A 489377-nucleotide genomic window follows, 5' to 3' on the forward strand; every position below is an offset into this window, starting at 1 on the left:
GCCTGCAGTTGACTCCAGACTCTCAGCAATGTGGTTGACACTTAATTGCCATCTGGGTAATCAAGGATGGATAATAAATGTCAGCCTGGTCAGTGATGCCCACATCCTATGAATGAAAGAGAAAGAGAGAGAAAGAGAAAGAGAAAGAAAGAAAGAAAGAGTGAGTGAACTGCAGGATTCTGACCCAATGAGTGAAGAAATGGTGACATATTTCCAAGTCAGGATGGTGAGTGGTTTGCAAGGGAACTTGCAGGTGGTGGTGTTCCCATGTATCTATGCCTTTGTCCTTCTATGTCGTAGAAATTGTGAGTTTGCAAAACGCTACCTGAGGCGTGGGTGATTTGTTGCAGTGTATCTTGTAGATGGTACACACTGTTGCCATACTGATAGACCTTTGGGACAGTTAGCACTGAAGTTTTGGAAAGTTTAGATTCTTGGAGATTTGAACCTCAACAGACATTTATTGATTATGAAATTTACAAGTTGATAGCAAGTGAAAAATTGCTATTTAGAGGACTGGTTAGTTAATTCAACCATTTAATCACGTATTATATTGCCTTTTATATGAAGAATTACCTCAATTTGCATAACTCCTTTCATGATATCCAAAGACCATCACAGTGAAAGTCAGTGAGCATCTTGAATTTATAATCATTTAACTTAGATGCAACGAGTGATAACTTTAAGAAAGGGCTGACTCGTTCTGCCAAACCAGGCATTTATAGCCGTTCAGGTTTCATGACTAATATTTAGAGAACCATTCAAGTTGTGGAGACAGATTTATTTATTCATTCACAGGATGAGGGCATGCTGCCTAGGCCAGTATTTAATGCCCATTCCTAATTACTCAAAGGACAGTTAAGAGTTAACTATATTGCTATGAGTTTGAAGTCACATATAAAACAGACCATGTAAGAATAGCGGTTTCCTTCCCTAAAAGGAATTTGTGAATCAGATGGGTTTTCCAACAACCAACAATGGATTCATGGTCATTATTAGACTCTTTATTCCAGATATTTTATTGAATTCAAATTCCACCATCTGCCATGGCAGAATTCAAACCCAGGCCCCCAGAACATTATCGGGGTCTCTGGAATATTTCCTGATGACGAGCTAACGTTCGAAATGTTGAGTCTTTTATTCCTCGGATGCTGCCTGACTGGCTGTGCTTTTCCAGCACCACACGTTTCGACTCTGGATTAAGAGTCCACTGATAATGCCACTAGGCCATTGCCTTCTCCATAATGCAGTCAGTTCTGCTAAAGCACTGTAGTTCCATTCACATGCAATCCATTGTTATAAGAAAATTGTGTAATAATAGCACCATTTAAACTAATGGGGCAAGAATCACATTATATACAATGCACGCTTTAAAAGTTCCTACTTCAGAAAGTGTCTCCAATTCGTCAATTGTATTGTAGTGAATTCGAGTTAACAAAAAGTGCATTATAGCAGAACGACCTATAGTACATGTGATGTAGCAAATGGAAATGGGAAGTAGAAATATTCTCTGTAATCTGATGTTAATGGATTACAAGTCAATGGAAAGATTTAAATCAAGACACATATAATTTTCATTTTGGAGAGAAGTTATTGACTCCCTCAATGTCACCACTCCCATTCCAAATCCAGCGCACACTATTTATACATGAGTCCTTAGGCAATTAATAGTCATCACTATTTCTTCTTAATCTTAAGTAAAGAATTTTAAAAAGAACTTAGAAATGTAATCAATCTGCCATGAATGTGAATTGTCAGAATACTTGCTGCTGTTTTACTGCAAGCAGACCCTGAAAGTGACCATTTTATGAATATCATACCTGCAGTGTTTTTTTTATTATTTGCAGTCTCATTGCTCATGCTCATCAATTTACTTTCACCAATTTGCAAATAATCTGATAATTAGAACCTAATGGATTATTTGGCCTAACTCCTTACAAAAGCCTTTCTTTTGTGTTGTAAGTTCAAAGGCTCCTTCTTTATCTTTGAAAGGATTTTGATTAAAGGGTGTACTCCACAGTTAAATGCACTATTTAATTTTATTACCATACAGCAAGTGAACTCGTTATTTTGTTAAACAGGATAACAAAGGCTTGCAGCAGCAATTTATTAGCATTTTGGTGCACAGGGAACAAGTTTATAGAGAGAAAAACAATTGCCCAACTTAATACTGCAGAGCTAAATCAATTTAATTGCATGAAGTTACAGCAAAGAAAGGATATTATGGGTGTGATAACAGAAGAAAATATCTACCACCTCCTCTGAGTGCCCTTCAGTTTCATTCATCTTAGAGTCATGTAAGCCATACTATCTGGGTGATTTATTTTTATATAGATTGATTTTTGTCATTGTGAAGTAGATGAGACCACTCCTGCTGAACATTATTTTTGAACCCACTTTCAGTGCCTGGCAGACAAATATGCAAGTAAAACAAAGAGCTGAAGTCCTTTAGATAATCTTAAAGGTTCTTTTGCAATATTCTGAGATTCCAAATTTTGTTTGAAGAACAAAAAAAAGGCCTACTGTCCTGTCACCAAATGTGGAGAACAATAGATTTTTGCTTATTGTTGCTTGACTGTCCAAGCAACCAACTGTGAATCAGAGGCTAGGGTTCTTGCCTCTGGGTAAGTAAGCTCTCTACTTATTTTTCCATTGCAGAACTCAGTTCTAAGGAAGGATCACCAGGCCTCAAATGTTAACTCTGATTTCTCGTCACAGATGCTGCCAGACTTGCTGAGCTTTTCTAACTTCTCCTGTTTTTGTTTCTGATTCACAGCATCCGCAGTTCTTTCATTTTTTAAGTATGAGCCTGACGTGGGTATCCTTGTTTTACCAGATATCCCAGGAATGAGTGTAGTGCCAGGGAGATAGTGTCTGCCGTGGACCTGTTTCACTGGAAGGTGAACTGTAAAAGATCAAGGCATTTTGGTAGGCTGGAGTTGATGCAGGCCGTGACTAACCTCTCGAAACACTGTATGATTATGGAATTGAGAGCCACTGGGCAGTAGTCATTGAGGCACACTGCATGATTTTTCTTTAGCGCTGGGATGATGGTGATTTTCTTGAAGCAGGTGGGGACTTCAGATCGTAGTAAGGAGAGGCTAAAGATGTCTGTGAATATTCCCACCAGCTGGTCTGCACAGGATCTGAGTGCACTCCATCCTGGCCAGTCCTTCCAATATATATTGTATCCTTCAGTATGCAGACCCCAATCCATGTTGTCTTGCAAACACGTCTCTAATGGCTGCCAGAATGTTCTCTTTCATTTTGGTTTATGCTCTTGGTTCATTTATTTCAAATACAATTGGCATCCTTATATTCTAATGTAACCTTGAGCCTTATCTGTTGATTTATTTTTAAATTTGTGCTCTCCATCACTTCCTGTCTCAATTTGTTTATCAGTTCTCATATTAGTAGCTTTCTCTTTTACCTTAAGTTTACGCTTTGATTTGCTACATCTTTCCCAAATTTTGACCCTTGCTTCATTATTTAGTTTAAAGTCTTCATTACATTCCTCATTACACAGCTCCCAAGAACAGCCGCCTGAGTGCAGTTCAGCCGAAGCCTGTCCCAACGTTATAGATCCCAGTTTCCCCAGTACAGATGCCAGTGTCCCATGGGCCAGAACTTATTTCTCCTTCACCGGTATTTGCACCATGCATTCATCACTTTAATCTGATTTGCCTTATGCCAATTTGTACATGGCTCAGGTAACAATCTACAGAATCTGACCTTTGAGGTTCTGCTTCTTGATTTGATGCCCAGTTCCTTATGGTGACCATGCAGAATCTTCATCTTTGTCTGCCTTTCTCATTAACTCCCCACATGGATGACAACAAGTGGATCCTCCCCCTCCCATTACAAGTTCCTCTCCAACCCTGAGCAATGCCCTGAATCCTGCCACCAGGCAGGCAACGCAAACCCATCTGGACTCATTGTCTGTGCTGCAGAGAATGAGGTCAATCCTTCTGACTATATTCTTTTTTGCTCAGGTAAAAACAATGACTGCAGATGCTGGAGACCAGATTCTGGATTAGTGGTGCTGAAGTATCCAAGTAGCTTCGAAATCGACGTTTCGGGATTCCTGATGAAGGGCTTTTGCCCGAAACGTTGATTTCGAAGCTACTTGGATGCTGCCTGAACTGCTGTGCTCTTCCAGCACCACTAATCCAGAATCTTTTTTGCTCATCCGACTTGAATGGCTTGCTGTTCCACAGTTAAGTTCAGTTAGCTCATCCATCCTTGAAAGCCCAGTTTCATTTAAATAAACTGAAATAAAAATCTAAAATTGGATAATTGTTACAACTGAGGCTCTTGCCTCTGGGTCACTTTACCTCCCTCACTCACACTCATGCTCTTCTGCCCCTGAACGCTGACCAATTCAGAATGCCCTACTCTAAGAGGGGTGATGGCCTCCTGACCCAAAAAATCCCGATATATTTTCCCTCCCTGGTGCATTGCACTCTCTGTGGTTCAGCTCAATTTCTGGATGGGACATGCGACCTTCTGGACTCCATAACGAGTTCAACAACGTTAGGGTTTGAGTTCTCTCATGTCCTTACCCCAACTCCCACTTCCCAGGCCTTGTTATCATAGTCTGCTATGATACACATTGTTTGCCACTAACAGTCCCCATTAATAGCTACTCACCTCCTTGCTGGATCATTATCCACTCCTTTATGTGTCCAACTGTTCTCTCTCTTTGGGCTCTATCCCCACCTATCTTTTACTTCTTACTCCCTCCCCCCAGCCTATCTTCTGCATATAAACCAACATCTTCCTAGCTACCATCAGTTCTGAGGAAGGGACACTTAACCTGAAAGGTTAACTGTGATTTCTCTCCACAGGTGCTGCCAGACTTGCTGAGCTTTTCCAGCAAATCTCTGCGCTCTAGCATCCAGGAGCTGTCACATGCTGCAGCTGTGATACCCCACCTATCCAGCCAATGTGTTCTACTTAATGACATAATTATTTTATTCAATTGTCTATTACTTATGTTTTATGTTATATTAACTTTATCTCCAGCCTCTGCAATATTTTGAACATTAGTAAATTAATACTGTAAACATTTGTCACTTCTCAAATATTCATCAAATAACTAGCTACTTCTAGAGCATCTCTTTGCCACTTTTCTCTAACCCTTAATCATCAACTCCCTACACTCTATTGTAAAAGTCACACTCAGTGGCTGGCAGTATTTATGTTCCTAACACAAAAGTCCTATCTGACCCAGTTACAGACGAACTGCTTCTCTAGTTAACTAAACTTGACTGCTCTTGGAGTGGAACGCATGATTAAAGCTGTGAACTTGGGAAATTAACTGTAGATTTCAGTTAAATGCTAACTACAAACAAAATTAAACATGTGCAAAAGAATTAAGTTTTCTTTCCTGCCATCTGCTAGCATTCATCTCTAGCTTGAATTGAGTTGGTTGACTGTATTTATGTGCTTCTAACACAAAGCCTGTCTGACCCAGTCACAGAGGAAACAGTTTCAGTGACTTTTTAATTAACTCGAAAGACGGAGGCAGAGGGGAGAACTGGGAGAGGTCTACAAAATTATGAGAGGCATAGACAGTGTGGATAGTCAGAGGATTTTTCCCAGGAGGGAAAGGTCAACTACAAGAGGTTCAAGACGAGAGGGGGAAACATTTAGGGGAGAAACGTGGGGAAAAGTTTTCACCCAGAGGGTGGTGGGTGCCCAGAACACACTGCCAGTGGAGATGGCGGAAACAGACACGTTAGCAATTTTTAAGGCATATTTGATAGACACATGAACAGAGGGGCAGGAACTGCGCATGGGCAATAAGTAGCAAGTCTAAATAAGGACTAGGTGGGCCAAAGGGCCTGCTCCTGTGCTCTATCATATTGTATAACTAAGCAGAGATCAAAATGGCTCCTTCAGCATGTGACTGCCACAAGTTCAAAGCCTTCTTTTCCAAACAAAGGCTGGTGTGTTGACGTCATATCCTGTTTGGTGTTTACCACCTTGAGAGTTGGGGACTCCAGCATGTTGGACTGAATGGCCTCCTTCTGCACCATAATGCTTCTGTGATTGCTATTTATGGGCAAATAAAGAGCCACATTAATATAATGAAAAGTTAATAGAGTTCATTCATATTGGTCTTATGCAGGATGGGGTGTCACAGTGGCTCAATGGTTAGTACGGCTGCCTCACGGTGCCAGGGACCCGGGTTTGATTCCAGCCTCGAGCAACTGTCTGTGTGAAGCTTGTACATTTTCCCCTTGGGTTTCCTCCAGATGCTCTAGTTTTCTCCCATGGTCTAAGGATGTGCAAGTTAGGTGAATTGGCCATGCTGAATTGCCAATGGTGTACAGGGTTGTGTAGGTTAGGTGCATTTGTCATGGGAAATGTAGAGTAATAGGGTAGGGGAATGAATCAGGGTGGGATACTCTTCAGAGGGTCAATGTGGACTTGTTGGGCCAAATGGCCTGTTTCCACACTGTAGGGATTCTAGGCCAAGTTGTGTTTCAATGTTCTTTATTGTCCAAGGTGAAAACAGAGAGACATACCAATAGGAGCCTATAGTTCTTTTGTGTTGATTCACCCTTGAATAAAGGAGTGTGAAAATACTCTGGTTGATTGTGTATATCCATATTTAATAAAGTACTCACTTGAAACTGAGAGCTGTTTGAAGCTCAAAGTGTCAAATGTCCCCTGATTTGTAGCAGCTACTTTAATAGCCTGCTCACATCTGATGTTGATAATATTGACTGAAAGTTTATAATATGCTGGGACATGACACTGCTGTTGGCAAAGAAGGGAAAAATCAATTTGAATGTTAAATTGCTCCCGTCAGGTAGGAGTTTTTCTAATAATGTGTAGAACTCTTGCAGATGGTGGGAGTACTTTGTATTCTCTTACAAAACAATTGAATTCAATGTTTCTCCCATATGAGTGATTCCTATTCAAGCTTTTTTAATAACAAAGTTTACATCAATCTTGTTATCCGTGTGGCCAACATCTCATGCTATCAACATGGTATTTCAATTCACAGGGAGTCTATTTTTATCTCAGGAGTAAATTGTTGGAAAATTGCAGTAGTTGCTTGCATGACTGTTCAGACTGGGCTCATTGCAAATGAACCTTCCCATTAGGAAACAACAATTGTACTTCTTCTACATTTGCATTTTCTTAACTGTAGCCATATTGCCCATGTATCTATTACTCGTCTATTATCAGTTGCCCATCTAACCAATTATCATCTCTGGAGAGAAATCAGAGTTAATGCTTCTTATCCAGTGACCCTTCCTCAGAACTGATGGTAACTAGGAAAAAGTTTTTTTTTCATATATGCGGAACATAGGGTGAGGAGCACAGTCCTTATGGAGGGGAGGGAGGTGGCAGAAATGGTGGTGAATGGCCCTGTTATCAAATGATCTGCTATTATACACAACCTATTATTAGTCACTAATAGCCTCCATTAACAGCTATTCACCCTCCTAACAGATCATTATCCACTTCTTGATCTGTCCAGTTGTTCTTTTCTGTCTTTGGACTCTATCGCACCTATCATTTACTCCTTACCCTTCCCCCTAACCTATGTTCTGTATATAAAAAAACTTGTTTGTAGCTACCATCAGTTCTGAGGAAGGGTCAGTGGACCCAAAACATTAACTCTGATTTCTCTGCACAGATGACGTCAAACCTGTTGAGATTTTCCAGCAACTTCTGTTTTGTTTCTGATTCCCAGCATGCACAGTTCTCACATTATCATATTACTCAACTGTATTTTCCAAATTTTTAGAAACCTATTGCAGTGTTGCTGCCTTTCTGACCTGTCACAGTCTTCCTTCTCTCCTTTGTGAATGAATCTCGTGTTTTAGGTGGAATTTTCCCAGCTCCTGAACAATGTGGGCAATGATGAGTCAGTTGGTAAAACTTAATGAGAATGGAGAAATGTGATTCTCAAGAGTGATTTCGCACTCAAGGTTTGATTGGCAAGGCATGGGTCTCACTGATGAATAGTAGCATGTTCACCTCGTGTTATTACCTATTCTCGCCTCATTGACAAACCGTTTGTTATTCTCCCATGTGGTGGAAAGAAATCAGATGCTGACAATTCCTAATAACAAAGTACCTGGTGCCCCCAGCTCGGTCCTCGAGGCCTCTGTCATGGACAGCTGTCCCCAGCATCTCAGGGTACAGTCCAAGGGCAGCAACCCCATACAGACAAAGGTTGGCATCAGACACCTTACCAGTCTCCTCACAGCATCATAGCACATCTCCAATTCACTGAGAATAAATTTCTCCAGTTCAATATTGCCTTTGGAGCACACTGGTACATGTCATCATAATGGTGCGGCTACCTCACTGGCACACAAGGTCAAGTAGCCACCGTACGGATTGGAACAGGATGCATCTAGGATCCTCGCTTGCTCTCTTAGTGCTCATTCACTTTATGCCTACTTGATGCTCAAAGCATCTCTGCCTTGCTCTGTCCTGCCCAGCCCTGCTCTACCCCATCTTTCCTTTTTATAAATTGTAGTCTCATTCAGAACTTGTAGCCTCAGCGTACTTCTGTCTTACCTTGCCTTTTATCACCAGGCAGCTTGCCTTGATTGTCAGCAGTGATCAATCAGTCAACAGGGTGGACAGGTTGCCGTGAAGGTACCATGCTGCATGTGCCAGCAGCACTCTGCACGTACATGACCTAAATGGTCAGATCTCAAAGTCAAAAGGGAGTAGGCATCAGGCAAGTCAAGGGGAATTATTGTCGGTCAGGGGTCCCAGTGCAGCAAGGCTTGGGCATCATCCAATACCCACCCAGGGGCTTGGCCATACTTGTGGGAGTCGGGAGGTGGGGTTGGGATTTAATCCAGGCAATGGATCACTGTCAATCCTGCACATCCAGTGCAAATAATCTGGGATTTGATGGTAAATCAGTCAGGAGCTGCATAGAGATCAGTCGGGGTATCTGGTCCCTCATTAGTCCTTCCATGTCAGTCAGGGTGTGGGTTATAGTCAGTCCTGAATGATGCCAAGATGCTATGCTACACTGGGCAGTAGGAACAGAGCAACAATTCCTTAGGCTGAATTCTAACATGGAGTGGCACTGAGGAGGAATAGCCAGTGTAAGCATCATTCTTGGCTCTGCAGTTACAATGATTTTCAACCAGAGAGGTGATGATGTAATGTAGCAATAACATCTCAGCAGGTCCCAGCCATGATGAGTACAAGATTGTGCAAGCACGACACCATAAAGGTATGATGCCTACACAATGAGGTGAGCTGCACCAAATGTGTGAGAGAACTCATTGGAGCTCACAGTGAGAAACCCTCTGTGGAATTCCTCCAAGTTAACATTTTACTGAATTCAGCCACATGAGTCAGTAAAAATTGACAAGACTCTTATTGCTTTTCAGTATTTTCTCCTTGACCCCATCAGAACATGTATCCAATTGGAGGATAGACTGAACTATTATTACTTTGGCATTGTTAAATGTGATGGAATATTAGATGGATTACAAGACAAAGAATAGTTGATGACAATGAAAGGCATTCAGCCAACCTAAGATCATCTATCCCAAGTGAGCCTAGTAGTTCCCTCTTCCCCACCCCAACTCTCCACTTTATAGTACAGAGGATAGGGAGAAAGTCTCGGCAGAACAAAATGAATTACTTCATTCATTATTTGTGATTCTACTTCTTGACCGTCACATTGAATTACATTTAACGTACAGATTAAGTACTGAAACAGATTATGTGGCCAAACTGGTCCACATTAATGTTTATACTCCAAATGACATTCCTCCCACTCCTCTAACTTTAACACAACAGAAGATCCTTCTATTCCTTTCTCTCTCGTGTTTATTCAGCTTCCTCTAAAAGTGCATTGATGCTATTTGCCTCAACTTCTGCATGTGGTAAAGAATTCCATATTCTCTGTGGATGAAGAAGTTTCTCCTGAATCTCTCTTGGATGTTTTAGTGACTACTTATCATTTATAGCTTCTAGCTTAGGTTCACCCAACTGTAGAAATATCTACTTGATTACCCATAGTTTGAGAAACCCCTAGGAGAAACTGAGCTCTGCAGATACTGGAGATCAGAGTCAAGAGTGTGGTGCTGGAAAAGCACAGCAGGTCAGGCAGCATCCGAGGATGCTTGACTGGCTGTGCTTTTCCAGCATCACACTCTCGACTCTTAAAAACCCCTGTTAAGTTACTTCCAAAATACGTGAGGGGGAAGTAATGTTCTAAATATAAAGGTGGCTACAAGGACAAAGAAATGCAGAAAGATTACTAGAATAATAAGAAATGATGGTATTAAATACACCTTATAAAATTAACTATTTTGAGCCTTTTGTATACAATTTGTCCCTTTATCTCACAAGATGGCATGTTATAAGTTGTGTTGCCCAAATAATAATTGAAACAGAACATACCGATTTTATGTTCATGTTCATTGTACCTTCTAAATCATGAAATGCCATTGCCTGAATCTCAGTCCATGCATCATGGTATGGAACTGGGATTGAGTTGAGTGAGTCCATCTAACTCAACTACCATAGAAGATTAACCATCCCATCTACTGATATAAGAATGGAGTATTCACATTGCAGCCTGAAGCTTATCTACATTAGAATAATTTACAGAAATCAAAGCTGTTTGGTAACTGTTACAAAACATAGCAGAATTGGTAAAATGCCTTAAAACAGTGCACAAGGAATTTATTTGCTGTTTCAAATTATTTACTTTTTCCAGGTAACAATTAGCAGCCTGGGAATATTTCCCGAAGCATTTTTTTTAAAGTTACTTGAAATAGAATAGTTGTTTAGGCTAAAGCAGATCTATCTTCTCTTGACTCTTGGGAAACAGGATGCAGTATTAGAGAATGTATTTTAAAGTAAAGGTTCAACATACAAAAGACATGAACCCCTAGTACTCAGGTACAACACACCAAAACCGCTAAACATAGGAAGGCACAACATTTCTCAATTCTTAACTCTACACTTCTCATGAAGACCATGTAGTATGTCAATGTTAAAAAGGAACCTGAGGTACAAATTCTAATAACTTGTGGAGGACTGCTGCAAAGGGGGATGACATTTCTAACATTGCCATCCTGTACAGAACCTAGCCCACCTATTGTGGAATAGCCCCATCCCCATCAGATTCTTGCTGATCTGAAACAATGTGTATCCTGAACCTCACACAGCCTGATGATATTCTCAATTTTCTTCCTCTCCCTAATGAGGAGGTTTCATCAAGATAATTCCCACCTCACATAAGATATTTCTCAACCCCTTGCATCAGAAATGTTTTACCTTTGATTCCCCCACTCCCTTCCCTGGATTGCGGGGGGCCTTTCATTCCTCAGCTCCTTTCCCTCATCTTTACTTGTATTCTGCCCCAATGTCCCAATCAATATGATACCTCTCTTCCCTCTCAGATACCTAACTCTGCCTTTTCTCTCTTCATCTCCTCCATCTCCACTTTGAGTCACTTTTCTCCTCTTAATGGTTTCTCCTGCTCTGTCTTTTCCCTCCTTTTGATGGCGGCTTGGTGATTAGTACTGCTGCCTCATTGCACAAGGGTTCAGGGTTCAATTCCATCCTCAGGCAAGTGTCTGTTTGCAAATTCTCCCTGTATCTGTGTGGGTTTCTTCTGGGTGTTCTGGTTTCCTTGCACAAACCATAGGTGTACAGGCTAGGTGGATTAGCCATGGGAAAATGCAGTGTTACAAGAATGGGGTGGGTCTGGATGGGATGTTCTTTGGAGTGTAGGGGGGGGATTTGATGGACCAAATGGCCTGCTTTCACACCGTAGGGATTCTATGACCCTGATTGTAACCTCTTCATTGATCCTCTCTGCTTCTGCCCATTGTCTAGTTGTTGTATTAGGTTGACTTAAATACTGCCAAGAGGAACAAGGGCAGATGGTCCATGGAAATAACACCACCAAAAGGTTTCCCTCCAAGTCACAATTATCTTGATTTAGAAATATATCACCACTCCTTTATTGTCACTGGGTCAAAAACCTAAAGCTTTTCAACAATCCGCTGGCTAGACTTCAGTGGTTCTGGAAGGAACCATCTTTTCAAAGATAATTAGAGATGGGCAATAATTCTGCTGATCGCCACATCCCCATGAACGAAGAAATGCAAAATACATGAAGGCTTGGTCCTGTGAGCAAACCTCTAGGAGATACTCTGGTCAGTATTACATTTTATTGTCACTTTGGAATTCTTCGTTGTTTCCTCTGTTTATATTGGTCAATTTCACTGTCATCAGAAAATCTGACAAGTTTTCATTTGGTCTCAATAACCATGTTATTAATGTACATTTGGATCAATGGGACACCAAGCACCAACCCCTAAGGGAATTTACTCAATAGCTTTGGTAATCTGACATTACATCATTACCAATAATATTCAACCTCAAAAAAAGGGGAAAAAAAATCATGGAAAGTGACAAGTAACAATAGATTACTTAATTAGTTAATGTACACTTATCTGCAATGTTAGAGAATTTCACAAACTGAAACCACATACATTTCAATTCATTCTTTTTAGTTGTTGCTGTGCTTTGAAGTATATAGAATTTCGTTTTTTACGCGTTGTGTGCTGTTATATGCTTTGAACCCTGAATCCCTGCCAAGTGAGTACCTTTGACAAGATGATACACTTCACCTCAATGGGCTGTGGGCTCTGATTACAAGTGCAGTCCTGTTCAGTATCATGTTTTAATGATTCAATGGTGAATCAGACATTCCTCAGGCAGGACTACAGTGCAGCATTTCTGTTCACTCGCGTCAGCAGCTCCTTCACAAGATGTCACATGCTCAACTCTGTCATGATGTGAACGTCTGGCGATCTAACAATGCTGACAGCTTTTGACTTTCCCTTCAGTTAGGTCTTCAGTGCGAGGTAGGTTGCAGACATGTTGGCGGCAATTTCAACCACAAAAGAATGAGCAGATTTGGTTCCAGCGGTGGGGAGGGAGGGCTTGAAATATTAAAAACCAGAACTGCAGCAAAACAGAGTTGAGAAGAAACTACCTCTCCCAAAGGGCTGTGAATCTCTGGAATTCACCATCCCAAAGTGTGGTGGATGCTGGGACAGTGAGTAAATTTAAGCAGGAGTTAGACAGATTTTTAATTTGTAATGGGTTGAAGGGATATGGGGAGAAGGCAGGAAAATGGGAGTGAGGACCATATCAGCCATGATCGAATGGTGGAGCTGCTTCCATATCTTATGAGCTTATGAACTTATTAACCCATGTTCAACCCATCCACTTCCAGCTTTGAGAGTTGAAAATGGGTACAGGCTTCTACTCTGCTTGAAGAAGGTTATAACTTTAAATATAATAATGTAATGAGTCACTGCCATTATTAAATATCATAACTTGGTGTGTCACAGCCGGTCAAACACTTACTGTTGACAACTAGCCTCCTTGAGCCTTAGGATATCCAACAGTTACACCCAATCGAGAGCTGAAGGTTTCAGGAGTTAAGTTGCTTTCACATTTGCGTGTTGGATCCAGAGTGGCTGTTTCTGCAAACCTGACCACCAACCCTTCCCTCAAGCACTCTGCTTCCCCTCATCTGTCCCAAAGCTTTTTGTTCCTACCCCAGTCTGTGATGTGACCGTTCAGGTTCTGATTCCTCCTCCACCCCAACACACTGAGTCCTCCAGCATCCATCTCCTTGAGACCCTAGGGTTGCCATTCACATCCTGTTCAAGATTCAAGGCCTAGAACCCTTCTCTTGTCCCCTGGAGAACCATCTTTCAGGAGTGACTCCCACCCAAGCCCATCCTCTGGTTTAATATCCCCTCCCCTCAAGATAGACTTCCGCCTCCTGCATTAATGTCTCCGTGCGACCAACCGAGCCATGCTCCCCAAATTGACTGAGCCCACACACCATCTTCCCCCTTTCCCTGCAGGTCCAGGAGCTCCTCCAGACAACTCCACATTTCATTCCCCACACCCTGCCAACCCCTCTGCCTATTCCTCACAAATTAGATTAGATTCCCTACAGTGAGGAAATAGGCCCTTCAGCCCAACTAGTTCACACTGACCCTCCAAAGAGTAATCCACCCAGACCCATTCCCCCTAACTAATGCACCTAACTCTACGGGCAATTTAGCATGACCAATTCACCTAACCTGCACACCTTTGGACTGTGGGAGGAAACCGGAGCACCCGGGGGAAATCACGGGGAGAATGTGTAAACTCCACACAGGCAATCGCCTGAGGTTAGAATCGAACCCATGTCCCTGGCACTGTGAGTGTTAACCACTGAGCCACCATACCACCAAATCAGGTATGTGAAAATCCAGCTCACTGTGAATGTTACCCATACCTTTCAATGTCCTGTTTTAATTGGAATTTCGCAACCTTCAGTATCAGAGACAATGGACACGACTCACATTCCCATTGTATTCAGCCACTTTGACAGATTGACACCGTCACAGTTGCAGGGCTGGATTTCACCCTTTCATCACACTGAAATATGGAATTATCTTTTTTGTTCCCTTATTTAACAATTCATCACAGATACTAAGTACATGGTCCTTTTTGTTAGCTTGACTCAGGTGTATTCTAGCCTGTGTGTTGGCAAGGTCATAGGCCTATGCCCTGCTTCAGGACTTGAACAGACACTCAAGGCTGACATTTTAACACTGTACCTCTCGAGAGCTGCATTGTTCAAGATGACAGTCTTATACCAAATTAGGGGAAATTAAGACAGAAACATTCAATATTCTTAAAAATCACACAACACCAGGTTAAGTCCAACAGTTTTAATTGGAAGCACTACCTTTCGGAGCGCCGCTCCTTTGTCAGGTGGAGCGTTGCTCCGAAAGCTAGTGTGCTTCCAATTAAACCCGTTGGACTATAGCCTGGTTGTGTGTGATTTTTTAACTTTGTACACCTCAGTCCAACACCGGCATCTCCAAATCATTCGATACTCTAGTCTCAAACATTCTAAATTATTACATGCTTTTTATTGTTGCCTATAATATTCCGAATCACCCAAATAACATACATTAAAAAGAAGTCCCAAATTTTACTCAAATTGTGATGGAGTACATTGGAATGGAAACTGTCAGTAACATTAGTTGAGATTGCAGGAATGAAGATCCTTTAAGCCCAAACATTGTTGGATGTATATTGAAGAGTGATATTGCAACTCAGAATAACATTGAGAGCAATTTAGTTTACATTGCCTGATGCTCCTTAGATTGTCATCCTCAGAGGACGTTATCTCCATGACCTTTCTCTGAAGGAAATAACCTATTTATCATGGCCATGAGGTTGGTTTAGCTCAGTTGGCTGAATGCTGGTTTGTGATGCTAAGCGTAGGCTCGATCCCTGCACCAGCTGAGGTTACCATGAAGGATTCTGTTTCTCAACCTCTCCCCTTGCCTGAGACTAAGGTTAAGCCATCACCAGTCGAATTCCTCTCTGTCACTAATGAGAAAGCTGCACTATGGTCTAGTGAGACAATGGTAACTTTACATTGATCATGGTCATAAATTTGCACATCATTAGTAAAAGATGGAGGAAAGAAGAGTGAAGAAGACCCCTCAGTAGAAGTGTTTCTTTCTTAGTGACAAGATACATACTGGAAAAGTGTGTTTCACTGTAGAGGGGAAAATTGGGGAATTATTTTAGTTACTGCATGGTAACCTCCATTAAGGTCAGCAGACTGTCTGTCTCTAGTCACACTGGAGACAGTAAAATAATGGTAATATTACTGGAATAGTAATCTAGATGCCAAGACAAGTAATTTGGAAACAACAGTTTAAATTCCACCATAGTACCTTTGGGAAAACTTAAACCCTAATAATGGATAAATCTTGAAAAACTTGCTCGTCTCGTTGAGAGCATAAAATCTCATTAGGGACCCTTTAGGGGAATGAAGCTTGTTATCCTGACCTGGTCTACACTACACATGACTCCAGATCCACAGCAATGTTGCTGACTTTTAACTGCCCTCTAATGTAGTCCTGTAAGTCATTGGGAATCAATGCCAGCCAGTCCTTGTGAATGATGCTCACATCCCAAGAATTAAAAATGAAATAAGGGAACATTCTGACACTGGATTATGTTAGGGCATGCCTGCGGGGATCTCTGCAACATCTGTGAGACTGATGGAAGTTGGTGCATCCAGCAGATGGTTCTTGTGGCAAAGCGTTTTCCCAAAGGCCAGGTGTAAAAGACAGAGATTGAGCTTTTCGCAAGCTTCTGCAACCAGGGTGTTTCTCAATATCCTGAAGCAAAATGCTTTTCACAGCCAAAACATTGAGATGGTTTTTGACAACATCAAAAGGACAACACACCAACATGGGATTTTCTGGAAGATATCTCAATGCCCTCAGCATTGCAAATTGAGTCCTCCCTGAACTCTTCAGGGAAGAAAACTATGAACATAGATGTCTTATGTGTAACAAGGTGAGCCACACATTACAGTATTGCCTGGAGAACAAGCCATCTTGCCTGTGCCATCTTGCCTTGGAAGATATGGAAGCCTGGAGTATATTCCAGCTGCTGTGCCCTATATTGTTCACACCTGCTGCACTGGCTTTGTTATCAACAAAGTTTTGCAATGGGACAATTCGGGTGGGCTTAACTTCTTCAGAGTAAGGTGTGCATTGAGTAAAACATCAGATCAACTAGCATTCTGAGGAGTCTTCTGTAATTATTACAAGGTTCATTAGAACATAACTTATCAGTGAGGTCTCGTCTATTTAATGCAAACTACCGGTACTTATCCCCTTTAGCTCTTCTTCCATCTTCAAATAAAGGATTAATCCTTTAATCAAGCATCCATCATCGAACATTCCACCACATCAAACCTCTTTGTCTCTACATGACTGTGCTGATAATAATTAAATGATTGAATAAGTCAGCAGAGAAAAATACACATCCTTTTCTATATGACTCAGATTTCCATAAATAACTGAGCATGGCCTAACAGCGCATTCTCTTTTAGCGTAAGTGAACATAAGCCAATCTAATCTTTCTTGACACTGTATTCTCTGGCTGTCTAGACATGCTTTTCCTTCTTTTTTACTGCTTCTCCTGTGTGCATGTTAAAGGACATGATCATGAGAATTTGTTGCCATGCTACAAAAAGGGGATACCTGCTCCAGCTCAGACTGCCATTAAATTCCAGACTGTGCCTGTGACCAGTCAGTGACACTTACCTGCTCCTTGATCATTATGATGGAATCAGCTGCAGATCACAAGGGAGTTTCTGGGGAGTGTGACTGTAACAGAGATTCATGAGACATGATATCAGTTCCAGAGTAGACTCAACTCTCTGGTTCACTTTTTGGTACTTTTACCTCCCATTGAATCATAGTATCACACAGGATAGAGGGGGGTCTTTTGGCCCATCAAGTCTGAATGTCAAGCTTTAGGTTCAAGTCTCTCTCCAGGATTTGGGCAAGAATGATGCTTTCATCAGCAGTACCGAGGGAGCACTGCGGTTGCTGAAGGTGATGTGAGAAAAATCTTTTTCACACAGCAAGTAGTTAGGTCCGGAATGCACTATTTGGAAATGTGGGGGCATTCAAGGGGGAATTGGATGATTATTTAGATGGAAGTGATGTGCAGGGATATGAAGAGAGGGTGGTAGATTGAGACCAAGTAAACAAACTGGTGCAGGCATGATGGATGAACGGTCTCCCTCTGTCCCATCACAATTCTGTGATTCTGTCTCACCCAAGTTGTTAAACTGCCTGCCTGGTTCTGTAAAAGACCCAAAAACATTATTTCACTGAAGAGTAGGGCAGTTATCCTGGTGTCTTAGGAAACCTTTAACCTAACATCACAAAAAAAATAGATATCTGGTCATTATAATGTTGCTGTTTGCGAGACTTTATTAAGCACATACTGGCTACAGTGCCAATATTTCATAAAGTATTTAATTGGCTGTAAAAACCTCAACAATGGTTGGGAGAAAAACAATATGAATGCAAGTTTCTTATTGATTTTTTTTCACTTTTGCTCATTTTAGAACATTAACCAAAGGAGCAGAAGTATCTTGTCACAACTACCGTAACTCATATCTAGTTCTTCAATGATCAGTTCATCAAATTATGTGACACGGATAGAGATTTGGGAGGGGTGATCTCAGTTGACGATGAACTGGTGGCAGATATCATGTTAACAGAGTTGCCTGTTTGTTTATATGTCATTAATCACATACAGACTGGTTGCTAAACTAATTGTCAGATCTGTTAGTGGAAGCTAGAGAATTTCTGGCTTTGTGCATTCTCCAGATGTTGAGAAATTCCAGAAGATCTCTATTTACTGCAATGTTTTTCAATGACTTAATTGAAGCAGTGAATGCTGATGTTGTAATCAAGGAACTGGTAGAAGGACAATTGAGCCTCACAATGCAAAACAATGGGTTTTTTTTTGTAAAATGTATGTAAAGTAATGTTCATACATATTGAATTTGAAGAAAAATGCTATATTAGAGTATAAGGATATTTTAAACACTTAGACCTGCCATTTCAATCCATTGCTCCAAAATAAATGCTGAGTGTAAATTGCCATGTGCAGAAGACCTGGACAATATCCAGGCTTGGGTTGATAAGTAACAAGAAACATTCACACATCACAAATGCCAGACAAAGACCATCTCCAGTGAGTCAGAATCTGACTGTTGTCCCTTCATGCTCAATAGTATAATTACCATTGAATTTCCCATTATCAATATCCTGGGAATCATCATTTATCAGAAACTGAACTGGATCAGCCTTGCAAACAGCATGACTCCAAGAGCACAGCAGAAGTCAGGAATTTGGCAGTGAGTAACTCTTCTTCTGTCAGTCCATCATCTACAAGGTACAAGTCAGGACAGTGTGATAGAAAACTCCCCACTTGCCCGGTTAGTGCAGTTTCAACAAAACTCAAGAAGCTTGATACCATCGAGGACAAAGCACCCTACTTGACTGGTACTCATGCAATATTCACTCTTCTCGTCACTGGTGCACCGTGGCAGCAGTTTGTGCTATCTCCAAGATGCAATGCAGTAATCCTTTAACCTTCCAAATCCAGATTCACCATCACCTGGAAGGACAGATGATTGGAAACACCACCACCTAGAAGTTCCCTCCTCAAACCACATGTCATCCTGACTTGGAGTTATACTGTTGTTCTTTTATTATCACTTGATCAAAATCAAAGAGCTCCCTCCCTAATAGTATTGTGGGTGCTCCAAGGACTGCAGCAGTTCAAGAAGACACCTTACCCCAAACTTCTTCAGGGCAATAGGGATGAGCAATAAATGCTGGGCCAACTAGCAATGCCACATCCAATCAACACTTTTTCCAAAAAGTCTAAAAAGAAAGCATTAGAGAAACCCAGCAGCTCTGGCAGCAGAAGAAAATATTGCTTCTCTCTCCACAGTTGCTGCCAGACTTATAGTATGTCTACCGCATCTTCTAGTTTTATTTCAGATTTACAGCATCCTCAACCTCCTGCTTTTGTGCCAGTACAAATTGCTTATGTCAATCAATTTGATTAACCCAACTCTTTATTCATTGTACTTACAATGACTAAATTGGCAATGAAAGCATTCCGCAGTAATGTGAGTTAATTTCCAGATACATTTCAAACTTTGTGTCATCTTATCATTGAGACAGTAACTAAATACTAATACAGTCCTAGACTTACAACAGGATCAAACAAGAATCCAGAAATTACTGGCTATGATGTGAGTGTGTGAACTTGTTAGATTCAAAGACATGTGAATATTACACTATGGAATTTTTATCACTCTAAAATAAATTGTTTGATTTTTAGTTTATTATAGCAGGAAGTAGAATGTCACATAAACATTTTAAATGTTTAGGCATCAATATTGAAAATATCAGGTTTTAGCCACAATAGAACATATAGAGTCATGCAGTACAGAATCAGAACCTTTGGTCCAACCGGTCCATGCCGAACATAATCCCAGAGTAAACTAGCCCCATCTGCCTGTTCCTGGCCCACATCCCTCCAAACCTTTCCTATTCGTGTATTTGTACAAATATCTTTTAAATATTGTAATTGTACACACTTTCCTCATTCCACATGCAAACCACATTCTGAGTAAAGCATTTGCCCCACATGTCATGAACATTTAAAAAGATGGGTAAGGCATTTGGACCTCAAGCCTGCTCCGCTATTCGATAAGATTATAGTTGACCTAATGGTGGCCTTAACTCCACTTTTCTGCCGACCTCCAACAACCCTGTACTCTTTTTTTAGTCAGCAATCTATTTACTTCTGCCTTAAAAGTGTTCAATGTATTTGCCTCCACTACTCACTGGGGGAGACTCACATCGTCATAGAGATGTACAGTATGGAAACAGACCCTTCGGTCCAACCCATCCATGCCAAACAGATATCCCAATCCAATCTAGTCCCACCTGCCAGCACCCGGCCCATATCCCTCCAAACCCTTCCTATTCATATACCCATCCAGATGTCTTTTAAATGTTGCAATTGTACCAGCCTCCACCACTTCCTCTGACAGTTCATTCCATACACGTACCACCTTCTGAGTGAAAAAGTTGCCTCAGGTCTCTTTTATATCTTTCCTCTCTCACCCTTAACCTATGCCCTCTAGTTCTGGACTCCCCCACTCCAGGGAAAAGACTTTGTCTATTTATTCTATCCCTCATAATTTTGTAAACCTCTATAAGGTCACCCCTCAGCCTCCGACGCTCCAGGGAAAACAGCCCCAGCCTGTTCAGCCTCTCCCTATAGCTCAAATCCTCCAACCCTGGCAACATCCTTTTAAATCTTTTCTGAATCCTTTCAAGTTTCGCAACATCCTTCCCTCTGAGAGAAAAAAAAAATTCTCCTCAAATTAGAAGCATTTATTAATGCAGACCCTGTGACTTCCTACTTCTGCATATCCAGGCAAATACAGAATAAAGCCTCAACGGTGGGACCCAAATGATCAGCCTTAAATTGTATTCTTAGAACAGCACATCCCAACTGTGCCAGAGTGAATTTTTCCACCACCTGCATTAGTTTTGCTTGCAGCCTCCCTCAGTGGAAATTTCGATTTGTTGCCAATTTGTGTGGAAGCACCAGCATTTTGTCCTCACTCATTAGGGAATGAGGAAGCCTGTCTCAAATGTAAAACTCTTATGGCTCCTACACACTGGAATGAGTGAGAGAAAACAAAGACCTGGGAAGAAGTGTGGTTCCCCAAAGTACAAAGAACTTCCTTTGAAACAATCAATGTAGTTTATGCCCTGTCAAAGTGCTGAGTAAAAAAATTGCAAAGGTTGGATAGGAACAAATCCTGTTGGGGTAAACTTCGTCTTCAGAAATAATGCAACATGGATAATAGCCAATCGACAGTGTATTTATAACCGTCTTGGACAGAACATAAAACAAGCTGCTGATATGCTCATGTCTGTTTTGAATTATCCCCAAGATCAATTTCACCTCCTTTGAGTCAGTCAAGATGTTTATTTTTAACTCTATTCCTTTGTCAACAGTCAGAGTTTGACTGGAACATAGAGCGCTTTCCAAGGTTCTCACCCTTTTATATATCCATTCACTGGATGTGGACATTACTTAGGACAGTATTTGCTGCTCATCCCCAATTTCCCTTGAGAAGGTGCTGAAGGGCTGCCTTCTTGAACCACTGCACTCCAAGTGGTGTAGATACACCCAGAGGGCTGATAGGAAGAGAGTTCCAGGATTTTGTCTTGGTGACAGTGAAGGTATGGTGACAAAGTTCCAAGTACAGATGGTGTATAACTTAAAGAGAAATTTGCAAATTTCACATGCAGCTGTTGCTTTGATCCTCAACTTTTTAAAGGAAGAATGTGCATTTATAAAGCTCCTTTTACATCTTCCCAATGAATGTCCCAATTCAGCTAATGATTTACTTTAGAGCTGCAATCATTGCTAATATAGACGGCAAAGTCAATTTGCACGCGTCAAACTCCAATAAAGTACATGGAAGAATGACTAGTTATCCCTGTTTCTATTTGGGTTGGTTGAGGAATAAATATTGGCCAGGCCTTCTGAGGAATTCCCTGATCAGCTATGCTTTGGAGGTGCTGGTGTTGAACTGGGGTGTACAAAGTTAAAAATCACACATTATATTCCACAACCATGAAGGAGCAGTGCTCCGAAAGCTAGTGTTTCCAAATAAACCTGTTGGACTATAAAGTGATGTTGTGTGATTTTTAACCATGATCAGCTACAAATAGTTCCATTGCATGTTCTATACCAACCCAAACAGTCAGGACCTCTGTAAGCAAAGCCTTGGTATTGTGCTCAAGTGTAGCTTGGTTTGCACGTTCAAGCCAACAAGTTTCTGATTCCGAGGCAAGACTGAAACCACTGTGTCTACTTCATGAGTAAGAGCTGAAAATGTGTTGCTGGAAAAGCGCAGCAGGTCAGGCAGCATCCAAGGAGCAGGAGAGTCAACATTTTGGGCATAAGTCCTTCTTCAGGAAGAAGGGCTTATGCCCGAAACGTCGATTCTCCTGTTCCTTGGATACTGCCTGACCTGCTGCACTTTTCCAGCAACACATTTTCAGCTCTGACCTCCAGCATCTGCAGTCCTCACTTTCTCCTACTTCATGAGTAAAACAGGACCAGAACCTACTACATTCATGCCTTATACCAAAGCTTTAGATGCATTTGTACATTGAATCCTATTTCTGAGCAGCCCACATAAATTTCCTAGAAGCACATGTTTTCACATCAATTACTCCCAATAATTGTGTTCTCCTCTGTTTTTAATTTTTCAGATATTAGCAATATAAGACCATAAGACATAGAAACAGAGGCAGACCATGAAACAGCAAGTGGGGATAAGACATTCTTTTACAGGAACAATACTCGGCACGGTGGCTCAGTGGTTAGCACTACTGCCTCACAGCACCAGGGTCCCAGGTTCGATTCCAGCCTCGGTTGACTGTCTGTGTGGAGATTGCACATTCTCTGCGTGGGTTTCCTCCCACAGTCCAAAGATGTGCAAGTTAGGTGAATTGGCCATGCTAAATTGCCCATTGTGTTAGGGACATTAGTAAGAGGGAAGTGGGTCTGGGTGGGTTACTCTTCGGAAGGTCGGTGTGGACTGGTTGGGCCGAAGGGCCTGTTTCCACATTGTAGGGAATCTAATCTAAATAGATTCTACTGACAGGAAAACAACTACAAACTGCAGACATATAACTCTACTAGTTAAATTCTAACTCCTTATAAAATCCCCTAATACACATGTAGAGACAAATTAGAATTGGTGTTAGGGTGAAAGGAAAGCTTGGCTGGCAATTCAATGGCTTTCTTCAGGTTCTGGGTGTTCTTAGTGCAGAGACAAAGGCAGCACCTTTCTTTCCAAATGTCCAAAGGCTTTGTGGGCAGCACAGTGGTTAGCACTGCTGCCTCACAGCGCCAGCAGACCTGCGTTCAATTCCAGCCTCAGGTGACTGACTGTGTGGAGTTTGCACTTTCTCCCTGTGTCTGTATGGGTTTCCTCCGTGTGCTCCGGTTTCCTCCCACAGTCCAAAGATGTGCAGGTTAGGTGAATTGGCCATGCTAAATTGTCCATAGTGTTAGGTAAGGGATAAATGTAGGGGTATGGGTAGGTTGCGCTTCGGCGGGTCGGTGTGGACTTGTTGGGCCGAAGGGCCTGTTTCCACACTGTAATGTAATGTAATCTAATCTAAAAAGGTTGGCAACATGTAACCAGTGGCATTCCGCAGGGATCAGTTCTGGGACTGCAACTGTTTACTATATATCAATGACTTGGAGGAAGGAAGCAAATGCTCTATAGCCAAATTTGCAGGTGACTCAAAAATAATGTGCAAACAGTTTACAGAGATATCTTGATAGGTTAAGTAAATGGGCAAAATGTTGGCAAGTGTAATATAATGTTGGAAAATGTGAAGTTATTCACTTTGGAAGGGAGAACGAAAGAGGAGAATATTATATAAACAAAGAAAAACTGCAGAAAGCTGCAACTCCAGGGGACTTGGGGGGACTTGTGCATGAAACACAGAAAGCTAGCACACAGGGCAGCAGGTAATCAGGAAGGCAAATGGAATGCTGGGTCCTACTTCAAAAGGGTTAGAGTATAAGAATAGGGAAGTCTTACTGCAAATGTACAAGATGCTGATGACGCCATGTCTGGAATATTGAGAGCTGCTTTGGTCCCCTTATTTAAGGAAAGATATCATTTCAGAGTAGGGTCACAAAGCTGTTCCCTGGTATGGAGGGATTGCCTAATAAGCAAAGGCTAAACAGGTTGGGGGGGGACTCTACTCACTAAGTTTCTTTGAATGAGAGGTGATCGCATTGGAACATATCGGATTCTTAAGAGGCCTGACAGGATAAATGCTGAGAAGATGTTTCCCCTCATAGGGAGCGTCTAGGACCAGAGGGCGTAGTCTCAGAATTAAGGGGCACCAATTTAAGAATGAGATGAGGAGGAATTTCTTCTCTCAGTTGGTTGTGCATTTTTGGAGCTTCTTGCCACAGCGTCCTTGTGTAATTTTAAGGTTGAGATAGACAGATTCTCGATCTTGAATCAGTCAGGGAATCAAGCCCATAGGGAAAGGGCAGGAAAATGGACTTGAGAAGTATTAGACCTGATCCAATTGAATAGCAGAGCAGGCTCAAAGGGCCAGACGACTGACACTGGTTCTTATTTCATATCATTTTATTGTCATATTCCGCTGCACATTGAGTCTACTCCACCATTCAATGAGATCACATCTTGTCTGATAATCCTCAATTCCACTTTACTGCTATTTCCCCATAACCCTTGAGTTCCTTACTGATTAAAAATCTGACTGTCTCAGCATTGAGTATACTTAACAAGACAACCTTAACAGCTCTCTGTGGTAAAGAATTCCATTGATTCACTATCCTTTCAGAGAAAACTCCCTCCTTGTCTCTGCCTTAAATGGGCAACCAATTATGCCCTTTGGTCCTGGGTTCTCCCACAAGTGGATCCAAGCTCTCCATATTCTACCTGGTCAAGCTCTCTAAGAATCTTATATGTTTCAATAAGGTCTCCCCCCCTCACTCTTCTAAGTTCCAGTGCACGCAGGTTCAACCTAATCAACCTTCCCTCATAAGGAAATCCTTCCTTCCATCCAGGAAGCAGACAAGTGAACCATCTCTGGACTGCCTTCAATGTCAATGTATCTTTCATAGGCTAAGAGAAAATACTGTTCAGCTGTGGTATGACTAGGAGAAAGTGAGGACTGCAGATGCTGGAGATCAGAGCTGAAAACGTGTTGCTGGAAAAGTGCAGCAGGTCAGGCAGCATCCAAGGAGCAGGAGAATCGACGTTTCAGGCATGAGCCTGAAGAAGGGCTCATGCCCAAAACATCGATTCTCCTGTTCCTTGGATGCTGCCTGACCTGCTGCGCTTTTCCAGCAACACATTTTCAGCTGTGGCATGACTAGGCCTTGTTTAGTTTTAGCAGTTCCTCCTTATTTTTATACTCTATTTCCTTTGAAATAGAAGTCAAAAGTCCATTTGCCTTTCCTATTATCCACTGAACATGGATAGTAACTTTTTGTGACGTATACACAAGGACTCCCACCTCATCTGTCTTTCTCCATTTACATAATATTCTACTCTTCCGTTCTTCCTGCCAAAGGTGAATAACTTCACATTTTCCCACATTATGTTGCATCTGCCAGGGTTGTGCTCAGTCATTTAACCTAGCTACATCACTCTGAACATCCTCAATAGTTCATAACTATTTTGTATCATCTACAAACTTGCCAATAGCACATTAATTTCCATCATCCAAGTCATTAATATATAGACATATCGTTAATAATTGCATTGATGTATCTTGTCTGAGCTGAAAAATGTGTTGCTGGAAAAGCGCAGCAGGTCAGGCAGCATCAAAGGAGCAGGAGAATCGATGTTTCAGGCATAAGCCCTTCATCAGGAATGAGGAGGGTGTATTGATGTATTTTGTCTCTTTTCAGACTAATTGAAGCAGAAGTTTAAATAATAGTTAAAAATAAACTACAAATTTGCTTTACCTAATCTTTGAACTTGCCTAGTTGTACTTCTTCTAATGTATCACAACAATTAAACAGTATCTGTTTTACCAAGCAAAAGGATTAATGTACTTGGCCTGGCATATTTCAAGTGGCGTTTTTACTGCTCAGGCACTAAGTCTTGGTTCCATCATACTCCTGGCCAGCATATAAAACACAACTGGGCTTCTTAATGTCAGCAAACCAAACACATTACAGAATTTTTAGGTTTTCATAGTGAAAATTGAGGTCCCAAAGGTCTCACTACTAAAATAAACTTGGTTGTCTACCGATAAATCTGCAATTGAGACTGATAATTACCTCGCTGTCTCACAAACCTGAGTGTCTGACTGGTTGTGACAAAAAAGTAGCTTTGCATTAAATTTGACCCCGCTCCACAATGTAAGTCATAGAAATGTACAGTATGGAAACAGACTCTTCGGTCCAACGCATCCATGGTGACCAGATATCCCAACCCAATCTAGTCCCACCTGCCAGCACCAGGCCCATATCCCTCCAAAGCCTTCCTATTCATGTACCCATCCAGATGCCTTTTAAATGTTGCAATTGTACCAGCCTCTATCACTTCTTCTGGCAGCCCATTCCACACACATATCATCCTCTGCATGAAAACGTTGCCCCTTAGGTCTCTTTCATATTTTTCCCCTCTCACCTTAAACCTATGCCCTCTAGTTCTGGACTCCCCCACCCCAGAGAAAAGACCTTGCCAATTTACCCTATCCATGTCTTTCATGATTTTATAAACCTCTATAAGGTCACCCCTCAGCCTTCGATGCTCCAGGGAAAAAAGCCCTAGCCTATGCAACCTTAAATACCCCAATCCTGGCAACATCCTTTCTGAACCAGTTTCACAACATCCTCCTGATAGGAAGGAGACCAGAATTGCATGCAATATTCCAAAAGTGGCCACTTTTGACCTAACCAATGTCCTGTACAGCTGCAACAAGACATCCTAACCCCTGTACTCAATACTCTGACCAATAATGAAAAGCATACCAAACGCTTCCTTCACAATCCTATCTACCTGCAACTCTACTTTCAAGGAGCTATGAACCTACACTCCAAGGTCTCTTTGTTCAGAAACACTCCCTAGGACCTTACCATTAAGTGTATAAGTCCTGCTAAAATTTGCTTTCCCAAAATGCAGCACCCCACATGTATCTAAATTAAACTCCATCTGTCACTTCTCAGCCTACTGCCCATTTGATAAAGATCCCGTTATAATCCAAGGTAACCTTCTTCGCAGTCCACTACACCTCCAATTTTCGTGTCACCTTCAAACTTAGAAACTCTACCTCTTATGCTCACATCCAAATCATTTATATAAATGATGAAAAGTAGTGGACCCAGCACCGATCCTTGTGGCACTTCACTGGTCACAGGCCTCCAGTCTGAAAAACAACCCTCCACCACCACCCTCTATCTTCTACCTTTGAGCTAGTTCTGTATCCAAATGGCTAGTTCTCCCTGTATTCCGCGAGATCTAACCTTGCTCACCAGTCTCCCATAGGGAACCTTGTCAATATAGATACTGAAGTCCATACAGATCACATGAACCGCTCTGCCCTCATCAATCCTCTTTGTTATGTCTTCAAAAACTCAATCAAGTTTGTGATTTCTCATGCACAAAGCTACGTTGACTATCCCTAATCAGTCCTTGCCTTTCCAAGTACATGTACATCCTGTCCCTCAGGATTCCCTCCAACAACTTGCCCGCTACCAACGTCAGGCTCACTGGTCTATAGTTCCCTGGCTTGTCTTTACCACCCTTCTTAAACAGTGGCACCACTTTAGCCAACCTCCAGTTTTCCAGCACCTCACCTGTGACTATCAATGATACAAATATCTCAGCAAGGGGCTGAGCAATCACTTCCCTAGATTCCCACAGAGTTCTCAGGTACAATAAAATCAAATTGGGACACAATTGAAATTTGCTGATCCACTGAGGCCAAAGCTCAGCAGTTATTGATTTCAACTTTTTTCTCTGGTGTCCTAATATTTTCAAGTAAAGTGCATTTTCTTTCATGAATGGCTTTAGTAACCATTTTGTTTTGCAGGTCACCAGGTGAGCCAGCCTAAAAAACGTGCAAGCGCTAATCGACATCTTCAAAACAATTGGCATATTGGTGTAAAACAAAGAAATGAGCATTGCTTCTGAAAATGTGGCTACTAGATGTGAAAATATATGGTTACCTTAGCTTTAGAATATAAGTTGTAGGCATACAGAATCATACAGTCATACAGCATAGAAACAGACCCTTCAATCCAATCAGTCCACCCCAAATATAATCCCAAACCAAGCTCGTCTCACCTGTCTGCTTATGTCTCTCAAACCTTTCCTATTCATGTATCTATCGAAATATATTTTAAACATTGTAATTGTACCCACATCCACCACTTTCCCAGGAAGTTCTTGACACGTGAACCACCCTCTGTGTAAACAATCGGCCTTTTATGTTTTTTATAATCTCTTCCCCTCACCTTAAAAATGTGCCTCTTTGTCTTGAAATCCCCCATCCTAGGGAAAAGACAACTGTGAGCAATTTTAAAAAAAGATAAATACATAAAAACCTGAAGAGAAAATCCAATGTTGAAGCACCAAATTGGTGAGTCACTTGTAGGAAGTGAAGATCCAGGGATGTTGTCCCAGAAAGTTTTCATTAGGTATCTTAAAAATTATTCTTTCTGGATCATTGCAATCACCTTTATCATTCATAACTGATGATTTTTTTTCATTTTATTTTTGATTAGAAACATGAGTGGCATTTGCACCTTCGTTAAGCCATTGCTTTTTTATTTATGAAAAGACCTTGTATACTATTTAAGTCCCCACTCTTATATACACATGGATTCTTTCCCCATCCCTTCTAGTTGTACAACTCATCCATGTTGACCCCCTTCTCTATTGCCATCCTTTTGATTAAACTGACACTTTATCCCTCATCTAACCAAAGTCACACTGGCATGTTTTTCCATTGCCATTGAAGCTGATACACTCTTTCATCTGTCCCTTTCGAGCTGGTGTTCTTCCCTTCCCTTCTCCAACATTGAACATTTCTTTAAAGAATTTTACCACATCCGTAATACAAACAGAAAATACTAAGTTCAGATGACGAGTAAAGTTGCATCTATTAATGAAGACCTTGAAGCTATTGTTTATTTGACATTCCCTCCATTTATTAAATTCTAATTAAATAAGTTGAGATTCTCAAACCTATGGCCTATTAAAAGTCCTGTAGTGATTGGAATGATGTCAGTTAGGGGGATATCATAGAATATGAGTTCCCCAATTGGGGATGTTAATCTGGTCCAATCAGGGAGTCATGGCTGGCAGATATAAACAGGAGTGCATCCTTTGTTTTTTGTATGTGTTCTGACTTGTTTTGGTGTTTGGACTGAGTCCTTGCAGAAGACATACATTTTACCAGAGGAGCTGTTCCTGTGGGGAGGCCTAGCCCTGGGACTGGGCCTCTGAAGATCAAACATCTGTGTGTGTGCTGGGAGGTGAGCACTTGCTGTATCCTGGAGTCTGGGAGAAGACCTTGCCTTCAGGAGTGGATCAAACCCCTGTGAGTTAACTGCACCTGTATAATGTACTATGTTTCTGTGAGTGGGCTTGGTTTTCCAAGGCTGGGCCAGGACTTCATGGAGACTGAACATTTGTGTGCTGTAGGGTGTGCATTTGCTGCCTTCAGGAGTGGACTCTGCAGTTTGGAGTGGACTCCGCAGTTTGGAGTGGACTCCATTTTGGATAATGCACCTGAAAAACTGGAGTGGACTCCATTCCTGGAAATGGACTCTATATTTTGAAGACTCTATATATTTGGACTGTGTGCCAGAAAGGACTCTGTTTTTCGGTAATTAACTGTATCGTATTGTTTGTTGGGCCTATCACCTGCACTATCTTGCGTGTCCCTGGGTCTGGCAGGCCTTACTGTGAGCTGGGAGGCTCATGGGTCATCTTGAAAGCTGTCACCCCGAGAGCCGGAAGGTGGGTAGGCCATCCTGTGAACCTGAAGATTGGTAGGCTGTCCCAAAAACCAGAGGGTGGGCAGGCCACTCTGATGCCAGTCACCCCGAGAGTCAGATGGTGGGTAGGCCGTTCTGAGCGCTGTTGTCCTGAGAAGGGGTGATCGGGATGGGCTGTCCTAGAGGTGGTCGGAAGGTGTGTCAGAGCAGCTGAGAGCCAGAAGGCATGTAGGGGAAGGCTTGTGGGTTACCCAGCACGCTGTCGTCCCAGGGAAGGTGACGAGCTGTCCTACGGGTGGCCGGAAGGTGTGTCAGGGTAGCCCACTGGCCAGACGGCACATCGGGGTGGGTGAGAGCCCAATGGTATGTAGGGGCAGACCGAGAGCCAGAAGGCGGACAGCCGTCCTCAGTGCTGTCAACCCGGGCAGGTACCGAGGCGGGCTGCCCCAGAGGTGGTCGAAAGGTGCGTCAGGGTGGACCGAGAACTGGAAGGGGCATGGAGTGGACCGAGAACTGGAAGGTGTGTAGGGGCGGGCTGCCTTAGAGTGGTCGGAAGGTGGGAGGGATGGGGGCTTGCTGGGTCTATATTGTATGCACTTTTTTTAATGCAACTTGATTGGCTTTTTATGTACAAATGTCATTGTCGCTGTCTTGTCATATGTGAAACTGGGATTTGAGGTTTGTCCTCATCTCCCTGTAAACTGGTTGAACGGTAAGGTTTGGAGCCTGGCTTTGCTGCTCCTCTCCCTTGTAAAATTACTGTTGTATACAGCTGTAAATGTTAACTGTTTTTTGTAAACGGTTTTGTAATTGTTTAATAAAATAAAATAAACAGGGAAAAAAAATAAACAGGAGTGCCAGGGTTCTGCTCACTCCAAGAGATGGCCTCTGCTAGCTGGGTCAGTGTCATGCACTGTGCACATATAAATTAAGGATGACATAGTGATGGGATACCAGTCTTTGTGGAGTTATTTCAGGTCCCATGTTCAAATTTGAGGAGTCTGATATCAGATTGAAAGTGGCACAGTGTTGTGACATGAATGGTGTTTTTCTTACCTAGTATCCTTCCTTTGTATTATTTTTCATGATCTAATATCATATTTACAAGCTATGGAAGTTGCTGTAGAATTGCACAATGTCGACTTAGCTCCAATCTTTTCCATTCAACTCTTGAAGGAACTTAACTTTTTCTCTATTACACTGATGCCAACATCTTCCTGCATCTCATCCAAGTGACTGTTTTCCATGCCTAAACAGTTGGCATGTAATGTAGGTGGATAACATCAAAGCCAAGCTCAACCCAATGAGTTCAACAATACTTCTGTTACAGCTGAGGTCAACTCACCCAGTGCAACTGGGATAAAAACTTAGAACTTTTGCGTTAGTTAAATACCACACAGTACAGTTTTTGCAGGAGATGTTTTAAACCTTAAACCCTTAAACCTCTTGGTGATCTTTGAATAGAATGTCAGACATCCTTTGAATACCTGAAGCTAACTAAATCTTAATACACAGCGGTCATCAATTGGAGCCCAGTCACTTTTCTTTTCCAGAGGATTCAACAACTAAACTTAAGATGATTAAATCTGTAGACTACTCCAAGTTCTCATGGGCTCCATGCCATCTTCTCATTGTGGCTAACAGTACAAGATGGACAACATCCACCTGAGATAGGCTGTCCTCGAGATCGCACCATATTGAGCCTGAGGCGCAGCCATTTTAAAGCATATGACCTTCATCAAAAACACCTTTCCTTCCCAACTTTTTAACATAACATTACATAATTGCTTATGCATCCTTGATTTCCCCGAAGACAATCCTGGGTGATTGCAAGAAGGAAATTGAAAGATGAATTTAGAATAACACAGAATATAAACAGGAAGGGAAGGCTTACAAAAAGTGAAAGAAGTGTAAAACAATATTAAACTATGCAGGAAGCTTTCTCCTATACGCATTTTGGGAAAGATGAATAAATTATTTGAATATGAGCATAAGAGGTATAGTTAGTAAGTTTGCAGATGACATGAAAATTGGAAGTATAGTGAACAGTGAAGAAGGTTACCTCAAATTACAATAGGATCTTAATCATATGGGCCCATGGGTTGAGAATTGGCAGATGGAGTTTAATTTAGATAAATGTGAGGTGCTGCATTTTGGGAAAGCAAATCTTAGCAGGACTTATACACTTTATGGTAAGGTCCTAGGGAGTGTTGCTGAACAAAGAGACCTTGGAGTGCAGGTTCTAGCTCCTTGAAAGTGGAGTGGTAGGTAGACAGGATAGTGAAGAAGGCATTTGGTATACTTTCCTTTATGGGTCAGAGCATTGAGTATGGGAGTTGGGAGGTCATGTTGCGGCTGTACAGGACATTGGTGAGGCCACTTTTTGAATATTGTGTGTAACTCTGGTCTCCATTGTATTGGATGGATGTTGTGAAACTTGAAAGGGTTCAGAAAAGATTTACAGGGATGTTGCCACATTGGAGGATCTGAGCCATAGGGAGGGGTTGAATAGGCTGGGGCTGTTTTCCCTGGAGCATCAGAGGATGAGTGGGTGACCTCAGAGGTTTATAAAATCATGAGGGACCTGGATAGGATAAATAGACAAAGTCTTTTCCCCGGGGTGGGGTAGTCCAGAACTAGAGGGCATAGGTTTAAGGTGAGAAGGGAAAGATATAAAAGAGACCTAAGGGGCAACCTTTTCGTGCAGAGGGTGGTACTTGTATGGAATGGGCTGCCAGAGGAAGTGGTGGAGGCTGGTACAATTACAATATTTAAAAGGCATCTGGATGGGTATTTAAATAAGAAGGATTTGGAGGACATGGGCCGGGTGCTGGCAGGTGGGAATAGATTGGGTTGGGATATCTGGTTGGCATAGACACGTTGGACTGAAGAGTCTGTTTCTGTGCTGTACATTCTCTGACTGTATGATTGAGTAAAAGCATTAGGGCATTTGAATGGCCAAGTTAAAATCATCTTCTCAAGATATCTCAAAACCAGTGATGCACCAGTGATTCAATTCTTCAAAAGTTGGATGTGAAGGTGGAATTGATGATCGAATCGCTGAGCAAAAATGTTCTGTTTCAAACCTATTCAGTGTGGCAGAAGAAGAGCTCAAAAGCACCATTGCAAAAGGTTAACTCAATAGACAGGGAAGGTGGTGGCAATGGAGGACCTGGATGGTCAGCAGCAATGCTTAACTAACATGTTTTAGTTGGAACACTAGGCCACCAATACCAAAGGTGGTGGAGACTTGGAGATGATGGGTAAGGTGATGGCCTAATAGCGTTATCATTAGACTATTCATCCAGAAACTCAGTTAATGTTCTGAGGACCTGTGTTCAAATCCTGCCATGGCAGTTTGTAGAATTTGAATTCAATAGGAATCCATTGGTGACCATGAAACCATTGTTGAAAAATCCCACCTGGTTCATTAATGACCTTCAGAAAAGGAAATTGACCATCCAAACCTGGTCTGGCCTACATGTGAATCCAGAGCCACAACAATGTGGTTGACTCTTAACTGCCCTCTTGGCAATTAGTGATGGGCAATAATTGCTGCCCTGACTGGAGGCACCCTTGTCTCTACATGAATAAAGAGAGAAACACTTTATTTGCACCTGCGATACCAATCCTTACTCACACAGAGAGAGAGTGGAATGACATGCATTCATGTACCCAAGCAGAAAAACAAGGCTATCCATTGTCTCCAATTTAAGGAAATTAACAATCAAGAAAATTGCTGTATCGTGTCTACTCCTTCCAACAGACCATTCACAATATACTAATACTGATCTATTCTATTCCCATTGGGATAAAACCGTGGAATGTTGTTTGATTGACTGGATAATCAAAGAATAATTGTAAATAAACCATAAAAGTAAAAGCCTTGTGTGGTAGTATTTCCATGTTCCCAATAGGACGAGGATCAGAGGAGCCCACTGACTAGAGAAAGGCAGCTGTTTTTGCTCATGTTCATTGAGGAAATACATTTAAGTTGTTGTGGTTTTGTTCGCTGAGCTGGGAAATCGTGTTGCAGACGTTTCGTCCCCTGTCTGGGTGACATCCTCAGTGCTTGGGAGCCTCCTGTGAAGCGCTTCTGTGTTGTTTCCTCTGGCATTTAGAGTGGTTTGTCTCTGCCGCTTCCGGTTGTCAGTTCCAGCTGTCTGCTGCAGTGGCCGGTATATTGGGTCCAGGTCGATATGTTTGTTGATAGAATCTGTGGATGAGTGCCATACCTCTAGGAATTCCCTGGCTGTTCTCTGTTTGGCTTGTCCTATAATAGTAGTGTTGTCCCAGTCGAACTCATGTTGCTTGTCACCTGAGTGTGTGGCTATTAAGGATAGCTGGTCGTGTCGTTTCGTGGCTAATTGGGGTTCATGAATACGGATCGTTAGCTGTCTTCCTGTTTGTCCTATGTAGTGGTTTGTGCAGTCGTTGCATGGGATTTTGTACACTACATTGGTTTTGCTTATGCTGGGTATCGGGTCCTTTGTCCTGGTGAGTTGTTGTCTGAGAGTGGCTGTTGGTTTGTGTGCTTTTATGAGTCCTAGTGGCTGTAGTAGTCTGGCTGTCAGTTCAGAAATATTCTTGATGTATGGTAACGTGGCTAGTCCTTTGGGTTGTGGCATGTCCTCATTCCATTGTCTTTCCCTTAGGCATCTGTTGATGAAATTGCGCGGGCATCCGTTTTTGGTGAATACATTGTAGAGGTGTACTTCGTCCTCTTTTTGCAGTCCTGGTGTGCTGCAGTGTGCTGTGACCCTTTTGAACAGTGTCTTGATGCAACTTCTTTTGTGTGTGTTGGGGTGGTTGCTTTCATAGTTCAGGACTTGGTCTGTGTGTGGGGCTTTCCTGTGTACCTTTGTGGTGAATTCTCCATTCGGTGTTCTCTGTACCATCACGTCTAGGAATGGGAGTTGGTTGTCCTTTTCTTCCTCTCTAGTGAATCGGATTCCTGAGTGTGGCGTTGATGATTCAGTGTGTGTTCTCTATATCTGTGTTTTTAATGATTACAAAGGTGTCATCCACATATCTGACCCAGAGTTTGGGTTGAATTTGCGGTAAGACTGTTTGTTCTAATCTTTGCATTACCGTTTCTGCTATAAATCCAGAGATGGGTGAGCCCATGGGTGTGCCGTTGATTTGTTCATATATTTGGTTGTTGAATGTGAAGTGTGTTGTGAGGCACAGGTCGAGTAGTTTGAGTATGCCGTCTTTGTTGATAGGTTCCCCGTCTTGTTGTCTGTTCTGTATGTCCAGCAGGTTGGCTATTGTTTCTCTGGCTAGGGTTTTGTCGATAGAGGTGAACAGAGGATTCATAGCAGAAGCGGTAATGCAAAGATTAGAACAAACAGTCTTACTGCAAATTCAACCCAAATTCTGGGTCAGATATGTGGATGACACCTTTGTAATCATTAAAAACACAGAAATAGAGAACACACACCGGATCATCAACGCCACACTCACAGGAATCCGATTCACTAGAGAGGAAGAAAAGGACAACCAACTCCCATTCCTAGACGTGATGGTACAGAGAACACCGAACGGAGAATTCACCACAAAGGTTTACAGGAAAGCCACACACACAGACCAAGTCCTGAACTATGAAAGCAACCACCCCAACACAAACAAAAGAAGTTGCTTCAAGACACTGTTCAAAAGGGTCACAACACACTGCAGTACGCCAGAACTGCAAAAAGAGGAAGAACACCACCTTTACAATGTATTCACCAAAAACGGATACCCACGCAATTTCATCAAAAGGTGCCTAAGGGAAAGACAACGAGGACATGCCGCAACCCAAAGGACTAGCCACACTACCATACATCAAGAGCATTTCTGAACTGACAGCCAGACTACTGCGACCACTAGGACTCATAACAGCACACAAACCAACAACCACTCTCAGACAACAACTCACCAGGACAAAGGACCCGATACCCAGCATGAGCTAAACCAATGTAGTGTACAAAATCCCGCGCAAGGACTGCACAAAACACTACATAGGACAAACAGGAAGACAGCTAATGATGCGTATCCATGAACACCAACTAGCCACGAAATGACACGACCAGCTATAGCCACACACGCAGATGACAAGCAACATGAGTTCAACTGGGACAACACTGCCATTATAGGTCAAGCCAAACAGAGAACAGCCAGGGAATTCCTAGAGGCATGGCACTCATCCACAGATTCTATCAACAAACACATCGACCTGGACCAATATACCGGCTACTGCAGCGGACAGCTGGAACTGACAACCGGAAGCGGCAGAGACAAACCACTCTAAATGCCAGAGGAAACAACACAGAAGCGCTTCACAGGAGGCTCCCAAGCACTGAGGATGTCACCCAGACAGGGGATGAAACATCTGCAACACAAATTCCCAGCTGGGCGAACAGAACCACAACAACGAGCACCCAAGCTACAAATCTTCGCACAAACTTTATACACTTAAGTTGCCAAAGAGAAGCTCCGAGTTGGTAGTTTCCATTTAGTCAAGCCCTGGATTGAACATTGGCATTGAAATTGATTATAAATGTACTTTGGTATTTAACTCACATAAGAATCATTTAGGCAGGGTTCTTCCTGTCTCAAGTGACTCATTAAGAGAACGAATGATTCAATAAACTTAGGATTTAGGACTAGCATGTTTTGCAATAATAATTTTCCTGAAGTAATATTATCCAAGGTTATATTCAAGCTCAAAATCATAATGGTGATTGAAAAATAAATGGAATGAGTAATTAAATCAAGATCTGGTTTAGCTGTTTTCACATCAGAAACAAATGAATGAATTCAGATTACTGGCAGCCTGGAGAGGAAGATACTTGCTGCAGAATACCTCCCCAGTTTGACACTTTCAACAGATATCAAAGGTTGACCTGGTCAACATGTTAATCACTGAGATTCTGAAGTAGGTTTTCTGTAAATTAGAAATCAACATCTTCCAAACAACAACCAAGATGGCCCAGTGACTCAGTAGTTGGCACTGCTGCCCCACAGCACCAGGGTCCCAGGTTTGATTCCACCTTTGGGTATCTGTCTGTGTGGAGTTTACACAATCTCCCGGTGTCTGTGTGCAGATTCCCTCTGGGTGCTCTGGCTTCCTCCCACAGTCCAAAGTTGTGCAGGTTCGGTATTTTGGCCATTGTAAATTACCCATAGTGTCCAGAGATGTGTGGGTTAGGTAGGTTAGCCATGGAAAATGTGGGGCTACAGGGATAGGGTCAGGTGGGTGGTTTTGGGTGGGATGTTCTTCAGCAGCTCAGAGTGGACTCAATGGGCTGAATTGCCTGCTTCCACGCTGCAGGGACTCTGATCCTATGAACAACTCACATTTATATAGTGCCATTAAAGTTATAAATAGCAAGCAGCTTCACAGGAGCATACCTAGACAAATTACCCATATGGATCATTAGGTTTTCTAGGTTCCTAAATAATAAATTAATTATAGAATAGATTACATTAACCAGAAAATAAGTAAAGATAATGTTAAAATAAATCTGACACAGAAGAGAGAGAAAGGAGGTAAATAGATAATGGGGAAGAAACTGCTTATTTGTGTTCACATCTGTTTAAATGCTATATGTTAATATTGCAACAATAAGACTACTCAATAAGACAGAGAAACTGTATTATCACCATGGTAAAGTTTCTCCAAGTTATGAGCTTTAAAAACTAAGCATTGCAAAGAAATTGGAATTTCCTTGGGTATACTGGCACTCACCAGATTAATTCCAAACATACTGGCTCTCCATCAAAGTTTTCTGAGACTTTTTATTTCTATTTTTGGTAAATAACAATGTGAGGAAAATGAGGAAGGCAGAGAGGGAGGGCTAATCACTGAATCGATGCACACCATGCAGGGAGCTCCAGTTTGTCCCATTCTCTTACCCAACAGAGCTTTTTCCTTTAAGTATTCAAAACAGAAATGAAGTAACAGCTGGCATCTATTTAGTGCATATCATTTCCTCTAAATCCAATGAACGGCAGTCTCTGTTAAACCATAAGATGTAGGAATTGATGTAGGCCATTTGGCCCATCAAGTCTGCTCCGCATTCAGTGAGATCTTGGCTGATCTGGTAATTCTCAGTTCCATATTCCTGCCTTTTCCCTGATACTCTTGATTTCCTTAGGATTAAAAATCTATCTCAGCAGTGACCAACTTCTCTGGTGAAGACTTCCACAGTTCATTACTCTTCCAAAGGAGAAAATCGTCCTCACTGCCGTCTTAGATGGGCAACCCCTTTCTTTGAGATTAGATTAGATTAGATTAGATTACTTACAGTGTGGAAACAGGCCCTTCGGCCCAACAAGTCCACACTGCCCCGCCGAAGCGTAACCCACCCATACCCCTACATCTACATCTACCCCTTACCTAACACTACGGGCAATTTAGCATGGCCAATTCACCTGACCTGCACATCTTTGGACTGTGGGAGGAAACCCACACAGACACGGGGAGAACGTGCAAACTCCACACAGTCAGTCGCCTGAGGCGGGAATTGAACCCAGGACTCCGGCGCTGCGAGGCAGCAGTGCTAACCACTGTGCCACCGTGCCGCCCACTAATTACGCCCTATGGTCCTAAACCCTCCCATTAGAGAGAACAACCTATACAAAACTACCCTGTCAAGTTCCCTAAGAATTTTATATTTTTGAATAATATGTTTGAACATGTCTTCTTTCATTCTTCTAAACTCCAATGAAGGAAGACTCAAACTCTTCAACTTCTCCTGATCAGAAAATTCCTCCATAAATGGGACCAACTTAGTAAACCTTCCTTGGAGTGCCTCCAGTGCCAGTATGCCTTTCCATATATAAGGGAACCAAAACTATTCACAGTATTCTAGATGTGGTCTGATTTCTATCTTGTTTAGTTTCAGGGACATTTCCCGATTTTTATATTTAATCCTCATTGGAGTAAAGGCCAATATTCTATTTGTCTTCCCTATTACCTGCTGAACCTGGATATTAGTTTTTTTCATGATTCATGAGGATCCCAAAATTCATCTGTGTTTCAGCTTTCTGCAGTCTTTCTCCTTTTAAATAAATGTGGTTCCTCTATTCTTCCTACCAAAGTGTAAAACCTCACATTTTCCTATATTATATTCCACCTGCCAAGATTTTGCATATTTGCTTACAGCTGGGTGGACACTGCTTCTGATTGATTGGGATGAATAATGGAAATGCTGGTATGAATGAATTGAATTGAATTTATTGCCACGTGTACCAAGGCATAGTGAAAAGTTTTGTCTTGTGAACAATACAAGCAGATCACAGAATTAAGTTGCATAGATAGTAAATAATAGGTAAACAGTGGCAAAAGCAAAAACACAGGGACAGGCAAATGCTAAGAGTTGAGAGTCCATTCAGTAATTCTAACAACAGTAGGGTAGAAACTGGCTGGTTCAGGCTTCTGTACCTTCTCCCCAATGTAGAGGCTGTAGAAAACCATTGCCAGGGTGGGATGGATCTTTAAGAATGCTGGTGGCCTTTCCTTGACAGCGGGCCTGGTAGATGGATTTTATTGATGGGAGGTTGGCCTTTGTGAGTGTCCAGGCTGAGTTCACCACTCTCTGTAATCGTCTCAGATCTTGAATGGTACAGTTGCCATACCAGATAGTGATACATCCAGACAGAATGCTCTCAATGGCACACCTATAAAAATTGGCAAGGGTATTCACCATCATGCCAAATTTCCTCAGCTGCCTGAGGAAGAAGAGATGTTGTTGGGCCTTTGTAACCAGAAACTTCCAGCGTTTTAGTTTACTATCTTTGAAGACTGACAAATATTTTGCAGCATTTCCCACAAAAAAGCAATGGCAATCAATGGTAGGCATAGTTATGCATGTTGTACTTAAGAAGTGAGTGTGTTCACATTCTTTGCTCCATGCTTTCTACATTGTTAAATTCTGCAATATTATTATAGGTCCTATCCTTTATGTTATTCATTTCTATCCAATGACCATCATTAGTATAAAAAAAGAAATAACTTAATACTGTCACCTTGGTGTTTAGGTTTAATTTAGTTTATCTCTGAATATGACATTGCAATCAAAATGCTGGAGATGTACAGCAGATCCCCAAGGTCAGGTTATATAGTGACAGAGCTGCCAAATGACCAACTGATCTTTGGGTCAATGGTATTGAACTGTCGATGTTTTCAGAATCTCCAATGTAATTTTTCACAATTGCAGAACTGCAATTGCAAAATTCCAAAACAGATTACGAGAGAGAGAGGTCTTACAAATTGACACAGAGGAACAGAGATACAGAAAGCATTAATTGTAATACCTGATGGACTTCTGATTGAAGATTCAATATGAATCTGAGAATACCAACAATATATAGAACCCATAACAAGAAGTTAAGAAATTTGTAACGGTAAATTAGGACAGTATTGTAATTACAGGCCTAGTCAGACAGTTGACATCCAAATGACATGTTTTGGAGTAACATCTTGTGGAACCAGGCTTAATTCCAGACTGCAAAAGAACATATTTCATTTTGTTGGTGCTCCCTGCTGACATTGGACACTGTCATCTAGAAACTAGCTAAAGGTGCATAAATGACAAATGGAAGGTGAAGGAAAAGATAAAACAGTAGCACAAAATCTGAAAGCAAAATAGCTGCACAAAAAAGTTTACTGAAAGAGATGGATTGAGAGTAAGGCCAGCTCACCCTTGCATTTGGAATCGCAATGAGATGCTGACTCCAGGAACCACTTAGAAGAAGTCAGAGGTCAGCAGTGCTTATAGTCTTTGCTGCCATAACAATTACTTTGTGCTGATCCAGCTGTCAAACTCAAATGAGGATTGGGTAGGTGGCCATGAATATTTGGGTTAGAAATTGCATCACACTGTATCAATTTTACATCCATTAAGAGGTGCCTCAAGGCCTCTGAAGATGGGTCACATGCACATACTCATTCTATGCCAACCACCACCTTCATGAATGCCCTTCCAGAACCACCTAGGGAACCATCGTGAAGCAGGCATTAAACCTCAAATGCAAATAAAAACTCTAATGCCACATTGATGTCCCTTTTGAAGGATTTGAATCCGATCAACCACAAATCCGAAAGTCAGTTTCTTCAGACAGTCTGCAGCCAGAAAAACATCTTTAGAGGCGAAAGTAACTCACGTTATGACTATTGCCTGCATCTCACTAGTAATAAGTAAATAAGGCCAGCAGACCAATATAGCTTTGTCCTGACTCCAACCTTATTAGACATGTGCAGCCTGTCCTGCTTTGGAATTGTGCTCAATTTAAGCATGATCCAATTTTTCATCCTTTGAGCAGGGACACCTGATTTCACAATATAACACAGAACTAAATCATTGCTGGATTCACTCCAATATAACTTTGTCAGTGCACAGTTTCCTGAAAAAGAAAGACCTGTTTCCCAGAAAAAGATATTTAGATGCCAGAAGAGACATATTAGGGAAAAGGTCCTGTTGAACAATTACTTACAAAAATTATATGACTAAAGATTTCCAAAATAGCAGTCATTTCACAGTGATATCACTTACAATGTGATCTGCAAAAACATAGATTTATTTTTAGGTTTACTGAAACAAAATAGCCGCAACGAAGTTTCCTGTTTCTCAACTTTTCCAGAAATTTATTCCTTGCCTCTCCTTCCCTGGATTCCAATTTTGTCACCCTCCTCTTTTGCAACACTAACTTTGACACTCCTCCCATTAGCCCTCACCTCTCTCTCACCTCCAACCAAGCTCCCCACTTTTCTCTGTGAGCAGAGCAAGCAGGCTGCTTATAAAGGCCTTCCCTCACTGTGTTTGATACCAGCCCATGGACATCTGTTGCTATTCACCAACTGGCCCACCTTATGTCTTTATGGATAGGAAACATTGCGACAAAGGCTGTCCAGTCATGGAGTTACCTGTTTACCTGTTTTTCAGCAACAGTCTCTGAATCTCAATAGACAACAATCCTGGCTGAATCTTTACAACCTTCTGGATTAATATTGAGTTCAACATGTTCAAATTGTGAACCAATTCCGATTTCTTTCCTTTCTTTTAGCTTGTTATCATGTCCTCCCCTCCCCCTATTCCACTTACTGTCCTTTCAAGTCTGGCAGGAGGCACCATTGTTCTACTATTCTCAGATTCCAATCACTTAGTCTGAACTATCAACATCTTTTCACCCAACACCTACTGCCCTCACCCCCACCCCTCTCAAACCATAGCATAAATGCGGTCCCCTCCACACTTCACTTAAGCTCTGATGAAGAGTTATCTAGATTTGAAATGTTAGCTTGCTCTCTCTCCATGGATGTTGTCTGGCCCACTGTGATCTCTACCATTTGTTGTTTTTCCAGCTCTCTTCACATTATATTCCATTTGCTGTCCAATATGTCCAAGATACTTGCTCTTTCTAACTCTGGATAGTTTTATTGCTGGGATACAGTGTCAGAATGATTTAGTACTTCCTTATTTCCTGTTCCTCTGTGCTACACTTCATGTTATAATTCCTTCCAACATGTGGAAAGTCTTTCTGGGATGAACCAAGTGTTTCAAAGGCACAAAAAGCAGATAAATCTGTCGGGGATTCAGGAGCTGTGTTGAGGGCCTCAGCAACTAAGCTGGGACCAAGCATTATTCTGTTCAATGCATGAGTGAGCAAGAAAATTGATATTGAAATGAAAAATCATTAAAATGGGAGAGCCTTGAAAAGTCTACCTTAATTGTAAGTTAAGTACAGGGTAACAATGATTCTCCCCCCGTGTCCCAGTCAGCATTCATCTCCCAACCAGCATCACTGGAAAAACCAACAGGTAATTCAGTCATTTGTTACTTTTCTGCTTATGGGACAATTTGCTTTGTCCAAATTGTCTACTGTCTTCCCTACACTGCAACAGTGAAAGTGTCTGTAAAACACTCTGGATGCTCTCAGTTGTGAAGGTACTATGGCAATGCATTTTAAAAAAATTAAAATTATTTCTTTCTCAGGTACAATCCAAATCCTATCACAGTCCATGGCAAAGCAGATGACTATATTGTAGGACATCAGAACGTGGTAGCATTTTGGAGCATCATTGTCTGAGTCAGTCTTAAGGAACGCTGATCAACAAGTGAGTCAAGGGTTGGGGGAGGGTGCAGACTTTAAAATAGAGTTAAGGCCACAATCAGATCAGCCACATGGCCTAGTGCATCTCCTATTTCTTATGTTTGACTTACTATTTATATTATATTCTTAAAATCTGAAAAGCTGCCATGGAAGAGGTTAAATTATTCTTATCTGTTAATATATGGGTAATGGGTTTCATGCAACGTGTGCTGTAGAAAAGGATTGTACATAATCTGGGATATATAGACTATGTAACTGGGCAAGCATTTCCTAACTTTCTTTTGATTCACTTGTGGGACATGGGGTCATTGGCTGGGCCAGCATTTATTGCCCGTCCCTAGTTGCCCTTGAGAAGGTGATGGTGAGCTGCCTTCTTGAACCACTGCAGTCCATATGCTGTAGATTGTCCCACAATGCCCTTAGGGAGGGAATTCCAGATTTTGACCCAGCGGCACTGAAGTAACAGTGATACATTTCCAAGTCAGGATGGTAAATGGCTTGGAGGGGAACCAGTTGAAGGTGTTCCCGTGTATCTGCTACCCATGATCTTCTAGACGGAAGTGGTCGTGGGTTTGGAAGGTGCTATGTAAGGATCTTTGGTGAATTTCTGCAGTGCATCTTGCAGATAGTACATACTGCTGCTACTGTGGCGGAGGGAGTGGACGCTTGTAGATGATTTGCCAATCAAGTGGGCTGCTTTGTCTTGGATGGTGTCAGGCTTCTTGAGTGTTGTTAGGGCTACACCAGTCCATGCAAATGGGGAGTATTCCATCAGAGTCCTGACTTGTGCCTTGTAGGTGGTGGTCAGGTTTTGGAGAATCAGGAGGTGCCGCATTCCTAGTCTTTGATCTGCTCATGTAGCCACTGTGTTTATGTGGCAAGTCCAGTGGAGATTCTGGTCAATGGTAACCGCCAGGATGTTGATAGTGGGAGTTTCAATGATGTTGTGTCATTGAATGTAAAGGGGTAGTGGTTAGATTGTCTCTTATTGGAGATGGTCATTGCTTAACATTTGCGTGGTGCAAATGTTACTTGGAGGAAGTGAGGACTACAGATACTGGAGAGTCAGAGTTGAAAAGGGTGGTGCTGGAAAAGCACAGTGGGTCAGGCAGAATCCGAGGAGCAGGAGAGTCGACATTTCGGGCATTGGTACATTTAAACATGACTGCTTTAATATCTGAGGAGGCGCCAAGTGTTGAACATTGTGCAATCATTGATGAATGTCCCCATTCCAGACATTATGGAGGAGGGAAGGTCATTGATGAAGCAGTTGAAGATGGTTGGGCCAAGGACACTCCCCTGAGGAACTCCTGCAGAGATGTCCTGGAGTTGATGTGTGGTGATAATGACAACTATTGACATCAAGATCTCTTTTGACAAAGTGTAGCATCAAGGAGCCCTAGCAAAATGGGTATCGGTGGGGGGGCGGGGGCAAATTCTATACTGGTTGGAATCTTATGGCACTTACCAGCAAGATGCAGTTGGAAAAGATTTCCTTTGATAACGTGGCCTTGGATAGAAAAGCATCCAATGAGTGATTAGTCAATAAAAATGTTGAGATGTTGGTTTGATTCACAGATGGTACCAAGATAGTGACCTCAGCCAGGGGAAATTGAAAAGGGTTTCACTGTGACTTGGAAGAAAAACATTGGTTCTTCATTGGCTCTGCACTGACCCCCACTGGAATGGAGTGAATTTTGCATAAACTGAAAAGCCTCGGATGGCTGGGAGCAATTCCTCACCCCCACTTCATTTTTTCACTATGGCTGGATGACTTACTAATACTAGGAGAAAGTGAGGACTGCTGATACTGGAGATCAGATTCAAAAAGTGTGATGCTGGAAAAGCACAGCAGGTCAGGCAGCATCTGAGGAGCAGGAGAGTCGACATTTCGGGCATAAGCCCTTCATCGGGAATCTGGGGGAATGGGGCGGAAGGGGGTTGAAAGATAAGTGGGGGGGCGGGTTGAGCTGGAGGGAAGGTAACTGGAAAGGCGATAGGTAGATGCAGGTGGGGATGATGATGATAGGTCAGAGTGTAGGGCTGAGCAGATAGGTAGGCAGGAAAATGGACAGGTAGAGGGGGTGGTACCAAGTTGGGGGGTTGGGTCTGGGATGAGCTAGGGGGAGGGGAGATTATGAAACTACTTACTAATACTCACTGCTGGAGCTCATCCAGGAAGTTAAGACACATGGTCAAATCACTTTGGGGTAACTAGCTAGCATGGAGCCACATTCAATTATTGAGCACCTTGCAGTATTTGAGAGATAATAGGGATTTTTAGCAGAATGAGCATTCAGGTTTACGTATTGGGACACCAAATTACTCAAGGATTCTTTTAATATGTAAACTCAGCACCAAATTATCAAGCTTTCCCAATTAACCAAATAACAACACTGCCTACCGGAGTAACGATAATAAGAAAAGGAAGGAAACTAGGTGGGGAGCCCAATCAGTTTAATGGTGGAAGGGGAGATAATGTACTCCAGCCCCCATAGTGCCCAGCTCTCTCAGAAAGCCTAGAGACTGTTAGTGGACACCACATTACTTCAGGATTTCCAAATTCTGATTTTAAATGATACAGTGATGATACACTAGTGCCAGGCATCTGGGTTCGATTCCAGCCTCAGGCAACTGTCTGCGTGTAGTTTGCACATTCTCCCTGTGTCTGTATGGGATTCCTTTGGGTCCTCCAGTTTCCTGCCATAGTCCAAAGATGTGCAGGTAAGGTGAATCAGCCATGCAAAATTTCCCATGGTGTTCAGAGATGTGTAGATTAGGTGCATTAGTCATGGGAAATGTAGGGGAATGGGGCTGGCTGGGATACTGTTCAGAGAGTCAGTGTGGACTTGATGGGCAAATTGGCCTGTTTCCACACTGTACAGATTCTTTGATTCTAATTGCTAAATAATGAAGGAAGAAGGTGTTTGCAAACAAGATTTTTCCCTGGTTATGTGGGCCACAAAGAAACCTGATACAGAAAGTCAGAAGCCATTGTCTGCTTAAAATCCATCTTTACATTAATTCCATTTGAATTTATTGTGGAGTTCCAGCTTGCAAATCATCCACTGATGAGGGCATGTTTTGAAACACAGATTTTCCAAAATGTTTAAAATGTTACCAAAAATCAGTGCTGTTCTTAGGGGAGACCCAGGTCTCGGATAAATCACACCATGCACACCCCTTTTCCTGGGGTATATCACACTGTTCATGACTCTCTCCCTGGGGTAAAACATCACTGTGTGGGACCCCACGCCCTGGTGTAAATTTCACTGTGTGTCCCCTCTCCCTGGGGTAAATCTCACTGTGTGAGTCCCCGCTCCCTGGGGTTAATCTCATTGTGTGGCTCCCCTCTCCCTGGGGTAAATCACAATGTGCAGGTCCAATCTCCCTGGGATAAATCACACTGTGTCCCCCTCCCCCCCGGGGTAAATCTCACTGTATGGGCCACCCTCTCCCTAGAGCAAATCACACTGTGTGTCCCCTCTCCCTGGGGTAAATCTCACTGTGTGGGTCCCCTCTCCCTGGAGTAAATCTCACTGTGCAGACCCCCTCTCCCTGGGGTAAATCTCACTGTGCAGTCCCCCTCTCCCTGGGGTAAATCCCACTGTGTGGGTCCCCTGTCCCTGGGGCAAATCCCACTGTGTGGGTCCCCTGTCCCTGGGGTAAATCCCACTGCGTGGGTCCCCTGTCCCTGGGGTAAATCCCACTGCGTGGGTCCCCTGTCCCTGGGGTAAATCCCACTGTGTGGGACCCTTCTTCCTGGGGTAAATCACACTGTGCAGACCCCCTCTTCCTGGCGTAAATCTCACTGTGCATTTCCCCTCTCCATGGGGTAAATCTCATTATGCACCTATGGCTGTTCCAGCTTTTCTATACCATCAATGAGCAAAGGTCTCTGCGTTGGCAGTTTTAATTTTGTTGTGATTACCATTCAGTCTGTCTTTTATATATTCCCTTTTTACTTCTATTGTATAATTATAATGAAGTTCAATTTGTTTTAAAATTGGCCAATTGTAATCAATGTCAAGATTAGACTGACGCTGGAAAAGCATAGCAGGTCAGGCAGCATCTGAGAAGCAGGAAAATCGACGCTTCAGGCAAAAGCCCTTCATCAGAATGAGGCCTTCCGTCCTGATGAAGGGCTTTTGCGCGGAATGTCGATTTTCCTGCTCTTCGGATGCTGCCTGACCTACTGTACTTTTCCAGCGCCACTCTAAACTCCAACATCTGCAGTACCCACTTCTGCCCAATTGTAATCAATACTGTGCACTCTGTGCCCTGAAATCCAACCTCCAGACTACCTTTCAATCTGCTGTTAGACTGTGGCAATCCAACGGTCTTCCTCAACTCAGCTTCCAGTTCCTCCTGGTGGTCTATAATCCCAAACCCTTGTGCTTATGACTGTCCCCCTTGGGTGTATCTGCAGCTGATAAGAAATATTGAAAAAGGAGTGTGACCCTTTGGCTTAGGTAACAGAGAATAGATTCACAAAAGAATATTTTCAGATCCTTTTGAGAATCCCAGGCTGGTATTGTCGTTCCTCAAGTGTTTTGATCTAAACTGCAACAAAGACTGGGCATTTAAAAAGAACCTTCAACATAATTTAACTCTTCAATCCTGATGTGGGCCAGCCAGCATGAGTGAGAGAGAATGGGACTCCGTGTCAGTGGCTGTGCAATTTAGGATGATCTCAAATTTAAGAAGGGGAGAAGGTGGGAATGTGTTGGGGTAGTCGTACTTAGATTCTGAGGGGTTCCACAGTAGATGAGCCAAGATGCAGCAGAATCAAGCAATGTCGCAGAGGTGGAAATGATCGGTCTTACTGATGCTACAAAGATGTGGCTGGGTGTTATCTAGGAGTTAAGTAAGACTCACAGGATAGAACACAGAAAAATACAGCGCAGTACAGGCCCTTTGGCTCTCAATGTTGCGCCAATCCAAGCCCACCTAACCTACACTAGCCCACTATCCTCCATATGCCTATCCAATGCCCGCTTGAATGACCATAAAGAGGGAGAGTCCACCACTGATACTGGCAGGGCATTCCATGAACTCACGACTCACTGAGTAAAGAATCTACCCCTAACATCTGTCCTATACCTACCACCCCTTTATTTAAAGCTATGCCTCCTCGTAATAGCTGACTCCATATGTGGAAAAAGGTTCTCATGGTTAACCCTATCTAAACCCCTAATCATCTTGTACACCTCTATCAAGTCACCCCTAAACCTTCTTTTCTCCAATGAAAACAGCCCCAAGTGCCTCAGCCTTTCCTCATACGATCTTCCTACCATACCAGGCAACATCCTGGTAAACCTCCTCTGCACCCGTTCCAGTGCCTCCACATCCTTCCTATAGTATGGTGACCAAAACTGCACACATTACTCCAGATGCGGCCGCACCAGAGTCTTATACAACTGCAACATGACCTCAGGAGTCCGGAACTCAATTCCTCTACCAATAAAAGCCAGTACGCCATATGCCTTCTTCACTGCACTATTTACCTGGGTGGCAACTTTCAGAGATCTGTATACATGGACACCAAGATCCCTCTGCTCATCCACACTACCAAGTATCCGACCATTAGCCCAGTACCCCAACTTCTTGTTACTCTTACCAAAGTGAATCACCTCACACTTACCCACATTGAACTCCATTTGCCACCTTTCTGCCCAGCTCTGCAGCTTATCTATATCCCGCTGTAACCTGCCACATCCTTCCTCACTGTCAACAACTCCACCGACTTTCGTATCATCCACAAACTTGCTTACCCAACTTCTAGCCCCTCCTCCAGGTCATTTATAAAAATGACAAACAGCAATGGTCCCAAAACAAATCCTTGCGGAACACCACTAGTAACTGCACTCCAAGATGAACCTTTATCATCAACCTTTACCATCTGTCTTCTTCCAGCCAGCCAATTCCTAATCCAAACCTCCAACTCACCCTCAATGCCATACCTCCGTATTTTTTGCAGTAGCCTACCATGGGGAACCTTATCAAACACCTTACTAGAATCCATATACACCACATCTACCGCTTTACCCTCGTCCACCTCCTTAGTCACCTTCTCAAGAATTCAATAAAGTTTGTGAGGCACGACCTGCCCTTCACAAAACCATGCTGACTATCCTTGATCACATTATTCCTATCCAGATGTTCATAAATCCTATCCCTTACAATTCTCTCTAAGACTTTGCCCACAACAGAAGTGAGACTCACTGGCCTATAGTTACTAGGGTTATCCCTACTCCCCTTCTTGAACAAGGGAACCACATTTGCTGTTCTCCAGTCTTCTGGCACTATCCCTGTAGACAACGAGGACATAAAAATCAAGGCCAATGGCTCTGCAATCTCCTCCCTTGCTTCCCAGAGAATCCTAGGATAAATGTCATCAGGCCCAGGGGACTTATCTATTTTCATCCTTTCCAGAATTTCCAACACCTCTTCCCTACATACCTCAAAGCCATCCATTCTAATTAATTGTGACTCAATATTCACATCGGCAACAACGTCCTGTTCCTGAGTGAATACTGACGAAAAGTATTCATTCAGTGTCTCCCTAATCTCTTCAGCCTCCACACGCAACTTCCCACTACTATCCTTGACTGGACCTATTCCTACCCTCGTCATTCTTTTATTCCTAACATACCTATAGAAAGCCTTTGGGTTTTCCCTAATCCTACCAACTAAGGACTTTTCATGTCCCCACCTTGCTGCTCTTAGCTCTCTCTTCAGGTCCTTCCTGGCTACCTTATAACTCTCAATCGCCCTAATTGAACCTTCACGCCTCATCTTTACATAGGCCGCCCTCTTCCCTTTTACAAGGGATTCCAATTGTTTATTAAACTACGGCTCCCTCACACGACCCTTTCCTCCCTGCCTGACAGGTACATATTTATCAAGGACACTCAATAATTGCTCCTTGAACAAGCTCCACATATCGATTACGCCCTTCCCTTGAAGCCTACTTTTCCAAGCCACGCATCCTAAGTCGTGCCTCACCGCATCATAATTTCCCTGCCCCCAGCTATAACTCCTGCCCTGCAGTGCACACTTATCCCTCTCCATCACTAGAGTAAAAGTCACCGAGTTGTGGTCACTGTCCCCAAAGTGCTCACCTACCTCCAATTCTAACACCTGGCCTGGTTCGTTACCCAGAACCAAATCCAGTATGGCCTCACCTCTTGTTGGCCTGTCTACATATTGTGTCAGGAAACCCTCCTGCACACATTGGACAAACACCGACCCATCTAACGAATTCGAGCTATAGCTTTCCCAGTCAATATCTGGGAAGTTAAAGTCCCCCACATAACAACCACCCTATTACTTTCACTCTTCTCCTGAATCATCCTCGCAATCCTTTCTTCTACGTCTCTAGGACTATTAGGAGGCCTGTAGAAAACTCCTAACAGGGTGACCTCACCTTTCCTATTGCTAACCTCAGCCCAAACTACCTCAGATGGTGAGTCTTCATCCATCGTCCTTTCCACCGCTGTAATACTATCTTTGACAAGCAATGCCACACCTCCCCCTCTTTTACCTCCACCTCTGACCCTACTAAAACATTTAAACCCTGGAACCTGCAACAGCCAATCCTGTCCCTGTTCTACCCATGTCTCCGTAATAGCCACAACATCGAAATCCCAGGTACCAACCCACGCTGCAAGTTCATCTACCTTATTTCGTATACTTCTTGCATTGAAGTATACACACTTCAAGCCACTTTCCCGTTTACAGGCACCCTCCTTTGAGATTGATGCCATGTTCCTAACCTCCCTACACTCCAGGTCCTGCACCCTAAAGCTACAGTCTAGGTTCCCATGCCCCTGATGGGAACTGTCAGGCTCAGTCTCCCACAGTTCCCCGAGGAGAGTAAGTGGAGAACTGCATTTGTAGCAGGCACTGAAAGCAATGGTGTTGGTACTCTCAATATTTAATGAGAGGGAGTAGCACTTCATCGCCTGTGGGACTCAATACTGCATCTCAGTAACTTAGAACCTGACTGCACAATGTCTCTCTTCCATTTTCCATATACTTTTCTCCCCAAACAGGCTTGTCTTATTGTCTTGCTTACTTTGCCACCAGCCCAAAAAGACCCATCTTTACCCTCCCAGACCTTAATGTACCCCCATTTAACATTCCAATTTCTCTTTTACACCCATTAGTGACCTCCTTTTATTTCCAATGTATAATTTCCACGGGGCCTCCATATTATCTGTTCCTCTCCCTCCTCCTCTGCCTCTGTCAAAAATATCAAAACCAGTTTTCAACTGGTTTCAGTACTGAAGAAGGATCCTCAAAATGATAAGTGCATGTAGTGATTAGAACAAGATGGATCTCACTGACTATGACATCCTTGATTGTGGTTATTAACCTAGGCCAATCAAGGATCCCTGGTCAACCAATGTAAACAGGAGATGATTACCTGCCCCTCTTCCGGGGTTACGTTAGAGCCCGGGTGTCCTTGGAGAAGGAGCATGTGGTGTCCACCGACACCCTGGAGTTGTGACTGGCCACTTGAGTGTTTCCTAAAAAAAAAGAAAAAAAAAAGAACAGGAGTGTCAGTCATCATGCTCACTCTGAAAGCTGGCACTGAGGGAGTTGGATCATTCTCAAGGGCTCTCTATGTCTAAATAAGGGGCGAGTTAGTCATGGGATACTGGCCCATGTGGAATTATTCCATGCTGTGAACTGGCTGAAGAGCTGATCAAGGGCTACTTTGAACCATAGAGTCACAGACAAAAACAGAAGTTTCTAGAAAAGCTCAGCAGGTCTGGCAGCACCTGTGAAGAGAAATCAGTGTTAACATTTTGGGTCCAGTGACCCTTCTGAGTTTTTTCAGCAATTTCTGTTTTTGTTTCTTATTTATAGTATCCACAGTTCCTTTGGTTTTCGTAGAGTCACAGTACTGATGTGGTATTCCAATGTAGCAGTGCTGCTGTTTCTATCAGGGATTTAATCTTTTTCTGTCCCATCTGTTATAAGTGGAGACAAATGACATTTTATTAGATATCCTTGAATAATTCATACCCAACCAATTTACGTGTTTTGAAAATGCTAATGGATGGGCTGGATCAGAAGATATGTTTCATTAATCATGTGGATGAAGTCGGTTGTTGTTCATCCAAGTTTGCAGATGACACTCAGTCGCCATATCAGGTTGAGTGGACTGAAGAAGGAAATTGCAAAGGGACATAAAGACTACAGAGTAAGAGGAAAGAAATTATGAGAGATAGGAATTAATATGGGGAAATCCAAGTTTGAATTTGGAAAAGATAGTTTTTTTTTAATAAAGGTGATGAGGTGATGTAGAGGGAATTATCCCTGGCAGAACACCATTTCCGAAAAGTAACAAGGCCTTAAGACAAAGGAGCAGAAATTAGGCCATGCAGCCCATCGAATCTGCTCCACCATTCAATCATGGCTGATAAGTTTCTCAACCCCACTCTCCTGCTTTCTCCCTGTAACCCTTGAACCCCCTTGATACTCAAGAACCTATCTATCTTGGTCTTAAATAAACTCAATGACGTGACCTCCACAGCCTTCTGTGGCAATGAGTTCCATCGATTCACCACTGTCTGGCTAAAAAAGTTTCTCCTTATCTCCATTCTAAAAGGTCTTCCTTTTACTCTAAGGCTGTACCCTCAGGTCCTAGTCTCTCCTACCAATGGAAACAATTCCCCTCTCTGACTTTCATCAAAGAACAGTGGTTGAGACATCTATGCTTCAGTCTAAAGTATTTTCACTGAACCGCTGTGGTGTATGAAGGGGAAAACAATTTACTGCTAATCCAGCTTGTACGTTAGATGAAAGTGAGAGTAGAGGAGATGGGATGTGAGGAGAGTTAGCTATCTTCTTCATTGTTTTCAACTCCACTGTTTGACAGGGTCCTAACAATAACCTTTGATAAATGCCAGCATTATTTCAGCTGCCTGTGGCACATGAAAGCATGCCTATCTCCCATTAGTCAGCTTCTCCTGCATCTTTGTGCCATCTCGTCTGGCAAGAGAAAGGAAAGTGTCAGTGCACTTGGGTGGTATGGCTGTAGTGGTATCTCTGAATTGTTGGGTGTGTAAATTACAACAATGCGAAGTAAATACATGCGAGGAGCCATTATGAATGTTAGGTAGGTATTCTAGTAGATCAAAATTGCCAGAAAGTGAACGATGGGATGTTTTGCGTGGTGTGTGTGTCAGTGCACTTGATGGCATTTGAAAATGGCTTCACTGATTTTGACAAGTGTTTCGGGGTCAATGAGCTTTTGTAATATTGGAAAAAAAAAAGTAAACAGGAGATGATTACCTGCCCCTCTTCCGGGGTTACGTTAGAGCCCGGGTGTCCTTGGAGAAGGAGCATGTGGTGTCCACCGACACCCTGGAGTTGTGACTGGCCACTTGTGTGTTTCCTTCCCTTCTGGAGAGATTGGACCATTTCTGTGACTGTGACCGTGCGAGGACTGTTCCTGTTGCTGCTTGGGGCCTGCCTCCCTGCTGCTGCCTGGGGCTTGCCTTGGGGGCCCTCCCCAGGACTTCCACCACCACCACCACTGCTGCTGTGGCCTGAGGAGAGGCCTGCCTCTACTGCTGCTGCTGCCCGAGGCCTGCCTCCGCCTTTGCTGCCTGGGACTCGCCTTGGGGCCCCTCCCCAGGACCTCCACCACCACCACCACCGCTGCTGCTGCTGTTGCCTGGGGCCTACCTCCACCACTGCTGCCTTGGGCTTGGTTTTGGGGCTGCCTGGGACTTTCCTTGGGGACCCTCCCCAACAGGCCTGCCCCCCCCCCACTGCTGTGACTGGAGGAACTGCCTGGGACTTGCCGGGGACCTGCCTTCCACCACTGCTGTTGCCTGAGGCCTGCCTCTACATCTGCTGCCTGGGACTCAATTTTGGGGCTGCCTGGGACTTGCCTTGGGGACCCTCCCCAACAGGTCTGCCCCACACCGCTGCGACCGAGGGCCTACCTGGGACTCGCCTGAGGCCTGCCTCCACCGCTGTTGTCACCTGAGGCAGGTCTCCACCGTCGCTGCCTGGGACTCTCCCCGTGACCTCCACCACTGCCGCTGCCAGAGGCCCGACTCCACCACCAGCAGCAGAGGATGGCGAGCCCGAAGGTCGCGGGGCCCAGCCGCACCTACGCCGGGGTAGCCGCTGCCTTAGGCTCGGCTGGCCCAGCCCCGGCTGCAAACCACACCCCCTTCAGGCACCTCACGAAACGCCTGGGGGTCAAGGCCTATCCCCACCCCAATATGACCATCGAGGCCTGCAGCAAGGCCATGGCTAGTGTGGTCGGCCCACTGGCCATAGTCGCTGCGGCCCGGATGTACGGGAAGGCCGTATTTTTCCGAAAGACCGAGCAGGCGGTCCACCTGGCCGTGGAGAGGGGGCTCACTGTGGGCGGGACACATTTGCCCGTCGACCCTCTGGAGGTCACGGCCCAGAGGGTCATGATCTCCAACGTCCCGCCCTTTATTGCCAGCGAGCTCCTTCTCCCCCACCTCACCACCTTGGGGGAGATCCGGTCAGGGATCCAACCGCTCCTGCTCGGTCTAAAGGACCCCGCCCTCCGGCACATCTACTCCTTCCGTCGCCAGGTGTTTATTTGCCTGGCCCGGGAGGAGGTCATGGAGGGCTCGTTTACCCTCCTCCACGAGGGCGCGGCCTACCGCGCCTTCTGGACGGCGGACGGCGTGCGGTGCCACCTGTGCCGCGAGGTGGGGCACATCAGAAAAAACTGCCCCACCCAGAAGGCCGCCCAGCCCTCGCCAACGGCTGCCGGTGGTGCCGCCGCGCCCACTCCCCCTCCCCCACAGTCGACACCGCAGGCCCCGACACCGGAGCCTGAGCCGGAGGCTTCCGATCCTCCAGCCTCCGGCAGGGAGGGGGGTGAGCGTCCAGCCGGCCGGAAGGCGCTCAGGAAGGCGTGATGCGTCAGGCCCGCCCACGGGGAGACCACCCTATCCCCATCCCCGACACCCAGCCCACGACCTGCCCCGCCCCGGCACGACGATGCCCCTGCGGCCGTGCCAGCGTCGCCCCGGCGCGGGAACCCTGACACCCAAACCCCCGAACCCGTACCCGACCCTGACCCCACATCTACCCCCCCCCGATGGAGAAACCCCTGGGGCTGCGACGCCTGCCCCGGGCACTGCAACACCTGGCCCCGGGGACCCCGGGCCCGAGCCCCGCCCCGCCCCGCCCCGCCCAGCCACACCCTGGCACTAACCTGGGGGGGACCACTGCTGCCCAATCTCCCGCAGCGACCGTGTCTCCGGGCCCCGGAGAGGGAACTGGGCCCCTGCCCCTCCCGCCGTCACCTGATAAACCAGGGGCGGGGCAGGAAGTGACACGGTTGACCCTCCCCACCCTGGCCACACCCCCTGCCTTACCCCAGCCAATCGTATTCCGGGAAAGGCTGGGGGGAGGGGCCTCAGGCCCCATGACCACCAAGGCGGGCGGGGAGGGAAAGGCCCATAAATCCCCCCCTGTCTCTCTGGGGAAGAGGGGCTGGCCCTTGGAGAGGAGAGACAGTCCTGCAGCGCGCCGGCGGCGCTGCCCCTCCCCAGGGGACGGGCCCACGGGACCCTCCAACGATCCCGCACCGCGGCCTGACCTGCCCAACAACAACAACAACAACGACGACGAGGGCCGCGGTGCGGGCGTCGACAAAGGACCCTTTACTGGGTCGCCGAGCGGCGGAGGGGAGGTAGGTGTTATCCCCGCTCCTCCCTCCCAGACTGTTTTTCCGGGAGCCTTGGCCCTGGGGGACGACCTTTTCCCCGAGGAGCCAGGCGTCCCGGTGTCGGGAGGAGAGCGGGGCCCCGAGCCTCCGCCGCCCGACGACCCGAACTCGGGGCGTTCCGGGACGGGGTGCGCCGAGGAAGGTACCGCCGGTGACCCTGGGGGTGGGGTCGCCGGGGGTTCGAGGCCTGTTGGCGGCGCCGGACCAGCCCCCATCCTCTCGGTGGGGGAGGGGTCGGCGACCGAGGGCGACCTCCCGGAGGAGGGTTCGGGATCGGTGGCGGACACCGGGGACGACGCGGACTCCGTCTGTAGTGACGTTTTTGAGTCCCAGGTGCCCCCCGCCGATCTCCCCCTCATCCCCCTCGAGGAACTCCGGGAATTTGTCGAGGAAACTCGAGGTCGCCGGGATAGAGCCCAACTGGCGCTCGACCGCTGGAGCTCATTTGAACAAGTTTATTGGTCGGCCCACACTGCTCGCCAGGCGCCTGGGCTCGACGTCAACGAGCGAAAGCGAGTCAGGAACTTCCTGGGGGCACTCCTGGTGAGGGCGAGGGACACCTGTGCCCCTCCCTCGTCCTCCCAGTAATTGTACTTGTTTTTTAACTGTACTGGTGGTGGCAGCACAATGCTTCCGACATGGAGACTACTATAGCCAGCCTCAACATCAACGGCAGCAGGGAGTCACAGCGCAGATTCCAGACCCTCTCGGTCCTTCGGGACGGGAGGTATGCGGTGTGCTTCCTGCAAGAAACCCACACTGCCCCGGGAGACGAAGCCACCTGGCTCCTGGAGTGGCGAGGGGGGGTCTACATGAGTCACCTCACCCGCAGATCTGGCGGGGTGGCTATCCTGTTGGCCCCGCATTTTCAGCCCGAGATCTTGGGGGTCAGGGAGCAGGTGCCAGGCCGTTTGCTTCACCTGACGGTTCGGCTGGGGGGCGCGGTGCTTCACTTGGTGAACGTATACGCTCCCCTGGCCGGGCCGAGGCAAGCGAGCTTCTTCGAAGAACTGTCCACTCATCTGGCTTCCATCGACGAGAACCAGTGCGTCGTCCTCGGGGGAGATTTTAACTGCGTCCTCGAGGGCAGGGACCACGGCGGTGCCCGCACTGGCTGCGCGTCGGGGAAGAGGTTGGGGGACTTGGTCAAGTCCTTCGACCTGGTGGACGTCTGGCGGAATCTCCATCCCGACTCCGTCGCCTTCACCTTCGTGAGGCCTGGGGTCGGAGCGTCCAGAATCGACCGCCTGTACGTTTCGCGGGCGTACGCCTCCTGTTTTCCGAAGGCCTCCACGCGGCAGGTGTCGTGCACGGACCATCACCTGGTGTGGGCGGAACTCCTTCCGTTCGGCGCCAGGCTCGGCTCCGCGTACTGGCACTTTAACAACCTGCTGCTGGAGGACGAGCGGTTCCGGGACTCGTTTCGTCGTTTCTGGGCCGGCTGGAGAAGGAAGCGGGGAAGCTTCCCCTCCCTGAGGCTATGGTGGGACGTGGGCAAGGCTCACGTCCGCGTCTTCTGTCAGGAGTACGCGAGGGGGTCGACCAAGAGGCGGAAATCCAGGATCGTGGAGTTGGAGAGGGAGATGCTCGACCTGGAGTCACGCCTCGGTCAGCCCGACGCGGACCCGGCCCTGCGCGGGGTGTACGAAGAGAAGAAGGCCGCGCTCCGGGACCTGCAGCTCGTCGGGGCTCGGGGCGCGTACGTGAGGTCGCGGATCCAGCTCCTGCAGGACCTGGACCGCGGCTCCCCCTTCTTCTACTCGCTGGAAAAAAGGCGCGGCACCCGTCAGCAGCTCCTTGTGCTGCTGGCCGACGACGGGTCCCTCGTCTCGGATCCGGAGGGCGTCAGGGCCCACGTCCAAAACTATTACACGGCTCTGTTCTCTCCGGATCCGTCCAGCGAGGACGCTCGCAGAGTTCTGTGGGAGGACCTGCCGCAGCTCGGCCCGGAGGACGCCGGAAGGCTCGACGCTCCCGTCACTTTAGAGGAGCTGACCGGCGCCCTCGACCGGCTCTCGAGGGGCAAAACCCCGGGGCTGGACGGGCTGACTGTGGAGTTCTTCAGGGCGTTCTGGGACGTCCTGGGGAACGACTACGCACAGGTCCTGGGGGAGTGTCTAAATGCCGGACAGCTGCCCCTTTCTTGGCGCAGGGCGGTCATCGTCCTGCTGCCGAAGAAGGGGGACCTTCGTTCTTTGAAGAACTGGCGTCCGGTCTCCCTCCTCAGCACGGACTACAAAATCTTCGCCAGGGTGTTGTCTTCTCGCCTGGCTTCCGTGCTGGCCCACATGATTCACCCGGACCAGTCCTACACGGTCCCGGGCCGGAGGATACACGACAACGTCCACCTGGTCCGGGACCTGATCCATTTCTGTCGACGGGCTGGTCTGCCGAGCGCCTTCCTGTCTCTCGACCAGGAGAAGGCGTTCGACAGGGTCGATCACGAGTACCTGCTCGGGACTCTGCGGGCGTTCGGGTTCGGGACGCGGTTCGTCGCCCGGATCCGACTTTTGTAAGCCGCCGCAGAGTGTCTGGTTAAAGTTAACGGGTCCCTGACGGCACCCCTTCGCTTCGGGAGAGGAGTGCGTCAAGGCTGCCCCCTGTCCGGCCAGCTGTATTCCCTGTGCGTGGAGCCTTTCCTGCGCCTCTTGCGGAGGAGGTTGTCGGGGCTGGTTCTGCGCGGCGCGGGCACGGGGGTGGTCCTCTCGGCCTACGCCGACGACGTGCTCCTCACTTTCACCGACCCGGCTGACCTGGGGAGGATGCGCGAGTGCCAGGCCGTGTACTCGGCGGCGTCTTCCGCCAGGATCAACTGGGCCAAGTGTTCCGGACTACTGGTCGGTCCGTGGCGGGTGGACTCTCTGCCGGAGGAGTTACGGGGGTTCAGCTGGAGTACCACCCATCTCCTCTACCTGGGGGTCTACCTCAGCCCGGCTGAGGAATCCTGGCCGGCCAACTGGCAGGAGCTGGAGGCCAGAGTCTTGGCTCGCCTAGGCCGCTGGACAGGACTGCTCCGAGTGCTATCTTACAGGAGCCGAGTGCTGGTCATAAACCAGCTGGTGGCCGCCATGCTGTGGTACCGGCTGGTCACTTTGGTCCCTCCTCCTGGCTTTGTCGCTGACATCCAGAGAACGTTGGTCGACTTCTTCTTGGACAAAAAGATGCACTGGGTCGCCGCGCAGGTTCTGAGTCTCCCTATTGAGGAGGGCGGTCAGTCGTTGGTGTGCGTCCGCACCCAGGTCGCGACGTTACGCCTTCAGACCTTGCGGCGATACCTTTACGTCGAGCCTCCTCCTAGGTGGTGCGTCCTGGCGACGTATTTTTTCCGCCAGGTGCGTAACCTCAACTACGACACGCAGCTCTTGTTCGTCGACCGCGACGGTTTGGAGGTCTCCCTCAAGGTGCTGCCTGTCTTTTACCAGGACCTGATCACTGTCTAGAACATGGTCGAATCGCGTCGCGCCTACCTTCCGGCTGGAGTAGCGGCTGTCGTCAGGGAGCCGTTGCTCAGGAATCCGCACCTCCGTACTCGCGGGTTCGAGTGGCTGTCGGAGGGGAGGGCCGTGGCGCCGAGGGCGACCAGGGTCGGGGACGTGCTGGGTGCCGGGGGCCTGGGCTGGATGCTGCCGCAGGACATAGCTAGCAGGGCAGCGGTAGACGTCTGGTACCATCCGACGCCTTAAAACGGCGGTGCTCGGACCCGACGTAGTGCACCGGTTGGAGGACGCTCAGGTGTGCGGTGGGATCCCGTCCGCGCTCACCCCGGCCCGGACGGAATTTCACATTGGCCCCAAGGTCCCGTACTTCCCGCGGGAGCCTGTGCCCCACAACCTGAGCCGCCTCCGGAATTTTAATTTTGTGTCTTTTAAGGATATAAAAAGGAAGGCCCTGTATCGACTGCTGCTGCACACCGTCCACCTCTTCTCCCTCATCCACCGTCCGGACACGCCTTGGCGTGCCCATTTGCCACCGGGCGGTGGGGATCCCCAGTGGAGGGCTCTCTACGCGGGAGTCCTCCCTCTTTCTCTCGGGGATCTGGGGTGGAGGGTGCTGCACGCAGCAGTCCCCTGCAACCGCAGGTTGCGGTGGTTCACGGACTCCCAGCCCAACTGCTTGTTCTGTGGCGCTGTGGAGTCCGTGGACCATGTATATATTGGGTGTGGGCGTTTGCACTCCCTTTTTGATTTTCTCAGAAACCTTCTCCTCTGCTTTTGGCTGCACTTCAGTCCCACGCTCCTGATCTTCGGGCACCCGGTACGGAGGAGGGAGGGCAGGTCCGAGGACCTCCTCGTGGGTCTGCTCCTGGGCCTGGCCAAACTGGCCATCAACAGGTCCAGGTAGCGGGCTGTGGAGGGGGTCGTTAGGGCCGACTGCCTGCCCCTCTTCCGGGGTTACGTTAGAGCCCGGGTGTCCTTGGAGAAGGAGCACGCGGTGTCCACCAACACCCTGGAGTCATTCAGGGAGAGGTGGGCACCACAGGGAGTGGAGTGCATCATTTCTCCCTCCAACTCTATTTTGATTTAGTCCCTACCCTCCCCTTCACTGTTTTGATCCCACAGCATTGCCCTGTGGTTTGAAGGGCAGTGCTTGTCACTGGCCACTCGGGTGTTTTTCCTATCTTCCTGGTGGTGGAAATTGAATAAAGATTTGTGCACTTTGTGTCTTTTCACTGTGTCTCACATCTATACACACACACACACACACCATGCGTGCTGGGGAAAAAAACATAAGTACTACCGCAGTTAGGCGGTAGTGTGGGGGTTAAAGAAAAAAAAAACAAACTGGGGCATCACGCAGCATTGCCCTTTGATGTGAAATAAAAGAAAAAAAAATAAAAATAAGCACTACCGCACTTAGGCGGTAGTGTGGGGGTGTAAAAAAAAAATAAACAGGGGATTCAAGCCCGGGTGTCTTTGGAGAAGGAGTATGCGGTGTCCACCAACACCCTGGAGTCGTTCAGGGAGAGGTGGGCGCCGCAGGGAGTGGAGTGCATCATTTCTCCCTCCAACTCTATTTTGATTTAGTCCCTATCCTCCCCTCCACTGTTTTGCTCACACAGCATTGCCCTTTGATGTGAAGGGCAGTGCTTGTCACTGGCCACTCGGGTGTTTTCCTATCTTCCTGGTGGTGGAAAATTGAATAAAGATTCGTGCACTTTGTGTCTTTTCACTGTGTCTCACACCTGCACACACACACACTATGGGTGCTGGGGAATAAAAATAAGCACTACCGCACTTAGGTGGTAGTGTGGGGGTTTAAAAAAAAAAAAAAAAAAAAAAAAACAGAAGAAGGCCCGGGTGTCCTTGGAGAAGGAGCACGCGGGTGTCCACTGACACCCTGGAGTTGTGACTGGCCACTTGAGTGTTTCCTTCCCTGCTGGAGAGATTGGACTGGTTTTGTGACTGTGACCGTGCAAAAAAAAAAAAAAATGAAATAAAAGAAAAAGAAATAAAAATAAGCACTACCGCACTTAGGCGGTAGTGTGGGGGTGTAAAAAAAAAATAAACAGGGGATTCAAGCCCGGGTGTCTTTGGAGAAGGAGTATGCGGTGTCCACCAACACCCTGGAGTCGTTCAGGGAGAGGTGGGCGCCGCAGGGAGTGGAGTGCATCATTTCTCCCTCCAACTCTATTTTGATTTAGTCCCTATCCTCCCCTCCACTGTTTTGCTCACACAGCATTGCCCTTTGATGTGAAGGGCAGTGCTTGTCACTGGCCACTCGGGTGTTTTCCTATCTTCCTGGTGGTGGAAATTGAATAAAGATTTGTGCACTTTGTGTCTTTCACTGTGTCTCACATCTACACACACACACACACCATGGGTGCTGGGGAAAAAATAGACTGCTGCTGCACACCATCCCCCTCTTCTCCCTCATCCACCGTCCGGACACGCCTTGGCGTGCCCATTTGCCACCGGGTGGTGGAGATCCCCAGTGGAGGGCTCTCTACATGGGAGTCCTCCCCCTTTCTCTCGGGGATCTGGGGTGGAGGGTGCTGCACGCAGCAGTCCCCTGCAACCGCAGGTTGCGGTGGTTCACGGACTCCCAGCCCAACTGCTTGTTCTGTGGCGCTGTGGAGTCCGTGGACCATGTATATATTGGGTGTGGGCGTTTGCACTCCCTTTTTGATTTTCTCAGAAACCTTCTCCTCTGTTTCTGGCTGCACTTCAGTCCCACGCTCCTGATCTTCGGGCACCCGGTACGGAGGAGGGAGGGCAGGTCCGAGGACCTCCTCGTGGGTCTGCTCCTGGGCCTGGCCAAACTGGCCATCAACAGGTCCAGGTAGCGGGCCGTGGAGGGGGTCGTTAGGGCCGACTGCCTGCCCCTCTTCCGGGGTTACGTTAGAGCCCGGATGTCCTTGGAGAAGGAGCACATGGTGTCCACCAACACCCTGGAGTTGTTCAGGGAGAGGTGGGCGCCGCAGGGAGTGGAGTGTATTATTTCCCCATCCAATTCTATTTTGATTTAGTCCTTACCCTCCCCTTCACTGTTTTGATCACACAGCATTGCCCTTTGATGTGAAGGGCAGTGCTTGTCACTGGCCACTCGGGTGTTTTTCCTATCTTCCTGGTGGTGGAAATTGAATAAAGATTCATGCACTTTGTGTCCTTCACTGTGTTATACACCTGCACACATACACCATGGGTGCTGGGGAATAAAAATAAAAAAAAAGAAAAAAAACATAGACTGCTGCTGCACACCATCCACCTCTTCTCCCTCATCCACCATCCGGACACACCTTGGCGTGCCCATTTGCCACCGGGCGGTGGAGATCCCCAGTGGAGGGCTCTCTACGCTGGAGTCCTCCCCCTTTCTCTCGGGGATCTGGGGTGGAGGGTGCTGCACGCAGCAGTCCCCTGCAACCGCAGATTGCGGTGGTTCACGGACTCCCAGCCGAACTGCTTGTTCTGTGGCGCTGTGGAGTCTGTGGACCATGTATATATTGGGTGTGGGCGTTTGCACTCCCTTTTTTTTGATTTTCTTAAAAACCTCCTCCTCTGCTTTTGGCTGCACTTCAGTCCCACGCTCCTGATCTTCGGGCACCTGGTACGGAGGAGGGAGGGCAGGTCCGAGGACCTCCTCATGGGTCTGCTCCTGGGCCTGGCCAAACTGGCCATCAACAGGTCCAGGTAGCGGGCCGTGGAGGGGGTCGTTAGGGCCGACTGCCTGCCCCTCTTCCGGGGTTACGTTAGAGCCCGGGTGTCCTTGGAGAAGGAGCACGCGGTGTCCACCAACACCCTGGAGTTGTTCAGGGAGAGGTGGGTGCCGCAAGGAGTGGAGTGCATTATTTCCCCCTCCAACTCTATTTTAATTTAATCCCTGCCCCCCCCCCCACCCCCCACTTCACTGTTTGATCACACAGCATTGCCCTTTGATGTGAAGGGCACTGTTTGTCACTGGCCACTTGGGTGTTTCCTTTCTTCCTGGTTGTGGAAACTGAATAAAGATTTGTGCACCTTGTGTCTCTCACTGTGTCTCACACCTACACACACACAACATTGGTGCTGGGGGAAAAAAAGATAAACACGAGGTGATAAGCTGCCCCTCTTCCGTGGTTACGTTAGAGCCCGGGTGTCCCTGAGGAAGGAGCTCGCAGTATCTACCAACACCTTCCAGGTTTCCAGGGAGAGGTGGGGACCACAGAAAGTGAAGTGTTTTAGTTTCCCCCCCAACTCTATTTTGATATAATCCCTTGCCCTCCCCTTTGAGAAGGGTGCTGCTTGTCGCAGGCCACTGGGGTGTTTCCTTTCTTCCTGATGGTGGAAAATGAATAAAGATTTACACACTTGTTCTTCACTGTGTCAGACACCTGCACGCACACCACATGGCTACTGGGGAAAATGAAAGCACTACCGCTGTAGTGTGTGTGTATGTGTGTGTGTGGTGGTGGGGAGAAATAAAAAAAAATACATGAATGGGAGATTTGAAATCCCCTCAGTCTAGGGGACTGACTCTGTGTAAAAAAAATATAAACAGGAGATTCCGAAGTTCTCCTCAGTTGACGGTCTGACTCTGAGCTGGCTGGCCACAGCTGGTGTACTGGGCATATGTAAATAAAGTTAAAAATCACACAACACCAGGTTATAGTCCAACAGCTTTAATTGGAAGCACACTAGCTCTACCACCTAATGAAGGAGCATTGCTAGTGTGCTTCCAACTAAACCTATTGGACTATAACCTGGTGTTGTGTGATTTTTAACTTTGTACACCCCAGTCCAACACCGGCACCTCCAAATCATATGTAAATAAAGGGTAACATGTTGGTGACAGGATACCGGCCTCTGTGCAGTCATTTCAGTGAGTATCTCTCCCCACAGATGCTGTCAGACCTGTGAGTTTCTCTAGCATTTTCCGCGTTTATTTAACGAGAGGGGATTAGTTTGCCCGGCACTGTTTACACACACAGATATAAACTAATACATGTGACGCAGATAGTACTGGCCCTTTAAGCAAAACAACCCGCCCAGTTCATGAATATGTATCTGAGTTCTGTATGACTCTGGCTGTTTGCTATTTAACAAGCACTGATACATACATGAGACACATGGAAAAAAAAATCTTCCCTTCCCGGGAATTTTTTTCTTGTCTGCAAGAAGTTTCAAAACTTCAACATTCAAACGGCCACAACTGTTTGGAAATGTTCTAACTAAACGGATCCAGCAAATCGAAACACCTACCTGTCTGTGTGTGTCTGTGTGTCTGTGTGTGTGGGTGAGTTAAAAAGATCAGCACGAGTGACCAGGAAAACACGTGTTTGGATTTCAAAAAGAGAGGAATATTCTGCGAAGGATGAAGCTCGGAGGGAAATTACTAATTATTAAGGAGCCGTGGCGAAATCTTTGAAAGGGAGTCGGCTTGGGAGGGCATTTATTTCAATGACCACGTTAAATTTCTCAAAGTTTCAATCCAGTAAGAGACGGTTCGGCTCGCAGTTAATTTCTGGTGAATGTCATAAATTCATCGCCCCTGACAGCTCAGTGTCCGCCAGGAGCGGGCTGGTGAGACCTCCTGCAAGTTTTGGGAATTGTCAATGTTACGTGAGGTGATCGGTTCTGAAGATTTGACTGCAAATGACACGGCGAGATGACAGCCCAAGATAAGTGTTCACGCTGAGATCATAGGAGTGAGATTAAGGATGTTCCGTCTGCCCAGCTGGTATGTTCACTCTTGCCTTTAAGCTTGCTCCCCTGTCCCCGTAAAACCGTATTCTATCACTGACCGTGACACTTTCAGACTGCGTCTTCTCCAGCATCATTTTTAAACTAAATCTTTGTGCGGAGGTCGCTGAAAATGTAAGGTTATGAGTTGATTTCATGACTGACACTGTAGTCATTTGAATGGGAAATTTTGGGCAGAGAGAGCGTTAAGCGCACAGCTCGGTTGCTCGGAGGGAAATTCTGAGCTCTTTCTCTGTATTTGCGTTTCTAATGGGTCCATTTCCCCCCAACTTTTTTTCAGGAGATGGTATTGCTGGAAATCTTGGCTGCTAGCTGCGTTGGTCCTGGGATTTGGAGCCCTCTACAGTGCTCAGGTGAGTAACAGTTCAAACTGAATCAGTCAGGTAATTCCAATATGCCTATATATGGCACATACACCCACACGTGCATACACACAGTCAACACAAAACCAGCAAAATATCTTTCATTAGTAATTAATATATGGAGGTTGATTTACATTTGTCTTTTTTTTATTTTCAATTTCCTCTCTCTTATTTTCTGGCTGACTTTAGTGGAACTATCAAACTCTTACTGAGATTACAGGCATCAGCTGATTGTTTAGCTTGGCTACTGTTTTCTCTTCATCTGAACTTTCTTGTCCATACAATAACTTCAGTTCCTTGGTTCTGATTTCTATGGATTTGGAGGTAGACAGTTCCTCAAATGGTGCATCTGTACAGAGAATATGCAGCAAGTGATGTGAAAGATTTTGTTGGCACGAATAATTTGCATTTACGTAGCTGTCTATCCCCTGCAGCATATCAGATATATTTCTCGCAGTATTGCCTGATTGCAGACAGATAACCAATGACAAGTTGATACTATGTTAGATTCAGACCCACCCTCTCCAGTTCCCCATTGAGCATTTGTGTTTGAATTTGTTTCTGTACTAGATAGATGCTATTACATGTTACTGCAGTTCTCATCACAGTGGCCTTTTAAACATCAGAAAGCTCTATCCTATTTTTCAAAAACTTTTACACAATGAGTTATTTGTGGAGTGCAGCAAAGGTTGTGCTGCAGGAAAACACTCAACGATCGTGATAGTACAGGAGCACTCAGGAGCCTGTACACAATGTTCAATTGCTCCAAGCTTCAAGTACATGAACCCCAAGGCATATCAATTGGATTAATGCCATTTGGGATTGAGTGTCAATTTCATGTTTCCCCTTTTCTTGCTAGTTTCTCTGCCTCACTGAAGTGGCTGTTGTCCAGGATCAGGAGGCACCTTGGGAGTACTTCTTAGGTAAATTGAACCTTGTTCTTAGCTTGGCATCTGCATTTAACAGAGAGGAAGGTGGGAGGAGCAGTGGTGGGAGTCACTGGTCAACGTGACCAAGCACTGAGGAAAAAGTGAGCATTGCAGATGCTGGAAACCAGAGTTTAGATCAGAGCGATGCTGGAAAAGCACAGCAGGTCAGGCAGCATCCGAGGAGCAGGACAGTCCACGTTTCAAGCATAAGCTCTTAATCAGGAACAAAACATTAACTCTCCTGATCATCAGATGCTGCCTGACTGGCTGTGCTTTTCCAGCACCTCACCTTTTGACATTAATTACATTGCAACTTGCTTCACCAAAGCCTAAAATCTTAACTTCCCATAGTGTGTTCAAATCATTTCCCTCTTTCTATGTAGCCTCCTCCTGCTCTACAATTATCTGAGACCTCTGTTCTCCATCAATTCTAGCTGCTTGTGCAACCCCAGCTTCATTTGACCTGACATTGCGGTCATGTTTTCAATCGTCCAGAGCCCAAGATTTGCATTTCCCTCTTTAAACCTCACTGCCTCTCTCTCTTCTTTCAAGACACTTGCTTAAACCTCTTCAACCATACATTTTGATTACATGTTCCAATGTCTCCTTTTTTGACTCATTGTGAATATTTTTTGATTGAGCTCCTGCTAATCACTTTGGGACATTATTGCTATCTTAGATTTGCTACATGAATGCAAACAGCTATTTTATTTTTGTTATTTGGCAGCCTGCCAGGGAGAAGCAGTCCTGGTTGAGGGCCAAGTGTCAACCATGGGCTTAGCTCTGGCTTGTGTCAAGTGTGGGATCAGACTTACAGATGGATTCTCATTATTAAATATCCCCTTGTATGTTCAATTCTTAGTGAAGTTCTAGCTTTCATTAAGAAGAGCTATAGAGCCTGGGAAGTTGGGAGCGAGGGTGATGTGCAGCTTTAAAATTGCTTTTACATTATGCTGAAGTCTATGTGAGAATCATCAGCTCCTCACCTCAGAGTGTTATGCAGCTGGCTGAAGGTAAGTGTATCTCAATTCTCAAAAGACAACTGTGCAGCACTTGTACTTAGGATTACAGGTTCAACTGTGACACGCAGGCAATTTAACTTTTGAGTAGTTTTCATAGGGGTGATATTTCTTTAAAGTGACCCTTGTTTTCTTTTGTTCTGACATGTCACATTAATCACCTGTTAACAATCACAGGCACATAATAAATGGCTCCGAACATGTCAATAACTTCTGCCTCTGCTGTGGAAAAGGGATCAGGTTAAAGCTAGAAATAGGCCGGGGCTTTAAATTTGCCACATTTCAGCTTGGCAATGTATTGTTGGTGGCACCCGTTGCAGTTTTCCTGTTTCTGTGGTATACCACATGCTTAAAGACACTTCCTTTATAACCAGTGAGGCCTATCTTATTTATGTGGAAGAGGTTGGGTTATGAGTGAGTTAAAATTGTGCCTGTCAAGTAACATTTTCAAAAGAAAAACCCTAGGTTTGATTTCCAATATGCTGAGCTAGTTAATCAAGTCTCTAAAGCACTAAAGGGTGTATTCATAATTGGACTGTGCCCTGAATTAGCAAGGAGAATATTGTTCTGTGATCCAGCCTTTCTCTGTTTGGCAACCTTTGTTGGACGTGTACATATGTGGCTGTCAAATTAAGGATCAGACTCAGCTCTGTCACCACCCAGAGCCAAATTGCCTTCTGGCGCTTATGGTCAATGCTCAAACATGAATAATGCCCTTTGTTTGAAGCTCTGTGACCCAAAGGTAACATTTTTTTGGAGTCTCCTCACATAGCTCACAGCCCTGACACAAGGGACAAGCCTCATGGCTCTTCCGTGAACCCTCATTGTTCAATTTTTTTTTAACCTTGGAGAAAGATCAAGCGGAAGGTGTGAATGACATGTTCCCACAGGTAGATTCCTCTAGCTTCCACTTACACGTGTGAGGAGCAACACTTTAAAAGCAAATAGCCAAGGGGTAATTTCCCGCAATGCACCAAACTGTATGGATCAGACAGCATGCATGAAAGCCTCAAAATGAGCTTCCTTTTAAATGCTGACCGAGTCCTGGGAGTTTTTTTTTTAAACATTGCATTCCCTTAGGTAGGGGAAAACCAGCCAGTTCACAGTATGATGACTGTCAAAAGAACTTGCTTTAGTCACAACACAGTAAATAGCTGCAGTCCATTGAAGAATGAATTAGTCAGTAGCTGGGGGCGTGCTATTTCACAACAAATCTTGCGAATTTCTGTTGCCCCGCATGCATGCTGCTATGTGTGCCGTAATGTTGCTGCTTGAAAGACTGCACAAAATTCAGCTGTTACTAAAAAATAACAATCATTGCCTTCTTCACAGTCCTATCATTTATTCAGTTCAGGACAGCTATATAACCTCATATTCAGTTTGTTTTTATTATCTCACATGGTTGACTGTTCCAGAATGTGTCTTTTTGAAGTTTTTTACAGAAGGCAGCATGTCTTTTCTGTTTGATGCTGCTCTGAGCTGGGAGATTGTGCTCAAAAAATGGCAGGTTGATGTGTGCAATGCTTTCCTTTTTGGGCAAGTTAGCTTCTGGTTGCAGAGTGGTCAGTTCTTACTATCAATTTCACGCGGGTGGTAAATCTCCATGGTGCAATCACTGTTAGAGGTTTACCATTAGCTTGGTATCTCAGGAATGAGGACAATGCTTGCTCATGGCAAGAAGTAATGGTGTTTTTAAAGTGTGGAAGCAATTGCGCTACAGATATCACATAGTTTTTATTGACCAGGAGACTCCCCCATTCTTACTACATGCCAAAGGTGCATTGAAATGATTAATAGATTGATTTACAGTTTGGCCACATTGTAACACATGTAAGACTGGAGATGGGACTTGGACTCAAAGCATCTGACCTAAATGTAAGAATGCTAGTCCACTGCATTCACTGCACACAATGTGGTCCTCTCTCCTTTGGGGAAACTAAGCGTAGACTGGGTGACCGCTTTGCAGAACATCTATGTTTTGCCCACAGAAAGGACCCTGAGCTTCCAATTGCTTGCCACTTTAATATACCACCCTGTGCCCTGGCTAATATCTCTGACTCAGTGTTACTCAAGTGCTCCAGCAAAGCTCAGTGCAAGCTGGAAGAACAGTGCCTCATTTTCCACTTGGAGACCCTGCAGTCCTCGAGACTCAATATCGATTTCAATCATTTTAGGGCCTGAAACCACCCCCCCACCGTCCCCACCCCACCCGCCCCCTCTCCCTACCCCCCCCATGTCCTAGCCCCCTACCACACACACCAGGCCTTGTTAACACATAGTCTGCTATTACACACTATCCATTGTTAGCCACTAACAGTCTCTATTAACAACTATTCTCCTTCCCACCAGACTGTTATCAACTCATTTGCCTAGATTAGAGTGTTGCTGGAAAAGTACAGCAGGTCAGGCAGCATCCGAGAAGCAGGAATATCGACATTTCGGGCAAAAGCCCTTCATCAGGAAGGAAAGGAAACACTTACCACACTTTTAGAAGAGACCATCACACACACCCAACCACCATCAATCACATTACCAACGAAAACATCATGAAGCTGGTGGACCTGTGCCTCACCACCCACTTCACTTTCAACAACATAGTCTACAAACAAACCAATGGCACACCCATGGGATCTCCACTATCAGGATTCATAGCAGAAGCAGTAATGCAAAGACTAGAACAAACAGCCCTACCAACCATCAAACCAAAAATCTGGGACTGCTACGTCACAAAACGAAACAAGATAGAAGAGACATTTAACATCATCAACAACAGCCTCACCGGCATAAAGTTCACCAAGGAGGAAGAAACCGACAACAAACTCGTATTCCTGGACGTCACAGTTGAAAGAAAGGACAACGGAGAACTACAAACCTGCATATGCAGAAAACTGACAAACACTGACCAAATACTTAACTACACTAGCAACCATCCCAACACACACAATCAAGAACTCTATTCCAACGAGCCACCACACACTGCAGCACAGACGAACTTCAGAAAACAGAGGAGAACCACCTATACGACGTATTCAAGAAGAACGGATACTCAAAACATACAGTGCGCAGATTCCTCAAGAACAAACCACAACAAGCAGACCAAACACAGCCAGAAACCCTAACCACCTTACTATACATCAAAGAAGTTTCCGAAATGACAGCCAGACTACTAAGACCCCTCGGAATCCTAGTAACACACAAACCCACCAACACTCTCAAACAAAAACTAACAAACGTAAAAGACCCAGTACAACCCATGGACAAAACTAATGTCATCTACAAAATTCCATGCAAGGACTGCCACAAACAGTACGTAGGACAAACAGGAAGAAAGTTAGCCACCAGGATACATGAACACCCGCTAGCCACAAAAAGACACAACCTTCTCTCCCTCGTAGCCCTACACATGGATGAAAAAAACCACCATTTCGACTGGGACAACACATCTATCCTGGGACAGGCTAAGCAAAGACATGCCAGAGAATTCCTAGAGGCCTGGCACTCCAACCACAACGCCATAAGCAAGCACATAGATCTAGATACCATCTATCAACCTCTCAGAAAACGAACAGGAAATGACATCACCACAAATCCCAGGAACCCCATCCAGGAGAAAGCTATAAATAGAAAGCAGGAGACAACAGCTTCACTTCACTTGGAGGTCGCCACTGATGATGTTACCTAGCCAGGTAATGAAACGTCTGGATATCAAACCTACAGCTCAGCGAGCAAACCTATACCCTAAACCTCAACCTGAGCTACAAACCTTCACAAACCTTGCAAAGACCTATGGGCATAACATGCTCCAACTTACCCAAAGATGGGAAAGGAATGCCATCTGAGAGAGTTCCCCCGCGAACAACTGTACTTCCTGCATGAATGTTTAAGAAAACAGGTACTGCCAAAATGTCTCCAATATAAACCGCCGATTAAAAACACCTCAAGCCAGAAGTTTAACAGAACAAAACGGCCGCAGAATGCCCCGAGAACTAATCAATGATGCCCACCACAGACTCCGAAAATACAACCGGGAAATTGGTGCCAAAAACCGTTATTCAAGCAAGCAACAAATCAAGAATGGACAGACGTGGTAGAATGAGCCATAAACACCAAACAACAACAAACACAGATAAAGTAAAATCGGGACCTGAAGAAAAAACTTGACAAACTCACACAAAAAGACAAAACCGATAACACAGGGGCATGGATAAAGAACTTATCAGACCGGACCCTATCAGACACAGAAAAAGTGGTACTAGTAAAAGGATTAAATTTCAATTACCGAGACGCTGACAAGAAGGATTTCCTAGCGGCATTAGAAACCACATTGAAGGACAACAAACCACATTGACGGAAGAAACACAACAAACGATCGGACAGACAGTTGCACCTACTCTGAGCCAAAAGAGGGAAGGAAACAAACTGAACACACAAGAAAAGAAAGCCCGAGCAAACCTCAAAATATTACCTGCAGACAAAGGTCGGCTCACAGTCATCCTGAATCCCCCCAGTCCAGGAACTCCCCACATACGTTCGAGACATCACCCACGCCCTCCACCTCCTCCAAGACTTCCGTTTCACCGGCCCCCAACGCCTCATCTTCACCATGGATATCCAATCCCTCTACACCTCCATCCACCGTGACCAGGGCCTCCAAGCCCTCCGTTTCTTCCTCTCCCAATGTCCCCAACAGTACCCTTCCACCAACACTCTCATTCGTTTGGCCGAACTGGTCCTCACTCTTAACAATTTCTCCTTCGAATCCTCCCACTTCCTCCAGACCAAAGGGGTAGCCATGGACACACGTATAGGCCCCAGCTATGCCTGTCTCTTTGTTGGCTACATAGAGCAGTTGATCTTCCGTAATTACACCGGCACCACTCCCCACCTCTTCCTCCGCTACATTGATGACTGCATTGGCACCACCTCGTGCTCCCGCGAGGAGGTTGAGCAATTCATCAACTTCACCAACACATTCCACCCTGACCTTAAATTTACCTGGACCATCTCTGACACCTCCATCCCCTTCCTAGACCTCTCCAACTCCATTAATGACGACCGACTTGACACTGACATTTTTTACAAACCCACCAACTTGCACAGCTACCTGGATTACACCTCTTCCCACCCTACCTCTTGCAAAAATGCCATCCTGTATTCCCAATTCCTCTGCCTCTGCCGTATCTGCTCCCAGGCGGACCAGTTCCACTACAGAACACACCAGATAGCCTCCTTTTTTACAGACCGCAATTTCCCTTCCCACGTGGTTAAAGATGCCCTCCAACGCATCTCGTCCACATCCCGCACCTCCGCCCTTAGCCCCACCCCTGCAACTGTAACAAGGACAGAACGCCCCTGGTGCTCACCTTCCACCCTACCAACCTTCACATAAACCATATCTTCCGCCAACATTTCCGCCACCTCCAAAAAGACCTCACCACCAGGGATATATTTCCCTCCCCACCCCTTTCCGCCTTCCGCAAAGACCGTTCCCTCCGTGAGTACCTGGTCAGATCACGCCCCCCCACAACCCACCCTCCCATCCTGGCACCTTCCCCTGCCACCGCAGGAACTGTAAAACCTGCGCCCACACCTCCTTCCTCACCTCTATCTAAGGCACTAAAGGAGCCATCAAAGTTTTACCTGCACATCCACTAATATCATTTATTGTATCCGTTGCTCCCAATGCGGTCTCCTCTACATTGGGGAGACTGGGCGCCTCCTAGCAGAGTGCTTTAGGGATCATCTCCAGGACACCTGCACCAATCAACCACACTGCCCCGTGGCCCAACATTTCAACTCCCCCTCCCACTCTGCCGAGGACATGGAGGTCCTGGGCCTCCTTCACCGCCGCTCCCTCACCACCAGACGCCTGGATTAAGAACGCCTCATCTTCCGCCTCGGAACACTTCAACCCCCAGGGCATCAATGTGGACTTCAACAGTTTCCTCATTTCCCCTTCCCCCACCTCACCCTAGTTCCAAACTTCCAGTTCAGCACTGTCCCCATGACTTGTCCGGTCTTGTCCTACCTGCCTATCTCCTTTTCCACCTATCCACTCCACTCTCTCCTCCCTGACCTATCACCTTCATCCCCTCCCCCACACACCTATTGTACTCTATGCTACTTTCTCCCTACCCCCACCCTCCTCTAGCTTATCTCTCCACACTTCAGGCTCTCTGCCTTTATTCCTGATGAAGGGCTTTTGCCCGAATCGTCGATTTCACTGCTCCTTGAATGCTGCCTGAACTGCTTTGCTCTTCCAGCACCACTAATCCAGAAACTACATAGAGAAAGCCAATGCACTACTCGCAGAAACCAACACCTACCAACAGGTGGCGATAGACCCAACCCCACAACTAGGAAACAAAATTACATATCTCCTAAGAAAATTACACAATTCCGGACAATTAAACAAGACGGAATTCCAGAAAATGAAACCCGACGGGACCAACACCCCACGATTCTATGGACTACCAAAAATCCATAAACCAGGAGCCCCCCTCAGACCTATAGTCTCACTACCCGGAACACCAACTTACAGACTGGCCAAAGAACTACACGCAAGACTGAAATACCGAGTAGAAGAGTCACAGCACTCCATCCACTCCACCTAGGAATTCCTAAAAATCATCAAAAACACTCAAATAGAGGAAGACAAAGCAATGATCTCATTCATCGTAACAGGACAGTTCACCTCCATCAACATCGACCTGGCAAAGGAAACACTTACCACACTTTTAGAAGAGACCATCACACACACCCCAACCACCATCAATCACATTACCAACGAAAACATCATGAAGCTAGTGGACCTGTGCCTCACCACCCACTTCACCTTCAACAACATAATCTACAAACACACCAACGGCACACCCATGGGATCTCCGCTATCAGGATTCATAGCAGAAGCGGTAATGCAAAGACTAGAACAAACAGCCCTACCAACCATCAAAGCAAAAATCTGGGACTGCTACGTCACAAAACGAAACAAGATAGAAGAGACATTTAACATCATCAACAACAGCCTCACCGGCATAAAGTTCACCAAGGAGGAAGAAACCGACAACAAACTCGTATTCCTGGACGTCACAGTTGAAAGAAAGGACAATGGGGAACTACAAACCTGCATATGCAGAAAACTGACAAACACTGACCAAATACTTAACTACACTAGCAACCATCCCAACACACACAATCAAGAACTCTATTCCAACGAGCCACCACACACTGCAGCACAGACAAACTTCAGAAAACAGAGGAGAACCACCTATACAATGTATTCAAAAAGAACGGATACTCAAAACATACAGTGCGCAGATTCCTCAAGAACAAACCACAACAAGCAGACCAAACACAGCCAGAAACCCTAACCACCTTACTATACATCAAAGAAGTTTCAGAAATGACAGCCAGATGACCAAGAGCCCTCAGAATCCTAGTAGCACACAAACCCACCAACACTCTCAAACAAAAACTAACAAACTTAAAAGACCCAGTACAACCCATGGACAAAACCAACGTCATCTACAAAATTCCATGCAAGGACTGCCACAAACAGTACGTAGGACAAACAGGAAGAAAGTTAGCCACCAGGATACATGAACACCCGCTAGCCACAAAAAGACACAACCTTCTCTCCCTCGTAGCCCTACACATGGATGAAAAAAAACACCATTTTGACTGGGACAACACATCTATCCTGGGACAGGCTAAGCAAAGACATGCCAGAGAATTCCTAGAGGCCTGGCACTCCAACCACAACACCATAAACAAGCACATAGATCTAGATGCCATCTGTCAACCCTTCAGGAAATGAACAGGAAATGACATAACCACAAATCCCAGGAACCCCATCCAGGAGAAAGATATAAATAGAAAGCAGGAGACAACAGCTTCGCTTCACTTGGAGGTTGCCACTGATGATGTTACCTAGCCAGGTAATGAGACATCTGGATATCAAACCTACAGCTCAGTGAGCAAACCTGTACCCTAAACCTCAACCTGAGCTACAAACCTTCACAAACCTTGCAAAAACCACTCTGATCTCCAGCATCTGCAGTCCTCACTTTTTCCTAACTCCTTTGCCAACTGTTTTTCTCTCTCTTTGGGCTCTATCCCTACCTGTCATCTCTTCCTTACCTCCTCCACTCACCTATCTTCTGAATATAAACTGACATTTTCCCAGTTGCCATCAGTTCTAAGGAAGGGTCACTGGACCCAAAATGTTAGCTTTGATTTCTCTTCACAGATGCTTCCAGACTTGCTGAGCTTTTCCAGAAACTTATGTTTTTGTTTCTGATTTACGGTATCTGCAGTTCTTTCAGTTTTTTATTAAGAATACTCTGGCTGGGCCACAAAGATACTCAGCCAGCCAGAGCAGGAGAAGTCTTGGTTTTGTGCCCAGTCTTTGCTGAGATGGTTTTGACTTTAGCCAGGCATTGCTTGGGCTGCTGGTATTGGGTTCAGTCTTCTGAAGCTGTGAAGAGTGGTGGAGGATCTGGCGTTTGGGGGGACAATTGATCGCTACCCCATAAGAAAGTTCAGAGTGGACATTATAGAAGCAGTATTGATACTGGTGCTCTCCAGGATCTCACAGCCTGCCAGCATTTACTATCAAAACTTGCACAGGAAAGATTATGGTAAAAATATTAAAGAGAAGACAGGCTGTTTGGCAACCAATGCACTTTCATAGATTCCCTGCAGTGTGGAAGCAGGCCCTTCGGCTCAACAAGTCCACACCGATCCTCTGAAGAGTAACCCACCCAGACCCATTCCCCTACCTTATTACTTCACATTTCCCCTGACTAATGCACCTAACCTACACATCCCTGAACACTATGGGCAATCTGCACATCTTCAGATTGTGGGAGGAAATTGGAATACCTGGAGTAAATCAGCTCAGACATGGGGAGAATGTGCAAACTCCACACAGTCGCCCAAGGCTGGAATTGAACCCAGGACCCTGGTGCCGTGAGACAGCAGTGCTAACCACTGAGCCACCATACTACCCACTTTGACTGTGGATAGGTTGCTCAAGTAGGCTCATGCCAATCATTTACTCAAATACCTTGATTCCTGTCTTTCAACAACACAATCTCTATTCTTAAATACTGACATGATCTCTACTTCAACTCTATTGCATTCACATTTCACAGCTCACAACCTACCATATTGAAATAATTGTCATGCTGTTTCAAAGCTTTTATATTTAATCTTCCATCTTTACCTCCTTGGTCAAGAATATCAGTGCCACTGCAACCGTAGTGTTAATAATTATTTACCTCTCCCTCTTCATCATTTCTTTTCAGATGCTTCGTCCTTTTTTACCTCAAAGATTGACTGCCCATTTGAGCTGCCAAGTACTTTTGTTTAAAAAATGATCATTTCTGAGGGGCTCAGGGGAGTGTTCAAATCCAGTAATTTCCTGGAAAAAGCTGAAGATAAATCATTCTCCTCCCAAGATTAAAGCAAAAAAATGTGTGTATTATATTTAGATTGGTGTATCAGTCAGATCAAGGCTCCCGCAGTTGAGAAACATTTTTCCTTTGGTGAATTTTCTGTTTTCAGTGTGACTGTGAGAACACTGGGGAATAGAAAGCTGTCATTGGGCTTCAGAAATGGTTAGCATCAAGCACATTCAAGGGAGCTATAGAACACAATCAAATGCAAAGTGAAGCTCCCTCTAACTTTCAAATAAAAGCAAATGATGGGATAAAATAGAAACAGAAAGTACTGAAGAAACTTTGTAGGTCTGGCAGCATATACGGAGATGAAGAACAGAGTTAGTTTTGAGGCTAAATTGACTCCAAAGTTGAGTTCTGCAGAATACTCATATTAAATGTGAAACATTTACATGGTTTCTCTCTCCTCAGATGCTTCCAGCATTTTCTGTTGTTATTCCTCCCTCGAGCCTGGTTCCAGCACAATCATGAACTCATGCCTTTGGAAATACCTGAAGATGCGAGGTTGCCTCCTTAAATTTTGTAATTTCCAAAAAAAGCTCGAATCATTTTTTAAATATTTAGAATCAACCAGAAGAACTGCAGATGGTGGAAATCAGAAACAAAACAGAAACTGCTAGAAAAGCTCAGCAGGTCTGGCAGCGTCTGTGGAGAGAAATCAGAGTTAATGTTTTGGGTCCAGTGACCCTTACTCAGAATTGCCAGAGACACTATTGGTGCAGCACATGAATCAGTGTTTATAATACTACCGTAGTTAGTGAAAAATAGTATGAGTGCAGTCATGGGTCATAAATTAAGACATGAAGAGAGTCTGTGTAGTTAGATAAACACAAAGGTGCATATTAGCTCACAAGGGAATTATTCCAAGTAAACTTCTCAGTTAACTGTTCTTGTTAAACTTTTGATGCCAGAAATCTGCCAATTGCCTATTACAATAAACTTATACCTTTATTTACACATTGTAATAATTTAAAAAGCTCATTGTGTTTGTCACAGCTTATTTGTCAGAATCACTCAGTTTCCATACTGGAAATGGAACAGATTCAAAAGTGATCCACAGTAACAGTATTTGCATGAGTAAGTGGTTGATATAGGGAACAGATTCCCTAGGAAGATGTGAGAACAGTTAGTATTGATAACTTCAGCCGCCAGTTAGGGAGATGTTGTTCCATCAATAATATTTGGGGCATAGTGTGAGCAAGCTGAGCTATGAGCTGGTGATTGTAACCTATTGAAGGATCAGGTGACTTTGCACCTAAGGTTCCCAAGGATTTCATTGCCTCATATTTACACTAAGTTAACAATTCCATTATTATGTCTTGCAAACAGCAGCATCATAAACGGTGAACTAGATGGAATCTGCTTCTGCAACCTCCTCCAGCCTCTCTCCGCTATCACTCCGACCCCCTCCTGGTCACACACCACTATCACTCTGACCCCCCTCCCGGTTACACTCCACTCCATCTTTCCAATGTCTTCCAGTCCTGGTTCCTATCTCTGTCTGAATCCTCCTCCAATCCTTCCATTCTAATATGCTAACTATTTTGCATTCCACTAGTGCAATGAGGGGTATGGGCCAAGTGCTGGAAAAATAGGACTAGATTAAGTTAGGATATCGGGTCAGCATGGACAAGTTGGATTAAAGGGTCGATTTCCATGCTGTACATCTCTATGGGGATGTTGCCAGGGCTGGAGGATTTGAGCTACAGGTAGAGGCTGAACAGGCTGGGGCTGTTTTCCCTGGAGCATTGAAGATTGAGGGGTGACCTTATAGAGATTTACAAAATTATGAGTGGCATGGATAGGGTAAATATGCATGGGGTTGGGGAGTCCAGAACTAGAGGGCATAGATTTAGGGTGAGAGGGGAAAGATATAAAAGAGACCTACGGAGCAACATTTTCACACAGAGGGTGGTACGTGTATGGAATGAGCTGCCAGAGGAAGTGGTGGAGGCTGGTACAATTGCAACATTTAAGAGGCATTTGGATGTGTATGTGAATAGGAAGGGTTGGAGGGATATGGGCCGGGTGCTGGCAAGTGGGACTATTGGATTGGGATATCTGGTCACCATTGATGGGTTGGACTGAAGGGTCTGTTTCCATGCTGTACATCTCTATGACTCTAGTGAAAAATCCTTTGGTCACCCTGTGTGTACTGTCTAGAACTCTAACCCCTAAATCTTTGCCAAAAGTATCCCTGCCCATTTTCTAAGACCTATCCCTTCAACTGATCATATTCCCACATTTCATAAATTTCAATTTTTTTATAATCTGACATCAACAAGTTAGGGCTTTTTAATGTGTTAAAGGTTATATAAAATATGACAGTAAATTCTATGACAAGTAATTATGTTTATATAACTGGTGCTGTCCATTAAAACTGATGGATACTGGAACATCTTCATGGAACAAGGTATTCGCCTGTGATTCAGAGAACAACAGAAATCAGGATTCAGAATCCTAATTTCTACGCAATCATGTCTAGAGTTCTCTTTTCCACTTTGAGATGTAAGATTAGTGTTGGTTTCGATAATGGATGGTAACGTTATTTGGTATCTTGAATTTGTAGTGCTAATCATCCATGGTTTTTGTGAAAGTTTTTGCAAGTTTAATATATATTGCATTACTTAATCAATTCTGTATTGCCTTATCTGGCTGCCCATAGTCTAAAATAATAATAATAAACACAATTGTGCACATTTAAGAACCATAAGGCAGAGGTTCCTGGTCAATGACAGTGTGTGCCAGTCCAAGCAGGAATGTGATTATGATTACTGATGATGTTACCTGGCCATGGAAATGAAACATCTGAAAACAAACATCCCAACTCAGCGAGCTAACTTACAGGCTTATTCAGTACCATTTCAGTCTCTCTATTCAATGGGACGCGAATGATACTTAGTGGCTTTATACAGGAATTTGAATCTACCTTCCCATAGCCCACCATCCCTTTGCCATCAAAATACTTTCTATGAGGGAAGACACAGAATGTGTTTCACTCAGCAAGTTGAGTCTGGCGGTACACTGCCCAAATGGATGTTGGAAGCAATTGCTTTCAAAGGGGAGTTGGATAAATAGTTGATAGGGAAAGATTTGCAGAGTTATCAAGATAGAGAAGGTGAGTGAAAGTAATTGTACAGTTCTCTCAAAGAACTGATGCAATGGGCTGAATGGCTTCTGCTTAGCTGTCTAATTTCACACTTCTCTGTAGTGGTGATCTCATTCAAAGTCTTTGTTCTTGATGAGCTCAAAAGGAGAATTAGGAGTAATTTTCCAGGGAGGATGCTGAGCTCCTTGCCATCTAAACCTTAAGTATCCTGTGAGGTCCTGTATCAGAGCCAGAAATCTTGTGTGGTCCCAAGTCACCGAACACTAACCGACATTATCAAAAGAATCACACTTGATCAAAGCAAGGATGAGCTCCATGTGATCTAAATAATATCAGATGCCATGTCACTGCGCAATAGTCCAACTAAGGTTCAAATGATGAATAAAATGCTCTGGTTCCCATGATTTACAGCCCTGCATGAATTATTTTGCTTAGATTTCTGCTTTGTGTTCCACACCCAAAAAGGGCCAATATTTTCAAGCCAAATTGGCTGCTCGTTGCTGGTGTCCTCAATAAAATTCTGGCCACCAGAAATAATGGCATGTAACATCGACCAAATGTCATCACTGACCTCATGAACTTGCTCAAGCATCACTAGTGTTGAATAAAAACCAAAGAACTGAGGATATTGGAGCTCTGAAATGAACACAGAAATTACTGGAGAAACCCAGCATGTCTGATAACATCAGTAGAAAGCAAGTAGAGTTAACATTTCGGGTCCAGTGACCCTTCTTCAGAACTGGGTGTCCGGAAGAAAGGTCACTGGCCCAAAAAGATTGACTACTTTATCTTCACTGGACCTGCTGAGTTTATCCAGAAACTTCTGTTTGTGTTTCAATGTTGAATAAGATTTATTGGGACTAATATTAACCTTCAGCGGATGTTTGGTGGGTAACAGGCAGGAAAATCGTACTCTGTGACAAGCCCCAGGCACTTTAAGCAGCAGTGAACACAGCAATACTTCTTTCTTTCATTCATTGGATGTAGGCATCACTGGCCCAAGCAGCATTTATTACCCAATGCTAGTCACCCTTGAGAAGGTGGTGGGTGAGGTGAACTGCTTCCTGAGTGACTTTGTACTGTTAACTGGATTCTAACAGATTTTAACTAATCCAAGTTCCCAGACAGTCAGCTCCAGAGCAACGTTGTGAATGTTATCATGGTTTTTGTTCTGCTAATCCTCCTCATGTTTAGTATAAACTACTAATGCTGTCTGAAACCAAGTTATGATTTGGAGATGCTGGTGTTGGACTGGGGTGTACAAAATTAAAAACCATACAGTACAAGGTTATGATCCAACAGGTTTAATTGGAAGTACACTAGCTTTCAGAGTGCCGCTCCTTTATCAGGTAGTTGTGGAGGACACAATTGGAAGACACAGAATTTATAGCAAAAGTTTACAATGTGATGTAACTGAAATTATACATTGAAAAATACCTTGATTGTTTGTTGAGTCTTTCATCTGTTCGAATACCATGATAGTTTCATTTCTTTCATGTGTAAATCCCAAAACTTTTTTTAAAAAGTTGCATTCTCAGGTTAGCTGTAATAATTGGTGTTAGCTAGACAATGTGTTGAAGGTGTTATCTCCCACACAGGATTAATAGTCTAGCAATAATACCACTAGGCAATTGTTTCCCCGTTATGGCTGACCAGGAAGGTTTCCAACCCTTTCTGCCTGTCACCAGATGTTCTGGTTGGATTTACAGGCTGACAAACAACCTGTTGAGCCACATTGCAAATGCACCTTCCATCATCAACAAGTCCTAATATGAGACTCGAACCCAGAGTCTCTGACCCAGAAATTGAATTGTAATCTATTGGTCAATGAAACTTCCTATTTAAGCACTTACTTTACCTTCTGTCCATTTTATATTCTGCTGTTGGTCTGTTTCCTAGTAATAAAAGTATATAGAGTATAACCATGTCTGCTTTGTGGCATGCCACTTCATTCATTGGACATGGTTCTTGTTGAGGTTCATCTATCCCTTAGTACATCGGTCATAGAAGCCCTTCAATAAAGATCATCTTCACTGCAGGATTTTATTAAGCTACCCCCTTCTTCAACCATGGTTTTCTTTATTGTTTAAACTCAGTGACACTTGGGTCGTTTAGGATTTTAGATGACATTTCTTCTGACAGCCACTTACACTTTCCAACAGGAGACTGAACTCTGCAACTGTGCTTTCTGTCCATCAGTGCCCCTGGGCTCCTGCCAATCAACTCCCCATGTATCAGAAGATGAGAAGAAGGGATCAGCAAGCAACTGATGGACTTCAAGTTACACTGCAGGGTCCCTGTGAGAAACTGCAAAAACTAGCACACTGAGTGTGAAATCTGTTACTACTAAGACAGACTCCCACCCCTGACTATATTTTTTAAACAAACAAAAAGGGCGATAATGAATGGTAAAGCTGTGTTTGTTTTTCTGCACAACTTGAGTAATTGGGAGGGGTTGTTGAGTCCAGTCATGTGAAGGAACCTAATTAGCATGCACAGTTAAAATGGCATTATCTCTGAAATACTCACACGTAGTGAGTGCATCCCTATTAACTTAATACTCCCACATGCTGTCAGTTTGAGTGACCTCTCCAACACAGCTGCTGCAATGATATCAAGAACCCATTGTTCCTTTTTAAATCAAAAAAAAGAGAACTGTTATATTAATCCTGATTCTTCTTTAATCAATTAATGAGGATTTTTCTTACTTGTAAGAGTGAGGCTCCCTGTTTAAGTTTTAACAGTATTGAAGAGTTTGCAGTTTTAATAGGTTCTAGGAGTGTCTCTTGGAAGGTGAGTATAAACTTCTATTTACAGTTCCAATGGTCATTGTTCCTCTGGTCCTCCCTATTGTATGGTTTCAAATTCTAAATACATTTTTGTATACATCATTCCTCCAACTTGCGTTTTTGTGTGTTGAAATCAAGGCTCAACTCGGGCTCCTCCCTTCACTCACTCCATTCGGAGGCTTCCAAGTTTGAAACTCTTTAGCTCCCTCAATTAACCCTCCCTAACCCATTGCTACAATGCAACGGCATTGCAAATCCAAGACTAATATCTTCCAGTATTTCTGTAGTTACATAGTTTTCTCCAACATAACCATCAGCAAGGTCCCAGTTGGGTTCTTTTTCAATTTTAGTAGTTTTAACACTTTAATAGTCAGTCAGGAAATACTGCAGTCTCATTGTGTGTGTTACAGTTCATTCAAGGAGTCTGAGTTGCCATGGTAACATGTACTTTTTCATGCATGTTGTAGTCTGGAATTATGAATAGAGATGGTAGAGGCTTAATTTTCTTTCCAGCACATGGCTGACCATGAATGTCTCCTGGTCTTATTCCCTGCCTTTACTGTGTAGTGGAAAAATGTACAGATTGATACTCTGTGTATTTGGCCATGTTAAAATAGTTCCTTAACTTGGCCTTACGTCCTGAGTGTCACCTGAACCCTCAGTTTCTGACTCAGAGGCAGGAACACTATCCACTGCATTACCACACCTCCAGTCATATTCTATATGGCAACAAGTTTCAGACAATGTGTAGGCATATATATTTTGGTGATTGTTGCAATCCTCATTCATTGTAGTTGGCATAACGAGTAATTAGTTGGAATTGTGCAGTTCATCATTCTTTAAAGAAAAACAAAACTAATTTCTGTTACAAACACAGAGTATATGTTGCCAATGACAGTAGGTGACGTTTTAAGGAGTTCCTTGATAAGCGGAGACACTGTTGGGGTAGGTTAGGTGCCAAAATCAAACTGAAAAAATATGTTTGGCTTAGAGACAGGCAGCAGATTGCAATCGGGCGTATTCATTTTCCCATATTTATTTTAATAAGAATAATAACAGCTCACAGCAAAAACGGACATGGAGTGAGCTAGCTTCATCAGAGAGGATTTTGTGTTTTTCAGTGTGAAGAGACAAGTTAAAGAAAGGTTTAGTTAAAAGTAACCAAATCAACTGGAGTAAATCAGTTGATAGTAACAATCCAGATTTAATTTAAAAAAAGGAAAAAAATGTGGAATTAAGAGTTTAATTATTGTTGGAAAAACCCATCTGGTTCACTAATGTCTTTTAGGCAAGGAAACTTCCATTCTTACCTGGTCTGGCCTATATGTGACTCTGAACCACAGTAATGTGCTTGACTCTTAACTGCCCTCTGGGCAACAAATGCCTAGCCAGCAATGCCGTGATCCTTTAAATAAATATAAACTTAAGTTTTCTATCACAATTCATTAAGAATAGATTTAGATTAATTTACTTTAATGTTAGGTAAGGTAAACAGCAGCTAAATGGGAAACAAAATTATGTTTTTGAATTGCCAGTGAGTATGAAGAAAAGATTACTCTGAAAGATGCACAAATGTATTTGTGCATGAACTTTGTCAGGTAAATCATTGCCATATCATGCTCCCAAAATGTATACTGTACAGAAGCAGTACAATGCCTTGCAGTTCTGTTACAGTTTTTATTCATTCATGGAACAAGGGCATCACCGGCAAGCCTAGTGTTTATTCTGATGCTTTGTTCAAACACAGTGACATTATATTTTTGATATTAGTTGTTTAATTAAGTGTAAATTATTTTAGCCTGCTACATGCAGATATGGAGAATGGTTGCAGTATCTATGTTTCATAGTTCCAAATGAATACTGCAAATCCTGACTTTGGAATTTATACGTGACCCTTCTTGTGACTCCATTGGGTTTTGTCACACTCCTTAGACATACATACATCTATGACAACCATATAAAAAGAATCAGTCTGTGGACATGGAAATAAATCATTTTATTGAGATAAAGTCCCAGGATCTATTGCCCACCTTTTGTTCCTTGACTTATCCACACAACACTATGCATTTTCCACATCTCCCCTGTCAAGCCCTCTGAACATCTTCCATATTCTAATGAGTACAAGCCTAACCTATTAAACTTCTCCCGATAAGACAGCCCATCCATACCTGGTATCAATATAATGAACCTTCTCTGGACGGCCTTATCTTTTCTTAGATAAGATGTCCAAAACTATTCACAGTACTCTAGGCTCCTCAGCCCACAAGCTTCATTCCTGAAGAAGGGTTTATGCCCGAAATGTCGATTCTCCTGCTCCTTGGATGCTGCCTGACCTGCTGTGCTTTTCCAGCAGCATACTCTCGACACAGTCCTCTAGGGGTCTTGTGACTAGCATCTTGTAAAGCTTTAGCGAAAACGTCCTCCTTTCATATTCCATTCCATTTGAAATAACGATCCATCCTTGTGACACACTGCCTCCCTACATCATTCAGGAAAAAAAAGACTCATTACTCAATGGGATAATGCTTGACCAGGAGCCAACCAGCTTTTCCTTCAGCATTTCCAATATTTTTAAATATCCAGTAAAGAGAAATGGAGCCTTAACTTGCTCAAGGTTTTATTAAGACTTTATATAAGTCCATCATTCTCTTGACCTTTAAATACTATCAGTCCCACCATAAGCCTAGCATTCTCCTTTTTACTATGTTTTATCAAAGTGGTTGCTTTAACATCCCATGAACTTGTATTGCCAAATTCCTCTGCTTTCTCCCAACACTAATGGGTGACACATTGTCTCAATGGTTATCACTGCTGCCTCACAGCACTAGGCACCTGTGTTTGATTCCAGCCTTGGGTGACTCTGTCTGTGTGGAGTTTGGAAGTTCTCCCAGTGCCTGTGCAGGTGCTTCTGGTTTCATCACACAGTCCAAAGATGTGCAGCTTAGGTGGATTGGCCATGGGAAATTCCCCATAGTATCCAGCAATGTGTACACTAGGTGGGTTAGCCATGGGGAAATACAGGACGGGGGAGTGGGTCTGAGTGGGATGCTATTCAGAGGGTTGATGTTGGCTGAATGGCCTGCTTTTGCAATATAGGGATTCTGTTCTATAATTCAGCTATTCATTTGGTAGAGAGAGTATAGTGAGTTGAGTTATATAAAGATGAAGCACTTTTGATTGCAGCTATCTTCTTTCGTTGGTTGTAAGAACAATGTGAAGCATTGAATTAAGAATATAACAAAAAAAAATCAAATGTTTTTCTATCATGTATTGACACAAGAACACAAATTAAGCATTCCAGAAAGATTATTAGCGCAATTGCAGACAATGAATGAATTGATGAGTGAATATGACTAAGTCACTGGCATACAGCACAAGATAAAACCACATTAATATGGTTTCTTGGACAAAAAACACACGAGGTCCCAGGCATGTTTTGCTCTGCACCCACCCGACTTAGCAGCATTGCCATATCACAGGGGCATGCAATAGATTTATTGTGTGAAAGCAAATCTTATACTAAAGAAGCAATAGCCATATCAAACATAAGATCAGTTCTAAATTACAGTGTTTCACGCGTTCCAAAATCTTGTCCCTGAATCTTCCAGGAATAAACATATTTGTTTTCATAACACAATGCTTCATTGTTCATTTGTACAAGAGATGATTATTGGACCAAATTGAGATTTGCTCAACAGGATAGATAGCATAAATCTATTCAAATTGCTTTAATTAACCTTAATTCTTATTGTCAACTTGCTTTTCATGGAGATTAGTAAGGTCACACAGCCCTACTCTCTCATTACAGACAGATGACTGGTAGTTATTTGATCTGAGGGTCACCACACCTTTGATAAGGGGAGAGATTGAAATGGAGGGACCTTCGTGATAACGTCAGCCTGTGTGAGAATTGAACCCACACTGTTGGTATTATTCTACGTTGTAAACCACCCAGCCAGCCCACAGTGCTAACCAACCAGCAAATTATCTTCCACTAACCTCAAATTGTCCAGCTTGGAGTGGACTGCATGAGGCACATTGTATGTAATAGTTTTGGTGCCAGCCCATAACTTGATCAAGACTAGAAATTAAATCCATCACCTTAAACTGCTCAGCCGCGCTACCATGAAAGTAAAGTAACTATAGTGCTGCTAGACCATAGGATGTTCACTCATTAAAGAGAGAGAGAGAAGCTGGTGGTGGTTTAACCTGAGGGTCATCACACCTCAGGAGAGGGGAGAGCTTGAGAAGGAGGGACTTTCACAGTAATGTCAGCCAGTGTGGGAACTGAACCCATCCTGTTGGCATTATTCTGCATCACGAGCCAACGATCCAAGTTAGCCAACTAGCAACCTTTTTCATGGAGAATAGGCTTAATCAAAGTACTGATTAATGTGTGTAGCACTGATTACATGCCATTGTAATATCATTCTTGGGAACTGTCTTTCATCTCCTGATAGATGAGAGGGCTTTTCCTTCAGCTATTTTTTTTATCCAATGATTCAAACCATGCAAGAAAGCAGCACAATTCAAATTTAAATTTGCAATCAAATGTAAGATTTGACTTTTATTGGCTGAAATTGATGTTAATTGGATAAAAAATGGCCTCAGACAGAACTCTGTGTAGCTTTACCAGCGATAGTTGTCTCACATAAAAGAGCCTAACTCTGCAAGGTTGAAGAGCCTTCATCTTTCAGACTGCAGGTAGGCCGTTTTAAAATACAAATGGAATTCTAAAACATACATAGGAACCAAATACTGAAGGTAACTGATTGGAACTCTCATCATTGAAGGTAATGGAAATGCAGGGAAGGTGATGGCCTAATGGTATTATCACTCGACTATTAATCCAGAACATTGGATTCTGGGTACCTGTATTCAAACTTGACTGTGGCAGATAGTGAATTCAATAATAGCCTGGGAAATAAGAATCTAATGATGACCATTGTTGGATTCATTGTTGATTTTAAGGGGAAAAACCCATCTGGCTCACTAATGTCCTTTAGGGAAGGAAATCTGTCGTCGTTACCTTGTAAAACCTGTTGGTACACTACCCCCTTCACCTCCATCCAGGGCCCCAAACAGTCCTTCCAGGTGAGACAGAGGTTCACCTGCCTCTCTTCCAACCTAGTTTACTGTATTGCTCCTGATGCGGCTTTCTCTACATTGAGGAGACTGAATGTAAACTTAAGGAACGGTTCACCGAGTATCACAGCCGGGCCCGCAGGGGCTGACCAGACCTCCCAGTCGCTGCCCATTTCAATTCCCCAACCACTCCCTTTCTGACATGACCATCCTTGGCCTCCTCCATTGGCAAAACAAACCACAGCGCAAATTGGAGGAACAACACCTCATCTTCCACATGGGCAGCCTACAGCCCGGAGGACTCAACATTGAGTTCTCCAATTTCAAATAAACCCCCTCCCCATCCCCCGACTGCCTTGCCAGCCCCTCCCACTCCCTGCCACCAACCGGATTCATTCCTCCCACTGACCAACCAGATTGTACCCTCTACCTGTCTTCCTCTATCCCCATTTCACCACCCTGTCCCCGCCATGCCCTGCTGCTACACCCACCCCAGGACCTGAAGAAGGGTTACACCCAAAACATCGACTTCTCCACCTCCTGATGCAGCCTGGCTTGCTGTGTTCTTCCAGCCTCCTGCCTGTCTACTTTTGGATTCCAGCATCTGCAGTTTTTTTTTGTCTCTAACCATTACCTGGTTTGGCCTACATGTGACTCCAGAATCACAGCAATGTGCTTGATTCTCAACTGCCTGATGGGCAATTAGAGATGGTCAATAAATGCTGGCCTAGCCAGGACAGCCATATCTGTGGATAAATAATTTTTTTTAAAAAAGGGAATTAAAAGAGTTTTACAACAAGCAGGAGGCCCTTTATTAAGATTGTCTGCCTTAGCTTAATTATGGCAAAGAAAAACGCCATTCTACCTATCTCAATAAGTCACCTTGCCACAGAGTAATATAATCTGTTCCATTCTATCCCCAAGGGTTACACAGTCATTCATTGATTCCACTTCCATCACCCTCACAGACAATGATGTTTAGGCCATCACCACTCGTTGTGAAAAAATTCTTTTTATGCTTTGAATCTGTGTCCCCTTATCCACTAGTTAAGGAGAACAGTTTGCTTTATTGCTTATTTTTGTTGGATTTATAGTTGCTCCTTGTTCCACTGAGATGGCCCAGATATGATCAGAAGAATAGAGTTATGAAACTTTAGGTGCATGGGTAGGTTGGGGAAGCTGGGGATGTTCTCCTTGGACAGAAGATTGAGAGGAAATTTCTGACAACATTCAACTTCATGAGTGGTCACAACAGTGTTGATATAGAGAGGATGTTCGCACTGGTAAAAGAATGGAAAACCAGAAGTCCAAGATTTGAAGTAATTGGCAAAAGAGGCAATGGATTCAAAAGGAAAAAAATGTTTGAACTCAGCAAGTAATGTGCTGCTTGGGAGTGTGGTGGTAGCAGGTTCAACTGAAGAGCATCAGAGCAGTTTCTGCAAAAAGAAATTGTGTAGAGCTAAAGAGAAAGGGCAGGAGAGAATAATAGAATCCATACATCATGAAAGCAGGCCATTCAGCCCATCAAGTCCACACCTCCAAATAGCATCCCACCCAATCCCTGTAACCCTGCATTTCCCCTGGCTAGTCCACCTAGCCTGCACATCCCTGGACACCATGAGGCAAGTTAGTATGGCCAATCCATTTAACCTACACATTTTTGGGCTGTGGAAGGAAACCAGAGCACCGGGAGGAAGCCCACGCAGACACAGGGAGAATGTGCAAACTCCACACAGACAGCTGCCTGAGGCTGAACTTGAACCCATGTCCCTGGCACAGTGAGTCAGCAGTACTAACCACTCAGCCACCATACATTAGGCATTAGGCAAATAGTTTCTGCAAAGGACCAGCACAGATACAATGGACTGAATGGCTGTCTTTCCATGCTGTAACCTCTCATTATATGATTATATGTCTTAATTAAAATAACAAGCTTTTGGACGTACCTGCACATGTTCTGCAAAGATTCAAGAAGTTGGCTCACAGTCACCTCTGTTCAAGAGAATCTCGGGACAGGCAATAAATATTGACTTTGCTAATGATGTCCACAGCCCGTGAGTGTGTATAAAAAGAAAGTCTTCACTTTCTGCAAGGTACCTAGTGAATGAGATGAAGGATAGAAATATGTTTTCTTGCTCCTGTTCTCCAACCACAGAAGTATTTGGAACCTGAACTAACTGAGGGCACCAGAGGTTTCGTTTGGGGATTTGACCTGTAACTCTGTTGATTGCACTGAGACTGAGAGCAAAGCTGAATTCTGATTGTCTGTCCCTGCTGAGCACACACTTCATTGCTTGTCCTGGTTATCACAGTGTTGTCAGCAATTGTCTGCACGCAAGATCTGAATGACTAAGTGCCATACCACATCCATAGCACCTGGCTCAGTGATAAGAGTCTCTGTTTATTGTTTAATCTTCTGTTGATTCACATGTTATGCTAGATTAGATTCGATTAGTCTGCATAGCTTGCTACAGAAGAGACAAGTTTGCACAATGGAAAAACATCAGCCTGTACCGGATAGCTATAAAGTTTGTACAAATTCCAACTACAAAATTGTCAGGATGAGGGAGTGGCGTGCTACCGTAAGAATGTTAGAAATAGTAGCTGGAGGAGGCCATTCAGCCTCTTGAGCCTGTCATACTAGTCAGTAGGATCATCATTAATCTGATGTTCCCTCACCTTCAATTTCCTATCTGCCCCCACCATAACTGTTAACCTCCCAGAAAGGGGTGGCTTAGTGGTTAGCACTACAACCTCATAGTGCTAGAGACCTGGGTTCAATTCCTGCCTCGGGTGACTGTCTGTGTGGAGTTTGCGCATTTTCCCTATGTCTGCATGAGTTTCCTCCCACGACCCAAAGATGTACAGGTCAGGTGGATTGGCTACGCTAAATTGCCCATAGTGTAAGGTACATTAGTCAGAGGTGGAGGTGGGTTGCTCTTCGGGGGGTCGGTGTGGACTTGTTGGGCTGACTGGCCTATTACCACACTGTAGGGAATCCAGTGTACATTGAACTTGAAAAGCCATTCTTTGAGACTGATTAGAGTTAGATTTTATGCATATGACAAAACAGAAGGGACAATCATGCTACAAAGATTTTGAGCATGGAGTGTGACCAAACAAAATAACATATCAACTCACACAAGCAATAGTAGGACTATTGTCCATTAGGTTGACAAAGAAGTAAGTTTTAAGGAGCATCTTAAAGAAAGAGTAATTATAGAGGTTAGAAAAGGGTATTCCAAAACATAGGGCTGAAGTGATGGAAAGCACAACAACCAATGGTAATGAGATGAAAATCAGGAGTCATAGAGTCATAGAGATGTACTGCATGGAAACAGACCCTTCGGTCCAACCCGTCCATGCTGACCAGATATCCCAACCCAATCTAGTCCCACCTGTCAGCACCCGGCTCATATCCTCCAAACCCTTCCTATTCAAATGCCTCTTAAATGTTGCAATTGTACCAGCCTCCACCACATTGTCTGGCAGCTCATTCCATACACGTACCACCCTCTGAGTGAAAAAAAATGCCCCTTAGGTCTCTTTTGTATCTTTCCCCTCTCACCCTAAACCTATGCCTTCTAGTTCTGGACTTTTTGCCTATTTATCCTATCCGTGCCCCTCATAATTTTGTAAAATTCTAAAAGGCCACCCCTCAGCCTCTGATGCTCCAGGGAAAACAGTCCCAGCCTGTTCCGCCTCCCCCTGTAGCTTAGATCCTCTAACCCTGGCAACATCCTTGTTAATCTTTTCTGAACCCTTTCAAGTTTCATAACATCTTTCCAATAGGAAGGAGACCAGAATTGCATGCAATATTCCAACAGTGGCCTAACCAATGTCCTGTACAGCCACAACATGACCTCCCAACTCCTGTACTCAATACTCTGACCAATAAAGGAAAGCATACCAAACGCCTTCTTCACTATCCTATCTACCTGTGACTCCACTTTCAAGGAACTATGAACCTGCACTCCAAGGTCTCTTTGTTCAGTAACACTTCCTAGGACCTTTCCATTAAATGTATAAGTCCTGCTAAGATTTGCTTTCCCAAAATGCAGCACCTCGCATTTATCTGAATTGAACGCCATCTGCCACTTCTCAGCCCATTGACTCATCTGCTTCAGATCTTGTTGTACTCTGAGGTAACCCTCTTCACTGTCCACTACACCTCCAATTTTGGTGTCATCTGCAAACTTACTAACTGTGCCTCTTATGCTCGCATCCAAATCATTTATGTAAATGACAAAAAGTAGAGGGCCCAGCACCGATCCTTGTGGCACTCCACTGGTAACAGGTTTTCAGTCTGAAAAACAACCCTCCACCACCACCCTCTGTCTTCTATCTTTGTACAAAATGCCAGGATTTTGCAGGTAACTTAAGGACTAATTGAGTTTACATAAAGAAAGAAAGATAGAGAGAAAGAAAGAGAGAGAGGTTAGTCCATGATGGGATTTGTGAACAAAGAATGTGAATTTTAAAATCAAGGCATTGCTGAACTAGAGATCAATGTAGGTCACAGGCTCTAGGATGATGGGTAAATGGTGCTCTCATATCCCTGCCTAATTCCTACTGCCCAATAATTTTTGCTTAAATCATCTCAACTTTGGTCTGGAAGACATTTAGAAAAGCATGTTTCTGCATTTCACAATTCGTATCATAAGCCAAGAGCTTCTGTGTGTGTTCTCCATGTTCACTGAGTAGTTCAATGGGTTGTAGATCAGAAAAGGACTTTGGATTCAAAGAGCAAGTGGAAAGTTGCTGTCCATTGCCCAAACCCTTGCCTGTGGTGCCTTTCCACCACGCTCCTGAGCATTTATATGTTAACAGGCAAACAGGACATTTGTAGCAATTCAACATAGTGAAACCTCCAACTCTGTGTTTCCCAAATATTTTCCTCATGGGACCCCAGATTTCAGGCTTTATGTGACCACTTGGTTGGAAATTAGAGGTAAATGGGGTTTGTAACTGGGATTGTTTTTGTTGTTGGGAGACAGGGAGTTAAGACTGCAGGACTTACACTAAAAATCCTAAGGACCCACCTTCTCACATATTGTGACAATTGGACTCAGAGAACAGGCAATTAAGCAGACCCACCAACAAAATGCAAATGAGCATTTAAAGGGGCTTCAGTTGTCAAATTTCAACCAAGTCCCACAGCTTCAGAATTGATGACCCCAATTTTCATCCTGTCACTGTACTCGGGGTTCCAACCCACAGTTTGGGAATCTCTGCCTCACCTGTTTGTTTTTACTAATGACCTATCTAAGTTTTGACAGAGAACACTGATTGAGTCCTTTCTTCCTTATTGAGTTAGCTGGTCTCAGTTGAGGTTGCAGTTTGCCCTTGGTGCCATCTGAACTTTAGGCCACAGCGACAAGGGGCTGAGTGGTGCACATTCCAGGAGCTTGCCATTACCCAAAGCTCTCTCACCACTGCCCCACCCACCACCACCAAATCCCCCCGGCCCAAGGTTGGTCCGTTTCTGCAAAATAGCAGAGAGAGCTCCAGGCTCCAGTGATCTGCTGGAAAAGGAGAAAGAGGAAGGAAAGGAAATGAGAGGTTTGTAAGCAGTGTTGTATCAGGGCATAAGGCTCTGAAGGAGTTAATACAGAGAAGTGCCTTAAGCTCTACCCAGATGATGTCAAACACCTCTGGTGATAAAAGTGACCTTATAGCAGTTTATGAAATTGTGAGGGGCATAGAAAGGATAAATAGACAATGTCTTTTCCCTGGGGTGGAAGAGTCTAGAACTAGAAGGCATAGGTTTAGGTGAGAGGGAAAAATTTAAAAGGGACCTAAGGGGTAACTTTTTCATGCAGAGTACAGATACGGAATGAGCTGCCAGGGGAGGTGGTGGAGGCGGGTGGAATTGCAACATTTAAATAGCATTTGAATGGTACATGAATAGGAAGTGTTTAGAGGAATATGAGTCAAGTGGTGGCAAATGGGACTAGAAGATCTTGTCTAGGACTAGTTCAGGATATCTGGTTGGCATGCACAAGTTGGACTGAAGGTTCTGTTTCTATGCCATATATCTCTGTGACTAAGACCCCCAATGACAAAACAACTTAGAAGTAAGACCTAACTTCCAGATCCTCCTCATAGACATTTTAGAAAGTAACATATCAATGTAACCAGTAACTACAATCAACTACGCCTTGCCCAATACATGAACATCTTCTAGTTAGACCACTAAGTGGTTTCCTTCCATCACACTAGATCAAGCAGACCTTATTGATTCTTAAGGTTAAAGGGGATGGTGCAGGCAGGAGATGCAGACTTGGTTTAACTGCACATACACAGGCAGGAGATGGAATTACATCATTGACCCTCAGCGTTGGCGTTAGTTGTTGTGGACAAATCTTTGCACTGCCATACAACTTTAGTTTTAATGTCATCTTGCATTTTTTTCATTGTATTTGATAGATATTTTAAAGAAGCAGTGATTCCTGCAAAACATCCAAACTTTTGTGCATGTGATATTTATGCATGTGCTATTAAACACAGAAATCAAATAGCTGCTATCAGTGATTCACCACTGTTGCACACAATTCACTGTTGAATTCTCACAATTGAAAATCAGTTAGAAATCAATGAGTTGATGTGAACTTCAACTTTTTAATTCTGTCTTCTCAGCGTAAAAACCTTTGAAAAGGTTATACGTCATACATAGAATAATAAACATGTGTTAATTCAAAATTACTGATGAACAACCATGCTGTGAAAAATTAGTCCTATTTTTCTGAATTGTAAAATTGAAACATTCCTTGATGATAAATTTCATTGTATTTTTAGAAGTATAATAATTAATTCCAAAAAGCTATTTATAATTCAGTTTCTGTTTGATTCCAAGTGTACATCTCAATCTTTATGTCACTTACTTGTAAAATTATAAAAATTAAGTTATAATATTTTCTGGCTTGCTGCCTGTGAGAATTATTGCATGTGATTGGTTGCTTAGCTTGCTCGATGATATCACAGTTGCCAGATACGTGCGGCTGATGTCAAAATAAAATAAAGCAAAAGGTTAAAACTAATGGTAAACCTTTGTGGAAAGCTTTCTTTGAGGTTGCAGGTGAGCTAACCACAAAATAGGCCTCTCTATTGTTCCAAAAACGGAGATTTAAGAAAAGCTCAGTAGATTTGGCATCACCGGTGGAAAGATATCAGAATTAATGTTTTGGTCGAGCAACCTTTCCTCAGAACTCTCTATTGCTCCTATCACTTTCCAGGAGATTGAGAAATGGTTACCTGTAATCCAGAAAAATTGTTTCAGACTGCTCAGGCTTTTAAATAATGCAAGCTACTCTAATATCTTTGCTTTCCAGCCCAATAAAGATCGGTTACATGAAAGCAAAACATCAGAACTGTGTTTCCAGTTTTAAAGCACCTTTTGCGAAGCTTCCTTTTAAGAAAAATAATTCAATGTGACTTCAAAGCTGCTTATCACAGTGTTTAACAATCAATACCTCCTACACATGCAGTAAATCCACAGCAAAAAACAACAAACAAGCAAATGTATTCATGTTTGCAATCAAACCAAAGGATTTGCTGGATCTGATTTTTCAACGTCCCACAAAATGAATAAATAAAAAAGCACAATTTTTTACCTAACTAAAGGACTGTTAATTCTTTTAAATGTTTCAACAGTTGTATAAATACTGACTCTTCACTCCTTCTATTAGGATTTTTAGGCTCAAGATAATGGTGCAAATAATAATTATATGTCAACGGCAATATCTAGGATCTCTGTACAAGTCATGTTGATAGTCATACTGAATACCTCCTCCCTTATTCCCTTTGGATTGCAATGCTTTTGCTCTCCTTATACAGGTGATGATAAACTTCAAAGACCTCATTATTTATTAAAGAGCTGGTTTGGCTGGGAGTCAGTTAGCTGTGGCCTCTCTGAGTACTTGCACATAATTATTGGACAGAGTAGCTTTTCTCAAAGGAAACAGTTTCTTACTCTGGATGTGAGGTATTGTGTTTTATAAACTGTTCATTGCAGTGGTAAAAGCAGATTTACAAATTGGTACTTTGATGGAAAGTTAAGCTGGGATCTAGTCTACCCCTTTGTGCATGTGTGAATATGCAGTTCGTATTGTCCTTTGCAATTAAATTGAATATTGTAATCTGTGGGGTAATTCTAATCAACCCATTGTCAGGAAACTGATAGAGTCAGGAGGGATATTGGTTTTGTACTCGTCTTGATTTTAGTGTCCCGTAGGGGGAGAATATTGGATGGGCATAAATCCAATGGTTTGCTTGACCCCAGTGGAAGCAGTGAGTCACAAGTCAATGCCTGGCTCACACATCATGGGGAACTGCATCTCAGCAAGATATCATTCCCTTCCGGAGAGAGGGAGGAGAAAAGAAGAGAGATAAAAAGGAAAAGAGAGGCTTATGACAAAGGTTAGCCCCAGGTTGAAAGATTCTTATTAAATGACTTAATTTGGCAGAACCTACATTCAGAATCCACAGTGTCTGAATCCTCTAAACTGCAGCCACGTTCAGTAATGTGAAGTGCTCAGTACATGTCTGTTTAATTGTAACTGCACAGATGTGAGGTAAGTTCTGCTGCCAGGCATGTGATTTAAGATGGCAATCTCTCTTATGACATAACCGTTTCCATTCTGGAAAGGCTTAGCAGCAGGTCTTTAAATACTGTTTCTTTTTTTTTGCTTTAACAATCAATTAGAAGGAATTGCGATGTGGTTTGCTGGCTTTAATCACTGTGGCTTCACTCATGAATTAGTCAGCTTGGCCAATGCCAGACCAGACTGAGGCCAGGAATTGCAGGGAGCGAAGTAAGTCCGTCACTGTCATTTTCTCAGTCTGTGCCTTGGTTTCACTGTCTGATGAAGCAGACTAGTAGTATAAGTGTGTTCTAGTCGAGAGACTGACCTATTACTCACTATTAGGTACATCATACTTCATTAACTATAATTCAGATTGAATTAAAGTGATCTTCTATTAACTGTTTTTACCATGGGAGAAGGTTGAATCATTAAATTGTCTTTACCTGCTACTAGCTAGTTGATAGGGGAAATAGGAGATTGATCAAAAGTCCTTGGGATCCAAGGAAAATTAGATCTAAAATTGTCTTTAGTGGCAGATTGTGTTGATTGAAGATTGTTTTGTCAATTGGAAGCCTGACTCCAGTGGAATTTTGCAACTGACACAAAATTGCTTATGTGATAGGGAGTGAGGAGTAAAGCTTTGGACTATAGGATGATATAGATGGGCTGGTCAGATGGACAGAACAATGGCAGATAGAATTTAATCGTGAAACTATGAAGTAATGCATTTTGGAAGGACTAAGGCACAGGAGTACTTGGATGAATTTAGGACCCTGAGTAACACTGACCATCAATGGCATCTTGGTGTGTGTACACATAGCTCCTTGAAACAGGTGGATTGAAGGCATATGCCTTTATATTTGTGCCATTGAAGACAGAGGTAGGAGGTTATGATGGAGTCATGTATGATGTTAGTTTAGTCACTTTTAGAGTACTGTGCAGTGTTCTGATCACCACACTACGGGAAAGATGTGATTGCACAAGAGTGGGTTCAGAAGAGATTTATCAGAATGTGGCCTGGGCTGCAACCTTTCAGCTGTGAACATAGATAGTCTGGGATTATCTTCAGAGAAGAGAAGGCTGAAGGAGGAGCTGATTTGAAGTGTACAAAATTATGGGGAGTATAGATAGGGTAGATAGGAATAAACCTTTCCCCATCATAGAGGAGTCAATTATTTGGAGGACCAGAGTTTTAAGGTAAGGAGCAAGTGTTTTAAACGGGTTTTGAGGTGAAATGTTTTCACCCTGACAGTGGTGGGTATCTGGAATTCACTTTCTGATAGAGTGATAGAGTTGGGACATTGAACATTGAAGAATTACTGACATGACCTTGGCATACAAGGTTCAGGTGCTGAGAAATGGAATTAGACCAGATAGGGAAATTTAGCAGGTCTGGCAGTATCTGTGGAGAGAAAGCAGAGGTAACGTTTCAAGTCCAGTGACCCTTCTCCAGAACATTCTTCTCTCCTCAAATGGTCTGAGTCATGCTGTGTTTCTCCAACATTTTCTGTTTTGTTTCGAATTTCCAGCATCTGTAGTTTTTTTTAAAAGAGTGGATGGGTATTTGATGACCAGCGTGGACATGATGAAACAAGGGGCCTTTTTCCATGCTGTATTAATCTATGACTTGATGAAATGGGCCTCTTTTGACAGTACCCTCCCTTCTTTTCCTGAGGCTAGGTTAGCATATGATTCCCTAGCAGGCTTCAAGTAACCCAATGACCATTCTTTAACTGTGGACAAATGACTGGAATTTCCTTGGAGCAGTTCTGGTACCATTGCTGTAGGTACTGAGATGGGAGTAACTCCAGCGTCAACAGGGCTACACAACCAAAGGCATCATGGTCAAGTTTTATCCTGCACTGTCCTCCGTTAATATTCACATGCAAGGGCAACGCTGGACTGTGATCAAGAGAAGGAGACTTGTTGTTTCTACATCATTCCACACTTTCTTAAGGCAGGAACACAACAGCTAAATACCACGTCAGTTCAGAGTGTGAACTAATGGCACAAACTTGGTGTTAGTCTTCAGGACCTTTGTGGGCTATTTGCTTACTTATAAATGGAAGTGTTGTTGGTTGGGCTGGGATTCACCTGTAATTATAAAATGCATTTAGTGAGGTGGGAAAAGACTTTCTGGCTTAGAAAGTCCAGTTAGAAACTGGAATGCACTGCGTGGAAACACAGCAGAGGCGGGTTCAAATGAGGCAGTCAAGAGGTATTAGATGATTCTTTAAACAGAAACAATGGACAGGGTTGTGGGGAAAAGGCAGGAGATTGGTACCTAGTTATAACGCTCAGACAACCAGTGTAGACTCAATGGGCTGATTGGCCTCTTAATGCACCATGATAGTTCTGTGATTTTGCTCCATCAGTCATTTCCAAATGCTCCATTTAGATTTAGAAGAAGGTTTTCTTGTCATGTGTGCTCAAGTACAAGGATATGGGAGTACAGTGAAAAGTTTACAATGTCGCCATTCGCAGCGCCATCTTAGCTACAATGTATTTAGATACAAAATTTAAGGTAAACAGTACAAAAATAAAGAAATCATTTAGAAGTTCAATATTACAATTCTTGTCAGTATAAATTACTGAATAAGAACGAAAGTTAAAAATTCCAAATTACAGCCCTTCTTTAGGGAAGTAGACAAAAGATGGGGAATTATAGACCAGTGAGCTTAATCTCTGTAGTGGGGAAGATGCTTGAGTCTATTGCTGTACATCTCTATGACTCTATGACTCTATTATCAAGGAAGAAATAGCAGCACATCTCGAAAGAAATTGTCCCATTGTACAGACACCGCATGGGTTCATGAAGGGCAGGTCATGCTTCACAAATTTTTTGGAATTCTTATGAAGACATTTCAAGCAAGATGGACAATGGGGACCCAGTGGATGTGGTGAACCGAGATTTCCAAAAGGCCTTTGACAAGGTGCCACGCATGAGGCTGCTGCATAAAATAAGGATATGTGTTGTTAAGGGTAGAGTATTAGCATGGCTAGAGGATTGGTTGACCGACAGAAAGCAATGAGTGAGGATAAATGAGTGCTATTCTGGCTGGCAATCAGTGACTAGTGGTGTGCCTCAAGGATTGATTTGGGACCACAATTATTTACAATTTATATAGATGAATTGGAGTTGGGGACCACGTGTACGGTGTCATAATTTGCCGATGACATTAAGATGAGTGGTAGAGCAAAGGGTGCAGAGGACTGCAAAACTTTGCAGAGGAACATAGATACATTGAGTAAGTGGGCAAACGTCTGGCAGATGGAATACAATGTTAATAAATGTGAAGCCATACATTTTGGGAGGAGTAACAGCAAAATAGATTATTACTTGAATGGTTAAAGGTTGCAGCATGCTGATGTGCAGAGGGAGCATGTGCAGAGGTTGATGTGCAGAGGTTATCCTTGTGCATGAATCGCAGAAGGTTGGTCTGCAGGTAAAACAAGGAATTTTGTCCTTCCTTGTTAAAGGGGTTGAGTTTAAAAGCAGAGAGGTAATGTTGCAGCTGTACAAGGTGCTGGTGAAGCCACACCTGGAGTACTGTGTGCAGATTTGGTCTCCTTACTGGCACTGGAGGGGGTGCAGACGAGGTTCACGAGATTGATTCGAGAGTTGAGGGGGTTGGCTTATGAGGAGAGGCTGTGCAGACTGGGATTATATTTGTGGGATTCAGAATAATGAGGGGGATCTTACAGAAACATATAAAATTATGAAGGGAATGGATAAAATAGAAATAGATAGGATGTTTCCACAGGTAGGTGAGACCAGGACAAGAGGGCATGGCCTCAAGATTAGAGGAAGCAGGTTCAGAACTAAACTGAGAAGGAACTTCTTCACCCAGAGGGTTGTGAATCTATGGAATTCCTTACCCAAGGAAGTAGTTGACGCTACTTCAGTAATCGCTTTTAAAGCTAAGGTTGATACTTTTTTGAAAAATAAAGGAATTAAAGGATATGGTGAAAATGTGGGTAAAAATGGAGCTGAGTCCACGAAAAGATTAGCCATGATCTTATTGAGTGACAGAGCAGGCTCAAAAGGCTGGATGGCCTACTCCTGCTCCTAGTCCTTATGTTCTAATGCTCTTTCAGCCGCAGGCTTGCAGTCGCTCCACACTGGCTCTCCTGACGAGGACTCGATCTCTCAATCCCCGTGCCTCCATCTGGGCCCACGGGCCACATAGCCATAGGCCACCAGATTCCCGCTCTGGTGCTGAACCGGGCCCCTAGCCATTTCCACAATCCCACTGACCACCAGGGTGTGCTCGGGCACACCGACTGGCTCACGGCTGATTGCCAAAGTCCCCGGTCTGGGCCCGGCCAGCTGCTGCTGTCATCACCACTGCCCTTACCACCGAGCAAGAAAGAAACATGAGCCAATGTGAAATATCCAAGTCTGTGGGTGGCATTGGGGGCAACAGCAGTAACAAAGCTGAGAAGCAGAGTGGCTTTAGGATATCAGAAAAGACATGTATTTGTTTCTGCTGGAGCCAGCTAGTGAAGCAGGATTGCCACTGGACCTTTATAAACAATCTGTGCAATATTATTCTGGACATTTTTTCACTCCTGTAAGTCACGCTGCAAGACTGGAAGCTGGTCTGCTGCTTATTTATGCACTGCATGCACTGTTAATATGCTTCCTAAACCTTGTCTGATTGCAGCGAGATAATAATCACTCTAACAATATTCTTATCAGCTTGAGTTATGGGTCAGTGGAACTGCACACATTAATTCTTACAACATGGACTCACAGCAAGCTTTAGTTATTGAACAGAAGGTGCGAATAATCTGCTACTTTAGACTTGACAGGAATTGGCTTTCAGCTGATTATGGGAGCCAGCCCCTTCACTGTTGACTGCTAACTTGATGATAATAAGTATCCTTTTCATTCAAAGCAAAAGGGGAAATGCACACTGATCATTGCAGCTTCCTCAAAAGATGAATGACGTCTGATAGAATTAGTAACCTATGAATGGCCTCTATCCTCCCCAGGCTGGCTTTCCTTGTAACTCCGCCAGCCCAATAAATCTCTCTGCCCTTCCGTTCATTCCTCCCTTCCTTATCCCATCATTGCTGGTGCTTGCAATCTTTTCCAATTCGCAAGCCCCCTCCCTACATCTCTTCACCATTTCCTCCTTAAGGCGAAGATTTCAGAAACTTCTCTCCATATCCTCTTCTTTGTCTCACTGTCATTTTTATTTGTCCAATTTCACTTCTATAGCTATTCTGGGATGTCCTACTATGTTAAAGGTGCTACATGAATGCAAGCCATTGATGATTTTTGTAGACTCACTGCTGAATTCTTTTTTTCCTCTTTATTATTACACCACTCGCTGCCACATCCTCTGATAGAAGTAGCATTTATAGCTCATAAATGGAAAAGGCCTATTAAACACTCACTTCAGAGTTTCTGCAAATAACACAAACCAACCGAGCCAATCTGGCATCTCATGCCAAGGTCAGAGTCTGGTGATCCCACCTCAGGCAGTCCACACAAACCACAGCCGCAAATTAACCTAGCAGAGTTTAGTTGGTGCCTTTCCAAGATGATCTGGAATCAGTTTATTGAAGCCCAGCCCCATTAAAATGCAAACAATATGTGCAATTCAAAGGATATTTTCAAATGAGCGCTTCATAATAAAAGAAAATGTATCTGCAGGGCTCCTTTCCTGAACTACCCATTTCTACATTGTTCCCACATACCCAGGAAGAAGTGTAATGCATCATCTCCCCTTCTGCCTTCAGAGCAGGAGCTGGCTCCTACTAGTTATACCTGCACCAATGTAATTTACAGGTTTCCCTAGAGCCTGCAATTGGTTCTTACCCTTGTAGTTCTTCCACATCCCTACACCTCCTGAACACATAAGGACTTATTACTGTATTACCTCAGGAACTCCTTATTTGATGTGATTTTTGTCTGCAACAGGATATTTGGCATGCAGTGGCAATGCTTATGATAAGAAACTGGACAAGGACCTCATGGTATTGAAGAATTCAATAAGCTTTTAAAACACCTAGCTACAATACACAAATATTACATTTACAGGCACATCAGTATCTGGGCCAACAGTAAGCTTCCTGTACCATGCTTTGATTCAAGGGTCACAATGCAAGCCAGCAACATTCAGCATCTCACCATTCTTCAGATCCTAAAGCAGCCCATGTCAATAGAAAGATCTGGACAATATCCAGACTTGGAGTGACAAGTGGTAAGTAAATTTGCTCTTCACAGGTGTCAGGCAGTGACCATCTCCAACAATTTGACATTCAATGGCACCATCACTGAGTCCCATACTATCATCATCCTGGGGGTACCATTGACCAGAGACTGAGTTGGACGAACTATATGAAGACCATGATTGTGGGAGTAGGTCAGAAGCTAGGACTGCTGCAGCAAGTAACTCACCTCTTGACTCCCCAAAACTTGTCCACCATCTATGAGGCACAAGTCAAGAGTGTGATGGAATACTCCCCACTTGCCCTGGATGGTGCAGCTCCAACCACACTCGAGAAGCTTGACACCACCCAGGACAAAGCAGCCTGCTTGATTGACACCACATTCATAAACATCTGCTCCCTCTACCACCAGTGCTCCGTTGCAGCAGTATGTACCATCTATAAGATTCACTGCAAGAATTCATCAAATTAGTCAGGACTTTGCAAATCCATGACCATTGCCATCTGGAAGGACAAGGACTGCAGATACTTGTGAATGCCACCAATTATAAATTCCCCTCCAAGCCACTCACCACCCTGACATACAGTCATAGAATTATAGAGATGTCCAACTTGTCCATGCTGACCAGATATCCTAAATTAATCTAGTCCCATTTGCCAGCGTTTGGCCCATATTCTTCTAAATCCTTCCTATCATATACCCATCCAGATGCCTTTTAAATGTTGTAATTGTACCAGCCTCCACCACTTCCTCTGGCAGCTCTTTCCATACATGCACCACCCTCTGCGTGAAAAAGTTGCCCTTTCAGTCTCTTTTAAATCTTTCCCCTCTCATCCTAAACCTACACTGTCTGGTTTTGGATCTCCCTACCCCCAGGGAAAAGACCTTGTTTATCCTATCCATGCCCCTCATGATTTTATAAACCTCTGTAAGGTCACCCATCAGCCTCCAACACTCCACGGAAAACAGCCCCAGTCTACTCAGCCTCTCCCTGTAGCTCAAACTCTCTAACCATGGCAACATCCTTATAAATCTTTTCTGAACTCTTTCAAGCTTCACAACATCTTTCCTATAGCAGTGAGACCAGAATTGAACGCTGTTTTCAAAAAGTGGCCTGTACGGCCGCAACATGACTTCTCAACTCTTATTCTCCATGTGCAAACCAATAAAGACAAGTGTACCAAATGCCTTCTTCGCTACCTTGTCTACCTGTGACACCACTTTCAATGAACTATGAACCTGCATCCCAAGATCTCTCATATCACTATTCCTTTTGTGTCATTGGGCCAAAATCCCAGAACCTCCTTTCTAATACATTGTGGGTTAACCTACAGCAGTGGTTCAAGAAGGCAGCTTGCCACCACCTTCTCAAGGACAACTAGAGATGGGTAATAGATGCTGGTCCAGTCAGCAATGCCCACATTGTCTGAATGAATATAAAAAAAGAGTATAAGATACTTATACCCTCAGATCAAAATCTATGTTCCAGTGATAATATCTTGAGCTGTCTTTTAAAGGCAGACTGACATACTGACCATGAGACATAGCACTGACCATGAGACATAAGACAATGTTGTGAACCTTGACAGTGCGTAGTGGCAGGATAAGGGCAACCAACTCTTGGCGAAGTGTACTAAGGAACATTTTGGCATGGGGACCATGCAGGAAATAGCTTAATACTGTCTAAACATTGGGAGCCAGGGCTGGGGTTGATGTCCACACCAATGGAGGAGGCAAATGTTGGGGAGGTTGTATACTCTGTACATAATACCTGCAACAGCAAATCAAAATGTTTGGAAACCAAGAATACACACAAAGGCTTTGGGAATTCCTTTTTCAAAAATACTCGACAGCAAATGAGGCAAAACAGAAGGACCAAGAATACAAGACAGCACCACAAAATCTGGGATGGTTTCTCACCCTGGGCAGGATGTCCAACCCAGGAATGTCAAAGCTGGGCCTGATCATTGATGGCATTTAATGGAAGCAATGGAGATCTCATGGTTCAGATGGAAAGGCAGTGAGAATGTCATATTGCCACTTTTCAGGAAGGCCAGTGCCAATCAGGGAACGCACTGGGCAGAGGACGGTTTCCCTGTGTAGCAAGGACCATGTGTGCAGAAGTCCCACCCACTGAGAGCTAGCAGCCAATCAAAGCCAGCACATCTTGGTAGCATGACCAGTGAGACAGTGGCTATTGTCAGGATGACTCCTCCCCTCAAGAGGTCAAGGACCATTCATGGACCCAGATTCAGGTGAGGAATGTTGGGCAGGAGCAATGAGTGATGGGGCAGAAAGGGCAGTGGAGTGGCTGTCAGCTGTCTATCCACCCCCCGCCCCCACCCTCACCCCCACCACACAAACCCTCAATTGTCAGATCCTTTGGTCAGGCACCAATAACCCAGGAGCTCCCAGAGTTTGCTTTTTGGGCATCTTATCCTTCAGTGAGATACTGCCCATCATTGGGCAAGTCTGGAAGTAGCCATTAAATGGACATTAAAATCCTTCCATTGCCCAGCCCTAATACCTGGTCATGGACACCAGCAGGAGCTGCTGGATATTGAGTGGGGTAGGACACATAGGGTCAAAGAGTCGTACTATCATACAGCACAGAAACAGACCCTTTGGCCCAGCTCATCCATGCTGACCAGGTTTCCGAAACGGAATTATTCCCGTTAACCTAAAACCCTCTAAACCTTTCCTATCTCTGTACCTTTTAAATGTTGTCTGAAATATCCCCCTAGGCCAGGCTCTCTGGCACTGACAAGTGGCAGCTTCAACTCCTGCCACGTCAGAGCAGAGACCTCAGGTAGGATTAGGGTCAGGTCTTGGATATCCCAGGTCTGTTTCATTACTCACACACAAAGAGTAATTGGAACAGAATGCATTTTAAAGCATATAATGGAAAACAAATGGAGGCAGTTTGAAACTTAATTAACAAAGAAATAGTCCCATTAAATAAGTTCACGTGAACAAATTAATTAGGAGCAGGAGTGGGCCATTGGACTCTCAAGCACTTCTACTATTTGATAAGTTTGTGATTGATGCAATTTTGACCTCAACTACTTTGCTGTCTACCCCTATGTATCCCATCTTAATCAAGATTATACATAACCCAGCCTTAAAAATATTCAGTGATGACACACTAAGGAAGAGAATTCAACAATCTAATACCCCGCTGTCAGCAAAATACATTCTCCCCATCTCGATCCTAAATGGAAGGCTCCTTAATTATAAACACTGTACCTCAGGCCTAATTTCTCCCAGAAGAGGGTCCTTGACAAGGGAGTGATCACTTCATTCCATGTAAAGAGGGGTGACTTTATTGAGATTCATAAAATCACGAGGGGGGGCATAGATAGGGTGAAATCCAAGGGTCTTTTCCCTTGGGTGGGAAGTTCAACGGGAATAACGGGAAAAATTTAAAAAGGACTTATGGGGCAACTTCCTTAACACAGAAGAAGATTTCGTGTGTGAAATGAACTGTCGGAGGAAGTGGTGGATACGGGTACGATTACAATGTTTAAAAGACATTTGGTTAGGTTCATGAATGGGAATGGTTTGGAGGGATATGGGCCAAAAGCAGGCAGTTTAGTTAAAGAGCATGATCAGTGTGGGCTGGTTGGACCGAAGGGTCTATTTCCGTGCTGTATGATTGTTGTACGTAAACCAATGCAGAGTTTAACCAAAAGATACAGAAAGGGCTGGGACAGAAACAGAAAATACATAGCAGGGCTGATAGCATCTGTGAAGTGAGAAGTAGAAGGTATAGATGAGATTTCATTGCCTGTAAGTGTGAGAGGCAAAATATTGGTTTGCCGACATGAGGTGGAGAGATTTGGCGAGGGACAGTGGACTGGGCCTCATACCAGCCTACATTGGGTTCTGATTTATAACATACTTCTATGCCATGAATACTCATTATATGAAAGAGTTTTATGATTACATCCTGAGCACACAAGAATCTTAGCAGAATTTGGCAGAAACACAAAAAAAGCAGCACGTTGTCGAAATGGTAAAAGATTCAAGATCTCTGGCATGCAGAGAGGTCTGGGCACCTTTAGTGTATGAATCACTAAAGATTAGTGTGCAGGTACAGCAGGTGGAGAGTGTGGTTGGAAAAGCACAGTAGGTCAGGCAGCATCCGAGGAGCAGGAGATTCGACATTTCGGGCTTAAGCCCTTCACCAGGGCTTATGCCTGAAACGTTGGTTGTCCTGCGCCTGGGATGCTGCCTGATCTGCTGTGCTTTTCCCGCAACACACTCTCGGTTATAATCTCCAGCATCTGCACTCCTCACCTTCTTCTAGGTACAGCAGGTAACCAGGAAAGCTGATAGAATTGAATTCTGAGGAAGGGTGACTGGACCCAAAATGTTAACTCTACTTTCTCTCCACAGATACTGCCAGAGCTGCTGAGTTTCTCCACCAATTTTTGTTTTTGTTTCTAATAGGATGTTATGTTTTACTGACTGAACGCAAGAGTAAGGAAGTTATTGTTCAGTTATATGGGCATTAGTGAGAATGCATCTGGGGTATTGTGTCCAGTACTGGTTACCCTGCTTACAGAAGGATGTTAATGTATTGGAAGCAATCAGAGAAGGTTTACTCAACTAATACCTGGAATGAGCAGATTGTCTTAATAAGGAAAGGCTGGGTAGGCTAGGCCTGTACCCCGTGCAGTTTAGAGGCGTTAGTCTGTCACTGAAATATGTAAGATCCTGAGGGGGATGTAAAAAGGATATTTTCTCTTGTGGGAGAAATCAAAGGTCACGATTTGAATAAAATAGATCATCCATTTAAAACAGAGATAAGAAAACATTTCTTTCTCTGAGGGTTTTGAGTCTTTGGAATTCCTCAAAAGGAAAATCTTCAAATATTTTTGAGGCAGAGGTAGATAGATTCTTGACTACCAAAGGGATGAAAAATCTTTGGGGATAAGCAGGAATATAGAGTTGAGCTTAAAAATTACATCAGCAGGGTTGGAGGGCTTATTTCTTATTCCTCTTACACCTTGTTTGTATGTTTCTGGCATTCGTTTCCACATCTGTTTTAAAAGTGGTAACAATCAGCCTTGTAAAGCTGTGACAACAACACAACCTTGTAAAGCTGTGTCTGAGATTTGTTTGCATTTTACAGCACCAGGAAAGGTGGTAGCTGATTGGCAGCTCTCACGGAGCCTCAGGAACTGGCAAAGGGTGACTAGAGGTGAACTGGGCTGCGGTTGGAAATGGGCCCAGGGCTGAGGATGATGGGGGGGGGGGGATGTAAATCAGGGCCCAATAACTGAGGCCAGGGGTCTACGGGTCTCCTGTGCTAAGCTCCTGAGTGTGGCCACTACATTCAGGTTGACAGAGAGACAGGACTATGGCTCCTGGGGTCCCCTGATTTATGTCCCTGGCCCTGGGTGGGGTTTGAGGATGATGGGTCAGGAGTGGGGCCTGGTCCTTTAGGTTCCTGCCCTTGGTTAGGTAAGGGTGGAGCTGGGGCATGGAGGTGTAGAAGAGATTTCCAAGAAAGGGCAGAAGTGGATTTTGGTGCAAGAGGAAATGATGCACAGAGGAGGCCTTTTGCCAGTCAATAACAGACAGCAAGGTGCCAGCAGCTGGCAGCATCAGATGGGAAGGCTACCAGGGTTTACATCAATCAAGATGAGTACTGGCTGAAGATGTTGGAAAAGCAGTGTCAGAGGTGACTGAGGCTGTCAGAAACATTTATGTGATGATAACACAGTCAGACCTGTGTGCTGCTGAATGCAAGACGACTTGACCAACTGTTTTGAAAAGCCGAAGGCATATGGCCATTTGATTCTATCCATCAGTTTTAGGATGTATTACCCACAAACCTAGTATCATGCTAGCACTGAAACCCACAGTTCACCGTATTCATTTGTGACTACCACATTGCTCATTCTGAGCAGTTTGGAAAGGCTGAGTGGTGTATTCTTGTTACTATCTTCTCTGTTTCATATTCGCAATTGGCAAGGTACTGATTCTACCAACCAGATTGTGCTACAAAAACTCAAAACACAGCATTTGGTGTAATTCCTTAATTGGACAGCATTTGCTAAATAATCCAGGGTGTGTGAAGAATCATGCAAACAACCAATCAGATTTGTCAGTCAGCAATCCAGAATAGTAAACCGACAGGTACTGGAAGTTACATACACTAATAGACAGAGCCCCGTTCTTTGTGGACACAGCAACAATGTACATGCACTGTGAATGTTTCAGTTCAACAAAATTGATGGCACACATTCTCTGGTTCATTTTTCAGGACAATGCCTTGACCCCACCAAGGTGTTGTGGGATTTATGTTAGGTCTGCAGTGACCGTTTTCTGTTGCATTGTTGTGCATGCTATGTATTGCAATGTAATAATGAAATCAATTCAAGTGGCATGGTGGCTCAGTGGTTAGCACTGCTGCCTCACAGCACCAGAGACCCGGGTTCAATTCCAACCTCGGGTGACTGTTTGTACATTCTCCCTGTGTCTGTATGGGTGTGCTCTGGTTTCCTCCCACAATCCAATGATGTGAATTTGGCCATAGTGATAGGTGCATTAGGTAGGGGAACAGGTCTGGGTGGGTTACTCTTCAGAGGGTCACTGTGGACTTGTTGGGCCAAAGGGCCTGTTTCCATATTGTAGGGAATCTAATCTAAAAATGTGATTATAGCAAATTCTGCTGTTTCCTCATTCTTCTGGTATTTGCCCAATAGTAAAATTTAAACAAATCCTGGCAGTTAACAATCAGTCATCATTTAACTGATACATTTTCCATTGCAACATCTTACCAATCAGTGCCTATTTATAACCAATTAGCACTTCCTTACCACACAGTATAAAGGGAATATTGGTATTCTTGAAAATTGGTGTAAAACAAAAAGTTTTGACAAAATGTCATCTTTTTTATCAATACTCGAGAATGAAATGCAGTCATCTTGGCATGGAATGTCTTTTACCTGGGCTGGAACATCTAGCCTCAGTAAAAGACCAACTGGGACTGGTGATTGCCAACACAACCAAGATTTGTTGTAATTCTGTAAGATCTAAATAGGCTCTTTAATACTATTGCCATTGCACATGAGTGTCACTTTGAAATGATGTTTAAATGAAAGTGTGGGGCCTCCCAGACTCAGAATCTTGACTTTTGATGACTGAAGGCATATGGTATGAAACCAGCAGAATACCCAGTAAGGGAACATAGTCATAGTTGCTCCTGAATAATAAAAAAAGAAATTAACAACAAAACTCTTGGCTTTCAAGGTTACTGACCAATACTTGTAGCCCAGATCAGCATCTACTGTAGACTAAACAGTATCCACTTGACCAAACAAATATGTAACTTCCATATCTTTGTCTTTTTGTTCAATTTGCTGATCTCCTATAAGACCATAAGACATGGGTGCAGGAATTAGGCCAATCTACCCATCGAGTCTGCTCCACCATTCAATCATGGCTGATATGTTTCTCAACACCATTTTCCACCTTCTCCTCATAACCATTGATCCCAATAACAGTTAAGAACCTATCTATCTCAGTCTTAAATATACTCAATGACCTGGCTTCCACAGCCTTATGTGGCAGTGATTTCCATAGATTCACCACTCTCTGGCTGAAGAAGTTTCTCCTCACCTCCATTTTAATGGGCCTTCCCTTTACTCTAACCCTGTGCCTTTGGGTCCTAGTCTCCCCTTTGTTCTGGAGCTGACCTATATATTGATAAGCTGCAAAAGCCTGGATAAATCTGCCACAGTGAAGCTATTGGACACCCCTTGTTGGACAATCTTGTCTTTACAATGCTTCCTTTCACCACCATGACCTTGCTTAGGAATATGGTAATTCCCATCTATTCCTCATCTTGTAGAGTTAGCTCGCCATCTTTGGGCCTGGCTCACTGGACCAGGCCTATGCCTTGCATCAAAGCTCCCCCTGTAATCACTAGGCCTGCCTTGTATGTAGGATTGTAATTTCAAAGGTCAGTCCTTGCTCTAGCTTGAAAAAAAATTCTGTCTGGAATTCAAATGAGCTCATCACACAATTCCACATCCTATCATGAATTGGCAGTACAATATAAATCTTCAGTGAAATATGTCAAGATCACTAGTTGCTGGGGACTGTTGGTGGACTCCGAAAATTCAACCCAAGGTGCTCAGGACTGAAGTGAGCCTTTAAAGGCTGCTGTGAGTGGCTGAAAATCTGGTGTGGTTTCCCCAACACTTTTCCTGATAAACACGTCATCAGCAATGGGGTTCAGCCACAGTCAAGTTCCCACTGGCCTAGAGCTACTGCTGCTTGAAATGCAGACCTAAAGCTGATCTCTTGCTTGTGCAAGTGTGACTTCCACAAGTCCCGACCAAGAGCTCACTCAGGGATGTCCCTCAACAGCATCGAAGGGCCTTGGAAAGGGCTGAGTTAGAATGGACACACTTCTGTTTTTCAGTAAACCTAACTTTACTACACTTCAGGTAAACCATTGGGTGGAACGGTGGCAAAGTGGTTAGCACTGTTGCCTCACACTGCCAGAGACCTGGGTTCAATCCCTGCCTCAGGCGACTGACTGTGTGGAGTTTGCACATTGTCTGCATGGGTTTCCTCTGGGTGCTCCAGTTTCCTCCCACAGTCCAAAGATGTGCAGGTCAGGTGAATTGGCCAGGCTAAATTGCCCATAGTGTTAGGTGAAGGGATAAATGTAGGGGAATGGGTCTGGGTGGGTTGCGCTACGGTGGGTCAGTGTGGACTTGTTGGGCCGAAGGGCCTGTTTCCACACTGTAAGTAACCTAACACTATATTTGGAAGATCCTCTTGCTTCGTGTCTGTTCAGCTTCTTCTGAAAAATATACCATGCATTTTAGACTGATGTCTTTGGTGCTGCCACCATGGTATTCACTCATTATTCTTTATTCACTCATGGTACATAGGTATCACTGGCTGGGCCAGCATTTATTCCCCACCCCTAGGTCTCCTTAAGAACATGTTGCAACATGTTGTAATGTGGGTTCTTTGGCCTTGTTGTGATTGGAATGAGGTTAGCCAGGTGGATCTCGTTGACTGTCTCATTGGCCCAGGTTAACAACCCCAATCAGGGAGCCCTGATTGGCAGATTTAAACAAGAGATTAAATTGCTATGTTTCTGTATACTACTGTTAATGTTAACTATTTTGTCAACTGTACTGTTTAATAAAATTTTTAAAAAATTAAACAGATTCAGTGATCCCCTCAGGCTTGGCACTGGCTGTGAGCTGGCTGGTTAAAGTCCATGTGTTGGGCATATGTGAATAAAGGGTGACTTGACCATGGCATACTGGCCTGTATGCAGTCGCTTCAGGGCTCTTCAGACAAGTTCAGGCCAGAACATTTATTAATACACCCTATATGATTGGAAGCTACAGAGTTATATGTGCCGAGTTATATATGGTTTTAGCAGGAGATCGCTGAGGTCGCAGTGCATCACTGCTTACCTCAGACACTTATCTACCTATTTTTACGACTGCTTTTCAAATTTATCTATAATTCATGAACCTTGCAGTCTGTCTGGCAATGATGCAGCAGGAGGTACATACCAGAATGCGAGATGGGGAAGCTGTACCCTATATCTCAGCTGCACTGCTCCAACCTGAGAGTGTGTGATGGATCATTGAGTGCACAGTGGTGCAGTTTTCTGTTCCGTTATTCTGTCAACTTTTCCTCAACAAGCACAGATACACAAACATGTGAACACAGGTGCAACCAATTCATTGACACATACAGTCAGAGGTTTCACAGCATGGAAAAAGGCCCTTCAGCCCATCATGTCCGTGCCAATCTATCTGTTCTAATCCCATTTCCATGTTTGACTCATAACTTTGTATAGTTCTGAAATGTCTTGAACCTGAACTAACGTTTTAGGTAGTGAGTTCCAAATACCCATGACCTTCTGGGTGTAACATCTTTTCCTCCGATCCCCTCTAAACTTGTTGCTCCTTATTTTGAAACTGTGCCCGTGGTTATTAATAAGTTTATCTCTATCTACCCTACCGATGACCTTCATAACTTTGAACACTTAATGGGTCTCCCTGCAGTCTTCTTTGCTCGAGGTTCTACAGACAAACCTTAAGAAAATGCATCTTCACAACCTTCGTTTTGATATTAATTGGTTCTCTGTATACTCAGAGCTGCTCATCTCACCTGTACAGTGTTCTATATCCTGGCTCTTTAGCCCACGTCAGAGGTATTATTCAGGCGGCCTTTTGTTTTAGAAGTTCTTCCAAGATGTCATTTAGATTTCTCGATCATTTCCTCCCTAACATTCTAATGGGTATGTGATGACAGTGTGCCTCCTCTCAAAAGCTGATGAAAAAGAGATAGGTTTTACCAGGAGAGTCAAGTCTCTTCATTCCAAAGCACGTTGCACAGCCTCAGTTTCTAGATGGGGACAAGCAGTCTTGCATTTTCATTTTGTACCTAATCCAACACTTGCATTAGAAACATTGTGCCGGTTTCTAAGAGGCACTGAACTGAAAATACAAAAAGCCAAATACTCCACATCAAAAACATATTGGTGGGGGTTATAGAGGTTCATTAAAGTCTTGCAAATATAATCAAAGCCATTCCATCAGACCCCGACCTTAGCTTTCACTAAATACTGCATGTTGATCAGTAATTGGCAAAAAGAAGGCATCATGTACTTATGGTTTTAATTAAAAGAAAATATATTCTGACATTTTAAAAAAAAAACTGTGTTCATGTTTCTCTCTGCATTCTTTGCTCCGAGGACAACCAAGAGGTGACAGGGAACATTTGATGTATTTCCACTCCAGTCCAGGCCACCTGCAGCGAAGCATGTGGTTCTTACCTTTAATCATTCCTCCTCGTTCCTCAAAGTCTCATCTCAGCAAACATCTTCCTCAGTGACTTTAACCAGAGCTACAAGCCTGTATCTATCTAGACTCCATAGTAGCAAGCATCAGCTCAGGGCACCCACAGGGCCCGAAACCTGTTTCCCAACAAAAGGAATGTTCATGTGTTAAATAAAAGGTCAACCTAATCCAACCATTGTTGGGCCTAGAACTCAGACTGTAGCAAGCTGGAGTCTCCAGGGATTAGGGATTAATTTCTGCTGTCAGCAAACCCCAAAGAAAAATCATAGAGTCATAGAGATGTACAGCACAGAAACAGACCCTTCGGTCCAACTCGTCCATGTCCACCAGATATCCCAACCCAATCTAGTCCCACCTGCCAGCACCCGGCCCATATCCCTCCAAACCCTTCCTATTCATATACCCATCCAAATGCCTTATAACTCTTGCAATTGTACCAGCCTCCACCACTTCCTCTGGCAGCTCATTCCATACACGTACCACCCTCTGCATGAAAAAGTTGCCCCTTAGGTCTCTTTTATATCTTTTCCCTCTCGCCCTAAACCCATATCCTCTAGTTTTGGACTCCCCCACCCAAGGGAAAAGACTTTGCCTATTTATCCTATCCATGCCTCATGATTTTGTAAACCTCTATAAGGTCACCCCTCAGCCTCCAACACTCCAGGGAAAACAGCCCCAGCCTGTTCAGCCTCTCCCTATAGCTCAAATCTTCCAACCCTGGTAACATTCTTGTAAATCTTTTCTGAATCCTTTCAAGTTTCACAACATCTTTCTGATAGGAAGGAGACCAGAATTGCACGCAATATTCCAACAATTGTCTAACCAATATCCTGTACAGCTGCAACATGACCTCCCAACTCCTGTACTCAATACCCTGACCAATAAAGGAAAGCATACCAAACACCTTCTTCACTATCCTATCTACCTGCAACTGAAGTAAAAGATAGTGTTTATTTTTAGAAATTTCTTGTACAATACGCCAAGGTCATGAAAGATGTTGCATCAATGCAAGTTCCTACCTTTGCCTTTAACAACAACTTGCATTTATGTAGAGGTACTGATATTGGACTGGGGTGGACAAAGTTAAAAATCACACAACACCAGGTTATAGTCCAACAGGTTTATTTGGATGTACAAGCAATTGGAGTACTGCTACGTCAAAGCTAACTACTTGATGAAGGAGCAGTGCTCGGAAAGCTAGTACTTCCAAATAAACCTGTTGGACAATAACCTGGTGTTGTGTGATTTTTAACTGCATTTATGTCGCACATTCTGCACAGTAAAATGATCCATGGCTCTTATAGGAACTCTCATTATCAAACAAAATAGTTTAGGTGATTGCAGAACTAGGTTTAAATAGGAAGTAAAAAGAAGAAAAGAATAAAAAATAAAGAATAAATGAGAGAGAAAAATAAACACAAACAGAAATTGCTGGAGAAACTCAGCAGATGTGGCAACAACTGTGAAGAGAAAACAGAGTTCACGTTTTGAATCCAGTGATCCTTCATCAGAACATGTTCTTTGGTGTTCGGAAGAAGGGTCACTGGACTTGAAACATTTAACCCTGTTTCCTCTCTACAGATGCTGCCAAAGCTGCTGGGTTTCTCCAGCAATTTCTGTCTCCGGCACCTGCAGTCTTTGTTTTGTTTTAGAGATGGAGAGCAATTTAGGGAGGGAATTTCAGATCAGAGAACTTTGAACATTGAAGGCGTAGTGCCCAATTTAAAAACTAAAATGTGCAGCAGACTAGAATTGGTCGACCACAGGAATTTTGGAGTGTAGTGGAGCTGGAGGCAGTAACAGTGCTGGGGAGATCTGTAGTTATTTCAATCAACCTGGTCAAACATGAAGCAGGCAGGACTTGAACTCAGTCTTTCTGGCCCAGAGTTATGGGCATCACAAGAACCTTCATCAGTTTATCTGAAAGTCAGTACTTCCAAGAGTATAACACTCTCTCAGTACTGCACTGGGAATATCAGCCTAGATTTATGTGATCATGTCTCTGAGGTAGATTTTGAACCCATCATTTTCTGACTCAGAGGCAAATATGTTGCCCACTGAACCAAGCTTACAATATCAGTGATGTGGAGGTGCTGGTGTTGGACTGAGGTGGACAAAGTTAAAAATCTAATGACACCAGGTTATAGTCCAACAGGTTTATTTGGAAGTACAAGCTTTCGGAGCTACCTGATGAAAGAGCTGCACTCCAAAAGCTTGTAATTGCAAATAAACCTGTTGGACGATAACCTGGTGTTGTACAATATCAATGGGAGACCTGGCCTGTACAATTTACTGTTGGATGTGGTCAATGAAAATGGCTACACAACAAACAGCAAAGGTCTTCAGGTATAAAGTCTTCAGATCTCACCGACAGTTGACTTTTACAACAGATAATTCAAGGTATTAGAATTGGAAATCATTCATTCAGATCCAATCAGAATGAAACACACACATGGATACACACACACACACACACACACACACACACTCTTCAACTGAGTTATTATTTCCCTTCCTGTATCTGCCCGATTCAACACTAATCCTGAATTATTTTTATTTAATTGTTAAATTGAAATCTGATGATGTCTCATAGATTTTGGGTGGAGACTGGTGAGTTCTATCTGAGTATCCAAATGGAGCCAATGTATGCTATTCAGCTCCTGAGTGTCCTAGTAATTAAGCCAGACTAGTAACATAAACCATGCTTATGGCTATCGTGCAATAAACTTAGACAAGTGCCTCTTCTGTTTTGACTCACCAGTGGTTTGTCTTTTACTACTGGTCATTAGATAGGTCTGAGATGTTGTATAGACAAGAGATAATTAGTGTCATGAACTACATCAACCACCCCTTGGCCTAGGACCACATAATAGACAGGTAGAAGGCTGAAGAACACAGCAAGCCAGGCAGCATCAGGAGGTGGCAAAGTCGACGTTTCGGGTGTAACCCTTCTTCAGGAATGGGGGTGGGTGTGGGGGGAGCTGCAGATAAAGGGGGTGGCGGGGGCAGGGTGGTGAAGTAGGGATAGGTGAAGACAGGTAGAGGGTACGACCAGGTTGGTCAGTGGGAGGACTGAATCCAGTTGGTGGCAGGGAGGAGTGGAAGGGGCTGGGAAGGAGGTCGGGGGTTGAGAAGGGAAGTTCTGATATTTTCTAATTGACCTGATCAGAGATGTTATTACTCGCCTCTGGAGTGAGTGATACTGGAACCTAGACCTCTTGGTTCAGAGACACCCCCACTGTGCTACAAGAACATCTCATTTGCAAAGTGTACCAATTATGGCCAAATTACTGATGAGAAGTGATCTAGCAAGAATGTATCATAGCTTATTAAACAAGCAAAATAAGTGGAAATAGTAGTTATCCATCTGGTCCTGAGATGTGGAAATGCTTGATAGTCTTCGGTTTGTTGGCGGATGAAGAGAAGATTGATGTAAAGATACTTCTTTATGAGATGAAACCATATTGCTATCAAAAGACTAATTAAATCAGTGAGAAAATTTAGGAAGTTTCTGAAATTGACAGCAAGCGTTTTATCGGAAAGAACAAAAACCTGTCCCGGTCGGAGTCAGACGTGTGAACCTTATAAAGAAAAGCATTGTATCTCTGTCAAATCTCGGGGCAGCATTGTGGCTCAGTGGTTAGCACTGCTGCCTCATAGCACCAGAGGCCTGGGTTTGATTCCAGCTTTGGACAACTGTCTGTGTGGAGTTTGCGCATTCTCCTTTTGTCTGCTTGGGATTCCTCTGGTGCTCTGGTTTCCTCCCACAATCCAAAGATGTGCAGATCAGGTGAATTGGCCATGCTAAATTGCCCATAGTGTCAGGTGCATTAGTCATGTGTAAATACAGGGTAGTGGAATGGGTCTGGGTGGGTTACTCTTCAGAGGGTCGGTGTGGACTTCTTGGGCCGAAGGGCCTATTTCCATACTGTAGGGAACCTAATCAAATGGTCAAAATTCTAAAATCTGATGAAAGGCAACCTGCAGTTGGCAAAGCTACTTGTAATTTGGGTGGATATGACATTCTTATACTTGGACTTGTTGGATGTGAAGAAAAGCAGGAAAATTAATAATTATAATATGCTCATAAATATATTAGGCACATTAGTTCTCAGCTAAGTTGTGTTGATGATGCGTCAGTGTTTTACCCCAGAATAAATACTTAGGGATAGTTCTTAGTCCTGATTACTTCAGGCTTCTAACACTCTTAGGGTCTGTTTCTGTGCTGTACATCTCTACAACTACTGTGCTCATGTTCACAAGGGAAAAACTCAGCAAAAAGCAACATGTGGGATTGTACTGTGCATCAAATAGTAAGGAATAAATGTGAATGCTTTAGATTCTTGAGTTAATCAGCATATGCGATTTGAGACAGTGGATCTCCAAATATAAAATTGCCTATCGTTAATGAGCAGGGTGGCATAAAAGATCTTGCGTGATTCAATATTCTAACTGCTTCACTCGCTTCAGTGATGTTGGTAATGAAACTGAGAATTGTGTATCAATCGAAAGACACTTAACACAGCCCTTAAGTCTAATCCCTAACCAGATCCTAACTTGAACAGGCAAAACTAAATCTTTTTGTTGCTTTATGTACAATGAATGGGTTTCATACATCATAGTAGCTTGAAAATTATTAAGTCCCCCAACAAATTTTCTCACACGGTTTGGGAGAAACGGATGGCTGTCTGGACATTCTGGACTCTCTCCAGCTCTTGTGGAATTTGATATTCTTTACAACAGAGAAGATATTTGTTGCTGACTCACTGAGCAGAACTTATTTACCTCATACAGTCACAAAAGTCAAGATGATTGACATACATTTGGAAGCACAAGAAAGACAGAAGTGCGTCAATATATTGACTGCTTAGCCCTTTTTGAGGGCAGTATGACCAAGGTTCAGTAAAGCTGCTGATGTACTTAAAGGCGTGAAATTGTTGAGAATGGAAATATGCACCAGTTGGCTTGAGTCAAGAAAAGTGTCACACTAGATTGTTGTGCATCTCAACAGGGGGAGTGAATTACATGTACCAACTGCATGCTTTGATACTCCAATCAGACACACAAAGAAAATGTTGGGAATGCTCAGCTGTCCTGGCAGTATCAGCAGAGAAGAAAATAAAACTTAATAAGCTGAATTTTGAACCTCCACCTGGATGCAAATGGAATAGGTAGTTTTGGAAATAGTGACACCTGGGAGAGTGTCAGTTCCCCAACTCCACCTTGGGCCCAGAGCAATTCCCAGAAGTGGTGCATCAGGGGGCATCAAGACCACCCAAATGCATATGACAAGTTTGTTAAAGCTCACATGAACCAAAGGAATCCAATTGAATTTTTTCTCCTTCACATTACCTATGTTGTACTTCATTTGCTATTCCCATATTCAATTTGAACATGGCTTTTTGGCAGACTGAAGCAAGGTCCATGGAAAAAGAAGACTCTTTTTGACTTGCACTTCTTCTATTGCGTGTAAACATTATATTGTTTATTTGTTTTAACCAGACAGCCCACTACAATGTTGATGATGTGCATATGTGAGATGATAATATCACAACTTACTTCCCTGTACCACTTCTATTACAAATGAAGGGGAGGTTTACCAATGAGTTATAATAAGTTGGACCACAGAAAAACATTTTTCTTTCCTCTGCACAAGTGGAGTATAACAAACCTATTCCATAAGCAATGCCACATGTCTGGAGGGTCATAAACAGTTTTACAATGTTTTCCAGGAATATCATCAGTCGATAATTGGTCTCTCATCTTGGACTGGAGAAATCTAACATTATAATACACGATAAATCTTTCAATAGCCACGAAGCTAACTTTTAATGATAGATACAGAATATTGTGGCAGGAGCTAATGCAAAATTGCAGCATTTTGTAAAAATTTGCGGAAAGATTATAAGTATAGTCTTGGTTACCAGCCAATTATTAATTCTTTAAACTCTGGAATGAGTGGTCAGCATTTAACAATCTCCAGTGGTGATGTGTTTGACACATGTTTTAGTTTAAATTTAACTGCGGAAAGGTTAGAATATTTGTCTGAACTGCCGCATATCTTAAAAACATATAAAAGGAGATTATCAGTATACTTGCTGCCAATTTTGTTTCACTTTATATTTCACTATTTAATGTGTTGAAACTTCCAATCAAGAGATCTTGGGAAGAGTCAATCTGTGTACAATTTCACTTCTTTTCTTGGCAAGTTTTGAGCAATGAGGAATGTTAATCCCGGGGAATTGATCACTTTCCCATCATCAGCACCAAGCAGACTCAGGTCAAAGCTTAGATCATTACAGGTTTCCCCAACAATGTGCCTTAGCTCCAGTCTCAGAAGGGAGTCCCTGGTGCATTTTTCATTTCCCAGTTGTCAATGTAGGCTCTCTTAATAAGGTTGCAATTTAATGTTAATTAGCTCCAGTTTAGTACAGTATGCCCAATTCAGTAAGAAAGTGTGTCGAGATAGCCACATTATTTTTCGTGAGTACTCTTTTAACCCAGGACCTTACAGTTTCTAAAGAATTCCACCCCAAAGATAGAGTCATAGAGTCAAACAGCATGGAAACAGACCCTTCAGTTCAACCAATCCATGCCTACCGTAATCCCAAACTAAACTAGTCCCACCTGCCTGCACTTGGCCCATATATTTCCAAAACATTTTCTGTTAATGTACTTATCCAAGTGTCTTATAAGCATTGTAATTGTACCTGCAACCACCACGTCCTCTGGCAGTTCATTCCACACACAAACCACTCCCTGTATAAAACAAATTCCCTTTTTTAAATCTTTCACCTCTCACCTTAAAAATAGCCCCCCCCCGTCTTGAAATCCCCCACTATAGGGAAAAGACACCTGCTACTCACCTTATTTATGCCCCTCATGATTTTATAAACATCTATAAGATCACCCCTTAACCTCCAGTGCTCTAGTGAAAAAATCATAGCCTATCTAGCATCTCCTTATATCTCACCCGCCATTCCCAGCAATGTCTTGGTAAATCTTTTCTGAACCCTCTCCACTTTAATAATATCCTTCCTATAACAGGGTGACCAGAACTGCACACAGTACTCTAGATGAGGCCTCACCAATGTCCTGTACAACCTCAACATGACATCCCAACTCCTATACTGAAAGGTCTGAGCAATGAACACAACCATCCTGCCTTGACATGATGCAAACATCAAAGAATTATGTAGCTGACACCTAGATCTCTGTTCTACAACACTACAAAGGGCCTTACTTTTAATTCTATAAGTCCTGTTCTTGTTTGTTTGACCAAAATGCAATGGTAGAAGTCACATTTGATTGTCTCAGAGGCCAGATAGCACTGAGTCACACACTGCTATAGAATACCCATGGATTTCAAGTTGCATTATTAATGTGCACAGGTGAGATACTGAGAATAGGTGTTGCCCTTCATGCAGAATCTCATAGGATTCCCCTGGAGCAAAGATAAGGAGAAATTTCTTCACTTTGAGGGCCCTCAGTTTAGTGGTAGGGTTTACTGAATATGTCGATGAGCCCTTGAGGTAATCCGTGATGTCACTGTGATATCAGTAGCCATGTGACACTGTTCACTGAGAAATTGGAACCAGCACAGCATGGAGTCACAGGCTGTGTATCTTTACCATCACGTGGAGTGCAACAATAAGCAGAGGTTAACAGTTACTCAGAATCTGGCCTGAGCTTATACCAAGACCTGGGGAACTTATAGGAAACAATAAAGCAGTTAGTGTTTGGAATTGTCCCACCCGGTGAACATTGTCAATGCTGAGATCTTTGATTGTCAAGGGAATCTAAGGTGTGAGGGTTATGCAGGAAAGTGGAGTTAGTGCCATATCAAATCCGCCATGATCTTATTGACCAGTGATATAGACTTGAGCAACCAAATGGTCTACTCCATCCTCCTTAAGTTCCAAAGGTGGGGCACATTATTGCACTAACACACGGGACTAAGGAATGAAAAGCTCCATTTATCACAATGATCTCCCATAAAACAGCATTCCAAAATAAGCCACGGTTTGGCGCTCAGAGCCAAAATCAGACATTTCCCTGCACTATGAGAATAATATCATATCATTGTTATCAATCACTTTGTTTCACTGACTAAGTTTAATCGTACCATTTTTCTAGCAGTGACCTGGTGGAAGTTTTCAAAGGTCAGTTGTGACCTTATGTAAAATCTGGGTCTTTACAATTCTCTCCTACATCGAAACAAACATGCTTCAATAGTTTGTGTACTGCAATTTATATTGAATTCCTATCAATTCAGTATATTCCCAGTTCCAATAGTGCAATTCACAGAAAGGGAATGTGACAGACCAAAGTAAGAATTATTTCCAGCATTATGTTGAATGATAGCAGAAGACAAGCCCACAATCATTTTAGAATAAATGGTCTTCACAGCTCTTACCCATTCTTCTATTGGGGTCAAGAAGTCATCCATTTCTCCCAGGGTTGCTTTTATTTTTACTGCAAGTGACAGTGCCCTTGAAAGCATCAGCACCAGGCAATGATCGCATTGTAAAAGTACACCCTATGTTTTCCATCATAAAGGGTCAGTCATAACCTGGTGGTAACTCTGTCTCTTTCTCCTCGGAGTCAGCCTGTCTGAAGGTGATCATTTCAGAGATTAGAGGGTACAAATTGGCTGACACATCTATCGCTGCAGGAGTCCTGGATTGTCAGTCATGCCGATTTTTGGATGACAGCATTTAAACAGAAGTGCCGCCTTTACCTCACAGGTGGACAAAGATCTCATGCCACCATTTTGAGAAAGAGTAGGTCAATTCTCCCCAGTGCGATATTTATCCATCGACTAGCAACAAATGCTAAAGCTGACGGTGTGTTCATTATCACTTGCCAGTTCGTGGGACAATGCTTTATTCAAAGGATGCCTGTTACCCCGTCTGCCTCGTCTGGGGCATATGTCAGGAGTGGTACAGGGCAGCTCCAGATGGACTTCTCCTCAGACACAGCTGATCTTAAAGATGGCACAGGCAAAAGGGATGCCAGTCTTTTTGCTCATATCTGGTGAATGGTGAGTTGTTCCAGGAATGGTATCTGGTAGGATGAGGCTAGAATCAGACATGAGGGACACCATAGAGACGGGGTAGGGAGTTAAAGTTCAGCCTCCAATCTTCCTTGTTAGCACAATAGCTCAACCCTGCACAATATTTACGCCCACAATTAACTGGCATTTGGGAGCTTGTTTAAAATAACCTGGCACAAGTGCCTGAGTTCTGAAGCAGGATTTATTTTCTGGTGCTCCCCCCCCCTTCCAAGGTCAGAAAAGGTGCTCTCTTCTTTAACTCTACAGTGACTAACCTTGGCAAAACCTGCTGTAGGAATTATAATAAAGGACTTAAGAAAAGGGCCCCACTGCCCCCAGCTCTGTCTGCCCAGACAAGTTGCATAGTGTGTGTTGTTCTCCCCAGTGCCCTAGCTGATATTACTCCCACAGCCAGTCGCACTGGAAAAAAATTACTGATCTTTATCACAGTGTTTATCGTGGGAGCTTACCATGTGCGTATTGGCTGTGATATTTCCATTATATCATGGCAATGACAGGGGGTTATTTAATGACAGCTCTGAACCGCCCAATGTCCACCACCAAAACTGGTGACACCCCCACTGACCCAATGTCTGGGAAGCCCCCTAAGTGCACTGAGCCTCTGATTGGCAGTGGAAATCCTGCAGCCCAGACCCAGACTCCACAAGGAATTGTTAATTGCTGTAATGCCCCCATTGGGGCCGAAATCCCATCCTTGTGAGCTACTCAAAGAGGCGTCTCAGAGGCTTGGCAGCTCCCTGTTGCCAACCGAGTCAGCTGGAGTGGTAACTGTGGTATGCTTGGGCATTCACGAGGGATTATTGTTAGAGCCGGCGGGGTGGAAGTCACAGGCAGGAGGAGTCAAAGGAAACCTCTCTCTCTCTCCACGATGCCGGGAGCCCTTAAGGGCTTCAGTTAGAATCTGGGACGAAGGCTGCCTACAGGTCTTCCTGCCCCCAACTCACACCCTCCTGCTCCCACCGCCTCAGAACTCACCTCTGTGGGAAGTGCATTAAATTTGATTCAAAATTCAAACCTACTTAACTGGATGTAAAGCAGCCCAAATATGTAAAAGGCAGCATATAAACATGATGTCATGCACATAGGGAAATGTAAGTCCCATGAGCATTCGAAACACAGGAATATCAATGGAATCAATAGATTCAGTCTCACTTATCCATTTCATGTTTTTTTTCCATGAAGATATTAGCAAACAAAAATACATCCGAATAATGCCTAGTAATTTAAAGACAGCTTGTGGCACATTCACTCACATTTGCACGGATAACACAGCTTAACCAGTTTTAATCAGTTAGCAATCACAAAAAAACTTACTTTTAAGCAATGATGAAGTTTATATCTTCATTTATAAAACTATAACATGCAGGTCTGCTCTGCCCCATATTGGCATCATGGCAGATATGATAATTCTCAACTCCACTTTCCTATGTTATCCCCACACCCTTTGTTCTCTTAGTAATTGAAAGATTAGATTACTTACAGTGTGGAAACAGGCCCTTCGGCCCAACAAGTCCACACCGACCCGCCGAAGCGTACCCACCCAGACCCATTCCCCTACATTTACCCCTTCACCTAACACTACGGGCAATTTAGCATGGCCAATTCACCTAACCTGCACATTTTTGGATTGTGGGAGGAAACCGGAGCACCCAAAGGAAACCCACGCAGACACGGGGAGAACGTGCAAACACCACACACAGAGTCGCCTGAGGCAGGAACCCTTACTGTAAATTGTATACGTGGTACCAATTTACGGGTTACTTCCTATTAGGACCTGCAAAGTACCGAACTTGGCTGTCACACTTATCTTGGAAGAGAAAGTGAGGACTGCAGTTGCTGGAGATTAGTCAAGAGTGTGGTGCTGGAAAAGCACATCAGGTCAGGCAGCATCTGAGGAACAGGAGAATCAATGTTTCAGGCATGAGCCCTTCATCAGGATCACTTACCTTGTTCACTTCATTAACTAAACAAGTTTCCCCAAGAATAAAGAGGAGCAACCACTTTGTACAAAAGAAAGAATAGATACCTGCATTAAAGCCGTCTTGATAGTGTTCACTCGCACTTAAGTAAATTGGCAAAAATGTCCAAGATTTTTGACAAACTTCCTGGAAATCATTCCAAGCAGCATTCGTTAAGATCTGCATAAAAATACTTTCAGTATTAACAACTATGAATGATTTGTATTTCTTCTGACTTCTTCCAGCTGAGGTTTGGCTCAGTTAATAGCAGTCTCACGTCTTAGTCAGGAGATTCAGGAGTCAATTCACAGCCTGGGACCTGAGTGTAAAATCAAGGCTGACATTCCAATGCAACGCTGAGAGAATGTTGGACTGTCAGAGTTGCTATCGTTTGGAGGCCGTGCCTCTTGGGGTTGTAAAAATCCCATGATACAAGAAGGAGGACAGTGGGATCACCCTTAGCACCCATGCAAATACTGATCCCTGAATCAACATCTCAAGTTGTGTGATGCTTATCACATTGTTGTTTGTTGGAGCTGGCTGCATGCAAGAGACCACCATATTACCTGCATTACAAGAGTACACTTCAAAAGTATTGGCCACACAGTGCATTGAGGAGACTAGTGGCCATGAAAGGTGCTCAATAAATACAAGATTTTCTAATGTGTTGCCATGGAGGAAACAAATGCCCTTCTTGAAGGCAGCTCCATAACTATTCAGGCCAAGCTCCTGCAGGATCAGCAATGATAGATCAGACACTGTGTACAGGTGGCCAAAGAGTATCTCTGCCCAACCTCCTCAACTCCCAAATGGCCGGTACTCCAAGGACGTCAAGGAAAGTGCAATAAGGATGTTCTGAAGCCCTTCTTCAAGCACAGCAACGTTGGCATTCATGACTGGCGGGAGCTTCCTATAAAACATTCATAATTGCTGCTGTATGTCCATCATGCTTTGAGTGCTAACACCTTAATGATGAGCTAGAGCAGCAACAGGAAAATTAACAAAAAGGAAGTCATTCCTACACTCCGGATTCCACTACTTTGTGTGACATCCTGCCCCATGGGCTCAAACCTGTGGGTCAGGAGTTGTCCTGCTCAGTCACATGAACACCAAGGGCTAAAACTCAGTCATGTGTAGATGTTACCTTTGCATACAGGGATATCTGCTACCAATGATAACCTCTCTGCCCAAATTTTGATACATGGTGGCAGTCCTTTCAACACGAGTGCAAAGTAGGAAAATTGCCTCTTACAAGTGGAAATTTGACACAGTTCTTGTGAATATAATGACTGCCAATTTTTAAAAATTATTATTTTGTATGGAATGATTTCCATATTTCTACTACCCTGACATATCTTGATTAGATTAGATCTCCTACAGCATGGAAGTAGGCCATTTGGCCCAACCAGTCGACACCAACCCTCTGAAGAGTAACCCACCCAGACCCATTCCCCGACATTTACCCCTGACTAATGGACCTGACACCATGGGCAATTTAGCATGGCCAACCCACCTGACCTGCACATCTTTGGACTGTGGGAGGAAACCCACACAGACACGGGGAGAATGTGCAATCTCCATACAGACAGTGGCCCAAGGCAAGAATCAAGCCTGGGTCCCTGGCACTGTGAGACAGCTGTGCTAACCGATGAGCCACCGTGCCATTTCTGTACAACTGCTGGTGGCAAAATTCTAATTCACTTTGTTGGCAAGACAGAAATAAAACACTTTTGGCTATGAAGTGGTTAGCAATTTATTCAGCAGTACAGAGCTGACGGAATACGCAATGAAATAGCTGAATTATATGTTCTTCTTAACATTGAGTTCCTGCTACTGCTCACATTGGATTTTAGTAGGGAACATTGCCATGCAGTTTGAAGTGGATTAAATGTTAAGTGCAGATTACTTTAAAACCACACTTCATTCGATGTATAAAACATAAATTTCCCACGTGTTGTTCAATTGTTGTGAACTGAGTAATTACGTGAATTGAGAGGCAAAAACACTAAACGTGATCTTTACGCAAAGAGAAACTAGAATAAAACACATTAAGCAAGATTTCTTTGACCTTGGCATTAAATTGAGTAGACTGGTACTTCAACCTCCTGGAGTGTGTGAAGGAGATGTCAGTACAAACTGTATGTTTCTGGATCAGAACAGCTAGATTAATTTGCTGCTATTACTACTTGTCAGCATGACCATTGTCCCATTGTACCTGGAATGTCATGCACCCATTGTCCACAGTTACAAACGGCCTTTTCATCTCCTCACTTCACTAATCCTTGGCACACTGCCACCCTTCTTCCATGTGTGCACACAATGGAGAAAATGGAACTTGAGTATATTGTAGGGAACTGCTGAACATAGATGACCATGAGATGCTACTTAGCTGAGGGGCTTCACTATGGCTTATGGCTACTCTATTCAGTTACTCCCTAGCCCAGAGGCAATCGTGAATACATACGCACAGATATATATCCATGTCAGTCATCTCATATACAATATGCGGGGCATGGTCTTTCTCTCTGTTGTGCTGCAGATTTTTGCTTTGCAATAAGAAATACTTTACTAAAGCTGTTTGTAAACTGTTGCAGCACTCAACGTGGGCCAAAGCCAGTCTGAGCTCTCAGGCCACTGAGAATGCATTCCTTCAGACCAGAGATAAATCCTGTTCCCATGGCAGTTATTATCAACAGTGTAAAACTATTTATTGCAGCTTTATTCTGGAAGTGAGAAACACTGGGAGAATTTGCATGTATAATGAAAGTGCCCTTGCAGGATTACCTTCCCTCACATTAAGGGAATCATTTAAAGGCTATTTCTTTGAGTTAATTATGGTCATAAAATTCTTCAAGTGACTGAAACCCTAAAGGGAAAAGCAACTTAATTAACTACTAACCTGTCATTGTCTTTAAGGTCGCTTGCATCTCAGTGTGATCACTCTCTCCCGTGTCCATCAGTGTCTGAATTTCCTCTTTTCCATTCACAGCACTCTGTGTGGTCACAATATACTGTCTGTTACTTTCTGTGTAGACATTCTCTCCATTGATCACTTGCTGTGTGATCATTTTTTCATATCCATCATCTTCCATATAGTCTTTCTCTATCCTTCACCTTTCGGATAATGATTCCCTGTTGCATGATTATTGTCAATGTCTGTTTTAAACATAGCAGTTTTGACCTCCAACTGCAGTCATCAAATGGTTAATGAAGCAGTTTGCTGATTCTGTGGAATATCAATGTTGCAAACAGCTGCATGAATGTGGCTCGGTAAAATAATACTCCTGAGTATTAGATAAAAGCTAAGCAAATGTTTCTACATTAAACATTTCAGATTAGTTACCCTCCCCTGCATTTTTACTCATAACCCTTGGAAAACTCCAGGCATACTTGTGGTGAATAATTTCTTCAGTCACTACAATGGTTTGAAGCATCAGATTTCTCCAGCGTGGTTAATATCTGGGTCAGAAATTGACAGAATATCAGGGATACAGATATAATTTGAAACTGTATAATGTAACTAACATTAAATAAGCATTGTCTTCATGAAAAATCTGTTTGGAAATTCTTTTGCCAAATGTCTATTGCTTTGATCTAAATTCTTTCACAGAACATTGCCAGGTCGTTCACCCAAGACAATATCACATCTGAGGTGACATGAACAGCTCTTACTGATATCGCTAGAAAGAAATCATTTGAATGTGTTCAAAACGTTGATCAGTAGATACTGGAATACTAAATGAAGATATGTTGAGATAGCGCAGAAAGGTGCAGCTGAGGTCAAAGGTTAGCCATTGATCTGTTATGTCTCCTGGTCATTATGTGAATATACCTTCAAGCAGCATGGGGGATGTGATGGCCTTGTGGTATTGTTGCTAGACTATTACTTCAGGATCTTAGTTAATTTTCTGGTGACCTGGGTTCAAATCCTGCTATGGCAGCTGGTGGAATTTGAATGTAATAAAAATCTGGAAATAAGAGTTTAATGATGTTGATTGTTTAAAAAAAAATCCCTCCTGGTTTGCTAAAGTGGCCTAATTGTGAGTTGTAAAAAATGTATATTTGGTCTCTTTAATACCATGATACCTACACCTGTTTCTTATGTTATGGTTTGGCCTCCATGTGACTCCAGACCCACAGCAACTTGGTTGACTCTTAATCGTCATCTGGGGCAATAGATACTGGCCTAGCCAGTGACGTCCACATCCTGTGGAGTGAGTAAAAAAAAAATCATCCACTTTGTCAATGTATGTAACCTGAGACATGAAGGTCTCGCACTCCATCTTACTCCAGTTCACATGAAGCATGACTCTCCACTGGATGCTCCTCCGTATGAATTAGTATTTTAGTACAAGCCCAGGCACTAATGTACCTGAGGACTAATGTTTATGGTTAATTGTGAGTTGTAATAAATGTATGTTTGGATTCTTTAATACCATGATAACTACACCCTGTTTCTTATGTAATGGGAGACAACATACCCATTGCCACATGAGATAAAACATCCTATTAGATGAATTAGCACCAGCCATGACCTTGTAATTGGTGGGCAAGCTCAAGCAAATAACCTCCTTCTATTCTTCTTTCTCATGTTCTGGTGTTTCACCTTCATTTCTTCACAGGGTTTGGAGAATGCCAGGAATACCAAATATAGTTGGCCGTTTCTGATTATCTTAAGTGATTGTTTCCCATTCATAAAGCACTAACCACAAGATTGGAAGTGCATGTTAGGTCCTGGGTTAGGAATGTCGGGTTCCCTTTCCTGAAGGACGTTTGAATTTTTCTTGATGACAAGTTTTCTAGCACAGCACACGAATGACCAGATTATTAAAATTAGTTTCACATTGGGAATTAAACCCATGGTGCCTAGTTTAGCTAATTATTACTATACCTGTACATAGCTGATTCCAGCCCTGCCTTGATCTAAGTTAGCTAATCTCAGCTTGGAGTCAGCAATCCTGGTAAAGCCTTTAGGCACAGATCCCCATAGATTAGTGAATTAGTGAAACCATAAATGACCAGATTTCACATTCCTGCTTATGTGTGGATAGAATGAAGCTAGTGTCTGATGCCCACGTGGTTAAATAAAGTATCAATACTCAAGATGAATAATGGCACCATTGGCATGGCAACCAAATGTGCCTTGTACCTGTATAACACCCATGAAGGGTTCCAGTGTTGGAAAAATGTCGACTTGTATAGCAACATGCACAACTTCAGAGTGTCCCAAAGCACTTTACCAAGAATGAGATCATTTTGAAATGTCATGTGAGAATGACAGCAACTTGGTTTGTGCACAGCAAGCTCCCAGAACCAGCATTGCATTCATGTCAAAATAATCCTTGTAATTGGAGAATAACTATTGACCAAGCCATCGGGAGGACTCTGATGCTTTTCTTCAATATTGTGCCATGAGATCTTTTAGGCCCACCTGAGAGGACAGAAGTTGCCTTGGCATAGCCATAAGAAAGCATCTTCAACAGTGCAGCACTCCCTCAATCCAGCACAGACTATCAATTGATAAATCTGCACTCAAGACTTGGGGTGGAATTTAGTGACCTCTCCACGATGTGTTATTGGTGTGTGATAGTGTATGTGGCAGTGTAGAGCATTTAATCAGATGGGAGAGGAGCTGATCTTGTCTCCATTCTGGCTCTATAGCCACTGCTCAATCGAGATCCTTAAGTGGGCAATCAGTGGCCATTCATTGGCGTCATCCTTACTTCATCTGTCAGTGGGTAGAGAACTCACCACTCACCAAACCTTGTCGGGGTATACTTTGAGCTTCGAGGGAGGGTTCCAGTTTCAGAGGCACTCAGTGACTGATCAAGAACAGAGAAAGGGAGCTACCTGAGAGACACCCCTGAGCCTTTTCTGCCAACCCCTATCCTTCACCTTTTCCCCTTGACTCTCACCTCAGTATGTCCCCTCTCACTGGCCTGTGGACTGGGTGCCTTGGTCATTGTGGGTCACATGTGGGTGCTCTAACAGTAGCAGCCAACATCTCCCCATTGGCATCATTGAGCAATTAGGAGGTGCCAGCCTTTGATTGCAATCAGGATTTCTGGCCTCAAGCTCCACAATCCCAAAGAAGACCTGCCTCAGCCAAGTCCTTGATGGGTCCTTAATTCAGTTGTCATTCCTGAAACAAGATTCATACAACACAATAGAGGCCCTTTGGCCTATGAAGTCTGTGCCAAGACTATTTGAGTCTGTCCTTGGTTCTCCAGCCAGGCATAGCAACATTGAACATAGGAGGAGATGTAGGTCATTCATCTTTCAAGCTGTTCCACCATTCAACATGATCATAGCTGATCACCCAATTAGTCCCTTGTTCCTGCTTTCTCCCCAAATCCTTTGATCTCTTTAGCCCCAAGAACTAACTCCTTCTTGAAAACATTTTAGGCGTCAACTGTTTTCTATGGCAGAGAATTCCATAGGCTCATCACTCTCTGGTTTAAGAAAATTCTCCTCAGCTCAGTCCTAAATGAACTATCCTGTATCAGTAAATTGTGACCCCTGGTTGTGGACTCCCCAGTCATCGGGAACATCCTTCCGCTGTTAACCCTGACTAGTCCTGCTTGAATTTTGTAGATGTCTATGAAATGCCCTTTCAGCTTGCTAAACTCCAGAGAATATAGTCCTTACAGATCCAGTCTCCCTTCATGCATCAGTTCTGCTACCCAAGATGAGGTTGAAACCCCCATTTCCTCCATTAAATACCACACTTTGTGTGGGACTTGAACCCACGCCTTTGTGATGCTGAGGCTGGAATGTCATCAATGTAGCCATGTCTGACACTAAGTAATGTAAGGAGTGGAAGGAATAGGAGAAATTGGAGGAAGAAAGCAGGAATTTATTTGATTTGACTTGAATTTGGTGGTCTTTAATGAAATGATAGTGAACACACCACATTCCAACTCCAGTCCATCGAATACGAACACAGTGTGCATTGTGGATAGCTCACACAAGGTTAATTCCACAATCCCACACTCCCAGTGAAGGGGTTGCACTTGAGGGGAGTGTGTGTTAAGGATAAATGTGCAACACTTGTTGAGAGCAGGATAATAAAATTAACTCCAGTTTTGCTGGCCCTCATTTAAAAAGCACAGGAAGTATTAAGCTTTTGAAAGAACTTTCTGGAAAGACATTTGGTTGTACCTGGCAAAACACGAAATGCTGTAGATGTCATCAGCATATCCCAGGAAGGAGCTGGAGGTGAAGAATATAAGGGCTGTGATGATCTTGACCACCATTGACAATGTGCAGGCCACAGTTAATGCAGTGTGACGGGCACAGGGTGTGGGTGAGTGGGCCTGGGTGACGGACTGTTCAGAGGGTGGGTGAAGACTTGCTGGACTGAATGACCTCCACCTGCACTGAAGGGATTCTTAATTCAATGTACATCCATTTATTCCAGGAGACTGCAGGTTTCAGCAACAGTGTTCAGGACAGGGCAGAGATCAGCTGCCTTTACTGGGGACTGTGGGTCTAAGGGATGGTTTATTCAGTTTGAGGGTTAGGGCTTATTATGCTCAGGTCCATGAGGGTATCATTGTGGTCAGTCCAATCAGGTCCTGGTCCAGGAACAGCACTAGTGACCTACCCTCGACCTTGTCAGCAACAACCAACCAGGGAAATGGAGCCTCCTGAGGCACTTGTGCTCAGTCACGTCGAGGTGGCCATCCTCTGCCTGTCGACCTTGTGTGAAGGTGAGGGATCTTACCTGTCACGCAGCAAATAGTCGAGAAGATGGTAACTGCTGCTCCTGTTCATGTGGCCGATACTCCTCCTTTGGCCGCTCATCAATCATTCAAGGTAGAGCGGCAGCTGCCCTGCTGTTCTGAAGGCTAACAGTTGGGAAACGGTCTTCAAAGCTCTGGAGCATCACCTCCAAAGCAGAGAAAGCACCACAAGCCTGTTACCAAAAGACTTTTCATTCAGGCAAAGAAAGCTTTGTGTCTAAACACTTTTCAGTCCATTGACTACTCGATCTTTTATCAGTCTTTGAGGTGCACTCCTTGGTGAACCTGGCAAGTTTCAGACAATCCGGGAAACTGGTGTGTTGCCTGTTAAAGCCAGAATCCAGTGTTAATACTGCAGTTAATTGGCTGTCTCTGCATCCATACATCTCAGAGCCACCTGTTCCATTATGTCTCCCACATGCTTAGGAGCATGTGCCAAGTTCCAGTTCCCACCACTGGATTAATGTAGCCCATCTACTCAGCCTGGACAAGGTGGACCAAAGAGCCAGTTTCTGTGTTGTACAACTCTATGACTCTATGCCTCAAGCTCTGACACCCAACCCCCTGGCAAGTTTATGCTTAGCCACAGAAGGAGGAACAGGCTTGGATGATCTGGTATTCCTGCTGCTGAGCAGCACTGGGAGCAGAGCCCTAATGAAAGCAAACTATGGCAGATGCTGGAAATCAGAAATAAAAACCAGAAATAAATACTGGGCTGAGTTGGCACCATCTGTGCAGCAAGAAACAGCTTTCATTTCCAATTTGTTGACATATTGACAGGCAAAATGTAAAATGTCAATTCTGTTTCTCACCTACAGATATTCTACCTGCAGAGAACCTCCCCATGGTTCTGTTCTGAGTGAAGGATGATGTGTCCAAGAAGTAAATTCAATTAATGGAAACAATACATTTCAAATGAGGAAGTCACAGGGAAATGTAATGAGAAGCTAATATTTAATACTTGCGTGGTCCATAGAAACGTCAGGGAGGTAGCAGTGATTAGTGTACAGGACGAACCTCTCTGTTTTTGGGAGTTCTAAGCTCACTGTGACTGATTCTAAAATTGAATTTAATCTAATAATTTTAGACTGTGAAAAATGCTTCTTACCCTACAGCACATTTGAAATTGACTGGCAGAGAAAAACAGCTCGTGCATCAGAGTCAGGCAGTGAATAACACTCATAAGATTCCTATAGTGTGGAAGTAGGCCATTTAGCCCATCAAGTCCACACGGACACAGACCCAACCCGTCCCTGTTACCCCTGTATTTCCCATGGCTAACTCACCTAGCCAGCACATCCCTGGACATTATGGACAATTTAGCATGACCTAGCGTGCACATCTTTGGACTGTGGGTGGAACCTGGAACATCTAGATGAAACCATGCAGACATGGGAAGAATGCGCAAGCTCTGCACAGACAATTGCCTAAAGGTAGAGGTGAACCCAGGACCTATGAAGCAGCAGTACTACTGTGCTACACCATAGCCCACTGTGCCACTCCTACCTCTGAGTCCTAGGTTGTGTGTTAAAGAACTCCCATAGAGAATTGATCATAAGACTCTAGGGCTAGCACTTCAGAACAGCAACGAGGGAGCCACATGAATGGCTGGAGGTATGACCTTTTCAAGGGGCAGTGACCCAAGGTTTTATTACACCTTTAGCTGGATGCTCAAAATCATTTGGCATAGATGGGCCGAAAGGCTTCTTCTGTACTGTATGACTCTGACTGTATTGTAAGGGAGCAGGATTTTGCATTGATGTCCCAGCTCATTCATTGCCAATTAAAGAACAGATTGTCTAGTTATTACTTCACTGCTGTTTCATGGGAGCTTCCTGTTAGAAACATGTATTCATAGAAAGTGGGAGCATGAGTAGGCCATTCAGCCCTTCAAGCCTGCTCCACCATTCAATCTGATCATGTACTGAGTACCTTGTTCCCACTTTCTCCACATACCCTTTGATCTCTTTATGTATGGCTAACCCACCTAGCCAGCACATCTCTGGACACTATAGACAATTTAACATGGCTAGTCCATCAACGTGCACATCTTTGAACGATGGGAGGAAACTGGAGCACCCAGAGGGAACCCATGCAGACACAGGGAGAATGTGCAAGCTCCACACAGTTGCCTAAGGGTGGAATTGAACCTGGGTCCCTGTATCTATCACCTTCTTGTAAACGTTCAATGTTTTGCCATCAACCGCTTTCTGTGGCAAAGAATTCCACAGGCTCACCACTGTCTGAGTGAAGAAGTTTCCCCTCATCTCACTCCTAAATGGCCTACTTAGTTTTCTTAGGTGTGTTACCTGAGTTTAGATTCCCCAGTCATTGGTAGCATCTTTCTGTGTTTATTTTGTCTAGTTGTGTTAGAATTTATAAGTTTATATGAGATCCTGCCCCATTCTTCTAAACTCCTCTTAAATGATCCGGTCTCTCTTCATATGTCAGTCCTGCCATCCCAGGAATCACACTGTGGTAAACCATTGTTTGTACTCCATCCATAGCCAGAGCATCCTTCCTTCGATAAGGAAACCAAAACTGCACAAAATAATCCAGGTGTCTCTCACTTGGGCCCTCTACAATTGCAGCAAGGCATCCATGCTCCTGTATTTGAATCTTTTCATTAGGAAGGCCAACATACTATTTGCCTCCTTGACCAGCTGCTGCACCTACATGCTTACTTTCACTGACCAGAGCACGCGGACACCTAGATCTCTTTGCATCTCCACTTTTCCCAATCTACCATTGTCCAAATAATTATCTGCTTGCCTGTTTTTGCTAACAAAGTGGATGACTCGCATTTATCTACGTTATGCTTCTGTTGCCTTACACTTGCCCACTAACTCAGTGTGTCCAATTCACACTGAAGCATCTCTGCATCCTCCTCACAACTCAGCCTCCCACCCAGCTTTGTACAGTTTGCAACCTTGGAGATATTACATTTAGTTCCCTCATCCAGATCATTAATATTATGCATTTACCTACCTAAAGACAGTAGCTACTGTTGAAAAATACTTTATTGATTATAAAGTGCTTTGACACATCTTGATAGCATGAATGGCACTAGAAAGACAAATTCTATCTTTCTTTATACTCTACATTTCTGAGAGCTGGGTATCATGATGAGATACTTCCTGCTCATTTCACTGTTCATACATCATCTCCTGGAAAAGACAAGAAGGTAACAAAATGTCTTGATCCACAAGGGAATACAATTCCTTTCTGGTTAGTGAGTGCAGTACTCCTATCAGGTCTACCTCACCGTGACTCAGGTTGATCATTTCATGATTTAGGATCACAACAATATGGAAGTAGGCCATTCAGCCCATCAAGTGTACACCAACCATCCAAGGAGCATCCCACCCTACAACCCTGTATTTTCCATGGCTAATCCATCTAACCTGCACATCTTGGACTGTGGGGGAAACTGGAGCACCTGAAGGAAACCCACATTGACACAAGGAGAACAGGCACACTCCACACAGTTACCCAAAGGTGGAATTGAACCCAGATCCCTGTTGCTGTGAGGCAGCAGTGCTAATCACAGCCAGGAGAAAGTGAAGACTGCAGATGCTGGAGATCAGAGCTGAAAATGTGTTGCTGGAAAAGCGCAGCAGGTCGGGCAGCAACCAAGGAGCAGGAGAATCGACGTTTTGGGTATGAGCCCTTCTTCAGGGATGAGGAAAGTGTGTCCAGCAGGCTAAGATAAAAGGTGGGGAGGAGGGACTTGGAGAGGGGCATTGGAAATGCTAAACTTGCGCCCAGACACCCCCCCCCCCCCCTTATTTCCCTCCAAGGCCCCAAGGGATCCTTCCATATCCGCCACAAATTCACCTGCACCTCCACACACATCATTTACTGCATCCGCTGCACCCGATATGGCCTCCTCTATATTGGGGAGACAGGCCGCATACTTGCGGAACGTTTCAGAGAACACCTCTGGAACACCCGGACCAACCAACCCAACCACCCCGTGGCTCAACACTTCAACTCCCCCTCCCATTCTACCAAGGATATGCAGATCCTTGGACTCCTCCATCGCCAGACCATAGCAACACGACGGCTGGAGGAAGAGCGCCTCATCTTCTGCCTAGGAACCCTCCAACCACAAGGGATGAACTCAGATTTCTCCAGTTTCCTCATTTCCCCTCCCCCCACCTTGTCTCAGTCCCAACCCTCGAACTCAGCACCGCCTTCCTAACCTGCAATCTTCTTCCTGACCTCTCCGTCCCCGCCCCCACTCCGGCCTATCACCCTCACCTTAACCTCCTTCCACCTATCACATTTTCAACGCCCCTCCCCAAGTCCCTCCTCCCTACCTTTTATCTTAGCCTGCTGGGCACACTTTCCTCATTCCTGAAGAAGGGCTCATGCCCGAAACGTCGATTCTCCTGCTCCTTGGATGCTGCCTGACCTGCTGCGCTTTTCCAGCATCACATTTTCAGCTCTAATCACTGAGCCACCATGCCACCCTAGTGAGTCACACTGTTATACGAACAATTGCTTTGAAGAATAAGGCCATTGCACCACCTCCTCAACAAGTGGTGGATGAGATATGCAGTCATGCCAATGCTGTCTACATCCTGAGCACAAAGGAAAAAGAATCTGTCAGATATCATTGTTCTAATTTGACAAAAACATACTTGGATCCTAAAAGATCACCTGGTTTACCAGCCCCCACTGTCTTCTTCTGTGTTAGATACCACATTGGCATTACAAGAATGGCTTCACTAATGAGGCCATTTAATGTCAGATTGTCATAATTCAGGTAATGTAGCTGTCAGGTATTCTTTAAATTGCCAGTTGGCTTCTCTGCTTCCCATGCCTGTCGGGCTGGCATATGATCTTTTTTCCCAGCAAATTCGCTGTAGTCTGAGCTTATCAACAGACCACAAACTGCGATGTGAGTGCTAAATTATCAATCCTCGCGGGATTCTGGTGGATTGATCAAATCAGTATTTAAAAGAAAACAGCAAAGTCATCCAAAGAAAAAAATAGGAATCAGCTGCTGGCCAAATAAAATTGTTTTGAGTTTCCTTTGCAGATCCCATATAAGATTGATGGCAGTTGCGTTGGTGTTTTTCTCATAGTTTCGTTTATTCAAAAATAAGGAATAGAGTTTCCTTCTCCTCATGTGTTGGCAAAGCATTTTGAAACTTCAAAATGCTGTAAGATGGCATGGTACTATATGGGAAAACACATGCCTCAAGTTGACAAGTAATAACTGCCCATTTTAGATCCTATCTAATTTTCAATTCAGTGCAAATAGGAGCAAGTCAGGACTGCAGATGCTGGTGAGTCAGAATGGACAAGTGTGGCACTGGAGAAGCACAGCAGGTCAGGCAGCATCCAAGGAGCACAGGAGAGTCAACATTTCAGGCATAAGCCCTTCATCCGGAATGTTGAGGGGGAAGGGGAAGGTGCTGAGAGATAAATAGAACGGTGGGGGTGGGGGAGGGGGAAAGGTAGCTGGGAAGGCGGATCAATTGGGTGGATAACAACAATCACTCCCTTTGGTGTACCGTCCAAACAGTGCAGATGAGGAAAAGGGGCTTCTGATGTTTCAGTTGAAGTTCTTTGTTTCTTAAAATGTCTGCAAACCTTCTCAACCAGTCAATGAACATGAGGGAATTTAACGCATGTAGAGAGCTTGGTAGCTGAGTTGACTTCAGAATTATGCTTTAAAGAGCTACTTACTAACCAGAGTCTGCAAGTAGATGTTTAGAGTTGGCATAACAAAATGGAATTAAAAATGCTTACTTAGGAATGTTGAAAGAAGAGCATAATCAAAAAGCATGGCAACAAGGAATAAGATTTAAGGGCATCAAGTCTGTGTTATGAGATTTTCAGCAATTTATAGATGGTTAAAAGGTTGAAGATTGAAAGTATACCCATACCCACGCTCTCAGTGATGTGATGAGGATGGTAGACGGCTGATTGAAATAGGAGAAAGTGAGGACTGCAGATACTGGCGATCAGAGCTGAAAATGTGTTGCTGGAAAAGCGCAGCAGGTCAGGCAGCATCCAAGGAACAGGAGAATCAACATTTCGGGCATGAGCCCTTCTTCAGGCTCATGCCCGGAACGTCGATTCTCCTGCTCCTTGGATGCTGCCTGACCTCCTGCGCTTTTCCAGCAACACATTTTTCAGCTGATTGAAATAGCCAACAATATTCTTCATCAGATTACATGCAGGTGATTCAATTTCTCATCAAAGTTTAGAATCATCACCTACCCTCTAGTGCTGCAATGGTAGTGTCCCTTCCCTGGACCAGGAGGCTTAGGTTCAAGTCCCACCTGCTCCAGAATATGTAATAACATCTCTGAATAGGTTGTTTAGAAAAATAGGTTAAATGTTTTCAAAAAGACATCACCCAAATGCAGTAGCATGTTGTGCACAATGTGCAAGTTAGTCATATGTACACGGACAAACAGGAAAAGAATTCTTGGCCCCCATTCTCAGTTCAATGAAAGTCCATTCCTTGAGTATACTAAAATATTGTCTGGGCTTAAAATGTCACAGAACCACAATATGCTGTGCACATGTACAGTTACTTATAGATAAGGCTCACAACTGACAATTACTGTGCATATCAATAAGTTTGTGAAGGAACATAAATAGCAATTAACTGTGCATGTCCTTTGAATGTTATCTGCGTAAGTCAATGGAAATTTTGAGAATGTATTTTCCATAGACATGCTTGGAACATTCTGCATGTATGCACTGGTCAGTTTCTGTACCATTGGAGAAGGCATTTATTCAGTGTTCAAAGCTGGAGTTGCTTTGTTTTCGATTAGATTACCTACAGTGTGGAAACAGGCCCTTCGGCCCAACAAGTCCACACCGACCCACAACCCACCCATACCCCTTCACCTAACACTACGGGCAATTTAGCATGGCCAATTCACCTGGCCTGCACATCTTTGGACTGTGGGAGGAAACCAGAGCACCCAGAGGAAACCCACTCAGACACAGGGAGAACGTGCAAACTCCACTCAGTCAGTCACCTGAGGCGGGATTGAACCCGGGTCTCTGGCGCTGTGAGGCAGCAGTGCTAACCACTGTGCCACCATGCTGCCCACAAGCTTCACTATTCTACCCGATAATAAATGAGTAAATTCTGTGCGATGACTGGCAAATATCCTGAAATGGCAAGTGGCCCTGGACTCCCAAAAGGAAGAGACAAACAATCATTTGCCACAACTGTTGCTTGCTGCTAAATGCCCAGCCTCTGACCTGCTATCGTAGCCACTGTATATGGCTAGTTCCATTCAATTTCTGCTCAATGGTAAATGGCCTGTAGTTTACTGCTTTCTGCCTCCCTCCAGATGGATCATTCACTTCACACTTCTGGCTGAAGAAGACTGAAAATGTTTCAGCCTTGTCTATTGCACTAAAGTGCTCAGATCACATATCGTTGAGGATGGTAATGTTTGTGGAGCTCCCTCCGATTAGTGGTTTAATCGTCCACTACCATTCATTACTGGATGGGACAGACTGTGGATACTTGATCTGGTTCATTGATTGTGAGATCATTTTACTCTATCACATGCTACCTCCACTGAGGCTTAAATATGTGTTGTGGTTTTATCAGGTTTGCACCTCATTTTCAGGGTTGAAGGTTTATCTAAGGGGAATTCATCATAGACGTAACCAAATCAAATACGAATTTGCACTATAGCACTGAAGTGGCTGTCAAACAAGTGGCTTCTCTAACTAAGCCATGCTTGGGTGAATAAAACTGTCTGGGGCACTAAAAAGAGTAATTGATAATTTGGTCTGATAAGGAAAAGACTGTGCATGTGACAAGGATTGCAGTTCGGTGGATGATTGAGGAGTGGCGTCCATCTGGTACACTTCAATTTCACCCTCATTCCTGGGGAGGGGATAGGTGCTTGAGTTTCCTGTTTTATTGGGTTATTGATGTTAAAAGCTTGTTATCAGCTGACTACATCACATTGTGTAATGTGAGGTGTTAATGATCCATTACATATGACTTAAAGCTAAAAAGAATTATAAGGGAACAGCAGGGTATTTATAAACCTCATTTCATAATAAGGTGAAGCATCATGAATTTAAGATGCTGGTTTCATAATCCTGGACAAAGTCAGAAGTCAGACGACACCAAGTTATAGTCCAACAGATTTACTTAAAATCACAAGCTTTTGGAGTGCTGCTCCTTAGGTTAAAAAACACGCTCCAAAAGCTTGTGATTTTTAATGAACCTGTTGGACTATAGCCAGGTGTGACTTCTTACTTTGTCCACCCCAGTCCAACACCCGCACCTCCATATCATAATCCTGCAGCAGACAATAAATTCTCCACACAGCAAGTGAGGTGGGGAATCTCAGAATACATGCTGTCTTAGGAGAAAGAAAAGCAAAATAGGCATGTCAAAACCACTAGAATTCCCTCTCTGAACTTTAAGGTATCTCTACCTCTATCCCTCTCTCTCTCTCTCTCTCCTTCTTTACAACACTCCTTAAAGCCTACCTATGTGAGCAAGAACCTGTTCTAATATCTGCTAATGTGGCTTGGTGTCAAATTTAGTCTGATAACTTGCCTCTGAAAAGCTTTTGGATATCTTACAAAGCTAAAAAGAAAATTGCTATCAGTGCAAATTGTTGAGTGTTTGCGTGAACTGCCATCGAACATTCTTGGATCATACCTTGCCAAAAACAAGTAAGGATCATTTTGTTTTTATTGGTGCACATCCTCCAACACCAGAATTAACACAATGTAATATGAACTCCATAATACCAAGATTAAATAGAATATTCGGAACAAATTACTTTTTTCTTTATGCTTGCATGGGGTGTAGGCATTATTAGAAGGCCGGCAATTGTTGCCCAACCATAATTGCTCTTGAACTGAGCAAAAATCAACCACTTTGCTGTGTGTCTGGACTCGCATAAGAATGGCAGATTTCCTCCCCTTTGCTACTTTTGTTTTTTAATTATGCTTTTTCAAAAGTTTCCCTTTCCAACTTGACGTAACCATCTCAATGATTATCCATTTGCACAGCGTTTCCAAAATTTGGGCTGTGGACAAGACACCTCAGCCGTTAACTTTAGCATCTCGTACCCTGATGTTCAATGCTGTGAATATCAACATAAAATGCTCCAGTGCTTTTCCCTCAGAAACAATCTGAAGATGTCAGCTGAAGTACTGGAGAAGGCTGCTGAACATTGCTTCAGCACTAGGCTCAGAATCAGTAAAATAATGATTGTTCTGATTGAAAGGAGCAGAGAGAGAAATCTGAATCTTACGGTTTGGACTCAGTCTGAGATAGACTAGGCATTTCGGAATGCTTCTCTTTGCAAGACCGAGCAAGACTTTTTGCTGCATCTTACCAAACTCGCTTCACTTTGCTCCGAGTAAATAAAGAGAGAATGGTACAGATTTCCCCCATCAGAGTGGATTCAATGGACAGGAATCCTCTTTAAGATGGCCCACGTAATTGTCAGCGATTTTTCCAGAGTTCTGAGTCCAGCATGTGCTAAATGTGTCCATCAAAGAAAACCAGAGAGAGATCCACTCAACAGTGTTGGGGGCCAAGGCATGTTCTTTATTTTCCAGCACTTGCTGTGGTATTTCAGAAGTTAAATTGTTTAAAGTTACCAAAGCTATTTTGACAACGACAGGGGTATGTGAGGGACAAGTTGGCAGGTCAGTGGGTAGTGTGTCAGTTGGTTAAGACTGAAGGGTGCCAGTTTGGTGGTAGTGGGAGGCACGGGGTTTGCAGGGTTTTGGTGGAGTTTGAGGCCGGTGTTAGTAAAAGTTTTTTTAATTCTCTAACATTTCCTGGATGACTAACTTCGAATTTTCCAATTTTGACAAAAAGTCCAGGTATAAGGGAAATTATCCATTTCCCGGAAAAAAAAATAGTTAAAAGAAATTGAAAAATAAATTTTTACAGCTTAGCGTGAAGGACCAGCGAAGTGGGCCCAATTGAACAAATCTTTCGAAGTGCCAGCACCAGGCACAATGGGCTGAAAGGCCTCCTTCTGCAATGTAAGATTCAGTGGTCTGCCCTTCATCATGCTCCACCTCATCTGACGGTGGATACTGGGTGCGAAAAGATAAAGGTTTAGCTCATACACACCATCACCCCAACAGGCACAAGACTGTGACTTTTAGAGGGCTCATTAACTCTGGTAGCTCACTTGCCACTGATGTAATGAAAGTGTCACCTTGGATGTGTGGATTGACTAAGGCAATTTATTTATGGCTGTTTTTCTCAAGTAGACTGCACCTCAGAAGCTAAGAAGATCTCAATGGCTGAACAGAGTGCGTCAGCACCGTCAAATTTGGTCCAACGAGTGGTCGCCGTGGGGCAGTTGGAGTGCTTGTTCCAGTACGTGTGGTGGGGGAGCATCTTTCCGGACCAGGAGGTGTCTGAGGTCTGTGGTGAGAACCTTAACCTGTATGATGCAAAGTTCTCAGTGTTGCACTGGGCTTAACTGGTGTTGATTCAGGCTGATGTTTAACCAATTCCAGGATGCATTGCAGAGCTCCACTGGTGCACTCCATTCACTGGAAACCGACTGGTGTTTTTACACAGCAGGGTTCAGTCATGGTAGAAATTGTGTACTGCAATAATTTAGAAACTAAGTGAGAAAGTGGACATGGATGTTTGACCAATAATCACGAAGGTTAAGGCAATGTATTGCAACATTTTCAATATTTTTGTTCAATTAACAGGTGTACATTGGAGTGAAGGAAGTAGAGGTGCCAGTGTTAGACTGGGGTGGACAAAGTCAGAATTCAAGAGGAAGTGACGACTGCAGATGCTGGAGATCAGAATCCAGAGTGTGGTTCTGGAAAAGCACAACAGGTCAGGCAGCATCCGAAGAGCAGGAGAATTGATGTTGTGGCAAGAGCCCATCATCAGGAGCCTCATTCCTTATGAAGGGCTCATGCCTTAAATGTCAATCCTCCTGCTCCTCGGATACTGCCTCACCTGCTGTGCTTTTCTAGCAACACACTCTCGTGTGACTTTTGAAGGAGTCATAGAAGGAAGAGACACTGGTTCCTGTTGAGCTTTATATCAGCTGCAAACTCTTCCACCACCAATTAGGTGCAACCCAGACTTACGTAACTTATATTGCAACAAAGGAAGATGTAGAAATGCAATAATCAGAACATTGTTCAATTGGTTGACAACTACTTTACTCCTCTGTGTCATCTTACCTAATGATGTGGAGGTGCCAGTGTTGGGCAAAGTTAAAGATCACACAACACCAGGTTATAGTCCAGCTGGTTATTTAGATTTACCAGCTTTTGCAGCACTGCTCCTTCACTATAGCCTGGTGTTATGTAATCTTACCCAATGACATAGCAATTTTCCAGGTGTTTCAGATCCTGAGATCCTAAAAACTCTTCATTGAAGTAGAAAAGAAACAGGTTTTCAAATTAGCATTTTGAATTGCTGGCCATGTAAGATAGAAATAGAGCACAGGTTTCCCAAATGTAGCATAAAGTTTAAAAGTTTGAGGCAATCAAGCCCGGGTGTCATTGGAGAGGGAGCACGCTGTATCTCCAAATGCCTAAAGAGAGAGAGAGATGGACACCATTGGGGGATAGAATGCTTTATATCCCCCTCCAACTCCATTTTGATTCACCCTCTCCCTCCCTAACTGCCCCTCACTTTTTTTTTGATGTCCACATTGTCCTTAACACTTTACTTGTTAATACACAATTGAGCACATGGGTATGTTCCTGCTTGTGAAACATTTACATAATAAAGGCTATTCACAGCCGTGTCTTCTCTGTCTGCCTCACAGCATGTAAAAAAAATATAACCAGGGATAATTGTGAAAAAAGTAAAGAAAGGTCATTATTTGACCCTAGGAAAAAAGGCAAAAGAAGAATCAGACCCAGAAGGCCCTCTTGTGATGCAGTGGTAGTGTCCCTTCTCCTGAACCGAGAGACTTGTGTTCAAGTCCCACCTGCTCAAAAGGAAATTGAGGTGGGAGGCCCTCTTGTGGCACAGTGGTCACGTCCCTACCCCTGGACCAAGAGGCACGGGATCAAGTCCCACCTGCTCCAGAGGTGTGTAATAACATCGCCTGTAGGTTGATTAGAAAAATAAGGTAAATAAAAACAAGTTTTAGGGAATTTATGTTTTATGAGATGGGAATTCAAGCAGTCACATTATAAAACATTATATGGTGTGCGTTCACAAACCTTTGGAGGAAAGGATTTCATATTTCATCCGTATACTTTCAGTGACAAACCATTCCCTTAAAGATCTTCCTCAGGTTTTGAAATTGTACCCCTTTGTTCAGGATTCCCCCAACATCGGAAAAAACTACTTGATGTGTACCTGGTTGAATCCTTCCATCATTATAAGCTGGATCAACGATCAACATTCAACACTCAAGAAAGTTATCTGTCAACAGAAGCAGATCAAACATAAGGAAGCTATTTGGGATTCTATTCTCTAAACAAATTCATTTTTCTTTTCTTTGCATCCTTTACCTTGTACGACTTCTGCATCTATGTCCTCAAATCTCTCCATAGCCTTACCTTTCCCCATTGTAGTTATCTCCTCCAGCCCTGAAATTGAATTGAATTGAATTAAATTGAATTTATTGTCACGTGTACCGATGCACAGTGAAAAGCTTTGTCTTGTGAGCAATACAGGCAGATCACAGAGTTGAATAGCATAGATAAGTAAATAATAGGTAAACAGTGGCAAAAACCAAAACACAGGTACAGGCAAATGCTCAGAGTTTGTGAGTCCATTCAGTATTCTAACAATAGTAGGGTAGAACCGGCTGCTGTGTGTGTTCAGCCTTCTGTACCTTCTCCCCGATGGTAGAAGTTGTAGAAAAGCATTGTCAGGGTGCGATGGATCTTCGAGAGTTCTCGCCTCTTGAGCATCCCCAATTTTATTCACTTCATCATTGATGGATCCAGCTTTAGGATTGCCCAGCTCTGGAATACAGTTACTATCTCCCTCCACTTTAGCACCTCATTTTCCTCATTTGAGATGTTCTCTTGCATCAACCATGTTGAGGTATCGAAGAGGTCCTTAGCTTGTTTGTTTTTTGTGCTGGCAGGTACGTGAACACAGAGGATTGCCCAGGGGATCCGAGACAGTACAAAGTTTGTAGCGTTCTGGTGAGTACGTTTCATAGGGAACATCTGCAGCACTGAATACTCTTCATGTTTTTCAAAAGGACACCATTGTGATTTAGTTATCTAACCCCAATTACAACACAATAACATATTCTGCCTCCAACTCTATCCCAGCCAAACTGCTGCGAAAGCCCTCACCTGTACCTTTGTCACTCCCACACTCAATAATTCCATTACTGTTCTAGCCTTAACACTCTGGAACTTGCTACTTATCCAAGACTTTGCTGTTTTCATTCTAAGCCCCATTAAATCCCATTCATTCACCATCTACTCTTGTCCTATATTGTTTTCCAGTCTGTTAACATTCCAAGTTTAAAATTCCTATCTTCGTGTTTGCATCCCTGCCTGAATTCACCCTTCCATATCCCAGAAACATTCTCCAATAGCCATCAATGTTAAACTAGGAACAGAAATTGCTTGCACATCTGAAAGTGCTGGCATCACCTATGGAGAGAGGAATAGTTAACATTTCAAGACAGTGACCTTTCTTCAAAAATGGGGCAAGTTAGCAGTACAATAGGTTTTCACAGAATCTCAGAATTGTTACGCTGCAAAGGAAGACCATTTGGCCCATTGTGCCTGTGCCAGTTCTATTATCTAGGGACAATCTCCTGCCTTTTCCCTATATCCCTGCACAAAAAAAGTTATCCTGGGCCTCAGCTGAACCTGCCTCCAGCACATTTCCAAGCACTGCAGCTCATACGCTAACAACTCACTGTGTGAAAAGATCTTTCATCTCCCTTGATTTGTTTGTACAGCACTTTATGAGCAAGAAGTGGGTGAGACAAGGATAAGATGAAGGGCTGTGATAGGGTGGAAAACAAGAGAGAATGGATGATAGTGGGGGAGGCAATGGCTTGGTGGTATTATTGCTGGACTATTAACTCAGAAACGCAAGAAACATTCTGGTGAGCCAGGTTCAAATCCTGCCATGGCAGAGGGTGGAATTTGAGTCCAATAAAAATCTGGAATTAAGAGTCTAGGGATGACCATGATCCAGTGTTGATTGTTGCAAAAATCCATCTGGTTCACTCATGTCCTTTAGACAAGGAAAGTGCTATCACTACCTGGTCTGGCCTCCATGACCCGTAGCAATGTGTTTGACAATTAACTGCCCTCTGGGTAATTAGGGATGGGCAATAAATGTTGGCCTAGCCAGAGATGCCACATTCCGTCAATGAATAAATAAAATAATGAGCAGTTAGTCTTCCAGAACCAAAGGTAATGATGTTGGGGCAGGGAAAGATACAAAGGATGTGCCTGGAGCCAGAGCAAGGACAGAAGTCATAAAGTGCTGCCGCTGGCCTGGTCCATGGTACCCACCTCTCTCCCTGCCCCCAGTCTGAGCATAGCTGCCCCCCAGAGGCCAGACTCTGTTATTGGGCTCTGTACCCCCACCCCATCCTGAGTCCTAGCCTGATCTGGGTGTGCTGCTAATTATATGAAAATATTCAAAAGTGCAAGCGAAGGAAGGAAAACAAAAATAAAAACAGATTATGATCTGAAATTGTTAAACTCAATATTTAACAGCCCAGGAGACTGAATGAACTTTCACCCTTTCACAGAACTCCCCTCTTCCCTTATCCCACTTCCTGCCTCATTTCTCATTTTCTCCATTTCTGTTGAAAGGTCACAGACCTGAAACATTAATTCTGTCTCCACAGATGCTGTCATTATCTGCTGAGCTTTTCACTTTTATTTCAGATTACAATCATCCAGAATGAACAGTATTCTGCTTTCACTGACTGACATTCCTTCCCCCATCACCAAATTCTCGGTTCTTCTGACATCGCTCTCCCCTTTCTCTCACCATTGGTGCCCATTCCTTCAGTGGTCCAGGCTCCACACTCTGGAATTGGTTATTTAACCACTTCCTCCTCCATCTTCTCTCCCAATCCTTCCATTTATAACTTCACTTATATCCACCTCTTCAATCAAGCTTTTAATCACACTTCCTAATATATCGTTCAATGGTTCAAGGTCAGTTTGGGTTTGTCACTAGCTGTGGGGTAGTTTTCAACATAAACTGCAAGCTGTTTTTACTGTGTGGCTGGATGACCAAGTTCCAATTCTAAATGACCAAAACAGTGATTTGACAATTCTCACAGGACTGTCCTCCAGGATCTGTCGATTTCCGAAAGATGCAATGTTCACTCTACAACAACAAGCCAATCCAGGGCAGTTTGATGAACCACCAGTGGCTACCATTCTACGGGGGTACGTACAGAACATTCTCCCCAATTACAGCACAGTGGAATCACTGGGATCCACATCATGTGAGCTTGGATAGTAATTCAACTGGGAGAAAGTGAGGCCTGCAGATGCTGGAGATCAGAGTCAAGAGTGTGGTGCTGGAAAAGCATAGCAGGTCAGGCAGCATCCGAGGAGCAGGAGAATCAACGTTTCAGGCATAAGCCCTTCATCAGGAATTCTTAATGAAAGGGCTTATGTGCAAAACCTCGATTCTCCTGCTTCTTAGTAATTCAACCGATCTGGAATCAATTCATCTTGTTAAAAAGAATTTAGTAAATAATATACTGCTTCTCAAACAGGCTCTTATTACATGCTATCAGAATAATGGGACATCTTGGTTTTTATCAAAACTTCAAACATCTAATCTAATATTATTGACTTAGCTTCTGTCTGGCAACCCTGGGATCAGGTAGCTGGATAGCTGGTTTGTGGTGCCAACAGCATGGAATCAATTCCTGTGTGACCTGAGGTTACCATGAAGGTCCTACCTTCTCAACCTCTCCCCTCGTCCGAGGTGTAGTGACGCTGAGGTTGACCAGTCGTCTCTCTCACTCATGAGTCAGCACCTCTATAATGTACGAGGATTGTGGCAACTTTACCTTAATATAAGTTACAACATCAATATGTTTGCAAAGACCGTCCAGTCTTGGAAGGAATGCAATGCACGTTCACCAGAATGTTATGAGGATTCAAATGGTTAGTTATGCAGAAGGATTGCATAAATTCAGCTTGCATTCCCCAAAATATAAGCAGTTAAGAGTGATTAGCTCAGGAATTTGGGATCTTGGAATTAATTCATAGGGTAGATAGAGAGAATAATTTTCTTTAGGCTGCCTAGACCAGGGGAACATGTCCTTAAAATTGGGACAACATTAATGAAAATTGAAACTAGAGTTTTGGACATAAGTTAAGGAACACATCTTCATGCAATGATCGAATAAGTGTGGAATTCTGTCTCACAAAATGGTAGGTTTTTGCTCAGGGTATTGACAGATATGGAACCAAAATGCAAGATATAGATCAGCTCTGATATAATTAAAAGGTGAAATAGGTTCAGAGGATTGAATACTGGATTAGTGGTGCTGGAAAAGCAAAGGAATCCTGATGAAGTGCTTTTGCCCGAAACATTGATTTTCCTGCTCCTTGGATACTGCCTGGCCTGCTGTGCTTTTCCAGCACCGCTCTAACCTTGACTCTGATCTCCAGCATCTGCAGTCCTTACTTTCACCTCAAAGGATTGAATGACCAACTCTTGTTTCCAGACTCCTGTGCAACTAATAATGGTATAATGCTTATACACCTAATGGGAGGCACAGTGGCTCAGTGGTTAGCACTGCTGCCTCACCAGGGTCCCACGTTTGATTCCAGCCTCGGGCTACTGTCTGTGTGGAGTTTGCACATTCTCCCCTTGTCTGCGTGGGTTTCCTCCGGGTGCTTCGGTTTCTTCCCACAGTCCAAAGATGTGCAGGTCAGGTGAATTGGCCATGCTAAATTGCCCATAGTGTTAGGTGCATTAGTCAGAGGGAAATGGGTCTGGGTGGGTTACTCTTCGGAGGGTCGGTGTGGACTTATTGGGCCGAAGGGCCTGTTTCCACACTGTAGAGAATCTAAATCTAATCTATTGCACAAGTAACAACGATATGTTTCTGTACATATGTTGGTTAAAAAGACTCAATCCTCCTAATAATCGTAGAACAAAATCTTAAATTATTGCAAGGAGTTTTCAGAGAGATGGAGAAGCTCACAGAATAACTGGCCTAGTGACTATGTACCCTACACTTAACTAACTTACAGCTGGCTCACTTGGGGCAACAACCCCCTCTCCAACAAGATCGTAAACGCAGCAGTGAAGTTTTCCTCTGACCATTATCTCGAGCAAGATTGTAAACTCTTTAGAAAAGAACACGTTTACAATTTTGCCAAAAATCTGCAGCACAGGAAATCTTTTTACAGGCACATTTACGATGTTGCAACGTGCAATGACCAGAGGAATTTTGACCCCATGAGAAGAGCAGAAGGAATAGCAAAAGATAAGCAAAACTCAGCTCTCGGGCATTCCATCTCCCCCGGCCAAACAAATTTTAAAATCTGCTAACGTCTGATTCTCCTACTTTCTTTTCTAATGACCTTAAACCAGGAGTAGAGACACACAAAACTGAAGTGAGCTCCCTAATAGTGTCTGATCAATTGACTTTCACCGTGTCAAGACTCAGGACTCAAAAAATGAAGAGTAATTGTTGCTTCGTGTGCATCATTGATCTATCTGCTAAATTGGGGATTTGCCTGGGTTTGGTTTAGCACATTGCTGTAGTTACAGAGATTTATGTAGGCTTGAACCCTGAACTTTGCTCCCTTCTTCTTCTGTTTAACAGCTCCCAATCAATGTGACCTCAACTGCCTTGCCAAAGGGAAGAATTTCTACTACATGTTTGGTCGTGTACTGGATGGGACAAAATGCAGCCCTGACTCATCGGATATGTGCATTAATGGGCAGTGTCTGGTAAGCAGTTCCCCAGAAAATAACTTAAACAGAAAACTGGCATTGCGAACATGTTGAGCAAACAGCTGCTAACCAGACTGAGGCCAGACAGGTTACATCATTGTCAGTGGAGTATCAGCAGTGAGGGCTGCTTGAGATTAGAGGGACAGTACACATTACACTGCCATTCTCTACATGTGTATTCATCACCAGTTAAAAGTGCCAGTGTTAGGATATGTTTCTACACATTAGTTTGCATAACTTATATCACAAAGAATCTGGTTCTTGTTGAGACATATGTCTTGAGGTTTGTTAACAACACTATTTACTTACACAGCTATAATATCACTGACTTACATATACATCCTATCTCCTACAACATCCCATTTATTCACCCTGTACTCATTGTTTCCTAGACTACTAACATTTCAAGCTTAAAATTCCCATTTTCATGACTAAATTTGTCACTGGGTTCATCCTTCCATAGTCAAGTCTGAATTCAGTGATTTTGATGTTACTGTACATTACACGCACAGGACTGACTGACTGACACATTCATTGCACAGAGAGAGTGATTGAAGACAAGGCGGTGCACCTTTGCACTGCCATGCTGCATGTTGTGAGATCATGTAACTGCCTTAAAGGTAACAGGCCTCTCTGGCCTGGAATCCATGCAATAATACAGCATGTCATTTCTCTCTCTCCAGTAGTGGAACCTTCTGCAGCAGCTAATAGCATGGTAATGTTCTCAGAGATTGATTCTGACTTATGTGGAAAGCCCCCAGCAAATTAAAACATCAAAAACACTTAAAGGAAGCAGGATGTGTAAACACTTTACTGACTGCTAAAGTATTTTGCTGCATGCAATCAAAGATTTAAACATCTTATTTCAAAGCCTCGCTTAAGAGACTAATCATCAATGTTCCACCTTCCCGTCCCTAACCTTTTCCCAAAGATTTGGAATTCTAATGTTCTGTAAACTGTGTATTTGTGGTGTCATGCAGTAACTTGGGGTTGGTACGTGAGATAGCATGTCCCCTTTAAGATGGAATATGTGCATGGCCACATTAAAAACTGTGTCTTGAAATGAACAAGGTGGAAAAAAGACTTAAAAGGGACATTGATTAACGTAGTGTTTCACATCCCTTCTGTGTTGTGTATTGGAGTCAGGATGGTATGACAAGCCAAGGATGTGAATTTCCACAGGCTATATAACCAGAGTGGGGTGCTGGCAAAACACAGCAGGTCAGGCAGCATCTGAGGAGCAGGAGAATCAATGTTTTGGGCATAAGCCCTTCGTCATAAACCCTTGGATGCTGCCTGACCTGCTGTGCTTTTCCAGCACCCCACTCTCGATTCTGACCTCCAACATCTGCAGTCCCCACTTTCTGCTAGGCTATACAACCATCAAGGCAGCACAGTTAAAGCACATATTGTCTCCATTATGATTGTCTGAACAACCACCAGGGAGCCGGGCTGGTTCCTTTGCACTGAAATCTGGCCCTATCCATTACTGAGAACACCCAACTCTGTGAAGATGCGGGTTGGGTGTCTGACTTGAGCTCGATGCAAGTTTAGCCAATCTTAAACTAGATTGAATCTGGAACCCTTTGAGTGGGGATAATCCAAAAATCCCATATGCTTTCAATGGGATGGTGGGGAGAGACTGGAAACAGGGCAGAGTTAGCGCAATAACATGTTGAATCTAATTCTCTCCCTTGTACTCCCGTAAGGATAGCTTCCTGTTGAAGTTTCAGAATTAGCCTTTGCATGTATGTTTTTTACATTCTTCAAACAATACTAAGCATTGAGTGAAATGTAAACAAGAACCTTTCCATTGAGAAGGATGAGGGGGGAACCCATTTCCTACAAATGAACCTTGTGTATAAAATGTAATACAGGCCCTTCAGTGTAACTGAGGCATATACACATGCCTCTCAAGTATATCACCTTTCATGTAAGATTCTTTCACTGCCGGCTGACTGTAACCATATCGAATCACTGGGAATCTATGTTTTTGTTTCCACTTTCTCTCACTTCTCAGAAAGTAGGTTGCGACAAGATCCTCGGCTCAAAGGCCAGAGCGGACGTCTGCGGTGTTTGTGGAGGACGGAATGACTCGTGCATCCTGGTCCGGAGAGTTTACCGCTCAGCGTTCCCCTCCTCTGGTGATTGCCCTGACATTGCCGATGAGTGAATGCCTTGTGTCTTGACTAAAACATTAGCTGAAATTGCCATCGGTGATGGTAGCCCACAGTTACACCGACATGATTAATAAAGCCCGTGGAGAGTATAAGGATGGGTTTTTAACCACAAAACTTTAGATCATGCAACCTGAATGTCAGAATCTTTTCTCTTGACAGCTGCTGATGGACCTACTACGTTTCCAGTCTTTCTAGTTACGTTTCCTTTCCAGAATGATGTAACTGTGTCTCCAGATTTTCATTGATTATCAGAATTGATAAATAATAATTGACTCATTAATATTAATTTCAGTCATCTCCAATAAACCTTTCCAGATCACCTGACTTGCAAAAAGTAAGGAATATTAACTTCCAATTACCTAAAAGTAGTCTCTTCTTGCATAAGGGTTACAGGAAGAAGGCAAAAGAAGGGGATTGAGAAACATATGAACCATGGCCAAATGGTGGAACAGACCTAATAGGCCAAATGGCCTAATTCTGCTCCATATCTTATCTGTTATCTTATAATCTTTGCCCTGTTTCAAATTTATGACTGATTTCAGAGCTGCACAATTTAAGAACTCACCACCCAGTAGTTTTCAGTCCAGAGGTGATTGCCTGCAACATATTCTTGTGACCATTAACTTCCTCTTATCAAATAATTCTACTTATTATCTTATCAAAGGAATTATTTATTTTAAAAATATGAAATAAAAACTATCAAACAATCTAAACTTTATGAGTCCCCTGATAGAAAAGTTAGGAATGGCATGGAAAGTGTTTGGGGTAGAGTTCAAGAGGATAATTAAATCTCCTGCTAGCTTTCTCAGATACAAGAAGGACAGACTGGATTTAGTTCCAATAGGGTGAGGAAAGCCATCAGGAAATGTGTTAATAGTACACAAAATTAAGCAAAAGACTGATGGAGTAGTTAAATAAAGACCATTTCCTGTAGTTGGGGCCAGTAATTTGAATTTTCCAAAAGAGTCGGAAAAACAAAATGGCTACATTTCATTTTCTGCAAGTCAGTTGACCTGGAAAGGGTTATCAGAGAAATCAGAATGGCTGAGATTAAAGGTCAATTATTATTAACCAGTTCTGATAATCTATGACGATCTCGCAGCAGAGTGTAGCATTGAGTATTTTGTTACAGGCAAAGATGGAGGCAGAGATTTCACAAAGCAAAATTGGATAAATGTCAGCTGCAGAGAAAATGTAGGACAAGGGGGAGAGATTGGGTGGTTACATTATGAACAAGCAAACTGAATGCAGGTGTTGGCCCCTCAAGCCTGCTCTAACTTTCAATGAAATATGGCTGGTCTGATTACTCCACATTCCTACCTACCCTTAATATTCTTTCACCTCCATGCTTATCAAGAACCTCTTAACCACTACTTTAAAAAATATTCACCACATTTTGAGGAAGAAGTTTGTAAAGACACACAATCCTACTGAGGAGAAAATGCTCCTTATCTTCTCTTAAATGGGTGATTCTTTCATTTGAAACAATGACCTCGATTCTAATTTCTCCTCTGAAAGAAAATATCCTTTCCACATCCATCTTGGCAAGACCCCTCAGGATCTTATATGTTTCAACCAAGTCAGCTCTTACTCATCGAAACTCCAAAAGCCTGGCCTGTGCAACCTTGCCTCATAATACAATATGCACTTTCCAGGTTTAGTCTTGTAAATAGTCTCTAAACAAGCCCACTAAAGTCCTTTGGGGAAGGAAATCTGCCAAATTCACCTGATGTGGCCTACATGTGACTCCAGACCCACAGCATTGTGGTTGATTTTGAACTGCCCTGTGAAATGGCTGAGCAAGCTACTCAGTTGTATCCATCACTGTGAAGTCTCAACAAAAAAAATGAAACTAAATGGATCACCTGGCTTTGGCCTAAGCACTGGGAAAGACAACAGCAGGAATAGCCATGCTGACCTTGCAAAGTCCTCCTTACTAACACCTGGGGCCTAGTGCCAAACTGGGTGAACTGTCTCATAGACGAGTCAAGGAACAGCCTGACACAATCACAGAATCAAAACTTATAACTTCCCAGACATCGCCATCACCATTCCTGGATATATCCAGTCCCACTGGCAGGAGAAACCCAACAGAAGTGATGGTACAATGGGAGGGAGTTACCCTGAGAGTCCTCAACATTGATTCTGGACTCAATGAAGTCTCATTGCTTCAGGTTAAACATGGGGAAGGAAACTTCCTGCTGATTACCATGTACCCATCCTCCCTCAGCTGATGAATCAGTACTCCTCCATGTTAACAATACTTAGGGAAACACTGAGGGTGACAAAGTTAGGAAATATACTCTGAGTTGGGGATATCACTGTCCACCACCAAGAGTGGCTGAGCAGCAGTGGTGCTGATCAAGCTGGTCGGGTCCTGAAGGGCATAGCTGTTAGACTGGGTCTGCAGCAGGTAGTGAGGGAGAAACATACTTCACCTCATCCATACCAATCTGCCAGCTGCATATGCATCTGTCCATGACAACATCGGTAAGGATGACCACTGCTCAGACCATTGAGAACAGCCTCCATCATGTTGTGTGGCACCGTCACCTAGCTAAATGGGACAGACTTTGAACTAATCTAGTAACTCAAGACTGGACATCCTTGAGGTGCTGTGGGCCATCAGCAGCAACAAAACTGTACCCCAGCACAATCTGCAACCTCATGACCCAGCATACCCTCCATTCAATGATTATCATCAAACTAAGGGATCAACCTTGGTTCAATGGAGAGTCTGGAAGGGCATGCCAGGAGCAGTACCAGGCATACCTAAAAATGAGGTGCCAACCTTGTGAAGCTACCAAACAGGACAATTTGCATGCCAAACAGGATAAGCAACAAATGATAGACAGAGCTAAGCGATCCCATAACCAACAGACCAGACCTAAGCTCTGCAGTCCTGCCGCATCCAGTCATAAATGCCTGGAGGAAGAACGACTCATCTTCCACCTCAGAATACTTCAACCCCAGGGCATCAATGTGGACTTCAACGGTTTCCTCATTTCCCCTTCCTCCACCTCACCCCAGTTCCAAACTTCCAGCTCAGCACTGTCCCCATGACTTGTCCTACCTGCCTATCTTCTTTTCCACCTATCCACTCCACCCTCCTCCCTGACCTATCACCTTCATCCCCTCCCCCACTCACCCATTGTACTCTATGCTACTTTCTCCCCACCCCCACCCTCCTCTCATTTATCTCTCCACCCTTCAGGCACTCTGCCTGTATTCCTGATGAAGGGCTTTTGCCGAAACGTCTATTTTACTGCTCCTCAGATGCTGCCTGAATTGCTGTGCTTTTCCAGCACCACTAATCCAGAATAAAACAATTCACTGGTGGAAGACACTCCACAAATATCCTCATCCTCAACGATGGAAGAGTTCAATAGAAGTTGAAAATAGAAGGTTGAAGAATTTACAACAATCTTTAGTTAGAAGTGCTGAGTGGATGATCCATCTCGGCCTCCTCCAGTGTTTCCCAGCATTGCAAAAGCACAACGGGTACAAGAACAGATCAGAAACTAGGAATACTACGGTGAGTAACTCATCTCCTGACATCATCCTGAAACCTGTCCTTCATCTCCAAGGCACATGTCAGGAGTGTGATGGAATACTCCCCATTTGCCTGGATGGATGCAGCTCCAACAGCACTCAAGAAGCTTGACACTATCCAGACAAAATAACCCAGTTGATTGGTACCACACCCTCAAGCATCCACTCCCTCCAGCACAGACTCTCAGTAGTAGCAGTGTGTACTATCTACAAGGTGCACTGTTGAAATTCAGCAAAGTTCCTTACGCAGCACCTTCCAAAGCCACAGCCACTTCCATATAGAATGCAAGGGCAGAAGGTACGTGGGAACACCACCACCTGCAACTGCCCCTCTAATCCACTCACCATTCTGACTTAGAAATATATCACTGGTACTTCACTATCACTGGGTTAGCATCCTGGAATTCCCTCCCAAAGGGCATTGTGGGTCTACCTACAACACATGGACTGTGGCGGTTCAAGAAGGCAGATCATCACCACCTTCTCAAGGGCGACTAGAGATGGGCAATAAATGCTGGCCCAAGCAATGATGCCCACATCCCATGAGTAAATTAAAACAAAATTAATGTGCATCCATCCTTAACTAATACTGTTACCAGTATTCCAAATGTGTTCTCATAAAGGCTGTGTATAACCAAACCATAATCTCCCTGCATTTTTATTCAGTTTCCCCTAACACTGAACAGTAACATTCTATTAGAACATAGAACATAGAAAAGTACAGCACAGAACAGGCCCTTAGGCCCACGATGCTGTGCCGAGACTTAATCCTAATGTAAAATAGAGTAACTTAACCTACGCACCCCTCAACTCACTGCTATCCATGTGCATGTCCAGCAGTCGCTTATATGTCCCTAATGACTTCACTTCCACCACCACAGCTGGCAACACATTCCGTGCATTCACAACTGTGTAAAGAATCTACCTCTGACGTCTCCTTTATACCTTCCTCCTACTATCTTCAAACTATGACTTCTCGCACCAGTCAATCCTGCCCTGAGGAAAAGTCTCTGGCTATTGACTCTATCTATTCCTCTCATTATTTTGTACACCTCGATCAGGTCTCCTCTCTTCCTCTTCTCTCCAGAGAGAAAAGTCCAAGCTTATTCAACCTTTCTCCTTAAGGCAAGCCCTCTAGTCCAGGCAGCATCCTAGACACAATATTCCAAGTGTGGTGTCACCAGGGATTTGTAGAGCTGCAGCAAAACCTTGCGCCTCTTAAACTCGATACCCCTGTTAATGAAAGCCAAAACACCATATGCTTTCTTAACAACCCTATCCACTTGGGTGGCAACTTTGAGGGATCTATGTACTTGCTGAATACTGGCTGTATCTGCAGGCCAACCTTGTGTCACTGATACAGTTGAACATCTGGATTCCTAGCACCTCAGAGCTCTGCAATTTCTTACCAATTAAATAATATACTTTTTTATTCTTTCTCACCAAAATGGTCAATTTCACACTTTCTCACATTATGTAGCACTTCTAGATTTGGCTGCTTATGCAATGGGCCATGAGCTGAATAGCTTCTTTCACTGTTGTAAATTTTCACACGATATTCTATATATTCTAGGTTCTTCGATCATACTCTATGATGCCGCAATAGAAATGTCAGGTTTTTAAAAAGATTTAAATGTTTTACACAGTTCTGTAAATGCATATTTGATATTTGTTATTAATATTTCCAAATCTCAGCGATACTCATTGTAATTGGTAATGAGTGTTTTTTTTAACCTATCCCAGGCTACTTTGGTTACAATAATGTAACTGTGATCCCAGCAGGAGCCACGAACATTAAAATTACAGACAACAGCAGGAACTACCTAGGTAAGTGAACCTCTCAGCTATACAGGTTCAAAGGTTACTGCAGTAACATATTGTCAAGTCAGCTACCATCTCCCTAGTGCTGAGTTAGCTGATTTCTGTCAGTGTTGCACTGGGTATAATGAGCTAGCCAATCCTCAAGCTTGGATAAATAATTTGTTCACTAATAGAAGACCAAGAGTTGGGATAAGATGTGCATTTTCAGGATGGATCAGTGGCCACAGGAATCACTGCTGGTGCTATAATTATTTACAACATACTTGAATGACTTGGATGATGGAAGTGAATGTGCTAATACCAATTTTCAGATGACACAAAAATAAGTCAGGAGTCACATGACACCAGGTTATAGCGTCGTACAGCACAGAAACAGACCATTTGGTCCAACCAGTCTGTGCTGAACATAAGAACCCAACAGGTTTATTTGAAGTAACAAACCTTTGGAGTGCTGCTTTACCTGATGAAGGAGCAGCGATTTCAAACAAACCTGGTGGACTACAACCTGGTGTCATGTGATTCTGACTTTGTCTACCCCAGTCCAACACTGGCACCTCCACATCACAAATATAAATGGGAAGATGTATGGTGAGGAGGACACAGTCTGCAGAGGGATAGAGACAAATTAAGCTAGTGGGCACAAAATTGGCAGTTGAAATATAATGGGAGAATGTGAGGTTATGCTCTTTTGGAGGAAGAATAGAGAAGTTGAACTTTAATTAAACGGGGAAAGACTGGAGAAAGCTACAGCTCAGGGGGCTTTGTGTGCACACATTGATAAACACCAAAAGCTAGCACACAAGTTCAGCAGGAAATATGGAACGCAAATTGAGTCCGGTTTCTTCCCACAGTCCAAAGATGTACAGGTTAGGTGGATTGGCCATCAGAAATGCAGTGTTACAGGGATAGGGTAGGCAAATGGGTCTGGGTGGGATGTTCTTTGGAGGGTTGATGTGGACTTAATGGGCCGAATGGTCTGCTTGATTACTGTAGGGATTCTATGATTCTTGATTTCAAAGGGAATGGAGTTCAAAAAAAGGCAAATCTTGCTGAAACTATACAAGGCACTAGCCAGACCACACCTGGAATACTGTGAATTGTTTTGATCCCCTTATCTACTGTCATTGGAGGCAGTCCAGTGAAGGTTCACTCAGTTTATTCTGAATATTGAGAGATTATTTTATGAGAAGAAATTGGGTAGTTTGGTTCTATACTCATTAAAGATTAGAAGAATGAGGGATGATTATTGTAGCATATAGGATTCTTAGGGAATTTGACAGAGTAATGTTTGCCTTCGTGGGAGAGTCTTAAGACCAAAGGACAGAATCTCAGAATAAGGGATTGAACATTTAAGAAGGGATGAGGGGAAATTTTTTAGCTAATGTGTGAAATGCTTTACCACAGAAGGCTGTGGAGGGTGTGGTATTAAGTGTATTCAAGAATGAGATTCACAGCTTTATAATCAGTGAAGGAATCAAAGGTTACAGCAGAAAAATGGAGGATTACCGAATCAACCGTAATTTCATTGAATGGCAGAAAAGGTTCAATCAGCATTGTGACACCTTCTTTGGCTCCTTCTGATCTTATGGCAGTAAGATACCTGACTCTTCAAAGACTCTTCTGCCTAATCCAACACAGAGGTGGAGACGAAAGCTCAGATGCGATGTCCCCATAGTCAAATAACAAAACACCCCAATGCACTTGGCAAAATTGTAGTCAGAAATTATTGCATACTGAGCGCAGCAAGGGAGTAGAAGAAGGGTAACTGAAATATGGTGAGTTTGAAAGGTGGTCATTAAAGAAACGATGCAGATGGATGGGTTTTGGGAAAGAATCCCAAAGTTTTTTTTTATTCATTCATGGACTGTGGGTAAGGCCAGCATTTTTTGCCCATCCCTAATTGCTCTTTGAGTGCCGTCTGGACCATTTCAAGGGGCGCTTAAGAGTTAACCCCATTACTTTGGATTTAGAATCATGTGGGTCAGACCAGGTAAGGACAGCAGATTTCCCTCCCTTAACTGCCACTAAAGTGTAGGAGTCATGGCCACAAATGACAGGATGAAAGGAGGAGGAAACATAATTATAGCATATTGGAAATAGAGTTCACAAGGACAGTTTAAGAACTGAAGAACAGGGAATAGGCAATCCATAGATGGTTTGAGAATTCTAATGCTGGCGTTTATTTGGAGAAGTGCAATTGTGTTCTGTGCCTTTCCACAGTTAAGTGACTGCTGATCTAGTTGCTGTCTTTTTAGAGAGAGAAGTTATTAAAGCTTGGGTGTGAAACAGCATTAACCACGACCACTGCCCATTAAACACAGTAAGGGTCAGTGGCAGGAAAGGCTTCAAAGCCATGTTATGGCCTCAGAGTAGTGAAAACTCTGCCTCCAGTACAATCCTGGTGAACAACATCAACAATAGATTTCCTGCACTATCTGCTTCTTGCAAAGCATCAGTGACTGCACTTGAAAACTAAACTACTACCATTAAAGCTCTTGAAGATTTCCCAAAGAGGTGTAAGGCACTTCAGAAGTACATTTCCTCGTACTAAAGATATACTTTGCTAGAGTTTTGCTAACATCAAGGTGGTGGTAAGTTTACCAAAGTCGGTAAAATTAAACCAATGACTAAAATTTTAACTCACTCAAACCATAGTCATTTATACAGGGTTAAAATCAGGCTGACACAGTCTCTTCAGGAAGTTTTATCATGTTCCAAAACCCTGTTTGCTTCATGTCTCACACCAATTTGAACTCAGTTACCACCCCAGTCCACACCAGTCTTCCTTCCCCCCTCGCCCTCCCCCCCCCAACTCCATGTCTTTACCTCATTTATTGTAAAATCTTCATCCTCACTTACAAGCACCTTCAGAGTTTCACTTCACTTTGCCTCAGCAACTTGGTCCAGCTCATGGTTGCCCTCCTGATTTCTAAGCAAAGTGGTAAAGTCTTCTTCTCTTACACCGTTACACTTGGATTTACCTTCCTAAATGCGTTTCCTTTGCAACGTCTCCCCCACCTTCAAACCTCCTCAGGACCCACCTTTTCAACAAGGAGAAAGTTGCTGTGTTGGTTTTGAGGATCAGGGCCACTGTGCTGGGATTGAGGGTCAGGGCCCCTGTGCTGGGATTGAGGGTCAAGGTACAGGGCTGCTGTGCTGAGATCAAGGGTTGAGCTAATCTGCTGTCCAGGTTTGGGGCAACCATGCTGGGGTCAAGGATCACACGACTGTCTTAGAGTCAAGAGTTCAAGCCAGTATGCTGAGGTCAGGGTTAAGAGTCAAGGCCAATGTTTCTGGTGGGGATCTAGGGAGCAGCACTGGGGCCTGTGATTTCTGTCCCTGCCCTTACCTCTAACCATATCTCTTACCAACTTATGCTGTCCCATTGAAAAGCAGTTGGATAATTTAACTCTTAGCCATGTCAGGAGTTTTCCATTCACTCATGTTAATTAAAATACCAGCAGCCATGGCTTACTCTTATCTCTCCATCAAGTGGTTGTGGGTTCAAATCTCACTTTGGACACAGTTTCTCCCTTGAGCAGAAGACTCAAGGCTGACAGTCCAGTGCAATACTGAGGGAGTGCTGCATTGTCAGCGGCGTTGTCTTTGAACAGTGACCCTATCTGCCTGTGTGAGTGGATGCGAGAGATCCCATGGCACTAATTCAAAGTAGAATAGCGGAGCTTTCCCCAGTGCCCTGGTCAAGATTTAGCAGTAAGGACAGATAATAAGGTCATCACCACATTACCACTTGTAGGAGCTTACTGTGTGCAAGTCAACTGCTGTGTTTGCTGAATCACAGCAGTAATCACATTTTCAAGAGTATCCCATTGGCAGTGGTGATGCAATCTTATAGAATTACAAGCATTTAAAAAAAAATTAAATGATGTTTTAAAATATATATCAATTACTTAACCGATAATAGAGTACATTAGGCATAAAACCTGTTACATGACAAATAATCAGCAGTCGGGGACAATGTGACATTGTAAACCATGGTACAGAGAGAGTGATACAGTTTTCATTACTGGGGAAGAAAATACCTGACTTCTCTATGCTACACGCTGACAATATTAGCATAAACCAGACTGAGAATTTAAACAGCACTCATTGAACTTCTGACCTCTTTTGGTTAGGGGTTCAACACTCAGCCACGTGAGCTATCAGACCACCAGCTAAAAATCATGTTGTTTTAACGAAGCAGTAATTAGTAGTTTTGAAATACGTATGATTAATAAGTCAGATTTCTTACTGCCAGTACAAAGGGGCTGTTGTGAAGTACATTGCAGAGTTGTCAGTGAAGTAAGTGATCATACATTGTGCATTCCAAAGTCTAACTCAGTTCCTCCACAATTCAGATGCTTCTGAAATAAGAGACAAGATTCAGGACTGGGAAACTCTGCAGTTTAGATTCACAAGAAGCCCTGATAATACTGGAGTCTGTCACTGCCTTTGTCCCTTACTCACCAATTCAGTCTCAAAGTCTTTCTGTGTCACTTCAGTGTCTCTGGGTGAACATCATGGAACTCCCTCTGTAACAGCGCTGCGGGTGTACCTAAAGCCACACACTCCAGCCATTCAATAAGGCAGCTGACTATCCTGGAACTCCCTCTGTAACAGCACTGCACGTGTACCTACACTCACACACTCCAGCTTTTCAATAAGGCAGCTCACTACCAGCTTCTCCAGGGAAAATGAGATGGGCAACAAAGGCCAGCCGAGCCAACAACACCCACATCCCATGAATGAATAAAAAAGCTCCTCCTTTAAGATGGTCCTGTAAATCTTTCCTTCCTCCTTTAAGATGATCATTAAGCCACTGTCTCTTCCTTTAAGATAGTCCTGTAAACAGACTTCCTTGACTAACCTCCTTTCCTAATGTGGCTCAGTCTTTGATGTAATTCCTGTGAAGTGCCATGTAATGTTTTGTTGCATTAAAGGTGCTACATAAATTCAAGTTGCTTTTGTTACGGATGAATAAATTCACTAATTCTCAAGTTAATTTAATGTTGGACATTCTCTTCAACAATGAAACATCAATGAAAGACTCAGGCCTATCGTACAGGATTAACCCCTTTGGTTTAGAAGAGAATGGGTGTGAATCAGTTGAGGGATGAGAAACTTCAGTTCAGAGAATTGATTGAAGACGTTGGGCTGATTGAAGACCTTGGGACTGTTCACCGTGGAGAAAGCAGGGCTAAGAGGAGATCTGATGGAGATTTCAAGATAATGTGTGAGCCAGATTTAGTCAATAGGGAGAAACTGTTGCCGCTTGTAAAAGGATAAAGAACAAGAGGGCATAGGTTTAAAGTGAGTTACAAACAAAGCAAGGACTATATCAGCAAAATGGTGGCACAGTGGTTAGCACTGCTGCCTCGCAGCACTAGAGACCCAGGTTCAATTCCTGCCTCAGGCAACTGTCTGTGTGGAATTTGCACATTCTCCCACGTGTCTGTGTAGGTTTCTTCCAGGTGCTCTGGTTTCCTCCCACAGTCCAAAAATGTGCAGGTTAGGTGTATTGGCCATGCTAAATTCCCCTCGTGTTAGGTGGAGGGGTAAATGTAGAGGAATGGGTCTGGGTGGGTTACTGTTTGGAGGGTCGGTGTGGACTTATTGGGCCAAAGGGCCTGTTTCCACACTGAAAGTAATCTGAAAAAAAAGCTTTTTCACACGACGAAGTTAGTGTCTGGAAGGCACTGCCTAAAGGTGTGATGGAGGCAGGATCACTTGAGCAGTTCAAGAGGGCACTGGACGATAATTTGGGTAAAAACAATGACCAAGGGTATGGGGATAAGACAGAGATTGGCACTCGGTAATGGTGCTGATTTGAAGAGTTGGTGAGACATAATAGGCCGAATGGCCTTCTTCTCCCATTACGCTTCTGTAATTCTGTGATGGGGTAGTTCATTACATAGGCAAGTGTATATCTTTTTGTAAAACACATTAGCATTATTACAGGGGGAGAAAAGCTTCAGGAAGGCAAGGAGTTCCACAGTCTGATTGAAGTAGAAGGTTTCTGCGATGTGTTATGATCTTATTGCGGGCAAATATTCAGGACAAACTTTTATGATCCAGTGAATAGCTTCCCCATGTTGCCTGTGCAACATTCTATACAGACACTTTGACCAGTTTAATTACTCATAAAACACACTTACCGAGTGGGAGAAAGTGAGGACTTAAATATGTGTTGGAGTTGTTTTCTTCAACTTGCAAGTGTTTTAATAAAACTAGGTTTGAACTGCAATCCTTTCTCTCATACAGTAGGAGCACTAAGGAGTCAAAAAGTGTGGTGCTGGAAAAGCAGAGCTGGTCAGGCAGCATCCGAGGAGCAGGAGAGTCGACGTTTTGAGCCTAAGCTCTTCATCAGGAACGTTGACTCTCCTGCTTCTAGGATGCTATGCTTTTCCAGCACCACACCTTTTGACCCCCTGGTGCTCCTTCTGTATGTGAGAAAGGATTGCAGTACAAACCTAGTTTTATTAAAGCACTCGTAAATTGAAGAAAACAATTCCGACATATTAAGCTAACTTTTCCCAAACTCGGTTGCTTGTATGAAAAATACACATACTACCCACTCCGGTGAACTTGTTGGTGCTGCTGGATTCAATTCACTGAGCTCTGTCACCTCAGGGTCAACTCAGGGTCCTGTTAGTGCGAAGCTGGGTCTCTCAAGGAGGCTTCGCCAGCTGAGTATTTGCTAAGAGAATGGCTGCCAAGTGTCCCTTCTTATCCATCCTTTCTGACTCCTTCTGGAATGTTCTCTGCCTTCAGGCGATGGGGAGCCTTTCCAAGATATGATTACTCCATGTTGCCAAGTGGTCAGGCCGAAACTGCGGAGTACTGCTGTGAGGAAGTACGGTGGCTCAGTGGTTAGCATTGGTTCCCAGTGGGACCCAAGTTCTATTCCAGCCTCGGGTGACTGTCTGTGTGGGTTTCCCCCTTGTCCGTGTGGGTTTCTGCTGGATTTCTTCCCATAGTCCAAAGATGTGCAGGTTAGGTAGATTGGCAATGATAATTTGCCCTGTAATGTCATGGATGTGTAAGATAACTAGATTAGCCAGGGTAAATGTAGGGTTATGGGGATAGGATCAGGGAGCTGGGTCTGGCTCTGGGTGATAGGTCAAATGGCCCCTTTTTGCACAGTAGGGATTCTATGAATACACAAAATATTATGTTCGGGCTGAGTACTTCTTCACATGTTTCGGGTCATAATGACTCTCTCATTACTCAATATGCAATACAGGGTTGGGCTGGTCCTTGTTTGCTTTTGACCTGTGGTAACCTCGGCCACTTTACATTCCACTAGGCCTTGCCTGCAGAAACTGTTTCGTCAATTTTATGTTGGATTTAGTAGCTTCGGTCATTAGCCTCTTGGCCACACCTGCCTCTGACCCAGTAACTCAAGTACCACCTCAGGACTTGATGACTAATACACAGCTAAACAGGGTGAATAACAGCTTTCTGAGCAGCAGGTGGCATGTGCTCCAGTCTATAACTCACATGGAAAAGTGAAGATTGCTTAGCAGCTTGGCACAACCCATAACACCCCATCACTAAATATTCAAAACTGTTTGAAGACTGACAGAGTCTTTGAATCATAGAAGCCTTACAGCGCAGATAGAGGCCATTGAGCCCGTCAGGTTTGCACCAACCCTCCGAAGAACATCCTGCCCCATCCCCCACCCTATCCTTGTAACCCCACATTTACCACTGATAATCCACCTTGCTTGCATATCTTAGAACTCAGGGGGTAAACTGCCAGTAAAATTTACAATCCAGAGCTCCCAGCTGGTAGTAAGGTACAAGGAGTGGGATGGAGAAAATGGAGTTTCTGATTTTGCGTCCATGGATGTAAAATCATGGCTACTGGCTGGGGTTTCCCTGGATACATTTCCTGCCAGACATATTCAGCGTTGTGGGGTCCACTCCTTTAATGTAGCCATTAGTTGAATGAGGTTTTCAGAGAATCCCTGCTCTCTCCGGCTGATTTATCACAGGGGTCAGCACTGGTTCTGTAATCTATCTCATACTTTGCTGCCCTGATGTAAACAATCCCACTAAGCATTTGTGGAGAGCGATAAAGTTGTTTGCTTTTATTATTGGGTTCTGGTCCCTCTGCCTCCAGGCAATTTCATTAGCTATTCCTGTCTGGTCTCTGTTTTTGAAAGTAAGTTGACAAAGCATCCAGTGTATTTAACTTAAAAAACACTGCAAAAAATAACAATCTCAAAGGAACTACAGATGAGAAAAGTGAGGGTGCCAGGGTTGGGATCTTTTTGAAGTTGGACAAAAAGACCTGATTGGCATGTCCTTCAGACTTGTAAATCTAACATTTTGAAATATCCCACAACATAGTGGCATATATGTTCCTTTGTTAATGCATCCTCTTAGGTGCTATGCTTGCATTAGTTGGGAGATAGAGCTGAGAGAATGGTGGTTCGGTGGTTAGCACTGCTGCCTCACAGCACCAAGGACCCAGGTTCAGTCCCAGCCTTGGGGGACTGTCTGTGTGGAGTTTGCACATTCTCCCCATTCTGGGTGCTCTGGTTTCCTCCCACACTCCAAAGATGTGCAGGTTAGGTGAATTGACCATTCTAAATTGCCCATAGTGTTAGGTGCATTAGTCAGAGGGAAATGGATCTGGTATGGGTAGGTTACTTTTTGGAGGGTCGGTGTGGACTTGTTGTGCCGAAGGGCCTGTTTCCACACTGTAGGGAATCTAATCTATATCATTGTAAAAAGGCCAAATAACATGTTCTTGTATTCCTTTATCATTGTGCTCGAAATCTAAAATGCATTATGTAGTGGGATTGGAGCTGTACCAAACCTGTGACTATGTCACTAACCCATTAAAATGCATCTGCACGACTATGTTGCCAATTTAAGAGTGGAGTTGGGGGTGATTTTACCTTTATCTCATGGCAATGGGCAGTGATAGTTTCAAAGTCTGGGCTGGTGGCCCTTTTTTCCCAATAATGTTGGCTGTATTATGATCGCAGTCTGCTGCTGGGGTCTCAAACTACCTGTCAACAGTCTTGTTTTAATTTTGAGGTGGCATGACCCCAAAAGGTAGTTTGGGCAAAATCAAGCCCAAATAGATTTGCCCCAGGCTTAAATTGTTCCATGGGAAGTGAATGCGAAGAGGTTCACCAAATGCAGATGGTGAATTAAAGGAGTAACTCACAGATGATTGAACATTCAAATAAAGGAAAAGTACTGCAGATGCTGGAAGAAATCCAAAAGGAAAACAGAAACAGCTGGAGAAACTCAGCAGGTCTAGCAGTAGTCACGGAGAGAAGAACAGAGTTAATGTTTCAGGTCCGTACGAGTCTTTTCCAGAACTGTTAAACCCACCCAAAAGACAATAAAACCTTTTCTTTGCCGTGTCAGCACTCAGGAGCATTTCCAGATCATTGCAATGCTTGCAAGTGTGGAATATTGTTTTCACTCGCACTGGCTGGGTCTCCTCAATGTGGATCCATGACACATTAACAATTCCAAAAATGTAAGAGGCTACTTTACCTCAGGATGACTCCAATAGAATTATAGGTGTTGCGTGTAGTCTTAATTTATTAGTTCTTTCAGACAGCAGATTATCTCCACACTCTCTTGTTCCACATCAAGGGCACCTTTGCATCATTATCTGGTACAAGTTTGAACTTGGGAACAAAATAATGGCAGATGTTGAAAGCATTTGGCAAGTTCTTGCCACTAGAGTTTGGATTCGTGATGGCTTTGGTGCAGCTTTCATGCGTTTTCCAATGATTTAATACAGCTCAGAGAAAATATTTACAACTTTAGTTTCACAAACTGCAAATATCAGATATCTGAGATGGTGTAATGATGATAACGAAACATATGATCTTCAGTTAAGATTTACCTGGGAAAATGCGTAGGTTCTGTTGTGCAGCATAGGAATCTTCTGCTGGGAACAGACTTTCAGTCATAATAGGAGTCAGTGAGGTCTGCAGATGCTAGAGATCAGAGTTGAGAGTGTGTTGCTGGAAAAGCACAGCAGGTCAGGCAGCATCTGTGGAGCAGGAAAATTGATGTTTCGGGCCGGAGCTCTTCATCAGGAATGAGACTGGGAGCCTCGGAGGTTGAAAATAACAGCCTCATTCCTCTCAACTACCAGTGTATGGGCTGACAAATAAGATGTTTTACCTGGCATTTCTAAGTTGGTTCATTAATGAAAGTGGAATAATCTGAAATGAATGAAAACATTTTCAGGACAGTAAGTCTAAACCATGGTGAACCCCTTCTAAGTCAAGAGCATTATTCAGTTCATCTACAAGATGAGATTAGTTATCCCCATGGAAGCAATCACAGGTTGGACCATCTGTCCATTGGCTGTAGAATTAAAAATGGTGGGTTAGAGTAGGGGATGGACTGTCTTTTTGTGGGATAGGGTGGTGTATCTTACAACGGAATTTCAAGAATCTTCATGTTTTCAATATGTATATGAGAAAACTATAATTCCTCCCCTCAACTAACATTTGTCATAAGTAAGTTAATTGAGAAGATTCTGAGATAAGATAGACATGCATTTGGAAAGACAGTGTTTGATTGGGAATAGTCAGAATGGCTTTGTGCTTGGGAGATCATGCCTCACAGGTTTGTTAGAGTTCTTTGATGAAGTGACCAGGAAGGTTGATAAAGGCAGGATGGTAGACATAGACTATATGGATTTCAGTAAGGCCTTTGATAAGGTGCCTACCATGGAAGGTTAAATCGCATGGAATCCAGGGCGAGCTGGCAAATTGGATACACAATTGGCTTGATGGTAGGAAGCAGAGGGTAATAATGGAAGGATGCTTGTCGGACTGAAGGCCTGTGACTAGTGGAGTGCTTCAGGGGTCAATGCTGGGCCCATTGTTATTTGTTATCTATATCAATGGTTTGGATGAGAATGTCCAAATTAGGCATGATTAGTAAGTTTGCAAATGACACTAAAATAGGCGGTATCATGGACAGTGAGGAAGGTTATCAGAAATTGCAGCAGGATCTTGATCAGCTGGGGAAGTGGGCTGAGAGATGGCAATGGAGTTTAATATAGGCAAGTGTAAGGTCTGGCATTTTGGAAAGTCAGATCAAGTTTGGAGTTTCATGGTGAATGGTAGGGCCTTAAGGAGTGTACAGGAACAGAGGGAGTTCAGGTACATGGTTCTCTGAAAGTGGAGTCAAAGGTAGACAGGGCAGTGAAGAAGGCTTTTGGCCCACTGGCCTTCATCAGTCAGGGCATTGAATATAGAAGTTAGGAAGTCACGTTGCAGTTGTACAGGATGTTGGTGAGGCTGCACTTGGAGTATTGTGTTCAATTTTGGTCACCTTGCCATAGGAAGGATGTTATTAAACTGGAAAGGCTGCATCATAAATTTAGAAGGATGTTATCAGCACTCAATGGTCTGAGTTGTAGGGACAAGTTGGGCAAGCCAGGACTTCTTTCTTCAGCATGTAGAAGATTAGTGTGGAATTTTATACGAGCTATAAGATCATGAGAGGCATGAATAGGGTGAATTCACTCAGTCTTTTTCCCAGGGTTGGGGACTCGAGAACCAGAGGGCATCAGTTTAAGGTTAGTGGAAAGAATAAAAGGGAACCTGAGGGGCAGCTTTTTTATACAGAGGGTAGTATGCCTGTGGAATGAGCTGCCAACAGAAGTGGTTGAGGTGGATACATTAATAATATCATATCTGATTCGAAATGTGAACTCTCTCTCCATGGATCTTGCCAGACCTGCTTTCTGTTTTGTTGCTTTTGGCTTTATTCAAGATAACCCAGCTTTAGATCCAAGTGTGAATCCTTCTGGATATAATTTCCAATTAAGACCCCACTCTCAGTCAAAATATTGCCAGGTACCCTCAAACTATCCAGCTGTAGAGAAAGGCCTTGTACCAAACATATAAAGGTAAAAAGGTAAAGTCACCACAGTCTCAGTGGACCATAGAAAGAGACAACTGGTAGTGAAGTTAATCCAAGGATCACCACACCTCAGGTGAGAGTTGATGTTAAGAAGGTACAGTATTTATGGAATCACACCAAGCATGTACCTAACCTCTGACCTCTGACCTCAGACAACCTCCACCTTGGTTGGCATCTCCCCATTTCCTGTACAAGGTAACCTGTGATCTTTCTGAGAAGGCGTTGGCAATTTTGTTCGAAGTTATGAACGGATTTTGTGCTGTGAGCAAGGAAACAGAAAGAACTTTTATTCCATCAGACTGCTCTTCATTTAAGTCCATGACCCAAATGCTGTCCAATCCCATAATGTGGCAGATTAGTGATTGGGATACAGTGCTCATTTTTATTTTTATTCGTTCACAGGATGAGAGCATTGTTGATTAGGCCAGCATTTATTGCCCATCCCTAAACACCCAGAGGGTAGTTTAGAGTCAACCCCATTGCTATGGGTCTGGAATCACATGTAGATAGACTAGACCAGGTAAGGACTACAGTTCCTTCCCTAAAGAACATTAGTGAACAAGATGGGCTTTTTCGACAATTGACAATGGACTCATGGTCATCATTGGACTCTTAATTCTATAATTATGAATCATTGTATTTTTGATTGCATTGATTGTGGACAAATGCATTTCTAATTGTAACAATTGTTTTTCTGCCTGTAGCCCTAATAAATGGCAAAAATCACTATGTGATTAATGGGAACTGGGTAATAGACTGGCCTGGAGAATATGATGTTGCTGGCACCAAAGTACTGTACAAGCGTTCTTCTAGTAACCACGAGACAATTGAGGCTACAGGACCAACAGGAGAGGACCTCCATGTGATGGTACAAATCTTCATGTAAAATGTGTGGTGAATGTTTCTTATGTTAAAGGAATTTTTCTTCATCTGTCATTATTTACACATTTCCTGCCAGTGGTATTTTCACAGTGGGGAAGGTAACAGTATGAATGGAAATGTGGCAGGATTTTCATAGAAATTTTCAACAATTTCATATTTCCCCCCACCCGCCATTGCAGGGACATTCCTTTTCTCACTAAAATTTCCAAGACTGTCCTCTGTTGTCTTTCGCAATTTACAAGAGAAAATAATTGTTAACACCCAGCATGTTTACTTGAAGTCAATGTTCTCTCAGCTTAAAGATTTGCAAAGAAATCAACATTGGCGTGATGGGCCAAGTGGCATAATTCTGCACTGTAAGACTTCTATGATTCTGGTTCAATAGATGAAAGAAAGCTTCACAAACAACTGTCATCCGTTAAACCATATTTATTCATTAATCCCATGAATAGTCTCTAGGCATGTAGAACCTTCCTGCTAACTATATATAAACAAAATCGTAAACATCTTTTTTTTAACAATTATACATGATCTTACTTCTAAATACTGAACAAAGGAGGGTTCCATTTTGTGGGGCGCCGGCACCAGTATTAGGGCAGGAAGGAATGAAACCATCAGCTCTACTTGATCTAGCACTGGGGTCCTAGTGGAAAGGTTAAATAGGATGGACACTGGGAGTTTAAACTAGGTGAGGGTGGGGAGGGCTCAGGAGATGTTATTAAAGTTTCCTGAACAAATCATAAGATAGAGTCAGGTTCTAATTCCATTTAGCTCAGATAAGGGGATTACTATGAGATGGGGGAGCTAATCAATGCAGGACTGAGGTTGTTATAGTTAAGTGCATGCAGTATATGAAACAAGGTAAATGAGATAGTGGCTAGACTGAAATCAGTGGGTATGATAACGTGGACATTGCAGAGACATGGGTGCAAGGGGATCAAACTGAGAACTGAATATCCAAGGATATACTACCATTGGAAGGATAGGCAAATGGGCAGAGGGGCCTGGGTCACCTCACCGATAAGAAATCAAATTAAATCGCTAACATGAAGCGATAAAGGGTGGAAGCTGTAGAGTTGAGAAACTGCAAAAAGGAAAAAGACACTGATGGGAATTATGTAAAGGCCTCCTTGTAGTAGTCAGGATGTGATGCAAAAACTAAACCAGGCAATAGAAAGGGCCTGGAAGAAAGGCACTATTACAATAATCAAAATGCAGATGGATAAGGAAAATCAGACTGGAAGCTGATCCCAAGAAAAGGAAATTGTGGAACGTGTGAGAGATTTTTTTTTGGAGCAGCTTGTGATGGAGCCCATTCAGAAACAGGAAATTTGCACTTTGGAGATGTGGAATGAAACAGGCTTGAGGGACTGCTTTTGTGGCGTAGTGGTAGTATCCGTATCCCTGGACCGAGAGACCAAGGTTCAAGTCCCACCTCCTCCAGAGATTTGTAATTATATCTCTGAACAGCTTGATTCAGAAAAATAGTTGAGACAGACTTGATTAGGGAGTTAAGGTGAGGAAACCCCTCGGAGGCAGTATGGTAGAATTCACCCTGCAGTTTGAGAGGAAGAAGCCAGAATCAGGCATTGCAGTATTGCAATTTGTAATTAAGCTCAATTATAGTTGAGTAAAGGTCATGAGGGAGGAACTAGCCAGAAGCAGAATGGAGGAGACAGTGGGAGAAGCAATGGCAGGGGTTTCTGGGTATAATTTGAAAGATGCAGCAGAAATTCATCCCAAGAAAGAAGAAACAAACTCAGGGGAGGAGAAGGCAGCCATGGCTGACAGGGGAAGTCAGGCACAGCATAAAAGCAAAAGAAAAAGCCTACAATGTGGTGAAGATTAGTGGGAAGCCAGAGGATTAGGAAACCTTTAAAATCAACAGAGGACAACTAAAATGCATTAAGGTGAAATATGAGAGCAAGATAGACGGTAATGTAAAAGAAAATTGTAAATGTTTTTAGATACACAAACTGTAAGAGAGAGGCAAGAGTGGTCATTAGACCTTTGGAAAATGGGGCTGAAGAAGTGGTAATGGGGAGAAAAAGAAAGGGCAGAGGAACTGAACAGGTACTTCACATCAGTCTTCACAGTGGGAGATACCAGCAGCATTACCAGATTTTCAAGAGAGTCAGGGGACAGTGGTGAGGGTACTGGCCATCACTAAGGAAAAGGTGCTGGGGAAGCCTAAAGGTCTGAAAATTAATACCCAAACCAGCTAGACTACACCCCAGAATTCTGAAGGAGATAGTTGAGATTGTAGAGGCATTGGTGATTTTATTTTAGGAATTATTGGAGTCAGGGAAGGTCCCAAAGAACTGGAAAATGGCTAATGTTACACCCCTGTTTAAAAAGGAAGGGAAGCAGAACATGGAAAACCATAGGCTGGTTAGCCTAGCCTCAATTATTGGGAATATTTCAAAGTCCATTTATTAAGGATGAGATTGCAGAGTGCTTGGAAGTGCATGGTAAAATAGGGCTGAGTCAGTAAGGCTTTGTCAGTGGGAGGTCATGCCTGACAAATCTGTTAGAATTCTTTGAGATGGTAACAAATAAGTTAGACAAAGGAGAGCCAGTGCGTGTGATTTATTTGGGTTTCCATAAGGCCTTTGACAAGGTTCTACACAGGAAGCTGCTAAATAAGATAAGACCACATGGTGTTAGGGGCTGGCATGGAGAGAGGATTGGCTGACTCACAAAAGATAGAGAGTGGGGATCAAGGATTCTTTTTCAAGTGGAATTAAAGTACTAGTGGAATTCTGCTGCAGTCAGTGTTGAAACCACAACTATTCACAATATACATTACCAATCTGGATGAAGGAACTGAGTTTCTAAGTTTTCAGAAGGCACAAAGATTGGTAGAGGGATAGATAGTGCTGCGGAAGTGGGGAGGCTGCAGATGGACTTGGACAGGACTGGGAGAGTAGGCAAAGAAATGGCAGATGGATACAATGTGGGAAAGTGTGAGGTTATGCACATTGGTAGGAAGAATAAAGGTGTAGACTATTTTCTAAATAGAGAAAAGCTTCAGAAATCTGAAGCACAAAGGGACTTAGGAGTCTCTTAAGGTTAACATGCAGGTTCAATTGGCAGTTAGGAATGCAGTGTAAGCATTTATTTCAATAGAGCTACAATACAAGAGCAGAGATGTACTGCTGAGGCTGTATAAGGATGTGGTCAGACCAGATTCGGAATATTGTAAGTAGTTTTGGGCTCCATATCTAAGAAAGGATATATTGGCCTTGAAGAGGATCCAGAGGATGTTTACAAGATTGATCCTGGGGATGAACAGCTTGTCAAGTGAGGAATGGTTGAGAATGCTGAGTCTTTATTCGATAGAGTTTAGAAAGATATGGGGGTGTCGATTTAAACTTAACAGAATACTGAATAGATTGAATAGACATGGAGTAGATATTTCCATTGGTTGGAGACACTAAGACCTAAGGGTACAGCCTCAGTGTGAAGGGTTGTCCCTTTAGAACTGGGATGAGGAGGAATTTCTTCAATCACTAAATCTGTGGAACTCACTGCGGCAGAGGTCTGTGGGGGCCCAGTCAGAGGTAGAGAGGTTATTGATCAGTAACGGGATTAAGGTTACAGGGAGAAGGCAGGAGAATGGGGTTGAGAAACATGTCAGCCATGATCAAATGATGGAGTAAACCCTTTGGGCTGAATGGCCTAATTTTGCTCCTATATTTCAGGATGGTCTTATGGTCTTATTTCAAGACATGATGGTGACAGAGTTGGGGAGTTCTCTCTACGGTCCTGACCAATCTTTATTCTCAAACAGGATCATTAAATCTAATTACCAATATTTATCATTTTGTTGCTTGTGGCAACTTGCTGCCACTGGGTTTCCTACATTACAACAATGATTGCATTCTGAAAGTATTTCATTGTCTGTAGGACACTTTGGGATGACCTAAGATTGTGAAAGGCTTTATACAGCAAGTCTTTCCTTCTCATTTACATAAAATATTTTAGCCAATATTTTTACAGTCGTCTATATCTATTTATGGGTCTTTACCAAAGGACATTAATACCAAACAAAATAACTCAGAATCACAGAACCATTATAATGCAGGAGGAGGTCATTCTGCCTATAATACCTGTACTAGCTCTCTGAATAATGTAGTGATATGGAGCCAATCTTTTACGCATTTTTTTCTATCTGACTAATCATGTAAAGCTCACTTGAGTCCACGACCAAACCTGACCACACCACATTTCCACACTGTGCATTCCAGACCCTAATTACTCAAAGAGTAGCTGAAGTTATCAGTGCAGTACCTACCATTTCAATATAACGATATAGGTTACAGTGGTCACAATGGGATCTCGCACTGAACAAGCTCAATGTGTGTTGTAGGTTCTTCTACAAGAGGAAAACTCGGGTATTGAATATGAGTTCTGGCTTCCTAATGAGCGCTATAGCCATTACCAGGGAGGACACAGTCCACTGAGGCAGCCTGAGATCGCTGTTATAGATGCCGACCATCCTCTCAGTTACCTGCCTTGGACCCAGACCACAACAGCTTCCACTACCACCATCACCACGACTACCACCAGCCCAGTCAGAAAGCCAGTCGTCTACCCAGGTATGACACAACCGTTTGTTTATGTTCGCTAGATTGATTGTGAATTTTCAACTTCAGGACGAAGGATATTCCAAAGCTGATCCTCCTTCCTTATTGATGTGAAATCATTCCCCCCCCCCCCTCCACCATGGCCCTTACACTTTTCTAAGCTATGACCATGAATGGCCAGCCTAGTGCCTGATCTCTGCTGTGCCAATGCTTAGCATTCAGGGTCGAAGTGAAGCAGACTGAGGTAGCTCATTACACGACAGTGACCACCCTGGTAAGTTTGAAGGCAGTGGTGGGGGGGCGGGGGGGGAATGATATTTAATCCAGTGGAATAGAAAGTTCATGGTGACAATCCACCCATTCCCAACCCCCTCACCCTCCACCCGAAGTCAGATTAAGGCCTTGGCAGAATTTTATGTTGTATGTCTTCATGGGATGCGGGCGTCACTGGCTGGGCGAGCATTCATTATCCACTCCTAGCTGCCCTTGAGAAGGTAATGGTGAGCTACCTTCTTGCACGCCTCATTCTTGATAAAGGGCTTATGCCTGAAACATCGATTCTCCTGCTCCTTGGGTGTTGCCTGACCAGCTGTGCTTTTCCAGCACCAAACTCTTTGACTCTGATCTCCAACATCTGCAGTCCTCACTTTCTCCTAGCTACCTTTGCACAGTCCATTTAGTGTCGGCAGATCCACAATGCCGTTAGGAGTGTAGTTTAAAGTAATGGATGGGATATGGTTAATCTGAGCCGAGCATATAAATAAGAAACAAAAGTAGGTCACTGGGCCCTTTGAGTCTGTTCTGCCATACAATAAGATCATGGCTGATATGATTTTAGTCTCAAATCTATATTCCTGCATATCCCTGATAACTTTTCATCCCCTTGATAATCAAGAATCTATCTAATTCTGTCTTAAAAATGTTTAAAGTTTCTGCATCCATTGCCTTTAAGGAGGGGACTTCCAAAGGCTCACAATCCTATGAGAGTTAAAAAAAATGTTTTAAATGGGCGACCCCTTATTTTTAATCTATGACCTGTAGTTATCACACAAGAGGAAACATCCTTTCCACATCCGCCAGGTCAAGTCCCTCTGGAGGGTCTAGGTTTTAAAGACTCTTCCGCTGACTTTTCTTTTGTGGTTCATTTTTCAACACAAGTCCTTAGACCAATAGGGCTGGAAGATTGGAAGTGACACTCAACTCCACCTGCATGAGGGGCACCATCATTATTCAAACAAAAAGACCATGGAAGGCTTTCCCATCCTGCGCTGAAAATGTGTTGCTGGAAAAGCGCAGCAGGTCAGGCAGCATCCAAGGAGCAGGAGAAGGTAATGCCCTTGAGAAGGTAATGGTGAGCTACCTTCTTGCATGCCTCATTCTTGAAGAAGGGCTCATGCCCAAAACATTAATTCTCCTGCTCCTTGGATGCTGCCTGACTTGCTGCGCTTTTCCAGCAACACATTTTCAGCTCTGATCGTCCAGCATCTGCAGTCCTCACTTTCTCCTTTCTTATCCTGCAGTCAACTGAGACCCTTTAGGAGGCAGTTAATGAAGTTAAAAGGGAACAATAAAAGGAGGTGTTCTTGCTGATGCCCGGTCCGAGGGATTGGGGGAGGGGGGGGTTAAAGATGGCATTGAGGTTTCAAGGGGCAGCACATGGATTTTAGACAAACACTAATCTGTACATGATCCTGAGACTGTGTTTCTGGAGGTGTATGGGGTGTGGGGTGATGAGGGGAAACATAAACAGATTACCACCTTATGCCCTGCATGTTGCAGCACCATCTCCAAACTGAGACCTGTTCTCGTACCATTTCTCAATGAAAACTTATGGTCAGAAACAGATCCTTCGGTCCAACTCGTCCACACCAACCAAGTTTCCCAAACTAACTCGTCCCATTTGCCTGCATTTGACCCATATCCTTCTAAACCTTTTCTATCCATCCATCTGTCCAAATATCTTTTAAATGTTGTAACTGTACCTGCATCTATCAGTTCCTGTGGCAGTTCATTCCACACATGAACTACCCTCTGTGTGACTCTATGACTATGACTAACAGTGTCTTGTAAGTGGCCCTGTCAACATATTGTGTGCAATTCTGGTCTCCTTCCTAGCGGAAAGATGTTGTGAAACTTGAAAGGGTTCAGAAAAGATTTACAAGGATGTTGCCAGGGTTGGAGGATTTGAGCTACAGGGAGAGGCTGAACAGGCTGGGGCTGTTTTCCCTGGAGAGTCGGAGGCTGAGGGATGACCTTATAGAGGTTTCTAAAATCATGAGGGGCATGGATAGGGTAAATAGACAAAGTGTTTTCCCTGGGTGGGGGAGTCCAGAACAAGAGGGCATAGGTTTAGGGTGAGAGGGGGAAGATATAAAAGAGACCTAAGCGGCAAATTTTTCACGCAGAGGGTGGTACGTGTATGGAATGAGCTGCCGGAAGAAGTGGTGGAGGCTGGTACAATTGCAACATTTAAAAGGCATCTGGACGGGTATATGAATAGGAAGTTTGGGAGGAATATGGGCCAGATGTTGGCAGGTGGGACTAGATTGGGTTGGGATATCTGGTTGGCATGGACAGGTTGGACCGAAGGGTCTGTTTCCATGTTGTACGTCTCTATGACTCTGTGACTCTGTGTGATGGTCTTGTGGAACAGTTAGCAATATCCACACCACTCAGCTAGAAACCTCAGGTTCAAATCCCACCCTAGTTCTAGATGACAACAAAGTTGCCTGTATAATGCATAAAAACAGGAACATGCCAAAATGTACTGCGTGGAAAATCAGGTGGGAGCAAACACGGAGGAAATCTCTAAAAGACTTGGGAAAGAGGAACAAAGATCAAATCCAAGGCTTCCTGGTGGCCTAACAGGAACTTTCACATTCTCTGATTCATCAGGTAACAGATAATTGTGTATTTTGCTATCTTGCTCACGGGGAGCCTCCTAGGCAATGACACAGTTAAAAAGACCTTACCAGCTAGGAGAGTCAGAGGAATGGTCTTCATTGTAGATGTTTCTTTCAGATGCATTGGATTGAGACAAGGTTATCAGGTTCTTGTGTTAATGAGCAAAACACAGATTTCAATTGTTTTCTCTCTTTCTCTTCAGGCTGGGTACACCCTGCACAGCGAACACCAGTACACCCTCCTCAAATTGATCACTTTCAAAATGTATTACCGAGGGATCCCATCCAATCCACCCGCCATGAGCCCAGTGAGTGAGACCGTCAAAGGACCACCAGAAACAAGCTTTGTTTTTCATTAGCATCTGTTTTATTTGCCTTTACCAGAAAGTGACACAGCTGTGAGAGGATGGTGGGGGGGTCAGGAATGGATGTTGGGATTGTGATAAATTCAATGGACAAGCTTTTCCTCTACAACGTTTAAATATATTTTATATACAATAGGGAAAAATACATCTTACCTTACAAAATTATTGGGATTATTAAACTATTGGATTCACAAATGGCCTATCTGGAAGGAAATCTGCTGTCCTTGCCTGGCCTAAATATGATTCCCCAAAACCCACAACTATGTGGTTGACACTCAACTGTCCCCTGGGCAATGAGGGATGGGCAATAAATGCTGGTCCAGCCAATGACGCCCACATCCTGTGAATGAATTTTTAGAAACATTGTCCAGGAGCATTTCATAGCCAAGGCCTCATGTGGACTACAGAATACAAAACAAAACACCTCAACAATGAAAGAACCCATGAATTGGATTGAAACAGTAAAATATCAGTTCCGGCCGGCTGAATCATTATTCAACCAGTCTCAAATCACCTACAGAATGCACAATCCCAGTCTGACAGCTATTTTTTGTGAAAATTAAATCCAATGATTTTCTCCAAAACTCATCAGAATATAAAGCACGGGCATTAGGTAAAGACTTCCCACCGTGCTCGGCATAAGCTTGAAGCTTGAAAGCTTGAAGGGCTGTATGGCCAAATCTTGTTCTGATGGACAGTTAATATGTTTGTTCCTAACAAGCACAGTGTATTTTCAATCCAGCAAAATATTTCAATGAGCTCAACAGAGTGAATCTTCAATGATCAAACTGGTATACTGATATTTAATTAGTGGACCTGAGGCACCTTTAATGGTCAAAATTAAAAATCACACAACACCCATTGCTTATATTTTCCATAACTTTATATTTTTGTAAAGTCAAAAAAAAACAAGTTTTGTGTTTGCTAATAAATATATTTACAAACAAAACAAAATCACATAATAACAGGTTATAGTCCAGCTGGTTTATTTGGAAGCACTAGCTTTTGGAACGCTGCTCCTTCAACCACCTGATGAAGGAACAGCGTTCCAAAAGCTACTGCTTCCAGATTAACCTTTTGAACTCTACCCTGGTGTTGTGTGATTTTTAACTTTGCCCACCCCAGTCCAACACCGGCTCATCCAAATCATGTCCTTTAATGGTGCAATTGTTTTTGGTAACAGAGTAGCTTAAATGTTGAGATAGGATTAGCCACACACACTGCCTTATATTTGCTCTTTGTAGCCAAAGCAAACAAGCTCTTTATTTACAGTTTCACTACAAATGATGGCTGCACAATCTCACACCCAATGTTAGATCAACGAAGATCAATCAAAGATGCTAGATCAACAATGTTTTTACTTCCTTCAAAGCTTGAGCTTGAGTTGCTTTAATGAAATCAATGTTTTGTGCTTATGCAGTGGAAAAGAACTCATGTAACAACGGCATTGGCTTTCCATGACTTAAGCAGAACAGTCACTGAACGATGTGCCATGGAAATGCTTACATTATGTGTTAAATGGTACAGATCTGCTGATAAAATCTCAACAGCAATAGCATGTCTACACAAAACTACTTGTGACAGTCAAAACACATTCCTTCATCTGTCATCTTTGACAGCATTGGGAGATCAGTATCCCTGTGAGTGAGCTTCCTGTCAGCTGCTGAACTGTTAACATCTAGAAAGAAATAATGAATGTTAAACCTCCTGTCATCTCTCCACTGTGTCTCTCTGACTCTGGTCTCACTCCCGGCCAACTGCACCGCCGGGGCAGCTTGCTCCTTTGCCAAGTGTGGGTCTCTTCAGAATTGCCACATGCAGATACCAAAGGAGAAAGATTTGCATTTATATGGTGCCTTCTGTGGCCACTAGATATCCCAAATAATGGAGAACTGTCAGAATATAGAGAGCACAGTGGCCAGTTTGCAATATGCAAGCTTACACAAAGAGCAATGTGAGAATGACTTGATATTTGCTTTTGTGATAGTGAATGATGGATAAACATTGGCCAGGCCACCAAAGAAAGCTTCCTCTTCAAACTTTTGTATCCATCTGAGAGGGCAGATAGTACTTTGGTCTAACACCTCATTTGAAAGGCAATATCTGGGACAGTACATAACTCCCTAAGTACTGCTTTGGAGTGTCAGCGTAGATTGTCATGTTCAAGCACTGAAGTGCAACTTGAGCCCACAACCTTATGATTTAGAGTTAAGTGTGCTACTAACTGAGCCACTGATGGCAGGCTGAAAAGCATGGAGTGGGAAGAAGCAAAATGTGAGGAAGGGGGTGCAATTTCCAGATCCTTTAGGTCACAAACAAGTTTGAGAGATTTCCAGCACAAAGGAGGGGGTGTGTTGGAGAAGCACAGTCTAAGGTTTTTCAGTACAAACAACTTGTATCTGAATGAAATGTCCATGGAGCTCAGTCCAAGGCAATGGAAAGGGTATTCTTTATTTATTTTAAGGCTGGACCTAAAGCTTCCTTCAGCTTCTCCCAGTCACTTACATGAAAAGCTGACCATCCTTCATGAACAATCTGCTGACTGTCTAATAAAGCTTTGCACAGCAGGGGGAGCTTTTATTACTTGCTGCCTGAGCAAAAATAACTCCTTCTAATAGATGGTATGCATTAATTGGCATGTTGGAGAGCATTAAGATGATTTGGTGCATTTAAGTAATCATTATCTATCTCTGATTTAGGTTACTGTAGAAAGTGTAAGAAGTCAAAAGGAAAATCTCAAAGGATTAAACAGTACTGCCAGAAAGACTTTGGTAAGACATCAATAAAACATAAAATCTTTACTTTAGCAATAATAGGAACTAATTCCAAGGTATATGAATTTATTTCTCAGTCCCATTACAAGTGCTGATTCTAATTTGCAGCGACATCTCTGCATTACAAATTTTCTCATGTTTATTTTTACAGCAGGGGTCAGCTCTGTGGAGTGTATTCACTGCTTGTAAAATGAAGCCTGACCCATAGGGAGTACAGGTTATAGAATTGACACTATTGAGCTTTCGCCTTATCCATGCTCCTTTTCAGTCAGTGGGATCAGTGAATCTGCCTTTCTGTTTCAGAGGAACTAACAGGAAAGCTGCATGAATGCTCCTTGGTGGACATAAGTACATTGCCCAATGTGCACTAAAGCCCACAAAGATAAAGAAAATATTGGGATCAGTCTTGGTTCACGCTAGTCTCAGCAATGATGTCAGTACAGCTGTTACAATTAGCTTCAGTGGCCTTGAGCCAGTTTGGGGAAGAAAATCAACAGAAGCTGCATTTGGTCGGAAGGCCAGGCTTCAAATCCTGCCTGCGGTAGAGGTGTGTCATAACATCTCTAAACAGGTTGATTACAAATACCTTCTATGCAATCTGTATCTGTGCACGATGGACTTAAGCTTAGCAATTATGCAAAGTTGCAAAATGATGTTAAATCATGCCTGCGTGGTTAAATATTCAGCTGTCACTCTCATCTTTTATTATGTGTGTGTTTGACATCAGTAGCTCCCATTGTAAAAACATTAACCATCAACATAGCAGGAACGTGTAACGTTCTGTTTATGCTTCTATCACATCGATCTCTGCTCTTAGCATTGTCACTCCAAGACAAGAGGGAATAACAGGGTCACACAACAGGGCTCATGGAGCTGACCCAGCTGCAAATAAAATTCCAGTACCTTAAAACCAGATAAGGTACAAAAACAATGCACATGCAGCAACAATGCCATGTGCTGTAATTTTTGAAATGTTGGTGGATCCACCTGAACAGATCCAGGTTACCAATAACAGGTAATGGCCAGTCCATTCCAACAGGGATAAAGGGAGAATTTATATGTCAGTCCTTGGCCCTCTAAATGTTCCTCTGATTTCTCAGAATGGAACTGCCAGGAAGAACATCACATTTAGAGAACATCAAATCATATCTTCGAAGATCCCAAAGTGCTTCATATCCACTGAATCATTTTTTGATGTCACACACCAGCAGGTCATAGTCCAACAGGTTTATTTGAAATCACAAGCTTTCAGAGCGCTGCCCCTTCACCAGGTGACCTGACTAAGGAGCAGTGCTCCGAAAGCTTGTGATTTCAAATAAACTTGTTGGACTATAATCTGGTGTCATGTGACCTCTGACCTTGTTCACTCCAGTCTAACACTGGCATCTCCACACCATAATGTTTTGATGTGCAATCATGGATTTTAATTGGCATTGATACCAATTGCTAAGTAGGCCAACTCTTCAAATCATTTCGACTAGAGCAAAGTCCCACGACTATCAATAAATAAGTGAACAGATAATCAATTTTGGTTGTATTGGTTGGGAAAGGAATGTTGTCAAGGCCAACTGAAGAACTACCTTATCCTTATTAAATAATGCGATAGGTCACTTAGCTTCTCCTTAAGCAGGCTGAGGACACCTTGCTTCAGTAATTTATCCAAATGCTGAAACCCATGGTTAGAAAAGTGTGAATTCCCCCAACTGTGAAAAGCAGAGTTTGTTTCCTTGAGAAAGGAATCTACAGAGTAGGGAGCATGGAAGAAATCATCAAAAAAAAACCCTACGCTCTACATTGGTCCATAAATGTTTCTATTTTCCTTCTTCACCAGTTTTTCGTGGAAGAGTCCTCAGCAAGGCAATTGTGGGGTCGGAGACTCGATACGATGTACAAATCAGGCAAACGTACAAGAACAAATATCCCATTGTCCACAGGGAATACATCTGGGTGCCAAACACATGTGACTGTCCATATATTTTAGAAAAGCGAGAGTACATCATGATGGCAAAGCGACACGTGAACTTTGAGCAAACTCTGAACCGAATTCTACTGGAACACAACAGTTTCGTCAGGCTCTGGCAGCCAAAGGAAGACTTGATGCTACGAGACATAGACAAATATTGCCACCGGTACTCATAAAGCAAAGTCTAACATGATACAAGCATTTTACAACTCGGTCCAATATTGGATAGTATTTGGGAAGAGCCCATGACATTGCAATAGAAAACCATATCATTCCATCAATTATGTGCAAATCTCCTATTAAGCAACCACTCACCGCTTATAATAAGTTCCTTTTTCTAAGCCACCAAGAACAGTACCTGGAAGGAGTTATTTGGAGATGACTCTGTGGGTCAAGGCAATGAATTGTTGGAAATGAGTTAATGTGGCTGCTTTGTCCATGCTTAATTGAAATGAAGAAATATGTCTTCATATTGGAAACAATTATCGGAAGCTTTCAGAAGTTTATATGTGGTCAGTCTGAACAGTGTTTGGTTTTTCTGTAAGGAATGTTCTCTATGATGAACTATTTGATGTGCAAGGTGCCATGATGTCCAATTTTGTTGATGGTAACAGAATCTATATTTTTAAACAAGTCAACCCAATATTACGTTATTGTGACTGGAGCACAATAATAACTTTTCTGCTGCACCTTGGAAGTAATGCACTTCATTATTTTGTAACAATTTCTCCCCATGTAGTTGGGACATCTATTCCCTGAAGGATGCTCCCAGGTTTGGACAGTTTTACATTGCATGATCCTATGTTATTTTAAGGACAGGCATTCTGTATTATACCTGGCATGTTCTGAATTTTGGGTGAAGTATTAGTAAATGCCAATTATTTTATATCATTTATTTAAATACATATATTAAGTATCTCACTAGTATACTGACACTAATCACTTTGCATGGTACATTATGTATCTAAGCATCAAAGACATTTTAAAGAATTTTATTGTACATTGTCATTAAAATTGGCAAACATTAATTACCTTGAATCATTTCACCTCTGACATTCACTAATGCTCAACCATCTCAAACTTATGAATATCAACTGAAAGCAAAATCTGTAAGGTTACAACAGGATGTTACTTTACTTGACCAAAGACCTGTATAATGAAAACAGTGGAATAACAGAGAATTTGAAAGTAATAATATTAAAAAAGTAAAATATTAAACAAACCATTTATAGAGATTGGAGAAGCTACTTATTCAGCATTATTTCAAGGTGGGAAGGTATTTAGTTGTTCTGTATCATTTCACGTTAACATGCAAGGTCACTTACATCAGTAATGAAAACATAAAACATTTCATCGCTATTGTCCACCTTGCACTGAAGAGTATTGAACATTGGATCAATGACATAGATGTAAAGAGAAGCAAAAGAGAATATAGTAAACAGGTAAAGGATGAAGAGGAAGCAAGGGCAGCATGATGTCAGAACATAGAGGAGGACAGAAAGCAAAGATTGTCACTGATTGTTCAGTGAATCAGGGGAACAGATCATCAGATAAAACACAGAAAATGTGAAATGTAGGTGATTACTGCTAAACCAGGAAGCATGACAAAAATAAGTTTAGAATGGGAGCATTATGGGGCACTTTGCAATTCAGAGTTCATTAATACCTGTAAAGGGAGGACTTTTGATTGTCCTAGCCAGAGCAGGCTGGCTTTGTAACTTGGTCCGCCTGAATATATTCACCTCTTCCTGCAAATTTATGGTGGAAGCTTTCTTTTGGAGGTTAACTGGGAAGTTACACTTATGATTCTGAACAAATGGAGGATTTCTGTACCCTGAAGAAGAGTCAAACTGAACACGAAACATGAGCTCTGTTTTTCTCTCTCTACAGGTGCTGCTAGAGCTGCTGAGTTTCTCTAGCACTTTCTGTATTTGTATCAATAAAGTAGAAATTTTAGAATTAGACTTATTGTCACGTGTACTCAAGTACAGGAATTTAGTGAAAAGTACACAAGTGGCCATTTTATGGTGCCATTTTAGAACACAAAAGACAGGATTAGAAAATAGATGCAGAAAGAAACAGCCAGATCACTCCCCTGCCTCTGCCATGAGTCCTTGCTGCCAGAAAAACAAAGAGACAAAGTCCAGCCCTCAGTCTGTGAACATTCAGATACCCTGAGTCCTCCCATACGCCCACCCCCCAACTTCACCATCAGGCACCTGGGCCCAGCCATGACCTGGCACCATGCCAGATGAGTTTCTCTGGCTGTTACACATACTGACCTCAGAAGCAAATGAGTGACGATTCTTTGGCCTTTGCTGTTTAAGTCACTGTCACTTCTCTCCCAGGAATCTCAGATTTCTACAGTTCTGATGAAGGGACATTCACCTGAAACATTAACTCTGTTTACTGTCTTATTGATGATCACCAGTTGGCTGGGTGCATCCAGCAGTTTTTGTTTTATGTAGTAAAATTACTTCTGTTCAGTACTTCGGGCGTAGTAGTAACAGTATTCTGAAAACGTATTGCTGGAATATTGGCCACAGACGATCTTCCATTGTTTGTTTAGAGCATTGCTATTGTAACCAGAGCTTAGCATTCTCAGAATTAGGAAATTCCAACATTACTGATGCCATTTCTGAGGAAGGGTCACTGAACCCAAAACGTCAACTCTGATTTCTCTCCATAGATGCTGCCAAAGTTGCTGAGCTTGTCCAGCAATTGCAGTTTTTTGTGTTGATGCTGTTGCCCTCAGAGGGCTAAAAAGAAAATGCATAGTTCCCTATTACTCACAGAAAGAGAGAATTTCCATTCATTATCATAAAAAAATTCATTACAGTCTTTTTATGGAAGTGGCAGTAACAGTATTATTCTTGGATTAGTAAACCAGGAGTGCAGGTTAATGCTATCTGGGTGTAGATTCAAATCCCTCCATGGCAGCTGGTGGAATATAAATACAGCTTTAAAAAAGCTAGCCTAGTACTGGTGACTCTCCAATAATGTTAAAAATCCACCTGGTTCACTAATTTCTTTTAGGGAAGGAAATCTGCCATCCTTACCACACCGGGCCTGCATCCGACTCCAGACTCACAACAATGTGGTCGACACTTAACTGTCCTCTGAAATGACCTAAAGACCATCTCAGATCAAGGCCAATTACAGATGGACAACAAATGCTTGTCTTACCAGCAGCACCCATCTCTCATTAAATAATATAATCTTAAAATATTGCAATTTCAAACCGGTTGATTTAGTGGAAAGTTCCAACCCCTCCTAATGTTCCTCAAAACAGCATGCATCAGCAGAAATGTTTATACCTCAGGCCTGGTCCAAAGAATCCATCTCCAAAAAAAACACAAAGACCTGATATGGAAACATGGCTTGAGTTATTAAAGATAAACCAAGTCGTAGCTAGAACATTAAATCCGGATACTGAACTTGAATTTCCAGGGAATTGTGTTTTTTTTTCAATTTACTCGTTAAAGATAGATAAGGCAATGTTGCCAAAGATCGAGTTTTATTTGTTTTTACATGTGTAATAAAAGGGAAAATCTGCTTCGACCAAATATACTTCAATGGTGCTCCAATGTAATGTAATATTTAAAGTCAGATTGAGACTCTTCATCTGTTCATTTTAATCAAGGAATATTCTCAGACTGTGCCTCTGCTCATCTTTTTAAGTTAAAAATCACGCAACACCAGGTTATAGTCCAACAGCTTTAATTGGAAGCACTAGCTTTCAAAGTGCCGCTCCTTCAAAGGTGGTTGACCACCTGATAAAGGAGCGGCTCTCTGAAAGCTAGTGCTTCCAATTAAACCTGTTGGACTATAACCTGGTGTTGTGTGATCTTTAACTTTGTACACCCCAGTCCAACACTGGCATCTCCAAATCACATCTTTTTAAGGAATTTGTCACATTCAGCTGGAAATAGTCTGAGACAACCCTTATTCAAATAGCAGGCACTGTAACATTAGCAAGTGTTTCTATTAATATGTTTGTTTTAATAGAAATAAAGTGATAGCATGTAGAGAGTTCACAGTGTCTGATTGAGGGACTTAGTATTGCAAAGGAAGGTGAGAACCACCCACAATCATTTCTGTGTACACCCCTACCTTACCATCTCCATCCTGTGAACTTCCTCCTACCACCACTCACCTGTGCCTGGGTCCATTCTCAATCCTGTGCCTCAGGTGGTAGTCTCAGCAGCAGCCTCTGACTTTGGTGGTGCTGCTGAGCAGTGATGAACTTCCAGCTTCTGATTAGCCAGGAGATCTCAACAGCTCCTCAGGTCTTTGATCTCAGGTATGGTCCACTTCCATCCCAAATGGCCATTGGCTCGGTTTATTTGGAGTTCAGTTACAAGATTCTGAAGATCCTAAGAACAAAACTGTGAGAACACTAGGACAGCTGTGAAAACTACGTGCGCAAAAGTAAGCTTTGAAGAATTTAATACTAGAATTCCCAAACCTTTTCCCACTGTGACCCCATTTTGAGGGTTTCAAATTGTCACAACTCCTCTCAGTGAGAACTGTGAGAGCAAGGGGTGGGGGAAATGTGTTAGTGAGAGCCAGGGCCTGTTAAAGAGGGAATACAGCTGTTATGACTTAGTTAGAATTCCAGGTTGGACATTACTGCCTCAGAGCTCACATCCCCAAACTTTCAGCTTGCAACCCTACCTCCCAACCAGACATATTGGGAAGCACTGATTTAAGAGTGTAAGAGTCTATATAACTTATGGGTCGTTTAACTATCCTTCCATGTACTGTGATGGCATATTCATGACTTGTCGGTGTATTGGTATCTTGCATATTATTAAAGAGCTAATTGCTTTTGTGTTGGTCTGCCACAATTTCACTCTGGGCTTATCTTTGGATATGTTTAATGCATATTTGATGTACTGGATGTTTTTGGTTTGCAAAATTCCGTCAATTGGCTTCTGGTTCTCCTGAAGATCACACCATTAAGTGTTGTGACTTTGTAGAGTCTAAAATCCATCTGGATACCTGTGTGAATGGCTAGGTACTTGGGTGATATGCATGACTCTCCACTTCTTATCCTACATAGATTAGGGAGTTTGCACCATCATGTTGGGCATGTACCATCTTCATTCTCCTTCATTTTCTGAGATGTCTGTCTCAAATTTCTAGGAACTTGGACAGCTAATGGCCCAACAAGGTTTTCCTAACTTATCTTCTGAGCATAATTTCTGCTTTGACATTGAGCCCTGATGTAGCGATGTTGCTGTTATTGCCTTTATTTCATGACTTGTGCTTTAAACGACTTATTTGAGTGAGACCTTTGGATCTGGGACAGTTCAGTGAGGTCACCACAATGTTTGCCATAGATGTCCCCAGAAGGAGTGCTAGTAGAAATTTGGAAAAACAGTCAGTGACAAGGAGAAAACTATTGCCATGTGTAGTAAGTGCGTATGATATTCCTGTAGACCAAGGTTACAGGGGAATCTCATAAGGGTGTAGTATTTCTTTGCACTGCTGTGATGAGGGATTCTGGCATACCTATGATATCCTCACTGCCTTCTCAATATCATCCCTAGCCAACCCAAAGTATTCTTTGCCAGGTGTCTTGTTCTCTCAATGTCCAAATATCCCTGATATGGCTGTGACAATATGTCCCTGTGAGAACATTAGGTACATGCACCTTTTGTATTGTATCAGACTAGCCTTCCCTACTCACTTCCCATTGAATGTTGTTTCGTGTATATGTTTCATGGTACAGTTGTTTCGTGTATATGTCAGAGTCAAGAAGAGTGGTGCGGGAAAAGCCCAGCCAGTCAGGCAGCATCCAAGGAGCAGGAGAGTTGACTTTTCAAGCATATGCTCTTCATCACATTCCTGATGAAGAGCTTATGCCTGAAACGTCGATACTCCTGTTCCTCAGATGCTGCCTGACTGGCTGTGCTTTTCCAGCACCACACTTTTTGACTCTGATCTCCAACATCTGCAGTCCTCACTTTCTCCTTTCTTGTATATGTGCTAACCATAACTCAATAGGTTGGTGAATGACATCAACCTTGAGATCTATTCTGTCTATTTGTAAGTCTAGTGGAACATCTATATATTTAGAAATTTAGTCATGTGCTTATTATATCCCAGGTAACCACTTTATTACCGTGTTTGTAACAGACGATAAAGTCAGACCCTTGTATTTTACCAGATCTCAATGTAGTCTAGCTAGTTGACTCACCAGCGCTTTGCCCCAAATCTTTCCTAATCTTTTGTGATTGGTTTCCACAATAAATTGTTTGCTTTAGGCATTGAACCTTGTGACCAATATCACTAGCCATGCCATTGCTGGTCCACTATATTCCACCATGTTGAATACTTGCAGTTTTCATGCAGACTTGTCAGAGGTACACTTCATTACCAATGTACCAATGCAAGCAGTGTGTAAACCTTTGTATGTAATTAATTTGGCTATTGTAGTTTTTATTGTTGACTGCCGGTGATGCAGATACATATTCTTCAGGATTCTGCATTGAAGGATGTTTACAATTGTCCCAATATAGACACTTGGTTATGAGCACTCTTGATGCTTTTACTTGGCTGTATCATTCTAAAGGTGGCAAAATCTTCTAACATGTCATTCACATGATGTGTCACATTCACACTGTGGAAAACATGTTTACTTTCTTTCACCTGACCCTCTACTCTGGTCTTTTGTCCTGCAGCTCACCTGATGTCTGTGCTTGTGCTAAAGCAGAGCTCTAGAGCACCTCCTATTCTTGCCGCTTATGTTTTTTGTTTGGTTGTCTCCTGTTGTATCATCTGGTTATATTTCTGGATTTCTTCCACATGGGTCCTTTCATCAGCCATGACGCTCAAAGATCTTGGAAGGCAAGACAACTTTGAAGTCAGTGCGACAAACTACACTTTCTACACAGCTTGCTCACTTTCTACATCAGTATTGGCAGCTGACTTGCAGACAATGGTGTCCAAAGAACAAGGACATTATATTTTCTTCATACAGCAGTGAGTTGATTTTGTGCCTCTCTTTTTCACCCAGGCATCTTTACGAAAAGTTTTGAATGGTATTGAAGCTATAGTCAGCTCCATTATCCTCTCAGATGGCTCATCTTCTGACATTCACAGTCCTTGCCCTGCCACAGCACCGATTGAAAAACTGACAACTGATTCTTGTGCCTGCTAGCTGTAAGACATCAGTTCCAAAATGTGAAATCAGAAGTTAACTTTTACATGAAGCACATCTTCCAACATATTTCACAGTTTATCAGAGCCTCCCTTATCCTCTTCAGACATGCCTGAAGTGCTGATTCTATGTAACCTTCATTCCCATTGGCTTTTCACCCCTTGATTACTTGGTTCTGCAATGACTAGGTCTAAAAAGCATAGTTCTATCCTTTGTTTAAAGTCCCATTTAGGCACGATGTCTGTGGCATTCAGTTCATGAGATGGAATTAGATAGTCATCTTCCAGATGTCCTCTGTCTTTTGCAAAAGCTAGCATTCATTGCCCATAGAATCCTTACAGTGTGGAAGTAGAACATTTGGCCCATCAAGTCTACACTGACCCTCTGAAGAGCATCCTGTCCAGACCCACCCCATTTCTGTAACCCTGCATATCCCATGGCTAATCCACCTAGTCAGCACTCTGCAGGGCAATTTAGTATGGCCAATCTTGGTAACCTGTACATCTTTGGACTGTGGGAGGATACCCATCCAGACACAGGGAGAACATGCAAACTCTGCGCAGACAGTTGCCTGAGGAATTGAACCCAGATCCCTGGTGCTGTGAGGCAACAGTGCCAACCACTGAGCCACCATGCCACCCCATCTGTAATTGCCCTTCAAAAGATGATAGTGAGCCACACAGTGTCCTACTGAATCATTTCAGAATGCATCTGGGAGTCAAGCAAATTTCTGTTGGTCTGGAGCACTTCAGCCAAGCAAAGAAAGCAGCTTCGGTTTTTACAATAATCCAGTGACATGATGGTCACTATGACTGAGACAAGCATTAATTCCAGATTTATTCATTAAACTCTAAGCTCCACCAGTTTAGAGTCAGGATCTTGGTAGAGAGTTAGTCCAAGCCTGTGGTTTACTCATCTAGTAACATTCCCATTTGTGGGAATGTGCACATGGCTGGCTGAGCAAGCATTTATTACCTGTCCCTAACTGTCCTTGAGAAGGTGGTGGTGAGCTGCCTCCCTGAACCACTGCAGTCCCACCTGCTCTGGGCTGACCCACTTCGGGGGAGAATTCAAAGATTTTGGCCCAAAATCTTTTATTCCATCATCACCATGTCTGTAAGAGGTGAATTAATTCCTTCCTATTGTTGTGTCTTTGTGATTATTTCATGTTTATCTTGCCATCAGTACAAACTTTTTTCTGTCTAGACATAACCCAACTCCTTGACTGGAAAGAAAAGTTACTGTTTATTCATTGAGGGAAAGCAAATCTTAGCAGGACTTATACACTTAATGGTAAGGTCCTAGAGAGTATTGCTGAACAAAGAGACCTTGGAGTGCAGGTTCATAGTTCCTTGAAAGTGGAGTCACAGGTAGATAGGATAGTGAATAAAGCGTTTGGTGTGCTTTCCTTTGTCGGTCAGAGTATTGAGTACAGGAGTTGGGAGGTCATGTTGCGGCTGTACAGGCTGTATTGGTTAGGCCACTGTTGGAATATTGCATGCAATTCTGGTCTCCTTCCTACTGGAAAGATGTTGTGAAACTTGAAAGGGTTCAGAAAAAATTTATAAGGATGTTGCCAAGGTTGGAGGATTTGAGCTATAGGGAGAGGCTGAACAGGCTGGGGCTGTTTTCCCTGGAGTGTCAGAGGCTGAGAGGTGACCTTATAGAGGTTTACAAAATTATGAGGGGTATGGATAGGGTAAATAGACAAAGTCTTTTCCCTGGGGTTGGGGAGTCCAGAACTAGAGGGCATAGGTATAGGGTGAGAGGGGAAAGATATAAAAGAGACCTAAGGGGCAACTTTTTCACACAGAGGGTGGTACGTGTATGGAATGAGCTACCAGAGGAAGTGGTGGAGGCTGGTACAATTGCAACATTTAAGAGGCATTTGGATGGGGATATGAATAGGAAGGGTTTGGAGGGATATGGGCTGGGTGCTGGCAGGTGGGACTAGATTGGGTTGGGATATCTGGTCGGCGTGGACGGGTTGAGCGAAGGGTCTGTTTCCGTGCTGTACATCTCTATGACTCTATGATTCTATGAGGTACTTTCATGGTGTGCTCATTTTCCAATCTACTCCTGAGCATTTAACAGTGGCAGCATACAGAAAATGTCTTTTTTAAAAAAGACAGACCTCCTGCAAACTATTTCTTAGTTTGAAAGCGTCAAGTTGCAGTGAGCTCTCAAAAGGTTAATGCCTCCTTATACGTATTCAAATTAGCCTTATTGTGTTCCCTAGCAATTCCATGGAGATATGCAAATTAAATACGGATTTATGCATCGACATTCACAAATTTACTCCCAAGTTAGTGTTACTGCAGCTTGAGTTGGCTAATCCTTTATGATTTAAACTGTAACAGGGCAATATAAAATATCTCAACTTGAGACGGAATGTGGGACTTATAGAGTAATCTTTAATGGCTGTTACGATGGAGATTGCTAATTTTCTCGTGTTTTAATTATCTAGGAGTAACACATAGCTCAACAAAATGCAATCACGGCCAATTACTAATTGAAAATTGACTGAAGATAACGGTATTAAAAAAGACAAAATAAAAATTGAACTAATTGTTGTTATTTTCTAGCATTGCGATCTTCACTCTTAGCACTAGGCAGGGCATTCTGCAAATTAATGGCATTGCTTTTAGGGAGCTATTTATAGGTGGTAGCAGTGTAAGTGTGCCAGGTGTACCTACCTGCAGTGAGGAGATGTCAGGAGTCTGAGCGGAAAAGGGATAAAAACCTAAACATCAAAGAGAAAGGAACAGGTAAGGTTTGTGATTTCATTTTTGATATTTTTAAAATTGTTATTTTAAAAACGCTAAGTAGCTATTTGTTATAGCATGATTGACGCTACAGAGTGTTACCATATCCTTGCAATTCTAACCATGACCCCAAAGCAATTGAATGTAGCTTGCAGCTTTCTTTCGCTTATCATCTGACTATGAAGTGAATGTTTTGTTGTGCATTTTAGACACTTAATGCTATGTAGGGCAAAGAGACAAATATGTAGAATGACGGAACGTGTATTGAATGTGCCATAAAATCGAGCATCCAAAATCTAGTTCAAGATGTAATTATACATCAACATCGCTACCTCCGGATCCTGCAAAGACCACTCTGCAAATTGTAATCCGATCAGAACACTTGATTGATCTAAATCTAAATGTGATCACTCCATAAATTTTGTATGTTATAAAATCCCAAAGAGTTCAAACACTCATGCTTTTTTCCATTTTCTTCAGAAATAAGTTAACTCAGCACAGGTCAAGAATATTCTTGCTCTGCGTGATATAACAGCACATGAGGCAACACTTTAGTGTAAGGAAATCTTTCATTTGTGACGCTCTGTAGTTCATTTTGCGAATGTGAAGTTTGAGGACTCTACCAAAAATATGGATTTGTTTTGTCAATTTGCCTGCATAGTAAGGATCAATTTTGATCCCATTTTGATAACATATTGATAATTCATATTGACCATCAATGTGGGTATGTCAATTCACTGCACTGTATGAAGATTGTTATCACCATCCTCTATAAATGAAAGATACCACAGGTTCTGCCTGGTCTCATGCAGTTGGACAAGACTACTTCCTGGTCTAACTCGAAAAATCTCTTGTAGTTAACAAGATATGGCTTATAGCAAGCAGTTACCAGTCACCTTGATATGATAAACTTTGTGACAGAGACTTTGAGAAGAACTAGAGGTTCAGTCCCAATCCTTCAAGAGGAGGAGAAATTTCTTCACCCTGAGCTTGTGGAATTCTCTGCCACACAAAATGGTTGAGACCAAAACATTGAATGCTTTCACAAAGGAGTTAGATATAGGTCTTAGGGTTAAATGGATCAAAGGGTATTGGGGAGAATGTGATAACTGAGTTGGATGGTCAGCCAAGATGAAATTAAATAATGAAGCAAACTCAAAAGGTCGAATGGCCTACTCCTGTTCCTATTTTCTATGTTGCAAAGCTGTGCTGCCCCAGGTGCCTATGGCACTCCTCAGTATTAATACTTTCAGAGCCAAACACAGTAATGTTTATCATCATTAATTAGGTGAATATCTAACAGATTTTAACTCTCACCTTTTACAGAACCCATTGTAATTTCAATTTGAACATAGAACAGCACAGGAACAGGCCCTTTGGCCTACTATATCTGTGCTGACCATGATGATATTCTTAACTATTCCCATCTGTCTGTGCGTGACCCAGATCCCTCTAGTCCATGCCTGTTAATGTGTCTGTCTAAATGCCTCTTAAACAATGGTATCATATCTACTTTTACCACCTTCCCTGGCAGCATGTTCCAGGCATCTATCATGTGTAAAAAACTCTCCTCACACGCCTCCTTTAAATTTTTCCCATCTCACCTTAAACCTTATGCCCCCTGCCATTTGACATTGCCACCCTGGGAAAATGACTCTGACTATCCACTCTGTCCAGACCTCTTATAATTTTGTAGACTTCTATCAGCTCACCCCTTAGTCTCTGACGCTGTAGTGAAAACAATCCAAGTTTGTCCAACCTCTCCTTGTAGTGAATACACTCCAAGCCAGGCAACATCCTGGTAAACCTCTTTGACACCCTCTCCAAAGTTTCCACATGCTTCCTATAATGTGGTGACCAGAAATGCACACAGGACTCCAATCTGATCTAACATGGCTTGCCAACCCTTATACTCAATGCCCCGACTGATGAAGGCAAGCATACCGTGTGCCTTCTTTACTACAATTCTACTGGTTACTCCTCTCCTTGTCAGATTGTATTGCCAAATGGAAAAATAAGTGTCTTCCCAGGAACCTTGTAAGAATTCACTTCACTCTGTGGCCACGGTTACATTTTGGTCCAAGAGCTCAGTGAAATAAAAGTTAATAACCTTCATGTTGAGGAAGTATTTACCCACATCCTGAAGAGCCTATATTAAATAGAGGTTAATGCAGATCAAAGGAAATGGTGGATGGAGACATAACTGACACAGAGTATGAGGCTTGTGGTCAATTGATGTCAATGATTTTAGCCCCAGTATAACCTCCTGAATTCCTCAGTCCATATTCCACGGCTTAAACTATCTTCAGCTGCATCAAACAATGACGTTCCCTCCACCTTAAAATCAGATATGGTGCTGTTTGCCGTTCCGAAATGCAAAAGGACAATGGCTCCCAGGTACATTGGCAAGTCAGATCTGAAATTGGCTCAGAGAAATTATGCAAACATTAATGGCCATTTCAGTGACTGTAAATCTGATGCCAATGGGATTCCTGTTCCTTCCCATATTTGCAAGATTTGGACTTGAATGTGGGCGATCTGAAGTCTGTAGATCATCCAGAAAATGGCTGTGCATTTGATAATGAAGAAGAAAGCTGTAGACTGAAAGCAATACTAATAGTCACATGGATACAACAGTGGCAAATGGAGTTCAGTCTAGAGAAGTGTGAGGAAATGCATTTGGGAAAAGCAAACAAGGCCACAAAATGCAAAATAAATATTAGGATGCATGGTCCCTGAAGGTGGCCTGAAAGATAAATAAGGTGGTCAAGAAGGCATTTAAATTCTTGCATTTGCTAGTCCAAAGTTGTGCAGGTTAGGTGGATTGACCATGTTAAATTGCCCCAAAGTGTCCAGGGATGTGGATTAGCTGTGGAAAATGCACAGTTAGTGGGATAGGGAGGGGTTTGGGTCTGGGTGGAGTCCTCTTTGGCGGGTCAGCGTGGACATGATGGGCCGAATGGCCTGATTCCACACTATGGATTCTAGCTGAGTCGTAATTTATAAGAACACAGAGAATATGCTGGAACTGTTATGTAAAAAAACATTAGTTCGGCCACAGCTGCACTATTGTGTACAGTTGTGGTCACTGCACTATGAGAAAGATGCAATTGCACTGTGAAGGCATAAAGGAGTTTCATGAGACCTTTGACTGGTAAATATTTGTTATGAAGAAACATTGGATTGCTAGGAATGTTTCTTTGGAACAGAGTAGGAAGTACAAACTGAAGTGTATATAACTCTGAAAGGTGTAAATGAAGGGGATCGGCCCTATTACCTTGGTTGAGGGGGTTCATAACTCAAGATCGTAGATTGAGGATAAGATGAAAGAAGTTTAGAGAGGTTTGGAGGGGAACAGTTTTCACCCAGAGAGTGACGGAGATCTAAAACTCAATGTGTAAAAGCCTGTGGTAGAGGCAGAACCCTTGTCGCATTTAAAAAGTACATTGCACTTGAAATGTTGCAAATTACCTGTTTATGGACCAAGACCCAGACAGTGGAATTCTGCTAGATGGCTCCTTCTTAACAGGCATGGACATAATGGGCTGAATGACCTCCTTCCATCCTGTAAATATCTGTGATGGCACAGTGCCCTACTTACAATTCCTTTTATGATAAAACGTGAGAAACCATATGTGTGCTTGCATGAAGGATCTGCAAATAACATAGCCATAGACCCAAATCAAACAGCAGGTGGAAGGGATTTACATACTGCAATAATAATCCCATTCTAATTTTTCATCTTTATCAAATCATTTATGTCAGAGCAGTCTTAATATATAATTGGAATGTTAATCTATTAAATCAGTACGTCCCTGAGAATCTAAACGAGAGTTTGGTACTCTGAGTCATATGCTGTCATTGCTAAACCGTGTATATTTGAATTAGTTTTAGATGTATTCCATAATCAATCTGGTCCAGCATGAAACAAACTATTGAAGAGAGTGAGCAATTCTGACCTGGCCACTAAATTCTGAAAGAAATTGTCTAGACTTTTAAAAATGGAACAGTGCTTGGCAGCCTTCTGCAGAGGGTTGTGCTTGCAGAGAGAGAACGTACGTCAGCTAAACCAATATGAGATCCACGTGGGCCAGGAATGTAGGACGCTGAATTGTTATATGCATCTGTCACTGTCATCCAAAATTAAAAGAGGTCCAATATTTTCATACTCAAGACTTTTCGGTATAACCAAATTCACTCTCTGCACTACATATAGAATTACAAAATCACAACATTGTTAGGGTGCAGAAGGAGGCCATTTGGCCTATTACCCTCTGCGCATTTTAACAGTAAAAAATTTCTGCCTAGACTTGCTCATTATTTCTATTGAAACAATCACCCAATGACCTCTTGAATTCCTCAATCAAACCTGCCCCCACCACACTTCCAGACATTATGTCCCAAACACTGTGTGAAAACGGTTTGTCTCACCTTGCATACGTTTCTTTTGCAAGATCTTTTGTATATAACTGTAGCAATGAACATAATTTTAGAGAAAATAACTTGTTTGTAGCAGTCGGGCGAAAGCAAATTTTGGTGGATGCTAGAAATCTGGAATAAAAATAGGAAGGGTTGGAGAAACTCAACTGGTCTGGCAGCATCTGTGGAGAGAAAAATAAAGTTAACATATTGATCCTGATATGAACCTTCTTAAGAACATAGGAGGGCTGGAAACTGATGCCTTTATTGAGTTGACAAAGGAAGAGGAAGAGTAAATAGAGCAGATGGTGACATTGCTCAGAGCTAAAGGCAACAAGAGTGATTATAGTAGCAGAGAAGAGATGCAGATGCAGTGCCTTGTTGGCATAGGTTTGTTTTCAGCAGAGGTATTAATACCTGCCATTAACATCTATTCTGCATCTCTGCATCTCCTCTACTACCATTAGCATTCAAATTGTCCTTTCAGCTGGACACCCTTGCCAATTCCAGTTGCTACAGCTCCCTCATTGTCAACAGTAAACAAAATATCATTTCCCCTTTAATTCCAAAGGACAGCCGTATTGAATTCATAACATTTAACTCTGATTCTCTCTCCAGTGATGATGGCAAACTTGTTGAGTTTCTCCAGCACTTTCTGGTTTTGTTGCAGTTTATAACAGAATCAGTATGATAGTGGTATATGTTTCAGTCTACAACCTTCTGACCTTCATCCAGGCTCAGGTTCAGATTTCCACATGACTTTTAAACAACATTTCTTGTTTATCTGTACATGTCAGCAAGCCTATACAGTGACATGGTCTCAGTTATACATGTTCCAGTTTCCAAGCACAGGTCCATCACATACCTACTGAGGTCATTGTCACTGGCTTTAAGGGTGATAGACACAGAAATTTTCATAATATTTAAGGAGTATTTAGATATGCACTTGCAACGTTAAGACATACAAGATGTGCACTTATAGACAATAGACAATAGGTGCAGGAGTAGGCCATTTGGCCCTTCGAGCCAGTACCACCATTCATTATGATCATGGCTGATCATCCACAATCAGTATCCTGTTCCTGCCTTATCCCCATAACCCTTGATTCCACTATCTCTAAGAGTACAATCCATCTCTTTCTTGAAAGTATCCAGAGACTTGGCCTCCACTGCCTTCTGGAGCAGAGCATTCCATATATCCACTACTCCTGGTGAAGGAGTTTCTTCTCAGCTCTGTTCTAAATAGCCTACCCCTTATTTTCAAACAGTGTCCTCTGGTCCTGGACTCACCCATCAGCTGAAACATGCTTCCTGCCTCCAGTGTGTCTAATCCATTAATAATTTTATACATTTCAATCATATTCCCTCTCATCCTTCTAAACTCAAATGTATACAAGCTCAAACGCTCCAACCTTTCAACATATGATAGTCCAGCAATTCTGGGAATTGACCTACGCTGCACTCCCTCAATGGCCAGAATGTCCTTCCTCAAATTTGGAGAGAAAAATGGCACACAATACACCAGGTGAGGTCTCACCAGGGCCCTGTACAACTGCAGAAGGACCTTTTGCTCCTGTACTCAATTCCTCTTGTTATGAAGGCCAGTATGCCATTAGGTTTCTTCACTGCCTGTTGTACCTGCATGGTTGCTTTCATTGACTAATGTACAAGACTTATTAAAGCACTTATAAAAACTTATTAAAACACGTGGAATTCAAATAGGTTTGAATCACAAATGATTTTCGATACAAAACAAGTACATTAGGGAGCAATTCCACACTGGGATGGTGGGACAGACATACATTCATTGAGCCCATTTTTCAGATATCTCAGATTGCCTCCTGAATGCTAAAAGACCCCTGTGCCAAACTGACCTTCGTTGAGGAGATTAAGTGCTGGGCTTTTTCCACTCCAGTGGATTTGTCAGTTGTGATTTGCAGCTCCTAAATCTTTGCTGACAAGTCTCTATTCCCTCAAGGATCCTCAGATGTACATTCTTTGTATCCTGTAACCTGGTCTTCAGCAATTTCCCAACACAGATGTGAAGCTGACTAGCCTGGAATTCCTAGATTCATTGCTCACTGATTCTTAAATGCTAGGTAATACTTGCTTTTCTCTAGACCATAGCCATTTCTGTGTTTTATTTATGTATCAGATTTGATTTAGAAATCTTCAGATTCATTCTTTCAGCTTTTGTGTATCATGTTGTATTTTTCTCATCCCTGCAAAGGTTATGTATTTATAGGTTAAATCTAGAATTTGGAAAGGCTTGTGTTGAACATGGCAACCATTTCTTAATCTCCTTCACTTCTACACAGCTCATTAGATCTTAAGGGACAGGAGCAAGAGTAGGCCATTCAGCCCATCTAGCCTTCTCTGTCATTCAATGAATTTATGGTGTTAACACCACTTCCCTGTCTGTCTCCCATAACCCTTCACACCTTCTCAACCAGAAGTCCAACTCAGCCTTAAATAAATAAGTGACCTAGCCTCCACTTCACTGGGGAAAAGACTGATGACCATCTAAGTGAAAAGATTTCTCCTCATTACCATCTTATAACGGAGACCCTTTCTGTTTAGAAACATAAAATATAGGAACAGGACTAGGCCATTCGGCCCTTTGAGCATGTTCCACCATTCAATATGATCATGGCCAATCATCCAACTCAGTTCCCTGTTCCCACTTTCTCTGCATACCCATTGACCCCTTTAGTCCTAAGAACTATATCTACATCTTTCTTGAATGTCTTCAATGTTTTGACCTTAACAGTTTCCTGTGGCAGAGAATTCTACTTCGCTCTGGGTGAAAAAATTCCCCTTCTTCTTTGCCCTAGAAAGCCTACCCCTTATCCTTAGACTTTGCCCGCACTCCCCAGTCTTCAAGAACACCATACCTGCACCTACCCTATCTAATTCCAATCTAATGCCCCTTATTTGTCTAAACACCAGTGAACATAGTCCTAACCAATCCAGTCTCACCTCATAAGTCAGTCCTGCCACTCAGGAATCAGTCTGGTAAACCCTTGGTGCTCTCCCTCAGTAGTTAGAATTTCCTTCCTTAAATAAGGAAACGAAAACTGTTTACAATTCACTAAATGTGGTCTTATCAATGCACTCTACAGTTTATAGAATGCCTACAGTATAGAAACAGGCCATTCAGCCCATTGAGATTACATCAACTCTCTGAAGAACATCCCATCCAGACCTGCCCACCCCCCTCCCCCCCAACTCATATCTCTAACTCTGCATTCCCCATGGGCTTATCATCCCACCCTGCACGTCCCTGGACACTTTGGGCAATTTAGCATGGCCCGTCCACGTAATCTGCACATCTTTGGAATGTGGGAGGAAACCAGAGCACCCAGAGGAAATCCAGGCAGACACGGGGAGAATGTTCAAACTCCACATAGACAGTCACCTGACGGTGGGAAGTTGCAGCCAGGCATCTCAGCTCCTGTACACGAATCTTTTCATGAAGAAAGACAACATAACACTTGCTGTCTTCATCACCTGCTGAACCTACATGTTAACTTTCAGCGATGGATGCACAAGGATACCCAGGTCTTATTGCTTCCCCCCCTTCCTCAATTTATTACCATTCAGATAATAAACTGCCTGCCTGCTTTTGCTACCAAGGTGCTAATCTCATATTTATCCACATTTGACTGCATCTGCCACTTATCTTCTCACTTTCTTAACTGGTCTATATTGCACTGAAGCTGCTCTGCATCATCCTCACAGCATACTCTCCCACTCAGCTTTGTAAACTTGGTGATATAACATGTAGTTTCCTCATCTCAATCTAATGATATAATCTAATATATATTGTGAAAAGCTGGGCTCCAAACACTGATCCCTATGGTACCTCACTAGTCACTCTGAAAAAGACCCTTTATTCCTACTGTTTGTTTCCTGTCTGCCAACCAGTTCAAGACATGTGGGCTGTAGGATTGGGGTTTAGGACCCCCTCGCTTCCTTGGTCCAACAAAATTCTTTTTGAAAAGCCCATTAAACTGGCCCTTTTGGAGTCAATTCCAAAAGGACTGCCAGCTTGGATTCATAGTGTCTGGAAAATACAACAACAGACACTGTAAGCTCTTGCCCATTCCTCTCTTAAATCACTGTTGGTGTCTTACAAGAAGCCGAAGTCCTGGATATATGTTGCAAAACAGCCTCGGGACTTTCCAATAGCCTGGGATATGCCCATTTTAACATCTGCCTGATTCAAATGGGCTAAATTAGTGCATTAACTCCTCACTAGACTTTCAACAAACTTCCCTCTGAGTCACGCACTGTGCTGACTAGAAATTATATCATTGGCTTCTTCATTGTCACTGAATCAAAATCCTAGAACTCACCATCTTCTGAGAGCACTATGCCAATATCTTCATCATATGGATTGCAGCGGAAGACAACTCACGAGCACTTCTGAAGAGCAATAAATATTGACCTTGCCAACGATGTCAACAATTGCCATAGATAACCTTCTGGGGACTGGGTTTGAATCTCACCATGGCATGTTGAATTTGAATTCAATAAACAGCTGGAATTAACAACCGAATGACTACTATAAATCCAACTTGTCGGGAAAAATCCATCTGATCCATTGATGTCCTTCAGGGAAGGAATCTGGGCAAATTAGGGATGGGCAGTAAATGCACCTTCATCCTGTAAATGAATAAAGGAAAAAGAAATCACATTCCTAAGGACTGATATCATTCACAATGCTGTTTGTCTAGGGTAGCAGGGTCATTTGGGTCTCAAGAGGAGGTGACTCTACGACTCTGGGTTTCTTAATGCAGTTGTAGACGCATTGTTTATTAATGTCTGGATGTACCTGCCTCCTCATGATCTTCGAGTAACTGCCAACGGTGGAACCAGCAAAGTTTGATGGTGATAGCAGAAAAGCAGATAGCAAGAACAACAACAGCTGTTTCCAGGCAGAGGATCTGTTGAAAGAGGTCTTCAATTTCCTTAAGGTGTTCCGGATGAAGACAATGGGAAGCCACCTCATAGACGGCATGGTGGCACAGTGGTTAGCACTGCTGCCTCACAGCGCCAGAGACCTGGGTTCATTTCCCGCCTCAGGCTACTGACTATGTGGAGTTTGCACGTTCTCCCCGTGTCTGCGTGGGTTTCCTCCGGGTGCTCCGGTTTCCTCCCACAGTCCAAAGATGTGCAGGTCAGGTGAATTGGCCATGCTAAATTGCCCGTAGTGTTAGGTAAGGGGTAGATGTAGGGGTATGGGTGGGTTGCGCTTCAGCAGGGCAGTGTGGACTTGTTGGGCCGAAGGGCCTGTTTCCACACTGTAAGTAATCTAATCTAATCTAATCTAGTCTTCTTCCCTGTCACTGAAAATGGGAGGCTCCTACTGAACCTGAAGAAGAAAGTGCAAGGAAAAATAAGTGGAAGTTTTGCCCTGATGGAGATCTTCACTCCAATACTGTCTTATCATGAATAGAAAGTTCCATCCTTTAAGACTTTCAAAAAGCTCAAGGAGATGATACCAGCTGATCTGAAGAGTTTATATTTGTATTGCATTTTCTATATCCTCAGGACATTCTAAAGAGCTTCGCAGCTAAAGATTACTATGTTCAGTGAAGAAGCAGTTATAGAGTCATAGAATCATAGAGATGTACAGCACGGAAACAGACCCTTCGGTCCAACTCGCCCATGCCGGCCAGCTATCCTAAATTAATCTAGTCCCATTTGCCAGCATTTGGCCCATATCCCTCTAAACCCTTCGTATTCATGTACCCATCTAGATGCCTTTTAAATGTTGTAATTGTACCAGGCTCCACCACTTCCTCTGGCAGCCCATTCCATTCACGTACCACCCTTTGTTTAAAAAGTTGTACCTTAGGTTCAAACCTTTCATCTCCCTACCCTAAACCTATGCCTTCTAGTTCTGGACCACCTAGCCCAGGGAAAAGACCTTACCTATTCACCCTTTCCATGCCCCTCATGATTTTATAAACCTCTATAAGGTCACCCCTCAGCCTCCAACGCTCCAGGGAAAACAGCCCTAGTCTATTCAGCCTCTCACAATAGATGAAACCCTCCAACCCTGGCAACATCCTTGTGAATCTTTTCTGAACTCTTTCAAGTTTCACAACCTCCTTCCTACTGAAGAGAGACCAGAATTGCACGCAGTATTCCAAAAGTGGCCTAACCAATGTCTTGTACAGCTGCAACAAGACTTCCCAACTCTGATACTCAATGCACTGACCAATCATGGAAAGCATATTAAACACCTTCTTCACAATCCTATCTATCTGAGACTCCACTTTTAAGGAACTATGAACCTGCACTCCAAGGTCTCTTTTTTCAGAACCTTACCATTAAGTGTCTAAGTCTTGACCTGATTTGCTTTTACAAAATGCAGCATCTGACAGTTATCTAAATTAAACGCTATAAGCCACTCCTCAGCCCATTTAGCCCATCTGATCAAGATCTCATTGTACTCTGAGATAACCTTCGCTGTCCACTACACCTTCAATTTTGGTGTTATCTGCAAACTTATTAACTATACCTTCCAGGGTCACATCCAAAACATTTATATAAATGACGAAAAGCAGTGGACCAAGCACTGATCCTTGTGGCACACCACTGGTCACAGGCCTCCAGTCTTAAAAGCAACCCTCCACCACCTTCAAGCCCGTTCTGTATCCAAATGACTAGTTCTCCCGTATTCTGTGTGTTCTTACCTTGCTAACCAGTCTATCAAAGAACTCAATCAAGTTAGTGAAACATGCTTTCCCACACGCAAAACCATGTTGACTCTCTCAAATCAGTCCTTGCCTATCCAAATGCATGTAAATCCTGTCCCTCAGGACTCCCTCCAACAACTTGTTCATCACTAACATCAAGCTCACCGGTCTATAGTTCCATGGCTCTACTTTACCATCTTTCTTAGACAGTGGCACCACGTTAGTGAACCTCCAGTCTTCTGGCACCTCACCTGTGACTATTGATTATTAAAACATCTCAGCAAGGGGCCCAATCATTTTCCCAGCTCCCACAGAGTTCTCGGGTACACCTGATTTATCTCCTTTCATGTGTTTGAAGATATCCAGTTCCTCCTGCTCTGTAATATGGACATTTTTCAAGATGTCACCATCTATTTCCCCACATTCTATATCTTCCGTGTCCTTCTCCACAGTAAACATTATTGCAAAATACCTGTCCAGTACCTCCCCCCATCTCCTGCAGCTCCACACAAGGCCGCTTTGCTGATCTTTGAGGGGTCCTATTCTCTCCCAAGTTAGCCTTTCATCCTTAATGTATTTGTAAAAGCCCTTTGGATTCTCCTTAACTCTATTTGCCAAAGCTATCTCATGTCTCCTTTTTGCCCTCCTGATTTCCCTCTTAAGAATACTGGTTTATACTCTTAGAAGGATTCACCCACTCTCTGTTGTCTATACTTGACATTTGCTTCCTTTTTCTTAACTAAAACCCCAATTTCTCTAGTCATCCAGCATTCCCTACACCTACCAGCCTTTCCTTTCACTCTAACAGGAACATATTGTCTCTGGACACTTGTTATCTCATTCTTGAAGGGTTCCCATCTTCAAGCCATCTCTTTATCTGTGAACATCTGCCCCCAATCAATTGTTGAAAGTTCTTGTCTAATACTGTCAAAATTGGCCTTCCTCCAATTAGAACTTGAACTTTTAGATCCTGTCTATCCTTTTCCATCACTACTTTAAAACTAATAGAATTATGGTCGCTGGCCCCAAAGTGCTCCCCCAATGACAACTCAGTCACCTGCCCTGCCTTATTTCCGAAGAGTACGTCAAGTTTTGCACCTTCATCCATAGGCACATCCATTTACTGAATCAGAAAATTTTATTGTACACACTTAACAAATTCCTCTCCAGCTAAACCCTTAAGACTATGGCAGTCCCAGTCTATGTTTGGCAAGTTAAAATCCCCGACCGTTACCTCCCTATTATTCTTTCAGATAACTGAGATCTCCTTACAGATTTGTTTCTCAATTTCCTGTTGATTATTGGGGGGGGGGGGGCTCTGTAGTACAGTCCAAATAAGGTGATTATCCATTTCTTATTTCTCAGTTCTACCCAAATAACTTTCCTGGACGTATTCCCAGGAATATCCTCCCTAATTACAGCTGTAACATTACCCTTTATCAAAAATACCACTCCCCCTCCTCTCTTGTCCCCCTTTCTATCCTTCCTGTAGCATTTGTATCCTGGAACATTAAGCTGCCAATCTTGCCCATCCCTGAGCCACATCTCTGTAATTGCTATGATATCCTAGTATTGTAGAGTCATAGAGTCATACAGCACAGAAACAGAGCTTTCAGTTCAACCAGTCCATGCCAAACATAATCCCAAACTAAACTAGTTCCAACTGCCTGTTCCAGGCCCGTATCCGTCCAAACCTTTCCTATTCATCTACTTATGTAAGTGTATTTTAAATGTTGTGACTTTGCCCACATCCATTACTTCCTCAAAACGTTCATTCCACACACGAACCATCCTCTGTGTAAAAACATCGCCCCTCATATCTTTTTCAAACCTCTCTCCTCTCACCTTAAAAAATGTCTCCTAGTCTTGAAATCCCCTATCCTGAGGAAAGACACCCACCATGAACCTTATCTATATCCCTCATGATATTATAAGCCTTAAAAAGGTCACCTCTCAACCTACTATATTCCAGTGAAAGAAATCTCAGCCTATCCAGCTTTTCTTTATAACTCAAACCTTCCATACCCGGCAACATTCTGGTAAATCTTTCTGAACCCTCTGTAGCTTAATAACATCCTCCCTATAACAATTGTTTTGCAACTTGTTATCAACTAATCTATGCACAGTCAATGCTCCTTACACAACAAGTGATTATTTGGTGTATCCTTTGGGGTTGAGGAGTCAATGGTGAGAGAGCTCAACAGTGAGAGCACTCCATATTCCCTCACATTAGAGCCAAGGAATCCTTTACATCCAGCTGAGCAGGTAGATGGGGCTTGATTATCTTCTTATCAAAAGTGTTCAGTATTTTCTCAGCATTGGATCATTTTTAAAATTATTTCATGGAGTGTGGGCCTGCCTGAGAATTAACACCAACATTGCTGCCCCTCTCTCAATGCCCCTGAAGTGAGTGACTTGCTCAGCTGTTCCATCGGGAAGTTAAGAGTCAACCGCCTTGCTCTGTGTCACATGTAGGGGAAACCAGGTAAGGGCATTAATGAAGCAAGTGGGCTTTTATAATAATCAATGATAATTTCTAACTAGTTACCACTTCCACATTATGAATTAAACTTAGATTTATGTTGGATTTGAACCCATGCCCTGAGAGAATTAACCCAGCCCTCTAACCTGTGACAGCGACACTGCATCACCATGTGCTGAAATCTTGAAATGGAGCTTGAAACTAACACAGAATTCCCCTGTATTTAACAAAATTGATTAGGAAATGCATGCCACAATAAGGAATTTCAATAAGTCTTAACCTCAACCTTGACATTTTGCTATGAAATCTTATGGTACTTCCATTTAACAAAAAAAAACCATGCGCAAAGGGAGAACCTATCTTGTTACTCCTCCGAAATCAGGTTGTCTGGGCAACAGTTGTGAATTATTTGTTAAGTTGTTCATTAAGAAACTGTCCATCACTCATGGAATCCAAGATTGCCACTTAAGGATGTAACTTGACAAGTCTAGTAGAAGGTTGCAATTCAATATGTTGCAGAGTTGACAGCTAAGTGACTACTTTCTTGAGTGTTTGCTTTTATACATCAGTCTTGTGCAGCCACATTCCAGACTGGGAATTTTATATGTCTGATGAAGACAAACATTTGGTTTTTTTACTGGTTTCAGAGGCAGAGGTAATCCCAGTTTGTAGCCAGTTACATCTCGCCTCCCCAAATTTGACATGCTTTCGCAGCAGTATTGGTGCAGTTCAATGTCGTGAAAAGCTCTTCATTTATATGGTGTACGACATGACCACAGAATGTCCCAGACCATTTTACAGCTAAATAAGAACATTTGAAGTATTGTAGAAAATGGGACTGCGAACATCTACACGTGAAACTCCTCCACAACAGCAATACAATAATGAGCAGATAATTAAAAATAAAATACCGCGGATGCTGGTAATCTGACAAAAAGGCAGAAAGTGTTGGAGATGCTCAGCAGGGTTGGCAGCATTTGTGGACAGAGAAACAGAATTAACATTTTGAGTCTAGTACAGCTTTTCATTGGAACATCTTCCTCTTTTCTGATGCTTCATTGAGAGATAAATATTGACCAATTCATCAAGAATAACTCTCCTGTGCTCCTTCATAAGTCATAAGGCAATGGGGACCCAATGGCCTAGTGGTGTTATTGCAAGACTTTAACCTAGAAATCAGTTAACGTTCTGGGGACCAGGGCACAAATCCTATCGACAGATGGTTGTATTTGAATTCAATAAAGAATCTGGAATTAAGCGTCTAAAGATGACCATGAAACCGTTATCAATTGTCAGGGAGAAAAACTGATCTGGTTCACTAATCTCCTTTAGAGAAGGAAACTGCCATCCTTACCTGGTCTGACCTACATGTGACTCCAGACCCACAGCAATGTGGTTGACTCTTAACTGCCCTCTGGGCAATTAGGGTTAGGCCAATGCTGGCCTTTCCAGAGACACACACATCCGATGAGTGAATTTTAAAACAGAATTAGCACAGGACTTTATACATCCACCTGAGAGAGCAGACAGAAACTCAATTTAGCTTCTCATTTCAAAGAAAGTACCTTTAATAATGCAGCACTCCCTCAGTCCTGCATTAACACTGAATTGTTCGAAACTTCTAAAGTATTGGATTTCAACTCATTCATTGCCTTCTTTGCCCCTGATCTTAACAATTCTAACACTCTTCTGGCTGGTGTTCCAAAATTCTAGAAAATTTGAGGGGCTACGTTCTGGACAGCAGACCTTAGGGCTGGGTGACTCCTGTTGGGGGCTGAAGTGTAGAGTTCTGTGTTTAGCTCAGAGGTGGAGCCACAGTTTGGAGCTTGTGTTGGGGGCTGCAGCCAGGACTGGGGGAGGGGGTGGTCAGGTTTGGGACCGAGAGCTGGATGCTGTGCTTGGGGTGGGGCCGGGTTCTCTGTTATTAGGGCGAGAACAAACCCGCCATGCTCGGAATGATGTGGGGCTGGAGGGGAACGGGGGGTGGGGAGTGGAGTGGTTGCTGCTGCTGTTGAGAGGCCAGACTGGGAGCCCAAGCCAGGAACAACATGAGGCTTTCTGGTTTCTGCACCTGCTCTCCATCACTCAGCTCCATTTGTCCTCCTATTCATAACGGTGTCGGTTCAAAGTTTACTCCCAGGAATGAGCATAAAAATCAAGATTCAGTGCAGGGGAGGCTCAAGTACAGCAATCTTCACCCTGCCCCCCAATCCAAGCTTAGCGGGCCCCAGTTACTGGGCCTTGAGATATCCACCCCCCCAACCATGCGCCGGGCTCTAATGGAGAGGAGTGTTACAACTCCATCTCTATTAAACAGTTAAACAGTTTTCTATATCAGTGTATGCATATATGGACTATATAGCCTTGCAGTGCAGGCAGCTTACAGGAAGAAACACACTCTCCAAGTAAACTCAGGACAGTATTCCAGTCGGTTGGCTCTCCCCAGGCCCCAGCTAAGTACAGCAGCAGCTGGTGAACCCTTTGAGTTAGCACCATGGGAGAAGGAGTCCACAAGGCTTGAGACTTCTGAAAGAGAGAGCAAACATCTGTGAAGGGGAATAGTGAAAGTATGCCTCTAAATCAATTCAGAGTGTTGATTTGGAAGAGAAGTCTCTTAAGTCAAACTTTAACATTACTTCTCACCATTGTCTTTGTATAATTTTTTAAAATATCATTGACAGGAGAAAGCAATTTCCTGCTCCAATAGCAAGAATGAAAATTCCTTACTATCTATTCTTCCTGTTTCTTCATCAGATGGAGTAATAAATTGTCACATTGTTGTTTTACAATCACAATCTTTCACAAGACCTCCAGACTGTGGGACTCCACACATCTTTAGCTCTTCCCATTACTCCTAGAGTCTTGACTTTTGGCAATCAGTCTTGGTATCACCAGTTCCCTAATTGTCATTGCACGCATTAGGTACAACACACTTGCCTCTCAGTCAGAAGGTTGAGTGTTCATTGTCCCCATTTCAAAGGCTCAAGGTCAAATATCTAAGATGACATTCCGTTGCCAGTAGTGAGGGTCCCTGCACTTTCAAAGGCGCTGTCTTTTAGGTGGAATGTTTCTCGTCTGCTCTTGCAGATGGACATAAAAGATCCCAGAACAATATTTTGAAGACAAACAGAGGAGTTAGCCCGGCATCACGGTCAAAATTTCTCCCTTAATCAACATTCACTAAAAGGTATATTATCTGGTCAATATCATATTACCACTTGTAGCAGTTTGACACACGCAAATTAACATTTCAGCATTTCCTATTTTACAACATTTCCTACAAATGATTTTGTTTCTAAAGTAATACATTGGCTGAAATACAAATTGAATTTCTTTTTCTCTTTGTCATGTCTTATCTCTGAAAGTTTTCATCCTAAGAGCTTCCTGAGCTGGGCATTACCACTAGTATCTCAATTAGAAAATAGTTCTTCATGTAAGCTTAAGAGGAAAGAAGGATAATGCTGTGTGGAAATGACTGCGTAGCATTCTAGACTGCAAAATTATCACATCTATGTCAAATTCTCTGACACTGAGTTGTTCTAAACTTGTTGGGTATTCATCTTATTCATTGCCTTCTTTGCCTCAGATCTTGACTTCTGGCTTGTGTCCCATATTCTAGTCAATTTGAGGTAATTCAAAACTTTGCTGCTTGTGTCTTAAAATGTATCAAGTCCCATTCCCCTGTGCTCACTGACCTACATTAGCTCCTGATGCTTTGATTTTAAAATTCTCATCCTCCTTATCAAATTTCTTCATAGCTGCACCTCTTTGTGTCTCTGTGGTCACATCCAAGGCTACCCCCCACTGAGATATCTGTGCTTCTCCAATTCTAACCTTACAAAAGCCCCTATTTTAAATGATGTACCATCAGTGGCCACCACACTTTCAGTTGCCTCTGCTTAAGCTCTAAAATACCCTTGTATACCCCTCAAGACCTCTACCCTCCAACCCCTTCCACCTCTCTACCCGCTGTACATCCCTCACCCTGTCTACTCTTCCCACCTCCCTCCACCTCTCTACATTCCCTACATCCCTCCACCTCACTACCTTACCCCAAACCTCTCCACCTCTCTCCACACTCCCTACACACTTCCACCTCTCCACCCTCCCCACACCCCTCACCTCTCGACTCTCCTCCCTCAAGCCTCAGAAACTATCTCTTTGACCAGACTTCGATCATCTGACCAAAATCTCCTTGGTGTCTCGGTGCCATTTTTAGTTTTAAAATGTTCTTCTGAAGCCTGATTCTTTTTTGTGTGAAAGATGCTATTGTAGTAGGAGCAAAACCTTTTAATGAAACCCACTGTGTACTTATAGGATCAGATTCTACAGTGTCATTAGGGAAAGCTAGACAGGTACACGAGGGAGAAAGGAATACAGGATTATGCCGATAGGGACAGTCGGGAGGAACAGGCTTGTGAGGTGCTTGAATATCAGCATAAATCTGTTGGGCCGAATGGCTTGTTTATGTGCTGTAAATCCTATTTAATCCCAAGCTGAAGGCAACACATTAGGAAATATTATATCGCTCTATTCTCATACTTTATGACCATTAACACTGGCAGGAAGTCACTTTCAAATGACCTCATAAAATCCAGCAATGTATATGAATAAAAAGCAGAAAACCATATTTCTAAAGAGATACGAGGTTTTGTCAACCACAGAGAAGAGATGCTACTCAGTGGACTTAGCTATTCCAAGTTATTTTGAATGACCTTATAACCTGTCCCCAAGAACTCTCTCACAGAAAACAATGGGAGCACAAGATGCCAGAAATAATAAATTGCTGCTCCATATTGTAAGTAGGTCTCAGCACACGCTGTAATCTGCCCAGGGTCCCAAGGCACCAGAAAGCTGGGAGATTTTTTAACAAGGAGTGCAACGTGTTTATATTTCAGAGACAACTGTGGAAAAGAAGATTTATCGGGGCTATTATCTCCCAGGTGGAGTGTGAGAAACAACTTGCTGGAGCCCTTATTCTACTTGCAGCTGTGCAGCTACAGTATGTACACATTGATTGTTTGTCAATGAGTACATTGCAGGAACAAGGAATAAAGCTGTAGGGGTACCAAGAATGGTGTCCCCCATCAAAAACAGGTATTACTCCCACCTGCTGTCCGTATCACAGTAGAATTCTGTGGGTGTCCATATCGTCTTTGTGTGTATGGAGACAGTGAGGTCTGCAGGTGCTGGAGATCAGAGTCGAGAATGTGTTGCTGGATAAGCCCAGGAGGTCAGGCAGCATCCGAGGAGCAGGAGAATTGACGTTTCAGGCCAGAGTCTGATTAGTCATCATTCCTGATGAAGGCCTCCAGCCCAAAACATCGATTCTCCTGGTTGGGACTTCACTGTCGTGTATGGCAGATAATGGGCTTAGTTGAAATAAACAACAATTTCACTTAATGTATTTTATAAGATTCAGCTTTAGCTTTCCACCATAGCACTAATGTCTCAGGTGAAAACAATTTGGGTGGAAGAGGATTTGGAAGTGGGGCATGGGAGATTTATGACAGGAAAAATGCTTACCTCCCCAACACATTGCTACCTCAGTGCTGAAGGTGGGCTCTGAGCCGCAGAGACTATCAACCTAGTGGCTGTTTGGAAGCGCTGTCCTGGGAGTTGGCAGGAAAGCCATTGCCCTCCCATTTCACAGACTCAGCGAACGAATTGACAGAATGAAATGGGCACAGACTTGACCCTAACCATTCTAGATGCTCCTCAGAGCTGTGAGCCTCCCTTCTTTCTAAAAATAGGGCATGCTTCTGAGAGTGCCTGCATAACAGCTCCCTCCAATCCATTCAGGGGCTTTCAGATTGGAAATGTGTGTTGCTGTTCCACCCAAATGTCCTTAAATGGATGGCGCATGTGGAAATGATCGATTCATTGGTCATCTCCTGTATGTTGGCGTTGGAGGTGGTACCCCAGAAGTGAATGGGTTCAACAACTGCAATTCTCCCAGTCACTGTGAGAGTTGTAAGGACTGTGCCTTTTTTATTTTGTGTTTTTTTTTCAAAGCGTTTTTTAAAAGTTGTTTGAAAGGGAGGCTGCAGTTTTGAAAAGCAAGTAACCCAGGGTGGCATGTGACTCAGTGGTTAGCACTGCTGCCTCACAGCACCAGGGTCCCAGGTTCAATTCTAGCCGCGGGTGACTGTCTGTGTGGAGTTTGCACATTCTCCCTGTGTCTGCGTGGGTTTCCTCCCACAGTCCAAAGATGTGCAGGTCAGGTGAATTGGCCATGCTAAATTGTCCACAGTGCTAGGTGCATTAGTCAGAGGGAAATAGGTCTGGGTGGATTACACTTCAGAAGGCCGGTGTGGACTGGTTGAGCTGAAGGGCCTGTTTCCACACTGTCGGGAATCTAATTTAATCAACACCCAATGCAAGCGTTGTGTAAGCCACTGTTTGAACAAGCAGTAATTAAACTTGAGTTGCAGATGAGAACCAAGGGGGTGTACAGATGTAGCTTTTGTTGGAAATGAGAAGTTGCTTGGTCTATGGATTAATGACTAGTTATGAATGACAGGAACCTTTTCCCTGCCGGCAAGCATGAGTTTGATTCTCAGGTTACTAAGCAGCTTGGAGCTGGAATAAGTGACAGAGAGAGAAGCGTTCAGTTCTTTCCTAGCTGAGCAGCAGCCTTGCTGTTCTGTGTAGTCAAAGACAATACTTGAAGGAAAAGCAGTCTACCTTTCCTGTAAAGGTTGTTGGAAGCTGTGACTTTTAACTCGTAACTCAGAGACCAGTGAACCAGCTATCTGTGTCTCTGATCAACCAGAGGAAGCATCCAGAGAAAGATGATTAAAGCAACATGCAGGCCAATGGAAGTATCATCAGGAACATCTAACCCACAAATCTGAAAAAGATGACCGAACCATCTTTCAGTCTTTCCCCCTGCCCAAAAATTATTTTCCCTATCTGTTTGTTTGTCTGTCCATGTGTAAGGGGAAGTTTAAAAGGGATTAGAATTTTAATCAGTAGCGTTAAATGACAAAGTTTTATACCAGTTTACCTATAGCTAGTGTCCAATTACTTACAATAATTCTTGTTCAGAACAGAATAGCAGTGTTTAGTTTCCAGTGCAGTACTGCAGTGAGTGGGAAACAGAATAAGGTCAGAGTCGAGTATCATGTAGAGAGCAGGAATCAGACACAGTGGTTGTAACACAGAGTAGCCAAGGGGTTTAAGTAGCCTGAGGAAAGTTTATTCTTTAAGGAACCTGGGAACAAAGAGAAACATGCTGGAAGCTGCAAAAACCAGGTTGTGAAAAATGCTATGGAACAGGGGGATTAGGAGCAAATCTATTCAAAATTGGAAGTAAATGGAATGTAAATATTGAGCTATTGATAGGAGTTCAGGCCAATTTATGACGATTCCATGCCCATCGAAATTAAGCTGGGGAACCACAACACATGTCATCTTAGCAATTCCCATTCTGTCAAAAATAAAATCCTTACTTCCTTCTCCCCCATTTTAAACATCCTGCCAATGCATGATACTACACCTGCCCATTTTACCTCTACCATACCCAGCCAAAGCCTTTCCTATTTGACTCCAATCTCCACCAATAACAAGGAATGATGCATATTCTGTTGCACTCGACTTACACTTTTGTAGCACTATTCTTCCCAATGGACCCTTCTGGTCTGATCCTCTCTACTGATCTGAGCCTTAGTTGAGCAGTCAACATGTATTTGGCTAACATGAGATTTGGAACTGAGGATTCTGGCCTGCACTGCCAAGAGATTGCTCCTTTACACTTTACTGACTCTGCTCTTTACATGGTACATCTTGCACTCTGCTTTATCTAAGAGCAATTATTGTCTAACCCACAAGCTCTTTTATTTACAGACAGTAAAACAATGTTTGTAATACAGCTCTCTACTACAGGTTCCTCTATTCTCAGAGTCTCATGCTACTGCACACACACACAAATATACACACACACACACATACACACACACACTCTCCCTCATATGCATATAGATCTCTGGGGTGAATTTGAATTTGCAAAATTGTATTTGCAGATACATTCTATTTTGTTCAAAAAGCACATAATCTGTGGACAGTCAATACTTTTTATAATCCATTTGACATTTTATAGATTCCTACTTTGAAAGTAAAACCAGTCTGACTCAAGATTGGAATACAAACAGATTCTAACCTCACACCTCTAATGCATTATCTGAGCTGAAACGTCACCTTTTTTTATAAAACCTTAAGTTATCTCAGGAATGTGACTCGAAAGAAGTCCTGGGATTTACATATTAATGAATCAAAACCTGCAATCTACTGTATTCTAAAAGATGGAAGACTTAATAGCAATCTAGGTTTGTTCAATATATCGCATCAGTGTATGACGCTATGATCTATTGCTATAAGTTCTGTGTCCTATGATCCTACTCCACAGCTACCTGATGAAAGAGCAGCACTCTGAAAGCTTATACTTCCAAATAGACCTGTTGGCCTATAAGGTGGTATCGTATGATTTTTAACTTTGTTACTGCTGATGTCAGCATCATATCATCTGACGTATCATCATGACATTAACATAAGCATTCTCATTCGACTATTCTAATGATGCTTCTTGACAGTATCTGAACAGTCCGTTTACTCTTGTGCTCTACAACAGCCTGAGACTGAGGTGGCCTTGTCACACTGCAGATTTCTCCTGTCAGGTAAAAGATCCTAGGTTCCCCACCAAGAGATTGCTTCCCCACAGGCTGGTCTCATGTCCTGTATTCCCATGGTGCAGTGCAGTGCTCTTCTGAGAGAGAGGCCAGTGTTGGGCAATTAGAATGCAGCCAATTGGTCACACACATTGAATGATCTAATGGCACTTTTAGAGTTCTTGAAAAGAACTCTACCAGATACCCTGCAAAGACTGTGAAAAACACTACATAAGACAAACAGGAAGAAAAAAGTAAACTTTATTTGTCATTTCTACTATATACAACTGATACAGTAAAAAAAATGAGACAGGTTCCTTCAGCACCAAGGTGCCACATGGACAGCACAAACTACACCATCATACAAAGGGCAGCATAAAGTGCATAAAGTACAAAACACACAAATTACGGTGTAATAAAAGAATGATAATTAATAGACATTGTTCTAGCCCAATTGGTCACTAAACATTTCTTAGCTGGATATCAAATGACTTTTCTCCACTTCAGTCAGTCCCAGGCCAGTGACTCTCATATGTCCAGCAAGATATTCAAGGACACTTTGTAACATTTTATAAAGTTGCTGGTATCCACTTAGGAGTGTGCTGCTATGTCTAAGTCCCACAAACAACAACCATAGCTATAGCTAATGACTGGTACTGTACAGTTCTCATAATCACATCTGTGCAGTTGTAGGCAAAGTCAACTTGGAGGGTTATGCACAAAACTTCACGTCAGCTCTCATGAAGAGTCATCGTGACTCAAAACATTAGCTTACTCTCTCTCTCTCTCTATGAATATTGCCTGACCCACTGTGAGCTCCAGCATTTTTTGTTTTCAGTTCCACACAGACTGTGTGTTGGGCTGAATTTGCCTTTAAATAGTACAGATAAGCCAGCTGAATTTGGAAATGATTGTGAGGGGTGTGGGAAAGGCAAGGAAGTGGAGACAAGACCTTGGCAACCATGATGGAAATTGTTGTCATGTTCCCTTTGACCATTGCACTTTTGCCATTAGTTGATCGGTGTAGAATTAAATGTTCTCATTTCCTGTCTTATGACTCTGTCAGCCCCACACTGTCCACACAAAACATTGCAGCTGAATGTCTTATCATAAATGGATGAGATGCCCTATTGGAAAATCAGCACTGGGTTTTCTGCTGCTAAATAAATCATTCTCTAATTCAAAATTTAATTCCTCATGCAGACTGCACAATAGTTCAAACTTCTGTGGACCAAAACAATTGTCCTGCTGAAGAAATATTCTATAAATACCTGAACAATTAATTTTTGGTCGCTCAACTCTATTTGGGGCACTGCTGGATGATAATGTTTGCTTTTTTTTCATTTAACACAGATCACAGGAGACCAAAAGCAATTCACTATGAAGTGCTTGAAAATAGTCAGTAGTCACGCAATACCAGGTTATAATCTAACAAATCTATTGGACTATAACCTGTTGTAAGGCAAAAGTGAGGACTGCAAATGCTGGAAAGCAGAGTTTAGATTAGAGTGGTGCAGGAATCAGATTCCTGATGAAGGGCTCTGGCCTGAAACATTGATTTTTCTGCTCCTCGGATGCTGCCTGACCTGCTGTGCTTTTCCAGCACCACTCTAATCTATAAACTGGTGTTGTGTGACTTCTGAGCTTGCCTACCCCAATCCAATACCAGCACCTCCACATCATTATACCAAGATGTTATATGTAAATGAAAATGTTTATTTAACTCCACCTAACTGAAAACTCTCTAATAATCTGAAGCATCAGCATATAATCAAGGTTAAAAAAAACTACACCTGTGTTAATCAAGACATAGTGATTAATCTTCTTTTCTTCATTGGGATGTGGGCACCATTGGTAAGGGCAGCATTTGCTGCCCATCCCTAATTGCCCTTGAACCAATTGGCTTGCCAGGCTATTGCAGAGTGCACTTAAAAGCCAACAACGTCGCTAAAGGTCAACGTCATAGAGTCATAAAATCAACTATCATGGAGTCCATGCTGAACATAGTTCCAACTAAACTAGTCCCACCTGCCTGCACTTGGCCCATATTCCTCCAAACATATCTTATTCATGTACTTATCCAAATACAGTAGCGCCTCGACATACGACGACCCCGTTCACATACAAATCAGTTTACGAACAGGATTGTATGTAAAATTTTGCTTCAACATACATACGAAATTTAAGGTACGAATGCAAAAAGCCCGTGTGCAACCACGTGGTTTCATTGTTCTGCTTTCCTACGCGCTTGTTGAACACAAAAGCTCTCGGACCCCGCGTGATCTCATTCAATTCGTCTTTGGCGTGTACACTGTGAACAGCCGTCCAAGCATTTTTACACTATCCGAACAATGGGAAAATTGATTTAGTTCGCGAACTTTTCGGTTCGCGAACCGGGTCCCGGAATGGATTAAGTTCGTAAGTCGAGTTGCTACTGTACCTTAAACATTGTAACTATTCCCACATTCCTCTGGACGTTCATTCACATACGAACTACATCGTTTGTAAAAATAAGTCGCCCCTTAAGTCTTTTCGAAATCTTTCTTCTGTCTCTTAAAAATATGCCCCATGAGGGGCAATTTCTTTACGCAGAGTGGTTTGTGTGTGGATTGAACTTCCTGAGGAAGTGGTGGATGCGGGTGCAGTTACAACTTTTAAAAGACGTTTGGATAGGTGCATGAATAAGAAATGTTAGAGGGATGTGGGCCAAGTGCAGGTTGGTGAGGACCAGTTTAGTTTGGGATTACGGTTGGCATGGACTGGTTGCACTGAAGGGTCAGTTTCTGTGCTGTATAACTCTATAAACAAGAAGGCCTCATGTTTCTCTCACTCTGTACCACACCAGCCATTTCCTGGCAGTTCCAGTGAAACCCAGTAGTGACCAGATTCACACTAAATGTGAGGCCTTTATCATTTCCCAGGGAATGTTTTGTCATTACCACATATTTTTCTGTTCCTCTGTGAGATTCTATGTCAAAGAGAGTGGTTCGTTGACTCTCTGCCATTGGTGTTCTTAAACAAGGATGCTTTCCCTGTGGAGTGAAACTGCAAACTTCTTGCGACCCTCCTGTTAAAGTAAGTTTTCCAATCTGAAAACCTCGAACCTAATTCTGTCAAGGTGACAACTGAACCTGTCCAAGCATTTCTAAAAAAACACACTAGAAAATTCCAACAAGCTATCAATCAATAATCTAAAATTCAGGTCGCTATAACCCTCAAGGACAGATAAAATTTCCATCAATGAATTTAATGCCAGACCAATAATCTAATACAATGGCCTAAGGGAACAACACTTGTCATGTGGGGGATTTTGACAGAGGTTTGGGATTGCACAGAGTACTGTGTTTGCTATGATAATATAATAAACATTTCTATGAAGCTTTCCCAGTTTAGCAGGTTTAACAAAAGGATAAAAGATTCATAATCAAAAGGCTGATGAAACCTTGTCCTTTACCTCAAGGGCTCTGCATGACAAATGGAAAGGAATTTATATCCCGATTGTACGGATATGTGGTCAGGGCCCATCCTGGACAAACCTGGGCACTGTGCCTCTTGGAAAAGCCCTCATGGAGGGCTTGCAGAGTCACCAGGAGAAAATGAGGACTGCAGATACTGGATATCAGAGTCAAGAGTGTGGTGCTGGAAAAGCACATCAGGTCAGGCAGCATCTAAGGAGCAGGAAAATTGACATTTCAGGCATAAACCCTTCATCAGGAATGACTGGTGTTAATGTAATGATGAGGACAGGGCAATACACGTGATGTGTTTTCTCTTGAGTGAAAGAGATTGAGACATGATTATTTTGGTAATAATAATTTATTATTACTATTAATGGCAGAACTTATACAGTTAATGGTAGGGCCATGGATAGTATTGTCAATCAAAAAGACCTATGGTTCAGGTACATAGTTCTTTGATAGCTGCATCTCAGTAAACAGGGTGGTTAAGAAGGCATTTGGCTTGCTTGCCTTCATTGCTCAGACCATTGAGTATAGGAGTTGGGACATTTTGTTGAGATTGTACAGGGTATTGGTGAGGCCACTTTTGGAGTACAATGTGCAATTCTGGTTGCCCTGCTATAGGAAGGATATTATTCAATTGGAGAGGGCTCAGAAAAGATGTTGCTGGGACAGGAGGGTTTGAGATATAAGGAGAAGCTGGATAGGTTGAAACATTTTTCACTGGACCATAGGAGGCTGAGGTAGTGGAGGAAGTCATGCCAGAAAAAAATCAAGAGCCCAATCTTGATGTATCTGAATCCATTGCTCAATGGGCTATAGCAGTTCAAGAAAGCAACTCCCCATCCCCTTCTCGAGGACAGGAAATGCTGGCCCAGTCAGCAATGTCCACATCCTGCAAGTGAATTTTAAAAAACGCTCAATGATTGGATGAGCAATCATTTGGTCTCCTCTGTCATCAGAAAACTGTTACTATTATTAATAAATAATAAATATAATTACTTCTTTATCTTTTTATCATAATCTAGGCAAACCCAGCATCAGGAATGTTTCACTGGCAACAGTGACAGAAATGAACTGTTAATCTTTTGTCTTTTGTCAGCATTGTTTGAGGAAGAAATCTCAGACAAGTGTTATGAGTCAACCTGATCTTCATCAAGCTTCTTCTAAAAAAATTATTTCTCAGACGCACATACCACTGGCAAGATTGGCATTTACTTCCCGTCTCTCATTACCCTTGAGAAGGTGGTGCTGAATAGTGTTTTTGATGTGCTAAAGACCATGCAGTCTCAGTATGGCCACTTTACTGCTAGCGAGCGTTCTTTAGACCAATGACGACAGGGGAATGAGGAAATATTTCCAGGTTGTCATGGTGTGTGACTTAGAGACACACTTGCAAGTCATGGTATTTCCATGTGCTGCCTGTCCTTGGGCTTCTAAAGGGTAGAAGTCTTGTAGCTTGGAACCCACAGTTGCCAAAGCCTTGGGGCGAGTTGATGCAGGAGTTGTACACTCCACGTCATGTCATCCGTTCCTTAATGCATACCCTTTCTTTCCCTATCTCTGTTCTTCCTCAAAGTTTAAATCCTCCTGTACAGGTGGCATATCTAACATGTGCAGCTATCCCACATCTTGCATCACTGAATACAGTCAAATTAAAGGAATGTCATAAGGGGTTCCAGAGACAAAGAACTACAGCAATGAGGATAGATTGAAGAAGTTGTGACTGTTCTCCTTGGAGAGAAGAATGGCAAGAGGTTACTCAAAAGACGTTATCCAAATCCTGAGCGAGCAGGATAAAGTAGATAGGGAGAAACTGTAGCCACCCATGAAAGGAACAAGAACAAGAGTGTGTAGATTTAAGGTAATCTGCAAAAAAAGCAAGGGTGAAGTGAGGAAAAGCTTTATAACACAGCGAGTAATTATGGTATGAAATGCCATGGTAAGGTGGTAGAAGGTAGTTCAACTGATGTATTCAAGAGGGTATTAGGTGATTATTTCAATACAAATAATGTGTAGTAAGAGTATGTGGAAAATGGAAAAGATTGGCACTCAATAATGGAGCTCATTTAATAAGCTGGTGCAAGCACAATACACCAAATGGCCTCCTTCTACACCATATCACTTCTGTGATTCTGAGTAGGCCATGTGGTTCTCAAGCCTGTTTTGGCATTCACAGAGATTCTGGGTGTACAAATCTCTTACTTCTGGGACAGCCTATTCTGGGAAAACAAACTTCAGTCTAGCACAGCCATTTTGGTCACCATGATGTTGGTTTGTAAAAGATGTTGCATGGCAAACTTTGAATTAAAACTAAGCTAACAAATTGTGATCTCTAATCCAAGTTAGATAATCAAGCCAATACATTGCCAATCATCTATCCAAATCTATTATAATTATAAGGGCTTGTTCATAATTTTTTAAAAAGAGATGCTGCCCATTTCAGTGTTAAAGACTCTTCAGGGATGTAAAGGGTTAAATGAAAGTGAGCCCAGGTTGGCTGATGAAGAGATTATCGACTCCAGCAAAGACAGGACTGGCGCCTACAAGATTGGACATTCTGAAAAGAGATACACAAAATTCAAAAGTGGTATGTGAGGCATCTCTCAGGTTAACCCTGAAGAAAAGACAAAGAACAACTGAAAAATTATGAATGGGGGAGTGTTGTGAAAAGAAATCTCAGTCCATCTTTTGAAGATGTCTTAGGGATTCACCTCATACGGACTGGTGATAGTGATGGAACGCAAGCCCAGAGAGGAAATTATGAGTACTCATTGGCAGATTCCAATGGACAGAGGCAGAATGTTAGGTTCAAACTGAAGGAAAGTAGCCCATTTATTTCCAGATTATAGCTCACCCAATTCTCAAAGCATTAATGACATTAAAGTATATCAGTGGAAGTATTGACTGGGTCAGGCCACATCCTTGGAGAGAAACAGAGTGAATATTTGAGGTCAATGACCATTCATCCTAGAACCCAGAAAGATTAGAAATGTTTTTAAATTGGTAGAAGTGGGAAGAATAAAGCAAAAGTCTGTGATAAGATGGAATTGTTGAAGGGTGGGGGAAAGGCACGAATGCTCAGATGACTTCCAGGGTAGAATGTTATTGGAGTCTGAGTGATGTTGGCTCTGAAGAGATTTGTGGCACAATCCAATGAGAAATCCCACGAGGCCTATCCCAGTGTCCGAAGCAACCTATTGCATCTTCTATGCATTTGTTGAGTGACAAAGCAAGTTTGTTGCTAGGCAGCAGGAAATACACAAGGAAGATGGATCCTAATTTTTTAAATGCCTTATTAATTATGCCAATTTACCTCACTAATGTCCAACTTCCTCTCTTACCAAACATATTGAGATATTGAGAATTCTCAACAGGCAAGTCAGAGCAGATACCTTGCAATTTGATATCACCACTGGCTGCAAGGAGCCATTATGTTCACAGACTCCCTACAGCATGGGAGCAGGCCATTCAAATCCATACTGTCCCTCTGAAAAGGATCCCACCCATTCCCCTCCCCGTCCCTTGGATCCTGCAATTCCCATGGCTAACCCACCTAGTCTGCTCATCCATGGGCACTATGGGTAACTTACCATGGCCAGTCCACCTAACCTCCACATTCTTGGACTATGGGAGGAAGTCAGAGCACACGGAGAAAGCCCACACAGACACAGGGAGAATGTGGAAATGCCACACAGTCACCTAAGGGTGGAATTGAACCTGGGTCCCTGGTGCTGCGAAGCAGCAGTGATAACCACTGAGCCGCCATGCAAGGCATCATTCTATCACCTAGTGCTTGTGCAGCAAACACACATTCATTCAACCAAACGGCCATGTTGGGAAGTGGGATCTTATCATCGGTCTAGTCATAAAGTCATAGGGATGTATAGCATGGAAACAGACCCTTCGGTCCAACCTGTTCATGCCAACCTGATATCCCAACCCAATCTAGTCCAGGGTGGGCCTGGTGTCCATTTCGGGAATCCCAGTGCCACCGGTCATGGGCATAGTCCACACAGAGTTCTGGGACTAGGCCAGTCCGTCTAAGCTATGTCAGTCCTCTGCTCAGGCCACTCACAATGAGGATCATCGTCTGGGAGCATGCAGTGGTCAGTGTTGTAGGGCCAGGTTTGGTAGGGTACGCCGGAAAATCTCATATGGCCTCATGGTAGAAAACCCTCCAATAGATTCAGCATAATGTCCACAACAAAAAAAAAGGTGAGATTCAGCTCCATAAGCCAAACACAATAGTAGTGGGTGTACATTGTAAAATAACAACAGTAATATCTAGATGTGCTGTATAACCACTATCGAAATACAACATGAAGGGATAAAGAAAGAAATAAGGCAGCAAAAAACAAACAAAACAAAACAGAGAGAACAAGATGAGAGCAGAGGCTAACACAGATTAAGAAGGGTGGCACAGTAGCTCAGTGGTTAGCACTGCTACCTCACAGCACCAGGGACCTGGGTTTGATTCCAGCAACAGGCAACTGTACATGTGGAGTTTGCACATTCTCCCTGTGTCTGTGTGGGTTTTCTCTGGGTGCTCCCTGGTTTCCTCCCACAGTCCAAAGATAAGTAGGTTCTGTGAGTCAGCCATGCTAAATTGCCCATAGTGGCCAGGCAAGGTGGGTTAGCCATGATTAAAAATCCCATATGCGATGGGGGAGTACTGCTGGAAGGAGGGGTGTGGGCTGAATCTCCTTGCTCTGCATTATAGGGATTCTATGAATCAACTCTTCTTAAAATTGAAGACCAGTACTTTAATTTCCAAATATCATGAGCTAGTTTTACTTATCTTTTCCTCCTGGGAAAGTTGCATAACATGATATTGAAAGCATAGGGTGCAAATCCAGTACAAAGGATAATGTTCTGTTCCTTGTGTTTACATTGACCCTCATCTAAACAAAGTAGGAGGCCACAGACAGAAGAGTTTACTCACACTCTGACTTTTCTGACTGGGCTTTTCTCCCCTTTAACTTAGAAGATCTAAGAGTTGATCTAATTGACGGGTTTAAGATGGTAAAAGGAGTTGAGTTGATCGGGTGGATAAGGAGAAATTATCTCCTCTGATGGACATAACCTTCAAATTCCAGTGAGGCCATTCAGGGCTGAGGTTAGGAAGCACTTTGTCACAAAAGGGGAATGGAAACCAGGAGCTGCTTTGAAAATCAATTAAAAATTACTGAAATAAGAGAAAGAAATAGTCAAGGTCTTTTCCTCAAGGTCGGGGAATTAAAATCTAGAGGGCATAGATTTAAAGTGAGAGGGGAAAGATGTAAAAGAGACCCGAGGGGCAACCTTTTCATGCAGAACGTGGTGCGTATGTGGAATGAGCTGCCAGAGGAAGTGGTGGAGGCTGATACAATAACAGCATTTAAAAGGCAGCTTGATGGCTATATGAATAGGAAGGGTTTGGAGGGATATGGGCCAAGTGCTGGCAAATGGGACTAGATTTATTTGGAATATTTGGTCAGCATGGACAAGTTGGACCAAAGGGTCTAGTTCTGTTCTGTTCAAGTCTATGACTCAATGACTCAATAAAACTGGAAGTTTGGATAAATTTGCATTGTGACCTGGTTAATGATCACAGCTCAGGACAAGGCAGATTTAAGCAGTTTCCAAAGTGTTTGACTGATTCAATTTAAAGGTGAAATGGCAATTCTGTGATGATGACTGCAGATGCAGGAAATCTGAAACAAAAATACAAACTGCTAGAGAAAGCAGGGAGAAACAGAGTTAACATTTCGGGTCCAGTGACCTTTCTTTTGAACTGGAAAATTAGTGACGTGCTTGAAGTATAACTATTGCCTTGGAATCGTAGAAAACTACCCTGCTCTTCAAAACAGTGCAAGGGGCTAGTTTATGTATGCCCGAGATGCCTTGACTTAAAGGGTTCATCTGAAAGACAGCAACCCCACCCCCACCCTCCACCACACCACAGTGTAGCACTCCCTCATTACTGCACCAAAATGTCAGCCTAGATTACGTACTCAAGATATTTAAATTGGAACTTGACCTTCTGGCTCAGGCAAGACTGGCTACCAACTGAGCTGACACATGGGAAGGGAGAATTTAGAGAGAAAAGGATCACATCTACATTTTGTGAGGAAATGCAAGCTGAATTATTTTATTACTCCAGATCAGTCTGCTACAGTGTGCAGTGTCATTGCTAGCCTCCATGCATGGTTTGATAAATATCTTTCGGCATGTGTAAGAATCGCTGTGTAAAACTGGAATCATTGCTTCAATGGATCACTTAGTAGGACTTTCAGAAACCTGGAAATCACAGTGAGCCACAGTTTACCTACTGTTCTATCTGCACGTGGCTCAGCTGTGACGACAATTGCTTCTCACTCCGCAGGAAGAATGAAGTGCCAATAGAAATAGGACAATGTTCAAGGTGAAGAACACTTTAATTTTGTAGAGTGTGCAATAGTTACAAAGTCACAGAATCTTACAGGTACAGGTAAAGTTGCAATCACCTTATGCCACACCATAGGGCTGCTCATTCGTTAGGAAGAGATGATTGTTGGTAGTTTAACCTGAGAGTGACTACACGTCAGGCAAAGGGAAAGATTAAGAAGGAGTGTAGAGTCTTATAGCACAAGTGGGTTGTCACAACTTAACCAGGGACAAGACTCATGCCCTTCATACTCCACAAGCCATCATAAAACATACAAAATATCATGTAAAATTGTACATTTAGTTGAGTGTAGGAGTTGAGACATCATGTTGAGGTTGTACAGGACATTGGTGAAGCCTGTTCTGGAATACTGTGTCCAGTTCTGCTTGCCCAGATATGGAAAGGATATTATTAAGTGGGAGAGGGGTCAGAAGAGATTTACCAGGATGCTGCCAGATATGGAAGGTTTGAGTTACTAAAAAAGGCTGGATAGGCTGGAACGTTTTTACTGGAGAGTAGGAGGTTGAGAGGCAACCTGATGGAAGTTTATAAAATAATGAGGGGTATAGATAGAGTTAGTGGTAGTTGTTTTTTTCCCAAGGACGGGGGATTTCAAGTCAATGGGGCACACTTTTAAGGTGGGAGGGGACATATTTAAAAGTTTGAGAAGTACACAAATAGAAAAGGTTTGGAGGGATATGAGCCAGGAGCAGGAAGGTGGGACTAGTTTAGTTTAGGATTATGTTTGGCATGGATTAGTTGGACCGAGGGGTCTGTGTGGCTCTATGACGCTAGGATCAATTTCCTCACTAAATGCTACTCAGGACAAGTACAAATCAGACCAGGTTTCATCAATTAACAGAAAATAAGTATGTATTCTAACTTAACATTGACTAATGGCAGAAAAAAAATTTACAAATCATCCGCTGTGCAGCTGAAACAGGACCACTTTAAAACCCCATTTACTCACACATTAATGATTAAGACAGACAGAAGAGAAACAATTTGATATAGATGTTATAGATGGAAAAAGTGTGGACATGCAAAACAATATTTCAAAGATTAAAAGCCCAAATTTTAATGGTGGATTAAAGTATCCCTCATTTTCCTTTTGATTATTGTCACAGCTCACACATGGTTGTCTGCAGAGTAGTGGTTGGTCTTCACTTTGGTAGTTGTTCCAGTGGAACTAGGTCTTACCTTGCAGTAGTTCTTTATTTTAAGTTTTCTTAGATTTTCTTGTCTTTTCATCTGCAGAGAGAGGAAGAGAGGCGGAGAGAAATGTTTTCAGATCACAGCCTCTAGATGTCTCTAGCTGCCCTGCACCTACAGATTTGTCGCAAACTACCACTGAGCCAATCCAGGTAGTGGATTCTGGATTAGTGGTGCTGGAAGAGCACAGCAGTTCAGGCAGCATCCAAGGAGCAGCGAAATTGACATTTTGGGCAAAAGCCCTTCATCAGGAATAAAGGCAGAGAGCCTGAAGCGTGGAGAGATAAGCTAGAGGAGGGTGGGGGTGGGGAGAAAGTAGCATAGAGTACAATAGGTGAGTGGGGGAGGGGATGAAGGTGATAGGTCAGGGAGAAGAGGGTGGAGTGGATAGGAGAAAAGGAGATAGGCAGGTAGGACAAGTCCCGGACAAGTCATGGGGACAGTGCTGAGCTGGAAGTTTGGAACTCGGGCGAGGTGGGGGAAGGGGAAATGAGGAAACTGTTGAAGTCCACATTGATGCCCTGGGGTTGAAGTGTTCCGAGGCGGAAGATGAGGCATTCTTCCTCCAGGCATCTGGTGGTGAGGGAGAGGTGGTAAAAGAGGCCAGGACCTCCATGTCCTCGGCAGAGTGGGAGGGGCAGTTGAAATGTTGGGCCACGGGGCGGTGTGGTTGATTGGTGCGGGTGTCCTGGAGATGTTCCCTAAAGCGCTCTGCTAGGAGGCGCCCAGTCTCCCCAATGTAGAGGAGACCGCATCGGGAGCAACGGATACAATAAATGATAATAGTGGATGTGCAGGTAAAACTTTGATGGATGTGGAAGGCTCCTTTAGGGTCTTGGATAGAGGTGAGGGAGGAGGTGTGGGCACACGTTTTACAGTTCCTGAGGTGGCAGGGGAAGCTGCCAGAATGGGAGGGTGGGTTGTAGGGGGGGCGTGGACCTGACCAGGTATTCACGAAGGGAACGGTCTTTGCGGAAGGCGGAAAGGGGTGGGAGGGAAATATATCCCTGGTGGTGGGGTCTTTTTGGAGGTGGCGAAAATGTTGGCGGATGATTTGGTTTATGCGAAGGTTGGTAGGGTGGAAGGTGAAGGGTGGAGGGGTGGGGTCTGAGGGCGGAGGTGTGGGATGGGGATGAGATGCGTTGGAGGGTATCTTTAACCACGTAGGAAGGGAAATTGCGGTCTCTAAAGAAGGAGGCCATCTGGTGTGTTCTGTGGTGGAACTGGTCCTCCTGGGAGCAGATACAGCGGAGGCGGAGGAATTGGGAATCCAGGTAGTGTTTCTCCTCTCTGAAAGATTCTTGCTGCTGTATGCAGCAAATTATTCTCTTACTGCTCCAAAAAGCAACATTGTCTTGCACTGCGAAAAATGTGCACCACTTGGATTCTCCAACTTGCAAAGCTCTTTTGGTTTTTCATCTATGTAGTAATGCAACCTCCACTTCAATTTATTGTTCAAAAAGGAAAAATATGTGGCACCTTACAAGGAAGTAATTCACCCTATCTTTCTGCAGCAGCTATCTGAAAGAGCAATTGATATCTGAATTGTCGCTGTTATGCAATTTCATTGTGCACAGAATAACTGCCTAATTTGCCTCTGTGTAAAAATATTAATCAATTGATTTTTTGAAATAAATCAAACACAAATGCAAGTTTTTATTTTGTTATGAACACTCCACAAGGTACTGAGACATCTGATCACCTACTGAAAAGTATACAGTGCAAAACTAACTGTGCATATTAGTGAACTGACCTTATAAAATCACTGCTTAAAGATGATTAAGATTCATTCGTAGTTCAGCTGATGTTGCCAACTCTGGATGGTCATATTCCTGGAGGTTCCATCACACTGCCTCAACCTCATTGGCTGTCCAACCAGTCATCAGAACAATCCTGCCCACTTTTCATTATCTTACTGTATAACCGTTAATTGTCGACCCTTACTCTTTGGTTGTATTCAGGGTATTGGAATAAAGTACATTCAGTGATGCTTTTTGATGTATTGGGAGGGGCATTTGAATGCTTGGGGAGCTGGTTTTGAATACATTAGGAGTGGGTTTTGAGTGCATTAGCAGCTGGTTTTAAGAATGTGAAGATACTGTCACTTTAAAAAGGTTATTTAGTCCTGGGGTTTTATTTTGAAGAGAGCTTATAAAGGCAGAGGTGCTGAACTGGATACAGTAGGTGGCCTGAGTAAATAATTTATGAGGCTTTTCAAACTTTTTAAAAATTGTAACAATGGAAGTGGAGTGGCCAGTTCTCAGAGAGCAGGCTTTCCAGTTTTTTCTCATTGTAGCAATCAGAAGCTGTTTGGGGTCCCAGAGAGTGGGAAGCTTCAGTAAATGATTCCTAGCTGCTACTTTCCCTAGATCTCTCTTGATGTTGTTTCCTCTTGAATTGGAGGATTGTATGTAACAATCTGTGTCTGAATTCTCCTTTTTGCCCAGGTGTCTGTTTATGGGATTTTACCACATTGGAACGGTTAACTAGTAAATGGTCCTACATCTATTATTTAGTTAAGTTTTCCAATCGTAAATTTATTATAAATTCTTCTGTTTGTCTTTTAACTAGAGTGTTTAAATAAATTATGTTTTGCTTAACATCGAGTAGTTTGACCAGTCGTGTTTCATCTGGAACACAGCACTTCACATCTACCTTCAAAATAAGGAAAAGTTAGGTTCTAGGCTACCTTCTTTAAATATTTTGAGGGGACCTGGCCTGGTCCATAACAAGTTTATTAGGAGCTGTTTTGACTACATTGGGTGCATTGAGTGCTGATATTGGGTGTTGGGTGCTGATAATGGGTGTTAGTTTTGGGTGTGTTAGTTGCTGATAATGGGTGCATTGAGTCCTGATATTGGGTGTTGATATTGGGTGCTGATATTGGGTGTATTGGGTGTTGATATTGAGTGCATTGAGGGGTACTCAAATTGGGTGTTGATATTAGCTGTGTTGGATGCTGATAATGGGTGCATTTGGTGTACTGGGTGCTAAAATTGGGCACTGGTATTGGGTGTATTGCGTGCTAATATTGGGTGTGTTGGGTACTGGAAATGTGCACTGGTATTGGGTGCTGATATTGGGTAGACTGAATGCTGGATTTGCGGGTGTTGGTTAAACTAATGTTGGTTTACATCACTATTTTATGAAGCTGCGGTATTTTAACAGGAATGAACAGGAATTACAATCACTGCACCTTGAATGTGGATCTATGGCTTTCGACAAACCTTCGAAACCATCAACACAGAGCTTTAGGCAACAGGAGTGTGTGTGGGGAATGGCACCTGATTCATGGAACATGTCCATTTTTATCCATTAATCTGAATAATTAGAAATATCTGACTCTCACTGCACGACATACTAAGCTTTTGAATCCTTATGCTACTCCCAAGGATTAATTTGAAGCCTGTGAGTTGATAAGACACATGTCTGGGAAACTCAATGGGGAACACATTATCCGTTTTTACTCTTAATGGAGCAGATGGGTCAATGATGTTGACTGCGGCAGAGCCTGCACAATACCACCAGGGTCATGAGTGACTCCTGAAACAGAATTATGTAAAATTTGCAGCACATTTTGGAAGACATGGTGGTATAATGGGACTGTCTTTAAACAGTATTGTAGGATTAAATCACTGGGAAGAAAGGATTCAAATCCCAACATGGGAAAAAGATTAATTTAAAATTCAATTATTGATTAACTGAAAGGTAATCTCAGTAATGGTGACCACATCAATTGTCATTAAAAAAAAGACAGCCTAGTTCACCAATAATCTTTCGAGAAAGACATCTGTCATCCCAATATGGTCTCATTTAAAGTAACTCCAAACCTACAGCAGCGTGGCTAAATTTCGGTTGTCCTCTGAAATGGCTTAGCAAAGGCCAATAAAAATGGACAATAAGTGCTGGCCATATCAGGAACACACACATCCAATCCCACATTTCTTCCTATGTGCGAAAAAATATAAAAGCAATATCTAGGGGCACTTGTGGGACAATGGTAGTGCCTCTATCACTAGGCTAGATAGTCCAGGTTTAAGTCTCACCTGCCCCAGATGTACGTAACAAAAGATTGGTTAATTGAGAACATTTAGAACATAGAACATTACAGCGCAGTACAGACCCATCGACCCTTGATGGTTCCACAGGTCGATGCAACAATTCACACCTCTACTACTCTCTGAGTAAGGAAACTACCTCTGACATCTGTCCTATATCTATCACCCCTCAATTTAAAGCTATCTCCTCTCATGCTAGCAATCACCAAGGATAAAGGCTCTCACTATCCACCCTGTCTAATCCTTCAATTATCTTATATGTCTCAACTAAGTCACCTCTCAACCTTCTTCTCTCACAGCAAGTGGTTGAAGTGGATAGTATATGTGCACATTACAGAGGAAAATAGACAAGCCATTGAGAGGATCGAGGATTAGAATGATACATAAGGAAAGGTGTGACAAGGTCAGGTGGAGTAACAGGGACTGTTTGGGCCAATGGTCTTTTTTACAAGCTCCTGTGGTAGCAATTGAGTTTCCCATTCTAACCTCTCTCCGGATGAAGCAGGTTTTCCTGAATTTCCCATATAATTCCCATTGTTTATGGATTTGCTGCATTCCCATCATCCTATGTCAAAGAAAGGATCCCTTTGAAATGTTTTACATAAAACAGTTTTGCCTCTCCCCAAGTATACACATCTCTAACTCTATCAAACATTTTTGTAATCTTAAATACTATCAATTCACCCTTTAGTCTTCTCTAGAGAAGTGAGTCTCACTCAACAATTGTGCTAAACCTGACAAACTCAATGACATCTCTATTTTTGAACCCCACTCATTTGTGTAAAAATAAATCAGTTTTGACTTTAGTGCAATGAGTCAAAAGTAGTGTCTATATCTGGATTGAACCCAACCAGGAATAATGTGTACAGAGGCATAAACAAGGGCCCCATGTTTTACATGTTGTTTAAAGATGTTTTGTCTTCAATCCTGCCAACAGCAGAGAGCACCCTGCCTTTTAATGGTCATAAACATGAACATACATGAAAGGCAACAACTCCAACAACCATTCACTAAACCTTTCAGCTTTGCTGCCTGTTGATGAACACAATGCCTTTTCTTTAATTATGTCACTATAAAATATTTTCCAGGTAATAAAAATTAATAAGCATAAAGTGAAATCTCAAAGGGTCGTTCAGCTGTTTTCCCATATTCAGGAAAGTGCCCTGGATTCAAGCACCTTCCTTAGAGTTAAAGATGTGAAGAAATGTCATACTGAACTCAAGACTTTAACTCTGTTTTTCTCTCTCCACAAATGCTGCCAGACTGGCTGAATTGCTGCAGCACCTTCTGTTACTATTAAAGTCGTCTTTTGTTTTGCTTGTAACATAAGCAAGTTTACACAGGCTGTGTTTCATTCGCTGACTTCACAGCACACAGAGACATCGAAAATTGGAGCTGGAGTAGGTCATTTGGCCAATTAAGTCTGCTCCACTGTTTGATATAATCAGGGCTGATCTTGGCCTTAAACACCTCCGGGCAAAAATGAGGACTGTAGATGCTGGAGATCAGAGTCTAGATTAGAGTAGAGTGCTGGAAAAGCACAGCGGGTCAGGCAGCATTTGAGGAGCAGGAAAATCGATGTTTCGGGCAAAAGCTCTTCTGCCCATTCCCCATACCCCCGACTTCCTAAGACCAAAGATCTCTCTATAACAGCTTTAAGTATATTCAATGATGGAGCAGCCACAAATCTCCGGGGGAAAGAATTCCAAGGATTCACAACCTTTTGAGTGAAGTAATTTCTCCCCTTCTTGACACCAAATCATAGAATCCCTACAGTGTAGAAGCAGGCCATTTGGCCCATTTACTACACACTGACCCTCCAAAGAAGTACCCAGACCCACTCCCCTACCCCATAAACCTGTATTTCCCATCGCTTATCAACCTTGACTGCACATCCCTGGACACTATGGGCAATTGAGCATGGCCAGTCTACCTAACCTACACATCTTTGGACTGTGGGAGGAAACCAGAGCATCTAGAGGAAACCCACACAGATGCTTGTGAGAACATGCAAACTCCATACAGACAGTTGCCCGAGACTGGAATCGAACCCAAGTGCTAACCACTGAGGCACTGTGCCCTCTTAATGACCAGCCACATATCCTAAGACTGTGCCTGTGTTTTAGTTTCCCCAGCCAAAGGGAACAACCTGTCTGTGTCTATCCCATCAACTTTCATCAGACTGTTCAATGACTCATTGAGATAGACTCTCACTCTTCCAGATTCCAGAAAATACAGACCCAACTTTCTCAGCCACTGGACAACCCAAGCAGCTTACAACTAATTTATTGCATTTTCACTGTACCACCTTCAATGCAAGTATACCCTTCCATTAAGGAGGAAGTGAGGACAGCAGATGCTGGAGACCAGAGTTGAAAAGTGTGGTGCTGGAAAAGCGCAGCAGGCCAGGCAGCATCCGAGGACCAGGAGAATCGACATTTCGGGCATCCACCTGGACACCCCGTGCTGGCCTCTTACCCGCCCTCGTTCTCTTCATATCCAACTGCTGCTGCGACATTGACCACCTCAACCTGTCCACCCCTCTTACCCACTCCAACCTTTCACCCTCACAACATGCAGCCCTCCACTCCAACCCCAACCTCACCATCAAACCGGCAGACAAGGGAGGCGCAGTGGTAGTTTGGCGCACTGATCTTTACACTGCTGAGGCTAAACGCCAGCTCACGGACACCTCCTCCTACTGCCCCCTTGACCATGACCCCACCTCCCACCACCAAACCATCATCTCCCAGACCATCCATAACCACATCACCGCAGGGGATCTCCCATCCACTGCCTCCAACCTCATAGTCCCACAACCCCGCACCGCCCGTTTCTACCTCCTGCCGACAATCCACAAACCCGACTGCCCCAGCCGACCCATTGTCTCAGCCTGCTCCTGTCCCCCCCGAACTCATCTCTGCATACCTCGACACGGTCCTGTCCCCCTTAGTCCAAGAACTCCCCACCTCCGTTTGGGACACCACCCACGCCCTCCATCTCCTCCATGATTTTCGCTTCCCCGGCCCCCAACGCCTTATCTTCACCATGGACATCCAGTCCCTGTACACCTCCATCCCCCATCATGAAGGACTCAAAGTCCTCTGCTTCTTCCTTTCCCACCGTACCAACCAGTACCCTTCCACTGACACCCTCCTTCGATTGACTGAACTGGCCCTCACTCTTAACAATTTCTCTTTCCAATCCTCCCACTTCCTCCAAACCAAAGGAGTAGCCATGGACGCCTGCATGGGCCCTAGCTATGCCTGCCTCTTCATCGGATATGTGGAACAGTCCATCTTCCGCAGCTGACTGGCACCATGCCCCACCTTTTCCTCCGCTACATTGATGACTATATCGGCACTACCTCGTGCTCCCATGAGGAGCTTGAACAGTTCATCCACTTTACTAACACCTTCCACCCCTGACCTCCAATTTACCTGGACTGTCTCGGACTCCTCCCTCCCCTTCCGAGACCTCTCTATTTCTATCTCGGGCGACCGACTCAACACAGACATTTACTATAAACCGACTGACTCCCACGGCTACCTAGATTACACCTCCTCCCACCCTGCCCCCTGTAAAAATGCCATCCCATATTCCCAATTCCTTCGCCTCCGCTGCATCTGCTCCCAGGAGGACCAATTCCACTACCAAACAACCCAGGTGGCCTCCTTCTTCAAAGACCGCAATTTTCCCTCCGATGTGATCGACGATGCTCTCCACCGCATCTCCTCCACTTCCCGCACCTCTGCTCTTGAACCCCACCCCTCCAATCGCCACCAGGACAGAACCTCACAGGTCCTCCCCTTCCACCCCACCAACCTCCGGATACATCGTATCATCCTCCATCATTTCCGCCACCTCCAGACGGACCCCACCACCAGGGATATATTTCCCTCCCCACCCCTATCTGCGTTCCGGAGAGACCATTCCCTCCACGACTCCCTCGTCAGGTCCGCACCCCCTACCAACCCAACCTCCACTTCCGGCACCTTTCCCTGCAACCACAAGAAGTGCAAAACCTGCGCCCACACCTCCCCCCTCACCTCCCTCCAAGGCCCCAATGGATCCTTCCATATACATCACAAATTCACCTGCACCTCCACACACATCATTTACTGCATCCACTGCACCCGATGTGGTCTCCTCTACATTGGGGAGACAGGCTGCCTACTTGCGGAACGTTTCAGGGAACACCTCTGGGACACCCGCACCAACCAACCCAACCGCCCCGTGGCTGAACACTTTAACTCCCCCTCCCACTCCGCCAAGGACTTGCAGGTCCTTGGCCTCCTCCATCACCAGACCATGGCAACACAACGTCTGGAGGAAGAGCGCCTCATCTTCCGCCGAGGAACCCTCCAACCACACGGGATGAATGTAGATTTCTCCAGCTTCCTCATTTCCCCTCCCCCCACCTTATCTCAGTCCCAACCCCCGGATTCAGCACTGCCCTCTTGACCTGCAATCTTCTTCCCGACCTCTCCGCCCCCACCCCCTCTCCGGCCTATCACCCTCACCCTCACCTCCTTCCACCTATCGTAATCCCAGTGCCCCTCCCCCAAATTCACCACCACCACCTTTTATCTCAGCCCGCTTGGCATACCAGCCTCAGTCCTGAAGAAGGGCTTATGCCCGAAACGTCGATTTTCCTGCTCCTCGGATGCTGCCTGGCCTGCTGCGCTTTTCCAGCAACACATTTTTCTATCCTTCCATTAAACAGAGAGGCTAAAAGTGCATGCAGTACTCCCAAAGCCCTGAACAACGCTGGCAAGATATCTTCGTTCCTGTACACCAGTCCCCTTGCATTAAAGACCAACGTGCCCTTCGCCTTCCTAATTGCTCACTGAATTCTGCAAATTATATTCCTGCAAAGCCTGCACAACCATGTCCAAGTTTCACTTTTAAGTTTCTCATCTTTTAAAATGTATTTGGCTTTTCTACTTTACTGACCAAAGTGAATATATCTACATCCTTGTCAAAAGCTGTTTATCTATGTTGTCAGTGTGTCATCTGCAACTTAACATCCACACAGACCCACATCACAGCTTTTATTAAACAGTATGATGTTGGAAATGTGTTTTAAAACACCTGGAAATGGAGCTCTATGCTTGTATTTTTCTATTTGCAAGAGGAAACTGAATGCTTTCTTACCATAGTGTCATAGAGATGTACAACAGAGAAACAGACCCTTCAGTCCAACTCATCCATGCTGACCAGATATTCTAAATTAACCTAGTCTCATTTGCCAGCACATGGCCCATATTCCTCTGAACCCATCCTATTCATATACCTATCCAGATGCCTTTTAAATGTTGTAATCATACCAGCCTCCACCACTTCCTCTGGCAGCTCATTCCATACACGTACCACCCACTGCATGAAAAAGTAGCCCTTTAGATCCCTTTTAGGTCTTTCCTCTCTCACCTTAAACCTATGCCCTCTAGTTTTCCCCTACCCTGGGGAAAAGATCATGTCTATTTATGCTATCCATACCCCTCTTGGTTTTGTAAACCTCTATAAGGTCACCCCCCTCAGCCTCCAAAGCCCCAGGAAAAACAGCCCCAGCCTATTCAACCTCTCCCTATAGCTCAAACACTCCAACCCCAGCAACACCCTTGTAAATCTTTTCTGTACCCTTTCAAGTTTAAGAACGTCTTTCCTACCAGTGGGAGACCAGAATTGAAAGCTGCATTCTAAAAGTGGCCTAACCACCGACTACTATAGTCAATGCACGGACCAATAAAGGCAAGTGTGCCAAACTCCTTCTTCACCATCCTGTCTATCTGTGACTCCACCTTCAAGGAGCTATGAACCTGCACCACGAGATCTCTTCATTCAGCAACACTCCCCGGGTCCCAGGATGAATGATAAATAGAAATTCAAACTCTATAAAGACACAATGGAATAGTCACAGAGAAATGTGAAAAGCATTGCTACAGAATTCTCTTCCCTGAGAGATGATTTGGAGATGCCGGTGTTGGACTGGGGTGTACAAAGTTAAAAATCACACAACACCAGGTTATAGTCCAACAGGTTTAATTGGAAGCACACTAGCTTTCAGAGCGACGCTCCGACAATCATCTGATGAAGGAGCATCGCTCTGAAAGCTAGTGTGCTTCCAATTAAACCTGTTGGACTATAACCTGGTGTTGTGTGATTTTTAACTTTGAACTTCCCTGAGAGGTATGGGAATGTGGAAAATAAAACATTAGAGCTGAGGCAGGAGTATATTTACATTTAAGGTTGTACCATGAGTTATGGACAGAAAACTAATAGCATACGGGAATAGATTGAGGTGAGGTTGTGTTGCATGCCTAACAAGGTGTTGGCCCCCAAGAGGTGGAAAGTTACTTTTGGCTTGTTAAAAACCGAAAGAACTGTGGACTCTGTAAATCAGAAACAAAAACCGAAACTGCTGGAAGAGCTCTGCAGGTCTGGCAGCACCTGTGGAGAGAAAGCAGGGTTAACGTTAACCATCAGTTCTGAGGAAGGGTCACTGGACCTGAAATATTAACCCTAATTTCTCTTCACAGATGCTGCCAATCCTGCTGAGCTTTTCCAGGATGTTCTGTTTTTGTTCCTGTTGGCAAGTAGTTCCAAGCTGAGCTGTCAGCCTGGCCCACAATAATGCCATGATCTCCTGCCTTCCCATTCCAGGGTTACAGCCCCACATCAACCCATCAGTAATTACTCACATTTAATTTGCCTTCTAGCTCTGGTGATAAATTGCTCCAGTACACCATCATGTAGTGGTCTCATCCCTAGAGAAATAGCACAGGCTATTGCTCAACAGGATGTGCGTTCAAATCCTGTTATGACAGCTGGCAGAATTTAAATTGCATTAATGAAGCTGGAATATGCAAACTATTTACATTTAGGATAAACGCCGTTCTGGTTCATTAATACTCCTTTACAGATGATAATCAGCCATCTTTACCTGGTCTGGCTAATATGTAATGGCCTTAAATGGACTGGAATGTCAATCAGTTCAACAGTAATTAGGGATGGGCAGATTTATTTTACTCAAGATTAGAGTGGTGGTGGAAAAGTACAGTAGGTCAGGCAGCATCTGAGAATCCTGATGAAGGGCTTTTGCCCGAAACATCGATTCTCCTGCTCCTCAGATGTTGCCTGACCTGCTGTGCTTTTCTAGCATCACTCTCATCTTTACTCCAATCTCCAGCATCTGCAGTCCTCACTTTTGCCTAGTTGATTTTAACCTTACTGCAAATGCTCTTGCAAGGTTGCCTACCTTGAAGAAGTTCTCCTCTTCTCTTTACAAAGGGTTCCTGATGATGGGCTTTTGCCAGAAACGTTGATTTCCCTGCTCCTTGGATGCTGCCTGACCTGCTGTGCTTTTCCAGCACCACTCTAATCTTGACTCTGATCTCCACCATCTACAGTCTTCTGATATATTTTACTGCTGATATTTCAAACTAATGCATTAATATTAAGCTTTTCTTTTGCAAATAATCCTCAGTAAAAAAAATTCCATTGCAGATGTTCTTTGCACAGTGCATCAACACAAGAGTTACAAGAATTCACATGAACGATAGCAGGGATGTCAAAATTAATTTTTGGAATTAAAGCTGTGTGTTTTCAAAGGCAATAGCTACATCTAGTGTTAGAAAGCGGCACTGCAGGAAAGATGTGTTTGCATACAGTAGGACCTCTTTTGTAAGGTCAGGCAATATTTTAAATCTGCATAATACAAAATAATGTTGATACTGCATAGGCCTGAAATATTAACCTTAGCTTTCTCTCCCAGAAGTGCTGCCAAGTGCTTCCAGTTTTTTTTCCATTTTTGTTCAGTCAACTTTATGATGACAAAGGCTACCAGGGAGAGGTCTAAACTGTATTTGCGTGGCACCCTGTAGCTGTCCCTTACTACCAGCAGGGTTTAGGATGAGACTGGAAAGATTTGAAAGGGACCTGAGGGGCAAATTTTTCATGCAGAAGGTGGTACGTGTATGGAATGAGTTGCCAGAGGAAGTGTGGAAGCTGGTACAATTACAACATTTAGAAGGCATCTGGATAGGAAGGGTTTGGAGGGATATGGGCCAAGTGCTGGCAAATGGGACTAGATTAATTTAGAAAGGTTTAAATCCAGTCAGCAATGATTACCTCCAAAATATTACCTCAAGGATGCTGTTACCATCCAAAATTGGACAGAGAGACACAGAGTGAAGTGGAACAATGTCAGGCGCCTTCTGATATTTTTAGATTTAGATTAGATTACTTACAGTGTGGAAACAGGCCCTTCGGCCCAATAAGTCCACACCGCCCCGCCGAAGCGTAACCCACCCATACCCCTACATCTACATTTACCCCTTACCTAACACTATGGGCAATTTAGCATGGCCAATTCACCTGGCCTGCACATCTTTGGACTGTGGGAGGAAACCGGAGCACCCGGAGGAAACCCACGCAGACACAGGGAGAATGTGCAAACTCCACACATCAGTCACCTGAGGCGGGAATTGAACCCGGGTCTCAGGCGCTGTGAGGCAGCAGTGCTAACCACTGTACCACCGTGCCGCCCACTTGTTCACGTGTCAATCAAAGTCAGAAACACCAGCAATTGTCATCCATGAGGGTCCACCTGAAGACCCTATGGATAACAGTCTGTTGGTTCCGAAGGGCAGTTTGAATACCTTGCTTGCATCTCCCTGATTCCACCCTGGCTCACTTCAGATGTATGTATGGCCTGTTCTGAAATAATCATTATAAACCCTACATTATGCTCAAGTGTGACACAAGCTGGCCTCTCAGTCTACGTCCTTGTTCCTTTCTGTCTTTCACTCACTGCCCACGCTTTGATCTTCTCCAAGTTCCCACCTAACTTTATTTAATTTAACTCTTTAGCTCCCCACTTTACCCAATGAACCCCAAACCCTCACCAAACTTGGTTCACACTGAGCCCATATCATGATAGTGGTGCTGACCTTCTCCTCTCTTGCAGCAGCCCTTGCCTTCTGGGCCTCACAGTCTCACAACCTTTTACGTTAAGATACCCTCCTTCACAATTATTATCCCCTTTGTATCCCAGCATTCTGCCTCCAATCCTCACAATTGACTTGCCTACCAACAAGGTGGCCTCTGACAGTCCCATGTAACCTCTCGTAGACAGACCTCAGGACTAACTGCAGCTCATCTCACAGACTGACCTGGGATAAGGCCATAAGAAAGGGGAACAGGGGTAGGCCATTTGGCCCCCTCCAGCCAGCTGCACTATTCAATAGGGTCATGGCTGACCCAACATTCCTCACATTCACTTTCCCCTTGATTCCTGAACTGATTTAGAATCAATCTCAGCAGGGTCATACACAATGACCCTGCTCCCACTGCTCTCTGTGACAAGGAGTTCCAAAGATTCATCACCCCCGAAAGAAGAAATTCTTCCTCATCTCAGTCTTAAATTGGCATGCCCTTTATTCTGAGACTATGCCCTCTGGTCCTAGACTTTCCCATGAGGAGAAACATCCTCTCAGCTTTTACTCTACCAAGCACCTTAAGAATCCTGTATGTTTCAGTGAGGGCACCTCTCACTCTTCTAAATTTCAGTGAGTCAAGTCCCAACCTATTTAGCCTTTGCTCATAAGACAACCCCTCCACACCAGGGTTCATATCAGTGAACGTTCTCTGAATTGCTTCTAATGAAATAATATCTTTCCTTAAATAAGGGGACCAAAACTGCACACAATACCAAGGCCCTGTATAATTGCAGCAAGACATCCTTACTCCGATACTCAAATCCTCTCGCTATGAATGACAGCATGCCATTAACGTCCCTCGCCGCCTGCTGCATCTACATGCCAACCTTCAGTGACTGTTCCACCATGACACTCAGGTCTCATTGCACCTTACCTTTTCCTAAACTGCTACCATTTGGATAATAATCTGCCTTCTTGTTTTTGCAACCAAAGTGAAGGGTTCAGAAAAGATTTACAAGTATGTTGCCAGGGTTGGAGGGTCTGAGCTAATGTGACAGGCTGAATAAGCTAGAGCTGTTTTCCCTGGAGTGTTGGAGGCTGAGGGGGGTGACCTTACGGAGGTTTATAAAATCATGAGGGGCATGGATAGACAAAGTCTTTTTCCTGGAGGGAGGGTCCAAAGCTAGAGGGCATAGGTTTAGGATGAGACGGGAAAGATTTGAAAGGGACCTGAGGGGCAAATTTTTCATGCAGAAGGTGGTACGTGTATGGAATGAGTTGCCAGAGGAAGTGGTGGAAGCTGGTACAATTACAACATTTAGAAGGCATCTGGATAGGAAGGGTTTGGAGGGATATGGGCCAAGTGCTGGCAAATGGGACTAGATTAATTTAGGATATCGGTCAGTGTGGACGAGTTGGACTGAAGGGTCTGTTTCCATGCTGTACATCTTTATGGCTCAATGTGATGTGAAACGGTTGCTGTGAATAAAGTAGTCTGACAGTAACATTGCAATGAAAGGCTTCAATGAGCTTCAAAGTGCAGTGTTGAAATCTGAGCTGCATTATGTGTGAGTCGGAGATGTGCTCTGATGACATGATGAGGCTGGTTCTTGGACAATGTCAACCTTTGCAGAGAAAGCATGAAGATGGTCACTATCCAAGGAGCATACGCTGAGAAATTGAGGGACATTGGCTGAGTTGGACTGCCACAGACAATGTCAGTAAGCATAGCCGCCAAGTCACTGCTCTGACTTTCATGTCGGGAATTGTCATTATCTAATTTCTCTCACTGCCTGGAGAGATAGCAAGCTGCACTGAACTGAGGCAAGGTTAGGTATTAATGAGAAGTTACTGCATACTAATAGGCCCCTTGTCACTTATTAGTGAAATTCTCATCTAGCTGTTAAAATTTTACACCCAAGGTCAGACTTTGTGTTCTTCAACATCAAGAATCACATATTTTAGATCCTGCTGTATTCTCTGAACTGACTCACCATTGCCCATCTTGGTCAGTGCCTGAGGAAATTCCACTGATTGGTGGAATCTTACATAATGGGTTAAATGGCCAAATCCTGCTCCATCCTAAACTATTTTAGAATCAACTTTTTCAACCGTGTTGGGACAGAACTGGTATAGATCGGGCTTGAACCCAGAGTATCCAGCCTAAGAAGTAACGGCATCATCACTGCATTACCGTAGTTTCTCCTGTATACTATGTAATTCAATGTTAAAGACAGATCACAATGTAAAAAGCCATGATGTGGAGGAGCCAGCATTGGACTGGGGTGGATAAAGTTAAAAATCACACAACACCAGATTGTAATCCAACAGGTTTATTTGGAGGCACTAGCTTTTGGAGCGCAGCTTCTTCAACAGTGATTGTGAAGCAGGACCATAAGGCACAGAACTTATAGCAAAAGATTACAGTGATACAATGATACATTGAACAAACCTGAACAGACTAGGTTTGTTCAATGTATCATTGTAGCACTGTAATCTTTTGCTATAAATTCTGTGTCATGTGGTCCTGCTCTACAGTTACCTGATGAAAAAGCAGCATTTTGAAAACTAGTGCCTCCAAATAAACATGTTGGACTATAACTTCGTGTTGTGTGATTGTTTAACAATGTAAAAAGCATCTGTCCCACTAGATGGCAGCAAAGCAGCAACTTCACCACCTGATTTCCTGGTACAGCCCAACAACATTCGTTGTTTAATATTTAATTTACTTGCATTGTGACATTTCCATGTAGCAATCAAATTTCTTCCTATAATGTTACAAATCCAGCTCATGAGGTACAACATTTCAGGATAAATCCCCAGGACCTGATCAGGTGTACCCTAGAACTCTGTGAAAATCTAGGGAACTGATTGTTGGGCCTCTTATTGAGATATTTGTATCATTGATAGTCACCAGTGAAGTGCTGGAAGACTGGAGGTTGGCTAACGTGGTGCCACTGTTTAAGTAAGGTGGTAAGGACAAGCCAGGGAACTATAGGCTAGTGAGCCTGATGACGGTGGTGGGCAAGTTGTTGGAGGGAATTCTGAGGGACAGGAGGTACATGTATTTGGAAAGGCAAGGACTGATTAGGGATAGTCAACATGGCTTTAAGTGTGGGAAATCATGTCTCACAAACTTGGGAGAGTTTTTTGAAGAAGTTACAAAGAGGATTGATGTATTTATGTAGCACCTTGTATGGCCACAGGACACCTCAGCCACACTTTTGAAATGAAAACACAAAATTTCTGGAGCAACTCAGTTGTTCTGGCAGCATCCATGGAGAGAGAGAGAGAGAGAAAGAGAGAGAGAGAGAGAGAGAGTTAACATTTCAGGTTCAGTGACCCTTTTTCAGAACTGGAAAACACATTTGAAGTTTAGTTATTGTTGTCATATAGGAAATACAGTAGCTAGTTTGCACACAATAAAGGGATAAATATTGGTCACGACACATCAGATCAGAAACATCTTCATTGTAAAACTCAATCTTGTTTTCAAATCTTTTCATGGAATTTCCCTTCCCTAACCCTGTCATAAAAACCTCCAAAATACCTGTGTTTTGCTAATTCTGGACTTTTTACATCCCCAATTTTAATATCTCCAGTATAATAAAACAAAGAACTGCGATGCTGGAAATCTGAAATGAAAGCAGAAATTGCTGGAGAAACTCAACAGTTCTGACAGGAACTGTGGAGAGAAAGCAAAGTTAACATTTCAAGTTCAATTTGAATTCAATAAAAATCCAGGATGAAGAGTCTAATGATGACCATGAAACAATTGCCAACTGTCGGAAAACCCATCTCATTCACTAGGAATGGACTTTACGAAAGGAAACCTGCCATGCTTGCCCGGTCTGACCTACATGTGAAATATATGGCTGACTCTCAGCTGATCCCTGGGCAATTAGAGATGGGCAATAAATACTGGCCTGGTTATCGATGTCCATGTGCCGTGAATGAATAAGAAAAAAAAGTCCAGTGACCGTTCTTCAGAACTGATATAGCTAGGAAAAGGTATTTATACTGAAGATACGGGGTGAAGGAAGGGGTGGGGCATGGGGAGTGAGTCGATAGGTAGAGATGGAATCCAGAGAAAGAGAACAATGGGTGGACAGATAAAAGGGATGGATGATTGTCAGCCCAGGAGAAAGAAGAGCCGCTAATGGGGACCATACGAAGGTGAAAATGGGTTGGCTGTGCTGAAACCAGCCAGTGTCATGATAGTGCCTGGACTCTGGGGGTAGGTCAAGGACAAAGACAGAGGATTTCAGATGAAGCTCCATCAGGTTCCGTTCTAATGATGCTGTGTTCCACAGGAGCGCCTCAGAGTCGTCCAGTTGTTCCCTGTCATCGTGGTTTTCAGGACCCTTAGTTATATCCAACCCATTTCCCTCACTTCTGCTCTCACCCCTCCCACATTACCAATAGGGTATGCTCACCGCCGCCCCCCCCCCCCCAACAATCCTCAATTTCCACCCCACCAGCATCCACATCTAAAAGATCATAAGCCTCCAGTGGATGCCACCACCAGACTCATATTCCTCTCAGCTGCCTTGTCAGCATTTTGCAGGATCCCCATTCCCTCTGGGACACCCTGGTCCATTCCTCCTCAATTCCCAACACCGCCCCAAACCCCCTTCCCATGCAACCGCTGCAGGTGAAACATCAGTCCATTTACCTCCTCCCTCCTGACTATCCAAGGTCCGAACACACATTCCAGGTGAAGCAGTGACTTACCTACACTTCACTCAATCTAGTCTACTGTGTTCACTGCTCACCATGTGGTCTGCTCTACACCGGGGAGATAAAACACTGAGTGGGCGACCACTTTACAGGTCACCTACGCTGTGTCTCTGAGCTTCCTATTGCCTGCCACTTCAACAAACCACCCTGTTCCCTGGCCAACATCTCTGTCTCTGGCTTGCTGTAGTGCTATAGTGAAGCTCAGCCCAAACTGGAACAACAGCATCTCATTTTATACTTGGGGACCCTGCAGCCTTCAGGACTCAACATTGAGTTCAATAAGTTCAGGGCCTGAATCCCATCTCTGTCTATCTGCTCACTCCTTCCCCAGCCCATCTTCAGCATAACGACCACCTTTTCCTTAGCAATATCAGTTCTGAAGAAGGGTCACTTGACTCAAAACTTTGCTTTCTCTTCAGACCGTCTGAGCTTTTCCTTCTGTTTTTGTTTTAATTGTTACATCCTAAGCCTTCAGTTGCCCAGACCTTAAACTCTGGGATTCTCTTCTATAAAACCCTCCATTTCGCTTCCTCCCTTCCTTTCTTCAAGCCACACCTTAAAACCCCATCTCTTTCAACATGCTTTTGAGCATCTAACCAATTCTGAGGTGTCTATATTTCAAGGTGTTCCAGTGGTTAGAGATTTAAAAAATGCAGATGCTGGAATCCAAAGTAGACAGGCAGGAGGCTGGAAGAACACAGCAAGCCAGGCAGCATTAGGAGGTGGAGAAGTTAATGTTTTGGGTTGTTTTATTATGTGACAAATGTAAATGTAGACTGTAGGTGTGAGGACAGCTGAAAACATAGCCTTGTTCTTTCTTCAAAATAGCATCAAGTTCATCTTTTACACTGACCTGCAAGGGCAGAGAAAGCCTTGATTTAACTTCTCATCAGAAAGATAAGGTCACCCACAGTGCAGTACTCCATTGGTGCAACCTTGCAATGTTCTTTGAGATGTTTGTGCTCAAGTTTCAGGAGGGGCATTAAAACCCACAAATTTCAGACACATGCTGCTACCTGTCGTACAATGTCCTGGTGTTTGAGGGTTGGTTAGCTTTGATGGCTGGTTTGCAATACAGAGTAAGACTGACACCATGGGTTTGATTTTTCCACCAGCTGAGGTTACCATGAAGGGCTCTCCTTCTCTATCTTCACCTGAGGGTGTGGTGACCCTCACATTAAACCACCAGCAGTCACATCACTCACACTCACACTCACACTCACACGAGAAAAGACCATGGCAACTCCCTTTTATTCTGCTTTGATGCTCCACACTGCCACCATTTGGTCTGGAGGTGCTAAATGGAATCCAATTTGTTGCTCACCACATGCATGTTGCAGTGGCTGGATATAAATGGCTTGTGGTTGGGGAAGAGACTGAACTCCGTCTATACTTCTTGCTGCCTTGAGAAGACAGTCAACGTAATCAAAGACTGCTTCCACTCCGGTTATAATCTCTTCCACCCTCTTCCATTGGGCCAGAGATACAAAAGTTTAAACACACGTATCAACAGAATCAATAACAGCTTCTTCCCCTCTGTTATTAGACTTCTAAATGGGCCTCTCAAATTTTAAATATAATGTGATCTCACTCTTTGTGCACCTTCTCTGCAACCATAACATTGTATTCCTAGCTCTGTTCTATTGGATTAGACTAGATTCCCTACAGTGTGGAAACAGGCCCTTCGGCCCAACTAGTCCACACAGACCCTCCGAAGAGTAACCCACCCAGATCCATTCCCCTAACTAATGGGCAACTTAGCATGACCAATTCACCCAGCCTGCACATCTTTGGACTGTGAGAGGAAACCCAGGGAGACACGGGGAGAATGTGCAAACTCTACACAGTCACCCGAGGCTGGAATCAAACTCGGATCCCTGGGTATTACCCTAATGTATTTTGTAAATTATAATCTGCCTGTACTGCTCACAAAACAAAACTTTTTCACTGTACCCAGATACATGTGGCAATAATATTAAATAATAAATCCTCATTCCTGTGAGTGTCTAAGATATTCTGTAGTAGTCTGTAGTGGAGGAGGGACCACAAATGACTCTCAGCAGAAGAGGTTCTTGTTTTTCAAAACACTTGATTATAGTTGTTGCAATCATCATTACTGACATGAGTTTTATATTCCCAGTGTTAAATCCACCATTTGCCTGGGAGGGATTTAAACCAGAGCATTTTTTTTATTCATTCATGGGATGAGGCTGTCACTGACTAAGTAAAAACAAGGACTGCAGATGCTGGAAACCAGAGTCTAGATTAGAGTGATGCTGGAAAAGCACAGCAGGTCAGGCAGCATCCGAGGAGCAGGAAAATGGACGTTTCGGGCAAAAGCCCTTCATCAGAAATCATTTGCCCGAAACATCGATTTTTCTGCTCCTCGGATGCTGCCTGACCTGCTGTGCTTTTCCAGCACCTCTCTAATCTAGACCCTGTCACTGACTAGGCCAGCATTTATTGCCCATCCTTAATTATTTAGAGTCAACCACATTGCTGTTGGTCTGGAGTCACATGTAGGCCAGACCAGGTGAGGATGGCAGATTTCCATCCCTCAAAGCCATTAGGGAGCCAGATGGGTTTTTCCAACAATCGACGATGGTTTCATGGTCACTATTAGACTCTTTAATCCAAATTATCTTTTAAATTGAGTTCAATCTGCCATGGCAGGATTTGAACTTGGGTCCCCAGAACATTACCTGGGTCTCTGGATTAATAAGTTCTAGCAATAATATCACTAGGCCATGGCCTCCCTGAACTAATCCATTGCTCCTTCATCACCATTTCCCATTGTTGCTGTCCATGACAAAAAACTGCTGCTACGTACTGTATTTAAGTGGTGAAGCTATGATGAATGCTTTCCATTTCCTGAAATATTAGCAAGTTACTGAGGTAAAGACAGCAAGTAAAGCACATCTTGCTGTTTTTGTAACATGCTAAGAACTGTCAAGTCTCCCACAGGAATAATCATTAACAAGAGCAGGAACAACTTGCCTTTGAGCTTCACACCTCACACATTAGAATAATTCAGAGGACTTTAGAAGATGATGTTGGGGTTGGGAATCAGGAGGGATTAAATTGAGGAGCAGAAGGCAGTATGAAGGAGGTAGGTTCTCAAGAGGCATTTGAAGGAATGCAGTGACATGGTTGGGCAGGGACAGAGCAGTTAAGCATGAACAAGAGACATCGGGAGCAGTGTGTGAACACAGATGGGACGTGGAGCAATGTGAGACAGCAGTGTATGAGCAATGAAGGCATGTGGGCAAAGAAGCAACCATCTGCTTGTAGCAGAATGATCTGTTTCACTCTCTGTGAGAAGATTGCTGACCTTCTGGGTTTTAATCAGGGCAGATAAATGAAAACCAGGCATCAAAAGCTCCAGCATTTTCTTCGGCTTTTCGGTTCTCATAAGGTGAGGTGTGGAGGGTTCACTTGTCTGCCCATTGTAACATCAGCAAAGTGCCATTGATACTCAGGGTAAACAGCATAAACTCCCTGCAAAGCAAAAGGTGGAAGGAACTTGCATTAATAAGTGGTTTTTCTCAGGACATCCCGTAGTATTTGGCACACAGCAACATACTTTGAAGTATTGTACTTGCTGGTGTAATGCAGGAGGAATGAATGTTTACACAGCAAGCTCCCACAAACATTAAAGTGGTTAGGAAGAACATTGGAACAAGAGTAGGCTAATCTGTCCATTGAGCCTACCCGTCATTCAACACGATTAAGTCTGATCAAGCACTTCAATATCTTTGGCCCACCCCATCCCCATAACCTCATATACTACTCATAATCAGAAATCTATCAATATATCTACCTTAAACGTACTCAAAGACTGAGCTTCCTCAAACCTCTGCAGAAGACAATTCCAACAGTTCACAATGCTCTGAGTAAAGTGACTACATTGTTTGAAGGATTAATATTGACCAGAACGGAAGATAATGAGTTTAATACCTCCAGCACCGAGGGTTGAACATATAACTATAAAGTAGGCCGTTATTTCCCGAAGATACTGAGGGAGATCCATGAAATTCAGAGGTGCCTCTGTCTACTTTGGCCAATACCCAAAAAAAAAACAGTTGGAGGAATGAGGGGTGGGGGGGGAGGGGGGGGGGGGGGGGTGATGAGGGCATGGGAGAGGACTATGGCCCTCCTTCCTGGGGTTGACTATGAGATAACACTCCATGCCGACATAAACATAAGCCATGTCAATTCAAAATGTTTCATCTTATGCAAAGCTTTTTAAGAGATATTAGAAGATTCTGTATAAATGCAAAACAAAAACTTTTCAAATGATGGAGATTTGAAGTAGAAGTGGGAAACAGGCTTTGTCAGCTTGTGTCAAAGGAGAAAAGACATATTTTTGATATGAAACCTGCACCAGAATTGTAACATTAACTAGTGCTTTTCTCTCAGATTATTGGTTGACCCACTCAGAATTTACCACAATTTCTAAAAAGAGAAGGAGGCCATTCAGCCCCTGATGCCTCTTCTAGCTCATAGCTAGATACCTGTATCTCAACTCATTTCTCTCACATTGCTTCTGTAGTAAGATGAGTTCTATACTCTTGTAAATTAACATGAAAAGGCTTTGTTAAACATAACTGTATGTCAGGGAAGTTAAAGGAGGTCAACTTCAAGAACCCCATAGACACAGGCTCCAGCACCATGTAATCTGACACCATGGTGACAAAGCTCCTTTTGCATGAGCTCAGTATGTTTTTCTTGCAGCAAAGTTATAATTAACCCTTTACACTACATCTGGCTTCCATAACAACTGTCAACAAGTCTCACTTCTGAAACTTTCAATTAACCCAGCAGCTTCTACATGGTGGAAGTTCTAGATTTCCACCACACTGGTGTAAAAGGGGCTTCTTATCATCAAACCCATATCCCCACAATCACCGTCAATGAGACTCACTTCATTTTAAGGTAATGACCCTCCTCCTGCTCCCCCCCCCCCCCCCCCTTGCTTTAGACTTCAACAGCCAACCCAGTGATTGTAGTTTCTGTTTATCCATCCTATCAAATCCTTCATGCATTTAATCATCAATTCAGATCATGTAGGGGGGCAAATATTAACTGGAGTTCGAGTCTCACGCAAATGTCTGAGATAAAAGTCAGTGAGGATTCTGCATGAAATTAAATAATTTTGAGTCATTTCATTCCAGGCAGACACAGTTCTGCAAAAGCAGCTTAATCATCAAAGATGCAGGATATGATGGATGGTCAAATATTACACTGGGGAGGCTTTTTTTTAAGGGGGGGGGTGTTTGAAACAAGTGATTGGAGGTTATATTATGGAAGCTTTACTCAGTCAGTTGCCATACTACCTTCAACTATAAGAGCTTGACACGTGAAATAAATCCAGTTCACTTGATGAAAGCAAAGACTATGTTCATCCACCCAGAAGTTTTGTGAACTACAGGGACAGTGCAGAATTTCAAAGGGATGTGGACAAGTTGCTGGATAGGTTACTAATAAAGTTCATTGTGGAGAAGAGTGAAGTAATATACTTTGGAAGGAAGAACATGGAGGGACAATATAAACTAAAGAGTACAATTCCAAAGGGGGCGCAGGGGACCTGGGTGTATATATGTAAAAGCCATTAAAGGTGGCAGGACAGGTTGAGAGAGAAGTTAATAAAATATTCCAGCTTTGATTAATAGGAGTATAGAGTATAGTGCATAACTGAACATGTATATAACTAGTTCAGTCTAAGCTGGAGTATTATGATGTGAAGTTCGAGGCCCCACACCATGGGATGGATGTGAACGCATGGAAGAGAGTGCAGAAGATAAATGCAAAGATGGTTCTGGGATGAAAAGCATCATATAAGAGTAAAATAGAGAAGTTAGGACAGTTTGCCTTGGAGAGAAGACTAAGAAGAGATTTCTGATAGAAATTTTCAAAACCATGAGAGGTCTGGTCAGAGTAAACAGTGAGAAAGTATTGCATAGTTGAGAAAGCCATGATGTGGAGATGTTGGTGTTGGACTGGGGTGGAAAAAGTCACAAGTTACACAACACCAGGTTATAATCGAAAAGTATGGCATTGAAAAAGCACAGCAGGTCAGGTAGCATCCAAAGAGCAGGAGAGTCGACGTTTCGGGTATAAGCCTTTCATCAGGAATGTTCTCCTGCTCCTCAGTTGCTGCCTGACCAGGCTGTGCTTTTCCAGTGCCACACATTTTGACTCTGATCTCCAGCATCTGCAGTCCTTACTTTCTCCTAGACACCAGGTTATAGTCCAACAGGTTTGTTTGAAATCCCAAGCTTTCAGGGCGGTGTTCCTTCATTGGGTGAAGTCCCTCCAAAAGCTTGTGATTCCAAATAAAGCTGTTGGACTATAATCTGGTGTCATGTGACTTCTGTACTTGAGAAAGGATTGAGGACAAAAGGGTACATATTTAAGACTATTAGTAAAAGAACTAAAAGTGATATGAGAAATAACTTTTTCAACCCATGAATGGTTAGGGTCTGGAATGCATGTCTGCGAGTATTTTGGAGGTAGGTTCAACTGAGGCATTCAAAAGATGATTATTCTAACAGGAAGACTGTATGAGTCTGGGGAGGAACTAGAAGAATGGCACAGTGTGAATTAGCTCATTGCAGGGAGCTGGCACATGGGCTGAATAACTTCCTTCTGTGCTGTAACAATTCTGTGCGTCATGTGTTAACGTATGCTTGGCTTGTCAGTTTGATCTGAGTGTTGGTGGATTCACAGTTGCAAATACATTAAATCTGTGCACATTCATTTGCATGCAATTAATTAACCGCTGTGTAATTTTATCACCAATGGGTTTCAGTGAGCACCCCAGTTTTAGGAAGAAATTAAGTTCGAGCAATTGCGTAGACTCTCAAATCCATGTTGATATACAATAGACACAGTACAAAAGTCACTGGAAAACTTCCCAGTCTCAATTATGTTTCCAAATGTGGGGCAGACTCTAGTTGGGATTGGTGCTTAATCTTGAAGCACGTTTGAGATCATTCAAATTCCAATCACAGATTGAATGAAGTCTTGTTTTATTCCGGTCATGGGAGCCAAATATAGTCCCTCTGGAATAACTGGGTGTCTCTTTCACACGTAGCAAGTATCTGTGTAGGTATTTTTAATCAAGCTTCTCATAGGTGATATGACATGCCTCTAGACCACAAGGGATTCGAAGCTAGGTCTCCTGTCTCAGGGGTAAGGACACAACCACTACACTGCAAGAGCCCCTTCCAAGCATCAGTGTATGCAAACATGACCCCTTTTACCACTTAATGCTGATTTGTTAATATAGTCAGACTTTAGTCAGGCGTTATCAGTGTCATAGCAAATTCAGGATAGTAGATTTAATTCTAATGGCATTTGCTTATACCCAATGACTGGACAAAAGGGATATTATGACTCTAATGATGGTAACTCAGGTTTGTAACAGAGCTCCAATTGCTTTCTGCAACATCCACTTACACAGGATATCATTTGGTCCCAGATGAGATTAATTATGGGGAATCCTCTGCCTACGTTAATTGGTGCTCCAGATTATCCAAGTGTTTGATGCTTCAAGATTGGACAATTTCTCACACAGTAGGTAGCTTTGTTCTGCTTACTTGGTGCAGTTGCAAGGGGGCCAACTGAAGACTGTTCACATATTATAGACAAATGCTTTTGGTTTAGCTTTTAAGCCGAGCAAAGGACTGTTGCAGGAATTGTAGCCTGGCCAGCTCACTGGGCTGACTCTCCAAAGGCAAAAGACCACCTGGGTAAGTGTATCAGGGGGCTGCGCAATAAATTAATACCTTCAACATGACAGCAAAAATGAAAAGAACTGTGTGGGGAAAGAAAGGAAAGGTGATTCATTCTACCAACCTCTAACTAGTATTTAAGCTTAGTTTACCATTTGTAGCTCCCCCAGCCTAAATTGTGCTGTTATTTGGACAATTAAGTGACATGAGGTTAGTGCAGTAGTCTCATGCAAATGACCAACCATGACCTTGTTAAATGTTGTCCACCTCCTTGAGAGAGCAGGCAGAGGTCCAGTTCAAGATCTCATTCAGAAAGTAGAATAGCCTCAATACTACACTCCGATGTCAATCTTACTGCTGTACTTATTCTCATCAGTAGGGGACTTGAACCTACAACAATCAGAGTCAAAGATAAGAGCACTACCAACCACCAACAGTTAATCGTTCATGATCCTATTGAATAGCAGAGAAAGCTCAAAGAGCCAAATGGCCTCCTCCTGAAGCAATTAGTAATGTTCAAAGGCTAATCAAGGGATCTGTTCTGCTGGTTCAACCAAGGGCAGTTCACTTGGTGCAATGGTAATTTCCCTACTCCTGGACCAGCAGGCCCGGGTTCAAGTCCCACCTGCTCTAGGGGTGTGTAATAACATCTCTGAACAGGTGAATTAGAAAAAAATAGGTTGAATAAAACAAATTAAGGGCAGTTTACACTGCACTCTGAAGGTCATAATGGGAACTTTCCTGGTGTGTACAGATTCACAGCATAACTAGTCACGAAGGCAAAGCCACTAATGAAGTGGTGAAGTTAAGAAGGGGATTGTCAAAAGTTTCTGAAGGATTATGGGAGATACATTGAACAAAGGAAAAAATGATGACTAGAGTTAAGATACAAAACCACCATTTATCAATTATATTATTTTTCAATCCCATAAAACTGTCCTTTTTCACAATTGATATAAACAAACAATTAAATTTCCATTATTTACATGCTGTGAAGGAATAGACAATTTCAAAAATATTAATTTGCTTAATTAAGGTTCAAAACCTATTTTAAAAAAGTGTGGTAATAACATACAATACTACAACCTTTAAGCTTGAATTGTTCTTCAACTACACATTATTGACATGACAGTGACGCTCAATTCCTTATATTTTCAGTAGTGTTTATTGTAAAGAGAGTATTGTTTTGTGTCCCTACTGCAGTATTTACAATAAATACCCGATGTTAAGGCAGATTACCAAATGGGAAAGTCAAGTCTGTAAGTTTTAAGGACTAGTTTAAAGGAGCTGAGATATGTCGAGAGTCAGAGATTTAAGCATGTTTTTGAGTTTAGGATTTGGTACTGTGGCTTATAGAGTCATAGAGATGTACTTCACAGAAACAAACCCTTTGGTCCAACTCATCCATGCCAACCAGATTGGTTGGTTAAAGTGCCTACCTAGCAAACAGAGGCTGTTGGGTTCAAATCCCAGTGTGTATGTGTTTAAGCACAGTGGTAGTGTCCTTACCCCAGGACTGGAAGGCCCAATTTTAAGTCTCACCTGCTCCAGAGCTGTATAATAACATGTTTGAACAGGTTGGTGAGGAAAAAAGAAGGTATGCTGGCAGTGGTAGAGTGATTAGAATGAGAATCTGAAAATGTGCAGGCTAGGTGGATTAGCCATGGGAAATGCAGGGTAGGGGAATGGATCTGAATGGGATGTTCTTTGGAAGGTTCGTGTGGACTCAATGGGTCAAGTGACCTGTCCTCACACTGTAGAAATTCTAATCAGGGCCGATTAGGATGGAATTGGAATATTTATATATCTCCAAGCATTGTAGGGGTGGAAGAGATTACAGAGATGGAGAGGGAATGAAACACAAAGAGATTCAAAAGTTGGGGTAAAAATTTTGAAATTGAGGCATTTGTTAAATTACATCGAACCAGCAATGATCAGCAACACAGGGGTAATGAATGAATGGGACTTTGTGAGCATCAAGACACACGCAGTAAGGTTTTAGATGATCTTTTGTGCTGTTATCCCCCGTCTTCTTTCCAACTGCCTTCTGCATAGAACTCAATTGTTCTGTGCTTGATTACTTGAGTCTGCTTGCTGTCAATGCTCACTGAACTTGATTAGTTGAGACTGAGTGTGAACTCAGGGAAAAGTAAACACAACTGTAAAATGAACGAGAACCCATATCTGAAACATGCAGTAAACATTTTAAAGCTGTGAATAAAGCCTGTTACATGCATGGAAACTTGGACCATCTCTACATACATTTTGACATATAAAATTTACAACATGGTGTCTCCTTACCCAATACAACATTCCTTTCATAATGCGTGTAGACCATGATTACGGCCATACTCCAGATCCTACCTTGCTATTCTGTTGCTTCCCTTAAACTGGATTGGAGTCAGTCCACGTGTCCCAGGGATAAATCTAGTGAACCTTCGCTGGACTACCTCAATACCAGTTTACAAAAGGTCAGTGAAGATAAAGCAAACAGGACCTGGCATGGGAGCAGGCTAAAGCTTACAGATATCATAAGCTCTATCTCAGGATGACAGTTCCTAGGGCATTCGGCCATTTCCTCAAATCCTGATCCTTTCTTTTGTGATTGAAAATCTCCAGCAAAAATGGTTCAAAAACCCCTAACCTCACTAGTTGGAATTGTGATACAGTTGGAGTCACACTGAAATCTGTTTTCTCCTTGAAATTGTTGACTAAAGGTTGGTGAACATCTGGCAAATTCTCCAATCTGTCATCGTTGCTTGGTGTAGAATGTGTGGAATGGTGCACGTGATAGAGTGGTGATCATTTACTATAGGATGGGGGCTTATCTGGATTGGTAATCAATCTCTAATTGCCCTTGAGCTGAGCTGCTTGCTCAATCATTTCAGAGTGCAGTCAACAATCAAACATGCAGAATCCTGGGGAAACTCAGCAGGTCTGGCAGCATCTGTTTGAAGTTCTGAGTCATGTCAGATTCTCTTTCTCTCCCCTGCAGAGTTTCGTTAGCACTCTCTGTTTATTTTGACTTCCAGCATCTGCAGATTGTTTCATTTACTGCAAGAACCAATGGCATTGCTGTGAGTCTGGCATCATGTGTTCACCAGACTGGGTAAGAACGCCATAGTTCCTACCCTAGAGGATAACCTAAGGTAGCTAAGAGGTGAGTTATTCATTCACTTGCATTTTCTATCACTTTTTCAAGTATTTTGAATATTATTTCATAGAATCCCTACAGTGTGGAAGTAGGCCATTCAGCCCATCGAGTCTCACTGGCCCTCTAAAAGCATTCCACTCGGACCTACCCACTGCCCCATCCCTGTATTTGCCCTGGCTAGCACATTTCCCTAGCCTGCACATCCCTGTACAATTTAGCATGGCCAATCCAACCTAACTTGCACATCTTTGGATTGTGGAAGGAAACCAGAGCACCAGAGGAAACCCACGCCAACACAGGGAGAGCATGCAAACTCCACATAGTCACCTAGGGATGGAATCAAACCTGGGGCTGTGAGGCAGCAGGGCTAATGATTGAGCCATTGTGCTGATCACACAGCTATCCAAGCTTGGGGATTTTACAAGGCTTGCTGCATGGGTGGTGTGGTGGAGGGGTAGATACTTACTCATTAACTGAAGAACTGTGAATGCAGCTAAACATTTAAGCAGTGTTCAGGCAACATTCCCATTTTACAATGGCAGTTTCCTTCCCGAAAGGACAATGGTGAACCAGTTAGTTTTTTTCTTGACAATCGATAACGGTTTCATGGTCATCATTAGATTCTTCATTCCAGATTTTTTTGAAGATTGAATTCAGTTGCCACCATCTACCATAGCAGGATTCTAACATGGCTCCCCAGCATATTACTTGGGTCTTTAGATTAGTAGCCTTGTGATATTACTGATAGGTCATTGTCTCCCCCACATGTCAAGTCCCACCTGCTCCTGAGGTGTGTAACAACATTTCTGAACGGGCTGATTAGAAAACATCTATCCTGAGGAATTCCTGAAGCAATGGCCTGGGACTACGATGATTTACATCCAAATGCCACATCCTTTACGTTTGCAGTCAGTACAGGGTTCTCATCTGATCCCCATTGACTTGGGCTCTTTAGCACAATACTAAAAATGTCAAGGACAGTCATGTCACTCTATACCCTTTAGTTTTAGTGTATCCCTCCAAACGATGGCACCTCCAACAGTGCAGCACTCATGAGTACTGCGATGTAATCAGGCTGGATCACATCATCAAGAGCCAGGGGCGACATCGAAAGACACAACTTTCTGGTTATGAAGTCAAAGTGCCAACAAGGAGCCAGGGCTGATCTTTTGCATGCAAATTGGGCCCCACAAGAGAATTAACAATGATTATGCAACAGTTAACTTTGCAAAGTCATCAGCATGGAAATGAAACAAACAGCTAACTTGCTGAGGTAATTGTTGGATGGAATTAATTCTCCAAAGGGTTAAGTGTTTCTGTGTAGTACGTGTGTGGCAGAGTGTAGACACGCAGGGGTATACTTAAGGAGACCACAGTCTGATTGTACATCCTCTGAAAGTTGTAATCAGGGTGAACAATCATATACTGTCCTCACTTCTAGGTTTCTGAAGGAACTTGAGGTCTCTGCAAAGGGATTGGTTCCTGGCGATTGACTGCTTAATGTCTTTGTGCGAGAGAGAAAAATGCAACAAGAAACAAAACCTGCTGCTGATTGGTGAGCTCGGTCTGGATGCAATTGGACGTGAGCCGGTGAGGGGGTTGGGTTGTAACTGTAGACGCCGTTATACTCCAGCCTGTAATCACATTTTCTTGCTCCCAGCAAGTACTGTGTGTCACTGTTAACCTCACTTTCAACAAGCTGATAGAGTCTTATTGAAGGCTTGTGGCAGTCGTTTTCCAGTCAGTAAGTAGGTCTCAATTCTCATCATACTAGTTAAAGCTATTTAATCAGTAGTTGTTCAATCCACTTGTTAAACAGGCCTGTGTACTTTTTCAGAGCTGGGCACCAAGTGAAAGCTTCATAGTAAAGTGCAAAACAATTGAACACATCTTTCAGAGAATATTAAGTTTCATGCACAAAAAGAAACTGTGCAGAGCATTGTAATATGTAATTAGAAGTGTAATATTCATTCATGTAACACAACTATGCTGCAAGAAGATGTGTTGGATATTTTACATTGTTTACAGTGAGGTCTTGTATTGATAAACTGAACTGTGTCTGTTTGGCTCATTCTGTAAAACTCCTGTCCCCAAGTCAGAAGGTTATGGATTTGAGTCCTACGTCTGTGCACATAATCCAGGCTAGTTTTCCAGTGCGGTGCTGAGGGAGCGCTGCCTCATTGAAGGCACCAACCTGCAGATGAGACATTAAAACCTTTGCTTCTCCTGCCTGTACCCTCATGGTTCAGTGGAGCTTAGTTTGGAGGAGGCACTTCTCCTGAGTTCCTTAGCCAACATTCCTCCTTCAGCCAACACAATTGAACCAAATAGATTAACTAATCGTTTAGTGCAATATTAATAGTGGAATATTACTGGTGTTGAACTTGCCAGCCTATTTAAGAAGTCACTGCACCACCATGGCTCAGTAGTTAGCACTGCTGCCTCACAGCACTAAGGACCTGGATTCGATTCCATCCTCTGGTGACTGCCTGAGTGAGTTTTCTCTGGGTGCTCTGGTTTCCTCCCACAGTCCAAAGATGTACGGGCTATGTGGATTCGTCGTGCTAAATTGCCCATAATGTCCAAGGATATGTAGGTTAGGTGAATTATCCATGGAAAATGCAGAGTGATAGGGTAGGGGTGAGTCTGGTTGGGATGCTGTTCAGAGGGCCAGTGTACACTTGATGGGCTGAATAGCCTGTTTCCACACTGTACAGATTCTATGATTCTAACAACAAGTAATTCAGTGTGATCTATTTTAAAGTGAAAAGAGTTTTATCCAACATGGCAATGAATTGGAAACTTTCTTTAACAAGAGCCAAAGTTAACATTAGAGGCAAAAGCAGAAATCCTTGCATTTACATAGCACCTTTCACAACCACCAGACATTCAAGGGTGTTTTAAAGCTGATGAGGGACTTTTGAAATGGAGCTGGAATGTGGAAATCTGTTGTAACAGGAAATCTGGCAGCCAATTTACACACGGTGAGTTCCCACAGACACCAATGTGTGCATGAGCACATAATCTTGATGGAGGAGTAAACAATGGCCAGAGAATCAGGGATACTCCTCATCAAAACTGTACCTTCAACTATTTTACCTCCACCTAAGGGAATAGGCAGTGTCTTGCTTACATTGAATTGAATTTATTGTCACATATACCAAGGCTTCATCTTGCAAACAATACAGACAGATCACAGAGTTAAGTAGCATAGAAACGTAAATAATAGGTAAACAGCGGCAAAAATAAAAACACCAGAACAGGTGAATGTTCAGAGTTTGAGAGTCCATTCAGTATTCTAACAACATTAGGGTAGAAACTGTTACGAAACCGGCTGGTGTATGTGTGCGTTCAGGCTTCTGTACCTTCCCCCTGATGGTAGAGGTTGTAGCAAAACATTGCCAGGGTGGGGTAGATCTTTGAGAATGCTGCAGCCTTTCCTTGACAGCGGGCCTGGTAGGTGGATTCTATAGATGGGAGGTTGGCCTTTGTGATTGTCCAGGCCCAGTTCACCACTCTCTGTAACCGTCTCCGATCTTGAATGGTACAGTTGCCACACCAGGTAGTGATACACCCAGACAGAATGCTCTCGATGGCGCATCTATAAAAGTTGGCAAGAGTATTTGCCGTCATGTCAGATTTCTTAGCTACCTGAGGAAAAAGAGACGTTGCTGGACCTTTGTAACCAGTTCATCCACGTGAAAAGTCCAAAGAAGCTTTTGGGAATGACCACTCCCAGGAGCTTGACACTCTCCACTTGTTCTACCTCTGTGCTGTTACTGTGTAGGGAGGCATGAGTTACATCCTGCTGAAAGTCAATAATGAGTTCCTTGGTTTGCTGGCATTGAGAGCTAGGTTGTTCTCAGTGCACCATTTTTCAAGGTCTTCCACCTCCCGATTGTAGTCTGCTTCAACTCCATCTGAGATTCAGCAAACTATGGTGGGGTCATCAGTGAACTTGTAAATGGCATTAGTCTGGTATTTGGTGATGCAGTCATGGGTATACAGTGAGTACAGCAGGAGGCTGAGTGCGCACCCTTGGGGGCTCCAGTGTTGAGTGTTAGTGATGATGAAATATTGTCCCCAATCTTCACTGATTGTGGCCTGTGTGTCAGGAAACTTGAGGATCCAGTTGCAGAGAGTGGGGCTTAGTTCAAGATCACTAAGTTTAATAATGTCTCATCAGAAAGAGGCCCCTCTGTGGAGATGTACCCCCTCAGTCCTGTACCAGAGTGTCAGCCTTGACGTCTGCGCTTAAACCTCTGAAGTGCGACATGCACTCTGAGAGGAGAAATTGATCCAATGAACAATCCAAAAGGTACGATTTGTTAATTGTATCTAATTTTTTACAGACTATTTGACCCCAGCTATGTAATCTTTTCTCAATTGTATTATTACAGTGTACACAACAAGAATTCCTGATGACAGGGCAAAGTAACACAAGTACTAAATTAGCAGGTTTCAAACAAGGTTAGAGATTAGAAAACATCTGTTTCCCATGTGATATCTGAGGCATAGAATGGTCACTCAGAAAAAGGCATTGTTTGGTGGTGAATAGGTACCTTTTAAAAAGGAGCTGTTGAGATGAGGGATGTAGGAATATTAATTACTGATTAAATTAGCCTTTTGTTTTCAAGGGGTTACAACTATACCTCAAGTTTAGCGTCAGTTTAAAGTAATTATGGTTTCACGTCTAAAGTTGCGTCGCATAAAATAGATGTGGATTCCAACCTCCAGATCAGATCCAACTTCACATTCATTCACGTATTTTCTGAGACTCATCAATTCCACGTGTATCAAGAAATCAAAGGTGGACTGCTTGTGATTTACCAATCTATGCCACTAGTGGGCAAGAGCCACGGATGCCAGTCTGTATTTTTAAAAACACGTCGCCCTTGCATCAGGGTAATCTCAGGAATAATGGGCCAAATGGCCTCTTTTCATGCCAATAACTTTGCATTTCTACGGCACCTTTTTAGAAAGTAAAATGTTTCACACAGCTTCACAGGATACAAGTGGATCCAAAGGATACAGCCAGACAAATCAATACTGAAGTAAAAAATGAGCCAATTGGTCAGGTAACCAAAAGCTTGGTCAAAAGGTAGGCTTTGAAGAGGAAGAAGAGGCAGAGACAGTGTATTCCAGACCTTCAGCACAAGTGAAGATGCAATGAACATTGAAGGGTTCCCCACGTTACAACAGATTCCCACACTGCAGCTACACCTCAAATGTCCCTCATCAGGATTAAAACAATTTGAAATGTCAGCTGGTTATGAAAGGTGCTGTCCAAATGCATTTATTTCTTCTTTTTCCTCTTCCATTTGATGGTTCAGCCACTACAAGCCCCTGCCTAGGGGTTCCATATTCCCCAGAAGCGGGGGTTGGGAGAGGGACACTTTAGGATCAGATTGGCATTGAGTGAGTGTTTCTTAGTGATGAAGCCTACAGGACTGAGGAAACCTACAGGGGGAGATGCAAACTTGAACCTCCCCCTAACCACCCCCCCCCCCCCCCCCCCCCCCAACCCGGCATCCTACTCCCACAATCCACTCTCTATTGTCTAGCCTGCCCTTTCCAGGTTACTAAATAATTTTGAAAGTTTTTTTTTGAAAGGTGCCTGTTTTTATTCAGCCTTCCCTTGCTGATAAATGCTCACACCCTAGTGACTTTGCTGTGATCTTTTTCCACTGTCTGTAGCCCACTCCTCCCTCCCTCCAGCCCCTCACTCAAGACAGTAACAAGCTTCTCGCATCCTATCCAGGACCCTCCCTGTCCAGCAGGAACTGACATTGCTCCAGCCCTACACGAACTCCGGTAGCTACAGAATCATTAAAGTGTGGCACTGGAAAATCACAGGAGGTCAGGCGGGATCTGAGGAGCAGGAGATCGACGTTTCAGCGCACGCATTCTCTACTATAGCTGCACACCACAATCCTGCCTTGCTCTCATGCCTTCCTTGTGTCTATTTGAGGACAGGGATGTAGGTGCCTTTCAAGAACATGCCCAAGGGTTATGGTCCTTATGGGAAATAGAAGAGGAGTTCCTCCATTCATTAAGATTATCCAACTCAGTACCCTGATGCTGCATTTCCCCCAAATCCTTTGATCACAAAACTCCAAGTGCTATATCCAATTCCTTCTTGAAGTCATACAATGTTCTGGCCTTGACTGTTTTCTGTGGTGGGTAATTCCATAGGATCACTATTTTCCAGGTGAAAAGATTTCCCCTCACCTCAGACTCAAATGGTCTACCCTGCATCCTTGGGCTGTGACCCCCGGTTCTGGACATCTCCCACCTTACCCCCACCCCCCCCCCCCCCCACCAATGGGAACACGCCTCTTGCATCTACCCTGTCTAGTCCTGTTAGAATTTTGTCAGCTCCTGTGAGTTTCCCCTCCCCTCATTCTTCTGAACTTCAGCGAACATAATCCTCACCATTTCAACCTCTCCTCATATGTCAGTCCTGCTCTCCTAGGAATCAGTCCGATAAACATTCACTACATTCCCGCTTATGACAAGAATATCTTTCCTCAGATAAGGGGACCAAAACTGAACACATAATCCACCCATCAAGGCCCTGTGTGAGTGCAACAAGACTAGATTTTATTGCTCCTCGGATGCTGCCTGAACTGCTGTGCTCTTCCAGCACCATTAATCGAGAATCTGGTTTCCAGCATCTGCAGTCATTGTTTTTACATACCTGCTCTTGTATTAAAATCCTCTCGCCTATCATGTGCCTCCTTCACTGCCTGCCGCACCAGCAAGCTTACCTTCAGTGACTGGTATACAAGGGCACCCAGGTCTCATAGCACATTTCCTTCTTTCAATTTAAAGCCATTTAGTTAATAATCTGCCTTTCTGCTTCTGCTGTAAAAGTGGATAATCCCATATTTATTTACATTCTATCACATCTTTTCTGCATTTATCCACTCACTCAGTGTATACAAATCACACAGAAGTATCTCAGCATTCTCTTCACAGCTCATCCTCTGACCCATTTTTGTGCCATCTGCAAATTTAGAGATATTACATTTAATTCTCTCATCTGAATTATTAAGGTACATTGCGAATAGCTGGAGTCCTAGCACTGATCCCTGTGTTATTCCACCATTCTTTACCTGCTATTTGGAATGAGACCAGTTTATTCTTACTCTTCCTGTTTGCTAACACACCTTCTATTCTATCTTAATGCATTCCCCTGATTCCAACCACTTTAATTTTACATGCTAGTCTCTTATATTGGGACTTTGTCAAAAACCCTCTGCACGTTCAAATAAATGACATCGCTGGCACCCCCTCATCATCTTTACTAGTTACATCCTCAAAGAATTCTAATAGAATTTTCAAAGCATGGTTTTCCTTTTGTAAATCTACGCTGACTCTGTCTGATCCTGCCACCATTTTCTAAGTGCTCTGTTCAGAATAGACTCTAGCATTTTTCCCACTACCAAAGTCAGGTCTATAATTCCCAGAATTCTCTCTACCTCCATTTTTTAGCAGAGGGGTTACATTAGCTACCCTCCAATCTGGAGGAACTGTTCCAGACTCTACAAAATCTTGGAAGATGTCCACAATTGCATTCATTATTTCGAGGGTCATTTCCTTAAATTCTCTGGGAATAGATTATCAGAGTCTGGGGTTTTATCAACTTTCAATCCTGCCAATTTGCCCAGCACCATTTCACCACTTATACTGATTTCCTTCTGTTCCTTTCTCTCATTAAACACTGTGCTCCCTAACATTTCTGGTATGTAATTTGTATCCTTCTTTGAGAACACAGAACTAAACGTGTGTATTTAGTTAATCAACCATTTCATTGTTCACCATTCTCGGGTGGCTCAGTGGTTAGCACTGCTGCCTCACAGCGCCAGGAACCTGAGCTCAATTCCACCTTTCTGCGACTGTGTGGAGTTTGCACATTCTCTCCGTGTCTGTATAGATTCCCTTCAGGTGTTCTGGTTTCTTCCCACAGTTCAAAAATGTGTAGGTCAGGGGGATTGGCCACGCTAAATTGCCCATTGTGTCCAGACTGTACAGGCTAGGTGGCGGGGGGGGGTTAGCGATCAGAAATGCTGGGTTATAGAGTGGGGTTAGGGAGTTGGGGGAGGGGGGGTGGTGGGTGGGTTTGGGTGGAGGGTCGATGTGGACTCATGGGCCAAATGATTCATTCCCGATGAAGGGCTTTTGCCCAAAACGTCAACTCTCCTGCTTCTTGGATGCTGTCTGACCTGCTGTGCATTTCCAGCAACATACTCTCGACTCAAGGGGCCAAATGGCCGACTATCTCACTATAGATTCTTTCTGTGATTATAAACTCCCCCTGTTCCTATTCTCCAAGTTTTGCAGTGAATACAGCAGTACTTTATAGAACAATCCTGGATCACTTCTCTTCACCATTACATGACTCGTTTTTCACAGAAATTCATTTTGTCCATTCAGCAAAAAAAAACTTAAAACAGTAACAACAGAGGAAAAGTATAATCCAAATCTAACTTTAATTAAGTGTGTATAAAATGAGTTCAGTGAGGATAATCAGCCAGAGGTAATGCTAAACAATAACGCTACTGCATTATCCAACTCCACGCATGTCCCCGAGACTGACTTAGGGAACAGATTTTGCATTACAACAATGACTTAAATATGATAGCTCCCTTTGCATGGGGAGGGGGTGGAGGCAGGGGGTGGGGGCGGCGGTTGGGTAAGGGAAAAAGACAGCTGGATACTCTGAGGTAACAAAGCATCACATTCCTGATCTCCCAGCCTTTGAAATCTGCCATCAGTAACAAAGTCCAAACTGGAGGGCAGTCAAAATGAAAACACTTGCTTGTCATTTTGAAAAGTTACACCCACTTCCCTTTATTTGGGTGCTAAAGTGTTCACCAGAAGGAGTCACTGAGACACAGCTGTGAAGTGTAATGGGTCAACGTGTTCTGTAAAAGGTGAAAACAGTTAGGCTGATGGGTCACTGCATCTATGGAATCGATACCCAGTGAAAACTGACTTGTACAATCTGAGATATTCCCTGATATGTGGACACTAGGATTTGCAAACTGTTGCATTGATCATTACCAGTTTTCCTCTCGCAGAATCACTTACTCAATTTATTTCTGATTTATCACTGGTACAGTTACTGTAATGCTTTAATGTGTCCACTGCACACAGGATCTCCCTTCCACCCAAGTACATCAGCTGATTACAGTTCTATTTATGGCTACATGGTGTTAGAGTGAATGTAAAGTACTTTTACACTACAGCATCGTGATATACCACAGTCTGAACATTAACAATCTGTAAAGTGCTTTGAGAAAAATCAAATTTTCTGATTCCGATTTAAGTCCAAATCTGATTTAAACAATTCACTGAAAAATGAATTCTTCACAATTCCTTTTCAGTCTTTTTCTGTTCCTCCCTTTAAGATACAGATTTGTTCTGCAGGAAACAGATTACTGCACTTCAAGTGCATATCCAAACACTACTTAAATGCAGTGAGCATTTCTGCCTCTGCCATCATTTCGGGCATTGAGTTCCAGACTCATCATCCTCTGGGTGAAATAAATTCTCCCCATCACATCCTGTTTCCTCAGCTTTCAAATAGAGTCATAGGGATGTACCGCATGGAAACAGACCCTTCGGTCCAACCCGTCCATGCCAACCAGATATCCCAACCCAATCTAGTCCCCCTGCCAGCACCCGGCCCATATCCTTCCAAACCTTTCCTATTTATATACCCAGAGCTGAAAATGTGTTGCTGGAAAAGCACAGCAGGTCAGGCAGCATCCAAGGAGCAGGAGAATCGACGTTTCGGGCATGAGCCCTTCTTCGGGAATGAGGAAAGTGTGTCCAGCAGGCTAAGATGAAAGGTAGGGAGGAGGGACTTGGGGGAGGGGCCTTGGAAATGCGATAGGTGGAAGGAGGTTAAGGTGAGGGTGATAGGCCGGAGTGAGGGTGGGGGCAGAGAGGTCAGGAAGAAGATTGCAGGTTAGGAAGGTGGTGCTGAGTTCGAGGGTTGGGACTGAGACAAGGTGGGGGGATGGGAAATGAGGAAACTGGAGAAATCTGAGTTCATCCCTTGTGGTTGGAGGGTTCCTAGGCGGAAGATGAGGCACTTTTCCTCCAGCCATCGTGCTGCTATGGTCTGGCGATGGAGGAGTCCAAGGACCTGCATATCCTTGGTGGAGTGGGAGGGGGAGTTGAAGTGTTGAGCCAGGGGGTGGTTGGGTTGGTTGGTCTGGGTGTCCCAGAGGTGTTCTCTGAAACGTTCCGCAAGTAGGCGGCCTGTCTCCCCAGTATAAAGGAGGCCACATCGGGTGCAGCGGATGCAGTAAATGATGTGTGTGGAGGTGCAGGTGTATTTGTGGCGGATCTGGAAGGATCCCTTGGGGCATTGGAGGGAAGTAAGGGGGGAGGTGTGGGCGCAAGTTTTGCACTTTCTCCTATTCATTTACCCATCCAGTTTATGAAGGTAAACTGGCCAATAATATAAAGGAGGATAGTAAAAGTTTTTTTAGGTATGTGAAAGGCAAAAAAATGGTTAGGACTAAAATTGGGCCCTTGAAGACAGAAACAGGGGAATATATTACAGGGAACAAAGAAATGGCAGAAGAATTGAATTGGTACTTCAGATCTGTGTTCACTGGGAAGACCCAAGCAATTTCCCTGAGGTAACAGTGGCTGAAGGACCTGAACTTAAGGGAATTTATATTTGCCAGGAATTGGTGTTGGAGAGACTGTTAGGTCTGAAGGTTGATAAATCCCCAGGGCCTGATGGTCTACATCCCAGGGTACTGAAGGAGGTGGCTCGAGAAATCGTGAATGCATTGGTGATTTATTTTCCAGAGTTCGATAGATTCAGGACCAGTTCCTGTGGATTGGAGGGTGGCTAATGTTGTACCACTTTTTAAGAAAGGTGGGAGAGAGAAAACGGGAAATTATAGACCAGTTAGTCTGACCTCAGTGGTGGGAAAGATGCTGGAGCCTGTAATAAAGGATGAAATTACGACACATCTGGATAGTAGTAACAGGATAGGTCAGAGTCAGCATGGATTTATGAAGGGGAAATCATGCTTGACTAATCTTCTGGAATTTTTTGAGAATGTAACTGTGAAGATGGACGAGGGAGATGTAGTGTACCTGGACTTTCAGAAAGCTTTTGATAAAGTCCCACATAGGAGGTGAGTGAGCAAAATTAGGGCGTATGATACTGGGGGCAAAGTACTAACTTGGATTGAAAGTTGGTTGGCAGATAGGAAACGGCTCCATTTGGGAATGGCAGGCAGTGACCAGTGGGGTATCGCAGGGATCAGTACTGGGACCGCAGCTTTTTACAATATATGTTAATGACATAGAAGATGGTATTAGCAATAACGTTAGCAAATTTGCTGATGATACTAAGCTGGGTGGCAGGGTGAAATGTGATGAGGATGTTAGGAGATTACAGGGTGACCTGGACGAGTTAGGTGAGTGGTCAGATGCATGGCAGATGCAGTTTAATATGGATAAATGTATGGTTATCCACTTTGGTGTCAAGAACAGGAAGGCAGATTACTACCTAAATGGAATCAATTTAGGTAAAGGGGCAGTACAGAGAGATCTGGGTGTTCTTGTACACCAGTCAATGAAGGCAAGCACGCAGGTACAGCAGGTAGTGAAGAAGGCTAATATTATGCTGGCCTTCATAACAAGAGGGATTGAGTATAGAAGCAAAGAGGTTCTTCTGCAGTTGTACAGGACCCTGGTGAGACCACACCTGGAGTACTGTGTGCAGTTCTGGTCTTCAAATTTGAGGAAAGACATTCTGGCTATTGAGGGAGTGCAGCGTAGGTTCATGAGGTCAATTCCTGGAATGGCAGGATTACCTTACACTGAAAGACTGGAACGACTGGGCTTGTATACCCTTGAGTTTAAAAGACTGAAAGGGGATCTGATTGAGACATAAAAGATTATTAAAGGATTGGACACTCTGGAGGCAGGAAACATGTTTCCGCTGATGGGTGAGTGCTGAACCAGAGGACACCGCTTAAAATACGGGGTAGACCATTTAGGACAGAGATGAGGAGAAACTTCTTCACCCAGAGAGTGGTGGCTGTGTGGAATGCTCTGCCCCAGAGGGCAGTGGGGGCCCAGTCTCTGGATTCATTTAAGAAAGAGTTGGATAGAGCTCTCAAGGATTGTGGAATCAAGGGTTATGGAGATAAGGCAGGAACAGGATACTGATTTAAGGATGATCAGCCATGATCATATCGAATGGTGGTGCAGGCTCGAAGGGCAGAATGGCCTACTCCTGCACTTATTGTCTACTGTCATCCAAATGCCTCTTAAATGTTGCAATTGTACCAGCCTCCACCACATCCTCTGGCAGCTCATTTCATACACGTACCACCCTCTGTGTGAAAAAGTTGCCCCTTAGGTCTCTGTTATATCTTTCCCCTCTCACCCTAAACCTATGCCCTCTCGTTCTGGACTCCCCGACCCCAGGGAAAAGACTTTGTCTATTTATCCTATCCACACCCCTCATAATTTTGTAAGCCTCTATAAGGTCACCCCTCAGCCTCCGACGCTCCAGGGAAAACAGCCCCAGCCTGTTCAACTATCAATGTCCCATTATCTTTGTCTATCAATAGCCCAGAGACTGAAATGTATATCTTTTAATTTTCACCTTCTTTCTGGATTCATTTCTCATTTCTAATCTGTATACCATGTTTTGGAGTATTATTTCTTCTTCCATTTAGGAGCTAATAAACTCACAATGTTGTTAACTCAAGAAACTTTAGTTGAATTGGCCCCTTATAAAACATAAGTTCATTTGGTCTGGGAGAAAGATGTCCCCAAGGGAGGAGATCATTTATAAATTAGTCTTGTTGCAATCGGCCAAGGGACAGGTGAATAACGAAAGGAAGCCAGCGCATCCACCCTTACTAGGGAGCTTGACGATTTAGGGTATTCTGCCTCAAACCATAAAACTTGGCAAACAACTTGGCATCAGTAATTTTCTCACCTAATGCTACTCTTGTTGACTGCCCATACAATTCTCATTCCTGATGAAGGGCTTTTGCCCGAAACGTCAATTTTCCTGCTGCTCGGATGCTGCCTGACCTGCTGAGCCTTTCTCAGCACCACTCTCCCAACACCCATATAATGGTCTAACTTGCCTGTTACGTTTCCATTGCTGGTCCAAAATTATACCCTATTTCAATGAACGTCACCAGAAGAAAATAATCTCAATTCCATGGGTTTCAATAAGTTTGTGTCTGATCTCACTCTTTTTGTGCTAATGTCTCACCTAATATCTAACCATCTTTGACAACTCTCCAATTTGGCTAAGATTTGTCCCACGGTCTACTTTGAATAGCTTTAATTTAAAAAAAAACAATGTAAACAGTTTGAAAATACCACTGGCAAAAAACTGACTTTGAAACCTGCTGGTATTTCCTGCTTGGTGAAATTCGGCTAAGAAGTTATAGTCAACTATTTAACTTTGTTGAGCTGTCTCAGTGGGATAATTGGGCAGAATTTAATGACTGCATCAAGATGTTGCGCTTCAATGTTATGTTTGGATGGAGACTGCTGCACAGTAGGAGTTAATGGGAAGTGGTTTGATGGCCTGATGTCTGTGTGGTTGTCAAATATGCTCGAATCTGGCCAGTGTTGACGTGGAGCTGGCTGTGTGTGTCGTTTGTAGGTTAGTCATTGACCTAACTGTAGACCTCAGCATAAAACAGCTCATTGATTGCAGGAAGCATTCCTACACAAAAACATGTGTTCCAACTAACCTTTTAAATGCATGGAATCAAACTGTGAATCCCAGAATAGATTAATTGCATTGCTGATCTATCATGAGCTTCTCTCACACACTCTCTTGGCAACTTCTGTTGAAACAGCTTGCAATTCCCTTCTTTGTTTCACCTCCTGCAATGGATCTGAATATTATATGTAATTCTCCCAGGGACCATTCCTATAAAATATTGGCATTTCTTGAATGCACAGTCCTTTTCTCCCATGGCGAGGCTGGGCAGGCTGTCAGGTATGTTCATTGATGACAAACACTCTGACCTTCATCAACAGCATATGTGTGCTAGTCTGTATGTGGCTACATCCCTATGCATCTGTCAAAGATGTCACTGGCATTGGTCATCTCTTGGACCTGACTTTTGAAGCCATTTCATTAAGTCCATGGGTGAACGAAGGGTTCTGAAGAAGGGTCACTGGAACTGAAATGTTAACTCTGATTTCTCTCCACAGATATGGAGATTTTCCAGCAATTTTTTTTTGTTTGTTTGTTTTTGTTTCATTCAGCCAATCTCTCCCTTGCAAACACTAATCCGTGCCTTTGGAATTGAGGACTTGCATTTCACGTTGGGTTCAAGTCTGACTTGAGGGCCTTGGGTGTAAAATTCAAAGCTGGCATTCCAGTGTTTACCAAGGCTCTGCATTCTCTCTGATGCCATCTCTCATGATGAGACTTTAAACTGAAGCCCCCACCATCTTGACATTGTTTCAAAGAGGAGAGGAGTTACCTTCCATGTTCAACCCAAAGAATGTCTCTCAACCAACATTGCTTTTTATAATGATTTTGATTGCTATCATATAGCTTTTTTTTTACTGTGTGCAAATTGCCAGATTTCCTAAATGTTTCCAATATTACAACAGGGACTGGACTTCAAAAATGTACCAAATTGACTGTGAAACATTTGTAGACATCAGCAGCATGGTGGCTCAGTGGCTAGCACTGCTGCCTCACAGCACCAGGGACCCAGGTTCTAATCCTGAACCAGCCAATTGAGGATGACCAGGTTTAATTCCAGACCTCTGCGGTGAGTGGTGGATGTAAGCAGTCCAGTGACCTGAGCTCTCTAATTCATGTCAGTTCGGTGAGCAAATGGTCCTGTTTTCCTCTGCTCATCACAACTGCTGGAAACAGGGTTTGGCTTCAGGTCTGAGATGCCCCTGTACTAACTGATTTGTCTGGCCACATGCACAAAAAATGGTCACTCAGGTACAGTGCAGTACTTCAGGATGTGTAATTCCCCAACTCTCCTGATCATGGCACACTAAGGAGGTCTTAAATAGCTCAATCGAAATAGTAGTAATGTGCAAGGATGTGGGGGAGATTGGTACGGAGGTAGTGATGCTTGTTTGAAGAGCCAGTGCAGGCAGGATGGGGCAAATGGCTTCCATCTCCACCATAACATTTCAAAGGTTTTTTGAAAAGTGAATGCTAAGATCTGTTTTAAGAAATCTATGTACTTACAATAAGTCAAATGAAGAGATACCTGAAATACAAGAGCAAAACAAACATTCTAAAAATTGATATCCAGAAAGGAAAAATGTCAGTATTATAGCAGTTTCATCAGAGCTGCAAAACTATAGTGAGCTCATCTAGAGAGACTGGGGAGGGCAGTAGAAAGAGGCCTAGTGGAATGATTGACTGATGTTACAGGTGATGTTACTGTGGGTGTGTGAGGATGGCACAAGACTGGTGTATCAGATTAACAGATCCCTTGGCAGGAAGAGCTACAAGCAGCAGCAGTTCAGAGCTCCAAATATAAGATTTGAACAGCAGAGTATATCGTCTTTAGTTGCGTGAAAGACATCCCCACTTTTAATTCTGCCTCAATTGGGGGCCAGCTTTAGTCAATGGGAATGTTCCCCTCTCTGTGTCCTCAAGATGGACTGTGAACGTCCCCACCCTCCAGTCCAGGTCTTTATCCCATAATCCAAGACAACATTTCAGTGCAGCACTAAAGGGGTGCTGCATTGTTGGTGATGCCACTTTTGGGATTGGTTGTTCAATTGTGGCTCCCTCTGCCTTCATAAGTAACATCTGTTCCACTAGCAGAACCACCAAAACTTGAGTCTATAGTTTATTTAACTATTTGCAGTTTGTGTGGACACACTCCAAAAATGTATTGGTAGTGAAAGGGCTTTGAAAAGATTTAAAGATGTGAGAGGTATTCTCTAAATGTAAATATAATAATTAAATAGTCGAAAAGACTATTTGTATACTGTCTAAAAGTAAATATAAACATACAAATTCTACATAATGACTAACACATTCTCTAAATGCAGATTCTTTACTTCTGAGTCTCATCTCCTGTTTTGTTCCTTCTGTATTTGATTTGATTTATTATTGTCACATGTACTGAGGTACAGTGAAAAGTTATTTTTTGTTTTGCATGAAGTACAGGCAGATAATACCATATAAAGTGCATTAGGGTAATATAATGGAGCAAAGAATACAGTGTTACAGCTGCAGAGAAGGAGCACGATGAGTGAGATCAATATTTAATTTAAAATTTGAGAGGTTCATTCAGAAGTCTAATAACAGCAGTGAAGAAGCTGTTCTGGAATCTGTCGGGATGTGTGTTTTAAGCTTTTTGTATCTTCTGCCCATTGGAAGAGATTATAACCAGGGTGGGAGGGGTCTTTTGATTATAGTATTGGTCAACTGTTTGCACTCTTAATAGTGTTGCCTTATTTCCTCTTGCAAGAGAGAAAGAGAAGGAGCAAGCACAAGGTTGGATTGCAATTCTTATTTGAAGAAAAAAGACTTGCATTCATATAGCCCCTTTCATGACCGCTCAATGCTACAAAGTGCTTTAAGGCAAAGAAATACTGTTGTAACGTTGAAAATGAGGCAGCCAGTTTTCACACAACAAGCATCTAAAAACAGCAATGTGATTACAGTCAAATAATTTGTTAATTGAGGGATCAATGAGCCAAATCTTTGAGATAACTCCCCTGCTCCTTCAAAATACTGCCATTGGATCTTTTACATCCAATTAAGAAGCAGGGCTTCAGTTTAATACCACATCTGAAAGTTGGCAACCCTGGCAGTGCAGCACTCTGCAGTCACATCTCACTAGAGAAATTGATGGTTCAGGCAAAAGCCCTTCATCAGGAATGAGGAATGATGAAGGGCTTTTGCCCGAAATGTCAATTCTACTGCTTCTCAGATGTGACCGGCTGTGCTTTTCCAGCACCACACTCCCGACTCTGTTCTGCAACATCTGCAGTCTTCACTTTCAGTCACATCTCACTGGCCTCAGGCAATCAGAAAATGCACTAAGCGCTGCAAACACGGTTGTGACAGACTGCACTGACAGCATGACTATCTCATGCCAATATTGGCAACCGTTTGATGAGGAGCAAGTGTTGGAGTCTGTGTTAAAAGGACAATAATTCATATTGTTTACATTTAAAGAGAGTCATGTTGTCTTAGAATGGAGGTATGTCATGGAATGGTGTCAATTTAGCCAGTTATTGTACAGAATGCCTCATTGAAACCAAAGGAAAGAATATTCAGATGGAATGTATAATAAGTAGCTGATATGACAATATGCATTTTGCAACTACCTTCCAAAGTATACGTCACTCTCAGGGACACTGGCTCATGTTGCGAAGCTGGCCCATTGACATTGGGCAGTCAGGGGATTTTCAGTATTGAGCTGCGTGAGAAGCAACAAGGTTCGAAGAGAGAGTACACTGGCACCATACAACTGCATTGGCGCAAGGCCAGCCTCTACAGATCAGACCCATCATATTCGAACAAAAATCCTTTCATGCCTCAAAGCTACGTGCTCAAAAGACTTAATCCAGTCTGTACCACATGTGTGGGTAAAAGGGTAGAGATGGTAAATTTCCACTCGTTCATTTTATTTTCATATTGATCTTGCTTTTCAGCCCTCATCACTACTGTGTTGAGGTGAGTAGACATCTAATGAAGATTGGGTTTTCTGTAAAAGGGAACAATTAAATATCATGATGAAGCAATTTCATTGTAGGCTGCTCCAGCTGATTGTCTCTGTGTAGTGTTCATCACCAGCCTGTCCACTAGTGAGAATTTCAATGTCCTTTGGCTCTCCACAGTATATGGAGCACTTTTACAAGGATAATTGATGCCTTTGACCATATATTCTTAACACAAAATTACATTCCAGCAGGTTTTCATTTCATTAAAACCATCCTGTGTATCTTTCTTCTTTACCTTTTTTGACATGCTGTCTCTTCTTTATCGTCCTTTACCTTGTGATAGGTTAGAAAATTCGACTGGATTTAATTTCTCAATTTAATTTCCAAAACCTCCTTGAATTCCCCTCCAGCTTTCTTTCTCCACCTTAAATTCCAATTGGGAAGGCTGACAACTGATAACCAGGAATTGAAAAGTTTTTTGTGATTCTTCAAGATTAATCATTCACAGGCACACTGAGGAAAGTTTGATCAAATTCTGTTGACTGTACTCCTGTGAAGCAACTTGAGACATGTTACTGCAGTAAAGATGCTTTATAAATGCATGTAGTTGTTATTTTGGTCTACTGACCATTCTGTGTTAATACACTCCAGGCCATACACAAATCCCTGTGCTTTCTGGTAATTGCGTTTAATGACAGCTTTGATAGATAAAACATTTACAATATGATTAATAAAACATCTCTGATAGATATAAAAATATGGAAATTAGCCATAGTCAGTAAAGGACCACTGGTATCTCCCTCCAGTAGAGAGAGAGAAAGAGAGAGAGAATTGGCTATATAGTTTAAAAGGCATTGCTCCACATCAAGCCTGGGGAAGAAGAAAGAGGAAGTTTGCATGAACCATCAGAAAACCAGACTACCATCTCCTAGTATTAGAAATGCAAGTCATTGGGCTATACAGCACAGAAACAGACCCTTCGGCCCAACTCATCCATGCTGACAAACTGAGTTAGTCCTATTTGTCTCCTTTTCTCCCATATCTCTCTAAATCTTTCCTCCTCATGTGCCTGTCCAAATGTCTTTTAAAGGTTGTAACTGTACCTGCATCTACAACTTCCTTTCAATGGTCAACCAGAAGAGCTCCAGCAGTGATTGAGAGCGGGTGATACTCACTAGACTTTGTACAGGAGGTCCGGGTCCAAGTCCCACCTGCTCAAGCGGTTTGCAATAACATCTCTGAACAGGTTGATCAGAAAAATAGGTTAAATGAAACAAACTTAAGAGCAGGTTCCTTCCAGGAAAAAGGAGGAGCTGGGTCCTATTTTCCATTACATTGGGCTTTGCATGTACATTTCTAGTTGGCTACATGGATGATTCACTCGTGGGAGCTAATAGTTACAAACAAAAAGGTCACTGCAATTTGCTGGTGAGAAAGTTGTTCAGTTGTGTGATAACACTTCCAGATTTAAAGAAAGAGCTGTTATGGCTGGTTAGCTCAGAAGGTTAGAAGTAATCACACCAAGGTCATGGGGGTCGATTGCTATAGTGAGATATGGGTTTGAAACCCACCATGGTAGGTGGTTAAATTTGAATTCTGTTATAATAAGAAGTTTTATCACTCGAGCTGTGATAATGGAAAAAGAGAACATTCTGTTGTGTGGACGTGCACTTGTGGATATCTAAAAAAAGAACTGGTTCCTCTTCTCCCCCTTCTAATTCAATTTTAATTTAATCTCCCCCCTCTCTTCTGACTCCCCCTATTGTTGGACTGCCTTCGGTGGGTAGTGCTTGTCACTTGGGATTTATATTAGTGGCAGGGTTATTGTTGGAGGTTTATTTATATATAAAATAAAGAACTGGGTCCATTTATGCTCCATCACCTCCAAATATCATAACATCTCTGATAACAGGTTAATCAGAAAAGAAAAGGCTGGGCCCCACCTCTCTTCTGTACCTACATCTGCCCAGGTGTCCTTGGAGAGGGAGCAGTGTCCATCGGTGCCCTCCAAGCATTTGGAGAGATGGGCACTGCAGGAGCTGGGTTCCATTATTCCAACAAATCCTTCCACCATCATTACCAGCAACCTCGACTGGATTGAATTCCCCTCTTGCTGATTTTAATTACTTTATTGTTACACAGGGAATATTGGTTTGGGTAACTGGCTGACTTGTTGATGGGTTATCAAAGTAAAAATAATAATAAAAAAAGCTGAATCCTTCACCCTGGGTGAGCACTGTTTATAACTTCTTGATTGAGTATTTTGTTACTTTGGTGGATCTATTTAACAAAAAGGTAAAAACAATGACTGCAGATGCTGGAAACCAGATACTGGATTCGTGGTGCTGGAAGAGCACAGCAGTTCAGGCAGCATCCAAGGAGCTTCGAAATCGACGTTTTGGGCAAAAGCCCTTCATCAGGAATAAAGGTAGTGAGCCTGAAGTGTGGAGAGATAAGCTAGAGGAAGGTGGGGGTGGGGAGAAAGTAGCAGAGTACAATGGGTGAGTGGGGGAGGGGATGAAGGTGATAGGTCAGGGAGGAGAGGGTGGAGTGGATAGGTGGAAAAGGAGATAGGCAGGTAGGACAAGTCTGGACAAGTCATGGGGACAGTGCTGAGCTGGAAGTTTGGAACTAGGGTGAGGTGGGGGAAGGGGAAATGAGGAAACTGTTGAAGTCCACATTGATGCCCTGGGGTTGAAGTGTTCCGAGGCGGAAGATGAGATGTTCTTCCTCCAGGCGTCTGGTGGTGAGGGAGCGGCGGTGAAGGAGGCCCAGGACCTCCATGTCCTCTGCAGAGTGGGAAGGGGAGTTGAAATGTTGGGCCATGGGGCTGTGTGGTTGATTGGTGCGGGTGTCCCGGAGATGTTCCCTAAAGCGCTCTGCTAGGAGGCGCCCAGTCTCCCCAATGTAGAGGAGACCGCATCGGGAGCAACGGATACAATAAATGATATTAGTGGATGTGCAAGTAAAACGTTGGATGTGGAAAGCTCCTTTAGGGCCTTGGATAGAGGTGAGGGAGGAGGTGTGGGCACAGGTTTTACATTTCCTGCGGTGGCAGGGGAAAGTGCCAGGATGGGACGGTGGGTTGTAGGGGGGCGTGGACCTGACCAGGTAGTCACGGAGGGAACGGTCTTTGCGGAAGGCAGAACGGGGTGGGGAGGGAAATATATTCCTGGTGGTGGGGTCTGTTTGAAGGTGGCGGAAATGTTGGCGGATGATTTGGTTTATGCGAAGGTTGGTAGGGTGGAAGGTGAGCACCAGGGGCGTTCTGTCCTTGTTACGGTTGGAGGGGTGGGGTCTGAGGGCGGGGGTGCGGGATGTGGACGAGATGCGTTGGAGGGCATCTTTAACCACGTGGGAAGGGAAATTGCAGTCTCTAAAGAAGGAGGCCATCTCGTGTGTTCTGTGGTGGAACTGGTCCTCCTGGGAACAGATACGGTGGAGGCAGAGGAATTGGGAATACAGGATGGCATTTTTGCAAGAGGTAGGGTGGGAAGAGGTGTAATCCAGGTAGCTGTGGAAGTCAGTGAGTTTGTAAAAACGTCAGTGTCAAGTCGGTCATCATTAATGGAGATGGAGAGGTCCAGGAAGGGGAGGGAGGTGTCAGAGATAGTCCAGGTAAATTAAAGGTCAGGGTGGAATGTGTTGGTGAAGTTGATGAATTGCTCAACCTCCTCGCGGGAGCACGAGGTGCCACCAATGCAGTCATCAATGTAGCGGAGGAAGAGGTGGGGAGTGGTGCCGGTGTAATTACGGAAGATCAACTGCTCTACGTAGCCAACAAAGAGACAGGCATAGCTGGGGCCCATACATGTGCCCATGGCTACCCCTTTGGTCTGGAGGAAGTGGGAGGATTCAAAGGAGAAATTGTTAAGGGTGAGGACCAGTTCGGCCAAACGAATGAGAGTGTTGGTGGAAGGGTACTGTTGGGGACCCGTCTGGAGAGGAAAAAACGGAGGGCTTGGAGGCCCTGGTCATGGTGGATGGAGGTATAGAGGGATTGACTATCCATGGTGCAGATGAGGCGTTGGTGGCCGGGGAAACGGAAGTCTTGGAGGAAGTAGAGGGCGTGGGTGGTGTCTTGAACGTATGTGGGAAGTTCCTGGACTAGGGGGGGATAGGACAGTGTTGAGGTAGGTGGAGATGAGTTCAGTGGGACAGGAGCATGCTGAGACAATGGGTCGGCCAGGGTGGTCAGGCTTGTGGATCTTGTGAAGGAGGTAGAACCGGGTAGTGCGGGGTTCCCGGACTATGAGGTTGGAAGCTGTGGGTGGGAGATCTCCTGAGGTGATGAGGTTCTGTATGGTCTGGGAGATGATGGTTTGGTGATGGGGGGTGGGGTCATGGTCGAGGGGGCAGTAGGAAGAGGTGTCCTCGAGTTGGCGTTTGGCTTCAGTGGTGTAGAGGTCAGTGCGCCAGACTACCACTGTGCCCCCTTTATCCGCTGGCTTGATGGTGAGGTTAACAAAAATACCTGGTTTGTAATTTGTTATTTGTAAATTTGGCAATGTTTTTATATACACACACACACTCACAAAGCTGGGTTTTTAGTTTATTATCTGTAGCTGTGGCAATGACTTTATTTTATATTGAAAAAGAGAGCTGAATTCTTCCCAGTGGTGACAGAGCAAGGGTTCAGGAGGAAAAGGTAGAAACTGGTGTTTATGCTAAACTATAGATTTACAATAAAGCCCTTGTAAATCTCTGAAAAGCTATTGCTGTCCAATTTAACATATGGATATCAATCTATTAAACACTATTATAGAATTTAATCAATATGAATACTGTTAACCAGCAACTTTGATTTAAAAAAAAACTATTTTATGAGGACTAACACCTCTCCTGTTGTAATCGTTGCAGTCTCTGATTCAAATCACATGGAAGAACAGCTATTGGCATGGAAAATCTCAAGCTAAATGCATTGGGAAGTCTAAACTATGCATATTTCCAATTCCTACAAAGAACAATTGTCAACAAATTGTGGATTCACAGGTTACCCAGAGATGAATATGTGTGAACACAGCGTGTTATGTATACTGGCAAAGCCTTCAACTTGTGCAATCACTTGTGCCAGCATTAACAGTAAAGGTGTAATGTAAATGCAAGTTGTTGATCTTGGCATGATAATAATGCGCAGTGTGTTCCAAGCTCTGAAATCTGTAACTCAAATAATAACAGCTTCACCGAAAATCATAAAACCATAGTTTACACACAGAAAGAGCCATTTGAACCTCTTGGCTCTGTGTAGCTCTTTTCTAGATTGAAAGAAAATTAATCTCAGAATCAAGGAATTGTTGCCAAGTGAAAGGAGGCTATTTGGCCCACCGTACCTGCATCCTGTCTTTTCACTGTATCCTTGCCCATCATTTCTATCCAAGTGGTCATCTCATGCCCTCTTGAATGCCTCATTTATCCTACCTTCATGATGTTTCCTGGCAGCACATCCCATATCCTTACCATTGCTGTGTGAAAAAGTTATTCTTCCTTTGTTTGCACATCTTTTTAAATCTATAGCCTCTCGTTCTCTTTTTTTTTTTCCCCCTTAATGAGTGGGAACAGCTTCTCCCTACCTACTTGAACCAGCCCATTCATGGTTTTGAAAATCTCAAATAAATCACCTCTCCGCTTTCTTCTCTCCAAGGAGAACAGTCCCAAGTTCTTCAGAGAAGAAGGTCAATGTGACAGCCAGGTTTGGTCCATAGGCCTGTAGCAGCCTCAGCTTCATTCAATCTTGCCACTTCTTTAATATCAATTTAAAATTGATGACCCCTTCCACTTTCCAAATGAAATAAACTTCCATTACGTTTTCACTTGATTTCCTCTATTCCAATGCAAATAGTCCCAATCTCCTATCCTTCTTCAAACGGACCCAGAACCGGTCCCTGTGGAACACCACTGGTCACAGGCCTCCAGTCCAAAAGCAACCCTCTACAGTTACTCTGTCTCCTGCTGTTGAACCAATTACGTATCCAATTGGCAAGCTCACCCTGAAACCCATGAGACCTAATGTTACTAATTAGTCCACCATGCAAACCTTGTCAAACGCCTTTCTAAAATCCAAATAAACTGCTCTGCCATCATCAATCTTTTTGTTAACTTCCTTAAAAAACTCAATCAAGTTTGTAAGACACAATTTTCCTCACACAAAACCATGTTGACTAGCCCTAGTCAATTTTTGCCTCTCTATAATCACCTCTAACAATTTACCCACAACCAAAGTCAGAGTTGCTAATTAACAATCTGGAAATAAAAGTTTAATGATGACCGTGAAACAATTGTCAATTGTCAGAAAAAACCCATCTGGTTTACAAGGAAGGAAATCTGCCATTCTTTCCTGGTCTGGCTTACATGTGACTCCACACTCACAGAAATGTGTTGACTCTTAGCTGTCCTCCTGGCAATTAGGGATGGGCAATAAATGTTGGTCCAGCCAGTGATGCCCACATCCCATGTTGGCTTTAAAAAAGCATGTTGCTATGCAGCCTGTTCATAATCAGTTAAACTACATGCAGCACTGTTACAGGTATGTACCAACACTGGCTTAAGGTTAATCTCCAGAATTATTAAGATTGTAGAAAAGGAAAAGAATTTGCAGAAACGTGGAGGAAGGAGACAGTGGATAGTATTTTTAAAGGAGAGAGAGAGACAGACAGACAATGGGCCAGATTCTTTCCTGTAGGTTTTTCTGGTTTTGGAATGCAATGTTAAAACAAGGATGTGGGAGGCTTTATTAATTAAACAAGTCATTAACGTGTATAAGGGAATGATTCTGAAGGGATAATGTTCATGATACATTGGCCATCCATTCTACTGATGTCACCCACAATTTGTGGGGTGGAAACTAATGTTATGGATCAGACCAAACCCCCTCAAAGTATATCAAGAGGTAGTAGAAACCCTAACTTTTATCTTTCTCAGAGGCACGTGCAAGTCGCTGCATTCCAGATGTGATTCAGTTGGTTAGACTACTAAGCGTTAAGCAACACAGACTTCATTCTTACACCAACACCAACAGAATGACTCTAGCAGCAAAGAAAGAACTCACGTTTTTGCAGAAGCAGACAGAGAGCTGTATCCAGAGCTTCAATTCCAAAACCCCCAACTTCAACAATTAATAACCCTCGGCTGTTCTTTAAAAGGTGATGGTGAACTGCCTTCTTGAATCACTGAGTGAAGTTTAGTCCATGTGCTGTAGGTAAACCCACAATACTTTTAGGGAAGGAGTTTATGACTTTGACCCACCCACAGTGAAGGAACAGCAATATATCTCCATGTTAGGACAGTAAATGGCTTGGAGGGGAACTTACAAGTATTGATATTCCCAAGACCCTGCTTGCCCTTTTAGATGGGTTTGGAAAGTGCTGTCTAATCAATCTTGGTGAATTTCTGCAGTGCATCTTGTAGATAGTACACACTGCTGCTACTGAGCATCGGTGGTGAAGGGAGTGGATGCAATGTCAATCAAGTGGGCTGTTTTGTCCTGGATAGTGTCAAGTCTCTTGAGTGTTGTTGGAACTGCAATCATCCAGGCAAGTAGGGAGCATTCAATCACACTCCTGACTTTTGGGAGATGGTGGACAGGCTTTGGGGAGTCAGGAGGTAAGTTACGAGCTGCAGGATTCTTCTGACCTGCTCTGTAGCAACTGTGTTTATATGGTGGATCCAATTGAGATTCTGGCTAATGGAAACCTCCACAATGTTGACACTGGGAGCATTCAGTGATGGTGATACGGTTTGGTGTGATGGAAGTTATGTTCTCTTGATGCTAAGTACTGGAGATCTTTGCCACATGGCTGAAGCAGCATTTTATAGCCAGTCTGGGATTTGTAGCGTTATCCTAACCCGGAGCAGCGGCTTCTCCCAATTTGCCAGAGGATTTCAGCAAGGTAACCTTATTTGTCTTGGAGTCTCACAGAAGTGTTTTTGTTTTCTTCACATCCAAAGATGTAGCTGTGTCAAAACGTCTCAAAATCTGACTCAGGAAACCATAGACCCATTGTAGAGCTGCAAACATTTTGACCCAGACTCTCTTTGGGGGTCGTAACATCCCACACAGACTGACCTTTTTTCCCCTCCAAAAGAAAGAGATTTAATCAGCAGGAATTTTTTAAAAAATGTATGACGGCCAATGAGCCAACAATGACTAGGAAGGTCATTTCACTGACTTCCTCCCTTCTTCAGTGTATTTTACCTATTGAGTCTCACAGACCAAGTGGAAATCACTACTCTGTGTTAACCTAAATAATTCAGAGTATCAGTAAGATTTTTCTGAAATGAATAGCAAGGAGAGGGAAGAAAAAGGTCTACCAGAGTCTTTAGTTGTCACCACTACCGAAAAATATTTAAATGTACACATGCATAACTTTTAAATGTGCTCCCTATCATTTAAAATTGTCACCAAAATGATTGGAAAAGATAAGTCTGATGTTGATACAACAAAATAGAATTGCTATTCAAAACAACCAGCACAGACTCAATGGGCCAAGTGGCCTCATTTTGATTTTATGAATCTATAATTTCAACGCAGTGTTGAGTTTAAAGACACACAGTTTAGTGGACAGTTAACAAACTTATTGGAGCTGTTTTAATGTTGTGAGTAATGAGACATTTCACACCCACAACCTCCTGGCATTAAACACACGTGGTCACGGAGAGGGATTTTCAGTAACTGCACAATTCATTTGCTGGTGAGTAGAGTCTGAGTAACAGTTTCCCACTGTGTGGTTTATCCTTTCTGAAGCAATTTGTACTCAGGCAAACTCCAGCCTGCAGCTCAATTTGGCCACAGCCCACATTGTGAGATATGAAAGGTGCATTCTGATTCCGAGAGCAACAAAGTGTTCCATGAAAAGAAGGTTGTCCACATGCAACTCCAGTAAAAACCATATTCCTGACATTTTTCCAAAAGTTGCAAGTCTTTCAGAAATATGTATTTTCTGCCTGGGATAAGAATGCAGAGAAGCATTGTTTAGAAATGTATGCCTCGGAGGCAATAGCTATGTATTTTATTACAGTTCTTGGCCAAATGTTAGAATGTAAGTGATTTCCCTGATGGAAGTAAAATATTATGAAGTGATTAAAATATAGGATGTCAGAATCAAGGAAGGGTTCACATTTCAGAGGCTCTTTCCAAAGAATGTTTTTTTTTATGGGCTAGATTTTGAACAGATATGTCAACTCAAACCTGGCCTTCAGGTACTTCAGACTAACAACAGCAACAGAATGGTATTCAGCCATAATCTACAAACTCCTATCCAAACATGACCACCACTCTCCCGTTACTCGCAAGCTGAGAGAACTAACGCTGGGTCAGTGAAGACTGCAGGAGGACAGGCTATAAGCAACATCAGTCATACCTAACAATACGGGGTCAAACTGTGATGTTACAACACAGAACTATTTTCCAGCTGAACTGTAGAAGCAGCATAAAATAAACAGGGCTAAGTTATCCTGTAAATAATGAATCAGATCTAAACCATCTTGTGGGTAACCACACAGGCAGCGCAAACAAGCACTTCAGAATGGGTTCTTACACAATATTAGAAGTGTCAATCCCACAAAGCTTTCCTTACTCTCTACAAGTCGATAGACATTGTTTGCAGAGATCAGTTTGATTTTTGGAGCTCAGCCAAGCATTCAGAATGAGGCCACCTAGCAACTGTATCAACAAAATGTGGATATAGCAGATGGTCTCATTATGGAATGCCTGCCTTGAGTGAACAATAGTGTTAGATGTTAGCTTACACCCTTAGCCGTCACTGGTGAAAATTCCTGGAAGTAGGAATAGGGTCCTAGGATTTGGGCACTACCCTCAAATTTCAAATACCAAGTCAGTCCACACAGTGAGATTAACTACCTTGGAGATGTATGCTCTCCATATTATATAGAATGATTTTGCCATTCTGGTGAGAGAATGATTTCTAAAACAAAAACACGTTCACTCATCAGAAACAATTCAATAGGTTGAGCATTCTTTATATAAAAGAGAAAACAGAGAGGTGATAGAGATATTTGCAGGGACACCAGAATTACATGAAGCTGCAACTAAATTAAAATCCTCAGTCACTGCTGTTCAGCTGGACTCCACACTGTAATAAGGAAGATTCACTACCACAATCCTTCTCTTAGGTTTGGAACTTCACTGCTTGTTTTGCCTAGCTAGACTAGAAAACCACTTGGTAGTCTAATGAGAAAGGCTCTTGTCTTAAAACAAACTGTAGTTTATTGCATGATAATAATCTGATACAAGTTACACTTGTATTATAAACACAGTGTTTATAATAATGAGGCAATCTAGACAGTGGGTCTGTCTCCTTCAAGCTCCAGAGCAGTTCTCCTTTCCTCAACCAAGACCTTATCATCAGTTTGGATGGAGCTTAATGTGGTGTTCAACATTAACCCTTTCAGAACTATTACCTTATACAATACTCAGGACTGTGAATTCAAGTTGGTCACTTATGATTCAACAGGGAATTTAGGAGAAACCTCTTCAACCACAGAGTGGTTAGAACTTGAAACTTATTACATAAATTACATAGATGCATTTACAGGGAACCTGGATATTTACATGAGGAAGGATGAATTGAAGAAGCTAAATGAACTATTAGGAAAGAGATGGATTTGGAGAGTAAACACCAGCATGCAATAGGTGGGCCAAATGGCCTGTTTCTGTGAGCAAATTCTGTGTAACAACTTAAGTAATGTTCAAATTTTATAAGTGATTGAGCTTTTTCTTCCACTAACCCTTTTGACCTTTTAGATGATCACTTGAATTTTATTCTGCCTCCAATCTAAAAAGTGAGTAGTTTCTCTGAGCAGGCGTCCATCTCTTGAGGCAATGAGTTCGGGTAATGTTGGTCAACTCTCTGTGAGACAGAGGGGGCGTGGAAAATAGACTGTAATTTATTGCCAAATGGTTGTTAATTCTCAATTAGAAGTTGGTTAGTCTTTCTTCTCTTTTGATGTTTTCATTCATAAGTTGCATTTCCTTTCAGGGATTAGCTCCCAACAATGACGACACAGAGACAACCGGCCAATAGTCATGAATTGAAAGAATTTGACAACGTGAAGGAATCAATCACTGACATCATTAACCAACTCCAAGACATTGATCCAAGCCGTCTCTCCTTTTCTCCATTTTTGGATCTGGACACCCAGATTACCTTAGCACCTATCTCAGATAGCCCTGAATCATCGGTGGAAGAACTTCACTCCCTGTCTGATGAAAATATTGGGCACTTAACTGAATCTCTTACAAAAGCCAAAAGGCAGCAGTGCAGTGAAGTCCAACAGAAGGTGATGAACCATCAGACCATGCAGAAAGGCGGGAGTTTGAATATGATTAATGTAGAGCTGGTCAAAAATCACACACTTCCATGTACAGAAACCAAGAACAAGGAAGCAGACAATGTGTCTCTTATCATCACCAGGGAAACCTCATTTCTGACCGATGAGAAAGTATCTTTCTCGGAGCCGTCATCTCCCAGCGAAGCAAGAACATTTCCTCCTCAGAATTTCATTGCCAAGGTGACAGAAGAGAACTTAGGAGTGCTGGAGAAGTCACACAAGTTCACCAGCCAGGCTTCAGAGGTCCAGCCACTGCTAGGCCGATCGCCTGACACCGAGACCATTGACCTGATTTCGAGTGACTCTGAGCGCAACGCATCAGCCGAGTCCTCACACAAGGAAGTGACGACAGCAGTCAAAGGAAATAAGAAATGCTGCCCGTGCTGTCAGTACTGCTCCACTTCTCACCTTAAAGCGATATCATCTGTCTTTGTTGCTCTGATTTTTATACCTTGGATCCTCTATGGCCTTTATTTGTTTGTGCCTTTCGATCCACCGCCTTGTCCAGATCTAACGAGTCGAATGACATTTACACTACGTTGCAATGTAATCGCAATCGCACCAGTTTTATTTGGTAAGCAAATTTTTTTGTTATCCTTTGTGTCAAGAAATAACGATTGTTTTTTTTTCCCCAACAGTTCTCCAATTCTTATCAAGTTAGTCGCAACCATATTCTGGTCATACAGTTTCCTAGTTCTGTAACTCACTCCTTACCACTTCTTATTTATGAGCCCTGCAATGCATGAGGCCAATTTTTACAGGGAGGACGCAGAAGAACCTAAAGGGTCAGAATAATATGTGCCCCTCGCCCTCTTAATGGCAGGGCCTCCTCATGCACTTTGTAGGTTCAACTCCCACTGCTAATTGGTAGGGCCAAGAATAGGGGCCTGTGTTCAGGAGGGTAATGGGGCTGGAAGCCTGTGATTGAGGTGACTGAGGGTGCAGGGGAAGAGAGTTGAAGGTGGGTGCTTTGGAAGATTGAATGTTCCTTTCAGTAGAAGAAACTGCAACTCATTCAAGCCCACAAGGAGTGCAACTTGAAGCGCTGATACCACTTACCTCCATTTTCCTGCCACACTTCCTTCAGAAACCTGGATTGCACCAAGTAATTTCTATTTGCATTTAAAGGAGCCCAATATAAATATGTTGAACAGCATCCTGATGCTCCACTTCACTCTGTTACTGTAAAATGATGGCAGAGTTATACAGTCTACACTCCAATCCAGTTACACAGATTTGCCATTTTAACTTTCATTCACACCAACTGTTGCCCACCCTACCTGAGACAGTAAAGGATGGTGGGGTTCATATTGATGCCTAAGTATTTATAGGCTTGTCATCCATGGATAGAGCCTGTTAATCAAAACATATCCTTCCTGCACTGAAACTGAAAAGGATACAGCCAGTTAACATGGGCTCAGCACAATATATTGCCCCATTGTAGCTAACACAGTGACCATTGCGATTTCTTTCCACCATGTTTTGCTTTTATTAATGTGCTTTTATATTGCTCAGCGATTTGTTTTATATTTACAACCCAACACTTAGGAGGACAGGATGACTGTCCTTTTGGGAAGGAAATCTGTCATCCTTACCTAGTCTTGGCCTATTTGTGACTCCAGACCCACAGCAATGTGGTTGACTCTTAACTGCCCTATGGGCAATTAGAGATGGGCAGTCAATGCTAGCCCAGCCAGCAACACCCTCATTTCATGAATGGATTTTTTTTAAAAGTTAATTTAGGAACTGGCCGACACAGGTTGCATGTGTTAGAACATTCTAAAGTGTTATTAAAACGTGCCTTTTAGTAGCAAGTGCTGCTTTGGGTACAGGTAACTGTTGAAGAATCCTGAATGAACTAGGCCCAAAGTTTACCTTTCTCTTGTAGCTCCAATATTTGATGCCGCGTTGCTTGTTTGTAAATACAATGCACCTATCCCCCATTGCAGTTGGATACCGTGTGTGGTCAAGCAGGTATTTATGGCAAAATAGTGGTAGAGGTATCCCTGGTGCTGATTAAGAATGGGACATTGATCTCCATACATCGCCTCACCCATTTTGCAGTCAATAAAACAAAGTCTAATTTCAACTCTGACTTTCCGTCACCAGTACAGTGAATAATCGATGAACAAATGCATTTGTACGAGATTAATTTCTCTGCTGATTTGAATACTTTGATACAGGCTAAGGTGTGGGGTTGGGATGGAGAAATTCTTTCTAAATTTGGCTACCTCTTTACTAATATTGCACAGTATAATTTCAACTCCACAGTCACTCGTTTTGCAGATTGAAAGGAGAGGGTCCTAATTTCAATGGTGTATATGAATGATGACCGCTAAACAGTCACTTTCCTGAGTCTGTACATCCAGGACTAGTTTGATTCAAATGAATGCTTTCATGACATTGCAGCTGCAACAGCCTTTGCAACTGCTTGAGGCAGAATTTCTGCTCCCCCACCCCCCCAGCCAGTCCCACTCTGGACATGGCAAGGAATGTAGCAAGAAGAGCAAACCATTGAGTGAGTTGACCCTGGTGAGATGGTGACTCCTCCACTCGACCGCAGCAAGAAAGTCTCTGGCTAAAAATGCTGATGGGCAATTGAAGCCTGTAAGTGGTCAATTAACTGTCACTTAAAGGCCTTAACTTACACATTGACTAGCAAATCAGTGTGTGGGCAGCCTGCCATCTGTAGTGTGATGGGAGATCCCATAATCTGCAATGATTTGGGCACAATTGAGAGACTAGACCTAAGATGGTTTGGCCTCTGACAGTCGCCCATCTGAAGATCACATCCCCCATTGCTTCCCCCTCTCCACAATACCTCTGCTCACACTCGTCCCCTGTTCCCAGAAACTCAACCTCAATAAAAAAAACACCTCCTTGAGACCTTGGCCCATAGGAGCTTGGGTGCCTTTTGGTGGTGCCACTGTATGCAAGCAACTGACTGGCCAGTAATTTTCACTGGGCAGGACATCAGGGGAATGGAGTTCAGAGAAAGGTCTTTTGATGCCTACCAAACTGCCTGATTGGAGGAAGATAATGATGGTCTGAAATGTCAGTTCAGGTGTCATATTGCCTTTACAGCGAGTGTGTGAGACATTGGACATCATGGGAAAATCCAGCATTGTTCCATTCCTTAATGTGCCCTTCATTTTTAGTTACCCTCTCTTGGAAGTGTTTATCAGGTAGGGAATTGTTGCACCTCTCAGCACCTGACCAAAATGACCATGTGTGAATACGGAAAATTAGCGTGTTGTACCCTGAGAACATCACATCTGTGGATACCTTTTAGCTAAGATTATTGGGTAGCAGTTAAGACCAGGGACCCTTTATCCAATTTCTCTCCAATTTTCCCTCATGACCTCTCAGAGCTTATCTTGTAGATAAGATCCACCTCCTGCTGTTTTGTCCATATTCACATTAAAACGCTGGGCATTGAAAGCCCCTTCCTGGATCCCATGTAGGCTAATACTGTTGAAAAGACAGAATTGTCAAGTCATCAGTCCTCTTCAAGAGAAACTGCCCTTGTTCCATTCTTCCTTGAAGATTGAGACTTCCCTTCCAAACTTCCTATCTTCTCCAAAGTCATTGAGCCAGTTATTGCTTCTCAAAATCTTGCCCAACTTTCACGTTTCAGCCTCTGTGACAGTAACTGCTTTTATCAAATTCACAAATGACATGGTATACAGTAATAAAGGATGATTATCCCTCCCCTCCCTTTCTCAGCCTACCTACAATCTTTGACACAGTTGGCGATGCCATTCTCTGCCAAAGCCTCAGCCAGTTGGTTACGAGTGCTCCCACCCAGTTCTATTCATATCTTTCCAATCATAACCAGAGAAATACTTGCAATGTCTTCTCCTCCTGCTCCTCTGCAGTTACCATCACCCCAGCTGTCTGCCAAGGTTCTATCCTTACCTCCCACCCTGCTATTAATCATCTTCAAGTGACAACTTCAGCTGAAAACACAACACTTACCTCCACATATCGCCTCGGAGCTTAATTGTCCCAACATATTGTTGGTCAGCCTCCACAAACTTCAGTTCATCCAAAACTCTGCTGCCTGTATCACAACATTCCTGTATCCCCTATTATCCTCTCGACAAGTAAGATCTCTCAAAAGCAGTCCTTCATTCATAAAATTCGTATCTTTGCTTTCAAATCCCCCACTCTGACCTCATGGCTTCACTCCTGTCTTGTCCCTATAAGCTGTTCCAACTCTGCAAAATATTTGCACTTCTCTGAGCCTGCCTCTTGCACAATCCCAATTTTAACCACTCCTCTGATGATGATGTTTTTATCTGCCAAGCCCTAAAACACTGAAATTCTGCCCAACACTCTGTCTGTTTCTCTCTTATGCTCTTCATCTTTAAGACACACTATAAGATTTCTCTTTTGATTTGTGTCAAATTTTATTGAATCATATTCCTGTGGAGTGCCTGGAGACAGTTAACATGTTAAAGGTGTGAAGTAAATATAAGTTGTTTTCCGTACACCGTAGACATTTATAGCACCAAGAACTGTTGTAAGAGATGTCTGCAGCTAACACTTAGTTGTGATCAGATCTTCTTTTGAGATTTATTGCTTCCAACCCTTCTTGCAAATACTAACCTATAAGACTTACTCATGTTAAATGATAAAGGATTACCATTAATACAGCTTCACCAGAGTAGGAGAAAGTGAGGACTGCAGATACTGGAGATCAGAGTCAAGAGTGTGGTGCTGGATAAGTGCAGCAGGTCAGGCAGCATCCGAGGAGCAGGAGAATCGATGTTTTGGGCATAAGCCCCTCATTCCTAATTCCTCATTCCCGAAGAAGTTGACTCATCAGAATAGGCACTTAAGACCACAAGGTATAGGAGCAGAATTGGACCGCTCAGCCCATCGAGTCTGCATGCCATTCAATCATAGCTGATATGTTTCTCAACCCCAAATTCCCATCTTTTGATTGTAACCGTTGATCTCCTTACTAATCAAGAACCTACTTATCTCTGTTTTAAATACACCCAATGATTTGCCTCCGTGGCCCTTTGCAGCAATGAGTCCCACAGATTCACCACCCATTGGTTGAACAAATTTCTCCACATCTCCGTTGTAATGGATCATCCCTTCACGGTGAAGCCGTGCCCTCGGGTTCTAGTCTCTCCTACGAGTAGAAAGGTTTTCTCCATGTCCATTCTGTCCAGGCCTGTCAGTATTCTGTAACTTTTAATGAGATTTTGCCCTTTTAAAACGGAGATGAGGAGGAACTTCTTCACTCAGAGTAGTGAATGCATTACGACAGAGGGTGTGGTGGCACGGTGGCTCACTGGTTAGCACTGCAGCCTCACAGCACCAGGGTTCAATTCCCAACTCAGGTGACTGTCTGTGTGGAGTTTGCACATTCTCCCCGTGTCTGCGTGGGTTTCCTCCGGGTGCTCCGGTTTCCTCCCACAATCCAAAGATATGAAAGTTAGGTGGATTGACCATGCTAACTTGCCCATAGTGTTAGGTGCATCAGTCAGGGCTAAATATAGGGTAGAGCAATGGGTCTGAGTGGGTTACTCTTCGGAGGGTCAGTGTGGACTTGTTGGGCTGAAGGGCCTGTTTCCTTACTGTACGGAATCTAATCTAAGAGGGCTGTTGCGGATGAATAATTAAGCAAATTCAACATTGAGATTGATAGATCGGGAGAGGCAGGAAAGTGAAGTTAAGGATTATCAGATCAGCCATGACCTTGTTGAATGGTGGTGCAGATTCAGTGGGCTGAATGCCCTACTTCTGCTATGTCTCTAACTATGATAACATTGCCCTAAGACTGTTCACCGATGTTAACACTAGGTAAGGTACATTGTAAGGGCGGCACAGTGGCTCAGTGGTTAGCACTGCTGCCTCACAGCACCAGAGACCTGGGTCCGATTCCAGCCTCAGGCGGCTGTCTGTGTGGAGATTGCGCATTCTCCCCATGTCTGCGTGGGTTTCCTCCGAGTGCTCCAGTTTCCTCCCACAGTCCAAAGATGTGCAAGTCAGATAGTGTTAGGTGCATTAGTCAGAGGGGAAATGGGTCTGGGTGGGTTACTCTTCAGTGGGTCGGTGTGGACTGGTTGGGCCGAAGGGCCTGTTTCCACACTGTAGGGAATCTAATCTAATCTAAACTATCTGTATAATTGGATGTAAATTGTAAAACTGATCAGTGACAGCACAGAGGGTGAAGTTAATCCAAAACTTCCAAGTTAACCCTTTAAAACCAACTTTCTTATTCAACTGGATCTACCATTGATTTTTGATCTTACATGCAGTTAAGACTAAGGCGTTTAAGTCCACCTTGAACCATTTTCCATAAGTTTATTGAACTAGCTTTAGTCTGGCTCGGGGGCAAAGATGCAGTGGTGCTGTGTCCCTGGGTTGGTAATCTAGAACAGTGAGTTAAAATTCCAACAATGGCAGATGATGTTTGAAATGAATAAAAACGTGGAATTAATAGAAGCTAGTCCAATGGTGAACATTTGACCATTGTTGATTGTTGCAAAAAAAGCCCCATCTGGTTCACTAATGTCCTTTCGACATAAAAATCTGCCAGCCTTACCTGATCTGGCCTAGATGTTATTCCAAACCCTAATGAAGAACTTCAAACAACAAGAAAATGCCCCTTTTTTAAGAGGAATTTAACACTCTGCTTATTTTGAGTCTTTGCATGAAAAGTCTCAAAGCAGGAATCACAACAACTGGGCATACAAGTAACGACAATATTTTTTAAAAAATTCTTTCATGGGATATTGTTGTCCTTGAGAATGTGGTGGTGAGTTATCTTCTTGAACTGCTCTAGTCCATGAGCTGTAGGTAGACCCACAAGGCCATTAGGAAAGGAGATCCAGGATTTTAAGACTGAACACTGAAGAAATGATGATATATTTCCAAGTCAGGATTGAGCGTGGTTTGGAGGGGAACCAACAGAGATGTGTTTGATAACCTTGTCCTTCTAGATGGTCATGGTTGTGGGTTTGGAAGGTTCTGTCTGAGGAGTCTTGATGAATTACTGCAGCACAACTTGTAAATGGTACACATTGTGCTATTACGCATCAGAGGTGGAAGTCTGAATGTTTCTGGGGGTGGTGCTAATCAAACGGGATGCTTTGTCCTGAAGGGATCGGGCTTCTTGAGTATAGTTGGAGCTGCACCCATCCAGGCAAGTGGAGAGTCCTCCCTCACACTCCTGACTTGTGCCTTGTGAATGGTGAACAGGCTTTGGGGAGTCAGGAGATGAATCACTCACTGCAAGATTCTAGCCTCTGACCTTCTATTAAAATATTTGCTTGGCTAATTCAATTCAGTTTCTAATCCATGTTAAACCATCGAATGAAAGCAAATTGGGCAAAGTTGACGCGAAGAAATGGTTAATCAACAAGAGTCATAAAGTTCAGAAAGAAGATGAAAAAATGAGCAGAGAATCCATTGGATCCCATTGTTGCTGTGAATGAACATAGCTCTTAAAAAGTGATGATCAATTTACATGTTACTAATAAACTTGTTTCTTAGCAACTCTTTTTGAAAAACACTTTTTTACATAACACAATTAACACCATGAAGTCTATTTAGCCACAACTTCCCACATGCTTCACTGCCCAAATCAATTCAAAACATTTCCCAGCTGTTCAGGCTCAACACTATTAAAATTTGTGGAGATGCAGCATTGCTTTTGATTCATTGTTCATCTCAAAGCAATCTGGATATTTTACCAATATTTCAACACTGTGTTCTCACAACAAGAATTGCTCATCAAGGACTATTTTCTATCTTTAGGCAAACTGCATACATTTCTATTGACTGGGGTAATTTAGCCTTTGGCTATTTTTTTGTTATAATTTGGTTTCATTTTTATCTATTGAACAATAAAGTTATCTGTTAATGGAAAAGAATTGGATCAGCCTGCAATTCAAGATGGTTGTTATTAAACAATTTAACCATTGGAAAAACATTTTACAAAGTTTTTCTGTATTTCTGCAAAAAGTGCAAATGCAATACACATACATTTGGCTAAAATTTACATATATGCAGAATAGTTTACTTTATCAAAGTGCTTCATAAGAAGTGAATCACCTTTCAAGTGTTTTAGAAAGAAAAACATGCATTTGTATAACATCTTTCATGACTTGAGAATGTCCCAGAAACAGCCACTGAAATACCTTTTGAAGTTGCTGTTGTAATGAAGGAAACACAGCAGTCAATTTGCATATAGCAAAGCTCTTGAAAACAGCAATGCAGTAATTATCAGATCTGTTTCTGTGCTGGTGAATGAGGAGCAAATATTGGCGAGGACCCCAGGGATAGCACCCTGCTACACAGAAAATAGTGTCCCAGGATCTTTCATATGCCCCTGATAGTGCAGCTGAGGTCGCAAATAAACACTTACCCTCTGACAGTGTGGCATACCTTCAGTACTCATCCTCCAAAAGTGCAGCACTGACGCTCCGACAGTGCGGCATTCCCTCAGCACTGATGCTCTGACACTGCAGTTCTCCCTTAGCACTGACAATCCGACAGTGCGGCGGTCCTTCAGCACTGATCCTCTGACAGTGCGGCGGTCCTTCAGCACTGACCCTCCGGCAGTGGGCACTCCCTCAGCACTACACTGAAATTATGTTTTTAGATTTTTGTGCTCAAATCTCTGAAATGAGGTTTGAAATTACAATTTCTGAGTCAGCAGCAGATTTTTACATAGCAAGATCTGACAAACAGCAATGGCACAACTAAACATTTCATCTGTTTTGATGACGTTGGTGAGAGACAAGTAATTGTCAGGATATCTGAACTGCTGAATTTCAAATATTGCTTTGGGAACTCTGCTGTCTACCTGAGCAGGACTGCAAGTATTGCTTCAATATTCGCTATCAAAGAAAGCATTTCACGCAGAGGGTGGTACGTGTATGGAATGAGCTGCCAGAGGATGTGGTGGAGGCTGGTACAATTGCAACATTTAAGAGGCATTTGGATGGGTATATGAATAGGAAGGGTTTGGAGGGATATGGGCCGGGTGCTGGCAGGTGGGACTAGATTGGATTGGGATATCTGGTCGGCATGGACGGGTTGGACCAGACGGTCTGTTTCCATGCTGTACATCTCTATGACTCTATAGCTATTACCCAAGGTTAAATATCCAAGTCGGGAATTGGGGTCTGAAAAGCTAATAGCAACAGTATATTGCTAAAACCATGGAATACAATTTAACAATGTTATGATAAAATGTTGCAATAGCTCTGACATTCTTACAGTACTGTGTTCAGTTCTAGACCACCATATCACTTAAGGAATAGTGTTATGACATTTTCCCAAGTGAGGTTCCCCATTTAACAGGGTTCCAAATAGGAAATTCTTAAAGTCCAGTGATATTTCCTAGAACCTCTAATAGAGGGTCACTGACTACAGATGCTGCCAGATCTGCTGAGCTTCCCTGCTGTATTATAAAGCTGTGGCTTCAATCTGCCAGCAGATTATACTGGTAAGACTGGGAAGTCTTGGACAGATTCATTGCTAATAATCCTTCTTATAGATATTAATGTAGTCCACTGCTGTTAAATGGGAAAGGATGACTACACAAGGACTTTGGTTGAAGTTAGTTCAGTCTTGAAGAACAATAAATAAATTGCTTGGAATATTCAGTAGGTCTGGCAGCATCTGTGGAGAGAAAGCAAAGTTAACATGATCGGAGAACTGTTCTGAAGAAGGGTCACTCGACCCGAAATGTTGATTCTGATTTCCCTCAACAGATGTTGACAGACCTGCTGAGTTTTCCCAGCAATTTCTGTTTTTGTTTCTGATTTCCAGCATCTTTTTTTTTGTTCAGTAAATAAGTTTATTTCATGTTGTTTAATAACTAGTCACATTGCATCTGAGGTACACATTAGTCTCATTTGAAACATTGGGCTCAAGCTAAGAGTATGTTCACATTACTGTTAGTTGTATGGACTTAGCACTAGAATGGAAACTTATAAAGACCCTGCAAACACTAATCTTGCAACTAGCCTCTCCAAGGCAACATCTTTTATGTCCTGGAGAAATTCAGCAGGAGGTCTGGCAGCATCTGTGAACAGAAAATAGTGTTAATATTTTGAGTCCAGTCACCCCTGTTCAAAACTTGCTGATTTTCTCCAGCAATTTGTTTTTTGTATGCTTTGGATTTCCAGCATCTGCAGTTCATTACTTTATTTTGTCCTTTATATCCTGATTGGCAGAGATTATCTCTTGATGTCAACTAACCCTTTCAGATACTGACTGTTTTGTGCAACAGTTGAGATAAAAATATTGGGGTTTGTCACAAGATTTCCATTCATTTTGCATCTTTGTGGAAAAGACTTGTGAATTAGTTAGATTGAATTTCCACAGGAATTTTCCTGGTCATGAGTTATATTGACATGAGAGAACAGCCATGGAAATCCTAGAAGAAAATGTGCAGGCATTAACTGTGAACATTGTGGGGAAATTGATAAAGGGACATGGAGAAATGAGTTGATGGAAGAATGTTGTGAAACATGAATGTGTTTGGAAAAGATTTACAAGGCTGTTGCCAGGGTTGGAGGATTTGATCTACAGGGAGAGACTGAATAGCCTGGGGCTGTTTTCCCTGGAGTGTCGGAGCCTGAGGGGTAACCTTATAGAGGTTTATAAAATCATGAAAGGCATGCATAGGGTAAATAGACAAAGTATTTTCCCTAGGTGGGGGAATCCAAAACTAGAGGCACAGGTTTAAGGTGAGAAGGGAAACATTTAAAAGGGACCTAAAGGGCAAATTGTTCACACATAGGGTGGTGTGTATATGGAATGAGCTGCCAGAGGAAGTAGTGGAGGCTGGTGCAATTACAGTATGTCAAAGGCATCTGGATGGGGATATGAATAAGAAGGGTTTAGAGGGATATGGACCAAATGCTGGCAAATGGGACTAGATTAATTTAGGATATCTGGTCAGCATGGACATGTTAGACCGAAGGGTCTGTTTCCACGCTATATATCTCTATGATTCTAAGTCTGTATCAACTGGAGTGAGTGCACCAATCTCAAGCCATGGAAGGTAAGCAAGTCCAAGAGGTGACACAAGGCTAAGTGAGTAACACTGCCACTTCACAGTGCCAGAAACATGGTGACTGTCTGTGGGGAGTTTGCATATTCTCTCTATGTCTCTATGGGTTTCCTCCCACAATCCAAAGTTGTGCAGATTGGGATGGATTGGCTATGCTAAAATGCCCATAATGCTCAGGGATGTGCAGGTTAGGTAAATTAGCCATAGGAAGTGTAGGGTTACAGGAATATGGTAGGGAGGTAGGTCTGGGTGAGATGCTCTTTGGAGGGATTCTGTGGACTCAATGGGCCGAATGGCCTGCTTCCAAACTGTAGGGATTCTACTATTAGGCACATTTTCATTTTAATGTTTCTTGTGCCTAAGGAGCATACTTTAGCTTCTTCAAAGACCGCAATTTCCCCCCAGACGTGATCAACGATGCGCTCCACCGCATCTCCTCCACTTCCCATTCCTCCGCCCTTGAGCCCCGCCCCTCCAATCGCCACCAGGACAGAACCCCACTGGTCCTCACCTACCACCCCACCAACCTCCATATACATCATATCATCCATCGTCATTTCCGCCATCTCCAAACGGACCCCACCACCAGGGATATATTTCCCTCCCCTCCCCTGTCAGCGTTCCGAAAAGGCCACTCCCTCCATGACTCCCTTGTCAGGTCCACACCCCCCACCAACCCAACCTCCACTCCCGGCACCTTCCCCTGCAACCGCAAGAAATGCAAAACTTGCACCCACACCTCCCCCCACCCCCCTTACTTCCCACCAAGGCCCCAAGAGATCCTTCCATATCCGCCACAAATTCACCTGCACCTCCACACACATCATTTACTGCATCCACTGCACCCAATGTGGTCTCCTCTATATTGGGGAGACAGGCCGCCTACTTGCAGAACGTTTCAGAGAACACATCTGGGACATCCGGATTAACCAACCCAACCACCCCGTGGCTCAACACTTCAATTCCACCTCCCACTCCACCAATGTCATGCAGGTCCTTGGACTCCTCCATCGCTAAACCATAGCAACACGACGGTTGGAGGAAGAGCGACTCATCTTCCGCCTAGGAACCCTCCAAACACAAGGGATGAACTCAGATTTCTCCAGTTTCCTCATTTCCCCTCCCCCCACCTTGTCTCAGTCCCAACCCTCGAACTCAGCACCACCTTACTAACCTGCAATCTTCTTCCTGACCTCTCCACCCCCACCCCCACCCCCACTCCGGCCTATCACCCTCACCTTAACCTCCTTCCACCTATCGAATTTCCAACGCCCCTCCCCCATGACCCTCCTCCCTACCTTTTATCTTAGCTTGCTTGGCACACTCTCCTCATTCCTGAAGAAGGGCTCATGCCCGAAACATTGATTCTCCTGCTCCTTGGATGCTGCCTGACCTGCTGCGCTTTTCCAGCAACACATTTTCAGCTCTACTTTAGCTAATGAATCAATATAGTATCTGGCCACATCTGCTGGTCAGATCACTTACCGCCCTGTTAAAAAGAGACTCAGCTATTACTATTAGGGTTTGTCTTCACATACTCTTGTGACGGCATGTGTAACTAATGCAATCTCTGGTTCCAATCCTAGAGGGCTTTTTTTATTATTTTTAATTCATTTGTGGGTGCAGGAATCATTATGAAGATCAGTACTTAAGATCCATCCCTAAATACCTTTAACCTGATTGACTTGCTAGACTATTTCAGTGGGCAGAGAACCAGGTCACTGTGGGTCTAGAGTCATATAGGCTAGACTGGGTAAGAACAGCAGGTTTCCTTCCATCAAGGGGGGTTTGTGGTGACCATTAATGAGATTATCTTTTATATCAGACTAATTTTAAATAATCAAACTTAGATTTTCTTTTCAGTTACCATGTTCATGTCTGTGGGGATTAGCTTCTCGATTACCAACCCAGTTACACAACAACAATGCAATTCATTGCCACAAACATTGTCACATTCTTGATTGATCATGTCCTTGTGAGCATTGGTTAGCTCAATTAACGCGTACACTAGAGCACAGAGCAATACCAAAAGGTTCAATCCCTGTACCACCTATGGTAGTTCATTCAGAACTGTTTCTTTGCCTTTCCCCATATTTGACTCAAAATTGGTACCTCTCAAGCAACATAACCATTTCTTTCTCTCTCTAACAGTCCTGTGTGGACTATAGCTAATGACCTGGGATTGTCCTCCAATTTGTAGCTGGACTTTACGAGTACGGTTCCAAAGTAAAAAATGATTGGATCCTGTATGAGAGAGGCCAGCACACTTGTACCCAAGCAGATATCTATAATAGGTTGTTATCCGGTAACAGGAATGTTCAAAACATAATTAGATATTAAAATGGGACTATCAAAGTGCTTAAAGGATGATTTTTGATGAGCCAAACACCCTTTTTCTCACCCATGTTTTTTTTTGTTTGCTCTTTTACTAATCTCCTGGACGTGATGATAATTTTCCTGTCTTGCTCCCTATAATAGCTTTTATTGTCTTACTTATGCTTGAGGCATATTGGCTTGTTTTTGACACATCTGCATGGTTACCTTTTGTGAAATGGAACAGCAAATCATTTTAAAAGTGCATCAAATCAATCAATATTTCACAGTTCTGAGAGTGAAATGAATGCCTGTAATGATTGACTTGATCCATTTGATTTTACTAAGTTCTTTGCTCCTTCATCTCCAACTGCATGACTAACGGCTGAAGATACTGGTGACACTTCATCATCACTCACATTTGGCCACACGTGTTTAACAACATGTTCAGTCATCCATTTGCTCTGCATTTCCTGCTCAGTCTTGTTGCTTTCTCATAGTAAAAGAAATTGAGCATATTCATTTTCTTCTCTTGGGTGTCGGCCATGGCCAAGTTGCTCACAAGCTTTAGTTCAATCCCACTCCAAGACGTGAATATTAAAATCAAGGCTGATTCAGTGAAGTTGTGAGCGAGAGCTGCACAGTGCAGGTCAGGATGACTCATTAAAACCACGCGCAATCTCAAGTGAGTATTAAAGATTCCAAGTGAGATCCGGGCAAGTTTGTCTGGAGAAAGCGTTTCACAGCTATTGAGGCTGAAGACTGAGCTACAGACACTGTGACACGTTAGGGAAGGTGGTAGTTACTGAGGTACAATGTACCAGGAGGAGGTTACGGCCCTAAGGATAGGGCCTTTTGATTTGATTGTGGTCAGAGGCAGAGGAGTGTAGCTGCAGATGAAGTAGGTGAGAGGATCCAGAGAGCAGGACCATAGGAGACTCAGCCTTCACAACTGTCCAACAGGTTTGAAGACCTTTTAGTTTCTGTGGATGAGAATGAGAGTTGCAGGGTGGATGAGCTAATGACCATAATAATATGGTCCAACAAGCCATTCAAGTTGGGGAGGAAGAGCAAAATGAAATTTAGTGGTATTAGGTGACTGTATAGTGAGGGTAATTGACACTGTTCACTGCACCAGCAAGGGAGAGTCCAGAAGCTTGTGTTGTTTCTAGCTGCCAACGTTCAGGACATCTTCGAAAGGTGGGAGAGAAACTGAGTGGGAACAGGAGGATCCAGTTATTCTGGTCCATATAGATAACAGTTACAAAGGCAGGACACAGAAAGAGGTTCTTCATAGTCAGCATGAGGAGCTAAGTGCCAAATTAAGAAACAGAGCCACAAAGGTAACAATCACTGGAAATCTCTCTGGATTACTACCTCATCCATATTCAGTTTGGCATAGAGCAAATCAAGGAGTAAGAAGAGATGATGCAGTAAATGATACCTTGCTACAAGTTAAAACTACCATGTTTTTGATTACCATTGTCAGAAAAGACAGAAGACATGGAAGCAGGGATTATCCCTTCATTACCTCTTAAGATTAAACTCCTATCAATACCAGCCTTAAATATGGTCATGGATGGGGTATCCAAGTCCTTTCTGGCAGTGAATCCCAAAGATTTAAGATAAGATTTCATGACTAGGGGGCACACTTTTAAGGTGAGAGGTTTATAAAACACACAAGGGACAATTTTTTTTACACAGAGGGCGGTTCACATGTGGAATGAACCTCCTGGAGAAGTGATGGATGTGTGTACAATTACAACATTACTAGACATTTGGATAGGTACATGATTCAGAAAGGTTTGGAGGGATGTGGGCCAGGAGCAGGCAGGTGGGACGAGTTTAGTTTGGGATTTTGGTTGGTATGGACAGGTTGGACCGAAGGGTGTTTCTGTGCTGTATGACTCTACAGCTATAACTCTTAAGTAACTGCTCCTCGGCTAAATGATCTGCCCTTATCCACTAACTGTGTTCCTCACCCACGCCTGATCCTGTTTTGGATCTCCCTAACCAGCAGAAACAACCTCACCACATCTATTCTATCAAATCCCCACAGCATCTTAAAGTGTGACCAATTTAAATTAAATAACTGTGTATGTTGTGGAGCTACTTTATTCAGTCAGTCCATTCAGTGTTGCATGTTCCCTTTCCCCTGTTCAATAGGGGGCAAGAACTAAATCTAACAATGGGACTCTGTTACCTTTCACGCCTCAGTGATCATTTCAGCTCAAACGCATTTTTCTCTGTTTTAAAAAGAAACTTGAAGCACCAGTGGTCTATTTGCAGCTCTGACTTTATTCTCAGGAGACAGGTAACAGTTATCTGTCCTATTGCTGACTCCCCTGGTCTGATTCAAGCGAAGCTCGAGCAGAAACAGAATCATTTCACAGCTGGATAAATTGTTTCCTCCTCAACTTACAGGCACACTGCCTCTGACAATGTGTCCTTTGTGCTGAAGGCCTCACCAATAATTCAGACTTGACTTGTCCTACAGAAATGCAGCAGTATATATTCATTTGTCCAAGAGCTGCAGACAGATGGGCAACTGGCTTGTTGTTTTCTCTCCTGTTAGGAGGTCACCAGGGTGAGATACCATATAAATACAAAGGGACAATTGAGTGCAGCAAATAGTCAGAGAAGCACGTGGAGACCATTTAACCCCTTATGTCTGTTCCTGTCATTCAATGAGACAATGATCTGGGGCATAACTCATACTGTATCCCAGGTTCCTGCCTTGGCTTGTGTTGGGTCAGAGAAGCCAAACTGAAGGAGGAGAGTGAGGAAGTGCCTGCAATATCCTTGGAGATGGGAGCAGGGGCCATTAGCCAGGATTTAACTGCTACACCATGACCTCATCCTGCCTGAAACCATGGATGCGTGCCCAAGATTCTTAATAATTGAATAATCAGCTAGCACCCTAAGTGCTGGCATCTGATGATTGACCACTTGGGTGAGACACTCTAGAGTGTTACTGGCAATCATGGAGCTGCTTCCACAGTGCAGAGCCCATCCTGCTGAAGAAAGGGCGTCAATATTTCCTCAAGTTATTTTAAGTTTAATCAACCAATTTCCATCATGCTGTGACACACCTCCAAGACAGGTGAGTTACTTGAATCTGGATCTTCTGACCTAGAGGTAGTGACACTAGCCTTGTACCAAAAGACCCTTGTGTATTCCTTAAAAGACAGCAAGAGGGTTCTTGTGGTATAGTCCCTTACTCTGGGATAGAAGACCTGGTTCAAGTCCCACCTGCTGCAAAAGTGTGTCATTACATGACTGAGCAGGTTAATTAAGTATCTACAACACAGCAAGAAGTTACCCATTACCATTGTTAACATTAGCAGACATCCATTTAACATACTGACAAGACCAGAGAATGCTGGAGAAATGCAACAGCTCCAGTGCAGAGAGAAGCAGAGTGAATGTTTCAAATGACTTTTTTTTAATTTAACCTATTTTTCTAATTCACCTGTTCAAAGATGTTATTGCACAACTCTGGAATAGGTGGTTCTTGAACGCAGTCCACCAGGTCCAGGAGTAGGGATACTACCAATGCGCCACCGGAGGGCCCTCCAGGATGACATTAGTTTTATTTTAACCTATTCTTTAATCAACCTGTTCAGAGATGTTATTACACAGCTGTGGAGCAGGTGGGATGTGAACCCACCTCTCTAGCCCAGAGGGAGAGCTCTGAAGAAAAATCTCAAAATATTCACTTTTCTCGCTCCACATTTGTTGCCAGACCTGCAGAGTTTCTCCAGTGCTGTGTTTGATTTGGATTTCCAGCATCCACAATATTTTGCCTTTATTGATACGACGTTCCCTCCACTCACTATTTTGACAGAGAGCTATAATCTGTTCACTATAACATGATGGGGACCTCAAACTAATACAGTGGACAAAGAAGTGCATGTGAATTGGTCTGACAATATCACCAGAACTTGCCTGTTTGCAGGAAATTAAATCCACACAATTGTATCTGCTTTAACAGAAGTGGTAGCCCTGAAAAAGAACACATTTCCAGTGGAGACCATATTTCTTCCTTTACTGTCCGACTGAGAAGCTGCTCTGAAATTACTCCATCTGTAACAGAATGCCTGTAACAAAAGCAGAAAAATGCTGGAGACACTCAGCAGGTCTGGCAGTATCTCCGGAGAGAGAAAGCACAGTTAACGTTTTAAGTCCAGTGACCCCCCCACCCGCCCCCACTTCAGAACTGGAGTTGAAGCGTTAACTCTGCTTTCTCTCCACAGATGCTGCCAGAACTGCCAGGTTTTTCCAGCAATTTCTGTTTCCAATTCAGTTCTCCAGCATCCACAATCCTTTGTTTTATCACGGAAGGCCTGCAGCTCCCTTTCCACAGATGCTGCTTGACCTGCTGAGTGTTTTCCGGTATTTTCTTTTCTTTGAAACACATTTCAAGGCGTCAGCCATTTTAAAAGGTATTCTGGAGCGAATGGAATGTGCGATGTTCCTCGCAGTTAATGAGCACTAAAGTTTAAGGGAGGTTGTGTAACTTATATAGCCACTATTTCGATGTGAAGGTTGAAGGGAGTGCTGACCTTTACTGAGCACTTCAATTAGGTTCGTGTTTGGACTGATTTATCAAGCTTTTGAGAAGCTTTATTGTCCTAATCAGTGTGATGTATTGCACGTCTCACCGAATGAAACTAAAGAAAACACACCAACTAATGAGCAACAGTCGGGGTCACTCAGAAACTTTTAAACGACCGCATCTGCCCAGTCAGCAGCAGTGACACGGTCAGAATCTAAACAAAAAGGGAAAAATTAATATTACCTGAAAGTTCGGTGGCTCAGGTGTTAGCACTGCTGCCTCACAGCACCAGGGACCCAGGTTCGATTCCAGCCTTGGGTGGTGTCTTTGGGGAATTTGTACATTCTCTTTGTGACGATATAGGTTTTGTCTGTCTCCTGTTTCCTCCCACAATCCAAAAGTGTGCAGGTTAGTTGGATTGGCCGTGCTAAATTGTCCGTAGTGTCCAGGGATGTGTAGGCTAGGTGGATTAATTATGGTTATGGGGCTGGGGTCGGGAGGTCTTTGCAGACAGGGGCGGTGCAGATGTCATGGGCTGAATGGCCTCTTCCTGTACTGTAGGGGTTCTGTGATTTTTCTGAAAAAGAATTGAAAGCTGAATGAAGAAATGTCTTGTTCAAAACTGGACATGAAACAAAATAGCTCTCAACTGTCTAGAATTTGGAAAAATGAGATGTGATCTCATCATCGCATCAAACTGCTAGACAGGGTCAATGTCGAGTGTTTATTTCCCCTCGTAGATGATTCCAGAACTCGGGCACAGTCTCAGGGATGTGCAGACTAGGTGGATTAGACATGGTTATGAACCCAATGTGGGGTTATGGGGATACGATGGGGAGGGTGGGTCTGGGTGGGATACTGTTTGGAGGACTGGTGCAGACTTGATGGGCTGAATGACCCCTTACTGCGCTTTGGGGACTCCAGGTACCCACAGCCTCCCGTGACCTCAGGAATGAAGTCCATGTTTGATCTTCCCCATCCAGCGCTAATCCAGGCCTTGGAGTGGTCAATTAGCACTTGTTTAAGGTCCTCCACCTGTGTCCAGCCTTATTAACATTGTTCTCTGGTCACCTGAGAAAAGTGGCAGCCTGGGAAAGTTGTCCTTGGGAGCAATCTCCCCCAGTCGCTTTTGGGGTTGGGGGGGTGGGGTAGAGGAGGGGGTGCACGGATGGAGGACGTAGGGATAGGTGAGACGCTGTTGAAAACCAACCCCGTGATCTTGGCTCTGATCTCCCCATGACCCCACTCCGCCATTTCCAACTCCCACTAAACTCCCCTCATCTCCCCAATATGGGGCGGTACGGTGGCTCAGTGGTTAGCATTGCTGCCTCACAGCACCAGGGTCCCAAGTTCAATTCCAGCCTCGGGCAACTGTCTGTGTGGAGTTTGCACGTTCTCCCCATGTCTGCATGGGTTTCCTCCCACAATCCAAAGATGTGTAAGGTCAAGTGAATTGGCCATGCTAAATTGCCAATTGTTAGGTACATTAGTCAGAGGGGAAATGGGTCTAGGTGGGTTACTGTTCGGAGGGTCGTTGTGGACTGGTTGGGCCGAAGGGCCTGTTTCCACACTGTAGGGAATCTAATCTAATCTAAAAAAAATAAGTGACTCACTTTCCTATTGTTCCTGGTCTTTTGCCTGGCTGAGCAGAGGCTGATGGGATTCACTATATCGGGCGGGGGGGGGGGGAACACTGTACTCTTTGATGGGATTGAAGGATTACACTTTTGAAGTGGTCCATTTTAACAATGAACGTATGTGCTCTGAAAGAATTGCCTGGTGCTGTTCTGTAATAGGGGCTAGGACTGCGCATTTAAAGGGGAAGCTGTGTATATTTTAATGAAGTCCTGCTGTATGTTCTGCTGGTAAATGAAGAGGCCAGAAAGCATCAGGAGAGTGGAGCTGTTAAATTAATCGTATTTTGCCTTGCATAAGTGCAGTTGTTAATTTCCTCTTCCCCATAGGGGACGTCCTCTTGTAAATTTAGTTAATTGTCTGGAGGTTTGTAGGCCAGGGTCAAGGCCATTATGATGGTTGCATGGCAACCACTTTACTATGTGTGGCAGATCCAGTGCAGAAACTTCTTCATTGGGGAAGAAAGCAAAATTCTATCACTGGCTTATTAACAAAAAGGGTTCAACGCCTTTCCACATACAAGTTTTGTGAACCTTGAACTTGTAGCAATCTTAAACTTGTAGGATGTTATTTGACACAGCATTTTAAATGCAGTCTTCAACATTTGTATTTAATTTGGACAGTGGAAGTTGGCTCACAGCATTTAAACTATAGATTCCGGCTTCATATCCTTGTGCCAGTCACACAGACACACAAATTTTCTACTCCTGAAACAGGGAGGCTAGTTGTTCTCTACTGGTTAAATGATAAATAAAGTGCTGTATGTAGCCATAACAACTCATAGTTCTCACGGAACTCAGTAAAACATCCTGAGACACTTGACAGAAATAGTATCAAAGGTTTTTCAGCCAGTAGGAGAGATGACCAAATGCTTGGTGAAGGAGGTAGATATTAAAGTGAGATGCAGAGAAACGGAAAGTTTAAAGGTAGAATGAATTGCAGAGTTTAGACCCAACCAGAAGGTTAAACCAGTAAAACTTGCAAGTGATACATACAGGTCTGACTTTTCTTGTATTTACAGAGGGCACACAACTTGGAAAAATTGCAAACTGTTGGGAGGATCACACAGAACTCCAAAACGACATTGACAAGTTGATGGATTGGGCAAATAGGTGGCAGATAATGTTCAATGCAGAGAAATATGAGGTGATATAGTTCCATGCAAAGAATATGGAGAGAGCCATTAAAATACAGGGTACTATTCTTAAATATGCACAGGAGCAAAGAGACCTGGGAGTATAGGTACACTAGACATTAAAGGTGGCCAGACAGGTAGACAGAGCTTACCGTACAAGGGCAGAGAGGTTATAATAAACATATGTAAGAGACTAGTTAGACCTCAGTTGCAATACTATGTACAGTCTTACCACAACATTATAGGAAGGATGTGAATTCATTGGAGAGAGTACAGAAGAGGTTTACACAAATGTTTCCAGGGATAGACACTTCAGTTACGAGGCAAGATTAGAGAAGTTGGGACTGGGAGGAAAAGGCTGAGGCAAAATTTGAAAGAAGCAAATTATTGCAGATGCTGGAATCTGCACTGAAAACACAAAATGCTGGAAATCACAGTGGGTGGGGCAGCGTCCATGGAGAGAGAGCAAGCTAACATCTTGTGTCCAGATGACTCTTCGTCAGAGCTGATGTGAGTTCTGATGAAGAGTCATCTACATGTGGAATGTTAGCTTGCTGTCTCTCCAAGGATGCTGCCTGCTCCGTTGTGATTTCCAGCATTTTTTGAGATTTGATAGAAATGTTCAAAATCATAAGGAATCTGGATAGAATAGTCAGAGAGGATCAAGGACCAGACAACTTTTTAAAAAGTGTTTCACAAAAAGAGTAAAAGTGAAGTGTGATAAATCATTTTTAGCAGTAAGTAGCTAAGGTCTGGAATGCACTGCTTGGAAGTGTGTTGGAGACGGGTTCAACTTAAAGAGGACATTAGGAAATTATTTAAATAGAGACAATGTGCAGGCTTGGAGAGATAAGGCAGGCGATTGGCATTTAATCAAAATGACCAGAGTGTTACGACACAGAGATAAATCCCTCTGTTAATTAAACCAAACACCCAGAAAAGCTCACCTCACCTCATAATCTGTTAAAATGTGGGTGACAGTGAACTCCCAAATTCCACTATTTAAAGAAAATAACATCAATTGACTTTTTACCTCTAAAAGTGAACATTAAACAACACTATTCACAACTCGAAGCCCCCCTTTCTCTTAACTGCTTACTATCTGCCTCCAACTCTATAACAATATACTGTTTCAATAAGACACTTATTAAAATTACAACAACTTAATTTCAAAACTACATAGTTGCTGTCTTCTTCTGTGTCTTCACTCTTCCAGCTGCTGATCTACCTGAGTCATCTTCTTTCTTTTTGCTGTGTGTTTCACATGCAAAGATATCTTTAGAGTGATTTCTAATTTCTTTGAGAGCAAGATGTTAGCTCCCATGAGTTTCTCTCTCTGAGGTAATTGCTGTTTGACCGATTTTCAAAATATCTGTATTTTTATATATTCAACATTGGATCATCTCATTGGTTCACTGTTGGCAAAACAATAAATTCAAACTTGATTTGGTTTTAGTATCCTGGGGCATAACTTAAACTGATTGGTTAAATTCAAATTGTTGTCAAAACAGCAACGAAAGGTCAGATATCCATTTCACAGCCAAATGTTACATGTTTTCAATTTTCCAATGCACTCTGCGACTGCCATCTAGTCATATACACAGGTGCTTGTAAGCTCTCAGTTCATAACAGCAGGTGGGGAGTCCAGAACTTGAGGGCATAGGTTTAGGGTGAGAGGGGAAGGATATAAAAGAGACCTAAGGGCAACTTTTTCACACAGAGGGTGGTACATGTGTGGAATGAGCTGCCAGAGGAAGTGGTGGAGGCTGGTACAATTGCAACATTTAAAAGACATTTGGATGGGTATATGAATAGGAAGGGTTTGGAGGGATATGGGCTGGGTGCTGGCAGGTGGGACTAGATTGGGTTGGGATATCTGGTCGGCATGGACGGGTTGGACTGAAGGGTCTGTTTCCATGCTGTACATCTCTATGACTCTATGACATGCCTTCAACTTCATAGTACCTCCCCCTTAATTAAAAAATGAACCATCATAATGATAATGTGGCTTCATTTTTTATGATGAAATAAATTGGTCATTAATCTAAGTTATACTTTTCATACTAATTTCTGCACACATATATTGTATTGGAATCAGCCAAAGCTTATCTACACTGTTTCCTTTAAATCCACAATAACACATCTGCAATCATATCTTTATGACCCACAATATTTACAATTTGTAAATTAAATGTCTCTAACATAAGACTCCAACAAAATAGTTTCATATTTTTGTCATTAAACCTTTCCAAGATGTAAGAAGGTTGTGGGCTATGTAAACAATAGTCTATGGCACATTGTTTGTCACGGAAACATTAAAATGGTGGAAGGCCAGTACTAAACTCAGTAACTCTTTTTTGATAGTAGAGTATTTTCTCTGATGGGTGTTGAGTTTCTTTGAAAAGTAGTCAATTGGTTGTTCAATTGTGTCATCATCTTCCTGTAGCAATACAGCTCCAACTCCTATATTGCTAGCATCGATTGCAACTTTGAAGGGTTTCAAAAAATTTGATGTAGCTAAAACCCATGTGATGGTTAACACGGCTTTTAAATTCTCAAATGACTCGTGGCATTGTTCTGGCCACCAAAATTTAGTGTTCTTCTTTAGTAAATCAGTCAGCAGTGCCACGATGCTGTTGAAGTTTAGAAAAAACTTCCAGTATAATCCGATTAGTCCCAAACATCAAAGTATCTCTTTCTTCAAGGATGGTCATGGAAATCCCTCCATGGCCTTCGTTTTCATATTCCTTGCAGTTATCCTTCCATGTCTGATGTTATGTCCCAAGGACATCACCTCTGCCTTCGCAAATTCTGTTTCCTTTAAATTTATTACCAGTTTTGCTTCTCATAATCATTCAAAGAGCTCTGCCAATTGTACCATGTGATCTTTTCATGACTCGCTAAAGATCACTGCATCATCCAGATAAACTGCACAGTTTGTTAATCCGGCCACAACTCTGTTCATGAATCTTTGGAATGTGGCGGGTGTGTTCTTCATTACAAAGCGCATGACTTTGAATTGATATAGCTCATTTGGGGTTACAAATCCAGAAACTTCTTTCACTTTCTCTGATAAAAGTACCTGTCAATAACCACACAGTAAGTCCAACTTTGTGATATAAGCACCTTGATCAATATTCTCTATACCGTCCTCCAATCTTGGTATTGGATAGGGGTCCGATTTTGTTACACCGTTGATCTCCCGATAGTCCACACAAAATCGTAGAGTCCCGACAGGTTTGGGAACTAACACAATTGGCGAACTTCTCTCACTCTGATTTGGTTTGATGATACCTTCATTGAGCATCACATCCACTTCCTTCTGGACCTATATGGCTTTGAAAGGATTAAGCCTGTAGGGGTGTTGTTTTATTGGAAAGGCATTCCCTACTTCCAGCTTACAACAATAGTACTTGTCCTCCCCATCTTATTCCTGCATATGTCCTCATACTGCTACATCAAACCTTTCAACTCGGTTCTTTGCTCCTGAGGCAGAGAGCTCACTTACTTATTACACTCCTCAAGGATTTTCTCATTACTTAATGTATTTTGTGACATATCAAACTCCATAACATCTGGATTTGATTCTTCATTCTGTGGGACAGTAAACTAACACTGGTTTCTCTAGTTTCCTATCTCTATTATAGTAAGGTTTCAACATATTCACGTGACATACCCGATACAGTTTTTCTATCTGGCACCTTTACCAGATAGTTTACCTGACACAACTTTTTCTCAATTTGATAGGGACCACTAAACCTAATTTTGAAGGGATGTCCTACACTGGTAACAAAACTAATATGTCATCCCCATGGGAAAACATCTGAATTTTAGAGTTTTTAATCTTCATTCTATGCTGTGTCCTCTTCAGATGCTGTTTAGCTAACTCACCTACCCAATTTAATCTCTCCCTGATCTCAGATATACAATCCAAGTGTGAAATATCTGACTTTGGTCCTATTAATTTTTCTTTAATTAATTTCAAAGGCCCTCTCACTTCATGTCCAAATATTAACTCAAAGGGAGTAAACTGAGTAGATTCATTTGGAGAAAAGGGTCAGTTAGACTCGAAACGTCAGCTCTTTTCCCTCCTTACAGATGCTGCCAGACCTGCTGAGATTTTCCAGTATTTTCTCTTTTGGTTTCAGCTTCATTTGGGGTATCTCTAATGGCAAACAATATGAATGGGATACCTTTAAACAATCATTTGGATAATCTGGACAGTATCCTCTTAACATGGTCTCCAGGGTCTAATGCCACCTTTCCAAGGCTCCCTGGGATTCAGGGTGATACACACTTGATTTAACGTTCTGTATGCCTCAGCTATTCATGACTTCCATAAGCAGCCTAATGGTAAAATTAGGCCCTTGGTCAGACTGAATCTCTTTGGGCAGCCCATACCCCTTGAAGAAAGCTACCAACTCCTCCACCACACTTTCTGCCTTAATAATCAGTAATGTAATTGTCTCCGGAAATCTGGTAGACACATCCATTATGGTTAGCAAGTACTAATTCCCATATTTAGTTTTTGGGAAGGATCCTACATAATCAATCATAACCCGTGTGAAAGGTTCTTTGAATGTGGGAATTGGCAACAATGGTGCTGGTTTTATCACTGCCTATGGCTTACCCACCATTTGGCACGTATGACATGTACGGCAAAATTTAACCACATCCTTGTGCAGTCCAGGCCTTTAAAAGTGCTTTTGTACCTTAGCCTGAGTCTTTTTCCCACCTAGATGACCTCTCAGTGGTACTTCATGTACTACCTGTAACATTTCTTGTCTGTATGCTAGCGGCAACACAATCTGGTACACTTTCACCCGTTTCGCCTCTGCATTAACCCGCTGTGGTTTCATGTTAGGATTCTTATCTTTAAGATAATAACCTTCAGGAATATATTATGACTCTTTTTCTGATAATGCATCTATATATATATATCTTTCATTGTCTCATTTTTCTGTTGAAGGTCCATTAGCCTTTCAGGACTAAACACCCCTGCCTGTCAGATTTTTCCTGCACCATTACATCAAAGAAGGTGTCAGCTAGCTGAACCTCAACTCCTTCATCTTTCTCTTTAGTTTTTGCTTCTTGCTGTGGCTTACGACAGTGGGATCTTGTTACAAAACAGTCTGGAAAAATTCCAGGATATTTGTCTTTAACTCCTTAGTTCCCTGTTCTTCCTTGGGCTTCTCCACAATAAGGGGTGTCACTTCCACCTCGGATCCTGCTAAATCTTTCCCAAGAATAAACCGTATTCCTGGAACTGACACTGTCAGTCACTCCCATTGTTACTTCCCCAGTCTTGATTTGGCTCTCTAACCTGATCTTACCACAGGGGAACACTAAATTTCTGTCCATCACTTCCACAAATTACCACTCTCTCAGGCAACATGTCAGAAAGAGTGCAAACATTTTTACTATTAAGACTGATTAGCTTCCATATCTCTCAAACTTATAATTTCTTACCCTTCTCCCCCTTTCTTCCTGAGTAAACTTTATCCACAAAGATGTAGTCTTTATAGAGACCAGACACTAACTCAATACCCAGCCCTGCCTAGACTGTGCACTCTCCTGCAACACCTCAACCTTTCTTGGGGTTTCCTTTACTACTTCCATTAAACTCACTGGCTTAGCTTCTTTTACCACATTTTCCCACAATGCCTTTCTTCAATGACCAGCACTGTGGGTTTACATATCTCACCTTACCACAGTGAAAATACCTGAGGCTTTTCACCTCCTTTTCACCCCCTAGAACTTCTTTTTTCATCTGTGGTAAACTATTTCCAGCGTGAGATACTTTGTTTTGTAGTGAAGGATCTCGCCTTTTCCCGATTTCTATCACTCATAGGATGAAATTCCTGTCAGAAGCTAAATTTCATCTTGTGCACCAATGCATATTCATCTGTCATCTTTGCCGCTCTTTTCACATCTTGAACTTTCTGTTCATCCACATAAACTCACTTCCAGGGATAATAAGGATTTTAAAACTCTTCTGCAGAATAATCTCTCTTCAAGCCTCATCTGTCTTGTCTATTTTTAAGGCCTGCACCAATCTATCAAAATTGCTATGTTTAATTCTTTCGAACTCAACAAAAGTCTGACCTGGTTCCTTCTTTATGTTTCTGAATGGCTGTCTATATGCTTCTGGTACCAATTTACAAGCACTTAAAATAACTTTTTTGACATCTGCATAATCTCTTGACCCCTCATCTGATAGCGCTGCAAATATCTCACTGGCCCTGCCTACCAACTTAGTCTAAACTGGCATCACTCAGAAGTTCTATGGCCACTCTGTTTAGCCAATCTTTCAAATGAAATAAAAAAAGGCTTCAACTTCTTTCTCATCAAAATGTGGCAATATTTTAACATATTTGTAGACGTCATTACCTTCTCCCTTAATTTCCATCTTGTTAACTTGACCTTCCTGATTAATTCATAGCTTCTGAAGTTCAAATTCTCTCTCCCTTTCTTCTTGTTCAGCTAAGAGCCTTTTCTCCTTTTCTCTTTCCTCTAACATGGCTCTTCTTTCCCTTTCCTTATCTTCTAACTCCATTTGCATCAATTGCAATTTAAGTTTTTCTAACTTTACTGCACTTCTGTATTTCTCTGATATACCTAAGTGCTTGACCAACTCATTACAATGTCACCCTTCCTTTTGTTCCTGGTTAAACTAATTTCAAATCTATTTGCTAATTCTAAATGTATATCCTTCCTCTGTCTTTCTAAACTTTCTTGGAAAATTTGGGAAGCATCTTGAAACTCCAGAACCTCTTTAGCAATCTTAAGAGCAATTACCCTTATTTTTAATTTAACTAACCACAAGTAACCAAAATTAAACAGATTTTCCCACTTACATATTATTTAAAAATCAAGGACACTAATTGGCAAATGTTTAATTCTGCTGGGACCTTTTGTACCCCAAATCAATTCCGATCTGTCCAAATCCCTGACAGGATCTGTCCAAACCTGTCCAAATCTCAGCCCAGATATCTGGTTGACATGGATGGGGTTGGAACAACAGGTCTGTTTCCATGCTGTACATCTCTATGACTCTATGACACGAAGGTGAACCTCTTTGTTAATTAAACCAAACACCCAGAAAAGCGCACCTCACTTCGTAATCTGTTAAAATATGAGTGACAGAGAACTTCCAAATTCCACTATTTAAAGAAAATAACATCTATTTATTTTTAACTTTAAAAGTGAACATTAAACAACACTACTCACAACTCGAAACTCTCCTTTTTCTTAACTGCTTACTAACTGCCTCCAACTCTATAACAATATACTGTTTCAATAAGACACTTATTATAATTACAACAACTTAATTTCAAAACCACATAGTTGCTGTCTTCTTCTGTCTTCATTCTTCCAGCTGCTGATCTGCCTGAGTCATCTTCTTTCTTTTTATTGCAAGTATGTTTCACATGCAAAGATACCTTTAATAGACAGTGTTTTCTAATTTCTTTGAGAGCAAGATGTTAGCCCTCCATGAGTTTCTCTCTCTGAAGCAATTGGTCTCTGACCAATTTTCAAAATGTCAGCATTTTTATGCCTCCAACATCAGATCGTCTCATTGGTTCACTGTTGGCAAAACAATAAATTCAAATGTGATTGGGTTTTAGTATCCTGGGGCATAATTTAAACTGATTAAATTCAAATCATTGTCAAAACAGCAAACAACTCAGGTAACTATTTCACAGTCAAATGTTACATATTTTCAATTTTCCAGTCTACTCTGTGACTGCCATTTAGTTATATAAACAGGTGCTTGTAAGCTCTCAGTTCATAACAGCGTTCTCTCTCTCTTAAAGGTACGGTACATACCTTCAACTTCATATCAGAGCAAGTACCATCCTTACGTGGGTCTGGCCTACATGTGACTCCAGATCATCAGCAGTACCCACTGAAATCATGCTGCAGGTCAAGGGGAATGCAAGTTGACAACAAAGACTGACTGAGTCAGCATTGCTTCCATCCCATGAGAGTTAAAAAAAATGCTAATGGCTTTTGTTAAAAATACTTTGAAGGAAACATGTGATATAACCACCGCTGACAATAATTTCTGTCCTATATTCAGAATGAGGTCTGAAAACTGATAGGTGTGTTGTCATAGAGTTATAGATATGTACAACATGGAAACAGACCCTTTGGTCCAACTCATCCATGCCGACCAGATTCCCAACCTAATCTAGTCCCATTTGCCAGTATTTGGCCCATATCCCTCTCAACCCTTCCTACTTATATACCCATCCATATGTTATGTCATGTTTTGGAGGTTTGCAATGGAAAATAAGGAAACTGTGTTACGAAACTGCACAAAATATTTCAGAGACAAAAACAGAAATTGCTGGAAAAGCACAGCAGGTCTGGCAGCATCTGTGAAGGGGAAATCAGAGTTAATGTTTTGGGTCCAGTGACCCTTCCTCAGAACTTGGGTCACTGGACCCAAAACATTGACTCTGATTTCTCTTCACACAAACTGCCAGACCTACTGAACTTTTCCAGCAACTTCTGTTTATGTTTCTGATTTACAGCATCTGCAGTTCTTTCAGTTTTTAATTTGCATAAAATTTCAAGGTTTCAAATCAATTTGAGACACCTTGGATAGCATTGTGTTTTGTCCTTTCTTAGTGGTTATTGGGAGCCTTAGTTTGCCCTCAGAGTACACTAAAGTGCCTTGCAGCCTAATAATTACATTGAAAACACTGTGGCTTTTGTGTCTGAGTTAAATAATTGTAGGTTCAGGTCCTGCTCCAGAGACTTGGCTGATATTCAGTTGAGTAGTGAGGATGTGCCTCATTGCCAGAAGTGCTGCCTTTCAGGTAAGGTGTTAACCCAAAGCCCCACCTGTCCTCTCAGGTGGATCTCAAAGATTCCATGGCACTATTTTAAAGAAAAGCAAGGAAACAATCCTCCGCATCTTGATAAAAATTTACCCCACAATCGATATTATCTGGACATTGCTAATTATGCGAGTTTGCAGTCCACTAATTGGCTGGTGATATCCTACATTTTATTTATTTGGGGATTGATTGATTTGATTTATTGTCACGTGTATCTAAGTACAGTGAAAAGCTTTGCTTGAGAGCAGTACTGACCGATCATAGTAAGCAAGTACATACAGATCAGAGAGTGAAAAAAACAACTTGGACAGTGTAAGACAAACAGGTTACATTGTACAGGATGTGCACTAGGCAAGAGCAACATCAACAGGGTCAGCATTATTCAAAGTTAAAGAATCCGCTCATCAGTCTAAGAATAGCCAGAAAGAAGCTGTTCTTGAACTTGCTGGTGTGTGTGTGTTCAAGCTTCTGTACCTTCTGCCTGATGGAGGAGGTTGTAGAAGAGCATTGTCGGTGTACGATGGGTCTTTGATCATGTTGGCAGCCTTTCCACAGCAACAAGACGTGTAATTGGACTGTGGGAGGTTGGTTTCCGTGATGGTCTGGGCAGTGCACACAAGCTCCTATAGTTCCTTATGGTCCTGGGCAAAGCAGGTGCCATACCAGGCCATTACACACACGGACAGTATGCTTTCTATGGTCCATCTGTAAAATTTGGTGAGGGTCCTTATGCTGAAAGTGTGTTGCTGGAAAAGCGCAGCAGGTCAGGCAACATCCTGAGGGTCCTTATGGGCATGCCAAATTTCCTGATCTGCCTAAGGAAGAAGAGGCATTGTTGTGCCTTATTGACTCTTGCACTTATATGGGAATTCAGGACAGGTTGTTGGTTGTTATCACTCCTAGGAACTGACGCTGTGCACCCGCTCAATCTCAGTTCCGTTGATGTAGGTGGAGGCGTGTTCTCCTTTTTCTTTGAAGTCAATGATCATTTCTTTAATTTTGCTGACATTGAGAGAGTGGTTGTTCTCATTGCACCCTTCTGTCTCCTGTGGGTTGGGTGTGGGCTTTGAAAATGAAGTTAGCATTTATTACCCAGAGGGCTGTTACAGTAAACATACAGCATCTGCAATGGGCAGGTTTCTTTCCCTAAACAGTATTCATAAACCTGATGGTTTTTTTCCCTCAACAATGGTTATCTTGGGCTGCTTTTCTTTCATCAAATTCAAATTTCACCATCCACAGGATATGAGCCTATGGCCCCAGAACATTAATGTATGGGATTACTAGTCCAGCAACGAGCACCATTATGCCACCACCTCCTCTAACAGTGCTTCAAAATTATTTTGTTGCCTCTCAAGCACTTTGGGTTGCCACCATTGTTAGCTGTCACTCAATGGAGTGTGACTTGTTGGTACGTATTTCTTCCCTGGGATTTCATGTGACTGAAAAGTTGGGTGTGCTGCAGTCATGTAAGGTATTATAAGAATGTAGGTTTATTGGTGATGGACAAGTGCAGATAATAATGGTAATAATTGATTATAATCCCAAATGGAAAATCCATTTTTATTTAAAACAACTTTGCACACAGCAACACTGGCCCCTGCATAGAATCTATATCCTGAAAACACACAACTGAATAAAACAATTATGTGTCATGCTAACTCATCAATCGATGTTACATACATTAAACAAATTCCACTGATTTCCCTGTAAGTCCTTTTACATTCTTTCTTTACCAAATAATAAAAATTATTTTCCTTTAAATGATATTGTACTGCTTGCTTCAATAAACACCTGCAGTAAAACATCCCAGCATTCAATATTTTCTGCATATCCAACTTTAGTCTTGAGTTTGAGCCACCTCATTCCAAAGTGGACAACCTTTTGTTACCCACCCTCTGAGAATTACTCTCAGTCTGGAGAAACATGGCCCTCATGTTCCAACAAAAATAGCTTTTTTCTCATAATGATAGTATATTGTTATTAATGTTTATTTTTCTTGAACACTAATGGCAGTGTTTCTCCTTAGGCCTGTTCCTCTTCCTGTGACCTCTACTTGGCAAGTTCCAAAAGCAACTTGATTCACATCATCAGTTCAACTTTCTGGAGAATCATAGGCTCGTAACCAAGTCTCATTACAGTGGGTTGACACCTCAGAGAAAACTACTATTTCCAATCACAGTTCTCCACCAAAGTGCAATCATTATTCTCAGCAGCTTGTGAGAGTGAGCATCTGCAGATGCAATTAGCATTAGAACCAATGCAGTTCCCCTGTTATTATTTTCTCTCCTCAGCACCATGCTGCCATGCAGCATCACAGCATTGTCATTCAGAGCCTCGAGGTGTGAGAAATTGGGTTCAAATTCCATCATAATGACAACTGGTAACATTTTAGATTCAATAAAAAGCTACCCTGATGGTGGCCCTGACTGTAAAAACTCCTCTGGTTCATTAATGCCCTTTAAGAAATTTGCCATCCTTACCTGATCTCACCTACGTGTGACTTCAGACCCAGAGCAATGTGGTTGACTTTTAACTATCCTTTGAGCAATAAATGGGTAATAAATGCTGGTCTAGTCAGAAACACCCCATCTCGTGAATTAATTTAAAAAGAGGGAACACATCAAATCAGCCATGATTCAAATGGATAACAGAACAGGCCTCCTAGTTCATAAGCATTGCCCTGGCTAAACATTTATCACTTCCAAGTCCACAAATGCCAGGGCACTTGTATAATAAGTTTACAGAGGAACCTCGGTTAACCGGACGAGATGGGCGGGCACTATTTTGTCCAGATAATTGATTATACGGCTAAATGATTCAATACCTCTCCTCTGGAGCTCAAAGTTTTCTGAAGTTTCCTTTGTTCCTCGCTCTGCCTGCCTTGCTACCCATCTCTAGCTTAGGGTTTGTTTCTGTGCAGACACACACTTGTGTGTAAGGGACCTGCAGCATTGCTGAAACCTCACCCCTCGCCCCAATCAGATCAATGGGATTGATACAGCAAGCACTCACTAAGTCCACCCCCTATTCAGGAGACTAGAGAGCAGCACACCGTGCGTCAGCCCCCGTCCCCTGTTTGTCCCCACAACCCATCCAACGCCGCCACCCACCGTCCATGCCCCCTCCTACCCCAACCCCCACCCACTGTCTGCCCCCCTTGTCTGCACCCTCCGGCCCCTGTACACCCCTCTCCAGGGCAGCCAGACTGGACACCAACAGTAAGACTGCTGCTGCCTTTGGGGGGGGGGGGGGGGGGGGTGAGTTTCAAAATGGCATGCACACAATGTTTTGCTAAGTTCCACCTGTTGAAGAAATTAGGGGAGTTTAAGGTGGAGAGAGAGAGAGAGAGATATCCAGGACTGTTCTCATTTCAGTAAACTGGGTTCATGTTTAATTATTGTAAACAAAAGACATGATCAGTGTTAGAAACGTCTCTTTGATGTAGTGTTTCTATCAGGACCTTGAGATCTTCTTCAGATTATCCAAAATTCGGATAATGGAGATTCTTCTGTATTTGGAAGCACTAGCTTTTGGAGTCCTACTCCTTCATCAGGTGGTTATTGGAGTAGCACTCCGAAAGCTAGTGCTTCCAAATAAACCTGTTGGACTAGAACTTGGTGTTGTGTGATTTTCAACTTTGTGCACCCCAGTCCAACACTGGCACCTTCAAATATGGCAATTGTATTGCACTTTATGCCAATCTTGCTGTGACTGATGAACAAAGTCATGTCTCTTTCAACTGTATGACCATTTACCACACCAGATAGTATGTTTAGCCATTGGGATGTTTTACATACTATGCAATTTACTTTCTTAGCCATGCCGTTTGTTTTAGGCTTTAACTGTATTGAAAGATTATGTTCCTGATACACCCTCATGCCATCTGTGTTCAAATCACAACCAATGTGTGTAGCACAGCAATAAACGTAACAGATTGAGATCAGCTTTGTCATTCTTGATAGAGAGGAACAGTTAGAAAAGTAAGGTTTGATGTGGGAATTCATTGCTAGAACATAAAAAATGCAACTTCTTAAAAGATCATTTCAATAAATAGTCATACACAAAAACAACATTAACTTGTTAATGAAAAGGAAATTGAATGTTTACATTTTTAGGTCATCGACCTGCAAATGTACTCTTCCCACAAAGATTTTCACATTGAACAATATTGCACGGAAGTACATTAAGGAAGAAAATATGAGTAAAGGTCATTTGGGGCAACTAGTCCATGCTAGGTTTGCATAAACCTTATCTGGTCTTTACTGATCTAACTCTGTCAGAATAAATCTTTATTCTTTTCTCCCTCATGTTAATATCTAGCCTCCTATTAAACACATCCATACAATTCACTTTGCCCACGCTCAATAATCACTTTGTCACGATTCTCTGGGTGAAGAATTTTTGATTTTCACTTAGAAATTATAATTGGTTACTAAAAATATCAGAATGCATACATATAACTCATATATAACATAGCTTCCCCTTTAAAATATTCTTTAGAAATTACTTCTTTGGCCAAGTGTTTCGTCATTTGGTTAAAATATCTGCTCACATGCCTAGATGTCATACTTAGTTTTTTACTGGCTACAGTCAGCATTGCAATGATACAGACTGGGAAGAGTGGTCTGCAGTCAGTATAGCAGTGAGGCAGGCTGGGAAAGGGGCAGTCTCTGTGTTTATTTCCAAATTCCTAGCATTTACGGTATATTGCCTTCACCCAATAATTATTTGTTCAGATGTACAAACTTTCTGCTTTGTACTTCTTGAAAGGTATGGCCACAATTAAGGATCTTGTTTGGACTATCTGCTGTCATATTAGCACACCATATTGAAGAATTAGTGTGATGCTGTATCTAAAGAATTCTTATCTTCAACCGGAAACACACTTTTAAAAATCCACTCAATTATTGGTTGTAAAATTTTCTAACTTATAGTATCACTTGTCTGAAATCTTTGCAGACTTCTTCTCAAAAATATTCTGCTTTGATCCATACTTAAAGAACTTAACATGTCTTGATCTTTTCCAGGTGTTGTAATAGGCGCCCTAGCCCGGCTTTGTTCTACGGCAATTGATCCCTTGGACACTAATGTTCGCGCTGTTCTTATCCATCAGAGATATGTTGGCAACTCCATTGAACAGTTTACACTCTACTTTATCAACATGGCTGTCATGGCAACTTATCTCCACCAGGAGCACCTGAAGATCATTCCTATATTAGCAGGACTCTTTGCAGTGGCAAGGTGAAGAACAATATTAAACAGGCATTGTTGTTTTTGATATTATTTCTTTAGAGCTAAAGGATGAAGAGTTCTGCCAACAGACTGCTCAATGTGGTTCTAAGCATATGGATCATGATGTCCAACTGCCATCCTTGTTTTGTTATGTGTTTGTTTGTTGTAGGTGGGGCAGGAATAGGATCTCACAATTGGGATCCGGTAACTTCGGAAATAAAATCCACTGCTCTTCCACCACCAGTCACCATCACATTGGTCAGCATGGACCAGTTTGGGCCAAAGGGCTGAGAGACTCCATGCTGAAGGACTGTGGACTCTATGGGCTCCACTGTGATGCCTTCTACAGTCAAATAAAATGACAACCTCACATCATTACACAATACAAGAAAAATGACCGCTTTCAAGTGGATTGTCAAGGTGGATACAACCTTACTCTAAACTCATTGGTCAATTTACTACTTGGAACGTTTTCAACTCCAGAGATCCAAAGAGAGCCAGATACATTGACATGAAAATGTCACTGAATCAATAAACCTTGAATATTGTGGGTTGCGCTGTGGGTGGTGTGGACTTGTTGGGCCGAAGGGCTTGTTTCCACACGGAGTAATCTAATCTAATCTAAAGCTAGTTTAAGTAACTGTGACGATGAGACTAACATCAATTGTCATTAAAAAAAATTCATCAAAACTGTCCCTCAAAGAAGCAAATCTGCCTTATCTGATCTCGTTTACTTGTGACTCCTGAACTACAGCAAAGTCATTGATTCTTAACTTCCCTCTGAAATAGCCTAGAATGCAACTCAGTGCAAGATCAGTTAGAGATGGGCAATAAATGCTTTGCCTGTAATACCCTCATCCCATGAAAGAATAAAAATAATGGTACAGAAAATACTTAGGGGAATTAACAGAATGCTGCTCTTTACATAGAGAAAACCAGAATGCTAGTTGTCATATCCTATCTGAAAGTTTGTATTCCATACTAGAGACCTTAAATTAGATAATCTGCTATTGAAAGGGATACAGCATAGATTTACTAAATTGCAAGTCGCAAATTGAATGAATGGATTGCACAAACAAAGTTTGCATTTTTGTAATTTAGAAGGCTAAAGGATAAGTTGATTGAAGCTTTCAGGGTATGAAAGGAACAGTGTTGATTGACAGAACTATTTTCACTATTTGTCAAATCTTGGACTCAGGGAATCATTTGAAAATTAGACCCAGACCTTTCAAAAATGAAATCAAGAAATGCTTTTATTCAGAAAGAGTGGTAGAATTTTGGAATTCTTTTCTGCAAAGTGTAATTGATGCCAGACCAATTGCGAATTGTAAATCTAAAATGGATAATTTTCTGTTATCCAACAACTATCGACTAAAATGGGTATATAAAGTTTGGTCATGGATTAGCCATGATTTTAATTGAATGATGGAACAGGATCAAGGGACAGAATGGTGTCTTCCTGTTCCTATGTGATAGGTCCTCTATTTAAATTGCTCCGGCCTTTCAAAATAGTATTTTGAAAGGACAGTTTTACTGAATTAAGAGTTGAAATTATAATCAGGATTTCCGAAATGTTTTACTACTGGCCATTCTAACTAGTTAGGTGATGTGTAAAACCAAGCTGTACAATTCATACTATTAATAGAAAACTGGAATGCATCAGTAGAGCATGCGATTGCTGCCAACAGGAACATGTATGTTCTTTTATTGGAGACCTCAAGACAAAGTAGCACACCATTATATAAGTAATGGGATACTGAAATACACAAGGACAAGTATACAACTTATTATGAAACTACTTAAAACACACAAACAAATGTGAAAACATGAAGGAAATATTAACAGCAGATAATTCTCTCATAATCACAAGAAGCCCAACACAGCAAAGCTCATTGACTACATTGGAAATATCTACTGCAATCTCATCTTTCCCTGTAACTTTTAACATTTTTCTTCAAGTGTTTGTCTAACTGCCTCTTAACTTGTTGCCAAATAATTGTGATTGAATTAGCATATTAATGTATTCCATATTCTAATCATTTGCATGCAATAATCTTTTAATGCACCTATATGTGTTAGTAATCTATCCCTATTTTTATACCTCATTATTCCTACTTAACCTAGCAGTAGAAATAACTCAAATTTTGTTTTTGAACACTTCTGTTGGCTCTTCTATTAACATTCCAGTGAAACTTGTTTATAGTCTTATTCAAAGCTTGAGATTTGTTAGAGAAAGTAATAGATTCCATCATTTTCTTTAATGCTGTCTATTAAACACAATGGATATTGATTTTCATGGACCAGATCTATGCGCATATACAGAAAATATGACAAATCTGCTTGAAATTTGAAGTAAAAATAGAAAAGATGGGAAACACTCATCAGGTTTGTCATCATCTGTTGAGAGAGAATGAACATCTTCGATCACTCAACAGAACTACAGACCTATATAAAACACTTTGTATTTGCACACCAGTTGTCAGGGGTGTATGACAAAACTGTGACAGGAACTTCACTGATACAAAGTTAATTGTGCATTTCTTACAGATTGGTATATTGGATTACAGCTGGATTAAGCAGTGCCTATCGTGGATTTGGATTTGGGCTGACATTTTTCCCAACCTTGGCGATGGTAGCCTACAATTTATACTGCATGTATGAACTGGGACTCGATCACTACTTTATCCCAGCTGAGAATGGAGGGCCCACACGAGCTCCCGCCCCAAGACTGAGATGGTGGGGTCTTGGAGGTTGAATAGCATCAGGACAAAGAAAAATTACACTGCATCGTGGAAGATTAGACTAGTGTACAATGCAAATGAGTGCAAGGAGAACACTAAAAGGACCACACTGATTGTGTGGTTTATTGCAGTTTAAAAGCTTCAAGTATCAGACAGGGTGAAATCTTGTGATGGTTTTAACAAAAATTCAATATTTCTGGAGTTATGAGTCTAACTACAAAATTATTGAAACTATGATATTGTTCTGTCCCACTGCCCTTGTTTAATGTCATCTCGCCATAAATGTCTATTACATATTTTTTCAGGTTTGTACAATTAGCTGATACAACTACATCTCAAATCATAGCATAAGAGTCAATTAAGTGTACATTTATGGATATTTATATACAATTGTATTCAATTTTGCTATTAAATTGAGATTGTTTCTCCTATTCTTGATGAACAGTTCGGGAAGCTCGATCCTTACAAAGTTAGCCACACAATTCCTTTTCATTGACCTACCACATAGTTCTCCATGCCACAGAACTGTGAACTCATTCTGACAGGGAGTCTTTGCTATAAATTACTGTTATGTTTCAGATACTATTGAAGAGGTTCCCAAAGCAAAACCACTATAGGTTATTGTGTAACCACAATGATTCAATGTTTGAGACCTTCTATGTTTATTGTCAATTTGTCTCCTTGCCCGATTCCACAAAGCATAAAGTTGCCTGGTATAGGAACTTTACAATAAAATTTTAAGTACTTAGCCATATGACTGAACATAGGAATAAACTTCCAGTATTTAGTCAAAACTTAATAGGTGAGAAATGTACAATTACACTCAGGAAGCCCTTTATTGTTTAACTGGATTATGAGATCTCAGGGCTATAATTACTGTAAAAATCCAGTATATTGGATATACCAGCATAAAAGTAGTAGCAGCATTACTCCTGGCGGGTGGAAGTCACTACCAGACATGTATGCTATAAAAACCCACACTGCCCGCAATCTATGCAGATTATATGGTAACAAGAACCACATTTAATGAAGCATAATTCTGACCCAGTATTAATATTTCCTTACTGCAAGAAAGAATACCCAAAGCACCTAAATTACTAACAGCAAACTTTTAAATTCTGGTTAATAGTGGAGTCTTTACTATAGAATAGGATTTACTGAACTCCAGCTGATTCTCATTGAATTTGATGATAATCACAGGTTGATTGTTAATTGTATTGCCATGTTGCTTGCCTATTTCATTGTGTTACTCAGGGCAAAAGTTCAGAACATTTTCTCTTCAGGAACATGATGAGATTGCAAATTGACAATGGAAAATTCACAAGATAAATATGAAGGATGCTGGTCCATCAATTCTGAATTTCCAACATTACAGTATTTTAGGAAGGATTAATATTGATAGTTTATAAGTATGCTATTATAGAGTATGTTTGAGATCTCTGTGCTTATGAAGGCATAAATATAATATCAAGCCAAATATATACATGCCACGGCACCACTGAGCATTCTTATTAATTGTAATAAAGGTGTTTTTCACGTTGGAATTCAAAAGGAAAGCTATCAATACATCAGGCTGGCAATTTTCCAGACTTCTTATAATCTGAAACCTTTGACATGTACAACACAGTACTAATGCTGAGAAGCACAGATAATTCTAGACAAAAACAAAGAGACCCAGTACACTCGGGATTTAACCAGATTTTCCCATTCACTCCTTATATGTACAGATCAATCTTCTTTTACCTTGACATCTAAGCATCGGGCTAAGAAACATGGTAGTGGAGCTGTCAAATCTGGAAAGAGAAAAGTGCAGGAAACTAAGAAGTGGTGATTATGTGATGCCAAACTTGACTTTATAACCTGGAAGATCACAGAAGGATATTCTGTGGAGGCCTAAAGAGTTGACAGTGAAGTAGTTCTGGAAAACAATAGATTACAATACATCTCCATGCATTGAGTCTTGATTTGAATACAGTAAAGAGGAAGAAGTATTTGTTTAATCATTGATCATGAATATTGTGAATAATTTCATTGAAGACTGTAATATATGCTGATCACCCTTTTCTCCTGGATAATTTTTGTGTAAAGTAGTGAATTGTGTGTTTTATTTTAATATTGACCTAGCTGTAACTTAAAAGAAGTACATTTAAGAATTGAATATTAGTCATTTTTATATGAAGTGTTTAGATATGTTTACTTGCATTGGACTTTGACCCATTCATAAAACATGAACTAGTTATGTATTTTATCTAATACATTGAAGAATGTAAATATCTAATAAAGCTACTGCATTGTGAACAGTGCTTTGCACATCAGTTCATACTTGTGGATTCTCACTGTGTATTTGTATATTATAGTCAGAGTAGTAAATAAAAAAAAAATTAAGAACAGAATTAGGCCATTTGGTTAAATGAACTTGCTCCACTATTGAGCATGATCATAATGGAGCTGCACTGTAATTTTACTTTTCTATTCTGAAATCTCTTTATTAATCAAAAAACTATCAATCTCTCTCTCGTGAATATGTACAGTGCAGTGATTTTTTAAAGCATTGCTGCTTATTATATAACTCAGGGGTCACTTAGGACCTGAAACTCTGGCAAAACTGCTATTGCATTTATCATTCCAGGTTTTTCTCATCCCTGATAGGTTTCTGGATCCTGAACTTATTGGGAAAGTGTATGAAAGAGAGAACACCTGGGGTTTTTTGTACTAGGAATGATAAATGCAGTGGGTTGACAATCCACTGTCACATCTGGTGGTGGATTCAAATCAGTAGGTTTGCTTTGCTGTCACTTGAAAGGGATTTAGGTGGGATGAGATTAACCTGTTGGTTGCAGATGTGCATCTATAGCAAAACGAAGGAAACCAATGGCTAGTGTGTGCACCCTGGCAATGGAAAAGTCATTGATTCAGCAAGTAATAGCTCTTTGGAGATTTGGGTTGAGGCACACTGTTTGGGAAAATCAAACAAGTGCAACTGAGTTAGCAATACACTGCTTCTGTGTCAGATGTTTATAATTTCGACTTTGGTACTAGAGACTTGACCACAAAATCTAGGTTCTAATGCAAAGTTGAACGACTGTTACTCTGTCAAAGGTTCCATTAACCAAGCAGCCTGCTCTTTCAGATGGATGCGAAGCACCCCGTGGCACTATTTTGAAGGAAGATTATCCCTGGTGTAAAGACAAACACCTAACGTCTCTACTAACATCAATAAATCTACATTACCTGCCATGATCACTATTATTTGTGAGAGCTTGTGTGGAAATGAGCTTCATGGTTCGTATATTACAACAGTGACTAGACAAGCCATTGTTAGTTGTAATGCACTTTGGAAACACTATTTCTTGGTTTACATATTATTCTAATGTGTGATGCTGATTTCAGTAGCCTACCTCATTCCTGATGAAGAGCTTTTGCCCGCTATGTCGATTTTCCTGCTCCTCGGATGCTGCCTGACTGGCTATGCTTTTCCAGAACCACTCTAACCTTGACTACGAAGAGTTGCACCCTGCAGTGCTGACATGCTTCCCCATAGAATTATTCAACAAAAGGACAGTGCTCCATCAGGCTGATTCTCTGCTGATGTCACTCTACTGAAGTGCAGAAAATCAGTTTCAAACATTGCCCAGCCATAACAATGCACAGCCATAACAATGCACATGTATGTTCTTTTGAAAAGAGCAACTGTCCCTTAAGGGCGGGCCTGAAAACAGTTCAAAGTTAGCGCCATCTTTGACATAAGAGGGTCAGAACTAAAGGACAGCTTCAGCCTATGGAAGAGGTTCAAGATGGATATTTAACATCTCGGCTTTCACCCAGCTTCCTAATCCTTCGCACTTAGACAAATGCTTCCAATGTTTAATGAAGAAAACATGTGGTTTCACATAAAGGATAAAAACCCAGGAGGACTGCATTTGTGGGCCTGCAGATGTATGCAAGAACAGTGCACTACTGACTGAGTCTTATGCAGCATGTATGCTATTTCTCCAGACAAGCTGATTGCACAAGACCCCACTGTCATTGTGCTGGGATTAGGTTGGGTACAGCAGGTGGGAAATATTCTTCTCAAAGTTCAACCTCTGACATTTCCTTAGGGTTCAAACTGTTGCATTTCGGTTGTCCTGATAAGCATTCATTTTATCAAAAGCTCAAAAACAGTCTGGAGAACCAAAAAGAAAAGCACCCAGAAAATGTCCACCATCTGGACAACAAATAAAAACTGAAATGATTTTTTTTTCCTGTCCTCATATTGTGTACCGTCATCTCCTCGTCTGAGTGAACTTATTTTGCACTTCCAACACTTCCTGTTTTCTCTTTGGAGTGTGAAGGGAATTTTATTTCTAAATCAGTCGACAACTCAGATGGTGTCGGTTATGGTGAGGTGAAAAGGCTTAATGTTTTTGAGTGGTGACCTTTTGTCACAATACCGGATGCTAATGGAGCGTTCATCACTGCAGTACTGACCAGCAGCTCTTCAGTTTCCTCTGATTTATCACACTGCCTACAAGGTTTTCTGTCCCTTTTTTGTGGGAAGTTTAGCATTCACAAACATCAGTGTACAGCTGAGATTGAACAAAAACTTAAAAAAAAAGAGTACTTTGAGGTCTTTAAAAAAATGCAATTCTAAGCTGGTGACTTTAAAGATTCCTCTGGTCAGGGAGCATTGGCCACCACTTCAACAACATTCTGAAAATAATCAAGGAGATCTGAAAGTAAAGATCTATCAGATACATTTGGGGATAACAAATACAACTTCTAAGAGAAGTTGAGGCGTTCTTCCTCCGGCGTGTTGGGTGGAATCCAAGAGAAAGAGAGGACTGCAGATGCTGGAGAGTGGAGTCGAAAAATGTGGCGCTGGAAAATCACAAGTCAGGCAGCATCCCAGGAGCAGGAGAATCGACATTTTAAGCCATTCATCAGGGGAGTGAGTGCGAAAAGGGGTGGGGGAAAGGAAGAAGGGGACTCAAATAGGGGGCTGGTGTGGGGGAAACGTAGCTGGGAAGGTGATAGGTAGACGCAGGCAGGGGGGGTGATGGTGATAGGCCAGAGGGGAGGGCGGAGGGAACAGGTGGGACCGTTCCAGAGGGCGGTGCCAAGTTGGAGGACTGGATCTTGAACGAAGTTTGGAAAGGGGAGATGAGGAAACTGGTAAAATTGACGTTGATGCCACGTAGTGGGAGAGTTCCAAGATAGAAGTTGAGGCATTCTTCCTCCAGGCGTTGGGTGGCTAGGATTTGGCAGCGGTGGCAGCCCAGGACTTGCATGTCCTTGGTGGCGTGGGGGGGGGGGGGGGGGAGTTGAAGTGGTCAGTGGATTTGTTGGGTGCATATATCCCAGAGATGTTCCCTGAATTGTGGTCCTGTCTCCCCAATGTAAAGGAGACCACAGAGGCGCTACAGAAGCATTAGATGAGGTGTTGAATGTGCAGGAAAATGTCTGCTGGAGGCGGAATGATTCTTCGGGGCCTTGGATGGAGCTACGGGTTTGGGGGGGTAAAGAGAGAAAGAGAATGGATTGGGGCACAGGTTTTATAGCTCCTGTGGTGGCAAGGGAAGGTGCAGGGAGTGGATGGCGGGAAACCTAACAAGGGAGTCACGGAGGGAATGGTCTCTACGGAATGCTGATGGGGTGGGGGTGGGAAATAAGTCTCTAGTGGTGGGGACTGATTGTAGATGGCAGAAATGGCAGAGGATAACATGCTGGATCCAGAGATTAGTATGGTGGAAGGAGACAACTGCGTTGGGGGAAGTGGAGGCGATGTGCTGGAGGGCATTTTTGACCATGGGTGAGGGATAATTGCTGTCCTTGAAAATAGGAGGCCATCTGCAATGTCCTGGAGTGGAATGGATCCTCCTGAGAGCAGATAGGACAGAGGTGGAAGAATTAGGAATGAAGGATAGTGTTTTTAAACTGCATTGGGTTTTTGGGGGGGGGGGGGGGGGGGGTTTAGAAATGTTGGTGGAAATGTAGTCCAAGTAGCTGTGGGAGTTGGTAGATTTGAAGTAGATGTCCATGATGATTCGGTCACCAGAGAGAGATCTAGGGAGCAGAGAGAGAGAGAGAGGTCAGAAATGATCCAGGTGAAATGGAGATGGAATTGCAAAAGATGCACTGTGCCACATATCTGAAGAGGCAGGCATAGCTGGGCCCATGCAGGTGCCCATGACTACCCCTTTAGGCTGAAGGAACCAGGAGGTGAGCACCTGTTGCACCAAATCAAATGAATGAGTGGGTGAAAGAGTACTAGTTGGATCAGCGGGAGAGCTTTTGCCCAAAACATCTATCTTCCTGCTCCTCGGATGCTGCCTGAACTGCTGTGCTTTTCCAGCACCACTCTAATCCAGAATCAGTGGGAGAGGAGGAAAGAGAGCTTAGAGGCCTTCGCCATGGCAGATGGGTGTGTACAGGGACTAGATGTCTATTGGGAAGGAGGTGGCATTCCAATTCTATCTCAGTCTTTCTTCTATTTGATTTTTGTCTCTCTTCTGTGGCTGATGATGTGCAAGTGCAGAGTCTATTCAACTGTGAGGCTTTAAAAATAAAAAGCTCAAATTCTACCCTTATGCAATGAGTTCTATTGAAACATGAGCTAACAAATAACCACCTGTCAATGCTCCTCTCCCTAGCTTCGCTCATTCAACACAGACTGTAGTTTAAATCTTCATGGTCCATCAGGCTCAGTTTTCCCTTGAAAATTGTATTCACCAAGCCTATAACCCACTGACATCAAAAAGTGTCTCTTTTTATTAGATTAGATTTCCTACAGTGTGTAAACAGGCCATTCGGCCCAACAATTCCAAACCAACTCTCCACAGAGTAACCTATCCAAACTCATTCCCCTATCCTATATTTACCCCTGATCAAGGGCAATTTAGCATGGCCAATTCTCCTGACCTGCACATCTTTGGATTGTGGGAAATAACCAGAGCACCTGGAGGAAACCCACACAGACACAGGGAGTAAGTGCAAACTCCACACAGACAGACAGACACCCACCCAAGGCGGGGATCAAACCTGGGTCCCTGGCACTGTGAGGCAGCAGTACTAACCACTGTGCCACCCCAGTATTAATCAGTATCAAACGAATGCTGCTCACCCTTTCATTCAGGTACATTTAAACAAGGTTAAACAATGATAATTAAACACATACAAGCCCCTAAAGAATAATTAGTTGGCTAAAAATTACTGAAATGAACAAAGGTTTCAGGTTTTTTTTCCACTTGATAGAACAACATACAAAATCCAACTTATTGGGATGATGGCAGTGATGGAATGGAGTGGGATGGGGGGAGGTCTCTAATATCAACCATCTGTTGCCCTGCATGTCTATAAATGTGTTCTAACTCTAGGTTAGAAATTGGCCCCACCTTTGCCAACTGACATGCTCTAATGACTTTTTGGGGACTATCATTTTCACTATTTTTCTCCAGTTTTACTCTAATGACAGCAGCTGACCTTCATTCAGCATGTGGCTGCTTGCTGTATAAAGCTTAGAATAAAGCCTTTGATTCTAACAGTTTGCCCGACAAGTAGCCACGAGATGTTACTCAAGTCTGGCTCACTAACTACACCTGATTTTTAAAACTGCAAACAGCATTCATTTGCTCAGGTTTCAATTAAACTGGGGTGGGGGGGAAGAAACGAGAAAGAGAGAGAGAGAGAGAGAAAAAAAAAAGAGAACGAGAGAGTTTTATAGTTTGAATATCTTCCATGCAAGTTACTGCTCAAGTTTAAAATCTTTCCCCAAGTTATGAAGGCAATCTTACATGGGGAAAACAATAACCAACTTTATTAGTTATGGTTCACACTATTATTTTAAGATGGAATCTGTTGCAATGTGATCGTTTCCCAGGAGACTCACTGGAGAGGGTCCAATTTTCAATGCAGTCTGTTAGCAGTTTCCTGTCGGAAAGCTTGACACAGGTTATGATATCCATCTACAAGTATTAAATGGGGGCGAGAGCGCCAGCGAGTCCAATCGCTGCTGTTTTCAAATGCTGCTCTGAAAAAAAAAAAGGAGCAGCGTCAGGTACAGGATCCAAGGTGCAATGTTTAACACTAAACTAGAAAGTGAGTAGTGTTGTGTTAGCAGCTGAATCCTCTACCTCTGAAGTGAAATACTATTAAAACAATAAATTGTATTTGCATAGTGTGCATTTAACCTAAATGGCACATAAATACTTCACAGGAGCAATCAAAATTTGAAATGTAAAATAAAAAGGAGGGAAATGAGGTAGGCTTGGGCCTTAAAAAAAAAGGAGAGAGAGAGAGAGAGAGAGAGTGGGAGTGTAAGTGCTCCACAATTCAAGATCCAGTTGGTCTGTTTACTCCATAATCCTACCTGTTCCAGATAACCATTCACTCCCTACTCATCAAGAATATTTAAAACAATGTGGATTCAAGATTTTCCTTGAGGAAGAAAATTCCAAAAAGAACAAAAACATTTTTCCTCATCTGTCTTAAATTGGCAATCCCTTATTTTGAAAGGGAGAGCTCCAGTTCTAAATTCTCCCACAAGAAATAGCATCCTTTCTACATTCACATTGTAAGATTCTGAGAGATGTTGACATTTTTTGACCAAGTCACATCTTCTATACGCCAGCAGACGCAAGTCTACTATTTCCAACCTTACTTCAAAGGGCAACTCATTCATTCCAGGTACTCATCTAGTAAATCTTCTCTGAACTGTTTCCAACATGTTTATGTCCTTTTGTAAAATATGGAGACCAAAACAGCACACCATACTCTAGCTGTGGTCTCACCAATGCTCCATATAACTGGATCATAACCTCCAGACTTCTGAACATTTAAAATTCAGAGTTTTGGGCCTAGATGGTTCAATAAGCAAGTCAAAATAGTTGGAAAAATAATTCTGCATTAAGTATTGGATGGAGTCAACCTTTTGGTCTTCACTAGAGTAGCTATAGCAAACTTTTTTTTTGTTACCTCCTCCCCCCACCCCCCCATGGATTTCTGTAACTCTTCCTGCAAAATTAAAAGCAGGAACACAGTAGCTGTAAGATCCAAAAACTCTAACGAGCCCAGCACAATACCACATGACCAACAGCCAAGAAGAGTTCAATTAGCAACATGCTTGACGAGGGATATGTACAAAAGTTTCTTTAACTGTTAGTTATCGGTTTGTCTGTTAACCTGCCTGAGCTAAAAGTTGAACCTACACTAAATGACCAGTCCATTAAGAACATAGTAACTCATAATTGAAGCCACCACAAAAATATGACAATGATCCAAGCATTAAAAAAAAGCTGAAAGAAATTCTCCATCTAACTGATTGATGCTACTACTATAGCATGGTGTAATGTTTTGGCTGTTAATTATATCTTTACTTGTGCTCAAACTCCATTCCTTCCACATTGTGCAGCCTGAATTACTATCCCTTTACGAGGTGGTGTGCACACAGTTTCTTGTGTTCTAATTGTGTCAATGAGATGAATAAGAGTTAGGTTGTTGCTTAGTTTCTGAATTGCTGTGCTGAAGTACTTCTAGACTTAACTATTTTGCATCTGACCCAGATTTGACAGCAGATCTGTTATTCTCCATAGTTAAATGTCTACTTCCTCTTGCATTTACTCTAGTTCAGTGAAACTAGAGTCTGATCCTAATTTCTATTACACTCTTGGGGCCAAATAGTTTTCTCCAGAAGGAAATAAAACCTTTGCACATTTCTGTTATCAGCATTCAGTGGAAGGTGATCTGTATGGGTCTTGTGCAAAATTTCTAACAGTTCAGATTTAAATCATCTCTTCACAGATTCGGACCACAATATTTCCTACTAATTGTCCATTTTTGGTTGCTTCCATTAGTCTGTACTTTATCCAGTGCCCATTGTGATTAAACTAAAGTTTTGTTTTATATCTAATTAAGATTGACTTTAAGTATTACTTTTTAAATGAGTAAAATCAGAATTACCAAGTCTGTGAAAGGTTCCCTTTTCTTCATTTCAAGGAGCTGACAGACATTTTAAAATGCCATTGTTCATTTACACAGTGAAAGTTGGCTAGATTCGTCACTTTTTACTGATGGTAAAATTGAATACTTGCTGTTTACTGGCCAGTCACTTTAAAATGTTAACCATGTTTTGATGTACAAAGCGCCAAGCTGCCAACCATTGAACTAAAGATCCCCAGTAATTTAAATTTGGCAATATACTGGAGTTGAAAATAGTCTGTTAACAGATAAAATAACTTAGTTTCAAAAATTGACATACATCCATAATGTGAAGTTTTATAATATATTATTAGAGAACTTCTATTCTGAAGAAGTGGAGATCATAATGTATCTGGATTAGTGATTCAAAACCCCAGGCTAACATTGTGGCCCTGTTGACATTGTAAAATCCTCCTTACCACATCCTGGAGATTGTGTCAAAATTGGGAGAGCTGTCCCAATAATAAAGCAACAGTTTGACATGGTCTATAAAGTATGATTCCACATATGACTATGCTCCATACACTACAACTGCCACTGGAAATGTCCTATCCCTAAAGCAGGACAGACCAATTAGAGGTGTTGAACATTGGTATGGTCAGGAAGAGTTACCCTTAGTGTCTTCAGCACCAACTTCAAATCCTCTGAAAACCCAGCTTCAATTAAAATGTGGAAAAGAAAATCTCTGCTACCAACCAAAAAGATCCGTCTCGGGTGAGAAATCAGTACTTCCCATGTTGAACACCATTGGAGGAGAGAATGATAGTTGCAATGACAGAACATGCTGAGTGGAGGATTTCAACATGCAAAGAGTACCATATCTGCCAGGATGTAGCTGATAGACCAGGTGGATAGTGAGGGAGCTTTATAAAAGGAGGAAAGAATCCACTTGACTTTGCTGTCACCAATCTACCTGTCACAGATGCATCCATCCACGAAATACTAGGAGGGGGGACCTCTGCACAGTTTTTGTGGAGACAATTTAACCTCCACATTCAGGATATTATGTTGTGTAGCAATGTCACATTGCTAAATGGGACAAACTTCAAACAGATCCAGCAGCTCAACCGACATCCAAGAGATTCTGGTGGGTTGACAGCAGAACTGTACCTAACTACAAAGTTAAGTAAAAATGACCCAACATATCTACTCTCTCATTACCATAAAGCCAGGAAATCAACTCCAATTCAAATGAATAGTGCAGGACGCATGCCTAGAGAAGAACCAAACAAAGTAGTGTCAACCTGAAGCTGCTACAAAAGGAACGCTTGTATGCCCAAGAGTGGAATAAGCAAGTGAGAGAAAAGGAGTTAGCAATCCTGCAACCAAGAGATCAGAACTAAGCTCTGCAGTCCTGCCACACAGTCATGAATGGCAGTGCACAATTAAACTACTAGGACAGAGGCTCCACAAATGTCCCCATCCTCAAGCTGGGGAGCCTTGCACACCACAACAACCAACAAGACTGAAATATTTGTATCAATCTTCAGCAAGAAGTGCTACACAGATAATACATCTCAGGGGTTCCAATACAAATATCAGTCTTCAACGAATTTATTGCAGTACACCTAATAAAAGATGGCTAAAGACACTGGATATTTCAAATGTGATGGGCCTTAACATTCCAGTAATAGTCATGAAGATTTATGCTCCAGAATGTGCAGTGTCCCTAACCATATTATTCCAGTATAGCTATTACATTGGCATCTACTTGACAATGTGAGAAATTGTCCAGGAGCACAAAAAAATAAAAAGCAGAAAAATTTCAACCCAGCCAACCACCACCCTGCAGTCTACTCTAGAGAAGTGTGACAGAATGGGTTATTAATAGCATGGTTATAAAGCAGCACTTGCAAAGGAATAAATTGCTAACAGGCCGTTTGAGCACCATCTGGACTACCCAGGGCCTGACCTCGTTACAGGCTAAGCTCCACATTAGAGCCAAGAAGTGGCGCAAGTGATTGCCCTTGACACTAGCCAATATTAGACATTTTTGAAAAAAGTGGGATGTGGATGTCACTGGCTGGCCAGCACGTTGCCCATCCCTAGTTGCCTGAGAAGGTGAGTGGTTAACTGTCTTCAGCTACTGCAGTCCACCTACTGTGGGTTGACCCACAATGCCATTAGGGAAGGAACTCCTGGATTTTGATTTGGTTACAGCAAAGAAAGACCAATGTTAAGTGGACTGGAGGAGAACGTGAAAGTGATGATCACAAGCATCTGTTCTTGTCCTTCCAGATCAAAGGGGTCATAGATTTGGAAGATGCTGTCCAAGAATCTTTAATAAATTGAATGGTGGCAAGGAGGAGTCATCTGGAATCAACAGGAATTGGGGGAGGGAAACCATTTGCTGGTTGGAGTCATACCTAGCATGTAAACGAAAGATGGTTGTGGATATTGGCGATCAAACATCTCAATCCCAGGACATGAATGTAGGAGTTCCTCAGGAGGTATCCTCAGCCCAAACATCAGCTCCTTCATCAATGCCTTACCCTCCGTCAAAAAAGATCAGAAGTGGAGATGTTTTCTGGTGGTTGAGCAACAGTCAGCATCATCTGTATTCCTCTGATACCCAAGCAGTCCACAAACATATGCTGCAAGACTTTGGCAACAGGATTGGCCACAATCAGTAATAGGTAACATTCATGCCACATGAGTACTCGATAATGACCATTTCCAGAAGCAAATAATCTAACCATTGTCTCTTGACATTAAATGGCATTACTGTTGAACTCCTACTATCAAATTTCTGGCAGTTAACACTGACCAGTCTAGTCCTACAATAGAACATAGAACAATACAGCACAGAACAGGCCCTTCAGCCCTCAATGTTGCACTGACCTGTGAACTATTCTAAACTCATCTCCCTACACTATCCCATCATCCATGTGCTCATCCAAGGATGGTTTAAATCTCCCTAATATGGCTGAGTTAACTACATTGGCACGTAGGGCATTCCACACCCTTACCACTGAAAGTAAAAAACCTGCCTTTGACATATGTCCGAAATCTATCACCCCTCAATTTGTAGCTATGCCCCCTCGTACGACAAAAAAAAAGACTTTCACTGTCTATCCTATCTAATCCTCGGATCATCTTGTATGTTTTTAATCAAATCCCCTCTTAGCCTACTTCTTTCCAATGAGAATAGACCCAAAACCATGTTGACCATCTCTCAGCTTTTCCTCCAGACCAGGCAACATCCTGGTAAATCTCCTCTGCACCTTTTCCAATACTTCCACATCCTTCCTGAAATATGGCAACCAGAACTGTACACAATATTCCAAGTATGGCTGCACCAGCGTTTTGTATTGTTGCAGCATGACATTGCAGCTCTGGAACTCAATCCCTCTACGAATGAAACCTAACACCGTATGCCTTCTTAACAGCACTATCAGCCTGGGTGGCAACTTTCAGGGATCTATGTACATGAACTCCAAGATCCTTCTGCACAAACTACCAAGAATGTTTCCATTGACCCAGTACTCTGCCTTCCTGTTATTCTTCCCAAAGTGCATCACCTCACATTTAGTTGCATTGAACTCCATTTGCCACCTCTCAGCCCAATTCTGCAGTTTATCCAAGTCCCCCTGCAATATTCTTCCACACTGTCCACTACTCCACTGACTTTAATATCATCTGCAATTTACTAATCCATCCACCTATGCCTGCATCCAAGTCATTTATAAAAATGACAAACAGCAGTGGTCCCAAAACCGATCCTTTAGCACACCACTAGTAACCAGACTCCAGGCTGAATATTTTCCATCAACCACCACTCGCTGCCTTCTTTCAGAAAGCCAATTTCTAATCCAAACTGCTAAATCACCCTCAATTCCATGCCTCTGCATTTTCTCCAACAGCCTATCATGTGGCTGAAGTCCATGTACACCACATTAACTGCCCTACCCTCATCTACATGCTTAGTCAGCTTCTCAAAAAACTCAATGGAGGTTTGAGACACATGACCTGCCCTTGACAAAACCATGTTGACTATCTGAAATCAAATTGTTGCTTGCTAGATGATTATAAATCGTATCTCTTATAATCCTTTCCAAAACCTTTCCTACAACAGAAATAAGGCTCACTGGTCTATAATTACCTGGGTTATCTCTACTGCCCCTCTTGAACAAGGGCACAACACTTAATCCTCCAGTCCTCTGGTACTGAGCCAGAGACAATGACGACTTTAATATTAAAGCCAAAGGCTCTGCTATCTCCTCCCTAGCCTCCCAAAGAATCTACTGATAAATCCCATCCGGCCCAGGGACTGGTCTATTTTCACTCCTAGAATTGATAACACCTCTTTGTAGCTAACCTTGATCCTTTCTAGTCTAATAGCTCCTATCTCATTCTTCTCCTCTACAATATTCTCCTTTTCCTGAGTAAAAATCAATGAGAAATATTTTAGTACCTCTACAATCTCCACAGGGTCCACACTCAGCTTCCCGCTTCTGTCTTTGACTGGCTTTATTCCTACCCTAGTCACCCTTTTATTCCTCACATACCTATAGAAAGCTTTAAGGTTCTCCTTTATTCTACTTGCTAAAGACTGCTCGTGTCCTCTTTGCTCCTCTTTACTCTCTTTAAAATCCTTCCTAGCTGATTTGTAACTCTCCATTGTCTCATCTGAACAGTCTTCTCATCAACACAAGCTTCCTTCTTCCACTTAACAAGAGATGCAATTTCTGTAGTAAACCACAGTTCCCTTACCTTATCACTTCCTCCCTGCCTAACAAGGACACACAATATCTGTTCCTTAAACCAGCTCCACATTTCTATTGTCTGCATTTTGCTACCCGATTCTGTGCATCCTAATCACATTATAATTGCCCTTGCCCCATCGATAACTCTTGACCTGTGGCATGTACCTATCCCTTTCCATCGCTAAACTAAACATAACTGAATTATGGTCTCTCTCTCTCCAAAGTGCTCATCTACAACTAAATCAAACATCTGGCCTGGTTCATTACCAAGCACCAGATCCAGGGTGGCCTCCCCTCTTGTCGGCCATTCGACATACTGTCAGGAAACCCTCCTGTACACATCAGACAAAAACTGATCCATCCAACATAGAGTTTATAGCTTTTTCAGTCAGTCAATGTTGGGGAAATTAAAGTTCCCCATAATGACCACCCAATCCTCTCCACCTCCTTGGAACTCTGCGGAGGCCTATATAAAAAAAATAACTTGACGCAGTGTGACCTCTCCTCTCCTGTTTCTAACCTCGGCCCACACCACCTCAGTAGACGCGTCCTAGTCAAAAGTTTTTCAGCCACTGTTATACTATCTTTGACTAACAAGGCCACACCACCTCGCCTGTTCTTAAAGATATAAACTCTGGAACCTACAAAGTCCATTCCTGACCCTGGTCTATCTACGTCTCCGAAATGGCCACAACATTGAAGTTCCAGGTACCTATCCATGCTGCCTTATTTCAGATACTTCTGGTGTTGAGGTAGACACCAGCTTGCTGTCTGCCAGTACATTCCTGTGACCATGAAATCCTGACAATGTCCTCCCTACTCTGATCCTCCTGTGCACTTGAGTTACAGCACAGGTTCCCATGCCCCTGCTGAGCTAGTTTAAACCCACTCAAATAGCACCAGCAAGTTTCCTACCCAGGACATTAGTACTCCTCTGGTTCAGGTGAAGACTATCCTGCTTGTATTGGTCCCACCTTCCCCAGAATGAGCCTCAATTATTCAAGTACCTGAAACCCTCCCTCCTGCACCATCCTTGCAGCCATGTGTTCAGCTGATATCTCTCCTTACTCCTTGCCTCACTATCACGTGGCATGGGTAACAAACCAGAGATAACAACTCTTTGTTCTGGCTCTCAGCTTCCACCCTAGATCCCTGAAATCCCTATCCCTCTTTCTACCTATGTTGCTGGTACCTACATGGACCACGACCTGGGGCTGGTCACCCTCTCCCTTCAGGACCCCAAAAGATACGATCCCAGACATCACAGACCCTGGCACCTGGGAGTCAACACCAACTGAGTCATTTGTTCCCAAAGCTTCTATCTGACCCTGTAACAATTGAGTTACAAAATGACTAAACACACACACCACCTTTCCCTCCTTCCCTTTGTGCAACAGGGGACAGGCTCTGTGCCAGAGACTTAGGCCCACTGCATATCCTTGGTAAGTCATCCCCCCAACAGTATCCAAAACTATATACATGTTTTTCAGGGGAACCACCACAGGGGATCCCTCTGCTGACTTTTTTCCTCCTTTGAACCAAGCTTTCTTCGTGCCTAGGAGGCATTGCTTCCCTGTAACTCATCTATCATAGCTTCTGCCTCCAGATTGATTTGAAGTTCATCCAGCTCCCTAACACTATCTTGAAGGAGAGAGTGTTGGGTGCACTTCCTGCAGATGTACTTGGATGGGACACTAATGGCATCCCTCACCTCACATCATGCAGGAGCAACATTCCTCTCCCTGCACTGCCATCTCAGCTAGTCCCCTTATCAGAAAAGTAAAAAAAAAATGAAGCTTATTGATTTGTCCCTGCTCTTTAAGGTTAAAAGGAGGTGGTTGGGTGGGAGGCTCTACAAAAGGTAGGGTCTCAGATTTAGAAAACACTCACTTATATAGCTGAATGGAAAAAACCCCTTTCCCAGAAACCTCTGCTCTGATGCCAAATATAAAAACTCAAATCAGTGACTCACCGCTCCAGACAGGCCCCTGGTCCATGCTCCTGTACTTAGAGCTAAAAAACAAAAAATTAGCTAGGAATTCTACAGAGTAATTCACCACCTGTCTCCCAAACACCCATCCATCATCTACAATGATACAAATCAGGAGTATCCCATCAGACTCCCAACTTGCATGCATAAGTGCAGCTCCAACACAAGAAGTTTGACACCATCAAGATAAAGGCAACTTGTTTGATCTTCAACCTTCACTGTTCACTGTTGAAACAATGGCAGTGTGGGTACCATCTACAAGATACATTACAGTAGCTCATTAAGGCTTCCCTCTGTCTGCATGAACTTTGTTTTGTGCTCGGTCTTAAAAACTCCTAAGCAATTATTCTCCAAAATGTCTTGCTGGCCATTTTTAGCTAGGAGCAGCAACTCCTAAATGCTGTGTTGAACTCACTTTGTTTCTTTTTCTTAAAATAAAAAAAGTTACAGCTGCAAAGAACTAAAACTGAAATCCAGACAATTAGCAGTGTCAAAGCTGTCAGAACGATGGGAAAAGTCCTGAGGTGCTTTGAAGTTTGTGGGAAGAGTTGTCCAGGAGTGAGCTGTGGAGATCCAAGATGATGACATCAACACTTTTTTGTAGGAAGACCCATATCTGTCAATATAGCATTTACCACCCTTTCAAATTTTGTCCGAAGAAAATGCTGGATACCTCAAGATCCCACAAATGACACATGCATGTGCAGATTTCATTTCACAGAAATTCATTCTGGTTAAACAAAGCTACCTTTGCAGTCTGAACACAGTTGAGAAAACAAATCCGTACCTATAGTAGTAACAAAACAACATATTTCTTAAATGACAGCTGGAGAGAAGTACGGCCAAAGATACATCATATACAGAAATTCTAGTACATCAATATCTCCTCCCAGTGGAGGAGATAAATTCTCCAAAAATTGCATAATTTTTAAACATACTACAAACACTTGTGCCACTATAGAGAGAGACCAAAGTGCCAAATTATAACAACCCACAGGGCAAAATGGGGTTGGTCAGAGTTCAAAAGGTAGAGTAAAAGTTGACTGAGGCACAACTCGGACACCCAATTAAAACCTCTCCTTCACTGAGCTGCTCAGATTGCTACTGGGGGTAAAGGCTGCTGTCAGTTGGAGTGTATAGCTTTTTGTTTTGTTCTGCAAAAATCAGCTGATTCTACCTATAAAATAGAAAATCTTCATCATAAAGCTACTATAGACTTCAATCACATGCAATATTCAGCTGCCCTTGGGTAATAGGGCCTCATTTGAAAAAAAAAGCTTGCATTTATATAGTAACTTTATTAACGGGACATAAAAGGAACTCTGCAACCAGTGATTACCTTTTTAAAACTAGAAGGCAGGATTGACTTTATAATGGCATACCCTACAGCCAGTTAAATGCTCAGAGGGATTTAATAGGTTCAGGGCAAGACTTTTGCCTCTGATGGGGAAGTGGAAGTCCCAGCTCTGAAAGTTGCAAGATGATCAACTAGCAAACAGTCCTGCTCCCTGGAGCACCACAGGTAATAGTGACCACTGTTGAGACTGCACCCAGTTCTCAACAATGGGAAGCCACAGCCAGATGGCAAGGCAAGTTAGCCTCAACAATGGGGGGAGATTTTTTTTTAAAAAGGGCACAGTGAGGGCTGAGGGTCTGCACAGAGCAATAAGCAAAAAAGGGAAACCTGGAGGCATTGGGGTGGGGTGGGGGAGGAGGGGGATGTTATGTTTTTGATGGGTGCCCTCAGAACATCCTCCATTCTACCTATAGAATTGCAGAGCGCTTTGGACAGCTTGGTAGGTCCATAGCATTACACCCAAATCTACACCTCCATCCACCAAACTCCATCTGGGTGGAACACAAAATTCTGCCAGTTGTTTCTTTTGTAATGAAGAAAAGATGGTCAAAAATTTGCAGACAGCAAGCTCCCACATACAGCAATGTGGCAGTGACTAGATACTCTTGCGATGAAAACAAGATACTGCAAATGGAGGAATGTACATGGAGAAAGTAATGAAGACTTCATTAGGGGTCATAGCTTGGGGACAGTCCATATCACTGTAGAGATGGACGTATGAGAATGTATGAAGGTGGATAAATCTCCAGGTTCTGACCAGATACATCCAAGAACACTAAAGAGGCTAGAGGGAGAATTGCAAGGTCCTGGCTGATAGGTTTGTATCATTAGCTACAGGTGAGGTCCCAGAAGACTAATGTTGTGCTTTATTCAGGGGCCGCAAAGGAAAACCTGGAATTATAGACCAATAAGCCTAACATCTGTGGACGGCAGGTTACTGGAGAAGGTTCCAGGGTTTGGGGCGAGAGAGAGAGAGAGAGAGAGAGAGAGAACACCTCAAGTTTGTTAGAGTTCTATGATGAAGTGACCAGGAAGGTTGATGAGGGCAGGGAAGTAGACTAATCTACATAGATTTCGTTAAAGGACTTTGATAAGGTTCCACATAGTAAGATGCTCTGGAAGATTAGATCGCATGGCATCCAGGGGAGCTGCCAAATTGGATACACAATTGGCTTGATAGTAGGAAACAGAGGGTAATAGTGGAAGGATACTTATCTCACTGAGGTCTGTGACTAGTGTGCCTCAGGGGTCTATGCTGAGCCCATTGCTGTTTGTTATCTAGATCAATGATTTGGTTGAGAATGAACAAGATACGATTATGAAGTTTGCAAATGACACTAAAATAGGCAGTATTGTGGACAGTGAGCCAGAAATTATACCATACCTTGATCAGCTGAGGAAGTGGGCTGAGAAATGACAAATGGAGTTTAATATAAGTTTAAAAAAGTGTGAGGTCTTGCATTTTGCAAAATCAAATCAAGACATGAGTTTCATGATGAATGGTAGGGCCTTAAAAAAGGAGTGCAGTAGAACAGAGGGACCTTGGAGTTAAGGTGCACAGTTCTGAAAGTGGAGTCACAGGTAGACAGAGCAGTGAAGGCAGCTTTTGGCACACTGGCCTTCGTCAGGGATTTGAGTATAGAAGTCAAGAAGTTATATTGCAGTTGTGCAGGATGTAGGCAAGGCCACACTTGGGAGTATTGTGTTCAGTTGTGATCACTTTGCTATGGGAATGATGATACTAAATTGGAACAAGTGCAAAAAGAAATTTACAAGGAGATTGCCAGGACTCAACAGCCTGAGTTAGGAGAGGTTGGACAAGCTAGGATGTTTTTCTTTAGACTGAGGGATCTTAGAGGTGTAGAAGATCATGAGAGGCATGGATAGGGTAAATGCACTCATTCTTTTCTACTCCTCCCCCTCCCCCCCACAAAGAGTTGGGAATAAAAGAACAACAGCTTAAAGGTTAGAGGGGAAAGAATAAAAGGGAACCCAAGGAGTAACTTGTGGTTTTTAATTTTTACACAGTGTTATGCATATGGAATGAGCTGCCAGCAGGAGTGGTTGAGTTGAGTACATTAAACAACATTTGGACAAATATATGGATGAAAAAAAAGGTTTAGAAGGATATGAGCCAAGTGCAGGGAAATGGGATTAGTGTGGATGGATTGGCATGGACCAGCTTGGGCCAAAGGGCCTGTCTCCAAGCTGTAGGACTCAGTCCTAGGACATTACTAGCTAGTAATTTATTGCCAGTCTCTACTCATTCTTGAGGAGGTGAGCTGCTTTCTTGAACAACTGCAGTCCTTTAAACAGTAGGTAGACCCATAATGCTGTTGTTAGGGAGACAACTACAAGATTTTACTCCAACAACACTGAAGGAACAGTGATGTATTTCCCAGTCAGGATGGAGAGTGGCTTGTAGGGGAAATTGCAGGTGCTGGCATTCCCATGTATCTGCTACTCTTGTCTTTCTAGATGGAATTATTGTAGGTTAGGAAGATGCTGTCTGAGAATCTTTGAATTTCTGCAGTACATCTTGCAGACAGCACACACTGCATGGACTGGTAGGACGGAAGGGTCTATTTCCACGCTATATGACTATGATGCTACTAATGGTGGAAGGAGTGAATATTTTTGTGGATGTGGTGCCAGTCAAGCAGGCTACTTTATACTGGATGGTGACAAGCTACTCTAGTGTTGGTGGAGCTACACTCACTCATCTAATCAAGAAGGTAGCATTCAATCATACTCCTGACTGGTGCTTTGTAGATGGTGGACAGGGTTTGGGGAGTCACGTGGTGAGTTATTCACTGCAGTCTACTCTCTGACCTGCTCTTGTAGCCAGTCCAGTTAAGTTTCTGGTCAATGACAACCCTCCAGGATATTGATAATGGGGATTCAGTGATAATTAATGTCAAGAAGCAATGGTTAGATCATCCTACTGTAGACAGTCATTGGAACCATACAAATGCCAGGCAATTTTACTTGCCATTTTTCAATCCAAGCCTGGATACTGTCCAGGTCTTGTTTCAGCTGAAATAAAGAAAAGAAAAACGACCAATCCAGAGCAACTCACCATGTCTAGCAGTATCTGCAGAGAGAAAAAACAAAGTTAGAATCTAGTGCAAGAAACAAACATTCTGAAGACTTGTAATGTTGTTTGATGAATAAACTTGACTAAACAAGCAGGAATAAATTGCCACCTCTTTATCAAGTAGTGCTGTGGGTCTTTTGCAACCCAAGAGGGCAAATAGGGATTTGGCTTACTGCATCTGAAAGATAGCACCTCAGACCATGCAGCACTTCCTCAGTTCTACAATGAAGTGGTAGCCTAGATTTTTATGCTCAAATCTCAGGAGCAGAATTTGAATCCATTAATCTTCACTACCAAATTGAGACACAGGTGTTTCTAAAAATTTGAGCAATGAACTTAAAACTGCAATAACATGAATTCTCCTAAAAGTGTAAAATAATGCTGTATATAATTATATGTACCAAAGTGTACTAAAGCAAATTAATGACAATAAATAAAAGTCGAAGGAAAACATTGGAGATTAAGAGCTTGAGGGATGACAAGACAAGGAAAGATAGAGATGTGAATCCAAACTGAGAAACAATGCCACAGAACAAAGCTTTAGAAGTGCATAGTTAGGTTTAAAAAAAAATAATCACCAATTGGATTTATGGGACACCATTGGACCTTAGGAGTATAAAACTTACATGCAGCAGTTTGAACAATTTAGTAGCTTCATTCTCGATTCATTGACTCACTGATGAGACTACAGAATAAGGAGTTTGTTGCCAACTAAATTAAAAAAGATGTTTTTAATAGCATAGTGATAGATGTTATAGAATCCACTGAGACCTAAATCTGCTGCACATTCTAATGGTCTCCTCATCCCCAGTTATATCAACCACTGAATCTCACCTTGGAGACCTTCCAACTGCTGAGCAGGGAGTAGAAGCACATGAAAAACTAATTAGACCAGAATTCTAAAAGCACAGCCCAAAATGATTTCAATTCCCTTTCTTAATCTTTTATAATAACTATGCTACAATCATCCCTCAGTTGTATAGAAAGATGATAATCTTCAATTACGTAGCTGCCCTCAATTGTTTTAATCATGTAATAGGGCAAGGATTAATCTCACTCTTCCTTTCTTAAATAAATGGCAAGCTGAAAAACAGAGCACTAAGCAGATTGGACACGATCATCCAGTCAACAGCTGGTGCACATGCCTGAGATTCACCCTACCGCACCAAATGAGTAGTCTGAAAATGCATTTACCAGCCGTGATGAATAACCTAACCTCACTGGCCCAAAACCACAGATTGTGTATTAAAGCGAGCCTGAAAGGCCAATTTTACTGAAGAGTGCAATATCATACTGCGTGCTGAAATTGAGATTCAGTCTGAAATTTCAATGTGCTGCTTCTGCATCAAAATATGGTAGATAAACTTGCTTATTACACTATGCAAACTTCCTAATGGGAAATGTTTATTAAAAATAGATGCAATGTGAAGAAAATGAGGTGCTAGGTAAAAGCAAAGAGAATATCATGTGCTCGGCGTTAGTACGATCAGTCCATGACCCTTCAGCAGAGACAAGTCATAGGATGCTCATTAATTGCTGATAATTTTAATTGCCCTACATGAACTCTGCAGGGACCAAAGTCAGATTTCAAACTTGGGCAAAAGACACGTTGGAGCGCAAGCATTGCACATGAGTTGAAATATCTTAAAAGCAGAGATGATTAGATTAGTGTGGAACAGACTGCGGCCCAACAAGTCCACACCGACCCGCCAAAGCACAACCCACCCAGACCCATTCCCCTACATTTACCTCTTCACCTAACACTACGGGCAATTTAGCATGGCCAATTCACCTAACCTGTACATTTTTAAACTGTGGGAGGAAACTGGAGCACCCGGAGGAAACCCACGCAGACACTGGGAGAATGTGCAAACTCCACACAGGCAGACAGTTGCCCGAGGCAGGAATTGAACCCAGGTCTCTGGCGCTGAGAAGCAGCAATGCTAACCACTGTGCCAACCAAAACAGAAGAAAAGTTGGGCGAGGAGGTGCAGATATGCACCAGGGAAAGTGATCTTGGTGATGGTGCAAATGCCATCAAAAATTCATCCCTGGATCGAAGTGCAAATAAAAAAAAAAGTTGCAAGCAGACATTTTAATATCAAGTTGTTGACCAAGTCAGATGGAGCCAATATGGAGTTGGGGAGTAGAGTTTGAAGAGGGATCACAAACAATGGTTTTGGTCTTCCTGATATTTAAGGGGAGAAAATTTCAGCTCATCTAATACTGGACGCCATGTACTTAATCGGAGGCTTCACAAACAGAAGAGGAGTTGAGAAAGGTGGTAGCGTGAGAAAGAGGTGAGTGCCAAATTCATACATTGCAATATTTTGACAAGAAACAATACAGCCAAATACCAGTTAAAACTTAATCTCAGCTGATAGAATGGATTCCATGCCACTGCCTTAAGTAACTTGATTAAAAGTAGCTGTCCCAACGCAATGAAAATGGTTTCCAGATAACAATACAACTCAACAATTTCATAATGAAGAGCTGTCGTAACAGAAGTGTTCCTTTAATTTTGAACGTGCACACTCAAGGCAAGGCAATGCTGGGGAGCAGGACATGTTTTCTGTTTTAGGTTTTGGTCATAAAACATATTTAAGTCAGGTATAGCACAGCAAAACAGTGCAGTTTCACTTCATTCAAAACCTCTAGAATCTTGGTCCTCCCCAGTGAAGCTTGAATAAATACTCCTTTAAAATGGCCCTTGGACAATAACACCAACAATAGCTGTCTTAGTGGGAGGGCAAGTATCCTCAATTAGGAGGGCAAAAGACAATCATGAGTATCCAAGACATACGCATGCTAAAATATGTCATGATCATTTCATAACACCTGAGAACATTGAGACTTCTTCAGAATGCCCAAAACAGGTGCTCTAAGACACATGCAGACTATTGAAAACATTTGATAACCTCAATGCATCCAATGTCATTATTAAATGTCAACACATGGAAAGCAGATGCCCAATTGTGACCAAAATAGCAATCCATCAAAAAAAACGGTTCAACACCCTGTAGTGAACAAAAGCAGCTACTGAGAGGAAATGACAAGAGAGGAGGCAGCTGCTCACGTCTAATAATTTGTTATGACCTCGATCAGCTAAAAACTGACATCTTCACTGTGGGAGAATCTGCAAGGCTAAGATGAGGCTCAAAAGCCACCTGTGAATGCTCAGTCAAATGCAGACCTCAGCTGCATCAACGAAGCACAAAAAACCTTCAATGACAGATTTCCAATTAGACAGAATACAGTGAGAATGAGAGAATAAGTCATTCTTTTTGAATGAAAGCTGAAAGACCCTTGTCCTATCAGTTTAGGTAATCTCAACCTGTTATCTACTGACTGAACCCATTGTATCCAAACTGGTCATCAGAAGCTATGAATTGGAAAAAGTATTATTAATAATAATAGTACAGGCAAGTTAACAAATTCTGGATGTGAATGGGATAAAGGAGTAGACCATGCCATCCCAGAAGCTTGCTCCATGATTCGATAATATTGGACTAGGTACTTAATTCCACTTCCCTGCCAGTCTCCTGCCCCCTATAATTCTGGACTCCATTGATGATCAGGAATCCAACTAAGTCTTAAAAATGTTAAATGATCCAGCCTTCATAGTTCTGTGGAAGGATAACAAATCTTCAGAACACACTTCGCATTCATTTTAGATGGAGGGACACATTTCCAAAATGTCCTTGTAGTCTGGATTCCCCCAAATTATTAAAAAACATTAATTTTTAATTATAAAATAGGCAACAGCCAAACTATTATTAAACTGCATGATTTAATGGGCATTTATACACTCCAAAAATTAATGACTTTAAAATTATAAAACTACACTTGTTTGAGGAAACATCACATCTCATTTGTGACATAATTCTTATTCCCAATTAAAATCTATGAACAATATAAAAAAAAGGAATAAAAAGGAAAAAGAAGGATAATAAATTTTTTTGGTTTAAACCCCCACGAGAGGGGGCATCCCTGCAGATCTAATCTAGTGAGGCCCCTCAGGATCTTTAGTTTCTAAAAATGTCACTTCTCAATCTTCTCAACTGCAAAAGAGAATAGCCTCAACCCTTCCTAAAACACAGTCAACTCAGCAGATCCTTAGAAGGCCAAGCTGCACATGCTTTCAAAAGTTAGTGTTTGCTATTCAACTTTGGATTTCCTTACACTTCCCCTGACAGTATAATCCTGAGAATTATTTTTGTTTTCACTGCCATCACCAGTGCAAAAACTAAGCATCCCAATATAATGCTTTGCATCTGATTTATGCAATGTGATAAATAAACTTCCTGTGCACTAATTCCTCAAAACATAGAATGTGCATGCTGTGATGTTATTCCTCCCACTGACATTCTTGATATCAATATTCTCTGCCCGGGCACAGAACATCTCCCCTTATCCCCAGCAAAGTCAGATTGACAGCCAGATGCATGTCTGCATTAGAAAATTATTGGGTCATTGAGGAAGACTATATACAGTCCAATGGTGGAAGGTGGAATCAAAATCAAGACCCCTAGAGGTGAAAAGGACAATACAACCTGCATTATCTAGCCCTAAAGTATTTGTTACACTTCCTTTTGCTCATTTAGAGCTCATGGATTTTCATTGGGAATATGAATATGAGATGAGATGAGAGAGGACATGTGATGTTTTACTAAACAGAAACATTTTTAGAAATAAAAACAATGTCACTGATAAACTGCATTATTTAATGGGCATTTAATAACAGTTTCATGATTTTTAGATTTATACAATGGGAAAATAGCCAATGTGTTGTGATAAATTGTCATATAAAATCCAATATTTAAGACTAGCATAATTTGATTATACAATAAATTAATTTCATTCAGACTATTGTATCTGCACTTGATCATGCTTGAAGTTTCTCAAACTCATTGTGTTTTCTACCTGTAACCTTCCATCCCCTTAATAAGAACCTGTTAAATATACTCAATGACAGCCTCCACTGCCTTTAGTGACAGCAAGTTCTACAGATTCTTCATTTCATTATAAAGAATCATTCTTTCACTGAGGCCATGCTCTAGCATCCTAATCTCTCAGGCTTATGAGAAGAAGATTTCCATGTTCACGCTATCCAGGCCTCTCAGCATTCTGCAAGTTTGAGGGGTTCACTCTCGTTCTTCTAAACTGCATTGAGTACAGACCTAGTGTTCAACCACTCCTTGTAATGACAAGTCTTTCATTTCTGGGAGCATCCTTGTGAATCTCCTCTGGACCCCTTCGAAGGCCAGAACATCCTTTGGCCAGGACCCAAAACTGCTCAATGTCCCAAATGCAGTCTGATCACAGCCTTCTACAACCTCAGCAAACAGCCCTGCTTTAGTATTCTAGCCCTTTCTAAATTAATGCTAAAATTGCTTGTGTGTTCCTAACTACCAACTGAACCTGCATGTTAACCTTAACAGAATCCTAAACCTAGGACCCCCCCCCTCCCCCACACCAAGTTCCTTTGTGCTTCAGATTTCTAAAGCCTTTCCCAATTTAGGGGATATCTACACTTCTATTCTACTTCCCAAAGTGCATGACCTCACTTCTAATATTGTATTCTACTTAGGATTAGGCTTTATTGTCATATGATTCAAGTATGGGGATATATGCAGAGTGAAAAGTGAACAAAGTCATCATAAAGTACAAAAAAGTGTAGGTACAAAATCTTAGGTATAATTAGAAAAATAAAAAGAAACAAAGTTAAAAGCTCAGCATTATAGTCCTTCTACGACAGAAAAAGGAGGGGAGAAAAGCAGACAAGTCCACACTGGGTTTCAACTCCGGTCCGCATGGGACTCACTACTTTGAAGACCATTGAGTCACCCTGCTGGCTTAACTCACCACCAATGCAGGGAAAGGGAGAAGGGGAAAATAAAGGGGTGGGGGGGGGGGGGGGGGGGGGGGGGAGAAGGGTGAAAGAAGGAACAGAGCAGAGGAGTAACAGCTCAGCTCAGAAGCTCACTCTTAAAAGATCTGCCACTTCTTTGCCCACTCTCAGCCTGTCCAAGTCTCTCTGCAGCTACCCCACTTCAACTCTTCCTACCAGCCACCACCCTCCCCAATCTTTGCATCATCTGCAAACATAGCAACAATGCCCACACCATTATTTCAACCATGTTGTCAGTGTGTAGTGGTTATCATTCTGAAAAAGGATCCCTTTATCCCCACTCTGCTTTCTGCCAGTCAGCCAATCCTTCTATCCACACCAGTAAGTTACCCCCCCCCCCCCCCCCCCCAACATTTTGGGTTCCTATTTAGCAACCCCCTGTATGGCACCTCACCAAAGTCCTTCTGAAAGTATAAAAATCAATCATGATCACTGGCTGTGTATAACTTGCTCATGATCTTCTCAAAAGAATTCTAACCGATTTGTCAAGCAGGACCTTCCCTAGACAAAGCGGTGCTCGATCAACTATGCACTTTGAAGTACTCTTCTTCCTCCACCCCCCCTCCAAATCTCTTCCTTAATGAGCTCAAATCTTACCAATGACAGAGCTCAGGCTAACCTGCCTGTAGCTTCCAGTCTTCTCCCTGCCTCCCTTCTTAAAAAGGGTGTTAGATTAACGATTTCTCTCTGGATTTGTGAAAGGTCACCACCATTGCCTCCACTACCTCCTCAGCTATCTCCTTCAGACCTTGCAGCTTCATTAGCACCTTTTTCTTAGGTGATAGCCACTACACCCACCCATGCCCCCGACTCTCGAAAGTGCCTTCCACTGAAGAATAATTCAGTTCCTTCACCACTTTTGTTCCCATTATCAGCATCGTTTTCCAGAGGTCCAATGTCCATTCTTGCCTCTGAACTTTTATACATCTTAAAAACTCTTGTAATCCTTCATATTACTGAAGAGCTTATCCTCATTTTACTGTTTTCAGTTTTATTGCTTCGATTATCCTCTATTAATGTTGAAAGGTCTCTTGTTTCCCACTAAATTTTCATTTTTTCCTTTTTTGTCGCTGACTTCTCCTGTCAGCCATGATGCCTTGTCCTCCCTTCAGTATATTTCTTCCTCAGGATGAACTTCTGCTTCAAGTCTCTCAAATCACCCTCAAACTCCTGCCTTTGCTACTCCATTGCTCAGCTCCCCTTCTGGGCAGCTCCTTCCTTTACTCAATTTTAATACCATTACATCAGACTCCAGTTTCTTCTTCTCAAACTGAAGAGGGAATTCTATCATATTGAGATCGCTGCTCCTTCGGGGCTCCTTCATCTCAAGTTCCCTAATCAAAATCAGCCTCATAACACCTCTCCAGATCCAGAACTGTCCGTCCTCTTATGGGCTCTACCAGAAGCTGCTTAAAAAAAAAGCCATTCCACAACTTCCTTTGCTTGGGACCTGTTACCAATATAATTTTCCCACTCCAGCTGCATTTGAAGTCCCCATGATTTTAAGAATGCCTTTCCATCTCCTGATGGATTTTCTGACCCACATCCTAACTGTTGTTGGGAGGACAGAGCACAATTCCCACCAGGGGTTTTCCCCCTTTCACATTTCCTCAACTCTCCACCTTCCAACTACATCTCATTTCTTGCTGGCAATTTAATTTCATTTCTTAAGAAAGCAACCCTGCCCCCTCTGTCGTTTTGATAGAACATGTAACCTTGTAATATTTCATTCTCAGCCCTGATCCTATTGCTGCAATGCCCATATTATCATCAGCCACCAATTTCAATCTGCACTATAAGCTCATTTACTTTGTTTCATATAATGTGTGCATTTAAGTACAAAAGTCTCAATCCTTTATTGGCTAAAAGCACCCCACCCCCCTCCATGAGTTTAAAATCATGCTCCCCTCATCTTGAAATCCCCTTGAAAGACACCAAATCATTAACCCTATCTATACCCCTCATGATTTTTGTAAACTTCTAGAAGGTCACACCTCAATTTCCTATGCTCCAGTGAAAAAAAATGTCCCAGCCTTTCTTTATAACTCAAACCTTCCATACCTGGTAACATCCTGGTAAATCACTGAACTCTCTTCAAGTTAAAAATAGGATATTAAGTGGGTGACCAGAACTGAACACAGTACTCAACGTCCTGAAAAACCTCAACACAACTTCCCTACTTTTATACTCAATGCATTGAGCAAAGGCCAGCTTGTCAAATCCTTTTTTAAACCACCTTGTGATGCAAATTTCAAAGAATTATGTACCTGAACCCATAGATCCCTCTGTTCTACAACATTGTTGGAACAAACAGGTGTAGGACTTAGACAATTAAAATGGTAGGACCTTGGGCAAAATGCAATACCTCACATTCACTTAGATTGGACTCCATCTGCTATTTTTCAGCCCATTGACCCATTTGATCAAGATCCCTTTGTAAATCTTCCCCACTGTCTACACCAATTTTGATGACACCTGCAAAATCACTAACCATGCCCTCCTTCAAAATAATCTATATAAAATGACAAGCAAAAAGAGGACCCTGTGGAACATAGTTAGTGACGAGCCTTCAGTCTGAAATGCATTCTGTGATGGTTTCTTATGATTCCCAGCTAGCTTTTACACTCACTCTACCTTTTACCAGAATTGTTTTTGGGTGCAGAATGAGAAGCACGCACAGTTGAGAGCACTTAATAGTCAAAAGGGCAGATATAGCACTGTCCAGCACAGTGCTGTGTCAACATTACAACTGTAGCATATACCAGCAGGCAATCATATATGCGCTTCAGGCAAATGCAGGTGCATGAAAATCAAAAGGGAAGTAGTGTTTAGTGGGATCAAGGGATACTATGAATACATAGAAGTGCTGACACAGTCAATATTATTCCAGGTCAGAGAGTCAGATATGTAGCCCTTTGAGTCCAGGAATTAGGCCACAGTTAATCCTGCAGGTTAAGTGCCACCAATCCAGGAATTTATTAGTAGAGTGATTTGATGCTGGGCTGGACTCTGCTTTGCTTCATCGGGACTGTCCTGCCACAGGGTCAGGTCAGTCAGACTTAAGGGATAGCTGACTAATGGTTAAAGGGGTTATCAAGAGAGTTATGTAAAGCTTCATTAATTCAGAGTAATGTTCGTTGTAAGACATCAAAAGCAAACAGAAGACTGAAAGTTCTAGGAACAGGGGTTCACACAGATCATAGTTACATTGATCTCTGCAAGGGGAAGATATAGGCTATTTGAAGACACCGGAATTTATGAAGTTATGCGCTCGTGGAGGGGGTGGGGATGATCAGAAATGAGCACACTTATTGCAATATGAAGAGACTATCCAGAAGACAGGTAGCCTTAGGTGATAGGGGTTGGAGGAACAGTAACACAAGGTAACATGCAGGATTTGGACAGGAGGAATATCTTGCAGAAAACCTGAATCTCAAGAAAAAAAAAGTTGGAACCTTACCATTTTTGGGTTAGAAGTCAAATCATGCAATAGCTGCACAAAACGACTGACACTGAGCAAGCTGAGTGGAGTAGTAACTTATTCCCTTCGTGGGCAAAAAAAACTCAATTGGAAGGCCTGCTAGGGCCAGTTAGTTGTTATGCCACTACTATTTAAGGAATGCCACCTATGGCTTCAATCGCTATTTAAATCAGAAGAACATTCATGATCCAAGTATGCCTACACATATACCCAAAGGACAACGGGATAACATTACAAACCTCAGAGCTCCTTATTTTGACAATGACGATGACATCCTTAGGTGGTTTTCATGCCATGCAGCAAGGGCACAACATGAAGTTTCATTGCGATAGACAGTAGGGCTAAGGAGTTCCTTCAATAACTAAACTTTTTTCTTCCCCCTGTGGGAATGTCAAATCACTGAAACCTCATGTTCAGAGGCTGCGTCCAAAGACCTGATGTCAGGAATCTACCTGCAGTCAGTGAGACAGTAGCTTGAGAGAGAGCAACTTCTGTCAGCCTTGGGGTATCTAAAGGGACAGCTAATTTCTCACGTGATTTAATCAGCAGTCTGCAGAGGAGCTAAGGTGGGGGGGGGGGGGGGGGGGGGCGGGGCAGGGGGAGAAGAGGGGTGATCTTTCTCCCCATGAGGTAGCAGCTGGCATCACCCTGTCACAGACAAGGGCACCTGGCATGAGGTTCAGATGCCTCAGCCCCTGACCATCTACAATACTTGGGCTGTATCTCACTGGTCCAGCTACAAGCATAAATCCAGCAGACAGTACCTTGGACATGCATCTGTGACAGTAACCAATTTATCCATGGAGCCAAACAGGAATACCAGGACCAAAACATGCAGTACTGGTAGTAATGGAGGAATCATTCAATCTAGTTTACCAAGTGTCTCTAACAAAATTTGCCTGCAGATCCTGTGCCTGTTAGTGCATGTTGACAAAGTTATTAATGGAATCATCTTCTACCTGAGCTGGAGCAGATAGAATATACTGACATCTGGATATTCTGAGTGCCAGTGATCTGTAGCATTTCTTTCTCAATCAGCAATGATGTGTCAGCGATATGATGACCAGATTATGTTCCTGTGTCTATGTCTGGAAAGAGAAGCTTTTAAGGGGAATCTGAGCTGGTGGAAGGTGCAGATGAAAGCCTTAGTAGTTCTTCCTGAAGGTTCAGTTACTTCTTCCCTTATTAGGATATGGCATACAGGCCCTTGTACTAGACTCTTTAGAGGAAGACTAGGTGCTATTAATGACTGCATAAAAAGAGATATCATGCATTGATTAAGTTAGCATTGATGATAATTTTACAAAAAAAGATTAAATGTAGCACAGTTCAAATGAGGTTTACCTGGTTAGTTGATCTTTGAAGCTCCCCATTCCTCAATAGGTGTGCACCTTGCCAGCTAATTACAGAATGTTCTCCACATGGAGTCAAGAACTCTCCCCAACCAATGCCCTAGTTTTGGTCCAGCTGAGGGCTGATTTGACCTGCAGTGAGACAGAAGTGAGGAACTGAGCAACTGAGCATGGTGAAAGTGGATGGAAGAACAATTAGGGGAGAATAAATGAGCAGGACAGAGAGTATGGTGGCCCCGGGAATAAAATAGGAAGTTCAGAAGACAGACGGTTTAGTTTGGAGGATGACAGTGAAAATTGTAGCTCATGAGCCTTGGCAAGAGGCATCTGTACTTGTGAAGTTAGATTGAGTAGGTTTCCTAGAGAGTGAGCATTAGCAGAGAGAAGATGGTGACACCTACCTTTCTGGAACTCAAAAGGATCTTTATTTTTCTCTGCAATGCTGAGCATCCTACTTCAACCAGGATGCAGCATTGGTCACTGGGTCCAGGCAGGCAGTCAGCTGAAAAGGGATGGACGTTCTTACCACCACCTCATCCACCAGATCAATGTCCTCAAAAAGGGGGTTGCAAGCTTTCCTTTCTGAATCACAAATTACTTCAACAGCATCTGAAGTGGTGTGCTTTAAAACATGGCAATGGTCTGAACACCAGAAGGTCCTAGCAAAAGCAAGCACTTCCACTTCTGCTACGTGATTGCACAAGGAAGCTGAAAAGCCAGTTACATTGCTTCATTAACTAAGAGTGGAAGACTGCACAGGAGAGAGTCAGTCCAAGCCACAGTTGACCAAGCACCAAACATTTCATTTGACAAAACAATCAGCTGAAAATAGGGAAAAAAAAGTCTTCTCCAACAAGAAAGAGGAAAGACAGAAACAGTTAAGAAAATTCTGCCGAGACTGATAACTATTAGTCAATGGTGGTCTCTTTCTTCCAAAATGGCATTGGACAGGAGATACCTTTGATGGTGACAACAGGAGAAATTTGGGCAGAGGATTTATCACCAGCTGTCTTTTGTTCAGTTGGATTACAAATCAAACAAACCTCAAGTTGAAACATTTGAAGTTCCACCTATTTACTCCCACCCCAAAGTCAAAGGCATTTATTTATAAATTTTTTGCTTATCAGAATATTAAGTTAATCTATTAGATAACTTCAGAGATTTATAGTTTGGAATAATTATAAATCTAAAGTATTTAGGATTAATTGTGAAGGTAGTTAAATGTGTCATGAAGTTCAGTCTTGCCTTTTTAAACTGACGATTATAAATATTTTACCAAACTGAACACGAACATATTTTGAATAGTCTTTTTGATTAAAACCTCAAAACACCTATTAGATAATAAAATCCATGAGCATTTGAACAAGTTTGAATTGTCTACATCAAAAGGTACTCCTTTAATTACTGCAGAATTAGGTTTAAGTATGCAGAAGTCAGACAGCAAACAAGTTGCTTTCCCAAATGTATTCCTAGATTTGTTGACACCTTTGACAAGTGACACTTGATTAAATTTAGCACTTGAGGAATTTTGGAAATTACATTCAACTAGGCCTATGACAAAATGAATCAAAGTGGTTTTCTTCAGACTGCTGAAAAAAAAAGACTACTGGATTTGCATTTTAATATTTTTTAATGATCCAGTCGTTGATCAAACCGTGTGATAAAGTATGTGGACTCCGTCTCACTGCTTCCAGTTCCCTCATCTGAAGTGTCATGCTGCACATGCAGTTGGGTTGTTTCAGAGGCTCCAGCCACAGAGGTGGTTACCATTACTGTCTGCCTCCTACTTAAACGGAGTATCAACCATGACAACGATGTTACACCACATATCAGAGCAACAGGTGCACCAATAAGGATTGCAACCACAACAATTTTGTGAAGCCCATCCATTTGATCATTCCTTTCACTCCTACCAAAATGTCTTGGATAAACAGGAAGTGAACAAGACTGTTGCTTTTCATCATAATTAGAAAATGGAGGGCATGTCAGACAGTTATTTACAGAATAGCCATCACAGGAATAGCAAGATGGATGGCAAGGAGCACAGGTATCCACTGTGAAATTTCTGCGAACACCACTCATTGTTTTATTTAAAATTCTTGAAACATTGTAATAGTGTGGAGGACAAGTGACGAGGCAAAGACGTCCGAAGATGACAAAGTTACCTTGGCATTCTGTAGGGGAGAAGAATCCATGAGAAATTAAGTTGAAGCTTTTCAAAAGTTAACATTTAAAATATTCTTCAAATAAACATGAGTTAGGAGTTTTACAAACTCCCATTTTCAATTATGCAGGACAGCATTTGATAGTTTACTGAACAACTACAGTGAATGTGCAAGTATTTCGATGATCGAATATGGTTTTGCAAAATTTGATTTAGAATATATTTCAAGTAATATTTGTTGACAGCAAGTCAGTAATCATAAATCTGATGTTTTCAACTATTACAATTCCCCTTCTTTACTCAAACTCAAGATAAATGCCTACATATTTGGCAAAAATTAAGCAGAAACTTGTTACTTAATTTTACAAAAAAATTACATTTTTATTTGCATGTCACATTATTCAACCATGGACAACCTTCATTGTATGAACATGACAAAAATATTATCAGTAACAAAACAGAACTGTAGATACTGGAAATTTGCACTAAACAAATGAGAGAAACTCAGCAGATCGGCAGCATCTGTGGAGAGGAAAACAGTGAACGCAGAGTCCCTGAAAAATAATCACTGGACTTTGTTAATTTGGTTCTCTCTCCACTGATGTTGCTAGACCAGCTGAGTTTCTCCAGCCATTTCTGATTATGTTAGTATCTTGACCGTATTCACATATATGCATTTTAAGCAAGAGGCTGTGGATTAAAAACATTAGCAGGAACTATGACAATTTCCTTCCTAACATTAGGTCAGTCACATTTGTCATTTTGCACACTGCCTCATAATGGAGATCCTTAATATTAAAACTACCAAGTTGGATTTGGCTTAAAAGGAATTAAATCCACAAACTGAAGGATGTGGAATATATCAAATGAAGTAACTGGAGCTTATTGCACTTGAGATGGAAGTTGTAAGACATTTCTGTAAACTTTATCCAGATTAATTGCAATTCTATCATCCAGGATAGAAGCTAAAAGAGGGTGGGGAAATTCAAGCCTGTCCTTCTGTGCAAGAAGCAAAAAAAAAATTGTTTATGACTACTTGAAAAATAAACCAGTAAAACCAAGTGCTGATTTTGTTCAGAACCAATTGAATCGGAGTTCAAGAAGAATGCATCTAAATTGATTAATGTGACATTTTTTAAAAACGTCAATTATAGGAACAGTTCACCATAAGAGCATTTGTTAATTTACTTATTGCTAACTGAATACAAATGAGCTTATTTCTGTATCACTGATTAAAGTGATCAATCTGCCTTCTGAAAGGATGAGAAAAGCAGTCATTTGCAAGCCTCCAAGTATTGGTTTATAAAACTGGTCACATGGCATCCAACAATAGTTCATTACAATGATACACAGTATAGTGAGATCATCCTGAAGAGAGAGTCTCAAATGGTTTGAAAGAATGAAGTGATGTCATCGAAAATTCTTTTCAAAAGTTCAAAATTCTTACACAGCTCAATAGGATAGATGCAGGAAAGTTTCCCCTGGCTTTGGGGATAGGTGGGGTCTACGAATCAGAAATAATTCTTAGTCCAAGTTGGCCCAGCCATATTCTAAGACAAAGAGGAAGTTTTCAAAAGGTTGAGTGTCTTTGGCATGCTTTACCCCAGAAGACTGTAGAGATTCAGTCATTGAGTATATTCAAATCAGACAGTTCTTGATAAAAGAACTTGAGGAATATTGGATAGTGTGGGATCATTGTTAAGTAGAAAACCAGTCTTCATAGAGTTGAATGGCAGAACAGACTAGAAGGGTTTAAAAAGTGTGCTCCCATTTCTTATGGACCATGCTTTCTATGTATTAGGCAGTAAATGTAAACTCAAAATCATTTAAAAAATAGAATCTAATTAAATGTAAAAGCAATTGGCCACAAGAAAATATTTAATGCACACCTGAAATTACTAACAGGTACCAATACTAACAGTACAATTCTGTTATTAATCCTAGATGACTCCTCTACAATATAAATACTGCTAAATATAGTACTGCAATTAACACTGAGCTGGTGGCTCAAGGCAGACACTTCATATCAACTTATCAACTAATGGTGTTAAAAAATCTGTAATGTTATATCATGAGATCTCTGCAAATTAGCTCATTGTAGGAGTGTTGATTGCTGTAGTCTCCAGGGATTAAGAAAAATCAGGACCAAAATGTTCCATTCTAAAATGGAGGTCAACTGGAAAAATCTTGACTAACATTTTAAATAGCAGTAGCAATCTTGAACCAGCAAAATCAAAGTACTAGAGTGAAGAACAGAGGCAACCAGAGATGACAAAATCTCATTTTTCAAAAAAAAAATGAGAATGACTGAAACATTTGTAAGTTATTAATAGATTTGACTGAAGTCCTCAGCCCTTAAAATGTTTAATAATAGTACAGAGAAAGTAGTCTTATGAAAACCGTTTAATTTAAGCCAGTGCTTAAAAATCAAGGTGTGCATTGAGCAACATTTTTACTACTCATTCTCCATTTTGCCACTTAACTACAATTTTGAATTGCTGCAACCATATAGGAAACTACAACATGGAAACAATTATCCATACTGGGAGAAACCCAGCTCAGATCAGTGTATAATGACTTATTATTCATTGGATGAACAAAGTAAGAGGCTTACAAAAATGTTATTTCAAATTGACCAGGTGGACGCAGTGAACAGGAAGTTCTTTCAATTCACAGCAACACAAGATTTGCTAGCTCATTGTGCACAAATCATCCTGCCCATCAATAGTGTCAATGCACAATAAACCAACCAATGTTTTTCCAACATGTTTTATTCATGTTATAAATATTTGAAGATTAATGACCATGGTATAATGTGCAAAGGGTAGGGTGTGTTAACAATATGAAGAGAAAAGCAAAAAAATCAGCTAGTTATAACTGTCTGCATGGTTTCTTCCAGTAGCTAAATATTTATCATTTCTCATCCTTTGTCAAACTAATTAACTCAAGTGGCCTGAGTGGTTTCAGAAGTGCAGTGAGAGGAATTCCTTCTAGCTATGTATTTTTCTTTCTAGGAAAAGACAATGTATATGACCATTTTGAAAATCCATGTGGTGATATCATAGTGGGTTCATACTTACACTTGGATGAGATTTCAATGTCCCATTTCACAGATGAGGCAAAATACATTCTAAAGGATGTACTACTTCATATGACAGAAGATTAGTCTCACCTAATGCCTACTTATTGGATTTTTCTTTGCTGTGCACAAGATTCACTTGGTTAAAGTTATATACATTATTAGTTTTCTGCAACTTAAGATAAACTATATCTGGATGATACGCACACCAGAGGAGAAAATCTGGATGGGTGTAGATTGATTGCTTCAGTAGAAGGAGGCTCATCTCCAGATCATTCAAAAATATTCTAAAATTGAACAAAGTCAAGCCTTTTTTTTAAAATTCATGGAGACTGACATTCTGGGATTTTTTTCCCCTCAAATTGCAGATGTAGCTATCAAACCTGCTGGAGTAGAATCAGCTTTGAGAAAACAAAGCCAGGATGATTTGCCTTTTGACAGTCTAGTTAGTAGTTACTTGTTTTAGACGTTTGAATATTGCTAGACAATCAGGATTGATCAAGAATGCTTCACTATAGCATATTAGGAAAAGCTGTGACTATTTCTGATTAAGCTTTTTATCTTCACTCAAGAATAGCCAAAACAAAAAAATTGTAAATATAATTTGTACTGGTTTATATTAGTTTAATAAATTGGTGTATTGATAACCAAATTCAATATTCTTCTTCCACTTCTGAATGAGAACACATGTTCCAGTTAACTACAGTACAGTAAATAAGAATCTCTAACTTTGTATTGTATTGATGAGTCATAGAATAAGTGGACAGTGAATCAAGAATCAAAAAAATTTAAACTCATTTTGATTTAAAAATCAAGAAATGATCAACACTAACAAAAATCTTGATTGATTTTTCCTGGTCTACATGCAATTTAAAAAAAATGGTCCAAATAATGACCAAAAGAAAACAAAAAAATTGGATGAACTTGTACAACATTACCTTGTTTTTCCTCTCCTGGGGTAATGTTTCAATACATGGTGATGAATTCATCGAATACTGCTTTAATCCAAGAATCACAAGACTCAACTTTGAATTACGTATTTTACCTTCACAGACCCCATCTTCATTCCAGTTGATGCAGTGGCTTATCACTGTATCCTTGGTGCGTCTTGTCATCATGTTTTCATCAGTACCATACAAGAGCAACTTAAAATAGGACAGAACACCTATGGAAGATCAATTGAAAGGAATATGTTGAGTTTTCTTAGCCAGAGACAGACACAGAAAATGTCCATTTGATTTGAATACACCAAGATAACTAAAATACAATGTATTCAATTTTGTTGATAATTCAATACAGAGTAAAAGAGTGACCCAAAAGTATCAAAAACTTTCCATATAACAGATGGGTACAGCTACAAAATCACTTTTTATAGCCTGTTATATAGGTAGATTTGGAGTAGAGTTGGTTTTGGCACACAAAAGAAAAATTGGGAGATTCAGGTTACAGGTAACATGGACACCTTTATTCAGTGTCAGATGAAAATGCTGATTTTTAAAACTATTTTATTTACTATTCCACTATCTCAAAAGGAAATTTTTAACTAATTATTCAACGTATTTGCACAAGATTTATGGGAATATGAACAGAAAAGCACTATTTCATCATTGGAAGTCTTAACTGAAAAGAGGTCATTTCTCAATCACCACAAAAAGTACATACTGAGAAATAGATATATACATTTTCAAAAAAGATCAGATAAAGGATCAGCAAAGAGAAAAATTTAAAACTTTCACTCATTTTAAGCACTGAAAACCTACTGCCTCTTAAATTAGAGGAAGTCGGGTATTTCAGTATGCTACAGAGCAGTGCAGCACAGCACTGACTTTAGGCGAGATTATAAATGGAGATTCCATTTACCTGTCCAGGTATTTTTCATTTTAGGTTAAAGTGCAGGGTGCTACAAGAAATTAATGTTATGATTCAAAAATCTTGGTCCAAAAAGATAAATTGCAATGTAAATGAAAAAAATTTTTTTGAAGGATGGAGGATGTTACAAAGCTAGTCATTTTTTACCCTAAAAGCTGTTCCGTGGCTCAAGGATACTCTGTTCTTGATTTTCATCAGAGGGGTAATAAATAAGGCTGGTTCTGACTGGTTTGACATGAAAAGGATTTGGAGGAGGCCTTTTGTTTATATGCAAAAAGATGAGACTTCAGGCCAAAGTGGTCATGTTTCCAAAGTGACTTGTAGAATGAAAGGAGAGTGGTCAGCTTTCTAGCTGAGCAATTTAGATTAGGTTTGATTCCCTACACAGTGTGGAAACAGCCTTTTGGCCCAATAAGTTCACACCGACCCTCTGAAGAAGAACCCACCCAGACCCATTCCCCTTTGACTAATGTACCTAACACTATGGACAATTTAGCATGGCCAATTCACCTGACCTGCACATCTTTAGTTTGTGGGAGTAAACCAGAGCAGACGCAGGGAGAATGTGCAAACTCCACACAGACCGACGCCAGAGGCTGGAATCGGACCCAGGTGTGTGCTGCTGTGAGTCAACACTGCTCACCACGGAGCCACTGTGCTGTTTAGTTCAGTCCAAAACTGGTTGGGAGTTCAACAGTAAGCTGTGTGGAAACGCTCTTCTGCCCTAACTTCAAATCTGTAATCATTGGACTTTTTTGTATTGTTTTAAGGGCTTTGCTTATTGGGGCTATTGCGTATATTTGGAACAGCATACTTAAGCCTAGTTTGGATAGTCAGTTTTGTAGGGGGTTCTTTATTCTGTTCTGAGTGTTTCATTGCATAATTTTATGAATAAGGTTTTTGGTCAGTTTCAACCCTGATAGTCAATCTCACTAACTTAAACAGGGTTAAGTTCACTGTACACTTACCAAAACAACTTGCAAAAGTTATGGTCTGGGCTGCCTGCTTAAGAATGTTTTGAGTGGTCTGGCCTAGTTCACAAAAAAAAGGAACAATTTGTTTTTTTTAAAATTACTTGACTCAAGAGCAGGAAGTATATAGTGTAACACAAGGGACCACATGGACTCTTCCAGTGCCACTGCTGTCAATGTGTTGGAGATCAGGTCTTTTACTTATAGGCCTGGCACTGTCAAAGCAACAATTGGGAAGAGTCCATAAGAATAATTCAGATTAACGTGGAGACTGGAGTGGTTTGGGGGTGGGGGAACCAGTAAGTTTTCAAAGTGCCAACCTGCTTCCTTCAAGCAAATTGGAATAATGAAACCACATTTTCAAAAGTTGGTGACTCGTGAGAACTCAAAGATCAAGAATGTTAGTGCGTCATGAGCAAACAAAAAACTTTATGACAATTTGGAGGATTTCAGCTTTGAAGGATTGTGCAAAGTGGATTTTTCACTTTGTGAAAACCCTGAAATTATAAGAGATAATTGAAAGCTCACAGTGGCATGAGCTTTTTTTAAAAAAAATGCTTTCGAGAATCCTGGCAATAACCATTTTGTTTGGTTGCAGATTCCTTCTGAGGCTGTTTTGAACAGTGTCTAGCTTGGGGAAAAAAAAAAAGTTATTTTTTCCTGACTTCGTTGAAGGAAAACCCAAGAATAAGTTATATAGCTGATCTCTATTGCGGAGAAGAAAACCCTCAAGTTCAGGGTGAAACTTCTTCTGAAAGATGATTATGGAGCATCTCAAAATGGTCTTTGACACAGCTTGCTCAGGAACATCACAGACAACCATCTATGATTAATGGCTTGGTCAAACACACCAGAGCAACATCCTTCAGATATTCTATGCCTTATCCATTTGCGTTCAGAAAAGGCAAGCCATTGGCCAAAATGTTCTTTTGTTCCCTCAAAGCCAAAGCTTTGCAGATTTTTTTTTTTAAAAAACCCGCTGCTGAAGAATTGCTTTGGGAATATTTAGAAGGAGTGACGTTTATGCTTTTGCATTACTAACCGTGTACGTTAACCAATTCCTGCATTTTCATTGAAGTTTTGGTAATAAACTCAATAGTATAGTATTTTTAAAACTTTACTAGATTTTGTTTTTTAAAACTCAAGATAGGCAAGGTATAAAATTGATCTCAGTAGCCAGAACCAGTGTTTTTACTTTACATGGGGACTTGTACAGTTGTGGGACTGGAGTGAATGCAATCTTCCACCCTAAAATCTTAATCGTAAAGGTAGTTGTAAAGAATTGCAACACTCCTGGTTTCTAAACATACCGGTGTTTGTGGAACTTCCTTTATTCTCAATCTCAAGCATCCAAATTCCTTTTGGGTCTTCATCCCAGCAGTGTACACTCATGAAGGTCCAGTCTCTATACCCATGGCTTGATGTGTCATATGGTCTTTTTTTCAAAAAAAATTAGTGTTCAAGTTAGATTAGATAAAATATTTTAACCAATTAAATATTTGTACAAGAAAAATAACGCCAAAACCATTTTTCCCCCCCACTGGCCTAATAAGTCGAGGTCCAAGATAACACTCAAAAAGACATTGCCAATAGGATTTGAACCAATTAATAGGATTTAAATTCAAATAACGAATTCAAAATCAAAAGCTAGTTTTAATGGTCACTATGACAGACTATTATTGTAATAAAGGGTTCACCAATAAATTTACAGGCAGGAAATCTGCCATCCTCATGTCTGGTCTATATTCAGCTTGTGACAATGCTGTAACTTCAGAAAGACTATTTTGTCTGGAGTTTTCTTTTTTGCAGAGCCTGTACAGGCAGAGGTACTAAACTGGTTACTGGACATGGCCCAAGTAAAATTAAAAAAATCTAAGTTGTTTAAAAAAAAATCTAAAGTTGGGAAAAGTAAACTAGATTGAATAGGAGTAGCCAGTTCAGACCAGATGGTCTAGTTTTTGTTAGCTTTAGCAGTCAGAAGCTGCTTGGAGTCAAAGGAGAGTTGGAAGCTGCAGAGAATGATTGAGCTGCTACTTTCTCTGAAAATCTCTCCATGTTGTTTCCTCCTAAATTGGAGAACTGCATGCTAGTACCGGTGTCAGAATTTACCTTTTTGCCCAGGGGTGTGTTTATGGGATGTGACTATAATGAACAGTTAATTAGTAATAGGTACTGTATCTAATCATTCACTCAAGTTTTCCAAAAGTTATTCTAAATTCCTCTTTTATTTGGATATTAACTACTGTTTAAACAAATTGTGCTTTGCTTAATGTCAACTAGTTTGATGAGTCTCATCACATCTGGAACATGCATTTCACATCTACCCTTAAAATAAAAAAAGTAAGGGTGTAGTATATCTTAAATATTTTGAGGGGATCTGGTCTGGTCCAGAACAGACTCCAGACCACAGCAGTGGGCTAATTCTAACTGCCCTCTGGAAAAGGTCAAAAAAACCCAAGAATAGGCAACAATTCTGGCCTTGCCAAAGACATCTAAAACCTAATTAAATAAAAAACAAAAACCTATCTTGTTCTGAACAAAGATATACTAGGACTGTATGAATCCAAAATAGCCACAGAAGAGTGGATAAAAACAATTTTACAGATTACTTTCCAAACTAAATTTTGCTTTTAACAAAGCAAAAATAAATTTCCAGGATTAATATTATTCATTTCTGAATGCCTCCCAGTTAGTATCAGATTCTACTGAATTGCAATCACTCAGAATAAGTCTTACATTTATAACTACATAAACTGTAGTAACAGCATGATATATGCAGTTGAAAAATATTTAATTGTAGTTTTAAGAATTCCATTCACCAATCACCAGTTGATTTCCAGTAACACAACCCAGGAAAAAAAAAGGGAGGGATTTGGGTCAAATTTATTTGCAGCACGTAGATTGTTTAGGAGTAAAATCTTCACAATTTCCATTGTTCTTTATAAATGGGAGGTGATAAAATAAATAAAGATGCAAATAAATTGTGAAGGAAATGAGAATTAACATTTTAAAAATTTAGTTCTAAAACCATCCAGAACATTTGACATTTTAGTTCTCACTCCGGACCAGTTAAATTTCATTCTATACTTGCATAAAATACATGGTACAGCCCTTCAATTGAAACAATAGAAAAGAAAGAATGCCCACCCTGGCAAACAATAGTGGCAAATCCATAATAGTGGGGAAAAAAAAATCATAGGGGAATGACCTCCCCTATCCTGTAAATAAAAAAATTGGAATGGCATTGTGAAGCAATTTTCTTTGGCTATGGGAGCAGTATGGCAGAACATTTCTCCAGCAATGGTGAAATAGGGTAAAAAGAATGGGAAACTTACACACTTCACATGTTTTGCAAGGACAAACAAATTATACAGAAAAACAACTTCACATTCTTTGGCAAGATATCCTACTTACACTGTTGTTAGTTATCATAATGAAAAGATATTTATATACTCTACTCTGTGTAGATAACCTGAACTTCAATTCAGAACCAAGCACAAAAAGGACACATCTGCGCCATTATTGAACCGGTGAGAAAGGTTTGGGGAAGTGAGTGCCTTACTTTGTAATCTCAAATGCATGTCTGTTAAAATTTGTACATGGAATGAGCTAGGCATTTTGATGCCCATTCCTAATTTCTTCAAGGTGGTGGTGGTGGTGATCTGCCATTTTGAGCTGCTACAGATCTTGGGTATAAATATATTCAGGTATTGTTAAGAGGAGTGAGGCAGGATAATGAGCCCTCAGTCATGCATTGGATGGGCTAGCCAAATTCCAAACATTTAGTCCTTCAGGTTTCCTCAATTAAAATAATCTTTGTGCATACTCTAGTATTTAGCTGCTATTAAAGTAGCAATGAGCTTGAGGATTGGGAGAAACCTTTGAAACCAAAAAAAAAAGGTTGACAAAAAAAATTTAAAAAGTGTAAACTAAGAATTATAAAAACAGACAAGGACTTTTATTAGTTAAGTACAAATAATAGCAAAAGTAAACATTGACCTCATAAGAGGCCAAGCCAGGGAATATAGAAATGACAGATTATAGTCAGAGTCAGATGTACAGCACAGAAACAGACCCTTCAGTCCAATTCATCCATGCTGACCAGATATCCCAACCCAATCTGGTCCCATCTGCCAGCACCTGGCCCTATTTCCTTCCAACCCTTCCTATTGATAACCATCCAAATGCCTTTTAAGTGTTGCAATTGTACAAACCTCCACTTCCTCTTGCAGCCCATTCCCCACACACACCACCCTCTGCATGAAAAAGCTGCCCCTTAGGTCTCTTTTATATCTTTCCCCTCTCACCCTAAATCTATGCCCTCTAGTCTGGATTCTGATCTCAGGGAAAAGACCTTGTCTATTTACCCTATCCATGCCCCTCATGATTTTATAAACCTCTAAAGTCAGCCTCTGATGCTCCAGGGAAAACAGCCTGTTCAGCCTCTCCCTATTGCTCAAATCCTCCAACCCTGGCAACATCATTCCCGCCTCAGGCGACTGACTGTGTGGAGTTTGCACGTTCTCCCAGTGTCGGCGTGGGTTTCCTCCGGGTGCTCCGGTTTCCTCCCACCTGTGCAGGCCAGGTGAATTGGCCATGCTAAATTGCCCGTAGTGTTAGGTAAGGGGGAGATGTAGGGGTATGGGTGGGTTGCGCTTCGGCGGGGCGGTGTGGACTTGTTGGGCCGAAGGGCCTGTTTCCACACTGTAAGTAATCTAATCTAATCTAATCTAATCTAATCCTTGTAAATCTTTTCTGAACCCTTTCAAATTTCACAACATCTTTCCGATAGGAAGTAGACTAGAATTGCACACAATATTCCAACAGTGGCCTAATCAATGTCCTGTACAGCCACAACATGACCTCCCAACTCCTGTACTCCAAACTCTGACCAATCAAGGAAAACATACCAAACGCCTTCTTCACTAGCTCATCTACCTGCGACTCCACTTTCAAGGAGCTATGAACCTGCACTCCAAGGTTTCTTTGGTCGGCAACACTCCCTAGGACCTTACCATTAAGTGTATAAGTCCTGCTAAGATTTGCTTTCCCAAAATGCAGCACCTTGCATTTATCTGAATTAAACTCCATCTGCCACTTCTCAGCCCATTGGCTTATCTGATCAAGATCTTGTTGTAATCAGAAGTAATCTTCTTCACTGTCCACTACGCCTTCAATGTTGGTGTCATCTGCAAACATACTAACTGTACCTCTTCAGCTCACATCCAAATAATTTCTATAAAATGACAAAAAGTAGTGGACCCAGCATCAACCCTTGTGGCACTCCACTGGTCATAGGCCTCCAGTCTGAAAAACAACCCTCCACCACCACCCTCTCTTCTACTCTTGACCAGTTCAGTATCCAAATGGAGAGTTCTCCCAGTGTTCCAGGAGATCTAACCTTGCTAACCAGTCTCTCATGAGGAGCCTTGTCGAATGCTTTACTGAAGTCCATATAGGTCACGTCTACCAGTGCCCTCAATCCTCTGTTACTTCTCAAAAAAAACTCAAGTTTGAGAGACATTATTTCCCAACCACAAAGCCACGTTAATATCCATAATCAGTCCTTGTCTTTCCAAATACATGTACATCCTGTCCCTCAGGATTCTGTCCAACAACTGGCCCACCACTGATGTCAGGCTCACTGGTCTATAGTTCCCTGGCTTGTCCTTACCACCTAAAGTAGTGGTGCCACATTAGCCAACCTCCAGTCTTCCAGCACCTCACCTGTGATTAATCGATGATACCAATATCTCAGCAAGAGACCCAGTAAATCACTTTCCTAGGTTCCCACAGGAGTTCTTGGGTAACCTGATCAGGTCCTGGGGATTTATCCACTTTTGTGGATTTCAAGACATCCAGCACTTCCTCCTCTGTATTATGGACATTTTTTCAAGACATCACCATCTATTTCCCACATTCTATATCTTCCATGTCCTTTTCTACATTAAGCACTGATTCAAAATACTCATGTAGTATCTCCCCCATCTCCTGTGGCTCCACATAAAGGCCGCCTTACTGATCATTGAGGGGCCCTATGCTCTCCCTAGTTACCTTTTTGCTCAAATGTATCTAAAAATTCTTTGGATTCTCCTTACCCCTATTTGCCAAAGCTAACTCATGCCCCTTTTTGTCCTCCTGATTCCTCTCGAGTATACTCCTCCTGCCTTTATACTCTAAGGATTCACTTGAACTATCCTGTCTATACCTGACATAGGCTTCCTTCTTTTTCTTAACCAAACCCTCAATTTCTATACCTACCAACCTTTCCTTTCACCCTAACAGGAATACACCGTCTCTGCATTCTTCGTATCTCATTTCTGAAGGTTTCCCATTTTCCAGCTGTCCTTTACCTGCAAACATCTGCCCACAATCAGCTTTTGAATGTTCTTGCCTAATAGCATCAAAATTGGCCTTTATTTTTAAGTCTTCACTTTAGAAGTGAAGCAGCAGCACAAAAGAGAAACCAAAGAGCTAATGAGGGCAATGAACTTAATAATAGAATTAAAGAATTAATTCTATGTTGACAAATCCCCTGGACCCTAAGATGTACACTATAGGATTCTAAAAAAGGAGGCTGCAAAGGTGCATTCATCGTGGTCATCCAAAATTCCCTAGATCCTAAAATAGCCAGAGGGGGGGAAAAAAAAGTATTAGAAGACAGAAAATTAACAGTTTTTCAAGAAAAGATAGCAAGAGAAGGCAGGGAACTGCAGGTCAGTTTGCATGACAGTCATCTGGAAAATAGAATAATAAAAAGATTGAACAAGGCACTTAAAACCATAAAGTTATCAGGTAGAGTCAGCAGTGCAACAAATTTAACAGCACAACTAACAAGATAGATGTAAAAAGGGAAGTTACAGTATATACTGGATATAGTATAATGGAATTCCAAAGGCATTGAAAAAAGGTCCACAAAAAAAAAGTTACAGGTGGATTGTCTTGGGGAAAGACATTGGAATGGACAAAAGATTGGCTAACAGACAGGACAAAGACTAGGTATAAAAACAGGCATTTTCAGTGGCAGACTAACTAATCAGCTTCTGCAAGAATCAATATTGGTTCCTCAGCTAATTGCTACCCACACGGATGAAGGCTCCAAAAAGTAAAAGCATCCAAGTTTGCTAACTGGCATAATAAAAAAAAGGTAAAAAGATAAGAGACTCTAGGGAAAAAAAAATGGAGATTATGAAGGTTAGGCAAGAACATAGATTTGGGGTCTTAGATTGGCTATAACTATATTGAACAGGAAAACAGACTTCCTGCGAGATATCATCTGCTCTCTTTCTTAGTAAAACTGCTGTCATGTGTCAGATATGGTGTACCATTAAGCTGTGTTACAGGTTGGAGGTGGGGGAATGCCAGGGATGAGCTTCAAAGTTAACCAATAGTTCACTAAGACTAGTGGCTATTCTGGATCACTTTTCCTTTACCTCTACATTAGTAGACAAATATCCACAATGATTTTCATACCTTACATCAACCAACTTGGAATATGTCCCACTGGGACTAGTAAGTGCAATTCTCAGATCACCTCTTCGAGTGTAGCTTAGTGACAATCTAACCACCACGTGTTCAAGAGATCGGATGTATTTTTTAGTTTGAGAACAAGGATCAACATATTTCTTGATAACAAGCTTGTCAGAAATAACTCTGAAAGAACAATTTTAAAAATATATGCTCTAAAACATTTAAACTTAATGCAAGACTTTAAAATTCACACTGATTATGGCTTACAGTTAACAGGGCTTCAAGTGAAGTATTATTCAAACATTAAGTGGGTGTGGACAATAGGGTCTCCCTTAACAAAGGAAGGCATAATATGGACAAACAAATTTCAGCCAGAAACTCTTGGCAACTTCAACTAAGAATTGTTGTCTGAAGCTTGGGGGACAAACCTCTATCAGTCCCATTTTCTCTTTAGAGATTACATGTGAAGAAAAAAAAAGCTTTAAATGAAGCAAGTCAATTTGAAAAAACTACACAAGATTGGAATCTCTTTTGGCATAGCTGCCCAATTCTTTGAAATTTGCATCACAGATAGACAGGATGGTTAAGATGTCATTTAGCATGATTGCCCTCATTGCTCAGACCTTTGAGTATAGGAGTTGGGACGTCATGTTGAGGTTGTACAGGAGGCCTCTTCCAGAGTACGGTGTACAATTCTGGTCACCCTAATAGAGGAAGGATATTATTAAACTGGAGAGGATTCAGAAAAGATATACCAGAATGTTGTTGAAAGTAAAGGGTTTGAGATACATTAAAAAAAAGGATTGGAAAGGCTGCGACCTTTATCATTGGAGCATTGGGGAGGTTGAGAGGTGATTTTTGAGGTCTATAAAATCATGAGGAACATAGATAAGGTTAAATGGCAGGTGTCTTTTCCTAGGGTGGAAACTAGGGGACATATTTTTTAAAAAGGGAGAGGAGAAAGATTTACGGTTTATGTGTAGAATGAACTGCCAAAGAAAATAGAGAATGCAGATACAGTTACAAGCGTTTAAAAGACATTTTGATAAATACATAATTAGGAAAGGTTGAGGGATTATGGGCTAATTTAATTTGGAAATATACTCAGCGTTAATTAGCTAGACCAAGGGGTCTGTTTCCATGCTGCATGACTGATTCTATAATATCCATTAGAATTTGGCAATAGTCAGAGTGTCAGTTTTTTTTTCCAGAAAATGAGATAGATTTCAAGAGGATCAGAGCAAATATGACAAGCATACATGGTCATGGGGCATGGTGCCTGGAAATTGTTTCTAACAAACAAATTTCAAAATGTTGGGAGGCAAAACAAAAATCTAATTCTATGCAACTTAAAAAGGAGGAATTAAATTTAACCTTATGAGCATCAGAAGCCAGTTTAAAAGCTACTCCAGATTGCTGCACCAGTGGATTGTTTAATGTTTCACAGAATGATTTCAAATGGAGTTGTGCATACATTATATAAAAATCACAGATGACCAAGAATGTGTTACATATAGCACTAAGGCTCGTGAGAATACTACAAGGCTGCAATACTGGTTAAAGGCTTAGAAGAAAAAAAAAAGTACTAAATCACTTTAAAAAAGGTCAACCAGATTGTATTGCAGCATTGTACCATACTCTAGCCAAAGATGGTGTACTCTACCTCAGCTATTATATTCATAAGTAATTTGAATTTTGAGGGACTGTCGCTTCAGTAGCTCCAAACAATTTGGAATATCAATAACATAAGGACATAGCAAAGATACAAATCTTTCCAGAGCATTACTAGGTTTGATCTATACACAAGTTTAAGAGATCAAAATTTACAAGACTGTTAGGGCTTTAAACACACTCCCAGCCAGCTCCATTTTCATATAATATGCACAATCTTCAACCTTTTGCCCAATAGCAGATTAACTAGTCATTTGGCCAATGGTTGTCTGAGAAACGATGATTCAGAATGACTGTGAACCTGTATAACTGCATAAATTGCAGCAGACATTATTATTCATTGAAATGTTTCAAAGACTAAATGCTACATTGATGAAAGTTATTTTTCTGCGACATCATTCAAGCCTTCTTGTACACTTTCCTAATTTTTGAAGCCAATTGGCACCATTAGACAATTTTTGTTACCAATATTAAATATTAATTTAAGAGTTATAGCAGGGGGCAGGGAAATTATGATGCGTTGAGGCATGACTTAGGATGTGTGGATTGGAAAAGTAGATTCCAAGGCAAGAGCGTAATTGATATGTGGAACTTGTTCAAGGAGCAACTATTGAGTGTCCTTGATAAGTACGTACCTATCAGGCAGGGAGGAAAGGGTCGTGTGAGGGAGCCGTGGTTTAATAAGGAGTTGGAATCCCTTGTTAAATGGAAGAGGGCGGCCTTTGTAAAGATGAGGCGTGAAGGTTCAATAGGGGCGATTGAGAGTTAAGGTAGCCCGGAAGGACCTGAAGAGAGAGCTAAGAGCAGCAAGGAGGGGACATGAAAAGGTCCTTAGTTGGTAGGATTAGGGAAAACCCCAAGGCTTTCTATAGGTATGTTAGGAATAAAAGAATGACTAGGGAAGGAATAGGTCCAATCAAGGATAGTAATGGGAAGTTGCGTGTGGAGGCTGAAGAGATTGGGGAGGCACTGAATGAATACTTTTCGTCAGTATTCACTCAGGAACAGGACATTGTTGTCGATATGAATACTGAGGCACGAATAAGTAGAATGGATGGCTTTGAGATATGTAGAGAAGAGGTGTTGGAAATTCTGGCAAGGGTGAAAACAGATAAGTCCCCTGGGCCTGATGGCATTTATCCTAGGATTCTCTGGGAAGCAAGGGAGGAGATTGCAGAGCCATTGGCCTTGATTTTTGTGTCCTCTTTGTCTACAGGAGTAGTGCCAGAGGACTGGAGGCTAGCAAACGTGGTTCCCTTGTTCAAGAAGGGGAGTAGGGATAATCCTAGTAACTATAGCCCAGTGAGTCTCACTTCTGTTGTGGGCAAAGTCTTAGAGAGAATTGTAAGGGATAGGATTTATGCACATCTGGATAAGAATAATGTGATCAAGGATAGTCAGCATGGTTTTGTGAAGGGCAGGTCGTGCCTCACAAACCTTATTGAATTCTTTGAGAAGGTGACTGAGGTGGTAGATGAGGGGAAAGCGGTAGATGTGGTATATATGGATTTTAGTAAGGCGTTTGATAAGGTCCCCCATGGTAGGCTACTGCAGAAAATACAGAGATATGGCATTGAGGGTGAGTTGGAGGTTTGGATCAGGAATTGGCTGGCTGGAAGACGACAGAGGGTAGTAGTTGATGGCAAAGGTTCATCTTGGAGTGCCGTCACTAGCGGTGTTCCGCAAGGATCTGTTTTGGGACCATTGCTGTTTGTCATTTTTATAAATGACCTGGAGGAAGGGTTAGAAGGTTGGGTGAGCAAGTTTGCGGATGATACGAAAGTCGGAGGAGTTGTAGACAGTGAGGAAGGATATGGCAGGTTACAACGGGTTATAGAGAAGCTGCAGAGCTGGGCAGAAAGGTGGCAAATGGAGTTCAATGTAGCTAAGTGTGAGGTGATTCACTTTGGTAAGAGTAATAAAAAGATGGGGTACTGGGCTAATGGTCAGATACTTGGTAGTGTGGAAGAGCAGAGGGATCTTGGTGTCCATGTACACAGATCTCTGAAAGTTGCCACCCAGGTAAATAGTGCAGTGAAGAAGGCATATGGCGTACTAGCTTTTATTGGTAGAGGAATTGAGTTCCGGAGTCCTGAGGTCATGCTGCAGTTGTAGAAGACTCTGGTGCGGCCGCAACTGGAATATTGTGTGCAGTTTTGGTCGCCATACTATAGGAAGGATGTGGAGGCACTGGAACGGATGCAGAGGAAGTTTACCAGGATGTTGCCTGGTATGGTAGGAAGATCCTATGAGGAAAGGCTGAGGCACTTGGGGTTGTTTTCATTGGAGAAAAGAAGGTTTAGGGGTGACTTGATAGAGATGTACAAGATGATTAGGGGGTTAGATAGGGTTGACAGTGAGAACCTTTTTCCATGTATGGAGTCAGCTATTACAAGGGGGCATAGCTTTAAATTAAGGGGAGGTAGATAAAGGACTGATGTTAGGGGTAGGTTCTTCACTCAGCGAGTCGTAAGTTCATGGAATGCCCTGCCAGTAGCAGTGGTGGACTCTCCCTCTTTATGGTCATTTAAGCGGGCATTGGATAGTTATATGGAGGATAGTGGGTTAGTGTAGGTTAGGTGGGCTTTGATTGGCGCAACATTGAGGGCCAAAGGGCCTGTACTGCGCTGTATTCTTCTATGTTCTATGTTCTAAATGTAGATTCCAAAGCTACAAATAAGAGAAATTATCCCAAGTACAAGATAACAACGTGTCACCTGCAATTACTCAATGGTGAAAGTGCAGAAGTTTTTAAAAGGACAAGAAATACTATCAATTCAATGCAAGTTGTTTTTCTGTGAAGACATCATTCAAGCTGCCTTGTACACTACTTTTAAATTTTGGAGCCAATTGCCGCTATTAGACAATACACATTCAATATTAGTAACAAAGGAAATTGCCTAATAGCACCAATTGGCTTCCAGAATTAGGGGAAAAAAGTGCATAAAGCAGCTTGAATGATTTCTTCAAAAACAAACTTACATTGAATTGATAGTTATACTGATTCAAGGTTACACTGACTAAATTGGAAGCAAAAATTGGAATCCAACTAGAGCAGAGTATAAACATTAATTTCAGTCCATTTCTGCCTTCTAAGTATAACAAAACTAAAAGGGGATGGTCAATGTTCGCTCTAATCTTACATTTAAGATCATCCTCGGCATGCAAAGTAACAATTGGAGTTAGTCATAAATTATTTCGAGGTGAAAATAGTATAACAGATTTGAGTTGTGAATGAATTCCTAATAAAAAAAGAACTACACAGAATTGTAAGACATTCAAAGCCATCTGTAATTTCAATATAGTATACAAAAATTCCAATCTGTATTCACATGCTTACTGTGGAGATTTACTAATGTCTATGGAGCATTCTCTCTGTGGGTTCACTGTCAACCACTTTGTTGCCAAATCCACCAACAATCCAGCATCCAGTAGTCCATACCCATAGTGATGGCTCACTGAAAGTAATTATGACAATTTACAATCAGTTAGAGAGTGTCCAACTGTGATTTTGGAAAGTTTGAAAACAGTGCAAAAAAAAAATTATATCCAATCAATATTATATTTATCAATATAATCAATCAATAGCTTTAATGTTAAAGCCATTACTTTTCAAAAGAACTTTAGTTATGTATTGGGCAAAGTTAGATCAAAGTTGTGCAATCTGTCACTTTACATCTAAAGCAAAGAGCCAAATCCAATCTTCGAATTAATTTTCAAACATGGTCAGTTGCAAGGTTTCAGAGTCTCATTCTTTGTATCCATATTGAAGATCTGATCATGGATGCTCAACTCAAATGATTACATGTTGAATACTGTACCAAAATAAATAAAGCTAAGGTTCAATTAGACTGTACCATGCCACTGGTAAAGGTAATTAGGTTTGAGGAAGATCATTTATGATCAACTTCTTAAGAGTCAAATTCATGGTTATAAATTCCCCTATGAACCTTTGTGCAACCAGGGTCTCAAACTTCAGTTAAATGAAGGATGGCAACTCATTTCAAATTTTATGGAAGAGTTATTCAGTATTCTGATGGGCTTAATTTTACAAGCAAAATTGCCAAGTATATAAAATAAATTAGCTTCGTTCCATTGTTTTAGTGTGGAGATCCAAACAAGATGCTTTACCTTAAAATTAAGCCTCCATACAAAATGCAAAACAATTTTAGTCAGTATGCTGAAGTACTAAACAGCCTATTGAGACAGTTAGATGGAATCTATCAAAACATTGGTTTAATCTGCATTTAGTGCAAGTCATTATCTTAATTATGAGTTCAAGGTAGTTAGAAGCAGGGACCCGGAGGATTATTTAAGTTGATGATCCCTGTTTAGTAGGTATGCTCACTAAGAGCATTGGATGATATCTTTGTGAGTAGTACTCATTCGGATGTCCTCCAATACTGACCAGCAATCAAAACCAAACATGGCATTAATCTGGATTTCAAGTATTACTTAAAACAGATACACAATTTCTTGCTAGTTTGCTGCTGGACCTATAAAAAGAGCTTCTGGGTATATTGGGAATCATTCAGGACAATTTTATCAATGCATGGCAACATTTATTCTGGAAATTCAAGAACTGCAACCAATAGGTGTAATGCTGTGCTATCTACAGAGGACAAAATAAAAAGGTTGGTCATCATCTCCTTGGTTTGGGTTAGGGTAAGTGTTCAGATAGCACACCACCAACTGCTTCAGGAGAGCAAGCTCTGGGATAGCATCCTTCTCTACCATTCCTCCATGCAAGTAGATGACATCCCTCTTGCACTTGGACTTCGCTTATTATTGCCTAGTGCTTGGAGCCATTCTAACTGGAACACTGCACATAAGAGGTTATACCTCTGTGGATGAGGGAATACACATTTTACTATGTCGAACAAAACTCAAAAATCAAAATTGGAGGTCTAAGCTTGTAGAAGCTTAGTTTAGTTTTTCCAGACAAATTCAAGTTATGGTCATCAGCATCAAGGGCTAAAACAGTGCTGAAGCCAGACTCTCAAATGGAGATATTCGAACAGTACTGCTTTAGATAAGTTTCTTTAAGGCCTTTGAAGAGTACATCCTTCAAAAGAAAAAACCTGTAGGTGCTAAAATCTTTAAAAGCCATTGTTTTGTTTAAATGAATGTATGACTTATTGAAGACAGTCAGTTTTGTAAAACATGCCATTTAAACAAGTTCCTTACCTTTGCGGCCCACACCATTCTTGGTCCAGTCGCCTGCTTTCAAATGCAAAGGTTTAGATGCTCTCACCACAAGATGCTGCATATCACGCCAGGTCAGTGTAGGACTACAAACACAAACCATATATTGTTCTTTTGTTGGAAGTTAAGAATTGAAACACATTAACAACATGCATCATTATGGAGTTCTTTTAACATAGAAAAAAAGAAAGAGAGTGTGCCAGTGCTTTTGAGACAAATATGTTTTTAGTTATCCCAATATCATGTCAAAATGTAAACGTAAAAGGCAAGTGGGACTGAAAGCAGAGATATATACACAGAATGAATTCTAAAGCATGGGGCTTAGGTGCTTGAAGACACAGCCATAAATGGAGACAATCAGGAAGTGTTGAACTATAAGCCAGAGTTGGAAAAAAGGTTCAGAGATAATAACTGCACAAAAGTACGTTTGACAAGGGAGAAGAGGTATTATGGAATTTTTAGCACAGAATAAAAAGTGGAATTGAAAATGGTTATGGAAAGAACGTAGTGTGGTCAGCAAGGCTGGCAATGTTGGCAATAGGCATTTCTATGCAGTAGGACAGTGTTGAGAAGAGATTTATATGGGCTGAAGTGAAGAGCATGGAGGATCAGAGACCAGCCAGGAATTCATGGGAATAGTCAAGGGTGGTAGTAATTTTTAAAACAAACTGGAAGATTTTTAACAGGTGGGCCGAGATAGCCAATGTTAGATGTCGAAATAGGCTGTACATATGATGCAGAAGACTTGTTTTGGAGTTCAGCTTATTGATGAATGACCTGATTCAACTCAAGGTAGGACCTGGAGTAGGAAAGTAGTGGGTTTAGTGCATGAGTTGAGACAAAGTCTCGAGTGTAGTGCTGGAAAAGCACAGCAGGTCAGGCAGCAATTGGAGGAGTCGTCGACAATTGGGGCATAAGCCCCTTTATCAGGAAATAAAGGGAGATGTGGCTGTAATAGCAAGTCTGCTTCAGGACATGGCTGAAGAGCTTCAGGTCAGGAGGAGATGACCTGGGGGTACAGAGACATGAGAACTTCAAGGTAGGCATCCTTAGAAGCAGCTTTGCAGTAGAATGGAAATCAACTAGGAGAAAAAAAAAGTACTGAGGACTGAGGCAAGGACAGTGGTTTTAAAATTTTTCATAAGTTCTTAACTGCATGTCACTTTCCATAGCCATATGTCAGAGTTACTGGTGTAACACTATGGTTATGGAAAGTAACCTCCAGTTAAGCATTTATGAAAATTAAAATCCCCGTCCTTGCCTCAGTCCTCACTTCCTCCTAGTTGATTTTAATTACTCATACTTGGCAGCTTGTGGAGGAGAATGAGATGGAAATTGACTGGGAAAGATTGTAGAGTTGTGGGAGAGACCCAGATTTTGCCATTGAAATGTATTGTTTTCAAAGAGAAAACGTGGTTGAAAATGGAGATTAAGCCTGCACGGAAGAGGGATCAAGCAATTTTGATAATAGTAGGAATTAAGTATCTCAGTGGCTATGGAGGCTAGAAAGGAAACAAAAAGAAAAGTGGGTAAAATCAGCAGTGTAGTGAGATCAAGGAAGAAAGAGTTGGTAAAGAATGGTAGATAGCATGAAAACAGAAATCGGAGAATATTGTGGAATCAGATTGGAGTTGGTGGGAGTGGGGACAAAGCAGAGAACAGCAATCTTAAATAAAGACAGAACTAGAGCTCTTCACACCTTGGAAGAGTCAGAGGCTATAATAAATTGTTGATAATTGGTCATCTTTGTGCATGCCTAAAATTCAGTTATGAATCAGATGCTCAGGTAAGAAAAATAGAATTGCAAACAAGTTAAAATTGGATCATCTTCCTACACGTGCATCAAGAAATCAGCTACTCAAAACTGAAGAATTAAAAATGTTTAGTATCTGAACTGAATTTCAAATCAATCAGAAAATTCTGTATATATCAAGTGTGTTGCTAATATTTTAGCAATAATTGCTATGTTGCTTGGAAATAGTATCTTAAAATACAAAAATCCATTCCAAATGAAATATACCCTCGTTCAATATGCTTACCCACCAAGAACATTTTACTGCACTTAAACAGAATTACTTTGCTTCCAGAGCAAGGGCTATGATCCCAGCAGCAAGTGGTGCAGATGCTGATGTTCCAGTGTGTTTCTCTGTACATCGTAAGCGAAGATCAGTTGTTACCTGGGAAGGGGTTGAAGCAAAAAAAAATAAAAATTACGAACACTTGACTAATTTTTCTCCAAACCATGAAAGCTGACCTTTTTAAAAAGGTCTCTTGTACATCAGCTATGGCTGAAGTGACCCATTTGTACAAATTAAAACCCCATATTTGACCACATATGGTTATGAATCCTACTGTATGATTTTCAGATGCCTTCTTTAGGAAGAACTGAAAACTCAAAATGCAAATACTTTTAGACTTAAAAATAGGATTTTCCATCCTGCCCATTAGTCAGCAGGCATAAGCTAAATCTTCTGCTGAAGTCTAATCACTGCTACAGCCACTGGCACATAAGATTGATCTGCACTTTCCTTCCATTCCGCCTCCCTTCTCACCTTAACCCCTGCCCCACCCCACTAGTTTAAAATCCCAGCTCCTCAGAATAAAATCACCACCCCACTTAAAGGAAGTAGTTCAGAAGATTTACTTTTGAAAAGGCTGGTTGCTTAGTATTAGCTTCAAATGAGGAAATATTGCACCAGTTAGGCTTATACCCAGAGAAGTTAAGAGCAAGAGTCAATTTGATTGAAATATACCTCAAAAGCATCTTAAGTTGTGATGTAGACAGGATGTTTCCTTTTATTAAGAGAATCAGAAACCAGGGGGTCACTATTTAAAAATAAGGAATAGCCTAATAAGACAATGATAAATTTTTGCATAGTTGAGTCTTTAGAACGCTCTGCTTCTATCCACCTTTTGAGGGCAGAGTCTTTGAATACTTTTAAAAGGAAGTATCGGGTGGAAAGGTTATTGGGGTAGGTGGGTATGTGGAGGTGAGGTTACAAATGGATCAGCCATGACCGTATTAAATGAGAGCAGGTGCAAGGTGCCAAGTGGTCTACTCATTCTCCTAACCTACAAGCTTGCATGTCCAATATTTCAGAGCATTCCCAACTGCTGATACAAAAGTGACACATAAGAAAACAAAACTGCCTAAAAAGTGAGACAGAGCCAAAGATAAAAATTACTTCAAAAATACCTGACTAATGGCCAATCATAATACCTTGTGAAGAAAGAAGGCTAAGATTACTATCATCTCACCAAACAGTGGCAAAATGTTAGGGTAGAGTATATTAAACAAGAAAGTGAAACCAGATATCAAGCCACCTTAAAACACACCCACTTAATTTGGAAAAAAATGCAAAGATGCAAAAGACTAACCTACTCAAGAGATGACTGTCAGTTATTTAACCACATTAAAAAGTATGCTGCACACCTGGACTTTTACCTGCCACATAGTCAACCTGCTGCAATTAATTCTTTCAAATGGCTTGAGAAACCTGGCAGTTGAAGGAAAGCTGATGATTTGCTCTCATGCTAAGTGCCTTGAGGAAGTCCCACCATCTCAGCCTGTCCAGCTACATTCCCTACTCAGTCTGCTCTTAGCATCAATATCAGTTTCCCAGGCTGACTGTTGGGCAAGGAGGAATGGAGACAGTCAAGTTCAAAGTATGTCTGCTAATTTAACAGTAGCAATGTCTGGTATCCCCATTACTTTGCTACTATAAACCCCATACCCTTCCAACAACAAATGAGCGCCAGCAATTTTGTCTTTCAACACAAACAAAAATCAATCTTTCTTACAATCTGTTTTTCCAATCTGGTTCCACTGCTGTAAGTGGTGGTTAGCGTTGAAGAGCAGGCCTCGCTGTACCATGGAACATTCCCTAGTTGAGTTGTGCTGCCTACAGACAGTGTGTAGATGCTGTTGGTATAGCCATCGCAGTTACAGTCATCATATTGGAAGCCTCCATTACCAGATGCCCAAACGAAAATGGAACCAAGACCACCTCGACCCTAAGAACAAACAGATTAGTTGGTTAAAATGTATTGGAGGGGCTCCAAACTTTAAACCTTGAATCCATTATAAAAAAAGAAAACTATATTAAAGATAGAATAGTTGTAGTGCATTGCTCTATGAAATAGCATACAGTTTTCAAAAGATTAACATCCCTTCCTCTTCCTCCCCCCACCCCCCCATTACAGTACAGTTTTGAAATGGTTAGCAAGAACAATATTTCCCCTTCCCATCCCCCAAAGAACCTGCTTTGTAGCATTAGCAGGACTTCCTGGAACTAGTAAAGCAAAGCATTCTTCCAAATGCTCAGACCCAGAAATGAAATCCAGATTTAAAAAGAAAGAAAAAAAAAGGACAGACAAGTGAAACAATTTATAAAATGATCGACAGGGTACAGCAAACGTTGGAGGAGCTGTAGTCACTGGTTGGAGATTAGAACTAGAAAGAGAGCTCAATAGATTCCACAGATGTTTAAAAAGACCAGCTGGGCCACAATTCTGAGATTCCCATCACCCACAAATTTTCACTAATGCAAGATAAGTAATTGGGGGGGGGGTGGAAGAGAAAGAGAAGTCTTCAACTATCAGTCTGTTCAAGGATCCAAGGGAAAAGCTGTCCAGCAATATTTTCTCTTAGGGTTGGTTATCTTTAGCCTAATGGAGTCAGAGCTTTCATTTAAGGATGCTGGATGTATACTATAGATTCTGAGGTGGGCAGGCAAAAACAAAAAATGGAGCATCACCCACCTGTAGGCTCAGGTTAAAGAGAAGGGTTATAACTATTTTTAGGGCTGTGAATGGGAGAAGTTTTTTCAAAGGCTGATGAGTGTTCAGAATTCTATCCAAGAATGGAGATGTTGAGGCCTGATGCAGATAGGAAAGGGAAGTGGATACAAGTTCAAGCATGACCATATGCCTTACCCTTGTTTTTTTAAAAACATTGAAGCATTATGCTATCCTCGCATCTTACACAAAGTTTACTGAAGGCAACTAGAGTGCTCTAAGTCAACAGCATAACAAATTTACTTTATTCAACGTAACAAATAAACAGAACACTATATTACATGGGTTTCATTCCTAGGTGACCTGGCAATTCTAAAGTCACTAAAACAAGCATTTACAGTAAGAAACCAATACATTGCTGATTGAGATGTTCTAAAGTGTTAAAAATTTTGTAACAGGAGAGGTTTTGTTAGATTAAAGAGGAGTAGTGTTAAAAAGGTGATCTAAATGACCATGTTTTTTGTATAAATTGTTTGCATTGCTTTAGGTTTAGTGCATAGATTGTAGTGTACACACAATTTCATGTTCTATAGACTAGCATGAACATTGCAAAATAAAATGGCTCTAACAATTTTTCATGATCTTACTTTTGTAATACCCCTGAGGAATGCCTGACTTGCCAATACTGCTGGCCCTTCCACAGTCTGCCCATTGTCCTCTGGGCCCCAGCTAGCACTATAGATGTGAATGTGTTGAGGGTTGAGGCTGAGCGAGCGGGCTTCCACTACATCAGTAATCTCACCATCAAGCATTCTTACTCCTGCAGACAAAAGAAATAAGTTATACAACAGATCCCACAAAACACCACAGAACCATAATTTGTAAAGTACAAATGTAAAATAGTTCTAAAGCTCTGAACCTTATGACCAAAAAGGTTAGATAGCTGTCTAAATATGAAGAACAAAGTCATATACATGTTAGATATCATGTAAATGTGGACAAGATTGTTTAATATTCTCCATGCTTAAGTTCAGAATCACAAATGTATGGCATAGAGATGATCATTCATCCCATCAGGTCTGCACCAACTCTGAATGAGCATTATTCAGTACTATTCTTATGCATGATCCCTATAACAGAATATTGTTCCTATTTAAAATCATCTACTTCCCTCTTGAATGGCACTCAAAGGAAAATCATCAAAACATCTCCAATACCTTTACAACTGAAGTTTCTCATTCATTAATCTGTTGTCAAACTACTTCTGCACTTTAATGTGTTTACATATTTCATAAAGTATAGTGTGCACAACTATGCACAATATTCCAACATGGTCAAACAAGTATCATGTATAAATTCAGCATATCTTCCTTGTTCTTGTACTCTATGCCTCTATTAATAAAGCCTATGATACCATACAAATTTAACTACTTGTTTTTCCTTTGCTGTTAGTGACTTATGCACAAACATACCTAGGTTCCTCTGGTCCTATGTACTTTAAACATTTGATTTTAGACTGGCTCTCCATGTGCTTTCTTCCAAGAAGGAAGACTTCTCTACATTGAATTTCACCTGTCATCTATTTGGCCACTACAGCAACTTGTCTTTGTTCTTGTCATGTTAAGCTGAACATGTAGGTCAATATAAACATATTTGTCAAGAACAAGTATAGAAATACTGCACCACTCTCCTTTGGGATTGCAAAAAGAAAATTACGTGCCCAAGGCATTTTTAGGTCAAATTGATTTTGTACAAACCAGTAACATTAAGGGTAAAGAGGAAAATTCAGTAGCTGTTCAGTGCAAAAGGTTTAAAAATTTAATTATTTTCTACACAGGCTAGATCTTTCCCAAGTATGTCCTCATTAAAGATGGGTAGTTTATTGTATTCAAATGTAGAACTTAACACAAGCTTACTGGCCTGCATGATAGTAAACAATGAATAGAACGCTCAACTGATCACCTAGCAACATACTGCTAATATATTCCTTTCATGCCCCATTGACTCCTGCAGGGTCTTTGCATTGCAATGAAGTCAACACAGATGAGGGAATGAAAAGGCAGTCTTTTCCCATTTTTCAGTTGAAGGTGGGGAAAGCAGTAGCATGGTGACCAGACAAACTGCCTACTGTTTAGGATCTGTTTCACAAAATCTCTCATCACAAACCCACAGTTTTACAAAAGACCATAAATATAAAAAGAAGTTAATTCATACAAAGGTCACAGTTCTTTTTAAAAAAAAATTATGGCACAGATTTTGCATTCAGTGGCAAAGCAATAGAGTGCACTGCTGATCTTGAAGAAAGCTACTCAAATCCAGTGTTAGCCATTGGAAATCTCTAGTATCAGTAACACTCATACAGGATCATTAAATTTGTCAAGCAGTTAACCACACTAAAGCATTCAGACAGCAAAAGGAAGCAAAAAAAAAAAAAAAAGATTGTATAGTTTACTTTACTTTAATAAAAGCAAAAAAAAAATTAGACATGCAAAGTTGAAAAATAAAAATGGAATTGTTTCTTAAATCTATGAGATTTCATAGAATGAGAAATTTGACATTTTTACAAATCAGTTTTTCTGGACCAGAAGGGGTATTCAACTTTAGTGACGAATAATTTAAAAATACATTTGACAAGGATAATTTGATTTCAAGAACAGAATTACAAACCTGAAAATTCAGTGATTGACTGCCTAGCAGACAATGATATTACTGTCATCAATTCAGTAAATAAACAGATTTTCTCATGAGCACCATGGTAGTGCATTCAGAGGACCAGGAAATCACTGACAGCCAGCTTCTAAATTTTCACTTTTAATTGCATGTGTGAATGACGGATGCGCTGTTGGGCTTTGCAGCATAACAGTGAATGTTGATAATTTGCCATCAAACCACAAAATCCAGACTTAAAATATTAAAAGCTATTGCTATTCAAGAACTACCTTTAAAAATTATGAAAAGTAATTGTTCATCCTCAGATCTATTTGTTCCTCAACCAAAAAAAAACTTATTGATCCAAAAAAGTTAGCATTAAAAATATCCTCACAGGAAAACCTGCCATTCTTAATATGAACAATTATACTTTACCACCAATTTTGGCATTGTATGCTACACCAACACCACAGAGATTATTGGCCACAGCAGCCACTTCACCTGCACACCGTGTTCCATGCCTGTTAAATACAAGATAGTTTATTGAAAAAGAAAACTCTGGAGCATAACAAACCTAAACAGAATCAAGAACTTATTACTGATAGTGAAGTGTCCACTAAGCAATTGTTAGCCTAATATTTTAGCAGAAGTTTAAAATTTATCTACTTAAAATAAATCCGTTTATAACAGCTCAAAATAGCTTCACAGGAACAGCAGAAAGAGACATGCACATTTGCTTGTGAAGATCATAATTTTTCATTTTAGGAGTTTTAAGTGGCACTCTAGTCAAACCAGAAGCAATTTAAAGTGTGCACAAGTTCAGAAATTTCCAAACAATAATGTAGAAGAGAAAGTTGCATAGAACTATGGCATACTCCAAACAAGTCAATATTTTTAGTTTAACATGGCAAGGAGCAGCAACAAAAATCATTACAGGTCTCATACCTTGAGGGAGTTCCAGCAGCAAAAACACATCCCGCTAGAGTGTCATGTTTAAGCCTGGCTTGAATTTTCAGATTTTTAAAAAAATATAAACTGAACATTAAAAAACTGCAAAGACAAGCCCCCCAAGAGTTACCAGACTTCTGTAGATGGAGACCGAAGAGTAGTTTCAAGACAGAAGAAAAACTTCCAGATTGGTGCAAGCCACACAAAAAAAAGTCAAAGTTGAAAGGGCCACTAAAAAAAAGGGGAGTCTCCCGACTGTCTCAAACTGAAGGTGCAAAAATGACAACATGATCGGAATCAACATACACCATTCTTGGTTTATATAAAAACACAACCGATGGAATCGTGACTAGGAAGCCAAATTTCTTTCCAAGCATCAAGTATTTGCTGTTCGGATCTTCATCTTCTGAAGTCAATCTGCCCTCAAACATGCTACAACACACTGAGGAGGGAGAACTAGAACCTAGTCCTCCTAGCTCAGCCACTAGAAGCGGATCTGCAGAGGTCTATCCAAAGCGAAGTCATCCAGTTTGTCAAGATAATAACATCTAGAGAGATCCAAACAGAAGATCCAAACAGCAGACTCCCTCCCACAAAGTTCACCTGGGTCCCAACCTGGGAATTTGACAAAGAATCTTGCAACTTATGGAGAATATTTTGCATTCGTTAAAATGAAGGTCTTGTAAAAGATGAATTCCCTCTCAGAAGTTACAGGCATACCACAAGAGACACAGATTATTAAAGCCATAAGAGTATTTTATCTTAACCCATATCTAACCTGGAGGTAGAGCATGCGCAAAACATTATTGGGGTACATGGGAGGGAATAACTAACGTTCATTGTTAAACATGCAATTGCTTGCCATTGAAATTATTCAATTGGAAGGTTCCTTGATTTAAAAGAATACACACCTTTTACATAAATAAAACTGCACAAGTAGTAAGGGGGGTACATTCACCATCTGTGGCAAGGATGACAAAACCATAGTCTAGGATCCATGTGGAATAACAAAAAGAGTTCTCTGCACCTGAACAGAAGATTATTCAAGCATTTTAAAAGATCTGGTATCTAAAATATAAGTACTCTGACCTTCATGAACAGAGGACAAAAAAAAAAGCCCCATAGTAGGAATACAGGCCATGTACCATCGTACAACAGATTATTTTGCTATTTATTTGGAAATCTTCTGTATCTTTTGGACATTTTAGAAATACAACTAGAGGTTTTATAGTCTCCTTGTGCCATCTGGTGGATGTACTTTGCAGAGCAGCTTTGAAAATACACCATTAAACATCAAATCTCGTGCTCTACAATGTATTAGTACCGTATACACTAATGTGGCTTGTCATTGCTCCTCAGTGTATCCTCTACAACTATTTTGCAGCAGACATTCTAAATATGAAAGTTACTTTAATATTTAGCTTCTGGCCCTTCAGTGGTTTCTGATTTTAAAACAAAAATTAGATCAGACACCACAAACTTGTATCCTCTAGTCCAATACCTGTGCAATGTTGAGGCTGCACTGCATTGCTGGAAATGTTTACTTATTAAAGACATTGAGAAAATGAGTGCCATTCAGGGGGACACAAAAACAGCATCACTTGAGCAGTCTCTTCACAGATATCACCAAAAACTCAATACTCATTCACCTTGACTGGTGTTCATGGGGAGACATTCCTCAACTGGTCACATTTTCTGTAATGAGTTTGTCCAAAAGTTAAACTAAAATGGTTTATATTCCAGATATCTCAAGTGTAATTAAGGCTTTTCTCCTTTTCAACTGTTTATCTAATAAGTGGAACATACCACAGTTACATTTAAGTACAGATTAGTGTTATGAGCTGAAAAATGTGTTGCTGGAAAAGCGCAGCAGGTCAGGCAGCGTCCAAGGAGCAGGAGAATTGACGTTTTGGGCATCAGCCCTTCGTCAGATTAGTGTTATGCCTGGTTAGAGTTGTCCATGACTAAGCAGAACAAAGTGACCAACAGCTACCGATGGCATTAGCAGCAGAATATGGCTGACCATAGTTAGACAGCCTGGGAAAATACTTGATTAATGTAGCCTTCAGAATAAGAACAATGGTAGCTCTGTAGACCCAAGGTAACAGGAGAGAGAGAGAATATGCAGCTGTAGTTGTTTAAGCACAAGACCTAGATAAGAACATTTCACACCAATTTAATTAGTGAGCCTCTCAAATTATTTAATCAAATCGGTTACAATACTAATAGTGGATTTTAGTTAAAATCCTTCAAATAATCATAGATATATAGATTCTGATGTAGTTGTAGATTCACCTATATGTAAAAATGTAAAAGTCACTAACTGTATTAGGGGAAAAGATTCAAATAAAATAAGAGCAAACCAGTTTTAGTCGGTAAAAAGCAGCCCAAGTATCATTACAGAGAGAAACAAATCATAGGTGTAGAAACTAGCAGGCATAACGTGTTCATTCAACTCATCCCAATAAGACATCCAAAGATAAAGATGGGGTGCCCAGTAAATATGATAAGAAAGTGCTCATAAATTTAAGCTAAAGAATTCTAACATTAGATGTGACAAGAAAACTTTGGGCAGCATGGTGGCTCAGTGGCTAGCGCTGCTGCCTCACAGCACCAGGAACCTGGGTTTGATTCCAGCCTCAGGCATCTGTGGAGTTTGCACATTCTCCTCGTGTCTGCATGGGTTTCCTCCAGGTAATCCAGCTTCCTCCCACAATTCAAAGCTGTGCAGGTTAGGTGAATTGGCCATGCTAAATTGTCCAGAGATGTGTAGGCTAGGTGCATTAGTCAGGGGAAAACAGTAATAGAGTAGGGGAATGGGTCTGGGTGGGATAATCTTCAGAGGGTCGGTGTGGACTTGTTGGGCCAAATGGGCCATTTCCACACCATAGAGATTCTATGATAACTTTGTTGGAATGGATATATTCTTTTGTATTCCCTGTACAGAGGACTTTTAAAAAAAAAGGTCCTTAAGTGATAGGCAATTGGCAGTTAATGTGATGCAGGTGGCAAATGTCTAGGCAGGAATATACTTGAATACACAGTGGCTATTACTAAAAAACCCCAAGAAAAAGGAGATAAGAGTCTGGTAAACATCATGAAGCCATGAGGACCAGGGAGTTGACCACAAGTCTGTCATCTCTAGCCATTCAATGAAATGATTGGTTTAATTGAAAGAGTATGTAATTAATAGGTTGGTTTGTAACTGTTAAAAGGAGGGATGAAACAAAATGTATGTTTTCTGTTATTCGGTGAAGACCTCTTCAGATTTTCAGAGGGTTTCCCCCCCCCCACTGAATTTCAATAAACTCTGATGCTAGAAGTGAACTCCTGGGTGTCAAGTGAATCATTTGGTCATTCTATTGCAACAATCCCAATTATTATTAACTACTCCTATTTTAAAACCAAACAGTTTATTAAAATGGATGCAATGTATCTTCAGCATGAGCTTCACATAGACCTAAATAAGTAGGAGTATTCAGTCATCCAGGGATTTTCACATCCCTTTAAAAATGAATTAAAGAAACTTCAAAAACAGCTTGTCTGATGAAGACTGAATTTCTCCAAAATGTGTACCACCAATTTTCCACTATTATTGTCTCTATGGATTAGAATAATGTCAGCTAGAATATGAACTCCCTCTTTGGGACTATTGGCCTGGTCGAATCAGGGAGCCCTGGATGACATGTAAACATGAGTGTCAGGAGGTTCTGTACATTCTAGGAGCCAACTGTGAAATTGCCAGATCAGTGTCACGTACTATGCATATAATCAATATACTGGCCTTCATGGAATTATTTCAGATTCTCTCAGCCAAACCAGACTGGGTCAACCTACAGCTGTAAACTCAACAATAGAGAAAGTGGAAATCAATCTACACCACCCACTTGTTTAGAGAAAAGGACTCTGAACTTATGGAGTTAAAAAAGGAAGCCAGTGTTGCTCACTTTAAATGAGCAACAAAAACAAACCAGGAAGCAACTTTGCAGACAATTCTACCAGAAAAAAACATCAAGTTGCTGTAAGTTATGTTAGCAGCTAAGACACTAACAGCAATATCTTGAAAATGGATGATCCTAACAGAGGGGTTCTTTCAACCTGCTCCAATTTTAGATTCACCCAAGAGCCAAGTTTCTAGGAACTAAACTACAAAAAAACAGTTAGGATTTTGTAAAGGAACAACTCCATTTAAAATTAGAGGCCTGCCACTGAAGAGAATAAAGAAACAGCCGATCCATACTAGTTGAAAAGGTGTTTGCGCATGGGTAAAGATAGACATACTTGAATTCAGGGTCAGGGGATAGGGGTTAGAAATAAGTAATCTGTACCATACACGTGCGCACACAGTCCATTACAATAACGAGCATAAGTGTCAGAACCTTAACATTGAAAGACCTTTGCAACTGCAACAGGCCTGCCTAACTGGTGATTTAGATTCACTTTGAATTGCTGTATATCTGTATTTGATAGCTCTAAAAAAGTAATCATTTTATATAAAGCAGTCTATTAGATAGTTCAGCTGGAAACCTAGTGTAAAGAACTCACCGATTTTCATCGTTAAAGTTATATCTGGGTTGGGGGTCAGGATCATCATCATTTATATCAAAGCTTGCTTTAGGGTCCTGCAAAAAAAAGATTTCGAATCTTAAAAAGATTGCAGAAAATCTGCAGAGTTTTGTTTATGCTTTGTGAAACTAACATGATAGTAACTCTGAACTGAACACTGACCTCTCAATATCGTAACTGATTTCAGTTACATATTCAACAAACAGAAACACATGCACTTTCATCAGGAGTAGACCGTAGGAGATTTTTCTCCCCCTAAATATTTAATAGCCAAGAAGGACTCAAATGATAATTTCAGTGCACAGACAGACAGACACCTATCCATCTGCCTTTGATATTAATTTAAATATTCTGCCAAGATGTGCATTTGCACATGTACAGTATGAAAACTGTTGACAGCCAAAAGATTTCAGTGAGTAGTGAGGACCTCAAAAACACTTGAGGCGGCATTCACAGGGGCTTTCAAAAGGTAATTTGGATAATTGTCTGAAAGATAGAATAATTGAAGGACTAGAGGGGAGACACAAGATAGTGGGACTACTAGAGTGCTCTTACAAAAGGTCCAGCAAATACTGGATGGGCCAAACAGACTCCTCTGTATGGTTCATTCCTTTCAGCAGTATTCTAACTAAAACTCAAGGTGATATCCATACTGATCTCCAACATTTGTTTCTTACGTAAAGAAAAAAAGTTACACTATGTTAGAAGGTTAGGGGAAGTGAGGATCGCAGATTCTGGAGATCAGAGTTGAGAGAGTGTAGTGCTGGAAAAGCACAAGCCAGGCAGCATCTGAGGAGTAAGAGAGTTGACATTTTGGACATTAGCCCTTCATCAGAGATCAAAGTTACATAACTCAATGGAAATACCTACTTGAAAATATACATGCTGAATGGGTGCTCTAAAATAATTTCCCAGACTTAAGCCTTGTATTATTGAAGTATTACACTTATTTTCTAATGAATCCTCCAAAAACCATTTTCAGGCCATGATCAAATGCATGTGTTTGAAGCATTAATACTGCATGTACTGTAAAAGTTCCAGAAGGAGATGGAAGGATATTAAAACTATTTCATATAGTTTTCTAGTTAATGGAAAGCTTTAGAACTTGACCTCTACTGATTTAGAAGGCTTATATGTAATTATATTCAATTTTCTTCATAGAAGTTAATCAGCTTTCAACATGACAACTGTAAACTTGAGTCAAAATTGTATATTTAAGTCTGACCTTAAGAATTGGGCACATATTGCAAGCAGAAATTTCAGCATAGGACACAACACAACACTGATGGATCAAGAATCTTTCATGTATGGTACTTAATGTTTCCCCATCTACCTGCTTAAAATTAAGCAGATAAATTTGTGAACATTAATTACCTCAGGATTATTCAATTCAAAACAAAAAAAAGACAGAAGGGGGTTTTCTTTACACCTTAACCAATATTTTAGATTAGATTACTTAGTGTGGAAACAGGCCCTTCAGCCCAACAAGTCCACACCGACCCTCTGAACAGCAACCCACCCAGACCCATTTCCCTACACTTACCCCCTCACCTAACACTACAGGCAATTTAGCATGGCCAATTCACCTAACCTGCACATCTTTGGACTGTGGGAGGAAACCAGAGCACCGGGAGGAAACCCACACAGACATGTGCGGAGTTTGCACAGAGTTGCCTGAGGCGGTAATTGAACCCGGGTCTCTGGCGCTGTGAGGCAGTGCTAACCACTGTGCCACCACACTGCCCCTTTACCAGTTTAATTTTTCTCATTCATTTCTGTCTGAGCACTTCCCTGGATATTTATCGACGAACATTTAAGTTCACTGCCTATGAAGCACCTGGGCCATCCTAAAGTATACAGCACCTAGTAAAATGTATAGCAAAGAATTTCTTGTGTGTAAACCTAAAGACAAGTGCATTTCATGAAACAGTTGGTCATTTCCCCTTACTTTATTGTAGCTGTTCACAAATGACAAAGACTGAAATGGTTTTACATGGTACTTCAATGAGAACTTACATAATTTTTGGCCAAGTCTGGATGGTTCTTCTCTATTCCATCATCCAGGATGGATACCACAATCCCTTCACCTGTGTAACCCCGCTTCCAGGCGGACAGAACGTTTAGGTCATTAGGGATCGCATTGTTCTAAATAAACACAAGTTTTTGAGATGCAAGCTTGAAAATAAGTAACCAATATTACTGTGATCCCTGGAACAAGTACATATACTTTACAACAAGTTCCCAAAAAGTATGAACATTTTAACCAAAAACACAAAAGAAACAATTCACCAAAGTAGAAGTTATCTGCCAGAAGTCAAAAATGAGAGAGACATTGGATTTACTTAAACCCAAGTATCAAATTTTTGAAGCATTGATCACTCATTCTGCAAATAGCAAAACAAAAGTACTGATAGGATTCACTATTTTCACAAAAAGTGGAGCAGAGGGGAGCAAGGTTCAAGGCTCACATTTACATTTGTTATGCAAGTCAGAGGACAGTGTCACCAAATCAGGGTGACCACATAGTAATGAAGGAGTCTGAATGGAGAGGAGTGCTATATATTTCAGATGAAATATTGAAGAGAGGCTCCAACTGCCCCTTGGCCTCAATTTAAGAGCAGGGGAGTTGACCCAGTGTGAAAACAATAAATGCTGGCGATCACAGCAGGTCAGGCAGCATAAATGGAGACAACAAGCTAATGTTTCAAGTCTAGAGGATTCTTCATCACAGCAGTAATTTGCTCTTACAGTCATCCCAGTGACTTGGCCAATATTTATCCATTGGTAAAAAAAATCTAATTATCTAGCTATTATCACTGCACTTTGTTGGAACTTGCTGTTCACAAACTGACTGCTGCTTTTCCTCAAATAAAAAAAAACCTCATTAGCTGCTTTTGAGACATTTGTACAACTGACACTCATGGAAAGCACCATATACTATAAATGCAAACTGTTCTTCCAAATTTCATGCTCATTAGAATGCTGCTTTAACCATGCCACACAATTTTTCTGCCTTCTTCAACCAAGTGTGTATTGTATTATTTTAGGTCTCTTCATGTCAAAGAAAAACAAGCATACATTTAAATACAAGTAAATGTGACTGAACAAAAATGTATTTTGAACTAATTAAAAGGTTACTCAGATTAAAAGAAACAAGTGTTTAATTCCAAATGCATTCCAGCAGCATGATCTAATTTTCAGTAATTTTACAAATCTAGTATTTTAATACCACATACTACCAAACTCACGCTGAGTCAACATAGTTCCCAGTTCCATGAAGTCCTGCAGCCAAGGCAGGCAGACTTAAGGCAGCCATTTTATAACTGAACTTAGTTGATAAACCTGCACAGGCACCAATGGTGTTGGTTTAAAATGAATTTAAAAAAGAAGAAGATAATTTTTTTTAAAAAGACTTGACAATATTGGCAGGAAGTCAGAGTATGACGCTGGAAAAGCACAGCTGGTCAGGCAGCATCTGAGGAGCAGGAGAATCAACATTTCGAGCATAAGAACTTTGTGATGAAGGACCATGCTCAGTGTTGATTGTCCTGCTCCTTGGATGCTGCCTGACCAGCTGTGCTTTTCCAGAGTCACACTTACAACTGATCTCCAGCATCTGTAGTCCTCATTGTCTCCAACGTTGTAGAAAAGTCCACTATTAACATCTTTGGGGTTACCATTGACCAAAAAACTCAAATGGAATCACCACAAACAGTGGTGACAAGAGAAGCTCAAAGAGGCTAGGAATATTACAGCAAGTAAATCATTCCTGACTCTCCAAAACCTGTCCACCTACATCTACAAGGCTCAAGTGAGGAAGGTGATGGAATACTCCTTACTTGCATGGATGGGTGCAGTTCCAACAATAGTTTGGGGCAGCATGGTGGCTCAGCATTAGCCCTGCTGCCTCAGTGCCAGGGAACTGGGTTAGATTCCTGCCTCAGGTTACTGTGTGTGGAGTTTGCACATTTTCCTCATGTCTGCGTGGTTTCCTCTGGGTGCTCTGGTTTCCTCTCACAATCCAAAAGATGTGAAGGTCAGGTAAATTACCCATGCTAAATTGCCAAGTCGGGATAAATTTAAGGTAGGGAAATAGATCTGGGTGGGTTATTCTTCAGGGGTTCGATGTGGACTTGTTGGGCTGAAGGGCCTGTTTCCAAGTTGCAGAGAATCTAATCTAAATCAAAACAGCATCCAGGCCGAAGCTGTTCACTTGACAGACACTATATCCACAAGCAACCACTCCTCCAACACCTACACTCAAGGGCAGAGTATATGATCTACAAAATGCACTGTGGAAATTCATTGAGGATCCTCAGCAAACACGTACCAAACCCAAGGTCAAGTGCAGCACACAGATGGGAACAGCACCAGTAAATATCTGCCCAAACCACACCAGATCCAGACTTGGAAATATATCCCTGTTCCTTCAATGTTGCTGGGTTCAAAGTCCTGGAATTCCCTCCCTAAAAAAAGAATTGTGGGCGAACCTGTAGCCCATGGACTGCATTGGCTAAAGGAGGCACCTCATTCAAGGGCAACTAGGAAGCAGCAATAAATATTGGCCAGCCAGTGAGGTCTGTACCCTATAGGTGAATAAAGAAACTAATTTCTTGCAACTTATATCTTGTAGTTCACAGGACCCAAAAATGAAAAACTGAATTTGTAAGCACTTGGTCAACATTTTCAAAGTTAGACAAGTTATATAGAGACAGAAAATGAGGTATGCAGCATGGAAACAGACGCTTCAGTCCAACTTGTCCATGAAAACTATTATCCTAAATAAATCTCATTTGCCAGCATTTGGCCCATTTCCATCTAAATTCTTCCTATTCATATACCTATCTAGATGTATTTTAAGTATTGTAATTATATCAGCTTCCATTACTTCTTGGCAGTTCATTCCATACACTTATTACCCACTGCGTGAAAAAGTTGCCCCTTAGCTCCCTTCAAATCTTTCCCCCTCACCCGAAATCCATGCCCTCTAGTTTTAGACTCCCCTGCCCAGAGACCTTTATCTTATCCATACCCCTCATGATTTTATAAACCTGAGGTCACCCCTCAGCCTCTGACTCCAGGGGAAAAAGGCCCCATCTATTCAGCTTCTCCCTATAGCTGAAACCCTCCAATCATGGCATCATCCTTGTAAGCCTTTTCTGCATCCTTTCAAGTTTTACAACATCCTTGCTATAGAAGGGAGGCCAGAATTGCACAATATTCTAATGGTGGTCTAGCCAATGCAGTGTATAACCACAGCATGACCTCCCAACTTCTATACTCAATACTCTGACCAATAAAAAGGAAAGCATATCAAACACCTTCACTATCCTATCTACCGGTGACTCCACTTTCAAGAAACTATAAACTTGCACTCAGAGGTCTCGGTTCAGCCACACTCCCCGGGATCTTACCTCTAAGGTGTACAAGTAATGCCCAGATATGCTTTCCAAAATGCAACACTCATTTATCAGAACTAAACTCCATCTGCCACTCCTCAGCCCAATCATCCATTCGATCAAGATCCTGTTGTACTCCAGTAACCTTCTCACTGTTAACTACATCTCCAATTTTGGTGTCATCTGCAAACTTACTAACCATAACTGCTATGTTTACATCCAAGAAATTTTATATTAAAAAAGTGACAAAAAGGAATGGACCCAGCACTGATCCTTGTGACACATCACTAGTCACAGGCCTCCAGTCCACCACCTTCAAGCCAGTTCTGTATTGCCACAATAATTTAATCTGTCACAGGTATATGGCATAGCATACAATATGTACTATTAGACAGGATTCCTGTAAAGAAATGTCAGTACTTCATTTCTACTTTAAAACTAGCCAAGACAGAATTAATGCAAACTGTTAGGAGCTGCGGTGTCGCAGAGCAAGAATCCATTATTACTTTAATGATTGGAGATTTTCTCATCCAGAAGAGACCAAACTGCTTAAATTGATATACTAGCTCAGAATTTAGAACTACCAAGAGTAAACTTCAATGTTTGTTGTGGTCTTGTGACAGATAAATTCTGACAGCATGAAAGAAAGTCAAGGCTAAAAGAATTCACAGTAATAAGAGACTTGGGACAGGTATTAGTACAGGTACAGCAAAAGACTTAACAGTTGTAAAAATAAAAATTGTGTATTGCTAACTTTGTAGCAGTTACATATGTTGACGAAAGCACTCAAAACCAGAGAAAGTCAGACTCCCACAATGCACAACAGTAAAGGATAAAATTGTATTTTTGAAAGTGCCTGTACTAACAAATAACAACTGCTAACTTAATTCAAAAATTGTTTTTCCTATAGCCCTGGAAGGGAAAAAAAAATTTCACACTACTTTACAAATCTTTTTCAGATTGAATATTGTCAAAGCTCACTACATCACTTTCCACCAGTCTGCCTCTACCCCTGCAAAGTACTCAAACTTACCAAATACCACTGCTTATGGTATAGAGGATCTGAAGGAACAGAAAACGCTCGCTTCTGCCGACTTTTCACTACTTGCTGTTCCAGCCACTTCACCTTAAATAATAAGATAGCCATGTAACTCTTCACATCAGACAGTGAGGTCAAATTCAGAAATCAGAACTAAAAAACAATATTGACAAATACCTCAATAAATCATTGTTAACAAAGTGAGGCATGACTTCATCCTGCCAAACTTCAAAAGTTTAGACATACAAATGTCATAATCATACTTCAAAATTGCAAATCTCATTTTACTCAAATCCTAAGTGCACAAATCAATGTCCATCTTCCAAGAACTTCGTTTCAATTTCACAAATTAAGGTTTTTACCTTGCCACTCTACTAATAAGTCCTTATCACAAATGACACAGATGCAACAGAAATAAACTGATTCACAGGACATTGGCAATAAATGCTGATCTAGTGGTGGTGTTGGGCTGCATTCTTGAAATGCTGTAATCGATGCAGTGTAGTTACCAAAGGAAATTCAGGATTTTGACCCAACCTCAGTAAAAGGAATGGTGATATAGTCCTAAGGATGATACATTGCCTGGAGATAAACTGGTCTGTGGTCATGTTAACAAATGGTAGCACTGCAGTGACTTGTCAAGGCATCTTGAGACGATACATTTCCTTCTTAACTGGCAGTGTGTATGATGAAGATGACAGATGGAGTGTCTGTTTTGTCCTGGATGGTATCAAACTTGATAGGGTATTATTTTAGCTGCACTCACCCCAGAAAGTGGAAGTGTATTGAATTATACTCAAACTTTTGCCTTTCAGATGGTGGACACCCTTTAAGGAGTACTCAAATTAGCCATACCTACAAGACAAGCTGTTCAACACAGATAGATATCATATGTTGATGTGTGCACCATTTCCAAAAACAAGCCAGGACAAATCAAACCTAGCCAATCACTGCTCCAGTCTACTCTGAATAATCAGCAAAGCGGATGGACAGTGCAATCAAGAAGCACTAAGAATAACTGGCTCACTAATATTTGGGTTCAACCAGGACAAATTTGACTCTTAACCTCATTACAGCTTGGTCCAAAATGGGGAGCAAAAACAAAAAAAAATCCAAACTCCAAAAAGCAGAGATGAAAGTGAGTGCCCTTGATCAAATGTTCCTTCTAAGCTATGTGGCCACTCAAAGTACACAGGCCAGCTTACCAATGCAATTCCTGGCATGGACTTCCAGTTATAGCATCTACAAAACCGCACTGCAGAAGTTCACCAAGGTTCCTTTAACTGCACCTTCCATACCCACAACTATACCACCTCAAGAATAAAAGCAGCAGATACAGGAGGAATACCATCGCCACCTGCAAGTCCCATCCAGACTTTGAAGTATATCACCATTTTTTCATTCATTGGGTCAAAATACTTGACTTCCTTTTCTAAAAGCACTAAACACCCCCACATCCAAAAGGCCTGTAGCAGTTCGAGTTGGTGGCTTACCACCATTTCCCCCAGAGTAATAATCTCCTCAGCCAATGAGGAAATAATAAAAACTAGTTTGAAAAGACAACTTAGTGAAATTTACCTTGGGTTCCTTTTCCAGTCGCCTATGTCGCATCTGGTGTGGATTGACAGATCGTTTTGACACTCGTTTGTGTTTAAAATAGTAATAGCACCCATCATCAAAAACCTTAAAAAAACACCAACAAGTCAATGGCTAAATCCAGCATTTACTATTATAGTGAAACTATTTTTCAGAAATTTCCCTACTCTGAAAAAGGAAGGGATTGGGGAAAAAAAAAAAGAGGTGGAAACAAACAGAAGGCAAGCAGAAATTGAGACACTTAAGAGGCATCATTAGTTATTCTGCAAGTCATTAACATGGTCCAAAATGGTTTGGGACAACTTAATATTAACATTTTGTTTTTACAATTAAAATTCAGAGAAGGATTAAAACCCATCACATGCAGCAAGTATATATCTGCATAATGTACACTAAATAGCCACATTAAACAAATTCTCATAGGCTTTGGTCAATATGATCAATATAATGGCAAGCTCCAAATACTTTTCATATCATATTTTAAATAGTTCCAAAATCAGCCCAAGTTTTTTTTTGAAGCTATGCAGCTAATATCATTGTATAGCAGACAACACTTATTTTGCACGCAACATTCTGCAGAACAAGCAGTTAATACATTTGGCAGCAGAAAATGGAGAGTGGGTGAGACCCATTATCCTTATAGCAGATGTCTGCTCCATTAAATCTAAGCCACTAAAAAAAACATCCAATATCTCCTATTAACATCTCACACCAAAACACCAGCCTCAGTTATATTCCATATTTTGATTCACATTTAACTCAGTTTGGAGTGCTACTGTTAAAGCAGGATTATACGTTTTTTATTGGTACTTATAGTACAAGCATGGACTGGGTTTAAAACAAATGTTCCTAAAGGTGATACTAACACTAAATACCAACTATGCAGAGGCAAAGCAATTGAAGCAGTTGCAAAATTTCAAACTACAACTTCAAGCTCCACATATCTTCCCACAAAATAATGTGACATTTATTCTACGTATTGGGACAAAGACGTTAAAAGGAAAAATTGCAAATACAGCATAGTGAGTTATTACAAGTCTCTCAGTCATTTCCATTTGCTCTCATCAGCAACAATACCTCCTCTTGTTAGAGCTCCCCTAAGACTCAAAATGATTAAATGGATCGCCACATTTCTTGACGTACTCCTGTTCTAAAACAATTTTGCAGCTGCTTTAACTTTGGATTTGAACCACTAGTTTTCAAAAGTTAGAAAGGCAATCATGCCAATACCTATAAATGTATCATTCCCCTCTCACGCTGGTGTTACACCACTTCAACCCGAATCCAAGCATGCAAAGGGATGGAACAAAATAAAATGCACGTTTTGTTTGGGCACAAAGTACTAGAGGAATAGGTCACTCTTCTAAAAAGGCTAATATCCTGGTCAGCGTTTAATCTTGCTCTGAACGTGTTGAGAGGAAAAAAAAGGAAACCCCAGAGGATCTGGGTGATCTCATTGTCCACAGGAGCTTGCTGGGTGTAAATTGGTTGCATAGTTCGGCATTAGAACAACATAAGGAAAGCGGTTTTTGGACATCCTGCGGCAGTGGAAATTACTGTACACAAACGCCAGCCTTTCAGTGGCCTAACCAGCATGAGCCATACCCGTCCTAAGTTGATGAATCCGTGCTTGCGAGCTATCCTTCTGGCTTCCCCTGCCCCACCAGAGATGTAGACAGCCCAGGTGTTGGTGTACTGCTGCTTACTGCTATTAAACTCACTAACAATACTTGTAAAGAGAACAGCCACCAAGAGCTGGCGGATATAACTCATAACGATGCAATAGATTTTCAGGCGGCCTCAAACTAAGTCATTTTATAGCCAAGTCAGTTCCAGCGTTGCAAGACCAAGAAACTTGGTGCAAGTCATTCAGGAATTTTTTTTTAAAGCTCCAATACAATGCCGTGGGAGGGACAGGGGGCAATAATTGGCTACGGTTTCCAAGATGTCACACGCACGCCATTAAATCACGGATGTCAAGTTGCGGTAATTGTTATTGTTCAAGTTGGTGAGCGGCGCTCACGGAAACAGCCGAATGTTTCCGACCGTGGCCGAAGCGGCTCCGGCCTCCCCACCTCGCTCGGGTGTTTTAAGCGGGTTGGAGGGAGGAGGAGCAGGGACGTCAGCTCATGATCGGCCCACTTCGGCGCGACGGTTGATGTCGCCGCCAGATGCGCTCGCGCTCGAACGGCCGTTGGTTGGCGGCTGACGCAGTCGACAGGTGCGCTCGAGCCTAACGGCTGGCTGAACATGAACACCTGAGGGGGATGGGATACTAGTTCCAGCCTAACAAGTTGGAGAATGGAGGACTTGTATTTATTTATATGATCTTGCTCCTCTTCAAGCAGATATAAAATCCATATGACCTCCTCAAATAGCCCGCTTCCCCAACCACCACCATCCTCAGCAGACAGTAAAATGTGCCAACTTCAAGGAGTATTGCAGTAACTTGCCGAGAAACCCATTAACGGCCAAGTTCCACATCCCACAACCTTTACCACCTAGAAGGACAAGGACAATATGTGTAAAAGCAACATACTGCAAGTGCTGGAAATCTGAAGCAAACACCTAGAAAACTGGAGAAATTCAGCAGGTCTGGCAGCATCTGTGTAGAAAGAAAGAGTTAATGTTTCAAGGTTGATATGACTTCTTAAACTTAGAAAGCTCTGCAGTAAATGTGTAGGAGCACCACAGCCAACTACAAATTCCTCTCCAAGCCACACACTGTCCTGACGGCAAATTATACTGCTGCCACTGGATCAGAATCCTGAAACTTCCAGTTTAACAGCATAGTGGGTGTACCTGCAGGATTCGGTGCAAGGTGGGAACTCACCACCACCTTCTCAAGGTCAATAAGGGAAGGTAAATCAAATTCTGGCTTTGCCAATGACACTCATGCTATGAAGCAATTTTTAGAAAGGGCTTAAAAGGTTTTTCTTCCTCTTGAAATTCTCTGTTACCATCTGGCTTGAAGTTACATTTGTATGGAAAACTGCATAAAGAAACAATGGCTCTTGCTACAAAAAGCTTGCCCTACCTCATAGAGTCATAGAGGTGTAGAGCAGGGAAAAAGACCCTTTGATCCAACTCGACTAGATATCCTAACCTAATCTAATCATACTTGCTAGCACTTGGCCATTATCCCTCTAAACCCTTCCAAATCATATACCCATCAGATGCCTTTTAAATGCTGTAATTGTACCAGCCTCACCACTTCCTGTGGCAGTTCATTTGATACACTCACCACCCGCTGTGTGAAAACGTTGCCTCTTAGGTCCCTTTTATATCCACCGTAAACCTATCCCCTCTAATTCTGGACTCCCCACCCCAGGGAAAAGACTTTGTCTATTTATCCTATCCATGCCCCTCATGATTTTATAAACCTCTATAAGGTCACCCCTCAGGCTCCAATGCTCTAGGGAAATCAAGCACAGCTGATTCAACCTCTCCATAAAGCTCAAATCCTCCAACTCTGGCAATGTCCTTGTAAATCTTTTCTGAACCCTTTCGAATTTCAAAACATCCCTCCAACAGGAAGGAGACCAGAATTGTACCCAAAATTCCAAAAGTGGCCTAATCAATATTCTGTATAGCCACAACATGACCTCCCAACTCCTATGCTCAATGCTCTGACTAATTTTGATAAGGGATCGCATTACTGCTGTACTTAGGGAGGATATTCCTGGGAATATATCCAGGGAAGTTATTTGTGTGGAACTGAGAAATAAGAAAGGGATGATCACCTTACTGGGATTGTATTATAGACCCCCTAGTAGTCAGCGGGAAATTGAGAAACAATTTTGTAAGGAGATTTCAGTTATCTGTTCGAATAATAGGGTAGTTATGGTAGGGGATTTTAACTTTCCAAACATAGATAGGGACTGCTATAGTGTTAAGGGTTGAGATGGAGAAGGATTTGGTAAGTGTGTACAAGAAAATTTTCTGATTCTCGTCTTGCATGTGAAAACATACTTCATGGGCTTCATCCCAAATTTTGCCTGTGATGTCACAATTTTATGTTATCAACAAAATTAGAAAATTCAGAGAAAGCACCCAATGACTTACAACAATTTACAAACTGTGTGGGCAGGATAAGAGTTGGTAAACCTATAGTCATCAAACTGTGATGTAAATCTGCTGAAAACGCAAGGAATGGAATTGAAAGAAATATTAATTATTTAGTAGATTTGACTCTAAAGTCATCGAGTCATACAGCATGGAAACAGACCATTACAAAATAACAATTTATAAAATTAACAGGTTTAAAAACAGAAAGTGCTGAACCTATTCAGCAGGTCAGGCAGTATCTGAGGACAGAGAAATAGCTAATATTTTAGGTTGATAATTTTCCATCAAAGGGAATAAGAATGTTAAATTTCTCTTAAACATGAGAAGACATAATGACTAAACTTTGGAATTCTCTAATTAGACCACACCTTGCATCTTGTGTCTAATAAAGAAAAGTCAGAGATGCAGGGAAATAAAATGAAAGAAGTATTGTGTCTGTCAGATCGGAAAATAAGTTACAATTCAATTTTAAAACAAGAGAAGGACATAGAACATAGAAAATTACAGCACAGTGCAGACCCTTCAGCCCTCAATCTTGCACCTACCTGAGAAACCAATCTGAAGCCCATCGAACCTATACTATTCCATTTTCATCCATATGATTATCCAATGTTGATTTAAATGCCCTTAAAGTCAGTGAGTCTATTACTGTTGCAGGCAGTGCATTCCATGCCCCTACTACTCTCTGAGTAAAGAAATTACCTCTGACATTGGTCCTATATCTATAACTCTTCAATTTAAAGCTATGCCCCCTTGTTCTAGCCATCTCCATCCAAGGAAAAAGAGTCTCACTGTTCACCCTATCTAACCCTCTGATTAACTTACAGGTCTCAATTAAGTCACCTCTCAACTTTCTTCTCTCCAATGAAAACAGCCTCAGGTCCCTCAGCCTTTCCTCATAAGACCTTTCCTCCATACCAGGCAACATCCTAGTAAATCTCCTCTGAACCCTGTCCACAGCTTCCACATCCTTCCTATAATGTGGTGACCAGAACTGTACGCAATAGCCCAAGTGCGGGTGCACCAGAGTTTTGTACAGCTGCAGCATGACCTCATGGCTCCGAAACTCAGTCCCTTTACTAATAAAAGCTAACAGACTAAATGCCTTCTTAACAAACCTATCAACCTGGGTGGCAACTTTCAGGAATCTATGTACGTGGACACTGAGATCTCTCTGCTCATCAACACTAGCAAGAATCTTACCATTATTGTGGTTCTGTTCGCCGAGCTGGGAATTTGTCTTGCAAACGTTTCGTCCCCTGTCTAGGTAACATCCTCAGTGCTTGGGAGCCTCCTGTGAAGCGCTTCTGTGCTGTTTTCTCCGGTATTTATAGTGGCCTGTCTCTGCCGCTTCCGGTTGTCAGTTCGAGCTGTCCACTGTAGTGGCCGGTATATTGGGTCCAGGTCGATGTGTTTGTTGATAAAGTCTGTGGATGAGTGCCATTCATCATGATGGCACTCATCCACAGACTCTATCAACAAACACATCGACCTGGACCCAATATACCGGCCACTACAGTGGACAGCTCGAACTGACAACCGGAAGCGGCAGAGACAGGCCACTATAAATACCGGAGAAAACAGCACAGAAGCGCTTCACAGGAGGCTCCCAAGCACTGAGGATGTTACCTAGACAGGGGACGAAACGTTTGCAAGACAAATTCCCAGCTCGGCAAACAGAACCACAACAACAAGCACCCGAGCTACAAATCTTCTACCAAACTTTGAATCTTACCATTAGCCCAGTACTCTGCATTCCTGTTGCTCCTTCCGAAATAAATCACCTCACACTTTTCCATATTAAACTCCATTTGTCACCTCTTAGCCTAGCTCTGTAACCTACAACATCTTCTGCACTATCCAGAACTCTACCGACTTTAGTGTCATCCACAAATTTACTAACCCATCCTTCTATGCCCTCATCCAGGTCGTTTATAAAAATGACAAACAGCAGTGGAACCAAAACAGATCCTTGCAGTACACCACTCGTAACTGAACTCCAGGGTGAGTATTTCCTCTCAACCACCACCCTCTGTCTTCTTTCATCCAGCTAATGTCTGATCCAAATCACAAAATCATCCTCAATCCTATGACCCTGTATTTTGTGAAAAGCAGTGTTTTTCCAAAAACACACTCTTGAACCCAATTTCCAGCATCTGCAGTCCTCATTTTCTCCACCTTTCTCAAAAAACTCAATAACATTTGTGAGGCATGACCTACCCTTCACAAAACCATGTTGACTATTCCTAATCAACTTATTCCTGTCGGGATGATTATAAATCCTATCCCTTATAACCTTTTCCAATGCTTTACTTACCAGGGTGAGGGTCTATAATTACCAGGGTTGTCTCTCCTCCCCTTCTTGAACAAGGAACAATATTTGCTAGCCTCCAGTCTTCTATTCCTGTAGACAATGACGACATAAAGATCAAAGCCAAAGGCTCAGCAACCTCCACCCTGGCTTCTCTGAGAATCCTCGAATAAATCCCATCCAGCCCAGGGGACATCTATTTTTACACTTTCCAGAATTGCTAACACCTCCTCGTTGTGAACCTCAATTCTATCTAGTCTAGAAGCCTCTATCTCCGTATTCTCTTGAACAACATTGCCTTTTTCCAGTGTGAATATGACTGAAAAATATTCATTTAGTGCTTCCCCTCCCTCCTCTGACTCCACGCACAACTTCCAACTACTATCCTTGATTGGTCCTAATCTTAGGCTCGTCATTCCTTTATACCTGATATACCTATAGAAAGTCTTAGGGTTTTCCTTGATCCTATCCAAAGAAGGGTCTCATTAGAATGCAAACAATCACTACACTGCATTAATGTTGTCACACAGCACTTCTTTGAGGTATTGCCTTGCCTTATTGATACTCTATCACTAAATAACTGAGAAAGAATAATTATTAAGAACTTGCATATCACTAGAGAGGCTTCAGGCCAGCCTATGTCTATCAACCAGTTCTGAAAACTCTGCTCATATTTTAAAGCTATGACAAATTCTAATGCAGCATTCTAAAACGATTATATTTTAAATCAAACAATCCTCAACAAGGACAATTAAAATAGACTGAGGTAAATGTAACTTTTCCTAATAAATTACCAAGAAATAAATGTTGGTTTCTGTTACTATGCCACATATAAGGAAATCCCAAAATATTTAATTGTTAAAGTAAAAATTAGATTCATGCTTAGTTGAAGTTGCAGCAGTTTAAATTTTACAGATTTTACCTTGCTTGAATTTGTATTGTTTTCTTATTAAGCACTTACTTCAGATTGTAACCATGTGCTCATTTTATATCCTGGTTGTGGCTCTCACTTTAGTTATTTCTGCACAGAAGTCATTGTAAATGATGGTGAAAAGAGAAAAGTGCATCGAATAACAATGTTGACATATTCAATTGGTTTTTGCCCAAATCCGTTTTAGATTTTGCAGATATTTTAGTCATAAATATTTTGGTCATACTCAAACAAACCAAGAAATGTATTATTTATTTTGAAACAGAGATTTAGTGTTCTATGTTTTGTATTCTATTTTTCTAAACCCAACTTGTTTCCATTAAATGCAGGAAATACATAAATGTACTGACATATTATTTCTTTTTAGATGTTAAATGTCTTTCTGGCATTTGCTGGTTCTGTCTATTTGCATTTTTGTCAGCAGTAATGAATAAGGGAAATATTTAATTATAATTACGATCAGAAAAGAACAGTAATTTGGATAATTGCCTTCAAAGATCTTGGACAATCTTCTCTTTATAAATTATTCAACTCATTTCAACTCTTAAAAATAAGCTACAATGCTCAGAAAATTTCTTAAATATTTGAAAATTACACAATAAAAAGAGAAAAAGCAAATATTTTAATTCTAAACCAAAAACAGGAAATATTGGAAACACAAACAAGACATAGAGTCATAGAGCCTTAGAGATGTAAGCACAGAAACAGACTCTTTGGTCCAACTCCTCCATGCTGACCAGATATCCTAAATTAATCTAGTCCCATTTGCCAGCACTTGACACATGTCCCTTTATACCAATTCTATTCATATACCCATCCAGATGCCTTTTAAATGTTAAAGTTGTACCAGCGTCCACCACTTCCTCCGGTAGCTCATTCCATACATGCACCACCCTTGGTGTGAAAAAGTTGACTGTTACGTTTTCCCTTCACCCTAAACCTATGCTTTCTAGTTCTGGACTCCCCCCTCAACCCCGCCAGGGACAAGACCTTGTCCATTTATCTTATCCATATCCCTCATGATTTTATAAACCTTTTGAAAAGGTCATCCCTCAGCCTCCGATGCTCCAAGGAAAACAACCACAGAGTATTCAGCCTCTTTCTATAGCTCAACACTCCCTACCCAAAGCTAACAACATCCTTGTAAATGTTTTCTGAACCCTTTCGAGTTTCACAACATTCCTTCCTATAGTAGGGAGGCCAGAATTGCACACAATATTCCAAAAGTGGCCAAACAAGTGTTCTGTACAACCACAACATGATCTTCCAACTGCGATATTCAATGCTCTGACCAAAGAAGGAAAGCAAACACCTTCTTCACTATCCTACGTACCTGAGATCCACTTATGAACCTGCACTCCAAGGTTACTTTCAGCAACACTCCCCAGGACCTTACCCTTAAGTGTACAAGTTCTGCCCTGATTTGCCTTTCCAAAAATGCAGCACTTCACATTTATCTAAATTAAACTCTATCTGCCACTCTTTGTCCCGTTGGCCCATCTGATCAAGATCCTGTTGTACTCTGAGGTCACCTTCTTCACTGTCCACTACACCTCCAATTTTGGTGTTATATTTTGTGGGGAGAGATACTGGGCAGTGGATCAGTTTTGGCTTTCTGTCATAAAGACCTCAATACTTTCACCAAAATAGCCACCTAATATGTTGCCTACAAACAATGGTAGTCCTGATTTTCTAATCATTTGCATTTCTAAATAAACGATTGTATTTACTACACACAATTATACCATTTGGCCCAATTTGTCCATTCCAGATTTTACACTCTACACAAACCACCTCTACTGTTCTTCATAAAATTCCATATGCCGGGATACCTTATTCTCTCATGTGCTCAACTTGAGTCTCCATAAATTTTACACAATACAGAATTGCAAATGTTACTTCCTTGTTTAAGAATGTGTATAAGGATAAGATAGCAACTATTGATCATTCGTTTTAAGGTTATTGGTGACAATAAAAGAATCAATAATGCAGGACCCAATTAACAGTCTCTCAGAGAAATGCAAGATGATTAAGGAAATCCAACATGGAATTTTTGTTTTTTTTTCTTTTTCTTTTTTTAAAATTTTAAAAATCTTTAACCCCCACACTACCGCCTAACTGCGGTAGTGCTTATTTTTTTCCCCAGCACCCATGGTGTGTGTGTGTGCAGGTGTGAGACACAGTGAGAGACACAAGGTGCATGAATCTTTATTCAATTTCCACCACCAGGAAAATAGGAAAACACCCGAGTGACCAGTGACAAGCACTGCCCTTCAAACCAAAGGGCAATGCTGTGTGATCAAAACACTGAAGGGGAGGGGAGGGACTAAATCAAAATAGAGTTGGAGGGAGAAATAATGCACTCCACTCCCTGCGGCGCCCACCTCTCCCTGAACAACTCCAGGGTGTTGGTGAACACCGCGTGCTCCTTCTCCAAGGACACCCGGGCTCGAACGTAACCGTGGAAGAGGGGCAGGCAATCGGCCCTAACGACCCCCTCCACGGCCCGCTGCCTGGACCTGTTGATGGCCAATTTGGCCAGGCCCAGGAACAGACTCACGAGGAGGTCTTCGGACCTGCCCTCCCTCCTCCTTACCGGGTGCCCGAAGATCAGGAGCGTGGGACTGAAGTGCAACCAAAAGCAGAGGAGGAGGTTTTTCAGAAAATCAAAAAGGGAGTGCAAACGCCCACACCCAATATATACATTCCAACATGGAATTATGAAGGGCAAATTATGTCCAACTAATTAGACTAAGTGTTTTGATGAAGTAACAGAGAGAGTTGATGAAGACGTGGAATATCAACAGTAGTTTCAAGTTTCAATTGGGCAACTGGTGTGTCAATCACACAATGATGCCGGAAACGTAATTCTAACAAACGCATCGTGTAGTCATTAAGCGGATTGGAAGAAAGGTTAGAGAGTCAGCAGATTGGAAGATTAGTAGGAGATCTACAATAGACGGAACGTGTTGGGAGTCAGTAGTGTGTTGTTATTTTTCGTAATATTCGTTACAAAATGCCATCTTTGCGAGAACGCTTTGAGAATTTCCTGAACGAAAAGAATTTCATCACCAACATATTGGGGAAGATTGAGGAGAAGACTGGAGTGCGTAAATACAATCTAGCTACAGGTAGGATGTACAGGCTCGCTAGCAGCCATTGCGTTGTATTGTTGAATGTCAAGATGCGCTGGCTTGTATCGCAATTTAGCTTTTTTTAAAAAAAAACTTGGATGCTGGTAATCCAGAAATAAAAATAAATTTGCTGGAAAAACTCTGACGAGAAATCCGGTTTAACGTTTCGGGTCCAGTGACCCCCTTGCGTCACCTATCTGTTGCATGTTGTTAAAGGTTGTAGTTGCTTTTTGGGAAAGTTAGACATTGGATACAACTCAGTGAAACTGACAGAGTGGAAACTGCAGAGGTCACTTAAATACGTGTTTTCCCCGATAGGTGTTTGCCAAGCAGTTTTGTTTGCAAAACTGAGCTGTAATGACTTAAATTGCATTGTTAGCGCGTGGTCTTGGAGCCGAATGGCATGTGATTTGTGTCAAAGGACAACTACAAATTGAAAGACTTAAAGGTTATTCTATGCGTATACTGACTGAATTGCTTTTTAAAAAACCTGCTAACAAATTGGTTGGAAACTTTTTAGTTTAGTAAGTGGAAACCACAATTGAAATAACTTTCGCTTAATTGTGGTACATATAGGAAATTTCAGAACTTGGTTATCTGAAAGATTGTTATTTTGAAGTAGTAGGGCATGTATTATGCAGACTAGAATGCTGGGGGATATGTGATGTACTGGGAATGTTACTGGACTATTAATCCATATTCAGGCTAATCCTCTGGTGCAACACAAGTTCAATTCAAATTCAATTAGTAAAAGCTGGAATTGAAAACTAGTCTCAATGCTGACATCGATTGTTGACTGTTCTTTTTCTTTTAAAAAAAAGTAGCTTCATTCATTGACCACACTTGTGTATGTGTAACTCATGTGACAGGAAAGTGGTTGATTTTGAAACAACCCAAAATGCCATTCAGTTCAAAGGCACTTGGGGATGGGCAACAGACTTTGACTTTTGCCAGTAAAGCACATGTAAAACAATAAATTAAAACACTAATGACACTTCCTTTTTTGAAAAGGTAAAGCAACAATGCCAGAATACAGAATTCAATGTATCTGGGAAAGATTGCATGCAAGGGGCTGCTTTTTCCTCTAGAAAGGAGAAAGCTGAGAGGTGACCTAGTAAAAGTTTTGATGCAAGGAATCATCATAAATTTATTTTAGAATTTTTTTATAGACAGTGTTCAGGAATTGGAATGTAATAGTGCAGGAAATTTGAGGTAAACAATAACTGATGCATTTGAAAAAGAAACTAGATGGCCATACATGCAAAAGAGGTTATGCTATTAGAACTAAGCTGAAGGAGGCAGATATGTACAAGCACTGTGAACCAGATGGGTCAATGACCTGTTCCTTTTCTGTACTGCATTATTATGCATAATGTAATGTTTTGAGGCCACATTTAGTTCTGATCCAACATCCAAGTTTCCCTGCTATATGCAAAAGATTTTAAAGACAAGATGTTTCCTAAGTATGTTGTTGCTTCCAATATTTTGTTCAAATCCCATGCCTTTCTAGATCTATCTGCACCTTCAAGAAGTTCCTTTTAAAACTTATTTCCTGATTATATTGTTTTGTCAGTCTGAAAACTTTCAATTTTGAGTTCTGAAGTATGAGCTTCATATCTCTGATACCAAAAGATATTTGTTGAAAGTAAGAATCCTCTTTTATACTTGCAATACACAAAGTGTATTCGCATGTTTTAAACATCCACAAATGTGCAGATTTTGTTTGACACACGTTTTCAGTGTGTACAGGAACTTATTAATTTGTTTATTTGCACATGGTGGAAATATCTTTGCATTTCCAAATATGTTTGGACTTAGGCAGGAAAAAGCAGGCAAGGGAATGCATGAAGAATGTAACAACCAGAGGAATTGCTGAGGACCAGAGGACTTTGATATGCGTGTTCACCAGTCCCTTCAGGTTGCAGTGCAAGTACATAAAGTGGTTAAGAAGGCATATGGATATTTGGCCCTAACTGTATTTAAAAAGTTGGGTAGATCACAGCTACAGTGTGCATTTCTGGAATCCACATTATAGGTGGAATATGATATCATTAGGGAAGGTGTAGAAGAGATTTACCAGAATATTGAACAAAAAAGATGAAAGAACTGTGAATGCTTGTAAACAGGAACAGAGTGCTGGAAAAGCTCAAGCCTGGCAGCACCTGTGGAGAGCAGTCAGTCAACATTTCAGGTCCGGCGACCGTTCAGATCAGATTTTCCACATGAAAGAAAATCTCACCTTGGTGACTAAAGCATTAATGTGGTAAATCCTTTCCACATCTGACACAACTTTTTATACAATTAACTCTGGAAAGAACCACAATCCATTACTGGATCCTCCCAGTTTGGATAATGGCTCAGCTACTTGCTGTCATTGAACTGAACAGCTGAAAAAAAACACAATTATTGAAGATGCTGGAAATCTGAAACAGGAACTGTGCTGGCAAAATACAACACCAGGCCTGGTAGCAGAGAAGAGTTAGTGTTTTAAGTCCAGTGACCATTCATCAAAACAAATGAACAGAATAGCAACTGTGCTGAAAACATTCCTGGGGTTGAGCATTTTAACTGTTATCACATGTACATACCATGTAACTAAGAAGAGCAAAATGTAATGCAAGTTCATAAATTGTAACTTGTATTGTCAGTCGACCTCGATACTAAATTCCTCTCTTTTAACTTAATTTTTGTAAGAGTTACCAATAAAAGTATTGTAGTGTGCTTGTTGTATTGCTGAAGGTGTTACCAAACCAACTACTTCAGTTTAAAACTTGCATTATAACTAACCTTGTGCTGTTTGATTTCTAGTGCCCAAAGGCAATTGCATTTTGCAAATAACAAGGAAAAGAAATTCAAATAAGCAATATTTCCATAATGTTTCTAAGGTGTAGCTCCATTGCAACTCTGTTAATTCTGTATAACTTCATTTTATCCATTTTATAGCAAAATTTAATGCTTCACAAGGAACAATTATCTTTTGTTTGCCCATCTGGATAAATTGTCTGTGATTATATCACTGAGGTCAATTGAAAACAGCCTTTAGCCAGTTCAGAAGCAGCCAGGACAGTTTAAACTTTGATCTCAGTGTCCGCAAGATATTGATCCTGCATATATTAAAGCAGCTCTTCATATGGCCATTTTGGTGCCAGCAATTTCTTGCATTTTATATCAATATTTAATCCATAATTAGGTTTCCATATCTTGAGATGTGTTCCAGGATAGGAGAAGGAATTTTGGAGGTAAGTTTGCAGATGACACCAAAATTGGAGGTACAGTGAAGAAGGTTACCTCAGCACTACATGATCTTAATCAAATGGGTCAAGGAGTGGCAGGTGGAGTTCAATTTAGATACAGCATTTTGGAAAGGCCAATCGGGGCAGGACTTGTACACTTAATGGCCTGGGGAGTGCCATTGAACAGAGACCTTAGAGTGCCTTGAAAGTGGAGTCACAGGCTAGTGAAGAAGGTGTTTGGTATGCTTGCCTTTTATTAGTAAGTGCATTGAGTATAGTTGGGAGGTTATGTTGTAGTTATATAGGATATTGGTTAGACCACTATTGGAACACTGTGCAAGGCTGGTCTCACTGCTCTAAAAAAAATTCTGCAACTCTTGAGAGTTTAGAAAAGATTTAAAAGGATGTTGCCAAGGTTGGAGCTGTAAGGAGAGGCTGAATACAGTGGGGCTACTTTCCCTGGAGCCTCAGGCTGAGAGGTGACCTTTTATAGAAATTCCTAAAATAATGAAGGGCATGGAAAGGGTGAATAATCAAGGTCTTTTTCTAGGAGTAGGGGAGTCCAGAACTGGAGGGCATCTATAGGGTAAGAGGGAAAAGATGTGAAGAGGCAACTTTTTCGTGCAGAGGATGGAGCATGTATGAAATGAGCTGCCCGAGGAAGTGGTGGAGGCTGGTACAATTACAGCATTTTACAAGGCATCTGGATGGGTATATGATTAGGAAGGGTTGAGGGGGATATGGTCGAAGTGTTGGCAAGTGGGACTAGATCATTTTAGGATATCTGGTCAGCATAGATGAGGGGCCTGTTTCCGTGCTGTACAACTCTGATTCTGATTCTATTTATTTCACTTGCTCAATATGTAGCTCAAGTTACAAAAATAAAATTCTGATCTGGGATCATGAAGGAAATCCTGTAACTTAAATTCTAGGATAAAACGTCTGTGTGCTTTTGCCACGCTTGTGCCTTTTGGCAATATGCTGTGAAGTATTGTCACCCAGAACAAAGGAAGTGAAAGAGTGATGTCTACTCGTTAATGCCCATCCTGTTCAGGTTGGTGAGTGCCTTGGCTGCCATCACTTTCAGCAGTGGGTCTTGCATTTAGCGTGGGAGAGGAGGTATAAGGTGCTACTGTGAAAAATCAATTTTGACACATTAGTCCATTGTCAGAGCTATATATCAGAGCCCAATAGACAGGACCTGGGTTGGGGGTTGGGGGCTGGGGGCTGCTGTGCTCCAGTTAAAGGATGGAGTTGGTGGCTTGGACCAGGAATAGCTCTGGGAACCATGATTTCCTTTCCTGCCCCTGCGAGTTGCAACATGATTGTAGCACTTTTTTTTTTGAATCAAAAGTTTCCAGGTCCAACCCTCACTCCAGTATTTGAGCTAACAGGCCAGTGCAGTACGGAGGAATTCTGTGTAGTCCAAAAGTGTACTTTATTTTGTGTGAGACAAGAGTGTGATCTGCTGCCTTGGTTGATGTGACAAATCCATGTCATTTATTTTATGAAGAACAGGGGAATAGTCCGTGCTACAAACCACTTTCAAAGATCTAACAGCTCCCTGGGTTGGAGAATTCTAGTCATTCAAAACTCTCTAGGAGAAGGAATTTATTTGCATCTGTTTTAAATAAGTAACCTCTTATTCTATAACCTTAACTGTTCCCCTAAAAATTCTTTATCCATTATAGTGACCTGCTATTTCATGCATTTTCTGTTTGTATAAATCTATTGTCAGGTTAATCAAGAAAAACCTGTCAGTTTGGCTTTCACCAAAGCTTCAAGGATGCAGATATTTTGCTTGCTTGGTTAACACTTTTTTTTTGCTAGGTGATCATTCAAGTAAACATTCTGTATTCCAATTTGAGCAGATTAAAAGTTAATTTGTTTCTGGAAAGTTATTCAGCTATTAAAATTTAACTGTTAAACTTTGATACAGTCTTGATGCCTGAAGGGCCTTTTCTGTACTATATTGCTGTAGGGCCTAAATATGGTGAGACTGATAGTAGCATTTATCTTTGTATTGGATTAATGTGTTGGCTAGCTATGATCTGATTTACCTTTTTAGAATCTTGTACCTGTACGTAGGTACTTGTACCTGAGATGGCTCCTTTTGTGGTGACATTATAAACTTTTCACAATACTCTTGTACTTTTGTCAGTAATGAGAACTGTGTGCTCTTCCAACATCTCGTCACAACCATATACATTCATTATTGTACACATGACAATAAAAATCAAATCCTAATAGATTCTGATGGTTGATTATGTTATGAACCTGTTATGCCACACATCTAAACCAGGTGATACTTGAACCCTGGACCTTCAGGCCCAGAAATAGGGGCAGTCAATGTGCCACAAGAACACTCTCTATTTTAAATGCAGTCAAATCCAAAAAGAAAACAAGTTGACAAGCTCTGGGAAAATTAGTGGCATCATTTCTTATCCTTCACTTTGTAACAATATTTGGCCCCTCAAATTTGCTCCACCATTCAACAAGATCATGGCTGATCTGCCCAAAGCTTCTACTCTTTTGTGCCAGCTTATCATAGCCTTCAACCTCAATGTTCCAAAGATCTTTCTATATCCTCCTTAAATAACTTCAATGATCTAACCTCCATAACTGAGTTTTTTTTTTCTGGAAGAAGAAAGTCTCTTATCCCAGTTTAAATGAGTGCCCTCTTATTTTCAAAATATGTCCCTTATTTTTGAGATTTCCTACCAAGTGAACATCCAGCCTGTCAGAAAAGTTGTGAATTAGTCAGCAGGTCACTGTGTAATGGCACTTACTCTCTGGATAAAGAATGTTTAGGGGAACAGTTAGGGTTATAGAATAAGTGAGAATCATATACATTTCAATAAGTGTCCAGCCATTCTTGACAAGTCAGCTTCTTTCTTGAATCTCTTTTTTTTAACTGCCTCCCATGCCAGTATACTTTTTACTTTAAAACATGGGGACAAAAACTGCCCACAGTACTCCAGCGCAGACTTACTAACACATTATACAGTTCTCGCACAACTTCCCTATTTTCAAACTCAAACTCCTGACAATGTGGTCAGAGAGGATCTTCAAATTTGTGTTCTAATGAAATCACTGTCTGAAAAACATTTTTATTTAAAAATACTCCTAGATATAGTAGTTGCATATTATGAATAGTAAAATTTACAATGAATGTATATGGTTGTGACCAGATGTTGGAAGAGTACACAGTTCTCATTACTGACAGTGTATGAATACTATAATAGCCTAAATAAGTGAAATAAATTGGGACTAGCTGGATTATTAGAATATTTGTGAAGCTAACAAACCTGCCTTTCAAGAAAACAGTACTTTTTGTTTTATTTTTGAAACCTTTTCAGCAGATCTTTCTATAAAGATACATTTTGTTCTTTGATTTAGCACTGGGTGAGAATGTAACCTGTTGACCTCTTAAAACTATTACTGGGCTATTGCTGTGCACAAGGCAAGCTTAATTAAAAGCTTCCAGTAGTAGCGATCACACTTTGTTACTTTTCTTCCAGGTTCAATAACCTTCCTTGGTCTCTATCTTGTGTTTGGCTATGGAGCATCCCTATTGTGCAACTTGATTGGTTTTGCATACCCAGCTTACTTTTCGTAAGTATGACGTTCAAGTTCTGTAAAAATGCATCAGTGTTCCATTGGTCATCGTTTTGACTTCATCTAAATCAACAGCTTTCCTTCCATTTTCCCTATTAATTTCCAACTCCACTTTCTGTATTTGTCCTTAAATGTTGCTGCTTTTAAAAGCATTGCTTATTATGTTCGTAAGCTACAAAAGCACTGATTATTACCTCAAGTAAAGAAAAGCATGTTATCAAACACTCTGCATTTCAAATGGAAGAAGTGGCTCTGGTCCACTATGCAAAACATGGTCCTTTTGCTCAAATAAAATTTTGTGAAGTTACAAAACTTCAGTAAAGATGATAAAAGCCTGATCCTGTCTAAAATGCTCTGCACCAAAATGGGAGGTGTCAAATCTTATTTCCTAAAGCTGAGTTGAAGGATCTTTTTATTGCTGTCCACTCTCAAGTTTACACATCAATGCATTAAATATCACTTATGTGAACCAAACTTATGGTCAGATATTGGATCATTTCAAAATGTAATCCTGATGCCTAATTTATAACTAATTGATTTCTCAATGATATCTTAAAAGAAAATACATGCTTTGAAACTATTTTATGTTTAGGTTTCTGTGGATGACAAAAAGTGCCTTCAAAATTCACAAATTGCACCATGTTCCTTTCTTTAACTCAAATGGTTTTATCTTTGTATGTTATTTTTCCTGTCCTTTTTGTCTCTGGACATTGCAGTGACTAGCTGTGGGCATCTGCTCCAGACTGTTCAGTGAGCCAAATTCATCTTTCCTAGCATTTTATTCTCCATTTGCTTTGGGGTATGTAATTATTTCACTCTGCCTTATGTCTACATTCATTGCTCACCACATAAGGAAGCATGGCCCATGATGCACTGATGTTTTTAATTTATACTCAGCTAGGGTTCTTGAAAGAAAATTGGCATCAACTGAATTGCTCAGCAATATGTAAACTCTAAATTCACCATTCTAGCCCACAAACACTTCATGAAACTTACTGAGATTTTAAAAATCATTTTTGGTTTATATCTGTGGTGCTATTGTTTTATATGATCTCACATGAGCATTTCAACCCTCTTGTCTAGCAGCCCTGCAGGCTTAAACACTGCTTGCATTGTTCATTTGTTCATGTTTATCTAGAGCAACCTTGATGCTGTTTCTAAAGTGGCAACGAGGAGGTCAGAATTGACAAACTTCATCAGTAATTGAAGTCTCTGATTTTTTTTTAATCAAAATACTATTGCCAGCTTCCTTGTTTTTAAAATACTTACATTGGTACTTTGAATTTTCAATAAAAGCATGAAAATTACAGACAGTGTATCACTGACAAATGAAATTTTAAATTCTCTTGTATAATTGGTCTGTTTTTTTTTTCTAATCCAATTTATAGTTGCAGGGTTGTTTTTTGTGTAACTGATGTACCTTCTCTCCAAGGGTGGTTTTCAAAGATTTGATGATTTTGTTCAACTCAACCATTTGACAAGCTGCAATTAAAAAAAGTCCTTTAACATTGGGCAAATACTGCCCATTAGTCAAATTGGAAAAAGGACTACAAATCTTTTTTGAATCTGCCATTAATGGAATATCCAGTTTTGTGGCGAGTTTCTCATCTACCTAGGATTAACATCTTATTATCTTTTATAATGAAAAAGCTTTATGATGAAGTATCTCAATTTATGCTTATTGATGGGTGGTATTGAAAACTTTTACTTGGGCTGAACTGTAAAGTAGTATTCAATTCTTCTGCTTCAGTAGAGGGGGGAGAAGAAGCTTGTCTAATGCTTCTTAAAACAAAATTCTTTTAAATGTGACAACCACCTGCCTATACCTCAGCCTCTGCGCAAAGCTTGCACTGTTGTGGTTCTGTTCGCCAAGCTGGGAATTTGTGTTGCAGACGTTTCATCCCCTGTCTAGGCGGCATCCTCAGTGCTTGGGAGCCTCCTGTGAAGCGCTTCTGTGTTCTTTCCTCCGGCATTTGTAGTGGTTTCAATCTGCCGCTTCCGGTTGTCAGTTCCAGCTGTCCGCTGCAGTGGCTGGTATATTGGGTCCAGGTCGAAGTGCTTATTGATTGAATCTGTGGATGAGTACCATGCCTCTAGGAATTCCCTGGCTGTTCTCTGTTTGGCTTGTCCTATAATACTAGTGTTGTCCCAGTTGAACTCCTGTTGCTTGTCATCTCTGTGTGTCACAGAGATGACAAGCCACAGAAGTTCGACTGGGACAACACTAGTATTATAGGACAAGCCAAACAGAGAACAGCCAGGGAATTCCTAGAGGCATGGTACTCATCCACAGATTCAATCAATAAGCACTTCGACCTGGACCCAATATACCAGCCACTGCAGCGGACAGCTGGAACTGACAACCGGAAGCGGCAGATTGAAACCACTAGAAATGCCGGAGGAAAGAACACAGAAGCGCTTCACAGGAGGCTCCCAAGCACTGAGGATGCCGCCTAGACAGGGGACGAAACGTTTGCAACACAAATTCCCAGCTCGGTGAACAGAACCACAACAACGAGTACCCAAGCTACAAATCTTCTCCCAAACTTTGAATGCTTGCATTCTTTGAGATCAATGATGCAGCCTTTCAATACTACAAATTGGGGTTGTGAGACTTCTTTTACTTATGATTTTTAAGGAGACAATTGCTTGTATAGTAATGGATAAAGGTGGGAGAAATTTAAGAAAAGTTGGATATAACATATATACTAGAGTAAAAGCCGATCTCCTGTAAAAGTTGACCCCCTGTTTTTGACCAGGATATCTGGAATTTTCCAGATACCTCATCTAAAAGTCAATGCTCGTTCTTCACAGATAACAGATGAACATTTGAGTGACGGTATTATTGTATTTTTAAAAAAAAGGTTTTATGAGGAAATTATTTTCATGCTATTATGTATACTCCTATTCAATTCGCACCAATATGGCACAAGTTTAAAATGCATCAAGCCAGAGTCAGGTGACCACTTAGTGCTTCAGCAGAACTAAAATTGCACAAAAACTGCCTGCTGAACTAGAAGATATTACATTTCCACCAGTTTGTAATCAAAGACTACAAGTTATCATTTTTTTTGTTTCTATTATCCTCCTCCAGTAATTACTGTAATTCGTTTTGTTTTATTCATTTTAGAGATCAGTTGGGCTTCTGCTAATGAAATGGTATTTTGGACTGTAGCATGAAATTCAGCCCCTCAAAAGTAGTGTCCTTGTAATAGTCGACCCATAAATTTTTAAAAACAAAACAATTTGCCTTTTACAGGTGTGTGTGTGTGTGTGTGTATATATGGTAAATTTAAATTTCTAAATTGAGGTCAACTAGACCTTAAGTGTTTGTAAAACTCAATTTTTGTTTTCTTATTTTAGTTCATATTCTCCTCTCCTCTACATTAACTAGAAATACTAAATTTCCAAGCTCTCTTTAAAACCTGCATTTCTATATAAATCATTTTTTTTTCTCTGGTGACAGATACTATGGTAATTGATATGACACTTAATGGTAAAACTATGACACTTGCATTTCAAGAGTACAGAACTGCATGTGAACTTTTAAATGGCTTGGTATTGTATTGATTTGAATCTTTCTTCAAAGGCAGTTTTTAAGTTTTTTTTTCTTTTTTTTCTTCCAGGATCAAAGCTATTGAGAGTACAGATAAAGAAGACGACACAAAATGGTTGACCTACTGGGTAGTTTATGGGTTATTTAGCCTTGCTGAATTTTTCTCAGACATCTTCCTTTATTGGTTCCCTTTTTATTATGTTGGAAAGGTAAATAACACATCAGATGACCCCTTATTTTTAAAGTGTAAAGTTTTAAAGTGTATTAACTGTTTTCACCCCAGGTTTATTGTGTAATAGCAATCTAAGCTTTTTGGCACTAATTCCAAATATCCACATTTTATGGAAATCACTGTTTTGCATCTGTAAAGAATGCTTGAACTTGGGCTGTTTCCAGTTATTTTGTGGACTATACTGTCTGGTGGCTAATATTTTGGGGATTTGTTTTTATTTTTGTTTCATGCAGTGTGTTTTTCTGTTGTGGTGCATGGCACCAGTCGCATGGAATGGTTCTCAAATGATCTATAATCGAATTATCCGTCCTCTATTCCTCAAACATCATGCCACTGTGGATAGTGTTGTCAATAATCTCAGTGGGAAAGCTCTGGATGCAGCAGAAAACCTGACGAGAGAGGGTGAGTAGAATATAACTGGAGAATGGAGCCCTAGTGTAATGATGCTCTACTGTGTTCCAGGGCAGATAAAGTGGAGAGTTGGTCAAAGGAAAAAGAGTAGAACTGAAGTTGTCCCAATTTTAAGTAAGGACTTTTTTACTAAATCAGCTTTGCTATGATTGTGGTGAATTCTTAATGCTTTACATGGCTTTCATTCACAGATATCAATAAAGTTTGATAAATTCACAAATTGCCAGTGCCTCCTGGAATATTTTCAGTTTATGTGAAACGCCTAAATTGTTCGTATCTCAGAATTATGCAGTCATTCTCCATTTAGATTAAACTTTTTTAAATGCATCCTGCCAAAGTGAACAACTTCTTCATTTTAATACACAATACTCCATTTGTCAAACACTTCATTTTCTTTTTCCCTTAACCAATGTAGATTCCTCTGCATCCTTGTCATATTCTCTATTTCCAGCTTACCTTTGTGTCACCTCTAAATTTAACCACCAAGCTTTTGGTCCCCCTCATCTCAGTAATTTTTTGTCAAATGTGAAAAACATGTCAGTGCTTCACAATAAATATGCAGTACACCTTTTAAGGGATATGAATATTATGTCGTTACATAACCTATAGTGAGATGAATGGTATGAAGATCTGTCTCTACTTGACTAAGTCCTTTTGCAGCATGATCTGTTGAGGGAAGTGTGCTACAGTATATTGAAATTGCTGAACTTGAGCAGAGACATGAGTTCCCATGAGTGCAATGTGTGAATGTTGAGAGCTGAAGTAAATTTCATTTGAATTCTTCAGTGCTATGTAATCTGTTTCTGGTTCATACCACCTTGAAGGTGAAGTTACAGCTAGACAGACAGGGTAGTGAAGAAGGTATTTGGTACAATTACCTTTTATTGACCAGTGCACTGAGTACAGGAGTTGGGATGTCATGTTGCAGCTGTACAGGGCATTTGTTAGACCCTTTTTGGAATACTGTGTTCATTTCTGGTCTCCCTGCTATAGAAAAGATGTTAAAATTTGAAAGGGTGCAGAAAAGATTTACAAGGATATTGCTGGGGTTTGGAGAGTTTGAGCTATAAAGCGAGGCTGAATAGTCTCGCATTATTTTCCCTTTTGTAGGCTGAGATGACCTCTTAAGGTTTGTAAAATCATGAACAGCATGGATAAGGTGAATAGCCAAGGTCTCTTTGCCAAGTTAGGGGAGTCCAAAACCAGAGGGCATAGGTTTCAGATGAGGGGAAATATTTAAAATGGACCTAAAGGCGCAACCTTCTCACACAGAGGGTGGTGTGTGTATGTAATGAGCTGCCAGAGGAAGCGGTGGAGGCTGGTACAACTAACAGCATTGAAAAGGCAGGTGGGTATATGAATAGGAAAGATTTAGAGGAATAATGGCCAAATGCTGGCAAGTGGGACTGGACTATTTTAGGATATGGAGTTGGACTAAAGGGTCTGTTTCTGTGTTGGAGAACTCTGACTCTGACTCTGTTAGAGTTAATATTTATCTTGCCTCATCGCTGCAAATCATCAGAACCCTGCTGGCTACATTCTGCCAATCTGAAAAAGATGCACATATACATACTCTGTTTTGTCAGCTGGCTAATCTTTTCTCTTATGTTATCCTTGCAACATTGGCTCCTACTTTGCACAATAACATTTCACTTGCAACTTTGCCAAATGTCTGAAAATACAGGTAAGTACGCAAGTGGGCATGTTAATTTGTGTGCCAATATATTAGTTACACGTGATTAATCAAGGGAACTTGCAAATGATGGTGTTCCCATCTATCTGCTTCCCTTGTTCTTCTAGGTGATGGAGATTACATGTTTGGAAGGTGCTGCCAAAGGAGCATAGGTGACTTGCTACAACATCTTTTGTATAAGAAGCAGTACTATATTTGGTGATGCATTTCGCCATTGAGTCAATGGTAGAGGGAGTGAACTTTTTGAAAGTAGTGGATGGGGTGCTGCTCAAGACCACTTTGTCCTGGATGGTGTTATGCTTCTTGAGTGTTGCTGAGTTTCATTCATCTTGACCAGTGGAGAATATCCATCACACTCCTGATTTGTAGATGGTGGAAAGACTTTGGAGAGGTTGGGATGTTAGTTATTTTTTGTAGATATCTCTACCTCTGAACTGCTGTTGGTGCACCACATTTATATAGCTGGTCTGGTTTAGTTTCTGGTTGTTAGTAATCTCAAGGATGTTAGTGGGGGATTCGGGGACAGTAATTCCATTTGAATGTCAATGGGGAATGGTTGGATTATTGGTTTGAAATGGTCTCTGTATGTATGATGTGAATGTCATTTGCAATTTATCAGTCCAAGCCTGGACCTTCTCCAGGTCTTGCTCGTATGTGGACACAGACTGCTGCAGTATCTGAGTCATGAATGATGCTGAACTTTGTGCAATCATTAGTGAATCTTCTCACTTCTGGTTGTGTGACTGAGGAAAGCTTATTGATGAATCGGCAGAGGTTGGTTGGCCGATAACACTACCATATTCAGAGATGTCCTGGGATTGATATGTATGACCTTCAATAACTCCACGATCTCTGCTAGGTCCAACTCCAACCAGTGGACATTCTTCCTCTTATTTGTATGGATCCCAGTTTTGCTCAGACACTTGTCAAATGCTGCCTTGATGGCTCTGACCCTAATTGCTCAGTTGAAATACTGTTCAACCAGCACTACCCTGTACTATAATTGACTCAAAATCTGATTCTATTTTGCTATATTACACAAATATCCTATTTGATTCTGTTCCTAACCCATTACTCCTTTTTAAAAAGCAATAAAAAGTCATTGAGACCATTTAATGCTCCCAACCATGTCTGTCTAGGCCAAGATTGGCTAATTCAGTTCAAATGGATTGCTAGTCTGTAAGAAGTGCTATATTTGGTGATGTATTTTGCCATTGAGTCATTATTGTCGTGTTGATAGCATGCATTTGAGTTGAAGTTTGATGCTGAAACAAATTTTCCTTAAAATAAGGAAGTCTATTTTATATCTGAATGTGATGCTAGTTTATATTTTTGTAGTATCTCTGGTTTGTGATGAATTGCATAAAAGATGATCTTTAATAATTTGTTTATTTCTAGCTTTTAAAGGATTAATGCTTTTTAAAACCATTTAGGAAGAAAATTAGTGATCTGGCATCAAATTGAGTCTGTGGTATGGTTCAAAATCTTTTTTAAATGCTGTGATCACTCAAAACTGGCTTTGCATGTCATAAGTATTTTAAAATGGCTCAAATATTGCAAAACTAGATGATGACGTCAAATATTCTTCTCCCTCCATCCCCACTACTATTTTAATATAATATTGACAATCAAAATGTTAATAGTACATTGTAAGTTAACCATTTGGCTTGGTCCATAAACTTGTGGGTTTTGAATGCATTATAGTAATTGCACAACTTCTGACTAGACTAAACACATTTAAGTGATAACTGGGCGGGGGGGCGGTGTGTGCAGAATAAAGAATTGATCAGTTTACTTTTAAATAAACTAGTTTCACATACCTTTTTGGATGTGCTGGCTTGGTGGTCTAGACCACTCCATAAATGTAATAAGGAGACAGCCTAGAAAATAACTTTTTTTAAAAAAAATTATACTTATTATTAAAAGCAATTGTCAGGTGTGTGTTCCAGACGAAATTTGATTGGTCTGCCACTAAGCTTTAAGCAAAACCTGCTTTGATCTTACTACACAGTTAAACTGGCATAACTTTATTGAAATAAGTAAGCTACTATGATTTAACCACTCATCAACTATGCCAATATAGGCAGCATCCCATAAACCCATCATAAGGCAGTTTTTAGCAAAATAAGTTTATTCTCACATGCTGTCTTCTTTCTCAAACAGCTAGAGCTCTCTCTATGCTGCTGGTTTCAGGCTGAAATCCTCTTACTAACTGAAATAAAACCTAGAAGTCTTTCTGGGTCTGAGGCTTGACCCCATCTGTTCATGCTGCTTTTGTCTTTTTAAGAAAATAGCACCCAGCGAGAATTCCAGAGATGTTAACCAACTGCCTGTCTGAAGGAGAAATTTCAGTACCACTGTAGCAACACCTCTGCAAGAGGACAGAACACTTCTCTCTTTAAAGACAACACTGTCACACCACCTATATTTTTTTAAAAAATAAAGAACCATCAACATATAAAGATCACTTCACTTTCCGAGCCTTTAGTCTCATGATATTCGTACTCTCTCTATATACATTGTTTACATGTTTAGAGTTAATACATTTCAATAATACAGGAAGAAAGTGAGGACTGCACATGCTGGAGATCAGAGTTGAGCATGTAGTGCTGGAAAAGCACAGCCGGTCAGGCAACAGGAGAATTGACATTTCGGGCATATTCCTTTCATCAGGAATGAGGCTTGGGGAGGGGGATGGGGATGGGGCAAGGTAGCTGGGGATGCAATAGGTAGATGAAGGTGAGGGCGAAGGTGATAGGTCTGAGAGGATAGATGGAAAAGACACACTTCCTGATGAAGGGCTTATGCCCAAAACTTCGATTCTCCTGCTCCTCGGAAGCTGCCTGGCCTGCTGTGCTTTTCCAGCACTACACTCTGTTGACACATTCAATAAAACACATTTAGTCCATTCCAGTCATTTCTTCCGTCACCAAACACAACATCCTTCATTCGTCAAACTTGTGACAATGCATCAGCAATTACTTTTCTCTTGACCTGTCATGTGTGTAATTTTTAAATGTAACCACTAACCATGAACTGCATCTAATTGGTCTAGTATTTTTATCCACAAATTTCAACCTCTAACTTTTTTTTGTTAAGTTATGATCAGTGTATACCATTGTCTCCGATACATTACTGGCAACATGAATGTTGAACTGTTACAACACCAAGCTCCGGGTCTTTCTCTGGAATATTTCTTTTTATCAACTTTCCGGAAATTATTCCAGCCCCACTGCAACAGAAACCGGTCAGAACATATCTCTAAGGCACAGTACTATCATATATGTAACAGGCTGAAAGTTTCTGACAGTTGGTGGGCAGTTTGCTTCCAGTTCCATGTAAAAGCTACACTGAAACAACTTCTAAAAGTTATTGAAAACTTGTCTGTGCGCATAGATGCACTTCTCATTTTCAATGACGCAACTAATTGATTCCATGTGGTTGGAGGGTCCCAAGGTGAAAGATGAGGTGTTCTTCCTCCAGGCATCAGATGGTAAGGGTTTGGCAATGGAGAAGGCCCAAGACCTGCATGTCCTTGGCAGATGGGAATTAGTGTTGAGCTAGGCAATGATGGGGTTGTTTTGATGAGTGCATCCTGGAGATGTTCTCTGAAGTATTCTGCAAGGCCCCTCCAACCACATGGGATCAATGTGGATTTCACAGATTTCCTCATTCCCTATTCCTGTCTCTTCCCAACCACCACCGCCTTTCATCCTAGATCCGACCTGTCCTACTGTCAATCTTCCATCCCACCTATCCAGTCCACCCTCCTCTCCAACCTATCTCCTTCACCACCCCCCTCCCCCCACCAATCTTCCTCTAAATATGGCATTTCCAGCTGATTTCTGTTGTCAGCTTGACTGCGTTTATTTGCACAGGATTAATACATTTCAGTTCAGTTGCTTCCCTTCAACTGTTGAAGCTGTAACCGTGCTAAATTTATGCTTTCAGCTGTAGTGAAAATTAGCTTTTTAAAACAGATTTTTCCAAACATTTAACAGATCATACTGTCACTGTGATGTTTATTGTTTTTTTTTCTAATAAACACAGTTGTACTGAATGGGCTTGGGGTTGGGGGAGGGGGGGGGGGGGGGGGGGGAAGGAGAGGAGGATGCTGGGGTGTGCCTGAGGTTGTTTGAAAGGCAAACTTCAAAAAAAAAGTTTCCCTGATGGAGACTACTTCACAGTACTAAAAACATCATAAAAAGCTGTCCTGACCCCATGTTTATTGCAGAGTTGGCCAGGTAAGGAGTATCTAGTGTGGGCCCGTGACTGGGACGAGCCAGCACCCTTAAAGTATTCCCAGTTGAAATGGGATTGGGAATCTATATTCACCTGCCATTTTGAAAAAGTTCCTGAGTCATCCAAGCTTGGCAAGAATCCAAACCAAGATATAGTTTTCAGAAATTTACTTCAGCTAAAATCAATAACTCAACATGGGCAGTGTTAAATTGTATTTATCCAATGTTTGAATGTTTATTTGCTGTGCTAAATATGATCTGAAATTTAATTCAGGCAGCTTTTTATAATTTTGTATCTTTTTTTTTTATTTTTTTTTTCGCTTTAGTCTTACAGACATTATGTAGCAGCAAGAAGTTCGTAAGGACAGATGCAGGACCTAAACCATTACCTAATGTGTCTGTATGTAACAAAACAGGCCGGGCTTCTGTTAGACCAGACAGTGATACTTTTTTGGATTATCATGACTTCTTTTTCTAATTGGATCACATGGATTATATCTGCTCCAGCATTATTGAGAAATATGGTGTATGTTTGAGGTTTTTTTTCTCTTCTGCAACAGCCACGTTTTGAAGATGGTCTGACAGAACATGACTCTTCCCACTTTAAGTGTTAAGGATCAAATTAGCATCCTGAAAGTCACAATTGTAATTTAGAGAATAAGATCAACTGCTTTCCTCATTTTGGGTCACAGCACTGTTACTTAGCATATAAATTCAAATCATTAGAAAAATTGATTCTTAAACACTGCAACAAAGATGAATTCCATTTGAATATCCTAAAGTTAATCACAAAAACACATGACGACTGGTCTCCTACTCTTCCCTTGGTTTTCCATTAAATGTCATGATAATCCAAATTCCCTTTTAGCTGACAACCTGCTGTCCTTGTTTTTTTTGTAATTTTGTTAGTTTCCATCAGCTCTTGTCCCTGTATTTTATAGCTTACATTTTATGATCACTTTTAAATGCTATTTTCAGCTATATCGCAATTTATAAATCTTTGTAATATGTTGCTCATCTAGAAGTAATGCATTTTTCTTATTATGATTGATAGTAATAACTTAGTGTATTAATTTAGTCTTCACTAAGAGCCTTGCTTCTATCGCTGTCCTTTTACCATTTTTAACTGTGAGCGTGCCAATCATCCACAGAGTATGAAAAAGATACAAGTGGGGCAGCAGAGTTGGCTTTTAGAAAGAACAACTCTCCTATAAGATGATTTCTCTGTCTGTCAGATGACTGTATTTTTGTTAAAAAAAACTAAAAACTGTTGGTGCTTGCCAAAAGAATTAGGCTTCCAATCACTGCATCCAGTTTTTGTTCCTGTGGCTTTTTTTAAAAAATAAAAACTGCTTCATTATATAACCTAAGGTTTCTAGTGTTCTGAAGTCAGCACTAGCATTCTGAATGCAGCACAAGTAGGAAAATGTGCAAATCTACCTATGCCAATTAGCAATGGTGTTTTGCAATGTACAGATAAATGGAATGCCACCACATCTTTTATTTTTAAAGGAACCTAATATCACCTGAGGCAATTACCTTCTGATGAAAGTTAGGTGAGAAATGTTCTTGATGATTGACGCAAACGATTCTGCGACTTGGTAATAAATTTTATAAATACTTATTTGGCAGCCAATTTTCACATTCATTCCAACTTTCTTTTCAAAATAATAGGAAAGAAAATTGGTAAGTCTTTTTTTTTCAAATAAAAGGCATTGTTGCTTCACTTGGTGACCAAATGTTTGGAGCTGTCCTGCATTGGGATTGATGTCCTAGATAGTTCTCTACTGGGACACTGTTTATTCTGTAATATTAAGCTTCCTTTTTCCAGGCTAATGTTTACACTTCCTGACCCCTGTGATCCACTCCACACCGTCATCACCATCACAAACCCTCTTTTCTGTAACGTATTGCTGAACATGTGATTAGCCAACTGCTGCTTTTTGATGAATTTCACCTGCATAAATTTATTTGTAAGTGAAGATAAATTGCAGTGAGGTACTAAAAGTAGAATGTTAAACTTTAGAAATGAAGTTGCATAAATATTTAAGTGGATTCTGATCAGGTTTCTGCACATTGCATTAAATGTGATGTTGATGTTTGTTTGGATCAAAGCCTACCAGGACTTTTGGAACCACAAGATTTAGACAAATAATGTAGTTATGATTTGGATGTTTAAACTAGATTGTTTTTGATCTGAAGATGCCTTAATTAGTTAAAGATAATCACTTAACATCTCAGTGGACAAAGTCTAAAGTATTCACCATAAAATACCCATTGTTCAAATGGTACTTAATTAAAAACTTCAGGGCAGCCAACGATACTTATTTTGCAGCAAATATGGTGACCTGCTTTGAAACCAATTCTTTCGTGAATGATGTTGCCCTTTAACACAAGATGCATTATGTTTTGTAACTTTGTTGATAAGTTAATGTTTAATTGAATTGCTTTTTGTTTGTAAAAAATGAGCTCCAACCTATGCTGCTGATTGAGGCTTATACAGCCAATTCATTCATAAATGACCAGGTTTCAAACTTCATTTGTCTTTACCTTTTTAACCTTTGTCCTCTAAGTACCCTACTTAAGCTTCATTCTCCAATTTTCTGCAGAATTGATCTGAGAGGAGAGGCTTTATCCATGTTGCTAACAACAAATTTGTGTAGTTTTATGGTCGTAAGTGTTTATGTATATGTTTCTGGTCATTTTTTTTTTAAAAGTTGCTTTATCCTACATTTTCAGACATTTATTTTTGCGTTTGCCTTGACACTCACCCTTTTTGGTGTAACTTTAAATATGACACATACTCATACTCATTATAGAGTTTAATGTCTGTGGTAGGCAGGATCCACAACAAATGAGAATTAGAGCAGCATGGAATTGAATTTTAGATTTTACTATAATCTTTAAAAATTAAAAGAATAGTAACTGGTAGTAATTATTAACCACAACCCCCTATATAAAAGTCAAATTTCACATGGATGAACAGAAAATCTAGGAAAAAGAAAAGCAAATAATTTTGAGCAGCAGCATTCCAGTTTTTGTATCACTAACATCTTATTTTGCAATATGTTTTCCATCGTTTTTATGAAGAAAAACAGCTGAAATAGTATGGGTCATTGATCAGTAAGCTTTAGTAGAGCTAGTACAATACTTGATCAGCTTCTTGGTAGAAATGGGATGTATATGTATCCTGTTCTGTAACCTTTTTTTTTATTTTTCCTTTTTTTTTTGTTTGCTGCTCAATGCCTTTAGAGTGAGCTGTCAGTAGATTGATAACAGCATACCCTTGTGGGTAAGTTGAACCTGGTGTATATAGGGTAATCCAATATTCTATCTGAGCCGAGCACTTAATTTGACTGTTTTTTCAAAAAGAAGCATCAAATCCCATCCCTCTCCGTCCCCATTCTTCCCTGACCACCACCTCCCCTGCAATCTGTGTTCAAATGTGTTATTGTTACATTTCACTTGCTAGAATATACAAATGCACTCACTTTAGGCTAATGCTAATCCAGTCATCCAAACAAAACTTTTTTTTGAATTATGCTTATTGTGGTAAATATTGACATGCAGGTCATTAATCTGACACCGTCTTTAATTTTACTTTAAGTCTATTTTCATTTTTGATTGAAGCTCCATAGCCTGGTATTTCATGTGTGTTAGATCCACACATTGTGAGTGCAAACAAATCAAGACTGAAAAGTTTGGAGTTTTGGGTGTGATTGACTGACTTACAAGTGCCAATACAGCGCACAATTTCTTTTTTAACATCCATACATCTGTCAAATCACGACTCAGCTCTCCAATGTGAGTTTCAGCCAATTACACGTGTTCAAGGAGATCTCTGAACATTTTGCAACCAGATTTCAGCCAAGACTTTTAAACTATAATTCTCATGGTCTTAGTTTTGAACAGAGACCTATTCATATTTTTGTTTTGGTTTCCTTCAGTATTCTTTTATTAATTGTGTATAATTTATTGCACTTGAAAATTAAAAAGCTTTTGAATATGTGTTACTCTCAAGTGATTTTAAGAAATGGACTGGGTTTTAATTTTCTGAGGCTTTACTTGTTTTGTAATGTTTTAAGCTGGTCTTTTTTTGATTTATATTCTAAGGCAAGTAATAATCCATTGCTTATGATCAAGGAGGAACCTTGAGGTTGGTCTTTTGCCTCTTGGAAATTTTGTTAGAAGTTTTATTGCTGGATGTGGACAACTTCTGTGATGTGTTCTCTGCCTGGCATTAGTTTTGTTTTCTTCAGAGTGTAGCTTTTCTTTGTTTCATAAATTCTTTTGGCTATTTTTAATAGCCTCCCTTTTTTCAGCTTGAAACAAAACTTAAACTGAAGTTTAAGCACCAGATTAATATTTCTAATGTGATATCAAGATTGGAAAGCAGGAAAAATATTTTGTCTGGTGATCAGTAATCAGAAAAAGCATTTTATTTTAGCATTCAAAAAATTCAGTACCCTTTGTTCTTCCCTAACTTTCACAGGTATAATGGTCCCTTTTTTTTTATACTAATTGATCTTCTTTATTTTAGCAATGAAAATGCATCTTGAAAAAGACAAGAATAACTGATGACTACAGAGTGAACAGGCTGTCTGCAAGATCAAGATACTGATCAACAGAAGAGTTGTTGAAATTGATTGAAAAGCAACAATTTACTTAAGTCACTGGTTAATCAGCATCTGATAAAAGATTGGACATTCGTTTTCCATGTGGTATCCTCCATTGAAATCAGAAATGGTTTTTTTCCCTCTTTCTCAGATGCTGATCCTCTTTCTCTTTGTCATATTTTCCATTTCTAATTTTGGATCCAGCCAGTTTTCTAGGTTATGTAAGTGATGTGCAGCAAGACCTTTATTGAACTGTCTGGGGAAAAAAAAAATCAGTTTTGTAACAACTGTGTGTTCTGGTCATTCCCATTTAGATTGCATATGATCCTGTACTTTCATTCCAATCTTTACAGTTTTTATTGGGTGGAGAGGATACAGAACATTTATAGCGTAGTACAGGCCCACCAGCCCTTGATGTTGCACTGACCTGTGAAACCAGTCTGAAGCCCATCTAACCTACACTATTCCATTTTCATCCATGTCTATCCAATGGCCATTTAAATGCTCTTAAAGTTGGCGAGTCTACTACTGTTGCAGGCAGGGTGTTCCACATCCCTACTACTGAGTAAAGAACCTACTTCTAACAACTGTCATCATAGAATCTCTACAGTGTGGAAACAGACCCTTCGGCCCAACAAGTCCACACTGACCTTCCGCAGAGTAACCCACCTCCACTCATTCCCCTATCCTAATCCATCTACCCTACACATCCCTGAACACTATGGACAATTTACCTAACCTGCACATCTTTTTGTTCTCCAGTTTCCTCCCACAATCCAGAGGAAAAACACCCTGACATGGGGAGAACGTGCAAACTCCACACAGTTGCCTGATGTTGGAATTGAACCTGGGTCCCTGGCACTGAGGCAGCAGTGCTAACCACTGAGCCACCATGCTGTCCCATATCTAGCATCACTCAAATTAAAGCTATGTTGCCTCTTGCTAGCCATCACCATCCAAGGGGAAAAAGGCTCTCACTATCCACCCTCTCTGATCATCTTGTATGTCTCTAAAGTCACCTCTCAACTGTCTTCTCTAATGAAAACAGCCTCCAGTCCCTTTATAAGGAAAGACTAAGACCATACCTCTATACCAGCCACCATCCTGGTAAATTTCCTCTGCACCCTTTCCAATGCTTCCGCATCCTTCCTTTTAATGTGGCAACCAGAACTGTACGCAAAACCTCAGGTGCAGCTGTAACATGATCTTGTGGCTCTGAAACTCAATCCCTCTATCAATAAAAGCTAACAAAGTTTGGGAGAAGATTTGTAGCTTGGGTGCTCGTTGTTGTGGTTCTGTTCAGCGAGCTGGGAATTTGTGTTGCAGATGTTTCATCCCCTGTCTAGGTGACATCCTCACTGCTTGGGAGCCTCCTGTGAAGCGCTTCAGTGATCTTTCCTCCGGCATTTGTAGTAATTTGTATCTGCCGCTTCCGGTTGTCAGTTCCAGCTGTCTGCTGCAGTGGCTGGTATATTAGGTCCAGGTTGACGTGCTTATTGATTGCATCTGTGGATGAGTGCCATGCCTCTAGGAATTCCCTGGCTGTTCCTAGGGAGGATCTGTCGGCTCCTCCACACTACCAAGAATCTTACCATTAGCCCAGTACTCCCTTTGTGTTACTCCTTCCAAAATGAATCACCTCACAATTTTCCACTTTAAACTCCATTTGCCATCTCTCAGCCCAGGTCGGAAGCTTATCTGTGCCCCTCTGTAACCCGGAACATCCTTCCGCACTATCCACAACCTTTTGTCATTGTAAATTTACCAACCCATCCTTCTACGCCTTCACCCAAGTCTTTTATAAAAATGACAAACAGCAGTGGACTCAAAACACATCCTTGTGGTACACCATTAGTCACTGAAATCCAGGATGAGCATTTCCCATCAACCTCCACCCTCTGTCTTCTTTCAGCTAGCCAATTTCTCATCCAAACTGCGAAATCACCCTCAATCCCATGCCTCTGTGTTTTGTGCAATAGCCTACCATGGGGAGCCTTATCAAACACTTTACTGAAATCCAAATACACCTTATCATCCTCTTTACCCTTGTCCATAAATAAATAAATATATATACGTACATACAGAAAACAGCAAGCAGGTTAGAGGGAAACTACAGATTGAATATTGAAGCAGCTTGGTTTTCAAAAGTTAATGCTCACGATTCAGAATATGTAATCGTTGGGTTAAAATTCAACATGATTACAAAAATTCTCCGTAGAATTAGCTGGCAAAATAGAATGTTTGTCCAATTATATATTTGATTAGTTTGACCAGAGACAAGTAATTAAAGATTGAAAAGCTCATTTCTTGTTCCTTGAATGGTGACTAGATTTGCAACAAGATCCTTCTAACATATTTGAAAAGGCGAGGTAATTGGACAATAGGCACTCTACACTGGAATCTTATAGAGTCAGAGAGGTGTCTGCTGCATAGAAACAGACCCTTCGGTCCAACTCGTCCAGGCTGACCAGATATCTCAACCCAATCTAATCCCACCTGCCAGCACCCAGCCCATATCCCTCGAAACCCCACCTATTCATATACCAATCCACATGCCTTTTAAATATTGCAATTGTACCAGCCTCCACCACTTCCTCTGGCAGCTCATTGCAGACACCTACCACTCTCTGCGTGGAAAAAGTTGCCCCTTAGGTCTCTTTTATATCTTTCCCCTCTCTCACCCTAAACCTATGTCCTCTAGTGCTGGACTCCCCCACCCCATACCCCTCATGATTTTGTAAACCTCTATAAGGTCACCCCTCAGCCTCTGATGCTCCAGGGAAAACAACCTAGCCTATTCAGCCTCTCCCTCTAGCTCAAATCCTCCAACCCTGGCAAAATCCTTGTAAATCTTTTCTGAACCCTTTCAAGTTTCACAACATCTTTCGAATAGGAAGGAGACCAGAATTGCACGCAATATTCCAACAGTGGCCTAATTCTTTAGAAGGCACATTTAGAATCCCTACTTTGTGGAAACGGGCCCTTCAGCCCAACAAGTCCACGCCAACTGTCCAAAGGATAACCCACCCAGATCTATTCTCCTACATTTACCCCTGACTAATGCACCTATTCTACACATCCCTGAACACCCTGGGCAATTTACCTAACCTATACATCTTTGGATTGTGGGAGGAAACCAGAGCACCTGGAGGACATCCACGCAGACATGCGGAGAATGTGCAAACTCCACAGTCGCCCAAGGCTGGAATTGAACCCAGGTCCCGGGTGCTGTGAAGTAGCAGTGCTAACCACTGTGCTACCCCTTCTATTTTCCCCCGTTGAAGAGCAGCATTTTGTAGTTCCAACATTGCAATTTTCTCCTCCTACTCATTTTTTTTACTCTGAAGCTTGGCTGAAACAAACCGGGTGAGACTATATTACAAAAATCAGTGCTTTCCAAGCTTGAGAAGTTCTAATGAAATATTAAACCTTATTATTTTCCCAGACTGACCATGAGCTAAATGCCTCAAATGTCTCGTTAGTATTTAAATTATTGCTAGAAAAGCGCTAGTTTGTCGGATTTTAAACAAATGCAGAACAGGCATTTATCAGAACAGGACAAGATGTCTCACTTTTCATCTCCAAGTGCTAGTTGAATAGCAACATTTGATGTAACAATGTTTCTTGCCAACAGGACAGTACAGGCCAAACAGTACTCAACAGGGAACAGCCAGCGGATTAAATGAACTCCAAGTTCCCAAAGGTTTGAGTTTGTGGGCAATGTTACCACCAGGTGGAGTACAGCATGTGCAAATTGGAGTGTTGTTTTCATTCAACAAAGGATCCTGGTTATGAAATTAATATAAATAGCAATGGGGCAGTAAATAGTATCGAAGTATATCCGTTAAGTTCAGACAAGATTGCTAAATGTAATTGTGTACAAGTATGCACTAAACTGAATATTTTTAAAATTACCCTTTGAAAATCTATGTTTGAAATCTGTAGTCAGCAAACAGTAAAGAGTTATGAGGAACAATTTGATTTTAAAGAATTCTAAGTAAAGTTTTGCAAAAAGTTTAAATTTATTGCTATGTATTGGCTCAAATTGAAAAAGTATCAGAATCTGCTTTTGACTTAAATGAGCAATTACTCATTTTTAAAATTGTATTTTCTGACTGGAAATTTCAGGTAATTGTATTTAAAATGGACTTTTCAGAAAATTCAGGTGTTCTATCTTACTTAGCAAATTTTATACACTGGATAGTTGTTGTTTTTGTATGATGTGCTCCAGTTATGTCTCCTAGACATATCTTGTTTCTTCTGGCCTTGAGGCATGTGTGATTTTATTGGTGTTTTTTCTTCTTCACATTGACAACTGGAATTGCACTGAGTCAGCTTTCCATCTCTGGTTTAAGACTTCCAACAAAATTTTATCTCGTTATTATTAAAACTTGCATTCTCGTCTTGAGTTATGACTTTGTTTGTATGTATTGTGCTGTTTAGAAGGAATGCAGATTGGATATTCAGTTATTCAAATTGCCTTGGTAGGGGGAAAAAATAACGATTTAATTCTTTAAATACAATGACTTAGTTGGACTTGAATGAGCCTGAACACCAATTATACATCATGGCTGTTTTCTGGTATGGATGGAATAATTGTGTAGAGATAATGTTGAATAAAAGCAACAAACAGTCCCAGTTGTCCATGGATTGATGTGAACAGTGTTGAGAAAACTAAGATTGAGTAAATCTTTCCAGAGTTTTTTTTCTTAAACTACAAGGATTCAATATGAGTCATTAATTTGAATTTTCTTTAGGAAACTTTGTACATCCCCACTAAAGTTTTTTTTTGTATTTTTTTTTGAGTTTGTTCTCAGCAATTTCATGTTCCAATGATTTGAGAAGTGTGTGCCAGGTGAGCATTCTGTTTGAAGGTGAAAGTTCAGACCTTTTGGGATGGAACCCACTGCAGTATGCCATCAGGTTGCAAATGTAGTTTCTGTAATTTTCATGTTTAAAAGTTGGGTATTTCTAAGGTCTTAATAAATATGATTAACTTCAGAAGGAGTGGAGAAGCAACTATGATAAACATTGGAGAAGTTGGAAATGTCACAATTTAACATTTTAGGGAGCATTTCTTTTTGAGTATTAATCTTGAGTCAATAGAAAGAAAGGTTGATCTCTGCTAGCAAAAAAAAAGAAATAAACTAAACATCAGGTTTTTAAAAGTGCAATTCACTGAGGAGTTTTCAACCTCAAATTAGCAATTGTGGATTTCAAACAGCTAAACAGACAGACATCCTCACTTTAGAGGACAGTTTATAATTTGTTCCTCCCCAAAGGATGATGCTTTATTGATTGCAGGGTCAGTAGGTTTTAATAAATTGTTTACTGTGATTACACAATGTGTTGCAGAACAATGAATGTGGTAGATGCACTACTTTTTACTTAAGCTCAATAAAAATATTGAACTAATTTTTATGTAGTTTTTTTTGAATGAAGATTGATCTTAGATTTATTAATTAAATAATGTTTTTGATCATTTGAACTTTTAGTCTGAAAATAGTTTGGAGGAGAAATGGAAAATGAAATAGAAAAGCCTGTATACTTCAGCACTTTTAACTGCATACTTTGATTTAACTTGACCATTGTTTCATTTGTGATGCTGAGCTCCAATCTTGTGTTGCCAATGCCCTAGTCTTCATGCAACATGCCCCTACATAAAACCTACAACAAAATCTCAGTTCTGACAACACAAATCCTTCTGTGATGTCATCAGATTCCTACTGTAGCTTAGAAACATATGACCAGCTACTGCTCACGATATGTAACATTGTGGAGCTAAACAGAACAGATACTAAATGACCAACAATGTCAATGACTGCGACCAGATTCATTTTCACTCTGATAGTTTTGACCACCCTATATGTTCTGTTCTTGTATGGAACAGCCTTGTTTCCCTTTATAAATACAATTATTTTTCTGTATCCAGCCTACTTCTCGTAAGTATGTGATGGTTTCTAAATCAATATCAGAAAAGTCTTCTCCAAGATGTTTGCAATTCTTTTGGTTTTGCATTCTTGCCTTTTTTTAAAATTAGGCTTGTCTTTTCTTTTTAGGGTCATCATTCTGTCTTGTTTCCCAATTTCTCCCCAATCACACTGCTTTTTGGAGATTGTGTTGTGATCATCCAGCAGCTTAATCATGACTGTTAATTGATGTTCAATTACAACACTGTCATAAAGCAACTTTTGAAACCAATTCACTCAATATGCACATTCCATTGTGCTCTGATATAAATCCTCTGGTCGCCCCAATCACAAAGATAGTAAAAAGAGCTGAATTAAAGCCAAAGAGTGAAATTTTGCAGAATAGGGCAGCAGGTCAGGCAGCATCCAAGGAGCAGGAGAATAGGGCAGGCCTAACATACCAACTGAAGTTGCAGTGAAAGTGGAAATACAGCATAGGCTAAAAGTTAACAAAGGGAGTGTACTAGACCAATATTAGATTAAATTATAAAGGATAACCCCACCCTGAATGGACCACGATACATGTGAGCATACTGAAGGAAGTGGAAATAGAAATTGGAAGACTAGTTCCTCCCCAATTAGCCTTTAGATGTAGGAATGATACCAGAATATTGGAGAATGGCAAATATTTACACCCTTTATCAGAAAAGGGTGTAAAAGTATGCACATCAATGTCAGAGCAAAGTTGCAGTGGTGAGGAAGCTTGATCAAGCAATAGCCTGGAATAACATTAACAGCCACTTTAGATTAAGAGAAATTGGAATGGATTTGTTGTGGGGGAAAATAGTGTTTAACCAACTTGCTCGAGTTCCTAAATAAGGAGGCATGATTAGGGCAATCCAGTTGAAACACACATGGACTTAAAAAGCACCTTGGCAGACCTATCGGCAGAGTTGAAGAATGCATCCATCTTATTATTGATTCTTGCTCTACAAAGTTTGATGTGTGACAGAAAACCAAACAGTAATTGTAAAAAGTCCTGCAGTCAGCATAAACAAATGGAGTTCCCTTAGACTAACCAGTCTGTAATTCCAAAAGCTGAATCTCTTGAATGCCACACGCTCCCCACATTCAGTTCTGGAAAAAGTCATACTGGACATAACGTTAGCTCTGTTTCTCCCCGTTGTTACTGTCCTGTCCTGTTTCTCCAGCATTCTGTGTTTGTTTCAAATAATCAACACTTGTATTCCCAGACCATGGTTTCTTTCCAAATTAACTTGTACCTTCAATTCCTCTTCCACCTACATTCATCATGAATCACAAAAAGAAGCTGTAAAACATCCAAAGGTTATTGAGGAAAGAATTCTAATACTCCAGTGCAAGATGTACTTGGTTCATATTTTAGACTTTGTTCTGTTAATGAGTTAAGTTTGTCATAAATGCTGCCTAAAAGTTAATGATACAGCTATCACTGTTGAATTGAGCAAGTTAATAGCTAATTGTTAAATACCCCATAAGCATGCACAAAACATCAGTCTTAACTACAGACATCTTGCCTGTAAAGTGAAAAATGAAATTTTAATTTTGTTTTTCCACTTCTAAGCAAAACAGAAAACATCAATGGACATTTTAGGTTTGTTGGTAAGATTGGTACACTCATGGAAGTTAAATATATCAAAACAGCTTTGACCAACACTGTTAGTGAATAATTTAATTTATATTTATCAATTATGCTCGACATGTTCAGATGAACTGTGAATCTGAACCTGCAAACAAGCCAGGAGAAAGTGAGGACTACAGATGCCAGAGAGTCAGAATCAAAAAGGTGGTGCTGGAAAAGCACAGCAGGTCAGGCAGCATTGGAGCAGCAGGTGAGCCGATGTTTCAGGCATAAGCCCTTCATCAGGAATGTTCCTAAACAAGGGCTTATGTCCGAAACATCGACTCTTCTGCTCCTCAGATGCTGCCTGACCTGCTGTGCATTTCCAGCAGGACCCTTTTCGACTCCGCAAAGAAGCCAAATTGTTTTCAACTTAATAGGTTTAATTTGCCCTTCTATCCTTAACCCAGACATTCTCTCTATATAAAATATGAAAACTTCTCTATTCCTGACGCAGCTTTTTTTTCAAATAGCGATCCAGTTCTAGACTTTGGAATTTGTTCAACTTTTGTACAATGCACTATTTGCTATTTACTCAAATATAAAGGCCAGTTAATAAGATAAATTTAATCTAGAACAATATGAAAGCTGCCCTTGGTATACAAGGGCAACAGAGTAAGAAATATAGATTCAGGAAGAACTATAGTACAAGGCAGGTGGAACAGATGGTTAATTTAAGACCTAATTCAATAATTACACACAATCTCAAACAATTTGCATGGTGTGCTACAGAAGATAACAGAAACCAGAAGATAACAAATACTGTTCAGGATTGTGGGGAGAAGGTGTAGGAATAGTGCTAAGTGAATTCAGTGAACAACCAAGACTTTGAGAGTGATTAAAAATTCCAAAATATTTTTCTACTCATAAGCAATACAATTGAAAAACTGTTCTATTATAATCCTTAATATATTGGTATCTTAGACATGCATTTCAATGTGTGGTATCTACTGTGTTACTGATCCATAGCAATCTGGAAGTTCCTAGATTTAATTTCTGGTCTGAACTGAGGTAGGAGTGGGCTGTTTACTTGGTGCATTAAACTTGTTCTGCCGTATATTGAGATCATGGCTGACCTGCAAACTATCCAACTTTGGTCCGTATCCCTTAACACTTTCAGTCACAAAAATCTATCCATGTCAAATTTAAACTTGGTGATTGTTTTTCAAATGACAATTGATAAACAATGATCCAAGTTTCTGCAAACTTTGCATATAGGATTGTTTCTTAATTGCATTGCCCTAGACTAAGACTCCTCAACTGGTAGAAATAGGTTTTCTTCTATCTACTCCATTTCCCATGATATCATGAAAACTTTGAACGAACCATGTCTTAAGTTGGTGTATTTTAATCGAGGCAATACAATTAACCTTATACCCCTTACACATGGGGTAGGGGGGTTGCACGGCATGGAATGCAACCAGACTTTGCACTTCTGACTAATAGCTAGAAGAAACCATCATGGCCAAACAATTTGTACAATTCATCAAGCTCATTTAAAAATTGTGCATTTCCATGTTTGATCCTGATGGGTTGATGGCACCTGCCAAACCATGGCCAAGTTGGAAGCAACATCCTCAGGATATAGCCAAAGAAGAAAGGGAGAGATTTTTAAGATAGAAGATAAATTGATTAGTGTTCAGACTAATAATGTCCTGATGCAATCAAGTAGGAGTGACATGACTGTCCTTAATCTTTGGCTTTCTAGAATTCTAGCTATCGAAAGTGACAATAAAGAGGATAAATTGAAGTGGCTTATGTACTGGGTGATATATGGAGTATTTTCAATATTTGAATGTGCAGCTGGCCTCCTTCTGTATCTGTTACCAGACTATCATAAAGTGAAGGTACGAAACTGATTTTATCTCTGCCCTCCTATGATCATCAGTTAAATCTAGCTTATTAAGATCAGCCCATACCCATAAAAAGTAGTACATTTTTATAATTTTGGTAGTTGTGGGTATGTTCACTGAGCTGGGACGTTGATTTGCAGACATTTCATCCCCTGTCTAGGTGACATCTTCATTGCTGTACTTGGGCTTCTGGATTTTCTTTGGTTCTGTTTCTGCTGCTTCCAGTTCCAACTATTTGACTGTTGCAATGAACAACCAGAAGCGGCAGGAATGAAGCCAAATAAATTCCAGAAGAGAGAGTACAGCAGCAGCATTCTAAAGCAATGAAGATGTCATCTAGACAAAGGCTGCAAATCAACTGCTCAGCTCAGCGAATATATCCACAACAGGCACTCAAGCTGCAAATCTTTATGCAAACCTTGATGTCCAATTTCTCTTTAATATTGAATGTATATTAGAAAATATGAGCTGAATAGATGGCTTTTCTTTCTCCTATTTTCCTGTTATAACTTGAACGAAAGCCAAAAAAGTGTACTTCTGAAATAGGTATGCAGGCACCATGAACTTTATTTCTCACGTGCCCTGGAACTGGTACATGCGGTGTTTAAAACCACTGCCTCAAGAAGCCATCAAACGTAAGAAACGTTGGGAGCTTCCTATCACTGAGGCAGCAAAATCAAAGCCAACAATGTCCAGGAACCATGCATAAGCCCTCTTTATTTCTTCAGATGTTGATCATGAACTGATGTTCTGACCACATCATATGGCTTTGATGTGTGTAGGGGTGAGGGAAACCATTTTAGACTCTCCAACCAAACTTGCAGGTAACAGTGGGGCAGAAGGAAGCTATGCTGGATAGTTGCCTCAATATTGTTGGTATACCACTTATTACATTGCCAAAACATAAATTATTATAATTATACAGGGAAAGCAAAATACGACAAGTCACTGCTGGGAAAACTCCGATTCAATCTGGCTGAATTAGACTGGAACCCAAGAACAAGAAGCCACTGTTTAAGCAATTGTATTAAACTATCCCCAAAAGCTTGCTCCATAAGTAACAATTTTGTTTTATTCTTCAGAGTATCTTTCTGATGTGGTGCATGGCACCAATCGATTGGAATGGTTCTCATATAATTTACATGAATTTCATCCGTCCCTTCTTTTACAAGCATAAACCCATGATGGATGAACTTGATGAGAAAATTACAGAGGTTATTGCTAATGTGAAGATGGAAGGTAAAGCCAATACTGAAGTAAATATCAGAAGATGAACAAAAGGTGGAACAGAACAGTGAGAAAGGTTTAATTTGCATGTACCCCTGAACCAGTGACACCCTGAAAGATTTGGAAACTTTGAAATGCAGGAGGAGGAAAAGCAAAAGGTTCCAATCATCCGCTAAGTCCATATAAGAAAGTACATACAGTTGGTTCTGATATATTGTGATAGTTCTGTTCTCATGCAATTTCGCGTTGTAAGACAGTCATGTAATAGCTGTGCTCCATAAACTAATGGGGTCGGAATTGCATTATAGCCAATACAGGAAGGACACTTTGAGTTCTACAAATAACTGTCTAAATTCGTCAATCATGTTAAAGCTAATTGGCATTGGAGAAATGTGTGTTATAGCAGAACCAACTGTATTGACTATAATCAAATGTGTTTATGAACTGGTATAGGCAGTATTTGAACTTTGTTCTCATGAAACAACTGAATAAGAAAATCAGGACCTTGCTCACAATTTAGAAACAGTTGCAGGTTACAGAGGGGCCAAAGGAAGGTATGCTATATAATTGCCTTAATATTGTTGGTATATCACTTATTTCATTGCCAAAACTTAAATTATTATAATTATACAGGAAAGGCATCTTACAAGGTGTCACTGCTAATTTAACCTCAGCTTGATATGCAGATCCAGTAATTTCCATAAAGCTATTGCTTGTGTCCATTTGACACCCATTCCCTGAAGTGTCAATAGGTTACAGAAATCCCTATGTTACTTGGACACTGCACACACACTCTCTCAAGACAAGTGGCCGTGCACAAGGACATAGAAATGAGGTAGGCAGCCACACTGACTCCACTGGGCAACATCTAGCCTGTACTGTCAAGTCCAGGAGAATAGCCACCAGGAGATTTTCCAAATTACTAGACTACAGCACCCATCCCCCATCCGCCAGGATAGTGAAGAGCAGGAGCCCAAGGATAATAACTAAAAACGTTGAGGAGTAGCTCCTTCAAACAATTGAATAGAGGCACAAACCACCAGCATATTATATAAATTTAGACCATAACTCATCTAGACTGCAAAAGATGCATGCGGCCTAGGGCTCTGAGAAGTAACTTGTGAATGTGTTATACATTATTGCTCAGAGCAACATTCATTACTCAAGTCTCCAATTGTACAAAGATGGCTAAACCTCCTCAAACATGTTTATTTCATTAATAATATTTAAAATCTGTGTAACTAGCAATTAGAAATCTAAAATGAAATAATTATTTAAATTAAAACTAAAAATTGAATCATATATTTGGCAATGACCATTTTATTGATTTATGATTGAATTGTTAGCTTTTGAGTACCCTAGTGGGTATAGCAACAATCATAATCAAAGTGGATTGCAACAGCAAAGTCATGTGACTGTATGACTTACAATGTCATGCAGTCTGATTGCATTAGCTCAACCAGGAATACTTTAACTAAGCTTTTTATGTTTTGGATGTAGGTTATTGTTAAAGACTTTACAAATAACATTCTCTCCAAAAAAGAAGTGATTGAAACTGCAGTGAGGAGCTGCTCACTACTACCTTGTCTAAGCCTTTAATTTCTGTCAATGGCAAGCTGTGACCTTTAATTTGACACAAGAAGGAGCCTTTCAAACTCATAGAGTCATACAACACGGGAACAGATCTTTCGGTCAACCAGTCCATGCCAACAATGTTGCCAAATTAAACTAGTCCCACCTGCCTATGCTTGGCCCATATCCCTCCAAACATTTCTTATTTATGAACATATCCAAACGTCTTTTAAACGTTGTGACTGTATCCACATCCACTGCTTCCTCTGGAAGTTCATTCCACACACAAACCACTCTCTGTGTAAAACAATTGCCCCTAATGTCTTTTATAAATCTTTCTCCTCTCACCTTAAAAATATGCCCCCAGTCTTGAAATCTCCAACCCTAGGAAAAAGATACTTGCCATTCACCTCTATAAGGTCACCCCTCAAACATCTACTCTCATTGAGCGTTTTATTCCTTTGCTTCTTTTGCTTTCTTTTTCCTTTTTCTGTTTCCACTTTAGCACACACATTTTATTTTATGTTTCTATTTTATCTTTCTCTTCATTCTCTCCATCTTTTCCTTTTCCATTACTTTTCAGCATCAGCTTTCCAAAGTGTGAGTCAATACTGGGTGTGAGAGTGGTGCAAGACCAATATGTCAAGAATCATTTAACTGCAAGTTAGTTTGGATAAATGAATATCTACAGCTTGGTTTGGCTTATCAAGTGACTTGAAATTATCCAACACATAAATAGAAGAGAAGGCACCATTGCAGAAAGTACAACCTTTCCAATGATCCACCTGGTTTCTGCTAGAGAAAAAATAGTTGAACACGTAAAGGAACAACATTAGCTGCTACAAATAGCCAGTTATGTCAAATCTCTACAGGTCCTTGTAGTTTTCAACCAAAGTAACACTGAGATGCCGATTGGAACATGAAAGAACCACAACAGCCTTCAGGGCCAACACCTATACAACTGTAGTACAAAGCGTAGCTTATCATTCTTATAAATAGGTAAGGATTAAATGTTCAGACCATTTGGGGTGCTCTACAACTTGCTGAAACAAAGGCCTTGTGACTTTTAAGCACATAACTGTTATGACATGGGGTAAACCCTCCTGCTTAATTTGAACCAACAACACAGAAAAGAGTTATCCCGTGCAGTAACCTGTGAAAATTCGAGAGATCAAGAACTATTTAAAGTAAAAATTAATAACTTTATTTCTTAAAGTATAACAGAGAATAATTAACTGACAACTATTTACAACTCCTTCCTCTAACCTATCTTTTACCTTCCCCTTCTATAATACTTGTCCGATAAAACTCCTGATTAAAATTTACAAAACTTCTTATCTCAAAACCAGGCAGCTTTCAGTTCTTTTCTGTATTCCTGTCTTCTTTTCTTCTTCTTGGGGATTCTGCCTCACTGCTTAATGACTGATGAAGGTATCTTTAAGTGAGTTGTTTTTTACGGTAGTTTCTGCATGCTGGCTTGGCAGTTCTCCTCTCAATTGTCCAAACCTCCCCAGTGTTAAACCCCCTGAGCATCAGATTGTGTCATTGGCTTTTAAGATTGCCACTATACTAAATTCAAACTTGATTGAGATTTAGTATTTTCAGAGGATAATTTAAACTGATTGGCCAAATTCAAATTTGTTTTTGTCTCATAGCAACTCAGCCAGTGCTATCTGTTCTGATCCAAATGTTACATTGTAAATTCTCCAGCATTTGGTGTGCTTGCAAAGTCCTTCACTCTCTTAAAGGTACAATACACTTCTACACCTTCATAACATTACCAGGTCCACAAATATTCTGTAATTAATTACTTTATGACTATTGCCACATAAATTCACAAGCCAATTTGTGCATAGCAAGATCACACAAGCAGTAAAAGAGATAAATCACGAGTTAATCTGTTTGGATAGGAATGGTGGGTAAATAATTTTAGTGTGGAGACCAGAATAATTGTTTTTCCTTGAATTATGCTATGGGATCATTACATTCACTACAGCAACTACCACCTCAGTTAAACATATCATCCAAAATGCACTATTGTATAATGGCACAGGCTGGAGGCTGGACGCTGGACTGGTACAATTCAGGGCAGTTAGATGATGTCATGACAAGTGAGTTTCCAGATAAAAGATTAAGGTCACTAACCTCAGTGCAATGGACTTCATTTATTGTATTCAGTCTGTGTGTGTATGTGTGTGTTTGAGAGAGAGAGAGAGATGTAACACTAAGTCAGTAAGCACACAGTGCATGTGATGTATATGCACAAACTAAGTGTAAGTCTGAGATACCATTTCAATGTAACAGGTTAGTGTTGCTAACAAATTTCAGGACATCTGTATCAAAACACAGGAATTGTCTAGGAAATTGAAGATTCCAATGGGCAATTTCCTCTGAGATAACCTCTTAATGACAGAATTCAGGAGGTTCCATTTCCATTAAATTACTGGTTACCAAAGAAAAGTTAGACAATTAAAAGCCTTGTCTATCTCCTGGGTAACTAATAAGTTGACCTCCTCCAATTTATACCCACTCCCCAACCACACACACACACACACTTCCCAAATACTCTTTTCCAAGACCCCTGACCATTTGCTGAGAGAGAGGTGGAGAGAGAGGGGGAGAAAAACAGGGGTTTAAAGATTAAGGGCTCATCTGCAAAGTTAGCTGGGCAATAAAATTCACTTCAGCCCATATGGATCTGGTCCAGGAACCTAAGCTGTGGCTCCTATTCCTGTCACCACCCGTGAGATATCTTGAAAGACACAGATTAAGTGCTGATGTTTCACAAGTTTGATGATAGATTCCTGACAAGTCACACTTGAAGATTGGGAAATTGGTTAATCGTAAAAAACTCAGTGATACCTGTCGAACCAAACCTGTGCAGATACCAGCAGCTTCAGGAAAGGAAGGGCGAGGTTCAAAGAAGAAGAATGAATGCTTCCCCTAGGTGGCTATAGAGAACAGTAACATGGCTAGAGTTCAAAAGGCTGATTTAATGATATGTAGACATGGATTGAAATACCACCAGCAACTGGAGAATGTGAATTGACAAAACTATCATAATGATGATGAATTAACTACCTGATTGTTGTAAAAATATATCTAGTTCATTAATTCCATTTTGTAACCTGCTGGTCTGTTCTATATTTGACATCAGCAACATGCATGACTTTAAACGGTCTCCCGAAATGGCCTAGCAAGCCACTTAGTTATGAACAAGTGTTGCTTTGCCAGCAACATTCTCATTCCCTTGAGTGAATAAAGGAAAGTTAAGGGTAGATGAGGACAGCAGCAAGTCTCAATTGCTGATCCAAGACAGAGTAGATGATGCAGGTTTCCTATTGGTACACCCTAGCTAATTCTATTCTTTCTTACAGTTTTCCCAACACTGGAACCAGAAACAGACATAGCCACAACCTCAAGGCATAAAAGTAAGTTCAGATTAAATGAAGGGCATTAATTAGAACACAAAGTTCAATTATAGAGTGATAGTATCATACAGCATGGAAACAGACCCCGCAGACCAAATAGTCCACACCAACTATGTTTGCAAACTCAACCCATCCCACTTGACTACATTTGGCCCATATCCCTCCAAGCCTTTCCTATTTATGTACTTATCCAAATGTCTTTTAAATGTTGTGACTGTACCTGCATCCATCACTTCCTCTGGCACTTCATTCCACATGAACCAATCTCTGTGTAAAATGGTTGCCCCTCATGCCCTTTATAAATTTTTCTCCTCTCACCTTACAAATATGCCCCCTAGTTTTGATCTCCCTCTCCCTAGGAAAATGACCCTTCTTGTTCACCTTATCTATATCCTTCATGATTTATACATCTCAATAATGTCAACCCTAAACCTCCTACGCTCCAGTGAAAAAGTCCCAGTCTATCCAGCATCTCCTTTTAATTCAAACCTTCCTGTCCCAGTAATATCCTGGTAAATCTTTTAGAACCCTCTCCAATTTAATAATATCCTTCCAATGACAGGGCGACCAGAACTGCACACAGTACTCCAGAAGAGGCTTCATCAACATCCTGTACAACATGACATCTCAACTTCTGTATTCAAAGGGCTGAGTAATGAAAGTAAGTATGCTAAACACCTTCTTAATCACCCTGTCTACTGTTATGCAAATTTCAAAGAATTATGTACCTGAACCCCTAGGTCTCTGTTCTACAGCCCTCAATTGTATAGGTCCGGCCCTTATTTGTTTTACCAAAATGCAAAACCTCACATTTATCCAAATCAAACTCCATCTGCCTGTCTTCAGCCCATTGACCCAATTGATAAAGATTTTCAAAGTTTGTGTGAAGATTTGTAGCTCGGGTGCTCGTTGTTGTGGTTCTGTTCGCCGAGCTGGGAATTTGTGTTGCAGACGTTTCGTCCCCTGTCTAGGTGACATCCTCAGTGCTTGGGAGCCTCCTGTGAAGTGCTTCTGTGATCTTTCCTCTGGCATTTGTAGTGGTTTGAATCTGCCGCTTCCGGCTGTCAGTTCCAGCTGTCCACTGCAGTGGTCGGTATATTGGGTCCAGGTCGATGTGCTTATTGATTGAATCTGTGGATGAGTGCCATGCTCCTAGGAATTTCCTGGCTGTTCTCTGTTTGACTTGTCCTATAATAGTAATGTTGTCCCAGTCAAACTCATGTTGCTTGTCATCTGTGTGTGTGGCTACTAAGGATAGCTGGTCATGTCGTTTCGTGGCTAGTTGGTGTTCATGGATGCGGATCGTTAGCTGTCTTCCTGTTTGTCCTATGTAGTGTTTTGTGCTGTCCTCACATGGGATTTTGTACACTACGTTGGTTTTGCTCATGCTGGGTATTGGGTCCTTTGTCCTGGTGAGCTGTTGTCTGAGAGTGGCTATTGGTTTGTGTGCTGTTATGAGTCCTAGTGGTCGTAGTAGTCTGGCTGTCAGTTCAGAAATGCTCTTGATGTATGGTAAAGTGGCTAGTCCTTTGGGTTGTGGCATGTCCTCATTCCGTTGTCTTTCCCTTTCAGCATCTGTTGATGAAATTGCGGCGGTATCCGTTTTTGGCGGTAGAGGTGTTCTTCTTCCTCTTTTTGCAGTTCTGGTGTGCTGCAGTGTGTTGTGACCCTTTTGAACAGTGTCTTGATGCAACTTCTTTTGTGTGTGTTGGGGTGGTTGCTTTCATTGTTCAGGACTTGGTCTGTGTGTGTGGCTTTCCTGTAAACCTTTGTGGTGAATTCTCCATTAGGTGTTCTCTGTACCATCACGTCTAGGAATGGGAGTTGGTTGTCCTTTTTTTCCTCTCTAGTGAATCGGATTCCTGTGAGTGTGGCGTTGATGGTCTGGTGTGTGTTCTCTATATCTGTGTTTTTAATGATTACAAAGGTGTCATCCACATATCTGACCCAGAGTTTGGGTTGAATTTGCAGTAAGACTGTTTGTTCCAATCTTTGCATTACCGCTTCTGCTATAAGTCCAGAGATGGGTGAGCCCATGGGTGTGCCGTTGATTTGTTCATATATTTGGTTGTTGAATGTGAAGTGTGTTGTGAGGCACGGGTCGAGTAGTTTGAGTATGCAGTCTTTGTTGATAGGTTCACCGTCTTGTTGTCTGTTCTGTATGTCCAGTAGGTTGGCTATTGTTTCTCTGGCTAGGGTTTTGTTGATAGAGGTGACTAGTGCGAATGAGACCATAGTTTCTTCCTTGTCTATGTGTATATTTCTGATGATGTCCAAGAATTCCTGTGTTGACTGTATAGAGTGTCTGGATCCGCTGATCAGGTGTTTCAGTTTCTGCTGTAGCTCTTTAGCCAGTTTGTGTGATGGTGTCCCTGGTAGTGATACTATGGGTCTGACTCATAACAGCACACAAACCAACAGCCACTCTCAGACACTAACTCACCAGGGCAAAGGACCCAATACCCACCATGAGCAAAACCAATGTTGTGTACAAAATCCCATGCAAAGACTGTACAAAGCACTACATAGGACAAACAGGAAGACAGCTAACGATCCGCATCCATGAACACCAACTAGCCACGAAACGACATGACCAGCTATTCTTAGTAGCCACACACACAGATGACAAACAACATGAGTTTGACTGGGACAACACTACTATTATAGGACAAGCCAAACAGAGAACAGCCAGAGAATTCCTAGAAGCATGGCACTCATCCACAGATTCAATCAATAAGCACATCGACCTGGACCCAATATACCGGCCACTGCAGCAGACAGCTGGAACTGACAACCAGAAGCGGCAGATTCAAACCACCACAAATGCAGGAGGAAAGATCACAGAAGCGCTTCACAGGAGGCTCCCAAGCACTGAGGATGATAAAGATCTCTCTGTAATCTTAGATAACTTTCTTCACTGTCCACTATAACACCAATTTTGGTGTAATTTGCAAATTTACTAGCCATGCCTCTTATATTCTCATCCAAGTCATTTATATAAATGACAAACAAAAGTGGACCCACTACTGATCCCTCTGGAACACCACTGGTCCCAGGCCTCAAGTCTGAAAAATGACCCTCCTCCACCACCCTCTGTCTCCTCCTATTAAGCCAATTTTGTATCCAATCAGCAAGGTCACCCTGAATCCCATGTGATACAACTTTGACAAGATTCCACATGGTAAACAAATTAGTGCAGGCTTTACTGAACAATGTGTACTGCTCTGTCCTCATCAATCTTTTTGGTTACTTCCTCAAAAAACGTCAGTTAAGTATGTGAGACAAAGCTATCTCATTTCATGCCTTTGCCCTCCTGACTACTCTTTTAAGAATACCATGGCATTCTATACTCTTCAAGAGATTCATTTGATCCCAGTTGTCTATATTTAATATGATTCTTTCTTATTCTTGACTAGAACCTCAATATCTTTGTTCATCCAATCTTCCCAACTCTTACCAGCCTTGTCCTTCATTCTAACAGGAACATAATGCCTCTGAACTCTCGTTATCTCACAACTGAAAGCCTCCCACTTGTCAGTCACCCCTTTACCTGCAAAATGTCTACTTCAGTTGACATTTGAAAGTTCTTGTCTCATACCATTAAAATTTGCCTTACTCCAATTAAGGACTTCAACTTTTATGGAAGGCTCATCCTTTTCCAAAACTATTTTAAAACTGATATGATTATTAGTCCCAAAGTGTTTCCCTGTTAACACTTCAGTCACTTGTCCTGCCTTATTTCCTAAGAGAAGGTCAAGTTTCATTCCTTCTCTAGTAGGTACATTTACATATTGATAAAGAAAATTTTGCTAAACACATTTAACAAATTTTTTCTGACTATCCAAACCCTTATCACTATGATAGTCCTAGTCCATGGTTAGAAAGAAATCCCCTTTTATTACAACTTCATTATTCATACATTTATCTGAGATTTCGCTACATATTTGCTCCACAATTTCCCTGTGAATATTGAGGGCCTTTTACAACCCCATTTAGGTGATCTTCCCTTTCTTATTTCTAATTTCTACTCGTGTAGTTTCAGTGGATGATGTCTCAGAAATATCCTCTCTACTTACAGTCGTAGTAATGATGTGGAGATGCCGGTGTTGGACTGGGGTGTACAAAGTTAAAAATCACACAACACCAGGTTATAGTCCAACAGGTTTAATTGAAAGCACTAGCTTTCAGAGGAGTGACGGTCCAAAAGCTAGTGCTTCCAATTAAACCTGTTGGAATATAACCTGGTGTTGTGTGATTTTTAACTTTGTACAGTAATAATGTTTTCCTTAATCAAAAATATCACTCCCCTTCCTGTTGTGCCCCTCTTCTTTTTGTCTATTCCTCCTATAGCATCTACATCCCAAAACATTGAGTTGTCAATCCTGTCCTCCTCTCAGTCAAGTTTCTGTAATAGTTATGATGTCCCATGTTTCCATACATATCCTGAGTTCATCAGCCTTACTTGTAAAACTCCCTGCATTGAAATAAATAGTTTAATTCTTCAGAATTACATCATCACCTGATTTGCTCTTGTCTGCCTTTTCTAATGAACTTGTCCTTTTCTGATTCAGAACCATTCCTTTCTGTGTTTCTACTTTTACTGCTGCTTAGTAATCTCCCCCTTACTAGTTTAAAATCTCCAAAATAGAATGAGCAAATCTCCCTGCCAGGATGTTGGTCTCTTTCCAGTTCCGGTGAAACCCATCCCTTTGAACAGGACTTTCCTGCCCCAGAAGAGATCCCAATGATCCAAACACTTGAATCCTTGCACATTGCACCATCTCTTTAGCCACTGATTTATCTGCCCTATCTTTTTATTCCTACTCATTAGAATGTGGCACCTGGAGAAAACCAAACTACTGCCTTTGAGATTATGCTTTTTCATCTTCTATCTAACCTCTTATATTCATTCTGCACAGCCTTAACCCTTTCCCCAATTGTGTCGCTCCTACTAATGTGGACAACAACTTCTGGTTTCTCACTTTCCCCTGAGATAGTATGCTGAAACTGTTTTGAGACGTCCTTCATCCTGGCACCAGGGAGGCAACAATACTCGTCTAGATTCATGCTATTGGCCACAGAATCTCCTGTCTGTGCCCCGACAGGAGAGTCCCCTATAACAATTATTCTTTTAAATCTTTACAAACCCCACTTAACCTAAGATTCATTCTTAGTGCTCATGATCTGACTGCTACTTCTATTTTTTCTCCAAGAGACTGTCCCAAAACGGAATATCTATTTGAGAGAGGAATAGTTACAGGAGACTTTTGAACTACCTTTTTACCTTTTCTGTTGTCACCCATCTATCTGACCCTGCTGTGTAACCACCTCTCTGAATCTACTAACCATCACACTCTGCATCTCTTGAATGTCCACAGTGACACTAAACCTAAAAAGACGAAGCTCTTAAAAGCACCTCATATATTAAAAATACTACCTTTCCTTACCCACAGATTTTAATCATAAGCATGCAAACGATTTTTAAAAAGTAAACATTTAAACCTTTTTTTAAAAAATCAAGCATTTAGCTGAAACTATCATCAACTGAAAAAAGACCTCATCATCAAACCCTCTATCGGTCAACTTTCAAACCTCCACATAAACAAGAAAAGTCTGTCCAGAGCCATTGAACAAACATGTGGATGGGCCTTTCCTATAAACTCCATGTGTAAAACAATCTCACATTCTTTGCAATTTTTAAAACATTTTCATGTATTTCTTTAAGTATAGAAGTTTCAAACAAGTGAAAAAAAAACCCTCTCTAGATCAACACTTGACAAACACTTGGAGGTCTCTCCCATAAACTCTGTGAGAAAAAAATTCTCCTCCTTCGCACTTTATTTTCTGTACCTTATTTTTTGGACATGTAAAGTTTCAAAAACTGATTTAAAATAAAACTTTTCTGTTTCTGCTTTATTATAACCATAAGAAATCCACAAGAAAAACCTGTAACTCAGGAGCAGCTGCAAGATCCAAGCTGCTCTTGTTTCACCTTTTTTTTGGGAGGGGTACGTTTAGTATCATATCGACTCCAGCACTGAGTTTTATTGAAACAGTATGTTAACTATGAGCTTATGTACATATGATAGCAGATATTAGAATATAATATCTTCCTTGTAATAATCAGTAAGTGGACATGCCTATAACATTTCTCAATCAATTTTCAAAGCCTGGGTATCATGGATAATGGGCAGACCCATTGCCCACCACAGAATTATGCTAAGCTGGTACATTTTCAGTCTTTGAATAATATACTTTTATTTATCAAGCTACAAATGATTTAAAACTCACTGATGTTAATATACAATATTTTTGAATGCAAACTATCCATTTGCCAACCTGCTAAAATTGAGAGCATGCTAAGGAGGAATACTACTTAGTCACTTGGTGGGGAAGCATGTTGCAGAGAATGATCCTAAAGCAAACAATTTCCAGTTTCCATTCCTCAACTAAAAGTCCCTAATAAACAACATCACATCTAATATCACTTCTGACTCAGTCACTCTTCCTCAACTTAATAACTTACTCCAATTACTCCTATGTCAACAATGAATGTTACTCTATTGATACTTCTTAATTCAAATTATTTCACTTCTTTAAAATAAAACAAAGAACTGCGGATATTGGAAATCTGAAACAAAAGCAGAAACTCAGGAAGTCTGGCAGCATCTTTGGAGAGGAAGCAGAGTTAACATTTTAAGTCCAGTGGCCCTCCAGTTCTGAAGAAGTGTTTCTCCAACAATTTCTGTGTTTGATTAATTTTTTTTTAGTTTCCACTTTACTTTCTTTGAATTTTATTTCATTCAAGCTAAGACAGGTGGCACAGTGGCTCAGTGGTTAGCCATAGTGCCAGGGTTCTGGGTTCAATTCCACTTGCAGTGACTGTCTGTATTGAGTTTGCACATTCTCCCTGTGTCTGTGTGGTTTTCCTCCCACAGGCCAAAAATATGCAGGTTAGGCGGATTGGCCATGCTAAGTTGCCATAGTATTCAGGCTCAGTGGATTAGCCATGAAAATGCAGGGTTATAGGGATGCTGTTCAGAGGTCGGTGTGGACTCGAAGGGCTAAATGTCCTGCTTCCACACTATAGGGATTCTATGGTTTCATCCTATGAACACTGAGACTTTGCTGCAATGAATAAGTCTGCTACCTTTCAACAGAAATATTTCATTTTTTATGACAAATCCTGCAAATGCCGAAACTAATTGTTTATGATTTAGTTGTCTGCCCAAACCTCAAAACCATTTTGTTGAAGCTTTTCACTGTTTACTCATCGGGACAATTTGCAAGAAATACTAATGTAAGGGGTAAGGAACATCTGTACTGAATGTGAGGAGGGTGCTGATTGGCTGGCAAGTGGATTGGTAGAGGCATTGTTGTATTAAGAATCCACAGGCCAATTAATCAGCATTCCCCTTTCATATGGTATAAATGTTTTTTTCCCTTTACATTCATATTTCTTGCGGGTTGTCCTGATGAGTACAAGATGAAAAGCTTCAACAAAATGTGTCTTTCTTCAGTAATGCTCAGACTCTGTAATTGGAAATGATTATTGCCTGGATAAGACTGAAATGCCTTGTTCAGACATGTTATTGAAGTGCCCCTTTCATTGTTGACCTTTTGTATTTCAGTGATCAAAAAAAACGTGAATTCAATCTTCAAAAGATCAAAGAAAAAGTGAGAATCCCACAGTGAATGGGTCAACTCTAAGACTACATATGCCCCAAACTCTCTGCAATAAAATACACAGTGGCTACATGGATGAAGTTGATTGGCGAAGCTTGTGGGCATCCTTAAACAGATCATCCTAGAAGCAATATATTTGCAGAACAGGCTTTTCGCTGAATTTTATACACAATTTGATTATTCGTGATCTGAAATAAATGATATTTTTACTATAATCACTATCATTAAAATTACTAAGTATAATGATACAGAAGTTAAGATCAGAAATTAAAAACGTTAACCTTTTCAGCTGCTTTGTGCATTGTTTCCTGTGACACTGAGCAATGGACAACAGGAGGAGGTGATGTGCCAGAAATTAAACTTGTTGAATGGTATCAATTGCAAAATGGGCTGGAAAATTTATTTCTGAGCAAGACCATTCCATGAATCTATGCAGTTAGTTCATCATAGTCAGTACCACAATATGACATACACTATTAACCTCAGTGTCTATAATTAAAGCCATGCTGAAAGTATATTTCTGTGGATGTTGAATGAGGGTAGGACTTTGCTCAGTTATGAGTCCCACAAAAGTCAAATCATATGTTAAGACTTGCTATCTCTGCCAGCATCTCATGATTACTTGTTTGAAGTGCTATACACTGGCCAGTGCTCTTTGAACAGGTCACAAGCAAGACCACTCTCTAAAAAAGTTTAAGAGGGAGAAAAATTAATTTATACATTTCAGAGTTGCAATGTTGTACATCTACCAGCAGAGGCCATCAGAGTATTTACATAACCTTCTCAGAGCTGCTTAGGGCTGTTAGTGCAGAAATCATTGTCACAGTTTCGGTGTAGAAGGAATTTAGGAATGCTGTACAAAGATTAGCCTCCTTTTCCTCTTCACCGAGATGGCAGTTTCCCCAGGGAAACAAAAACCTCCAGCTGAGACAAGGGAGAGAATTTGAACCAAACTCACTGCTGGGAAAAACCCAATGATTCAATTGAGATTTACACAAGATTCAACTGGGGAAATCGATAGTCAGCAAAATCACACAGGATGTGAAACCAACATTCAACGTGATTCAGTTAGTTTCCCAATGTTGGGTTCTGTTAAAGTTGCCCGATTCGCACTTTATCTGGTTGGAAAGACTGCTGACCGAATTGGGATTGATCTGCAATCCCCAGAGGGGAGAGAAAAAAGGAAACGAACAGGGTGGTCTTACCGAAGTGTACAAGATAAATCTGGCAGGTCTGTGCTATTCACAAGGTTAACTGTTTTTTTATTCATCGAGTGAAAAGTCACAGTCAACACATGATCTGTGTTTGATTACAAGGCTGCAGTGTTGGGCCTGCCTTCCTCTGGCTCCAGCTAGATTGCACACAACTGTTGTTCTGTCTGGATGTAATTTTGTTCACTGAGCTGGAAGGTTTGTTTTCAAATGTTTCGTCACCATACTAGATAACATCATCAGCGAAGCACTGGTGGTATGGCCCACGTTTTATTTATGTGTTTAGGTTTCCTTGGGTTGGTAATGTCATTCCCTGTTCTTTTTCCTCAGGGGGTGGTAAATGGGATCCAAGTCAGTATGTTTGTTGATAGAGTTCTGGTTGGAATGCCATGCTTCTAGGAATTCTCATGTGGTGTCTCTGTTTGGCTTGACCAAGGATGGATGTGTTGACCCAGTCGAAGTGATTTCTGTATGTAAAGATACTAATGAGAGTGGGTTGTGTTTTTTTGTGGCTAGTTGATGGTCAAGTATCTTGGTGGCTAGTTTTCTGCCTGTTTGTTACAATTATTGCAAGGTATTTTGTAAATGACATTAGTTTTGCTTGTTGTCTGTATAGGGTCTTTCAAGTTAATTAGCTGTGAGCCAGCAGTGCTAACCACTGAGTCATCTTGCCACCCTGTCCTGGTTCTCAGTTTAGCATTGCCAAATTGGGAGAAACCAGTGCCTGTATGGAAGTATTGTAGCATTTCCAGAAGAGGAGGTGGAAAAAAAATTTTAGTTCAAGTACATTTAAGAAGAAGTTAGATAATCAGATGAGGAATAGAAGATTATCCTGATGGAGTAAGACAAGGAAGAGACTTGATGGGACCATTAATGGTCTGGGCCAACTGGCCTATTTTGGTGCATCTATGTCATTCTATGAATCCTTACATTTCCTTAGACTTGCATTTCCTACATTATCCTGACACTCTGACTTCATGACCAACAGGACCAAACAGCCCTGTAAATTGCCTAATGATTTTGAAGCTTTTTTACCCTATTGAGCCCTGGATTGGTACCTTTAAGGATATGAACATTAAATTAATCATTGGAGCAGAACTACATGAAGCAACTGCATTGCAGTGGTGGAAAGAAGGTGAATGAAGGACATTGCAGAAAATGATTCCTGTCAGGCTGCCATTTATAACAGAGAGAGTGGACGTTGAATCGGTGCTAATAGGTGTGCAGAGAACACCATGAAGAATGTTGGCTTATGTTGAATCTTAGGTGAACTAATTTCAAAACCAGTTTATAATCAGATAGTGTTTTTCAGATAATAACTATTGTAAGGTGGCTTACTGGAGATGAGAAGTCAAGAGCAGGAAATGGGAAATGTATTAACTCTCGTGTCATTCCTATCTCCATAAGTTCCAACCCCTGTAACTCTCGACCTTGTAACAATGTTTTTGCAACCAAGAAAACCCACAAAAACTGGTGAATGAAACATAGTGGTCCAATGGCTCTTGGATACTTCATAATGATGGTCCAGTCCAACCAGTGAATTATTACTTTTTTTTTCTTTTTTTTCCCTCTGGATATGACCTCTTGTGCATTTCCACTTCCTGCCCTTCAACTCACGCCCAAACATTGGTAGCTGTGCCAAGGCACTCTAGACTATGATTGCTGAAATTTCCTCCCAAACAATATTGCCTCCCTGTTTGTCTCTCGCCCTTTAATATCAGGGGGGACATTCACCGAGTGGTTATATTGCTCGACGATTAATCCAGAGACCCAGATAATGTTCTAATGTTGACTATGATGGTCAAGAAAAACTTGTCTGGTTCACTAATGCTCTTTAGGGAAGGAAACTGCCATCCTTACCTAGTCTGGCTTATATATGACTCCAGACCCATAGCAGTGTGCCTCTAAGCAGTTAAGGGTGGTCAATAATTGCTGACCAAGACAGCGACACTCATCCCCTAAACAAATAAAAAAAAACATCAAATCTATATCTCTAACAAAGCTTTTGGTCACCTGTCCTAATGTCTCTTCTTTTTACTGAGGTATATTTTGTCTGATTACACTCTTGTGATGAACTTTAAATGTTTATGACAACATAGGCCATGTAAATGTAAGTTGATGTTGTGTCCTACCAACCAGAAGGTTGTTCTGTAGAAAAAGAATTTGTAATGTGTTTTTCTGTGCAATTCTTATGCAACATATAAATATACTTACATCTATTGTCTTAGTAGTAAAAGTTTGTTTCTCAAGCTTTAAAAGAATTAACCTTCCATTTTGTATATGCGATTAGCATTATCAGTTTTGGTAGCTTGGTAAACTTTTAAGACAATCCTTCAAAACACTGGATGGACACGAATGTAATTGTGAATCAGGAGTTTAGGAAGGTCTGTGGCAGCAAGTAAGCAGCTGGTGAAAACATTACCTGCTCTCGAACATGGTTTTCACAATGCTTTCAATAAATAATATTGAAATTAGCTCTTCTAAATTAAGGTAAATGTTCATTTGAAGTGCTCATTCACAATGTTTGGTGGATAAAACTGCATGTTGTGTGTAAAAGGTTTGAAAAAGACTCTTGATTTAACAAATTAGGATATCTGCAAAATGGTTCTAGCTAAATTTCTAAGATAATAAAGCACTATTGAGTTTTAGGATAGATATAAGAATGACTGTATTGAAATTATTATGCACAATAGTGAGCTGCTGAACCTGAGGAAATAGTCATGGGAGATGCACGATTTATAACAAATAATTTAAAGTCAATTTAACTTGGAAACGTAATCAATTTATGAAAAAAGACTGGGTTCAAAGTCTGGCTTTGATAGCACTACACCGAGTGACTAGTTTTTCTCATTGATAAAGTATCACAGAATGGTTTCAGTACAAAAGGAAGCCCATTCAGCCTATTGTGCCTATTCCTGATGAAGGCCTTTTGCCCGAGACGTCGATTTTACTGCTCCTCGGATGCTACCTGAACTGCTGTGCTTTTCCAGCACCACTCTAATCTAGACTATTGTGCCTGTACCGACCAAACCCAGCTAGTCCCAGTGTTCTGCATTTTCACTGTCACCCTGCAAATTATTTTCTTCAGAAAATTAAACAATACCTTTTGAAAACTTAGCCTAAATCTCATAACACAGAGAAACATATGTGTAGTATTGTATTTTAAGTCAGTCATCATTCCAATGCAACACATCTGTTTTCAGCAACAGAGCAGCCTCAGTGGGTAGCGTTTTTGTCTGTTTGGTCATGAAATTATAGGTTCAAGATTCATTCCCAGAACTTGAGCCTAAAAATCAAAGCTGTCACTCCAGTGCATATTGGAATGTTAGAGGTGACATTTTTGGAATGACCATGAAAGTGAGGCCCTGTCTGCTTTTGGGTAGATGTTAAAAATTGCACAGCACTTCCTACTGAGCAGGGAAATTTCTCCAGACGACCTGTCCCGACGTTTTTCCGTCGATCATTACTGGATTGCTGTTCAGTGGGATCTTGCTGTGCATGAATTGTTGCTGCGTCTCCCACTTCACACCTATTTTGAAGAAGGTGCTTCATTGGGTTCCAAGTACTTTGGGGTGTGATGTCAATGCAGCACCTTCTTGTTGCTCATTGTCCACAGACCGAGCTTTCTTCCAGGAATCTGTGAGTTAATAATATTGATGATGTGGAGGTGCCGCTGTTGGACTGGTCAGAACAATTATAATTGTTAATCCAGCATTTATTATTGTTTTAATTTGTTTCCCACTGCTCTGAGGACTGAGTCAGCTAGAAATACGATTTTCAAAGCTTATTTGTGTGGGTTTGGCCTTACAAATATTTACACATTGCCAAGGACTACATCATTATTTTTAATGTCAGAAGTCACAGTTCACCAGGTTATAGTCCAACAGGTTTATTTGAAATCACAAGCTTTTGGAGTGCTGCTCCTTTTTCAGAAGACTTCACCTGACGAAGGAGCAGCACTCAGAAAACTTGTGATTTCAGTTAAACCAGTTGGACTATAACCTGGTGAACTGTGACTTCTGACATTAAAAATAATGATGTAGTCCTTGGCAATGTGTAAATATTTGTAGGGCCAAACCCACACAAATAAGCTTTGAAAATCGTATTTCTAGCTGACTCAGTCCTCAGAGCAGTGGGAAACAAATTAAAACAATAATAAATGCTGGATTAACAATTATAATTGTTCATTCTGGGGTCTCATAAATTGGGTCACTAACTTTGAGTATTTTGGGTTGTACAATGATATTGATAGGAGGGTGCAGCCTTGCTTTAAGGGGTGTGGCCAGGGTTTGATTGACGTGGCTCCGGCGGCCGCCGCCATTGGGGAGGTAGGGAACGGTTTCACGGTCACTCCGATAAACCGCAAACCCCGGGGCCTTTCCGGTAAACCCAGCGTCAGGGTCTCGCCGACAATCCCCTCCGGTAGGGTCCTGCTCGGTTCACTCGGATTGTGGTTAAAGAAAGATGAGCGGCTCGAGGCCCGGGGCCAACCTCAACCTCACCCGCCATCCGCCTCCTCCCCCACCACCATCACCCCGACTCCATCACCATCTCCCCCCCACCCCACCATCACCCCAACCCCCCCCCCACCATCACCCCCCCACCCCCTCACCACCATCACCCCCCCACCCCTCACCACCATCACCCCCAACCCCCCCCCCCCTCACCACCATCACCCCCAACCCCCCCCACCATCAACCCCCCCACCCCCTCACCACCATCACCCCAACCCCCCCCCACCATCACCCCCCCCACCCCCTCACCACCATCACCCCCAACCCCACCACCACCCCCCTCACCACCCATCACCCCAACCCCCCCCCCCCACCATCACCCCCAACCCCACCATCACCCCCCCTCACCACCACACCCCAACCCCCCCCCCACCACCCCCACCCCCCCCACCATCAACCCCCCCCCACCCCCCCCCCACCCCCACCCCACCCCCCCACCACCAACACCCCAACCCCCCCCCACCATCCACCCAACCCCCCCCCACCATCACCCCACCCCCCCCACCATCACCCCAACCCCCCCCACCATCCACCCCCCCCCCCACCATCACCCCAACCCCCCCCACCATCAACCCCCCCCCCACCATCACCCCAACCCCCCCCCCCCACCATCACCCCAACCCCCCCCACCATCAACCCCCCCCCACCATCACCCCAACCCCACCATCACCCCCCTCACCACCATCACCCCAACCCCCCCCCACCATCACCCCCCCACCCCCACCATCACCCCCCCCACCCCCTCACCACCATCACCCCCAACCCCCCCACCCCCAACCCCACCATCACCCCCCTCACCACCATCACCCCCACCACCCCACCATCACCCCAACCCCCCCCCCACCATCACCACCCACCCCCTCACCACCATCACCCCAACCCCCCCCACCATCATCACCCCCACCACCCCACCATCACCCCCCTCACCACCATCACCCCCAACCCCCCCCCCACCATCCCAACCCCCCCACCCCCAACCCCACCATCACCCCCCTCACCACCATCACCCCCAACCCCCCCCACCATCCCAACCCCCCCACCCCCCCGCCATCATCCCCACACAAACCCCTACCATCTCCCCACCATCTCCCCCAACCCCCAGCATCACCCCAAACCCCAGCATCTCCTCATCCCCAACCATCACCGCAACCACCATCAGCCCCTCCCCTACCATCACTCCCCCAGCATCTCCCCCCACCCCCTACCATGACCCCCACACCCCACCATCACCCCCACACCCCACCATCACCCCCACCCCCTACCATCACCCCCAACCCCTACCATCATCCCCACCTCCCACCATCATCCCAACCCCCCTACCATCACCCCAACCCCCCCACCATCACTCCACTCCCCCAGCATCTCCCTCAATCCCCTACCATCACCCCAACCCCCCACCATTACCCCACTCTCCCAGCATCTTCCCCAACCCCCCACCATCTCCCCTGCCCCCCAAGCATCACCACCTACCATCGCCCCAATCCCCTACCATCACACCCACCCCCCACCATCACCCCACTCCCCCAGCATCTCCCCACCATCACCCCAATTCCCTGCCATCACCCCAACCTCCAGCATCACCCCAACCCCCCACCATCACCCCAGCCCCCAGCATCTCCCCCAACCCCCTACCATCACCCCCACCATCACCCCAAACCCCACCATCAACCCAACCCCCCACCATCTCCCCCACCCCACCCAGCATCTCCCCCACCCCCTACCATCATCCCAACCCCCCCATCATCTCCCCATCCCCTACCATCACCCCAACCATCTCCCCCACCCCCCAGCATCTCCCCCACTCCCCACTATCACCCCAACCCCATACAATCACCCCAGCCCCCCATCTCCCCCACACCCTCAGCATCTCCCCCATCCCCAACCATCACCGCAACCATCATCACCCCAACCCCCACCCCCACCACCAGCACCCTCCCCCACCCACATCCCCCACCCACATCCCCCACCATCTCTTCCCCCCCCCCACCATCACCGCAACCACCATCAGCCCCTTCCCCACCATCTCCCCCTCATCCGTCATTACCTCCCGCCATTCCCACCATCTCCTTCATAATTTCCCCCCAGAACACCCCATCATCCTCACCCCATCGTCTTGCTCCCCAATCCCCCCCATCTTCTCACCCCCCCAACAACCCCCCACCCATCATCTTCTCTTCTTCCATCCCCATTTTCTCACTCCCCGTCCATCTTCTTCAACTCCCCCCTCCCCCAATTTCTCCCTCCATCTGCTCTGCCCTCTTATTTTCTCCACCCCTGGAACTTCTCACCCTCCATTGCCTCCTGTCTCCTGAAATACAAAGGACACTTGTTCGTATAGAGAGTTGTCATGTCCGGACTGCGCTACCTGATCTGTTTTCTCAGTAACCTTCAAAAGGCTGTGTTATTGAAGGGGACTACTCTGCAGATCTCTGATAGCAAAGCTGGGATGTGGGGCGTTTAGAGGGCTGACACTGGTTCAATTTCAGCATGTTGGAGTGCTGCTGCACAATTATGCCCCACTGAACAGGCTGGGGCTGTTTTCCCTGGAGTGTCGGAGGCTGAGGGCTGACCTTATCGAGGTTTACAAAATTATGAGGGGCATTGTTAGGATAAATAGACAAAGTGTTTTCCCTGGGGTCGGGGAGTCCAGAGCTAGAGGGCATAGGTTTAGGGTGAGAGGGGAAAGATATAAAAGAGACCTAAGGGGCAATCTTTTCATGCAGAGGGTGGTACGTGTATGGAATGAGCTGCCAGAGGATGTGGTGGAGGCTGGTACAATTGCACCATTTGGATGGGTATATGAATAGGAAGGGTTTGGGGGGATATGGGGCGGGTACTGGCATGTGGGACTAGATTGGATTGGGATATTAGGTCGGCATGGATGGATTAGACTGAAGGGTCTGTTTCCATGCTGTACATCTCTGATTCTATGTTCAAAAGTGTTGTGCATCTTCTATCATCAAAATCTTGCCAGGTCACTCAATTCCTGAATTCACCATGTGTTATTTTTGTTGAATTGTGGCAATAAATTGCTTCCTGTGATGATAACATAGGCTTTCTTTCAGGCATCTGTTATTTAAAAATAATGATGCAGTCCTTGGCACTGTGTCAATATTTGTAGGGCCTAACCCACACAAGGAAAATTTGAAACCCTTATTTCAAATGACTGTTCTTAGACCTGTGGGAAACAAATTAACAGACATGATAACTGCTGGATTAATAATTATAATTCTTAATTCTGGTGTCTCATTAATTGGGTCACTAACTTGAGTATTTTGCTGTCAGATTGAACAATTCAACGATAAATGTTCCTATTTGGTGGAGATTTTATTGTGTAACGTATATGAGAATTGGGTGTGGATGAAGACAGTCATTCAGCAGTATTGTAACGAACAACGCACTGTGTATTGTGTAGTTTTAAAAAGGTGTTACAATAGCTGATTGGTGGGTGTATATTTCTTTTTGAACACGATTCACAGAAACAGAGGTAGTATGTCAGCAAAAAGCAAGAAGCGTGTCATTCTGCCAACACGTCCCGAGCCTCCCACTATCGAGCAGATTCTGGAGGATGTTAGAAGTGCCAGACCATCTGATCCAGTATTCGCTTTATTAGCTGAAGGCTCTGAGGGTATTGTATTTTATTCCAGTAAATTTATATATTATTTTATTCTTGTTTCTGATTTTACTTATTTATTTTTTAAATCTTCTGCTGTCTCGTATCTGGTTTTTATCCTGATTAATTAACAGAGTTGGTTATGAGAAAGAAATCTGCAGCTATAACTTTAAACAGCGTGCTCCGTTGCCACACTGAAGCATGAGTATGAGACAAGGTTGGGGCAGAGTGTCCTGAAATTTCGTCATGATTGGTTAGCCCAGCAACTAATGCTGAGGCAGAAGATCCTGTGCTGAAAATCCACCCCAGAGACCTGTGTACAATATCTAGGCTGACACTCTGGGCTTTAGGGTGTAGGTTTGCTCGCTGAGCTATAGGTTTGATATCCAGACATTTCATTACCTGGCTAGGTAACATCATCAGTGGCGACCTCCAAGTGAAGCGAAGCTGTTGTCTCCTGCTCTCTATTTATATCTTTCTCCTGGATGGGGTTCCTGGGGTTTGTGGTGATGTAATTTCCTGTTCGTTTTCTGAGGGGTTGATAGATGGCATCTAGATCTATGTGTTTGTTTATGGCGTTGTGGTTGGAGTGCCAGGCCTCTAGGAATTCTCTGGCATGTCTTTGCTTAGCCTGTCCCAGGATAGATGTGTTGTCCCAGTTGAAATGGTGGTTTTTTTCATCCGTGTGTAGGGCTACGAGGGAGAGAGGGACGTGTCGTTTTGTGGCTAGCTGGTGTTCATGTATCCTGGTGGCTAACTTTCCTCCTGTTTGTCCTACGTACTGTTTGTGGCAGTCCTTGCATGGAATTTTGTAGATGACGTTGGTTTTGTCCATGGGTTGTACTGGGTCTTTTAAGTTTGTTAGTTTGAAGGAATGCTGCCCTTTCGGAGCTCCTACCTTTTGAAAGGTAGGACATTATACTAAGGTTCCATTTGCTCTTGGGTGTATGTAAAAAATACCTTGACACTATTTCAGAAGCTTAAAGGGGAGTTCTCTTGGATATCCTAACAAGTATCAATTCCTTAACTTACATTTAAAACAGAATGACCCATCATTATAGTATTGCTGTTTGATGGGTCTTATTCTATTCTGGATTAGTGGTGCTGGAAGAGCACAGCAGTTCAGGCAACATCCGAGGAGCCGGAGCAGTAAGATGCTGCCTGAACTGCTGTGCTCTTCCAGCACCACTAATCCAGAATCTGGTTTCCAGCATCTGCAGTCATTGTTTTTACCTAGCGGCTCTTATTCTCTGCAAATTGGTTGCCAAGTTTACTTGTATTTGAACTATACCTATACTTCAAAATTATTTCCATCAATTGTAAAGCAGTTTGGGTGACCTAAGATTGTGAATTGCACTCTGTAAATGAAAATTTGTTCTTTAATGTTGGAAAGTACAGGTGGGAGTATTTACTTACTTTCTCCCAAGGTTAAAAAATTGAAATGGCCATGAACTGTTTGGAATACCCTGAACATGAGTTTAAATGGTCTCATGTTATTCATGCTACAGCACCTAGGAGGCAGATCACTTTTTTAACTAATAGATTATATATTTTAGGCAAAGGTCAACATGGATTTGACACTTGGCAATATAGCTACTCCCTCCCCATCTCATGCAACTTAATTATAAGTTACAAAATGGTTTCTTTGGTGTTCACCAGACACTTAAACGCAACATTCCCTCTAATTTTTTTCTGGACTGCAAAGGTGAACTACATTGCTGCATGCATCTATTTATTCAAAGGAACTGACTTGTGTGTGACCTTTGTGAAGTCTTGCAAGTTGGACAGCTTTAGAGGGAGCATTTAACATGGGATCATTTATCATAAGAGCAGGAGTACATAATGATTAATGATGTAAATGTATTAGCAACAAACATGGAAGAGAAACAACCTATGATTGGAGGAGCAGCTAGGTAAGAACACAAGAGCATGAGAACAAGGAGCAAGGATAGGCAATTCAGCCTCTCAAGCCTGCTCAACCATTTAATACAATCATGTCTAATTTCATCTTGGCCTCAACCCCACTTTTCTCCCTGTTCCGCATAACCCTTTAATAAAACAAAGAACTCCAGAAGCTGGAGATCTGAAGCAAAAACAGAAATTGCTGGAGAAACTCAGCAACTCTGGCAGTATGTCTGAGTGAAAAAAAGCAAATTACTGCAGATGCTGGAATCTGAAGCCAAAAGAGAAAATGCTGGAAAATCTCAGCAGGTCTGGCAGCATCTGTAAGGAGAGAAAAGAGCTGACGTTTTGAGTCTAACTGACCCTTTGTCAAACCTTTGTAAAAAATACAAAGAGATTTTCCAGCATTTTCTCTTTTGATGTCTGAGTGGAAAGCTGACTTAATGTTTTGAGTTTGGTGACTCTTCATCAGAACTGAACAACTGAATTGCTGATTAAAATGTATCTGTCTATTCCTCAATTTATTCAGTGTCCTGGAGTCTGCCACACTTTGGGGTAGTGAATTACACAGATTCATGACCCTTTGAGAGACGTAATTCCTCCTCATCTCTGTTATAATCTGCTGTCCCTTATCCTAAAGCTATTCTAGATTGCCTGTCTAGGATAAAATCGGCTGTATGTCATCCAGATTATATAAAGCTGCGCTCGTCGAATAGGTTTAACTATTATAATAGTTTTTTGTTACAATGTGCTGTCATTACTGTAAAAATTATTTTCCTGTCAGATACAGAATATGAAACTACAAGTTTCTTACTAGTTTAACACCTGAATGTAAAGTCTTCTGTCTCAAGGAAAATGACCTGCTACTGGGGAATTTCCACTTCAGTTCAATTAGTTTCATTTACAATAGTATAATATGAAAGCAAATAATAAAACTACTGTGTTCATGCTAGTGGTAGACATGAATGTCAACATTGCTGGGCAATTAATAGAAAAGATTGTACATTGTGTGGAAGTCAGGTGAATTAGGAAGGTGCATGTTAGTTTCTGGCTCCCAACTTGGAATAATTAGTATTAAATTACTTTCTTGTATTTTTAATGTAAATGCAACAGATGTTTGCGATTTTAGAGGAGATTTATAGATCAGGTTGTAAGTTTGCTCACTGAGCTGGTAGATTTGTTCTTAGCAGTTTTGTCACCATGCTAGGTAATATCATCAGTGAGCCTCCAATGAAGCACTCGTGTTCTGTCCTGCTTGCTATTTATGTGTCTTGGTCTGTTGTGGTGGTGCTAATTTTTATATTAGATTAGATTTTTAGATTTTGGAAACAGGCCCTTCGGCCCAACAAGTCCACACCGACCCGCCGAAGCACAACCCACCCATACCCCTACATTTACCCTTTACCTAACACTACGGGCAATTTAGCATGGCCAATTCACCTTACCTGCACATCTTTGGACTGTGGGAGGAAACAGGAGCACCCGCAGGAAACCCACGCAGACACGGGGAGAACGTGTAAACTCCACACAGTCAGTCGCCTGAGGTGGGAATTGAACACGGGCCTCTGGCGCTGTGAAGAAGGTGTACATCTAAAAATATATAAACATCATAAGTCATTTTATATTTTCTGTGCTGACATGAAATCTTCCCATAATGACATCTTTATAGAGATGAAGAGTTTTTCGTATTTTTTTCAATCCAACTTGTGCTTGATTCCTTTATGATGTTGTTCTATGAATTAGCACCAATAGTTTTGTATCCCTTTCAATTAGAACTGAGCCCAGTAATATTATGATCAGTGCATTATAGAGCATTAATATAACATTAATAGAAGTCTGGCTACATTGCTGGACATTTTTAAATAGCAGCACTGCATTGTCTAAATAATAGTGACATTTAAATATTTTCTGCTGCCTCTGATTCAGCTACTTTTCCTCTGTTCACTTCGTTCTTTGACTGTATGCTGTTCCATCCATGTGTAACATCTTGGATTTCTCAGTACTAAACTACACCAAATTATATAATTGATACAAAACACCTTACTAGACATTGGTTGCTTTTAACTTGTAACTTCTCTCTCCATTTTATGGCTATCTACAAATATAAAACAAGTGTCTTGTTTTAAGACACTTTTGTCATAAAATTTCTGTATCATTGAAAGGAGAGACTAACTATGACTGTCCCAATTTTGATTAGAAAGTTGAAATTTAGGATTAACTTCTAATGTTTATAGATGATCCAGTTTTGACTCAACTTCCTCTTTATTTTGGGGTTTTGTACTCTGGCTTTGTGGTCTTAAAATTTGATGCTAACGAGGCAAGAAAGGGACCAAAGCTAACTATTACTTTGCTGTCTGTTGAGATGAATGTTAAAATAGTCTTCCCACACGTTGCATTTTCCATTTTGAGAAAAATTCTCCTGTATCCCAAGGCCTTTCTGTCATTAACCATCAGCAGCACCTTAGCCCACTTAGCAATCTAGGTCTACAGTTGAACAAGTCCATGTACCGAGGAACAATAGCAACATTAAAACAGGAGGACACCACTTAACCTCTTGTGCATGTTTCACCATTTAATAAAATCATGACAAATCTTATCGAATATTGATTGTTATTTGCAGAGGAAGTTCAAAATTTTTGATATCTTTTGTGTGTAGAAGTATTTTCTAATTTCTTGAAAGAGTTAGATCTAATTTATGAATTTTGCATCATAATCCTATAGTTCCCAACTAGCTATACCAGTTTTTTTTCTCTCTCAATCTGCACTGTATGTTACCCTTAATAGCTTAAAAACTTTGTTCAAATCACTCAATCTAAATTCTATGGGTTACAATTCCAGTTTGTATAAGTTGAGCCTTGAGGTTCAGGTATCCATCTACTAAATCTATGCTACAGACCATTCTCCTTAAGGTGTGGTGCCCAGAACTGCTCTCAATACTGCAGGTATTGCTTGTATATTCTAGCCACGGCCTTTATCATCCTCTAGATCTAATGGCCAGCATTCCATTAACCTTTTTGATTCTTGTCTGTAACTGATCATGACATGCTAATGATTTATGTACCTGAACTTATGTGGATCTTTAATTCCCCACCATTTCCAGCTTTCTTCCATTTATAAAGTATCGTTTTATGTCAGTTTCTGGGCCTAAAGTAGAGGATTTCACATTCAACTACATTGAAATGCATTTGCCACAATTTTCCCCACTCACGTTATCAATCATATCTTCCTTCCACCAGTGGTAGGGAGATTATTGGAGAAGGTTCCTAGGGTAGTATTTACTCACATTTAAGAAAATAGACAGCATGACTTTATGCAGGGAAGGTCATGTGTCTCAAACTTGATTGAGTTTTTTTTTGAGGAAGTGAGAAAAATAATTCAAGGTATGGCAGTAGATGTTGTCTAATGGACTTTAGCAAGTCGTTTGACAAGGTCCCTCATAGGCTGATACAAAAGGTGATTGCATGGGATCCGTGGTGATGTATACAGAACTGGCTTAGTCATAGAGGGCAGAGAGTAGTGGTGGAAGGTGGTGTTTCAGATTGGTGATCTGTAACTAATGGTGTAGTGCAGGAATCCGTACTGGGACCCTTGTTTGTAATATAAAAAATAAATGATTTGAAGGAGAATGTAGATGGCCTGATTAGTAAATTTTCAGAAGACGTAAAGATTGGAGGAGTTGTTGATAATGAGGATTGCCAGAGGATACAGCAGGATGTAGATTAGATAAAGACTTGGGTGAAGAAATGGAAGGCGGAGTTTAATCTGGACAAATACAAGATGATGCACTTTGGGAGATCTAATGCAGGACATTTTAATAGCACCAATGTAAACAGGGATCTATATGTACAGGTCCATTGTTCCCTGAAAGTGGCAACACAAATGGATAAGTTGGTTAAGGAGGTAAGGCATTCTTGCCTTCATTGATCTGGGCGTAGAAAATAAAAAGTGGCAAGCCATGTTGCAGTTGTATTGAACTTTAGGCTACATTTGGAATATTGTGCACAATTCAGGTCACCACACTATCAAAAAGATGTGGATTTTGGACAGGTACAGAAATGGTTTATCAGGATGTTGCTGGGTTTGGTGGGTGTCATAAATATATAGGCAGAGAATAGAGGGATGTGGACAGCGTGGAACCAGAGGGTTTCTTAGTTTAGGAAGGCATGATGTGTTGGTGCAGTCTTGGTGGGCCAAAGGGCCTATTCATGTGCTGTTCTATTATTTGTAATGTTATGCTCTGTCTACAATGCTAACAATGGTACCTACCTCTTTGTTATTGACAAATCTTATACATTGCTTTCTATCCTACCAACTAAGTTGTTAATAAATGTTTGAATAATTAAAGGGTCATCACAGATTATTAGAAGACACCACCAGTCACATTCGACCATTAGAGTACTTGACATCATCTCTATTCTGTCTTCTATCACTTAGGCAATTTCTGAACCAGGTCAGTGATCTGCCTTAAATTCTATAATCTTCAAATTGAGTTAACAATCTCTGGAAGTTGATTTAAATAGTATTGGCAGACATTCCCCTCATCTCTTCAAGAAATATTCCATCAAGTTTTATTGGACTGGACCTGTCCTTCATAAATCCATGCAGCTGTTTTCTGATCAACTGGCAAATTTCAGTCACTGTATCCTTGATTATAGATATCAACAATTTTCCCACAACAGATGACAAGATGACTATTCGGTAACTTCATGTAGCAGAATGGCATGAGCAATTTTGCATCCTAATCATAGAGATGTTCAGCATGGAAACAGACCCTTTGGTCCAACTTATCCATGCCAGCCAGATATCTTAATCTAATCTAGTCCCATTTACCAGCACTTGGCCCATATCCCTCTAAATCCTTCCAATTCACATACCCATCCAGATGTCTTTTAAATGAGGCAATTATACCAGCCCCCACCACTTCCTCTGGCAGTTCATTCCATACACACACCACCCTCTGCATGAAAACATTGCCCCTTAGGTCCATTTTATATCTTTCCCCACTCACCCTAAACCTATGCCCTCTACGTCTGGACTCTCCCACTGTTTATCCTATCCATGCCCCTCATGATTTGATAAACCTCTATAAGGTCACCCCTCTGCTTCCGGCAAAAACAGTCCCAGTCTATTCAGCCTCTATTCAGTCTATTCAGGTCAAATTTTTCAATCCAGGCAACATTCTTGTAAATATTTTCTAAACCCTTTCAAGTTTCACAACATCCTTCCAATAGGAAGGAGGCCAGAATTTCATGCAATATTCCAACAGTGGCCTAACCAATGTCCTGTACAGCCGCAAAATGACCTCCCAACTTCTGTACTCAATACTCTGACCAATGAAGAAAAGCATACCAAACGCCACCTTCACTATCCTATCTACCTGTGACTCTACTTTCAAGGAACTATGAACCTGCACTCCAAGGTTTCTTTGTTCAGCAACACTCCCTAGGACCTTACCACTAAGTGTGTAAGTCCTGCTGTGATTTGCTATTCCAAAATGCAACACCTTGTATTTATCTAAATTAAACTCCATCTGCCATTCCTCAGCCCATTAGCCCACCTGATCAAGATCACATTGTACTCTGAGGTAACCTTCTTCACTGCCCACCACACCTGCAATTTCGGTGTCATCTGCACACTTACTAACTATAACTCTTATGCTCACATCCAAATCATTTGTATAAATGACAAAAAGTAGTGGACCCAGCACCGATCCTTGTGGCACTCCACTGGTCACAGTCCTCCAGTCTGAAAAACATCCCTCCACCACCACCCTCTGTCTTCTACCTTTGAGCCAGTTCTGTATCCAAATGGCTAGTTCTCCCTGTATTCCATAAGATCTAACTTTGCTAACCAGTCTCCTATGGGGAACCTTGTCAAACACATTACTGAAGTCCATACAGATCACGTCCACCACTCTGCCCTCATCAGTGCTCTTTGTTACTTCTTCAAAAAACTGAATCAAGTTAGCAAGACATGATTTCCCTTGCACAAAGCCATGCTAACTATCCCTAATCAGTCCTTGCCTTTCCAAATACGTGTAAATTCTGTCTGTCAGGATGCCCTCCAACAACTTGCACATCACCAACATCAGGCTCCCCAGTCTATAGTTCCCTGGCTTGTCCTTACCACCTTTCTTTAATAGTGGTACCACGTTGGCCAACTTCACTCTTCCGGCACCACACCTGTGATTATCGATGATACCAATATCTCAGCAAGAGGACCAGCAATGACTTCCCCAGCTTCCCACAGAGTTTGAGGGTACACCTGATCAGGTCCTGGGGATTTATCCACTTTTATGCATTTCAAGACATCCACCTTACCACTAAGTGTGTAAGTCCTGCTTTGATTTGCTATTCAGGTCAGGTCCTGGGGATTTAATATGGACATTTTTCAAGATGTCACCATCTATTTCCCCACGTTCTATATTTTCCATGTCCTTCCCACAGTAAACACTGATGCAAAATACTTGTTTGATATTTCCCCCATCTCCTGTGGCTCCACACATAGGCTGCCTTGCTGATCTTTGAGGGGGCCTATTGTCTCCCTAGTTACCCTTTTGTCCTTGATGTATTTATAAAAAATCCTTTGGATTATCCTTCACCCTATTTGCCAAAGCTATCTCATGTCCTCTTTTTGTCCTCCTGATTTCCTTCTTAAGTATACTCCTACTGCCTTTATACTCTTCTAAGGATTCCCTCGAACGATTTTGTCTGTACCTGACACGTTTCCTCCTTTTTCATAACCAAAATCTCAATTTCTCTAGTCATCCAGCATTCCCTGCATCTACCAGCCTTTCCTTTCACCCTAACAGGAATATTCTGTTTCTGGACTGTCATTATCTCATTCTTGAAGGCTTCCCATTTTCCAGCCGTTCCTCTATCTGCGAACATTGACTCGCAGTTAGCTTTTGAAAGTTCTGGCCTAGTACTGTCAAAATTAGCCTTCCTCCAATTTAGAACTTCAGTTTTTAGATGCAGTCTATCCTTTTCCATCACTATTTTAAAACTAATGGATTTATGGCTGCTGGCCCCAAAAATGCTCCTTCACTGACACCTCTGTCACCTGCCCTGCCTTATTTCCCAAGAGTAGGTCAAGTTTCACACTTTCTGTAGTAGGTACATCCACATACTGAATCAGAAAATTTTCTTGTACACACTTATAACAAATTCCTTTCCATCTAAACCCTTAACACTATGGCAATCCCAATCAATGTTTGGAAAGTTAAAATCCCTTGCCATAACTACCCTATTATTCTTACACATAACTGAAATCTCCTTACAAGTTTGTTTCTCAATTTCCCGCTAACTTATTAGGGGGCCCATAATACAATCCCAGAAAGGTGATCATCCCTTTATTTCTCATTTACACCCAAGTAACTCCCTTAGATATATTTCCAGGACTATCCTCCCTAAGTTCAACTGTAATGCTATCCCTCATCAAAAATGCCACTCCCCCTTCTCTGTTGTTGCCCCCCTTTCTATCCTTCCTGTAGCATTTGTATCCTGGAACATTAAGCTGCCAGTCCTGCCCATCCCTGAGCCATGTTTCTGTAATTGCTATGATATGCCAGTCCCATGTTCCGAATCATGTCCTGAGTTCACCTACTTTCCCTGTTCGGCCTTCTGAATTGAAGTAAATGCAGCTTAATTTATCAGTCCTACCTTGTTCTCTGCTTTGTCCCTGTCTGCCTTGACTGTTTGACTTGCTCTTCTTCCCAACTGTGTCAATGTCAGATTCATCTCTTTCCTCACTATCTCCCTGGGTCCCCACCCCCACCTTACTAGTTTAAATCCTATGGTGCAGCTCTAACAAATCTCCCTGCTAGTATATCAGTCCCCTTCCAATTCAGCTGCAATCCATCCTTCTTGTACAGGTAACTTCTACCCCAGAAGAGATTAGATTCCCTGAAGCATGGAAACAGGCCCTTCAGCCCAACAAGTCCACACCAACCCTCCGAAGAGTAACTCATTTCCCAATATTTACTCCTGACTAATGCAACTAACACAATGGGCAATTTAGCATGGCCAATTCACCTGACCTGCATATCTTTTGGAATGTGGGAGGAAACCGGAGCACCCAGAGGAAACCCACGTAGACACAGGGAGAACGTGCAAACTCCGCACAGACAGTCTTCCGATGTTACAAAAATGTGAACCCTTCTCATATGCACCAGCTCCTCAGTCACGCATTCATCTGCTCTATCCTCCTATTCCTACCCTCATTAGCTCGTAGCACTAGGAGTAATCCAGATATTGCTATCCTCAAGGATCTCCTTTTTAAATTCCTGCCTAACTTTCTATCTTTCCCTTCAGAATCTCATCCTTTTCCCTTCCTATGTCGTTGGTTCCGATTTGTACAATGACCTCCTGCTGGTCCCTCTCCCCTTTGAGAACATTCTGCACCCTCTCTGAGACATCCTTGATCCTGGCACCAGGGAGGCAACACACCATTCTGATTTTTCGCTGTTGGCCACAGAAACGTCTGTCTGTGCCTCTGACTAGATAGTCCCCAACACAATCGATTGCTTGGAACCTCATTACATTAGAGCCTGTCTCAATACCAGAAACTTGGCTGTTCGTGTAACATTCCCCTGAGAGTCCATCACCCATTATATTTTCCAAAACAGCATAGTTGTTTGAAATGGAGATAGCCACAGAAGATTCCTGTACTTCCTACCTTTCCTGGAGTTAACCCATCTATCTGATTATATCGGCGGCTTTTCTCCCTTCCTATGACTGCCCTCCATCACACCCCCTTGCTCAGGTAAATGCCTCGTTGCCTCTAACTGTCACTCCTACCATTTGATCTGAAAGGATTTGCAACTAATTGAAGCCATGAGTTTACTGATGGAGCGGAAATTTAGAAACACTAAGGAATAATAGATACAAAATCACAACCAACCATATGTATTTGGAGGTTAGGATCATTGAGTAATTGAATCAAGTTTTTGTGAAGTAGACTTTTAAAATATCTTTCATGGGATGTTAGTATCAAAGGCAAGGCCAGTCTATTGTCCATCCCGAATTGCCTGTGAACTGAGTGGCCAGCTGTGCTATTTCAGAGGCAATAAAGAGTGACCATTTTACAATGAGCCTGGAACCGCATGTAAGGCCAGACCTGATTAGGATGAAAGATTTTCTTTCCAGAAGGCAATTGATGAACCAGATTTGTTTTTATATAAAGTGATAATTGCCCTGGTCACCATTAATGATGGTGTAACTGAGACTAGATTTTAGTTCCAGATTTAGTCACTGCATTTAACTTTCACCAGTTAACATGCTGGGATTTGAACCCATGAGGTTCTCAGAGCATTAGCTGAAGTCTCTGGATTATTAGTCTGATGATGTATCTATTGTGCTACTTTCCCCTATGAAAGTTACAAAATGCAACTTATTAGGCCAAGTGCTTTTTTTAATCATAAAACAACTTTTCTTGTTAACATTTATTTTCAGAATTTCTGATTCCGGTGAGAGCAGAAGTGTCACTGCCAGATGTGGAAACTCAGTACCAGCAAAGCAAAGCCTATGTCGAACTGAATAAACGTTTAGAAGTTGAACTTAAAGAATTGGCATTGCGATCTGAAGAGTTGAAGAAAGCAGGGGAACAACTTGATCTAAGTATTTCTGAAATTAAAGATAAGCATTTTCAAAACCAAGCAAATGATAAAGAATAGATTGTAATTAGGACTGATTCTGGCTCATGGAAATTAAGAAATCGGCCACTTCGACTGGACCCTGTTTGCAGTTTAAGTATGATTTTTCCCTCTGGTTTTGTGAAACAGATGAAGAGGTGGCTTTGCATATTTCAGAGATACTGACTCAAAGTGGTTATAAGGGATTTGTGGAACACCAAGACCAAGTGGCTGGACATCTGGTGATAAAAGAAGTAACCAATGTTATCCAGCAAAGTAAAGTCACCATCATCATCTTGTCACAAAGTTCCCTGGGCAGTGGCTGGTGTCGCAGAGTCTCTGAGTGGAACTTGCAGCATTCAATTGAGAAGGGAAACAAGGTTCTTCCAGTCTACTTTAATATCAAGACAGAACAAATTCCACCAGTTTTTAGACACATTAATGGACTTCATTACGACTCCAACTTTTTTACTAAAAGATTGCTGGATAGCTTGAAATCAAGAAAGAAATCAACATATAAATATGTTAATCAAATGAAAGTTTGTTTAGAACAAGGCAAAGAAACATCATTGGAGTAGGTTAGAAGCATCAATGATCATTACCTGTGGTTTTCATCTGTGATGAATAAATTGCATTGTTTCAAATTTGTTATTTCAATTTCATTGAGTGAATTTTTGACAGACTGAACAACAGGGACAGAATCAGATCAAGATTACTGGTATTAATTTTACACCTACACTAAACATTCTCTCAAGTATCAATGGAATTTTCTGTCAGCACATTCCATATCCCTTTTCAATTAAGGTTTATCTTCAATATGTCTAGTGTGAGAGTATAGCCCAGAGGTTGTAACAATCTCTTCATATGTAAACTGTGATCTCATCATCACACATGTATTTCTGATGTTCTGAAAGGCATGTTCAACACTTTAATGTCCAGTGCTTTAATGTGATAAGGCTGAATATAAATAAGCAACAGAAACAACTTACATTTCTAAAGCACCTTGAGATCTTATCCTAAAGTGGTTCATGGATAAATAAGAAGAAGCTGGATACTGTTGAAGAAGTTGATAGGATGAGCAATCAGTTGTTTGAAATAAGTGGAATTAAGGAGGAGTGGGAGTTAGGAAGACGAACAGACTTAGGGATGGATTCCCAGAACAGGGAACCTTGCCTATTATGTGAATGGGATGGAATGCATGAAAAGAGGGGACTGAGATGATGGCCTAGTGGAAGCACTCACAAGGTGAGTGGTCCAGAGACTCCGGTAATGTCCTGGGGTATTGGGTTCAAACCCAATCACGGCAGATGGTGAAATTTGAATCCATTAAGCCTAATGATAACCAATGTTGTGTTAAAAAAAATTGTCAGTTCCCTACTGTTCTTTAGTGAAATAAATTAACTGGGTTGGCCTACATGTAACCCTAAACCTGCAGAAATGTTGACTCTTAACTGCTCTGTACTCTCTAGCAAGTTACTCAGTTGTATCAACTGCTGCAGAGTTTAAACAAAAATGAAAATGGATGGAAGACCTTGGCACTGCAAATACCAAAAAGAAACACTCCTGATGACCCTGCCAAATACTCCTTACTAACATTTGAGGGCTAGTTTCAAAATTGAGTGAACTAAAGCCCCAGCAACTCAAGCAACAGCCTAATATTCTTTTGGATTCATAGCATGTGAGCAATGACCCAGACAAGGCTATCATTATTCCTCGGTATGTTCTATCGCATTGGCAGGACATACCCAACAGAGGTGGTACAGTGGTATACAGGAGGGAGGTTGCTCTGTAAATCTTCAACATTGACTTCGGTCCCCATGCTATCTAGTGAGATCAGGCCAAACATGGGCAAGGAAGTACTTGTGGCATGGGGGCAGAAGGTCTGGATGGGAGACTTCTATGTACAGGGAATTATTTAGCAGTACTACTGGTCAAGTTCTAAACAACATAGCTGCAAACTGAGTCTGCAGAAGATGGTTGGGGGAGTCCGCTGGACTTTGTTACTTTGTAGTATGAGAGTAACTTGGTCGTCCAAGTGCAGATGGATCTGTCCATGACTGTAATCAGTAAGAGTGTCCACTGCACATTCCTTGTAGAGAAGCAGTCTCATCTTCACATTGGAGATATCGTCCATGTGATGTGGCACTGTCACCATGCTAAATGGGATAAACTTCAACCAAATTGAACAGCTTCAGACTGGCCACCTGTGAAGCACCTTGAGCTATCAGTATCAGCAAATAGAGGTTATAAACAATGTGGCTCAATCTGAGACTTGGTTCTTAGGGGCAACAATGTGGATTTTATGATGGGGTCCAAACATGGCTTTGATCTCTCTCTGTTGCTTATCTAGAGGAAATTGCAATGATTGGATGCAAGTCGGAAATGTAGTCTGACAAAATTAAGATGAGTAGGCAGTTAGAGCAAAAGTTGGAGAGAGAGTCAAATGTCTAACGCACACATGAAAGTCCTGTTTTCTTAATCATTCTTGGGATGTAGGTGTGCTGGCAAGGCCAGCATTTGTTGTTCATTCCCAATTGCTCTTGTGAAGGTAGCAAGCTGCTTCCTTGAACCACTAGTCCATGTGGTGTGGGCACACTTGAGTAATATTGGGTAGAGAGGATTTGACCCAGCATCAACAAAGGATTGGTGAGGTATTCCCAAATCAGGTTGGTGTGCGACTGGATCACAAGCTTGAAGATTGCGGTGCTCCTATGTATCTACGCAATTGTTCTTCTCGATAACAGAGGGTTTGAAAGGTGCTATTGAGAAACCATTGGCTATTTGCTGCATATGGCAAATACTGTTAGCATTGTCCATCAATGCTGAAGGGAGTAATCATTGGGCTGTTTTTGCTTGGATGCTGCCAATCTTCTTGACTGTTTTTGGAGCCCTAATCATTAACCAAACGGGGAGGATTCCATAACATAAGCTTTTCCGGAAGATGATATCTGCGTTGATGGAGATAGTATAAAGGTACAAAAAAGATTCACAGAGATAGTTTCAGATATGAGGAACATCCCTTATACAGACACATTGGAAAACATAAAGGTGGGTAAATCCCCAGGACGTGATCAGGTGTACCCCAGAACTTTATGGGAAGCTAGCAAAGTGATTGCTGGGTCCCTTGTTGAGATATTTGGATGATCGATAGCTACGGGTGAGATACCAGAAGACTGGAGGTTGGCTAATGTGTCATTATTAAATAAAGAATCATTAAGGAAAAGCCAGGAAACTATAGACCAGTGAGCCTGACATTAGAGGTGGGTAAGTTGTTGGACGGGATTCTGGGGGACAGAATTTACATGTATTTGGAAAGGCAAGGACTGATTAGGGATAGTCAATATGGCTTTGTGCATGGGAAATCATGCCTTACTAACTTGATTTGAATTTTTTGAAGAAGTGACAGCATTACTGAAGGCAGAGTGATGGATGTTGTCTATGTGGACTTCAGTAAGGCATTCAACAAGGTTCCACATGGTAGACTGGTTAGCAAGGTTAGATCAGGTGGAATACAGGAAGAGCTAATCACTTAGACAGAAAATTTGCTTGAAAGTAGGAGACAGAGGGTGGCGGTGGAGGGTTGCTTTTCGTACTAGAGGCCTGAGACCAACAGTGTGCAACAAGGATGGATGCTGGGCCCATTGCTTTTTGTCATTTATATAAATGATTTTAGTTGTGAATATGGGAGGTATGGTTCGTAAGTTTGCAGATGCTACCAAAATTGGTGGTGTGAGGGACAGTGAAGAAAGTTACCTCAGAGTACAATAAGACATTGATCAGATTGACCAATGAGCCAAGGAGTGGCAAATGGAGTTTAATTTAGATAAAATGTGAGGTGTTGCATTTTGGTAAGGCGAATCAGGGCAGGACTTATACACTTCATGGTAAGGTCCTGAGGAGTGTTGCCAAACAGAGAGACCTTGGGTGCAGGTTAATAGTTCCTTGAAGGTGGGGTTGCAAGTTGGAAGGATAATGAAGAAGACGCTTGCTATGTTTACTTTTATTGGTCAGTGCATTAAGTATAGGAGTTGGGAGGTCATGTTGCGGCTATACAAGACATTGGTGAGGCCACTTTTGGAATACTGTGTTCAATTTTGGTCTCCTTGCTATAAGAAAGATGTTAAACCTGAAAGGGTACAGAAAAGATTTACAAGGATGTTTCTGGTATTGGAGGTTTGAGCTATAGGGAGATGCTGAATAGGAGGCTGAGGCTATTTTCCCTGGAGTGTTGGAGGCTGACGGGTGACCTTGTAGAGGTTTATAAAATCGTGAGGGGCATGAATCAGATGAATAGCAAAGGTCTTTTTCCCAGGGAAGCAGAGTCCAAAACTAGAAGGGATAGCTTTAAGGTGGGAGGGGAAAGATTTGAAAGACATTTACAGGGCAACTTTTTCATGCAGACAGTGGTGTACATATGGAATGAACTGCCAGTGGAATTGGTGAAGGCTGGTACAATTACAATAGTTAAAAGTCACCTGGATGGGTGCATGAATAGTAAAGGTTTAGAGGTATTTGGGCCAAATGCTGGCAAATGGGACTAGATTAATTTAGGATAGCTGATTGGTATAAATAAGTTGGACCAAACAGTCTGTTTCCCTGCTATACATCTCTGTAATCTATAATGGGGCTATTTTCTTTGAAGAAATGATACAGAGGAGATTTATAGAGATGCACAAAATAATGGGGGCGGAGGGTTACAAGACAATTTGAAAGAGAAATATTTTTCTGAATGGTCAAATTGAGAACCAGATGATACTGATTTAAGGTGCTTAGCAAAAGAAGCAATGGTGCAACAATGACAAACCTATTCACACAGAATCATTCAGATCTAGAATGCACTACCTAAGGGCCTTGTGAAGGTTGATTCAATAACGATTTTCAAAAGGAACTTGGAATATTATCTGAAAAGCAGACACTTGTAGAGTACCAGGTAAAGACAGGAGAACGGCACTCGGTGCAAAACTTTTGAAGAGGACTGGCACATTTCTTGAACCTCTGATTCTGGTTGCTCATGTACTTTCTGTATTCCTAAGTTCACCCTACCCTTGGTGATTGAGCTTTCAGCCACTTTACCTATATTTTTTCATGACTTCCAGTTGAAAATCCCTCTTTCTGTGCCACCAAATAAAAAAAAACTCAAAAACATTTTTTTGTACCTTCTCTCCTACGCTGGTTTTAGCACCTTATCCTTTTTCATCTTGATCAAGTACTTTGCAAAGTTTTATTATGTAACAAATGTTACATAAATACAGGTTGTTTAGGTTGGTCCAAATGTTGCAGGTAATAAATTGGGAATATTAACCCAGTCTCACTAATAATGACGAGTTGGCTACTTCAGTAATGTCCTACAGGGAAGAAAATATCTCGTATGACCTACATGTGACTCCAAATGCACAACAACATGATTGACTTTTAACTACATTCTCCGCTACATTGATGACTGCATTGGCGCCACCTCGTGCTCCCGCGAGGAGGTTGAGCAATTCATCAACTTCACCAACACATTCCACCCTGACCTTAAATTTACCTGGACTATCTCTGACACCTCGCTCCCCTTCCTGGACCTCTCCATCTCCATTAGTGACGACCGACTTGACACTGACATTTTTTACAAACCCACTGACTCCCATAGCTACCTGGATTACACCTCTTCCCACCCTATCTCTTGCAAAAATGCCATCCCGTATTCCCAATTTCTCCGCCTCCGCCGTATCTGCTCCCAGGAGGACCAGTTCCACCATAGGACACACCAGATGGCCTCCTTCTTTAGAGACCGCAATTTCCCTTCCCACGTGGTTAAAGCTGCCCTCCAACGCAACTCGTCCACATCCCGCACCTCCGCCCTCAGACCCCACCCCTCCAACCGTAACAAGGACAGAACGCCCCTGGTGCTCACCTTCCACCCTACCAACCTTCGCATCAACCAAATCATCCACCGACATTTCCGCCACCTCCAAAAAGACCCCACCACCAGGGATATATTTCCCTCCCCACCCCTTTCCACCTTCCGCAAAGACCGTTCCCTCTGTGACTACCTAGTCAGGTCCACACCCCCCTACGACCCACCCTCCCATTCTGGCACTTTCCCCTGCCACCGCAGGAACTGTAAAACCTGTGCCCATACCTCCTCCCTCACCTCTATCCAAGGCCCTAAAGGAGCCTTCCACATCCATCAAAGTTTCACCTGCACATCCACCAATATCATTTATTGTATCCTTTGCTCCCGATGTGGTCTCCTCTACATTGGGGAGACTGGGCGCCTCCTAGCAGAGCGCTTTAGGGAACATCTCCGAGACACCCGCACCAATCAACCAAACCGCCCCGTGGCCCAACATTTCAACTCCCCCTCCCACTCTGCCGAGGACATGGAGGTCCTGGGCCTCCTTCACCGCCGCTCCCTCACCACCAGACGCCTGGAGGAAGAACGCCTCATCTTCCGCCTCGGAACACTTCAACCCCAGGGCATCAATGTGGACTTCAACAGCTTCCTCATTTCCCCTTCCCCCACCTCATCCTAGTTTCAAACTTCCAGCTCAGTTACTGTCTCCTTGACTTGTCCGACCTGCCTATCTTCTTTTCCACCTATCCACTCCACCCTCTCCTCCTTGACCTATCACCTTCATCCCCTCCCCCACTCACCCATTGTACTCTATGCTACTCTCTCCCCACCCCCACCTTCCTCTAGCTTATCTCTCCATGCTTCAGGCTCACTGCCTTTATTCCTGATGAAGGGCTTTTGCCCGAAACGTTGATTTCGCTGCTTGTTGGATGCTGCCTGAACTGCTGTGCTCTTCCAGCACCACTAATCCAGTATTTGATTTTCAGCATCTGCAGTCATTGTTTTTACCCTCTTACATTTTGAAATAGCCTAGCAAGCCCGTCTGCTCGAGGGCAATCAGGGATAGTAAAAATAGTGGCCATTCAGTGACACCCACATCCATTAGACCATAAGAAATAGCGACAAGAGTAGATCATTCAGCCCTCTTAAGCCTGCTGTAACATTTCTCGCATCCACTTTCGTGCCTTATCTCCATAACCTTTGATTCCCCTACTGATCAAGAATCTATCTCAGCCCTAAGTATACAGAAGGACTCTCTGTGACAAGGAGTTCCAAAGAACTCTCAACCCTCTGAGAGAAGAAATTCCTTCTCATCCCACTCTTAAATTGGTGCCCCTTTATTCTGAGACTATGAGCTCTGGTCTTAGACTCTCCTATGAGGGGAAACATCCTCTCAGCATTTACCTTGTCAAAACCTTTAAGAATCCTAGATATCTCAATGTGATCACCTCTCATTCTTCTAAACTCTAATGAGTTGAGTCCCAACCTGTTAACCTTTGCTGATAAGACAATCCCCCTGTACTGGGGATCATCCTACTGAACCTTTTCTGAATGCCTCCAATGAAATTATATCCTTCCTGAAAATAAGGTGACCAAAACTCTCACGGTATTCCAGGTGTGGTCTCACCAACACCTTGCACATTTGCAGTAATTCTTCCCAACACTAATATTCCACCCCCCCTTGAAATAAAGACCAGGATTCCATTCACCCTCCTAATTACCTGTTGTACCTGTGTGCTAACTTCCTGTGTTTCATGCACAGGTAATCCTCATGTCCATTTATGTTGCAGTTTACTGGAGTTTTTTTTCATTTAAATAATACTTTTTATTACTCCTAAAATTAATGATTTTACATTTTTCCGCATTATATTCCATTTGCCAACTTTTTGCCCACTTACTTAACCTATCATTATCTCTTTATAGACCATCTGTATCCCTTTCACAACTCGTCTTTCAGCCTATTTTTGTGTTGTCTGTAAAATTGGCTAAAGAACGTTCATTTCCTTACTCCAAGTCATTACGCTATATTGTAAACAGTTGTGGTACCAGCAGTGTACTCCTGTGGAACCCCACCGGTTACAAACACCAATCTGAAAAGGAAGCCATTCTAGAATAAAGAAAATGTAACTATTTAATGATCACAGGTTTTGTTTTCTTGTTTAATAATGGAGGAGAAAACACACAAGTGCACAATAATTCAACATTACATTTTCTCATGGTAATGACACAAGAGTTACACATATATCAAGAATTTAGTGAGGAAATGTGCATTATTTACATCATTTTTTTCTTTCAGTTATCTTCAAACTTACTGTTTAAAAAATTCAATATTTTGTTTAAATAGATCAAAAACAACAGCCTTAACATTTCAAATGAGGCAAAATAATGTACTTTACAGTGAAACACTGTGTAAAGGATTCTGGGAAGCACCAACTCCAACACAAACAGAAATTTATTGAAACCGTCCATTACAGAATATTAATTATTCTTTTCCATTGTTGAAATTGCAGATATTATAAACAGTTCAGTAATGGAAATATTATACACTGCTTATATGATTTGATTATTACACTGGACAAATCTGTCAAAATGAGCAGCATTAAATTAAACCCGACTCCAAGGTTTGAAATGTTCAAGTCTCATTAAGACCAACTTGGGCAGATCTGGATGGGAACGTAAAAGATATGTGTAGTCCTTTAAAAGACAAAATGTTATATTTTAATCTTTCGTGTGTATGCAGTAAAGAAATGGAAGATAATCCATCCATCAGGAAACTTGGTAAGTTTCTTCAGAAAAGGTCCAGTGACTTCTTAAAATTAGTGTCCAGCATGTGTTGAATAATGATATCGCATTTGAGTTTGGACAGCTGGAGTAAACTGGACCAGATTACTAAACAATGATGCAGTTACCATTTCAAAATTATGCATTCCTGCTCTTTTTTAACATTTCTGCTACAGAACTATGTATCCACATTTATAATGAAGCTGTTGGTACGCCTCCAGTGGAAGTCAAGTGTAATTACATAAAATCATAGAATTTACAGTACAAAAGGAGGCCATTCATCCCATTCCTGAAGGAGATACCCAGCTAGTCCCATTTTCCAACCCTATCTTGACAAGTTTATGTTGGCAGTTACTGTTATAAAAGTTGATGCATTAATTATGTATAATGAAGCACACTGAGAAAAAAATGTAACTTTTAAGTACAACTAAAAAATATCAATACTTTGAAAGGGAATTAGGATAAGAATAGTCCAGGTGAGGCAAAGTTAGAGGGCAGCTTATAATTGGACTAGGGCATGCATATTTCTTCAGGCCCCATTTTAAACCCATACATTCTTCCTTTATATATTTCCCAAAATTCAAATATTCTGAGTTATAATGGAAACTGTATATGTAAATGTTTTACACTGTAGTTACACCCTCCTATCAATGGTAGTGCTGCAATGGGACCTCTGGTTAAAGCTGCAACCTCAGAAATGCCTACATAACCAGTTTATAATGGAAATATTTGGTACAAAATTCACACAGTCATAAGGTGGTTAATATATCAATTACACTTGATTTTATACTTACATATAAAAATGAAATGAATGCACCAAAATGTGTTTGCTGGATCATTTGTTACTTATTAGTATTTACAATCACAGTATTTAATACTAGGAATCTCAATGCAAAAAGAAAAATGACATACACCACTTAGCTAACTTTGCAATTAAAAGTATCCATGAAAGTATCTAGTTTCCTTGTCTTTTGCTTGTAACAACTTGTCTTCTTTCTTTTCATAAACAAGTAAAAATGGCTTGACTTTTACAATTTTATTCTGTGTCATTTTGAAAGTTTGCATTTACACGATAGTGCATTATAAAGAGACACCAGAACTTCTATTACTGTTATTGAGGAATCCTTCATCCCTTGCTTGAGGCATGGTGACCTTCAGATTGAACTACCACGAACAGTCTTTCTCACTCTAATCAGAGACCAGCACTATGGGACTATGGTGACTTTACCTTTATGTTTAGTTGAGGAATCTATGTTGGGAAGTTTGAAAGATATTTTCAGAAATAATGGAATTCCTATCTTAGCTACTATATCGCAGGTAACTATAATATAATAGTAATTAATACATACATTGAACCATAGAATCATGCAGTACAGAAAAGGCCACTTAGCTCACTGAGCCTATACTGCATTAAATTCTAGCTCAATGTCACCTTATTCACATGATATTGTACTTCGTCTGTGGTCCTAGATATTATGAAATCCATTTTACAAATTAACACCTTGGCATGGCAGTTGACATAGGAGCAGTTCTGTGAGGAATTTGTATGCAGAAACTTGCATACATTGCAAAGCTTTATTGTTAGTTTCCTGATACAAGCTCCCATCATGCAAGATTTGGGGGAGGAAACATTAATTTGCAAAATATTGTAAAAGAAAATAAGCTTGCGTTTATACAGTGTCTTTCACAAACTCAGAATGTCCCAAAGCTCTTTACAGAAAATGTGTATGGGGGGATAGGGAAAAAGCAGGTTGGGGTGGTCAGGAACAAGGCCAGGAGGTGGCTGTCAGAATCCATACCCCTAGATGAGGGCAATTGGAGCACCCCTCCACTGTCCAAACATGACAAGCAGGTCACCCCAGTTTCTCAGTTGGGAAACTAGCCACTTTTCTCACCTCCTGAGGAGGCAGATAATCAGAAAAGAGCAATTTGAGGCCCCTACCTGGCCATTCATTAACCACTAAAGGTTCTTAATTGCCAATAAGTTAAAGTTGCTCATGGACCTCCTCACGCAGCAGATAATTGTAGAGTTGCTGAGAAAGGGGTTAGTTTCTGTCCAGGGGCAATTTGCATAACTATTTTCCCTTCTGTCCATCTGTCTCGCTACCTGAGAGGAAATTAGCATGCAGTATACAATGGAATATATATTTGGTATGAGTCAGCTGACAGGTTAAAGAAAAATTGCACACTGTCATAATTGCATATTTTTGCATTGCTAAATGGCAAAGAATTTGTGACAATCAGTCACAAACTGAAGCACAAAATTCTATGCAACACTGAAATCCAAAATTGTTTCAATATACAGTTTTAAAATTGTTTTACTAATTAGACCACAGCTGAACTATTGTGAACAGTCTTCGGCCTCTCACCTAAGGATTGGAATCAGTTGCGAGAAGGTTTATTAGGGCTGATAACCAGGTATGGGGTACTGTCTAATGAGGAGAGGTTTAGTAGATTGGGCCTGTACTCTCTGGAATATGGAAGAATAAGAGGCAGCTTTACTGAAATATACAAGATTCTTGGAGGACTTGACAGGGTATATATTGGGTGGTTGTTTCCCCTTATGGGAGAGTCTAGGACCACACACATGATCTTGCACATTTAAGACAGTGATGAGGGGGAATTTCTTCTCTCAGAGGTAGTGAATCTGTGGAATTCTTTAACACAGAGGGCTAAGAGGCTGGGTGATTGTTTATATTCAAGGCCAAGATAGATTTTTCATTAGCAAGTGAATCGAGAGTTATGGGCAAAAGGCAGGAAAGTAAAGTTGAGGATAATCACATCAGCCATGACCACTTGGAATGACAGAGCAGACCCGATGGACTCAATGTTCTACTTCTGCTCCTACATCTTATAGTCTTAAGTATGTACTGAAGTTCCTATTAGTAATTTTAACTGCTCCTGTTAAGATACAATAGCCACTTCTAATGAGGTCTCAATTGCAAATTTATCTTTCAGTTCCTGCTGAAATTGTAAGATGTTTTGACACATAATATCACCTTATGCAATCCAATATTTTTATTTCAACACAAATCTTCTCAAAATTAAATAAATTATAAAGAAATGAGCTCCCCGATGACCTGATAGATACTATCACTGATTGATATTGTACTGGGCTGATCAGACAAGGGCATTATAGAGCTCAATCCTTGGTTAAGCAATCTCAGCTGTAATACAAGAGTTGGATGATATAACTGGGCATGGACACCCTTTGGTGGAGGGACATTAAGAGTATGATAGGGTGATGGCATAATCTTTCATCATTTATATTCAATACTGGAAAGTCATGCGAGTGACAGGTGACAACTACATGTGAAGTTGATTGTGATGTCTCCATAGTTGAGTAGTCTATCCACATTCACTGTTGTAACTTACAGATGAAAAATTACAGTTCAGAGAAGTATGACACACGCTGAACAGCAGTATTCTTACAATGGTCAGTAAGTTAGACAAGGATAGATGGGTAGAATGCATGGCAGAGTGTTAAAATAATAATTACATTAAAAATGGAAATATGGCCTTTATTTTTAAATAGCCACCCAGATAGTATGCTACAGTGCAGATCAACAGAAGACTTACTTTCCCAATTGATAGCCTGAGCAGAGTGGATAGCCATTGAATTGTTATTACAATGTGACTGATAAATGAATCATTTTTAGGTGCAAGTGAAACTGAGAGCAAAGGTACAAGTTACTAATATGCTGCTTCATAAGCATCACGTCAACAAATCCAGAAAGGGGCATGTTTAATAAATGAACAAGCCAATTGAAGAACAAACTGCACAAGACATCAACCAAGGCTGGAATAAGTAGGGCAGAAGATAAGGTAAGTCAATTTATATGAAACTTTACACCTTTCAGGTTCTGAGTGCAGTCTTATCAAAGGGAAAGCAAAGGACAGACACCGAATCTCAACTCCCTAGCCCTCCCTCAAAAGGACAATTACATTAGCTCTTTAAGGAGTGTAATAATATTTCAACTTAAGTAACAGAGTTAAAGAGATTTAAATTACTTTCTCTTTACTTTGACTGCACCTTCCTTTAGGAAATGTATTTTTCATTCTGCATATCTCATGAAGTTGAATTGCTTATAACCATAAGAAGGCGTTTTGAAGTCAATGCAATAGAGAAAACATTTGTTGCAGAATCTTCTATAAAATACATTATTTGAACATTGACTAATTTGCAACTTTCTTCTATTACTCAGAGGGTTAATGAATGAACTGAGCAAACATTATTATACATGGAATATGTGGTCTATTCAGTAATAACCACTAAAACAAAACTATTTAATGCCAGAAAAGATTTGAAGATAAAAACAAGAAAACTCAAAGGGGTAATGGATGGAAAGCCAGTTTGGATTGGCAAAAATTGGAGTGATATATTAACAGAAATTTGTGATGACAAAGTTGTGCTTGAGTTAAATGCTATGTAAGATGCAGATTATGAGTAAGTAGGGAAGACACTGGAAAGATTTCATCTGTGAATGATGCTTATTTCGGTAGCAGTGGTTAAGTAGCTAAGGTAGAACTTAGCACAGATGGTTATTAAGTAAAGCAGATGGTAGGTTATATACCTTCTTCCTAGCAATGGACACTTTTAGTACCATTGAATTGAACAAGGCATTGTCAATTGTACATCATTGATCATGTCTGACTTCCCCATGGCAACTATTGATTGTGTCCTTGCACAAGTGAAGCGTCCTGTTTAGCAAGACTGAGTGCATATTCATCCATTATTATCAACAGAGATTGATAATAACATTGTTTTTTGGTGAGATTATGTCCTTCAACTGTATGAAAGATCAATTCCAACTTCCTGTCTAAATACCCATCACTACAACAGACTTAGTCTGGAATAATTCAAGTAATTCTCCCTCTTCATTCAATCTTAGTGATTAAAGGAATTATTTTCAAGAAAAATTTCTTCCACCTATTGTACAGGACGAATTTATAAGAACACTGTGTCAGTTTTGATGGCTACACATTAACTCTAGGAATGAAGGAGCTTTGTAGCTTCCACACTGAATACCACAAGAATTTAAAATAGGAAGCACAGCTTCCTCCTATCTGGATTTTCTTAGTGCTTACAGACATGTTAACCCATGTCTCAGTCCCATTGAACCCTGCCAAATCTAGAGTTTTGCAGGAAACAGTTTTATTTAACTGTGGTTGCCAAAATGATACTTAAAGATTTTTTCTTTAAATGAAAATCAATACATTTGAGGTTGCAAAAAGGAGACAAGAAATTGAAGCTTTTCATCTTGCACTCCTTAGAACCAGGAAACAGGACATAGACTTCAAAAATGCATGAGAAGTCAGCGTTTATCATTGTCAGTAAGATGCAACAACAATAGTTAACTGTAAATCTTAATTCTCAGACCAGGCAAGTAGAGTCTGATTAGATGTTACCAAGTGGGTGCAGTAAAAATCGGTTCACTCCATGACTCCTTTTTGGTATGAAAAAGATGCAATTTATGTGCAAATTCCATTTGCCTATACAAAATAGGATCTTGTGTATTATATGCAAATGTATCATAATGCAAGCCCAACTGATGAGCTGAAGTTGTTTTCAGTATAGCTCTTAGCACAGGCAGATTATTTAATAAGTTATTTCCAATTTTTCTTAACAAACCCATCTCTACACAATTACACACAAAAAGCCTTTTTCATTAAAAAAAATTCATTAAAAATAGGCATCATGGGGACAGCCAATTGTTGCTGCAAATCCATGGTAATATGTAAGCCAATCAGAATCTACCTGCCTGGTCAGAGAATTATGATTGAGAGTTAAATGTTCTTGCTGCATTGTCATACCAAAGATGGCCCAACCAATCAGCACCCTCTTCTCATGCTGCAATAAAACGGTGTCCCTTTTTTCAAGTCATAGAATGTCTACAGTGCGGAAATAGGCCATTCAGCCCACTGGGTCTACACCAACTTCTGAAGAATATCTCACCCAGATCCATTCCCTGCCTTATCCCTGTAACCCTACGTTCCCCATGACTCACCCACCTAACCTATACATCTCTGGACAGTTTGGGCAATTTAGCATAGTCAATCCACTTAGCCTGCACATTTTTGGACTGTGGGAGGCAAACCAGAGCACCCGGAGGAAACCCACACAGACACGGGGAGAATGTGCCAACTCCACACAGCCAGTCGCCCTAGGGTGGGTCAAACCTGGGTCCCTGGTGCTGTGAGGTAGCGGTGTTAACCACTGAGCCAGCGTGCCACACTCTATCTTCATTCTGATGAATTTAAGTTGAAAAGCTTCAATTTCGTGTCTCATTTTCGCAACGTTTAAGTTCTGAACTATCAAGAAATTATTTAGTTTTTCAGTTTTTAAATAAAAACAGAAAGAACTGTGGCTGCTGGAATTCAGAACTTCAGTTCTGAGGAAGGGTCACTGAACCCAAAACATTAACTCCCATTTCTCTCCACAGATGCACAGTGGCACAGCGGTTAGCACTGCTGCCTCACAATACCAGAGACCTGGGTTCAATTCCCGTCTCAGGCCACTCTGTGTGGAGTTTCCACATTCTCCCCGTGTCTGCGTGGGTTAGCTCTGGTTTCCTCCCACAATCCAAAAATGTGCAGGTTAGGTGAACTGGCCATGCTAAATTGCCGTAGTGTTAGGTGTAGGGGAATGGGTCTGGGTGGGTTGCGCTTTCGCGGGTCGGTGTGGACTTGTTGGGCCAAAGGGCCTGTTTCCACACTGTACGTAATGTAATCTAATCTAAGATGCTGCCAGACCTGGTGAGCCTTTCCAGCAATTTCTGTTCTTGTTTCTTAATTTGTTATTCAATATATTTCTCTTGTTCTATTTTTCAGTTTACAGTTAAAAATAAATTAATCCTTCTTCAGATATAGACAAAATAGGTAATGTATTCAAATGATATCTTAAGACTCAGTGTTAAGATGCATATTGCCTTGTCTAACGGACAAAGAGAAGTGAATTGAGTTTTTACTGTTGTCCTTCTGTGTTTGTAACAAAAACTTTTAATTTTTTTTCTCCTTTTCTTTCCCTTTTGAAATAGGTGGTGGTGTCTCTCCCTGAATTTTGTTTGGGTATCTAATTTTAAAATGACCCACAGCAAATTCTCCTGCATTAAAGCAATGTAGGGTCTATTAACACATTCAAAAGCCCAGGGGGAGGTTATCGTGACACACAAAAACATACAAAAGGAAAGGAAAGAAGGAAAAGTTACAATTATGAATTACTTATAAATCAAAGATATTGACATGAATTCACCTGAATTAGGATCCAATAAGACAATATCCACTGAGGTCTTTCAGCTGTCTGGTCATCAGGATTCAGTTTTCATTGAATTTAGTTGAAAGCACAGTAAACATAATCTTGGAGACAGGGAATTTGTTCATTCCTCTGGCAAAGTAAAGGTTTCTTTCCAGAAATTCTACTTCAAGAAAGTTTGAGTTTATGGGGCAGGCTGTAGCTTAACCTGAAGCTACCTTGATTATTTCTATCCCAATAATGAAAAGCACACTCAGGAAAGACGTCACAGCTGTAATGTTAAAGCTATTCAAAAACATGTAGGAGTTTCAGTCACCGGTCTGGGGTTCTGGCTGAATCACTTTAGTTAACAAGATGCCTTTACAAGATTAATTGAAGGATATTAGCTCCATCTCAAGCATAATGAGTTTTGATGGCTTTTTTTCAAACGAAACATTATCTAGGATTCCTTTGCACGTGTTCGACTGAAAAGTCAATGTAATGCAAGGCTGTGACATTCCAGGAGTATTTTGCATTGCTTTTGTCAACACAATGCTTATAAAACA

The 489377-nt window shown here is 41.9% G+C and overlaps 5 protein-coding genes and 2 long non-coding RNA genes across 14 annotated transcripts; 4 read left to right on the forward strand and 3 right to left on the reverse strand.

Moving 5' to 3' along the window:
- The first annotated feature begins 64355 nt into the window (after positions 1-64355).
- On the forward strand, positions 64356-184862 carry LOC140494712 (ADAMTS-like protein 5). Its single transcript, XM_072594227.1, has 13 exons — positions 64356-64993; positions 65297-65369; positions 142426-142580; positions 145245-145305; positions 147432-147540; positions 149949-150076; positions 152100-152223; positions 157555-157638; positions 170259-170422; positions 174809-175037; positions 178132-178236; positions 180993-181064; positions 182899-184862. Exons 1-13 carry the CDS (start codon positions 64974-64976, stop codon positions 183204-183206), a joined length of 1632 nt encoding a protein of 543 aa, XP_072450328.1. The 5' UTR covers positions 64356-64973; the 3' UTR covers positions 183207-184862.
- Positions 84584-112989, reverse strand: LOC140494407 (uncharacterized). The gene is made up of 3 exons (XR_011963954.1): positions 112704-112989; positions 89717-89867; positions 84584-85164 (listed from the first exon to the last, which is right to left on the reverse strand). It is a non-coding gene; the product is annotated as an uncharacterized lncRNA (long non-coding RNA).
- Positions 184863-192848: 7986 nt separating the features above from the next.
- Positions 192849-323787, forward strand: LOC140494714 (uncharacterized). 5 transcript variants are annotated; one of them, XM_072594231.1, is made up of 4 exons: positions 192849-192966; positions 283629-284554; positions 318551-318764; positions 321303-323786. In XM_072594231.1, the coding sequence occupies exons 2-4, from the start codon at positions 283645-283647 to the stop codon at positions 321508-321510; spliced, it is 1332 nt and encodes a 443-aa protein (XP_072450332.1). In that variant the 5' UTR covers positions 192849-192966; positions 283629-283644; the 3' UTR covers positions 321511-323786. The 5 variants fall into 5 exon arrangements, with proteins under 5 accessions (XP_072450332.1, XP_072450333.1, XP_072450334.1 ...); XM_072594232.1 differs by lacking the exon at positions 192849-192966 and adding an exon at positions 256371-256501; XM_072594233.1 differs by lacking the exon at positions 192849-192966 and adding an exon at positions 256518-256536 and having other exon boundaries at positions 321303-323787.
- LOC140494715 (uncharacterized) lies at positions 323174-342563 on the reverse strand. The gene is made up of 3 exons (XR_011964034.1): positions 329364-342563; positions 324895-325095; positions 323174-323289 (listed from the first exon to the last, which is right to left on the reverse strand). It is a non-coding gene; the product is annotated as an uncharacterized lncRNA (long non-coding RNA).
- A 12392-nt stretch (positions 342564-354955) lies between these two features.
- Positions 354956-398755, reverse strand: LOC140494713 (proprotein convertase subtilisin/kexin type 4-like). Its single transcript, XM_072594228.1, has 15 exons — positions 398313-398755; positions 396690-396794; positions 395106-395198; positions 390690-390818; positions 388653-388729; positions 383595-383680; positions 381158-381330; positions 379575-379787; positions 377850-377950; positions 375756-375859; positions 373909-374026; positions 368901-369080; positions 362738-362862; positions 359633-359752; positions 354956-355518 (listed from the first exon to the last, which is right to left on the reverse strand). Exons 1-15 carry the CDS (start codon positions 398478-398480, stop codon positions 354974-354976), a joined length of 2337 nt encoding a protein of 778 aa, XP_072450329.1. The 5' UTR covers positions 398481-398755; the 3' UTR covers positions 354956-354973.
- An 8155-nt stretch (positions 398756-406910) lies between these two features.
- On the forward strand, positions 406911-434166 carry LOC140494716 (receptor expression-enhancing protein 6-like). Of its 3 annotated transcripts, XM_072594235.1 has the most exons (7): positions 406911-407148; positions 413906-413999; positions 417629-417767; positions 418024-418192; positions 424462-424535; positions 427388-427427; positions 428676-434166. In XM_072594235.1, the coding sequence occupies exons 1-6, from the start codon at positions 407034-407036 to the stop codon at positions 427406-427408; spliced, it is 612 nt and encodes a 203-aa protein (XP_072450336.1). In that variant the 5' UTR covers positions 406911-407033; the 3' UTR covers positions 427409-427427; positions 428676-434166. The 3 variants fall into 3 exon arrangements, with proteins under 3 accessions (XP_072450336.1, XP_072450337.1, XP_072450338.1); XM_072594236.1 differs by lacking the exon at positions 427388-427427; XM_072594237.1 differs by lacking the exons at positions 424462-424535; positions 427388-427427 and having other exon boundaries at positions 406912-407148.
- Positions 434167-457580: 23414 nt separating this feature from the next.
- c24h19orf25 (chromosome 24 C19orf25 homolog) lies at positions 457581-473604 on the forward strand. 2 transcript variants are annotated; one of them, XM_072594239.1, is made up of 3 exons: positions 457581-457628; positions 461294-461442; positions 472782-473604. In XM_072594239.1, exons 2-3 carry the CDS (start codon positions 461307-461309, stop codon positions 473000-473002), a joined length of 357 nt encoding a protein of 118 aa, XP_072450340.1. In that variant the 5' UTR covers positions 457581-457628; positions 461294-461306; the 3' UTR covers positions 473003-473604. The 2 variants fall into 2 exon arrangements, with proteins under 2 accessions (XP_072450340.1, XP_072450339.1); XM_072594238.1 differs by having other exon boundaries at positions 457603-457722.
- Positions 473605-489377: the final 15773 nt, after the last annotated feature.

This window comes from Chiloscyllium punctatum, chromosome 24, assembly GCF_047496795.1.
Source record: "Chiloscyllium punctatum isolate Juve2018m chromosome 24, sChiPun1.3, whole genome shotgun sequence".
NCBI classification, from domain to species: Eukaryota; Metazoa; Chordata; class Chondrichthyes; order Orectolobiformes; family Hemiscylliidae; genus Chiloscyllium; species Chiloscyllium punctatum.

What these genes read in the sequence shown, in the direction of transcription:
- LOC140494712 (XM_072594227.1), top strand. Translation starts at nt 64,974, where the DNA reads ATGTTCCGTCTGCCCAGCTG. An exon ending in ATGTTCCGTCTGCCCAGCTG is followed by an intron (nt 64,994 to 65,296) that starts GTATGTTCACTC and finishes ACTTTTTTTCAG; the next exon opens with GAGATGGTATTGCTGGAAAT. An exon ending in GAGCCCTCTACAGTGCTCAG is followed by an intron (nt 65,370 to 142,425) that starts GTGAGTAACAGT and finishes TTTCTCAAGTAG; the next exon opens with ACTGCACCTCAGAAGCTAAG.
- LOC140494714 (XM_072594231.1), top strand. Translation starts at nt 283,645, where the DNA reads ATGACGACACAGAGACAACCGGCCAATAGTCATGAATTGAAAGAATTT. An exon ending in AATCGCACCAGTTTTATTTG is followed by an intron (nt 284,555 to 318,550) that starts GTAAGCAAATTT and finishes GATCTTTTCCAG; the next exon opens with GTGTTGTAATAGGCGCCCTA. An exon ending in GGACTCTTTGCAGTGGCAAG is followed by an intron (nt 318,765 to 321,302) that starts GTGAAGAACAAT and finishes CATTTCTTACAG; the next exon opens with ATTGGTATATTGGATTACAG.
- LOC140494713 (XM_072594228.1), bottom strand. Translation starts at nt 398,480, where the DNA reads ATGAGTTATATCCGCCAGCTCTTGGTGGCTGTTCTCTTTACAAGTATT. An exon ending in GACATTAGTAAATCTCCACA is followed by an intron (nt 369,081 to 373,908) that starts GTAAGCATGTGA and finishes TTGTTCTTTCAG; the next exon opens with AGTTATTTCTGACAAGCTTG. An exon ending in TGAAGATGGGGTCTGTGAAG is followed by an intron (nt 355,519 to 359,632) that starts GTAAAATACGTA and finishes TCTCCCCTACAG; the next exon opens with AATGCCAAGGTAACTTTGTC.
- LOC140494716 (XM_072594235.1), top strand. Translation starts at nt 407,034, where the DNA reads ATGCCATCTTTGCGAGAACGCTTTGAGAATTTCCTGAACGAAAAGAAT. An exon ending in CTTTTTATTATGTTGGAAAG is followed by an intron (nt 417,768 to 418,023) that starts GTAAATAACACA and finishes TGTTTCATGCAG; the next exon opens with TGTGTTTTTCTGTTGTGGTG. An exon ending in AGAAAACCTGACGAGAGAGG is followed by an intron (nt 418,193 to 424,461) that starts GTGAGTAGAATA and finishes TTTTCGCTTTAG; the next exon opens with TCTTACAGACATTATGTAGC.
- c24h19orf25 (XM_072594239.1), top strand. Translation starts at nt 461,307, where the DNA reads ATGTCAGCAAAAAGCAAGAAGCGTGTCATTCTGCCAACACGTCCCGAG. An exon ending in ATTAGCTGAAGGCTCTGAGG is followed by an intron (nt 461,443 to 472,781) that starts GTATTGTATTTT and finishes ATTTATTTTCAG; the next exon opens with AATTTCTGATTCCGGTGAGA.